Below are 498,689 nucleotides of genomic sequence, written 5' to 3'. Positions count from 1 at the left end.
TTCTGCTTGGGATTTCTACGTAATACAGTGCTTGGCATAAATCATGCTAAACTCGGAAAGCTGACACTGTACTGTCTGTCAAAAACAAATAATTACCCACCGCTCGAAACTATGTACAAGTATTTCTTCTCTCCATTATCCTGACCCATGCCAACCGACATGCAAACTTTTCCCAACCGGCACGCGGAAATCTGTTTAACTCAGCATCGCAGATGTAGAATTTGCAGCCACAAACCGTGTGCAGTCGGTCGTTTGAACGATGAGTAATTAGACGTGAATCAGCTAAAACAGGTCAAATGGAAAAACTCCTACGATCTCATGTTTGCGATGCTAGCAAAAATCGCAAAAGTCTAAATGTCATGCAAAAAAATTGGAACCGTTCGGCATGCTTGGTCTGTGAGTTTCTACGAAAAATGTTGGACTGGGAATGGTTGGCTTTTAACTCAGCTTGAGAGCCTCGAAGCTAAGCAAAATACACAATAAACGATTGAATCCCTGTTTTGTTTCATAAGCGGACAGCAATCGGAAACCATTTACTCCCCATTGCGAAACGACAAAAGGGACTTATAAATTCTATTAGCTGGCAGGCAGTAGACAAGAAGTCAACATGATTGGTGAGCAACTGGTGACCCATTTCGGTTCGGCCTCATGGCCAACCAGCACAGTGGCATTTCCGTTAGTACGTGGCAGCCTTTTTGGAGTATGGGATGTTTAATTTGCATAACACTGCAATTGATTCGCTAGTTATGCTGGTTATGAATACCAGTTCAGGTGAATAGCAATTACTTATTTGTATATTAACTAACTCACCCCCTTTGAACCCGCAGGGTTCAAAAAGTATCACAACTATAATGAATTGCAAATTTTCCTCTTTTGCGCATCGTCACAGTAAGCACCAGCAACTGGTTGGAAAAGCGCGTTGGAAAACTTTTATCGCCCGTTCTGGATTCCATTCCCGAAATCGTTGCACCCCTTTTCGATTTTGTTGCTTTGTTTGACCATCAAAATTTATCGATTCCCACCCCAGTATAAATATAATTTTATTTTGCATGCAATTGAAAGTTTTGCATTCCGTTTTTCGCCTGGTTGTGCCAGCAGCAGCGAGTGCTATTTTTAACCCAGGGTTTTTTTTTTGTTTTCCATTCAGCCTGACGTAACAATTTTTCATACACATACATGCAAGATACGAATAATGTTTTCGTTTTTTGGTCGAATCGAAGCTGCACGGCTGTTGAGCATCAAAACTGCAAAATGCTTTCGAATCGGGACTTTTCGCACGACTTGGAATGTTGATTTATTCCAAGGTTTTTTTGCACAACTGAACAGGAACCGCAGGGAGCAATGCATTACCTATCAGGGCATGTTTTGTTTAACTTTCCGTGCGGTATTTTATTGAAATCTGTCTGCAAATCTTTCTTGCCAATTGCATTCATCCCCTTGCCGGTTTGCGCAATGAATACTTCGCCACTCATTTATATTGTGAAGAGACTATGTTGCCAAAAAGCATTACCATCAGTTTGCCCTCCTTATTCCGTCCTACGGTTTCTTATACTCTGCCATTACCTTAGAAAGGGACAAAGAAAAACAAAATTAAACTTACTAACATGCTAGAAGTAACATATTGTAACTGAAAGCACAAAACATTATGTCCATTACATTTCATTGCCTTTTGGATTACAAGTTTGACAAATAACGAGATTTCTGTCAATGATTGCTTGCTACTAAATTTTGCATTCTTCAAGCACTGCGTCGTGTTGTGCATTTTTGCTCGTAGAAGTGTACTAGAAAGTACCGCTCTCCAATTCCTCGGACACCGAGTACTCTCCGCCAGATCTCGCTCCACCTGGTCTAACCATCTTGCTCGCCGCTGCGCTCCTGGTCGTCTTGTTCCTACCGGATTTGAGGCGAACACCATCTTTGCAGGGTAGTTGTCCGGTATTCTTGCAACATGTCCTGCCCATCGTATCCGTCCAGCTTTAGCCACCTTTTGGATACTCGGTTCGCCATAGAGATGTGCGAGTTCATAGTTCATCCTCCGCGTCCATATTCCGTTCTCCTGCACGCCGCCGAAGAAGGTTCTTAGCACTCGTAGCTCGAAAACTCCGAGCATTCTCAGTTCCTCCTCGAGCATTGTCCATGTTGAGAACAACCGGTCTAATAAGCGTCTTGTACAGGGTGCACTTTGTACGGGGACTTAGTCTGCTCGACTGCAATTGATTGTGAAGCCCATAATAAGTATGACTTCCGCTGATAATACGCCTTCTAATCTCACGTCTGGTATCATTGTCCGCCGCTACTAGTAAGCCAAGGTAGACAAATTCATCGACTACCTCAAACTCATCGCCGTCGTTCGGCATCGGTTCCGCTGGCCAGCATGTACTTTGTTTTAGACGTATTTACGATCAACCCAATCTTTTCTGCTTCGCGCTTTAGTCTGGTGTACTGTTCAGCCACCGCCACAGATGTTCTGCCGATAATATCCATGTCATTGGCAAAGCAGACGAATTGACTAGATTTGTTGAAAATCGTGTCCCGCGTGTTGATATCCGCTCGGTTCATAACACCTTGTAGCGCTATGTTGAACAGCAGGCATGAGAGACCATCACCTTGACGAAGCCCTCTGTGTGTTTCGAATGAACTTGACAATCCACTCGAAATCCGAACACAGCACTGTGTACCATCCATCGTAGATTTAATCAGTTTGGTGAGCTTCCTGGGGAAGCTGTTCTTGTCCATTATTTTCCATAGCTCTTTCCGGTCGATGGTATCATATGCGGCTTTGAAGTCAACGAATAAATGATGTGTGGGAACTCTGTATTCACGGCCCTTTTGGAGGATTTGCCGCAGTGTAAATATTTGATCCGTTGTAGACCGACCTTCGACGAAGCCGGCTTGATAAGTTCCCACAAATCTGTTCGCAATTGGTGATAGTCGGCGGAAAATGATTTGGGACAGCACTTTATAGGCAACTTTATGAACGGTGATCGCTCGATAGTTCTCACAGCCCAAATTGTCGCCCTTTTTAGAGATCGGGCAGATAACCCCACCTTTCCACTCCTCCGGTAGCTGTTCCGTAACCCAAATTCTAACAATTAGCCGGTGCATAAAACGGCCAACTTTTCTGGTCCCATTTTAATAAGCTCCGCTTCGATGTCATCTTTCCCAGCTGACTTGTTGTTCTTTAGCTGCATGATGGCCTCCTTAACGTCGCCTATCATTGGGGCTGGCACCTCTTCCCCGTTTGTTGCACCGTCGAAATCGCTTTTCCTGCCGCCATGGTTCTCTGCCCGGGCGCCATTCATGTGTTCGTCGAAGCTCTGCTTCCTCCTATCGGTCACCTCACGATCGTCCGTCAGAATACTGCCAGTCTTATCCCGACACATTTCGGCTCGTGGCACAAAGCCGCGATCCGTTCAGTTTCTAGTAGAACTTTCGCGTTTCCTGAGAACGATGCTGCGCATCTTGGCCGCCCGCGCAGCGTTCTCCTCATCCATCACCCTCCGACATTCATCGTCAAACCAATCGTTCCGCTGATTCCGGGCCATATGCTCGATGGAGCTCTCCGCTACACTGCTGATGGTTTTTTTGATAGTGTTCCAACAGTCCTCGAGAGGGGCTTCGTCCAGCTCGTCCTCTTCCGGCAGCGTAGCCTCGAGTGAATGCGCGTAGTTTGCGGGGACGTCTGGCTGCTTCAGCCGCGTGAGATCTAACCGAGGCTGGCGTCGGTACCGAATGTTGTTCACAACGGAGAGTCTTGAGCATATTTTAACCATCACTAGGTAGTGGTCCGATTCAACGTTAGCGCTCCGATAGGATCTGACGTCGATAATGTCTGAGAAGTGCCGGCTGTCGATCAAAACGTGGTCGATCTGTGGTTCTGTCTGATTTGGTGACCTCCAGGTGTACTTGTGATGGATTCTGTGCTGAAAAAAGGTACTAGGTACGGTCATGTTTTTGGAGGCGGCAAAGTCGATAAGTCTTAGGCCCATTTCATTGGTCCGCCGGTGTGAGCTGAACCTTCCAATGACCGGTTTGTATTCCTCCTCCTGGACGACCTGAGCATTGAAATCCCCGATGACGATCTTGATATCATGTTTTGGGCAGCGGTCGTATTCACTCTCCAACTGCGCGTAGAATTCATCCTTGTCGTCATCGGTACTTCTGAGCTGACGGCTGTGCGCGTTGATGATGCTTATATTGAAGAATCGGCCCTTGATTCTCAACCTGCACATTTGAGGATTGATTGGCGTCTACCCAATCATCCGTTTCCGCATCTCGCCTACCACTATGAAAGCTGTACCCAGCTCGTGTGTGTTGCCGCAGCTCTGGTAGATGGTATGTCCATCTCTGAACGTACGTACCGTTGAGCTGTTTCAGTACACCTTCTGCAGCGCTACGACGTCGAACTTGCGGCTCTTCAATTGTAACAGACGGCTAGCTCAGCGCCACTCTTTCTTTCAGGGTAGGCTCGCCCAACAATGCTTGCGGAAACTAACGACCTTTATACTTACGTGTATACCGGACAAAAGTTGGCTCAACAAGACAAACAAACCTTTAGTTTCTCTTCTAAATAATAACTGTAATATTAACATAACATATTTATTGTAGGGATATACAAATTGGGGATACGCTACGGTGGATACGGTGGAGCTCAGTCCGGTTTCATGCGGGTCATAAAGAGGCTGACTTACAATCATTTCTGTCCTTCAACAGGAACGTGTTTTGGTGGGCGCCATCGACGTATTGTTCGGTTCCGTTAATCACGTGGGCGAAGGTTCTACTCCTGGTACTCGGATGCGGAGGGGAAACACATCGGCCTCAGCGTTGGTAAGCTTTAACCTTCAAAACGTCCGTTTTCTCCTGGCAACACACCCGTGTGACGACGACAATATCGAAAAGGGGCTCACCGTCACCCTTCGACAGTCGGGCATACAGGTTACAGATGCTTTCTGGGTCTTCTTCCGGTGTCGAGTGAGGTTATCGAACAAACTGGATGCCATTTACTGGTTCCAGGAGCACTGTTCCCTGGTGACTCGATGGCTGGGCGTCGTGAGGATATCTCGATAACTGCAGCAACTATGGGCTGAAATGCGTGGTGTAGATACTTGGTCCCGTGGGAAACGTCGGACCCACAATTCTGCCTCCGTTCCGGTAACTTTCCAGGTCGCTGGACCTTTTAACACCGGGCACGAGCCCGAAATTCCAATCAAAACTTGCACACGCGGAACACTTCAAAATGTGCGACAACTAAAGTGGCTTCTGTTTCACACGGACGTCCACAGCCAACTGCCATCCGTTTTCGATTCCTTCTTTCTTCCGCGTTTTCCAACCAGACAGAGATACTACAGGGTAACCAATTTTTAGGCGAATTTTCTTGTGCGAGATGCTAAACGTCTTCTCCAGGGGTGGGGGTTAATAGGGGCTAATCACAGTTAGTTAGTTTTCCAACTTTTCTAAGCTTTTGGTCCCTATCGTTTTGTAAAACTGCGTATGGTTGGTTGTATCGTAGAGCGACTCTATTGTCATCGGAATAACACCAGTAACACAATACGTAGGAGAGCACTCGAGTGCTCCCTTGGAAGTTGAGAGATCGACAGTTCCACGTTCCGAGTTTCCAATCCAAAGTCCTTTTTCGTCGCGTGGATCTATTCCGATTGTTCCAGTAAGAATTTCCTTGTTCTTCGTTCCGTGCTTTAGTATTTTTCGTGGTGACGGCTTGCAAAGCCTTCTACACCAATCCCCTGTTTCGCCAGAGGGCCAACGAAGCTCGAAATAGCCCTCCTTTTCTGTCGGCATACGACCTTGGCTTCCACCGGGGCTGGTTACCCGATCTTCACCAAAGTTGCTCGTATCCCGGCTGGTACCACGAGGAGGCAGGGATAGGAGTTGCTGAATAAGAGGCTATGAAATGAACCACTGCAGGGTCTATTTTATGCCTACACGTGCACAAGGCACCGGCGGTACGCATTATTCAGCCGTTTCCCAGCCGGTCTATGTACATGGGACTTGTTAATAATCAATATTCGACCATTTTTGATTTCAAAACAATGTTAGAAGTTAGAACACATTATTTGACTTCTGCTTGTAATTGTTGGGAATTTGCATTATTTCCAGTCATAACCAGTCCTTTTCAGAAAACCAGAAGTCGCCATCATTGATTCCAAAATGGTGCCAGAACACGATATTCCATTCCCAGTTGACATACTCATTCACTAATATCTATTTTATATGGGTTTTGTATCATTTAATGACATTTATAAATTCCATGGATATAGGCCACTGTGTTCCGGAACGTTTTGGCGATTGCGAATAAATTATATATGAAATCATCATATCATAGATATGAATAAATCGCATATTTTGACAAAAGTTGGGATTTTTATGTATTCTCATGTTGATTCACTTTATACCCTGCATATCAGAACACTACACTCAAAATAATCCGCACATAACTAATGGAAAATTTCCACATGAAAATCCTTATGATTATTATGTACCACATATAAACACAATCCGCCCAGAAGTACACATGAAAATTATATGCATATGAATAGTATGTGCAAATTTTAAAGGTAAATTTTAAAAACACTTAAATGGTAACCGTTTGGCACATAAAGTTCATTTACTGGGCACATGGAAAACATCTATGTGTGAAACACATAGAAACTATACGTAAAGTTTTCTCACAAGGAAACATCACTATCGGTCACAGGCGTACAGCTCAACCAAATACACCATGGTGTAGTCCTGTCGATCCAGAACATCACTGCACTGGTCGTATAGGTGTAGCCTATGGAACTTTTTTGAGAAAACTTAACTTGAAATTTGTATGATAATTTGGCTTAATGGAGGCGCATGGTACGTTGTGAATATTCAGAACATTAGAGTAACAAAACAAAAAGAAACGTTATTTTATGAAAAAGAATGATTTGATTACGCAACAATTATTTCTAAAATATCTTTTTAATCCACCTGAACGTGTTATTAAACTTTTCTCCTACCTATGATACGTTAATTGCGGTGTAAGTTATTCATTAACGATACAGGACGGAAATTTCTCTCTATTTGACTATATACGGTGGCATCATTAAGCAAACCTTCAGCAATATTTCGAATACTTTTGCTGATAGATAACCAAATGAAGCTTTCTTTTTTACCCTTTCTTTGTTATGTGTGTATGTTTTCCAACAAACAAAGTTTATGATAATTTTTATGCGCCAAACTTTGTTTACTGTGTTGCCTTAATCATTATTATTATACATGATGACAAGGAATATGCAACACAATTATAAACTACTCAAAGTTTATCAAAGGTGTGGTCTTGCACATATAATTAAATATCGTAAATACCAAGTTTCTCCTTTAAGCGGCCATGCATCAAAAGACTTTGTGTACGCAGGACACTATTAGTTACGCAGCCATACAATATATCAAGATATAAGGATTGCTGATGTGCGACTGTATAGGTGTTGTTGCCATCGCGAAACGATTTCACTACGAGAAAAAAATCCAAATAAAAAGAATCTTGCAATGTTGTACGAGAAACTGAAAGAGTTAAAAATGAGTACGAAGGTTCCTAACGATATAACCGTTTTTGGCAAAGTAGAAAGTAAGTAGGTATATCTTCCGAATAAAACCAAAACTGTGCGTAGATTGATGGATGGAAACTTAAAATGATATGTGAAATTCCTAATCATTAGTAACTTAACAGAAATCAGTGCCACGAAAGATGTTTTATTATATTTTGAGTCGTATGTATAGCTTTAATTCCGAAACTATCCAATATAAACGGAATCTCACTTCAGTCAAATTAAAAGTGCACCGATATTTTAAATAAACATGATTCAGTTTTACAGATTTGTTGCGAAAAGAAGTGGACAAGGTACAAATGAGTCAATTCATTGGCGTTGAATGTGATTCTGACGAAGAGTTTCAAGAGGATGACTCGGATGTAGAATATTACAGTGATGATGGTTATACGCGTAGAATGGTTGATTACGACCTCGATAAAATGTTTGAAATCATTCAATGCCGCGATTTCAAAAAATGGAGCATGTCACATATTCATAACCGATTCAAATTGATTCATACAGGCGAAGCTGGTCGAAAACAGCTCTCTCGGTAAATAATGATATTATAAATTTGATTTCACGAAAATTTTCCTTATTTTTTATTCGATATGCGTCCAGTATGCGTGACTATGTTAAAAGAGGTTTAGTTAGCAATCGTGTTGAATATGATAAATTAAGAAACGAAGTATGGAATGAGGTATATTCTTTAGATAAGGAGGGGGTTGTCCTGCACGATAATGATATTCAACAAATTGCAATGGTTAAAGCAAGGAATAGAGGATTATATAACTTCAAGGTGTGTGAGCATAAAGTTTAATCTCCCTTCTTCAAAATATACCTATTCTTTGATTTTACGTGCGTAGGCGAGTGCAGGTTGGATCTATTATTTTAAGAAAAAGCACAACATTGTTGATCGTCATGTTGACAAAGTTTCCGTATCCACGCCATACGAAGATGAATTAAAATAGAGAAATTTGATAGAAAAATTCAAAGCAGATGCGTTACCGTTGATAAAAACTTACGAACTGAAAAAGGTATTACAGTACAAACAATTATAATTTATGTTTTCAGAATTACCCAATAAATTCTACATTCCGTCAGGTCTGGAACGCAGATCAAATGGGATTGTAGTTAGAAATACCACCAGGTCGCACGTTGACCATTCGTGGTACAAAAAAAATTGTCAGAAAAGTTCAGCGTATAAATGCCACTACCCATAGCTACACCGTTCATATTCAAATAAATGCAGCTGGTAAATTAGCTCCCAAACTACCTGTCGTTTTATATGAGCCAGCAGGTTTGCCGAAAAGAGCCAGAGAGTCGATTGAAAACTATCCAAATTTGCAAATATACTCCAGCAAATCAGGTTTGATGGGTAGCAAAATAGCCAAGCAATGGATGAAGGAGGTATTTTTGGACATAGTTGAAGACGACAGCGTTTTAATAATTGATTCCTCGTCCGGTTATAAACAAATGATGGAGTTACCGCAAATCGCTCAGAAAAAATTGAAAATTATTCTACTACCGCCTGGCTCAACCTCGGTTTTGCAACCGGCAGATGTTTATTTTAATCGGCCATTTAAGGATCTCATACGAAAAGTATGCAATAAAATTCGATGGCAGCACAATGATTTTGTCTTGGGAAAGCGGGAAAACATCTTGGCAATTCTGGACATGCTTTGGTACCAATGTAATGCTTCAAGGTTTGACAGTTTTTTGAAATATTCATGGTACCGAGCCGGCTTCATCGATGAGCATCCACGTGAATTCGAAACACCAGCGCAATTTTGTCTTGGCTTCCCAGGATACGCAACATGTGAAAAAGAAACTTGTACAAATTATGCCTTTTTAAGATGTTCTCATTGTGAGTTACACTACTGCTTCATTGATGCGCTCAAACATCGGGATGTGAGTTTCCTAGTGTAATTTGCGGTGACAGCAGTATAACATAAACTCCGAATTATTAGAAATACTACAAGTTACAAATGCTTTAAGTCAGAGATAATTAAAATTAATAAAATAACACGAATTCGTATTGCATAAAATAATTGTTAAATCAATTGGTTTCCCCCTGTTTAGCATCAAAATTTTATTTGTAGTTTCAATTCAGAACATCAAACATGTGTACCGCAAATAACGAGAAGAAAAGCTTAATAACACTTCCAGATGGATTAAGAAGATATTTTAGAAATATTTGTTGCGTAATCAAATCATTCTTTTTCATACAATAACGTTTCTTTTTGTTTTGTTACTCTAATGTTCTGAATATTCACAACGTACCATGCGCCTCCATTAAGCCAAATTATCATACAAATTTCAAGTTAAGTTTTCTCAAAAAAGTTCCATAGGCTACACCTATACGACCAGTGCAGCGATGTTCTGGATCGACAGGACTATACCATGGTGTATTTGGTTGAGCTCTACGCCTGTGACCGATAGTGATGTTTCCTTGTCAGTGTAGGTTTGAAGAAAATAATTGAACGGAATTTTTCATAGAGGTTTTTAGACAAATGCGTCTCCTGTAGATCCACGGCTCATGTAGATATTTATTTCATAACATTCAAAATAATTGATCTGCGAGCCATCGTTTTAATACACACAAGAGAGCACATATTTCTAGAAACGCTTCAGACCAGCAGAGCCATTCCTATAGAAATATTGCATCCCCAAAGCACAGCATAACAACAACTCACGCAAAGCTCCATCAGCAGCAAAGTCTTTTCCCTCCCGGAATCCTGACGCCATTGCGTCGATTTGGCATTCTACTTCGACAATGCTGTTTTTTACAGTTTGAAATGAATATAAAGAACCTCACCGTCCGTCCGGCGATTCGCAGGCAAAGCATGCATCGGTCCGAAACGAGATGAACATTAAGAGTGTAAGCTTCAATAAGCAATTAATTGACTGTTCCTCGCCGAAAGCCCACTCTAGCTGTCTGGTCTGGTTTGCTACCATTTTGTGTGCAAGCGAAAATTTTATGGTTACTGTGATTCTGGCATGGCATGCTTGCCTTGCTGACAATGAGCAAGCGAAAGCTCCCCAGTTTTTACTGAGTTGCTGCCAAGATGGCAATTGGAAATTGTCCATCATCACCGTATAACATCGGGGAGCGTAGATAGATACTATCCTGCGGGAAAGACCCGAGAGCGCAGTAGAATAATAATAAGAAACAAATGGAAGCGTGGACGCGAGCGTAGCGTTAATGGACCTTTTTTGTGTGCTATTCATTCCGAGATGAGGAGATTTTATTTTCCATGTTTGAAAAATTTGAATAACTGCACCATGAATGAATAACAACACGGACATATGCATCTAAATGCAAACACATAAAGTATGGCAATTTGCAATTTCGTAGTTGCAGCAACGCTTCCACTTAATAACTACAAACTAGCAGCCCAACATTCTGAACAGCTTTGTTTTTATTTTGATATCTACAGTTGATTTTTGGAAAGTAAGTTAGAGATTGCATCTCTAACGGTACAACAAAAATTCACAAATAACACATTATTAGACATTCGAATAACATTATTTGATTGGAACGCACTTTGACAGTTTGACAGACAACGGACGTGACTCATAGAAGAAAATCCTTTCGAAAACATCATCAGACGTATTTTGCCTAATTACGGAGCAATATTTTGCAACTGAAGCTTAACTTTGCAATACTCGAGAGCTGCCATGTTACGAAATGTTATGAAATCTCGCGTAACTTTTCATTTAGTCCAAAGTAACAGCTCCATCATATTAAGAAAAACACGGTTGAAGTTCGTCGCATTGAATTTTAAATTGTTTCAAAATGAAACAATTTCCAAATATTTATTCAACACGGATAATGAATAATAATGTTCAATATTCGATAGGAATTACTTAAATCTAGTTAAAATGAGCAGTTTTGGTTTACTGTAGAAAAAGTCACGACTGTTGGTTATGACACATAAATTAAGTGACATCGCTGTATTATTCGTGCCTTGCCATGCTACGTTATTTTCGAGGCTATTTTTCAATATTAGGCCCCTTATTTCAATTAAAATGCACAATTAATTGCTAAATGCAGCTAAACTAAATGCATAATTATTTACATAAAACTTGCTAAACGTCCAAAGTACAGATTTGCTTTGTTTTGATAGTCATCAGACGAGAGACGAGAACGTTTGGACATCGAGAACATTTGGTAATGATAAAGTGAATTTGTTTACATTTGTTACATTGGACGAAATGAACAGTTACGCGAGAAATATGCTTTTTTAAATAGCCTAAGTATCGCTGAACTAAAACGGATAAATTAGCAACCGACGATGTTCCTGATATGATATGTGTGTTTTGCTTTTTTCTCATGCATTTAGAAAATTTGCATGATTCATAATCTTTCTTTTTTACTCGCATCAACGCGAATGTGAATGTAATTGTGACCATCCGGATAGGAATCGCCAAAACTAATTAAATCTCGGGACAATTTTACGTGATAGAGGGGTAATTTACACAGGTTGAGCATCCTAAATTGGATGTCCCTGTTCTTTCTTAAAACAGTTCATATCAACTAAGTACCAAAGGTGTAGTACATATTTGTATATATTGGCGTTCAGGGCGAAAACAGATTCTTCAGAGGAAATTCTTTAACTGTCAGCGTTTGATTAGGTTTTACCAAAGTTAATTCAACGTAATCAAACAGTTTTTGCTGTTTTGCATCCAAAATTAGTACAGACACGGCTTTATGTAGATCTTGGTCATGCGCAACTTTTAGCTCCTCACCGAAAATCATAAATACCAAAAACTGCCACATGTTTTATTGTCTGTGGAACATGTTTAGATGCATGTTATTATCACAAGTTTATCATCCTAGTGTGTACGACTCGAGCAGAAATGATGAGAACCCTCTCCTAGATAAACTTTGTCTATGAATAATAATTTCGTTCACGACTATTGCTTGTAACTTGTACTTATATGGACAGTGAAATAAAAAATTCATTGCATTTCTGAGGCTTTTTGAAACCTTCCAGTTGAGCGGCATCCGGTCCGGTCCGGTCCGACCAGGGACTGAAACATTGGACAGCAATGTTCGCAGAACGTTCCAGTCGACCACATGTAGTTAAGCACCAGCCTAGCCGCATAAATCTTGACCGGAAGCCATCGTATAGCAGTAAGCTCGTTTGTTTACAAGAAACCACAAAACCATCCATTCGCCAGTTTGAAGCTTGCTCTCGTGGTGGAAGGTGGAAAATGCTCTAACTTTTGCAGGTGTTGGAGTACCTATCTTCCGGTGCTCTAAAATACTAAATTTTCATTTGCTGAATTTGTTGCTTTACCGATGACAAACCGAACAGCAATTTTGTCGGTGGTTAAAGCCTTTCTTAAGTTGTATTATATTTCTAAAGTTAACCTGGCAGGTAAATGAGGTGCAATGTCAAACCCCGCCTAGAAAAGCATTTTTGGGTTATCCAATATCAACCGGATGGTGCACCACTTTTTAATTAACGTGAAAAGACCGGACAGGGCACACGGATGTTTCATCATGTTGAGTCGAGGAGGATACGATAAGCCAAAGCTGCCTGCCGTACCGATGTCTAACGGTAGGAAAACTAATTTAATCAAAAATTAATTTTGCCTTCTGGTGTCTCTTTAACGGGTGGCTTTGAAGATTGCGTCAGAACGTGTTGACAGTGAGAAACCCATTTCTTTGTTTCTAAATAATTTTCCGATCAAACGCAGCTGTGTCATTTGTTTTTCAATTTAAAAGATTATCACCATTAATAACATCATCACCACAGTCAGCAGAAAATCGAAGCCCTAGATTTGTTGGGTCTTACGTACACATAATAAAGTGGAAGAACTAGTTGTCACTCTTTTCCGAAATTAATCTTATTTAATTATCAATTTAATTTTATCAATTTTCTGTTACCGAAGGCCATTTTCAATTCAGACAAGTGAGTGTAGTAGAAGTGCAAGATTTTATTATTGCCAAACTGCCAACTTGCAGCCTCTAAAATAGAAACACCACCCAAGGCGCAAACCCAAGCATTCAGTACCTGTTTGTATATTTTATTCCCTAGTAACAACTCAAACGCCACTTGGTTTTACTTGAATTTTACAAAGCTTTTTCGGATTTTAATTCTACAATCTTTTCCGCTCATTTTGATACCATTTTTGTAAAGATCCGACCACGGGAAGATACACATAAGCATTCCAGTACGGCGTCGAACAACTTCGACGGAATAAAATGCCGTTCCTGTAAAAAAAGGATTTTCAAAATTTATACCCCTTTTTCTCAGAAACTACACAACATATTGAAGTAAACTTTTTTTTTGTTTTATTGGTAGTAGCTTAGCACATTTAGTATCAAAATAAGCGAAATAGACTGTAGGATCAGAATCTGAAATCAAAAAAAATTGTCATTTTTCAAAATTTTTAGTCGTTTATGGCCCCATAATAGCAAGAATATCCCTCATTGCTATATGTGGCGATTTCATTTCATATGGCGGCAACGGCGTTATAAAAATCGAACATCAGCGCAAGATCGTAGTAACCACTGATACGGTGTAAGCAATGCGTTTTTCGAGTTTTCCAATCTTTCCTGTAAATTTTCTGATTTTTATTGCCGTAAAAACATAGCAGTTTTTAAACGAACACAATAAAAAAGACACTTTTTCACTTTTTCTTTTATATTTAAGAAAAAAACGTTAACACTCTTGGCCAATCAGATTTACTGCCGCTATTATAAAGAATATTAGAGTTCAATACCGAAATAATGCGAGACCATATTGCCATATTTTAGTATTTTGGTTTAGCTCGCAAACAAAAATTCATCAAAGCAAAGTGCTTTGCAGGAAAAAAGTTATTATCAATCGGTTTTCTTGTCACAGGAAGCATCTAAAATGATTTTACTAGAAATTAAGATTGATTAACTGAATATATTTATTTTGTTAAAACAATCAGTTTTCGAAAATTGCAAAATTTCTATAACGTGTTGTGTTGTGACCGATCGTGATTGATCTCGCAGCTACCGTGACCGCACATAATTGCGATCAGCTCCTAATTCCGATCACTCAGCCTAAAGAGTCATTTTTTAAAAAATTGAGCCAAAATCTGTAGTAAATGAGTATGCTCCGTTATTGTGCTATGTTTTTAGATGTCAATTGTTGAAAAATTACTGTTTTTGGGGAACCGAGCACTTCAAAATAAATTAAATACGACAGGCAGTCGCAAAAACGCCATCAAAATATATTTTCTTAGCCGAAGTGCCTAAGCGCACGATCAAATTTGCTAAGATCATAGCAGCGTGGAAACATATTACCTTCTTCGGTATTCTATCATAACAAATAGATACAAGCATATATAACCGTTTTATATCATATTTGGCTGAAAATATGCTGAATTTGCGGAATTTATTTCATTAAAGTGATTGATCGGAATTATGAACATAACTTTTTTTCCTGCTTTTCATTCCGATCACTATATCAAAGTTATAAGCTCTCAAAATGCATGCTAACGAAGTTGCTATTTGGATTTTAGGATTATTCGCAACATGATAACATGGTGGAAATATTGAAATCTTTTGACGTAGAACTACGTCTTACGACAGGATGTCAATCCAAAATTTGGAGTCAAGCCAGCGTCACGAAAGAATGAAAAATTTTGAACGCTAATAGCACTTCCAATTTAAAACGGATTTTGATCATAAACGATGCAGCAATTGTACGGCTTTCTTAAAATGATTGTTTGCCAATCATTATTTAGTGAAAATTAACGAAAACTTTCTTTTTTTTCATTTTCAATTTCATTTTTTAGCGCATAAGGGGGTCTAGGAGACCAGGTCGCAAGTAAGAAATATCTATACCTTTCATGCTATGCTAAGGTAGAGGGAGGGGTTTGGCATCTCAGAATAATAATCTTGCTGATCGAGTGAATCCTGGGGCCCGATGCCAGATAGGGAGATGATAGATCGGAAAGTAGTGGATAGCTGAGATAAAGCTAAGATAAAGCTGAGAATAGTGTTGAATATAAAAACAGAATGAGATTGCAGCGTATAGATGATGCAAATGCCGTGCAGTTCTTTAATCAAAATGCCCTACCTTGTACCTACATACCTGCTATAAAGGGTACCTGGAGTAATCTTCGTTACCAACCTCAGTTTACAGATCCTATTTCGTATTTTGTATCTGTTCCGTTTAAACTTCCTCCCTTTCTGTCATTTACGTGTTAGTTCTAGTCCAATTGAGCTTGCCGCTTTGACGGCCTCGGTATCGGTTACGGGTTAAACAGATTTTGAAGTAAGATCGATGCCATTGTATTGCTTCTTCGAATCATGTTCACGACTCGTGAAAATTAACGAAAACTTTCAAGCTAAAATTTTTCCACATATTTTCCGTATGATAGTCTTGCTTCCCAGGCTGCGGACAGACGGACGACCATTACATACGCCATTATTAATGCCTGTTCTCTTATTATAACATATTACTTTGAGGACTTTGAGTTTTCTCCTAGAACTTTGTTGATAGCTGGATGCGTGTGGCAGATTTCTATACTGATATACTCCGATTTTGGCACTGGTAAAAATCTTCTTTTTTGGTATCACAAAATACCTCTCCTACCAAAATACGCTCCAATTTACTAAGCAAAATAATATTATTATGCTGTTTGTTTTTACTCACTTTACGCTACACATATATCAATATGGTGTAAAATTCTTTAATATTCGAGGTTTCTTCGCGAAATACAGCCTAACGTAGTTCTACGCCAACTACGAGGTCATATCTGGAAAACAACCCTTCTGATTTGAAGGCTGAATGTGGCTCAGTTCTATTATAATTGTAACAATTGAACGAAGATAAAAGAAGGGGAAGGTTTCATAATCCGCTTGTCGTGCTCTAATGATAATAATGATCATTAACGCAAGCAGAAGATGACTGGTAGGGGAATTGTCGTCAGACTCTATAAACGCAAAACATTTCAGAGCCACTTTCACTTTCGTATCCATTTGGTACAAATTGACAATAGTTTTATACTTCGACAACTAATCATGACGTGATCGGAATTAGATACACCTGTGATCGGAATTAGAATCACCCCTTAAAATTGATGATCGAAATTAGGTGCACTGATACAGCATACTTGGATGCATTTTTTGTAACTTTCGGTTAATAATTTAGGCATTTCAACATTTTTCCATGAAACATAATTGAAAATACTTGCTTAAGACACATACTATGTAAATAAATGTGTAACCTTTATTTTTCAGTAGGGACTCAAAGATGAATCATGCCTTAGGTGATCGGAATTAGGTGCTTTCACGGTATATCGAATCTGAAAACTCGTTGTATTCCGAAGAATGGTCTTAACGGGGGCAGGGTAACGCGTAGTTATAACGTGACCGAAACAAACAATAGTGACGTATAGTGCTTCAATTTTAAATAGTGCTTCAATTTTAAAGATTTTATTGTAAGCAAACACTGTTACCCGTTCGAGCATTTATTGCGTACTGAATGTAAACCAAATCCTAGTGATATGATGGACCCAAAACTACCCTTTCACTAACTGAGCTACTACTCACTGAGTTATTATGCCCGCTGGCACTCCTGAAGCAAAGGAAACTAACGTATAACAGTGCTGATCCATCACGTTGATTTTATCCACCTATCATATCAATATTCACGATAAAAATTTAATGCGCATATGCTGCAAACCAACATAGACTGCTGAAAATTTATTAATTATTCTATGAGATATTTTATCATGGCCGCTATAAAACAAATCGTTCAGGATGATCAGACAGTAAAACTATAACTTTTCTGCTCCTGGATGTATTTTACCTATTTACCAGAGCAACTTACTTTACTTAGGTACGAAAACTCCGAGCACTCGCAGGTCCTCCTCGAGCGTTGTCCATGTTTCATACCCGTAAAGGACAACCGGTCTAATAAGCGTCTTGTACAGGGTGCACTTTGTACGGAGACTGAGTCTGAGACCGCGATTGCTTGTGAAGTCCATAGTAGGCACCACGACTTCCGCTGATAATACGCCTCCGAATTCCACGGCTGGTATCATTGTCCGCCGTTACCAATGAGTCAAGATAGACAAATTCGTCGACTACCTCAAACTCATACCTCCTGCAGCGCTACAAAATCGAACTTGCGGCTGTTCAATAGGCCGTATGAATAAAAGAGTTAGAGCAAATGCTCCCATACGATTTAAACGGGAAAAGCAAAGCAAACTGTTTTATTCAAACGGCCTAATATCTCGAACAAAACTCGAGTGCTCTCTTGGCAGTGGTTAGATCGGCAGTTCTACGTCCCGAGTTTCCAACCCATAGTTCTTTTTCATCGCATAGGTCTATTCCGCTTGTTCCAGTCCGAATTTTTTTGTTCCTAAAATTTCTTGAATCTATTTACTCAAGAAGCTTATGTCTGTACCGAAAACCAGGTCTCTGACAGGACGTCATAAGAGGCTTATCGGTTACTAAAACAGGTCCCTGACAGGACGTCATGCTTTCGTAGCAATGGGTTGTATTCTCAGTCTCCTCACTGGTCAACTGCTGGATTGCTCGATTGCTCGATTGCTCAACTGGTTGACTAGACTGCTCGACTGGACTGGTCGATTAGGCTGCTCGCTATGATTGCTCGCTATGATTGCTCGACTGGACTGCTTAACTGAACTGCTCGACTTAACTGTTCGATTCGACTGCTCGACTCAACTGCTTGATTGGACAGATCGACTTGACTGCTTGACTGAACAGCTCGATTTAACTGCTCGAGTGGACTACTCGATTCGACTGCTTGACACATTTGCTTGACTTACTACTCGACCCGCCTGCTCGACTTAACTGCACGATTGAACTGCTCGCCTGGACTGTTCGATTCGACTGCCAAACTGGACTGCTTGACTGGACAGCATGATTGATCTGCTCGATTCAACTGCTTGATTCCACTTGGACTATTCGAATCGGTTGCTCGACTAGACTACTTGATTTGATTGCTCGACTAAACTGACAGCTTGATGCAACAGCTCGACTTAGCCACTCAACCCGACTGCTCGACTCTACTACTTGACTCAACTGCTTGACTTAACTGTTTGATTCGACAGCTCGACTTAACTGGTCGATTCAACTGCTCGACTGGACTACTCGACTGAACTGCTCTACTCAACTGTTTGACTTAAGGGGTCGACTGAACCGCTTAACCCAACTGCTCGACTAGACTACTCGACTCAACTGCTCGACTGGACTACTCAACTTAACTGCTCGACTCACTGCTCGGTTCAACTGCTCAACTCGACTGCTCACCTCAACTACTCGGTTGGACTGCTTGACTGAACAGCTTGATTTGACTGCACGATTTGACTGCTTGACTCAACTTCTTGACTTTTGTTTGATTAGACAGCTCGACTTAACTGCTCAATTCAACTGCTCGACTGGACTACTCGACTCAACTGCTCGATTGGACTACTCGACTCAACTGCTCGACTGGACTGCTCGACTCAGCTGCTCAACTGGACTACCCGACTCAACTGCTCGAATAAACCGTTCGACTGGACTGCTCGACTCAACCACTCGACTCGACTGCTCGACTCGATTGCACGAATGAACTGCTCGACTCATCTGTTCGACTTAACCCGACTGCTTGACGACTCAAGCGCTCGACTAGACTACTCGATTCAAATGCTTGACTGGACTACTCGATTTAACTGCTCGATTGAAATGCTCGACTGGACTGCTCGATTTAACTGCCCGACTTAACTGCTTGACTTAACTGCTCGACTCGATCATTCGATTCAACTGCTCGACTCGACCGCCCGACTCAACTGCTCGACCGGACTGCTTGACTGGACAGCTTGATTTAACTACTCGACTAGACTGCTCGATTTGACTGCTCGACTTGACTGTTCGACTAGACTACTCGACCCGACTGCTTGACTCGATTGCTTGATTCGACTGCTCGACTCGCCTGCACAACTCGTTTGCTTGTCGCGATATCATATGGTCGGTGTTAAATCAGACCGGACCAAGTCGCAAAATTTTAAAAAATGAGTTAATGATAGCAAGCGATCAAGAATTTTCTAAGCAACATTTTACTCTAATCAGACGACATAAATGTTGCAAGCAGCCAGAAGTTTTTTTTATTATAGCCACTTTAACAGCTTAGGTCATTCGTGACTTCTGCGGGGTTGGGATTTGAACCCGGGCCCTCGGCGTGAGAGGTGTGAATGCTAACCACTACGCCGGGATTGACCCCAGAGCCAGAAGTTGTTATTCAGTTAAATAAAATCCAATACGACCATAAAAATTATTTGTTTCAGTTTCCGGGTATGACTGGCTATGAAAAAGTTGGTTAGTTTTCAACACGATGATAAACAGTCCATTATGAAAGTCAAGCTACGAGATTCATATTGTATTCTTTGGATAGAACTGAACCACGCTGAACTACGCCGAACTCCATCAAACTTAATTCGGTTTTATTATCACTTTATCAATAACATTTCGTTTGTATTTTGAATTCATTAAAATTTGTCAGTAGGTTTGGTACAGGCCAATCGAACGTGGCGCTCACTGCGACTCGATTCCCTATCCGTGCACTCGTCTTTCGCCAATTCTACATCGCGGATCGATAGTACCTCACGGTTTTAAAATTGCTCACCACGCCCCTCCGATGCGATAGTGCGGAGGAAATATACGAGCTAACTTTAAGGGGTTATACTCAGTAAAAAATTTTGAAAAATCGATTTTCTCTCGTCTTGTTTCATATTCGTAGTGATACCTACATATATTCAAGTATACATACAGAAAATATCATGCCAATCCGCTAAATATTTACGAAGCTTCACGAACATTTATCCTCAGGAAAATCAACTATTGGTTCGTTTATTCCTTCGAACAATTACAAGTATCAATTTACCAGTTTCTCTAAAAAAATATAGAAAAATAATAAGTTTTATGCCTTTTAACTAAATATAACCCCTTAATACCAAAAAGAAAGTAAACCGACCCCTCTTAGTACGAGCGCCGCGGCGGTTTCATATTTCGCAGTTGATCACTGAGAAGCGTACTTTCGTGAGTAAATAGCCATTCACTAGCGCGGCCGCGATGGTTGGGTTTGTTTTTCATTAATTTGGAAGCAGCGGCAGGAAAGTGGCTTTTTGGGATGTTTCGAAGAAACTGTTTTGTAGCATATCGGCAAGTTCAACGGAGACGCTGAACTGGCAAATTTCCTTTGTTTCCCAAGCAGAACTTAACTATGAGTCTCGTTGATATTCATGGAAAGTAAACATCCAAAGACTCGAACATCCGGTACTGTTTATCCCCGGATGGAGTTGTGTTGGTGTATAAACTTTTCGCATTTTGACCGCAGAGGAAGTTCACAGACAACATGAGCTTCATGTTTTCCGTCCGGAACAAGGAGATGGATTTTCTTTGCCTCTAGGCTTGTTCCGAGCAAATCGCAAATCGCATGGGAAAAAATGTTTGCTCCCCAGTTTAAAGGAGCCGTTTGCTTCGACATCCCCGGTGGAAAGTGCGGTTCTAAAAATAATGGCTTATGCAGATGAAACACTTGCTTCGGTCGCAGTTGAATAGTTTGAATACACTGAAAAACAACAAAGTTTCAACTTTAAAGATGAATGCATTCGGTTCTTGCGTCAAGTGTAAGCTTCTGTTCTCCCGTGAATGGGGAAAAGGTGAAAAGACAGTCTGTTTGATTTCAGTAGAAAACAGTTTTTTCCATTCAAGCTCTGTTCCTGTGCATGCAAGTGCACACGAGATTTAACTTTGAACTTTCATTTTTTTTGTCTATGGAGAGTCGGTTTTTCGATTCCAACTTTGTTGTGGTTTTCCCTTGCGGTGCATCTGTTTCGGATGTATGTACAAACGTTGTGGGGGATGGATAGTAGAAGTAGTACTGATGCAAAATCAAATAACGGGGCTGTATTAATTAGAAGGATTGTTGGTGGGATTGTTTTATTGTACACTCAATTATCGTTTACGTCCACTATTGGGGGACGTAAAAAATCGGCTTTAAAATAGAGAGGACGTTAATTCAAACTTTGGATGCGAAAAGAGAGGATGTTAATTCAAAATTTGGACGTTCAAAAGTGGACGTGAAAAGAAATCACGTAAAATGAATGGACGTAAACACAGATTCTAGTGTATTGCTATATTCTCAATATAATAATATTATCGATATAATGTGACTTAATACGGTGATTCACTGCAAATTTGTAAACTACCGTTGATGCTTTCGCATTTGTCTAGCTCGACTCATAAACATCAAACCTTTTCTTTTCGTTTTTCAGATTACCAGCGTGCGGCAAACTAGAAAAGTTTTTATTCGATTGGATTCGGCACTAAACTTACTGTCATCATCAGCTGCTGGCCACAGCTCGGATCCGCTCGGCGGTGTGTAGCCGCTATGGACGAGGACCTGGAGAGAAAGCTATGAGTAGTAGTGGGCCTTTAAGGCCCCACCCAGTAGCTAGCGGATCGCTAAAGTGTGCCAGCGTTAGTGGCGACAGTAACCAGATGGCAGCAGTAGCAACAGGAGGATTCGTCCGTTTAAATAGCAATCGAATGATATCGGAAAGAATGGGGCCAACCATCATCAGCCTTCGGCACCCTCGAGCGACCAAGTCCCACATGAAGACGAAAGCTAAGCACCTAGGGAGGCCAACTAGCGCCAAGATGTCGGCGATGACGACCAGAATAGCGTCGGGTTTTATGTTTAACTTTCATTTACTACTGTCAATCCTTCTGCTGATTATTCTGTGCGGAGATCTGACGCGACTTCGAACAGGAGATCTTGCCGGGAGTATCGGAGTATGGGCGCAGGAAACGGGAGGCGCTGCTGCTGGAACTGGTGAAGAAGCTGCCGGGGATACCACCACCATGGAGCCTTTCGGTGAGTTCAACTTTCCTGCTTTTTAAGGACAAATAATTAAGCGTAGCTAGTATAACATTATCGTGCATAAGTCTAATTTAGTAAGGATTGAGAGGACTTTAAATCTTTTGTTCCATTATACAGTATGGGCCTACGGCTGAATGGCGTACCTATTTTAATTTTTTTAATTGCAACAATGCGCCGAACTATTCGAGACGGTTGGGAAATAATTATTTTCTTCAAGGATTGCTTTTGCTCCCATTCCGTAAGTAGCGTAAGCGTCTGCAGCTCAGAATGTCAACTTGTTTCTTTTGGACCCCCATCATGTCTGGAGCTGGTGGAGGGTAATTATTTTCATCCTTCTTTCACATTATGTTAATTAGAATTTTGAATTAATGAGCTCTTCATCTTCTGGTTCCATTTGCACTCGAAAATGTTGCTTTTCGAATGTAAACTGTCTTCCTGTAAGTACTCCTAAGTTGATAGAACGGAATCTTCAGCGAGGTGGAAGCGGAAGCGAATTTTTCAGTGTATGGACATGTATATATGTACAGCAGTTCAAACTTGAAACGAAATATGATCTTTGTCATTCATATTAGGTTCTGGGAACCTAACCTAGCAAACATAAACAGTTTTATCAACGTCAACAGTATAACAGCATAACAGTGATGACGATTAATCAACGTAGCACATTTTATGAAAAATGACTCTACTCCCCAGTAGTGGGGTATCTTTCAAAAGAAAATGAAAGAGAGACATCTTCGGTGTTTTGAACCCATTCAACCCGCAACAGCACCGACCAGCTGCGGTAAGAGGAAACGATGATGGTTCGATGCACTTAAGGTGAAATTAGTCGTCATCGATTCTGCCAATTTCAAAGGCAGTTTTCTTGTTTGAAACAAAAATTCTGTTCATAAAAATATATTCGCTATGTTCAGATTGGTAAGAAGAATGCAGTATTTATATTCTTATAAACAGAACCCAGCTTTTGGGCCCAAAAACTGCTTTCGAAATTGGGCTCTTCGACGAAAAGTTAATGACTGTTAGTTTCCCGTTAAGCGAGTGCTAAACAGTGATTTATCAATTCGGTCGCTATAAAGTTGAAGTGAAGATGATTTTGTATTAACTTTAAGAGGAGTGTTTTTTTTAAAACAGTCTGTTTTCTATTATCGAAGAAAGTCTCAAAATGAAACGAATTTGACCAAGCGAAAAATATTAAATACTGAAGTATTCAGTATTTAGTATTGAAGCTAATCATAACGTTTCTTAATTTTTTTTCGCTAGGGATTAATTTTGTATACGATCGAATTCCAACAAGCGGGAATTTACAGATATTGACATTAATACAGTCTTACGGGAATGACGCACAACATGACATTAGAAGCTGTTCGAAAATAAACTTGTGTGTTTGTTTTACGGCCGATGCGTCCTATTCAAAAATCAGACCAGAATTGATTATTCCATCTTTTAATATATAATATATTTGTTCAGTATTGAAATTCATTGAAATTCTTTATCTGTTTGGTCACTATTTTTGTTCATCCTGTGATCAAAATTACTTTTTTCGAAGTAATTTTTTAGAAAAAGGCACCAATCAGGTTTCAAAACGTCGGAAGATCTTTGTATGACTCATTCCGCCGTGACGTTACAACGTTTCGACTCTTCTTTGCACAGTATTTGTGCTTCAACCGGGAAAATAGTTGAGAATACGGATTATTAGATTGTTCGAATTTATACTTTTCGAATTCGTACACCTTTTTCGTGACGTTACAACGCAAAAAATGGCCGCATTTCATCCACTTGGAATACAAAATAACTGCGAAATTACATCCAAACCATCTTTGGAATGGATTCAGCATATATTTCTTTGTAAGTTGGTCGAACACAAGTGATAGGGTTTATTTCTAATTCCCGTCGTAGTAAGTAAAGCCAATCTAATTTTCATCATTTGTTGGATGGATTTAATGAATACTCCAAAAGTTCTTGTACTGATTTGATTAATGCACACTTACCTTCCGATCTGTGTACTTTGAAATCACTGAAAAGCGATTATTAAAGCATATTTTTTTTTTTAATTCTATATTAGAGAGGTTTTCAGCCTGCGGCTGGTTCGCCTCTTCTTAAAGCATATTATTGAAATTACGCAACTGACTTTATTTCTTAAATTCGTCGTACCGTTCCAAAATCCGTCCTTCAAAATTTTTCATCGTCCGAACTAAAAATCACAACAATGTTTACGAAGCAAACGCGCATGCTTTTGTGTAGCACGGCATGACAAATGTTATTCTGCAAAATTTCTGCAGGTCAGACAAGCTTTCCTGGCTGTAGAATAACGACGTGAGTTATTTTCATTTATGAATGACGGAAATTAAAACGATTAGTCGACATTTTCTTCTTCGTCGCACGAAAAAACCTAGAAAATTTGGCTGGTAGGACTTCTTTAATGATAAAAAGCATTGAAATAGCTCTCAGCTCACTTTGATTGATCGCGTATGATAGACAACAAACTAAAATATTAGGGAATAACTAGTTTTGCATTGTGTGTCATAAAAATGCTGTAATTTTTAATAATTTGGGTTGGATAGGACGGGAATAGGCAATTACGACGAAGCAGCAACATTCCCTATTATGAAACGTTTTAGCGCGCTGTAGCATTTTTAAAAAATATCACGAAAAATTATTTATTTTTTTGTAAATTTCACATTTATTTTCGATACACGTTTTATTTAACTTCTGAAGATGCTAGAATACCAATTATGGCAGTTTTTCAAGGTTCAATTCCCAATCATGGAAAAATATAACAATGCTAATAGCAACTTTTATAAAATGTGTTTATTATATAAACTGCAAAAACGTGCAACTATGAAAAACGCTGTTGAAGCCACGACAATTTTTCTTTACTATTGAATCGATTTTGGAAACAAATCGTCCAAATCGTCATAAAATCACTTGAATGTACATAACAGAATACTTTTACAAGCAATTTGTTCACAACTGACCTAAAATTTGGTCCAAAACTTAGAAATTCTGCCGAAGTTACTGATATGCGTTTATTTGTGCTTGAATAAGCAAGTCACAGCATGCCTTGATCCTTGAGGTTGTCGGTGACTCCACAGTATTTTCAAGACCACGTGTCGTTGTTGTTTTGATAATTCACGCGCTCGTTCAATTAAATTGTTCAAAATGTCCTTTTTGACTCAAATTTCTTCCTGACCTTTTCTCCTTTTTATTGTAATTTGTTATCTTGAGTTTAAAGTGAGGTCGCATGATGGGGTTTGTTTGACTCAGAAGTTGGTCGCTTTCCTGAACACTCCCAGAACGTGTCCGAGTATGACCAATGTGATCCTGGACACTATATGTGACAACAAATGAACTGTTTCAAACTAGTTTTGCTCTTTCGAGTACCGATTTAGAGATGTCACACGTTGTATTTTAGTTAAATTCAGAAACTGATCCCCGTAGAGGTATCTGGAACATTCACGGACATGTTTAGATGTGGCCAATGACGTCTTGAACATTTTATACGACTACCAATAGCCTAGATTTGCAAATCCGTGTATTTATAGGTGTCACATGATGGGTTTGTTGTGCTGCTTCTATGTTCAAGTCCCATATATTCCCACTGTTCCCACTGTAACTTCGAAATCGTACATCCAATCCAAATTCTCCTCAAGAGTGTTCTTCTAGGCCATAAAATCTTCCGTTTGGTAGTTGCTGCAGTCGAATCATAACTGACATAGTTTGATATTTTTTTCAACATCTTGGGAACAAACATAACTTTTTTGTTTGAAATATTGAAAGAACAGTTAATTTAAAGATGATTCCTAGGTTTATCTCAAAAGTGATGAAAAGTCAGATGGGACTGTTATGCATTTATGGGCAGTATACCGGCCCGCGGAATGTGTCGTATGGATTTTTTTTCTCGAATACTACGCTTGCCAGGTAAAATATAGCTTGCTCGGTGAGACCACGTTTGGCTGACGCAGTTTTCCTTTACCTTTATGAACTAGCTCTCCCAAATTTTATGAACTTCCAACACCTTTCCCGGAATATAATTGGCCTGAAAGCAGCTCGTGATGGAAGTAGTAGCAGCTTGATAATAAAATTTTACTATCGTATAACCCCTATAACTCGTCGTGATAGTTTACGTTTCGGGTGGGTTGAAATAACACCAGCTTGTGAATGGATTCGAACTTATTATAGACAGCATAAAAACTGGTACCTACACTTGATGAAAGGACTAGTTTAAAATTCGAACTGTCCGAGGTGACAAAAAATTAATTTGAATTTGAATTTACGACAAATATTTTCTGCAGATTAAAAATGATGTTTTGGATTATTACAGAATAGCCTAGCATGGTTTGACAACTTGTGACCTTTAGATGTGATTGCGGCGAAAAACGTAGATAAAAAGATAGGTAAACGGGTATTGAAAATAAACAGGATTATTCACATTTGCAATACCCTTGGTGTTAAGAAGAATAGAAAAGTACAGGCTGGAAATAAAACGCTTTTGATTATGTTAGCAAGGACACTAATTTTATGTGGATAAAGTAATGCCATAAGGTTTTCAAGTTTTATATGGATACGGTGTATAGTAAAACTTGCTCCAGTTTATTGTTTCGAGTAATAACTCTTACTTTAAAATTTGCTATAATACTGTCGCACTAAATATACCTATTGTGCCTGCCAGAAGCCTTCTTCGCATTGGCGCACTATTCTCGACTCGCTAGTAACTAATAAATTCTAAGCGAAACAGGAGCGTTTTGTCCACAGTTACTCAGCTGATCTACAGGAGAGGCATCGTAAAAGCTTTCCGCTTTATGTTTACTCAGCAACGGAAATAGACGACCGAATAGTTACTGTTGCTATGGACGTGATAGAGTTACCAGTTTTCAAATAATCGTTTCCCTAGCACGGCCCATCCATTCCATGTCTATGCGCGCGTTCTCACATTTTGGTAAATTCCGATTGAAGGTTATTTGCAAAATACCCGGATGTAAGCCAAAAGCAGTTCATATGGATAGGACGCATATTAGGCAAATCCCTGAAACGACCACCCACCATGTGCCGTAAGCCATAACGATATCGTACAACATCTGCTGGTTGTATTTGAATATTTGATGATTTGGCAGTTCGTTGGAACGTACCAGCCGCCGGAACGGTAGACAGAATTTACGCAGGAGTTAAAATCAACACATTAAGGTAAAAGCTCCAGTTTGGTAAAGCTGAGATAGCACAAATTACCATCAACCGATTCGATCGGGCTGCAGTGGAACTTTGGTGAAGAAAGTATGCCTCTGTCAGGAAAGTACAACTGACATTCGGTTTGTTTACAGTTTAGATTTGCCGAGAATGCAAGTATTGTGTTCCGTGTGTTTCTAATCTATACTGAAATACTTGCGTGCTTAATTTGTTTTGACGTAGTTTTTTTCATTCATTATACTGAAAATTAAGTTTGGTCGTTAGGGAAACATTGCAGGAAATTTTCCGACGATGGAAATAACCACTTGTAACTAAATACCGAAGAAGTTGGTTTATTTATTTCAACGAATGTACCTACTAACGTCATAAGAAATAGTTAGTCCCAGAGTAGCAAGCTTTGTATATTTTAGTCATAGCATACCCTGGTTTTTCACTTGTTCTTCTATTTACATAAAGATCCCAGCATGCGTTGATATAGATTTAATACTTCTTCAATAGTAGCTTTACTCTGATGTGTGCATTTGGAAAAAAGACGCCGGTAAAATCTAGGCGTTGTTTGCTGATTCATGGTCTATGAAAGTTTGACGTGATGATTTTGTGAAATTTCGCTTTCACGCAGGCACGAGAACGAAAAGCTTCGCTGTCCCTATCTACAAACGAACATGCCTGATATTCGGATGAATTAAATACATGCAAAAACATAACTGTTTAACATGGACTCGATAAGGATGTATATTGATTTTCAGATAGTGCTGATGAAGATACTTTATGATATTTATCTGAAAACTTAGACCCCGTTTATTTTTCGTCCAGTTCAATTGCAATAAATGGCAGTACATTAGAATCCGTAAGAAGCAACAACAAAAAAAGAAGCGTTTGTAACTTCCATCAGCTTTTTCTTTATAACTATGCTTCCAAATCTCGGATTATTCGCGAAGGGGGAATGTAGTCACTGCAAAATTTACACTGCAATTCCATCCTAACGCGAAGCGAATACGTGATTCGAACCCCACCAATTCTCTTATTGGAATTTCCCGGGCCGATGTAAAATGTTCACCACACGAAGTTATTTTCACGCGATTTGTTGTTAAATTATTTAGCAAGTCTTTTTCCACTGCTCTGTTCAGATAAAAAAACGAAACAAACGAAACAAAAAATAGCACTGAAAAATTGATGCTCTTTTCCATCTGCCAACGAACAGTAATTTTAAAAAATAGCAACACGGGATATCACAACAAACATCGCTTACACTGCGTGTCAGTCGATCCCTATCGCCCCAGGCCTACTGCTGTCCTCCTGATGGATGTAAATATACACTTTCCCAATCAAAATATTGCTCCGTCTGCAATGGTTGCGGCAGCGGTGCACTCGGGAAAAGTTCACATTCATGCTCCATAATTTTCCCCATTTTCAACGGCTTCGATGAATGGTCAGTTCGATACTGCCACCCATCATCGTGCGCCGCCACTATCGCCTGCTTCAGCGGAAATTCCCATTTTCTGCGAACGTGAAAATGGAGACCGAATGCAATTATGAAATTCACTTGATTTAATGGTTGCAGTGAAAACAAAAAAAACATAAAGCAAAATGGGCCATTGTGTCGTTGAGTGGTGTCTGTTACTTTTAATGGGTATCGGAGGGTCAGCGGGGGTCAGTTTTCGTTTTACAGCAGTTGCACCCCACATGCATAAACAGTGGCTTGATTTTGTCTACATTAAGGTGAAGGTCGTCTGAGGCCAGCTGCTTTTTTACTGATTTCAGTACTTGTTTCCACTATCGTTTGGTTTATGTTAAGTTTATGCTGAGTTGCTAGTAGTTGGTAATAATCTGGTATGAACAATTATGAAATGTAGAATCGCGTATCCATTTTTACTGTTGAACTAGATCCGACAGTAATTCTATCACATAAAATGTTGTTTACGGTGAATTTTATTATCAGAGAATTTAATAGGTACATTTTCGACACTTTACGACCGTTAATTTAATAGTGAAAATTATTGGCCAATTTCATGCTCAACGTAAATATGGCATCACTCCCGTTTCCTTGGTAACGTATCAACAACGACGGTCGCGGATTCGGAATTGCAATCGAAATGAAGCAAAGTTTTTCATATCAATTCAAGTGAACAGTTTGGGCAAAATCATTATAATATCTTGCTAGATAACTGTTCGGGTGGTAAATTCAAGTTTCCTGTGTTTCAAGTTAAGTTTCGTGAGTGATGTGATGAATGAAACGGCCGAAAAAAATTAAAGAAAAATCGGCGGCGAAAAAGTGAAAATATAGTGATGAATTTTAATTGGGCAGAAATCTCAGTATTTAGTGTAAGTTATGCCCCAAAAAGTAATAGAAACTATAGAATGCAATGTTTAGTGCTTCGAGTTGCAAGATCTGATTACGGCTAGCAGGTTTGTTTAACTAATTTTATTTTTTTGTGATGGTTTCCCGAGTCTATGGGAGCATGTTGGTACACTGAAGAAGGGAATGGAAGGGTGATATTCGTAGCCATACTGACTGCCATTAATGGACTCTGACGACCTTGTCCTTAAATGGATTTCAAAGTTACTAAACAAAATAAAATAATCACTTTTTCATTGGCTTTTAAAAAAATTTAACATGGCTTTTTATGGATTTAGCAACAAATACTCCAAAATGAAAATAAAAACAGATTTTTAATTCTGTCATCGATTTTTTATATAAAAAAAAGTGGAAGGTTGCCTACAACCCTATTGACGTAGGACCACGCGGAGCTGTTATTTATAAAGGCTCGGACACAAAATATGCGGATTTTAAAACGTTGCAGAATTTTTAACAGTTTTTCCAAGGACCGTGGCCCTAGGTAGTTGATTTGGTTTCCATTGATCTAGTTTTTTAATTCTGGGGAGATTTCAGGTTTCGCATGATGTGTTTTGGTTCACGTCGCAAGGTGGCTATTTTCCTTGGGGTTACTTAAGCCGAAACATTTCCGGATGGTTCCAATATAACTCAAAATCCCTATAACGGTTACCAATGGGTCTATGATGCAAAAAAGGTAATACGGACTACGATTTACGTTGGTTTTAGAAATGCCGTTGAAGAATTTCATTTAATTTATATGAGAAATCTGTCCTTTGATACTTTAAAAAGGGCGTATCTCAAAAATGTGTCCAAGGATTTTTTAATGTTCCACCAACAAGGTCGCCCATGGCTGTCCGTCTCCAATTTCTCGCATATCCCATACTTTCCAGGTCTTGCTCTGGTCTGCTTTGCGTCTGGTACCAACCAAATTCGAGGCGAACACCATTTTTGCGGGTTTGTTGTCCGTTCATCCTTCTCTTCTGTTGTCACGTAACCCTCCAAAGTTGGTCCTAAGCACACGACGTTCAAAAACGGCCCGTGTTTTTAAGTCACCATCGAGGATTCACGTTTCGTGCCCATAGAGGACTACCGGTCTAATTAGCGTTTTGTACATGATACATTTGGCACGAGGGTGCTTTTCGTCCATAATTTTCCATTGCTCTTCACGGTCGATATTATCGTAGGCGGCGTTGAAATCTATGAATAGGTAGCGCGTAGCGATTTGGTATTCGCAACATTTTTGAAAGATTTAATGAACGAAATCGAACAGAACGTCCACAGAACCGGCTTGATTACTTCCCACGAATCTACTTACCAGCGCCGATAGACGGCGAAAGATGATCTGCGAAAGCATTTTATAGGTCGAGTTAAGAATAGTGATCGTTCGATAGTTGTCACATTCCAGCTTGTCGCCCTTCTTGATATTGTGGGTATTGAGGGGGTAGTCTAATCCTCCGGTAGATGTTTTTTTTTCCTCAGATACTGACTATCAGTCGGTTGTTTCGGTCAAGGTGAGTTAAAATAGGTGATCTAGTTTTCACACTTTGTAGAACAGAAGTGCGCGGAACGATTGGTTAGCAACCGTCGACGTTGTTTATACGTTGTCGCAATCAGTTGGCGACCTACGAGATACGAACTGAACCAACGTAATATACTACCGAGTCTTTCCAATTTAGTATTCGCAATTGCATGATTGATTTTGTCAAACGCCGCAGACAAATCAGTATAGATGACATCCGTTTGAGCGCGATTCGCTAGGCTTTCGGCTGTTGTGAGACAAAGGAGGTTCGTAGTGGTTGATCTATCTGCGATGAATCCATGTTGGTCGTCACTCAAGTAATGTTTACAGTGCGACAGCAGCGGAGTCATGACTATGGAAATATGCTTCCACCTTTCGATCATCTGACAAGACCTCTACGTCTTTATCCCGACATGTTTGAGCTCGCGGTACAAAGGACTTTACGGAATGCATTCAGAATACGCGTTTCCTGAGAACGACAGAGATATTCCATGTTCTAGCAGTTCAGTTCTTTCAGAAAAACGGGGTTTGCTGTCTTCGTTTCTATATCGTTCCACATTTTGACGGGTATTTTGTTGCAGCATGGACACCCGCGCTGCATTCTTCTCATCTAACATCCTCTGGTATTCATCGTCGAACCAGTCGTTACGTCGACTCCTTTCAGCGAACCCAGTGGCACCATCCGTTGTGCTGTAGATGGCTGCTTTGTTGTTACCCAGTACTGTTCAAGGTGCTTCAAGGCTCTGTGCGTACTCAGTAGCGACTCCAGGTAGCTTGAGTCGTTTCAAATTGTACCGTGGCGAGCGGCGGTACCGAATGTTGGGAACAATGTTGGGAAACCCTTTGGCGCACTTAACCATCAAAATGTAGTGGTCATAATCGACGTGTGTGCAACGATAGGTTCTAACGTCGGTCTTTCATCCATTAAAACGATTTGCGAGTTGGTCTCTTGTGGTGATCTCCAGGTGTATCGATTCGAGACTATTCCAGAAGTAGATACTTCGTATGGCCATATTTTTGGAGGCGGCGAAGTTAAGTCCAAGTCCAAGTCCAAGTCCAAGTCCAAGTCCAAGTCCAAGTCCAAGTCCAAGTCCAAGTCCAAGTCCAAGTCCAAGTCCAAGTCCAAGTCCAAGTCCAAGTCCAAGTCCAAGTCCAAGTCCAAGTCCAAGTCCAAGTCCAAGTCCAAGTCCAAGTCCAAGTCCAAGTCCAAGTCCAAGTCCAAGTCCAACTCCAAGTCCAAGTCCAAGGCCAAGTCCAAGTCCAAGTCCAAGTCCAAGTCCAAGTCCTAGTTCAAGTCCAAGTCCAAGTCCAAGTCCAAGTCCAAGTCCAAGTCCAAGTCCAAGTCCAAGTCCAAGTCCAAGTCCAAGTCCAAGTCCAAGTCCAAGTCCAAGTCCAAGTCCAAGTCCAAGTCCAAGTCCAAGACCAAGTCCAAGTCCAAGTCCAAGTCCCAGTCCAAGTCCAAGTCCAAGTCCAAGTCCCAGTCCAAGTCCAAGTCCAAGTCCAAGTCCAAGTCCAAGTCCAAGTCCCAGTCCAAGTCCAAGCCCCAGCCCCAAGCCCAAGTGCAAGTTCTAGTCTAATTCAAGTCCAAGTCCAAGTCCAAATCCATTCATCCGTTTTCATTCGTAAGTGGGTGTGCGCTGAGCTCTTCAATAACCGGTATGAATTCCTCCTCGTGACCAACCTGAGCGTTGAGGTCTCCTTTGACGATCTTGACGTCATATCTCAAGCCGCGGGTAAAAAGCGTCCTTACCGTCGTACCGTTGATAATACTAATGTTGAACAAACGGGTTATAATCCTTAAGTAACACATACGCGCCCATTACAATAAAAACTGTACACAGTCGTGTATATTATGGCAGCTCTGATAGACGGTGTATTCATTGCTATACGAATATACCGTAGACCCCTTCCCTTCGAACTTGCGGGTCCTCAATAAGTCGGAAAGAATGCGAGTACTTCCCAGAAAATTAAGAGACTTCCTTAATTCCTTGTTTCAAGCCTACAATCGTTAGTCCTTTTTCGTTGCCTTGGTCTATGCCGATTGTTCCGGTCCGTACTTACATTATTTGCTCCCTGTACCTACTAATTTTTTTACGAATCAGTATGCAACTCGTCAAAATCCATTCAGAATTGTATGTTTTGAAATTATTGACGTTTAAATTATTTGTTTTTGCAGCATGCCACTCTATTGGCGCAAGACGTAGTTCTACGTCAAAAAAAAAAATCCATTGACCAGTGAAGAGTTAGCGCAGATTCGGTTTTTGGTTTCAGTTTCCTTGTAAATAAGACATCCGTGTATGTAGGCAGTCTGAGACAGGGGAAGCGAGTCAAATACAGGGTGCGTGACGAATTTTTGCAGTAAATGACATGTTTTAGAAAAGTAACGCCAGTTAGTCATACATGCGAGGAATGTTTTGTGGTTTATTTTCTTTCGTATCATATGGGAATTGTAAATTATTTCGATTCATAAACGTCATCACCTCGATGATCTTGGCTTAGAGCGACCTAAGTGTGGTGTGAGACGTCCTATTGGAATCCCGCTCGACGACGCCCCACAGAAAATAATCTAAAGGATTGATAGGGGGCCAAATTTCCTTCTTCCAAAACTGCGGAACATTTTCAGCAAGCCATTTTTGTGTTTTGTTTTGCATTATGAGCAGGTGATCCGCCTTGTTGAAAGATAAAATGACGGCCAGCAGCAACCTCCTTCATCCACGGGACAACAACATCCTTCAGAACCTTCAGGAATACATCGGATGTTACCTTTAGTCCTTGTTCAAAGAAATGCGGAGGCATTACATCCCCCTCGCAGGAGACTACGCTTAGAACCATCACATGGGTCGTCGGAAATTTTGTTGACATGACGATAGGAACCTGACTATTTATTTTCTTGTTTTGAAATCTTTTAGTTTACTCAAAGCTGTTTGTTTACTATTCAGTGCTGCCAGATATATCTGAGTATTGTTTCGCAAGCATGAGAAATTGCTATTTGAAATTTACTGCAAAAATTCGTCACGCACCCTGTATCCTTCTACGAAAGATTGTTTTCATAATAAAAACTACAGTTACAGTTGTTCAAATTGCTTATTATAAGCTGTCGTACTTGAGTGATTGACAAACGTGAATGAAGCAACATTAAAATTATTTTCTCGTCTATCACGCATTTAATCATCGAGCTAACTTTGACCAAGGCTGTCAGTTTGAACATGAGAACGTTTGATGCAATCCAGAGCATGGGAAGGATTCAAGCACAAGTCTGGATATTAATTATTCATGAGAAGCTGCTTGACCTAGTGTGGTATTTTTTGCACATTTTCAACTATGATGTAGAATTTATTTGCTGTGGGGTTCTGCTTAACGTCCGTCCTTTTAACCAGGGCGCTACAAAAAAGGATATATATTCCGGTCATTCGCATCAACCCTAGCGTCAGCTTGCAGTGCAGCCGCATGGACTACAAAATGAAGTGCATACATTTGTCTGGCAAGGCAGTCCCAGAGGCGCCTGTACACATGAATGGCTTCGCACATACATATATTTGCGCTCGTAATAATGATGGCGACAAATGTCGTACGGCCTAGAGGCAATCATCACTGCCGGAGAATTAAACAATTGATAAAGTTCATGGCAAATGGTTCAGCACAAGTGGTATACTGCATGAACCCATAGGGCTGGACCTTTGAAGATGGAAGGAAAAAGATAATGTTTGTACGACTAGGATGACGATTGGGCGTCTAATGTGAAATTCTAAAATCGTTGATTTGATTGTTTATAATGAGTTTAATTACTCTACGTTACCAGGTACCGTAGGGACTTGTGCGTCTTACCTTACTGGTCAAAGGAGGACGGTTCGACGATGCGTAAACTTTTCAAAGTTGCTGTTATGTAATAATGGCATGTATACAGTAAGCACCTGCTTGTTAGCTTATATGATTTGTATCCAGATATTATCTATCAAACGCTCATTCCTCTTCCACTTTATTAAAATGTCAGAAATGTGGTGTAATTTTAATTTCACTTAACTAGCGGTAGCGATCGTTTCTCGCTAAAAATAATTTAGAGCACCTTGGATCATTAAAATCTGGGTTTAGTTTTGCAGTACGGATTGCACGTTCCATCTCCTCTTCAATTTATATCAAAGTGTAACAGTTACGAAGTTACGTAATACGAACGTCTCCAGGATTGTTAGTTCTTGCAAGCGTATCCGGAAGCTGGATAATTTTTCCACACTCTGTTAGGGAACTAACTTGGTGTGATCACAACAAATTGCTTCGTTGTGTTGTGGTACATTACTGGAAATACCTGCCACACAAGTATCGTGGAACAAGACTCATCTTTTGACGTGGACAATTGATGGTAACTATTGATATGAGTGTTTAATCCGTATTTGAAGTAAACCGTTCTTTAACAAATTTTATTTTGCAGATTAGAAACTCGTTGAAAGTTGTTTACGAGCACTCTTAATCCTTAAAAAAGCCTACATTAATGTGTATGCTGCTCAGCTATGAGTTTGACTTTCCCAATTAAAACGGAAAAACATAACATTAATCAGCAGCTCAAATTCATGTACCTATCACTGCAATAACCTTCACATTTTCTCTGTTTTTCAGACCCATCCAAGCGGGGACAGCTGAAGTTTGGTGATAAATGCGAGAGCACCACTGAGTGTGGCTTCAGTGGATCCGTTTGCGATCCACAGTCGCGCACATGTCAGTGTACTCCCGATTTACCAGCAACCAACCACATCGACAAGTGCGGAAAAGGTAAGCCATTCGTGACTGTCGTTGTCAGCAGTCGTCACAGCAGTCTTTCATCATTACTGGAGGGTTGCATGAGAACACGACCACCGTAAAGGCGCATAATTTGCACTAATCTAATGAGACGCCGCTGACAGCACCCGACGGTGGCTCGTCAGTGAAAATAACACCCTTTTTGATCAAGGGTTTCCTATGGGTGCTTGTAGTCTGCCAGCTGGCAGCTGAGCTTGCTTTCAGGCCCACGTTTTGGCAGCCGCTTTACAGACCGCTCACCATATTGACGGAAGCGCATCACGGTGAAAGAATCAAAAGCCGAAAACAAGAATGTGGTATTCTATGAAAAATATTGTAATTTTTGTGTAGATCTTTTCAACAGCCAATGGTAATGAGCTTGAGATGGCTACTATAATCTTTTTAATGAGTAACGACAACAACTTCATCTGTTACACCATACCTTATAGTGAATAACCTCTACCTATCCAAGTGAGCAGTGCTTACAACGTTGTCAGTGGGGTGACTTTCAACCAAAAGCTGACATTTTAATCATGATTCATAGGGGAAAGAGAAGACCTGTTTCTTCTTTTGGTCCATTTCAGAGAACTTTTTTTGATTCAAATTCCAACTAAATGAGCTCGCAATCACAGAATAATTAGCAAATCCCGTTGTCTGTTAATCAACAATCGAAAAAATACTTGACAGAGCATTTCCGGTTAAGCGGACGAAAAGCCTGTGGGTTAAAGACGACCTTAACTCAAGCTATGAACAACAACCAGAGATTGACCATAAATTTATAATGTGACTGAGCCTATTGTTATTGCACTTTGAAAACAAAGAAGATATAGGCTGCCCCTGAGTCATACGTTCGGTGCACAATGCTTTTTTTTATCACGGTTGAAGGACAGCTCTTTCAAACTGGGAATCTTTCGTCGCAATTTTGTGCAAACATCGAAAAGAGTACGTGGAGGTAGTAAGGGATTGGTTCTGCAATAAAATACCACATTAAGGACGGCACGTGATAAGCTGCTTCCGCAGTAAAGTGTGTTTAATTAGAGCTGATAAATTATTCACATCACTTTCTAGTCATTGCTTGCGTCCTGTATTCTGGATAAATGGATGATTCCAAGCTTTTCCGAATGCTGTCTTTCAGGACAGCATGAAATTTATTATTTTACTTTAGGTTACCAGGTTGAATACTTTATGTCAAGATGCTATGAGAAGGTGCATATCCTCCTTGATATATAAGAGACTTGTCTGTAATCAAAACCAGGTCCATGATCGAACACCATATTTTCGTGGTAAGAATCACAAGTCACCCCCTACACGTTTTGTACAAAACTGAATCTAATGCAAAGCCTAGGTTCTACATTCTGTTTTCGAAATTTGACGTTCTGTTTTTATACGACAAACTTCGCAGTCAGCTTTTAGAGTGCAGGACAATTGCAGGGCCAGTTGCTACGATCCTATTGACTCTGACAGCCACTCCCAGATTTGAACATGCGACGACTGGCTTCCCAAGTAGCACACTTTTGTCGTTTCTGGTTACTGCAACCTATTTATGACTGAAATTAGTCATTAATCGGTTACCACAACTAGTTTATAACAACTGTGCTAGTAGGGTTATTAGGCTAGTATCATACCTCGAGGCATACTGAGAGGCCTGAATCTAATACATGTGTCACCTAAACTATCACTCTGCCATTTGGAGTAGGATTTGTTGCGGACCCGAAAAGGAGGGGCTCAAAATCGGCGTTAAAAATTCATGATGCAATAATGTACCTGGTATCAGTAACCTCAGATGTCAGTAACCTGGGCAAAACCCCAGCGCCTCAGTCTATATTAAACAACATAGTGCACATCATTCGATGTTTATATGCAAGTGCTCTCTGTTACTTATAGTATATGCGAGAGTTCATATGGGTTTAAGTTTATATGCGAGATTTGCATATATAACTGCATGCTATATGTTTATATTTCAATATAATTTTAAGTCACAATGATACCTGATGTTAAACTTATGCGCTCTCTATAGGCGTAAGAAAGCTCATAGCAGTGAAAGGAAGCGTGCGCTCTGCTGATAGAAATGGCTAATTTGTGGTTTGTTTTCCCTCAGTAAGAAAAACGAATTAACAGCACAGTGAGAAACCACCAACAGCAACAACAGATCGGGTGCGCGCAAGGGGTTCCTAGTAAAGCGTATAAGTACGTAGTAATCAGAGACTACTTTTGTAATCGTTATCAACTTAAATAACTGTAAACAATACAATAATCAATGATAATCAACCCAGAATTATCCAAGAGTTCTCAGTCGGAAAATCTCGGATTGCGAAATGAAATGAGGCAGCGTTCAAGGAGACACCGAAATGATCAAAATATATAAAGCAATGATCAGATATTGGTGGCTCATTTGAAACATGCCATTGTGCATACTCATGACTGATCCTGTTAGAGCAGAGTGTTATATCTAACACTTCCTCTCTACCAGCTCGTATGAAAGTTGGACAATTGTAAATGTTGAGTATTCCAAGGTTGGTACTAGTCAAACATTCCATCAAATCAGAGCCTCTCAGATTGATATCCGAGCTGCCCCAAATGATGTAATGGGCATTGGCAACACTGCCTACAATGAGCGGAAGCTCATTAGATTGGCAGTATCTCACCACATTTCTGAAATCGTCGCTGGGAGATGGTTCGTCATGTGGTAAGTATGCAGAACAGTAGACATAGTGCCTATGGACATCATCCACGACGAGCTCCACTGTGACTGCACAAATATCTTGAGTAGTCAACTCAAAGATAAGGCATGCACTTATTGACCTATGCAACAATATCCATGCTCTGGGCATCAAACGAGGATTTGTCATACCAGTTTTGCTGAAAACACCAAAGTTCTGGTTTCCAATATCCGTCGTCCGTCCATCTGCTTTCAGCCTTTGCGAAAATATGGCTCCTGAATCAATGCGATGGTGACAGAGCAATTAAAAAGTTTTTCGCATAAATACAAATTTGCTGCCCGTCTGTGTTGAAGATTTATTTGTGCAACTCTAACTATTTGACTAGCGGAGTATATTCACAAACAATCTCCAACACAGATCAAACAGAAAATTGTAAGCGAAGCCAATTATGTTGGATTTTTGCTTTTTGAGCCAAAGCGAACAAACTGAATGAATTTACTCAATAAAGATAAGTAAACCACTTTGAGCATCAGAACAGTTGTTAAATCACTTCACGCAAGCAATTAAAACTTGGTTCACGTTTCAAACCCCTAAGTAATACAGCAATCGGATCGGATACTAAAAAAAACAATACATGCCCAGGTCAAAACTGTGCATCATAGTATGGATTTCGTAAACAACTCCACCGAACTGGGACAGAAGGAAATTTATACTAATTTAAGCTTTGCAAGTAGCTCGTTGCGGGATTCACGTGTGGCTAATTGACAAGCGATATCATGCTAGGATCAACCGGAAGCTTTTCGAGCTGTCTGCCAGGGATTTCCGGTGCGCCACAGCACAGCCACAGCGCGCCAACGTATGTTCATGTCGAAAGGATAGGTATAAATGGAGAGTATTCAAAATCAGCCCCTTTATTTGAGTAGGATTATGTGATATTGAATGACATTGGTGTTTTCGCACGTGCGTCTAAGCCAATGGAGAGTAGATGTGGGGTATAAATTTTTCCAGCTGATAAGACTTATTTTCGTCATGAAAAAACAAATTGAATTTGAACTACATTTGCATCGTCAGTAAGGCTGCTTTAGAATTTATCCTGTCATCAATGTGCCCATATTGTTTCTCGGCGTTTCCGGCAAGGAACGCGTCTGTTTGCTTCGGAGATATCGAAACGTTAGCTAGCCATTGCTAACATCTGTTTCGACAGCTCGCGGAATGCTCCGGTGGGATTGCGATACTGTCACAGACTTCCTTCCTAGGCTTCCTATACGTTCAGTTCCGTTTCTGCCGTTCCACATTGTTTTGCTTATTTTCTCATTTTATGTGACATCATCATGAAACACACATCCACCTACACACGCTACAAAAGCGGAAGAAAAAAAGCTCCCATCCAGGCTGGTGTCACTTTCATATGTCGCGATATTTTTAGATCCAACGCCATGAATGTAAGTCCTTTTTTATCACGACTCGAAGTCGTCCTATAGTAGAGACAGCACGCCGGCCGGTTGGGCTGTGTCTGTCAATCCCTCTTCATTTGTCACTTTAATGATGTTATCGTGTGGCGCATTATCGTCGACATCGCGATAGTACCGCTGCTGGCATAGAGCCGCCGTTTGCTGTAAATGGCGAGGACGATGTATAAACGGTAGGATTTAACTAGTATTATAGCAATCCAGTTCGGGGCTTAGCGGTAAAATTGAAATCAAATCGTTCGGATTGACGAATACAAAAAGAGCTTAACAGTTCCGTTAGTTGCTAGTAAGGATTACCTATTAAAGGTAGCTAGTTGAGCGTTTCTAAAAAATCTACACAAACAATATTGTGAGTCGATTTCTCATCTAAGCATAGTGACTTTCGGTGCCAGTCACTTGTCCAACAACAACAGACAAAGAAGTTACTTATTTTTGCCTTAAACGTGGAACAGAAATTCCGCTTCTGTGAAAGGACATAGGTTCTATGTCGGGAAAAATTACTGCCATTGCTAAAGCCGGAGAATAATCATCATCACCGGAGTTGGGTTCGCGGTTGGGAATGTAGGCCATATGGCGCCAAAACGGCAGAGCACTGACTGAGTGGTCGTGCGGTGTCAGATCAAACAACAATAACGATGTTCGGTAGCGTAAATAGAACACGCCATCTGGGCTCACAGTCTGCCACATGATATCCTTCCTCTCAAGTGTGAGTGAGTGTAGTTCATGTTCATTTCCACGGAGTGCGACGGGTTTCCGTGCCGCCCGTGACGGGGAGCCTATATCCATTAGTTCGGTTCAAAATTTAACCTTTGTCTAGACCGTTACTGCGCTGATCCTGAACCGATAAATAAAATTAGTTGGCAGTAAACAGTTGAATTAAAAACCATGAGCCAGCCTAACGAACATTCGCAGCCGAGTGAACTGAGTATTATAATGGAAACCCACAACACGTGGATGGAGTCACGAAGTTATGCTAGCTAACAAGGCGTAGCGACGACCAACTCAAATTGGCATGTGGATACGTACGTACACGTACACACGGCACCCCCGACTGCCACTGCCACTTTGGTTGCCTGACTCGCAGGAAGTGCACTTAACCGTCTGTCCGCATTGCGGATTTGTTTCTGCCAATGTGAAACCACGCAAGGATTGATAAACTCTACTCCCGTTTCCGGCATTGTCTTTTCGGTCGTATTCGTTTCGTTGCATATCGTCGAAAAATTTTCAATTCGAGCTGAATGTTACATATATTAAAAATGTTTATGTGGAAGCTGCTAGTCATTTCGAAATAAAACAAAATAAGAAATTATTATGCACAATGATTGAGTAAAAACAATTTCCGATTAAAAAGAAGCATTAAAATGGTTAATATTCAAAAAATAATCAAAGTTTTCAAAATAAATCGTACCTAGTAAAATTAAACGGAAAAAATTTATCTTGCCTAGCCTCTTGCCGAATTGAATTTATTGCTCAACAAAACATTTGACAAATTATGGAGTACAATCTTAATATAAATGTTTCTCAACATATCTGAAGAAGTAGACATGTCATACGCTTGCTTAAAGCTGCTTCAGATAGTATTGGAACAAAAACAATTGCGTGTATTTCAGTGAATTCAAGATCTTTTCTTACACAAATGTAGCATTTTCTTCATACTTTTAATAAATAATACGGATAAATTATTCGTTACGGATTCGAAGGAATGCTCGAACTTTTCCTGTAATATGGCTCAATTGGGCGGCGCACACTTTCTTCGTCCATCGTTTTGGCTATCTTCTTTCACCAGGTCTTCATCTGATTGATGTCTTTGACAACTTTTCCTTTTGGCTTTGCCTGTGCTTTGCCCGAGCCGCTGTCAAGTAAAATTTTTGACCTGGCATTTGCCCGAAGTCAGCCTTGACATCTAGGTTTCATCGTCCATCAGAAGACACCCGGTCGTGTAGCTTTCGAGCACGGATTTTCGCTACACTATTCTGTTTTATGGTTCGGTTTGTTTGCTTGCTAGCTCGACACGACTTGATTCCTTCCCGGAGTCGAATTCTCCTCACGGTCTTTCGGGCAGCACCGCATTTTCTGGCCAAATCACGGTCCGACAGATTGGGATTCCTCTTGATGGTCTTCAAAATCTTACCACGCAGTGTCCGGTCGACAGTTCCACTCCGATGATTAGCTTGAGGCTTCCAAGTCGTCGTCAATGTTTCCTTATACCGTTTGATAACGCGCCATACGGTATTTCTGGGCAATGTTTAGCTAGCCTAGATGCAGACCACAATGCACAGTGGTCCATGTGGGTGAAAAACGGTACTTTTTTCCTAGTGTCTTTTGTTTTCATTTTATCATTTATGGTCTTCAGCACTTTTGTTCATATGAATATCCCTCTTAATCTAAAACTGTCAAAAGTTAGTCATCGCTTACTATAATGAAAATAAAAAAATAACTGTTTTGTGTTAGGAAATATAGACATAGTTTCGTCGGCAAAGTTGTAAATATTGTAAAAACAAGCAACTTTGCTGAAAAAATAAAATTTCTATCTTTATCGAGTGCTGAATTATAGGACATATTGTTTAAAATTTTTTTAAAAATTAGTTTTTCATTCTTAGCTCTTGTTAGTTACATTTTACAAGAATACAATGTTCTAGGCAATTATCGAAGCTCTCAAAATACACGCAGAAGACGGTAAATCTCTTGGACCTTTGCTTGCTGAGTTATCGCATATTCAAGCTTTAAATTTCCATAGCTTTACGAGTCCATGGCCTAAACTGGCGCAAGCGGATTTATGAAATCAGTACTTCATCTTAAAGCATAAGTCGAGTAATTTAAACTTGTACGGGTTCCGCTTGTCCCCAACCACCCAAATGAGAGTACGGCAAGCATACGTTTGATGAGTTTCGTGTTCGCTAAAGGCTCGATACACGTCCATTTTTTTGTGTTCGTAGATAAATACATGGTTTCTTTGGCAAAAATATAGAAAATATAAAGGTAAACAATTTTGCTAAAGAAATGACATTTCTATCTCTATCGTGTGCAGAGCTATAGAGTATTTTCCTTGAAAATTCTTTAAAAATTAGTTTTGCATACTTAGCTTATGTTGGTTGCATTTTACAGGAACATATGGTTCTAGGCCATTATTGAAGGACTCTAAATACACGTTTTTGCAGAAGATTACAAATCTCTAGGACCTTTCCTCAAGAAGTTATCGCTCTTGGCTCGTGGAGTTAAGGAAAAATAAAGCATAAATAAGCGATAACTTTGTAAGGAAAGGTCCTAGAGATTTGCAATATTCTGCAAAAACATGTGTTTTGAGTCTTTCAATTATCGCCTAGAGCCATATACTTTTGTAAAATGCAACCAACATACGCTAAATATGAAAAACCTATTTTTAAAGAATTTCCAAGGAAAATGCTCTATAGTTCTGCACTCGATAGAGATAAACATGTCATTTCTTTAGCAAAGTTGTTTGCCTAACACAAAAAATGGACGTGTATCGAGCCTTTAGCTAACGCGAAACTTATTCTTATTCTTATTCTATTTCTATTATACAAGTATTTCACTTCTGTCCGGTTTCGCATAAGCCGCTGAATTTTTGGAAGTTTTAAAGCATTGACATTCACATCGAAATTGTCTTGAATTTAATATTTCTTAAACACGGCACTATCACACTTGTTTTCGAAAATATCTTCTTAAAACGCTACAAGAGAGAAAAAATTCAGCAGCAAATTTTTTTTTGAAAATCTATGAAAAACGTGACAGTAAATTTTTTCGCGTCTATCAAGCCTTTAGCGAACGCGAAACACATAAAACGTATGCTTGCCGTACTCTCATTTGGGTGGTTGGAGACAAGCAGAACCCATACAAGTTTAAAGTACTCGACTTAAGTTTTTAGATGAAGCACTGATTTCATAAATCCGCTTGCCTCATTTTATCCCATGGGCTCGAGAAGCTATGGAACTTTAAAGCTTGAATATGCGATAACTCTGCAAGTAAAGGTCCAAGAGATTTGCGATCTTCTACAAAAACGTGTATTTTGAGAGCTTCGATAATTGCCTAGAACATTGTATTCTTGTAAAATGCAATTAAGAAAATCTAAGTACGAAAAACCAATATTTAAAGAAGTGTTAAAGAATATGTTCGATAGTTCAGCACTCGATAGAGATAGAAATTTTATTTCTTCAGCAAAGTTGCTTGCTTTTACAATATTTACAACTTTGCCGAAGAAACTATGTCTACAATTCCTAACACAAAAAAGTTATTTTTTTCTTTTCATTAAGTGAACGATGACTAACTTTTGACAGTTTTAGATTAAGGGGGATATTCATATGAACAAAAGTACTGAAGACCATAAATGATAAAATGAAATCAAAAGACGCTAGGAAAAAAGTTCCGCTTTTCGCCCTTTTGGACTACTGTGCAATTGATTTTCCAAATAACTGTGCACAATTTTTCCCTTCTTTCGGCTTCCATGTAGTTTGTTTACAAAATATAGTCGTTTTGCGACATATCAAAAATACATAGGTAAAGGCAACAAAATTTCCGATACGTGGGCGCCAACAAATTTTGAATCCTTCCACCAAGAGCGCCACAATATGAGCAAAAGGTAGTTCCAATTCTAAATGAAGCAAGCTTTAAAATTTTTTTTAAAGCTTTCATGGAGCGTCAAAAACGGTTTCTAGCAAACCAAGTGCTTGATAAAATCACCAAATTGATAAAATTAAAGAGCGGAATAAAAATAGGTTGATCAAAAGGATTTATAATTAGTCATCAAATGTCACTTGGCTTAACTTATGAACCCAAAGATTTGATGTTAAAATCTGTATGGCATCAGTGTTTGCTGGAATTTCAAAGTTGGAAAATTAAAGTAAAAAGTAAAAAGTAAAAAGTAAAAAGTAAAAAGTAAAAAGTAAAAAGTAAAAAGTAAAAAGTAAAAAGTAAAAAGTAAAAAGTAAAAAGTAAAAAGTAAAAAGTAAAAAGTAAAAAGTAAAAAGTAAAAAGTAAAAAGTAAAAAGTAAAAAGTAAAAAGTAAAAAGTAAAAAGTAAAAAGTAAAAAGTAAAAAGTAAAAAGTAAAAAGTAAAAAGTAAAAAGTAAAAAGTAAAAAGTAAAAAGTAAAAAGTAAAAAGTAAAAAGTAAAAAGTAAAAAGTAAAAAGTAAAAAGTAAAAAGTAAAAAGTAAAAAGTAAAAAGTAAAAAGTAAAAAGTAAAAAGTAAAAAGTAAAAAGTAAAAAGTAAAAAGTAAAAAGTAAAAAGTAAAAAGTAAAAAGTAAAAAGTAAAAAGTAAAAAGTAAAAAGTAAAAAGTAAAAAGTAAAAAGTAAAAAGTAAAAAGTAAAAAGTAAAAAGTAAAAAGTAAAAAGTAAAAAGTAAAAAGTAAAAAGTAAAAAGTAAAAAGTAAAAAGTAAAAAGTAAAACGTAAAAAGTAAAAAGTGAAAAGTAAAAAGTGAAAATAAAAACTAAAAAATTAAAATAAAAAGTAAAATGAAACAGGAAATAAGAAGTACGAGTTAGAAGATTAGCAATCCGATCGTCGCATCATTATTAAACTGATACTAATTAATTATTTAGTAGCTAGAATAATTAATTTAGTATTAAATTTGTAGTACTTTGGTTTGGACAACGTTGACGATTAGTTTTCCGGCCGGAAAGATTCTACAATAGGAACCGGAATAGAGTTAGATAATCCTATTATGCGGGAGAGCTAACCATCCAACATAGCTAAGTTCAAAGCCACAGCGACCACAATTTAGTCCGAATACGGAGGACAAAATTCTTGACATAACTAGTTTTTTCATACGCACACATAATTCCTAACAGACCACCCCTAGAATCCATTTTCTAATATCCAGTATGCCAGCAGGCAGATTTAAACTAATGCGCTGGCATGCTTCCGTACGGAATCGCATTTCATTAACCACAAGCATCACTTTTGCCTGGGAATGAGTACCACCGGCCAACCGCAGGTCCTGGTTATTAAACACAAAGCAAGATGAAGGTACATAGTTTATGCCATTTAAACCATCACATCCTGCTTGCTCAGCTGGGCGACCTAGTTGGGTCTCGTTTTTACAGACAGAAGGAACGGGTAAAAGTTACTAAGCCCACTTGTAGTTGAACAAGTCACATACAAACACACACACACAAAATCATTTTCAATGTTCAACTTGAGCTGCCCAGCACAGCAGGTTTCCATTTTTTCATTGCCCGCTGGTTGCGACAGCCAGTTTTATGACAACTTTTCGTACCGTTGAACCCAGCTAAAGTATGCCAGTGCTCGGGCAGGGTCATTCTAACAGACCACCAGAAAACAGGAGTGACAGTTCATAATGCACCCACTAAAGCGAAAAGCTTTTGAACAAGCATATTGCTGGTTCATATTGCAGTTAACTGTCGGCAAGGGGCACAATAATCCCGCTGTTTTCGGCAGCGTTTGCTTCGGCATGAACAAACGTTGGACAAACATTTTAAGCGATGCCCGTATTGCTGGTGATTGATGACGTGGTTTTAAAATTTAGCGATGTCCATTCCTTTTCACAAGGGTGTTTTTCAGTATAGTGACTCAATAAATTTTAATGATATTCACTATATCAATCAATGCATAGAAAAATTTCTGATCGATTGACGCAATCTTTCTAAAATCCATATAAAAATGGCTAAGTTATGACCGTGCAAAACGTAATCACTTTTCATTACATGTTCAGTTCTCGTACTACTAAAATGCACCCCAATATAGTTAACCAAAACGTAGTTCTACGTTAAAAAGTAGCACATTGACATATAGAAATGTTTGCTGAGTCTCAGAGCATAGATAGCAAATAATAATGTATGTAAATAACAAATTTTAATCTAACGTGCGCTGAAATTCACTCACGATAACTTTCATTCGAGAACAGGACCTACTGAAGCTGAGTTTGGTGCTTTATATTCTAGCGTAAACCTATAACCTAGTTTTAGTTTCATTTCGGAATTATCCAAACCAACGACATCGTTTCCGTTTCCTGCCTAGCTGCATAAATTCTAGGCCATCGTCTACCAACCGTCGGTCGTCTCAAAAGCGCGAGTACACTTCAATGCCAGCGAACACATTAATCTTCCCACTCCATCTGTTACCGCCAGTTGCCGCGATTCGCCGTCAGGGTTAGGTTACTGTTTGCTTTGTTTACCAGATTGTTTTGCCGCTCGTCTCGGCCGGAACCTAAATTTAGACAGTTTGTTTGACACCTGCTTGCTGGTATTCATTCGCAATGACTTCCCTAGAAGAGTCCTTCCCCAGAAAGGTGAAAGTTAATCATCGTTCCGGTCGGTAGTGGTAGTGTATACAGTCTCATCAATCCCTGGTCGTTGGTGAACGTCGGCGTCCGTCGACGTCGTCACTGTGGGAAACGATGTTGACCGAAGGTAAACACAACGTGACTACATAGTGACGACGGGTAATCGTGAATAAACATCGCATTTAATCCTACTTTTAAATTGCCTGGTGTACAGTCAAAAGAGAGTGTATTACACTTTTAAGGCCTACACAACTTACGGATTGGAAAAACTTTCCTAAAAGCAGACTTTACTTCAATGGAGGCATAGATATTTCCTAGTAAAGGTGATTATTGGGAATTTGAAAACCTGAAAAAATCTTACTTAATGTTGAATAAATCATTTCATGAAAACGTCATTTTGCCATCAAATCACACCATTGGGTGGTTTGTTTATAGAAATCCAGCGGTTTAGATTTGAGTTTTCATGAAAGAAGACTGTGTTGATTGTTTTATAATGCATGTAAATCACTTTTCCTTCAGTAAAAACTAAACAATTTGATCATTATCTGCTGGGCGAAAATGGACATTTCAATTCAAACACCATGCCTACAAACCACCATGTGCTGTCAAAAGAGTATAAGGGGGCATCCATAAAGTACGTCACGCTTATAGGGGGGAGGGGGGGTTGATCTAATCGTGACGATTTGTGACGTAGGGGGGAGGGGGGGTATGAAGTTATGTGACGTCACATGAAAAAAATCAAATGGAAAATTTATTCGGGAAATTATAATTTAGCTTTCATTTTAAAATACAACTATTGAAGGCTTCTATAAAATTAACGTACTGATGGATTTTAAAACAAATAGTTAAATTTTTTGAATGAACACTTTTTTTAACATATACATGTGAACAGGACCTATTTATTCTATGTAGTATGAACTCTCCATTAAGGCTTTACAGAATATGCAGTACACCGCTGAAGAGCTGCTTGAGTACCGTCCTGCCTAAAAGATCTTTGCAACCGCAAATAGCAGTCGCACAAACTCCTGAAGGGTTACGGGATGCTACCAGAGACCCATGACAATGTTTTCCCTTGATATTCGTGCTGAACTCAATCGATGAACAAAAACTCATACGGAAGTTCCACGGCTGCTTTTAAAGTTTTTTGGTATAATTTATACTGCCCCTCACTCAAAAGCTCTCTGAAGGATAGAGTTTAAGCCACTTGCGGATTAAATTTCGCATCTAAGGTAGTCTGAAGTTTTTGGAGCGTCTTAGAAGAATACGAAACCTAAAATTAAAAAAGAAGAAAACTTATCCAATTTAATTCTACTATGTCTAAGTTTTCTTCTTTTTAAATTTTAGATCTAAGGTAGTGTTGAATGACTACACGATTGAAGAAATACAAAAAAATCCGTCAGGAAAGTTCTTCTAAGGCGTGTTGCTGCAAGACGTCAGCAGGAAGCCCTGATTCTTTCAATTAGATCAGACGAATTTGAGTGGATGAATGTAAAGGGCGTGGATATGCGCGAAACATTAATCGACGACACATCAGCGACTTCTGAAGCGTATCCGATTGCAGCAATTGAAGATCATCTTCAAAATCCGCGAATCGATGACTTATAAGCTCGAAAATTTTCCATTTTTTATTTGCTGAAATTCATTTGATAGCTTTAAATAAAAAGGGTGGAATGAATATTTAATTTTTTTGTTGTGAAGGGGGGGGGATTGTCGTGACGTGACGTACTTTCTCAGGGGGGGGTCACGAATGTGTGACGAAATGTGACAAGGGGGGGAGGGGGGTTTGATTTTGGTCAAAATTTGCGTGACGTACTAAATGGATGTCGCCTAATACAATACATTGTTTTCTTTTTTTCGCAGCTTGCTATGAATCTATAATACTATTTTTCATCGTCCAAACTAAAAATCACAACAATTTTTACGAAGCTAACGCGCATGTATTTGTGTAGGACGGCATGCCAAATGTTATTCAAAAATTGCAAAATGCATGCAAAATTTCTGCAGGTCATGCAAGTTTTCCAGGCTGTAGAATAACGACAATGCCTTGCGTGAGTTATTTTCATTTATGAGTGACGGAAAATAAAACGATTAGTCGACTTTTTCTTCGTCGCACGAAAAAACGTAGGAAATTTGGCTGGTAGGACTTCTTTTATGATAAAAAGCATTTAAATAGATCTCAGCTCACTTTGATTGAACGCGTATGATAGACAACAAACTAAAATATTAAGGATTAACTAATTTTGCATTGTGTGTCATAAAAAACGCTGATAGTTTTAATAATTTGTGTTGGATAGGACGGGAATAGGCAATTACGACGAAGCAGCAACATACCCTACAAATTTTTCGAGATTTCGATACTGCAAACAAACAGTATTCTGCCGCAGATGCGTCCCGTAAGCTTTCCTACATTAATCTAAGACGCACTTGCCGAACCAAGTTTTAAGCTTTGTTAACCTAATCGTTAATCTAATATTCGTTAACCTAATATAAAGCCGAATCCGTACATGGTCAGCATAAAAGCACGATAGCAAATCTATTCAGTGAATTGAGTCGTGCTTTCGGTAGCAAGTTTGCCTGCAAACGTTGAATCTCAGGCACACTAGCGTATTCCAGCATTAGAGAGAGACGGGGCACTTCATTTCTACAATGTCTATCGAATTTTTCTAGAGAAACACATTTCGTGAGAATATCGACACCAAATAATGGTTTGATCAGGATTTCTCTCTAAGGACTGTCAGCTACTCGAAGATGATAAAGCTTTTTTAAAATGGTGGTGACTAAAACCCTGCAATGCGGATTTTTTCGAAACTGAGATGATGATTAGAAATCGATATCGACGCTTTTTCGAAACCTAATCAAGCGATTGGTGGCGTAACATCTTCTTCTATACCTATAAAAAAGAATTTCTGTTGGTATGTAGCTAATTATAAACGCCGTAGCGTGCGGTTACTGGCCTCCGCCAAGAGCGCTAGCTCCTGGGGCGCCAAAAAGGGCTTGAATTTCAGTAAATTAAACAGATACGCTCGATGCTTTGTTCGTACTGGCAGCTCCATCCCGTAGCGAAGAAACTGGATATGGTGAAGCATTCCGAATCCGCCGAATAGAGCCAACCTGGCAATTACAACATCCTCCCCCGAGGGGAAAGAGTTGAACGGAAACCTGGTTCCGCCCACCCGACAGTGCTGCGCAGCCGTAACGTGCAGCAGAAGTTGAAGATAAAGACCGAGAGTAAGGTGGTCTCATTGTTCCGCGCATTAAGTCGGAAGGTCGGAGAAACCGGCGAAACGGTGAAGAAGTACTGGGACATTTTTATGCGGAGGCCACAGTCGATACTACTTGGGCGGCAACGACTGGCAGACGACCGAGTACGTTACGTCCCCCATCAAGAAGCTAAGCGATGTCGTCAAGTATATCCTCCCTGACAGATATCAGTGAGAAGAGAATGTTCAAACCGCTGTTCGTGCGAACGACGCACAAGTCCTTTGATCCAAGGCCCTGGTCTTGGCCCATCATGCCAAGAGAAGATGAACTGACTGAAGATAACCGTTGTACTGACGATCGCCAACTCTCCCAATGTTCCCCAACTGCTGCCAATAAAAAATTTTTAGACGAAGTTCAAACGGAGCATTTACTTTAATAATTTTGTGTTCAAAACAGAGAAGAAACTGACCGCCAGGACTACGAAAGAGCTAAATAATATGCTGACATCTATCTTTTGATCGGCCACCGCGAGGGTTCCGGAGAGCCGCTGTAACCTGGCCTGGCAGGGCGTCAAATCAGTCACGTCGTGTGCCACTTCGCTCGATTAGTCGACTTTTGGTAGGCAGTATGTAAATTTCACGCGACGCGATTTTGTCGACTGAGTTCACCGGTAAAAAGCTAGTGACTAAACGGTTCGCAAGTGACACCTAAGCTTGCTTTGTTTTGGTCGTGAATTGAGTCCTGTGCGTCTTAACCAAAAGACGAAGTTTATTGGGCAGCATTAGGTCGAATTCAATAGGAATAAATTGGAAACTTTATAACCAAAAATGTTTCATAGCCTTGAACATCTGGTTCCACCGATCCAGAGTTTGCAACGAATGACACCTAATTTCAAAAAGTAGCTAACCCAAGTGTCCCAGTGTGCCTCAGCCTGGATACGTTGGTGGTCACAAGCAAGAGAAACAGAACGATGCGTTTTGCTCCTTTCCTGGGAATGCCAGTATTTGTGCTATTTATACGATAAAATCTACTGACTTTCATCGTCTAAGCTTTGGAGCCGCTTACTGTGATTGCTTTCTGTGTGTTATACTGAAGTACACCGTAGGTATGAACGAGTGAAAATCCCTTGATTTTAACTTTCATTCCCGCCGGTATAAAATTGCTGTGAAGTTTACCGTATCGATTGGATTCGGTGGTACATTTGTCGTCTGTGCGCTCCCGACTAGATTCCTCTCGAGACATAAATACTAGACTATATGTTTCGTAACCGTTCGAAATGAATTATGTGAGCTACAGTAGACCTTGCTCTGTTAGAAATAGCTACATTAAACGGAGGCCAATTCATTAAATTCAGTAAGCTGAGTAAACCTCTTCCGGATCATTACAGCCAGTGACATTTTTCTCCCTGTTTAATTTTACGAGCTATTCTCGGATTATTCATAATTGATGACCATTTCGGTTTCTGCTTCTTATAATATTTACAGAGGCCCAGGTGAACGAAAGCTGCTTCTTTACCGAGCAATGCGAACAGATGACCGAGCAAACCGAGTGCCGCGATGGACGCTGTATCTGCCGCTTCGAGATGAATCCCATCTTCAAGCCCGATGGGACCGTCGAGTGTCGAGGTAAGTAACGGAACTAATTTTTACAATGTCTACTTTTGACGTGTTTCAAATCTTTACCTGTTTGTAACCAGCTCAACGGTTTTAAGCAAATTAACTATCAACCCGTATCATCCTTTTTTATTCAATTTGTGTTGACCATCTAAACACTTGGGTCGAAAAGTTACCCCATCAGCGTATAAAATTGCTTCCGTGCGGTGGAATTAATTTCCATTTCCTTATACCCACTCACGAAAGTAAAAACAGGAAAACAGTTTGGAAACCCCAAACCAATTTGTTGGTCCTTCTCCAGCTCCTAGCCACCACTTTTACGAACCTGCGGCTCACCGTGCTCGTGAAAGTGGACTCGCATGCCCACCCGCTCGCCACTAATCGATTGCCATCACTAATCTTATCGTTGTTTTCGACGTTTTCCCACTTATTCTCTGTAACGCTTTCGCTGGATTTTTCGTGCCGTGCCGTGCCGTGCCAAAACTGGAGCAGCCACCATGAACAAACCGATTGAACCGGAAAAGTACATCGATCCAGCCATGATCGGAGTCCTGGTGGCCATGGCCGTTATGTTCATCATCATCTGCGTGGTGCTGCGACTATTCAGCAAGTAAGTGTTGTGTACTTTCTTTCTCACTTCCCATCAGGCGCTTGGGATGTTTTCTAGATGATGGAAACCAGATCCCTTCTATGAATTTAATACGTTCTATATTTATCCTCTAATATCAGACCGAATTTCAATTTCACTGCTGTATAAATCATTAGGTAATGAGAGAGGCGTAAACCTCTTGCTAAGTTAATCGAGCCTAATCCCAATTGCTCTCTGTAAGTTAAAAGGTGATAATGCACTAATTCAATGAATATTTCTTCGATCAATTTTCCAACGGTGGGCTTGAAATTAAAATTGGTTGATGCGATCATGGGGAAAGGGTGATTTTTTAAACAAAATCCAATATGACAAAATTATCGCAAAAATTTTCTTTATTTCAAGGTCGGTTGTTATTTATTCGAAAGTAAATGAAGAAAAATCACATCATAAAGATGGAAAGGTTAACTAAAAATCAACTTTTGTGAAAACTGTATCGCCCCTTGGCGAACGCGGGGTCTGCTGATTCGAGGTACCTATTAAAAGAGTAATTCTAATTTTTCATTTATGGTCTCAAGGTGAAATTAGCCGTCATTGATTTTGTAAATTTCAAAAGCAGTTTTTTTGTTTGAAACATGAAAATATATTCGCTGTGTTCAGATTGGCAAGAAGAATGCAGTTAATATATTTTAAAATACAGAACTCCTATTTTGGGCCCGAAATGCTTCCGAAGTTGGGCTTTTCGACGAAAAGTTACTGACTGCTAATTTCCCGTTAATGACATGGACATTCTGTTAATGCCGGAAAAACATTCCCACACTTAACGCTCCTTCGCACGCAACATTGAAAAAACTTGATTCTTCCCGTGTATATAAATCGCAATTATTCTCTAAAGAATTTGGTCTTCAGCATAATAAATTGTTTTCCAACTTCCTGTCAAAACAAATTTATTCAATACAATGTCTACTGCCATCTGTATTATTATATACATCAGGTATTTTAATTATGCAATTCAAAAACAAAAAAACTGATAAAAAAAAGTTTAATTTAGCAGCTTATAATTACTTAGTTAATTTAGCAGTCGAGAGTCGGGGTGGCTCTTGCCGTATCAAGAATTCCTCTCCATTGTACTCAGTCCTAGGCTACTCGTCGCCAATTCGTTGCGCGTCTCGACGCACGCAAGTCGACTTCAACCTGGTCGAGCCATCTCGCACGTTGGGCCCCTCCCTCTATTCCTGGTGCCGGTGGAGTTCTTGAAGAGAACGGATTTCACTGCACAGTCGTTCGGCATCCTTGCGACGTGGCCGGTCCATCGTAGTCTCCCAACTTTCGCCAGGTGTCCGATGGGAATCTCTCCTAGCAGTGCCTGTAGCTCGTGATTCACACGTCTCCGCCACTCTCCGCTTTTCGCTTGCGCTCCGCCAAAAATAGTCTGCAACACCTTTCGTTCAAAAATGGCAAGTGCACGTATGTCTTCCGTAAGCAAAGTTGCTGTCTCAAGTCCGTAGAGTAATACCGATCTGATTAGCGTTTTGTACATCGTCAGCTTTGTGCGGCGGCGTATGCTTTTAGATCGAAGCGTCGTGCGGAGGGAAAAGTAGGCTCGATTTCCAGCTTGAATGTGTCGTTGGATCTCCTTACTCGTATTATTGTCGGCGGTGACCAGAGATCCCAAATATACGAACTCATCAATCACTTCCAGTGCATCGCCGTCAATAGTCACTGTCCGTGGGAGGCAAACGTCACTTTCTCGGGAGCCTCTTCCTACCATATATTTGGTTTTCGACGCATTAATTTGTAACCCTATCCTCCTAGCCTACGTATTTAGTCTGGCGTAGATTGCCTCCGCCGTCCCAAGGTTTCTAGTAATGATGTCGAGGTCGTCTGCGAAGGCTAGGAGTTGGCTACTCTTGCTGAAGATCGTTCCTTTTGTTTCGATGCCCGGATGCACCGGATCACACCTTCAATAGCGATATTGAATAACATACAGCACAGTCCATCCCCTTGCCGTTACCCTCTGCGCGATTCAAAAGGACGTGAGAGTGTCCCCGAAACTAGTCCTGCCGCACTTTTCATTCGGGAATATCTTTCATGTTCGCCTTAGTCCAAACCTGTTTGAACGTCTTCGAGTTGCATTAAATTGCTGTGTACGCTTCGTCTATGGATTGACCAGATACGACCATGTGCGCCATCTGCAAAAAAATCTGTTGGGGTGTTCTCTGAAAGTGTTCTACACATACCGATCCTGCTTGTTCTTGAGAAAACTAATAACCACGCAAACTCCCGCCATACTGCATCGAAGATTGATAGAGTCGAACCGCCGTCGCTTGCAAAACTTGGTGATCCCTTCAAACAACACTACAAATTACGCTAATTCACTGTTCATTCGAGGTGTTATAAAATGGAATAGTTTACCTCCCATAATAAAGCGCTCATCATCGGAAGCCATTTTCAAACGGGACTGCATCCAGTTTTGGAACCGTAGTTAGATTAGGTAGTAAAATTATTTTGTAAGAAACTAGCAATAATATTACAATGACTGTGACGAGCCGGAGGTAGTATTTTTAAAAAGGTTGTACCTTACGCAACTGAAAATAAAGCTAATGACAAATGACAAAAATGCTTCCACCTGTCGACCACCTCGCGCTCGTTTGTGATTAGATCCCCTCCCTCGTCTCTACACATGTCAGGTTTTGGTGTGTGGGCCTTTCGAGTTTGGTTCACCTTATCGTAAAACTTGCGCATGTCATTAGCCCGGAATAGTTGTTCTAGCTCCTCACCATCTCTGTCCTCCTTCTGGCGCTTTTTCCTCCTCAGGATCGTGGTCAACTCAACTCAACTGGTCAATATCCTGTTGTAGCGGTTGGATTGGGTGGAATAAACTTCTAAAACATTATCTCAGGCGAAAAACTGGTGAGAAACGCTTAATTTGCTTAATTATTTTATATTTTTCCCATCTTGTCGAATGCGGCCAATATGCCCCACTTGAGTTGGTGTAATATACCACATTGCCGATGTGGCTATAAATACGGATAAATAGATATAAGTAACAGTCTATTACCATTATTAGCCTCAGTTAGCATTGTAGAATGAATGTACTGGGAATAATGCGGGGCAATATGCCCTAGCCGCAGTATAATATGCCCCATGTAGAAAAGAAAAGTTATCCCAGGACACCAAAACTAGGTTTATTTCATATGAAAACACAATATTTTGACGATATCTAAGAGAGTTTGACTTTTTACAAAATAGAGTAGGCATATCAATTGCAAAAATACTCGAAAAAAAACGTTAAAGGTATTAAACTGCGGCTGGGGCATATTACCCGCATAGACGAAAAACTCAAATTTTAGACTCCGTTTTTAAATAATTCCTAGCCTTTTTTTTCTACAATATTAAAGGAGTCAAACAGTTGCAATTGAGTTTCGGCTCAAAAACTAACATTTATTCGTAGTTATAACGTTAATCTTGGGAATCTCCTTTGAGATATATCCATTTGTTCACCTTAATCTTAAAATGCTCTCAGTATCGCGTCACATCCATACCGCTTTCGTCAAACAACCTTCGAAAGTAACTATCTCGCTGGTTTAGTAAATTTTTGGGCCTGTCAAATTCTGCCATTCGGCCGGCGTCCATCACCAGAATTCGGTCACTGTCCATAACGGTATGGAGTCGATGAGCGATCGTGATGATGGTACATTCTCGAAACCGTTCCCGAATAGTGCGTTGTATCAGTTTATCATTTCTGTAGAAACAAGAAAAAAAAACAGGTCGAATGATTAGGTTTAAAACGCCGAAAACCTTTCACCTACTCCGGATCAACGTTAGCAGTTGCTTCGTCCATTATGAGTACTCTACTGTCGCGAAGAATGGCTCTCGCGAGGCAAATCAACTGCCTTTGACCAACACTGAAATTCGCACCTCCCTCGACCAGTTTGGTGTTCAAGCCGCCCGCACCATTCGACACCAAATGTTTCAATTCAACCTGCGACGAAATAAATAAATAAACGTTTAAAAAACGGTCGGCTGTCCCTCGCATATTTCAACTCGACATCTTCTAAATAGCCGTCTAAAACACACACCCTGCTAAAAGTTTCATCACTAGCCTGGTTACCTCTTCCAGCGCCTTCCAAATGCGACCATCGTCGAGCGATCCGGATGGGTCCAAATTGCTACGTAAACTACCCGAGAAGATCACCGGTTCCTGGGGGATAATGGAAATGGCATTTCGGAGCCGGCCCAATGGAACGCTGGCAGTGCTCAGGTGGTCTATTTCGATCCGGCTCTGTACGGTAGATTTCGGTATTCCTTCGGTGTCAATTGGTATCAGTCGAAATAGCGCCTGAATTATTGATGACTTACCCGCCCCGGTTCGACCCACGATTCCCACTCGTTCCTGCATAGTTTATGCGAAAAACAGGAGAAAATCTCGTTGAAAATAAAGATGTACGGATTAAATGGGGGTGGTTTTACCTTCGGTTTAATTTCGAATGAAATATTCTTTAAAACTTGTTCGGCACTGGCAGTGTATCGTAAAGACACGTTGTGAAAGGAAATATTCGCTTGTTGCGGCCAATTCTCTGGTATGTTCGGCAGTAACTCGTCGGTAATCTGTTTCTCCGGTTCCAGTCCTGCATACTCTAGTACTCGCTCTACCGATGTCATTTGGTTTTCCAATTCGGCGGTTTGACGTAATCCCCAGTTGCACATGCCGATTAGGTTCAGCACCTGGGTAACAACTAGACCGACATTCCCGCTTAAAATTTCTAGCTTTGAAGAATGAAGTTAAGTTTTAAAAGCGAAAAATTAGCTGTTTTACTACCTGTTCCGAATAGCAAAAAACTGAATATTACTACGGCAATGTACAGGCAGCAGATCAAATCCAGCCAGAAGGCGAAACCTCTTGTGATGGCACCGAACATGAAGGCAGCAGAAGTGTTGAAATCTTGCTTGGAATCGAAAGCGGCTAGCAGTTGGTTCTGCGCTTGGAAAGCTCGAATCGTAATTAAACCTTCGATGGTGGCATTCGTGTGTGTGAAAACAGGACTGCGTGCTGTAAAATTATTGAAAAAAAAAAGAAGACGGCTAGCATCTCTGATAGATTGTTCTGAGTCATTCACAACTCACTGATTGCTTCTACCCGTTTGACGTTACGAGCAGTTCTGAGAAACACGAATCGTAACGCATAGAATACGATACCCATTACGGCTGTCGGTAGCAGCAGCCAGTAGTTGGCGAGTGAGACGATGGCGATTATTCCTGCCAATTCTAGGAAAAACTAAATAAACACTGAATGAGCTGTGGAGTGACATTGCATTCTCCAGGAGATGACACTTACGTACAAGCTATCGATCAACACCACCGGCAGACTAGAGTCGATTAGACCAATATCCTTGGAAAAGCGATTCATAATTCGACCCGAGGAGTTAGTGTTGAAAAACTTCATAGGTGCTAGCGAAATACCTCGGTACAGTGCGAAATGCAGATTTGAGGAAGCTCTCAAGCACATCTCGAAGAATGCAAGTGAGTTGAGGGATAGAACAACGGTTAATATGATTAATCCCGTGTACACGAACACATGTTTTTCCGTTGTCCAAACCGATGCTAGATGGGAGAAGTTCTCTTCCCAATTGACCCTGTGTAAATGTGAATTAGATTTCATTAGAGTTCGTTTAAACAAATATCATTCAACAAATTACCAAATGAAAACAAAGTAGTCGGTTCCGGTTGAAGCAGCCTGCCAGAATACCAGCAACAGTCCAACGAACGTCACGAAGATTCCATTACGAACTGATTTGAAGAAATTGTAGTACACATTAACACCTACGTTCCCATCCATTTGCGCTTCTTCAACTTTATCTTGCTGCTGAGGCTCTTGGAAGGTGTCTTCGTCTGAAAGGGCTTTGCTAGGTTCCTTCACCTCTATCTCGGCAAACGAATCTCCCTCGAATCCCAGCTCGGAGAAATGATTTTGCAGCGACTCGTATGATCCTTGATTTTGAACGCTCCCATCCTTCATTATAATTATGTTGTCCAACCCTCTCAAACATTGCAGTTGATGGGTAATTAAAACACGAGTAGTCTTTTCCAAGAACCGCTCGATACACTCTTTGTAGATGAAGTTTCCTACATGCGCATCCACCGCCGAAAGTGGATCGTCCAACAGATAGACATCGGCTTTGCGGTAGATTGCCCTAGCAAGATTTACCCTAGCCTTTTGGCCTCCACTTAAGCTAACTCCCCGCTCGCCAACCACGGTCAAATCACCATTAGGCCACAGCTGGAAGTCTCTTTCAAGGGAACAAACTCTCACAACTTCCCTATATCGCAGTTCATCGAACGCTTCAACAAATTGAATATTCTCTCGAACCGTCCCCTCGAATACCCATGGTTTCTGTGAGCAGTAGCTGATCGTGCCACCAACCGATAGGTTTCCTTCTTGAGGCGTCAATTCCTCCATCAGAAGATTCAGCAATGACGATTTTCCTGATCCAACCTCACCAATAATTGTCCACATTTGACCATTGTTCACAGTCCAATTGAGGGATCGAAGGGAGAAACTCGATTTTGGCCATGCCGCGCTTACGTTTCGGAGCTCTATTGTGCCGACAGCCGAATTCAGTTTGTCTCCACCATTCTCTCGTACCACGGACTTTTCCATGAGAAATTCCTCTACTCTTTTCAACGACACCCAAGCTTCGGCACACGAAGTCACCGCAAGTGGCCAGAACTCCACCATCGAATGATGAATCACACTAAAGAACGATATCAACATGTAGACCAGTTTCGCCGTGATTGCGTTCCCGGTGAATACATACACCACCAAACTCAGAAATATCGAAATCTTCGGTATAATTCGCATCGCATACAACGCTCCTTTGATGAAGGCTGCTCCACGAAGTCCTCCTATTTCTTTCCGACGCAGTTTTCGAACGATCAACTCAAAGGGTTTCTCCCACACGTACATCTTGATGACCTGTATCCCTTGAATGATCTCGTTCGTAAACTTGACCCGTTCGTCGCTGGCAAGTGCCGTCCGCAATCGATACTTCGCTGCCCCTCTGCCCAACCATGCTTGACCAGGAATAAACAACAGCAGCAGCACGATTCCAACCAGTCCAGACACCCCGATCAACCGGTACACCAATACCGACACTATCAGCAGCTCCACGGGACCTTTCCACAGATCGTGGAAGAAAATGACCGCATAATCGAATCGACTCACATCGTTTGACATCAGGTTAATTACCCGACCGCTAAGGCCATCCGTCGATTGGGCACTACTCATCTCCAATACCTTCAAAAATAAAGTTTAATATCAAAAGGTGTCATTTTGCGGTTGTGGTTTCGCCTAAATTACCTTTCGATAAACGAGCGCACAGCATCCGATTCGAATTTTCATCCCGACCTGCAGCAGAAACAGCTGATAGAGATGAAAAATAGCCGCCGGAAGCAGCACGGTCAGTACGATGCCCGCAGCATACAGATAGGCCACGCTCAGTCTGTCATCATCATCATCATCATCATCATTGCCACCGGTTGTCGCTAGGTTCCGGCCGCCAGGAGCGGACGTGCCTGCGGAAGCAGCGAGCTGATCGAAATAAAGGATCAACTGTCCCAGTAGAAATGGTTGGATGATTCTGCGTCGGAACGGAATGAATACGTAATGTATGCGTATGGTTATACGGGGTCTTGTTTGAATGGGATTGCGAATCAGGAGAGGGCGGCTTTGGAAATATATTTGCTTTTTCTGTTTTGATAGCACTGGATTGACTGGATTTGAGCGATTTTTATTTTCCGATGACACAAAAATAACCGTTCTGTTCGCTGTTCAATTATCATCCGTCAGCGACCGATGAACGGATTAACACCGCCGGGTGCTTTCAGACGATGTTATTGGAAGAGCAATAATAGCGCACTTATCGGTTAATATGGCAGCTGTAATCCGCTTAACAAGTATTAAAAAAGTGCTTTTCGATCTAGACGGGATTTTTAACCTATATACAAGGGGAGTCGAACATATTTACACTGTTGAGTGTACAATCATAAATAATCTACAGGGTGTTAAGTAGGATCATATTTGACGAAAAAATCCTTTTACGCATATGGCCAAATCTTAATCGTTACAGAGTTATTGGACATTTTTAGTTTTCGATTCTGTTTACCTTAAATTAGCTCTGGAACAAAAACTATGCTAGCTAGCTCAATTCTGTTACTTTCATTCGAAAGCTGAGAAAATTTCATACTGAAAGTTGGTATTAAACCTCCTACTTCATGAGATTTAGTAACTTTTTAGAAGCAAAAAGCTTTGAAATAAGTGTTTCTCTCTCAAGGTATTTTTATCGAATTTATCCTAAAAATGTGTGATAAAACTGATTGCTGTTATTCATCAATTATTTAAAGCTCTAGTACCGTTCTACAATTCGTTCTTTGACGTAAAACATCTATCTCTTTTGGTTTCGTTACAATTTCATTTTAAACATATGGTTTTGGGTGTTGAATTAGTATCTGAAAACTTCAAGATTTCATACACCACGCATAGCACACTAGATTAACGCGTGCGATGACCACATTCTGACACGTATGAAAAACAACAATAATGTTTTTCATAAATTGACGGTTTACTGCCACTTTTGCTTGCATAATCTTGTAAAACTTAAGCCGCTTAGGTTTTTTCGCTAGCAGCAGCTCTTGAACCTGTAGTGTAGAAAGGATGCATTTTTACCCGGTTCAGCCCGTTCCACACGCATATGCGTTTAACCGTGTCCGTCGCACGCGTTGATCTAGTGTGCTATGCGTGATGTATGAGTTCGAGCAGAAGGGAAGGGAAGGGTGATATTCGGTGCCATGCTGACTGCCATAAACGGACTCTGACGACCTTGTCGTTAAGGTAAACAGAACCGAAAACTAAAAAAGTTTAATAACTCTGTATCGATTGAGATTTGGCCATATGCGTAGAAGGATTTTTTTCGTCAAATATGATCCTCTATCACTCCCTGAAATATCTGCACTAAGCTGCCCAACACCATGTATTTTTACAAGCAATTACAACAGCTTCTAACTTAGGCTTTGAGTACCTACACCTCGCTTTTTCAAATTCCGTACAATGTCATGCGTGATTTGTCACAAATCATTTGTGAATAATGCACGAGAGCTGACATTTACTTATTTTTTATTTTAATTTAGGTAAAGATAATTTGTTCAACATTATAACGGTGTGTTACCAATCCGCTGTTTTTATTTACAACTCCAGCTAATAGGACTTCAGCTCATAACCGATAACCTTATTTTACAACGCTAGCTCTGTCATTGTTTAGATCGCTGCAGACAACAAACTTCATAATCACTAGGCAAGTATTGGTGCTGACGTCAAAGGATTTAGCTGCCATTAGGCACGCGAAAAAATGGATATGGTTTCTGATCGGAATGGGCCCGGTCGGGATGCTGAATTGAGGCGTGTATCAGACTTGTTTTCGTTCACTCCATGTTTTGACAGTCTTTTCCACCAGCTGCTTCGAAAAAAGATGCAACAGCAGCAGGTGGCGATCAGTACGGTAGTTGTATTGATATTCAACTAGAATTGTTGCAAAGTATCTTTTGTGCAAGATATCTCACCTTGAATATAATGGGTACACACGCGCACCACTGATGCTGGATCTACGGATTTATCCGTAGTTCTACGGATTTAGACATTTTAAAACTATGAAAGGATGTCTAAAATCGAAGAAAATAAAATAAAATGCGACGAAAGGGCAAATACGATAAAAGGTTGAAGAAAATACGGTTAAAGACGACGATAATAGTTTGGAAAAAACATGAAAATACGATGAGAAGATATCAAAACAGCGACAAAAAGACGACAAAAGGATGACGAATACACTAAAGCAAGACAACAAAAGAACGACGAAAATGCAGTAAAAAGACATCATTTTTGTCGTCATTTGAACGACGAAAAATGGGGAAAAACTGACGAAGGCGAAAAACTGATTAAACGACGACATAAGACGACGAAAAGATTTGAAAACAACATAAAAGGCGACAAAAAAGGGTAAAACTGCCATAAAAGACACAAAGAAACCGAAAACATGCAAAATTCGAACAGATGACGAAATTGCGATGGAAATATAATAACAATAGGACTAACAGATGACAAAAAGAAGACGAATACGAAGAAAAAACAATAATAACATGACAAAAGAACGCAATAATAAAGCAAATAAGCGACAAATAGACGACGAAAGGGTGACCAAAAAATAGCAAAAAGACGACGGGAACAAAACGAGAGAGACTGAAAAGAGGCAGAGCTATGTGAAAAGAACACGACAAAAAATGACCAATACTACAGAAAGATGTCAAAAAGACGGCGAAAAGGCATAGGCCAAACAGCGACAAAATATGACTAAAAACGTCAAAGAGAACGTCAAAAAGACGTTTAAAAGTGTCAAAGAGGTGTTGAAAGAAAAAAGATGATAAAAACGGCAAAATCCGACGAAAAAAGCAACAAACATGCCAAAAGCAAACGTCAAAAAATGACGAACAGAGGACGTAAATACATCGAAACAATGGCAAAAAGACCCTGAAAAGACGACAGAAATAATACAGCGAGATGAGCGAGATAAACAAACAAAACGACGTCAAAAAGGTGACAAAAAGACAATGAAAAAAGTCGATAAAATGACGACGAAAAGACTCCAATGCAGCAACAAAAAAGGCATTAAAAACGTCTAAAAATTGGCTAAAATTTTGACGAAAAATGTCAAAAATTAACAAAAAACGACGAAACAGACGACGCAAACAACATAAAAATACGATGAAGACCCCGAAAAGACTCCTAAACAGCGACAAAATGGCAAAAAGTCAGCAAAAACGGTAAAATATACAAAACAATACACGATGGTGTCAAAAAACGACAAAAACGCCGTAGAAAAAACGTGACCGAAGATTAAAAACGACGGTCAACAAATGACTAACAGAAGACGAAAATTTGATGTAAAAATAGCGAAAAGATCATATAAAAACGACAAAAATACGCGTTGAAAAAAATGATCGAAAAGATAACATAAGAACGACGGAAAGGCAGCAAAAAGACGACAAACAGGCGGCGAGAGAACAAAATATAAAGGGTGATAAAAATACGATGGAAAGACGTCGAAGAAACGTCACAAAAGTGACAAAAGGAACAAAAAAGACAGAGACAACGAAAAGACTAAAAATAAATGCAATAAAGGCGATGAAGAGACGGATAAACGACAGCAATACAGCAACAATGAGTGATAAAGCAGACTTAAAACGAGAACAAAAAGAAGACATCAAAAGCAGCCAAAAATTCAAGAAAAGAGCAAAAATACCACAAAGGGAGATGTCAAAAAGAACGAACCACCGAACACGAAGAAAAATTAAAGGTGAAATACGGTAAAACATATATGAAAGGTGAATGATGAAAGATCAATAACCTTTTTTTTTTTTCTTGTTGGGAACCTTGGACCACTGCGACCAGTTCTTTGATCTATTGTGGTGTGTCCTCTTTTGCTGTATGCCTTTACTATCAATAACTATAGTCGTGTTTAATTCAAAAACGTACTTTTTTTTGTTAGATTATAGTCACTTTAACAGCTTATGTCATTCGTGACTTCTGCGGGGTTGGGATTTGAACCCGGGTCTTCGGCGTGAGAGGCATGCATGCTAACCACTACGCCGGAACCCGGGACTGACCCCATCAAAACGTACTGATTTTTTCATAATTAAGAAAAACACTAATAAAACTCTAGAAACTCTATTCAGCTAAACAAACAAGCAATACTAACAAAGCAAAAATATCGGTTTAGTTTTCGATTTAAACTAAAACTTGATCAAATTTCGCTTCTTCTGGATTTTGAAACGAACCCTTTCTCCGGTGATAAAACTACGGATTTTTCCTCAGCAAAATTTGACAACGCTGCAGCGCACTACATACTTGTCTACGGATTATGAGGTCTGTTCTGTAGACTACATTTTTTTGATACACGTTTTACTTTAGTTGGAGGATTCGAAATTTGACGCTATTAGTTTTTGGAATCCAATCTTTATTGTCATCAATGTCTTAGTTTCTAGAGAAGTTGTTTTCAAACTGAATTGGGCACTTCATAATATGTCTCTTTTAGTGTTGAAAAAATCCCGACATTAAAATACAAACACAGCAGAACCCTACTTGTGTTTTTTTAGTTGTCTTTATAATACAATTCCCAAGCTTGCCGTAATGTCGGTTAATTTTTAGAATGTGTATTAACAAGGGAATGCTTACGGAAACTTCTATATATCTCCTGTCATTACGACACATATAAACGAAATGGGAAAGCATTGTGCGCACAATAGAAATGAAAACCAGCCCCGTTTGACACTAATTAAAGCCACTATTTTTAATGTTGCTTAAAATATGGCGAACGGAGCATCTTTCCGCTAAAGGGATGATATTGTACGAAGCCCTGTTTGTAAGTAAGCCTTATGGTTACATTCAGCTGGAGCTAATGCATTCAGCAGCAGCCAGCGTAAAAACATTGGGCCCTGTATAACCCTATACTGACGCTACTCGCATAACAGTTCCAATTATATAGAAAAAACCCATGGAAAATGAGGTTATGATATTCTTGTTTGCAGAATATGAACATTTTCGCCTGCAAACTGGCAAAGCTCACCTACTTAAATTCACCTTGGGAGAGGCAATATTTTTGCGATTTTCAAGGCTCTCTTTGATATATCGCTATTATTGATAACTCATTCTGGCAGAATTTGATTGTTGAAAAAGTCCACAGCCAATTCAGAGAATAGCAGTTTTCTTACCTGCAGCTAGACTCCAGGCAGCTATAAATTCCCCCGAACAGTAGCATTCCGGTGCCGTAGATTTTCAACAGCACCCTCAGTAGTTGCCAAGGGTTTTTGCTTTCTCCGTTTGCCGCATCCGGTACCGTTTCGCAGCTATTCATCCGTTGTCGCTCCCATTGGTGCTGAAATCGGTTTCCGATTTGATCGCTTTGGTGTTCGGGTAACGTCCGATAGACATCCCCCACGGCAATCTGTCGTCGCAATCCTGTTCGAAGCAGTCCGGTAAGCCACCTACGGGGAAGAGTTTAAGCACAAAGCAGCTATATAGGTAAAAGCACTTTTTCGTGACACTCAAGTATAAAGACGGATTGGATATGAAGCCGAAAAAGCAAAATGATGTGAAAACTTCTGTTGTATGCACGTTGTACAAATCCTCACGCTCCGTGTGTGAACGGATCAAAGTCGAACGAAACTACTCACCAGAAAAAGTATTTGCTGAAGATATTCGCCTGTGCAAACGGATGCATTGAACGGAATGCAGGCTTGTTGAGGTCCATTTCCGATTTGTGGGATGAACAAGGCACAGGGGCGTAGAGTAGATGGTGCGGTGAATTCCGTAAAGCTGAAACCGGATTTCAAAGTGTGTGGAATTTGACACTGACACTGTCAGAACCGTGCTGACGGATTCGTAATTTCGGCTTTCTAAACTGAGAAATTATACTGGTCAACATGATTTTGCAATCCCTGCTTAATGAAAGATCGTGCTCGGTAGAGGTGAAACGTGAATTATCTGATTTTTGTTTGGAACTACGGAACATGTTTTGACGTAGTGAAACTATATTCTACTCGAAATGAATTGAAACAGCTAAAATACCCGAGAGGATGTAGAATCATGCGCGTTGCATTACGTGCTAGATGTCGTGCGTTTTCTTTTTCTTGCGAATGGACGGTAATTTAACTTTGTCAAAATGATTCCGGCTTGACTACCCGAGATATAGGGTAACCAGTTTATTTTGGACCATATCTGCAGCTGTATATAATTTGAACATTTCCATTTGATTTTACCAAATTATGTTGATTGAATCCAAATTATGTACAACTACAGACTGGTTACCCTACTGAATGCAGAAGTTGGTCGTTTTCAGGACTCCGAATTACGTTTGACATTGTTGTGTCATTCTGTGTCGAAGCAATATTATTCAATTGATCATTATTGTTGAGAATCACCTTAGGGACCTTCCTTTACCGACGAATGTCTAATAATTCCTTATAAGATTCCCATTTTATCTCTAGGAACAACTCAACCCACAATCAACATTGTTTCACTCACTTAATTCATCTTTCCCAATTCACTACAAGCGAACCCAAGCTTCTGCACCACGCTCCAGTACTTTTTCGCAAACATCTACCAAAAGACAACTCGCTTTTTATTCGTGTTTACTGAGTCTATCAACCACAACAGCTGTGCTGAAATTGGAAATGTAGCTTCAAGTTGCAATCAGCTGCCTTTCGCGAACGCCGAGTGCAAACATCAGCTGTGTTATCGTTATCATATTATCACGTAGTAAAAGAAGACCCGATCCAGTTTTACGTGCCAGCAGTTCGGTAACAATGATACACACTCCTAAATGTTTTCACCTGGAAATTGATTGAAACGAAACTCAAAATGTTCTTAAAATGCTTTAGAACTACGAAACGAAATTTGAGTTTGCACACTTTGAAAAGTTGTTGTGTAGTTTCAATTAATTTGCAGGTGGAAAGTTTTAAGAGTGTAAACCGACCGAAATACAAAACTTTTATTACCGAACGCGCGTGCATAATTTCAATCAAGCAGAGTGGAATATTTTTGGGACTGCTCACTTTGTACAGAGTATCTTACGAAATCTACATCTAATAGCTCTCTATCATCTAAGTACATGGAAAGATTATAAATCAAACGATACGTTCCCTGTCTGTCATTCTTTGGTATGGACTTGTAGCTATTCGTGGATATTCGATATTAAGGTCTAGCTATCAGCAGTGCATCTTTTGCGGAAGTTTTTCTCCGCTACAGCGGTTAACTGCGCAGCCGTAGCTTCGCCCGTCTGATTTACCAGACTTCGCAGGAATCCTTTGGATTGTCGTAATAGTTCATGTGGATGACCAAATTCTACGGCCCTGCCCGCATCCATCACCAGCACCCGATCGCTATCCATGACAGTATGCAGTCGATGTGCGATCGTCAGCACCGTACATCCGCTAAACTGATCCCGAATTGTCCGTTGGATCAGTTTGTCCGTCCTATCGATCAAGAAAAATGTCAAATTAGAAATTTAACTTAAAAGCTCGTAAACTTACTCCGGATCAACATTGGCAGTGGCTTCATCCAGTATCAGGATTTTGTTGTTCCGAAGAATCGCCCGCGCCAAACAAACCAACTGCCGTTGGCCCATGCTAAAGTTCGATCCTCCATCGGACATCTTTGCATCCAAACCGCCGTCCATACGCTCAACGGCCTGCTTCAGTTCAACTTGTTCCAAGGCTCGCCACATTTCCTCGTCCTTGTGCTGACCGAATGGATCCAGGTTCTCTCTCACCCTGCCAGAGAACAGGACCGGATCCTGCGGAATGATGGAAATTCTCTTCCGCAAATCGTGCAACCCGAGTCCACCGATATCAATGCCATCCACTTTGATCAATCCCTCATTGATGGCCAAACGAAACAGTGCCTGTATGATTGATGACTTTCCAGCTCCCGTTCGTCCTACTATGCCAATCTTTTCCTTCGCTTCAATCGCCAAATTCAAATCTTTCAACACTGGATCACTGTTATGCGCGTAACGAAGTGAAAAGTATTCGAATTTAATTCGACCATCGGCCGGCCAATCCTGGAGAGGTTTCTTTAATGGATCGACGGTTTCGAGCGGCGGTTCTGGCTCCACCTCCGCGTACTCTACTACCCTTTCCACCGACGTCATCTGATTCTCTAGCTCAGCCGTTTGACGCATACCCCATTGGCACATGAAGATTAAATTGAACACCTGGGTGATGGCGAGTCCGACATTGCCGCTCATTGCTAAATGTCGTTTTGGGAGAAAGGATAATCGCTAGGTTAAGCTTCCAACTAATGAATACTTACTGCTTTCCATCGTCAGAAAACTGAATGTAACGACCGCAATGTACAGCACGCACACCAATTCCAGCCACAAGGCGAAAGCTCTGGTGGTTGCCAAAAATAGATACCAAGCCGATGTGTTCAAATCCTGATGCTGGTCGAACTCGTTGGCCAAAATTTTTTCCGCCCCAAATGCCCGGATGGTGGTCAGACCCTGGAAGGATGCGTTGGCGTGCGAAAATATGGGGCTGCGTGCTGTTTTTTTGTGTACCGAAAATAATAAACGCGAAGGTGTTAACTTAGTTGGCGTTGAAATGATGATGCAGTAAACAAACTTACTGAGAGCTTCCACCCGTTTTATGCTACGAGCCGTGTTGGTGTAAACGTAGCGAAGTCCGTAAAACATGATACCCATCACAGCCGTCGGTAGCAGCAGCCAATAGTTGACGATGGAAACCAGAGTGATAATGGCCGTGAATTCCACGAAAAACTGTGCGTAAAAAATAAGGTTTATTATTCAAGCACCGGAACTAGGCCCATCGGTCTGCAATCCTACCAAAATGCAATCCATCATTGCTGACGGCAGGAATATGTCAATGCAACCGATATCACGGGAAAATCGGTTCAAAATTCTACCGGACGGGTTTGTGTTGAAAAAGTACATCGTGGCGCGGGTTATTCCGCGAAACAGTTGGTCGTGCAGCCGAATTGACGCCCGCAGACAGAGGTAGAAAAACGAGAACGAACGATTAAGTGATAGGCACAACATTACTGCCATCGCTCCGGAGTAAATCATCAGGTACTGTTCACGGGTGAGGGCTGCAAAAATGGTTCCTTCCAGCTTGGAGGGCACCTCTGGCGAGGATGAGTTACCGACGCCGGGTCCAGTTTCGTTTCGTCCGAGAAACTCCTCTCGATTGACCCTGCAGGAGATAAATCCATTATCACATCCGTTATTTGTGCAGACATTTAAGGATAGATTTCGCCGTATGTCGGCGAAGCGTTTGTTTAATCCCTTGCTAAGCAGTTTTATCACGTGCAAAACTCACAATAGACAAACTCAATCAGCAAGACCTAACAAAAATTCTAATTTTATCGTAATCCCGACAGTACGCTGAAACCCACCGAAAGGGTAATCATTTTTCTGCGCTATCATCAACGCCCAATTTCCTTCGCTTCAATTTATCTTTATATCCCCCGTTGGATTTTCCCGCACGTAACGCACTTACCACTGCGAAATGAAGTAATCGATACCGCTCATGGTTCCCTGCGCCAGCAGGAAAAGAGTCGCTACCAGGCCGAGCAGCAGCACACTTTCGACTGCCGCAAAATAGCTCTTGTAGACGGAAAACCCAACGGTGCCGGTAATTTGAGATTCCTTATTAACACCTCCGGCACCGTTGCCACCGTCGTCACCGCCTTCGGTGTCTTCTCCCTTCACATCGAAGTGGTTGCACTCTTCCTGCTGCTGCCGTTGTTGTTGTTGCTGTTGCTGTTGCTTCGAACCGGAACTGGTAGCTTTTCGGCGCTTTACTTTCGGGCGCCGTTGGCGTCCAGCCATTTCCTGCTCGTCATCGAAGCCATCGAAAACCAAACTACAGGAGGAGAACGGTGACGGATGGTAGAGGGATTGATTCGAGTGCGCCATCCGGTAAGCGGGCGGTATGACGGGCGAAGACTGAGCGGCCGGTGATTGATAAAACTTGTCAATGGTGAACCGCGGAACGGTGGCGCAGTTTCTGATTAATGGCTGTAACGAGGAAGAAAATGTGTGAAGTGTAATGAATACGTTTTGTTGAGTCCGAGATTTTTTTCTGCTCCCCAAACGGACCCGTTAAAGCTTCTGAAAATGACGGTCAGACTTTGGCCTTTAGTCGTTTTGCGTCCTTACAAATGGTTGTCATGAAAATTCATTCGTTTCCAAGCATTAAATATTCATTAAATGGTGATTCAGTGAGCCATAATTATCTTTGTTAATTACTGAATCCTGCTTGCCACTCTGGTGGGCGATATGTTTTGCTTCCATTATGTTTCTTGTAATTCGTTTTGGTAATTTAGAGAATTTAACAAACCAATTTATATATCCGCTTCAGTATTTTTCAGCTGTTCGTAGTGGAAATTAGTTTATTTAGAAATGACTCTTAAATGCCTTGGACACTTTACTTTTTGTTCTTACAAAGTAAAGTGTCCAAGGCATTTAAGAGTCATTCTAGTTCTTACGTTAGCACGACTACGTAATTGAAGTTATTTAGAAATGTTAAATATATTTTCGTCATGTCTTCAATAATAAACGAAATGTTAAACAATAAATTCCAGATTTGTCAATGACTTTTAGATTTGTTTACAAAGTATCAGAAAATCAATTCAAACGATTGAAGTGAATATTTTTAAGGCCAGGCGGAAAAGAACAAAAATTAACATTCTCGTTGCCGTAGGCTGAAGAAGGAACACCCTGAGATAATTGCTTTTGACTCATTTGTCTCGGATTTATGTCAATCGCTTTTTAAAAAGGCGATCACTACTCATTGACAAACGTGGTTGGATTTACGTCCTCCTTCGGATAGCAGCACTTCGAGCAAATTTTCATGCGTAATAAATAAATTGACTGTCAATTTCGTAAAGCTTATAACATCGTCATTAATCATGACTTAAATATATTTAGTCGTGCAGGTTCGTACAAAAATATTAACTTACTAGGTGAGCCCGAATCTTACGATCCGGAAAATATAAATGTCTGTTCAGAATTCAAAAAACTGCGGATACATTCCATTGGTCAGTGTTTGAAAAGATGTTTAATCTTTGTATTAGTTCTTTGAGTTCTTATACAGTAATGTTCCGATTTTGTCAGCCCCATGTTGAATTTTGGGCTGCCAAAATGGGGAAACTGACCAAATCGGGAGTTTTTCTTCGAAAATTTTTTCAAAATTCAAGACTTAAGACGCCTTGACTTCTACTAAAAATTAAATTTTAACCCTCAATCAGTCAACCGAAAGCTTAATGAACCGAGCACAGCACACTGGTTCAGAACCTTTTTTGGTGCGCCTTAGCTTTGAGCGGGAAAACTTGGTGTTAGGTTTATGGAACCTTTGGAAGAGTTTCTTAAAATTAAAAGTTCTATCATCCAGTAGAATTAAAATTTTGATTAATCTTCCTAAAAGTGTAATAAAAAATTTATTTCTTCAGTTTCAATATAACACATTGATGTGTTCTCCAAAGTTTTACAGCATATTATTACAAGAAATTTTGCTGAAGACAGTAACCTTCTATCTCTTGAGCAAAGATAGAAAAATCCTATTTCTCATAAATGAAAAATCGTTAAAATTAGTTTTTCTACTTTAGCTGTTTTTGTAGTTGTTGTATAACTTTGTCCTGTTTCACAAAGTTGTACAGATAGTAAAAATACACAACATTGATGAATATAGTATACCTCTATATTTGCTTGTTTAGGAACTATAGAACTCTAACTATAATATACCCTAATTTGGATCCCAAATTACTCGCAAGAAGACATCATTTTATTCATAAACCCTCCCCAGAGAATCAGAATAGTTTCAAGCAGACTGAAAAGTTTTATAAAAAGCACAAAAGTTAAACAAAATAAATAGACTGACAAAAGCGGGATAAAAAGCTGGTAAAAGCGAGGGTAGACAAAATCGGAATATTACTGTATTGCATAATATAGCTCTAAGATGTCGGAAACTGCAATATAGTTTTTATGGTCGTATTGGATTTTATTTGACTGAATAAAAACTTCTGGCTGTATGCAACATTTATGTAGTCTGATTAGAGTAAAATGTTGCTCAGAAAATTCTTGATCGTTTGCTATCATTAACTAATTTTTCAAAATTTTGCGACTTGGTCCGGTCTGATTTAACACCGACCATATAATACCGCGACAAGAAATGTTGAGTCGAGTAGTCCAGTTGAGCAGCTGAGTTGAGCAGTCAAGTCGAGTAGTCCAGTCGAGCAGTTTAATCGAGCAATTTAATCAAGCAGTTAAGTCGAGTAGTCCAGTAGAGCAGCTGAATCGAGTAGTCTGGTCGAGCAGTTGAATCGGGTAGTCTAGTCGAGCAGTTGAATGGAGTAGTTTAGTCGAGCAGTTGAATCGAGAAGTTGATTCGAGCAGTCGGGCCAAGCGGTTCAGTCGAGCAGTTAAGTCGAACAGTTGAGTCGAGCAGTTCAGTCGAATAGTCCAGTCGAGCAGTTAAGTCGAGCTGTCGAATCAAACAATTAAGTCAAGCAGTTGAGTCGAGCGGCTGGAGTGGCTAAGTAGAGCAGTCTAGTCGAGCTGTAGAATCAAACTGTCAGTTGAGTCGAGCAGTCAATCGAGTAGTCTAGTCGAGCAGTTGAATCGAGCAATCGGGTTGAGCAGTTGAGTCGAGCAACTGATTCGAATAGTCCAATCGAGTAGTTGAGTCAAGCAGTTCATTCGAGCAGTTGAGTCGAGTAGTCCAGTCGAGTAGTGAAATCAGGTAGTTGAATCGAGCAGTTGAGTCGAGCGTCGAATCGAATAGTTGAGTCCAGCAGTCTAGTCGAGCAGATGAATCATGCTGTCCAGTCAAGCAGTCCAGTCGAGCAGCCGAATCGAACAGTCCAGTCGAGCAGTTCAATCGTGCTGTTAAGTCGAGCAGTCGAGTCGAATAGTAAGTCAAGTAAATGTGTCAACCAGTCGAATCGAGTAGTTAAGTCGAGCTGTTCAGTCAAGCAGTCAAATCGATCTGTCCAATCATGCAATCAAATCGAGCAGTCTAGTCAACTAGTTGAGCAATCGAGCAGTCCAGCCGTCGACCAGTGAAGTGACTGAGAATCAGGGATACCAGACTTGCAGATTTGTCTGCAAATTCCAAATTTTTGGAACGGTCTTGCAGATCATTATAAATTTGCAGATATTTGCAGTTTTTATGACTTTTATTGTTTTGGTACAGATTTTTGTTCGAAGCTCTTTAAACTTTCACAGACTTCCTAAAAAAAGTGCAGATTTTCGCAGATTATTTTCAAACCAGAAAACTCGAAAAACCAGAAGGCTCGATTTTTTCGGTTTTCGAGCAGTTCCAGACATTTTTTAGAAAATGTGGCATCTCTGCTGAGAATACAAACCATTGCATAGTGGTCAAATTTTGAAAAAACGCGGACATTAGCAATTGGGTAAAAATGCGTAATTTTTCAAGGGTAGTGTCTTCAGAAAAGTTTAATCATAAAATATAGCGCATCTTTCTGTACTATTAGGGTGATCGTGAATTCACCAGAGTGATACGAACTTTTGTTTTTTTTAAACAAATATCAAAAAAAAATTCTTCAAAAAGTTGCAGAACATACTAAAATATGCTGAATACATTAACTATTTATCTCTTACCGGTTGAGAAATATAATGATGTGTTAAAAAGGAGCGCTTAAAAATTAATTATGCTCAATAACATTGCACATGATTTTCTTACTGCTTTCGAGTGTTCTACAAAGTTATTCATCAGTATGCTAAAATACACATTTTCACTCAAGACTGTTTGTCGCTAGGACGCATATTTAATAAGTTATAAAATTAAAATGAAAAAAAAATTGCAATATTCATAAATTTTTCAATTATTTTTTTATGAGATTTCAGAGTGCTCCTAATGGAAATATTTTTTTTATAGATAAAATATAGTACTTTCACCTAATGGAAGTCTGGTTTGTGCGAAGCTGCCCGAAATTGTCAAAAAAAATTTGAATATTGCAAATTTGTTTTTCATTTATTTTATAACTTCTTAAAAATGCGTCCTACCGACAAACAGTGAAAATGTGTATTTTAGCATACTAAATAACTTTGTAGAACACTCGAAAGAAGTAAAACAGCGTGTGCAAAGTTATTAAGCATAATTGATTGCTAAGCGCTCCTTTTTAACACATCATTATATTTCGCAACCGGTAAGAGCTAGATAGTTACTATATTCAGCAAAATTGTTTATTTTGATATGTTCTGCAACTTTTTGAAGGAAAAACTTTCTTTTTTAAATGTAGGCCATTGCAAATCATTTTTAAAGTTTTTGTCACCATAATTTGCAGGATATGAGTTAAATTTTTTTTAAATCAATTGTCTGTGGGCTCTACAGCCTGAAAAACTCGAAAAATGAGTGTACGAGTTGAGTTAGCGCTTCTAGCACGAAATAGAAATGGAAGTTCAAACAAGGCTTCATTTTCAGTTTTTTGCTCAGTAGATGCACATTGGACTGCAGCACCTCAATAAAACAGAATTCCAAATGCAGTGTGAAAAGCAATTGTGGAGCTGATTATTATCTACATTATTGTCGAAGAAAGTATAGTTCTATCTTTTGCATTTACGGCGCTATGGTGCTGCTACCCCGTTGGTAGCAAAAAGAGCGCTCATTTGGCTACCAACGGAGTAGCAATCGCATAGCGCCGTAAATACAAAAGATAAAACTGTACTTTCTTCAACAATAATGTAGATAATAATCAGCTCTTCAATTGACACTACTTTTTCGAATTCTGTTTAGTTGAGGCGCTGCAGTCAAATGAGCATCAACTGAGCAAAAAAAAAAAAAACGAGAATGAAGCCTGGTTCAAACAGTGGAATTTCCGAAACTCGGCCAAAAAAAATTTCTTTCGTTTTTGTCTTTTTGATCGTAGATATTTGCATGAAAAATAGGAACGTATTTATTAAAAGCAAGAATAGATTTGGTTTTCATGTTTAAACTTTAAGTAAAAATGCTTAAAATTTATTTTTTTTTGCTCGAATAAAAAATGTTCTGTTTTTTTTCGCCCTCCCCTTCAGTGGCCCAACACCGGAGGGACAAAAACTCTTTTTAAATATTTGTAATGGCCTTATTTAAAAAAACAAAGGTTCGTAACACCCTAGTAGGTTAATTCACGGTCATACTAACAGTGCAGAAAGATACACTATATTTTATTATTACTCTTCTCTGAAAACACACCCTTGAAAAATTACGCATTTTTTACCCAATTGCTAATGTCTGCGTTTTTTCAAAATTTGACCACTGTGCATTGCTACGAAAGCATGACGTCCTGTCAGAGATCTTATTTTCGGTATTTTTTCATTTGACAGCAAGATGGCATTAAATATTTTGCAATATTTAAAAAAAAGTTTTAACTTTCTTCGTTGTATATGTATGGCAGGTAGACGCTAACGATTCGATAACAACAACGAATAAGCGAAAAACATAATTTCAGTTCGCTACCAAAAAATTTTACTTTGGCAATTTAAAAAAGTTTCACAGGATGATAAGTGTCAACACAAGCAAAGCAAGACACCATTCTACGCAAACTGTGGCAGGAAAACCGCGCTGCAGTTACAGTATAATTTACTACCGTTTTATATCAATGATGAAACACCTTGAATTTTTTTCACTCATTTTTTCCACTTCTACCCACTAACAATCCTACCTACCTGTCGTAGCTGCAACCGCTCCTGTTCGCCCTCCGGATCCACCAGGTCCGCCAGTTGTCTTTCTTGCTGTGCGAGCAACTCTTGCTCTATGGCGGCCAGCATGGGAAACGTGTTGGCCGCCTCCAGACTGCGGTACGGTCCCTGGGCTTCTGCCAGTCCCGCATTCATTAGCACAATGTGCTCGACGTCCTTTAGGTACTGAAGCTGGTGCGTTACCAACACGCAAACCTTGTCCTGCAATCATCCACGCGACGTTGGCGGTGGTAAATTTTTTTTAATACATTAGAATATACGTGGCATGGCAGGGAAGGACCGCTACTCGGAAAGCTTAATTGAATGAAAGTTACCCTCTGGTGATAAGGAGCGGGAAATAATACCATTCGCTGGTAGTGGATTGGGAAAACTTTTTATCGTTATAAATTCGATCCGTTTTTCATAGACTCTACAGTACATCATTTAATTAAAGCTCGTCTAGAAGAGTCGAGCTACTCGCGAGAAAATAAGGAAATTAAGTTATCAGCACTTACCTTAAGATAATTTTGTATACATTGTTCAAAAATATGGCTTCCTACGTGGGTGTCCACGGCGGACAAAGGATCGTCTAGCAGGTAAATGTCAGCCTTTCTATAGACCGCCCTGGCCAAGCTAATCCGAGCTCTCTGACCACCACTTAAGCTTATTCCTCGTTCACCAACGATAGTTTCATCACCTTGCGAAAGCAGCTGGAAATCTTTCTCCAATGCACACACTTTCACCACTTCGCGATATCGTTTCTCGTTAAAATCTTCAATGAACACAATATTGTTTCTTACCGAACCTTCAAATAACCATGGTTCTTGCGAGGCATAACTGATGTCGCCACTAATTTCCAATCGTCCATCATCCAGTTCCAATTCACCAAGCAAAACCTGCAGCAGGGTTGTTTTCCCACTACCAACCGGACCAACAATCGCACAAAGTTTCGATTTTTCAACCGACAGATTAATACCTCGAATACCTGCAACTAACACAAAGTTTATCCAACCACCTTCAACATAAAGGATATTAAATCTTACCATTCGTCTGCTCTCCGTATTCCGCCTTCGTCCAGCTGGCCGTACCATCTCGCATAAAAATCCCCCTCCTGGCAAATCCTTTCTTGTTGACAAACCGCTTGCTGTGAACCTTTCCTGTCGGCAGACTTTTTATCACACCGTCGCCGTTGGCCATTTTGGCGTTTTCCATCAGCTTGATTTCGCTCTCCTCCCCGGTTCCCACCGAGTGCCCATTAATGGCTGCCCGTTCGGACGACATTTCCTGCATCTTCCTTTCCGGCAGCAGCAGAAACTCCTGTATGCGTCGTATCGAGATCAACCCCTCGGCCACGGAAGTCAACGACAGGGGCCAAAAGTGTAACATCGAGCTGTACAGCAAATTGAAGTAGGACGTTACGATGAAGACCTGCTTGGCAGTGAACACGTTGCCCGAATAGCAGTAACCCACGAGGCTCAGAAAAATCGACAGTCTCGATACGAGATTGAACGATAGCAGTCCGGCTCGTATAAACAGCGTACCCCGGATGCCGGCGATCTCCTTGCGACGAATCGAGTCCACCATACGGCTGAAGCTGTGCTCCCAGGCGTACATCTTAATCACCTGAATGCCCTGGATGATTTCATTCATAAAGCGCACCCGCCGGTCCGTTCGGATTGCCGTTTTCAACCGAAATGAGGCCGCCTTCTTGCCGACCCAAGCTGTGGAATGTGGAATGTGGAATGAAACGAAAATAAAACAGTTGTTCGTTTTCTAGGATTCATAAAATTATGTTTGCAAAAAACGAAGTAAAACGAAGTAAAGATTGGTTTGTCTATTCAAGCCTACTTACCCTGCAGTGGAATAAAGCTCAACAGGAATGCTACTCCAATCAGACCAGCTGGACCAATCTGCCGATAGATCAGATAGCCAAAAACCACCAGTTCGATTGGTCCTTTCCAGGTGTCGTGCACAAAGCTTGCGGCTGTGTCGAATTTTGCAACATCGTTGGACATTAAATTGATTACTTGTCCGGTTAAACCGTCCGTGCCGGCTGCCTTTGTGATTCGCAGGGCCTGCAAGAAATAACGAAGCCTGTATGAGACCTTGCTAACTTATTTATCGAGCCGTTCCCGCTTGTGCCGATGCCCTTATCCGTCAGCCACATTCCGCCGATTGTTTCAGTACAATTGTCGCACGTTTGTCTTCGGCCGTTTCGACCCTCCTGTGGGATTGATATATTATTCATTCAATCACATTCCGATGACACCGACACCTGTGCTGACACTATAAGCTACGACTTTCAGGGCAGGTTGCCTGGCAACAGTACCCAACAAGGCTCATCCTAGTTCACTGCGCGAAACGATGTCATAAATTCCCCGACATTTAATAATTTACACCTAATTCGATACTGCCCGACAAAGGATCTAGATTCGGCTGTAAAAATAGTATCAAAACAACCATCAATTTAAAATTTTAAAGCCGACAATTGATTCATCACCCGTTAAGTAGGTTTCTGAATTTTTTAGTCTATCGGTAAACAGCAAATTGACTGCCGCACCCCCTTGCTGTTGCGCGCTTACCTTTTTGTAGAGCAGTGAACAGCACGCAAGACGGATTTTCATTCCGATCTGGTAAATGTAGAGGATGAAATGATGAAAAATGACGACCGGCACCAGCGAGCACAGCACAATCCCGGTGGCATAATAGTACGCTTCCGTCCGGCTAATGGCCGTCTGTCCGGGTGCAAAGTAGGACACCAATCCTCCAAGGCATAACGGTTGAAAAATTCTACCGACAAAACGAACAACGGAAATGGTTATTAGAAAATTCAATCGAACTTCGAACGCTGCGTGCTTTATGCATTAGCAATGATGTGCCAGATCATACCTGGAAAACGAGTCCACGGTGGTGTACAGCAAACCCCGAGAAACCATAGTCCAACCGAAGATACCGCATATCACTCGGAGAAAGCTTGGCTGCTCCTTCTTCAGTTCGTGCTTCCAGCAATTTTCGAACTGGTAGGATAGCTGTTCGCTCTGATGCGAAGATAACGTCTCGTAAATATCCGACTCTTCGATGGGACGCTTCAGGCCTGTACGGAACAATTCCTTTAGCCACCAAAAGGTAAACCATTCGACCGGATTCGCTCTGCCGACCGGATTTGCCGGCCGACGAAGCTGGTGGATGCTGGGATCCTGGCTGTATTGAGTCGGATTCATTGCTGTCTGCTGTCTGCTGCTACTAGTGTTGATAGAGTTCAGATAAACGAAAATGTCCAACACAAATGGCACTCATTTCCACTAGGAAATTTTTATCCACTAATTGGCCAGCTGTGTTATGTAATCTTACGCCGTGATTCTGTGAAATGACACAAAAAAAATGTATAAAAAAAGAATCGCTTATCTGTGTGAAGCGCAGATGTGTCTAATGAATTGATAAAAATAATTTACAAAAAAAAGCTTATCTTGCAGGAAAAGTCATTGCAAGAAAGTTCAGCATCTTTTGATAATGTTCTAGTGGTGAGCTTGCTTTTTTATTTCTGAATCAGTAGTACCGTGAAGCTCTTCGGTTATCATGAGAATTGTACTACCTAGTTAAAAATTATTGTGAAGACATCGAATATTAAAATAACTGATAGCTTAGATGATAGCATAGTGCTTGGACTAGAACAATATTTGAAATGTCAGTGAACATTAACTTTAGTAAATTAAATCTAAATCCGCTATTAAAAAACAATCTGCCTATGTGGCATTAATCAGTTCTAGCCCAAAGCAACAATTTACGATTGAACTATTTTCTTATTTTCCTGCTCAATTACTTATAATGGACGTGGATCGCGTGACAAGAAGACAAACAACCTAAGTGAAAAACAGGCATTTCTTTATCCTAGATAAACTTTTCACACTGAAAATGTTGTAAAGTGAAAGCAATTTAATATTAGTCAAACTCATTACCATCGTTCAATGAATTTAAAATCATGCACTCAAAACCTAAATGTACTAGTTAGTTCCGGGTACTATCGGAGAAATAACTTTTTTTTACTTGAACTAAAACGTATGATTGCAAAACATCAAATTGCAGTTAAATTGATAAAATAATTAGACTAGGGTAGTTGATTTTAAATAAAACAATTACGTTCATTATTTAAAATAAGTTCTTAGGAGTGTTGGTAGTTAGACTACACCATTTAAAATTAAAGCATTATTTGCTAAAATGTCGATTTTCTAAAATCTAAAACAACTATAGGCGCAGTTGGAGCGCACAACTATAGGTGCTCATTTCTATAGTTGCGCTACGATGTTTTTACCTAGCAACATAGCAATGTATACGGAATAACACAATTAAAGGAACACCAAACCTAATTAAGGGAACATCAGCGCAACTATTGGTACAATATAAAGGAAACGGAAAATTCATTTTTTCTTTATAAAGCTTCTTGTACAACGAAAGCAGTTGTCTTGCCTTGTGACAAATACCTCGTGTTTGAGAATTTTTTCCTCACAAGCATTAATTGAAGCATATACCTCAATCAACAAGAAAAAAGAAGTTACATTGTACTTAACCGCGCGACTAATGGAGCATCTACCCTACATATATTTGTTACGAATTTGTCCCCCATTGGCAGAACAAGCAGGCCTTGTAAGATAGTTCTTGGAATTTCGATTATCTTAGAAGTCCAATGGACAGGAATCCCACTAGCGACAACCTCATTCATTAGGGCAAGCTTCTCTTGTGTTCAACTCTCACTCACTTGTGTTTTCGTTTTGAAGCTTTATGGCCGCATCTATTTCAGTAGCGTTCAACTCAAAGAATGAAGAGTCTTTACTTGGAAAGAATTTTGGAATATCGTTTGCTGGTCGAACAGATGTAATTAGAGGCTATGATTTTTTGATTTACTTTAATGACCCTGCTATTATCTAATTTTTCGCTCTAAATCTACTGTAGCGCCAGGATGGCTCATGCTTTTTCAAACAGTCGTCTCCATTCGATTCGATCTTGAGCCACTCCTCGTCAAATTCCCAGGCGTCTCAGAAGTCGCATATCGCTTTCGACCTGGTCGAGTCATCTTTCACGTTGGGCCCCACTGTTCGTGGTACCGATGCGATGGAGTCGGTGGAAGACAACCGTTTTCTTCGCACTGTCCGATTTCAGTTTTCATTCCGCCAAATATCGTCAACAGTACCTTCCGCTCAAACACGGTAAGGGCGCGTATGTTCTCCGTGAGCAGATTCACAGTAGTCTTAAACATAAAGAACTACCGATCTAATAAGGGCTTTGCACATCGTCAGCTTGGTACATCGGCCCTAGTTCCCGCTTGAATATACTGCTGGATCTCCATACTAGTGTTGTTGTTCACGGTCACCATCCCAAATATACGGGCTCATCTACCACTTCTTGTTCGTCGCGGTCAACTTTTGCAGGAAGGAGCAGGAACGTCTTGAGGATTTTCGCTTTTTTAATCCATTCTATTTACGTAAAAATTGTGATTTTGGTAAGTAAAACGGTAATTTTTACTTCAACATTCAATACGGTCTAGCAAAAAAGGGCCGACCTGGACCGATGTGATCTTAATTAATTTCGGAGGCCAATATATTACTAAACATCTATACAACATTTGATTTGCTGCTTTTGAGCAGTTTTTACTTTATTGACATTTGAAAAAAACATATTTTTTTAGAAAAAATGCCTGTAGCTTCGGAACCGAAGAAGATAGCAACTTGATTCCTTCAAACAAAATGTGTGTTTTTTATCCGTGTGAAAGTGCACAGAAGGCATGATTTGTGAGAAATAAACACGAAAGAAGATATAAAGAAAAAACGGATTTTTTATGTCCACCCCAACCTAAAAACCTTAAATAGCTCCAGCCCATCAACCGTAGGAGATAGAACTTTTATTTCTTTAGCCAAGTTACTTAAAATTTAATGTTCTTGAACTTTAATGAACATTTTATTTAGCTAACTTAAGTCATAAAAAAGTTTAAATTTTGCACTCGCTTACTATGATGGTCACCCTAATACCATATACACAAAAAAATGCGGTAGTTAAAATAACAAATTTACTCCGAACATACTATATACCTAGGACTGAAGGTTTTAACGTAATTACTTTTGTCCTCCTAGATTTGGGTTTCATTCCACGGTACGGCGTTTACTAACGCGATAGTTGTAATAGTTGGGCCGATCATCCTTTTGGTAGATGGGACAGACCACTTCTTTCATCCATTTCTGCGGTGGCTTTTCCTTCTTCCAAATCTTTGGTGGCCTTACCGGCCACTGTGTTCCGGTAATCCGATTTCTCGTTTGACTTCTTGGAAGTCAGGTGCTGGGACATTACTATCTTCCAAAGGCAGTCTTAGGTTAATTTCCGTTCCGCCTCCTTCAGCAACAACCCCACTGCCATTCAGATGTTCATCGAAGAACTGCTTTCCCCTGTATGTATCAATGTATCATTGGATAGATAAAATGTACATCTACCTTGAGACATAATGTTTACAGTCATTTAAAAAAAAATCCATTGAAATGAAATTTTCACGTAGAAACTTGCACCACTGTCCGTGGGAGATAAACTTTGTTTTTTCTGGAGTCTTTTCCTACCAAATATTTCGGCGCTTGGGGTTTTTGGCGCATTAAATTGCAACCCAAACCTCCTAGCCCCCCTTTTAGTTCTGCATAGATTGTCTTCGCCGTCCCAAGGTTTCCAGGGCTGGCAGCTGGGTACTTTTGCCGAAGATTGTACTTTTCATTTCAAAAGCCTTCCTTCAAAACCTTCAAAAGCAAGTAAAATAACAAACGAGACAGTCCATCCCCTCTGCGTGATTCGAAAGGACTTAAGAGTACTCCCGAAATACGCACGTAGAACATCACTTGTTCCAGGGTGGCTTTGATCAGCCACGTCAGTTTGTCCGAGAACCCGTTCTCGTGCATTATTTGCCATAGCTGTTCGCGCTCGATTGTATCGTATGCTGCCCTGAAATCCATGATAGTATGATGCGTAGGCACGTTGTACTCCCGAATTTCTGGAGCATTTGAACTACGCGCGCGTACTGGATGAAGCTCTGCCTTCCTCTGTGGAGCTAGATGCTTCGACCCTCGAAAACGGATGAAGTAGGATACGGTCGGCCATCAACGAGACCGCATCCGCGGTGCTAGGTGTGGAAACCACGAGTGCACGAAATGATTGGTTTGACGGAGAATGCCAAGAAGCGATAGAGGGAAAAAAGAGCTTGGCGAAACTTTCTGACCATATCCACGAGCGAGAATTTGGCCAGGTATCGACGAGCGAGGAATGAGTTGACCACGATCCTGAGGAGGAAAAAGCGCCAGAAGAAGGACAGCGATCGTGAGGAGCTTGAGCAACTATTCCGGGCTAATGACACCCGCGGACAGTGACTATTGACGGCGTTGAACTGGAAGTGGTTGATGAGTTCGTAAATTTGGGATCTCTGGTCACCGCCGACAATAATACGAGTAAGGAGATCCAACGACGCATTCAAGCTGGAAATCGAGCCTACTTTTCCCTCCGCAAGACGTTGCGATTAAGGAGCATACGCCGTCGCACAAAGCTGACGATGTACAAAACGCTAATCAGACCGGAAGTCCTCTACGAACTTGAGACAGTAACTTTGCTTAAGGAAGACATACGTGCACTTGCCGTTTTTGAACGAAAGGTGTTGCGGACTATTTTTGGCGGAGTACAAACGGAAAGCGGAGAGCGGCGGAGACGCACTGCTTGGAGAGATTCCCATCGTACACCTGGCGAAAGTTGTGAGACTACGGTGGGCCGGCCATGTCGCAAGGATGCCGGGCGACTGTGTAGTGAAATCCGTTCTCTTCAAGAACCCCACCGGCACCAGGAATAGAGGGGCTCAACGTGCTAGATGGCTCGACCAGGTTGAAACCGACTTGCGTGTGTCGAGACGCGCAACAAATTGGCGACGAGTACCCCAGGACCGAGTATAATCGAGAGGAATTCTTGATGCGGCAAGAGCCACCCCGGCTCTCGGCCGAATAAGTAAGTAACCATACCTTCCATCCACGCCTTCGGTAGTTCCTTCTCCTCATAAACCCTTGAAATTACCCGGTGAAGTGCCTTTGCTTGTCGTTCCTTACCATTTTTTCTTACCACCCCTCATCCCTACTCATATCATCAGAGATTGGTTCCTCTTCTCATAGAACTTGCGCGTGTCATTAACCCGGAACAGTTGTTATAGCTCTTCACGATATCTGTTCTCCTTCTGGTGCTTTTTTTGGTCAACCTATTCCACGCTCGTGGCTTTTACGTCGTTGGCTCGGTAGCCAACGTTGTAGATGTACCATGTTGTCGATGTTATGTTGCAACCGAACAAAACTATCATTTCATTGATAAACGGTCTTGAATTCTCTTGATGCGACTAATTCGAACACTACGCGAAAAGCCAGTAAGCAAGTAGACCAAAAAGTGCTTTTACAACATGACAATGCTAGGCCTCACTTTGCCAAACTCATTAAAACTTACCTAAAAACAGTCAAATTGGTGGCTTGAAGCCTCCTGTGCAGCCCCAAAAAATGAAGAATTTAACCGTTGCGGTATTCGAAACCTACCACAATCATAAACAAGCGTGTAGATAGCGACAGATTATATTTGGAATGAATCCCTCGAATCTATCTTTCACAATTAAGTAGCATTTTCATGAAAAAAACGAGACAACTTAGTTGCGCATCTAACATATTTATAAAACAACCCGTATCAATCATCGGTTCCGAAAATTCAACCATGAACCTTGAGTTGCACCCGACGGTCACCAGTTGCGGATCCTGAATACACGGGCAGAATAAATTATGACGCCAATGTTGTGATGTTTGATTTACTCAACGACAAACAATCGGCAAAATGCGCACTGCCATGTGCGCGTGCTATCGCCGCACCAAGCAAACAACCGTTTCGTTTGGAAACTAATACAATTTCAGCGGCCGGCATACGTACGTCTACGGTCCCCATAGGAATGGGGAAAGCATAAACATCGTTACTAACACATAAAGAAGACATTTTTCGGTGAAATAATTTTTCCGTACAGTCTACACGCATCCATCGGTGAGCAGCTTCTCCCGCAGGTTGGCATTGAGAGTTTTACTTTTTGGGGAGGAAACTGATAATAGTGGTTGGTACACGATGAGTAACACGTTAAACGAATTTGGGTAGGTTTCAAGGATATGCAACTGAATTTTGTTGTTGATTTTCAACAACATATAATATTTAGTATTGCCTCTCCATGGTTACCGACTTGAAATTATGTGTTGATTAAATCGTAGAATCCCTTCTAACAATTCGTGGTTTAAAATTATTGGTAAAAATCTTAATTGCATGAGCTGAACTCTAATATTCTGGATACACTTAAAATGCACATCATCATCATGACGTAAATCAAACTGTTTACGATATGTAAAAAATGTGACAAAACGTAATACCCACAACCCACAAAAAACAACCTTTTGCTAGACACATGAAATTAGCACACTTTCATCGCTAAGACTCTATTTTTGTTGTTATTGTTTCGCTGGAATTTCGGCCACAAATCCAGTTAAAACCTGATAGGGTGAACACTGTATCTACGAAGCATAGCACCATTTCAGCTACACATAGTTGATAAGAATTAAAATTTCACTGTCACTGTCAATGTAGCGACGATCGGCCAAGGCCAGACAACGACATTTTCATCTGCACGGTGCTATACTTTAATTGTTCCAAACCATGCGGACCGAAGCTAACCAGCCATTGATTGAATTTAATTGATTTGCCTTGCGGTCCACTACGTTCCGTCAAAACAAATAAATTGAAATTTTCAAATTTGAATCAAATTGTTTGTGGTGCTTCCCACCACCATATCTACGCCTCCGCCTTCCTGTCCCTCCTCACCTTAACAAAAGTTATAGTTTCATCACACAATTCGGGAGCCAAATAATAAGATTTAGGGTACACTAATCCGCCCGAAAAAAGACTCAGATAAGAGTCAGTGCGTTATTCGGCTCCGAGCTTCGAGCCAACCCGGTGTGTCTTCGCAAAAATTGCGATCGGAACGAAACACGCGCGAAAGAGTAGCGCAGAAAACACGCGAATTCCGTACCGCTCATTAAAGGCAACTAAACGGACCAATCGAGTCCCGTCAGCAGCAGCACCACACCAGACGCCAGACGCGGCGGTTTCTCTCACTCACAGTCTGTCCGCGGTCATTGTGAAGCATAGCATTCTCTCCTGATGAAATTGGGAGAACACCCCTTATAGTCAAATACGCGAGAGCGCAGTTCGATTCAAACTGTCCGCCGTCGGAATGGTACGTTAAGCTCACATAATATGTAGTGTAATAATTATCTATTTTTTCGTCTAACAAGCTTTCGCTCGTTCTTATGTGTTGTCCATTATTATGCTATTGTCATGTTCCTCTCTATCTGGTTTCCTTTTTTTCATTTGAATATAATTTGGCGACTGTTACAATCGATTTGCCGTCTGGTCTATATGTCTGCCGTACAAACGCACTTTAAAAAAAACATACAGCAAGAAGAAAAATCATGCAATCGCAGTAAACGTAGTAGCATAGTTACCATTGGATCTAGCGACACCGACTTTAGTACGATGTCTGCAGCTTCGCTGCGGTGACTGTCGCATTGCAGCTGTTGTTTCTTTTTCATTTTTCCTCTTTGCGATTTTCCGATGGCACCATACGACCCTCTGTGTTAGTCACACATAGGGGAATTGTGTATAACGTGCCCCCCCCTGGCCAATGTGCCCTCCCTTCGTTTTTTCCCAAACAAGCAAAATTAAAATGCAAAACCACCCAGAAACCATAGTATTTGATGGAACTAGCCCACTATGCAAGTATGACAGTGTTCACATGCTGTAAAAACAAAACAAAAATAAATTTGTTTTTGAGCAGCTTCCGATGTAACTTTTGGCGTCGTTTCCATAAGCTATTTTCTTGTCAAAATCTGTAAATAACCCGTTGTTGCAATTCTATTGCGTGAAGTGAACTTCAAAAAGACATCTCTGCCACAAATTACGGTGTGAAACGCTTGATTTGCTTTGGCATTTAATATTTTTTCAAATAAGTAAAAGCAGGCCAATATGCCCCACTTGAGGTGGTGCAATTTGCCCCCCTTGCAAATGTGGTTATAAACATACGTAAACAGATCTAAGTTGAAATTAATTGCCATTATTTAATTCAATTAGTATTGTAGAGTAACCGTGGTGGGAATAATTTATTACCAACCTCCAAATTTCAGGTAATTCAACTACGCGGTGCAAAATGCCACAGTTGCAGTATAATGTGCCCCATGCAGAAAAGAAAAAATGCACCAGAAGGCCGAAACTAGTTTTATTTTATATAAAAATACGATATTTTGAAAACAACGGAAAAAGTTGTCCTTTCTACAAAATAGAGTTGGTCTGTCACTGGTAGAAATACTTAAATTACCGCATTGGGCATATTATACTGCAGGTGGGGCATTTTACCCCGCGCAAACGAGAAACGCAACATTTAGGTGCTTTTATTAAATAATTCCTAGCATATTTATTCCACAATACTAAATGAAATAAACAATTGCAATTGGTTTTCTGCTCAAATACCAACATATACACGTAGTTGTAACGTTAATTTGGGTAAGTATATCGGAGATATATCCATTTATTCTTAGGGGGGGCACATTATACACATTTCCCCTAGCTGAGTTTGAGGTTATACTTAAATGGTTTCGTGGTCACCACCGGTGCGGCTGAATGCAACGATTGTGGCACGAGAACAAAATTGAATGCAAATACATTAGTCTGTTGACAACGCCAGCCGGTGGCTGATTTCATTGTTTTCTTTTTACATATTCATAATCAAACTAGAGGACCCGGCAAACTTCGTACTGCCACAAATTAGACTGAATATTTCAGATTGTAAAATTCTGACGAATTGCGAGAGCTGATGGTTTTTAGAAAAAGGAGTGTACCAACAGTATAAAAAGAATTTTGTAATTTTGTGAGGATTCCACCGTTTGATGCAGTCGCCCAGATAACACAAAATCGTAAAAGAAAGTTCATAATAAATCGTGTTCATGTCAATTTCACATTGGAATTGTATAATAATTAGAGTATGTCAAATCGAAGTGAACAATAAGTTGTTTTGCAGTCGTGCGTGCCTTCATATACAATTCATGACTGTGAATTATAAAGCAGTATAGACAATTGCAATATTTGATTATATCTTAATCATATATTCAGGAGTATTTAGTTGCGTGTTATAAAAACTACGCAAAAAAGAATTACAAATAATTGTCAAAGCTTTCGCACGTATATCGCCTCCACTTTGGTACATATATGTTCTTATATGGCGTGAAATATAAGTTTTTCGTTCAGATATGATTTCGTATATCTCAGTTGCAATCGAGACATACAAACGAAATGGTTTACTGGGCGATTAAACACCGGATTTTCAGAGAACGTGTATATCTGACAACCGTATAAAGCTATTAGCAAGAAATGAAAATTTGACAAAATCTCAAATTTAATATCAGCTACACATTGGAAACATGTCGGTTTAAAAGTTGGTTTGTCAATTCACAATACCTAACGGCCTTATCTTATAAACCCTACTGATTGTTAACTTAGTTTTTGTATAGGTGAACTCGATGTCTTAAACAGCACCTAATTGCTTCTGCTGCAGTTGATCGTCTAATTATAGGTATTAACGTAAAACCTTTCTGAGAACATAATCATTACACCTCCAACTATATTTTAATTGATGCTAAAATATATTCTTCTATTTAATGCCCTCAAAAATTTTTTTTGCTTCAGTACTTTAGTACAATCGTCCTATTATCATCTTGCTATTCTATATGTTGGTTCTTAAGTTAGCCAACAATTATTTGACACTCAAGCATATTTCCTTGATAACAATCAATGGTTCATTTGGGATTCTTTTAAATTTAATAATTTAAAATTGAATTCAATATTCTGCTTTGTATTCGATGTCGATAGGCATGCGATTTTTGTTTTTATTTGATTCATAAATTGAATGATAAAATTTAGCCGGAATAATAGCACTACCTAACCTTGATAGCTGTAATTTGCAAACTGTTTTAGTAATAAATTTGGGGCGAACCAACCACTGGTTGGAAGTTCGATTAAAAAAAGTTAATGAATAAATAAATAATAAATAATAAATTAGTGATCCAGATAACTTCATAATTCCACAAAATGAATTGAACTGTTTATTTCATTTCTAACCGCCTTGTCAAATATGTGAAAATGCTAATAAAAGTACACATTTGCTTTAAATTCATTTTTGAAGAAGCATAATTGTGTGAGCTTTTTTACACTTTTAAGGGATGTAAAATTTTATAGGTATAAGTACTTTTACAATAGATTTGTTGCTGAATTGCTGGAAACTTTGTTTATCTATCATATGCGACATGTATTCTTCATTTGACGATTGGAAAGTGGCAATTTAGTGCTTAAACCATTTCTAAACCTGTATTGGATCTTCTGGATAAGCAGAGGATGTAAAAAGGCATAAGTCTGTTTTGTGTTTTTTTTTTCATAAATTCGATAAATGAATAAACGTATTAATGAGATGAGCGAATTTTCTTATTGACATTTTAGACTTGTGCTTAGGTTTGTCAATAAGTTGTACTTTAGTAATTGAATATATTCTGAACTTGCAAGGGCACAAAAATTGTTAATAGCAGTGTTACATGTGGCGATTTCAATGAAGGCAACCACGTGTTTATTTACCAGACGACGAACACGGTAACGGCGCCGCTAGAAATCAAACGATGATCGCAGCAAACACTGTCATGGCGTTTGCAATGCGCTGTGGATTTTATACGGAAAACTAATTTTTCGAGTTTTCCCATCTCTACATTAAATTTTCCAATTTTTCTCGCCGTAAAGACATAGCGGTGGTGAATACGAACAAAATAAAAAAAAGATGGCGCAAATCGGACGCTCCGTTCTCAAGTGATGCGCGGTCGAACTTTTTCACTTCCATTTTTATATATAAGATGAGTGTGTAGGATAGTGGTCTGCTAAACACAGTGCGACCCCATCAAACCAAACCGGATGGAGGCGCACTGTTGTTTACGAATCTAAGGACAACGAAATCACAGTCAAAACCAGTTAATTCCTACCGAATTTTTAGGTCACCCTAGTACATCTGACGGCGCGCGATAATACATTTCATCCCTATCGCAGACCCCGTAATCCACCAGAATCCTAATTATTACAATCTATAAATTCATTATCGCTCTGTGTCAAATCCGGAACATCAACAACAATCTATACCTATAAAGAAGGATTTCTGTCTGTCTGTCTGTCTGTCTGTCTGTCTGTCTGTCTGTCTGTCTGTCCTGTGTTCCTTATAGAATCAAAAACTACTGAACCAATCGGCGTGAAAATTTGCATGTAGAGGTTTTTGGGGCCAGGAAAGGTTTTAGTGATGGTTAGAGACCCCTCCCCCCACTAAGAGGGGGGGCTCCCATACAAATGAAACACAAATTTCTGCATAACTCGAGAACTAATCAAGCAAATAGAACCAAATTTGGCATGTGGGTGTTTTCGGTGACAAGAATTTATTCTAGGGTAATTTGAGACCCCTCCCCTCTTTATAAGGGGAATTATAACTCCTCTCCCCTTTAAGAGGGGGGGTTTCCATACAAATTTCCTCATAACTCGAGAACTAATCAAGCAAATGGAACCAAATTTGGCATGTGAAGGTTTTCGAGGGCAAGAAAATTTTCTATGTTGAATTAGGACCCCTCCTCACTTTAAGAGGGGGGGCTCCTGTACAAATGAAGTACCAATTTCCTCATAACTCGAGAACTAATCAAGCAAATAGAACCAAATTTGGCATGTGGGTGTTTTCGGTGACAAGAATTTATTCTATGGTAATTTGAGACCCCTCCCCTCTTTATAAGGGGAATTATAACTCCTCTCCCCTTTAAGAGGGGGGGTTTCCATACAAATTTCCTCATAACTCGAGAACTAATCAAGCAAATGGAACCAAATTTGGCATGTGAAGGTTTTCGAGGGCAAGAAAATTTTCTATGTTGAATTAGGACCCCTCCTCACTTTAAGAGGGGGGGCTCCTGTACAAATGAAGTACCAATTTCCTCATAACTCGAGAACTAATCAAGCAAATAGAACCAAATTTGGCATGTGGGTGTTTTCGGTGACAAGAATTTATTCTATGGTAAATTGAGACCCCTCCCTCTTTATAAGGGGAATTGTAACTCCTCTCCCCTTTAAGAGGGGGGACTTCCATACAAATTTCCTCATAACTCGAAAACTAATCAAGCAAATGCAACCAAATTTGGCATGTGAAGGTTTTCGAGAGCAAGAAAATTTTCTATGGTGAATTAGGACCCCTCCCCTCTTTAAGAGGAGGGGCTCCTGTACAAATGAAATACAAATTTCCTCATAACTCGAGAACTAATCCAGCAAATGGAACCAAATTTGGCGTGTAGGTGTTTTTGGAGGCAAGAATTTTTTCTGTGATGAATTAGGATCTCTTCCCACATTAGGAGGGGGGGCTCCAATACAAATGAAATACAAATTTCCCCATAACTCGAGAACTAATCAAGCAAATAGAACCAAATTCGGCATGTGGAGGTTTTTGGAGGCAAAAATATTTTCTACGGTGAATTAGGTTCCTTCCACACTTCAAGAGGGGGGGCTTTTACACAAATGAAATACAAATTTCCTCATAATTCGAGAACTAATCAAGCAAATGGAACCATATTTGACATGTGGGTGTTTTTGGAGGCAACCATTTTTCCCATGATGAATTAGGACTTCTTACCTTTTTAGGAGGGGGGGGGGCTCCCATTCAAACGAAATACAAATTTGCTCATAACTTTAGAACTAATCAAGCAAATGGAACCAAATTTGGCATGTGAGAGTTTTAGATGGCAGAATTTTTTTTCTGTGGTGTATTACGACCCCTTTCCCTTTTAAGAGGGTGGGCTCCCATACAAATGAAATACAAATTTCCTTATAATTTGAGTACTAATCAAGCAAATGGAACCAAATTTAGCATGTAGGAGATTTTTGAGTCTTGAATTTATTTTATGATAGTTAGAGACCTCTCACCCCTGTGGTAGGGGGATATGGACTCTCATACAAATAAAACAGAAATTTTGGCGAAACTCAAAAACTAATCCAACTCGAGAAATTCGAGACTCTTCCATAAAACATTAATCAATAACAAGACCACAAAAACTATCTATAGTAACACTAGATCATTCAGGACGAGCCGGTCGCGAGTGTTGCCGGTGACCCGCCGTCGGAAGCGCCGCCCACTGGGGGGCTTGCAAAACTCGAGAAGTGACAAAGATCATCCGAGATTCATGATTTATGTACAACACAGGTTAATTTGTGGCAATACGAAGTTTGTCGGGTCAGCTAGTTACGCATAAAGCACATCAGGCAAGCAAAAGACCTGATAACCATCATTGTGTTCGGCTTAGCCGGCCGATGTCCAACTGTTCAGCTACTGCAAATGAAATGCGATGATCGAACGACCCGGCCCGGCTGGGTTGGCTGGTGGTGGCGACCTTCACCGAGTTCATCGTTCCCCGTTCATCGGACGACGGGGGACGTATGTTTAGATTCGGAGCTAAATGTATTCTGTTTCTGTTGATATCTACTAATACTATACAGCATATCTACATGACCGATGCTCGCGGCAAACAAAACCGAACCGAATTCAACTTACCGTCACTCAGTCAAGGTCGATCAGATATTAAGGCCCGCTTGGAAGGCAGGTAGAATAAATGTAAAGCAAACAAAAAAACTCGAACCGCCGAAGTGAGTTCTATTTTTATTTCTGTGTACAATCAGGTTTTTTTACGTGGCTTTAGGTGCAGTTCGTGTGTGATTTGTTCTTTTAATTGCATAATTTTTGGCACGATTTTAAAAATTACGACGGGTTATTCACCCACTACATTATTTTGCGTAAAAAAAACGTAAGTGTAGTTTGTTCGATATGTATTCTAATTCATTGTGACACAGTTCTACCGGAACTAAATTCTTTTGATTCGATGGATATTTTATTTTGGAATCTGTTAGCTTGTGTTATTTCAGAACACTATCGATTTGGAATCAAACATCTACTTCCATAGATGATACTACCTTTTTGGGGCCATCGTCTGAAAATGAGGTTCTAAAATCATACAGAAGTCTGACTGCTCTCAAAATAATGTTGACCAGCATTGAATAGAGCGATGATAAGTTGCGTGTCATCCGCCTGATGAATCTTCCAGACCATCATATTTCTTTATAAATACCAATTCAGATTCACTGGTAGAAGTAGTACAACTGTGCATGTAGCTGAACTAGTTGTTAAATTACTGGATGGAACACGGACAGATGGACAAAAATAATTGCGCATTTTTGCTTTTTAATTTGAAAAACGTTACTTGATACTCTAAAACAAAACAAAATATTTTTATGTTTCTGCTTAGGGATGTCCGAATATTTTTTCACCACTAGAAAGTGCCTTATTTTAGCTTTTTAATCTATTCTATTTACGTATAAATTGTGATTTTGGTAAGTAAAACGGTAATTTTTACTGCAATATTCAATACGGTCTAGCAAAAAAGGGCCAACCTGGACCGATGGGATCTCAATTAATTTCGGAGGCCAATATATTACTAAACATCTATACAAAATTTGATTTGCTGCTTTTGAGCAGTTTTTACGTTATTGACATTTGAGAAAACCTTATTTTTTTAGAAAAAATGCCTGTAGTTTCGGAACCGAAGGAGATAGCAACTTGATTTCTTCAAACAAAATGTGCGTTTTCCATGCGTGTGAAAGTGCTCAGAAGGCATGATTTGTGAGAAATAAACACGAAAGAAGATATAAAGAAAAAACGGATTTTTATGTCCACCCCGACCAAAAAACTTTAAATAGCTTCAGCCCATCAACCACAAGAGATAGAACTTTAATTTCATTGGCAAACTTACTTAAAATTTAACGTTCTTTAACTTTGCTGAACATTTTATTCAGCTAACTTAAGCCATAAAAAAGTTTATATCTTGCATTCGCTTACTGTGATGGTCACCCTAATGTCATAGACACCAAAAAATGCGCAAGTTAAAATAACAAATTTACTCCGAACATACTAAATACCTAGGACTAACGGTTTTAGCGTAATTACTTTTGTCCACCTAGATTTGGGTTTCATCCCACGGTGGGCTGTATGAATAAAACAGTTTGCTATGCTTTTCCCGTTTAAATCGTATGGGAGCATTTGCTCTAACTCTTTTATTCATACGGCCTAATGCTGAAATAGCTGTGGAAGCCTTCTTGCAGGCATGGTCGATGTGGCCCCCGAACTTGAGCTTGTCGTCGACCATGACTCCCAGGAGTTTTAAGGACCGCGTTGACGAAATAGTGCAGTCCCCGACGCTGATATTTGCTTGCTGCACCGACTTGCGGTTGTTCACCATGATAACCTCCGTTTTAGGATGCGCCAGCTCCAGTTTCCTGGAGCACATCCAATCTTTAACAATACTTATAGAGTGGGCAGCCGTCAACTTAACCTCTCTGATAGATTCGCCGTAGACTTCCAAGGTGATGTCGTCCGCAAAGCCGACAATCACAACCCCTACCCCTGGACGTTCCGAAGCGAATTAGCTATGGAGTCCCAGCTAGCGCTATTAAACGCATTTCTCACGTCGAGCGTGACAACTGCGCAATAGCGGATACCTGTCCTCCTACGCTGGATTGCCACCTCGGCTGACGGTGTCTGACAAGATGGCATTCACCGTAGATTTGCCTTTTCGGAAACCGAACTGGTTCCTTGACAGACTGTTTGTACCCTCAGTGTACTGCACGAGTCTGCTAAGGATAACCCTTTCCAGCACCTTGCCGGCAGTATCGAGCAGCAGGGGCGGACTGGGAACCAAAGGGCCCACCGGGCCTTTGAGATTAGGCGCCCAGCTTGCAATATTCTCATGATAGTGAATTAACACGAAAAACGACATCCACTCAAAAGACATCAGCGTTACAAGGACAATAAATCGAATGATTATGGGCTCTATTTTGTAAGTCACGTCGTGCAACTTGACTCGACTCAGGCACTGTCGAGTGTCGAGTTCCGGGAGAACGGGCAACATAGCGGCTCGATGCTCGAAACAAAACAAACTCAGTCGTTATTAGGACCGAGTCACCAGCTTCTAGCGGGTGCGTCATATTAGCGGTTCACGGTACTTTAGTTTGAACGCATTTTTCTTCAACCCAATCTTCGCTACTTTGAGTTTTAGTTTGTTCAGCCACCACCACAGATGTTGTTCTATCGACAATATCCATTTCATTGGCAAAGCAGACGATCTAACTAGATATGCTGAAGATTGTGCCTGTGTGTTGCTCCGTTCATAACATCCTGTAACGGCATGTTGAACAGCCCACATGAGGGATCATCACGTTGATAAAGTCCATTTCGAGGTTAGAATAGCCATGATTTTACGGTCGATGGTATCATACGGAACTTTGAAATCAATGAAATAATTGTACGTAGAATTCTATATTCATGAACTTTTTGGAGGATCTGCCGCAGCGTGAATATTTGATTCTTTACTGACCGTGCTTCAGCGAACCCGGAAGAGAACTTTCCACATTCTGATAAGTGCCACTGTGCATCTTTGCCAGCAATGCAACGTTTTTTTCATCTATCACCCATTTATATTTCTGCAGATTTTAAGTTACAGGGTTAATGACATGCAAAATTGCAAGTATCAAATAAGCTGATTTTATAAATGATAGGATGTCAACAGTTCAATATATATGAGTAGCTTACTGCGTCTTCACGTCAGAACAGAACAGTTCATAGTGCAGGCGATTCCCGTGCCGAGTTATAGCTATCCCTGGGATTAAACTTCTGGGTTCTCTTATAAGAATTCTGCTTCTATAAGCAAGGTATTCTATGCGAATCCTCTGCAGAATTTCTTCACAAGATTTCAATGTGAGGAATGCCCGAGTCTCTGCGCGAATCTTTTTGGTTCGTCCTGGTAGAGCTGCGGAAAAAAGAACCCACCGTCTAAAAACGTCAATACGAAGAGCACGTGCTCGCCAGTCCAGAGGAGAGGTTCGCCAGCAACGACACACGAAGTTTCTACAAAACGGCCAGGTGCAAGAATTTTGCCATGCCTGTGATGTGCAATGATAGTGCTGGCAACCACTGACAAAACGACGGTAGCAGCCAGGTGGAAGAGTATTTCCAGACGCTGTTGAATAGAGAAGTAAACACGAAGATCAGCAGGTACAGGATAAGAATTTTGAGCGACGGCCAAACTGTGGAGCCATCAACACAGGAGGAGGTCAAAAGAGCAATCAGTGAGCTGAAAAACGGTAAGGTTGCTGTAAAGGATGGTATCCTGGCTGAACTTCTAAAAGCGAGGAGCGAGCAGCTGTACGAAACAATTTGCCACCTCATTGTCAGGAACAGAATATGGGAGGAATATAAATTTCGGAGGAGTGGTTGATTGGCCTCATTTCCCATAATTTTAAAAACGGACATCGACTTGAGAGTAAAAACTATCGAGACATTACGTTGCTCAATTTTACCTATAAGGTGCTCTGCCTGTCGTGTGTTTTAGACTGAGTCCGTTAGCTGAGTTCTTCGTTGGCGAGTATCAAGCTGGTTTTCATGAGGCTCGCTTCACGATGGATCAGATATTTACCCTGCGTCTAGTAACTGACGAGTTCCGGGAGTACAACTTGCAGACTCATCATATTTTTATGGATTTCAAGGCGGCATACGATTCAGTCAAACGAAATGAGCTGTGACAGTTAACGCTAGGACATGGTTTTCCCACAGAACTAGTTACGCTGATTCGTGTGACGCTGGATGAGTAAAAATAGCAGATGAGACCTCACGTGCTTCTTGACTTTGCGGATGACGTCGATATCACCGAAATCAAAAGTAGAGCAGTGAAAGAAGCCTTTAGGTCTTTTATTGAGAAATTGGGACTTACCATTAACACCGCCAAAACGAAGTACATGGCGTGGAAATCCAAATGGTGTTGGTGTCGAAGAGGAACTGAATATATTTTGGTATGCTCGTGACATGTGACAACGATGTAAATCGCAAAATAAAACGACTAATTGGTCGGTATTAAGTCAGACCGAACCAAGTGACAAAACTATGATTCCGAGAAAAACGCGTTCAAAGTGTGCAGCTCTGTATGGTTCATATGCTACCAATCGTTAGAAATCATCTCATAACTATGACTGTTTGCAATATTTATGTAGCCTGATTGGAGTAAAATGTTGCTTAGAAATTTCTTGATCGTTTGCGTTCATTAACTCATTTTTTAAAATTTTGCGACTTGGTCCGGTCTGATTTATCACCACTTGTAGCTGCGAATTGGCCTTTACGCAGGCATTACATTTTGTAGCTGAAGTCCCGTAGCTTGCAAATTCGCATAAACTGACGCTCTAGAGAACACTAATCCTCTCGGTGGCCCTTTACGGACATGAATCATGGACGCTAAAAGAAGCTGATCGACGAATGCTTGGGGTTTTAGCGTAAAATTTTGCAAAATCCAAAATGGCGTGTAGCGCAGACGCATGAACCACGAGCTATATTAAGAATGTAAATATGCTGTTATAATAAGATAGTACAGTGTGACAGTCTGCGCTGGACTGGTTACGTGTCTAGAAAGCCCGACGAAAGAGTAGCCAAAATTATTTTAAGCAGAGAATCAAGAAGAGGCCGTAGACTTCGGAGTAGACATCGCACTGATAGATGTGCGCTATCGAGGATGATGCACGTTCAGCTGGTGTTCGAGGGGTTTGAAGAAAGGTAGCTTAGGATTGAGTACTGGAGGACCATAATTCATTCGGAGCAGGATCGATAACGGCCCGTCGCCACTGAAGTAAACTAAGTATGGAGCTTAAGCCGACAGTTCGAAATCTATAAGTAGTCAAATAACTGCGGATGTAATACTAATTTTACTTTTAAATGCTCAGAATTGAAGCTAGTAATATTTTCGGAGCTTTAACCCCAACAGCTCAACCTAAATGATTTCATGAATCACGGGGCCCCAGCAATTGAACATTCGTGAGTCGTAGAAAAAGTTCAATTGAAAGAGAAACTTTGGTTTAAAGTTCGGGGCCCCAACAGTCCCATTTGAAGCTGAATTTTCAATTTCGGTTGATTTCATAAATCATGGGGCCCCAGCAATTGAACATTCGTGAGTTGCTGAAAGAGTTTAACTGAAATAAAAATTCTGGTAAATCTCATTTTGTGTAACGACAAAATTTTTTTTGGGGCCCACCGGGCATTTGCCCGGTTGCCCGGTGGGCCAGTCCGCCCCTGTCGAGCAGACAGATCGGCTTATATGATGAAGGGACCCGGAGGTTTTCCCGGTTCTGTCGCTTCCATCTTTCCGGAAAGTGGCCAGCTTCCAGGCATCTACTCGTTCCTGCCCCGAATAATTCGGGAGCCTCTAGAATAACCGCTTTAATGGCCATATCCGGCATTCCGTCTGGCCCCGGAATCTTGCTCACCTTTAGGGATTTAGCGGTCTCAATGAGTTCCTCGTTCGTAACCGTCGCTTTCTCTCCAACCCCTAAGCCGCCGTCGCCCACGTTACTTTGGATGTTCGGCATGAAGGTCGACCATCCTACGCAATGGTCTGAGATACTAGAACGTCGGCCGTGGGGTGACTCTGCGACCTGAGGCCAATTTTATAGTGAGTTGCAAGGTCAACTAGGGATGGCCAACACTCCCCCCGAGTAAGCCGAACGCCTGTTCGCTTTGCTCTCTTCCGCGTAAAACGTCCAGAACCGCCAGTTTTGTTGCAGGACAATCGCAGACACCGCTCGCAGTTCTAACTGTCGCTGATCGGATTCGACCGTCCTTGCTGGGATGCGTTGCGATGACCTTACCTTTCGGCCAACAGTTCCTGGGTAGGTTGGAGTCTACGATGACCACTACGTCGTCTAGCGCAATCGGCTTCGTAACGATAAACCATTTCGTCCGTTTTGTGATGTCGGGAAGGTAGTCGGATAATCAGCGCTTCTAGAACTGGTTGGCCAGCGCTTACCCTACTAACACGGTTGTTACAATGTAGTTGTAGTAACCGAATTATGACTAATTTCAGTCGTAATCCGGTTACTTCAACTAAATGGGCCTAAAGTGTGCTACTTGGGTAGGATGTACGCCAGTTTTGCTTCAGGAGGGCTCCGCTGTCATCCGATGAAGTAAAGGGTTTCTATCCATCGGACGACCCCACTAGAAAGTCATTCGGTGTGAGTGCTCGTGACGAATCCTCATTGATGGGCACATGGGAATTAAGTGTAGTTTCCACCTCCGTGAGCATGCTCCTCAATATCTCTTCGGATGGCTTTGTTAGAGGACAGATGGCCATTAAGTTTTTCTTCACACTTTGAATCAGCCGCTCCCAGCTACCGCCCATATGGGGAGCCAGAGGCGAGTTGAAGTGCCAACTCGTCTCAGCGATTACGAAGTTGCTGCTAATTTGGTCGTAGTCAACTGCGTCCTGAAGCTTATGATGCTCTCGACTAGCGCCAATGAAATTGGTCCCCCGGTCGCTTCGAATCGTTCTTGAAGTACCGCGACGAATGATAAAGTTTCGGAGTGCAGTTATGCACGAGTTGGTGCTTAGCGAGTTGACCAATTCTATGTGAATCGCTTGCACCGTGACACAGATGACGATCATTCTCCGTTCTTTGACCTATTAAGACCTCCATAGGCACGAAGTAGTCTACGCCCACGTGGGTGAAGGGCTGTGTGTAAGCTGCTAACCGTTCCGCGGGAAGGTCTGCCATAATTGAAGGTTGTGGGACCGTGGATTCGTTTTTGCACCTTCGGCAGTGTTTTCTGACGGTTGCGTACTGAACGCGAATACGAGGAATGATGTATTGTTGACGTAGTTCGTTCACGACAGTGTCATGGTTTTGATGATTGAACTTTTCGTGGTAGTGGATATTCAACAGGGTGGTCACAGGGTGTACGGGAAAGATTACCTGTCGTTGTGTTTCTTCGGTAACATAATCGCAAGCAGATATTCTACTACGCATCCGCATTACTCCGCGGTCATCCAGCCAGGGTGGCTATTTTTGGGGTTGATCCTATCCGCATCGTTTTGGTTTTTGATAAGTCGGACTATCTCGTCGGGGTAGCCTTCTCGTTGAGCTAGGCGGAACAGAGAACCTTCGGTCTCGTACAGTTCCTCTCTGGATAAAGGGCCGCCTACGGCATGCTTTTTCAATCTTTGCGATGGCAATTTGCGATGAAACGGTGAACGTAAGCGGTTACATTGGTTAGCCGTTTCCAGTTTGAGAAATTCTACAAAGGAGGGCCGCAACTCGTTGACTGTATATGCTGACTTTGAGGAAACTTGATGCATAGTCATGACACGATCCAACTAACGAATTCTGGGTGTATATAACTTTTGGTCCAAATCCGAAAACTCCCAACCATCTAAAACGCGATCAATCCAGTGTAGCTGATATCTGAGTCACACTAAATTTCATTAAATTATTGCTTGTTTTAAAACTTGCAACTACGAAAAACGCTGTTGAAGCCACGACAAATTTTCTTTAATATTGAATCGATTTTGGAAAGAAATCGTCCAAATCGTCATAAAATCACTTGAATGTACCTAACAGAATACTTTTACAAGCAATTTGTTCACAAGTGACCTAAAATTTGTTCCAAAACTTAGAAAAACTGCCAAAGTTATTGATATGCGTTTATTTATGCTTGAATAAGCAATATAGTTACTATATATAGTTCGGCGGATACAAAAAGCGGGAGAAAATTAAACGTCAAAAGCGGAGCCAATCGTTTTTCAAAATTCGAAATGTAGGAGTAATTTCAAGAAACACATTTTATTTTCACAGAACTACTCATTTTCAACACCTACTAGCTATGATTTTTCGTAAAAACCTGCACATTTTTCCATAATTTCAAATTTAATTTCAAAAATCAGGGACGCCAATTTGCCTGGTTTTCTATCCGCCGAACTATATATATAGTAACTATAATAAGCAAGGAAAAACGCATAACAGTCACAGCATGCCTTGATCCTTGCGTTGCCTTGCGTTAATTCAATTGTTCAAAAGGTCCTTTTTGACTCAAATCTCTTCCAGGCCTTTTCTCCTTTTTATTGTAATTTGTTATCTTGAGTTTATAGTGAAGTCGCTTGATGGGGTTTGTTTGACTCAGAAGCTTGTCGCTTTCCTGTGTGTCCGGAACACTCCCAGAACGTGTCCGAGTATGACCAATCTGATCGTGGACAGTATGTGTAACAACAAATGAACTATTTCAAACCAGTTTTGCAATTTCGATCACTGACTTAGAGATGTCACATGTTGTATTTTAGGTAAATTCTGAAACTAATCCATGTAGAGGTATCTGGAACATTCAAAGACATGTTTAGATGTGGCCAATGACATCTTGAACACTTTATACGACTACCAATAGTCTAGATTTACAAATCCGTGTATTTATAGGTGTCACATGATGGGTTTGTTGTGATTCAAAACGCTTCTATGTTCAAGTCCCATATATTCCGGAACATGTTCCCACTGTAACTTCGGAATCGTACATCCGATCCAAACTCTCCTCAACAGTGTTCTACTAGGCCATAAAATCTTCCGTTTAGTAGTTGCTGCAGTCCAATCGGTCTAGGCATTTCCAAAAAACAGATGCTTATTGATATATTTTTACTACTGTGACTGTTATGCGTTTATTTGTAATTAGGGACTGACATTTGATATTTTTTTCAACATCTTGGGAACAAACATAACTTTTTTGTTTGAAATAACGAAAGAATAGTTAATTTAAAGATGATTCTCAGGTTTATCTCAAAAGTGGTGAAAAGTCATATAGGACTGTTATGCATTTATGGGCAGTGCAGTAGAACACTCCACCCACTTTGGCAACCGCAAATCCCTCGTCTGCGGTTGACACAACCTCTTGAACCGGGAACCTCCTTGTCATTCATATAGGCGCCGTCTCGGACCTATCCGAGACCCAGTTACCGTTTCCGGCAGGGATGCGGTATAGGTCCGAGGTAATGTCAATGTGCGTCAACGACTCAGTAACTGCTTGGTACAACAGTTGCTGGGCGCTGGGCCGCGTAGTAGTGATTCAGGTTTAGTTGCGTTACCTGAACTACGCCCGTGTTTTAGTCGCCGGCGCGCCTGCCGGGCACTTTGGGCCTCGTGTTGAGTGCTTAGCGTCCGTTAGCCGGTACATATCAGAGAATGCCTGCGTTAACGTGATCGCAACGAAGTTAGTAAAACGCAATAGAATAATTTTATCGCCAAAACCAAAATAACGCGATTACGAATAAAAGTAAAGCATCTCTCGTAGTTTGCTTTTTTTATGTTGAGATAAGAATAATTCTCACTGTATTCTAAATGTTGCATTAGTTGCTGACCGTAAAATGATTTTTAGTAAAACGTATTGACCGAAAGGTTTTTGTTATGCCGAACAAGCTTACCAGTTCGGTATGATGAATCATGAACGCACCCAACTATCTATAGAATATGTTGTTTCCAATGCCAATCGTTTCAGTGCAAACGAATGTTAGATGATGTTGAGGGTGACTATAATATACACAGGCGCTATCTTCAATACGCTCCGCTACAGTACCAAATTACACCCATGATAAGTGCCGGCAAACCAATAATGAAACAAAATAAATGTACGTCACCATTCGGTGTCATGTTTCGCATTTAAATGATATTATAGCCTAAAAATAGCACATTGTTTGTGTACTCAATCGTAGGAGCGAGTTCGTTTTAGAAAAAAAAATCACCAAAAAAAAGGCAAAGAAATATGAAACTTTACGGTGCGGACTGGATTTAATTCCGCATTCATACGCCATCCACGCAGCTTTGCGACTGAACGCCGACAGCAATCACTGACGACTGAGAAAAGAGACCAAAATTAATCAAACTTGTTGGCTTCCTCCCGCATCGCTAATTTTTGTTTTACTTTCTGGGTGGAAACGCACCGGTGAGGGAAGTACGAAAAAAACAAAAGTCAGAAAATCATTTAGTTGCTGATTATTCTATTAGTAAATAAGTAGTCTAGGATGTAAAAATCTATCGATTAAATTTCATAAAAATGTTTAAGCACTTTTGTCCCTAAAAGCTACCTAGCTACATGAGGCAGTTCCTGTAAGTGGTTTTCTTTTCTTCTTTGCTGAGGTGCATTTCTTTCTACTGGTCTATGGTTGGCTACATTTCGAGTTTTTTGTGGTTTTCATCAGCAATTCGCATTAATGAGGCAGCCGTTGCTACGCCAGTTTGTTCCACCAGCCTGCGCAGATAGCCACCGCCTCCATGCAGCAGTTTGTATGGGTGACCAAATTCGACGACTCGTCCGGCGTCCATTACCAGCACCCGGTCACTGTCCATAACCGTGTGTAAGCGATGTGCTATGGTTAATACTGTGCAGTCTGCGAATTTGGTGCGAATTGTAGTTTGAATCAGTTTATCCGTCCTACAATGAAACATTTACTTTAGCTTGATACTATGCCTAACATGAAAAAGTTTTACTTACTCTGGATCAACATTCGCGGTAGCTTCATCAAGAACTAGAATTTTATTCCTTCTGAGAATTGCTCTTGCTAGGCAAACCAGCTGACGCTGACCCATACTAAAGTTACTGCCACCGTCGGACATTTTACATTCCAAGCCACCGGTGAAGGAGGACACGGCCTCTTTCAATTCCACTTGATCCAGCGCACTCCACAGTTCTTCGTCACTTTTTTCCTCGAACGGATCTAAATTACTTCTCAACGTGCCATAGAACAGTATTGGATCCTGTGGAATAATCGATATTTTGCTTCGCAGATCCTTCAACCCGAGTGTCTTCGTATTGATGCCATCGATTTCGATCGTTCCATCGTAGGGTGCTAACCGAAACAAGGCCTGAATGAGCGAAGACTTCCCGGCACCAGTTCTTCCGACGATTCCAATTTTTTCGTTCGACTGAATGGCAAAGCTTAAATCCTTGAGCACCTTCTCTCCGTCATCCGAATAGCTAAGATCCACGTTGATAAACTTAATAACACCCTCTTCGGGCCAACTTTTCTGTGGCCTGTATTTTGGTGCGGTCTCCAGCGGAGGTTCCGGCGGTAAATTCGTATACTCGCTCACTCTTTCCACCGAAACCATTTGATTTTCCAATTCCGCCGATTGTCTCATACCCCACTGACACATCCCTATCAAGCTGATGGTCTGCGTTATGGCCAGACCAACGCTACCTCCCAGCGTGTCCTGACCCCACAGTAGGAAGCTCAGTGTAACCACTGCCACGTAGATAACGCACACCAAATCCAGCCAAAGGGCGAACGCTCTGGTGGTGGTAATGAAAATGTAAAAAGCCGAGGTATTGACGTCCATCTGTTCGTTGAATTCCTTGGTTAGTGCGTCTTGGGCCTGGAAGGCACGAACCGTAGACAGTCCCTGTAGGGTAGCATTTGTGTGCGTGAAAATTGGCGAGCGGTTGACCGATTCGATGCGCTTCACTGCCCGCGAACTGTTGAGGTAAATCTTTCGGATGAAGAACATCAATGTTGCGATGATGGCCGTTGGTAGCAGAAACCAATAGTTAACGATTGAAACCAGTGACACTACGGCTAGTATTTCCAGTGCAAACTGTAAGTAAAAAAGGAAGGTGATGTTAGGTGAGCATCTAATTTATGTTTTCAGGGAAGTACTTACGACCAAACACTCGGCTAATGACATTGGCAGGCTGGTGTCGATTGTTCCAATATCCTTGGAAAAACGATTCAGCACTCGACCGGATGGGTTGGTATTGAAAAAGTGCATTGTAGCACGAGTGAGTCCGCGAAACATTTTATCATGGAGTTTCATCGAGATTCGTAAACATGCATGGTAGAATGAGAACGTTCGCTGCACGATCAAATATACGAACGCACCTAACAGAATGGCATACGTCTTAATGTACGTCTGTCGTTCTTCATCGTGGATTGGATCCGTTTGTGCCGCCATTGATACGTTGTAATCCAGTGGAGTCTCATCAGTTTGGTTATGGTTATCCTTAAGTACGACTGTTTGTGGTCCAAGGGATTCCTCCCAGTTCACCCACTGAGCCACGAAATAATCCACGCTGCTCATCGCAACCTGCGCCAGGACAATCAGCAGCGCGATAAACAATATCCACAGAGTACTATCAATCGCTGTGAAATAGGTTTTATAGACGGAAAAGTCAACTTTTCCTTCACCTTGAGATTCCTTTTCTTCTTCCTGTTTTTCCATGTTTAGATCCACCTTTGCACTGTGTGCTGTCAGTTTTTGGAAGTCTTGTTCGAACTTATTTTCGCCTGTGGTCTCCTCCGGGGTTGGCGTCGAGAGAGAATCGAGTCGAGTTCTCTTAATCTCTCGATAGGGCCCTTCCAATTCGACCGTGCCGACGTCCATTAACAGCACATGCTGGACATCCTTCAAATACTGCAATTGATGCGTCACCAAAACGCATACCTTATCGGCTAAAAACTCGCGGATGCACAGATCAAAAATGTGTTTGCCGACGTGTGTATCCACCGCGGATAGCGGATCATCCAATAAATAGATATCGCTCTTCTTATACACGGCCCGAGCTAGATTGACTCTTGCCTTTTGACCGCCACTAAGACTGATGCCTCGCTCGCCAACGATCGTCTGATCCCCATGCGGAAACAGCTCGAAATCACGCTCGAGCGCACACACCCTGACCACTTCCAAGTACCTCTGTTCATCGTAGTCTTCGATGAATGTTATGTTATTTCGGATACTTCCTTCGAAAAGCCAAGGTTCCTGGGCTGCATAACTGATTGTTCCATTGACTTGCACCAAACCCTCATCAACTTCCAGTTCTCCCAGTATAACCTGGAGCAGCGTCGATTTTCCCGATCCGACGGCACCAATTACAGCACACAGTTGGCCCTCGTCGATAGTTGCCGTTACCGAAGACAATCCCACGCTGGAATCTTCTTCACTCATGACCCATTTTGCCGTAACGTTTTCCATTACGATGCCTTTCTTTTCACTGGAAGCATTCACGACTCTTCGGGCCAACAGCAAGCGTTCTACCTCTTCCTCCTGAGTCTTTCCATTGCTTTTGACCCGCTTCTCTTCATCCTCTATCAAAACTGTACCTTTGGCTTTGATTGCACCCGATTCGGTCGATGTGACGGGAATTTTCGGTTTTCCTTCCGCCGTCAGTAAATAGTCTTGTATCCGTTTCATCGAAATATACCCTTCGGCACAGAAGGTTATCGCCAAAGGCCAAAAGTGTACCATGGATTCGTTCAGGATGTTGTAGAAGCTGGACACGATAAACACTTTCCGTGCCGTAATAAAATTCCCGGCGTACAGGTAGGACAGCAAGCTGAGAAATATCGAAACCCGTGAAATCACGAAGAACGAGGTCAACGTAGCCCGAATGTAGGCCCCGCCGCGAATCGCATTGATCTCCTTGCGCCGTATCTGGTTGATCATTTTGGCAAACGAGCTCTCCCAGGTGTACATCTTGATCACCTGAATGCCCTGTATGATTTCGTTCATGAAACGCACCCGCAGGTCGGTTCGTTTGGCCGCCCTCATGCGGTAGGTGGCGGTTTTTTTGCCGATCCATGCTAAAAGTGAAAGTGAAAGTCATAAACTATTATCCATGGGGAAAAGAATGAAATTGACTGGGACCTACCTTGTAGTGGGATAAAGCTGAGAAGGAACGCCATTCCAAGTAGACCGGAATAGCCGATCTCGAGGTAGATAAAGTAACCTAATAGAAGACACTCGGATGGGCCCTTCCAGAGATCGTGCACGAAAGCGAGAGCAACATCGAACTTGCTGACATCGTTCGATAGCAGGTTGATGATTTTTCCACTTAGGCCATCTGTGTTGGTGGCCGATTTGCTAAGCTTCATACACTGGAAAAACGGAAAACGCACTTCAGTTAGCAACGAGGTAGTAATTTTTGTCCGTTATCAAAGCAGAGCTGCCACTCGACAGGTGGCAGCCTGTCAGATAAGCACCTCACCTTGCTATAAATCAGACAGGAACTACCGATGCGAAGTTTCATACCAACTTCGAGGATGTACAGTATGAATGGATGGAATGTAAGTACTGGAAACAATGAACAGCCGATTACACCGGCAGCGTAGTAGTATGCTTGTGCTTTGCTAATCTCTGTTTGACCCGGAGAGAAGTAGGAAACCAGACCACCCAGCAAAAGTGGTTGAGCCACGCGGTTGGTCGTTTCGACTATTGAATATAACAAACCCCAAAGTAGGGTTGCTTTGCAGAAAGCGCGATAGAACAACCGCATCAAACTGGGATGTGGCCGCTGCAATTCGTCCGCCCACAGCCGCTCGAATTTGTCCGAAAGCCGTTGACTCTGGTGTTCCGGCAAGGTTGCGTACAGGAAATCCTCGGTGATTTCATTTCTCTGGCCGGCACGGAAAATTTCTTTTAACCACCAGAAGGTACGTCGCGACAGGAAGGATGCATTCCGGATTGGATTTTCGGTTTTGTTCTGGCTGAATTCTTTGTCTCGGTTCATCTTGTGTATCGATGCTAGGTTTTTGACCTGCGGGAGTAATAGATAGATAGGAATTCACCATGTAAGTACAGCTCGTTGAATGGAGAGGGGGGAATTACATTGTTCGTCTTGAACAAAAACGGGGATTAACGGATGGGCGTGAGCTATTGTGGTATGTAATTTGTTTTCCACTTTATTCTAAAACGGTATAAATAGCATCACTCGCGAATGACAGCCAACAACCGCAAAAAGAGCGGAACTACGCGAAAAACACACATTCAAGCAACCATTGATTATTTGTTCGCTCATTGCCAACAACAGCAGCAGATCGAACCGGTTTATCGTACGTCCGCTTCACCCACTTTATGTAGCATCTGAATGGAAAAGAGAGGGTCATCACTACAGTGATTGGCTGACACATGATTTCGCAACATTACGATGATCGATCGAACCTATTAGTGGTCAAGTCCCGTTGTAGATCCGGTAGAAAATAGAAGCACACACAAATTTCACAGATTGCTTGGCTTCAACTTTCCGTTACTTTGCTCTATGCCGTAGGTCTCAGCGTCACCAGCTGACACAGATGTCTGCAGTTCACTTTGCCATTTTTTTCGTCTCGTTTTGCACTTACACAATCGAACGTAGAAAGAAAACAGCTGTCTGCCCCTCAACCCATCAGCATGTGAGTCGGTCGCGGCGGCCTCAGACAGACGAAACAAACAGATCGACGACAAACTAAAACCTCGAGGTCTTTCCCCGACGAGCGATGACTCCACAATGACTGATTCGCTCCGTACGCGCGTCACAAAGACGAGAGCGACGCCGTCCCTCCTGCTGTAGCATAACAAAAGCATGATGGAAAGGCCGCTCTCTGATTTCCGTTTGCCGCAATGTTTCATGTTTTTCTTCGCACACCATGCGGACGCGATGCGATTTTTAGTGGGAAGCGAGAGAGAAAAGAGAACTAGAGAGATCACCCGTACTATTTTCCTCTTTATTCGGTCTCGAAAACGAGAGCGCTTTTTATGCTGCCTTTTATGTTTGTGCAATTATTTTTTTGTTGCTTCAAGCTGGTTTGTGCCGGCTTTTTCCTCCCGAACTGACCGAAACCGACGAAAACCTTTCCTGACTTGTGTTATGGCGTCATACTGGGAGCGAGGAATGCGAAAATGCACTGAAGTTGACGGATAAATTCACTTTCGGATATCAGACGTTTGTTATGCACATCGATGAAATACAAAAACTTTTTCTATTTTGTCCAAATTTTTCAGTAGAACGGCAGGAAGGTCCAAACAATCACTTGATGTACGTGCAAACTTGTACAAGGAACACACCTTTATCTTATCTTAAGCTCCCACGACGGCACAAGGTTGAAAAATCGTCGCTGACGTCGACGAACCTCCCGATGTTGCTGAACCTTCCGAATCTAAATGTTACTAAACTGGATGCCTTCTTTGGACCACTATAAATATCAACACATCTCGAGCAACAGCTGACAGACTGATAAAGTCTCCACTTGATGTTTATTGATGGAGTTCTTTGCGACAACGCAAATTTACTGCGGACGCCACAGCGTCCTATCTGCTGCCTTCTCACACTCGACTGAACGACCGCCCGGCTTCTTCATTTATCGCTCTACATACAATCTCATAAATCATCGCCGAGCTTGGGTCGGTCGTGGTGAATGAACCCGTCCTCGCGAATTACACCATTTAACGAAACAGTTAAACTGTTCAACCTTCGAAATCGATTCGGGATAGATATACAGCACTGGTTGATTGATCACACTGCTAGGGTGGTTCTTCTAAGCAATCCGTCTATAGAATTGATGAAAACGAACGACGCAGGAGTTTTGTTCGAAAATTACTAACCACACAATAGCGACACGCACACCCTAACGCGCTCATCGAACAAATACGAAAATCTCTACGCGAAACTTTTCGCGCCACCGTGTCGACCGCGTGTAGCTGAGCCGTGGTCGGTTCGGGATATGTTCAATTCGAAAAGCAATCGTAACTAATGCGCACGGCTCTGATAAGATACCGGCAATATATTTCGCCAAACTGGTTCCATCCAACGCGGCAGCCATGTGCGCGCTTGTGATGCCTCAGGCGGCCTGAGCCTGATACTGAACGGTTTTGTGCGAAAACAAAGCGTTTCGACGGAGACGAATTTTTATTGAAATGTGCCCAAACCGGCGTCGACGGCAACTTGAATTTACTACGCAAATTATTCAACAGATTACCATATCGGTAGGACGTAGGAGTGTCTGTGCAGCTGCAGAGCAGCCCTTGTTTCGATTCTCTCCGAATTTAATGAAATTTCTCAGCGCTAACGACGTCGCACATGTACAGTTTTCGGCAAAACAAAATCGATTTCCCTGTTGACGTACCTATTTACACCATCAACTGTATGTATGTGTGGGGGAAAGGATTCTATAACATTAGTCCGAATACCACTAGCCCGAAAACCACAAGCCCGAAAGCAACTAGCCCGAATGTAACACATGCCCGAATGTAATACCAGCACGAATGTACGACAAACCCGAATGTAATATTAGGAGGTCCGTAACCGCAAGGCTGCAGAATCTACTTTGATGAGCGAAACTTAGCAGAATCAAAACCGTTCTATTTAAGGATGGAATTATTCTCAGGTCACTCATTATCAATCCTTTGTGCAAAATTTTATATTATCCTAATGATGCTTCTTATAGAATACCAATATATAGTTAATAAATAATACGCATATGTATAGCAAAAATCTAAACAGAAACGATTCTTTTGGATGAATCAAATATCCGTAGCCCGACTACGCCTTCAATCATCCAGGAATCTAGGTCATCTATAATGTCGCAGATTATATTTTTTTTGTACATTTTGCCATTAAGTCAAAATATTTACTTTTTTATGAAAATATGTCTGATTTCGTGAATGTTACTATTAGAAGCGTAATTATCAACTTTGATCGGCTGGCTGCGATGTCTGTTGTATAAAAACAAAAGCTTAATCTTTGAAACGGAGTGTAGCGTCCAGGCTTGGCTTTCGGAACAGTGTTGCGAAGCCCACACTCGTGTGGTCTAATTTCTTCATACACGAGTACTCATTTTAACAAAGTCGCCGGCATAAGCATCCCTTTTGGACTCTCGCTTTTATTTATTCAAGCACTGCAACGAGTTTTTGCGACTGTGTTTTAGCTAACAGCTACAGTCGTCGCTCTCGTTGGTCGTTGAAGCCCGAGCTGGTAATATCGATTACTCGCGAGGGTTCGCACTCTCGCCCTTGAGTAGAATCGAAAGCGAAGATGATAAAGAAAGGAATAAGTAATGCAAAATTTGTATTCCAGTGCGCCACTAGCTTCACGGGCAGCTGATTGAGCAATAAGTTTTTTGACTCGCGAATAAGTTATGCAGAAAGACGGTATGAGATTGTGCGTCCGCGAGTGTGTGTGGGTAGCAGAATGTCTGCACACATCAAGGGCGGCTGTTTCTTTTATAAGCGTAAGTGTAAGCGTTGAATGCTATGCTTCTCATACTCTCTTGCGTGTGAGTAGGCATCGTTGATTTATCGCTCAATTCGCTACACTGCTTTTGGTTTTGGCGAATCCTAAGAGTACTCAAGAAGAAGGCACACAACAATAGTAATTTAACTGCTGTTATTAATTGCTATGTAAACTTTATTTGAAAACTAGCCCCGCTCTAACATAACCTATAAATACTGAAACAAAAGACCGCCGCCTATTTAGTTTGAAAGTCGCAAAAAGCGGCTTTGCCGCTTTATATTTTCCAAAAGTTAATTCGATACCAGGACTAGGGAAAACTAACTAGAGGTCGAACGAATAGACCTAGACAGATGTGATTTCTGCGAGGGGGCTACCGCTTCTGCCGCTTTTTATTTTATAAAAAAAAAAGCAAAGCCTTGGGTTTATACCGTCTTTAGACATTACCCTTTTTTATCGACAAACTTCGCAGCCGGCTGTTAGAATACAGGAAAATTACGGAGCCAGAGCAACGATCCTACTGACTCTATCTAGCAAGCACCGACTACCCGAGATTCGAACACACGACGACTGGCTTGTTAGACCAGGATCGTACCTCGAAGCTAACTGGGCGGCTTTATTTTATAAAGTTAACTTGATGCGAGGACTAGGGAAAAATAACTAGAGGTCAACTAGATCTAGGAAATCGAATAGCCCTAGACAGATGTGATTTCTGCGGCTTCGGCGTTGGTGTGGATGAAGCTTTGTCCACTGCTACTTCATTAATCGGAACATGACCCAAGACCGGTTTCATTGGACTGTCAGAAACGGGGCCATGTAGTTGCGTTTGATTGCTCCATGTGGACAGATAGGTAGGAACAGAGCTGCTTGACATCTTGGTGGAGGCTTCAGTTTTCGAAGCGTCAGGTCGAATACCATCCCTGTCCACGATAGGTCCAAGAACTCGATCTGAGGGAGTGCCAAACGGCTTCGATCATGCTCCTGTGTAGTGCGATCAGTGATGAGGACGTCGTTCAAGTAAGGCTCCAAGGATACCGGCCACCATGCTATCGATAATACGTTGGAATGTGTCTGGTGTTGAGTTGACTTCAGGGGGAAGCCGGTTGTATTAGAAGACCTCATGGTGAGCTACCTGCGGAGTTCTTCCTCGTCTGTGCTCAGCCAGTCTGGTAAAAATTACGTCTGGGTTTGGATGCCGGTTCACCGAGATACAACCGAGAAGCTATGGAAAATTAAAGCTTGAATATGCGATAACGTAGCAAGTAAAGGTCCAAGAGATTTGCGGTCTTCTGCAAAAACGTGTATTTTGAGTGCTTCGATAATTGCCTAGAACATTGTAATCTTGTAAAATGCGACTAAGAAAAGCTAAGTATGAAAAACCAATTTTAAAGAAGTTTTATAGAATAAGCCCTATAGTTCAGCACTCGTTAAAGATAGAAATTTTATTTCTTCAGCAAAGTTGCTTGTTTTTGTATTGTTTAAAACTTTGCCAAAGAAACTATGTCTATATTTCCTAACACAAAAAAAATATTTTTTTTATTTTCATTATAGTAAACGATGACTAACTTTTGACAGTTTTAGATTAAGGCGAATATTCACACGAACAAAAGTGCTGAAGAAATATAAATGGTAAATGAAAACAAAAGACACTAGGAAAAAAGTTCCACTGCCGGCATCTTTCGACTCTTGGAACCTTCTAGTTTTCAGTCAAACCGCGAACACGTTGTTTTTTGAATGTAATCAACCGAAGATCATCTTTTAAAATACAGTAATGTTCCGATTTTGTCAGCTCCCGAATTTGGCTACCCCGGATTTTGTCAGCCTATAAATTTTGTTTAACTTTTGTGCTTTTAAACATGATTTATAATACTTTTCAGTCTCCTTGAAACTATTCTGATTCTTTGGGGAGAGTTTTTGAATAAAATGATGCCTTCTTGCGAGTAATTCGAGGTAAAAATTAGGGTATTTTCATAGTAAAAGTTCTATAGTTGAGTTATTCTCGCTGAAACGAGGACACTGCTGACACGAGGTCTTCAAATATTAGAACTTCTGCGCTTAATTGATTGAAAATGGTTGAAAAATAAAAGTTACCCTTTTGACACCTCTAAATAGTGGCCCCTCGTTCGCCAAGTGGTCTAACAGGTTCAAAAAAAGCTGAATTTTGAGCAAACCTTGAGATCTATATCATATGATATTTCATAAATTTGCCATGAAACAACTAACAAATGGCCCAGTTTTGTAAAGAAGAAGAACAGGGCTTTCAAATGGAGTAAAAAAATTATTGGCGGCCATCTTGGATTTGGCCGTCATGTTGGATTTTATCAAAAAATCGCCGTTTTCGTCATAATTCGCCCAACCGATTTTAATTGTAAGACCACCATCGGAAAGCTGAGAAAAAATGCTGTAAAAAACATTCATCAAGTTAGGTGTGCAATGGCATTAACTAAATAAAACAATTAATTTTCTGTAGCAAGCTATTCCATTATATGAGAGTTGTAAACCTTGATTCAGATAATAAATTATTAGGTTTATTTAACGCCACTACACATATAATTTGATGAATGTTCCTTATAGCATTTTTTCTCAGCTTTTCGATGGTAATCTTAAAATTAAAATCGGTTGGGGGATCATGGCGAAAACGGCGATTTTTTAATAAAATCCAACATGGCGACCAAATCCAAGATGGCCGTCGTTTTTTTTTTCATTTCGTTTATAAACCCTATCTCGCCTCTTTATATAACCGTGTCGTTTGTAGTTTGTTTCATAGCAAATTTTGGAAATATCCCAATAATATGAAAATTGTGAACCTTGCTGAATTTTGAAAAAAAATTTAAAAAAAAAATTCCCGATTTTGTCAGCCCAAAATTAAACATGGGGCTGATAAAATCGGAACATTACTGTACTCTTGGTTTACTGCCAAATTTACAGTTCCTTGGTCACCTTACGTCAGACCAATCTGGTTTTGCTCTCTTACTCGTTTGATGACTTCCTGTATCCTCACAGTGCTTTTACAGCCAGGCATTTGGAGTATTTTTCAAGAACCGGTTTCCTTGTATCGCTTGATGGTACGAAACATGAATCGTTTCAATCCTTCTTCATAATTCTAATTCTTCATCGCATTTATATTTTTTAAAATTTACGAAACTACAGACATCCCGGATATCGAAATGAACCGGATGGAGTTTTATCTAGACATACTCATTGATAACGAATGTTTGACAGGTGTACCAAAACGAAGATAAAGTGGCGGACGGGTACCGATAGCGACGTTCAATGCTTCACTTTAAAATGCTATTTTCTGAATCATCATTGAAAGACAACATGAACTCTCAATAGTTTCGAATGCCAGGATAAAGTTGATTTATTTGTTTATTATTTGATCTCCTTTTTGTATTCGATTTTACTATTCACAGTAAATGAATCATGGTTTCAATTTACATTTATACTCAGGTACATTCACCACAACTGGTTTGGCTTCTCCGATCCCGATCTTATTTAATCTTTTTGTGATTTTCCTCCGCTATCCGTATGAGTGAAGCAGCCATGGAAGCTCCCGTTTGGTCGACTAGTTTCCGTAGATGCCCACTAGTGTTGCTCAGAAGTTTGTGTGGATGATCGAACTCCACAACTCGTCCAGCATCCATGACCAGCACCCGATCACTATCCATAACCGTGTGCAGTCGATGAGCTATAGTTAGTACCGTACATTCGGCAAATTTATTTCTGATCGTAGTCTGTATTAGTTTGTCCGTCCTGCAAAAAAAATCAAACCTTAACACAAAACACATTTTTTCAACGTTGAGATAACTCACTGTGGGTCGACGTTCGCGGTGGCTTCATCCAACACCAGTATTCTGTTCTTTTTAAGGATTGCCCTCGCCAGACAGACGAGCTGTCTTTGGCCCATACTAAAGTTACTTCCACCATCCGCCATTTTGCACTCTAATTGATCAGGCATGGCCAAAACTACCTCTTTCAACTCGACCTCCTCCAACGCATTCCACAGGTCTTTATCGCTTTTTTCCTCGAACGGATCCAAATTGAGTCGCAGGGTTCCTGAAAATAGAACCGGATCTTGCGGAATGATTGAAATGTTGCTCCGCAAAACCTGCAAATCAAGCGCCTTCGAATCCAGCCCGTCGATTTCAATTTTACCATCGTACGGAGACAGTCGAAAAATTGCTTGAATCAACGAAGACTTGCCAGCTCCGGTTCTACCAACGATTCCAATTTTCTCCTGTGGCCGCACCAAAAAGTTCAAATCTTTCAGAACCTTGTCTCCATTGTCGGAGTAGCTAAGATTGACGTCACTGAATTTTATCTCGCCCTTTTCAGGCCAATGCTTAGACGGTTTACTCGCTGAGGTTATTTCCGTCGTTGGCTCGGCTTTCAAATTTGCATACTCATGAACGCGTTCCACCGAGATCATCTGGTTTTCCAGCTCTGCTGTTTGCCTCACTCCCCACTGGCAAAGGCTCATCAAACCGATAATTTGCGTAAGTGCCAGCCCGATACTGCCACCGGGCACATCCTGTTGTCCAATCAGGAATGTTAGCCTCTAACTGCTCAGCGGTTGGGGAAGGGAAATGCAGATGGGAAATAGGGTGTGTGTCTCGGGGCTAAATTAATACAAGCACGTAACTTCACTCGTACACAGCAGATGCCGAAATAAACCATTAATCATGGGTGTTAATCTTACCAGAGGGAAAATGTAACCACTTGACCTGATGCTGTCGAGGACCAACCAGATAACCAATCAAAATTGCGAATGAAAACTCAACGACGAGGACTAACCACTCCTTTTTGAGTTCGGAAAGACGAATAGCAAACCGGATGTAAAATTGTGGATAATGTTGCTTTTTGTGGCAAAGACTGGTTTAACAATTTACGGTACCGTTTTATTCTTTCCCTGGGCCCTATAATTCTTATTCTACTGTACTTGCGCTTTTGACTTTGCTGGTGTACCACTAAGTTGGTTTCTGTTTTACACGATGCTCCTCTCCATTCGGCGATGATTCCACCGACGTGCTAGGCCTGTCCAGGCCCCCGAATGGTTCTCGAAGCTGGCTTCAATAGCCCGTGGACGCACGGGTCGATCTCCCTGGTCGCGGGTGGTCTGAATAACGTCGAACGGCGCCGATGGTAGACGTAACCGGCCCTTGCCGCCACTGACGATCAATACGGAGGCGATTAACCGCTGCACTCCGTCGAACTGTGGAATAGAACCGAGAACAAAAAGGCCCTCTAGGCCCTGTCGGAGGGTATCAGATACAGTATCTCATTAACCATAAACTTAGGTTTATGTACACCAGCAACAACTTTCACATTTTTAAACTTAATTTACCTTTTGTTTCTATGATTTGGGTTCACTTTAGTTTCCCTTTTGTGGGTGTTATCTCGTAGAACTACAATTAAAATTATTCTTGACAATTAGCTATTCTTGTACACCACACTTAGCTCTATTCTTTTACAATGGACAATTACCTATTCCACTTTAAACTAAACACTTTCTCGTTGCACAATTAAACAACAATACAACAACTCACAATAAATTTAAAAAAACTTTTATTACGACTCACCGCGCGCACCTCTAACTTCGTTAGATTTTCGAGATCGAATTAAGTTTGAATATTTGCGTTGAGCCTTTTAAAGCTTCTCTATGTTTGTAATCGGGCTTTCAAAAGCTTTCCGATTTCAAACAATAGGCCGTTTTTGGTAACAATTCCCTCGGCAGTATCCCCCTGTGGTATTGAATGCCTTAGTTGTATTTTCGATACCTCTGAACACGGCTATGTATGAGTGATCCGTCCGCCCGCAGGCTTGGATGGTTATCACCCATACTGTTGCGAGTATTCGTGGTTGTATTAATGAAGCTACCCACCGTGAGTTACCGTTCCGTCCGCAGACATGGAATGTTATAACCCATACGATGCTTGTGTTCCATTTGGTCGAGCCGTCCCGTCTGAGTTACCGATCCGTCTATAAGACGTGGAACGCTATAACCCACACAGATGACAGCTCGCCCAGCGATGGGTACTCGCTATCCACATCGGAGCAAACTTTCCTCTCGGAATCATCTCTCCGTCCGCAGACTTGGAGAGCTATCACTCCAACTGTCGACAGTTTGCTCGGGGGTGGACTTAGGAAGGGGCGTTTTCGAGCAGTTTGAAATAGCATACTAAATTGGCGGAGACAATACAAAAACTTGTAACCATCGGTTACAATGCCCCATCGACCCCTCCTCTCTCTCTAGACTTTTAATATTTGACAAATTCTCACCTCTTTATCTCAGACAGTGTTTACTGGTAATTAGTTTATTTTCATAAATTCAATTCCAGTACTATCTGGTTACGGACTTTGTGACCCTCGTTCTATCTTTCTACTTATCTGCAATCTGCATGGAAGTCTAAAGAGAACTCAGAGATCTCATTTCACTACTACACCTACGTGTGGAGAATTGTCAAAAATTTTCATCTGAGTTTCATTTGCACGTTTTTCTACGGAACTAGTGATAATCGCTTGATTTCTCGTGTTTTTTTTTTTTCTCTACAAAAATATACCGAAATTTCGCGAAATATTCTGCGGTTTATCAAGACGGCGTCTTCGATTGTGTCGTTAAAAGGAATTTCTCCTGGAGCGCTCAAAGTCGCAGAATTTCTCCCTACATTAATCGGTGTTGAATTGCTTCTTCGTTCGCGTGGGTTTCTGCTGATCAGGAAAATTTCATTTGAAGGAGACGATCGGAAGTGTCTACGGTAAACCAAGGCTATGAAAAAGCATCAATTATCAAAAGTGTTAGCGGGATCCTCATGTGTACTCTCTTACGGTCAGTGTTTTTGCAGAGACGTCCGCAGTATCAGTTTTCTATTTCACTGCCACCAGTTTTGAAGGCTAGAAGAATGTCGCTGTTTATCATTCGGGCTTCAGATCGGCTACAGAAAATACCCCAATGGGTTTCCCTGCTTCGTCGGCCAGTTCATACGAACTTGTACCGACTCTTGCTAGAACCGTGCACGGAAGATACAGGGCATCCAGCTTGGAGTTGTATCCCTCGGCGGCCGACGACTGACGGAAATTTCTTTTGAAGACCCGCTGACCGACACTGTAGACCGGTGCAACGTTCTTCGATCGTAAATGGTAGGTATTTATAACTTTTTCATGCGCTTTTCTTAAATTTTTCTGTACTATGGAATAAATAGTTTTATCGATTTCCCTTTTCCTTTCCATTCTTTCCTCTTCAGACAAATCTCTCTCGTCCCTATCCATTCGGTGTTCTTCTGCTTTACTTATGATTTCGTGTCCGAACAGAATCCGATAGGGGGAGAATCCACTTGCACTATGTGGAGAATTATTTAAACAATATTCTATTTCAGAAATGCGACTATCCCATTCTTTTTGGTTTATTTTTACATAGGATTGAATACAAGAATTTATGGTGCGGTTCAACCTTTCAACTGGGTTGGCCTGGCTGTGATGCCGGGAAGTGGCCCAGTGTTGAACCCCATATTTTGAAAGAAGTGCTTTGAATTCTTTGGAAAGAAACGTTGTGGCATTATCCGAAATCAGAAATTCTGGTACCGAGTACCTTCTAAACCATGCCTCTTCTAATATTTTTACTACCTGTGGAGCTGCTATTCGTTTTACCGGTACTAGCAGACTCCACTTTGAGAACAGATCCATTATAACCAACAGGTGTGCGTTACCGTTCTTGCTTCTAGGGAGTGATTGAATATAATCTAGCGCAATAATTTGAAAGGGTTTAGTTGTAAGCCGTTGCTTTCCTGGTTCAGGTAGCTGTGCTCGGTTGCACGGCTTATTTTGTTTACATACAGTACATTTTCTTATATATTCTTTTACATCGTGGGCCATCTTCGGCCAGAAATATTTTTTTCTTACTTTTGCCAAGGTTTTCTCGGCTCCTAAATGAAGGCTATCATCGTGCTCTTCAACTAAAATTCTTTTTCTCATGACTTCGGGAATACACGTTTTCCATGAAAAGCGGTAATCCAAAATTTCATCAGGGGAGGAAACTAACTTTTTGAGAATATTTTTCTCTATTTTAAAATCTTTATATTTTTCGGGACAATTTTTAACTTTTTCTATCATTTCAGCATACCATCCGGATTTTACCTCACATTCTTCTACGGACCTGGACAACGCGTCCGCTACAATGTTATCAGAGCCTTTTCTGTGTATTATTTCCATGTCGTGGCGCTGGAGATCAATGCTCCACCGACATAAACGAGAAGAGGTTCGCCAGCTGCTTCGCATTATGTACGTTAAAGCAGAGGCATCGGTGTATACCGTAAACTTGGTGCCTTCCAGGTAACACCGGAATTTTTCTATCGACCTGAGAACGGCTAAGCCCTCCTTCTCAGTCGCAAAATACCTTTGTTGAGTGGATGTCAACTTTTGTGAGTAAAAAGCGACAGGTTTCTCCACTCCCTCGTGCGTTTGCGTTAACACGCCTGCTATTGCGCCATCGCTAGCATCGCAGTGGATCGCAAACGGAAGTTTAAAGTCTGGATTGGTTAATACCGGGGCACTTATAAGAAGATTTTTGATATTTATAAATGCGGCTTCGGCCTGGTCGTTCCAGTGGATCGACTTAGGTTTGTTCCGCAACAAGTTAGTTAACGGCTGTGTAATCTCACTATAGTTGGCCAGGAATCTCCTGTAGTAATTACACATACCCAAAAATCTTCGCAAAGCCCTCAGTGAGGTGGGCCGTTCGTAATTAACGATAGCCGAGACCCTATCGGGGTTTGGTCTTAGACCTCCTCGACTCAAGATGTACCCTAAATATGGGACTTCCGGTACACAGAAGCGGGATTTATTAATATTTATGGACAGATTAGCACCTTTTAATCTGGCTGCTACTTCTTCCAATAAAGCCAAATGTTCTTCAAACGTATCGCTGACAATTATAATGTCATCGAGATAAACGAATACGTTTGGTTCTAACTCTCCTCCTCCTAGCACACGGTCCATCAGCCGCGACAGCGTTGCCGGACTGTTAACCAATCCGAAGGGCATTCGGGTGAACTGATAGAGTCCACGGCCTAACACGGAAAATGCGGTGTATTTACGCGATCTGGGGTGCAAAGGAATTTGTAAGAAAGCTTTCGATAAATCGATAGTAGTTATAAATTCTGCCGCCCCTAGTCTACTTAATATTCTATCGGCATGGGGTAACGGATACGAATCTCGAATGGTTCGTTCGTTTAATTTTCTCGCGTCTAGGCACAGACGCACCGTGCCATCTGGCTTGTCGACAGGTACAAGACGCAATGCCCAATCGCTATAGGATTTTTCAATAATTTTTGCATGCAACATGTTATCTAATTCGGCGTTTATCTGTTCCTGCCTCGACGGAGACGTAGGAAACGGGTTAATTCGAGCCGGAGGTAGCTTTTTAGCCTCTTCTGTGAGCTCAATTCGATGACTAATTAATGTAGTGGTATCCAAATGTTCTCCTTCAGCTATTTTAAATTTTATTTTAACCATTTCCAGTTTGGCTTTCTGCTGTTCATTAAGACGAGACTCGGAATCATCGGTAGTCTCCCGCATATTTTCCTCGTCTTCTGCCTCTAAATTTTCTACACTAGTGTTAGCTATGGTGGGTTTAATTTTGAATGAATTCCAAAAATTCATTCCCAAAAGTATTCGCCTTTTCAGTGAAGGTACAATTAGTGTTTCGACAATTTTAGTCACGCCATTAAATGTGACCGGTAAGTAAACAGTTCCACAAACTTCTAATCTTTGTCCGTTGGCCGTTTTTAACGACACTTCTGACGGAAACAATTTCAATTTACATTTTTTTATAAAATTTTCTGATCCCATTCCTAGGATACTCAGGTGGGCTCCGCTATCTAGGAGACCCACTAGCACATTTCCGAAAATAGTGACTTCTACAAAAGGTCTATCGTCATTTTCTAAGTAGACGAGCATTTCATTTAATTCGTTTTGAGATGAATGGAGATAATCTTCAGGTTCTACTCTGTCCAATCCCAAAGATTGTAGAGCATCCACCTGTTCGTGTGTGTTGAGGGGCTTTACACACGCTCGACTGGTCTGCCCTCGGGGACAGTCTTCGGCGCGTTTTTTTCACAGTATGGACACGTGGCAGTGTCTACATTGTGAAAACCACACCTAGTGCAATATTTGTGTTTCGGTCTGCGGCAGTCACGAGCGTGGTGACCCTTCAGCCGACAGTTAAAACAATAACCTTCTCTAGGCGGTCGGTAAGTATCAAGCAATACATTGAGTCCTTCAGAGTCTGGTCGCTCCCTATCGTATTTTTCGTTTCTGCTATCGGTTTTTGTTTCTTCATCCGAACTACGAGACCGTGTTTTCGAGTTATAAAAATTACGCGTTTTTTGATAATCATCCGGTTTACGATTGTATTTCGGTTTTGCCCCGGTGTGAACCTCGTTCACTTGGGCCGTTTTTCCGCGAGGGACATTGTCGTTCGCCGATGCCTGGTATTTATACCAGTATGTTGCATCCAACCGTCTACCGAACCGTTTAAGATCTGCGAGATTGTCAATCTCGGTCGAAACCACGTGGCCTTTATAATCCGCGCGCATATTTCGGAACACGATGTCGAATTTTTTCCGTTCGGTTAAGGGTTTCGTGAGGGAGTTAAATCGAGTTTGCATATCCAGGTAATAATCCTGAAATCGTTCGCGAGGGCCTTGTTTTCGAGCAACCGCGCGTATTTCACACATATGATCGTGGTCTGGGCTTAGAAATTCGCGTTTAAGTTCCTCTTTAAGTTCTTCCCAGGAAGTGAAATCGCCGTTTTCCACTCCTGTCATGAACCACATTTTCGCGGGACCGGAAAATAAGTGTATAGCCGACCGAAACAGTTCCTTATTCGCCATTTTCTCTGATTTAGCATAGAATTCAACTTCTCTTATAAACTTCATCAACGATTGTCCGTTGTCCGCGCCATCGTATCGTAATCTCCAGTCTGATACTGGCCTACCTTGTCTCGACCGACGAGTATCTTTCTTCTCTTTTGTTCCGCGACGCGATTTATCCGATGACCACCCCGATTCCGAATCGGTTGATTCTCTAGCCGCACGTCGACGCGAATAACTACGATTTCTACGCGGGGAAACGTATCGTACTCTTTCTTTTGCCGAACTTTGCTTCCTACCACGACCTTCCAGGGACTCAACTCTTGACGTTAAATCTTCAATTGAATTAAAATGCAACATCTTTTGAGCCGCCCACATTTGCATTTGTGGTGGGCCAAACATCCACGGATATGCACCTGCTTGCATGTACGTTGAAAACATATTCTGATTGGGAATCCTATTCAAATTATTAACTGGGTTTTCTATCGATGTTAATTGTCTTCTCATGTGTCTTCCAGGTGTGACAAACGGAATCTCATCACCGTGGCTCGACGACGACGATCTTCGAGCACTATTTGGATCTAACGGATTGATTGCTAAATTCGCCATGGATTCATTAATTTGGTTTTCGATCTCTTGCTGACCTTCTACCGACAATATGGAAAAGAAATTGTTATACGCGCCGCGAATACACGTTTCTAGAGTATCAATATCTTTGAGATCTTCTTCGTTATCAGTAAAATCTGTGAGCCTTTTCACTCGTGCAAAACAATGTACAAGCCGCGTTTTCAATGCTGTACGTATGCCCTCATACTTCTTCTTACGGGAAAGAAACTCTTTAATTTGCTTCACTTTTTTGTCGATTATCGAAATTTCATCATCCACCGTAGTATTTAACCGATTAAAATCTAAATCCACACAACTATTCGTTTTATCTGCCTTTACCCTCTCTTTCAGCCTTCTAGTAACTGCCGATCGATTTTCTTCTACTGTGAACTCGATTCCTCTAATTTGAAGCTCGTATTCAATTTCATCTCTCTCCAAATGATGGACGAGTAGATTCTTATATTGAATATCAAATTCAATATCCATTTTTAAAACTTGGGAATTCGTTTGAAGGACGAACTAAATCTAATCAGGGACCTGATTTCTACCCTCTCCTTCCGGGGGTTTGAAAAATAGTTTCAAATCTGTGGGGTTTTGTATGTTGGGCGCCAATTTGTTAGCCTCTAACTGCTCAGCGGTTGGGGAAGGGAAATGCAGATGGGAAATAGGGTGTGTGTCTCGGGGCTAAATTAATACAAGCACGTAACTTCACTCGTACACAGCAGATGCCGAAATAAACCATTAATCATGGGTGTTAATCTTACCAGAGGGAAAATGTAACCACTTGACCTGATGCTGTCGAGGACCAACCAGATAACCAATCAAAATTGCGAATGAAAACTCAACGACGAGGACTAACCACTCCTTTTTGAGTTCGGAAAGACGAATAGCAAACCGGATGTAAAATTGTGGATAATGTTGCTTTTTGTGGCAAAGACTGGTTTAACAATTTACGGTACCGTTTTATTCTTTCCCTGGGCCCTATAATTCTTATTCTACTGTACTTGCGCTTTTGACTTTGCTGGTGTACCACTAAGTTGGTTTCTGTTTTACACGATGCTCCTCTCCATTCGGCGATGATTCCACCGACGTGCTAGGCCTGTCCAGGCCCCCGAATGGTTCTCGAAGCTGGCTTCAATAGCCCGTGGACGCACGGGTCGATCTCCCTGGTCGCGGGTGGTCTGAATAACGTCGAACGGCGCCGATGGTAGACGTAACCGGCCCTTGCCGCCACTGACGATCAATACGGAGGCGATTAACCGCTGCACTCCGTCGAACTGTGGAATAGAACCGAGAACAAAAAGGCCCTCTAGGCCCTGTCGGAGGGTATCAGATACAGTATCTCATTAACCATAAACTTAGGTTTATGTACACCAGCAACAACTTTCACATTTTTAAACTTAATTTACCTTTTGTTTCTATGATTTGGGTTCACTTTAGTTTCCCTTTTGTGGGTGTTATCTCGTAGAACTACAATTAAAATTATTCTTGACAATTAGCTATTCTTGTACACCACACTTAGCTCTATTCTTTTACAATGGACAATTACCTATTCCACTTTAAACTAAACACTTTCTCGTTGCACAATTAAACAACAATACAACAACTCACAATAAATTTAAAAAAACTTTTATTACGACTCACCGCGCGCACCTCTAACTTCGTTAGATTTTCGAGATCGAATTAAGTTTGAATATTTGCGTTGAGCCTTTTAAAGCTTCTCTATGTTTGTAATCGGGCTTTCAAAAGCTTTCCGATTTCAAACAATAGGCCGTTTTTGGTAACAATTCCCTCGGCAGTATCCCCCTGTGGTATTGAATGCCTTAGTTGTATTTTCGATACCTCTGAACACGGCTATGTATGAGTGATCCGTCCGCCCGCAGGCTTGGATGGTTATCACCCATACTGTTGCGAGTATTCGTGGTTGTATTAATGAAGCTACCCACCGTGAGTTACCGTTCCGTCCGCAGACATGGAATGTTATAACCCATACGATGCTTGTGTTCCATTTGGTCGAGCCGTCCCGTCTGAGTTACCGATCCGTCTATAAGACGTGGAACGCTATAACCCACACAGATGACAGCTCGCCCAGCGATGGGTACTCGCTATCCACATCGGAGCAAACTTTCCTCTCGGAATCATCTCTCCGTCCGCAGACTTGGAGAGCTATCACTCCAACTGTCGACAGTTTGCTCGGGGGTGGACTTAGGAAGGGGCGTTTTCGAGCAGTTTGAAATAGCATACTAAATTGGCGGAGACAATACAAAAACTTGTAACCATCGGTTACAGGAAGCTCATTGTTACGACGGCAATGTATATGACCCGTATCATATCCAACCAAAAGCCAAACGCCGTCGAGGTTACGTTGTAAATGTCCCAAGCCGAGGTGTTGAGATCCATGTACGCTTTGAACTCTTTGCTGAGCATTGCTTGCGCTTCGAAAGCCCGAATAGTCGACAGACCCTGCAGAGTGGCACTTGTGTGCGAGTAGATCGGTGATCGATTCGCTGCTTCGATACGTTTCACAACGCGTGACGTTCGAAGGTAGACAGTCCGGCAGTAGTACATAATCAGAGATCCTAGCACCGTTGGCAGCAAAAACCAATAGCTTACCGTCATAATCAGCGTTATCGAGGAGATTAAACTGAAAACCATCTGGAAATGGAAAAAGATGACGATGTTTTAGCCTTTGGGCCTACAAATTGATTGGGGATTTTCCAAGCTTACCAGTAAACAATCGAGAAGCGTTTGTGGTAAATGGGAATCGATAGTTCCAATATCGCCGGCAAATCGGTTGAGAATTCGTCCGGAAGGATTGTTGTTGAAAAATTGCATAGTGGCACGAGTTATTCCGCGGAACATCCGATCGTGCAAGTTCATCGAAATCCGCAGGCAAACATTATAGAAAGAAAATGTTCGTTGGAAGACCAAATACACGTAGAGGACAACCAAAATAACGTAAGTTAGGATGTAATGTTGTCTTGCTTCGCTGTGATTGATTTCGATTTGTACATCAAGACTTACGTTGTGGTGTGCTGGTTCCGGTGCGCTGACTTGTAGAGCAACAGATTCCTCCCAGTTAACCCACATGGCGATGAAGTAGTCGACGGAACTTAATGCAACTAAAGCTAATACCATCACCATCAACAACCCTAAGGTTAAGCCAAAGCTGTCGATTGCCCGGATGTAGGTCATGTATACTGACATATTGACGGTTCCCTGTTCCTGGTTCTCCTTCTCGGATTCTTGTTTTCGTTGGCCCAAATTCATTTGTTCACTGTGAGCGGTAAATTTCTGAAACTCTCGATCAAACTTATTTTCGGATGAACATTCATCTGGAGTCAGAGTCAAAATGGCATCCAAGTTGTTTTTGCTTATCTGCCGGAATGTACCTTGGTTCTCAACCAAGCCATTTTGCATTAGTATAACATGTTCAACATTTTTCAAATACTGTAATTGATGGGTGACCAGAATGCATACTTTGTCGGCCAGGAAATCACGAATGCACATTTCATAGATGTGTTTTCCGACGTGAGAATCGACAGCCGAAAGTGGATCATCCAACAGGTAGATATCGCTTTTCCTGTAGACAGCACGCGCCAAGTTGACTCTCGCTTTCTGTCCTCCGCTAAGGCTTATGCCCCGCTCTCCAACTATCGTCTGGTCTCCATGTGGCCACAGCTGGAAGTCTCGCTCCAAGGCACATATTCTTACCACTTCCAAATACCGCCGTTCGTCATACTCTTCTGTGAAGAGAATATTATTACGAATGCTGTCTTCGAAGAGCCAAGGTTCTTGCGCGGCATAACTTAAAGTGCCATTGACCTGTACTGATCCTTCATCTACCTGCAACTCTCCCAGTATAACTTGTAACAGTGATGACTTTCCTGACCCTACAGGTCCAATCACGACGCACAATTTACCTCTCTCGACAGACGTCGAAACCGCAGTCACTCCAACATTTGACTCCTCTTCATTTACAGTCCAGTGAGCGGTAACACCATCCAAAAAGACCCCTTTATTCGCACTATTCACGTCGACAATCCGCCCGGTGGTCAATAAAGTTTCCACTTCTTCCTTTTCTCCACCATGATCAAAGGCAACTTCCGCTGACTTCATCTTTCCCTCTGGCATTAGTAGAAATTCCTGTATTCTTTTGGCAGAAACAAACCCCCGAATGCTGGTCGTAATCGCCATTGGCAAAAAGAACAACATAGACTCCTTCAGTGTATCGAAGTAACCGATCGCAGTAAACACTTTTCGAGCAGTGATGGCATTACCGCCGTAGCTGAAGCTAACCAAACTAACGAAAACGGCCACGTGGGACAGCACGTTGAATGCCATCGTCGTCCCGTTGACGTACGCTTCCCCGCGGATGGCGTCAATCTCTTTGCGACGAATGTTCCGAACCAGCTTGGCAAAAGAACTTTCCCACGCGTACATCTTGATCACCTGTATGCCCTGGATGATTTCGTTCATGAATCGAACCCGACTGTCCGTCCGTTTGGAGGCTTTCTCGGCGCACGCCGCCGCCCGGTTACTGTTCCAAGCTGAAACGTGATTTTTGTTAAAATTAGTGTCCCGTATTGTGTAGCAAGGCAAAGTACCTTGAAGTGGAATAACACTGAGTATAAGTATCATCCCGAGAAGACCTGCACTTCCAAGCTCTCGGTAAATTAGGAATCCTACCAGGACACATTCTAGCAGAGGCTTCCAGAGATCGTGTAGTGTGTAGAAAGTATCATCCAAAATTCCTACATCGCTGGACAGTAGATTCATGATTTTCCCCGTTAGACCATCGTTTGCGGCTACGGATTTGGTTAATTTCAGTAACTGGAAGTGGATGTAATGTTAAAAATCCAACCTATGTTTATTGTGCCAATAAACTTTCTTACCTTATTATATATCAAACAGGAACAACTAATGCGGGTACTAGTGCCAAGCCTAAACATTAACAAATAGTACGGATTAAACGTAAACGGCGGAATCAGTGAGCAAAGAATGACTCCAGCAGCATAGTAGCATGCTTCTCGTTTACTAATTTCTGTCTGACCTTGGGTAAAGTAAGACACCACCAGGCCGAGCAAATAGGGCTGACCCAAGCGGATAGCTGTCTCAACAATGGACAGCAGGAAAGCCCAAACGATCACGGTTTTTCCGTAGGCCCGGAATATGGCCCGCACCAGACTGGGGCGAGCCCGTTTTAGCTCGTCCCTCCATAGTCGGTCAATTCGCTCCCACAGGGGTTGACTTTTGAGATTCGGCACGGTAGCGTACAGGGAATCTTCGGTGATTGCTTTCCGCTCTCCTGCCCGGAAAAGATCCCACAGCCACCAGAAAGTTAATCGCGACAGCAGCGATGCCTTCAGAATCGGACTGGCAGCTTTGTTCTGGCCGAAGGTACTGTCGCGGTTCATGCCGGTGGATTGTGTTTTTCGCAACCTGTACAAATTGAGCAGAATTAAACGAAATTTTTTTTAAAGAGATTAACACATTTTCATTCATTCAAATCATATGTTTCTTGCTTTGCGCCTGCTCGCTTATACTTTCAGTATCTACACTCTCTACACTACATATATAATTTCACAACATCACGTAAACGAACGATTGTTATCATCGCCCCAAACCATATCCAAGTGCAGAATAAATAGGTACATCCAGTTCCGGGGTAAATTACGGGGCAAACACAATTATCCTCCTACCACATTTGTACAATAAAAAAAATCTGAATGAAACACAATTCGGCAACACACACCTACCCTACGTCACCACGTTGTTTATTTATTCTTCAGTTATTTCCAGATAAGATTTGTGTGCACGGCCGGCCGGTATGTGCGAAAATGATTTACACCACTCGCGTGGACGGACGTTTTATGTGAAACCAAACTATTAACGGGTGAAGGTTCGAACTCGATGGATAAAGTAATGATCGATGAAATCACACCGTCCACGCCATTTATATGTAGGTACTCCTCTGTTGTCACTTCTAAACTGTACACTAAAAGTGGTTCTACACCCTCTCAGTTGATTACAGCGCGCCGGCCGGCGAAAATATTCTCTCATCCCTGGTGAATCAATAAAAAAAATTGCAACGTGAGAGGGTTCGTTCGAGAGAGTATGGTTTTTCCCCGGGAATGAAGCTTTTAAAAATTCAAATTTATCGTATAGAAATGTGTAATTACAACCACAGGAAGTGATTCATTTGTTCAAAGTTATTGACACCATCTCGTCTTATCAAATTTTTATCTACATATAGCATACCCACGGGTGGAAAACCTTTACACCTGTAGACCGTTAACCATTTCACCATTTCCAGCAAGCGTCTGGCACGCACAATCGATAAACATTATCTCAGTAGAAGCGATTGCGCAATCATATTGCATAATCGCTCGAAACTGGTAAACACAATTATTATTATTCTACTAAAGTGGAACGCAACAGTCGTACTTTTGTTAGGATAAAATATATTCTCACTAGAATAAATCATTTGTGAAGCTATCACAAAATATATTCTTAATGGAGATCCCTGGTGCATTGTATTCATGGAAAAACTAAACTAAAATTGAAATTAACAAAATCGTCAAAGTCAAGGTTAAAATAAAAGACCCGGCTTTTTGGGACATAAAAAAATTTGTTTATAATGCAAAGAGATAGACTGGCACAACAAGATAATACAAGTATTTGCATTAGCTTATTCTCACCCTGCCAGTTCCATGGCAAACCGGGTGAACGTAAACAGATACCTTCTTCAGCTAGATGATCAAATAGGCAGAGCCGGAGCTCAAGATTTTAACCGAAGTGGCGTGGAAATGGAAAATTAGTATTATTCATTATTGCCAGTTTTGTAGAACTTATCTGCACTGCCAAATCTGTAACTTAAACCATGAGGTTGAAAAATCTGTACACAAATGATGGTGGTCGTCGTCAGCAGCATAGAGCCGGGGTGGCTCGTGCTATTTCAAGCAGTCGTCTCCGCTCAACTCGATCTTGGGGATCTTAGGCACTCGTCGCCCACTTCCCAGAATCGTAATCGTAAGAAGTCGCAAATCACTTTCGACTGGTCAAATAACTTTAGTGGTCGAGCCATCTTGGGGTTGTTGAATGGAACCGTTTTCGTCGCACTGTCGTTCGGCATTCTTACGACGTGTCCGACCCATCACCGTAACCTACCGACTTTCACCAGATGTATGATGGGAATCTCTCCAAGTAGTGCCTGTAGCTCGTGACTCATACGCCTCCGCCACTTGCCGCTTTCAGGTTATACTCTGCCAAACAGGAGCGTAGCCAGAAAAGTTTCCTGGGGGGGGGGGAAGGGGGTGTTCCCCCAGACCGTTATTATCAAAAAAAACTCCATGAAATCGGACCTCATCAGTCTATTCGTGAGGTTGTAGGTACTGCATCTCTGGTGAAATTTTCAAAATCCTCCCACGGTGGAAATTTGAGACCTTTTAAGTGCCGTAAGTACTAAAAACAATGTCAAAACGACGAAACACTCATTGCAAACCACGTGTTAAACCACCAGTTCTCGAAAAAAATCTGTAGAAAGTGCTCTACACATTTCAGATACAACATCACATGATCTTTACAGCTGCTGGTAAGCCTAATTTGAATGTTTATAGGGCGTAAGTGCATTTTATTAAATATCCAATATGTTAAACGTATAAATTCTACTACCATTAACGTTAATCGGTTCTATATAGAAAAGAACAGTACAATTTATCAAATTTCATCTTGTAGTAGGTGTACTAGTGTCAGTGTTGACAAGTATCACCAGTTATAATCAATATTCAAAACCATAGCAATGCATGTCTGGCAGAGTGCGGATTTCTTCAGAAAAAAACACGCAATAAGTGTTGGTATTTTGTTTTAGTATAGGAAAGCACTGTCCGTATACCTTCCGCTGCCCCTCCATCACTTAGCGTCGTGAACGCGGTTTTCAAAGTAGTAGGAAAAGTAAATAAAGATCGGACTAATTTGTGGGTGAACCATAGCCATGTCAGAAATCAGAAGACACACAAAAATGAAATTCTTTTTCCTGATTGCTGGATCAATTTTATGATTAATAGCACAAATTACACAGAAATCATAAAGGCTCAGTTGCTTGACAACCCGTTACAAGAACAACACGTTTGTTTACAGCAGTTTTAGTGCGATGTTTACTACAAACGCGGTGTTTCCTTCAGATAACGTTTAATTTTGGGATAATCTATATATATAAAAATGAGCGTGAGTATGTTTGTATGTTTGTATGTTTGTATGTTCCACCATAACTCCAGAACGCCTTGATCTCCACCAAACTTGGCATGTTCCTTGATATAAGAGAATCAGCACTGGGGGGTTAACAAAAGGTGGGGGGGGGGTTCGTAACAGGGGAGGAGGTCATAACTCCGAAATACCAGGACGGTTATTCATCAAACTTGGCACAATTGTTCCTTGGCATAAGAGAATCAACACTGGGAGGTTTAACAAAAACGAGGGAGGGAGGTTCCCTGATAGGGGGGAGGATTCCTAATAGGGAGGGAGGCCATACCTTCGAAACGCCTTGACCGTTCTTTATCAAACTTGGCACACATGTTGTTTGACATCAAGGAATTAGCACGGGGGTTGACAAAGGGAGGACCATAACTCCGAAATAAAAGGGGGGGGGGGGGTTCGTAACAGGGGGAGGTCATAACTTCGAAATGCCTAGACGGTTATTCATCAAACTTGGCACACATGTTCCTTAACATAAGAGAATCAGCACTGGGGGGTTAACAAAAACGAGGGAGAGAGGTTCCCTGACAGGGGGAGGGTCCCTAATAGGGGGGAGGCCAGGGGGAAATCAGAGATCTCCACTGCTGACGGTTACCCGCCATGGCTTTTACCTGTCGCCAGAACAGGTTCTCGTCTACAGCCCGGATGTCGTTGGCTAAGCTTCGTCGTCATGAGCCTCTGGGTCTGCCTCTTCTACGCTGTCCTTGTGGATTCCAGTCGAGTGCTTCTCTGCAAACCTCGTTCGCTCCTTTCCTCAAGGTGTGTCCGATCCACTTCCACCTACGTTCACGAATTTCTGCGGCTATCGGCCGTTGATGACACCGACGATGGAGTTCCTCATTGGATATCCAGTTATCAGGCCACCAGGCACGAATGATGTATCGCAGGCACCGGTTAAAGAATACCTGCAGTTTTTGCGTTGTCTCCGCTGGGCGCTGAGACGCACCACGTTTCGCAGGCATACAGCAGTACGGATTTAACGTTTGAATTAAAGATTCGGGTTTTCGTACGTAGAGTGATCTGGTTTGAGCGCCAAATGATTGTTGAAGAAAGTAAAGCTTTATCTTTAGTATTTACGGCGCTATAAGGGTGCTACCCTGTGCACTCTTTTTGCTACCAACGGCATTGCAGCCCTACAGCTGCGTAAATATTTAAGATAAAGCTTTACTTTCTTCAGCAATATTACAGAAAATTACTAGCTCTACGAATGCCCAATACACAACTTTTGCAAATTCTGCTTCGCTGCCGTGCAGTAATCAAAAGAGCAAAATCGAAGCGAAAAGTGTATGCCAAGCCTGGGGGGAGGCCATAACTCCGAAATGCCTGGACAATTCTTTATCATACTTGCCACAAATGTTTCTTGACATTAGAATCAGCACTGGGTTGTTGACAAAAGGAGGGAATCCCTAGCAAAGGGGGGAAGAGATCTAAGTAAGTGAAAGAAGTTGCATATCCCAAGGAACAAAACGGCAGCACTTAAAAGAGCAGGTGTGGAATAAGAGTTATGTGGTAGCATCCGGTGCTGAATAAGCGAATTTGCTGAAGTACGTGTTGTTTAAACGTCATATCCCACATTTTTCCTAGCTTCTAATCAACATCTACATGTTGTTATGTAAGTGTGGAATGAGAGTCGAACAGGCATTGTGCAAACGTATCAGCAGCACAGCTAAGAGCAGGTGTGGAATACCGGTCGCTTAAAAGCTACCGTATCAGCTAAGAGCAATTGTGGAGTAAAAGTGGAATAAGAGTGGAATAAGCATTGCGCAAACGTATCAGCAGTATTACAGAAAGCACGTGTGGAATAGTAGTGGAATAAGGATGGAATAAACGTGGCGCAAACGTATCAGCAGCATTGCTGAGAGCAAGTGCAGAATAAAAGTGGAATAAATGTTGCGCAAACGAATCAGCAGCATTGCTAAGAGCAAGTGTGGAATAGTGATGGAATAAGGGTCGAATAAAAGTTGCCCAAACGCATCAGCTGCATTGCTAAGAGAAATTGTGAAATATGTGTCGATTAATCGTCGTACAAACGTATAAGTAGCACCACCAAGAGCAGGTGCGGAATAAAAAATGCTTGATGGCAACCAATAACACCAACAACTTGAATGACACTTTATACTTTACACTTTATAATTTATATAAATAAATTTATATTAAGTACACTTTATTTCTTTTTTTTACAGATTAAGAATAGAAAAAATTTGCACACATGAATCTTTGCTGGTCGTGGCAATCCTTTTATTTGTTGTTGTCTGGACGGTATGTATCTTCTCCCTCGGTGTGTCGTTATCCCTCGTCCAAGGCAACCAGCTCAGCTTGACGCTTTGCGAGTTACTCACAATAGATTTGCTCAGCGAGATGAATTGTGTCGGGCTAAAGCTGCCAGAATTGTTATGGTCGGGTGGCATAGTGGCGATACCACCAGTGCTGGTAGCGCCGTAATCGCTTGACCAGCTCCCGCTGCCGGTGTGCGAAAACCCCACTTCTTCTCGTGTCATCCACTGCTGCTGTTTTTTGGATGAAAAAAACTAAATCCGACACGATGACAAATATACGTACACAGACAGCGAGCAGCGACTTAAAGTAGCGATAAACTCAGGAAGCAGTACTATCTGCGTAAACTAATGACGGGGTGACAAAAGTACTATACCTCTGCGGTACTAGCACGAACCACTTCTGCTGTTAACTAATCACATCACTACTAACTAACTGAACAATCGCACACAATGTTCGCAGCTAGCCGAAAGTTCTTAATTTCCAGTTTCCAGTGAATTTCACTCAGTAGCACCGCTCACCGTCGTCAATATTCAAGAGAAAAAAAAACCTTTGCGTTGTGAGTGTGTTATGTTGCTGGTCTTGCTGGTGGTACAAGCGAAATACTTTAGCACAAATAGTTTATTAAATGTTTAACATGTGCAGAATAAATACTTCTAAAGCAATCTTGTACAGCAGATGCCAAACACGATTTAAGAAACTACTCTTCAGCGCTTAAATGTATTTTAACCCATTTTTGTTCCACGCTTGACAAACTTAAACTGGTAAATCCACATCGGCCAAAAACTCGGCGCCTGTCATATGTCAGATTACCTCAGATGTGTTCGTCGATGGCTTCCGACCGTCAGGATGTAAGTTCGAATCCGGATGAATGAAAAAAGTATAATGGCAGGCTTGATAAATTTTGAGTCAACCAACGATTTCCTTACTAATAAGTTTCTCATTAAATTATAAAAATACGAATACAAAAGTGAACATGAAAATAACGAAACCCACAAAATAAAATAAAAGTACTTCCTGCCTATTTTATTCTTTTTGCTTGTCTAAATGTTGAACTGCTGTGGAATAAACGTAGCTTCAGTACCATTAGCAGCAGTTTAATAAATATATCTATGCGTACTAAATAAACGTTTTACTATACGTTGCATAACAGTCATACAAACGCATCTTCCACGCCCATATTCAGCACTGTGCAGTCCTGTGCTTCTCCAAAACCAACTGTATAAGCATTGAACAGAGGTGTTTAGATATACTTTAAAAGCAGCTATACAGCATGTGCTGAATAAAAGCTGTCGGTGAAACGTTTAATAAGCAAAAATTGTTCCTTGGGATCGCTTGCATTTAAAACGATTGCAGTTGTGCAACTGACTTTGCGAAAAGAGGGGGGTTCTACCGATATGGTAAATAAACCTTTGTGTCCTTTCCATTACAGCGATTTTCATTGAGCAAACCGATGCATAATTAGCCATATGACTGGGAAGGAACTGACATGTAGGGACGTGGCAGGAACGTGAGTATAAATGTATGTTCTACCATAGATCCGGAACTTCTGGACTGTTCTTCATCAAGCGTAGTTTGTCAACCACATGTTTTTGGCATGATTCTTTTATGCCGGGGGGTTGACAAAAGAGGGAGACGTTCTCTTACCAGGGGAGAGAAAGGTTCTAATGGGTGAATGGGTGCGTTTCTCATGCATTTGAAATGATAGCAGTTGTACAAGTTGTTTTATTTCTGAAAGGGGGAATAGGGTGGCCATCAAAAAGAGGGAGGTTCAAAACCATAAAAAAGGCTTTATGTCGATTTATAGGGATTACCGAGAAAAAGACAGATTTACAAGTGGTTGTGGGGCAACGTGAAAGGAACTGACAAAGGGAGTATACATATTCAAATGAAAAAAAAAGGTTTTGTTTCTTGCATTATGAGAATTTTCGTTACAAAAATAGATGTACAAGTGACTGAGTGACTAAGGGGCCCCGAGTGAAGTCGGGCAATCAGCTAGTATTTCCTATTAATAAAGTACTATATAGTTCGTAATGTAGTGAATTGTATGTTTTTATACATTTATCACACCACCTCGTCACGTTACGACACTAAATACGTAAACTCATCCACAACTTCTGTTCGTTGCCGTCAACGGTGCCTGCTTTGGGGTAAAGTTCCTGGCTATGATGTCAAAGTCATCTGCAAAGCCTAGGCTTGGCTACCCTCTGTTGAAAATCATGCCTCTCGTTTCGATATCTGCTCGTCGGATCACCCCATCAACAGCGATGTTGAACAGCATGCAGAATAAGCCGTCACCTTGTCTCAACCATCGGCACGCCTCAAAGGGACTCGAGAGTGTCCCAGAAATGCACACGAAACACATCAATCGATCCAATGTAGATCTGATCAGTCGTGTCAACTTATCCAGAAATCCGTTTTCATGCATCATCTGCCATAGCTGGTCTCGATCGACTGTATCGTATGCTGCTTTGAAATCAATTAAGATGTGATGCGTGGTTCCCAACATTTCTGCAAGACTTGTCGGATGGTATAAATTTGATCCGTAGCTGCCCGAACCCCCATGAAGCCTGCCTGATGATTCCCTGTGAAATCTTGTCCTATCGGAGATAGGACTCCTCGGAAGCAGGTAATGGTTCATTCAGTGTTCGCGCGTTGTTCCCGGCAGATGGCGGGTTATCTAACTTCCTGATGATCAGTCGAGGACGGCTTTAACGTATCTGATATACGATTGACAGTTTCGAGAGCACGTGCACTGCTAGAAGGTGATGGTCAGAGTCAATATCCGCACCCCTATGGAACGTATGTTCGTGATTGTAGAGAAGAACCGGTCATCTATGAGAACGTGGGCAATATGTTTCACTGTACATTGGTCAAGTGATCTCCAGGTGATTTTGCGGATATCTAATCCTCGGGAAGCTGCGAAGTTTATACATCGTTGGCTGTTATGGTTCGTGTCCCCTCCCTGTCGGTACACGATCTTAGTTTCCACCGGGATTGGTTACCCGATCTCTGCTGAGGTTGCTCGTATTCTGGCTAGTACCACGGGGAGGTAGGGATAGGTGTTGCTAGATAAGAGGCTACGTTTCACTATGGGGTCTATGTTGCGCATTATCCAGTCATTCACCAACGAGCGATGGTATAGGCGTTGAAGATTTACGTTCCCGACATAAAAAATAACAGAAACTCTATCTATTTTTTGTTTATTTTTGTTCATAAAAGGATTACATTAGATTAGGACTTTATTAAAAAAATTAAAACTGTAAAGTTACATACAATAAATTCAAAACGACCTAGAACTTTCAAATTTAATTCCAAGCGTTTCTATTTTTCTCTTTCTCATTCCAGAGCGCGCTGGCGTGAAAACCGTACTATCTTCAATACCCCGAACCCCCGGCTGATGAACGTTTCGCTGCTACGGGAGAACAAGCTCCTGCACGGTCAGGAGCGTCGCGGTTCACGAATGTCCGTACGGCTTCCTTCGCGGCAGCCGAGCATGGCCTCGCTACGTCCCCACTCGCCGAACGCATCGATAGGTAAGCTAGGTCTGTATACGGGAAACCGATTCCCCTTGCTCTCTACAACCGTTAGCCGTTTGTTGACTCGTTGTTTAGCGTTGGTTGTACACTACTTCGTGTTGCTGTCTCTACCTATCCTACTAGATTTGCGTGGTACTGCCACCGTATCGCTGATCGTCAGCAACGGTTGACTAGCGTGTCACGGTCACAAAAGTTCGAAGGCATTTATTGCATGCAAGATAACTAGAAGCTGCTTTTCGATGTTCCACGAACCGTGCAACGCTAGCTGAATCTTACATACGAATGGTTTGACGTTGGGTTTGACACTTGGTTTGGAAGCCTACTTAGTTATTACACTGAAACTTAGTTTTGTTGATCCATAGAGTGTTTGTAGCACCAGTTGTAATTTCAGTTCAGTCCATTGTGTCGGAGAAAATATTGATTAACTATTGTTTTGTGCTGTTATACCTACACGTCTACAGGAAGTAAACTACCTAACGGCGAAAATCCGACCTCGACACACACAGTGGCTGCCGAGATACCCGTCGGTCGGAGGACGAGGGATGACCAATGAGGCCAGTATAGTGCACTTTCCTAACAAGTTCTTCGTTCTGCCTCGAATCCACTCTAACGAATCCCGGCTTTTTCTCTGAGTATTATAGTGAAACTGAAACACGTAATCTATCCAGTGCTCTCTGTGTGTTCTACTCTTTCTATGTAGTACTAGATTAAGACTCAGCTAGCGTGTTACTCTTGGTGGGTTGCTTTTAGTAGCTGCTTTAGCGTTATATTTTCACCAAGACCAAACCTGGTGTAATCAATCTACAGTAGAGCGAGGTTTTCCCGTTCGATGGTTAAATGTGCACTTAATCTAGTACCACAAAACTAATCTTTTTTTTTCATATATCCGCTTCTGTCTTTTCCTTCTTTGCTGTATTTATTTTCCAAATCGCAATCCTACAGCAGGCTCCCGCCGTGGCTCACGAGGTAGCAGTAATGCTTCGATGCGCTCCAACCGCAGCCAGCATGCCAAGGACAACGGAGCGGCCCATACCGGAACGGCGCATCAAAACGAAAGTGTCACTGTGGAAATTTCGGAGATTAGATCCTAAGCTCCTGGACAACGTAAATTGATCAGTTACTACACTACTACTACCATTACTACTAGAAACACTACAAACTTTGTCGCGACTCGCTAGGGACCATTTAATACTAAATCCATTTCGAAAATGCCATCCTTACTGCTAATGAACCAGAAAAAATCTTTTACCACTTGTCTAAAGGACACCGTACCAACAAAGTGATCTTTAACGAAGTGAGAAATTCTAATTACGAACTCCTTAAAACGTTGCTTATTAATAGAAAACAATACCGACAAAGAGAAATCCTTTTCCGCGAAACTCGAACGAACAGTCAACCTGCAAAAAAAACTAGAAACAAGCGCTATTTCTATAGGTGATTTCTCTATAGCCTCTTCCGAAACGTAACTTGTAAAACTATATGATAAATACAACATGAAACCCACATATATGTGAGTGGGATCGTAGGAAGTAGGCGCCGACAGGCGCTTAGAATCAATGTCATATCGTAGTGTCAAAACGAATGAATTTAAAAGCGAAGGAATCAAAAACAAATTATTCCTTTTTCAGCATAATTAGTAGTTTCACGATAACACCGTAGAATCGTAGTGGAGTACTAGAATGGACCATAATCATGCCACATTTTGCATGAATAATCTTGAATAACGATAACGAGAGAAGAAAAACCACACATAAAAATAAACTAAAAATAAATTGTTTGGGTTTTATTTCAGCGTTTGAAGAAAGTTTACGCATAACAATAAGCTTGTCAGTTAAGCAGAGAGAGTTTAGTGTTAAATAATTTAGCATTTCGAATCTGTAGCCACCAATATATACCAATATGAACGAGTTTAGTAGCCATCCATAATGCATAATAGATTAGAGTCTAGTTTTTTTCCATTTGATGGAACCAAATTCGCTTTAGTGTGCTAACATATTTTCTCCTTACTTTCATGCGCTAGATAAATAACAGAAAAAACAGTAGCATAAGTATCGCGCAACTCGAAATGACAATCCATCATGCTGAGAAGCAAAACCATATAATTCACCTTGCTAATCGAGAGGAGCAGTTTTCGTTGAATCATTGGCAGTATCTGGAGAGAAAAGTGAAAAAAGAAGAGAAAACACAAATAATTAACTACTACTTGAAGACAGATTAGTACGAACTTGAAGTAGTGTACGTAGCAGAAGCTTCGAATAAATTAGTAAACGTTAAGAAAATTACACCAGATTTAAATGAATTGAAAAAAAACGAATATGGCGTCACAAATGCCCACACGGCTGAAACGCAGGCTGAGGATGAAACAAAACTTAACCAACAACGGCACCCTGTTTTTACTTCTACCCATAAAAAAATTTAAATGAAACTATTCTAGGTGATAACAAATTATATAAAGGTTTGTAAAAAACAAAAAGGCAACCAGATATTCAAAACCTGAAAATGACTGCTTTACACGTAGTGAAAGAATAGCAAAACGCAGCAAAAAAATATTACTAGTGCTTCAATGTTCAAATATTTCTCTTTAAGAACGAATTTTTATACAAATAAGAAATACCTACGTTATAAGGTTTTCTAATTTATTGCAAGTTTTGAATGGGCTTTCGTTACCATTATTCTGCGACCGAGAGGTGAATCTGCTCTGTCTGCTATATGGAGTGCATGTGATATAACCGTACATTTATATAAAAAAAAGTAATTTTTCATCATAATTCACAGTATAATTTCTCGACCGTTTAGGAACTGATGTTGAATTGAGAAGCGCGAGCTTACGATCAAGCCGTCGCGAAACCGGAGCGCCATCTTTGAAATGTTTCTTTCGAAATAGGGGAAGATTTCGGAGGAAAGATTTCTCATTTTGCTGTGACCGGTCAACATCCTCTGTCCTGAATCCATTAAAACCATTCGTATATTAACTCTTAACTCACGGTTGACTTTATGAAACATTGACAGCACAGTTAGCGCAAGCATTTGCGAAAGAGCTTATTCAGTCCCCATACCCAGCTTCTGTTCACAAGTATTTTGCCGATTAAATGTATCGTTTGTATCCTCGTAGAATTAATAATCCTAAAGAAAACAAGACCAGAAATAATTCGCTTTAAAACTAATAATATTTAGCAGTACTAAATAGAACGATAAAAATAAAAAGCTTCGAGAAAATATCTAGCAGTAGAAAAAGAAAAGACAAAACAAAAACTAGACCTAGAATTTCTAATTTCTACCGGGTGTATTAAAAGAATAGAAACACACACACAAAGAAAATTAGTTTTGTTTCCAACAATGGAAACAAAATCATGATCACTATTTGAATGTTGAACCGCCCTGAATAAATTTCATTCCTTCTCTTGTTTCAAAAGTATATTATTAATCAACTAAGAATTCCTACTGCGATTTATGATTACATCTGGCAACGCCCAATAAGCGAAGCGAATAGCATAAGAGTTAATCTTTAATCTGACAGAAAAAAAACAAGAACATGAATCAGCTAACTTTTAAAGAGAAATTTAGAGATACCGTTAAACACAAAATAAGATCAAACCCAAAGCAAAAAAGGAGCTTAAAACGTTAAAATTTTGAAATTTGGGGAAGAATTTCAAAATTGGCACGTTTGGCTCTATGACAAAAGAATAGTAATATTAAAAAAAACAGCACAAGATAAACTAGCATAGCGTATTGTTAGTGTAAAGTGAACTAGACACTAACACACAAACACATTCACTCATATGTAGAACGATTGATTCAGCAGCACATACAAAGTTGATCATTTGAACAATTTTACGCATATTCAAGTAAATGTAGAAAGGCATATTAGAGGATAACAAATACAAATTCGATTGCGAAACAAGTGGAGGCGAACACAAGAAGCTCTTATTTACTATAAGAAATATTACTTAATAAATGCGCTATCGAACTATTTTCTACGATTATATTGCAAAAAAACTAACAAAAAATTTGAAATCTTAAGACTATTCATGTTCTATCTTCAATTTATAACGAAAATATGGTTAAAAATACAAAAAAACACGCACTTCTAAAATTTATTTTATATTTTTGAACGAAATCGAAGCATCAAAACAAACGAACAGTCAGAATGGGTAAAACATGACGGAAAACATAAGCGCGGATGGATACTGCTTATAGTGTAGAAAAGAAAATACTGAACAACAGAAAAAAGATCGTATATTCATCAGCGCATGAAATAAACCAAAAAAAAAGTATATATACATACTATAGCTAAGATGTATCACTTTACAGAACCTAAAACTTTTATTAAAAACATATTTACTTTACATAAACTAACTCAAACGCGGTCGTCGTTGTGCCTGACTTTTGTATTATGCCGAAATGTTTTTTTCCCCTCAACTGGTTCTCAATCTTTATCACGCTTTCCACGCGCGAACCTGGACACAACCCTCCCGGGTTCACCATCCCGCCCCGGACGGAGTTACTATGGAAACGTCCGTGATTGTTTACTCTTCGAGTAAACATTGTAAACAATGTAAACATTGTTTAGTTTACGCAGTTCGCGGATTAGATTGAACGGATGCGAAGTGTTGTGGTGTGTGGCCATAATTTCCTGAAAGCACCGGATCAATGGGACATTATAATTCTTGGAATGGTACAAAACAGACCCTCCAGTACACTTACAGGCAAACATTGACTTCCTATTGGTTGAACTGTGGCACAGTTTGCTCTCGAACAGCGTATCGACTTGTTAAACAACTTTCCATTGCGTATTTGATCGTTCTTCCCGACGTTGGGGTAAACTACAAAGCTTGTACGAAGCCACAAACTATTAAACTGCACTCCTGTTCAATTAGGTATGTATATCTTCAGCTGTGCCCACTGTCCACTAGCCGCTGTGATATGTACGTGCTACACGAACAAGGTTTAGGCAACAATTTATTTGGATCATTAGAACAGGTGTATGTAGTGGTAAATAAAGAGTGCTAATGCACCGTAATTAAGAACTTATGTTACAGCTTCCCTTTTTTGATAACCGGTGCTTATTCATAGACGAAGTCACTCAGACGTCTCATGCGAACGGCGCGTCCGCTTCTCGTAAACGTCGGTCCATCAATATTTGCTGCCTGATTCGATTGATGATTTGCTGGTAAGTATGTCTGCTTCATTGGATTCAATTTTTTCTTCTGTCGGTCCAGGGTTATTGTTTTGAAGAGGAGGATCTGTATCCTTCTGTGTATCTGCGACCTTTAGCTGCTTTAATATCACGAATACATCCTCAAAACGGGTCCTTCTGACAATTGAACTTTGAAAGATCTTGGTTGTTCGAGTTCCTTGAGTACCGTTACTCTTTCCCATAAACGTGAATTGTTCTTCTGTATGACGACTTCCTGGCCCGTTCTGAATGTCGCCGGAGTAGCTGATCCCTGACCACTGTACATCTTTTGCTTCTCTCGTTCTTGATGCAGATTCTGTGAAACCTCATCAACCAGTCGCGGCTGCAGTGATTCGGCGGTAGCTGAAATGTTTGGCCGTAAGGTACGGCTCATGAGCCTCAAACTTGGTGATAGTAATTTGGAATCTCTTGGCTTATTTCTCATGTGAAAGTAGCGCCATTTGAACATCAGAACGATCCTCCGTGCACTTTTTTAGCAAGGCTTTGGCAGTTTGAACGAAACGCTCTGCAAGACCATTACTTCTCGGGAAGTGAGAGCTAGACGTGACATGATTGAATGACCAGCATTTGCTAAAGTCGGCGAACTCTTTGGACGAATATTGGGGTCCGTTATCAGTGTATAATATTCTAGGGATCCCAAAGTTAGCGAACCATTTTTTCATTTGTTCTATGGTTTGGTTGCTTTCATTTGGTTGTTTTAGAGGATGTGTGATCCAGCTTAACGAAATCGAAATATCCGGAGTAACTGTCAGCAATTAGCAGATATTCGTGTCCTTGAAAGTGGAAAAAATCTGATCCCACGATTTCGAAAGGTAAGGAAGGTATTTCGTTACTTAAAATTTCGTATTTCTGGTTAGATTTTTGATACTTATCGCATATTGGACTTGTCTGCACCATGTTCTGAATGTCATTGGACATGCCTATCCAAAACAATAGCTCCTTAGCTCTCATTGTGCATCCCTGAATGCCTGTATGGCCCAAGTGTATAATTTTTAGCATTTTTGGACGTAAGACAGCTGGAACCACTAGTTGATGAGATCAAAATATCAACCCTTCATACACTGCAAATTCATCCCTTTTTCTTCTGGCCAACCTTGCATAATTATCTCTGACAGTTTCCTTAACTCGGAATCTCGAACACTCTTCCATAAATTCAATTTTCGCCTTTTTAGACATTTGCAGAACTATGTAAACTTCTAGTTCATGAAATGAATTGGGTTCTTCTATATTATCGACATCACGACTCAAAATATCGGCAAGAGGAATGTCTGAACCTTTTTTGACGAATTGTATTTGATTGAGGGATCGTATTGTTTCACGTCAAGCAAGATTCTTTTAGGCGAGAAGGGGTTCTGTCAAGAATTTTCCATATTTTCCTCTATTGGTGTTTAGGCGTGATTTAAGCGGTTTAGCTACTGCTCCTTGAGCCAGCGTAACTTTAATTTCGACTGTCTCCATCGTCAATCAAGTTTTTTATCCATCTGCAATTTTACATATTATTATCGGTCATAAACCGCGCGCGAGTTCGGTTTTCTGACACCATGTAAACCCGATTTCACGGATCGGCAACGCAGACCATATTTTTGTGGGTTCAAGGCATTCTTCAATGAAATACAAATACTGCATTTTACGCCTTGTTAATGCTCCACAAATACCGAGCAAATGTTCCGAGGTTTTGCATACAATCTATGTACTTTCCAACAAAGCTAGAGGTATCATATTGAAAAATAAGGACAGCAATTGATACAGAAATATTGGCGCAATCGATTAATTCTATCCCAAACAGATTAAAGACCGGTCTTCAAGAATGTAGGTGGTCCTACAAGGTAGTAATTAAGCGAGAAATTACAATGCTCAAATTGAAGACGATCGCAATGGGGGTCTATCATATTTCAATCATACTTCTATGATACTGCAAGTAAAATTAGGGTCAGTCAAGCAGACGGAGGTCGGACATTTCTGCTATCTAATGAAGCGTTGATCTCATGATTCTCATGGCCCAAACAGAATGCTGCGTCATTGCGTCCGTCAGCGTTATTCGCATGGGTTTACTGTCAAATTGACGCTAACGGATGCGTTGACGAAGCATTCTGTATGGGACTTTAGTTCAGAAACTTTCAATGTAATCTTTACTAAGTAGAAAAGTGACTTCAAAGACTGATTTTTTATCACACCGGAACGCCGTTCAGTTGAAGCTAAATTCGACTGAAACGGAAGCGACCACGTTTAAGGTCGAAACACGCCAATCGGTTCCCTGAATAGAATTTGTTGACCCAATTAAGAAGAAATTAAATTCTACGTATCAATGAAAATACGTAATACTAATTCTAGTGACTAGTGAGCAGCTTTCAAGGCCCCTCTTGTCTATCCAATACAAAATACATGTTTAAACAAGGTTCACTAACAGTGTATTAACGTTATATTTACGTACTGAATATAGTTTTTAACATTAAATATAAGTTATTTGAACGATTTTTTCGCCCTCCAGTCGGGAAACTCATCGAAATCCGTATCATCCACTTCATCGTCGCTGTCCTGTTGTTTCTCCTTTTTGACCTGTACCATTTTTTCGCCAGCTTCCAGAGCCGACGCAGTTTGGTTTCGCACCTGCTCCTTCTTTTTCTCCAGACTCAATACCCGTGACCAGTTTCGGATTTGTTCGTCGATTTCACCGATTTGTCGCTCCACCGTTGACTCCTCTTGTTCCTCACTGATAATAGCCATCGATTCCGTGGTAGCTTCTTTGATTTCCTTCTGGAACCGTTCCCATTCCTCGTCGTTGGGGTTTTTGTACTCGATGTTTCGTGCCTTAGCGTCTGCCTTGGGATCGTCGAAGAAACCTTCCGGAAGTTTTTCCTCGTCCGTCGGTGGTTCGTTTGAGGGCGCTTCGTGTTCCTCTGCTTCATCTTTTTGTCCACTTCCTACCGGTAGACGTATGTTTACTAGATTCTTTTTGATTGTACTGCCGGCATCGAAAAAATCTGGTGGAAGACCGTTTGTTTCAGCGAGCTTTTGCTGCTGATCGGAGTTTTTGAGGATTCCTTTTAACTTTTTCGCACCGACCTCTCGACCCGTTGTTGGTGAAGATGGTCTTTTAAATGTAGAAACCGGCAATTGTTCGACTGCGGGCTGTTTTTGTACAACTGGCGGCTGTGTTTGCTGGGCTGAAGCTGTAGCAGTGGTAGTCTTTTCCTTCAGTTTCTTCGCCTGCTCGATATTTTCCTTGTGCTGTTTTGAATTAATATGGACCTTCCAGACGGCTTCCGAGCGAACCACGGATCGGCACAAGGCACAAGTAAGCTGACCTGCTTCGTTATATGTGAATATTGGAAAATACAGTTAAGGAAAACAGTTGGTGTGAATTTGAAAACAAAAGCTGTCTACAAAGATGGTTTTTTATTATTGCAAAAGGATATCTTGCCAGTGGTGAATCAATTTTTTGGCTGGGCGCTTCGGTCTGTTGTTTTGCGGCCTTCGTTTCACTCATAATACGCCGCAAATCCTGCTGCGTATATTTTTTCTTCGCTAACTTGAATGCTGCCGACATTGTTGTGGTTTTCACTTTCTGTTATTGTTTGATTGAGGCTCTGAGCATTCGCAAAATAATCCGAGAATCAGGAAGAAATCCCGCACAAATCTACAAACTATAAGCCTATTAATGTTTGTTTACGTTTTGTGGATTGTGGGAGTGACGTTTCCATGTTTTCCCTTTTCCTGACGTTTGCATATTATTTTCCCTTTTCCTTGACGTTATAAAACATCGCATGACGCTGATGCATCATGGATGCAGCCAAGCAAGCAGCGATGCCAGAGAAACTGCAGAAATCAAAACGACCAAAACCTTGACCAAAACCATCAAAGAAGCAGTCAAATTGGCGTTGGCAGCAGTAAAAGAGATTTCGTGCTGCTCGAACTTACAGAAAATTATGCAGGAACTGTCAATGTGTATACGTGATTGACGACAAAAGCAAAAATACTTCTCTCTCTTCTTTTCTCAGACAAAACCCTAAATAATATCAGCAACACCATCATCGTAAATCTCGCGTTTCGCGTAACTTTTCAAAACGTCCAATCTAACATTGAGAGATTTGCTAATGCCCTTCTCTTATACGATTGTCATAGCAACAAAAACGCCTTTTAACGAATTCAACACAAAATTTCTTAAGGATTAGCTAGCCAATGATACCAGCTACCGCCTACCGGTTCTTGCAATGCAAAGGAACCTTGAAAGGAACATTTCCAGCTCAAATCACAGAAAAAAGCCATTTTTGCCTATTTTAATTAAATTTTACTAATATGTTGGATACCACGCAAAGATTAATTTTCCAACAACCATAATTTTTTTCATCAATGGAAATTTAGTTTAATAAAAAAAATGAATCTTTGCTTTTTTTTCCTGTATGGACTCATCACTGCGACCAGTATGGTTAGATCTATTGTGATATCGCCCGGGTGTTTGTTGTATAACCCGCACTGCATTTATTTTGGCTATAGTCGCTATTGAGTGAGCGATATGCTTATTGAATTTTATGCGTGCTTGTGTGTAATTTGAGTACCCTTCCTTCAATGCTTTTTCTCTACTTTACCCACCTCGTTCCACATGACAGCGCTGTCCCCAATTATAGCCATCCCTGGAACAGCTAACCAGTGCATTGAACTATAAGGGTCTCATTTTTGCACTGTCAATAGGCCATAACGGGATAACATAGAATTTAGCACGAAGGAAGGGTGGTGCTGGTGAGGGGCCTGGGAATAAACCCATGCTAAAGTCACTTTGCCATCGAATGGCCTGATTCTACTAAGATTCGAACCCATGACCATTCGCTTGTCAAAGCAGACTCGCTAACCTTGCGGCTACAGAGCCCCCCGAATTTTTGCTTGGTATCCAAAGCAAAGCAAAGCCTAGGTGCTACATTCCGTTATCAAAACTTGACCTTCTGTTTTTATACGATAGACTTCGCAGCCAGCTGTTAGAGTACAGGACAATTGCAGGGTCAGTTGCTACGATCCTATTGACTCTAACAGCCTCTCCCAATCGAGATTCGAACATACAAAGATTGGCTTATTAGACCCGCATCATACCTCGACGCCAGCTGGGAGGCTTGGTATCCATATCAGCAAAATTTCATTCCAATCAAAAATAGTCGATACAAACCGTTTTGCTAATAGTTGAGTTGGAAATGCTAAGATGCATTTCAGGCATTAGTTTTCAGAAGGTCACATATGCCATGCAAAAGGGCTAATTATGCAACCTGAAAACTGAAGCCAGATTCCCCGTATAAGCTCATAACAGAACAGAAGCGAGAAAACCAAGTGAGGGTTGGACTTTGCTGGGCTGCATCGGCTGGGTGCATTTATAATTTTCTGTTATTCGATTAATTGAATCAATCGAATGATCAATGGACATCTCTACTTAGACATTTGACAGTATGCTCTGTCGTGACTCGGTCGTTTTTCGAATAATTTAGGTTTTTGATTGAGACTGTTGAGGTGGTAGTCTGACAGATCCGTTACGTATTATACTTTGCTTCTGAAATTTACAGTGACTACCCAATTCATATCTGCAGTTTTATTGGTTTTATTACATCCAATAGCTTACCAAACATATGTTCTCAATTCTAACATAATTAAAATCTGAATTTACATAGTTCAGATAACAATTTAAAAGTAAGTTTAGGTGTCCAGCAGACTACCACCCAGCATAACAGCATAACCGATAAACGTTAAGATTAGGGCACCTCAGCCGCAGAAGATTAAATAAAAATATTCAATTTCAAACTCTTATAAAAATAATTTTCATACCACTGAATATGTATTTTGGGTGTACTTAACCTAACGCTTACATTCACTAATGGAACTGGTTCTCAATAAAACCGCATTGTAGGATTCATGTAGAGAACATTACGCAACTCATTTATTGATAAACTTTCACGATTGCCATTGTTCGCCACTGTTTCACTCTGTCGTACAGGTTCCGTTGATTAGAGCACCAGATCCTGGAGCACATTTGCTGGCAGCCAGGAACAGTACCGTTCCTTCCTTGGTCAGCACCGTCTGTTCGCCAATAGTCCTGTAGTCACCCCGCTGGGATGTAGCGCGAATCAGATCGATCGGAGCGTGCGAGATGCAGCCCAGTTGGAGGGTCGTTTCGTTGACCCCGATTACGAACCGAATGCGTTGAATAGTCGGACAAAGTCCGTTATTATTTTTATTTAGCATGACGCAGCTTCCGTTGAACGGAATTTCCTTTCCTTTGCAGGTATTCTTGGTACATTGTGGCAGTTTGGCTCCTGGCCGGATTTCCACGTATTCACCGTCCGCGCAGTAAGCTTGCGTAAACAGCGGAAAGCAACCGCGCGATGCCGGATGGTAAACGTGACCTAGATTGTAGGGTGTTGGTTATTGAATCGTATTGAAATTAAGCATTGAATTACCAGGTCGACAGTCACAGACCCAATCGTCACTCTGATCTCCTGGGTAGAGTATTTCATTTTCTCCACAGTGATTTGGTATATATATCGGGGTGCGGTTCTGTCAATGAATGCGCAAAAATCGAAAAGAAATCATTTTTTATTTTGTCAGCGTTTCTGTTAGTTAAATACAACCTAAACATCTAGAAAACAACGGTTATATGGTTATCACGTACGCTAGATTTGCTTGACCTTCTCAGTTTCATCATCAACGCTTCATAATGATTATAGTAAATAAGAAACAAAGCAGTGTACGATCAAATCTCATAAAAAATAATAACCGGTATCATCGCGTTACTATTGCCGCTATGAATGTTCTTTAAGAGATGATCAACGATCATACACTTACGTTTTTGTTTAGTCGGTTGGGGTTTTCTTCTGGGTCTTCCTTAAATCCAAAAAGATCAGCTCCTACAGCGGCCGAAACCGCAACGGCAACAATTAATAGCAAAACCTCCTTTCTGTTCATCTTTAAAATAGGCACTACTACAGTTTGCTAAAGATGATCCCTGACCGTGAGACGGTAAGCAAAAACAAGGTGGTTTTCACGATCTTCAATGAGAGAAGTAAAATGCGTAACTCTTGTGTTGCTCTCACGCTCTTCTCATTATCACTCAGCCGGAGAGTGAAGATAACCCAACGAACTTTTACTGTTATAGGGTTGCCACGATCCATGAATACTCATAAAAATCTGTCCAAACCGCAAATTTATTTTAATTTTTGGTATTTTCATACACTTCAAGATTCTCTATCTTCATTATAGAAATAATAATAAAACTTCATGTGCGCCTTAACGAACGGCGCCGGTCTATTTGAACGAACTCCGAACTCAGAAACGGAGTAGTTTTACGTTAATAATACCGGATTACTAACTTATTCATAAACAATTCTCACTCTCCACAGTCGTAAAAAGTCGGTTCAATTGATAACGTCGCTTCGGCTAGTATAAACGATTCGATGATCAAGTTTAGTCAACATCCTAGTCAGTAGATTCGTAGCGCTTGCTTTAAAAAGGTTCGTTCTTGTTGCGCGCCGCGATCTTCAATACTGTAACTGTACGCTGTAGATCTCTCTTTCTCATTCCCGCTCTCTTCGAGCAATAGCAACCGGTCAATCTGATCAAGTTAGGTAGGTTTGGTACGAAGCGCGGCGAGCAAGTTTTACAATTAAACTCCGCTGGGAAAAACCCAAACTGCTCAGTCTCTGTCGTCGCACTGCAAAATGCTGCAACATAACATAGCACCAAAAATCTACTACATAATGCGGTTTAAAAGAAGCCTAACAGTGATCGCTTGTCTTGTTATCAACTTCTGTTTGGTTTCGTCGATTCCACAGGCTCAGATTAATCGTCAGAATCCAACGAACCAATGTAAGTATCAAGAAAACTGAGATAATGTAACATCAAGGAAACTAATTTTTAAGTTTGCATTTCTATCATGCAAACCTTAAAACTGGTTTTCTTGGGCTTTGTGGGAGATGATTGGAATTATCGTGCACTTCCAGTGTCTTCTGCTCGGGCTCATCCAGCGTACAAAGATGGACAGCGTGAACCGCCGGACGGAGTTTCAGAGCTGTTCGGTTTTCCAGCTGATCCGTCAATGATCGAGTCAATGCGCAATGCTAGAGTAAGTTCACGCACACTATTCTGTAGGGCCCAATTTCCGAAGTGACGTAAATTCGTTTCAGAACCGAACCCCCGTTTACATTCCCAACAAGTGCCTTGAAAATGAAATCCTCTATCCGGGCGATCAAGAAAGCGATTGGGTCTGCGACTGTAAGCCAAGTAAGTGCAAATATTTTTACAAGTTCGATTAAGTATACTGTGCGTTGCGACCGACAAAACAATTCACAAACACTCTGTCAGTGCACATCCATTTTTCCATAGTATTATAATCAAGGGTATTTCCGTGTGAATTACTCAGCATCGGTGAAACCACCCAATATTTTTGTTCAGCTCTGCCATGATAAGAATTATAGTAGCGGTGGTGAGAATTTTGTTGAATCTCAAAGCGTGAGGTTGGACTGTGAGTTTATTTTTTTAAAAATGGGATGATAGCTTTCGCAAACTCGAAACTCAACCACCGTGACCCCTTGATTCTATTAATTTGGTTTTGCTTAGATTTGGTTGTTTCTGCTAATCTATACTATATTTACCTTATCTAAAACCTAGTGGGGTTGCACGTAGGAACGATTGCAGCTTTCCACCCAGAACTAAATCATTTGATTGCTATCATACAACAATGATACATGTAGTATTTCGAGAGTTTTCACGTACCTTTTACGCTACATAGAGCCAACTTTCAACAACCAGTACATAAGAACACATTAGTTATCGAATAATATTGGCTTAAGGAGGGTCCATAAAAAGTGCTTAATTTATTATATGATGATTATGCATAGTGCCTTGATAAAAAATTCCGAAGCCAGGAAGAAAAAAGAAGAAAATATTTTTGTTTTCACCGAGGTTTTCACGCAAGTTTTGACAATTCGACATGGGCTTTCGTGTAAGTGCGAACAGGTTTAAAAATCTCTTTTACTTACGTAGTTGCGAATTTTGCGACAACAATGCTTTCGCAGGGTCGCTTGAGACATCAATTTTGATTTGATCTCAAAAGAATATCGATCCAAACTTTCAAACGCAAGGAAACGCAAGGCACCTTATCAAACTCGTTTAGGTTGACATGAGGGGGAATAATTTGTGGCCGGTTGAACTGAACAGTGATATACTGTCAGTGTTTTTCAGAAATAGAAACGAATGAAATCACAGCTATAGTCGTCCCAGACTTGGGAAGTAAAAATACTCTGGCACGTGATTGGTAGGTTAATTAATTATGACGAAGCTTGACGTTTAAGCTTTTATCACTAGTGAATATTTAAAAATGAATTGTTTTCACTAAAACGTTCAATTCATAGAAAAATTTCTGACCGACTGATATAAATAACTTTTGAATTAGCTTAGAAATAACCGCGCTCGAAGCCTATCATCTTTCCAGTACGTGCTAATTTTTTGATTTTTTGGAATGACCCCCTATCTTCGCTATACCTTTCAGTGTGGCTGGTGCCAAACTGTAAGTTTAGACAAAAAATTGAACCTGACCCTGGCGTTAGAGTCGTCAAATCAGGAGCCCCTAAGTCAAGGTGTAACTCCGTGCCGACGGCTGGAAGGGTGAAAACATGCCAGTCGCAAACGGAGTGCTTTTGGGTGTTTTGCGGGTACGGTCGATCTTTGTTTTCTCTAGCGTTTCGTGCGAACACCAAGATTGAAAAAATCCTTATAGTTGAGTCCATTATTCAGGTTTTGTAACTGGTAACACAGTTTGAAACAGCATTTCCACACATTTTCTGATAATATATCTTTTTCTTTTCGGTTTAGCGTACGTCTATCATCCACCAACTCGCAAATGCTATGAAATGTACACACAAGGGTATTGCGAAAATGGTTTCATGATCTACCTGGCTCAAGGCGCAAAGAAACCGGAATGCATCCGCAACGACTGCTACAGGCCTGATCCGAAAATATCCTGGGTAATGTACAATGGAACTTGTGTTCAGTTGAATGAGTACCACCGTGGTTGTGACGTAGGCAAGCTGAAACAGTTTGTTGGAGTGAACGAGACTACACACGAGCTTGATTGTATGAATATCACTGGTGTAAAAATGAATTGATCAAGTGTCGTATTCAAGAAAATATTATAAACTACTGTGGCAATTTGATTATTTCGTAATGCAAATACTTTCAACCCGAATACTGTATTAGATGTAAGGTTAATTGTATTTGTGGTGTCATATCAGACTCAGTGAATACGCGTACTTTCAGTAAGTAAAAATAATCAATTTATAAAACGTTTTTGACTGAAGATAAGTTCTTAATAAAATGTTGGCATGATACACGAATTTAAATTAAATTTAGTTGTTGATTTCACAGTCATTCCTATTACGTAAAGCGCACCTGAAACAACTTAAGCCAAATAAACCAAATAAATGGGGGCTCTATACTGCCGGTGAAAGCATAACTGCCCCATGTTACCTTTTGTCATTTTCGACATTTTGTTGTCTAACGTTATAGTTATATGAAGATAAAATTAACAAAAGGGCGAATGTCGCAAGCGTAAACAAACCGAGTGAGGGTTGATTTTCCTATGCTGGCCCAGCAAAAAATAACTCTCACCCGTTTTGTTTACATTCGCCCTTTCGTTAATTCTATCTAGATATATATATATTTATAATATGAATCGAAAACATGGTTGACTGAAGTTTTTGGAGCGTCTTAGTAGAATAAGAAACCTAAAATTAAAAAAGAAGAAAACTTATCCAATTTAATTCTACTATTTAGATTTTATTCACGACAGATACGTATTTCGCCTACGACTTGCAGGCTTCCTCAGTGTCTTCGAAGTTCGAAAACAGACTTTTGAACTGAACTTTTGAATAACTTTTGAATTAGCTTAGAAATAACCGCGCTCGAAGCCTATCATCTTTCCAGTACGTGCTAATTTTTTGGAATGACCCCCTATCTTCGCTATACCTTTCAGTGTGGCTGGTGCCAAACTGTAACGGTTCTTCTTTTTTAATTTTTCGAAAACATGGTGTTTATACTAAAAAAAACTCGAAAAAAATTGAAGCCAATTTGTCCCTCTGGAAAAATGGACGCATATTTGTCTCGCTGCATATACCTTTTCATATAAAATGGTTTCAAATTGTACAAAATTAAGTGAAGTTTTTCAACATTATCTCAAAGAGAGATGAATAATAACATGAAAACTAATGTCGAATTTGTTTATTCAATCCGGGTTGAAACTGGATGAATTTTATTTGTCAGATAGGAGCCAATGAACACAAAAAGTTCATCCAGTTCCAATCCGGATTGAATAAACAAATTACGACATTAAATTGAGGCACAAAAAACTTTAATTTACCACCCGAACAGTTATTTAAAGAGATATAATTATTTTGCTCAAATTGTTCACTTGAATTGATAGGAAAAACTTCACTTCGTTTCGATTGCAATTCCGAATCCGCGACCGTCGTTGTTGTACGTTGCCAAGGGAACGGTCGTTTATACGGAGTGATGCCAACGTAAACATTTGAGCATAAAATTGACCAATTATTTTCGCTATTAAATTAAAAGTCGTAGAGTGTTGATAATATACCTATAAAATTCACTGATAATAAAATTCACCGTAAACAACATTTTAGGTGATAGAATTACTGTCGGATCTAGTTCAACAGCACTAAGCTAAATTGGGAACCAAAAATTACACATTTTTGCACAGCAGCTTTGGATGCACAAAATGCGTTCACTTACCCTTCATCAAAAGATAGATATTAAATACGATTACTTCAAAATTGTGGTATTTGGCGTCAAACGTTCACATCAACAAGATACATTTGGCGAAGCTGACATCACTGATAGGACCGTTCCTATGGCGCCGACAACCGACGAGAATACCCATCAACCAACTTGCGCTATCAGTTGAGCAAGGTGGATTACTTTACTGATTACCTCTGATTACCAGTAATCAATCTCTTGTGATTACTATAAATTAATCATGATTACTTACGGTTATCATTGATTACTCTACTGATTACCATTGATTACCTAATTAATTCGTAAATGATTACAAAAGTAATCTCTGATTACTACGCACTTATACGCCTTACTGGAAACCCCTAGTGTTTCTCTTTCACATAGTTTCTTTTCGGCCAAACGCAATATTCGAACAAATTGCCCGGCCCAATTCCTTTTTGCAACACCTTCTGACAGTCAGTCCGTCAGTCTGTTTTGGTAATTTCAAGCGTTCGTCTTGATGCTGAAGAGTGAAACTTTCTCGTTTTCCTCTTTGGTCCGCGATTTTTCTTCGGTGGCAGCTCATCAAAATGTCAATCGCATTTTCAACTGGAAGAATAAAGTGGTGTTGTTGAAGAAAGAACGGCAGAAGTGAGAAAAAATCCCGTAATGTAAGCCTCGTATGGCTCCGTGTGCAGCTAGATACTTGTAAAAATGTGGAAAAAACTTTAGTTTCGTGACTGAAATGTGAAAATTTAGGATATGAAATACGTATACATTTCTTTGGTGGCAGCTTAATCAGAAAAAAAGTTACACGCATCCTAGTATTGTGCAGTGAAGATGTTTACGAAAAAGTCAAACATCGATCTGAAAAAATCGACGGCAAAAATCCAAGATAGCAAAAAAGATTCCACTGCACGATTGCGCCATTTGAAAACAATTCTAGGTGAGTGAGGCAAATATGTCTGCAAAAGTACCCTCGGGGGACGGTTATTCTGGATCAAGTCGAACATTTGGCAAAAATGGATTTAATTTGCATATTGTAGTTCCCCTGTACCTTTCTCTATTGACTGTACTGTTTTCATGATATTATTTTTTTCAATCCACCACCACACGTATACAAATAATATTGAGCAATCGAAGTGCAACGCTGTTGCCAGTACGATGGAATGCACGCACAGATGGCATCTAGTTTGTTTATTTTCAAACTTGGTATGAAAAATTTACCTGACCAGATTAAATAATTAAAATTTAATTAATGGTCTATTCCTGAGATCTGATCATATAATCGATAAAATAGTCATGAAGTCGTTCCCAACTCAAATGTCGATAATTTCAAAAACAATGTTTCGTTACCCATTAAATTTGTACGCTTCGCGTACGCGTATTTAATGCTTATTTGGTTGGAACATTCTAAATTCCAAAAGAAATATAACAACCCCAATATTTTATAGGCATCTAATTTCCACGTCAGGGTATGTGCTAGCTTTCAATACCTTTAAACTTCAGGTAGCATTCGACGTATGCAAAAACGTGCCCGTAATTTTAATCACGTTTCAGTATAGATACCAAAAGAAACCAAATATACACAACAAGTTGTGGCAAAAAAATCAATCAACGATAACTGTTCAAAGTTCGATAGAAATTGTAGGAAGAATACAAATTCGGACATCTAAAGTGTCTAAATGTTATCATTACAATCACCGTAGGTGATAAGCTCGGCAACAGGTGGGCGCGCTTTATCATTGCGGAATAATTGCGGAATTGGCACTCTTCGCTTCAATTGTGACTCATGATTTACACCTATGTTTGTTTAAATATTTCACATAATTCACCTCCAATTCACGTCTTTTCAGAACATGTGGACAGCGAAGAGGCCAAAAACCTGTTCGAAGCTAACTACAGTCATGTCTACTACATCCTGTACGACACGTTCGTCCAAGCGGAGGCCAATCTACGCCAACGCGGTAAGTTAAATAATCTGAAAGGCTATGTCGATACCAATCAAACTCAAATCTGTCACATCATGTTGTGCCTTTTCCTAACATTAGTGTGTACTGGAATAACATAAAATATGTCAGTAGTAAGAGCTCTATACCTAATTTGTATTTTGGCTGGGTATTTGTAATTTTTATCGCAATGTCATAACCATCCTTATAGTCACTCGTTTTGCAAAACTTGGTAATCGGTGCTGAATAAAAGATTTGTTTTTTCCTATTCTTATTTCTGGATGTAATGAAAAATCTTACTTAAAATGCAGAACAATCATTTCACATCGGTAAGTGCGTTTGTAAGCCTACTACTATTAGCCGAGTTTTCTGTTTGTGCACTTTTATTTTATTTTTTAAAAAAGTTTGTATGTTTGATTGTGAAATCGTTCACGCAGCATGCCCTGGCCTGCTTCAATCCCCTCGACTGGTTAATGTTCACGGTGAATAATTGATTTTTTTACTGAGTACCTACCAGTGCGCTTGATTTGTAAATTATTCTAGCCCATTATTTTAAACTGCTATCACTCATTATATAGAATGCTAGATGAGCTAGAGTTTATCTAAATTGATTTTTTTTTGTCAAACACATGCACAAATTCATATGCAAATTAGCTGTTGTACTTCATCGAATTTCACGGCTCCTGAAGACCCGTTATCGATAAATATACTCAATTTTTTGTAATCTTTGCCAGCTGTAGGCAATCTTTTGCTTTTCTCTCGTTTTCCGCTTTCAAATTGCCACAGGCTCGTTGCTGATGTTTTACTTAAATCCTACTTTGAAATAGGATAGGATCGAATCAACTTCAACAGGTCGGGACCTGATGTTGAGTCAACACCTGGCGCTTTTCCGCAAATTTTTCATCCCATGATCGCTTAGAATTTAAGACGATGAAATGTTCCTAGGTCAATTCAATTCAGCACTCAAACGCGATGAACTCTGTTCCGTATATGGTCTATTTAAAGTCGTAAAAATCTCGTTTCGATCAGCAGAAGATCAAATATTATCTAGAATGCATCGGTAACGTAATCGAACTACGGTCAGAATCGGCTGCTAGGTTGCTGCGTACTACAGATGTTTTACGGTCACGATCATTTCTGAATGTAATTGCGCACGCGTTAATAATTCTTTCACCGACAAAATTAAGGGTATATCGGAAAGCAAGCTCTCCTCCTAGTCTTTATTGGCCACTCACACTACTTAAGTACGATAACGATTTGGATATCGTGCTTGTATCTACCAACGGCTTAGACTGTGCTGCTATGCTGTCCAGACTTAACAACAATCACGAGCTAGCACGAATAGCAACATCGAACCTCTACCTTTCACGTTTTTACGTTTTATTGACTCCGGTTTTCCGAATAACGACAAGATGGTTCAAGACTCAGCATTGCAGTTGTTTTTTATTACCGACACACATTACTATTATCTGGTGATTCCAGAGTGTTTCAGAAAATAGCTACTGAAGCAGCTCGGAGGTCCTCATATTTAATCTCCAATCCTTGGGAAATAGTTGAAGGTCCGGAGGAGAGCGTATTCATGTCGACTACGCCAGACTGACCGATGGATTCAGCCGTCTGATGATAGTTGATTCCCTCTCAAACCGGCCTAAGATGTTCCAGAAGAAATTCACGACCGCTTCCACAGCGATTGGATTGCTCAAAAAAAGTTTTGTGAATCGAACGGGCAGGTGAAAACGTCTTTCGACACTTTTAACCGATCACTACACAAAATCCAGGATGATGGTCTCTCATGCCTGCTGTTCGACATGTTCAACAGAGCGTTAAAGTGGCTAAAAAGGATTATTATCCGAGCGGATAGCAGTACGCGGGCGCGATCTGCAAGAAATTTGGCGCTGATAACTGAGAACTTTCTGCATGTGTGACAGACAAGTCCATCAAATCGGTGCGAAGGTAAATCCCTTTCTGTTGTGTTCAAATAGAAGGGACATGCAAATCACATTGGAAACCTTCAAATATACAACCACAACCAGACGATGGCAAAAACGGAAATTTGAAGCAGGATCAACAGTATTTTTAAGATACAAAAAAACTGTCGGGAGGTCGCAATCTGCATTCACCATTGAGGTACATAATCAAAAATGTGGCGCATAATCTAACATTTAACGGTTTGTTGAAAACATTCAGACAATACAAGAGATGGAAACCGCGGCCGATTTAATCGCAAGCAAACTGCTGACTGTCTACGAGGAAAATTGCCCACTAAAGACGAGGTCAACTAATAAAGACGCACCTTGGTGGAACAAATCCCTAGAAGTACTAAGGAAAGCCACTAGAAACTGTTCAATAGGGCAAAGTTATCGGGATGTTGGGAACAATATAGGAAGTCCCTAACAGAGTACAACACGGAAATTAGGAAAACACGTAGGAATAGCTGGAGCCAAATGTGTGAACGAATTGAAAAGACATCAACCTTAGCCAGGTTGCAAAAAGCCCTCGCAAAGGATCACTCTAGTTCATGTATCTGTGCTCATTGGTTACCGCAGAAAACGACACCAGCAGAGAAATACAAAGACGCATTATGGCAGGAAATCGTGCCTACTTTGGATTCCGTAGGACGCTGCGATCGAACAAAATTCGCCAGACGAGATTAGAGTAGTCCTTTACAGCCATGAGACATGGACTATGCCCGTGGAGAACCACCGCGCCCTTAGTGTTTTCGAACGGAAGCTGTTGCGCACAATCTACGGTGGAGTGCAGATGGAATACGGAACATGGAGCAGGTGAACAAACCACGAATTGCATCAGCTGCTTAGGGAACCACCCATCGCACACACCGCAAAAATCGGTCGTCTGCGATAGGCTGGGCACGTCGTGAGGATGTCGGACGATAGCCCCGTTAAAAAAGTTCTCAATAATGATCCGACTGGAACGAGACGGCGGGGCGCGCGGCGAGCAAGATGGATCGATCAAGTGGAAGGCGACCTGCGGACCCTATGCAGACTACGTGGCTGGCGCATTGCGACCATGGATCGAGTGGAATGGAGACGACTTCTTCGTACAGCAGAGGAAACTACGGCATGGAGCTGATTAAGTAAGTAAGTAAGTATCATTCTAATGGACTAGGCAGACTAAGAAAGAAAAATGGTACTTTTACCATAAACTCTCAGAAAACGCTTAGCATCATGATGGAAAAACACTTCCCAGGGTCTTTTTCGATTGACACTGAAATAGGTCAGAAACTAACTGAAGATACGCCTACGTCTGTCGAGTCTAGGACAGAAGTTCAGTTACTAGCTAGCTCCATATTTAGCGAATCGAAGGTCGATTGGGCGATTGACTCCTTCCAGCCGTTTAAATCCCCAGGAATGGATGGAATTGTGCCAGTCATACTTCAAAAGAGTAAGCAGCTTGTCGTTCCCCTCATCTCCGAGGTTTGCGCGCTAGCTTATTACTAAACCATATTCCTAATAGGTGGAGGAAAACGAGAGTAATTTTCATACCAAAAAATGGAAGGCGTGATGAGACACTTCCAAAGTCATTCAGGCCAATTAGTTTAACTTCCATATTTCTGAAAGTAATGGGAAAATTAATTGATCACCAAATCAAAACAAAGGATCTAATTACTAATCAATTTGCTTATAACAAATCTACTATAGAGACGGACTACACATGTTGGTGGGGAAAATTGAAAGCTCTATTGCAACTAAAGAAATCGCACTAGCAGCTTTTCTTGATATTGAAGGAGCATTTGACAACACCTCACATTATTCAATTGAAAAGGCAATGAGAAAGCACGGAGTAATCACAATATAATCAGTTGGATTCAAGCCATGCTTGCTAGTCGAGAAATTACTGCCCAGCTTGGAGGTATGTCCCAAACAAGGAAAACAACTAAAGGTTGTCCTCAAGGTGGGATACTTTCGCCCCTACTGTGGTTGCTAGTCGTTGACGATCTGCTCAATAACCTGACTGACAAAGGCTTTGAGGTGATTGGTTTCGCGGACGAAGTAGTAATTCTCACTGGAGGAAATTTGATAATGTAATATCCAATAGAATGCAGTCTGCATTAAATTTCACAGCTCGGTGGTACAGAGATACAAATGTCCAAAGTAGTCGAGCATTTGGGAATAATATTGGACCAAAAACTGAACTGGAATGCACATATCGAACAGGTTATAAATAAGGCTACTAGTGCTCTATGGGTGTGTAGCCGAGCCATTGGTAAGAACTGGGGTCTTAGACCTAGTATGATGCACTGGATGTACCTAATGATAATTAGACCAAGGGTAAGCTATGCCTCGCTATGGTATGGTGGCCCAAAACATCAGAAAAGTCAACGCAAACTAAGCTCGACAAGCTACAAAGACAGGCATGTGCAATGATTTGTGGAGCTATTAGAAGTACCCCAACGAAAGCCTTAGAAGCAATTTTACATCTTCTTCCGCTTTACCAGGTGGTTCCCTAAAATTAACTCGCTGTAGAAATATGCAATGGGGCAATATTACGGGTCATACAAAAATACTGGAAAATTTCTGTATTAACGAACTAATAATAAAGAACGAAGATCGTATGGATAAAAGAACTAACTTCGAAATTCCTTACAGAATAATAGATACTAAACGCGAGACTTGGGAACAAGGTGGTCCCGAAATTCGGGACGGTTCAAAACGCTTTTACATCGACGTCTCAAAAATAAACAAATCTACAGGAGCCGGCATCACCGGTCCTGGAATAGATCCATATGTTCCCATGGAAAACTGGTCGACTGTCTTTCAGGCAGAAGTGTACGCTATCTTAGAATGCGCCCATGTCTGCCTAAGGAGAAATTACCGACATGCAAACATTTGCCTTTTTTCTGATAGTCAGGCAGCACTCAAGGTGCTAGAGGCCGCAATGTGCAATTCCAAACTGGTGTGAGAATGTATTCTTTCACTGCGACAGCTAGCTCATAAGAACCAGGTCAATCTTTACTAGGTTTCGGGCCGCTATGGAATGAAGGAAATGAAAAGACCGATTTACTGGTACGAAAAGGATCATCGACAAGATTTATAGGATCAGAACCATTTTGTGGAGTCTCGTCAAGTGCTATAAAAACGGAACTTAACGAGTGGGTAAGAACGACCATTAAAGTAAACTGGAATGGCATAAACGGACTACGACAATCAAAAAAGTTTATAGGGCCTAATATCAGGAAAAGCCAAACATTGCTAGGGCTCAACAAAAAAGACCTAAGTATAATGACAGGACTAATCACCGGTCACTGCCCGAGCAAACATCATCTCATGAGGATAGGCAAGCTCAATGAGGAAACTTGCCGGTTCTGCAATCTTGAGAGTGAGACCTCGGAACACCTACTCTGCGAATGCCGTGTATTGAAACAACGCAGACTGCGTATCCTCAGGAAGGGAATCCTAGCATCTTCCGATATCTGGAATAAAAATCCCATTAAACTTAATTTCATACGAAGTGCAGTACCGAACTGGGACACATGTGCAATCCTACACGGCCGTCAACTAGCCAATAGTGATGAGCCAAGAGTATGCACTTAGATTAAGGTGGAGTATACCACAATAGACCTCTATTTTATTGGTAGTGGTTCATCCTCCTACAAGGAAAAAAAATCATTTAACGATTCTGGGAAGGTAGACAAACAAAAATTGCGCTACAAATGTTTTCTTGTTGGATGATTTTGTGGTAATAACTGCAGGGATTTATTAATACCCGATGGAACTAGTAAGAATTTTTGTCAGCACATATAATTATATTTCTGTACCAACTGGCTGAATCAGTGCAGTCCTAATCTTCGGCAGTGGGATGGTGGAATTTCAAGCCAAATTTACAATGACGATCGTTTAATCCTCGCTGACAACTTAGACATTTTGGTTTTCGTTTAATCGTAGCGTAGTTTTCGAGATCCTTAAATTTGTTTCTTATCACTTTATCTGATCTACTCAACGTCCGGTTTCTGGGCCTAATAAAGCTTTCGTCTTATATGCATCAATCATAGCCTTTTTTTCTCATTCAAAACGCTTCCTTTTGTTATTTTAAGCTATTTGATCTCACGGTAAATTTTGAGGTAATGTGTATAAAAATAAGGCGCATTTATTGAAAACGTTAAAATATCCTTTTCACCCTATATTTTCCTAAATATTGTATGCATGCATGTACATATGCATAATTGTAGCTCCGTTGGTTTGATTTTAGCATAAAACACGCTGGCTTTATCTGCAAAACTAATCCTTATTGTACCCACGGCCACAAGAGCTCGATTGCCGCCGTTCTTCTGTATTCTCATTATTCTCTAACACTCATCTTTATAACGCATGTAATGTTTGTATTCTTACGACCAGTCCACAAAACACACCGCGAAGAACTGGACGGATCGTTGTGGCTGTTGAGCAAAATCCTTTGCCTTCTGCCGGAGCTGATCGCCCGCCGTTGGCAGGTGCATTCGCTCGGACGGATACTGGCCAAGCTGCTCCACTATGGGAACAGTGTCAAACTGCGCAAGGAAGGTGTCCGATATTTTCTACTGTGGTACCAAGCACTGGGCGACAATGCACCGCCCTTCGTCCACGGTATGTTTACCGAGTTGGTCCCTGGACTCACGGTGCCGCAGAAGGGCAAGAACGGTCCGCTATCTTCAGAATCGGAATTCATCGCAACAGACGTCCTGAATCATCCGAACATGAAGGGAGAACTGGGTGGATCAGTTTTCCACGATACTGGAGCACATCCAGTAAAGTCGCCAGAGATTCAACCGCTCATTCCACCCGGTTCCAACGAGCGAACGGCAGCACCGGATCCTCGCGATGGGCTGGAGATCTTGCTAGATAGTATGGTTCAGTCCTGCGGATGTCTTAAATGGAGAGATAATTCCCCACAAAAACACATCAAAACATTCAATTTTCTCCTGAGTAAGTTTCGTGAACAGTATCTACCAGTCTTCTGTCCTAGTTTCGATTATTCCACATCGATCTACGAACCCAAGCTTGATTTACCGGCGATGCGAAATGTATCCAAACGCGAAGAAGTGATGAGTTCATGTGTTGTAGTTTTGGTAATCTGGATAGCGAAATACACGCACGAAAGGCATGTCAGCACCAAACTTGATAACGTTCAAATTGACGAAGAAACCGTCGGTGAAAACGCATCCCTTCTATCAAACTTACGCCACATGGGTTACACACAAACCCAACTGGTACGGGATGTTCTGTATTCCAGCCGAGAGACGATTAACTTTGTGCACGAGATTTATCGCCAGGCGTTTCTGATGTCGTTCACATCGAAAAGTCAAATTGAAGCGATGCGTATCGCCATATCCGTCTACCGTGACTGGATGAGCACCATTCCGCCCCCGCCGTTCCTTCTGGAACCGGACACAAGCGAAGCTTCCTTGAACAGCAGCTCCGGAGAGTTGCAGCAGACCGGCCGGCCCAACAGCCAGCGGCTTCGAACCGACTCATATTTGGGCGCGATCAGCAAAGAGAACGTGATGATTCGAGCCGGATTGCAGAATGTTCTGCAGGTTTTCGTGACGAATGCAGTGAACGTTTTTATGGTTAACACAGCCCACCTTAATATACATTTTCAATCGAAGACAAACAGCGATGGGTTCGCAACCCCTCTGGACGAACAGACCGACATCTGCAAGCGGGTGTTGAACATTTACCGAACGATGGTTATGAAGACGCGCATGGAAGGACGGACCTGGGAGCAGTTGCTTTTGGTTTTGTTGCAGGTAGGTTTGTTACCTAGTTTAACACTACCAAATCAGTTTAATTTTATTTTTTTCGCTTTCAACCCGTAGGTTACATCCGTTATACTTCAAAATTCTCCTCCGAATGCGAAGAAGAACAATCTGGGTGGTCGGTTGGCTCAGCCCATATTCCAAACGTTGATCGTCACCTGGATAAGGGCCCACACAAACGTAAATGTGAACCCCGGACTGTGGGATAAGTTCCTGAAGGTGCTATCCTCGTTGACTCACAGAGAAGAACTGATAGTGGAATGGGACAAAACGATGCAAACGTTGACACGGGTACTAGCTAGGCAGGTTTACAACATCAATCTATCGGATTTGCCGCTGGACCGGCTGGCGGAACAGAAGGGTAAAAGAAAACGCGGGACTCCTTCGAACTGGACGCAAAGCTCGACTGTAACGCAAAATGAAAAACCGGACGGTACGGTTGCACAGTGCAATAATAATGGAAAGAACTCCTTGGAAGATGCCAGTGGAGAAGACAGTAGACTGCCCAACCATGGACACGTAACTAGAAGCATACCAGGTACTCCATCTCTAAACAGAAGCTACAGCGAAGGCAGTTTGGCCCCATTCCGAAAGTCTCGTACCAGACGAAGAGTTCGAAATAAGAATCACAGCACAACACAGCAGCATATAGCGTCGCTGCCGATGACGGTGGAACATTCACTGAATCGAATGTTATCAAACACATCCGCTGGGGGGTTAAGTATAAGTAACGAGAACTTAGAACTATCCAGGTTTTCTCAATGTGACGAGTCACTAATGATGGGACCGCCGACAATTCGAAGAGCTCTGTCGTTGGACTCTATACGGCCACCACCCGGAAAGGGTCGGGGTGCAGGAAATGATAGTGACAGCTATAGGGGTGGATCGAGAAGCCCATCGCCGACGGCTTCCAGCGGAATCGAAAGTGGTTCGATTAAAGATTCTCCCATGCAAATAGATGTTCTAACTGCCGACAGCTCTAGTATTGATACGCAGGACGAAAACAGTACTGTGTCAGCGGACAGAAGATCGATTCTTTCCGGTGGAACGGCCCGCGGCTGGCTGCCCGACGTGGCAGCAGTAATGTGGAGAAGAATGCTAGGCGCTCTGGGCGACGTAAACAAAATTCTAAACCCCAAACTGCACGCACAAGTTTTCCAGTATTTGGTAAACATAACGGAAAGTTTAATCAAGATTCGGATGAACCAAGGAATCTCACTGGACGGCCAACCCATTCCAGCTCCGTCGGTTCTCGTGCCACCGATTGCACTTGTCGCACCTTGGTGTTACGGCGCGCTTACACTCGATGGTCAGTACAGCCAAGGAAAGCTGTACGCTATGCAGTTGCTCTGTACAATTGTCAAAGCTGGAGCATCGCTGGGAAACAACCAACTTCCTTTGTTCTATCATGCTCTTCATCAAGCACTTTCCGGCGAAGATCGTGCGATGGCGTACACGGCTTTGAGGTATCTTGGAGGACCAAGATTTCTTAGTTTACTGCTACCAGGGCATTCCCTGCTTTTGCTGGATCTTGTCCATGCATCAACAATAGTGTTGACTTCCTCGGAAACCGGTCCACACGCTCCCAGGGCGCACGTAGCAGGTTTGTTGGGTTCTTTGCTATGCTTTCCCAAAACATCACTACCAGGGCCAGTCCTGCAACCTTCGGAACCGAACATCGACCTAATGGAATGTCCCGATCTTCAGGAACATGTACTCAACATCGTGCTTCGTTGTGCACGTCGAGAGCCTACTTCAAAAGCACGATCCATTGCAATAGCTTCTCTTGGTCAATGGATTCTTCAGAACCTGACCAATCCGTCCGCTTTTCAGGCTTCTTCCGGAGCAGAAACAACCACCTTCAAGCAACGTATTCCGCAACATCATTCCACCACTACTTCGTGCCGCGAAGAGCTTGCCGTTAATCCACGCATTCGAGAAGCCTTTCAAGTACTGCTGCAAGCATTACAGTTTAGACATCGCATAATCGCCCGGCTGGCCTCCGAAACACTGAAACTGTGCGCCGAACAAGGCAAACGCATCGAACGGATCGAACGACTACCGCAACTCATCATCGATACCATATGTCTTTCGTTGGAAATCCAGAACATACCGCATCCAAAAGAATCCGATAAAACCGTAATAACTTCCCTGCTGCTGACACTAGGAGAATTCTGCATGTCCTTCTCCGTGGAAACCTTGCAACGTCCCAAAAGTTTGGACTCCGATGAACCCCTCATACAAGTGGTGTTCAAAGTCTTGCACAAAATAGCAATGGGCATACAGAATGGCGAACGAATCAAATTGTTTACCACCGATGAAGACTTCGATATGACTATCACCGTGGACGATGTTCGCGAACAGAACTCATCGACAGAGCCCACCTATCAAACTTCTGAAACGATTGCCAGCTGTCAGTCTGCGATTCGTCTGTGTGCCAAGACGGTAGCAATGCATTTGATCACTAACCTGGGTCATTTTCCGATGGGAATAGGAGCTACCCGACTTAGTTCAATGGTTGATGAGCAGGACGATCTCGTCGGCAACAACATGAGTACACTACAGCGGGAAAATTCCCTAGGTAATCGAGACTCAATGGACCTGGGAGCTTCGCAAGTGCTAACCTCTCCTAACGTACAGTTGCTGATGCTAAGTCCAGAACTAGTGGCAAGTTTTATTGAATTATCCGCTTTGAAACTACCAGGAGGGGGAGCCACGGCTGGATTGATAACGGCAAACAGGCAGGTGCGACTGCTGTTACGAGATCTCAACGGTAAAGCCTGCTGGGACGCGTCAATACTCTACAGAGAGCCAAGCCTTAGCAGCGAAGACACAAGCCGACAGATTAAAGACTCGTCACCGATTAGTGAAAGACCCAATTCAGCATTTCAATTCCGCACAGATGGAAGTTTTTCAAGAATCATGACGGGAGCAGTCGCCTCGATTGATCCGATGATGTCAACGATTGGACTGCCGATTGCACCATTACGGCACACTCTTCGCCACAGACCTGTTCATCAGTTGCCTGTGGCCAAAGATCTAGCACCGGACCTTGACCAGCTGGATGATCTACTGCAGTATATCGGATACACTAGTCCGGAGTGTTTGGATGCGTGTGGAGTTCCGCTAAATACTGCAGGGCCGTCCCCATTGGGAGCACCATTGGAAGCGCAAACAATTTCTATAATCCTAAACCAACGAGCTCTCGAAACGGAATACATCGTAAGACAAAACGCTGCGGTGGGTCTCTTAAGTGAATCGCCTGCTTACAACGTTGGAGGTTCCGTCGCTTACGCATCGTTCATCGACGATAACGCCCCTACTGCTGCTTTCAGTACTAGCGGAACAATGCTGGCAAGGTTTAACATTTCCACTGCCGTAGAACGGTTGTCAAGCTCAAGCAGTGAAACGAAATCATTCCAATTCGGTCGAATACTTTTCAGTCAGCTTGGTCTAGCCGGTTGGGAACGGCGTAAGCGTACGCACCTGCTGCAACGTACGGATAAGTTGTTGCGAGAGCTTCGCAACCTAGACAATCAGAAATGTCGTGAAACGCACAAAATGGCTGTGATTTACGTTGCCAACGGCCAAGAAGATAAGAGCAGCATCCTTAGAAACTCGTGCGGTAGCAGCACTTACGAAATGTTCGTTTCGGCACTTGGCTGGGAAGTGGAATTGGAGTCGCACAACGGATTTTTGGGTGGCTTACCGAGACAAGGTTGTGGCCAAACCGCACCGTACTATGCGACTCCCTTTCTGGAAGTTATCTACCACGTTTCCACCAGAATGCCGTCCGATAGTTCCGAGGCTATCTTAAACAAAACGCGGCATCTGGGTAACGATGAGGTGCACATTGTTTGGAGTGAACACAATCGCGACTACAGACGAGATATTTTACCGACGGAGTTCTGCGATGTGCTAATTGTGATCTATCCGATGAAAAGTGGACTCTTTCGGGTGACGATCAACAAGAAGCCGGACGTTCCGTGGTTCGGTCCACTTTCCGACGAGATGGTAGTTGGAGGATCCTGTTTGGCCAGCTTAGTACGCGCTTCGGCTATCAATGCGAGCCGAGCCAAGCGTACTTCATTACCGTTGTATCAGCAATAGTGAGTTTCTGGCTGTTTGTATTTGATTGTGACTGTTGGCTGATTTTTCATTTGTCCTATTTCAGCTATGAGGAGCGTAATCGCTCATTAGACACGGTGGCCATGCGGCATAAAGAGAGCAACACATTTGAAGACTTTACGGCAAGAATCTTCAGTCCCATTCCACCACAGAACACGGTGACAGGCGGCACGGCCGCTGTAGGTGCGAGTATTACTGGTGGAGCTCCGCTGGCGGCTGCCCTTATCGATCATCACAGCCGGACCACGTCCAAGAGTAAGTAAACTATGTTGTATGTCCGCTAGTTTCCTAGTTGGCAAACTCTAAACGGTGGTAAAATTAGGGTTAAAATAATAAACTCACGCCCGCTTTACCCTGTTTCAGCATGGATCCACCATCCGGAAATCGTAGCCACCGCTCGTGAGGTCACACAGCAGACGGTAATGGCATCGGTTTCGCTGGATCAGCCTTCTCCACGTCCACTACGTAAGCTACACCATCCCTTCAAGCCAGCTGTTACGAAGCCACCCAAAACGGCACCACCAGCCGTACCATCCGCCGGTTCACAGGCTGCTACCGTTATACATCATCCATTCGGTGGTTCCTCCGCTACGCCACCCGACAGTCCCACCTTTCCGGGCAGGTCCAAGTTCAAATGAGACTGGTGGTAGCTTCTGGCTAGTACCAGCAGCAGCAGCGAAGAAGATCTGTACATCGCTACGGAGCAGCAAACGAAGAACCGTTCGCCCCCGCTTCGAAGCCCTCTCATGGAAAAGGTGGGCATTTCCGTTTGTTTTTGCGGCAAATAAGATTTTGGGTGCATTCGCAAACGAAAACGTCTCGTTTTTTCTGCTCGTACACGCGATTGAGACAGCGATAAAAAAGATCGATGTAGCTTTAACGAGAAAAATTATTTATTGCTGATGAGCCCAGCGCCCGCGCGGTGAACTAAATCAAAAAAAAGTATCAAAACCTACATAATTGTGAGATCTAAAGCGTCCATTAATATTTTATGATTACTTACATTTAATTACTATTTTGTCGCTTCTTGTTTGATTTTATTATTTATGCTTTAAAACTGTTGTATTTAATTTAAATATTCCTATTAATAGTGGCGTGGCAAACTGATGCCATCGGTAGCTCATCATTTCGTCCGTTAAACATTTGTCCCTTCGGTCGAACGTCCAATATTAACGTTTGCTAACGCATCATATAATGATAACCCGGGCCGTACTCGTACCGATACGATCGAAATATACCTTTGCGTTCTGTTGAAATGCCTGTTAGGCGAGATAGCACTTTCCTCTCCACTCTTTCAAAGTATTATTCAAAGTTAGCAGTAAGCAGTTGATTTAACTTATTGTTTGACAAAGTCCCTCGAGCTTGACCTAATATATATTACTACGGAAGTAACATTACTAAGATCACTAAGAAAACTTCATAGAGAATTGAAAACCCTTCTGTGTCTCAATTCCCATTTACACGTATTTGTTATTTATTATTAATAAGACTAAATTATAACAGAAGTAGAAACGTGTCTTTTCTTTACCTTTTCTATAGCATAAACCTGTGAAGAAACACATAGATAAGAATAATTAATATATACAATACTATTGAAATAAGATTGAGAAATATGCCTAACACATTACTGGGAATGGTGACAGGATAGGATAAGCATGTAACAACGGCATTTTTTGATACAAACAAAGAATTGATAGGTAGGGTGAAGACATGAGCTCGAATTGGCAGTTTTATAGGTCGGATTACGAACAGAGACTATTAGGATGGTGCGAAACGCTGAGACCGATGCAACTTCAGTAACAATGACTAACACAACGTAACCAGTTGTAAAAGTGTTCTCAGTCTGTTTTGTTTGGCTTAGCCAAAACAACCCTCTATCTATATACTGATTAAAGACGTTCGCTCTTGATATATTTCCCTATCCTTACTACTCAAATAAACTGAAAAATGATCATGCTAATGAACAAACTTGTCGGTGTTGTTATTAACTATTATTTTATATCTCTCGTTTTGTTTTGCAGACTTCTGACTCTATGATATTCTGTTGGCCAAATATCACCTTCAATTGAAAAATGCTGGTAAGGTAAGTTTTGGTTTTATTACTTTTATATAATTTAGTCTGAAAGGAATTGTCGCCTTTCTTGTAAATAGGGCAGATAACCCCGTTCTTTTACTCCTCCGCACTTTTCATGATCGGAGTAAAATTTTACGGCAATACTGTATTGAATATTTAGCATATGTTACGAAAAAAATCCTACGCAAAGGAGGAGGTGAAGAGCCCCGGAGAAAACAAAATGATTGGTTTGACGGGGAATCTCAGCAAGCGGTGGAAAGAACGGAAATTGCCTGAAAATATCATCTGAGCATTGCGACTAGAGAGAACTTGACTAAATACCGACGGGCAAGGAATCAGTTAACCACGATTCTGGGGAGTAAAAAGCACCGAAAGGAGTACAAAGATCGTGAAGAATTAGGACAACTATTGCGAGTTAATGACACGTGCAAGTTTTACGAGAAAGTGAAAGAAAAGTAAGGGTTACACACTGAAACCTGACATGTGTTGTAAGAACGAGAAAAGGAATTTAATCAGAAACAAGTGCGAGGTGGTCGACAGGTGGAAGCAGTTCTTCGATGAACACTTCAATGGTGAAGTTGCAGAAGGAGGCGAAACGGAAGTTAACCTACGAGTGCCCATGGAAGACAGTAATATCCCACCACCTGTTCTTTAAGAAGTCCAAGATTAACAATGCCGCTGCCACAAAAGACGATCATTAAGACTGTCGCAGTGGCCTTTTAACCCAATGCCCTTCTGGCATACAAAAAAAAAACAATGCCGCTGGTAAGAGCCCCCTACCGGCACATCCCCCATCCCACATCCTGTTACGCCGGCTGTCACCGATAGCACAAGGTTTCGTAGGGCATTATCAGGCGGGTTTCATGGGGGCTCGCGCAACTACGGACCAAATTTTTACTATCCGACAGATCTTGCAGAAATGTCGGGAGTACAACGTTCCCACGCATCACATCTTTATTGATTTCAAAGCAGCATACGATACAGTCGATCGAGACAAGCCATGGCAGATAATGCACGAATACGGTTTTCCGGACAAACTGACGCGACTGATCAGAGCTACATTGGATCGAGTGATGTGTTTCGTACGCATCTCTGGGACACTCTCGATTCCCTTCGAGACGCGACGAGGATTGAGACAAGGTGACGGTCTATCCTGCATGCTGTTTAACATCGCTCTTGAGGGGGTGATCCGACGAGCGGGCATCGAAACGAGAGGCACGATTTTTACCAATAGTAGCCAACTTCTAGGCTTTGCAGATGACTTCGATGTCATTGCCAGGAACTTTGCAACGGCGGAGGCAATCTACGCCAGACTGAAAGCGGAGTCTAGGAGAATTGGGCTAAAAATAAATGCGTCGAAGACCAAATACATGAAGGCAAGAGGCTCAAAGGAAACAAACGCGCGCCTCCTACGGACGGTAACCGTTGACGGCGACGAACTAGAAGTGGTAGAGGAGTTCGTGTCTTTGGGATCGCTGGTGACCGCGGACAACAACACTAGTAAGGAGATGCAGCGGCGCATCCAAGCGGGAAATCGGGCCTACTTTGCCCTTCGTAAAACGCTACGATCAGGAAGCATAAGCCGCCGCATGAAGCTAACAATGTACAAAACCATTATTAGACCGGTAGTTCTTTATGGACTTGAAGCCGTGACACTACTTACGGAGGACATACGCGCTCTTGCCGGACGACAGGGCGACGAAAATAGTCCTCTTCAACAACCCAACGGCACCAGGAACAGGGAGGCCCAACGTGCACGATGGCTCGACCAGGTCGAAAGCGATTTGCGACTTCTGAGACGACTAGGAAATTGGCGACGAGTGGCCCAAGACCGAGTTGAATGGAGACGAGTGCTTGAAACAGCACGAGCCACCCCGGCTCTATGCTGCTGAAGAAGATGTTCCAGCTTGGACATCTGGGGAGCGGTCAATGCGGCTGCTACCCAGATTATACTTGAGCTACAAAACCGCTGGAGAGCCGATCAGCGGCGAATAAACAGCCTAACTACCATAGTCCAGTAGTTGTCTAAGAAGGTGTGTTAAGCACAATAGCCCCTCCCTGAAGTAATACCGATAAGGTGGTGCCAGGGAGAATTGAGGCTGGAGGCTCGAGCAGGGTTTTAGTGGGACCGGATCCTCACGCCCCATTAGGGGGTTCGGGATACCTAACCCCACTCCCTGAGTTGTCTTCTCAGGTGTCTGATAGTACCGTATCTTCTAAGGTGCTCAGCAGATTTCCCTACTCGTAAAAAGCATCACGTATGACACATTTGATCACCGCGTGCGACGGACACGGTCTGACGCGTATGAACTCAATCCGGTTAGGTTTATCCGCAAAAGCAGACATACGAGGAAGACCAAAGATCCAAGACGACTGGCTTGTGGTATTCCACAGCAAGCAGTGAAAGATTGGTGAGCCTTTTAACCACAAGTTGCGTTCAAGTTTCGTTAAATTGGCTCCCATTATAGCTTGGTTCCGTCAGCGGATCCCCCAGCTTGGGTCAAGAGGAACGGTACACATACTTTAATAAGTGTTGCTTCAATGACCCTCACCTTACCTAATTTTTCGCTCTTCCCATTCAAGCCTTGTCCCACTCTGTTGGGATACTATAAACACTTTTGTTTCATTGCTTTCTACTACCGTTCCCTCCGACGATTGTAAAAACTGCTATTATGAAAAACTACAGATAGCGGTTACGGAGTGGCAAAACTTTGTATTTCCAAACAAAAATTTCTTGAGAGCTGGCTCTCTGAACTGGGAATTAACACTCTTATTCTGTATACCTAACAAATTTAGGTTTCGTTCGAAAAAACAGCAGCTCAAACGAAAGAATTGGGTAAAAACTCTTGTTTCGTCAAATAATATTTCATAAATCTGATACTGATCATCCGGAATTTATAACGTACGTGCTAGTACCTAAAGCAAGTCAATTGAAGTTGAGATATGGTCAAAGCATACACGCGCCACATCGTACCGAGCCAAAGGTAGTTCGAAGTTTCCCCATAATGGTAATCGAGACTCATAACATTTTTCTTGAACATCACGATAAACACTTAAAATTTTGAACATTAACTAGGTATAGCTTGTTTCGTGATTACACCTTTGTTGTCCAGCTTGAAATTGTTGTTGGGCCAGGTTCTAATGTGAACTCTAACTAAATCAAATGAATGCTCTTAATCTCGCATCTTTCCGAGAAAGTTCCGGAACGAGAAAATGCTAAACTCAAACGATATGTATAAGCCTGGATTTCGCAATAAGATGAAATGAAGATACGCCTAGGCTTCTGTCACATAAGTGTGTGCCTTCTGCCGCGTTAATTTATGATGTGCAATTAAAAGAGCCGGTTAATGGTAAATAGCGTAAAAAGTGAGCTTTACGCGGGAAGATTAATTCCGACCGGTAAAAAACCATAAAACCAAATCAAATAGACCAGTTCACTTTTCGGTTGCATCTCCCTATTTAAAAAGGTTAACTTTTGCAGATCAACAGTAGAAAGATTGGCGTGCACGTTGTTGGCAAAGCTTAAAGGTTTTGGAGATGGAAAGTTTTGCATCTAAGGCATCCAGTGATAAACCGGAACTTGCAAAGGAAACGGATAACTCAACCAGTATTACATTTGATGATGCTCTTTCGATGATAAGTGAGTTAAGAATACTTTTCTATGCAAGATTCAATATATAACATTTGATCGTTTCTTCGAGTACAGAATTTGGTAAGATCAACTGCATTCTCATCATAGTTGCGGGCACGATTCTGACGGCGTTTATGCTGGAAACTCTCGGTATCAGTTACGTGATTCCGGTAGCAGAATGTGATTTGCATTTATCGACCAAACAGAAGGGAATGGTTAGTGCGATAGGATTTCTGGGAGTTATCATAAGTTCGCATTTATGGGGATTTCTAGCGGATACCATGGGCCGCCGAAAAGTAATTGCTCCAACGCTTTGTCTAACCTTCATCACGACCACGCTTTCCAGTTTTGCGACCGACTTTTGGACAATGACGATGTTCCGTTTTTTAACGGGATTTTTGTAAGTTGATGGGAAGCAACAGTTTTGTTCCTACACTAAGTTTTTCATTTTTCTGGCAGCATTTCTGGATCATCGGCCACCGTTTATGCATACCTGGGGGAGTTTCATAATAATCGTAACAGATCTCGTGCAATAATGGGTGCTTCATTCATATTTGGGATCGGCTGTGTGCTGCTTCCTGCAATCGCATTCATCGTTATCAACCAAGAATGGGAGATCATGATTCCGTACATACAAATTGTTTACCGTCCGTGGCGCTTGTTCTTAGTCGTTTGCGGTTTACCGGGCTTAGTGAGTGGGTTGGCCTTGTATTGGTTACCAGAAAGTCCAAAGTTCGAACTGTATCAGGGCAAGCAGCGGCAAACAATTAGCACCATTCAATGGATGCACCGTATGAACTCGGGTAAGGATGTGTCGCGCTTACCGATTAGTTCGATCATTGCAGACGAGGACGACAAACAGTTCGAACAACGGCAAGCGATATTGAGTGACTCCAAGGGTTTTCGAGCCATCATGCAACTTGTCTGGAATCAGACGGCCCCACTCTTCAGGAAGCCATATTTGAGGACCTTATTGATTGTATGTTTTCTTCATTTTGGAACATATTTCAACACGCACGGAATGTATATGTTCTTTCCGGAGATACTGGATAAGATGGTCGAAACGCATGCGGCTGGGATCAGTAATGTTACCCTGTGTTCTGTAGTTTACAAACATAATCCCAATGTAATGGTCGAAATGGAAATCCCATCAACGGTGCTTGAGCGGGAATGCAAACAAACGTTGGACGTCACTACATACGAGCTTTCCTTCATTCTGGAAGTGATAAATGCCTTTGGATTTGCTTTGATAGGAGTCATTATAAACGTGGTTGGTAAACTGGCCATCATGGTGTTTGTGTTCTTAGGTTGTGGTATTTCAGGAGCATTGATAGCTATCGTCGATGTTCCATTGGTCTCGATGTGGCTCTACATGATTATAACGATGGCTGGCTTTAGCGGCAGTGTAATCAATGCGGTTATCGTGGATTCGTTTCCAACTAACTTACGGTGAACTAAATTTGAGCCTTCAAAGTTCAACACAAAGTATAAAGAAAAAATCCCTGTTTCAGAGCAATGGCCGTGTGCATAGCACTAATGTTCGGTCGATTAGGAGGATTACTTGGAGCTAACATGCTTGGGTTCATGCTAGATAGTCACTGCGAATGGACCTTCGAGATCTCAGGATTTATTTTGCTGGTCTGTGCATTACTGGCTTTCTTTATTCCGAACATAAATGCATGTAAACCAAAAAGGAGTACAATAATGGATGGACAATAATTATTGAGGAGAGGGCATTGACCTTCGGAGGACCGCTTTCGAGTCTAGTTGGCCAGTCGTTATTGGCCAACAGATCAAACAGTCCAACTATGGACTAACGGCACAGGTACGGATAATTGGGTATCCGCCAAATAAAAAAAACGTTAAAACATATTCCAGAGTTACGAGATACCGTAAGCAATTTTTTTCTAAATAAATCAGTTACCATTACGGTAGATTCTTGGCATATGACTGGGAAAATAGGTCAACTTTAGTCACCTATTTTCCTGATTTTTTGAGAAAATGTGAAATGGGAATATATGCTCAAATGGGAATGGTTGCTCACGGTATTTCGTAACGATGGAATGTTTCTTATACGTGCACTAAATATAATTTATTGTCACATATTTTATAATACCTTTATATTGTATCACAAAAGCTACGTAAGGTAGCTTGCCAATTGTTGTTCACCACCCACTTGTTGTCCACTTCTCTGTTTTTGAATAATATCTGAAAGTATCTATATCAAATATATGTCACTAGCTCACCCGACAAACTTCGTATTGTCACAAATTAAACTGTGTTGTACATAAATCATTAATCTCGGATGATCTTTGTCATAATCTTGAGTTTTCCAAGTTTTTGAGGAGTTCAACTTTAGATGATTCATTTTGGCAGCTATGTAACTATGAAAGCCCACATGTCGTTTCAAATTAGTATGGGAATATGCCCGTTCTCTTCGACAGTTGGCTGAAATAAACCAAATAAATTTGTACTGGGTTCCAGGACAGTGCGGGGTAGAAGGAAACGAGAAAGCTGATACATTAGCAAGACAAGGTTTATCGACTAACTTTATTGGTCCAGAACCATTTTGCGGAGTCTCACCAAGTGCCCTAAAAATGGAATTCAAAGAGTGGGAGAACATCACTTTAAAAGAAAACTGGTTTGCCGCAACTGGACTGCGCCAGTCAAAAATGTTTATTATACCTAGTGGTAAGAAAAGCCTGCAGCTGCTTAGGTCTAATATTAAAAACTAAGCATAATGACAGGATTGCTTACAGGACACTGCCAGAGTAAATACCGTCTCACGAAGATGGGCATCCTCAGTGAAGATACATGCCGCTTCTGCGGATACGACACTGAAACATCAGGACATCTACTGTGCGAGTGTGGTGCGTTAATCCAACGCAGATTGAGTATCCTCAGTAAAGGAACATTGGAGCCGTCGAATATTTGGTCCCAACAAGGTAATTAACTTCATAAGAAGTACTGTGCCTAATTGGGACAACTGTGCATATTGAGTACTGACAACCGCTCGAATTTTACTGGTGGTATGTCAAACAGGGTACATAGATTAAGGATGGAGCATACCACAATAGATCTAAATGCTGGTCGCAATGGTTTAGTCTCCTGTAAACAAAAAAAAACTATGAAAGCATCCCAGGTAACCAATAAGCATCACCAATGCTATTCAAATGCAAACCAATAAACATTTAAATTAAATGCTACTTAAATGCTATTTTGGCAAAATATACAGCTACTTTACTGCTAACCTTCATATAGTGCTGACAATGCTAATTTGCAGTTAATTACCGGCACGAAGAATTTGAATAGAATTTTGGATGCCAATTTACAACACCTATGCAGTCAAAAAGCTAATATACAACAACGTGCAGTATAAAATGCCAGATATGCTGATTTTCTGCTTATGTTAACGCTTATTGGTTACCTGGGATAGGTAGTTTAATATTCAAATTTGCAATTTTTCCTCACAGTAAAGTAGAAAACAACTCCCTTCATTGCTTAACCAGAAAGCGGATAGCAATATTTGCCGTGATTGTACAATACTTCGCCGAATACTATTTCGTGAAAAACCTTAAAATGTACCATTTTAAGGAAAACTTTTTCGTGGAAAGTACCATTTCGCAGCGGTGATCCTTTCCTTATTCGCTGTCGCTGAAGGAAAGTAATAGAGGTCAGAAGACCTAGGAAAACAAATAAACCTAGACAGTGGTGATTTATGCGAGGGTTGCCAAGGGTATGCGAGGGCGTAAGATGAAGAAGAAAACAAAAATAAATACCAAATCAGTATCCCACTGTGCCGCTAGCCCCTACGGGCAGCTGGCTGCTCACGAGTTGATTGCCTCGGTAGTGGTTATGCAAAAAGACGCTAGGAGACTGTGCATTTTCGAGTGTGTAGGTAGTAAAATGTCTGCACACAGCAATACCGGCTGTTTTTCTTTTATTCTGGGGGCGCCATTTTGAGAATTTGCGTGGAGCGACAAATTGGCTAGCGCCGGTCCTGATAGGAGCTCCCCCTTTTAAAAGGGGAGAAGTCATAATTCACCATAGAAAAAAATTCTGCCTTCTAAAAACCCCACATGCCAAATTTGGTTCCATTTGCTTGATTAGTTCTCAAATTATGAGGAAATTTGTATTTCATTTGTATGGAAGCCCCCCCACTCCTAAACATGGGAGGGGTCCTAATTCATTAGAAAACTTCTTGCCTCCTAAAACCCCCGCATGCCAAATTTGGTTCCATTTGCTTGATTAGATAAGAGTAAATTTGTATTCCATTTGTATGGAAGCCCCCCTCTTAAAAGGGAGAAGGGTCATAATTCCCTTCCTAAAGAGGGAAGGTGTCTCAATTCACCATAGAAAAAATTCTTGCCTCCAAAAACACCCACTTGCCAAATTTGGTTCCAATTGCTTGATTAGTTCTCTAGTTATGCAGAAATTTGTGTTTTATTTGTATTAGATCCCCTCTCTTAGGGGGCGAGGGGTCTCTAACTATCATAAGAAACTTCCCCGGCCTCAAAAACCCCTACATGCAAATTTTCACGCCGATCGGTTTAGTAGTTTTCAATTTTATAGGGAACATACAGACAGGCAGACTGACAGAAATCCATTTTTATTAGTATAGGTTTTAAAGAGAAGGTCAAGAACGTACCCCAGTGTGCCTTAGGCTGTGCCCGCCAGTGTAATCATTATCCTTAAACATACCTTAACCAATCACCAACATACCCCAACACTTAAATTCAATTCAAAAATATAAAAAAGAAAATCCAATATTTTTCAACTTTTCGGAGTAGAGCCCTCCCTTAATTTTGCATTCTTTTAAGATAGGGGTCATTCATCGTGAAATGGTATCGGAGGAGAACATAAATTTTTGAAAATTTTATACAAAACACAGAGCGGTTCAGTTGACCAAGCAACAAAGTTAACATTAAGAAGATTAACGAGGGAGTGAAAAAATCGGTAGAGGACACTAGGAAAACGCGCAAAAGGGGTCAAACGAGATATAAAAGGAAAGTGATGGGACACGTCCCAGATAACACAAAATCGTAATAGAAAGTTCACATTAAATCGTTTTCATGTCAACTTCACATTAGAATTGTATAATGATTAGAGTATGTCAAATCGAAGTGAACAATAAGTTGTTTTGCAGTCGTGCGTGTCTTCATATACAATTCATGACTGTGAATTATAAAGCAGGATAGACAATTACAATTTTTTTTTTGTATGCCAGAAGGGCATTGGGTTAAAAGGCCACTGCGACAGTCTTAATGATCGTCTTTTGTGGCAGGCCCCGATTGCTGTACACAGTTTACGGATCGCTCATACCCATTGATGGAGTTGAGCGGAATAGTTGTAATCCTGTGCCCCAATTCGGTACTACATGGTTCATAAAGCCAATGACCGTTTTGGGATTTAGGCTCCATACCTGATATGGAGTAAGAAGGAAACTTCCTAAGAAGTTGTGCCTTGATAATGCAAGAGCTCCGCAATAGCAGAGCAGATGCGCTGAACTTTCAGGTTCAGAGTTACAAAAGCGGCAGGTGTCAGATGATACCTTGCCGATATTCTTTAAATGATAAAGACAATATTTGATTATATCTATATCATATATTCAGGAGTATTTAGTTGCGTGTTATAAAAACTGCGCAAAATAGAATTACAAATAGTTGTCAAAATTTTCGCACGTATATCGCCTTCACTTTGGTACATATATGTTCTTATATGGCGTGAAATATAACTTTTTCGTTCAGATATGATTTCGTATACCTCAGTTGCAATCGACATATACAAATCAAATGGTTAACTGGGGTTAGGGGAAAATGGGACAGCAAAAAAAGAAAAGAAAAACAGGAATGGACTAAAGCAAAAGGTAAAACGGGCGAGAAAAAGATAAATCGGTATAAAAAAGAGAGCCGAAAACAGAATAAACGTGACAGAAAAAAAAGCAAAGCCGATGCATCAAAAAGAGGAAATCAGACGAAAAACTGAAAGTGAAAAGGAGAAAGGGAAGAGGAAAGACTGAAAATGGGAAAGAAAATAGCAAAAAGCGAGCGAAAAATGAGAAAAAACGAAAATAAGAAAACGAAAAAAATGAAAATAAGAAAAAATGGAACAGGAAACGCAGGGAAAAAGTGGAAAAGCAGAAGAAAGGTGGCGTGAAAAAAGAGAAAGGAAATGAACCGTGACAGCATGGAAGGGAAAATGGCACATAAAACGAGAGAAATGGAAAATAGGAACAACGAGGCAAAATAGAGGAGACTGAACAGAAAAATAAGAAAGACGGAAGAGAAAAAAAAGAAGGAAAAACGTTAAAGAAAACGAAGAAAATGACAAATTAGCAACAATAGAAGAGGAGAAAAAGAGAAGAAAATATTGGAAAATGGAAAAACGAGAACAGAAAAAGAGGAAAATGAAAAAAAACACAAACGGGACAAAACGCAAAGAAGACAGAACGTGACAGAAAAGCACAACCTTATAACAACAAGAACAGAACAGATGAAAACGGAAAAATAGAAAAGGAGTAGTTCACGGGATAGAAACCAACATAACACGAACGAAAAAAAGAGGAAAAACCAGCATAAAAATGAAAAACGGCAGAAAAAAGACGAAAAACTAAAAAAAACGAGTTTAAAACGGAAGCAAAGAAACGGATAACCGCTAAACGGAGCACAGGAAAAACAGACCAAAGAAAAAAGTAAAACAAAGTAAAGCAAAGAAAGCAAAAGTAGAAAAGTGAGTAAAAATCAAGAAAACGGCACAGAAAAAAAGAAAAACGGAATAGAAAAGATGTAGAACGTGTGAGAAAGCAGGACGAAAAATGTTAATCCTAATTTCAAGTAAAACTTCGTGTCGATTTTACAATTCTATTCTGTATTTCGAACGGATTGGTTTTCGAACGAAAGTGGATGGTATTCTGCGATCAGCCAGCAAAATCAAATGGCCAAAACGACTCGTTCGAAACAAGTCGAACAAAATAAAAGTCCGTTCGAAATACAGAATAGGGGTGAGTTAGTATGCAATGTCAAGTTTAATTGCATGTCCGATTTTAAGCCCAATTCTAAGTCTGATTTAATTCCAGTTTAAACTAATAATGTAATGTATATACTGGACACTATCACTTGTTGTTCTTACAAAATAAAATAAGCAGTTTAAAGTTAAATTTTAGTTAAAATTTATACTTTGATTTCAATTCCAATTTCAAGTTCAATTTCAAATGTAATTCCAAATTTAATCTGAAGTCCAAGTTGAATCTAATTGACGTCTAGTTTCAATTCCAATTTAAAGATAAAAAAAGCAAAACTTTGGGCTTAAACGTCTTTCTAATTTCTAATTCTTTGCTTATCGACAGACTTCGCAGTCGATTTTCATGTTTAATTCCAAGTAAAACTTCCAGTCCAAATTACTCCAAAGATGAGATATCAAAAAATTCTGTTGGCACAACATTTCTGAAGGTATAAGCATACCGAAAATGCAAAAAAAAAAAACGATTTTCGACTTTTCAAAAAAGGGCCCTCCTTAAAATGATTCTATGTCATTTTATCTGTACTAATTCTTAATTGTTCAAGAATGGCTACAGTGAAAATGCTGCATCAGTTAAAATTTTCTAACATAAGAAAGTTGAAAGAAAGCGTATCATATACAACAAAAGACGGACTAGTTAGATATCTAAAGAAACGCCACGGCTATCGTCATAGGTACTTGGCTTGTGTGCCTTCTGTCACGTTGATTTACAATCTACAAACAAAACGTTAACAGAACACTTGCTTAATAGCACATAGAGACTGCAACATGAAGGAACGTTACACAGTTACGATTCTGTACATGATGAAAATGTTGTCCAAAGCTAAACCCTATTCGATAAACAGCCTTAATATCAGCGTAAACAGTTAAAGTTTTCGTAACATCTTTTCGTTCAGGAAGGTAAAATATTCCATATTCACAGTTGAAGACTAGAGTTTGAGCGCTGCAACTAAATTTCAGTGATTTAAAGATGAACAATTTGGAAGTCGAAAACACCTCCGGTGAACCGAACGCTCCGAAGGATTTGAAGGTCATCAACAACTCAGACAGTATTACCTTCGACGATGCTCTTTCAAGGATAAGTGAGTAGAAACTTGTCTGTCCTGAGAGCAGTGCAACAATCAATTCACTTTTTCCAACACAGAATTCGGTAGAATCAACTACATCCTCATCATATTGGCCGGTACAGTTCTGACCGCGTTCCTGTTAGAAACTCTCGGCATCAGTTACGTGATTCCGGTAGCAGAATGTGACCTGCACCTATCAACTCGGGAAAAGGGAATGCTGAGTGCCGTCGGGTTCGTGGGGGTGATCGTCAGTTCACACTTGTGGGGATTTCTGGCGGATACCATGGGCCGCCGAAAAGTCATCGCTCCAACGCTTTGTTTAACGTTCATCGCGACCACGTTTTCCAGTTTTGCAACTAATTTTTGGTCGATAACGATGCTGCGTTTCTTGGCTGGATTTCTGTAAGTTAGCGTCATGAAATGGGATTTACTAGATTCAGTTTCAAATTTTCTGGTAGTGTTTCTGGGTCATCGGCTACCATCTACGCATATCTGGGAGAGTTCCACAACAATCGCAACAGATCGCGTGCAATAATGGGTGCTTCGTTTATATTTGGTATTGGCTGTTTGCTGCTTCCAGGAATCGCGTACATTGTAATCAATCAAGAATGGCAGTTGATGATTCCGTTTCTGCGAGTTGTTTACCGCCCGTGGCGTTTATTTCTAGTAGTTTGCAGTTTGCCGGGCTTGCTGAGTGGATTGGCGTTGTATTGGTTGCCGGAAAGCCCAAAATTTGACCTACACCAGGGCAAGCAACAGCAAACAATTCACACCCTCCAATGGATGCACCACAACAATTCAGGCAAGAAAGTGTCGCCCCTTCCGATCAGTACTATCGTTTCGGACGAGGATGACAAACAGTTCGAAGAACGTCGTGCGGTGTTGACTAACGCCAAAGGATTCCGAGCTACGATGAGACTGGTCTGGGAGCAGACTGCGCCTCTTTTCAGAAAGCCCTATTTAAAAACCGCTTTGATTGTGTGCTTTCTGCATTTTGGGACGTACTTCACCTCGCATGGGATGTATATGTTCTTTCCGGAGATACTGGATAAAATGGTTGAAACGTATGCCGCTGGGATTAGTAATGTTACGTTATGTTCCGTCGTGTACAAACAAGGTTCCAAAATGATGGTCGAAACAGACGTAATGAACACGACCGTTGAGCATGAGTGTAAGCAAACGCTGGACGTTACCACATACGAACTGTCCTTCATTTTGGAAGTTATCTACGCCATGGGCTTCGCTCTGATTGGCGTCATCATAAATGTGGTTGGTAAATTGGCAATCATGGTAGTTGTGTTCCTAGTTTGTGGAATATCGAGTGCCTTGATAGCTTTCGTTAATGTTCCATTGCTTTCGATGTGGCTCTACATGATTCTGGTCATGTCTGGCTTCAGTGGCAGCGTGGTCAACGCTGTCATAGTGGACTCATTTCCGACTAATTTAAGGTAAATCCAATCTGTGCCGCTAGCAATTTTCTAAACTAAATATAAACGTTAGTAATATTGTTTTGCAGGGCAATGGCCGTGTGTATAGCACTGATGTTTGGTCGGCTGGGAGGAGTACTCGGGGCCAACATGCTCGGTTTGATGCTAGATACTCACTGCGAGTGGACCTTCGCGATCTCGGGCTTCGTCTTGTTGCTCTGTACGATACTGTCATTTTTCATTCCCAACATAAATACGTGTGAACGAAAAAGAAAACCGAAAGTTTAAAATTATAAATAAACTATGACTGCGAAAGCACTCAAAAACTTTCTTAAATGCAAAATTTTCGCGTAGTTTTACAGTTTTGGCTGATTGTGATTGTATCACTGTACTAAAAAACTTCTTTCTTAAGCAGTTTTGAAACCTGTCTTCTCTAACTTTTTTTTTAAGAAAACAAATATGAGTTCCGAAAGGACCGGCTTCTATTGCTGTTAGCTTGTTTGTCTGTTTTAGCATGCCTGCAATGTATTCTAAATGCGTGTGTATAAATGGAATATAATAACCGTTGCCTCACCGCTGCAGGTGTTGATTCAATGTTATCGGTAACAAAATTACGGCTAGCAAAAATGAGTCCCTATACCAGTGCTAAAATTTTTTGTTGTCTGTCGCTATTGAAAAATTTGTACACCGTTCACTTCAAATTCATTTTCAATTATATTGGTCTATGCTGTTCCGATTGGGTGTTAAAGTACATTTTTGTATGCTACAACAGTGAAGGAGTTTTGTTCGTTTCACGCTAAAAGTACGTTTGATTTGATTTTAATAGATATAAAAGAATTGCAATTTAGAAAATGCGTCATACGCCTCAAAATGCTTCTGATCTCAGAAACAAACAAAAATATTTAATCTTGTAGGAACGAGTTAAATGTAATAATCTGCTTCAACAGCTGTCGAGAAGAGTAGATCCCTACGCGTTTCTCAGCTTCTATCTGCCACCAAAGAAACTAAATTTTGGAAGTATTGCTAGCCCTAGTAACAGCATCGTGAATCGCTTTGGCGACGTATTTCACATTGTTCTCGTTTAAACCGCACATGCTGATGCGACCGGTCTTCAGCAAGTAGATGCTATACTCTTTAATCAGGATTTCAACTTGTTTTTCTGAAAACGGAAAAAATAAACTTTATTAATCAAATTTCAAGAGATAAAAAACACCTCTCACCGTTTAGTCCCGTATAGGAGAACATGCCAATCTGCTTGGTAATATGCTCCCAAGTTCCGGGCGTCTTCAGCGCGATCAACTCATCGTACAAAGCTTTCCGCATGGCAATGATACGGGAGCTCATCGTCTTAATACATTCCATCCATTCGGCACGCAGGGCGGCATCACACAGCACCCGGCTGACAATTCTACTTCCGAAGGCCGGTGGATTAGAGTACATTCCACGAACCAAAAGCGTTATTTGCGATGCGACTGCAGCAGTAGTTTCGGTGCTCTTCTGGACGACCGTTAGATTTCCAATACGTTCATCTGATAACAATAAGAACCATGAATTATCACGTTAAACATGTAAAACAAAATACTTACTATATAGGCCAAAATTTTTAGCGAAACTCTGCGCACAAAACAGCTCGAAACCCCGCTCAACAAAATACCGCACCGCAAATGCATCCTTGTTCGGGTCGCCACTGGCAAATCCCTGGTAGGCCGAATCGAAGAAAGGAAACAGTTTCTGCTGTTCACACACGTCGGCAATCTGCTTCCACTGCTCCTGCGTCGGATCGATGCCGGTAGGGTTGTGAGCGCATGCATGAAGAATCACTACTGCTCCCGCCGGTGCTGCTTTCAAATCGGCAATCATACCCTCAAAATCAATTCCACGTTTCTCCTGATTCCAGTAGCGATAGGTTCGCGGTTCCGTAAAACCGGCATACACAAACACTTTGTGATGATTTTCCCAGGTCGGTGACGAGTAGTAAAAAGTAGTTCGCTTCAGAATGCGCGCCAGGAATTCGGCACCCACTCGCAGAGCACCGGTTCCCGACAGGGTTTGTACACCAAATGCACGTTTACCCTGGATGGCCTCCGAATCGTCTCCCAGTAACAGGGTGCTGGCGGCATTCGTCACACCATCCATACCAAGCACCGGCAGATATTCGTGATTCAAGCTACCATCGGCCACAATTGCCGCTTCTGCCTTTTTCACAACCGGAAGAATCCATGGTTTACCCTCATTGGTGCGGTAGGCTGGAATTATTAAACCAATGTTAATCTGTTGCAATGTTTCGAAATTTAAACGAAAAAATGTCTCGTAACTGGCTATCGATAAGAAGCTGTTGCTAAGCTTTTGTTCGCATAGCTCATTATCTATCTTGTTCTAAAAATACTTAAACATTGTTTTGAGAGCTCTCATGCCTATTGAAGTGGGACTATCTCGTCTTCTTATATGATGCAATATCCACCAGAAAAACCATCTTTTGCTGTTTCTGAAGAGAAAAAGCACTCAGACGAATATTGCGCTATTTGAAGATTATTAGAATTAGCAAATTGGGTAGTTAAATTTTGCCAGCATTATTGACCTGACCTATTTTTGACCTTCAATAACCTCGAAAAAAAAAACATTTCACTCCACTCACTCCAGGCTGTTTGATATTAGGCTCATGAAAAAATTACAAGCTCGTGTAATCTATTGTATGCATTTGTGTATAAATAAGCTTATTATATAGCATACAACATATGTTTGAAACATTACTAGATGTAGGTACCTTTTCCTTTCGTACCGTTAGAACCTACCTCCAACTCCCAGGTTGACCTTGTTTGGATTGCAATCTTTTACACAAGCTTGGTTCAAGGCAAAAACCTCCACAGGGGGTCCGACTTCAACTCCGGCAAACAGGCTCATTCCGGCGGCAAAAGTGTAAGATTCTCTTCGTTAGCACTGCTGTACAAAATGGCCTAAACTGCGATTGCGAATTATTGTATAATCGCTATTTTCTCTTCTCGGCTTTGAACTGAATGATGGAGTACGACTTCACTGGTGTGGTGCTTGTACGCGCGCCGGTGGAAATATGAAAGGCAGAGCCGATATACTTTTATTGCTTTACGCTTTGACGTGTCAACGAACTATTTTGCTTCGGCTTGCTTTAGTAGCAACCGTAATGGACACGAAACAAACAGGAGGTACAAAATAAACGGTTATATTTCTCTATCAGCCGGTAGCCTTGCGATTAGATATAGATACCAAATTAACAATGCAATTTAATACGAACAAAACGCAAAGATTTTATAATACAGTTCTGTCCGACTAGCACACAAAACAAGTGATAACAGCAAATGATTGTGCACGTGTAGTGGTCTAGTGGTTCTCTTGATGTGATGTTCTTCGCACCGATGCCAGATCAACGGGGATTGTTCATTCGTAATCTTGACAGTAATAATGTTACTAAAGCGTAAATTTATTGGTACATAACTTGATGAGCCCGTTTAAAGCACTCTTTAATTAAACTACACTACTAAATTCCAAATTGTCAGGAGCACAATTTTATGTAGTATGAATATCTGTAGATCTGGCAGCAGTGATTCTACGTCTTGCAAGTTGCGATTTAACCCTTTAACGCCTCTAAAGGACAACATCGTTGAACGACGAGCGATTATTTTTTCGACTTTAAAATGATTATCTGGACGAACGCCAAGGGTAGAACTGCAAATGCTGAATATTCTTTAATGATTTTTCGTTTTTCGTATTCAACGGTCTACTCAAATATTCAAAAAAAAAAAATTCATAAAACATATAAGTATAACGTTTTACTTTCTGCAATACTTTGTTGCGAACCAATCACGGAACTATGTATAATTTGACTAGTTAGGAATTTCGGTTAAATCGCCAAAAATAATACCAGGAATAACAATTGGAAAATCATTTTGGTGAATGATTTTTCCCATCCTCCCCGGGGGAATATTTTATTCAACATTCCATAAAGGAGTAAAAATCATCCACAGGACCCGCGTGGGGACCGTTCAGGTGATGGTCCGATGGGAAGCAATCGCTGGTAAAATCCCGCGAAGCATCGTCCAGCAGGTTATCCGTATCGAAGGGGTGTTCCGCCAGTACGGGTTGCACGGCTGCTAGCGACGGAGTCAACTCCGATTGCTGGTGCGGTGGTATATCCGCTAGCATCACAGACAGGTCGTCGTGTTGCTGTTGTTCCTCCTCCATCAATCCTATTACACTCGCCTCCGGGTGAGACGGCGGCGATAGTGGCTCCAATGGTAAAAGCGAAGGTTGAAGTAGTGGTTGAGCTATCAGTTCTTCTAAAGTTGGAGGCAATGCAGGAACGGCTTCCAGTATAACGTCGCAATTGTTCTCCGGTATAAGAGGATGCGATTTAGCAATATGTTTTTTAAGATCCCACGAAAATCGGAATTTACTTGTACATAGTTTACATCCATGTGGATACTCTGCTGTATGTATCATCATATGCGACCGAAGCTGATAGGGATGGGGGAAACGCATAGGACATATACTGCACTGATGCTTTCGAAAATTTTGCTCATGTAAACGAGTATGTTTGTACAGGATTCCTTTGGTAAAGAATGCTTTACCACAAATCGTGCAACTGTACCGGCGGACATTGGTATGACAATTCATGTGGTCTTTTAAACGATACTAAAAAAAAGTACTATGAAAAATTATATGCAAATATGTATAATCGAAAACGTACCAATTTAAAAAACTTCTTTTTACAAACCGGACATTCCATCCGTTTCTCCTGATCATGAAATACCAAATGCGATCTAAGCGAGCTAGCACCGTTGAATGCTTTCCCGCAAACATGGCAAACCGCCTTTTTCGGTACCGGAGGGGGTGATTTCGATTCATCCTTGTTTTTCGAAACCAAATCAAGGCGCGATTTGTTGTGCTTGTGCAGATGCACTCTCAAACCCATCAACGACGGTAAGGTTTGACCACAAATCTCGCAAGTAAAAGAGCCCAACCGTTTCGAGTTCTGTGTGCCGACCAGCTTGCACGTTTGACGGTGTTTCTTCAGTTTAGTACAGCTCTGAAATATCTCCTCACAGTCCAAACAAACCCACTGAAGCTTTCCATCAACGACCCGTCGTCGCGAATCCGGTTGTCTATTTAGCGTGTTTGTGTCTCTTTTTTCAGTTGGTTTCTCTCGTCTTGCTTTTCTTACTTTTTTCGCTACGGGTTTCACTTCTTGTTCCGACTCTTCCGAAGTAGAAGAAAAAATGCCTAAATCATTGAATGGAGCATCCTCCACTACATCAGTTTTTTCAGTCATAGAACTGGGAGGCGGACTGAAACCTTCGAAGTGCTGCTCCTGTTTACTAAAGTTCAGACTTAGAAAATCGGTAATCACACTTCTTTCCGTAAGCAGTAAACCAATTCGTTTTTGAGCTTCCTCACAGCGGCAGCGGAACTCACGAATGCGACCAAGAAAATCCACACAGCTAGAGCATATCTTCGTACAGCCAGCGCTGCTTTCGATTCCATTGATCGACAACTCATTGATCAGCACCAGATGAAGCTCTGACAAATCCAGCAAACGGGATTCCTCTTTGGCACATAGACGACAAATGTGCAAGAAAAGCTCATGGCCAGAAATTCCGGCACCAGTGCCAAAGCCTAGCGTTGCGCCGGATGATTCTCGCTTCTGAATTAACTCATCCACAGCCGATTCTATTATGTTGGTGATTAGATTGTTGTACTCCGCAATGTTCATTGGCTGGTATTAGGAAGAGTGACTCACTGTATTTAGGTTTTAAATATGAGAAGGAACTTTAGTTTACCTGATTCAAAGTGTCCATGTTGATGAAAACTAGTTTATGTTTAGCCTAAGGAACGTTTTTTCTTTAAGTTTTTTTTAATAACACTTTAACTCATATTATTAAGACCTTTTATTTTTTTTTTTTTTCTCTCGGTTTTGTTTGGCTCAGACCGTCAGATCCATAAAGCCCAGGTCTTGTGGATATGAGAGTGTTGCCAAATTCAGCAATTTAAACGAACCCGAATATTAATCAAAATGTGAATATATCAATATTTCTGTAGAATATTTACTTCATTTGACAATTTATAACGAAAGCATATTAAAATTAACCGTTGTGAATATTATCTCAAACACTCTTATTAATTTTAATTAGGTAATCTGTTAATGATTTATACTCCAACATATCTTTTTTACCTAATAAAATGGTAAGCGGTACATTGTTGTTTAAGAATGAAAAATTAACTCTAATTGAGTTATATTCAGTGCAGTTATATAGGAGGTGAAGAATGTCCTCGGTGCCACCACATTTATCACATTTGTCATTGGGAATTAAGTTCCATTTAGATAATCGGTCCTTTGTTGCAGTATGTCCTGTTCTTATTCTTCCCATAGTAATTATTTCTTTTGTATCTAGATTCATTTTTTTAAACCATGGTTTTTTAGAAACTTGTTTTGCGTGTTCATAATGGAATTTTCCTTTTTCTTCTGAAATGAAAGAGTATTGTTCTTGCCACATCCGTAGAATCTCGGTTTCAAAAATATTTAATGTGTCGTTCTTTGGGAAATTGAAATCTTCTATTAGATTCCTAGTTGTACCCAATTTTGCTGCTTCATCGGCTCTCTCATTCCCTATTATATTGATATGACCTGGTATCCATTGTACTTTTATTTTTGAAATATTTGATTGTGTAATTACATTAATTAATTCGATTATAAGATCATTGTCAGATTTTAAAGCATTTGATAACAATGTGCAGGCACTTTTAGAGTCTGTAAAAATGGCGAGCTCATGTGGATTTTTTTGTAATGTATATTGAATTCCCTTAATGATAGCTATTATTTCGGCGCTCATGATTGTGAAACCTGTCTTAAGTTTACCGCTATATGATATTTTGGCTTGAGGATCGTAAAAACCAAACCCCACATTTGAATCAATAATTGATCCATCGGTGAATATTTGATAACTATTCTTGTATTCGCTCTGTATTAAGTCTGTTACTATAATTCTTTGAACGTTCAATGGTAAGTTTTTCTTTTTTAAACCTATGATATAATCCTTTACTTGTAGTTTTTCGTGAAGCTGAGTTATGTTGGATTTGAAAACTGTTTTTTTGATCATTTGGTAAAATTGATAATTATATAGTGATGCTATTTTTTCTATGTATGAACAATGACGTGGAAGATAGTTTAAACTCATAATTTCCGATAAATTTTTTGTAATTAAACTGTTATTATTATAGTACAAGGTTTTGGTGATTTCTCTGAGTGCTAACGACTCTGCTCTCAATTTAAGCGGGATTTCTCCTGATTCATAAAGAACAACATGGTTCGGTGTTGATTTTAATAATCTTAAACTTGTTCTTAGCGACAACAAATGTGTTGACTCTAAATGTTTAAATGTTGTTTTAGCTGCTATAGCCGTGATTGTGATGCCATAGTCCAAGTGAGGTCTAACAATAGCTTTTGCTATTTTTAATAGTTGTTCTGGATGTGCGCCTGATTTTTTATTTCCAATCATTTTTAAAATGTTAATTTTTTTCTTGGCTTTAGTAACTGTATTTTCTATATGGTTTTTGAAAGACAATTTTGAATCGAGTTGTATACCTAAAATTTTGTGGTTTTCCTTTATGATTATTGGTCTATCGTTAATCTTTATTTCTACATTTGGGTTAAATTTATTGACGAATACTATTGCTGCTGATTTGTCCGGATTGAGTTCCATCCCTATTTCTTTGAACGCTGTGAAAAGTTTTGCTAGAAATTTATTCATCCTGCTTGTAGCTATTTTTACGCTGTATCCTGTTACTATAGCTGTAAAATCATCCGCGAACTGAATGAGTACTTCTTCATCGTTAGTAATTTTATGAATGACTTTTGTGTAGATGTTAAATAGTATTGGGGACAAAGGGCAACCTTGAGGAAGCCCCTTGTTGGTTGTGCTGACTATTTGTGTGCCATCATTCAATATTAAAACTGTTGTACGATTTTTTAAATATTGGTAGATCCAGTTAATAATTTCTACAGGTACTTTCTCTATTGTTAATGTTTTTATTAGAAGATCAATATTAACATTGTCGAATGCCTTGGTTAAATCGAGAAATGTTGCTATTAATACATCACCTTCCCTTTTTGCTTGTTTTACTAGAGATACTACTGTATTAACACAGTTTATTGCAGATGAATTTTTTTTGAACCCGAATGAATTATCAGGGATTAGATTTTTGTGATTTATATAATTAACCAGCCTGTCCTTAACGATACAATTAATCAGTTTTAGTAAAATGCATAACATAGATAGTGGTCTATATGAACTAGGCAAACTTGCACTTTTTCCTGGTTTTAAGAGTGGTATTATTTTACTTTGTCTCCATTCTTGGGGAATGAACCCGTTATTGATTGTCTCGTTCAATAATTCTGTAATTCTAACTTTCAGGTTAAAGTTTAAACGTTTGAACATGTAAAAAGAAAATTCATCCAGGCCTGGTGTGGAATGATCTTTTTTTGTATTTACGATATCATTGATTTCAGTATAAGATATAACAATTCGGTTATTTGTTTTTTCAGGTACATATTCTAATTCTTTAGTTATGGCTGGAAAATTTAATTTCATAAAGTCTATTGCTAAATGTGGATCATTTAGCAGCTGTAAGTTATTTTTCGAAGGTCTTCCTCCACTGATCATCTTAACGGTATTCCACAGTTGCTTCTGGTTCATTTCTGGATTAATTGAATTTATTAGCTCTTTCCAAGATTTACGTTTTTCTCTCCTGATCACTCTTTTCAGTATTGCTCTAGCCTTCTTAAATTGTATCAAGTTTTCAATTGTTTGATTGTTGTTGAATTCTTTTAGTCGTCTGTTTTTAATTTGCAAAAGGTTGCTAATTTCATTTGTCCACCATTTTTTAGGTGTCCAGGTTTTAGTTTTTGTGTTTGTATATTTAGCTGATTCTATTTGTTCTTGAAAAATAGGTAAGATGTCGTCTGGGGAGTGGATCATGTGTGGCTGTAGTTTGTTCATCCTTTCGATCGCTTGAGATTTATTGATATAGGGCTTTATATATTCAAATTGCCGGGCAGATTTTTCTATAATCATCTTTATGATTTTATGATTACCCGAAAACTCTTCATCTAATACCGTCCATTCTATTTTTCCTGCTATTGTTGATGATGCATATGTTAAGTCTATTGCAGAAGGAATTGTATTCGGTGCTTTAATGAGTGTACTAGAACCGTCGTTGAGTAGTACTAAATCGGTATTTTCTACTAAATGTTCTATTAACTCTCCTCTTGGACAAGTTGGATGTAAAGGATTCCACATTCTATTATGAGCATTAAAGTCTCCCGCTAGCATACAAGGTTTGTTAAGTTTTTCAATTGTATCTAGAATTGTTTTAAATGATTGTTTAATGTCATTATTGTTGATAGGATAGGGGGGAATGTATATAGAAAAAATGACCATGTTGGGCGTAGTATTAAGCGTTTCAATCGCTATGACCTCTATTGGATGTAAGTTTTGTAATTGTATTTTCTGGATTATTATTTCATTTTTGATTAAAAATCCAACTCCACCATAGCCTCTTGTTCTTGTTTCAGTCAATAATTGATACCCTTTGAAATTGAAAGATTCTCCGGGTTTGAGCCATATTTCACTGAATATTGCTATGTCGACGTCTTCCCTGTTTACAAATTCTATGATAATTTCTCGTGTATCTGTTGGTCTGATACTGGTTACGTTATTTTGTATTATTGTAAGCTTCCTGGTTTTTGGATCCATGTAGAACTTAATTGTTAAGATAAACTTTATATAATTAGGGATGACTTCTCTCTTTTTTTTGTTAATTATATATTTTTTTAATTTTTTTTTTGTTTTTTGTTAATTTTATATATTTTTTTTTTAATTTTTTGGTTTTTGTAGACTTGATAATTTTAGTTTATAAGAATAAAAAAATTAATGATTTAGGTTGTATTGTATTGCTTTCTTACTAGCGATTGATTGAGTCTCGTAAAGAGTTCAAATCATCACTTAATCCGACGAGTAATAAATCTTGATCTATTGTTTCTGATTTATTTATGTTCTGAATTATTTTGTTTTGTATTGTTTCAATTTGCTCGAATATACGATTATGTTTGATTTTTTCTTTGTATTCAGTTTCAAAATTTTTAGTAATTTCCTTTATTTCGTTTCTATTGAAATCAATTTTGTTTATTTCTTGTGATCTATCTTCAATGTTGTTGTTTCTGTTATTATGTTCGAACTCACAGTTTTTTTCGTTATTGTTAGGAAGTGATGGGAAATCTCTAATTAAATTGAATCTGTTTTGTACCGGTGTGGTGATTTTAGGAAATTTTCGCGATGCTTCAAAATACGATGTTTTATTGTACGCCATGTCTTCTCTGATTTTATTTTGACGGTCTCTCTCTGGACAATTTTTGTCAGATGCTTTGTGCTCACCATTACAGTTTACACATTTCGAAATATTAGATTTACACATTTTTTCTTCGTGTTCTAACCCGCAGTTGCAACATCTTACTTCTCGCGCCTTACAGAAAATATCTCTATGGCCATACCGCCAACATTTACGACACACTCTTAAGGGAAATATGTACGGTTCACAGTTCGCGTTGATACCATATATAGATATTGATTTTGGGAGATATTGTCCTTTCGCAAAGATTTTTATCGAGTATGTTGGTGAGAAAGAGTTTTCTGCCACTCTTCGTGAGATACGCTCTACTTTATAAATGTTGATGTTACCACTTTCTAGGTTTTCCAATATCTCTTGGTCAGATAGTGAGGGTGGGACGTTACCCACCACTCCTATTGTTTCCTTGAACCTTGTAGGTACGAACACTGTGTATCCATATTGCTCAGTAAGTATTTTCGAATTGATTAATAATTCTGCCTCTTTCGGTTTCTCGAATTCGATTTGGAATCGACCTCTACCAACGGATTTCATCTGTTTATAGTTTTTTATACCGATATTAATTAACATTTTTGCCACCTCCATAGGATGTGGCAATTTCTCTTTAACTCTTTCAGAATCGTTTACATCGATTATGTTTTTCTTTTCTAGGATAAATGTTTTATAAATTGTGTTCTTAACCCACTCGTCGTTGGAAATATCATCTGTTTTATTTTTCTGTGATTTCTTCATCTTTGGATTCATCATTGTCGGTTCATTCTGTGTACTTTTCTTACTATTGTCATTCTTACGTTTCTGTTGCTCTGCAACTGGAATAGCACTCATCTTACTTTTCTTATTTTGTTTACTTTCAGCTTCCATTTCATCCGAATCGATTTTTTTCTTATTGGTTATCTTTCTTCTCTCTCTAGGATCGTCTCGTCCTCTTCCGTCCTCTTCATCGACGTCCATTTTTCACCCTACACAACTGCGCAATAACTCTTCTCGCTATCAAAACTATTATTATCTTTAACTTTACCCAACAAAATTAATAGAATGGAGTTTATAAAATACTAGTCAAATGAAATTTTATCTCTTAACACTATATATCCACTTTTCTTTAGTAAAAATCACTTATAAAAAAATTTCGATCCGAATCCACAAGCCTGATGGTTAAAATCCAACGTTGCCTCTTCGAGAGTCGATCGGCGAATGTAAGACCTTTTAGTTTGTTTTTATTTTTGCTGCTAATAAAGAAGTAAGAAGAGTGTTTTACTTTTGTAGAGCTTTAGAGCATAAAAGTGCGTCAATGTTGTGATGATGACATCAACAGCGCGGTACCCGATAAAAAATCCCTCCTGCTTTTTCCCCTATTAGTACACGAACAGAAATCTTCATGTTGCTATAAAGTGTTTTACACATAATTCCGCCCTATTATATTTACTATAAAGTATAGTCGAACCATATGAAATTCACTTGCAGTTTGCAAAATACCTCGTTGCTACTTCATTTTTAATTCGCAGCTGCGAAGGTAAGGTGCTGCCAACTGGATAAGTTTAGTCTATGCATGTAGCAAGGATAGCAATTTGGAAAAGAGAGATTTTTGATGATTCTTCATCCACATTTGCATATTGGCAGTTCCATAAGGGTAATGTAGCTTCGTTGTCGCGAATATAAAAATGCTTTCGCTTCGCGTGTTTTCACATAGACTCAAATAGTGTTTACATTATTCATATCTTAAATGAAATTTTGTGGAATGTTGTGTTTTGCATTTGAGTTTAAAATAATAATCATTCATCATCATTCATGATAATCAATTGTAGAACAATTGTGGCTTTAGTTTTTAAAAGTCGCATAATGCATGCAAAAAGGTTGATTATGCCCAGCTAGCATTTTCATATGTATAAAAAAGGTAAAAATCTGCATTACGTACAGATATACATGCTAAATAAATCGTATTTCATGCGCAAAATTGGCATATCCGTACTATTTTGGAGGCGATATACGTGATTACGACTAATTTTGAGCGTTACGACTATATAAGTATTTATATACGATAATATCCGATTAAGCGCGAGTCGCTCCGTACTACTCTACGATTTTGTGCCGAAAATCGTATGTATGTCAGTTATTATCATTATATACGACAGAAAATCAACTTGATCCCAATTTATCCAGCTTTAGCTACGATTTCGAGTTTGTTAGGAGATATTTATGATAGTTTTCGTACATTGATATACGAGTTGGTGCTAGCTGGGTGCGACCTTTTGAAAACTAAAGCCACAATTATTCTTCGTTTGTTTCATTAAGTTTAATGCGGCACGTTTTTCAAATATCTCGGGTACTTTTTCATTTAAACCTAAGTGACAAGTGACAGTGGTGTCCCTCTCTTCCGATTATTACGGCGACATAAATGCATTTTAAAGAAAATTTTCTCAACGTTTAGCTAACTAGTAACGCCAGCAACCGATTCATGCAAAGCTGATGGATTAAAGTGTATTTGCTTCGCCGTAATAAGCGGAAGAGACAAGATACGAAGAGAATCTCTCATTGTCGCTTAGGTCGAACTGAAGTACCCCAGAAATGCTAAATTAACTTAGGCACTCAGAAAAAGTTTTGTTTATTCTTTTTTTTCAGAGGCTTTCAGCTTACAGCTGGTTCGCCTCTTTAAGATAAAGTTATTATTGGGTAACCAATCTATTTTGGACCCCATTAGCAGCTGTACATAATTTGGACGCTTCCGTTTGACTTTGCTGTAAGTGTTCAAATTATGTACAGCTGCTGATGGGGTCCAAAATACGTTGGTTACCCTATTCTAATCGCCAAATTTAAGCACATTAAAAATCTATGCATTTGCTCTTTGCATCATAAATATAAATGCACAAAAGAAGCTACAATCCTACAATGAAAAAGCGCAGCTTACTTACTGACTTAAGTGTCCATGTCCGACGATCCGGTAGATCAAAGGGATGAAATCAGAGACTTCCACCGCCGACGAATAGCCATAGCTGTTGTAAATTGGCATTCACAATTCTGTTTAAATTCTTCTTGTCGGTAACCAGCAGCAAATCGCATTGTCAGCACTATAAGAGGGTTAGCAGTAAAGGAGCCGAATATTTTGCCAAAACAGTATTTAACAGTAATGCATAATGGTTATCTGGGTGGTCTACACGTCATGCGCTGGTGATTTTACTGGTCTCTGACTGTTTGAGTATCCAAGCGCCCCCCGTTGCGCTTGCCGATGCTGAGCAGAGAGAGAACAAAGAAATCAGTTGACGCTATATATTTGAAGTTACCAATACCTATGTACAAAAAAAACCGTTAGCAAGAAAATACAAATAAACATTATTCCTCTTTTGTCAGCAACCGTGTTTGGTTTATTTCGTGCGACGCTCGAAGTTTTCTCAGTCCAAGTTGAATATTGGTTCCTGCAATTTGGATACAGTCCGCTTCCCGTTACATTTTGGACCTTCTCCCCGGATCTATTATGGAAAAGCTGATTTGCAGGCGAAATGCGCTGATGGCGCAGATGGAAGGAGAGTTTTCAGTCGCTAAGAGCCTCAGTGAATGCAATTCTCAAAGTGAGGTTAAGGATCGACTGGACCAGCTCAAGATGCTTGCTGACCAATTTCGAGCGACGCAAGGGGAAATTGAAGAAAACCAAGAGGATCCCGCAGCGATTGCAAGTGTTTTCAGCGTACGTGACCATTTTTTCGGCATGTACTATCGCACGAAGGACTTGTTTGAAGGTCATTTGGAGGACGATGCAGAGTCAAATGCCAGCCAACGAACAATAGTAGACGAATCGCACGATATGAAGAATGCCATTAAGCTGCTTTTAGAAACCCAACAGCAAATATTGCTGCGACAACATTCCTCACCAGTAGCGCCGTCGGGACAGGTATCGAATGGTTCACCCGCTCTTCCTGAAAGTGAATATGTATCGAATGCTGCTTTTCATCTCAATGTACGGCTTCCAGCGATTACCGTTCCAGTCTTCAATGGGGATCGAAAGGGATGGTTGACATTCAAGGATATTTACCAGTCGACTATCCACAATCGGAATGACATTTCAGATTCGTTAAAGATGCAGTATCTTTTTTCCTACTTGGATGGCGATGCTAAACGTTTAGTAAAAAAGTTTACTATCTCTAGTGCGAACTATGAAAGTGCGTGGGATACTTTGTGCACCCACTACGACAAGAAGCGATTTACCGTTTTTTCGTTGATTCGCGAGTTTATTGATCAACCTTCTGTGAGCAATGTTAATTCTCAAGGATTGATCAATTTAGCTACGACTTCGGATGAGGTTGTGCAGCAGTTAGATGCACTTGGCGAGGAATTTCGCGGTCGCGACCCATGGCTGATTCATCTAATGCTCGAGAAGTTGGATAAGGAAACGCAAATAAATTGGTCACAAAAAGTTATTGAAAGTGATTGTCCGACATTCGAGGAGTTTCTTTTGTTCCTGAGGAAGCGATGTGAGGCTTTAGAAACATGCACAGCATTTTCGAAAAAGGAGACGAATAAAAAGGATTTCTTAAAACCGACGGGCGAAAGGAAATTGAAGTCGCTGCATACAGCTTCGTCGTATCAAAATCAAAAGTGCGCGAAATGCTCTAGTGAGCATAATACGTTTATGTGTGAAGAGTTTAAGCAAATGACTGTAGAAGACCGGCGAAGTTTGGCACAAAAAGCTAAATTATGTTTTAACTGTTTGAGACCTTTCCACTGTGCGAGATTTTGTGCATCCAAATCGGTGTGTCGTACACCTAACTGTAAGCAACGTCATCATTCCCTTTTGTGCTTGTCTGCGTCTAATAAGAAGAAAGACAGTGTAGATGAAAAAGTGGAAAAGGTTAATGTTTCAGCGAATCCTCCATCTGAAAGCAGTGATCAAATCTCCGCTCTTACAACAGAGTTATCAAACGAATGCCAGATAATTTCTGTGTTGCCGACAGCGGTTGTAAATATGCAGACTTCGGACGGCGATTTTCTACAAGCAAGGGTTCTCATCGATTCTGGTTCTCAAGCTACGTTGGTATCAGAGGACTGCGTGAACCGATTGAAATTACCACGGCGTAATAGTAAACTCGTTGTTAGCGGTATTGGTCAGCACGAAATAGGAACCACTCGTGGGGTGGTGTCATTGCGTATTGCCTCGAGATTCAACGAAACTATAGTTGTTGCTACTGACGCGTATGTTCTTGGAAAGTTAACATCGACAATTCCTTCACAACGTTTTAAGCTGAGTAAAATGAAATTGCTGGAAAATCTCAATGAGCTGGCGGACCCTGCGTTCAACAGACCGGCTTCCATTGATGCTATTTTGGGATCGGACGTCTTTCTTGCGCTTCTTGATGGTGGCCAAGTCAAGGACGAATGCGGCCTAACGGTGGCCCAACGAACGATATTTGGATGGATCGTTGCCGGCAGATACGATGCGGCAGAGTCCATTAACAGTAATTGTGTGATAGTCAATCTGCATACTGATGTAGATTTGAACAATACATTGCGACTTTTCTGGGAACAAGAGGAGCTTCGCCGCAAACCGCCGATGACTCCTACGGAAATGAAGGTACTTGAACACTTCAAGTCTACCTTGTCTCGTGACGAAAATGGGCGCTTTATTGTTCGATTGCCATTCGACGATTCAAAGCTGCCACTTGGGGAATCTTTGACAGCTGCTAGGAGGCGGCTCAGATCTATACAAAAGCGATTCGATTCCCAACCGGAGTTCAAGCAGGAATATGAGGCCTTCCTGCAAGAATATTTGGAGCTGAATCACATGGAGGAAGTGCCAGCTGATCAAATTGAAAGGGATCCAGCGGATTGTTACTATCTTCCGCATCATGCCGTTATCAAAAAGGATAGCTCTACGACGAAATTGCGTGTCGTTTTCGATGCCTCCTGTCCAACATTTTCAGGAGTATCGCTAAACGACCGGTTGCTAGCGGGCCCAAACAACAATGAGGATTTGTGGTCAGTATCTCTTAGATTCCGTTCACATCGTATAGGTTTCTGCGGCGATGTGGCAAAAATGTATCGTCAGGTCTGGGTACACGAAGCTGATCGTGATTACCTACGGATTTTGTGGATCAATGCCTTTGGAGAGGTAAAGCATTATCGTTTATGCACTGTTACTTATGGAACAAAGACGGCACCATTTTTGGCAATACAAGCGATGAGAGAGGCAGCGGAATCCTACAAGGAGGTTTATCCGAAAGCAGTCGAACGAGTTACAACGGATTTTTACGTTGACGATTTCGTTTCGGGAGCCGATAATGAAGCAGAAGCGAAACAGCTAAAGGAGCAAGTGATAGAAATATTATCTTCAGCGGGTTTTGAGTTGCGTAAGTGGTCGTCCAACAAGGAAGCGCTCGTGTCAGGGGAATCGACTCCAGTTGCGATCAAGATTTCAGAGCAGGTAGATTCTGTGAAAGCTCTCGGTATTCTATGGTATCCAGCAGATGACGAGTTTGGATTCATGGTCAGTTTTCCCGTGGACAATATTAATACTAAACGACAAATGTTGTCTGACTCTTCTAAATTGTTTGACCCTTTTGGTTGGCTAGCTCCGGTGATTGTTAAAATTAAAATACTTTATCAACATTTGTGGCTTTTCGATGTTGGGTGGGACGATCAAGTACCCCCAGCTATAGAATACGAGTGGATCGAGATCAAAAACGGTTTGCATCGTATAGAAGATATACGAATTCCACGGTTTATTATGCACTATCAAGGGAAAATTCAACTTCATGGATTTTGTGACGCTTCTGAGCAAGCGTATGCTGCAGTGGTATATGCTCGATCTGTCGACGCTGATGGTAACATCAGTGTGGTGTTGGTTGCAGCCAAATCAAGGGTGGCTCCAATCAAGCAAGTCTCTATTCCTCGTTTGGAGCTCAGCGGAGCGGCTTTGCTAGCTGAACTAATGGCAATTATTACCGAGGTTTGGTCTCATTTGGAAATTGAACAATGGGCGTGGACAGACTCCACTATCGTTTTGCAGTGGCTGTCTTCGCATCCTAGGAAGTGGAAAACGTTCGTCGCGAACCGTACGGCAGCAATTTTGGAGCATCTGCCACGTCAGCAGTGGAATCATGTCGCCAGTGAGGACAACTCAGCTGATTGCGCAAGTCGCGGCATGCTGCCTGCCGATTTTGTTGGATTCGATTTGTGGTTTCAAGGCCCACCATGGTTGAAATATGATCAGTCTACATGGAGATTATCTCGAGTGCAATCTTGTGATGAACAATGTTTGGAAATGCGACAACAGAAAATTATCCACGTTTCAGTGATTTCGACACGGCAGAACTACGAGACTGAACTTCAACTGCTGAACAGACGTTCTAGTTTCATGCTTGTTATTCGGAGTCTAGCTTTCGTGAACCGGTTTTTGTACAATATTGATAAAAGTAATTCTCGCAGAATAGGAGAACTTACTCCGAGTGAACTCAACCAAGCAACGTTACAGCTGGCACGAGCTGTCCAGTACGATACATTCCAACCTGAACTTGAACAATTGAGGAAGGGTGAAGCTCTGCGAGCTAAGCATACGCTTTCAGCTCTCCATCCGTTTTTGGACGGCAGTGGTACGATGCGCGTGGGTGGAAGATTACAGAATTCGTCTCAACCTTACAGTGTTAAACACCCAGTGATTCTGCCGCAAAACCATCGAGCAACGGAACTTTTGGTGCGTGAGTTGCATTTGCGTAACTTCCATGCAGGACCATCCCTTCTAACCGCGGTAGTCAATCAACAGTATTGGGTCGTTGGTTGTCAGACAGTGATTCGCAGAATTATTCACAGTTGTTCCAGATGTGTTCGTATTAAGGGGAAAACTGCTACCCAATTGATGGGGAGTCTTCCGCCAGCACGAGTTTTGGCAACTAGGCCATTTTCGCACGTCGGTGTGGATTACGCAGGCCCACTGAAGATTAAGGCAACGTGCGTACGAGGAGTGAAGGTTATGAAAGGTTACATTGCGGTATACGTATGTTTGTCAACGAAGGCAGTGCATTTAGAAGCAGCTGGTGATATGTCAACGGACACTTTTCTTGGAACGTTGAAGCGCTTTATATCTCGGCGAGGGTACCCGAATGAAATTTGGTCAGACAACGGTACCAATTTCGTTGGGGCGCTCACTGCAGGAGTTACTGCATCAAATACAAACTAAGGACAAACTGGCAAGCCGTTTTCTTTCAAACCATGGAATCAAATGGACATTTATACCGCCATCTGCGCCGCACATGGGCGGCATTTGGGAGGCCGCTGTGAAGAGCGCCAAACGTCTTTTGGTTGCCGAACTGGGCGATACAGCATTGACCTTCGAAGAATTGTGCACCGTTTTATGTCAAATCGAGGCCTGCCTGAATTCGCGGCCATTATGTGCGTTATCTACTAACCCAGACTGTTTCGATGCGTTAACACCCGGACATTTTTTAATCGGGCAACCCATGAATCTTGTACCGGAACCGGAAGTGCGCAGTATCCCAACTAATCGATTGGATCAATGGCAGCGTGTGCAGCAAGCGACCGAGGTGGTTTGGAATCGATGGAAGGACGAGTATTTAAATACCTTACAGCCGCGCGGCAAGTGGCGCACCGTGCAGCCCAATGTTCTTATTGATCAGCTTGTTTTGGTGAAAAATGAGAACGCACCACCGACTCAATGGGAATTGGCTAGGGTCATCGAGGTCCACGCCGATGCTGAAGGAGTAGTTCGCACAGTGACTTTGAAAAGGGGACAAACTTTGTATAAACGACCCATTCACAAGCTTTGTATTCTGCCTTCTACTTGAGGCCGTGGCCTCAGGGGGGGGATGATGTTTGAGTATCCAAGCGCCCCCCGTTGCGCTTGCCGATGCTGAGCAGAGAGAGAACAAAGAAATCAGTTGACGCTATATATTTGAAGTTACCAATACCTATGTACAAAAAAAAACCGTTAGCAAGAAAATACAAATAAACATTATTCCTCTTTTGTCAGCAACCGTGTTTGGTTTATTTCGTGCGACGCTCGAAGTTTTCTCAGTCCAAGTTGAATATTGGTTCCTGCAATTTGGATACAGTCCGCTTCCCGTTACACTGACCTTTGGAACTTGAAAAAGTAGGTTAAAATGTTCCATCCATCGGTTAAGATGTTCTGTACGGTCAGTCAGTAGCTGACCAGCTCTGTCCTTTAGCGGCATCTTTGCATTCATCCTGGGGGCACCCTGGCAAGTAATACAACGTAGATGTTTTTGTATATCCCCAAGGCGGAATACGATGCGAAGAGCGAAAAACCATTTATTGTTGTTGGTATGTATTTAGGTTTTCTTTCTCAAGAGATTTCCACGAAGGTTATAGCTATAGAAACATTTTCATGTTTTATAAATTCCGATAATTATTTAGTTAGTGCCAGTTAAAGTTCTTTATGGAATAAAAACAAATGTGATTTTAAGAGGGACAAAATAAATTCGAAAAAATGGTCAAAAATAAAAGCCTCTTAAATAATACCAGTACATAGCTATGAACTAGAACTCAAAATATCTTCTCGAAATATAACTGACCCAAGGATGATAATTGTTAATTCCTATGTACATAAAGTACATCGTACATTCCGATAACAGTTTGTTGCTTTTTCGTCAGATTGAATGATTGTTGGAATAGTAGTTTCGTTAATGTAACATTTAACAATCTAAAAAAATACTTCCCCAAAATGTTGAGCGTTTCATGACTAATCTATTCATTGAATCAGTTGCACGTAGTTGGCAGGGAACAGTCCATAATGGTTGTTGCACAGTCCTCTCCACCATCCCTCGTCGATCTGTCGGGTAACAAAATTACGAATCACTGAAAAGTTACAACAATATCGGTCGGTATTTTCCATTTACCATTTCAATATGCGTGATTCGATCATCCGGATCAAAGGATATTTCATCGTCAGCCGCTGCCTGGTAGTCATAAAGGGCAATCGCTTGCACACCTGGATTATCAGCGCTGAGTATGAATTCTTCTGGTTCCTCCTGTTCCGGAGCGAGTTCCTGCTGCGGCAATGTTACAGATTGTTCGGCAATAGTATCGACAGCGGCATAGGTCGGTTTCTCTGGTTCCTTCTCTGGCAATAATTCCGGTTCTAGTTCCAGTGATGGAACCTGGACTTTAGGCGTAAATGTTTGAACCGGTACTTCTGGTTCTGGTTGAGTCGAAAAATCTTGTGCTACTTTTGTCGGTATTACATCCGGTTGTACGACGGCACTCTTTGTGTTGTCCTTTGGCAGTACAATTTGCTCCTTCTATGAAAAAACAAGAAATTAATACTGATCATTTGCCACGTACAACTGTTCCTGACTCTGTTTGTTTCTGGAACTACTTCTGGTTGTCTATTGAAATTGCTAATAGTGCTTCCAACGCCTTGTTCACGGCCAGTATTAATAGGTCCCTTCCTTTCCGGTTTTTTAGGTTCGCTGGTAGGCTCAGCAACGTTATTCTATTAAAAAAAAACAAGTAAGCAAAACTGTAATTGTCACATTTTCGTCGCTTCCAGTTACCAATCGTTTGGTGGCTTCCTCCTTGTCCTTTCGATCTTTCTCTTCTCGCAACCGTTTTTGCTCTTCTGCTTTTTTGCGGGTTTCTTCCTCAGCTGCCGCAGCAAAATTTTCAAATCGAGCCCGAATATTGGACGGCTTTGCTGATCCGATGTCTGGTTTGACCTTCGTGTAGTTTGTGCCAATTTTATCCTGCTGTTGAAAACCAAGCGCTGACTTGTCCATTCGGTCGCTCTGCACTCCAAACTTACCGCCGAAACCCTACGGTAAAAACGATTATTAAGCAACGGTAAGCTGATACATCGTTTTAGCGTGAATTAAACAAGTATGAGCAGAGACCAGCACCGAAGCAAACAGAGACCACCGTCAATTAAAACATGTTTACTCACAATCTTGTGATCGACTTGACTCTCGTGCATTGTCGTCTTCTCAATATGATCCCAGCCGAGGGCGGACTTATCTTTACGATCGGTTTGCACACCGAATTTACCTCCGAAACCCTTCAACCAATTTGCAATGTAACCCAATCGTTTAAACTTTAACAATAAATACTAAGCATTCCGATAACTCTACTTACCACTTTGTGATCCAGTTGGCTCTCATGCTTTTGAGGTGCTTCGACATGATCCCAACCGACGGCAGATTTGTCCTGACGATCTGCTTCAACACCAAACTTCCCTCCAAAGCCCTTGCTGTAGTCTTTTTGTGACTCATGCTTATCGACCTTTTCCACGTGATCCCACCCCACTGCCGATTTATCCACGCGATCTTTCTGCACTCCAAACTTTCCTCCGAATCCAGTTGAATAATCTTTCTGTGAGGCATGTTTCTCTACCTTTTCTTTGTGCTCCCAGCTGGCAGCACATTTATCCACACGATCTTTCTGTACACCAAATTTACCGCCGAAGCCGGTTGAGTAATCCTTTTGGGAAGCATGCTTTTCCACCTTTTCGATATGATCGTGACCGACCGCTGACTTGTCCATGCGGTCCTTCTCAACTCCAAACTTACCCCCATAACCGTGCGAAGACTTCGGGCCTTCCTTTTGCTTCTTATCCGCGTCCGCTCTTTCTGTTTCCTCTCGTAACTGTTGCATATCGATAGCTCCGGCACTGCGACCAGATCCTTCTACCGTCTTCGATCCCCATCGCTGTTCCTGTTCATTTACATCGTTCACAAAATCAGGATCTGTCTCCCAATCATCGTCTTCGGCCGGGGCCAGACTGTTGACGTCGATATCGCGACCTGCCGTTGACTTCCACATCGTTATCTACCGGAAAATAAAGCAACTGCTGTTATCGTTGGGAGTGGTTCTTTATCTCCGCTGTTGCTGACTCACCAGTGATTTTATGAAACACTTTTATTTTCTATTCTTTACCACAAACACGTCGAACACTAATTCTAAAGTACGCGATATTTAACACCACACACTACACAACATACTATACAAGTTTAATAATGTTAAAATTTGCTTTAAACATCACACTTTAAAAACGAACATAAACATGAACAGTGATTCGTATATGATTTGCCCGATTTGCCACGGAATGTTGCGATTTGCGAAGCGACATCGACTTTAGCTTTAGCTATTGCCTGACAAGCCCAAAAAGATTGCATCTCATTTCAAGAGCAAAACGTGAGACAACAAAACGTCAAATCCTTCATACTTGCTCATTTTTATTGAAAATTGAGTAAAAATTTACTCACTCTCGATCTAGAGGGTAACCGACAAAGATAAGGAACATAAAGCAGACAGAATAATCCATTTTTTAGGCAAAGATTTGTATGGGAGCCCCTCCTCTTAGTGGGGGGAGGGGACTTTTGCCATCGAGAGAACCTTCCGTAGCCCCAAAAACCCCTACATGCAAATTTTCACGCCGATCGATTCAGTAGTTTTTGATTCTAAAAGGAACAGACAGACAGAAATCATTTTTTTAGGTATAAATAGAGTAGTGTTTTACTGCTATTTTAATAACTTTGTTTAAGCTTGCAATTGCCTTGACACAATCTGATGAGCTGATCTGACATGTGACATTTATAGTTCTGTCTGTTCATTCATTATCCTTTTTTATCTCAGCGCTGCATTTTTCAATAAATTATTGTCTGATTAAGTTTTTCGGCTAGCAAAATGCGAAAACTCGAGTGTTATTTTCTAATAGTAGCAGTATGTGCATTTTTCACCAGTGCGAAAGCCGATTCAGCCGTCGACGAGTATGATGAGAGTGGCCGCTACACCATCGAGGGAAAAGTTTACCCTCCGGAACTATTCCGTGGATCTGATTTGGCCTGGCAAATTGACACACAAATTTCTATTAATGGAGGCGAGTACAAAGGGTTTCTTAAAGAAGATGGATCCTTTATTATTAGTTCGGTCCCATCTGGAAGTTACGTGGTAGAAATAATCAATCCAGATTACTATTACGAGTCCGTTCGAGTTGAGATCAATCCGAAGGGTAAATTTCGGGCGCGGAAGCTAAACTACGTTCAACCTTCGCAAGTCGTACAGGTGCCGTATCCGTTGAAGCTAAAAGCACTGACAAGGTTCCGTTACTTCCAACAACGTGAACAGTGGAAGATTACCGACTTTTTGTTTAACCCAATGGTTCTGATGATGATTCTGCCCTTATTCATTATGCTGGTGCTGCCAAAAATGATGAGCGATCCGGAAACGAAAAAAGAGATGGAAAATTTGAATCTCTCCAAGGTACCAGCGAATTCCGACAACGGTAAATCAAATAATATTAATCGATATTTTCCTTGGCTTACAGATGACAAACGACATGCCAGAAATTAGTGAAATGATAACATCATTTTTCACTGGCGGTGCCCCTTCTGCTGCAGCTAAGGACAAGGAAAAATCAAAATCCTCCGGAAGCAAACAAAGCAAAAAGAAGAACTAGACAGGAGGGAGCTTAATCTAGTAGTACGATACTTTGTTGTATTTATTATAACATGTAGAACAATGAGCTAATGCACGAATAAATTAAACAATTTTGAAAACTAATATGATATAGAGTTTGGAACTTCACGACTTAGAAAAATAACAAACAGTAAAAAAGGATCTAAATATTTATTGCTTGAATTACAAATTTAAATTCAGGAAAAAAAATTCACAAAATGGCGCAAACCATTATTGCATTGTGTGCTACTGATGATAATCTGTAACAACCCTTGAAGTAAGGCATTGAAAAACACATCTGGCGATGTACCATTTGGATGAATTGCTATCACAAGTTTTTCAGCAACTCATCAGCCAACAAAGCTACCTTGCGGTCCCGTTTTTTGCTTTTTGGCCTCTTGGCTTTGTGGCGACCCACACGCTTGTTGCGGTTTCGATGCCGCTGCTTGAACTGTTCGGCCAACATTTGCTGATCTTCTTCTGTTGCTTCTATCACCTTAATGCGCGGTAGTTTGGGCTTCATCTTCTGCCGCTGGTCGTTGATTTTATCAACCACATCCTGCCGCTCTTCGTCACTGCTGTCCGAAGCATCGCTATCGGATTTCAAAAGTTTTTTCGGTTTCAGAGTTTTGCTCTGCGGTACTTCGTCGCTTACCAATTCACGAAGCAGCTTGTTATTAAGTTTTTGCTTCTTCTTATAATCTTTACGATATTTGGCCGTCGGATCCATTGATTCATCATCATCTAGTGACTTATCATTTGTTTGCAGTGTAGTCTTCAGTTTCTGCTTCTTTTTCTTATCCTTCTTTTTAATGGTGATAGAATTGTGATCCAGCTTGCGAATACGATTAGTCAATTCTTTCAACTCATCTTCTACAGTAGGTTGCGGATCTGGCTCTACCCCCTCATCTTCTGGCAGTGTGTCAAAGAATCCCATTGATTGTTCCAACCCATCGACCAAATCAAGTTCGACATGTGCAGCTTCTTTGACTTTTTTCTTATTCTTTTTAACGACGTAGTTTGTATTGTGAATCATATCTTTAAGTTCATCGTCTTCCTCTTGTTGATGCCGCTCTGTCCACTTTTCTTCGTTTCTCTTTTTCTTCTTGGACTTTTTTCGTCGCTTTACCTCCTTCCAATCGTTGCTTTTGATAACCGACTCAAATGATTTCGATTCTAATTCCTTGAGCAGCTTATTATCCTGGGCTTCCAAACGAGCTAATTTACCGGATAGCTTTAGTCCATGCCGGGCGCCTTTATGAGCTGTTCGTCCTCCGCAGGCGGCAAAGAGTTCCTCATCTGTTAAAACCTACCAAAAGAAAAAAAAACTTCATAATTCGATTGACCTTACAAACATATTTTTAATTACTTTTGCCGGTTTAAATTCAATGTCCTCCGTGCGAACGTGTCCAGCCAATTCCTCTTCTCGGCCAACGTTGGTCAACAGCGTAGACGCTTTTAGGAAACCCGAATAATTTCCCTTACCATCCGCTTGGGTTTGCTGCTTAAGCTTTCGCACCGAGTAACTCTTGTTGGAAATCTCTACAGCGTCTTTCTCACGCTGAGTTATAGTGCCTGCTGGACCCACCACGAGGTTACTAGCTGCTTCGTCAAATACTCGTTCCCACCATTTGTTAGTGTGCTCTTGGGCCGGATTGGCACCGAAGCCCGTATTGTTGAACTTCAAGCTAGCCTTAATTGGCTTGGTTATTCCATTTGAATTTTTTCCAAGCCCCTCGCCTGGTTCGAAAACAGAAGTTTGCTAGGTTACATCTAAGGATGTTGACTTGAGTAAACACAATCTTACCTTCTCTCCATCCATATTTTTGGAGCACATTTTTGGCGAAATCCATATTCTCCGTTGTTTAGAACTGGAAAATCGTGACACAAACGCGGAACGGCAGAACACTTTATGTAAATCGCAAATGGTCAACGCATGGTCCGACGTTCACACTACACAGAAGAACCATTACAGAGGACAGGTCAAATATAGGGCTTTTGCTACACACACATGCAAGACATCTGTTGGGCACACAATGCATATTTTCCTATTCGATGCAGCAAAAACGTGCTGAATAAAATTATCATTTTTTCTAAAATTATTCATCATTTTAAAGCAACTAATAGTCAAAATAACCGACAAATGTTCCCTGAAATATATGTTGACTTTTGGTAACCAGGGTTTCGGTCAATTCGCGTTAAATCGGTGTCTCAAATATACTGTTTTTTGAAGCAGTATACGGCATAGGCCAAGTTGAAAGTAACGGAATATAAAATTGGTTTAGGCATAATAAATTGCTTTCCTAGCCGAAAGCAACTACTGGCTATTGATATTTGTTTAGTTTTATCCCGCTAACATAGATCATAGTTACATTTTTGATCATTGCTACCGCGTCTTAGCTTATTTGTTGAAAATAACTTTTTTATTTAGTAAACAGATATATTACCTTGCCATATGTATGAAGCAATTTGTAATTTCTGTTTTAAATAAAGAAAATAAATCATTTAAAAAATTTTGCTCTTCCCAGCCCGTGTGTTTTATATGGAGCTGTCACTTGTGCCTGCCCAACAGATCTCCAATACATATGCACTCTGCAAACACCCTATTCAGAATGAAAACCTGAAAACGAGTAGGTTTGTTTTTATTATGATAACACTCTTCAAAAAACTAGCTAATTCAAACGTGAAATTCACGTAAAAATGGAAAACTTATTACTTAGGCTCCATTCACAAAGGACGTCCTCGAATAGGGGGATGGGGGTTTGAAAAAAACGAACGCTACCCAATGCAAGTAAAGCCCCAAACACAATGCATACGGATTTTACTGCGTTGCAGCAATTTGACAGTTTTTACATGGGTTTTCTGTCAAATTTCCGCAACGTAGTAAAATCCGTATGCATTGTGTCTGGGCCTTAACAATTAACGGTACCGTGTACCCCCGTTGGTATGACCTTCTTTAATCTGAACATTTTTAATCTGTACCCCGGTGGTATGAATGCGTTCACATTAAAAACCGATCAAGCGTCATACACAATTGACGTTAAAGTTGACCGGTAAATTAAAAAAAAAAGCAAAAAAATTTAATGCGTTTCCCAAGTCCTCATCTTATACACAACTTAATCGGTTCGGTAAAATTTTTTATTGCACCAAACATTATTAATGGCCTGTAAACGTCGATTGGCACCATCGAAATTTTTACCGAACGTTAAGCTGTTTAGATTTTGGTAAAATTTTACCGAATTCGGTGCTTTTTGTTAAGTGTGTATATGCTCTCATTTATCCAGCTTTTTACGCGCTATAATGGCGGACGCTATAAATTGTGTTCGTAATATGTAAACAATCTTTTTGACAACTCTGCATACATCAAATCTGTCACTCTTCTCTTGCAACACTACCGTACTCTTTCTTTCGTTTACGCCAAAGAAGGAGAGCAAAAATGTGCGAAATGTAAACAAAACTATTGCTCTCCTCCTTTTGCGTAAATGAAAGAAAGAGCAACACTGTCGTACAGGAGAAGAGTCCCCAGTTTTGATGTATGCAGAGTTGTCAAAAAGATTGTTCGCATATTACGAACACAATTTATAGCGTCCGCCATTATAGCGCGTAAAAAGCTGGATAGCATTTTTGTTTTTTAACCTGGGTTTATTCCAACCGACCACTGAATAAACAAACATATTCACGAGCATAAACAAACGTTTTCGGGTTATCAGTGTATTGCTTATTGCGAGGTTCGAACTGTGAAAAATCTCAGTGCGAACCCGTCGTCTAAAAAGTGCAACCCAAAGCGAAACTAAGTTCAACCTGAGTGAAAAAACAAACGTTTTGACAGCCGTTCGATTGGAACTAGAGCGAACCTAGATTGGACCTAAGCAGAAACAAAAACGGTATTAGTAAAACAACTATCAATCTGTCAAATATGAAATGTTTCGCATTCTGAACTGAGTTTAACCACTCGAGGAGAAATAGCCATCGAACTGTCAAATTTTAACTAAAAAGTTAAAAATTTCGCGAAATGGTTCACAGCCTAAAACCACATAGAACGCTTTATTTTTTTAATTTTCGGCTCTGGATGTCTGACCTGGCGGGGGTGAGGTGGGGTTAAGCGAGGTTAAGTTGATGTGGTCGAAAATGGCCAATGTAGGATAGGAGTGGGCAGAGCTGCCATAAATACAGATATTTGTGCATGCTTAAATTTGGGACCCTACCGTTTTCTCCAGAGTATTTAATTTTTTCGATCTAATCTTTTAAATAACATAAATAGTTTATGTACTACTTTAAAATTCAGGAACATTAGTAGAGCCAGAACTCACAGCAACTGAAATAATTGATGGGTCCCAAATTTATGTATGCACAAATATCTGTATTTGTGGCAGCTCTGGGAGTGGGTGGGTTTTTAAACGCCCAAAAATACTTGACGTACTTCGTGACCAACGCCCACTTCCTGCTGCGTTACGTCATATTCAAACGAGACCCTGTAAAAAGAACAGCCGAGATAGCAAACTGTCAAAAAACTCAATAAACATCTCAATCATTTTTTTCAATTGCTCTAGCCTTGCGCCATGTGAATGTGAGTTAAGTAATCATTGACGACCCGATAAAAGATTAGGTTTTCCATTACTCAAAAACAAAAATCGCAACAACTACGCTGTGATTCGAGAGAAATTTTACAATTCGGCTTAACAATTAAAGCATGCTTAAACAAAACCAAAGAAAATCAAGTGAAATCTAAAATGTCCTGAGCTTCGTAAAAGGATTGCTTCAGTTAAATAAAAGTGGCAGAAAGCTAGGTGACGATTGGGATTATGTTACGAACTTTCGGTAGCTGCTGGAAATGGCAGAGGGCTCCAAATTTACGACCGCATAGGGTCTGCTCGGCAAAAAGCTGGCCAGTTTGCACCGGTAAACCAGCAACGTTAGTTACCAGAGAATACCGGCATAAATGGAAGAAAGTGCCGACTGTTTTTAACAGCTTAGAAACCGGAATCGGGAGGCTTCCGGGTGTACGATGGTCGATCTCGGAAAAGTGTAGTGATGCAATTGTGCGTGAATTTAGTAGTAAAGTTAGAGATAAGAACACCGAACCAGCCAAAGGTTTCCTGCGGGCCGTGATAGAGAGTCCATATGCAAGACTTATGAGGATAGATAGGCCGATTGGTTCCTGGTTGTTGTTTTGGCCATGTGGGTGGAGCATAGCATTAAGCGCTCCAGCCGGTTGCTGGCCGGATCCGCTAATGCTTGCCATATTTGGAACAGGAGCGTTCATAATGCGCGGCGCTGGTTGTACCATAAACGACATGTGGGACAGAGATATCGATGCAAAAGTAGCTCGAACTAAAGGCAGGCCTTTGGTTGCCGGCGAACTAAGTCAATCGGATGCGTGGGTATTTCTGTCGGCCCAACTAGGTTTGGGCTTGCTAATTCTACTACAGTTGAATTGGTACTCGCTGGTGCTTGGAGCAAGTTCGTTGGGTCTAGTCATCGTATACCCCTTGATGAAACGGGTTACCTATTGGCCACAGCTAATGCTGGGAATGACCTTCAACTGGGGTGCCTTGCTGGGATGGAGTGCTACTCAGGGTTCTGTACTTTGGTCAGCCTGCTTACCTCTTTACGTTGCCGGTGTGTGTTGGACCATTGTGTATGATACGATCTATGCTCATCAGGATAAAGTGGATGACATCTTGCTGGGTATAAAATCGACCGCTATACGATTTGGCGATAGCACAAAGCTCTGGCTGAGCGGATTTTCAACGGCTATGATCGGTGGCTTGATTACAGCTGGAATGGTTTGTGGACAAACTTGGCCGTATTATTCGTCACTAGGAATCATTTCTGCGCATTTGGCACATCAGGTAAGTTACACGTAACCGCTGAATATTGAGTGGACTAAAAACAGGATTTGTTTTAGATCTTCTCGCTAAACATTGATAATCCGACGGATTGTGCGACCAAGTTTATCTCCAACCATCAAGTTGGGTTGATTTTGTTCTTGGGAATCGTTTTGGGCACTCTGTACAAAGGTTATGGTTTGAGCAGCAGTGCAGCACCGGCACTTGCCGGTACCAGTGCTACCTCGGTATCGCCGTCCTCATCAGCGCTACTCATGAGTGCGTCGGCTAGCAGTCAAACCGTTGGTTCCAGTCAACCACAACATGCCACAACCGGACGGAATGTGGTTCTTCGAAACTAGTGCGAAAACCATGGTGAAATGATAATTGTGACATACATACTTTTAGGCGATTACTTTAACCGTGTCGTAAAAGTGGGAAGAGGCTGACGGTAAGAATTGTGAAATAAATTTGGTAAGCTTTTGAGCAAAATTCAACTAAATACTAACATGGTTTATTAACGTGTGTTCAACGTGAAAAATAAGAAAAGCTTCTCTGAAATTTTTATTCCTCTGCCTCATACGCATCAATTTCCCGATCGTCATCATCGTCCTCATCAGACGACTCTCGTCCCGGCCGATACTCGTCGGAATCGCTGTCATAGTCAAACAAGCTAACATCATCGTCTTCTTCGTCATCACTGCCTGTAAACAGTAGCGGATTGACAATAGCAGCCATTAACACGTCGCGCATCATTCGCTGATGGCGTCGTGCCTGTCGGTTACGATTATTGTTGGGCAATGACTGTGGCTGCTGCTGAACAGGTACTTGTGGCGTTACCGGAGTAACCGAGGCTAGAAGTAAAGACCCAACTCAATCAGTAATTGAGAAAGACATTTTCGAGAATAATTTATGTTTTTATTGACTGACTAGCGGCCCACATTATAATGTTCTATCCATAAACGGTAACAAAAATATTCTCTTCTCTACTGATCGATAACGTAATCTTTAAATTTAATTGGTTGCTTTATGTTTCTCCGGGGACGCGGCGAGACGCTGTCGGATCCGTCGCCAGATGAATCATCGGCCGGGTCGGTCCCTCCCGTGTTTGCGCGACCAACGTATCTAGCTGTTTGTATATAAAAATAACCACTATCAAAAGGTCCAACATACCGATTATGAATAAGCATTTACAATATGAGTTCCCAATCAGTCCGATAGATGATAAATGCAACAGAAAAAATGAGTGAGCTGTACTTTACATACCTTTATACTCACTTGAATCTGGATGTTGATACTCGCGAAAGTGCTGTGGATTTCGTCTGTAACAACTTGTTCCGAAAGGGCAATCTGGTGCATCGTCCGGTGCCGGAGGAAATGTAGGTCTTCGATAGTCCGCATCACTGGGATGAGCAAATTGTGCCCGATGCTGAGCATTATACCGATAGCAGCGTATTCCGAACTCACAGGAAGGTCTGGGCGGTGGTCCAGTACTATCCGCATTTTCTTTTTTCACCTCGGTCTTGACATTTGTGTCAGCATCGGGTGGTTTCGATGAACTTGCTTCTGCTTCTCCAGCCTCTGGATCTGGCTTTATTACTGGACCAGCGGAAGCCGCTTCTCCAGATTCTGGCGCACTTTCCGGAGCAGATTGTTCTGGTCTCGACTTTTTAGCAGATTCGACATTTGAATCATCATCATGTTTACGTTTCTCGCCACTTTCCACAGGCCGCTCGATAGATACTGCTTCTCCAACGGAAGGTTCAACAGTATTATTGACCTCATCCATTGTTCTAATGCGTATCGTTCCCACACTAGTAGACGATGAGCTGACCGCAGTTTCCTGCTGTTGGTCCTGGTTAACGCTCCTTCGAAAACGAACTTCAAACCAAAACTGATCCGGAAGAAGTGCAAATTTTTCTCCCTGCCGGAGTGTTGCTGTTAGATCTTTAGTCAGTATGTTCAGTACGTTATCCTCGGTACGAATGAAAATAGGGTTCGAGTGGGTAGAAGTGATTTCAACACACGGTGCTTCCCCATCACTTAGTTTTATAATTCCGTGCTGCCGTGATATGCGTTTGTCGTTACACTGTAGAATTAACAAGCGACTTAGTACGCAAGATACTAACACCAACTCGGACAATTTTCATGAACGAACAAGGCAAAAATGCAAATGCACGTAATGCACGTGAGAAATACAAACAAAAACCAACCTGCAAAATCGAGTCGCGTCCAATCACGGTTTCGGCGTTCGGGATGATAATATCCACCTGCTTTTCGCAGTCGTGTAAGTAAAATTGATTTGTCATTGCTATTGCTAGACTTCACTGAAATTTCAGACCATTCTCGAACGTTGAACATGAAAACTATCACAAAACTCTAATTTTTATTTTATTACTCAACTGCGTAGTATGTACGAAAATGACAAAACCAAAACAAAAGCCCCGATCAAACACGAAAGGCGCTTTTTCTGCCGCGAAAAATCGGAAAAATCACGTTTGACGTTTAACAGAGACGGACAGCTGACGTTGACCAAACCGCAGTAGATGGCGTCGTCGGTCAACGATTGTATAAATACACTCTAACAAAAAACGGTTGACCGACAAAATTAATATCTAAAGCGACACGGAGAAAAATGTGGCTAGTTTAAAACAACCATAAATTTGGTTGAAGCCCAAACTGAATTTTTGATTACGTTAACCCATTATGACCCAGCGTATGATATATCATACCTCGTCTTCAAAACCTGTTTACTGCTGAATTTCAATAGTTAGCATTGTTAATATATCACTACAAGAGAGATAAAACATCAATCTGATGTGTGTGTGATATAATTTGTCAGTTTTTGTCATTTCATCTGTATTTTCAACAGTGCAAAGTTGTGACAAATGGCGGAAAAAAAGTTGCAAAAATGGCGAAAAAATTTTTGTCTCCAAAACGCATGAAAAAGTCTACATTTAGTGACGAAACATTACCTGACATGTAAATTAGTATTTATACGTAAAGTCTATCACAAAATTCGATAAGAAATCTGTAAAAAACTTTGTAATTTGTTTGTTTGAAACTGAGCCTATAAAATATTTAACCTGCGATATTTTGGCCTTGAAAGCATTCCAAATGACGATTTTGCGTTTCCCGACACATTCGAGCCATAATATAATAGATTACAGAGTTTCACTTCATTTGGTCCAAATTTAGGTATACCCGGGTCATAATGGGTTAACATCGGAATTTGTTTAAACAAAATTCACTAATCTAGTTGAAAGGACCGACTTTTCCACATTATTTCAACTTTATTAACTTGCATTGTTTCAAATTAAGTATCAGTTGATCGAAACTAAAAGTTTGCTTTTTTCAACCATAATTTTGTTTATTTCAACCAAAATTTAGGTTGCAAAATGCAGTTAATTTAACCTGAATTCAAATTGAGGTGTTAGTTTAAATCAACCTAAACTGTTGGTATAAATAAACTAAATTTATGGTTACGCAAATACCAACCTTAAAAATAGTTCAAAACAAACTTGTTCTTAGTTTGCGTTTACAAATGTGGCTAGTTTAAAATAATCAAAAATTTGGTTGGAATCAAACTAAAGTTTTGATTACGTTAACATCGAAATTTGTTTGTATTAAATCCAGAAATCCAGTTGAAAGTAACGATTTTTACACATTGTTTCAACTTGATTAACTCGCATTGTTTCAAATTAAATATCAGTTGATCCAAACTACCCAAGTAACAACGGTAGCTGAATTGCAAGAGCAATGGCTGTTTACGGGTTGGTTTAAGGCGATCAAAGCTGCATAAAGTAAGCACTTAAATGGTGTTTAAATAAGCGATGTTTAAGCTACTTTAAGTTTTTCAAACCAGTTCTCTTCCAAAAGTTGATAAACAAGCTTAATAGCGGATTTTTCTACTAAAAAATCTGCTTCTAAACAGCCATAAACATCAAACCGTTTTAAGGCTGCTTAAAGGTGTTAAAGTGTAGAGTGGAAGCTTTCATTAGACTCACAGCTTTCAAACTACTGTAAGGTTGCTTAAGGGTGTTAAAGTGGCTTTACAAACTTCTTCTAAGTTTTCTTTCGACTCACAGCACACATACTGTCAGAGCGTAGAATTTCGCAATTCGGCTGACAGCAAAAGTTTGGCAGTTATCGGCATTATCGACTGCTTCACGCTAGGCGGGCTAGGCTTCAGGTGTAAAGCTATTCTTACTGTCTGTTCTGCAGATGCAAATGGGGCGGATCATACGGTGAGTGCTTATGGATCAAAAGACGGCGGGTTCAATTCCCGGAAAAAGACATGCATTTTTAATTAGCTATTATACGAATTAAAGTTATTCGAAATTAAAAATATCGTGTTCGAAACATGTTTACAGCAAAAAAAGGGTGCGTTCCATTTTTTTAAATTTAAAAATAGATTTTTTTTTTGCTGCATAAAGGTTGACGAAGCGTTGATTAAGCGACTGGCAAAGCAGATTGCAAAACTATTCTCGTTCTAAAAATAGAATTGACAGCATTGCGCAAATTGGCTATTTAAAAGCGCAAAACAGTTTCTATTAAGCTTCATTGCAGCTTCGAAAGCAGCCATCAATTAGCCTGAAGCTTGATAAAATCACCAGATTTAGATGTTTAAGAGCTGAAAAAAGGTTTTTATTTCTAAACCTAAACCATAGATCAGCCACAGGTTGAATAAAATCAGCTATAAAAGCGTTTGATCAGCCTGAAATTGTTACTTGGGTAAAAGTTTATTTATTTTCAACCATAAACATGTTTATTCCAACCAAAATTTAAGTTGCGATGATGTCATTATTTTTTGCCGTGTAGGTCGTCGCGTCGCTCGCGTTTTCGCAGTCTGTTCGTCGTCACAATCACAAGAGGAAAACGGAAACAATAAACCTCAAGTCACAGCAAGCGAATGCTGAAAGCATTTTGACTATTTTGAGATCAAGTGTTGTGAGTTGAAAAGGTTATTACAAAGGTCAAATCCTGGCTGAAATTAGAGTGACTATATACAGAGTGGCGACAATGTCAAAATTGGAATGATAATTATCTGTCAGTGTCATTCCAATCGAGCAGATAACCTATCCAACGCGTATGCAGGAAAGAGAAAGAAAAACCTAGGATAAACCGCATTGCATACATTTGGGATGACTTGGCGCCACTCTGTATTGGCCTTGCCAGCGTCCCAAGTAACCAAGAGTTCGAATAATGGTGTCTAACAAGGGTTAAACAGCTTTATGTATATCAATCTATAACTTGCTAAGCAGCGTCACTTTTAAGTAATTAACCGAACTTTCAAGCTGTCTTGGGTTCACTGCATAGAACGCTAAGCAGCTTCGAAATAAACTGTCAAAAACTAAGAAAAAACTAATTTAGCAGCACTTCTATGTTCTATTTTTATACTTCTACCTAACTTCTATATTCGTTGCATTTGCCTGCTGTTGGGTTTGAACCCGGGTGTTCCGCGTTGTTAACCTATACCGATCCACTGCGTCACCTTTGTCGTATACAAGCGATGTGAATTTTGCCAATGAGTTGTTAAGTAAAAGTTCGTTTCAGAACTTGCAGCAGCTTTATGCAGCTCGAGTTAATTATAGAACATCAAGTTTTGAACCAGGCAATTAACTATAGTAGTGAGATACCGACAGCATATGCTACACAACACAACACAATAATGAAGAGCATTACATTCTAATTTATATTTGTAATTAGAAATGTGCGAGGATTAAATTTATTCAAGTGAAATAAAAATAATTAATCTCTAATAGTTTCAGGTTCTGCTGGTTTGAAACCAGAAACATAAACAAAAAAGCAGCACGCAGAACTTGTTAGCAACTAAAGTTACTTCAGAACTTCATGTAGCATCCTAATAGCTTTGAAGTATCTATGAAGTACTCGCAGCACTTCTTAAAGCATTAAGTTCCACGTATACTTGATATATACTACTAATCAGCAAGAAAGTTCCACGGAACTGAATCTGAACTAATTATGAACTTTCGAGTTCGCGTGTCAAGTAATATTCAAACTTTTGGTTGCTTGGGGTTGCTGATATTGTTCAGGGTTTTGCGTGAGAAAAAAATCAGAGGGGTTGTGCACAAGACACGACCGCATAGGTGACGTAGGACCACGTAAGTCTCTTTGTAGCGATAGTAGGATGTATCCATGTATATAATAATACGATTCTTCATGTATACAAGCTACATCCGTAACGGTCATCAAAGTAGAAACATTGTATACATTCAATCCTCAACCGATTTTGGAGTTATATCCATGAATTGATTGAATCTATTTTATTAAAACGAAACCAAGTTAGTAACTAAACCAAACAGTAAATAAATTTGTATGATATGTTTCTATGTTGAATAGTGCTTTTCCTCTGGTAATCGGTAGACGGTACGCGCGAGTTTTCAAGAAGTTGAAAATTTTGCGCAACTTTTTTGCGGCTTACAAAAGGACACGGATAAAGTATTTACAACCTGCAGACGTTTTGGAAGTCGCAGAAAATGTCGCCTGTGAGCTGTGACCAGAAAACTCATTACCGTCATTGGTTGGTCGTCCGCAATGGCGAAAAATTCAACTTTTCCCTCGTTGACTGTGTTAATTATGGTATTAACTGGGCAAGAAAATATAATAAACTCTTCAATCGTTGTGTGGCCCTTAAAAGAACCGATTGTTTGATTATCATAACTTCTGCTTGCAATAAACTTGCACTAACGCATTTAACGTAATTCTCTGTTCGGTAAATTGGAGTACCGATAACCGCTAACCAGGCACAGCTTGTTGCAACGGACCGACCGGAAAGCCTCAGCAGCTATGCGATCAACGAAACCGTTCGTGTGTGGTCCTGAATCACGATGAAATACTACTCCAAGTGGCCAGCTGCAAGTGACGCGGGATGCTTCATGCTTCTGGTCGTTTTGTTGTCGCGAGCAGCATATGTCGTCCCAATTCCAGAACTCCTGTCGCCAGATATTCCATCACGGCAGCGAAATGGAACTTCAGCTCCAACACACGGTCACACGGTCACACGGTCAGCCGCCGATGAACACGAACACGAAACACGAGTCGAATGTGACTCCCGTTTGCCCTGGCAAACGATGTTGGCACTAGCTTAGCTAGCGTTTGAATAATGCTGTTCGCCGGCTTACCACGTGTTACGTACCAGAGCAAGCGACAAGAAACGACCACACCCATTTTTCATGGTTCTTCATTCTATCATCTACGTGAAATAAAAAATAGAGCATTTCAATTTCAGTCTGAACAAAAGAGCAAAGTTACCAGTGAGCCGTTCGCCTTTTGCTGCCAAAGAAAAATTACGCTACGTATTATTACTGTATGGATAAATTTGTGTTGCTAAGATGCAAAAGATTACTAAAACTCTTTCATTTGATTAAATCCAATTTCATTTATTTTGACGCTTGGCCGAACACATTTACTTGGAGCTAGTATATTTGTTGGCTGCAACCAGCGCAACCAGCGTCCAGCAGCAACAAGCGAACAGCAGCGCGAGAGGTGATCGGTTAAAATTATTTGAAAGAAGCGAACAATCAGATCAATCTAAGTTAAATAGAATTTAAATCTGTGAGCGAAAATTCCTCAAATCTTCATGAACACATGTTTCGTTCTTAAAAGAACGGGTTTTCGACGTGATATGCTGGAAATTTAAGCCTTCTTTTCCGTCTTCTTGGGCAGCAACAAAACAGTTTGGATGTTCGGAAAGACACTTCTCATAGCAGCGGTGACACGGGACAGCAATTTGTTCAACTCTTCGTTGTTGCGGATGGCCAGCTGCAAGTGATGATAATTCTGATCGTTTCGTTGTCGCGAGCAGCATATGTCCTCCCAATTCCAGAACTCCTGTCGCCAGATATTCCATCACGGCAGCGATCATTGAATGCTCCAGCTCCAACACCTCGCTTGGTGAATTTGCATGTCTTCGTTGCCTTATCCATGGGAAGCAGCAACAGCTGAACGCTCAACAATTTTCGATCGGATTCTATAGGGCGTAAATTAAATACAATCATAAGGAAGCTTAACCCATAGCTTATATCGTATATATTTCTGTCATCCGTGCTAGGGAAGCACTGACGAGGGAAGGCAAAAATATGAAAATAATTCAAATTTTCAAAATCAATTCAAAAACAACAATTTTTCAAATTCAATTTCAAAAACAAAATCAATAGTTTTCTATATTTTCAATATTTTCAATCGATTTCCCGATCAACTGGTGTAAATATCTTGGAAATCTATTGAAAAATGACTGAATTATAAGCCGAAGCGTGAAAACGCGTTTCTACTTTGATGACGTCATTTGCAACAACCAATCACGAAGCGAGAATTCTAATAAAACATAGGTTCATTATTTTCAATTTTTCAATAGTTCAACATCAAGAATCCACACTTTTCTTTATTTGGGTCAATTCTTAGAAGATTTTCCAATCCATTGGTGTAAGAATATTGAAAATCGATTGGAAAACCGCTGAGCTATTAGCGCTCAAAACCTTTCATTTTTCGTGACGCTCGCATTTTTCGATTTTTTGGAATGACACCCTATCTCAAAACTTGCCGTAAGACGTAGTCCTACGTCAAAAGAAAGGGAAGTATTTTTGCTTTTGTCAACACTCACGCGTTGACAGTTCGGCACGAGATTTCCTGTAAGTGCGAGCAGCCTTCGAAATCTCTTTCAACGCTGGCAAGGCCAATATAGTCACTCTAGCTGGAATGAAATTACCACCACTGCTGATTGTAGTGGTCGTCATGGCTGCCGGTGTGTGCTCGAAATAAGTGCGTGCGTATAGCTATTTTGTCGTTCCGATGGAATCAACCAACACTCCAATGGCAAACGTCGGTAATGAACAGAATGAAGCCTTGTGGGCTTCTTATCAACGTAATCACATATCATCGCAACAACAGCAGCATTTTGTTACACACGTTGGATCATCGACTAGTGGAACTTGAAATAGTTATTTTCAGCCGAGCGCTGATTCTAGTTTTAATAATGGTCCATCGTCAAACGCGACCAATTTTACCGTGCTATCCGATGGATTCGGGAATTTCATTAAAGTTTACCATCAATCCAATGAAGATGCTACGATTATGAGTTATTTTACAACAATACCAATTTTGTGGGACCTACGCTGCCTTTTGGGTATTTGTTTCATCAACCCGTAGCACCAGTCACAGCAACAGTTCCATCGGAGAATGCAGCCAGCAATATTCACCCTTTGGTAGTGGTGGTGCATCGTATCGCCGAAGGTTTACCGCGATCTTCACAGGAAACATTTTTGTAAGCTAATCAGTCGATTCAACAACTATCAATCTTTACCCGAACAACAGTCTGCGCAAAAATCTCACGTACATCAACTTTCCCAAATGATGCCTTCCTCCGTTTCGACTGTTACTCTTACGCAACCAACGATCTTTACCCGTAGTTTTATCTGCTACAAGTTCTACTAATATCAACAATTACAACCAACTAAACAATGACAACGATGCTAAGCTCAATCAGAATGCCAACAAAATGCAACGGATCGTAGTCGAGGAGTACCAACACAGTACCAATAAGCAGCAGTTCATTGAAAATACCGGCGGTAGTTCTAAGTTATTCAATGCAGCAGAAAAATCGGCAGCAAAATCTTCAAATGGCGGAAACGGCTAGGCTTTCAAGAAGCATCGAGTGCGAATGACCAACAATATTAACGATACTCATGTTGAGAAGATGGTATCGGAATGCGTGGCTCATATGAGCGTAGCGGTCGGGCCACGGGTGCGGGCCGAACCAAGTTGGAAAAAATCAACCAACAAACAGCGGGGACAGCGTCCACGGAAGAGTCAAAATTACGTGATCATTCAGAAAATTGGCAATGCACCTTGATGGATAATACTCGGAAGTAGGTTCCTAAATAAATAACATTCATCAAAGATTTAATCAGATTTAATCACTGTTTTCAGCTTCGTCAGTTCAAGCACTGGAGGATTCCCAACTACCTATACAATCCCAATCCATTCGCCAACGATTACAAGACAACTAGGATTTGAACTTCTAGTATACGGATGGAGCATTTGGCATGACTCTTTCGCCAGTTCATCGTGATGTATGGTTTTCTATCATCCGAAATCTAGTTTTACGAATTTCGAAGTCCCTGCATCGGTACTACAAAACGAAACAATCTGGCAAATCTGGCGTGGTGAAAGCTTTCCAACCGATCGGAAACCGAGGCAAGGGTGGTCAATCGTTCACTTCCAAATTCGAAAAAGTACAAAGGTCCATGCCTAGTGGCACGGGCGCAGGCTTGAAGTAGGACTACGAATGTAGCGCAATTCGTCTCCCAATGCTAAAGCCGGTGATTTTTGTATGAATTTCATATATAGATGCTCAAGTTGCGCATTAAAAAATTGTGTTCTTACATGTGAGAAATTCATAATTTCAACTCTTCAGCTAATTTATATGGTGGACCCAGGGATGCCACATATAATTCTGTGTTTTTTGTTGGAAAAATCTGACAATCTGTATGGCGAGGAAAAATATCTGTGTAAAAATCTGTCCAATGTAAAACAATGAGAGTGAAAGAGATAGAGAGTCAGTTGGCTGACTATTTCCGTCTCTTTCACTCATGTAAAGGCTCAAAAATCTGTTTAATCTGTGTAATTTGGCGAAAATCTGTATTCTATGCATACAGATTCTGTACAGGCGATTTCTTTCAAATATCTGTTAAACACAGAATAATCTGTGCATTTGGCAACCCTGGGTGGACCTGAAAAGGTCCGTTTGTTAATCTCTAATTCTCAAATTTCTGACTCGTAGTGTCCATTGTCAACTTTCGTCCTTCAGATGGGCTTAGTGATGTCCGTTAATCGTTCGATTAATTCAACTAATCGAATAACACAAGGAATATTCGAATAATTTTTAATCGAATAATGCCAGCACGAGTAGTTGAATTAATCGAATAGTTTAATTAATCGATTAGTGCAGACAAGGCTCACCGATTAATCGGTAATCGAATAATTGAAAATTTCGGACATCACTATTCCCACCCATTTAAACCCTTCTGCTTCCGCGACCAAAATTTGGGTTTTCTAGCTAATTTAATATTCTATTATAGCAGCTTATTGTCAATTGCAAGTAAAATTGTACTGCTTTGGAGTTTTCGGTGCCTTTGTTATGGTCTTTTTTGACTTAGTAATCTTGCTTCTCGCTAGCAAGTTTGGTAGGCGAAGGAACCGGAAGCGCCAGTTCTTTGTATGGACCAGCTTTCTCTTGTTGAAAACTAACTTCAAAGCCTTTTTCACGAATGTGTCCAACCTTGAAACGTCACAATTGTAGCTGGCGGCGATATACTTCTAGACGGCTTGCAACGAGGATCCGTTGACTCTTCGGTTGTTTATTGGCGTCTCGCTTAGTGAATTTGGATGTCTTCGTTGCCTTATTCCGGGGAAGCAGCTGAAGCTCAACGATTTTCGAGCGGATTCTATAGAGCGTAAATTAAATACAATCAAACTTTGATCCCTTTGATTCAAAGGGAATTTAATCCATAGCTCTTCTCCTATATATTTCTGTCATCCGTGGTAGGGAAGCACTGCCGTGAGAAGGCAAAAATTTTTAGCAAAAATAGAATTAAAGCAACGTCATGAGTTAGAAGATCGCATGGTGAGTCACCACATATTTAACGTTTTATAGATCAAATCAGAAGAAATTCTTCATGATTTAAAGAATCAGCGACATTTGGAAATTTAATTAAAGAAATTTAGTATACAGAAAATTTTCATCTCTTCATAAACAAATTCGTTCGTCCTAAAAAGGACGGGTTGTGGTAAATTATGTGGTTGAAAATCCGGCCAGCAGAATGGCTTGAATGTTTGAAACGACACCTCCCAGGGCAATGGTGACAATGGTTACCGAACAGAGCATTTTCCATTGATTCAAGCTCTTCCGCTCCCGCAACCAAATATTCTAATACAGCTGATAATAGATCAATGCTCCAGTACCAACGCGTTCGGCGCACTCTACACCAAACAATGATCCGCTGCTGCTGCTGCTGCTGCCGCTGCGCTGCGTTTTACCAGTTTGCCGAGTCCAGTGAGGGAGATATAACCGCAACTCTCTGCTGTCTGCTCTAGTGCTCTGTACCGTACCGATGCCAATGCGAAAATGATGCCGTTCGCCGGCTTACTTCTGATTATATACCAGAGCAAACGGCAGCAAGTTGTAACAAAGGCGGATCAACGTAGGGCAGAGAATCATAGACACGAAAGAAAGGCGGTACAACGTACAACGAAACCGTACATTGTTTGAACAAAACCGGTGTCCAGTGCTTCCTTAATGAAGAGCTACCAGTTTCTGCAGAGCAACCTAATATGAAGCATCGTCTTCATGCCACCGAAAACCAGTGGAAAGGCCGCAAAGCGCGATAGGAAAAAGAAGAAGAAGCCACGCCACTAGGAGAGCAACGCTATATTCTTTCATTTGATGCCGATGCCGACAGGGATGGCACGGCAACGGGCATGGCAGACGTGCACTCACAGTTGTGTGTGGTTGTGCCGGGTGAGTTTGCCAAGCGCGCCGTCTCGGAAGGTACCAAAGTATACCGGCCTATAGTAAATGTATCTGGTCAGGCTTCTGTAACTATACAACAATTAGCCCTTTTTAGGGCCTAATATATAAATGTAAATGAAGATGCAATTTGATTTTCTCACTAAACGCTTAGTCTCGAATTACGAAGTGGCGCAGTTTTCTTTTGCCAGGCTTACTCGTTTCATGCTTTTAGAAAGAATCTTAAATTCGTATTATTTTGCATGTGTAGGTATATGAACAATTTTGTTCAGAAATATTCTTCGGAAGGTTTGTCTTAATACAGTTTAAACATGTAATTTCTGACGGGCTCATACTTCGAACGCTCATACTAAACTGCCAACATCACTTTAAAATGTGAGAAAAATCAATTTAACTGCTTCGTATACTTTTATTCAGTAGTTCTTAAAAGAACTGATTGTTTTCTACCAGATATTAGTAATGCAAATCAAGGAAATTTACATCTAGGCAACAGTTTTTTTCGGGCACCTTCTCCGATGAAACGACTTCCTTTGACTGGGGCTTTCGGTGCCTTTGCTACGGTTTTCATTGGCTTAGTAGATTTTTGTTCGGGGGCACCCGCATATTTACTCCAGTAGTACCGTTTTAATCGGAGCCGCCTTTGCAGCAGTTAGCAAAGATAAATTGTTTTCGTCCGTTTTATCAACCTTGAACAAATCGGAAGCGCCTGTTCTTTTTGTTTGGACCAGCTTTTCGACAGCTAATTTCAAAACCTTTTTCACAAACGTGTCCAACCTTGGAACGTCACAATTGCGGCTAGCGGCGATTTACTTCTAACGGCTTGCAGCGAGGATCCATTGATTTTACTGGGTATTGATAGCAGCAAAAACCATATCGTTCGCTGGCGGGCGAGTCGGTTACTTCTTCGGTTTGTTGGCGTCTTGCTTGGTGAATTTGAATGTCTTTGTCTTCGATGCGTTATTCCGAGCAAGCAGCACCCACTGAAGCTCAACAATTTTCGCGCGGATTCTATAGAGCGTAAATTAAATACAATCAAAGGTCAGCTTAACCCATAGCTCATCTCGTATATATTTCTGTCATCTGTGCTAGGGAAGCATTGGCGTGGGAAGGCAAAAACATGAAAATAATGAAATAATGAATATACGTCTAATATTTTCTCAATTATTAAACGTCTGTTTGGGAAACATGGAATCTATTGTATTGTTATGGATTTTTTGAAAAATTTCCAATCGATTGATACCAATATCTCTAGAATCTGTTGACGGATGACTGAGTTATAAGCGTGCAAACCATAACCACTTTTCGTTACATGTTCCCTTTTCGTTTTTCTAAAGTGCACCCCAATATAGAAATCAAAGAAGTAGTCCTACTTCAAAACGACGTTCAGTTTTTCACCTTGGTCCAGCAGGGCGGCGTCGATTATTGGAATCAGGCGACCTACGGTACAATCGCAGTAATCTGGGTGTTGTTGAGAAGAATCCGGACAAGCTGACGTTCCCGAACAGTTTGAAAGTGGATTGTCTGTGAGGCGAAGCAGTTCATTCGAATCATTAGCAACAAGTTACCGATTTTCCTGCACTTGCTGTTGAATTACAGCCAGATCAATTTTCGTGTGCTGTGAGCTGATGTCCACGGTACGGTTTTGGACTCGATTTGCGATGCGGAATATAATAGTGTCAATTTCGCATTCAGTTAATTGGTTCGGCCATATAAATGATGGCTACATAAGTTTTGGCTTTGTAAAATTGACCAATACGTATTTAAGTAATTATTTATAATTTATTTTGCATGAAATTATCTCATCTTACGAAAATATACTTATAAGATAACGAAGTTTAAAAAAATTGTTTCAATAAGTTGGTTGGTTGTTTCAAACAACATTGTTGGTTACATCTAACGCTGCAAGGATTATTTCAAAAAACAATATTAGTTTGTTTCAAACGTTTCAATGTTCAACTTAAAAGACGAATCAGTTTGTTTAAAACTAAAATCTGTTTAGGTCGACCTATACAGTTTGGTTGATATTACCTAAAAGATATCAGCTGTCAAAATTAAACAACCAAGATTCTGGTTACTTCAAGCAAATATTTGTTGAATTGAAGTTAATTCCTAAAGCAAAAACAACCTGATATTTTAGTTAATTTCAAACGTCGCGGTTTGTCAAAGTAACCAAATATATATTTACGCAAATTTCAATTTGAAAATCTGGTTGAAACAACCTAAAATATGGTTGTTTTTAGCATACATTTTTCTCCGTGGAGGTACGCTGCTGGAAAGTAATGGGTAAAAAGATAGGACAAGAAATCGATTTCGTTTACGATTTCTTAAGCAGTACGCACCTCATAAGAAATATTAAATATTTTACGTCCAAATGGCGCAGTTTTACACGCGAGTGAATTAAAACGTCACTTTTCCGTATACGGAATATTTTCTGGCGCAATTACTACCACAAGAAAAAATGACAGGTGGTTGCTTGCATTGGAGTTGTCGAAATGTCTTCGGTAAATAGCAAGTTTTTTTCTTGAGCTGTTTTCTTTTCAACAGCGTACCCCGCTTAAACCCTACCCAAGTAACAATTTCAGCTGATAGCTGATTTTATTATCAATTTCCCACCCTTTTGTACGCGATGAATTATAACCGTTGCCAGAATCGTCGCGGGGGCAAAAATCGTTTATTTTGTCAAGTAAATCAATAGCTTACGAGCTAGACAAGCCAATCAATATTTACTTACTTTACTTACTTTACTTTAGTGGCAACGGTCCGTTACCCAGATAACACAAAATCGTAATAGAAAGTTCATAATAAATCGTTTTCATGTCAATTTCACATTGGAATTGTATAATAATTAGAGTATGTCAAATCGAAGTGAATAATAAGTTGTTTTGCAGTCGTGCGTGCCTTCATATACAATTCATGACTGTGAATTATAAAGCAGTATAGACGATTGCAATATTTGATTATATCTTAATCATATATTCAGGAGTATTTAGTTGCGTGTTATAAAAACTACGCAAAAAAGAATTACAAATAATTGTCAAAGCTTTCGCACGTATATCGCCTCCACTTTGGTACATATATGTTCTTATATGGCGTGAAATATAACTTTTTCGTTCAGATATGATTTCGTATATCTCAGTTGCAATCGAGATATACAAACCAAATGGTTTACTGGGTACCGATCCTGCGCCGAACGAATTATAGTCCTCCAGTACCGTCGGTCCTGGGCTGCCGTTCTCCAATCCCCACGAACACCAGCTGAACGTGCATCGTCTTCGACAGCACACACCCACCGGGTGCGGGGTCTGCCTCGGAGTCTACGGCCTCTTCCTGGTTCTCTGCTGAAAATAGTTTTGGCTACTCTTTCATCGGGCATTCTGGCCACGTGTCCAGCCCACCGCAGCCTGCCACATTGCACTACCGTCACTATATCAGCATATTTGTATACTTGGTACAGCTCGTGATTCATGCGTCTGCGCCACACTCCATTTTCCATTTTGCCACCAAGTATAGATCGCAGAATTTTACGCTCAAAAACCCCAAGCACTCGCCGATCAGCTTCCTTTAGCGTCCATGATTCGTGTCCGTAAAGGGCCACCGGGAGGATTAGTGTTCTGTAGAGCGCCAGTTTTGTGCGAATTTGCAAGCTACGGGACTTCAGCTGGCTACGTAATCCGTAGAAAGCCCGATTCGCGGCTGCAACTCGTCGTTTCACTTCGCGGCTTACATCGTTGTCACATGTCACGAGTGTACCAAGGTATATAAATTCCTCCACTACTTCATATCGTTCCCCATCTAACTCCACCTCGGCACCAACACCACTTGAGCTCCCACGTTCCCTACCAGCAACCATGTACTTCGTTTTGGCGGTATTAATGGTAAGTCCCAATCTCGCAGCTTCCCTTTTAAAGGGCCTAAAGGCCTCTTCTACTGCTCTACGGTTGATTCCGATGATATCGACGTCATCCGCAAAACCAAGAAGCATGTGAGATTTCGTGATGATAGTTCCATTCCTTTCCACGTTTGCTCTTCGTAATGCACCTTCCAAGGCAATGTTGAATAGCAGGTTAGAGAGTGCGTCCCCTTGCTTCAGTCCATCCAACGTCACGAAAGCAGCTGAGGTCTCACCCGCTATTCTAACGCATGATTTGGATCCATCCAGCGTCGCACGAATCAGCGTAACTAGTTTCGTCGGAAAACCATGTTCTAGCATTATCTGCCACAGCTCATTTCGTTTAACTGAATCGTACGCCGCTTTAAAGTCCACAAACAGATGGTGTGTCTGAAAGTTGTACTCCCGGAACTTGTCTAGCAACTGGCGCAGGGTAAACATCTGATCCGTCGTGGAGCGACCCTCACGAAAACCAGCTTGGTACTCGCCGACGAAGGACTCCGCTAACGGTCTCAGTCTGCAGAACAGGATACGGGAAAGCACCTTGTAGGCAGAATTGAGCAATGTAATTCCTCGATAGTTTTTACACTCCATTCGATGTCCCTTTTTGAAAATTGGGCAAATGAGGCCATCCAACCACTCCTCCGGCATTTGTTCTTCCTCCCAGATCCTGACAATGATCCGGTGGATTGCTTCGTACAGCCGCTCGCTCCCCGCTTTTAGAAGTTCAGCCGGGATACCGTCCTTCCCAGCAGCCTTACCGTTTTTCAGCTCACTGATTGCCTTCTTAACCTCCTCCTGTGTTGGTGGCTCCACAGCTTGACCATCGCTTACAATTGGGTATTTTAATTTTTCCAAAAAAGTGGATTTTTTCACCTTATTTGATAGCTCGTCGTTTTCTGAATCTAACAGTTCTTTTTTTATTTCAACTAAGTCCATATTTAATGAAAAAATTAATAAAAATCAAAAATAGAATGATTTGCTGTTTGACAGATATCAACCAAGCTGATTGATTGAAATGTCAGAAGTTCTCTCCCTCGCTTCTATCTTTCTGATAGAGCTCTTCATTTTGACCGAGCTTTTGACAGCTCCCATATGAAACCTGTATCGTCCGATGACCATAGTTTATCTATTCACTGTGTTGTTTGAGGTGAGCTGAGAAGAAAAGTGGGTTACTTTTCAGCTATCGTCTTATCCCAAAAAAAAATTTTAAATTAAAAAAATGCTATTTTTATTACTTTCACTCGTCAAATTTGAAAAAGTCTTCATGTGACGATACAGTAACATCATATGTTACCATAATATGTGAAAATTTATATACCGCTAAAATACCCAATTTCTATCCTGTCCCTGCTGATCTCCTCATTTACCTCTCCAATCAATATTTATTACTTACATACAGCCACCCCATCGGCAGGCAACCATGTTTTCGCTGCCAATATCTCGTGTGTGCGAAAATGAGATAGCATGTCAGCACTGCGTTTCACTCAACTGCCAGCAGTCTGATTTAAGCCCGCTGTCAAATTTTGAGCCCAGGACATGCTGTCGCTGACGTTCACTGCAGCTCGTTATAGAGATGTCGATGGGGTACATACAGCCAAGCAGATTCTTTCTGCGGCGATTTCAAGCTATCAAAAAAACGAGCAGCGCGTTTTGTTAGCAAAGAAACGGGCAATATTCAACCTGTGGCTGATCTATGGTTTAGGCAAAGACAAACAGATGAGACACTCGTGATAATTCCATCGTCCAATCAAAAACCACTCATTTTTCAAAAAGCTTGTTTCGCAACATGGCCACATCGCGGCGCGCGGGTATCGCTTCGAGTTTTTAGTATAAAACCCAAGGGGTCGGTCACTCAGCACAGCCGTTTTTATGTTAGGCGACTTGAAACGAGACGAACTGTGCCGGTGCTGTACCGAAAGTGCCGAACTGCAAGATTTGTTAAATTCGTTAAAATCTGATAGATCTGGCAACCGTGCGAGATGGTTTTGACAACTGGCAGTGCTCCCATTTCATATGCAAAATTGAACCGGAGGTGTGTAAAGCCCTATAAATGTTATTTTTATAAGGCTTTAGAGGTGTGCCGTTTGATATCTCTGCAGTGCCGGGGCACTATGTGCTGAGTGTCCGACCCCTTGATAAAACCATACAAATGTAAAAACCCAACAGCACAAAACCCTGCAAATGCAAGCTACTCCGCGACATGCATAACAGAGGGTGCTAGTGTGTAAGCAAAATGTGTAGGACGATGGTTTTTAAAGGATTTTCTTCTATGTGTCATGTCAGTTCGTCAGTGGACTTAGTTTTCGCTACATTGACTGTGAAACATGCTGCCTGGGAGCTCTCGTAGGTCATCTAATTCGCTCTGCATATCGTTTCGGCGTTGAGCGAGCAAGTCTATGGTAGTGAACACTGACAATTCCACCAACTTCACAGTAGCGGGACAACAAGTTGAGCAGGTAGACGCCTTTCAATATTTTGGTAGCCAGACAACGCCCGATAGTGGTACCAAGACTGATATAGCCACACGGATCAGGAAGGCCAGGGGTGCCTTTGCAGGGCTGCGAAACATTTGGCGCTCAAACCAGATCACTCTACGTACGAAAACCCGAATCTTTAATTCGAACGTTAAATCCGTACTGCTGTATGCCTGCGAAACTTGGTGCATCTCAGCGGAGACAACGCAAAAACTGCAGGTATTCATTAACCGGTGCCTGCGATACATCATTCGTGCCTGGTGGCCTGATAACTGGATATCCAATTAGGAACTCCATCGTCGGTGTTATCAACGGCCGATAGCCACAGAAATTCGTGAACGTAGGTGGAAGTGGATCGAACACACCTTGAGGAAAGGAGCGAACGAGGTTTGCAGAGAAGCACTCGACTGGAATCCACAAGGACAGCGTAGAAGAGGCAGACCCAGAGGCTCATGGCGACGCAGCCTAGCCAACATCCGGGCTGTAGACGAGAACCTGTCCTGGCGATAGGTAAAAGCCATGGCGGATAACCGTCAGCAGTGGACATTTCTGATTTCATTCCTTTGTTCTGCCGGACCGGCGGACATGGACACATAAGTAAAGGCCCAAACACAATGCATACGGATTTTACAACGTTGCGGCAATTTGACAGTTTTTCCATGGGTTTTCTGTCAAATATCCGTAGTAAAATCCGTGTGCATTGTGTCTGGACCTTAAGTAAGTAAACTGTTATCTCTATTCACCTTGTTTAATCTAGCGCGGATTCATGTGCAAAACGCAGATCTGTTTCCGTATACGGAACTTAATCCGACAGTAATAATTGAAGATAGAACTAACAAAAGGGCGAATGTCGCAAGCGTAAACAAACCGAGTGAGAGTTGACTTTCCTATTGAGCTTGCTGACGTTTATCGTCCGCACACATCGACGCGCGATTTGTTGTTGCTGTTGTTAGATTTTACATTGATTTTACACGTTTGTTTTTGTTTTCCCCCAGTTATACCCCGGTAAAAAACATACGTTTGAGTGATAAACGATAAGTTTTTGTAGCCTTTTGCACTGGGCTTAGCAAGCTCTACATGCTTGCCCAGCAAAAAATAAATCTCACTCGTTTTGGTTACAATTGCGACATTTGCCCTTTTGTTAATTCTATCTAGAATTGTCGGACTGTCGGTTAAACTGTCAAATTGGCGCTGACGGACGCGTTGACGCAACGCTGCATTTTTTGTTTGGCATTTAAGCTGCGAATTCGCATTTGCATTTAAGAATTATCGCGACATGAAAAATCAAAACATTCACCACAGCTGTTAACATTTTTCTTTTTCGCAAATAAATTGATCCATTTTCGTTCTTGTCGATTGTTTACTTTATTGTAATTGTAGTAGTTATGTACTAGTGATACCGTTTACATATTAACTATCCTGATAACAAGGAAATGGCTTACTCGCATTTGATAGAAAAATTTAAGGTAAATTCGTATGAATACGATAAATAGAACAGCCTGTTGCTATCTTCTTTCTTTTTAAGGTCGGAAAACGCTTCGTACTGCTTGATTTGGTAATTAAACCTGATTGTGAAGAACCATGGGAATGGTCTGGACCAGAAAATAAATTCCTCAATAGGGATGACTGGAAGCTTATCTACCAACACTTAGACACAATTTGTAAAAATCATTTCGGAGATAACGGCAAGAAACCAACAGACCAATGTACCTTCGATAAGGAATACGAACTACGAATGAAAGAAAAACCGAATATCTTAATTCGATATGAGGTAAAAGGTCAGAATGAACGAGACAATTTGAATTCTATATTTCACGAAAGCGAACGGAAACTACACAAAGACTGTTTCAGTGTCCTAATCGCAGATGATACTAGAGAAATCTATCGCCAGTTAGATGAGAACAAGAAAACAATCGAGCGGCTACGGAAGGAAAACGAAAAACTGAAGACTTTACCGGAGTCTAGTCAGGAGTATACGCCATCTCCAATAAGTAATACTGCCAAGCAAAGCCGATCTACAGACAATCACTCGGAGTACGTTCCAACTTCGCTGAATGGAAGCTTCTCGCCGCACAAATCTAGATACAAACCAACCAAGATTGCCGATGCTTGTAAAGCTGAACCAGATCCTTATACACCTAGTTCCAGTCAGGAAAATGACGTCCAAGCTGCGTTATATGTACCATCCATCTACACTACTCCGAACAAAACGGAGAGAGAAGTGAAGATAACTGTTTCCAGCTCTACTGAAAATGAATCGAGAGCAAAACGAAGTCGCCGTTGTCGAACTAAGGAAATATTCGGACACTCCGATGATGATGTAGAGGAAACTAGTCCGTTGTCACCGGCAAAAGTGAAAGAAGAGGCCAACAACAGTGTGGAAGACATTTTCAGCCAGGATTCTCCATCGAAGGCTGTCGATGTGATTGGCAGCAGCAGCGACGAAATTCCAAAGTCTGACGAAGGCAAACGTACGGTGCTACCGAGGAAAACAAAGTGCAGTGCACAAAAGGAACCGGAAACAAGCAACCACGGTAGTAAGCGTGTAGTGAATACACCGGCAAATTTGAAACGTCGTAGGAAGGAATCAGGTAATCGTGTGGAAAGTACATCTAAAAGCACAAAATTTGCATCCAATGAACACACAACGAGCGGTAAAATCGACGGCTGGTTGCTGAAAGAACCAGCAAACCCATCGACTTCCTCAGCAACGTCCAAGCATTCGTCCGCTAAAAACAAGAAGAATGATGGACCCAGTAAATCGAGCATCCGGAAAAATGAATTGGTTGTCCCGATTTTGCGACAGCCAGTAGATCTAGAAAAGCTGCGTGCTGAAGAAGAATCTATGCGCAAGACATTGGCTAATCTTGACAAGCTGGATAAAATGCTACCGGAGGATAAAAGCCAGTTGGACGTTCCAATTTTGTAACATCTTAGTGTATTATTTCTCCATATCTACTCTATAGTAAAATTAATTCTTTCAGAAACTGTTTCCAACTGTCGGTTGCGGATATTCAGGATACATTCCCGGAATATGAGTACGAGCTAAGAAAAATTTTTGATCGCTACAAAGATCAATCGGAACGCCAGTGGCAACTCGCGGGCGAACTGTGTTATTTCACCGAAGTAACGAGCGTTCTAGATGAGGACCAAAAGTACGCGATGTTAACTCGCCTGGAGAAGGAATTCGTACCGCCCGAGAATTGCGGAATGGTAAAATTACGTTAAAAAACCTCACCGGTTAGGTGTGGATCTGATTAAAGATTTTTTTAACTGTAATTTTATAGTACACGGAATTTTTCACATCAACGCTCATCATGGAGTGGGGCTTGCGTGTCTGGATGAAGTTGTTTAACTACACGAACCGGAAGGAAGCACTGGACCGTATCAGACTGCAGGAGGAAGCCAACCCGATCGAGCTATCGTCCAGCTATCTTGCGTCGCTGACGTGCAGTGGCAAGAAGAGACGATGAGGTCTGCGTGTGGAGGGTTATTGTCAAAGTAAGTTCATTTGTTGATTTATGTTTTGTTCGGCGTTATGCAGACGTACGTGAGGCCTTAAGAACGAAGGATTTTACTTCCTACCGGAAGCAACTTGTTTTCGATTTACTTTATGCTTATATACATTTATGAAAAACTAGAGCTATTTTCATCTGAAATTTTAAATAAACGATGTCTGTTATGATTCAGTGAATTCAAATAAATTATGATTCAGTCTTGATTTGGGTTCAAAGGGTAGCTTCCCGGGAAAGCCGTTTTCGTCCATAATTTTCCATAGCTCTTCACGGTAGATAGTATCGTAGGCGGCCTTGAAATCTATGAATAGTTTTTGCGTAGGGACTTGATATTCGCGACACTTTTGGAGGATCTATCGCAGCACAAAGATTTAGTCCGTTGTCGATCGCCCGTCTACAAAACCGGCTTGATAACTTCCCACCAATCTACTCGCTAGCGGTGATAGACGGTTAAAGATGATCTGAGAAAGCACTTTATAGGCGGCGTTGAGAATGGTGATCGCTCGATAGTTCTCACATTCCAACTTGTCGCCCTTGTTGTATATTAGGCATATTACTCCCTCATTCCACTCCTCCGGTAGCTGTTATGTTTCCCAGATCCTGACTATCAACCAGTGCAGACAGGTAGCCAACCTATCCGGGCCCATCTTGATAAGCTCCGCCAAGATGCCGTCCTTGCCAACTGCCTTGTTGTTCTTGAGCTGCTTGATGGCTTCGATAACTTCACCTATCGTGGGTGAGGGTCGACACATCACCATCATCCGCCGTACTGATGTAGTTATTCTCCCTGCTCTCTTGGTATCCCGTCTCCGCGTCTTTCAGGTGCTCATTGTAGTGCTGCTTCCACCTATCGATCACCTCACGTTCATCCGACAAGATCTCTCCTTCTTTATCTCGACATGTTTCAGCTCGCGGCACAAAGCCTCTGCGAGATGCGTTGTTTCTTGTAGAATTTACGCGTTTCCTGAGAACGATACAGCTGTTCCATGTCCTCGCACTCCATTTCTTCCAGGCGGCGCTTCTAATCCCGGAAAAAGTGGGTTTGCTGTCTTCGTTCCACGTTTTGACGGGTCCAAACTGCAGCATCGACGCCCGCGCTGCATTCTTCTCCTCTATCATCCTCTGGCATTCCTCGTCGAACCAGCCGTTACGTCGACTTCTGTTAGCGAACCCACTGGCACCTTCCGCTGCGCTGTTGATGGCTGCTTTAATGCTATCCAGTAGTCCTCAAGAGGAGCTTCGGTTAGCTCTCCCTCACCCTGCCGCGCAGTCTCAATGCGTTGCGCGTACTCAGTAGCGACCTCAGGTAACTTGAGCCGTTCCAGATTATACCGTGGCGGGTGACGGTACCGAATATTGGTAACAACGGAAAGTCTTTGGCGCATTTTAACCATCAAAAGGTAGTGATCAGAATCGATGTTTGCGCCACGATTGGTTCTAATGTCGATGATATCCGAGAAGTGCCTTTCATCAATCAAAACATGGTCGATTTGCGATTCCGTCTGCTGTGGTGACATCCAGGTGTACCGGTATGGGAGGCTGTGCCGGAAGAAGGTACTTCGTTTGGCCATGTTTTTGGAGGCGGTGAAGTCAATGAGTCGATGGCCGTTTTAGTTCGTAAGCGGGTATGCGCTAAACTTACCAATAACCGGTCTGAATTCCTCCTCCTGTCCAACTTGAGCGTTGAGGTCTCCGTTGACGATTTTGATGTCATGTCTTGGGCAGTTGTCGTATTCACGTTCAAGCTGCACGTAAAATCACTTCCTAGGCGTGGGCTATGCACGTTGATAATGCTAATGTTGAAGCGACGGCCTCTAATCCTCAGCTAAAACATACGGCTGTCGATGGGCCACCACCCAATCACGCGCTTTTGCATGACGCCCATCACGATAAAAGCTGTACCCAGCTCGTGTGTATTGCCGCAGCTCTGGTAGATGGTGTATCCATCTCTATACGAATGTTATGTACCGTAGACCCGTTCCAGCATACCTCCTGCAGCGCTACAATGAATGTCGAACTTGCGGGCCCTCAATAAATCGGAAAGAATGCGGGTACTTCCCAGAAAATTAAGAGACTTACAGTTTTATGTTCCAAGCTTCCAATCGTTAGGCCTTTTTCGTTGCCTTGGTCTATGGTAAAAATGTATTATTTTATCTGTGATTTTTGCTTAATCAATTGCTCGGCAAGTTTTATAGTATATTTAATACTTATAATGTTGTCTTACCTTGATAATCACCGTGTTAACTTCGTCACTTTCTTTGGGTCCCTTTTACGTGCAGGCAATTTATCATGTAACTACACCACGAGAACCCGATACTGTCTCCTGTCTGATTAATGTTTTTAGTTCAAGAATCAAGGCTTGCTGTAAATTGATTATAGGGTAATAGTTATAATAATGGTACGGCATTGCATGTGTCTCACATTATTTAAAACTATACTTTTTTCAGCAATAATAATGTAGATAATAATTAACTTTACAATTGGCCTATACACCCCTTTTTCGAATTCTGTTTGGTTGAGGCGCTATAGTCAAAAGAGTAAATGAAACAAAACGACCAAATCCAGCCTGTATACAACAATTCAATAAAATTATTAATGAGTTAATTATCAGACGACTTAGTGGTGTAATTGATTACAATACGCTCAACTAGAGATTAAGAGCTGTGAGTTCGACTCTTACCTTCGCTTAGTCGATATTTTTAATCTAAGATCCAGATTTCCAGTTCATCCTTGTTCACATTCTAGGCAGGCACAAATCTTCCACATGATTGTGAGGAACGTGCTGCTCGAGCCAAAGATGCTGATAGGTTTTGGACAACTGTTAAATCGATTATTTTGCTTATATTTCTCCAGCACATTTTTAATTTATCGAGGTCGTCAGCTCCATTTTCCTTTTTGCGCAGTTTTCCTTTCATAAGAGCCAAAATGTTTCTATGAGTCTCTACACGACGACGACAGGCTTGCTGATCTCCAAGGGCTTCGCACACGGAGTTATATGGTCGGTGTTAAATCAAACCGAACCAAGTGAAAAAAAATCTTTGATATCGAGAAAAATGCGTTCAAAATTTGCTGCTCTGAATGGTTTATACCTATCAATCGTTCGAAATCATCTCATAACTCTGGCTATTTGCAACATTTATGTAGGTTGATTAGAGTAAAATGTAGCTAAGAAATTTCTTGACTGTTTGCTGTCATTAACTAATTTTTTTTAAATTTTTCAACTTGGTCCGGTCTGATTTAACACCAACTATATACCGTTCTGATTCAAACTTCGGACACTTAAGCTATGCTGAAACTTTCTTCAAAGAAAAATGTTCGAAAACATCTTTATTCTACTTTCATAAATGGTTTAATAGCATGACAATTTAATTATTTTCGTGTTAAAACTTTAAATATGAAGTTAAAATGCTAATTTACACCGAAAAACGTTAAAAAAATGCAGATCGGTTTTGATTCAAACTTCGAACACTTTCATGGTCGACATTCAAAGCTCGAATATTTCAGTCTCAGACACGAACACTTGTATTACTTTGAAAACTATTAATGTTTTTAGTGTCATTTAACTTAAATAAGTGAAATTTCATCCTTTTTCTAAACACTGTCTTTTTAAATCCACCTAGCAGCATGATTTAAAATTTTCAAACAATAATTAGTTTCAATCCGTACTTCTGTAGTCAGTTGCAAATATTTTCAAACTCTATGTACCAGATTTGAAGCAAGTTAACTTTGTACAGCACAATGCAGATAATTCATTTTCCCGAAGGAAAATCTGGAAAACCCCCCAGCAAACAATTTGGTTTGTACATCTAGGTTGCAACTGAGAGATCCGAAATCATATCCGCACGAAAAAGTTATATTTCACGCCACATAAGAACATATAAGTATTAAAGTGGAGGCAATATACGTGCAAAAATTTTGACAATCATTCGTAATTCTATCTTGCATTCTATACAACAGTTTTTGGAACACGCAACTTAATACTCCTCAATATGCAATCAAGATATAACTAAATGTTACAATCAACTATACTGCTATATAATTCACAGCCAAACATCGAAGTCGCATTGGCCACCGAAGGTCAACTTGTTAAGGTATATTGACTCATTCTGTCAGTATGTCCACCTTATTTCCGGAAGATGTTGCACTAAATGTCGGCCAACCAGCACGTATTTATTCTCCTAAAGGACGTTGGTCATTCGGCAGTGAAGGATCTCACTCAGTTCATGGTAGGGAAGTGAATGTAAAGCAATATGCTCTTCCTGCGTTTATTAATACGGTGGATGCGCTGCAAATTAAAGGAAGGACTGAAATGGGAGAAATCGCGCCTGCGAATGTGTCACCGCACAAATAAACCTATTACCTATCTGTTCAATACTACATATAACCTTGTGCCGGATTAGCGCGGTCACACTATCTGGAATTTCGGTGTATTGTACGGAAATACACGGACACTTAACTTTGCACTATGCCGGAAAACCCAAGTTTATTGGGACGGAGAAACTAATCGAACGGAGTGAACACTGAGCAACTGGTCTGATCAAACGTCACATTCGTGCTTCAACCGATTTATACTCAGGTCTTGTATATATAACACGAGCACGTGTTTTCGACTGTAAGCTTTTGTAAAAAAAAGATGGCTACGTCACAAGCTTTTTTTAATATGACTGTTTCTGCCTTTTGGCGTTTCGTTTCACTATGCTCTATACAGCATGGTTGCGCCCTTATCGCGAATCACTTCGGAGTTGATTTGCGAAAACTAAACAATGTTTATATTTTCACACTTGAACAGTAAACAATCATAGATGTTCCCATAGTAACTCCTTCAGGGCGAACTTGACGCACCTGCCGTGAATTTCAAAAGTTTGTGCCCAATAGCCGCCATTATCGCTCGTGGAAAGCTGGATAGGAACCGAAATGATGGCTTGCAGCAGCCCAAATTTACTTACTGGTCTTATATATGTTGTTTTCGCTGTTTTCACATAAACTGTTATTATCTTTTTACTGGATTCATAATATACTTTTTCAATTATCCCTTTTAAACAATTTCCATGGTGCATAGACTCGTCCACCAACATTACTCCCTATTGTCAGGCCATTTCCGACTTCTGATTGACTCGGGGCAATATTCAGCCACCCATCTACACCAGAAACGGTCAGCATAAATCTGAGAATGTTTGTAAGCTGCGCGACCATTCATTGCTCGTTCATCAAACTCATGGTCAAACTGGATTAAATTATTTCGATCTAATAGCAACATATTTGGCGATAATGGTTCAGGTTCCAAGGGATCTTCTGAGAACTGTGTCGGCGGTCGATTGTTTATGATATTCATCACCTCACACAAAGCAGTTCGCAGCACTAAATCCGTTGGATGACTTTTTCGCAGCGTTACCCGAAGAGCACACCTTACGGAGAGAACCAACCGCTCCCATTAACCTCCAAAATGGGGAATTTCCACTCAAAGCCTCGTACGCTTAAATAATCCTCTATCTGCGGCTCCTGATAAGTGCCCGTGAAGTTAGTACCATTATCGGTCATGATATACTGCGAAAACCCCGAATAGTTATGGAACAATAGCTGGTATCAAGTGATGGAATAACTTCGTGGTGTACGCCCCTGGAAGTCAGGCAAGTGAACAACCAGCCAGCCTTCACACACAAAGGACCAAAATAATCGATCTCCGTTTTGGTAAATGGAAAAATTAATGGAGTCGTCCTTTCAGGAGGAAGATTTCCCATTTGTGGGACTGTCGGCTTACCTCTGAGTTCTCGGCATCTCACACAAGACATCGTATACTTCTTTACTTGGGATCGCAGCTTCTTAACTTTAGGAACGTAGCACTGTTGTTGTTGATTACAGTTTCTAACGCACATGCGTTGGCAATCTGATGCAGTCGCTCAGTTGGCATCTTCTTTCCAGTCCGAAAACCTTTCTCCAGCATTGGAAAATACAGTAAAAAAACGAAATCATCAGGACAAATATCTCACCTGATACCGAGCACTCGGGTGCGATTTTCCTCTCTTTTGGACCAGCAAAGCAGGATCCAATGAATTAAGCAAATCATCACCATCATTATGCACACCATGGGACTTTCAGAGCCGAAAAATGTTGACTCCTGATCTTCTTTTCGGATAACGACCTGATGATTTTATCAGAATTCGGAATATTTAAATGTTTTATTCAAAATGAGTTTGGTCAAACTAAGGATCATGGTGAGCAAATTCGTCATGGCAGTCGATTCGCTGAATAAAACACCTTGTGTTGAGACTTTTTGTTTCACGGGAAAGTGAGAAACAAAATACAATTTACTTATTTTTAAGATTCAGTTTTTTCTTTAACCTTTCCTCCGCTTTACTAATAATTATTGCCTTATACATTGTACGCCTTCCTGAGCAACTATCCAAATTACGGGAAAACTCACAAATGCACAAAATTAGATTTCCGTTAGCACAAAAGCGAAAATCTGCGACAAAGTCAGAAAGATGCTGCAATGTTTTTTTCTGAATCATTTCCTACTTCAAGCGCTGTTCATATTCTTGAATAACGTACTTGATTTTCATAATAGCCAAATCTACTTCTTCGTCTGTTATATTAGTATACACTACAATGCGGGCAAATGCCCAATCACGTGCACTAATCTTAACGCTGATTCCTTTCCCTTGTGAATCAACTATTCCGTCGTCAACTTCCTTGGGTTGCACTTCAGCAAACCTGTCTGATAGGTTATAAGCCTTTATTTCCTTCTTTAATATCTCTAGAAGGAGAATATTTGTTTGAACATTGTCCAAATCAACTGCAATTACTGAACTATTCATTGCATGAATGGCTTGTGCTATTTTCCTTGTACGTTCATGGTCATCTCGTAATATAGGAACAATCTCGTCAAGTGCACAAAGACCGGCAGCCGCGAGAAAACCAACCTGTCGCATCCCGCCTCCAAGGGCTTTACGTAAACGATGAGCTCTGCAATGCAAAATTTATTTTCAGCTAGAATTGAAATGTACCATAGGACTGAATTTTACTCTTGAATAAAATCCTTGGAACCGATTAGCACCGATCCCACAGGACAGGCTAAGCCTTTACTAAGGCAGTAACATACAGAATCTACATCACGCACGATGCGTGAAACTGGAACATTTAAATATTCGGCAGCGTTAAATATCCGTGCTCCATCCATATGCAGTTTGGTTGAGTTTTGCTTGCAAATCTTTGACAAATTTTCTATCCATTCCAATGGAATAACCTTACCACCACAAATATTATGAGTATTCTCAACCATAACTAACGTCGTTTTGGGTTCGTGAATGTCATACCCTCGGAATTTATTACGTAACTCATCTAAATTGAACGTTCCATCGGGTAAGTTTTTTATGATATTCAATTGAACCCCGGCTATCTGAGCCGCACCGCCCTGCTCGTAGAGAAATGCGTGCGCAAGATCGCCAACGATGGCTTCCGCTCCTCGTTTACTGCAGTGAACCATAACTGCGAAAACAGAAACAGACATAAAATAGAGGTAATATTCAGTCAATTTGCAGATGTTCTATGCTCATTTACTGTCTTCATCACTAACCACTTACTTGCTAAAAGATTTGCCATTGTGCCTGTCGGAACGAACAGAGCAGCCTCCTTACAGAACAATTCGGCCGAACGACGTTCAAGCTCGTTGACGGTGGGATCTTCACCGTACACATCGTCTCCGACGGCAGCCTCATAGATTGCTTTACGCATGCTGGAAGTCGGAAAACTTACGGTATCTGACCGAAAGTCCACAACACGCGCCGTCTTCGCTTCACTGTTTGCAATATTGTTCGAATACATTTTGACAGCACCAAAACGCGTCCAACACCTACTAGAGAATACAATCAACTGTACAGGGTACCAAACCGCGTTCTTCCGCGATTCGACTACTATTATTTATTTTGCGATAACCGGCTTAGCCGGCACTCAACTCTTGTTTTAGTCGGCAGATGGGTACCATATGTAAGTGGTTAAAGACACACTTCACTATGATGGGAGTCGTGGTTCATTAGTCATAAAAAATGACGTGTATATTTTGAAATATGATGAAATAGATAGAAAAATATTAAATGATGCTTTCTGTAAATTCAATATGGGTTTTAAATACAATAACGTTTTAAAATAATTGGGCTAAACAAATAATACATCACTAGAGTAAGTAATCAAACTGCGCAAAATGAAAGATTGACTGTACAGAAGACGATGCGCATGGTGGTATGAGATATACCTATATGTAAGCATTTGTGCATGCTTAAATGTGAAATCCATCAATTTTTACAATTTGCATTCGAAATCCAAGAATAAGTATAGAATCCACATCGTATTATACACATATATTGTGTATTATACACAATCTTTTATTGATTTGAAGTTGACAATGCTTGAAATTGTGGCATCCAAATTTATGCATGCACAGATTCAGGCTCCGATGACACGAGTGAGAGGCGTTCCTATTTGTATTATCATAGAAACCATTTCTATTATATAATTTGTTATTCTTGAATTGAGGGCTTGTTTGTGCGCAATTCACGCATGGCAACGTTCTAAAGAAAGGAGGAAATAAAAAAGGGTATGCTGATTGCTGTGCAATTCAGATGAAAAAACTTGAAAAATTATTGAATAATTTTCAAAACCTATGCAAAATTATCAAATATCAATATTTACGGGCGGTATCCTGTGCTTAAATTGTTAAAAATTGATATTATTATTCTTGAAAATTTTTATTCTATGCAAGTTACTCGGACGATGAACGGTAAACGTAGCAACAGAGCCAGTCTGATATCTCTAATCAGCTCATGATTCATTTTCGTTGCCGTTTTGTTTCGTACTATTCGTTTCGCTAAATGATAGGTTAGGCAAAACGATAGCGAATTTCTATGAGCTTTTTAGCTTACTGTCCGATCTTGCTCGGACCCCCCTTCGCTTGTAGGGAAATTTGGACCTCCTAAACATATCACCTTTTATCTCCTAATTTGTACATCTTGATTCAGAAAAATTAAATCGTGTATTAACGGGAAACTATCAGTCATTAACTGTTCGTCGGTGTGCCCAATTTAGGAAGCAGTTTTTGGGCCCAAAAGCAGGGTTCTGTTTGTAGAAACGTATTCACTGCATTCTTCTTGCCAACCTGAACGCAGCGGATATATTTTTATTAACAGAATTTTTGTTTCAAACAAAAAACGGCGTTTGAAATTTACAGAATCGATGACAACTAATTTCACTTTAATGCTTGTTTGTTTTCTACTTATCATTTAAGGTTAACCATTGTATCTGACTTAATTTTGCCAAAATATGGTAAAATAAAAGTAATACTTTAAGGTTCAAAATTTTGTTTGGGGAGTTTTGGACCACCGCTGGGGTGAAATGGACCATGTGTATAAAACTGTAATTTTTATCAAAATAATAGTTTATAGTTCATGGCAAGTAATACTCTAACTAGTAACTATACTATTAGTATCGACCTGCCGCTCAAACCGAGGTTAAAAATAATTGGACTATCAGACAAAATATCAAACGAAGATTTTGTAATGACAATAAAAAGGCAAACCACCTATCAGACTCTGCAGATCTAAAAATCATTCGCAAGTATAATAAAGATAAGCAGCCCACTTCGGTCACAGTTATTGTTGAAACTGATTCGAATACTTTTGCTTACATAACTAATTTGAAACATGCCAACATTGGTTGGGACCGATGCAAAGTAACTGAGCACGTTAATGTTTTACGTTACGCTGTAAATTCAACACTCTGCACAAACTTACCGCTGCTAATATGCTAGACACTTGTCATTCCGCTTGGAGCACTATCAGAAGTGTTTATGTAAAGCACGCTCCAGGATAGATTATTCTGCATAGCAACTATTATCGATCGCTGACGAGTTACACGCATTTTTTTACGAGTAGGTGCTGAGCACTTTAGAAGATACGGCACTATCAGACATCTGAGAAGACAACTCAGGGAGTGGGGTTTAGGTATCCCGACCCCCCTAATGAGGGATGAGAATCCCAACCCACTAAAACCCTACTCGAGTCTCTAGCCTCAATCCCCCTGGCACCACCTTATCGGTTTTACTTCAGGGAGGGGCTATTAGCCCTAGTAGCAGCCGCATTGACCACTCCCCAGACGTACGAGTCAGAACACATCCTTTAGACTAAGTTATCCGGAGTAGTGTCCTGTCCGCTCACTGCCTGCATGTTACTTCTCGCGCCCACGAAACGAGGGCATATAAAGAAAACATGTTCTGCAGTTTCTTCTACACTAACAGTTAGGTTAGCTGCTATGTCTATTTTATCTTTTAAATCTTTCATCAGGTTGTAACCAAAAAAACGAGAAAATGCGGAAAATAAAGATAAAATTATGTTTCATATTACAAAAAATGTTAAAATTTACAGTTTGGCTTAGATTTAAACGTCGAATAATTCTATGATCTTCATTCCAAATTCGGCCACATTCGTCACAAACTTGGAACACTCGTATTATTTTGCTTAAAACGAACGTTTAACGCGCAATTACACTTAAACACGCCAGTTTACAACATATTTTTTACTGAATACCATCCCATGCAGATATTTACGAAGTTAGTTGATATTGTTCCCTAATTGCCTGAACCGGAGTTGAATTTTGACTGCTCTGTAATCAAGTTCAAGACAGTTAATTTTAGTAGGAAAAGGATGTAAAAACCTTACATATATTATTTAACCCATCATGACCCGGGTATACCTAAATGTGGACCAAATGAAGTAGAACTGTGCAATTAATCATATTATGGCTCGACTGTGTCGGGAAACTCAAAACTGCCATTAGGAATAGTTTCAGGGTCAACATATACTGACATATTATCTGACACACACAGCAGATTGACTGCACAAAGTTAGAATCCCTCCTGCCAAATGTGATTCAAACTCCGAACACTCGAATCTTTAACAAATCTATACTAAAATCTTTTGCATAATACAGAGGATAAGGTTCAAGAGGCAACCATTGACGTGAAGAGAAAACCGCACAATTTACAATCAATGGCAATTTTTGGGACAAACAGATTGTGGAAGAAAAAGTTTCCCAGAGGCTTGGTGAAAAGATTTTACTTTCTTGGTTAATAAAAAAAATTGAATTTCACCATGTATAGAGGGGTACCTGCTCTGATTTATTCGACCCTATTGTCTCGTATCACTCAAACGCTAGAGCAAAAGAATCGATGATTAAGTGCAGCAAGAGGTGAAATTTCGCCTCATATTAATCGACCAGAATTCCAAAATCGGCCCAGGCAGACAGTTTGTCTGGCCCAGCTTCGAAGCTTTCTGCATCTGACCAACCAATAACCCGTGAACCACTGAAGGGCTGTTGGCTTTCATTCATAGTTTCGCTCGGACAAGTCAGATTCCTCCTTTTTTATCCAATTCATTCAGCTTTTTTTGTGTTCCTCTTGCATTGTTCTCCAATTCCAAGTACACATTTTTCAGGACCTGAGAGCAACGATCAGGTGGAGAGACGGAGAAGGACTGCGTGTCATAAACTAGTCAAATGCAATGTGTCCTTTTCGCGTTACTGCACCTGAGTGTTGTAGAATAGCTAAAACCAATTTCTGTTTTTTTTTCATCGGAACGAAACCTACGGAGGCACGGTTCCCATGGTATTCACGATCACAAACTGTGCGTGCGGTGGGATCAGCAATTGGTCAGGTCCGAGTAAACGAATGGCAATCAGAAATCTTGCGTCCTTTTGTTGGGAAGGTGGAAGGAACATAATGGGATGAGAGCGACGATAAAAAGGCGTGCAAAGCCTATCATTTACCGTCAGGTTGGGACAATAATGGTTTGCCTTTTTTCGGAAAGCAGTCGTTTGCAATCTAAGCGCAGTCGTAAGGGCACTTAGCTTCAGTAGGGTTGCGTTTGTCCCTACTAGATGAATTAATCTTACCAATTTAAGCCGATTGTGGGAGTAAAATAATGCAACCGAAAGGACGAAACCTGAAAAATCCATTCAATCGCATGAGAAAATTTGCCTTTAACAACTCCACGGGGCTTTTATCGGCAGTTAATTTTCAGTCAGAAACGAAGCACTCGCAATGCTTGTCAGTGAAATTTTTCACGGCTACTCAAGATCGTTGTCACCCTCTTAGATTGACCAAAGACGAAGTAGGCACTTTTTCTTTTGAATCCTGTCTTCGCGTTATTTTGCTTGACGCTGCAAAAAAAAGAAAGAAAACAATAGTAAAAAAAAAGTCATTAACGGCCGACATTTTTGCACCTGAAAACGGAAAATCGACTTTCTTTGAAGTTCGTCCTGTCACCGCACCGGTGCTGATTTGATGAAGGCATCGCAGTGTTAATTATCGATGAAATTAGTCGGCACTTTCTTTACGTACGAGCTGTAAAATTTGCGAACAACACCACTGCATGTGGGCCTGAGCAGCTTTGTGCTACCGAATTTGATAAATGTTTTTCGGTTACACTGGGAAAATTGTTCTCATCGCTTCGCTCATATGTCTGTGAGTCATTCGTCGTTGCTAGTATCAAAGTAAAGAGTTATCCTTGGTCTAAATGAGTAAACGAATAGGGACATAAACATTCAACTTATTTTGCTTTAACCTATGCTTGCGTCGTTTGTAGTTTGCTGCCCATAAACGCATAAGAGTCCCATATGACTTTTCACCATTTTTGAGATAAACCTGGGAATCAGCTTTAAATTACTTATTCTTTCAATATTTCCAACAAAAAAGCTATGTTTGTTCTCAAAATGTTAAAAAAAATATTAAACTGTGTCAGTCCCATATTACAAATAAACGCATAGCAGTCACAGTAGTGAAAATATATGAATAGGCATTTGATTTTGAAAATTCCTGAACCGATTTGACTGCAACAACTACCAAACGAAAGTTTGAAAGCCTACAAGAACATTATTGAAGAAAATTTGGAGCGGATACACGGTTCCGAAGCTATAGTCGGAACAAGTTCCGACCTTGAATCACAATAATTCCATTTTACGACACCTCTAAGTACTCGAATTTGCAAAACTAGACCATTGGTAGGTGTATAAAATGTTCAAGACGTCATTGACCATATCGAACCACATGTCCGGAAATACTCCGGATACCCCTACAGGGATTAGTTTCTGAATAGAACTAAAATACAACAAGTGACATCTCTAAGTACGCGAAAGTGCAAAACTAGTTCAGAATAGTTCATTTGTCGTCACATAATATGTCCAGGATCACATTGGTCACACTCGGACACGTTCTGGGAGTGTTCCGGAAACAGGAAAGCGACCAGTTTCTGGGTTGTGCAAAACCCCTTATGCGACCCCACAATAACAAATTACAAATAAAAGCAGAAAATGCTAGGGAAAGAAATGAAAATTTTGGTGAAGGAGGGAAGAGCGGACAGGAAAGGAGGGGGGGGGGGGGATATTGGTAGCTACGCTTGACAAGTAGTCATTTTGACTCCTACCTTTTATCCAATGCTGGAAGGTGCATGGGTCGAACCAAGCTATGATTATAACCGGATTCGAACCCACAACACCCGCCAGGTCATGTGGTTCGCTGGTACTTGTACCTTTGAACCATAGAGGCGCTGATCCAGCTAAAATTTTCATTTCTTTCCCCTACCATCTCTTCATCAACTGTAGAACCATCGTTTCAAAAAAATATTAATATATATATGTATGACCGCATTTCAAGGTCAAGACTAAAAACGTGAGATTAGTCTAAAAAATGCTAGGAACTGTAAGTAGGGTCGTTTGTGGTGATTTGGACACCTGGGGTAAAATGGACAGGTGCTTTATCTCGGAAAGTAGCAGTTTCTCTGCATTCACATTATTCTCAACTTCTTCCTTATCTTTTTACACCATTATTAACGTAAAAAAATTGGGCTTAACTTTGACAGGTGTTGCCAAATGTAAATGTAAACAAAACAACTGCCTAAAACGACACCGAATGTAATTTTGATGCTCTCGGTTTTAAGGTTTTCCCAGTGATTTAACAAACTTTTCAAGTTATTGTGCAGTGCAGGTCTGTTTGGTTACATAAGAGAAACTGTTTGATAGAAAATTATAGCTAGATTGTATAAAAATAAATCCAATTTTTTAAAATCATATTGTTGTATGCTGTGTGGGGAGAAATGGACAGTTTTTTTGGGGTGAAATGGTCCAGTTGATTTTAAACCATTTCTTCGGTCTCATTAATTCTAGATACCGTAAAAGTACAAAAAAGATGTGCATGTGATGTTAAAACAAGAATCCACCGAAAAGATCATTATAGACAATCAAGAACGGATTTTGAGTATTTGCAATCCCGTCAATGACGTATGATCGCCAAAGGGAACATTCGCAACAAAAGTCAGGGATTTTAATAATCGGGGTTCGATGTGTTTGAGAACAAACTGAATGAAATATTTCTCTGGTCATTTTCCCTCATACTCAGATTCATATTGTAAATGGTGATTTTTGAGGCCCTCGGGGCTAATCTCTGAATGTCCATGGTTATGCAAAATGCAATGTCACATTCATTTTGTTATCGTAACTATTTTATCCCAATCGATATGTCGTACTGTCATTATGTCTTCAGCTTTAGGTTTGACCACCCTCTCTGAGCCACCAGGAACTAATGCAGGAGCACTTGCATGTGGCAAATGTCGAATAAGACTTTAAATAAGATCTAGATTCATCAAAGTATGGTTTTGTTTACTTGCGAAAAAACTAAAGTGATATTAGAATAACTTATGAACTGGCTCTTCCACTCAGATAGACAGAATTGAGCTCGAAACACTATTACTAGTTAATATGTGTTCCTAAGTTATCTGCTATGAGCCTCAGTATGGTATTTCGTTAGAAAAAACCGTTTTTTTACACATTGTTCATTTCACCCCAGTGGGTGTCCATATCACCCCAAACAAAATTTTTATGCCAAAAAATCATTTTAGCAAAACAAATCTATTTAAGCAAAACAAAGCTAGATACAATTGTTAAACTCCGCTGGTAAACAGAAAACAAGTAAAACTCAGTATATGTTTCAACTTTTTTGAGTTTTGATGCATAAGTTTTGGGATAATAGGTGATTTGCTTAGGGTGTCCAAATTCCCCCAAACTACCCTTCAGAGTTATCCTTACTCCCGTAAAATTTCAGATAGTCCAGTACAGACATTTGAAACAGTTGAATTAAACGTGCACGTAAATTATCAAAATAACAACGGCACGTGGTCTTGAAAATACTCCTGAGTCACCGGCAACGCAAGGATCAAGGCATGCTGTGACTGTTATGCGTTTATTCTTGCTTATTTAAGCACAAAAAACGCATATCAGTAACTTCGGCAGTTTTTATAAGTTTTGAAACAAATTGTAGGTCACTGTGAACAAATTGCTTGTAAAAGTATTCTATAATGTACATTCAAGTGGTATTATGATGATCTGGACGATTTGTTTCCAAAATTGACTCAATATTAAAGAAGAAATGTGGCGGTTTCAAATGCGTTTTTCGCCGCTGCACGTTTTGGTTTTTGCATATGTGACTGTCTTCCATTCAGTTAATGCCATAGCACATTTAATTTTATGAATGTTTCTTATAGCATTTTTTCTCAGCTTTCCAACGGCGTTCTTAAAATGAAAATCGGTTGGGGGGCTCATGGTGAAAATGGCGATTTTTTGATAAAATCCAATATGGCGACCAAATCCAAGATGGCCGCCAAAAAAATTTTTACTCCATTTGAAAGCCCTGTTCTTCTTCTTTACAGAACCGGGCTATTTGTTAGTTGTTTCAAGGCTAATTTATGAATCAAGGTTTGCTCAAAATTCAACTTTTTTTGAAACTGTTAGGCCCCTTGGTGAACGAGGGTCCACTATTTCAAGATATCAAAAGTGTAATTCGTATTTTTTAACCATGTTCAACCAATGAAGCGCAAAAGTTTCAATATTTGAAGACCTCGTGTCAGTAGTGGCCCCGTTTCAGCGAGAATTACTCAGATAAAAACTAACAAATCTCTGTTTTCATGAATGATTCTGACCTATAAAATCACATATGGTAATTTTTTGTCCTTTTTATTGATTTTATCATATTATCTACTATGGTGCACCATTTGAACTATGAAAGCCAGAAGTGTCCGGTATTGGGTGCTGTCCGGCGCTGGAGGACTTCCTCCTATAGATTACAGAGGCGACAAGGCACTCAAAATCCGCTGAACTTTGAATCAAAGCGGAGAGTTACTTTTATTTGCCATGGTACTCTCGGTTTTGATTTAAAATTTAACGGTTTTTGACTGCTTCGTCGCCTTTGTAATCTATAATCTCTGTAAGCTCACTATACGCCCTTTTTTGTTGGAATGTCCTTTATCGGGTGAGGTACGACATTTATCTATGAGACTCCCTGTAGCGAATTACTATGCACCCCCGTTCCTTTGATCGTTTTAAATTTGAGTCCCGTTAGTTTGCACGACGTATAGATTGATTAATCCTACTTAGTAAATCATTCGCAGGTTTCAAGAATTGTTTAATTTACGCCCGAAATAACTAGTTTAAATTGACGTAATAAATTGAACTATATATGAATATGAGTGAAAATTAACATATAAAAATCAATTGCAGATTACCACCGAGCGAGCCGATCAAATATCATGGAATTAAAGTGATTCAAAGAGAAATTCTTCTAACCCGCCAAGTTGCGCGGTTGGGCACTAGAAGGTTAAAATGGTTAAATGGGCATTAGTTGCTTATGATGAAGCTTACATTCTTATCTTATGTCACACTAACGCAGCCAATACTTGAAGGCATCCTGGAAAATGACGATTGCTTGAATCGTTCATTTTTCTTGTCAACGGCCAGGCCAACTGCGCAGCATGTACCGCAGAGAGAATTCCAAAGAATCAAGTGGAATTAGAAATGATACTTAATTCCATTCAACTCAATGAAATCAAGGAGAAGAAAGAAAGCGTGGACCTCCCGTACCAAACGCTTCCCTTGAAGATATTGATTGATTTACAGATTACATTATGCAGTATGCATTCGTTGGGAGTATCTTTGCTAATAAAGGTTAAGTGATACGCCGGACCCTCGGGGATGAACTTATGGATTTTAGACCAAAAGCCAGGCTGCAATAGGCCAAGGTTATACTTTTCGAAAGTGTACTATGCGAGCTGATTGTAGATTCGTTCACTATCAACACTAGCTAGCCAACTAACGAAAAGGCATGATGAGCTGGACGAGTTTACAACCAGCTTACAAACTCGCGTGCTAGCAGCTAGCAGTAATACAATAACACGTGCAATGGCCTGGATCCAGGTGCCATCTTGAACACTCAGTTTACACCTTTTGTTCAGTAATTTCACAAAAGAGTCCTGCGGTCAGTAAATCGAGAAAACCATCCGGCTCAAACAGATGATTCGCGAAGACAACGCACGCCAGAACTATAAGAATAGAACACAACACATCATTCACTTCTTTTATATGAAATTTATCGTACATTCATCGAGGAGCTTCGCTAGAAACCATAAACCCGACCAACCGCATTTTACGGTTCCGCGAGACCCTACCCTAGCGCTTTCTTGCGCTAAACGATGCAATTAAGCGGAGAAAGGTTAGCGAACAAAATAATTGCGTTTTCACCACCACCACCAACACCACCATGACCATTACCACCCATGGAGATCTGATCCTTGAGATAAGCGCGATCGATCTTGCTTTGTTTGGACAAGCTACAGCCAATAAATAAAATGTTTCAAAGAATGAGCCACAATAATATAGTGATTTCGACATGGATAAAAAGCGTGCAAAAAATAGAAAGGACTCTGGCTTCCATTCAAGTCTCTGTGGCTGATCAATTCTTTCATTATCCAATCGGGTGTAATTCAAGCTCGATTCAATCTCCAGTTACAGTTCAATTTACCGTCGGGATTCAACCGATCTTGTTGCGTAAAACCGATTGCCGTATCCTCATCAACGTCGAAAAGAACACGAAATGAATGAAGAAAGCCGTTCGATTCGGGTGAAAGGCGAATTGTTATAACGATGCAGGAAAAAGGGACAAGATATCGACTTGCTTTTCAAAGCAGTGCGTGACAAAAGGATAGTTTTTTTTGCAAGACTAGAAGAATTTTTGACACCTATTTTGCCTCAGTGGGAGTTCTTCTTACGTTAGGAACTTTTACTTTTTTTAACAACGCAACGGTTCGTTCGCTTGATGGACAGGCAGACAGTTTGGCACCACCAGAACAGTCTCAAGAACCTAAATAAGATGGATACCTTTTAGATATGCTTTGATTTGGCGTTTTCGCACAATTATTTCACCATTTACTATTTTATACTGATTGGAATTACCTTCTCGAGTTTCTTCATAGCATTGAAAATGCATGCAACCATTCCATTGCAACTGACGTTACGTTCAATTGATGATTTGCAGTGACTCCTTTCTACTCAGCAGTTTGTGCATGAGCCATTCTATCAGCAAACTTCAATTAGTCGTTCCTTTATCGACAAAATCAGCTTCTCCAGGGAAATTGTGGCTCAAATCTGCTCTTGGCAAACTTGACATTTAAACATGTTGACTCTATCGGATTGTGTACAATACCTGTAAACACGACATTGTAGACCAAAGGATTCAGATTCGAAGAACTAGCTGGCCACTAATGAACTTCAATGTTTTGTCAAAATCCGCGCTTTAGTCAGTTTTGAGTTGACGGAAGTTTTTGGAGCGTCTTAGTAGAATACGAAACCTGAAATTAAATAAAAACGAAAACTTTCCAATTAAATTCTACTATGTATTGTAGTAGAAGTTAATTGAAAAGTTTTCTTTTTAATATAATTTCAGTTTTGAGTTGTATATTGCAGCATTGTTCGATCAAAATTATCTCCATCAGTATCATATAACCTTTCGAGTTTATTTTTATGCTAATCCATACCAATAGGAACTTCTCTCTGTAGAAAAGTGCTCCCCAACCCATCAATGTACTACCATGAAAGGTCCTACTTATTTGAAGAAGTTGAACAAAGCTCAGACCACAGTTCGATTGATTCGAAAATCAAAACAAATACGTTTCTAATGAGAGGTAGGATCGGTAGGATGCCTTAAACACAAAGTAGTGTTGCTTTTATATCCTATAATTTTTTGAAAATTTTGACTCAAAAGTAAATAGTTCTCCAAATTATCGCAATGATAAATCCTACAGATTGTAAGTAGAACTCGGATATACCTAGCGGTAGAACCCATATTATTCGTTGAAATATTTCGAAAATTTTAACAGAAAACAGGACGATGCTATTTTTGTGGTGTTGAGTTTACCATTTATCGAAAATATTTTCTTTTTCCACGAATAAAATAACTTACAGCACGTGTGAAATTATCTTTCGATTGCTGCATGTCAATCGTAAATAATGACAGCTACAGTTTTGAATGAACATAAACAATTTTCGACCACCTGCATGCTGCCATTGTAGGTATTTCCCTAAGGCTTCTCTTTCACGCTTTCATACAAAACGAGCTATTAAATTCTTTCAAGTACTAATTGATTTCACTTCGTCCTGTAGAAACGGAAAAGCACTTCCTATCGTATCGTCTTTTTATGCGTCACAAATCTAAAGTTCGTGCGAAAAAAACGCCTCCTACGTTGCAATGTTGACTTACTCTCGCAACAGTCAATTCAATCAATCCGTCATAATAACAATGGGACGGGTATTGAATGTCCGTCAATTCGATCGTTATAGCACCTCAGATTCGACCATAAGAAACAAGTTAATTCTTCCTGACTTTCCAATGTATTTCTTTTCTGCTGTGCTTTCAGTCTTATTTCTCAAAGGAAGACACAATGCTACAATTCTACGACTGCCTTGCGGAAGTGGAAGTGATGACCCATAGAAATGGTCCTGACGAAGAAGGACTGCTTTATCCGGGGTTTGATACCACCTCCGAAGTGACGTTTTGTGTGTTTGTTTACAGCTGTTTTGTGCAATTCAATCCTCCCGCTGAGCCTCTTTCTGTTGTGTTCTGTAAACAAATGCTTACAGCAAGCTTGCAGTTCTATGGTTAAAGGCAAACGATTACAATTGACGTACGAATAATCTGACTGCGATATAGATACTTAAGCTGAAACGATCCATTAAGGATCTATATCGAGCCTGAGTTGGACCTCCTAGAATGTAATTGAGCTTCCTCTTCCCAGCAGGAGTCTGTATTGAATTCTCTGGCGCTGTTGTTGCGTCTGGGTTACTTCTTGTGACTGAGCCGGGAGCATTACCGTTGTTAGTTCCGTTGAATTGAGAACGATAGACGTTGAGTTTGTGAGTAAGCAGGAGCCTTCCTACCGTTAATGTGATTTACGGTGTGAAGCCATTTCACGCTGGTGGGTAAATTGTAACATAATGGAAACAAAGCTCAATCATCTTAATTTACTAAAAAAAAAACAAAATCATCACCAGGTATAGCGTAGTTAAAAATCGTCTTGCAATTTGTTTCTTACACGTTAGCTCCTTCAGCTGCCATTTTGTTACCAACATCAGCATCCCTTTTTATCGCATCTATAAAGCTGGCTGAAGTTACAGAACTAGGTATCACACCAGCAATTCGAAACGATAAATACGAAACCGCAAAATCGCTCCCTCTTTTTGGTTGAACGATTTCGTCGTCCTGTCCTTCCAAGTTCTAACTGCATGCAGGCGCGAACCAAACTCGGTCGAGGGGTGAAATATACTCACATTTGCTTATTATTTATTTGATCGAATCAAAAGAGCACAACAATAGGGCGATATGTGCGGTGGCAAAAGCTAAATAGCATCTCGAAGCGGGAAAAAATGGTCGATACCATTGAAGGATAATGGTGTACCGTATTAGCAGAGGAACATGAATGTATGGCAAACCGCGAAATGGGAAAAAGGCGAATACGACACAGCTGAAGGGTGCGATGCTCGTCGTCCTCATCACTCTGCTCGGGTGGAAACATATACAAGATTTCATAAAATAGTGTTCTCGGAATGATACAATTTGAAGTAAAGATTATGCATCATCTAGATCGGTAGACGGTGTAATGTCTTGCCAGCTGTCATCAACTGTGACAACATAATAGGCTGTGGAGAGTTCGAATTATTTTCGCGCATCTTTCAATGCAAAGTTTTTGTTCAAAAATAGAGTAATTTATTCTATAATAAGTTACTGCAAAACGTGCTGAAAATTTTTCTCTCCGTCAAGAAGTAGCCTCTGCTGTAAAGGGTGTTCCGAAAAAAAAATTCAGTCGAGCAAAATTTTGACGCATAGAAGAAAAAAACTTTCACTCGGTCTGCTTACATTTTGCAGTTGGCCTATTTTGAAAAGTTGGTGCCGATTCGCTTTTCACTTATCAAAATGACGTTTATGCAAGAGGAATACGCAACAAAATCTGGCTCGCGCATTGCAAAAATCCGAACTGGAACTACTACCACGCCAAGTAAGTGAAATCATTAAAAATAGCCAAATAGACTGTCGTCAATGTGATAAAAGTATTCGGGAATACTTTGTTGGCAGCCAAGAAACCTGAATCTGAGGGAAATCGAAAGCCAGAAGAGTGGTCAGCGCCTTCGCGCGGAACTTTACCTTTTTAATCCGAGATTTCCGTCCGTGTATGGAGCTAAAAACGAGCCGAACTGTTGACTTATAAGCACGTAGCGAATCCAAATTGCGACAATAAAAAAAAATACGATCCCGGAAGCTGTACACGACAATGCTGACGAACTTCGTTTGCCTGATGGTGGATGACAAGGCCAAGGTCCGACCATTTTGACTCAATTTAAATAGCCGGATATCCGGGAAATATTCGATTACGTGTGCTATCTGTACTTGTGGCTTGAAAAGCGACATTTTCATTGCAGGAGAGTCTGGAAATATGTTTACTGCCTTTCCTGAATTTTCGTTATTATTTTAATTTTCTGTTCAAACTTCAAAATTTGATTTTTCATTGGAAAATTTAATAGATTTGCATATGTATTCTTATTTGACTAACTTTTCAATATAACACCCCTTACTGATGTCAATCCCGCTTGTTCCGTTATCGTATCACAACGAGAATATACGCATGGATTAAAAGGCCACCAAGCCGTCGCGTCGCGTCGGGAGGAGTGTTAACAGGTTCCCCTGCTGCCGGCCATGTGCCTGTCTATGTGCAGTATTCAATTGACGGCGCGGCGCGGCGTGGCGTTCGTTGTGGCAAGCGAGAAACCCACGGAGTTGCCCCTAACATAACTTTCACTGCCTCGTTATGGCCTCCGCGCACTGAATTCTCGTTTTCCGGCCTTCCAGCCAGTCAGTGGGTACGCCACGCCGGCTGTTGTGGTTGCATACCAGGATCGCCTATTTTTCTTCCGCCATCTACTACCCTTGTTTGGGGTGGTTTTCTCACCCCTCGCGTTTGATTTTCGTCAGCTCTAACTTGCCCGATTCGTACATTTATATCGCTTTCAACGCTTGGATGAGTTCGCAATTTTCCTTTTAGAATTCATCGATTCTGAGTGAGTCGCACCGTGGAAATTTTACCCCCGGGCGGGTTCTAGTAAAATGATTACCAAAGGGGTTTTCCCTTTATAGTGGTTTTGAGTGAAGAAATGGAAAAATTGTGGTGAGGAAAAAAACCCTTAGACGGCGATGTGCGCTTGCTGGGTCAGCTGCCTTTTCGGGTGGGAAGCTCCGAGTTAAAATAAAGCGGAAAGCAATCAGTTTTGAGAAAATGTGCGTGAAAATGAAAGAAAATTGCACGTTGCCGAATCAATCATTAGGTTCTTAAAGATCTTAATTCTTTCAAAGGTAATTGTTCAATGGTCGGCTCTTACAATCATTGAAATAAAACAAATGCCAATCAGACAAAATTCCAAAAAAAGGTTGGACATTTGTGACCTAATATTAGGGTGGCTGATCCTCTTCGTCATAGCGAAACACAATCTATACTTTATTTCGAGTTTTTAAACGAATGATAGCAGCCACTGCTTCATTTTTGGCACGAGAGGAATTCTACACTTCTCGCCTGTAGAGTGTGGGATGAGTCTTCGTTTATTTTCCATCATAGTGACAGCATTAGACCCAACTTTGATGCGAAATACACTCAAAGGATTATTTGACATTAATATTCTAGAATACCTCTTCGTTATCGACGAGAAGATAATGTACGAAAACCACTACTTTTGACTATTTTTTCAAAAAACAATACTCTTGATTTTCCACCTTCTTTTAATATGACGGAGAGAATCTGTTGATCGCTTTGACTCAATTTTGATTCATGTGACAGTACCGTCTCAGCCGAGCAAAATTTCACAAAGTTATATATATGAGACATATAGAGTAAGGAGGGGTAAAAGTGCGATTCAATGATTTATCAGTGCAGATTCCGAGTAAATTGACTACATTGGCATGGATGGGTGACTAACTTTGACAGCTTAAATCTATCGTAAACACTTGCTGTTAACGAAGCATAGTTGCTGAATTATTGGTAAATGTTATTTTAGAACGGTTTTGATGTAATATTTCGTTATACGGAAAACAGGATATAAACAGGAGGATATTACTTGTTGATAAATGGTAGCAGCGTTTTACATCACTCAGATATCTCTCTTGAAATTGCGGTTAGAAGAATTTACAAAATATTTTGCGCTTTTCCGTAATTTGATCAAACCCCGCCAAGCGCCTAGCGGGGCAAAAGTTCAATTTACTGACGGGGTAAAAGTGCAGTTCATGGACCGAGAATCTAACTCATTTTACTGACGGGACGACGACGCTATGCAAGTCCTTGCGACTTACAAGGTACTGCGCGTGACGCTGTTCGTCTGTTAGCGTGTTAGCCGCGATTCTCAACACCTCTATGGTTCAAAGGATCATTACCACCGGCGAGCCACATGTCCTGGTGGAAGGAGCGGGTTCGACTCCGGCTGTAAAGCTCAGATTACAGCTTGGTTCGTTCCATGAAATCCCCTAGCTTGGATAAAAGATTGCGGAACACAACTTCTTAAGCATTGCTTCATATGACCCTCATTTTCCGCTCTTTCCTCGTCATGTTTGGTCTCGATCAGTTAGATTCTATCGACTCTTTGTTGTATTACTTTCGTCCACCGTACCTTCCGTATATTGTAAAATCTATCGTCATGAAAACTTAATTATATACAGTTTTAGGTACATACTATATTACAGATACTAGAAGTAGAAGATCTGCCGAAAACTGTGTGCTCTACTACAGATGCCGACCGAAGGAAAACAGTGTCCATCCGTTGGTGAAACAAAAAACAACCTTTGGTAAAGTTTCGATCTGGTGGAGGCTGCAGGACGTCAGCGGAAAATTGGAAAGGTGCAAATTAAGAATGTTCTTTACCAAAATACATCGCAGATTGAAGATATCATGGTTTTGTTAGCTACTGCTGTGCTAATTTCATGGAATTAAACTTCGCACTTTTGCCCCGCGATATTCGCACTTTTACCCCACTGATGGGGCAAAAGTGCGATTCGGCACTTAATCAGAACAATATAGAATTTGGCATGGAGTAAATACTTCAAATTTTGAGCTGTGATTTAAACTATTTCCACCTTTCTGTAGGAGTTGAAACTCTTTTGCACACGAGTCAAAGAAAACATGTATAGATTTTTGTAAGCAACTACTAACTGTCCATGATAGACAAAAGAAATTTTGCATATGACAAAGTACAGTTTTCGTATAATTAACTCCTACTGGAACTTGAAGAATTGTTTCACCAAGGAATGTATGTTCCGCAATTTTTAATCTGTCTAAATAGGTGTACATGTGCAGATTCTAATCGGCATCTTTAGTCTGCCAAAGATGACAAAGATGAAACCTAAAAGCAACGAGAAGCAGTTTAATCGCAAATGGAATTGGGCTGCCAAATAAGTGGGAAAACAACGGGGGTAGATGTGAGGCTGAAACAATGGTCTAAGAATAATCATAAAATCCAGTAATACCTACATGCTTTAAAAAAAACTTTTTTTTTTCGTAAAAGTATTTGTATTTTCTTCCAATTTAAAAATAATAGAAACTCTTTACCGTAATATTTTTTACAAAAATACATCAGTCATAAATTCTGTTTTATCCAACCAAAAACAGGTTCTGTACAACTAACTTAACTAATATTCACTGGTCCCAAATATACTATCACTGGACAGATCCACGTTCAAGCTCCGGCTACTCCGAGCTAGTACCCGTACAGATGCGAAGCGGCCGTATACATCGGCATCAGCATGGCCGCCGGCGCCAATCCGTACGTATATCGTTCCTGAGGCATGTGAGTTTTCGTATGCTTCTTCAGATGATCCCGCCGGCCGAACTTTTTGCCGCAGGTCTGGCAAGCATAGGGACGGATTCCGGTGTGGATGCGCTTATGGCGGGTAAGTTCCTCGTTCCGGGTAAATGTTTTACCACAGGTTGGTTCATCACATTTGAATGGTCGTTCGCCTAAATAAATGAGAACAGAAAACGAAATCATTAGTCCCTTCGCATTGTTAATCAACTCGAAGCTGTCAACTTACCGGTATGAATCCGAATGTGTCCTTTCAGTTGACCATTATTGGAAAAGGCCACATCGCAGTGGGGGCACTTGAATTTCTTTGGACGTTGTTTTCGACTGCTGAGCAGCTTGGCCTTGGCGTCCTCACTAAGTACACGGATATACTCCTGTTCCATCTGTTCATAGGTGAGAGGATCAATCGGCAGTCCCGCCAGGTTTATACCAGCTGGTAGAAACTCCATTCCTAACTTCTGTTGACTGCAGTAGTAATAGTACGAAGCCAGATCCGCTGGATGGCCCAGAAATGCTCCGACAGTATCTAATTCCGGCGTTTCAGCTAGGGGAAACTTAACCGGACTCAGCAAAGGTGACTTGGATTCTGAGCAAACAGGACTTCCCATTTCCAGCCGTGACCCAGCTGAGACATCAAACGGTTCACGCTTAATCACTTTATCACTGCCACATTCACTAGCCTTGCTGGGGCTGGGATTATCCTTTCCTTCCGAAACATCCCAGGGCCGAAACAAACGAGAATAGGTTTGCGGTGGCACAATCGATTTCACAGACATGATCTTGCACAACCCTCACGAGGCTTATCGAAACGTCAATTTGTTTACGAATGCTAATCTGAACTAAACTGAAAGCCGAAGAGCACACGTTGTTGACACTTGGCTATCTGACTGCAAACTGAAGAGTCTTGAGCAAAAATCAACAAATTTAACACAAAACCAAACAATATCGAAGGGTAGGAAGGACCCGAAAGACCAGAATACAATATCCTTTTCTCTAGTAAAAAGATTTTTTGTCACATTCTTGTACGTCTAATTGAAACATACGCACAAGTCATGCGAAGGGACGAACGAATAGAGCAAAACGGAAACCTCATGAATACAAAACATTAGGGGTGAATATCGATGGAAAGATAGAACTCAAGATAGCCAAAATAAGAAGAGGGTGAAACATGCCATTGCCTCCTCCCATTTTTCGAGTTTCTCCCTTGTACCGCGTGGTTGTCCGTGCATCGTGCAGTGGAAGGGAACGTTGCGCTGCTGCGGCAAAGTAGCCTGCGGAGGGCTTGGTGGTGAATTTGTGGTCAGATGAAATCTGAGCCTACTACTGTGTGAGTGAGTGCGTGGTGAAACGAAATGCAATTAACCAACGCACGTAAGCCGAAACTCTCCTACGGGACACTTTACATTTCATGGTAATCTTAATTTTATGCTAATTCTTTCTTTAAACTGCTTGAACCTAGGTACAACATACCAAAGGTCAATAAAATACTTTTGATCAGGTTAAGAAGTAACGCCCAATTCAAACCACCAAATGGCATAAGTCCTCAGTTACACCACCCAATTATATTTCGAATCTGAACGTTTAATAATTTATGTTGTTATTTTTTGAATATTCTTTACATCATGCAATTGAAAACTACATACCTGTTTCCAATTAATCCACATTATCATCTCTTTTGTGGCGTTCCACCATTAATCTACCAAATTTTTTAAAACTATGTTATATAAAGTTAGTGAGTAACAAAATACGACAAACATTTTTTTCGCTTGGTAACAAAAACTTCCGAACCATGAACTTTTGCAGTATCTTACAGGTTTTTGGGGTAAATTGCCATGGACGTAGTAGAAGTGGATTTTCAGATAATGGTCCGTATGAATAAAACTGTTTACTTTGCTTTTCTCGTACTGAAATAAAGCAAACGTTTTTATTCATACGGCATTACCTTTTATTTTGGGAATGTCATGGAAAACTATGTTATAAACGCTACGCTATCAGGTAAAATCTCCGTAAAAGCGAATGCCCAAGTGAATGAAAAAAGTAACAAAAATTCCCATTAAAAAAAATTATGTCAAAATGCAATTCAAAATCTGCGACCTGTTAGCAGCTCAGTGCACTATTCGAAGTTAGTGAAGCACTCCTCACAACACAGCTATGAAATTTTATAATTAATAAATGCGCATGCACTTAATACACATCAATCCGGTTACCGTTCTAACTGTAGTACAAAGACTGCACCAAAGCATTTGATGCCATTTCCTATAAAAGAAAGTGTACTAAATTGCAATCTTATCATGGTTTATTTAATCATGCAGCAAAACTATCGAATCATATTTTTTTGCACGAACCGAAGTAGTATTTAATGATGAAATATACTCTTCCTTACACCCTATCGTTTCTGGAGTTCTGCAAAGTTATATTCTTAGACCTATCCTATTTTCCTGTAACACATTCGTTGACCAGATATTTTAAATATTTGTCAGATACACTTTTCTTACTTACTTTACTTACTTTTTCGGCGACAATCCGTTCCATCGAATCCATGCCGAATTCAGGAGCCGTCTCCACAATACTCGGTCTTGGGCTGCCGCTCTCCAGTCGCCCCTAACATCTGCTGTTCTAACATCCTCGTAAACAGCGCTCATCCAACGGGTACGGGGTCTGCCTGGAACTCTCTTTCAACGTCCACGCTTCGTAGCCGTAGAGTACCACCGGGAGAATTAGCGTCTTATAAAACGCGACTTTTTACTGAGTTGTAGGCTACGGGACCTCAGCTGGCTACGTAATCCGTAGAAGGCCTTGTTGGCAGCCGCTATCCGCCTTTTTACTTCACGGCTCACATCGTTGTCACATGTCACTAACGTACCAAGGTAAACAAATTCGTCGACCACTTCAAAGGTATCTTCATCTATCACCACCGCAGTTCCAACACCCGAAGAGCTACCACGCTCTCTACCAGCCACCATATATTTTGTTTTGGAGTAATTTATGATAAGCCCTATCCTCACAGCTTCCTCCTTAAGATGCGTGTACGCTTCTTCCGCAGCTCTGCCGTTAACACCGATGATATCGATGTCGTCCGCGAACCCTAAAAGCATATGAGATTTCGTGATGATGGTACCGCTTCCCTGCACGCCTGCCCTTCGAATAGCACCTTCTAATGCAATGTTGAACAGCAAATTCGATAGCCCATCACCTTGCTTCAAACAAACAAACTGCCACAGCTCATTTCGTTTAACTGAATCGTACGCTGCCTTGAAGTCTATAAACAAATGGTGAGTCTGTAAGTTGAATTTCAGGAATTTATCGAGGATCTGTCGCAAAGTGAACGTTTGGTCCGTCGTGGACAGTCCCTCTCGAAGACCGCCAATAAAGGTTTCCTGCAACGGCCGCAGTCTGAGAAACAGGATGCGGGAGAGAATTTTGTGTGCAGAATTGAGGAGAGTAATGCTTCGACAATTTCTGCATTCAAGTCGATGGCCCTTTTTGTAAATAGTAAACCTTCTAACCAGTCCGTATGCAATTCCTCCTTAGTCCATACTTTTAGTATAACCTGATGGATTGCACAATACAGCCGTTCGTTCCCGACTTTTAAAACTTTGGCGGAGATTCCGTCCTTTCCAGCTGCTTTGCCGTTTTTCAGCTCTCTCGCTGCTTTTCTAACCTCGTCCAAAGTTGGTGGATCCGCAGCTTGTCCATCATCCTCAATCGTTATCCTGTTTCTGTTGACCGCTCCATCTTGTTCATCATTCAACAATGCATCGAAATGTTGTTTTCAACGCCTAGCCACCTCCGATCTTTCGGTAATCAGGTTCCCCTCCTTGTCGTAGCACATAACAGGAGTTGGCACGGTCCGGTTCCTGATTCCGTTGAACGTATTAAAGAGGCTTCTTGTATCGTGCCTCTCGAAGCAATTCTCCGCCTCAGCAAGAACGCGATCCCAGTGCTGACGTTTCTTTCAAAGGTGAAGTCTCTTTCTAGCAGCTCTAGCATCTCGGTACCACGGCCGTGCACATAAAGTGCTGTTTGGGCAGGGGAAAGCAATATTTATTTGCACACCCTGCAAAACTGAATTGAATGGCAAATGTGCCTATTTGGCTAAGAAGGTAAATTGCTTGCCGACTCGACCAATGGATACTGCTATTTCAAATCAATTTCAAGTAGAAATTTTCAACAGCTGGTTGAAACAGTAGGATTCTGACCGAAACCTGCCTTGACGACCACATATTCTCCACGCAACTATTTGGGAGTCAGTATAATGTATTCCGGAATGACCGCTCTCACCTGAACAGCCGTAAAGCTCGCGGTGAAGGTGTACTGATCCTAGCTGTCTCCATGAAGCTAAACTGCCGCATTGATCCTGCTCATATCTTCGACACTCTCGAACAGCTATGGGTGATTATCTACTATCTATCTATTATCTATCTATCTATTATAATGACAGTTCAGAGCATGTTTCCCGTAACTGCTACCAGTGTTGTGAGCAGCGCTGCAATCGCATTTTCGGGTCGTCCATAATAAGTGATGCATTATTTTTATAGGAAAACGTTCACTTTTGTAGCATCAGTTATGGAAGCAAAAGCTCATCTTGTATTACATTTGAAATGCGCGTATTACAAAATTGCACATTTATCTTGCTGATTTAAATCGATAGCTTTTATTCTTTGTTGTATTTGTTTATAATTATGTAATTAAGATGGAAGTCGTAAGCAGATAAGATTTACTTAATCCATCACACGGCAAATATACAAGCGTAAACAAACCGAGTGGAAATTTCTTGCAGTACCAACCAGCATATGTAGAAAAACAATCTTTTACTTGTTTTGGTTTTCGTTTGCACAAATGCCTTTTTGTAGGTTCATGCTTCAAACGTTCTGTATCTGTTTACGCAGATTTCAACGAAAAAAGTAGAATGAAAAGGTAGATCAACTTTGTTGCAATAAGCATTTACGACGATGATTTTGGAATTGTCGGTCCATGCCGACATTTTTTCACGGTCTTGAGTGAAACAATAGTTTCTAAATAGTATACTGAAAGACAAAATTTGCACGCGTATTGCATGAAAATTCATGCAATGTTCTCATTTCGAGTTATTCACCACACTCAAAGGTTAGTAGCGGAACCAGGAACCAGCATTTCGAGGTACGTTTTTTTGTATATGGGAGCTGTCAGTTTGTTACCCCGTTGGTGATTATAGAAACATCGTGCTCGGTCATCAGCGTTGGCGTTATATATTTGCCCCCTGATCGAAAACCCGATTCTCAGCTCATTCAACAGCATGTGGAATCAATTGGATCTGTGTTATCGCGTACTGATTCCCAAAGGCTAGCGTTACTGGTTCGGTGATTACAATCAATCTGGTTTGAACTGGTTCATTTCGGACAATGGTTTACCGTCAGTAAACATGTTAAATTCACAATTGCCGGTTTGCTGCTGCGTATTGTTAGATAGTTTCTGTTTACATGGGCTGACTCAAATCAATACTATTTTGAATCGGGATGTTGGTCGCATGTTGGATTTGATTCTTGCGAACGAATTAGCAGTACAAAATTGTGATATATCCACTGCACATGAGCCACTGGTCGGTCAACCTAGAAGCTGTTCATCCTGCTATTACCGTGTCGCTCAGTCTCCCTCTGCCAGTGATGTATGACCAGCTGTCACAAAACTCTATTTTGAACTTTCGTCGTGCTGACTATACTGAACTCAACGCAGCTTTCTCAGAGGTTAATTGGGATGCCCTTTTAGAAGCTTCCTGCAGTGTCGACGCCGCGGTGTGTGGTTTTACCAGTGCCATCGAAAACATCATCAATCGAGCAGTCCCGGTATGTGCACCGCCGCGGAAACCAGCATGGACCAATGCACGTCTACGTTCGCTTAAGCGTTTGCGGTCAGCAGCGCTGCGAAAATATTGCTGCCATCGCTCACCATATTTCAAAAACCAATTCAATATTGCAAGCAATCGTTATTTATATAACCGAGATGTGACTCGTATTCAAATCAATCTTCGCATGCAACCTAAACAATTCTGGTCGTTCATGAATAGAAAGCGAAAACAAAGTGGCTTTCCATCGTCTATGTTCTTGGAAGATTGTATCGCCAACAATGAACGCGAAAAATGTAATCTATTTGCCGAGCAGTTCAAACAGGTATTCAATGATTCCATCGCCTCCACTTCACAAATAGAAGAAGCCTGTAACATAGTACCACATGATATTTTTTCGTTCGAGTTTGCCACATATAAACGCGGACGTCGAAAAAGCTGCTTTGGGTAAACTGAAAACTTCTTACGCAACTGGTCCGGATGGTATCCCTTCTGTTGTTCTGAAACGATGCAGTAACGTGCTTAGTTCGCCAATTGCGAAACTTTTTGATACGTCAATACAGTAGCGCATATTTCCTGACCGTTGGAAATTTTCCTATCTGTTTCCAATACACAAAAAAGGCGACGAACGGACATTACTCACTATCGCGGGATCACGTCCATGTGCGCTTGTTCAAAATTATTTGAAACCATCGTAAATGACGTTTTATCTGCTTGATGTAAAATTTATATTGACGCTGACCAGCACGGGTTTTTTTCGAAAAGATCGGTGACCACTGACCACAAATCTGATGCAGTTTATATCCCGCTGTTTGCAAAGTCTGGAATCTGGCATTCAAACCGACGCCATTTATCTTGACCCTGAAGGCTGCTTTCGATCGAGTAGACCACGGAATACTACTTGGAAAAATGGAGCGACTTGGTGTATCTGCGGATGCCGTCTGCTGGTTTAGATTTTACCTGACAAACAGGAGGATTTCTGTCAGAAACGGATCGTCTGTCTCCAGCTGCTTTTCCAATCAATCTGGAGTCCCACAAGGCAGCAACTTGAGCCCGCTGCTTTTTCTGATTTTTGCAAACGATATCTCACTTGTGCTTCCACATGGCTATCGACTGTTTTATGCGGACGACACAAAAAAATTTAAAGCCATTACGTTCCTAAGCGACTGTTTGGAGCTGCAGGGTTATTTGAACATGTTCGTGAATTGGTATGCTGCAAACCGCTTAACGCTAAGCATCGAGAAGTGCAATGTGATCTCGTTTTATAGAAGACGTACGCCTGTTGGAGATGGTTACACTATTTCCGGCCACCAGCTACTCCGAGTTCAGTGTATAAAATATTTGGGAGTACTGTTAGACAATGAACTTGCATTCAGAAATCACTACGACAGCATTATCTCGAGGGCCAACCGGCAGCTGGCATTTTCATTTTCAAGATAGCTGATGAGTTTCGTGACCCACTGTGCCTAAAATCATTATACTGCTCGCTAGTGAGCTCGATCCTCGAAACTAGTTCTGTTATCAGGTGTCCTTTTCATGCTAATTGGTATCGCCGAATCGAAATGGTTCAGAAAAAGTTCATCCACTACGCCCTTCGCCGTCACCCATGGACCGATCCGCTTAATTTGCCGCCCTACGAGAACCGCTGCCGACTCCTTGGTATTCAACCGCTGAAGTTGAGACGACGAATCGCACAAGCAGTTTTTGCTGCGAAACATATCGACTGCCCGACGTTGCTGGAACAGCTGACTTTATATGCTCCCGTACGACCGCTACGCCAAAGAAACTTTTTACACCTGGAGCCGCGAAGTTACTTATTTGGACAGCATGAATCCGTACGTTGTATATGCCATAGTTTAAATGAAATGAAAGTTATTTTGAAAAACTTTTTCGGGGTATTTGCCTCGTACAGCGCAGAACGTGGTTTCGATGGCCCATTACAAAAATCCTTAAACGAAGTACAATAATCTTGTTCACCATTCTTCGACAGTACAATATACCATTATTACCATCCTAATCTAGCATCCTCTTCGGCGGAACGATTCATCATAAACCCTTGACAGACATCTTGAGGCGCGAAAGAAGCCCACAAGACAGACAGCCTGCCTCCCGAGAAAGCCTCCAGACGACTGGCCTAATTGTGACGGATTACGTCAAGTGCAGGGTGAAAGTAAGTCTTTCGGCAATCGCACAATACTCGGCACTGATTGCATTTTGCACTCATCGAAATCTGTCCAAAACGAATTGATCGATCGTCGTTGCCGCGTTAGCTTCACCGTCGGTTCCAGGAAACCCCAGTCCCAAATTTTGCGACCGACAGCGGACAATATGAGTCGAATGATGGTTTTATTGCAACTTCAGCGCGACGGAAAAAAAGGAATGCGTCGGTCAGAATTTGACAGCCTAGCACACTCTGGCTGCCTCTTTGTCTAGCCGAACCGGTGGCTATTGTCCTAGAAAACCCAACGAGCATCGAATGATCGATGAATCTTTTTGCGTCGCTTGCCTTTTATTGTGTCGAAATTCCATTTTCAGCAGAAAGCGAATCAAAAATTGGATCATAAATTGTCATTTTTCCTTGTTCTGGTTTTTTTCTCGAAATTTTTAGCAAACAATCTGAAGTACCGGTGAGAGGTGGGATGGAAAAGTAGCGTCCTTTTTCCAGTCTTCTTCGACGCTATCTACCTGATCAAATGTGGTTGCGCGATCGCAGCAAGCCACGTAACTTTGACGGCTGCCACAATTCGGGTGCTCAGGATTTCGGCCTGCTGTACAGGATTTTAAGGAGCGCGCGCTTTCCAGGAATTGTTATTGTCATAGTTTTTAATCAAGACTACTGCGGTATATGAGAGGAACAACAAAAGAATCCTCGAGCCTGTTCTCGGCACGGCAGCGATTGGAAAGGGACCGCTTTCGGGCTGCGGCTTTATCGTTTCGCTCGCAGCACTCGTCGATGACGGCACGGAGTCTCGAAATCGAAATCCATAAATAATATAAATTTGAGTACGCACGTTTTCCGAATGGTTTTGGGTTGCCTTCTGAAAAGAGTCTCTTTCACATTCCCGACCACGAATGCAACCACGAAAACGTTGGCAGCCGTTCTGTTTGTTTAATGTTTAAGTGATGTCCCTTCGCCTGCACATCCCGGGCACCCGGGAGGGAACAAATCGAATAAAACTAATCATTTATCATTGGGCAAACGGTGCGGAGAAGTGGCTCGGGATGTTCTTTCATCGCCCGGGCTTCAATTTATTGTAATCGATTCTAGCGCGCCGCATCCGAAAAGCCGTGATGAGGGTTCGATCTGGGCCTGCGAAGCGATTGCGGTCGGGTTTGCGGAGAGGCATTGCCGAGGCTTGGTAGTACCTACCATTGAATAAGTTTAGCTGAAGGATCGCGGCGGGACTGTGCCGCGAACGCGCGCTGCCGGACAGCAGCAGCTGGTGCTGGTGGTGGTGACGACAGTGGCAGTCGCCGCCGCCGGTACGCACCAGAGTCAATTGGGTAATTTGTAACAACGACGCGGGGGTTCGTTTTTGTCTGTTCGTCAGAATCCACGTGTCGAACGTTCATTGAATAAAAATGGAGAAAAATGTGTGATTTTGTAACTAAAATAATTGTATAGTATTTACAGGTATTTACGACATTCAAAACTTTCAATTTGTTCACTTAAGACTATGCAATTAAATTCAAGTGCAAAGTCTACAAACAAAGTTTGACGGTCTTAGCAAGCTGGGACAAAATTCTTTAAGTTTTTATGCCGGACAACAAAGCTAAATGTTTTTGTCACATCATCACACATACGCACAGTGACTGTTTACAGATTTAATCATAAGAAAAGATTCAATTATTAAACTGAATAGTTCCACAAACTCCCTGTTGTTGAGGTACACAAGTGGTTCGATTTATTGATTGATCACATTATAATACGAACAGTTTAGTGTCTTCGATTGTAAGTTCCAATAGTGGTAGAAGGGTTATAAATTTAGAACTAAACGTTTTACAATTACAATTACAAAATTATGATTGATCAATATCAATCCAATCAATTATTTAAATTGGCAGTGCAAAAGGTAAATATTTTGGCAGTGAAAAAATTTAATTTGCTCAGCATGGCACTAGAGTATGACGTGAGTCTTGCGTTAACGGAACTAACGGTCCGTCTCGATCTCTCGATACAGAAGAATGGGCCTTCGAAAGCGACAGATCAGTGAGAGAACAAATTGTTTCCCGAGCAAACGTCCAAACGAAGGTGCCGTCCTGCTGAGCAAGGAAATAGATCCCTTTTGCGCCCCATGTGTCCCATTGAAATGCTGTCAAGCTGTGCCCGGGTTACAACATATCCAAAATTATGCGGTTGACGGAAGGATAGGAAATTAATTTGCACCCATCATTCAATTTTATTTCAATTGCTTCTGTGGTTTATCGATTGTCCAACGCTAAATGATTTATATGCATGTGAAATCGAAGACGGAGGCTTTCGCAAGCATCCTTGCTCTATGTCTCGTGTGGGCAATCTAAATTTAGTTTTGCGGATATCTGTGCTACATCAGTGTGGGTAATTCACGAGAAAAACCTTTCCCCTTGCATGTTCATGTTTATCGATGCACTAGCATCTCGATTCAGAGACGGAACCTCCCAGCAAACAGCATTATGCCACACAGAAGCTAGCCGTTAGGGGAATTTTTTTTTATTATCGCTGGATTCACGTCCGCTGCCATGTTGATGCAAGAAAAATCCTTCATTTTGCTTGCAGTTTGGCTTTGTTTTTGTCCACCCTTCGGAACAGTGCTTCGAACTGAGAAGCAAGAAAACTTCAATGGGCCTTTTTTGTTTGGTTCAGAACTTTTTTCAACCCAAATGTAACCTACATGAAAGGAGACAAATTAGATCTAATATTAGCATAGCACCTTTCACATTCCCAATCGCAGTCGGGTGCGATTTGTCCGCAAATACAGCACATGTCAAAGTATTTCAATTTCATTTCATGCATATTTTAATCTCTTGCTGGTGAAAGCAAAAGAATAAACCGAATCAAACTTTGTTTGACATTTTGCTTCGTTTCGCTCCGGATTGCTGCAAATGCAAAAACACACTTTTCTGTCCGTTTCACTCACTGTTCGTTTTACTTGTCCATCTGATCTGAAGTCCTCCTGATGTCCTACTGCTGCAGCAGATTTTTTTGCCAAAACCGGCTGTATTGATGTTTGTTCCGACTACGGCTGCAGGGTAAGCTAAATTGAGGCCATAAAGTGTGTACTCATGAATGGGATTATCCGATTAGGATCACCTTCTCACCGAAATGAGCTTTCATTCATCGCTTCCTAAACAAGGGCTCTAAATGCAGCACATTCAGAAGCAAAGTAGAAGTCAATTCTCGCAGCTCCCACTCGCAGTCAAAGGTTTTCTTTGTTGTGTGCAACTTTCGACGGCAACCGACCGACGACGACGGCAGACACGAGCTATTGATTAACATAAACAGTTTGTTTCCGCATTGTTGGGCCCGAATATTTTATGCTCCGATAAGACTCATGCCACCGGTTAATTGTTGACCCCTAGAAGCCCTGGGAGGGTTCGCTCTGAACGGTTGAACACGGGATTAGATGTGTAAGCGGATTAGCAAGTGAGTGGTGAACATTTTTGGATAATTATTCTTCGTGTTTTATAATTGAAATTTTCTCATCTTTATTTTTGATGTAAGATATCGTTAAGAAAAAAAAATCGTCATCGATCCAGTTGAAATACATAAACGAAATTCTCTAAAAATAGACCCGTGATGAGCCATTGAGCGTTGAACTCAGGCGAAGCTGCCAAGTTGTGTACAGGAGGTTGGGGCAAACTATTCAGAGAAGGAACTAAAATAAATTTTTGAAAAAATTGTCTTTAACAGTGTTTTCAGCTCACTGAGACACGAGAGTGCTTACCTTTCTGATTTATTATTACTATAATGGTGCGTTTAGACTGGGCAATTTTTTGGCGCTGATTAAACATTTTAGCAGCCATTATTATTCAGCCATAGCTGAATATGCATCGAATAAAATTTATGTACACAATCCTTATTCAGCCGAAATTGGAGAACTTATACAACCTATTTCATTTGAGGCAGAAAAAACATTTGTTAAGCAATTATATCACCCTTTATATAACCTTTGTGCGCCTTGTTTCCAATTTTTTTAAAACTATTTTGCGCAGTGTTTTTTTTTAAACACACAAAAGCCTCTATTAAGCTCCATTGCAGCTTTGAAAGCAGCTGCCCAAGTAACAATTTCAGACTGATCAAACGCTTTTATAGCTCAATTTATTCAACCTGTGGTTGAACTATGGCTTAGTTTTAGAAATAAAAACCTATTTTCAGCTCTTAAACATCTAAATCTGGTGATTTTAACAAGCTTCGGCCTTGCTAATAGCTGCTTTCGAAGCTGCAATGGAGCTTAATAGAGGCTTTTGCGCGTTTTTAAATAACCAATTTGCGCAAAGCTGGAGACAAAGCGCACAGAGGTTATATAAAGGACGATATAATTGCTTAACAAGTGTTTGTTCTGCCTCAAACGAAATAGGTTGTATAAGTTCTCCATTTTTGGTTGAATAAGTATTGTAAAATTGTTTACCTAAATTTTATTCGATGCATATTCAGCTATGGCTGAATAATAATGGCTGCTAAAATGTTTAATCAGCGCATAAATGTTTCTTGGGATTCGCTGAATTAGTGTTGCCAATCATACGAAAAATTGTAAGGTTGGCAATATTGTTAGGAAAAACTTTATTTTATAAGCATAAAGTTTAGATGCTTCCACAATAGCGTAAAGTGTGATTCGCCATTGTTGCGAACGCAACAAAAAGACAGTTTTCCGATTCTTTAATAACGTAACTTTATTTATTAACAGCCACTGATGACGCTATTAAAAATTCCCTATTGAGTGACATAATAGTAATACATAGTTAATAGATTTTTCGTGTAACATAGTTTAGGTTTTATCGTGTATAAATGTACAATATTTTAGTTTTTGATATTTCAACTTATAATAATTTGATCATGTTTCATGCTTCATGCTTTCATGCGATGTTTTATGGCACTTACGTTTAGTGTCTTTTTCTAATTTTCGTTTTCCAATCAGGTTAGCTTAACTAGCTTAGTATTTTGCTTAATCCTTACGTTTCTGTAGACCGTACTGTAGGTTAAGTATCTGTCTAGACAACAATTAGAATAGTAATTTTTTTTGTAAATATTGCACGTAATCTTAAGTTTCAATTTACCTTTATAGTATAGATTTTATTTAGTGTAAACAATTCTACTAATTTTACGATAATCAAACAGTTTTAATGCAATTAATCAATAATAATTATTAGCTTTTAGGTTTAGTTATCTTCTCGCTTACAAAGCACTTTTTCGTGTTTACTTCTCCCGAGTGACGTTTTAGAGTTGTCATTTACTGACGTTAATCCCACCGGTTCGTTGACGTTAAGGGCGGACTACGGCATCAAAGTAGTTTTGACGAAGGTGCGTAACAACTGAAGGTTGTGACACTCCCCCCGGTACTTCGAGGTCAACGATTCGACGTACCTGCATTTGCACCGACGTCCAACACTGCTAGTTTCACCGCGGGTCTCTCGAAGATCCCATGTACGGTCTGTACAACGGCACGTCGAACCTGCCCATCTTTAGAGCGGATCGCACGAACCACTCGTCCTTTCGGCCAGCTGTTCCTTGGCAGGGTCTCGTCCACTATGATGACGATGTCTCCTTCAGTGATTGGTTTGACCGGAGCAAACCACTTCGTCCTTCGGGTCAGCGTCGGCAGATATTCTGCTATCCAGCGCTTCCAAAATCGGTTTGCATACACCTGCGACATCTTCCATGTATGCTTCAGTGCATACTTGCTGTCGTCGAATGCGATCGGGGGCTTAGAGCCGTCTGATGATCCAAGGAGGATATCATTCGGGGTGAGTGGCGAGGACAACTCATCCTCTAGGGGCAGTTCGGTTAATGGGCGAGAATTGATGATTAGTTCGATCTCAGCCAACATATTTTTTAGTAGTTCATCGGTTGGCGTACGTGTGACTTGAAGGTGTTTGATGGCCTTTTTGACAGATTGTACGAGGCGCTCCCATGCTCCTCCAAAGTGCGATGATGCCGGCGGATTAAATGACCATTTGGTGTCGACGGTAACAAACTGTTCGATCAATTTATCCTGGTTCAACTCTTGCAAAGCGTCTTTTAACTCTCGGCTGGCTCCGACAAAATTCGTTCCGCGGTCGCTTATTATCTCCAAAGGGGGACCTCTTCTGGCGATGAAATTTCTGATGGCTAGAATACATGAATCTGTTGTGAGGCTATGTGCGATTTCTAGGTGCACCGCTCGAACGTTAAGACAGGTGATCAGAACACCCCAACGTTTTTCAGTTCGTCTTCCAACAGTAACATACATCGGGCCGAAATAATCTATCCCGACATAGGAAAAAGGGCGACAAAATGGTTTTAGCCGTATGGATGGTAGTGCAGACATTTCAGGTACGGCAGGTTTAGCAAGGCGATTTTTACAAAGCTGGCATTGCGCGCGTACTCGGTTATACGTTGAACGTAGTTGAGGTACATAGAATCTACGCCGGATCTCGTTGAGTGTGGTCTGATGATTCATGTGACAGTATCGCTGATGTACGTCAGCAATAATAAGGTTGGTAACTGGGTGGGACTTAGGCAGCAGTATCGGGCGCTTCCTACATTCCTCTACTAATTCGCAAGCATCTATACGGCCACTCATCCGTAGCAACCCATCATCGGCAAGGACAGGCGTAAGCTTGTATAAAGAACTGCTCTTCGGTAACACGCTCTTCCACGGCATAGATGTAGGGGTTTTTAGCATGGAAACTTCGGCAGCGAACGCTTCGCCCTGAACAAGCTGTAGGATGTAGACTTCCGCCTCTCTTAGTTCGCCTTTAGTCAACGGTCCAGTAATAATTGGCTCTTTAGCACTCTTTTTGAGTAAATTTGCAGGAAATCGTTTAACGACTGCCACGTGACGTAACAAGCGAATCCAATTGGAGAACTTCTCCCATCGAAATAACACACAATCTACGACGTGGTGGCATACATACGGCCGCTCTTCTTCAGAAGTATGATCAAACTTGGAACCAACGACTGGCCACTTATCCTTCTGTTCCCACAAAAAATCTGGGCCACGAAACCAGCGACTAGCAGGAGATAGCTCCGGTAGTTTTTGCCACTTTGTTGCATCATCGGCGACGTTGAGTTTCGTTGGAATCCAGTTCCATTCATTCGGCTCCGTTAGCTCCAGTATTTCACTTACTCTTGCAGCTACAATGGGCTATATTTACGGTGATCGGAGTTTAACCAGCAAAGAACGTCGCGTGAATCTGTCCAAAAGAATCTTTGCGCAGGCTTCTGCTTATGTGATTCCATGATATCGTTTGCCAACCGTGCTCCAATTACTGCTGCTTGAAGTTCTAACCTGGGGATCGAAACATAACGTAAAGGCGCTACTCGTGTCTTAGCACCCACCAGAGCACATTCTATTACCCCATTCTCTTCGAACCGCATATATACAACCGCCGCAAATCCGTTTTCAGACGCGTCAACGAAAACATGCAGTTGTATCGTATTCTGCTCAAAGATGCTGGTATCCTTGCGGTAACATCTAGGCACACTAACATTTTCAACTTGCGGAAAAACTCGCAACCATGTCTGCCATTTCTGCCACTGCTCTTCCCGGATGCGATCATCCCAATGAATGCCACTACGCCAGATCTCCTGAAGTAGGATTTTTAAAAACATTAAGAAGTTAGCCAGCAATCCTAGAGGGTCGTAGATCATCATCATGGTGCTCAGAATCTGTCTCTTTGTAGGAATAGTGCGACCTTGAAGCAAATCAGCGTTGATCCTTGGAGATACTTTAAAGGTGAACGTATCGGTTGCGGTGCACCACCACAGTCCAAGAACTTTCTCTGTTCCCATTTCACTCAACAGGTTCAAGCTTTTCTCCCCAGGTTCCGCCTCCAGTTCTCGCAGCACTCGTTTTGAGTTCGATAGCCAGTTTCGTATTTCGAATCCAGCTTCGATGTGGATGGAGCGGACATCTTTTGCCAGCTTAATGGCATCTGCTTCAGATTCTTCACTGCATAGCATATCGTCGACATAATGGTCCTTCATGATAGCATCAGCTGCCTTTGGGAATTGATTCTGGAATCGATACGCGTTGTGATTCTTTACGTATTGCGCACAGCTTGGAGAACACGTCGCACCGAAAGTCATCACTTTCATCACATATACGTCCGGGCGTCGATCTTGTTCGCCGTTTCGCCAAAGAAATCGCTGACATTGTTGGTCGTTTCTGTTTACCATCACTTGGTGGAACATCTCACGAATATCACCCGTAACCGCAATCCGAAACTCTCGAAATCGGCGTAGCACAGAAGGAAGTGGGGCAAGCTGATCTGGTCCGGTGAGAAGAAAACTGTTTAATGAGGTTCCCGCAACCTTTGCTGCCGCATCCCAAACTATACGTAGTTTTCCTGGCTTGTTGGGATTAATCACGGGGAATATTGGAAGGTACCAGACACGTGGGAATTTTTCAAGCAGTTGCCTCTCCGTTAACTTTTCGATATACCCGCTTCTCAGATAATCCTGGAGTTTTTCTTTCAAAGCTTCGCCTAGGGCGGGTTCTCTCTGCATGCGCTTTTCTAGACACTCCAACCTTTTCAGCGCCATCGATTTACTATCCGGCAGCTGTACGTTGTCGAATCGCCAAAGCAGTCCCGTCTCATACCGTTGGCCTTTCGTGTGTGTCAAGGATTTTAACAGCTGTTCTGCTCGCTCATCATCTTTAGAGAGGAGAGGTTTGGCCGAACGCACTATGCCAAGACTGTCCAACGAAAAGTAAGCTTTTATTGTGTTGTGTAGCTCTATATCGTGTCGCTCGCAGCACGGGCAAGCATGGAGGCTGTGGTGGGCCGTAAAGTTTGGCGCTGTCAGAAGAGATGTTGAGCAAGGTCCGAAGACTGTCCATCCTAGGCGAGTTCTAGAAGCAATTGGCTCATGTTTTCCGCCTTCTCTGCTATCTAATGCATGTCCTAGGTGGCAGTTATCTATCCCTATAAGAAGTCTGGGGCGAACATTATGGTACGAATCACACGGCAAATCTCTTAGATGATTGTACCGACTTACTAGTTTATCCATCTCAAGAGTCTGTCGTGGTAAAGCGAGGCTTTGAACGGTATGAACCTTCGGAATCCAATACGGTTTCGTGTCATGTATTCCAGAGACCTCCAACGCAAGTTTCACGGATCCCACTTCCTGTCGCTGATGATCGGCAGTCCATCCTAAGCACAAGGGATATGATTCTCCACTGAGCCCTAACTCGCTCAAAAGACCATGTTCCATCAGTGTGACTGAAGAGCCGTCATCCAAAAAGGCATATGTCCGAATAGAACTCCTGCGTCCGTGAATCAGTATCGGGATGTATCTGAACAATGCCTTACCAACGTTGCTAACGTGAGCATTGCAGCTCTCATAAGAAGCTCCTGCGTCTGCCTGTGACGTTGAAGGTTGAGGATTTGAATATCGCGGATATCTGGAATCATCGTGTAGCAGCTTATGGTGCATATAAGAGCAACCGTTCCTTCCGCACTCTTCCCTTACAGTGCACGCTCCAAAATGCTTTGCGAGACACTTGCGGCACAACTTATAATTCTTTACCGCAGCCCATCGGGCCCGGATGTCCATGGCAAGAAATCTTTTGCATTCACAAGGATTGCGACATTCTTCGTCGCAGATTACGCACTTTTTCCTCGGGGTTGTTTTAGAAGATACTGGCGAGCCTGAAGCCGAACGACTGCTTGATTCACGGTGTAAGTACACTTCCTCCTTCCTACTTCGCCTGTCGGATTTGCTAGCATAATTTCCGAATGCTGATGGAACCGTTACCACGCACGCTGCTTCAACCAGTGTTTCAAGCCAACTACTAAACTCCGAAAGAGTGACCGTGTCTAGCGTTTGCCGATGTCTAGCCCAGTCGAGCTTGATGGTCGGCGGCAATCTGTCTACAAGCTCTTGGAGAAGCGCAAAATTGCACAGATGTTCATTTAATCCGCAAGCTACAATCGTCGCGCACATATTCTGTACTGCAACTCCGAAGTCAATTAAGGTTCCAAGTTTCTCCGTCTTTGGTGCTGACATCTCTCGTATCTTCGATGCTAATGAATTGACGATCACTTCTGGACGGCCAAATAATGTTCGTAGCGTTTTAATAACGCCGTCGAGACCAGCTGGATATAGCAATCGGCTTCGTACCGCTTCAAGAGCTTTTCCTTTTAAGCTGCGCTGCAGTCGAAGTAGATTCTCCTCGTCACTGAAGCCGCACATTCTGGTGGAACTCTCGTAGGTAGCAATAAATAGCGGCCACTCCTCCGGATTACCCGAGAAAGTGGGAAGCTCTTTCGCTACCGCTTGTCGCGCAGCAAGTTGGCTTTTGCTGAGTTCGTGAAGGGAAATCGCAGACTGTTCACACGACTGTTGATTACCGGAAGAAGGGTTCGCACGAAGATTCAAACCGTCACTGATTGGAGCAGATCTGCTCATGCCAATTTCCATCGCCTGTAATCGCTCGTCAAGCCGCTTCGTTTCAAACTCCTGCTTTTTCGCCATATCTTGTAGCTGCTTTTCCATCCGCGTAATTGCCGAACATACGTCATCTGTGACACGAGATTCAGTTCCTAACGATGTCGAGTTAGCATTAGGAAGTACAATGGCAGGAACGCTCAGCTCGTCCCGTATCTGCTGCTCTTTTCGCTCCAAATTCAGTAGATACTGACGCTTTAAATCGCTTATTGCCTTTTCCATCTCAAGATCCTTCTTACGCAGTAACTCTTCATACGTATGCTGTTGCTGATCAAACCTAGCTTGCATTTGATCCATCATTCTTTGAAATTGTTGGAGCTGTTGGTTTTGCTGTTCTGCAGTCGACATATTTCCTGCTCCACCCTGTACGGATGCCCCACGGGACGATGTGCCCTGAGCTGCGCGCTTCGTTTCACACGACGAACAACTCCAGTCTACATCTTCGATTCCTTCATCGACACCTACGCACTTAAAGTGAAACCACCGACCGCAATCATCGCAACTCACCATCAGGCTATTATCCGGATCTTCGCATATCCCACAACTCACACCCGGCTTATGCCCTTTCGCACGACTACCCTTTGGCATACTGAAGCTTCCCCGATCGCGATTAAACGGAATTTTTAAGAATGTTGCGAACGCAACAAAAAGACAGTTTTCCGATTCTTTAATAACGTAACTTTATTTATTAACAGCCACTGATGACGCTATTAAAAATTCCCTATTGAGTGACATAATAGTAATACATAGTTAATAGATTTTTCGTGTAACATAGTTTAGGTTTTATCGTGTATAAATGTACAATATTTTAGTTTTTGATATTTCAACTTATAATAATTTGATCATGTTTCATGCTTCATGCTTTCATGCGATGTTTTATGGCACTTACGTTTAGTGTCTTTTTCTAATTTTCGTTTTCCAATCAGGTTAGCTTAACTAGCTTAGTATTTTGCTTAATCCTTACGTTTCTGTAGACCGTACTGTAGGTTAAGTATCTGTCTAGACAACAATTAGAATAGTAATTTTTTTTGTAAATATTGCACGTAATCTTAAGTTTCAATTTACCTTTATAGTATAGATTTTATTTAGTGTAAACAATTCTACTAATTTTACGATAATCAAACAGTTTTAATGCAATTAATCAATAATAATTATTAGCTTTTAGGTTTAGTTATCTTCTCGCTTACAAAGCACTTTTTCGTGTTTACTTCTCCCGAGTGACGTTTTAGAGTTGTCATTTACTGACGTTAATCCCACCGGTTCGTTGACGTTAAGGGCGGACTACGGCATCAAAGTAGTTTTGACGAAGGTGCGTAACAACTGAAGGTTGTGACAGCCATCTTCACGACTAACTGCCGATCCCCTTTACGCGGGAAGCTGTCAACCGAGAACCGACTCCCGCACTTTCTCACTCTACCTACTACCCAAATAATATGTAGACAGCACACATTGCACATTCCTGGTCAGTCCTCTAATTAGGTATAAATACCAGGATACCACATCTTGCCCCTGCGTAAAATGGAGAATTCATCAACGTGTGTCTATGAGAACGCTTTACGAACACTATGCCAAGTCATTGAACCTTGTTGCCGTCAGGAGCTACCTGACAGACGATTGAGTTTGCGAAGAGTGGTGTATCTATGTTCTTTAATAATCTAAGCCTATAGAGAAATTGCCTTCCGTTTTGCGATATGTCAAAATGCTACATACCCAATAATATTTAATTCAGACTCGGGCATTTACTAACGGGTGACAACTAAAATTTTGGAATTTTTTTCTCAAGCTGTCAAAAAAGACGAAGATACATGAAGAAGATTTGATTTACCGAAATTAAAGATACATTATCCATTGTTGAATAAAAAATAGTGTACATTTGAAAACGGTCCGTAATCGGCTGTTCGGTGAAGCTTTCGTTTGACGTCGAAACAGGAGCGTTGTACGGCCGTCATGTCAACTTTGTGAACGCATCTCTTGATTCTATCAATCCACTGTTTGCAATTCGTGGTTCTCCAGTTATTTTTCCACACCAAGAAACTTAAAATCCCGTAGAAATCTTCGATTGAACGCACTGAGACAGATCTTCCGGGTCGTGGTTTTTGGGTAAAAGTGGGATCGAATGGGTATTCATGAACGATTGTGTTTTTTTGGCGTAATGCGATGATGCTCTATCCGGCCAAAACACGTATTGTCCATCTGCATGATGTTTTTGTAGAAACGGGATCAAAATTTTCTTCAAACATTCGTCTGGCACAACTTAATTGATAGCCAAATTAGAGGGCATGTTTTTGAAGAAACGAGAAAGAGAACGATATCCTTCTGCGTCCATAATTTTGACTGGTCTTCCACTAACTTGCTTGCGAATAGTTGTTGGGCATCTTAGGATATGGTAAACAGTCGAAGCCGCAACAAATTCGCTTTTTAAATGTTGTACCATATACTTTTTGCCGAGATTTCTATGGCTGTTCGTAGAAGTGTACAACGCGCAAACAAAACAAGGCAAGCATAAACAAAACAAAAAATATTGACAAAAAGAGGAGAGAGAGAGCTAACACATACATACTCTCATTTCTCTCTGAGTTCGTTTGTTGTGGAGTATAGGGGCCTCAAAAAAATTCCAAAATTTTAGTTTTCACCCGTTATATCTTGCCTTTAACCATTACGTCCCCGACATCAGAAATGACATTACTTTTATTTGCACTTTTGGCTCTATCTCCACTAATTTTCAATCGATTTTTATGCAACTAGTCTTAAAAGAACCACTTTAGATGGGCCTTTAATAGAAAAATATGCTGGTAAATTATGGTTCCATTTTCCCGGAGATATTCCAGATCGCGGAGGGATTTTTTTTGACGTCATAAGTACCAGATGAAATAAAATTAGAAATGTGCTTAACTGACTGCGCAAAAGTTATCCATTTTATTTGTAGTCACTAATAATGACTTTTACACTATCCTGTAGAGTGCTGGCTTACGCCTCATACTCCGGAACATTCGTTGTCGGTTCTACCGGAACTCAAAAGTGGTCATTTAGTATTCTCTTCGAAAATATAGCAAATGGGGTATCAAATGACAGGATTTTTTAACACGAGCTCTTTAGTGCATATTTGGATGTATTTTGAGTCGATCTGGACGCTCCGGAGCACCCGGAATCGGTTTTACCGGAACTCATAAGTGGTCATTTAGTATCCTCTTCGAAAACATGGTAAATGGGGTATCAAATCACAGGATTTTTCAACACGAGTGGACATTTGGATGTATTTTGAGTCGATCTGGACATTCAGGAACATCCGGAATCGGTTCTATCGGGCCTCAAAAGTGGCCATCTGGAAGTCTCTTCAAAAATATGGCAAAAAACTCAAAAGCAAGCCTACATGCATGTTTTCGTGCGCCTTGGCGAATGTTTCGGTTAACTGCCGGAAGGCCGCTCGCAAGGGCGTAGAATTTTTTTGCAAGTAAGCTAAAATAATTACCTTCCATAGGTAATTTATCAACCTCAATTAGCTGTCTTGGTTTTTTCAACACTATTCGAAAAAAAGTCCAATTTTTAACCCTGGTTGCCGTAGATTCTTACTTTATTTTCTTTGTTTAGCCATAAGCAAAACTATGACCGAGATATATTATTTAGAAGATCATGTGCTCCGTTTCTGAAGGCCATCAGTTGTAAATCTTTTATTTATTTGGTTTTGTGCTGTTCTTTCAGCTTGGCTTAGGGCTTAGGAAAATGGGTTAAGGAGACTTGCTCCCATCCATCGAGAGAAGACCCAACCGGCACCATATTTGCGATGTTTATTTTCCGACCAAAAAAGAAAAATCTGACCAAATTAAACCCCAGAAGGTTGATTGCACGCTTGATATTTTTCTTAGACACTTCAAGCGAAATGGCCCACGTAAAAACATATATTCACTTCTATAGATTTAGATAACTTTTAATAATAATAAATAGTTTCTTTAATAAGTACTAAAGGGTGTCCCACATCAAATTGCACCACCGAAGAAACGCTAATTGACCGATCCTTTTCAAACTTTCAGACAATATACAATATAACCCATTAATAAGCTTTTGGCATATTTATTTCATTCAACTTCAATACAATAACCGTATACTCGCATCTTACGCTTAACTCCAGTCAAAAAGTTTGGTACAACATCTGACTGCAGCTGTAGCTGTACACTGCTGTCTGTACGTAAATCCACTTTTACTTCATGTCTTTCTCAAATTTGACATCCTTGGGATGCGTCTGTAATGCCTGCTTCTTAATAGCCCAGTATTTTTCGATGGACCTTAGTTCCGGTGCATTGGGGGGGGGGGGCCTTTGAAGGCCATCCTTTGAATAATGGCACGAAGCTATATCCGGCCAGAAGTTCGTAGAGTCCTCGTGTTGCTTCGACAGAGGAAGCAGTCGCTTCTGTAGACACTCCTTTGGGGTAGATCTGTCTGTTTACAGTCCTGATAGTCACGAACGGAGCACTCCGTCTGCCACATGAGCAGGTCGCTTGCCAAATCATGTATTTCTTGGCAAACTTTGAAACTTTCTGCATCCTAACTTCCTCCGGAATACCAAACTGGTGCTGGGCGGTGAAGTACAGTAGCGGCGGAAGCTGCCAAAAGTCCGCCTTGCCGTAAGTGTCATCATCCATGATGAGAAAATTGAGGATTTTCCAGGCGTTTGCGCAAAATAAATTTGCGACGTTGCTTTTCGGGTGACGCCATTTTTTCCAATTTTCGAAAAACTAACCGCGATAAAAATACAGTGTAAACAATACACTCTAGACTACTTCTACCCAAATTTTCAAGAGAAAATATCCAATGGGAAATTTTCTACATCGTTTCTTTCGTGGTGCAATTTTATGTGGGACACCCTTTATTTTGTCTTCTGGACAATATGAGAATATCTTCTATACGCAATTTTTTGATTTTTTTAATATTTAGTCTAGCTTTTGCGTTTTTTAAGGGATATACTCCAGACCACAGCCCTTGTGTAAAGCATTTTAAATTTTCATTATCAGATTGTAAATTTCAAGGAGAAAAAAGAGTTTTTAGGTAATTGCAATAGCAATACGAGAAATGAAAGACTCGAGTACTTTTCCAGAAAGTAAAGAAAGTGTTTATCTTTTTATTTTACATTTTGGGTCCAAATGACATAAAGACCTCAAGAATTATTAATCGTTGATGTTCTAATAGAGCTTTCTGACAGCTCAAGCACCCACACTAGCGAACACGAAATACGCGTGTATATACATGATGTTTACCTCATTTTGGGAAACAGCTGATGCTGGAGGAACAAACCGAAAAATAGCGATTACCAGTTGTGTTTCTCTGTTTGCCACACTGCAGAGCACATATTTCGATCAAATTTTTCATCCTGTTCCAAATTCAAGCACATATTTTGAAAATTTGCTGGTATTTAAGCCAGCGGAAGACGAAACTCATTCTGTACCTTGGTGACAAAGGAATGCATCTCTTTTGTTTACTGTTGTTGTTTGCCTCATTTTCAAGCACCAATACACACATAACTGGAAAGGTCTATAACAACAACTCAAAGTGACGATGTATTTTTTGTATATGAATATTTTCATGCCGTAGATTGGTTTGTTTGAAAATGTTTTGCAATGGCCTAACTTTAGAATCTGTGAATTGAAAGTATAAATATTTTCCTGAAGTCATAGCCAGCTGCCTATTTGTTTTCATAGCGTATGAAATATGAAAATCCTACGTATGATCACTGAAAGTCCAGCCTAACCTAGTCTCACCTAACGAAGGAAAATCTTGAATGAAAAACAAAGTCCAAGCCAGACAGAGTGTCGCTTCCCCTGCATGTAAACGTAACTCTACCACACCATCTTTTCCGCACAGGGTAGCTTAGATAAATATTGGCTCTTCTATCTTACTGCCAAACAGACGAACAGTGAACTTAACTTCTCATTTTGCTCCGGTCAAACACTTTCCTATCTACCCTAGAGCATTACTGAATGAGCGGCAGGCTGCCGTCGCTATCAAAGCAGTCGAGGCGACTCAAATGAAGCAAATATTCTTCGTCCTTTTTCATCCTGTGTTTCGAACAGAATTATTCTCTTTCCATGAGGGACCTAAAAAGACAGACGGTGGTGACACACAAAGTGGTTCGATCTGGATTTTCAGCTTTACCTACTGTGAAAATATTCACAAGTTTGCTGGAATCAGCATCAGAAGGAATTAGATGAACGATTTTAAAGACGCAACACCTTAAGTGTCCCTGCTTGCCTGACGCAATACGTGCAAGGATCTGAAAGAGAAATATTTATGACATTTTCTAAAGCTTTCAACTCCTAATTTACTGCCGTTTACCAGCTTGTGTGACTGATCCAATTTGAACGCTCTGCGGGAGTGGTTCAGGAGTAGGACTGATTCAGGTACTATAATAGAAGACACCCCTTTTGATAGCGATTATAGGTGAGGCTGAAACTGAAAACCACTAGAATAACGTCGAGTTATCGAGATGCGATATTTGAATCGACCCGTGCGTAATTGCATCAGTTCCATCCATTCGGAGTGCTCCTCCAGCTAAGGGACATATTTTTCTTCGGATTCTATAGAGTTATCAAGATGGGATGAATATCGTTACGGTTTCTTTAGGAAATTTTTCATTTATTGTATATTAATTGAGAAGTTTCGAAAGGCGTTAAGAATTGATACCACCTAGTAGCTGCTGAGGTCATCCGTTAGTGGCTGAATACCTGGAATCTTGACCGCAGCTTTGCGAGGACATAACGAAATGAACTTTAAATTATATTTAAAGACAGCAATCGTACGTGCGTGCCTTACGTATTAACACTTCAAAGACGATAGAAATGATTTATCAATTTTTCAATTATTTTTAAGCTTAAAAATTTTAAAAGTTTTACCAGCATCTGTTGCGAATTTGAATTTTTGGCCGACATACGACGCGACTTTTTCAATCATCACCTGGTACAAACGACAACCTCCGTCAAGAAAAGATCAATGCACAATGAACGAACAAAGGTTGAAGTTGAGTGCTGTCATAAATTAAAGTCATCTAATAAACGGAAATCTCTTCTCATAGTGACAACCCTCTGAACCGGGGTTTGTCTATTGTCGGGACACTCAATGCCCAAGGACGGGCGGCGAAAAGCAAACGCAAAAGAACACAATCAACCAGAAAAGTTCAATCGATCCACGCGAACAGGAGCAAGGCCCGATGCGTTTTTGCCAACCCTTTTCCAAAACGTCAACGTAGGATGCGCATTCCTGGGTCTGCATATTTCGTTGCAAAATAGTTCAACGTCAAATGATGACCGTCATGAAATTTAACCAGTTTCCTGGAAATTTATTCGAATTGAGACATTCTGGAGCCCAACAGACATGAAATGTTGAAGAAAGTCCTACAATTTGAACTACTCCTCCCTGTTTTTCTGCCGAAGCTGTTGTACCGTGCGGAATACGGGTGTAGCCTTTGTGTACATGCCGATCAAACCAAACCTCGTCGGTCAAAAGGCTTGCCCTCTGTGAAGTGTTCCGCTCTGGTTGATTGTGATGTAAACTTTGCCGGGGCTGCTCATTGAAAGATCGGCCTGCTTTGTTGTGTGATGAAATTGACTTTTCAACGTCCACATAGATTACCTAGATGGTGTTGCAAAAAAAACAATCAACAAAAACTGTTGCTTTAACACCTATTTTCGCCTATTATTGTTCATTGTTGAGCTGCCGCTTTTCGTTTTCCATTGACGCATTAAATGCGATCCAGAAACGGATCTCTGGGGGATGAACAAAGGAAAAACCAAAGGCGGCAGGGCACAAAACTCGAAGCGTCATTCCTATCCTAGTCAGTTCGCCGCTTTCTTTTGTGTCACCCCCGAAAACGGCAGTGTGCAAAAAGCATTGCCCGTTTCGGTGTGTGTTTCAGTTCTTCTACAGAAGAACTTCAAAAAGTAAAAACACAACCCCGTTTCATCCCCGGTGAGCAATGTCATTATTTATATTTGTTTTCTTAAATTTTTTTTTCAACTTGCTGCTCTTTGCTTTGAGTTTCCACCGACGCGACGCTCAAGTCCGGGTGCTGATGTCAGTTACCGGGCCACCACTTTGATGTGGTTGCAAATACAAGTAATTTTTGTTACGTTTGACCTTTAAAATACATTCGGAGGGTAGCTTCATTTTTGCCTCGTCCTTTGGCTACCCGATTTGAAAGCATAAACTTCATAGAAAATATACTAATTGCTCGTCAATTTCCTGGAATCAATAACAATGAGAAAAACACGGGAAGGAAAAGCTCTTGTGTGTATAATTAAATTGAAAGACAAAACAAAATAAACTGCGATAAATAAAATCATTATATTTAATGGACGCGAAGATGAATAAAAAGCGAACGCTACTTTGTCCCTAGCTAGCAGATCACAGACGCCAGCAGGACCGTGTCGTCCTACGATATTCATCCCAACAGAGAGAACACCACATTGCGCCTGTCGGCTAGGCACCCCGAAGAGCGCACTTCTATTCATATTACACGCGGTGCTGGTGCATCGCCCACAGTATACTGAACAGGCGCCTGTTCTCTCTCAGCTGAACTATACGCTTTCGGGTATCACTCGGGACGGGAATGTCACTGGCAGGACACATTCCGATAATTCTCGACGGTCACGGGCGCTCAGTCCAACGGCAGTCGTGGACGCGTCATCGTCCAGGGTAATTTTCGGAACGCTTTTGCTCGCGGTTCTCCACCTCCACCTCCCACGGTCCACCTCGCGGTTGGTGGGGCAAATTATTAAAAACCTGAAGGGCAATCCGTGGTAAAGTGAGTAAATTACCGTAGAGAAGCACTCGTTCCGGCCGAAGCGAAAGTCAGAAGAATCGAATTTCCGTTCTGTGTTACTGGGGTTTGGGAGCTCGCACAGTGGAGTTTTACTCCCTTGCAGTGTTCCGCTCTCTTCTACTCTCTCGCGGTTTCGTGCTTTTCGTAAGTTCCCAGGTTCTTCAGTACGAGGTGGTGTGATGTAGGCCCGTTAGCTGCCTGTCTAGCAGTCGTAGGAAAAAGTACGTGAAAAATTGGTAACACGAAGTCCACGATTACTTCCGCCTCGAGGCAAAAATGTTGGGCTTTTAAGAAAAATTTTGCTCGAATAGCAAGAAATAAGTGTGAATATGCAACTGAGATAGCTAGTGAAACTGGATAACAGCACGCACGAGAAGCAAGAACGGCGAAACGAGCGATCAATTATTTCCGAGTGAAAAATTAGGATATCGGAAAATAGCAGTGCACGGAAATCCAGCGGAGCATCGTTTCTTACATCATAGGGTTCGAAATTAGGTGAGCTTTTCTTTTCTCTCCCTTTGAAATTATAAGTGGATAAGTTCTATACCGAATCATAGAAGAAGATGGATTGAATGAGCTCAAGGAGTGAATCAATAAAATCGGATGACTAAAAAAGCAAAACCGTTTGTTCTAAACAGAAAATCAATGATTTTTCCTAGAAACCGCTATTTAAAAAAAAGCTAGACAGATATGTTCATGTGCCTCGATATACTCCCGTGTGAGTGTGTATAAGTACAGAATGCTACAGTTTCGAGATGCTAGTGTGTGAGAATGTATGCGTGTGCCAGGAATCTTCATCGAGTGCTAACGTAAATTAATGCAAAAAGGAAAATCGGAAAAACCGACGACGTTGACACTGACGTCCTGACGTTCGACTACACAACCTACAATCACGTCATTCGTCCGATTGTGCTTGTGCTTGAATGGAAGATTTCCCATAACCTACATTGAAAGCAAACACTGTCGGTTGTCGGTTGTCGGTCGCCACATAAAAGCACACGAAGTCGAGCATCTAGAATCGGTGGGCTGTGCAATAAGACTCAATAGATTCTTTTTTTATCAGTATGATTGCAGCCTCTGTGCTGTGGACCGATAATCCGATTGCCAAGTGATGGCGGTGGAGTGGTACGATTTGCGTCTGAAGTGCGTGCTATGCATGGTAAACTTTGAGGAGATTGAGCAATGTCTGCTATCTATTGGCTTGTAATCGATCGAACCGGTAACGTGCGACACAGTCTGATGAAACAACAGAGAAGCTTTTCTTCGCAGGAAATATAAAATCAATTTTCAGGTTAGTCCGCACGACGAAACAGTAAGCGACTTGTGGGAACAGTTATAGATTAGCTTAGAAGCGAAAAAATAAGTTTCTGATCAAATTATCAATGATAACCGTTTATTTTTATAACTTATTCGAATCAACATACTCGAACAAAATTAAAGGGCCGGATTTATAGATTTATTGAATGCGATAATATCTTTTAGCGCTCCCCTCGCGAGGCCTCGGCTTTGGCGAATGTTAGTAGGTAGTTTATACTTTAGTAAAATATTAGTGTCAAGTTTAACACTCTAACCGCATGTAGACTCAAAATTTGAGCTTCTTTTGAGTGTATCTTTCATGCAAAAAAATAATATTAATTTGATCGCATCGTTTTACGATGCGTTAGAAGGTTAACGCGTTATCTTTCTACAGAAATTATCAATCTACTTGATTCATTCCATTCACACATTTTTGTAAACACAATAAACTACAATAAAAGGTACGGATCTTAAAATTTTCTATTTTAATTTTATTTCAATTCAACTTGCAAAATTATTGACATAGAGCTATTTCTTTCTGGAAGCTACCTGGTATAGGGGGTCACCCCAGAAAATCTATCTCGAAAAGTGGTCAGGTTTTGAACGCGGTTTTTTGATCGATTTTTAATATTTTTGAACCAATCAATCGAAAAATAAAGCATTGTCCAATTGGAAATCCTCGCTTTGTGATTGATTGGAAAAAATCTGAGGGGTTGTGCACAAGACACGACCGCATAGGTGACGCAGTACTACGTAAGTCTCTTTGTAGCGATAGTAGGATGTATCTCTGTATGTAATAATACGATTCTTCATGTATACAACCTACATACGCAACGTTTATCCTAGTGATAACATTGTATACATTCAATGCTCAAGCGATTTCGGAGTTATTTCCATGAATTGATTGAATCTATTTTATTAAAACGAATCGAAGTCACACTAAACCAAACAGTAAATAAATTTTCATGATCTGTTTCTACGTTATATAGTGCTTTTCCTCTGATAATCGGTAGATGGTACGCGCGAGTTTTCAAAAAGCTGAAAAATTTGCGCAAAACTTTTCTGCAGTTTACAAAAGAAGAACACTGATAATAAAGCATTTACAACCTGCAGACGTTTTGGAAGTGGCAGAAAATATCGCCCGTGACCAGAAAACTTATTCCCGCCATTTGCAGATCGTCCGCAACGGCGAATAGTTCTGGCTTTGGTTTTCAAAAGGTCGCATAATGCATAATAATTGATTATGCGTCCTTCTGAAAACTAAAGCCAGAGTTCAACTTGTCTCTCATTACCTGTGTTATTATGGTATTAACTGGGCAAGAAAATATAATAAACTCTTCAACCGTTGTGTAATCCTTAAAAGGACCAACAGACTGCACTAACGCACCTAACGTAATTCTCTTTTCGGTAAATTGAAGTACCGATAACAGCTAACCAGGCATGGCTTGTTGCAACGGACCAGCCAGAAAGCCTCACCAGCTATACGATTGACGAAGCCGTTCGTGTATGGTCATGAATCACGATGAAATACCAGTCCAGGTGGCCAACTGCAAGTGACGTGGCATAATTCTGGTCGTTTTGTAGTCGCGAGCAGCATGTTTCCTGCCAATTCCAAAACTTCAGCAGCCAGATATTCCATCACAGCAGACAGCAGCGATCCTTTCCTCAGCAGCCGATAAACACGACCAACTGACAACGATGTGCACCGTAAGGCAAACAATGTTTCAAATACAACCTTTAAAAGTACGCCACGGATGTGACTCGAAAGCTGCCGGTCCGATGTGTCGCAAGATATCTGCTTACCGATGTGTCGCCAACGAAAGCCGCTGACCGATTGACGATGCGCAGTAAAAGGCACAGCAGCCAAAACCATATCGTTCACTGGCGGATGAGTAGATGGATTCTTCGGTTTGTTGGCGTCTCGCTTGGTGAATTTGCATGTCTTCGTTGCCTTATCCGGGGAAGCAGCAACAGCTGAAGCTCAACAATTTTCGATCGGGTTATATAGCGCGTAAATTAAATACAATCATAAGGAAGCTGTACGCATACGCCGCCGCACGAAGCTAACAATGTACAAAACCATTATTAGACCGGTAGTTCTTTATGGACTTGAAGCCGTGACGCTGCTTACGGAGGACATACGCGCCCTTGCCGTGTTTGAGCGGAAAGTGCTGCGGACGATATTTGGCGGAGTACAAACTGAAAGCGGAGAGTGGCGGAGGCGTATGAATCACGAGCTACAGGCACTGCTTGGGGAGACTCCCATCGTACATCTAGCGAAAGTTAGCAGGCTACGGTGGGCCGGACACGTCGTAAGGATGCCGGACGACAGTGCGACGAAAATAGTCCTCTTCAACAACCCCACCGGCACCAGGAACAGGGGGGCCCAACGTGCACGATGGCTCGACCAGGTCGAAAGCGATTTGCGACTTCTGAGACGACTAGGAAATTGGCGACGAGTGGCCCAAGACCGAGTTGAATGGAGACGAGTGCTTGAAACAGCACGAGCCACCCCGGCTCTATGCTGCTGAAGAAGAAGAAGAAGGAAGCTGTACCTATAGCTTATATCGTATATATTTCTGTCGTCCGTGCTTGGGAAACATTGACGTGGGAAGGCAAAAAATGAAAATAATTCAATTTTCCAATGACGCACATTGAAAATCAATAGTTTTCTATATTTTCAATATTTTCCAAATCGATTTTCCGATCAATTGAAATTCTTAGAAGATTTTCCAATCGATTGGTGTAAGAATATTGAAAATCTATCGGAAAACCGCTGAACTATTAGCGCTCAAAACCTATCATTTTTCGTGACGCTCGCATTTCTCGATTTTTTGGAATGACACCCTATCTCAAAACTTGCCGTAAGACGTAGTCCTACGTCAAAAACGTCTTCAAAGTTTTAACGTATCCTTAGAAAAAACAAAAATTTCCGCGTCCCACAAGTCGAAGATTCTTTATACGATTACGGCGATTAAACACACTTCTGACCTTCTGTCAAATCTCGACGGACATGGTCAATACGTCCTCTGCGGATGACGGTGGTAACTTTTAGGTTGTAGGGTAGCCTGGGGTAATATGCACCGTTTTAGGAAATCGTGGTTTTTCCTTGTTATAGCTTAAAGCCAATCCAGCTTTTCACGAGCGATAATGGCGGTTATTGAGCACAAGTTTTATGGATTGCGGCTTCGCAGTTTTCGCAAACTTTAGGGAGAATGAAGTTTTTGGAGAGTCTTAGTAGAATACGAAACATAAAATTTAAAAAGAAGAAAACTTAACTTTAGGGAGAATGTCCAAATACGCAACGGAAAGTTTCTTATCAAGTCGCTGACGGGAGCAAACTTGGCAACAGCTCGATCAATATGAAGTTAATGTTTGCCTCTGTTTAATTTGCACGATTGAAAAAAGTATTCTGAGCCGATGCTTTCAGAAAATTATAGCCGAAAACCACTACAAAAGTTTGAATCCGTCCAGTTATGTTCCATTTCAGCTCATCTGCAAAATTAAACAATGTTTACATTTTTACACTCGAACAACAAACAATCATGGATGTTTCCATAATAACTCCGTCAGGCCGAACTCGACGCTCCTGCAATGAATGTCAAATGATTGTGCCCACTTGTGCTCAATAGCCGCCATTATCGCTCGTGGAAAGCTGGATAACTAATACCCGAAAAACAAGCGCTTAATATTGCGGCGGTTATGAAAAATCCGCATGCAGCGGCGGTGATAACGCGCTCAGGAGATAACCGCGAGATAAACGCAATATTTAAATTTAGGTTTTATGGTTTGCAGTTCTACAAAATAACAGTTTTGTAGCATGGTTTTGACGAAAAACAATTGATTTAGTAAATTTTCATGTAATAAATTGCAGAAATTTACTCTGCGGTGATCTTTTGATGGTTTGGTTCAACAGTCAAGATAACCGCGATGTGAGCATTTTTCTTGCAATCTGCAATAGGCTATTAGACAACGAAAATGTTCCTTGAGTATGAGTATGTGAGCATATGCGCATTTTACATTTCATTGGAAGAATAGTGAAAAGCGAACGTATCCAGCTTTCCACGATTTATTGCAGGAGCGTCGAGTTCGCCCTGACGGAGTTACTATGGAAACATCCATGATTGTTTGTTGTTCGAGTGTAAAAATGTAAACATTGTTTAATTTTGCAGGTCAGCTTCAGCTGAAGAGGAACATAATTGTACGGATAAGAAGTTTTATGGATTGTGGCTTCGCAGTTTACGGATATTTCAGGGAGAATGGCCAAATACGCAACGGAAAGTTTCTTATCAAGACGAGACGTTGTTCGAGAGCAAACTTGTTAACGGCTCGACCAATATGAAGTTAATGTTTGCCTCTGAGTGCACTCGAATGTTTAATTCGCACGATTGTAAAAAGTATCCTAAGCCGGTGCTTTCAGGAAATTATGGCCGTAAACCACTACAAAACTTTGAATCCGTTCAGTTATGTTCCACTTCATCTGATCTGCACAATGAAACAATGTTTACATTTTTACACTCGAACAACAAACAATCATGGATGTTTCCATACTAACTCCGTCAGAGCAAACTCGGCGCTCCTGCAATGAATGTCAAAAGATTGAGCCCACTTGTGCTCAATAGCCACCATTATCGCTCGTGGAAAGCTGGATTGCGTTATAGCAACGATGTGTTCCTGATAAAACGGGATCGAATTGGTAAAATGTCTTCGACGTGGTAGAGAGTTGGCAATAAAAACAATCCTTGATTTCTGTAATGTAACAGGACTGCAGTAGATGCGTTCTTGATTTTGTTAAATTGTTTCCAAATCCACATTTCCTCGAACGCAAATGTGATGTTCTTCTCGTAGTTGGTACAGTGGACCCCCGTTCGTTTGAACGATTCCTCATGCAAACTAACGGGGTTAGTTTTTAATTTGAACTGGTAACCCTAAATATGCTGGAACTTGTGTGAACTGGCTGCCCTGCTCTTTGTTATTGTTTTGGTGGTTTGATTCAGTTGGCAGTTGCAAGCAGCGAATATTCATTCTCCGATCGGATTTCTACCATAATCGTTGGGAAAACGCAATGTGAAACAGATTAAACACTCTAGATCAGCACAAACAAATCGTGTTTAAGTGAATTGTCTGCATAAGCAAATGATGTCATATTGAGTATGACGTTTGAACCATTTTTAATTTGCACGTCGTGCAAACCAACGTGGTTCAAATTAAAAAGTGTTCGGATTAAAAACGGTCAAACGAACGGGGGTTCACGGTACTCGTTTTCTCGTAGTTTCGTACTATCAACTGATGGCTGTTGCCCTGACACTACTGGGCGGTAAACAGCGCGTTTAGAACACCTAAATTACGTAACTTTTACATATGACAGCAGCGGAGGAGAGGGGAGACGGAGTTATTTCGGGGTTATTTACGGTATGTACGAGAAAGCTGGATTGAGAAAACTTCCGAGCGATCACTATCCTGAATGCCGCTTACAAAGCGCTTTCCCGAGTGATCAATAGAAGATGGCCAATATCCAATATATTCGTGGAAGGTTATCAGGCCGGCTTCATGGAGGAACCAAATCTTCATCCTGCGGCAGATCCTTCAAAAGTACCGTGAATTCCAAATCCCCAACGCATCACCTATTCATTGACTTCAAAGTCGCATATGATATTGTAAACCGACAAGAGTTATGGAAAATTTTGGACGAAAAAGACTTTCCGGGTGAGCCTACTAGACTTATCACAACTACGACGTTTGGGATCCAGTGCTGTATGAGAATCTCGGGTGGATTGTCGAACCCATTCGAATCTCGCAAGGGACCTCGACAAGGAGATGATCTTTCCTGCCTGCTATTTAGCATTTCGCTTGCAGGTGTTTTAGGACGAGCGCCGATCGAAATGCAGAGCTCGATTTTCAATAAACAAGGACCTGCGAGGACTCGGAGTTTTCGAACGGCGGTTGCTAAGAACCATCTTCGGCGGTGTGCAAATGAACGGTCTAGAGAGACGAACTCGCGCGTTTCTGAGGCGCACCCAGTATTCAGAAAGTGGCTAAAGCTGAACGGATACCTTGGACAAGACATGTTGCTAGAATTTCGGACAACTATCCTACAAAAAGGGTTTAGCTAGGGAGGTGGCTAGACCAGGTGGAACTTCTGGCGAGCATCGGGTGCTCACAGTACTGGAGACTAGCTGCCGTGAACTAAATTAGATAGCCGAATTACGTTATGCAGGCTTTGTCATAAGACGTAAAGCCAAGTAAGTGAATAAGCTCTATACTGCTTCCAGAAAAGAATCCAAATGTCTCACAATTTTAGTTTCCTGAAATCTAATTTATTTATGATGTACCTATTATCCTAGGTCTTGATCTTACGGCCCAATTATGTCACTGCAGGACATTAGCAACTTACGTGAGAAAAATTTTCATATTCCTCACCAATTTTCCTCCTGCTAAAAAAAAAGTTAGCGAAAGCTAACCAAAACGCTAATGGTTTTTAAAAATCAGCGAAACCGTTAATCGCTAACCAAAATGTAGCTCAGCCAACTTAGCTGTTAGCGGATTAGCAGAAATGTGCTCACCTCTGAGAAACTTTGAGCTTTTTTATTTGATGCGGTTTTTCAGGGAATTCTGTAGAACGAATGAGGTATAAAATTCTTCTTCAGGAATTTGTTCTAAAAAAGCCATTTAGCATCATCAAAAACGGCACAATCGTATTTCGTTTGCATGCAAATTATTTGAACGATTCTTTGCCTTAGCTTGTACCTAGCAATTTCAAAAATCAGTCCTTCTTCGTTCACTAGACAAAGATTTGCCAATTTTCTGCCATTTTCGCTGATAACTGCGGGTTTCTTAAAAAAACACCATACATTCGGATAAGTTTGAAGGTTAGCTGCATTTGCATTTCTGTCGCTATTGGATTTCCTGTCATTGGCCAGACCTTATTCAGATCATTTCAGGACTTCACACCATATGAATTTCAATGCTGCGTCAATGCATCCGTCAGTGACAATTTGACAGGTCGAAATACTGTCAGAATAAAGCTGACAGACGCGTTGACGTACAACTCTGTTTCGCCCTTTATTTAACAAATGCCTACTGCAATTTAATATACTTTTAACATAAATCAGTGAACTTAAAAAAAATATGCATAACTCATAAGATAAACAAATGGCGGCATATTTCATGTGTATCCATGTTCAAACTTTATTTACACCCCTATTCTGTTTTTCGAACGAACCTTTATTTCGTTCCACTTGTTTCGAACGAGATGTGTTGCCCATTTGATTTCGTTCGAAATACCAATTCGTTCGAAATATAGAATAGCGGTGATAGTGTAGTTCAGTTCTGTTCCGAAAACTTGTCGAGTTGCATCTCTAATAATGAAAGTGATGATTTAACAATGATTCCTTTCGCCATTAGGTGGTTTAAATTCAGTTTTACTATAGCTCGTCGCCCTCTTCGTGAAAATGAACGTCATTTTCACTATGCTACATATTGAATCGGTTATATAGTCCTGAAAAAATTAAAATTTCTTGCAATAAAGATGATATAGGAGACTCACTGGACGTCCTAAGGGACAATTCAGAGGAAAAACAATTAAATAACTGACAGCACAAAATAACACCGGATAACTGCACGGGGGGATAAGGGTTAAATTCTATGAATTTTAAATGACCGCTAAGATTGCTTCGGTTGCTTTGCAGTTATCAGTATCGAATAAATCCCAATCCGGGATCTACCACCCACTTTTGCGCTTGTCACAACAGGGGCACCAACAACTTGTCACATGACGGCCAAAGTGCACCACCGTATGCTAGCACTAATAACGGCATAACCGTATTTCATATATTATTCAATATCTGCTTGTCTCGTACCTACCACGCGAATGCTCGCTTCATCATCACCAGCGTGATGGTCGTTTCCGGAAATCCATTAGTCTGAGCTGGTAGTGTACATTGCGAAGCTCTACGTGCTTCAGTGCTGTGGTATGCGATCTCATTTTTGTTCGCAATATAGGAAGGGGTCCAACAAAGGGCACACTATCAACCAGAAAAGTGTACTGTAATTTTCCTACTGAATTAAATCAGAAAATCCGCACGATTGATTAGTCTGACAAAATGTAAGTTTAGGAATGTTTTTCATTCAAACCCGAAATAGGGATATGGTTAGCCATATGCCAAACGAGAAAGTATTACCACCATACCGGCTTGAACGTGACATGGAATGTTGCTCTAATTAATCCCCCGACACGAATAATGATGGTCATTTTGGAAGAGTAGATAATGGGTGCTGATAAACATGAATAAAACGTGACATGTTAGGTTCACACTGCATTTTAATTCCATCGGCCAGAAACTAAGCTTAACAATAACTCGTACAATGTATCGGTAAAATTACTTTTCAAATTGAATTTGATTGCTGCTTTATTTTTCTTTCTGATTGAGCAATAAATTCAGCCAATTACAGTCCGTTCAAAACAATCCAATCCTTTTCAATGCTAAAATCCAGCATACAAATCCGCAATAATGCAAACGGATTGCCTACGCAGTAGGCGTTTGTTCGCTTCTATGGAGACGCAAGGTTTGTTTTGCTGTCTATAAATAACAGTACGGCTCCATTGAATGTGTCTGCGCTGACAAGTGTCTATGATAGAGGCAATCTATTCGAATGTTCACAGCACGAGCTAGCAGTGATTCTTCTCCGTACTTATTCGATTACCGTCGTCCATTGTAGAAGCTCCGCATTACCGACGCGCGAAGTTACGACGACGATGACAACGCCGATGGTGCTGCTGCCATACAGCAAAAAGCGACACGCGCTAGGGTTTTTAGAGCCTCCGAAGGTACGCGTCGCCTTTCGAGTTGTCTGCCACGTCGGTGGCGCTTTTCTGTCGACCGGCTTTAATTGTATTACAGCAAACATTTATCTGTGTAAATAATGCTGTCAGGAAACGAGATTAATTGTGATGATTATAACCTATTATGACTGTGGCATTCATGGACTTTGCCGGAGGAAAACACCCATGGAAGCATTTCACAGGCATCCAAAAATGTGATAGAGTTTATACCCGTTGATGAATAGAAAATCAGTTAATGATGAATTTTTATCTGAAAAACGATGAAGTCTTGAGCATCGTATCTCATTTATCCGATTTTTTTAAACGAATTAACAATGAAGATCGTAGATGCGATTGAAGATGCCCAATTTGAAAAAAACTTATTTGTTATTTCGTGGTTTCATAATTTAAAGACCAAAGAGACCCTCGTCCTCGGCTGGATAATGCGTAACATAGACCACATAGTGGTCCTTAGCCTCTTATCTAGCTCCTCCTATTCCTACCTCCTCGCGGTACGAACCTACCCCGGTGGAAACAAAGGTCGTATACCAACAAGGAAGGAGCAATGTGTAGCAATGGGGAATTGTCTTGTCAGCCGTGTGCGTCTGCCAGGGATGGCTTGACGGTTTCTCTACCAAGTGCGCGGTTGTCCTCCAGGTTAGGAGCGGCCCGCGATAGCGTCCGATCCGGAGCGGGCGGCGTGAAAGAAAATGCTAATTCAATTGGGCTATCTCCTAGCAGGTAACACAATCAATAGGGAAGCATGTGTGAAGGACCTTGGTATACACCTTGACGAGCAGTTGACTTTTAAACAGCATATTTCCTATGTAATAGCCAAAGCATCTCGTTGTTTGGGATTCATAATGAGAGTGTCCAGGTTCTTTACGGAAATTTACTGCCTGGAATTTCTCTACTGTCATTGGTTTGCAGCGAACCTTTAATATAGTTTCTTCTGGATTCGCCTACCACATTCCACAATCTAGAATTAAGGGAAACTATTCAAGTATACTTAAGCATCAATACGACCACCCGTGTCTTTTGATAGGTAACAAATAAACTAACTTAGGAGTGTCTACAGCATGCCCGCTCCCGTTCTCGAAGAGATCCGGTAAAAAATCAGTCCACTAAAGAATAATAAGCCAGCCAGTGAGGACCGACTCCCGCTAAAACTACAAAAATGGCAAAGAATCACTAGCAACAGCTCTTCATTGGATAATTTCAAGGATTTGGGAGCAGGAAAATCTACCGGGCGAGTGTATGGAAGTTGCGTTTTGTCCCATCTACGAAAAGGGCGATCGACTAGATTACTGTAATTATCGCGGCATTACGCTGGTCAACACCGCCTACAAGGTGGACTTGGTTACGTCGTCTACCCCAATTTAGCAAAAGATTTCGTAGGTCAATATCAGACGAGCTTAATTGGGGCCAGTGCCACTACAAATCCAATTTTCACTCTCCCACAAAGTCTCCAGAAATGTCGGGAGTACAACGTGCCGACGCATTATACTTTCGTGGCTTTTAGGGCAGCATACGATAAAGTCGAGCGCGAACAGCTATGGCAAATAATGCACGAGAACGGGTTTCCGCAAAAAACGGACGCGGCTGATCAAAGCTACCCTGGAGCGAGTAATGTGCTAAGTGCGTATATCGGGGGCACTCTCGAGTCCTTTTGAATCGCACAGAGGGTTGCAGCAAGGGGATAGACTGTCCAGTATGTTCGACATCGCATCACAGACGACCTCGACATCATTACTAGAAACCTTGGGACGGCGGAGGCAACGTACGTCAGACTACAAACGGAGGCTAGGAGGATTGGTTTACAAATTAATGCGTCGAAACTCAAATATATGGTAGAAAGAGGCCCAGGGGAAATCAACGTTTGGCTCTGACGGACAGTGACTATTGACAGCGATGAACTGGAAGTGGTTGATGGGTTCATAACGACTGTGCAGTGAAATTCGTTCTCTTCAAGAATCCTACCGGCATCCGGAGTAGAGGGCCAACTTCCAGAACCGAGTACAGTGGAGAGGAATTCGTGATACACAAGAGCCATCCCGGCTTTATACTGCCAGAGGAAGTAAGATTCAACGATGTGTAGTTTTATCTTTTATGTTTTGAAGTAAAAGTTCTGTAAAGCATAATGGCATAGTGGACAATGCTTCGTTTTTACCTGCTTTCAATTTTTCCAAAAAAAAGTAACCAAATTTTGTACAAAAATACATTTTCAAAGTTCGATAGTTGTATTTCTTCATAGAATTGCCAATATTCTGCCACAAAACCATAGCCCCTGGTATTCGCTATCTACAAATTAAGCTTATAAGATTACTTAACCTCATTTAGCTCTGTATGAAATGCAATAGCTTCTATCTGGTCGCTTCTATTCACTTACTTACCATTCGAAAATGAAAGGCATAAAGCACCACATAAACTAGAATTTATCGGTTCTTGTGTTACCGCGGCGGGTTTGCTGCTGAGCTACCAACGAATGCGACCTCAACTTTTTTTTCTATCCCTACGGTTAAACTGCAGCTTTGCGAAAAATTACATAACGGAATTATATTCCGCCGTTCAAGTCCACAACCACTTTCGCACGAAAATATCGATTATCGCTTCAGTTCCGTGCTCTCGCCAATATCAAGAATGTCACAGGCTGCCAGCATTATACGTCCCAGGTCCCAGCAGCAAAGGGTACGCAGAATGTATTCTAATCAAGGGGGTTTGAATCACAAAAATAATACCTTTACTTTATGCATACTACCACCTACTACTTAAACCGTAACCAACGTATGAGCTTAAACTTAATGATTGCCAATTGAACCGGCTTATACTTATTTCCTTGGGACCAACCGTTTCCCGTTCGGTACAAACCAAACGAAATGAATGGTTTCGGTTCCTTTGGCGACCCAGACTATCTATTATGCAGCAGCATAGCAAAAATAAATCCCGAAGGGCTATAAATACTTCGGCAGGGTAATATGAAGCAACTGTTTTCTTTTTGCATCCGCTTTTCTGGGCAAAAACTGGAGCATTTTTTTTTTCTCCCACAAGTTTTCGGTAGCGGACTCACTCGCTAGAGAAATATGCTTCGGTAACGAGCGAGCGAATGTTATTCATTGATATTAAATAATGGTGGCACATTTAAAAATCGATCGATATTTTTCAACACGAAAATTGTAAAATTTCAACGTCTTGTTTACGAAGCTGTAAAATACGATACGTCCTGAGATATCGCTCCTCTATATACTAAGTCCGACAAGGATACGGGGACATTTGCATTAAACACAATAAATTCAGATAAAATAATAAACTAAATAAAAATTCCGAAACGTAATGCAGATTTTGTGCCAGCTTTCCGGTAATCATTTCGCTACGAATAAAACACTTCCGACTGGCAGCAGCGCATTTAGTGATATTTAGGTGTATGAAAATGTACCAGCAGGATAAAACTTTCGGAGATGAATAATCTTATGCTTTATATACGTATAAATCACTAGAAGAGAGAAAAAATAATTTCAAACAAAACAGCTCGGCATGGAGAATATTTAATTTTACGTAAAAAATTTTACTTTTCTTCCGTAATTATGGTCTACTTTAGAATTCATTAGGGGTATTCACGTAGCGCTTGCTATGTTGCGTAAACGGTGTATTTCGTGTATATACTGCCGCTATTCGCATTACAATCACAGTTTCTATGGAGATGGAACTGTTATGCGAGTAGCGGCAGTAGGGTAAAGGATCCATATTTCGCCAGGAGCCATATTTCGCCAGTTGATGAATCCGAGGCCTTTTTGCATGTTTTTGGTGGACTTAAAAGAGGTTATTTGACGAATTGGTAAAATTGATGTCCTCAATTATAATTTGATTTATTTTGAACAACCTCCATCAACAATTCCACGATCTTTCCACGCACAATGTGACGGCGTATCTGCCACGCTTGCGTTGAAAAGCCATCGTTCTGATTCTGGAGGAATCTCAAAATTCTCTCGTCCGTGGTGCCAACACTGTCCTGGAAGTACCCTATGGAGATATGTGCCTTCGGCAAGTCCTTCGTGTCGTTGGCCCGTGGATGTGCCTCTTCCCACGGGACGAGAGTAGATGCCGTGTGCTCCAGCCATTTGACCGTGTTCTAGCCAGAGCAAGCCAGTATCAAGTAGCTGTTCTTGAACTGGCAGCTCCTGAACTTTGGCCTAATGTCTGGAGTCACCTGATCCACAATGTAATCCAGAAGAACGGCGCGGACAGTCTGAAGCTGATCTGTAGTTAGCAGGAAAACGGGATAATCAGCCGTAGTAATGGCAACGCTGAAAGCATCCACTATTTCCCTGTATGTGCACCCAGAGGGTGGTTGTGGTGCCGAAGGACCTGCGCAGGCTCGGCTGCGTGGTCTCTTTTTAGTGGGACCTTTGTTGCTGATATTCAGGGACGCCGTATCAGCAGATCGTTGCCTTTTGGTAACGACCAGGTCCCGCTGGGCAGGCTGGCCGGCCGGCAAAAGGGTGAGTTCCTCCACTTTCTCCTTTGAGTAGCCCTTGCCACGATACCACTTCTGCCGTCGCTGTTGCGCATTGGAGAGACGCTTGGCCACATCTCCGGAAGCCTCAGGTTGCCCCATCACTTCAAGCAGCGTCGCTGGATCGGGAACGTTATCCGTGTCATTCTCCGCATTCCCTGTTGGTGAGTTTAGAATCAGGGATGAAGCCAAGAGTCCTCCTTCCAGCGACATGTTGTCGAGGTTAAAGTCCTCTTCCATCCCTGTGTCCATCACTCCACCAGTATCGACCGTGCCGATCAGACTGCGCACTTCCGACCTATCGTCGTGCGCCACCTACCTCCACCTGCTCCGGTGTTTATCACCAACTCTTGGGGGTCGTTGGTTGCCCCATCAATTGTTTTTGTAAGGTTTTCCATGGCTATGGTTGTACTCTACTGGGGAGAAAATCAACTGTCCTTTACCAGCTTGAAACAGAGGGAGCAATTTACTGCACAGGGTGCTCTGGTACCGTGGATGGCTCCGATCGACCTTGGGAAACTTTATTAGACCCGCCAAGCATTCATCCCTAGGCACGGGTCGCATTACACCGAGGATTGGGGTCCTCTTTCGTATTTTGCTCAAAATGTAGCATGCTTCTGGACTACTTGCTACATTGAGAGCAAAAGATTTTTACAAGATTTGCCGTGGAAAATACTCGAAGTGCAGTTCCGGATGGATCCACCACAAATTTGCCATGGAGCCATCCGGAGCCGCATGCCGAGCGACAAATCTTAACACTCCTCCTTTATCCTGGCTTGTGACAGACAGCTCGGGTCCCGATCCAATTTCCCATCACTTGTTCACTCTTTTTTAGGGAGTCACACGTGGCGGTTCATCAGCAAAGGTCCGTCACTGGCGGAGTGCGCACTGCGTATTTCAATTAAAAATTGAAACATTCTCAAATTATTAACTGCATGTACACGTATTTTGCTAGACGTGTTGAATAAGATAAAAATTTGTAGTAAATTGTATGTTTTGATTGAAATGAAGGGTGCGCAGAATTACGAACCACGCGCAGAATTGAGCGCGTTTACGGTATATCAAATCAGGAAATCTAGGACAAGAAATCAAGTTAGTTATACATTAAAGTATTTAACTCATTACTTCAGCAACTTGCTATAATCAACTCGCAAAGTCGCTAGCCAGTAGCCAGTAAATTTGCCAAATGAATTTGAGGCTTTTGTGCAGAACCCAAAGTTAGTTTATATAATAATAGCCCCTTTTTAGACAGCATGGTGTAAGAAAGCCAGATTGCAACGGAAGGCTAGCCAAAAGGCGAATCGAAACAGCTTCATTGTCCTCCAGAACAGTACTAAGTTTACCACAGTAAAATAAACCGCTGTGCAATCGGCACTGGCGTCGTTGTGAAAAGCAGCCTTTGGGGCAGCAGAAAAAAATATCACTCTTTTGCTTTCCATCAGTTTCTATCGCTCTTAAATGCTGTTTATCCATTCAATAAAAAAGAAGCCTCTCAGTCAGCGTCATTTACCACTCAACGACACCACTCCCCTCTACCGAAGTACGTCGTAATCGAGAAAGCTGCCGGGCATTATGGCACTAGATGCCAATCATATCGTGTCAAATATGCTCCCTGCTAAGTAATGCTACGTTTTTCGTCTCGTTCCAGCTAAAAAACAAATATCATCGACAGGATGAGTCGGTCACGTCGTGGACGCTACTGGCACATGGGAATCGTTTTCCTAATATACTCCTGCTATCGGGCATACTCGGCATCCACCGGCAGTACCGGTTCCGACTTCGACGAGCGGGAACTATCGACGGGTCTGCCGCCTAATATTTCACCGAATCCTTTGTACTTCACAACACCTGATGGTGGTGGTTCGGAGGAAGAGTCGACCACGGAACCGACAACCAAAGAGGAAAAAATACATCACGGTCATCCAACATGGCGGCCTCGTCGTGAAAACTGTACGCCACCGGCAATTGAACAGTTCCCGCGACCGCTGATGGGTCCGAACGTACGCCGACACGGTGGTCTGGTAATCCACGTTCTGGTCGCAGTGTTCACCTTCCTGGGGCTGGCCATCGTGTGCGATGACTACTTTGTTTCCAGCTTAGATAGAATCTGTGAAGGTAAGACCAACTTGAGTTGCTGCGATTTTGTTCACCTGACTAACCCGCCCACTTTTGATTGATTGCAGAATTGAAACTCTCGCCTGACGTGGCCGGAGCTACCTTCATGGCAGCCGGCAGTTCGGCGCCCGAGCTGGCGACTGTCGTAATAGGTGTATTCTTCGCAAAGGACGACATCGGTATCAGTGGTGTCATCGGTTCAGCTGTTTTCAACATAATGTTTGTTATTTCGGTCTGTGCTCTATGCTCCGGAACCGTGTTACAGCTGAACTGGTGGCCTTTGGTGCGAGATTGTACCTTCTATTCGATCTCTATCCTTGTGATGCTGATAGTAATTGTCAATGATGTCATCTCTTGGGTGGAAGCGCTTATCATGCTGCTATTCTACGTTGTCTATTGCGTCGCACTACATTTCAATGCTGCACTAGAAAAATGGGCTCACTCGTTGAATCTTCCCATTAAACTTCCAACGAAAGAGGAACAATCGGCTCTGGTCACTTATAAGAATCTTCCAGACACAACATACACCCAGGGTCAACCTGGTGTGGATCAGCAGGCCCAGGTGCCACCAGAACCACAACAACAACAACAACAACAACAGCAACAGCAGCCATCCGAACAAGGATATATGGATCCGAACGCCAGCTGGGATCCAAACGCAGCCTGGGATGGATCCGGTGCTGCGGTTTCTGCTTCAAATAATACTAACACCTACTCTTCGAATGCTTACGATCCGAACGCTGCGTGGGGAAGTGGACAGCAAAACTATGGATATGAGGATCAGTACGGGCAGGAACAATCAAAACCCCAACAGCAGGCACCTGTTGCTCCAGTGGCGCAAACTACTACCGTCACAACCGGTGCTATCCAACCAACGGCTGACGATTACTACAAACCAAAGGAACCTAGACAGCAATCCGCGAAAAATCCTCTAGAAAAACCTGTAGATGGTGGTATCTTTGCACAAATTTCATGGGCCATCGTTTATCCCATCCACTACACTGCACGTCTCACCATGCCCGATTGTAAAACGGAAAAGTATAAAAATTGGTATCCATTCACCTTCCTGATTTCCATGATCTGGATCTCATTCTACTCATACTTCATGGTGTGGATGATAACGATTATCGGCTCGACCCTCGGCATCCCTGATACCGTCATGGGACTAACGTTCGTAGCAGCCGGAGTATCCGTCCCGGACGCGCTTAGTTCCATTGCGGTCATCAAGGAAGGTTACGGCGACATGGCCGTCTCCAATGCCGTCGGTTCCAACGTCTTCGACATTCTCATCTGTCTCGGTTTGCCCTGGTTCATACAGACGGCAATCATCAAACCGGGCTCCCATGTTAATGTCATCAGCAAGGGCCTAATCTACTCGACGCTGTCGTTATTGTCCACCGTTGTTTTCCTTCTGTTTGCGACCCACCTGAATGGCTGGAAGCTGGACAAGCGTCTCGGAATCGTGCTGATGATATGGTACCTGTTCTTCATAACCGTCGCCTCGCTGTACGAGCTCAACTTCTTCGGTCAACTGAATCCACCGGAATGTCCGAGTAAGTACTGATGTTACACCAGACCGTCTTGAATGTTACTAAAGCGTAAATATTAATTAGAGACCATACTGATACATTCAAGTCGTAGTCAAGTCCCCTTGTCGATCATCCCAATATCGTTGAGGTTTAATACAGGATTATCATAACTTCTTTCTTTTTCTCTTTCAGGTATCTACTAAACGCCAGCGTTTGGTTCCACTCGCGCCATCTTTCCGTTAACCTGCACTTCCTACATTCTTGCACCCTTGTAGAGTTACACCACGTTTACGATGACCCCTCGAAGCCACAAAATAGCTGAATACAAAAAAAAACTGCGAAGATATTAATCTAGTCATGTTTAGTGTTTTATTCTATTTTTCTAGGAAATCAATAACCATCAATCGTTACCTCGTGGGTACAATGTACGATAAACGGTATGTCTAATCCCTCAGTTTTCTACAATGTCTTCAATCAGACTACCTATACCAGAATATGTTTATGTCGTTCCATTAGTTGAAGCCTTAGTAACTGATTACTCTTCCCATATTAAACCGTTACTTTAGTATAGTATTATTTTTACAAAAATCACGTTATGCACTATTGTTCGAATCACAATTTAACTTGTTTGATTTAGTTCACTAATATTAGATTCAGTTATTGGCAATACTCAACCACAAAACCAAAACACATGAATGCTTCTGATGCACCACCGACCATGATGACAAAGGAGACTGGTTGCAAGGTTGTTGACGTTTCTTCATTGTCAATTTGTTATGTTGAAAAATAGCTTCCGTCACCCATGGCAACTATCCATATTTTGATTTGTATATACACTGTATGACAAAACTGTACTGTTTACATGTTATCTAAAATCGCAATTCAGAGTCGATTGAAACGTTTATTTTTTTTATTTTATAACGCTATGAAGTAAGTAGATATAACAGTAGATGAGTAAATTGTTATGTTCCCAGCCGTGGCACATGTTTGCGAGCTGATGCTTGTTAATTCATCGAGTGTAAACAGTATGCTTTTTTCGAGCATGTATGACTCTTCATTGAAAACGACAATATTTTTCGTGTAGACTTAATTTAAATCTCAATACAGTTAGCTCTATTGAACTTTTCCTGTTAATACTCGCTTGTTTGTGCACTAGGTGATTCTACGACTCTGATTAATCAATAACCAACACGAAGAATGTTTGGTACCCTCAAAAATAGGTAATCATAGAACGTACATAGTGAACCCAAAACAGCGAATATTGAACAAGATGCAGAGGAGTTTTACATTGAATAGATAACAAAATATATTTACCAAAGGAAAATGACAACGGCATTAAAAGTATCTTACGAGAATAATTATCTTATCTAGATCGTTAACATTCCTCTTCATTGTTAAGCAAACTGAATTTATTTACCTTACTTAGAAAAAAAAACATTTACAAAATCGAAGTCAATCGTATCAATGTCAATGTTATATTTACATATAGCCCTAATATCCAAAACTAACTGTCGCTTGTTTGGTATCGTTTGATAAACCCTAAAGACGGCATTAAGGAATTGGTTTTACCGGTCAACTATCAGCGAGCTTCGATGATCTGCAAAACAAACGATACTCCAACGTCGAAGTACCTCGTTTACCAAAAATAAAAGCGCGAGATTTTTCCACTAAGGAATGTGATAAAAGTATTGAGACAGTTTTTCCATTCGTGGCCGAATAACACAACCCGTAAATAACATGAAAACTCTGCACAAAAATCGAGAGAACAAATCGTAGTTATAAATTCGGTTATTTAGTTCAAATGCATTTCCATCGCAGCTGCAAGCACAGGAAAGAAGAAACGAAGAAAGTCTCTTGTTGCTGCTTAGGTCCTTTTGAAAAGTTACGTGAGATATCCTTGAGGAAACCAACCGACGTTAAGATAGAATACTGAGCGATATTTGATTCAACATCAATCAATATACAAAGTTGGAATTTCAAGTTGTGACCGAAAATCACTACCTGCCAATAATGTTGTTCAAACCATGACGAAGTGTGTCCCGTAGATACATAGGAAAATCGATGATACACTTGGCCCTTGAAACCCTTCTTAGAAAATATCGCGTTTCTAGTGGGAAAATGTCGTTCACAAATATGTTGATTGCGTTCGGTTATGTATCGATTCTTCTGATAAGTTGAGTAATTGATGGTAGCGCGAAATATTTAACTGCTTTATCTTCTAGCACCCGTGCCCGTCTGCCTATTTTAACCGAAAGCCCTAACCGACAAACTCGAAAAAAAAACACGAATAATAATGAGTTTTTCGCGCCCATAGTAAAACATGTTTATACAGACAATTTTAGCATCTAGTGGCTGGATCAATCACATGGAGCGTAACCAAATTGTGCGATACATTTCGGTAGTGAATTGTATTATATTTAAGACTGTACATAGAACAGAAATATTAAGTATTACCATATATAAAATTCAGCGGAAATGGATTGTAGCGATATTTTATTATACAAAAGCTATGCACCATCATTAGTACCAAAGAGACAGAAGAGCAACGGCGCACCCCCATTTATCAGACAGCAGCAGCTGGAGGCCCAATAACTTACAAGCTATAGTTGAAACTAATGAAATCCTCTTTGACAATAGATGTCTACAGTGACAAGAAATAGCATATTTATTATTTCGTTCGTTAAAACAAACTTTAAACTGTTCCACTTGCGAGCAAAATATACACTAGAATTTAACAATGTCCTGAAGTGACTCCTCTATAATACTCTAAATATACCTAATTGTCAATTTGGAGTTTTTATGAAAAACCCTGAATTCAACTCAAAGGTTCTAAGCATTACCAGTGTAGCCAAAATAACATCAAAAAAAAACTAACAACGTGAGACAAAGTTAAGTGTCATTTTTTTAATTTATATAGTGTAAAAATACATTGCAAAAATATCTGAACATGTGTACTCATTTACGAATTCTAAACCAAAAAAACAACAGTGAATAAAAAATGCACAACAAAAAAAAACAAGAACAGCCCTCACACCTACTGAAAGGTCAAGTGTATATTGTGAATGCTGAATAAAAAGAATAGCAAAGAGAAATAGGTCGCAAACGAAGGTGACAGAAATAATCAAGCTTAATATGTGTTAAAAATGGTGAGAGCAACAACATACTATAAGGCAATTGTAAAGTGAAAAACATACATGCTACAACAGGCTAGAAATCACCGTGCACCCTGCAGTTATCCGTGATCCGACACCGATATACACACACATATATGCGTACGAAGAGAGCAAGCCAATAACAAATAATAAACATACAACATACACACAGCAGGCATCCAATAATGTAAAACAAAACACAAACAACATTAAAACAAAAACAAAAACAGAATGAAAATGCTCATAATAACATGAGATGTTAATTGTTGAGAAGTTAAATAAAAATGTATTGAAAATCAAACCCAACAAGCAAAATTGTTTGAGAAGGCCTTGCTTTCGGAAGGGGGCTCCTGTCTCCTGTGTAGTGTGTTACTTTTTCCACTTTTTTTGTTTCAAATCAAGATGAGTATAAACAGGTGACATAATTTCGCACGAGAGAATGGTTCATAGGTAGCTAAATACACTTTCCATAGCCTTTTAACTATTTAAAAATTTTCCGGAACGTTAAGATTCTGTATTTTTGAGCGGAAAAAATTGATGTAAAAATGGAATTTCGGTAACCAGAATGTTACGAACATTCTGCACCATCATTTACCGAAAAAACGGAAATTCGTTCCATTTCGTTTGGAAATAAACTCATTCGACGGTAAGAGTAACATCCAACATGATTGACTCCTATTATGAAATATTATAAGAACACTGATCTAAGCAATTCACCTTCCAATTGTGGAAATGATCCAATGGCTGGTTCTTTAGCATGTTTGTAGAGTTCTACCGAGGCTCTATTAGCCGAAATCAGATGCCGGGACGCTACTACCTTTTATCGACGCTCTTAGGTTACCTTCCGTTCCGTTCCTTCATTTATATCACCATTGAGGTTCTCATCGAAGGACCTCTTGCACCTTTGTTCCGTTATTAAGTTTCCCTCCGCATCCCACACAGTACACATGTTAGTTTTCGATGTGTCGCAGAATTTGTGCATGTCATTAGTTACGATCTTCGTCCGCCGTTCATTGCGCCTTTTCATGCTCATGATCGTGGTCAGCTGGTTTCGTGTGGATAAGGGATGCTCCCCAATGGCAGTCCTAATGGGCGTTTCCGTTCAAGTCAAGATGGTACTCCTTCCAACTAAATGGGAATGGTAAATGATGTTCTTTCTAACCTCGTTCAATTTTCCCTGTGAACCATTTTTTTCAGCGCTCTTCTGAGGCTGTGAACCATTTCGCGAAATTTTTAACTTCTTTATAACAGCACAGCTCGATTGTTATTTCACCTTCTGTCGAAATAACCCTGCTTTGAAGCATGGTTATTTTTGACAGTTTGATGGTTCTTCTCAAGGATGATTCTTCCTCTGAGGAAAAAAAAGAGAAGAGAAAAGTTCAAACTGTGCTCAGTCGCGATTTACGCGATTTATTCTTTCGCGCACCTACAGGAAAGTCCCATTATAAACAAAGGTAGTTCTCCGCTAAGATTCAAAATTTAACGACTTTTGATTACCTTGACGCAAAAAAAGCAAAGCCTGGGCGCTAATTCCGTTATCGAAATTTGACCTTCTGTTTTTTATACGACAGACTTCGCAACCAGCTGTTAGAATACAGGACAGTGCGAGGTCAGTGCTACGATCCTATTGACTCTAACAGCCTCTCCCAGCCGAGATTCGAACATACGACGACTGGCTTATTAGACCAGCGTCTTACTTCGAGGTCAACTGGGAGGCGCCTTGTCGCCTCTGAGTCTATAGTTTCTGTATGCGCACCGTTTGTTTCGTTTTTACGCTTACTGCCGTAGTAACCGAGAGGACCGAGTGCGAAACCAAAAGTTTCTCATTTAAAGAGCGAAATAAGAAGTTTTATTGCGCACCAGTTTTCTCTTTATGTTTAGTCTGTTTCTCCTTGTGTGGATTTATTTCTCATTTCTGACAGCAGTTCTGCTCATTGTGTTGAAAAAAAAGCTGCACTTTTTGCACAATGAATAAGGAAATAACAAGCCTGGTTCTTTTGAACTGATTTTATCAACTCGAGGAGAAGCAACTATCAAACTGTCAATTTTTTTCTAAAAAGTTAAAAATTACGCGAAATGGTTCACAACCTCAATAGACTAACTTGCTTGCGCTTATTTTGAAGCTGATCATAAATTTAAAAGTATTTTGATTCAATTGAGTACTAAGGCTCGGACCGACTGTGCCATTGTCGTGGCCCGCGGCTGATTTACCGTCATCCTTCAGCCAGTGCCAGCGCATTTGTAGACTACATACAAAAATATTATTACAATGTTTACTATACATTATTCCTATGTCTAAGTCGTAGTTTAATTTGGATTCTGGACATCGTGATGTCAATTCTTTCGCAATTTTGATTATAAAGGCGCATCATGTTATTGACTGGTCCATTTTGCGCGTAATTGGTCTTATATGATTTTTCCATAAATATTTTTCTAGTTCTAAGGTTACGACACGGCGCATGAAAGTTTAATTGAGAAAGCAATTCTGCTGACTGGATGCGTTGAGAAATAATGTTATTGATAAAGTAAAGCATTGCATGTTCACGACGTTCTTTAAGTGTTTGTATATGAATGAGCATGCAGCGTGCTTCATAAGATGGTAATGGAAATACTGTCCAGTTAAGTTTTCGATGCGCGTATAGTAGAAATTGTTTCTGAACAGATTCAAGGAACCAAGGAAGGACGCTTCGTGTAACGCAGTGTCTGGGTGCCATACAATATTGCAATATTATAGAATAGGTCCTACATATGTAATGTATAAAAGTTTTATTGTGTACGGGTCTTTGAAATTATGACTGAAGCATTTTATAAAGCCCAGCATTCTACTTGCTTTGTTAATAATGGTATTGTAATGTTCTGTAAATGTTAGTTTTGAGTCTAAAATTACTCCTAGATCCCTTACAATTTGACATTTTGGTACAATATTGTTTCCTAAGTATATGTCAATAGAGGGTGTTTGAATTTTTCTGCTAAATGCTATTGAGTTACATTTTTTTTACGTTCAAGTTTAGTAAAGATTTGTTGCACCAAGTGTTGAATACATTGACTTCATTCTGAAATACTGCGACGTCATGGGCATTTTTTATTTCCATATATATTTTCATGTCGTCTGCATATACCAGTACTTTTGAGTAGTTAAGTAAAAGGGAAATGTCATTTACGTGCAAAATGAAAAGAAGTGGCCCTAAGTGGGAACCTTGGGGAACCCCAGAGGTGACATGAATAAGGTCCGAGAGGGCATTTTGAAAGCGAACAATTCGTTAAATTTGAAGATTAATAATGGTATGTCTATTCTGTCAAATGCCTTGCTAAAGTCCGTGTAAATAGCTTCTACGTGGTTGTCATTGTCCATTGCATTCAGAGTAAAAGATACTAATTCCAGAAGAATTACAATTGATTCAAATAGTTTAGGAATGCAAGAGAAATTTCTGCTGAGCAATATGTCTTGCTTGCCCTCCGAACGGGCTACTTCTGCCACTGGTAGTGATGTCCGAAATTTTCAATTATTCGATTACCGATTAATCGGCGAGCGTTGTCTGCACTAATCGATTAATTCAACTATTCGTATTTTTTTAATTAATTCGATTAATCGAACGATTATGAACGATTAGCGGCCATTAGTCGGGGATTATTCGCATTCATATTATTTCCTTTGAACTATTCGATTAATTCAACTACTCGTGCTGGCAGTATTCGCATAAAAAATTTTTCGAATATTTTTATAATTATTCGATTAGTTGAATTAATCGAACGATTAACGGACATCACTAGCCACTGGTCTATTTTCAAGTTCAGGTTTTTCCTCTCTGAGTCCGAAGTCCGTCACAAGAATGACATTTCGTATGGAGGGCAGCTGTTTATAGGTATAGTATCGCTAGACAGCTGTCTTACAAGAATATTTCTATTTTCCGATTGACGAGCTGTTACCGTATTGGATTGTATTTTGCATTGACAGTGTTGTCAAAACAGACAACAGTTCGCTCGTGAAACAAATTTAAAATTTTTCAAAAACGTTCGAACTTTTTTTTAACCCTCCACTGACTCCCAAAAGGATTGCATAGAGAGCCTCCTCCTGGTAATGGACTCTTCATACAAAACAAAACAAAACGCTGTTGAATATTACTACAAACAAAAATAAACAAAGTGATATCCCAGTGGAACTTAGTTCCTTTGAAGGGATTCAACGTAAAATTCTCTGTGTTAAAAATTACCAAACTAAAAAGTTAGCAAGATTAGGTAATTAATAAAATTAAAAATAGTCCTAGCTAGTATTTTGTCGTTTTGTTATGCAATATGTGATATTGATGGTGTGACCGTATTTACCAGAAGCATGGTTTAATCTTCGAATACATCGAATTCGAATAATAAACTTATCGTTTTTTTAACTTTGCTCGAACCTTGGTTTAAATCAGCAAAATAATTTTAACGCACTTTCGTCGTTAACTGGCCCACTGTCTTATCTTTAAAAAAGCTTCCAAAATAGAGAGACGAGAGAGAGACATTAACTCAATGAACAATAATGAACAAAATAATGACAAGGATGAACCTTCTCTTTCACACATACTCTGAATCGCAAAAAAAAATAAAACAAAAAAGCTCCTCTGCGTGACTTTCTCCTATTGATACGAATGCTACACCCAAAGTAAATTGATATATACCAGGTATATGACAATGCGAGCTGTCATATACACTTTGCACTAACACATCTACACTAGTTCTGAGATTTCGAGCATTTTGTATGGAAAATTAGTTAATTTTTTAAAAAAATCGTTGGATACGCAAGATTTGTCTATTTTTTTTCTCACAGTTTTTATGTTTATGCTTAGAACATTATTTCTAGTATGTATTTTCATGAATACAATGAAGTGCAACATTCCAAATTTCAAGCGGAAATTTTTTCGTCAAAACGGTATCAAGATATCTCAAAGAAATGTCGTTATATCGCTTTCCTACAAGTAGTAAAACAAAAAAAAATTTTTTTTAAATGCTCGGACATGATTGTTCAATAAGCAGCATGAGCAACATTGTTATCCGCCCGCGATATTTTTCGTCTGATTTCTGGTAAGCTTTTAAAGTGTTAATTATCTTCTAAGACCGTTTTGTAGCAATCTAAGATTACTTTTTATGGTTTTCTACGTAGTGTTGAGACGGGTAAATTTATGATAAAAAGGTATCATCTTGGAACAGTGACTTCAACTTAAGGATTTTCAAGCAGTAGCACAAGCATCTATTCGAATAAAACTATTTTTTAAAAGAAGACATCAAAGGCAGATATTCAAGAGCATCATGCAAGCAAAACCTTGGATGGAACGTGTTTTAATTTAAGCAACCGTATACCGTAGTGATCGTGAAGTATTAGAAACATTAATTCATTTTTCAATTGCATATCGAAATAGTTAGTCACCCATGTTCTCAAATTTTTTACGCATAATAAAGAAGGCTACAAGTGCAAATGACTTTAAAATATATTCCTTACATTTCATTGTAAATGTTCAAATATTTCTCTGGAATAATATAGCTGCATTCATTAATTACAATTAATTTAGTTTTAATTTTCATGCAAGTTCCACCATATTTCAGAACTATTTCTTCTTCTTTCTACACACACTAATGCAACCCTCGATGGTCACATACCTGGTATATATCAATTTACTTTGTGCTACACCTTCGAAGTAGTACTGCGAAAAATACAATACTGATGATTATCAATTCTCATCAAACCATTTGACGCGGAACACGGTATTGTGGAAAGCTTCACTAAACCTGTTTGAAATTATCACTTCATTACTTCAGTCAGCGGTCCAACACCACTGTTTCTGCCGCGTTAAATCAAACTTATCTGCGGTAAATAATATTCCCGGGCAACAGCCAATAGACATCATTATTGTATTCGAAATACCTAACTCTTATCAATTTGCTTGCAGTGCAATTTTTCAAAAGTTACGGAACCTGGAGCAGCAGACAGTCGTGAAAAAGAATCTCCTACAGGTGGTAATTTTTATTATACCGGGATCATTTTATAGGAATCTTAGAATTACATAACTAAATCGTTTGTAGTGTCAGCATTTAAATTGTGTGTGTCAAAAATAAAATTGCCGCCAGCAGTCAAAGGTCGAATTCATTACTGCTGTTGTTCAATTGATCCCCTAGAGGCGACCGTCGATTGCATTTCGAAACAAGCTGCTGATTAATTCAGCAGTACCTAACGTTACTTCGTAGCATAGGCCTACCGTATAGTTGTCTATCAATATGTCATCGTTACCTCTCGTCAACCTGGACGAACCCCGATACGACCAGAGTACCTATTTAAATCGAGCTAAGCATTTTCTAATTGTAACTAATCCACTCAATGTGTTCGCTACTGAGGAACAACTGGACCGAGCTGCTAGGATTGTCAAAGATTACCGGTAAGTTGATTTGTCGACTCGAGTGATCAATATGACTCGTACTCCTCACTTTATCTCAATGTGACATCTATTGATAAGCGAGTTCGGATCAGTTTGAGGCAATACAAAGCTAATTCTTATATAATTTCATTTTCACATCAGGGCTGGTAAACCTGTGCCGGATGTATCATCGGTAGACGAATTATGGGCTGCCAAATACCTGTACGACAGTGCTTTCCACCCTGATACGGGTGAAAAAATGCTTTTAGTCGGACGCATGTCCGCGCAGGTTCCCATGAACATGACTATTACCGGGTGTATGATGACCTTCTACAAATCGACCCCCGCTGTTATCTTCTGGCAGTGGTTCAATCAGTCGTTTAATGCGGTTGTCAACTACACTAACCGTTCCGGAAAAACTCCGATCAGCCAGGAACAACTACTCACATCATACTGCATGGCCACCGGTGGAGCGCTTGTGACCGCACTTTCCCTCAACCGCCTTGTACGGGTGAGTAAAGGAAGCAATTATGTTTCGCAGATGTAAGATTTACGCTTTCCATGTGCACTTTTTGCTCTTTCAGAATGCACCGCCACTTGTTGGCCGGCTTGTGCCATTAGCAGCTGTGGCTGCCGCGAATTGTATCAACATTCCACTGATGCGCATGCAGTAAGTATCGAATCATACGGCTCATTTCGCTTTCTGTTCCGCAGCTGATGATGCGAAATTCGAAGCGAGACAAACATTCAAAACGCTTGTCCATGTGACTCCCCATTTTTTGTCTGTGTTAATCCTTGCGTAAATGCTGCCGCACTGTATTTAAATTTAGAAACGATAAATTGTTTTGCGTCTTTGTTGGTTATTTTACTTTTATGCAACCTTCGTGAATGACATTCAATAGATCTCTCATTAAAAATTATAATTCATTATTTTTTAAATTTACTACACAAGAAATAAAAGTCAACTCGGACTATTATTCGAAAAAATATTAAATTCTCATGCCACTGTTAAAACAGAAGCAGCGCTTCTTATCAATGTTTTCCAACGAGGTCATTACATATGCTGCAAAGTTCAAGAGCAAAGTTTACGTTTTGTTTCCATGTAGGTACAAGCTTGAAATAGCTACATTTTTCGCTGTGTGTATTTACTTCGCAGAGAATTGAAGAACGGTGTGACACTGATTGACGCCGATGGCAAGGAACTTGGTGAATCAGTACGTGCTGCGAAGGAAGGTATCGCAGCTGTTACCTTTAGCCGCATTCTAATGGCCATGCCGGGAATGGGTATGTTCTGTATTACCGTATTCTTATGATTGTAAATTATCTCTTTTTCTTACCGCTAGTTTTCACGCCGGTTTTGATGAACTCACTGGAGAAGCGCGGATTCTTGAAACGCTTTGCTTGGGCTAATGCTCCGATTCAAACCTTGTTTTGTGGTTTCTGTCTGACCTTTGCAACGCCTTTGTGTTGCGCATTATTCAGTCAGAAAGCATCGATCAGCGTCGATCGGCTAGAAAGCGAGGTACGCGAAAAGATCCAAAAGGAACGCCCCGAATTGAACGTGGTCTACTATAATAAGGGTCTTTAAATTTGCTGGTCAAATGTTGGCAGTCATGCAAGGACAATAAGCTTGTTATATGTTTTCTAAACACTACAAAAGAGTAGGTCAATGTTTGAAATGTGTAGTTCAGAGTACTGCCTAGCGCTACGTCGTGTGAACCATGTTGTCATCGGTTGCACGCATGCCGATCAATGTTGTTAGTATGTCCTGTGAGAAGATACTACCTCTCATTCCAAATAGCTTGCGAATGTGGAAAAAATATTCTGCTGTAGAAAGATTAAGTAGGACATGTGTTTCAAAAATACGATTATGTTCCGAAAACTCAAAAATAGATAGCATTTAAATATAAATGTGAAAAAGTAGTAGAAAAGTGCAATAAAAAATTACATGTCGCATTAAATCGTGTTTGTAATAAAATACCGAATGTGAATATGTATTGTCAAACGGAGACTTCATCGTTAGTTTGGAGTATTGAACGTTTTCGAATGTACTTGTACGCTTATTTGTTTATTTATTTATTTGTATAAAAAATATCAACAGGCCTACTGGCCCTACTGATACACTTAAACTAGAATCTACGTGCTAGTGCCAGGAAACGAGTTTTCAGTACCTCGCGGCTGACGTTTAAGTCGAAGCAATGTGTGAATCGATTGAAATGGCGTTGCAGACCGATGATTGTGCTAAATGTGCTATAGTTGGTTCGCCGATGCGGTACACGCAGAAATGGACCGTTGCGTAGAACACGACTTTGGGCGTATATGTTGAGGTTCGCGAGTAGACATGGGCAATCCACTCTCGAGGACAGCATGTCGGCGACTGCCATTGCTCTGATCACGTCACGACGAGTGTTCAACGGGTCAAGATCGATGAGTCTGCAGCGTTGTTCATAGCAGGGCAGCTGAAAGGGGTCGTTCCAGGGCAATCTTCGAAGTGCAAAACGTATGAATCGGCGCTGCACTGACTCGATTCGGTCAACTCCATTTTGGTAGTACGGACTCCACACAGGAGCACAGTACTCAAGGTTGGACCGGACAAGAGCACAGTAGAGAGCTTTGAGGCAGTAGATGTCGTTGAAGTTCTTGGCGATCCGCATGATAAATCCCAGATTCCTGCAGGCCTTATCGACAATATATGCGATGTGCTGTTTGAAGTCGAGCTTAGAGTCAAGCAGTATTCCCAAGTCCTGAACACAATTTTCGCGGCGTAGAGGCACGTCTGACAGAATGTAGTCGAAAACGAGAGGGTTCAATTTCCTTGAGAATGTAATTATTTCACATTTGTCGGAATTTAGCAGCATGCGGTTGTCTGTGCACCATTTTGCAAAAATCAGCAGCTGCTCTTGCAGGAACGCGGCGTCGGACAGACTATCGACTTTAGCATACAGCTTCAGATCGTCGGCAAAAGAGAGTCGCGGGCATTTAAGCAGGAAGTTGACATCGTTGAAGTAGATGAGGAAAACCAAAGGTCCGAGATGGCTACCTTGTGGAATTCCAGAACTAGCAGTGAAAGGTCTGGAGGTGAACCCGTCGATACTAACTTCTAGGTGGCGATCGGAAAGGTAGGAATTAAACCATCGTAGCAACGAGCCTCCGATTCCGAGTTTGTCCAGTTTGGCGATGGCGATTCGATGGTTCAATTTGTCGAAAGCAGCGGAAAGGTCCGTGTAAATAACGTCCGTCTGCGACCGGTCGTCGAAACTTTTTATCACGTCGGACGTAAGAGTTAGAAGATTGGTTGTCGTGGACCGCTGGGGCATAAAACCGTGTTGATCGTCTACGACATATTGCTTAAAGAATGCAAATACAGGTGCATACACAACAAGCTCGAACAGTTTTGATATTGAGTTTAGTGCAGAGATGCCGCGATAGTTATTCACATTTCTCCTATTCCCCTTTTTATGAACAGGAAACATGTATGCCGATTTCCATATTGTTGGGAAGACACCTGTACTGATTGATAAACTGAACAGGTGGCTCATCGGAGCAGCCAAGGCGTTGATACACTGTTTCAGCAGAACAGACGGAATACCATCCGGTCCAGAAGAACGAGAGGGTTTTAGCTTCGCGGTGGCTGATATGACCATCGCGTCGTCGATGGAAAGGTGAGTTAAGCAATTGCTAAGTACGGGGACGCACTGGATGGCTGCGGAAATTTCTTCTCTTGTCAATCTTTCGTCAGTAAATACGCTGGAGAATTTCCGCGCGAATAGTTGGGAAATCTGTTCTGTGTTACTGGCAGTTTCACTACCCAGGAACATTACCGAAGGAAGCCCGTTGTCCTTCCGCTGTTCGTTGACGTGCTTCCAACGCTGATGTAATGACGGATTGCAAAGTGTTGGAATATCTTTTTGTGCCACCTGCCACGGTCTAAACCATGTGGTAGAATCGAACGATGAGTACATTACCTTTACAGTTATTGGGTCATCAAGTTGTGCATATTCCTAGTCAACAGAACATTGCAGATCATATATCTCGTCTTGCAAGTTGCAACTCTTCCATCGAATCCTTTCAATTTAGAAGAAATATTATAATTAGAGAAATAGCATATTCAGCTGGTTCAGCTGTTGCATTGAAATGGAAAAAAATTGTTGATGACTCAGAACGATAACGAAATAACATATGTGATCCAATTGTTGCGGAGTTTCCACCTATTTTGAGTCCCCACGCGAAGATTATTAGCGTAGTTATTTTCTGCGTTTACCACACATGTTTGCAATTTAGCAATTTGAACCATCAGTTTGTCGTTATTACCTCCTCACTTCACCCCTTGACAAGCTTGACAAGCATAGTTCCAGTGTATTTAGTAAGTACAGGATAGTTATTATTAAAAAACGGATTTGCGTAGGACTCGTAAAATTGCTGCAACGTACAATATCAAAATGTGAAAAATAAGGTCTGTTGCTACTTCCGTCGTAGTTACCTATTCCCGTTCTATCCAATAGAGTTTAAAAACGTTTTTATGATACAATATAATATTAGTTATTCCCCTATACATATTTTAGTTCGTTGGCTATCATGCACAAAAAGTGAAAGTGAGCAGAGACCTATTTAAATGTCTTTTTTTTATTAAAGAATTCCTAGCAGTCAAATGTCTTACATTTTTCATGTGACGAAGAAATCTCGATTATCTTTACAGCAGAGGTTTTCACTTAAACAACATTACAAAAAACACCTGAACCTGAAATCACGATTTGATATCAAAATTTTCGTCTGCCCCTAATGTCCCTGGGCATGGCATAACCTTGAGGATTGCTTAACTGCAACCAGGTCCCAGGGCTGGACTGTATCTTAACACAAATGGAAGATGCACACTAGTGATGCCAAATGTGGTGAAGCCTACCAAAAGTATTTTTGAATCAATTTATTTGGCAGAACGTTCAAAATGGTAGCAAGACGTTCGAAGATTCGATTTACGAATCTTAATTTATATACATATACCTGTTTTCTATTGATTCAGGGCTTTTGGTAAGGTTAATCACAAAGATATTACCTTTGACTTGGGTTGCCCGAATCGCGAATTTTAATCTATCCAGGGCAGTTGCCCAAGGGGTTTTCGTCTTTTTTTCTTCTTTCAGTTTGTTTTCGCTGGAAGACCAAGTAAATGTCGACAAACTAACACGACCTGAACAAGAAAAGAATCTGGAACAACATGATAACAACAATAATATGGACCAATAACTGATTCAGGTGATGTGACGGGCTACAGAGAATCCAGGTAAAGCTAACAAAGAAAAAGGCAAGAGAAAGGTAAGCGAACCAGTGATATTCAAAATTTATAATGTTTTCTAATAGGTTTAAATATTATTGCAAATTGCATCAAAAACGCGAAATGCAAGAAACTTGCAAACATTTTGCAAGCAAAATTCCAGCAGTGAGCCGTCAATTATTCATGTCAATTTATTGGGATTGACACTTGCAATAAGTTGACATAAATATTTGACAGCTCGCTGCTAGCATTTTGCTTGTAAACTGTTTGCAAGATTTTTGCATTTCGCGTTTTTGATGCAATTTGCAATACTAAGTTTATTATTATTTCTTCAGCGAAAAACATAACATGGTTGCATACTGAATGAAAACTTGCCTAGAAGCGGGTGTTAGATTGGTCGACAGTAACTCAAAAATTCATTAATACATTTGTCAATCAATTGAGTTTTCTTTTCAGTAGTTTTTAGAAGTATTAAGCGAACAAAGTTTAGATTCACGTCAACGCAATGCATATACTGCCATTATGCACATATCAAGTATGTACACTGTTGATGGAGATATGCGCATGATGTTAGTAAAACAATATTTTAGTGGGTGACATTACCTCTAAAGACTCAAAAAGACAAGATTTAGAAATTCTAAAACCCTATAAAGTATCTTTAAATCGATAAAGCATTACCAAATTCAAATTTGCTTCCCGACTTGTTTCTTAGTTAAGAAAGGAGAAACGTTCGACGCGACGTACCTACTCATCTGACTTTATCACTCGCCTTCAGACTCATATTCAGCCACCATGAACAACTACATCGCACCACAGTCAATTTGTTTTATTTTGAAAACCTATCCAAAGACAGTACTGGCCAACCAGTGTTCAACCGGCCGACATAGGCTAGTCCGTCTGGAAGTACTGTTGCAAGATAGAAGCTAAAATTTATTATTCTTTTGGGTTGAGCCTTGAAAATCAAGCTGCCAAGCAGCTCCAACTCAACACCCCACAAAAAAAAAAAAAAAAATTTCGTCTGCCCCTAATAAAACACATGTTTTTTCACAATTTCACAAAACACTTTACTCCATAATTTCAATTAACGTTTTAAACGTTTTAACGGTTGGTTTTAACGGTTTTAACATAGAGACCAGACTGACAGGCTCGAAGGAAGTAATCGATATTTTGTGTGCAAAATCTGCTGGTGGCGCCTGTAGAGTACGAGACGAGCCAAGCTAAATAAATGAATCAGCGAGAACCGAGAAACCCGAGAAAACAAATCTAATGTCGAATTTGTTTATTTGTTTTCTATCTTTGTCCGGCAGATAATGATAAAAACTTTTAGTTTTTATTTAAGAGAAAGTGCCTTACTTGCATTTGAAAGCAACTGATGCAGTAATCCTTCACGAAATTTCAAATCGAAACTTCTAGACACAGACAAACAGACATAACACTCGTTTTACATTCCTCGTACCGATTAAACCGTCATTTCAAATTTCGGTTTAGTTGGGAATGTCTCCGTTTTGGTCAAAGTGGCGCTTTTTGACGAAAGAAGGGGAATTCCCCATAAAAAATACTCACTAGTTTGAGGGATTTTTTTTTTTTTTTTGTATGCCAGAAGGGCATTGGGTTAAAAGGCCACTGCGACAGTCTTAATGATCGTCTTTTGTGGCAAAAAGTTTGAGGGATACTCATGTTGCTATTTGATATTTCGGAATATCGATCATAAATGGTGCTAGTGTTCAGACTAAATGTGTGGTACGATAATTTTTGTGGACTTTTCTTCCAAGAGTTATGTCTGTTTGTCTGTGCTCTGGATGTGACAAAAACATGTAAACAAACCACCAAGTGGTATCATTTGACGGCAAAATGATCTATGCAATGGATCATTGTAGGTAGCTTTTGCTCATGCTTACCAACGGAATGCTCCAATAACGAGAGCAGCGAGTACATCGAACAATGAAACTCGATGTTTTGCTTTTTTCTTTTTTTTTCCGTTATGTTATTGCATTGAAATTTGACACTTTTGGAAGCGCGATGTTATCCTCTGTCAAATACATAGCAAGCAGGGGGCTGATATGACGTCACATTTTCGTTGCTCACATGAAAAAGGCGGCAAACGCAAAGCGATTTCACAAAACGAATTTATCTAGCCATTTTCACAGTTTCATGTATTTCGCATTAATTGTCAGCCTGAAATTGGCTATGTGATGCTAAAACCTTGACTAAAATCGAACTAAAACTAACAAAATTTAACAATTTATACATCCGACTCGGTTGTCAGCTTGAGCCCATCTATGAAGCTGTCAGCTTGGGCCCGCTCTATGTTGGCTACGTTTTTTTTTGTATAGGTTGGTATCGGAAGTGTCATTCCCGTGATAGCAAGGGATAGCACAGCGCATCCCCTCGATGCTTACCGCTAGATGGACACCAAAGTCCCACGTGGCATATTTAGAGTAAACTTTAAGCACATACAAACAGACATAACACTCGTTTTTCATTCTTCGTACCAGTTAAACCGTCATTTCATATTTGGGTTTAGTTGGGAATGTCTCCGTTTTGGTCAAAGTGGCGCTTTTTGACGAAAGAAGGGGAATTCCCCATAAAAAATACTTGCTTCTTCGAGGGATACCCATGTTGCTATTTGATATTTGAATGTCGATCATAGATGGTGCCAGCACAGACAACCAGACATAAACCGATGATACGATACGATACGATGATTTTTGTTGATTTTTCTTCCAAGAGTTATGTCTGTTTGTGTGTGGTTAGATGTTGACTGCAAAAACATGGCTGCCTTGCAGGTCCGTGATTTTTTGTGTATTTTTTTTTTGTTTTGCCTGTAAAATTCGAGCAATTTTCAGCGCCGCCTAGTCCGTAATCGCCACACTAAAATGAATAAACTGGCAGCCGCGCATTCTCGTTGACGTTGCTGCCGTTGGTGCTGATACTTACGCTGGGCTTTGTGCTAGGAAAAGAGAGAGAGAGCATATTTTCCGTTGTGTTTTATCGGTTTTATCCATATTTTAATAAGCATAATCTAGGACAGGACGTGCCAAGTGTCAACCGCGGCATTGACCCAAAATTAACCCAATTTCTGATTGGCTGAAAGTAACGAGCAACCGTTGACTGGAAAATATAACGCGGTATCGCTTTCAGTGTTGCTGAAACTCATTAGTGGGAATACGTCAATAAATTATTATTTCCGAATTTGAATTTCTTTTGTATTCTGTAGTTCTATGCTTGGTTTTATATTAGTTTTGTTTGTACACGAATTTTAATACAGTGGACCCCCGTTCGTTTGAACGATTCCTCATGCAAACTAACGGGGTTACTTTTTAATTTGAACAACTGGTAACCCGAAATATGCTGAAACCTGTGTGAACTAGCCGCCCTGATCTTTGTTATTGTTTTGGTGGTTTGTTTTAGTTGGCAGTTGCAAGTGCGAATATTGCATTTTCCGATCGGATTTCTCTCTTAATCGTTAGGAAAACGAAATGTGAAACCGACTAAGCACGCTAGGTCAGTACAAACGAATCGAACAAATGATGTCATGTTGAGAATGACATTTGAACCATTTTTAATTTGCACGTCGTGCAAACCAACGGGGTTCAAATTAAAAAGTGTTCAGATTAAAAATGGTCAAACGAACGGGGGTCCACGGTATTCAATATTTGGTCGCAATAACTGTGGCGTATTCGGGAGCTGATTTTCGGCAAACGAAGTTATTCTTAAAACAATATGTGCAGGCAACTGTGGTGCAGAGTGTACAAAGAATTGTCAATCGGGATGGCGGTCGTAATGAAAAGAAGAGTAAAGCCCCAAACACAATGCATACGGATTTTACTACGTTGCGGAAATTTGACAGAAAACCCATGGAAAAACTGTCAAATTGCCGCAACGTAGTAAAATCCGTATGCATTGTGTTTGGGGCTTAAGAAGCCAGATGGCACGTCCTGTTATTGTAGGTAGCTTTTGCACATGCTTACCGCTAGAAGGACACTAAAGCCCCACGTGGCATATTTAGAGTAAACTTTAAGCACATACAATCAGACATAACACTCGTTTTCCATTCTTCGTACCAGTTAAACTGTCATTTCAAATTTTGGTTTAGTTGGGAATGTCGCTCCGTTTTGGTCAAAGTGGCGCTTTTTGACGAAAGAAGGGGAATTCCCCATAAAAAATACTTGCTTCTTCGAGGGAGCGTAAAACAAACCGAGTGAGAGGTGATTTTCCTCTAGGCTGGCCCAGCGCAAAATAACTCTCACTCGTTTTGTTGACATTTGCGACATTCGCCCTTTTGTTACTTCTATTTTTTCGGTTAAGCAACATATTTACCACATTTACCCCACCTAGAGTGACTGTATACAGAGTGGCGACAATGTCAAAATTGGAATGATAATTATCTGTCAGTGTCATTCCAATCGAGCAGACGACCTATCCAACGCGTATGCAGGAAAGAGAAAGAAAAACCTTGGAAAACCCGCATTGCATACATTTGGGATGACTTGGCGCCACTCTGTATATAGTCACTCTAACCCCACCATATACCAGATGTGTCGCAAAATTATCTGGCAACTCAGTAAACGTCGCTGGCACTGGCAGAGGACAAACGAAAAAACGCCAAACTTTTAGCACTCTGATCTGAGTAATGGCGAATGTCGATAGTGAGTTTTGCTAGTATTTTATTTTATATTGTGTAAAAAAATTGGTTTAGTTTTTTCCTTCACTGGATAGTAAAAATTTTTGTTTAAATTTATGCTATTGCCGTCTGATGATTCAGCGGTAATTTTGCGTATGATAGTTTTGTTTATAGTTACAGCTTTTTGCATGAATAATCATTCCTTTGCTCTAGTTAGTTTTAACTTCAATGTTTGGTGTCTGCCAAAAAAGTGTTTGCAAAGCGAACAAATTAATGCTACATAAAGAATTGTTGAATGTATTTTGATTATAATCGTTTTCCTTTGAAATAATACCTGTAGGAGACAACATGCTAAATGAAGAGCAGGAATCGTCTCAATCCAACAGTTCTAACGGTTCTGAGGCCATTCTACACCACCAGCAGCAACAGTCGTTATCTAGTGGAGGTTTTCAATTAAAGTCGAGTATTCTTCGTCAACCAGCAACATTTGGTTCCGGACCTGGTGCCGGCGGGGGACTGGGCGGTTTGTTTGGTAGTTGCTCTTCGTCTACAGGACCGATCAATAGTTTCAATCTTAAACCGAGTGTTCTAAAACCTTCGCATTTTGGAGGATTCGGAAGCCTCGGGGGAGAGAAAAAGAATGCTGAGAATAGTCAAAACAGTGACAACACTGTTGCAGTGAATCCTTTCCTTAAAACACAAAATAGCGAAGAAGAGCCGGAAATAAAACCGCCAGCTAACGATACAGAAAAAGATGAAACTGCCGATCCACTGTCGAAACTAAACCGCGCAACATTGCCGAAATCGAACCTATTCGCGAATGTGAAATCTATTCGCGAAAACAGTGGATTTGTGTTTGGGCAAAATGTTCACGAACGAGTTACCGGAGAGAATATCCAAACTGATGGTTCCAATCCCACAGCTGGTCTGTCGTTTTCCAGTGCCGTAACCAACAATAGCAATGACTCATGCTCATCCAACTCTGCAATGGCGGGAGGAAGTACAGCAGCCGGTAATGCCACACCCGGCAGCAGACTTGACGGTGGAGCAAACGAAGAAAGTTTGGAGGAAGCCGCCCGTCGATATGAAGAGAGTCGGGGCGCCCTAAAGCGAAAGTTTGACGAGGTAGAGACCATCACTGGGGAAGAAGACGAACGAAACGTGGTGGAAATTAACTGCAAGTTGTTCGCATTCGCCAAAAGCAATTGGGAAGAGCGAGGTCATGGCACACTACGATTAAACGATAAGGACAGCAAAGAGTCGAGAGTTGTCTTTCGGCAGTCAGGCAACCTTCGTGTGCTTATCAATACCAAGGTGGGGCAGAAATATTGACTGAAGTTCTGTTTTTATTACCGGCTTATGGTCTTCTAGGTTTGGGGTGGAATGACAGCCGATCAGTCCAGTCAGAAGAGCTTGCGTCTGACAGCCATGGATACCAATGGCCAAGTGAAGGTGTTTCTCGTGATGGTAAACTGAAAATCGAAAATTTCCTTGTAAAATCGGTAAATTGTCTGATGGTAATAAATTTATTTTTACAGTCGCGACCGGACATCATCACTAAACTGCACAAAGAGCTCACCAAGCGCATCCAGACGGCTAAAGAACTGGCGGCGGAAAATGACCATGATGATGGTAAGGAAAATAATGTGGAAAATGTCGCTACCGGCAAGGCACACGAAGATGCACCCCTGGATACGGGGACAAAGGAGGAATTGGGCGGCGACGAACCGTGTCCAAAAAAGCGTCTTAGCTCTTCGTCCTAAGTCTTTCCGTTCTAATCTTCTATGTCGTGCCCATTGAACAGAAGTAGAAATGATCTTCAAATTACTGAGCCAACCTATCAGGCATTACATTACTCATTTGCGGCCGAGGTTGATGCACATCGGTGAGCCATCTTTCAACGTCGTTTCCAGTCTAAACTACGATAATTTTCCGGTAGACGTTTCTAATGAATGTTGAAGAATTAGTTACTGAATAGTGGTGAAGCGTTTTGTAATGGTAACAAAAACCAATTTGAAAATAACGCCAGATCAAAAGCAATTATTATAAGAGCTCACTGCACCGTAATCAAGCAATGTCTTTGATGAAAAACGGTAGAAACTCCAAACACAAACTTTACCTACTCTGTAATATTGAAAAACAAAAAAAAAAATTCAAATAAAATGTGCTCCAACCAATTCACTGAGTTTCAAAATATTAGTTGTTTTCATAACTAGCTTCACAGGAAGTACTTTCTAAAGTAAAACTAAAAAGATTGCCCTGCCTTAGCTTTATTGGAACTACTTTCTGTACATTTCATGTCATAACATTCAGAGGCAGAGTACAATCTAGTCCCGTCTCTTTTTCCTATCCTTGTCGCGGTTGCTGCTCCCTCCGGCCATAGCATCTTCTTTCCGCTTTGGTGCCTTCTTGGCCATGTTCAAGAACTGATCCAAACCGAAAGGATCTTCTTCCTTCTCGAACTGTACCGGACCCTGACGAGCAGCCGGAGCGGATCTATCCGTACCGCTAAACTCTTTATCCGGCACGAACCGCTGGGTGCTGATGATCTGGTCTAGGTCCGCTCCATACGCATCGTTATCAATAGACTTGCTTGGCCTATACAGATGCGTTCCGAGGGTGCCGGAATCACGCCACGGTTTGTCATATACATTGTACGCCTCGTCGTCTCCGTAACCCGAATCCATGCCCTTGGAAGTGTTAAACAAACGTTGGTCGAATTGTGCTTCGCCGGAAAGTGACGATTTCGCAGGCATGCCCAGCGCGATCTGCTCGGATATGTCTCGTTCTCGCTCACGTTGCAACTTCGACCGCTTGTCTGGGGCTGCCCTTGCAAGATTACGATCACGAGCGCGTTCACGATGTCGTTCAGCTCGAATTTCATCACGCTCACGAAGCTCAGCTGGAACAATCAGAGGATCACCGCTGGGACCGACCGCTTCGCCCGGATGACGAATACCAGCACGTTCCTCACGGGCACGTTGAGCCATTTGTCGCAACATGTCCTCCTTCTTCTCCTTTTCCTTCTGAGCTAACTTCTTCTCTAATTGAGCTCGAGCTTCCACACCTTCACGAGCTTTACGATCCGCTATGTATAGCGATTCTGCTAGCTTCGCAAATTTTTCATTGATGTGGACCTGCTGCAATCCACGTCCATCCGCTGCCAGACGCTTATCCAATGGAATTGTGTATCCTTTAGCGTTCTTCCAGTTGGAAATGCATGGCGGAACTTTCCACTCCTTTTGTTCTTTAACAGTCACTTTCCGAGTTGGTGAATGCAAAACCGGAGCGGGTGGTGAAGGTGGGCCACGAGGTATTTTCTTATTAATGCGAAACCGCGGTGGCTCCATGGGATCCACCTGAGCCTCAACCATGCGAATTACTCGCTGCTTTGCTCCGGAGTTAAATGCATCGCCTTGCTGGGATGGTGTATATCGAATATACTGTGCAGGAGCTTGCTTCTCAGCTGCACGGACTGGCATAGCTGAAACGATCTTCTGATTGGTTAACTTTTCCAGAGCTTTCCTAGTGTTTTCAGTTATATCGTTGATAGTTTCTTGGTCAGGTAACTGCAACTCTTCTGCATCTTCTGCCAGGACTTCAGCTGGCAACAGTTGATTTATATTGGAATAAACAACCTTATCCTTCGAGTGTCCCTGCCGAGCGATGGTGTCATATTTAACTTTGCCACTCTGATCTAGCTGTACAGCCAGTGCATTAGATTTCTTATTAGCATTTCCTGGAGCTCCCAATCCTGTGGAAATCAACAGCAATGTTTGAACATTCATCAAATATAATGGTTTTTCAAACTTACCCAGGGGATACTGCGCGACGTGAATTTCCGGAAATGCACCACCATCCCCGAAGTCCGCTTCCGTCCGTGGAATCCACCCTTTACGTTGGCCGTACGGTGGTGCTGCGATCTTGGCACTGACTAATGCGCCCATCGGAGGAGTGCCCTTAGCAGTATGCTTTCGTTCGTCATCACGGTCCCAGACGGGATTCGAAGGTGCAGGTAATATACTTGATAACGACATTACGCCGTTTGCATCAATAGTAGAAGCGTAGCTAAACACAAAAACTGCTCAGAAAAGTTAGCTGAAATAAGTTTAAATCAGGAAAAACATTGATTTCGCTTTGTATACCTATATAACGTAGGTAGAGATATAACTTCGAAGTAGGTATAAGAAAAAGAAAATGTCCACTGCGACCTGATGAGAAGGATGATGGGAAGGATGAGAATTGAGAACGATGATGAGAACTGCACTGCGACTTGCGCGTCGACTTTATGTGTCAAAATAAACGGGGTTGTAATTATAGCAAAAAAAAAGTTGAGTCAAACCAAAGTGCCAAACGACGGAGGGGCCAGTTAAATATTACGTAACGCCAAAAACAATGTTTTTACGTGTCCGCCAAACCAAAGCGAAACCCCTGGAAATAATTTTGTTACTGCTGGCTGGCTCAGAAGTCGGTTCCTCACTGGAGCCACAAAAATGTACGGTATGCCACCAAAAATGTGACCAATGGCAAGCTCAGAGGTCGGTTCAAGGGTCGGTTCCTCTCTAGAGCTACACTGAGAAAACTTTTCGAATAGTTTCTATGTGTTTCACAAATAGATTTTTGCAATGTGCCCAGTTAATGAACTTTATATGCCATGCTGTTATAATTTATGGGTACGCGAAACTTGTGCACATATTATCCAGCTTTTTACGGGCCATAATGGTGGACGTATTCGTAATATTTAAACGATATTTTTGACATTTCCCCAATACATCGCACTTTTTCTTTCGGCGCGTTCACGGTAAAACTATGTATGTACGGAAAGCAAACGTGCGATGTATTAGAAAAATGTCCAAATTGCTGTTCAAATATTACGAACACATCCGCCATTATGGCTCGTAAAAAGCTGGATACATATGCGTATATTTTTTATATGTATTTCTGGGTGGATTGTGGTTATATGTGGCACATGAAAATCATCTGGAAATTCATATGGAAATTTACCATTAGTTATGTGCAGAATATTTTGAGTTTACCAAGTTAAAAGAGGTGGCTGTATTGCTAAGATTAAAATGGCTTCCAGCGTCGTTAAAATATTTAACCCAGGAAAGAATATCCAGCGTCGTTCCGCGGATGCTTAGCAAGGGTGATTCTAACGACGGAGTAGCGTTCGGATGCTCAATAACCAGTGGATGGATACATTTAGATCTCATGAAGAGAGTTACCACAGACTAACAGACGTAACACTTCGAACAAATTTTCTAACAAAACATCGTTTCAATGACACCCCTAAAACTTGGAAAAAACACTAGCATCACCTGGTGCAGTCTTCGCGCTGCACAGAGTAGCTCGCTATAAATTTTAGCAATGCTATATAATTAACTTGTATATTATCTGGTAACAGCGTCAGCGCAAGGGAGCGGCGTTCTCCCGCAGCGACTGTTGTTTGAGTCTTGGCTTAAGTGAAAATTTGAAATGGTCGTTTTTATTGGCGATGGAATGGAGTTTCAGTGTTACGTCTGTTAGTCCGTGGAGTTACCACAGACTAACAGACGTAAAACTTCGAACAAATGTTCTAACAAAACATCGTTTCAATGACACCCCTAAAACTTGGAAAAAACACTAGCATCACCTGGTGCAGTCTTCGCGCTGCACAGAGTAGCTCGCTATAAATTTTAGCAATGCTATAAATTTACTTCTATTTTATCTGACAACAGCGCCAGCACAAGCGAGTGGCGTTCTCGCGCAGCGCCTGTTGTTTGAGTCTTGGCTCAAGTGACCATTTGAAATGATCGTTTTTATCGGCGATGGAATGAGGCTTCTGTGTTACGTCTGTTAGTCTGTGGAGTTACCTTAAATGCGTGTGTTCGTAGTTTCCGAGTTACTAACAAGTACTAACAAGTTACACAACTATTTATTTTCCAAAAACTAACCTGTTCATACAAAATGACAGGTAAATTCAATTACTCTAATTCCTTACGACTAATTGGTGAGAGAGAGATAACTTTTGTTTTACCCACGGTTTTACCTACTTTCCAATAGAAATTCAAGTCATCCTACTCTCCTATTCATTTACTCTTATTTAATAGTGCTGTGGATAGAGCTTGCTAAGCCCAGTGGAATCTACCTTTTCGCGTGCGTAATGGCGGCTAGTGGGTACAACTTTCGGAAAACGTTAGCGTGCCTTTGGCAACTTTATCACGTCAAGTTGATACTTCCAACCTTGATTCTTGTCGTAGAACTTTCAAGCGTACGTGAACGGAGTTCCCAAAAGCAAATAAACCTTATCGAACAGTGTACCCACTAGCCGCCATTACCTGCATGAAAAGGAGGATAGTTTGGCCCTAGGGGTTTCCAGAAAGGCGTATAAGTGCATAGTAATCAGAGATTAGTCTTGTAATTATTTTCGAATTAATTAGGTAATCAATGGTAATCAGTAGAGTAATCAATGATAATCTTAAGTAATCATTGGTAATCATGATTAATTCATAGTAATCACAAGAGATTGATTACTGGTAATCAGAGGTAATCAGTAAAGTAATCAAAAGTAACTTTTTTCGATGATGCGTAGTAATCATTGCTGTTGGAAACCCTTGGTTTGGCCGTCTGAAATTCTGTCGATTTGGCAGCCCTGCATATACTTTAAAAAACCAGCTACGTTGCCAAAGGTGTAAACATATGCGTGGTTACGTAATTTTGCCAATCCAGCTTTTTACGAGCCATAATGGCGGACGTGTTCGTAATATTTGACCTGCATCTTTGACATTTCACTAATACATCGCACGTCTTGTTTCCGTGCGTTCACGGTAAAACTAAAGGAATGTACGGAAAGAAAACGTGCGATGTATTAGGGAAATGTCAAAAATGATGTTGAAACATTACGAACACGTCCGCCATTATGGCTTGTAAAAAGCTGAATATCAGCAGCTTATTATGTTTCGTTTTATTTCAATTTTTATTGTTTATCAACTGTTAACATTTAAATTTGGTACATTTTCTTCAAAAATGAAATATTGTTTGACATTCTGCTTTAGTTTAAACACAGAGAATTTTACAAACATTAGCTTTTGTCTAGGCTTTTGTTGATTATATATACTATAGAAATCATCGCCGTAAGCGGCCTGTATTGTGTGAGCTTATTTAGTCATATTTAGGGCTTTAATGCAGAGTTGTCAAAAAGATTGTTCGCATATTACGAACACAACACAACAAATTGCTCGTCGATATGTGCGTACTGTAAACGTCAGCAATCTCGCGCAAACGATAAAAGTAACGTCTTATGAAATACTGGCAACCCTGTCGGTTATATTCACCTTTATATTCACCACCACCTCTCTACCTGACCCTTTTAAATCATACCCATACTAAACCGCCTGTTGATGTGTTACTGTCAAAATTGTGAAAATTTTATTAGGTTTTCTACCGTGAGGACTAAATTGTAGTATTTACCTCCTTTTATAGCGTTAAAATCGTAAATTTGATGTAATTCTTAATGATTAAATCGAAAAGCATCGTTACAAAACTTCGCCGGGAGTGACTGGGTCGTCGCGGGTTCTCTTCCCATTTGATAAACGATGACCAGCCCAAATCCGCGTTGCATCAATCTCATCATCTGCAGTGTCAGCCCTACTTCGTCAGATAAATACTAACTCAGTTAATTGCCTTGGCGTTTATGGTTCGGTTTGCTACGTGTTTCTTTTTTATTTCAACAAACTGAAAGAAAGTAATGAACAGCAGCAGTAACGACAGTGGTTCTTCGTTCTGGAAAAACAACTCCGGCCGAATACCAGGAAGACCTACGATGGCTACCAGAATGGCACCCGGAGGGGGAGTACGCAGTGGACCTAGTGGTTCCACTTCTGGAACAACCGGTCACAGCTCGTTCCAGGACTATCAAGAGTCGGTGAGTGATGCTTGGGATTTGGGCGACGATGAGTTCTGCATCATCTCCACAGTCGTGGACACACCCCGGATATCGAAGAAGGTTTCTCAGTCGGCAGCGCTAAATGTCATCAAGACTCATAGGAGTAGCGGTGGAGGTGGTGCTGGTGAGAAAGGCCGATCAGGCGAGGTTATTGTACCTAGAATTGCTCCTGCGGTGGAATGTTTAGCGAAGTCTCAGACCAGCAGTACGACGGCAGCTGTAGCGGAAAATCTCGATGGTCTGAAAATATCACGAAATGTACACGCAAATGACGAACGAAATGTTCTGCAACAGCAAGTGAAACACTCTGCGCTTAATAATATGAATGATCATCGGTGAGTTTTTTGAGTAACAAAGGTTTTGATTTAGGTAGTGCATTTTATTGTTTTTTTTTACAGTCTACGACAAAGGTTTCATGCTTATCCAGGCCGTCCGCAGTTGCTAAAACTTTCGTCCAATGTAGCTTCAAAGGATGTAGAGTGTGAATCTAAATACGAGAAATTTACCAATATTTTGGACGCCCCACTGTTAAATTTGATAGCCCTGAAGGAGCTCAGCTGGTCTGGCGTACCGCGAAAAATGCGTGCGGTCACCTGGCGTTTGCTGTCCGGTTATTTACCAACGAGCTTAGAGCGCCGTAACACTGTCTTGGAGCGGAAACGGGTGGACTACAAAAAATTAGTTCAACAGTACTTTCACGTGGATAATCGGGACGAAATTCAGCAGGATACCTACCGACAGATTCACATAGATGTTCCTAGAATGAACCCACACGTGGCACTTTTCCAGCAGAAACTGGTTCAAGAGATGTTTGAAAGAATTCTTTTCATCTGGGCTATTCGGCATCCAGCGTCCGGCTACGTGCAGGGGATCAACGATCTGGTGACACCTTTTTTCATAGTTTTTCTCCAGGAATCGGTGGGAGCGAGTAAGTTTAGGAAGACGGGTATCCTGGTTAATTTCTAATAATTTTTTTTTCTTATCGTACTAGATAAAGATCTGGAGCAGTGCCAATTGGGAGATCTCTCTCAGGAACAGCGGGATATTATTGAAGCGGATTCCTTCTGGTGTTTATCCAAGTTTTTGGACTGCATACAAGATAATTATATTTTTGCCCAGCTAGGTATACAGGAAAAGGTTAACCAGCTGAAAGAACTCATCCAACGGATTGACGGTCAGCGCTAGAACGGTTTGAATTCCAATAAAAACATAACCAGTGCTTTTTGCTTATTCCCCATAGGAACGCTCCACAGGCATCTGCAGACGCACGGAGTGGATTATTTACAGTTTTCCTTCCGTTGGATGAACAATCTGCTAACCCGCGAACTGCCACTATATTGTACGATTCGTCTGTGGGATACCTATTTGGCGGAGTCTGACGGTTTTGCCGTATTCCAGCTGTACGTGTGTGCCGCCTTTTTATTGCACTGGCGAGAACAGCTGCTACAGGAGAAAGATTTTCAGGTCAGTCTTCATGTTAATTCGGTTTTGATTAGGAGCGTTTTTCGATTTACCTCTCTTCCATATCGTAGGGTCTTATGCTGCTGCTTCAGAATCTGCCTACCCACAGTTGGATGGATTCACACATTGGCGTGCTAGTAGCGGAAGCGTTCCGCCTTAAATTTACCTACGCCGACACCCCGAAACACTTGGAGGGTAAAAGTTGACAGCTTCACAGCGAACATAACTACAACTACTGTAAAAATTATCTCTATAAGTTTATCTAACTTCGATTGGGACACGGAACTGCGGCCAAATATGGTGGCAATGTAACTGCAGTGTGGGGCGTTTTGTTCATTGCAACAACAGATTTTATATGCAGGTTGCAGTTGCGAATCAACATTTTAGACCAACGTTATTACCTAAAGATACGAGATCGGTTGGTTTTTTTGCGAACTATTGATTTGTTAAAACAAACTTTTGTACATATAGCAAATCCTAAAACTTCCACGAGAAGAAAAACAACTATATACAATATTATCAAGTAGTATAGGATAGAGTGGAATATAACTATGTCTTTAAATTTTCCTAATCAAAGGTGGCACCTGGTATGTGCAGAGCTAGTAAGTTGACTGGAAAGTGCCGTGAACTCGTGGAATTTGTAAGTTTTGGTAACGAAAATTCATCTCCACAGACTGCTTCAAACTTGTGAAGGAAGCGTCTATTTTATGAATGTCGAATACCGATGACATTTCGTGCCACTGAATAAAGATGGTTATTTCACGTAAAGCGAGGTACCGCTGCAGGACTGCCACACGTGGGTAGAGGCAAGTAACAACTTCCTTCAACCAAAAAGTTAGATCCATATAAGTTTCGAATATATATCGATTAAAAGGCAATCGAATACTTTCAGCAATGAAGGCTAATATTGATCAGAAATTATTGCGGACTTTTAGGCAATGTAACTTTTTTTTTATTGAGAAAACTCTAACGATAATCATAGGTGATTTTCTAGATACAGAATTTGCTGCAGTGGTCAGAAAATACAAACTAAAAAACTGAAATATGGACAACAGCTTCGACATTTAGGGTTATATTAGAATCGACTAGTTTAAGCAAGTATAATGAAATACCAATTACAGAATTAAAAAACGAATAGACATTATAGAAAAAATCCTTGATTTGAATATTTTACGCTATCACAATTACGGGTGCGGGTTTCCTTGGCTATCTGGTTAACGTAGCCAGCTGGCGCGGTAGTTGACATCGGGTTCGACCTCCCGATCCGGTCGGAGATTATTTCAGATCGGAATCTTTCTCGATTGACAATGGGACACGAATAGAGACGGTTACGGGCTGGGCCCCCAGTCAGAAAATGAGCACTATTTTATTGTGTTGCATTTGCAAACATTTGTAAGGTGCCAATAATGGCTAGCGGCTGACGAAAGGCTGGATAATGCGTCGGTGCATCGCTTAAAACCCTCTCTGTCCCATGGTAGCACAGGTGATCCATGATTTTCGATACTAAAATTAGTCGATTGAATTTTTAAGACATTTAAATGTGGGTAATATATACTTATAACTTACATACAGCATATTCTTTCTGCGACGATTTCAAGCTGTCAAAAAAGTGAGCAGCGCGTTTTGTTACCAAAGAAACGGACAATATTCCAATATACAACCGTAGTAGGCATGCCTAGGAAAGTCGATACAAAACTTGACAGTTGTCGACTCAACATGTGGAAGGCAACCAAGCAACCGTTCCCAATTTTTACACGACCGGTTGACATGTTGACGTGTTTTCCAAAGTACAATTCCAAATACGTGAAATTTACCAATTCAACTCGTTAGGAGAATTTGCAGTGCGTCTCAGCGGAGACAACGCAAAAACAGCAGGTAATTATTCGTGTCTGGTGGCCTGATAGCTGGTTATCCAATCAGGAACTCCATCGTCGATGTCAGCAATGGCCGTTAGCAACAGAAATTTATAAATGATAGGTGGAAGTGGATCGGACACGCCTTGAGGAAAGGAGCGAACGAGATCTGCAGAGCACTCGATTGGAATCCGCAAGGACAGCGTAGAAGAGACAGACCCAGAGGCTAATGGCGACAGGTAAACGCTATGGCGGCATTAGAGATCTACATATATGAAATCAAACACAATTGTTCTGCCGGACCGGCGAACATGGACACATAAGTAAGAAAGTAGGTAAGTGGCCCTAGTAAGACAACCCAGATTAAGAAAATTCGACACGTAACAATCAGTATGGATAAAGGCGACGTGAATAAGGACATGGAATGATCATAGATAAGTAAGATTCCCGGTATCGTGGTAATGCAGTAGATGTGTCGCAAATGCGACAAGGTGTGGAGAATTCAAAATTGTTAATACAGCACGAACCACTGCTAAAACCTAGAAGCCGCTAGAAGAAGAAAATTGGCAGTCTAATCCCCTGGTCCTGAATAGTACAGGGGTGAAAGTATGCAGGCTTATCTCACTCCAGCAGTACACCGTATAGGGTCCGATAAGATGGCGTCGTGCTTGCAGCACTTTGCACACAAATGCTTCATACTGAGCTTCGATGAGATAGATTATCTTATCTGGAACTCCTTTAGTGCATCCCAGATGATTTCTATTTATTTATTTATTTATTCACCATCTTCGACTACGTCGTACAGATTATTTATTTAATACTAGACTTAATAACTAATTTAAGCCTCGGATTCTATTACTAAACACATTTCTAGACAGAGTAAAATCGAACACATTATAATCGTCGTTGAAGGAACGCAATATTAAAACAATATATTCACACCGTAATTTGTTCTGTGGAATTGGATGGTCAATATTGGTGGATTCCGAAGCCGACGAGGAGGTAAATTCCACAGTATCTGGTACAGGTGTTCCGAGCAGACTTGTTATAAACACTGTCCGGTGCAGCACGGCTGCTACCCTTCCAGATACGCTCCGCAACGGGTACTTTTGATAATAGAATGCACTGGCGTTAATACATATTGGCACGCTCCCCAAAAACGGAAAAACCTGATCGAAGTGCTTTGCCTTCGGCTAAGCACCGGTGAGCACCGTACCAACAACGGCTTGCATGATTTCGTTCTTTGCTTTCTTTTTTATTCGTTCATATTCAGTGTACGTGACTGAGTTGTTAGTACGTCCGGGGTCGGTGCTCTATAGCCGTGTTGGTGTTCCATATCAGCTGCTGCTGCTCAGTAAAAATTATCGGTCAGACTTTGTTCGACACAAGTGAAACTTTTGTTTGCGTCTGTCCTACGTCGTCGTTTTTTGACCCGGGGCCGCCCGGAGTGCACGAACACCTATAATACTGTACCGAACAGAACAAATCGGCACTGAGGTTCGGTATCATATTAGTTCGAACGAGAGCAGGCGAAATACACCGAAACTGAAAGCGTGTGACCTATGAACGGAGGACAATGTTTTAGCACGGTTACCGGAGCGGTGCGTGCTTTCACAAGTCTGGTTCCTGGTAATCCACATTGCCTGTTATAAGTTCGAATATTAAATAGACGCTGCTGTTTGACGCTTTCCCCACAAAGATATCCACAAGGCCACCTGGAGATCACCTACCCAACGAACCTCGAACCAAATCGACCATATTCTCATCGAGGGCCGGTTTTTCTCGAACATCACCAACGTACGCTCCCTACGGAATGCGGATATTGACTCGGACCACTACCTAATAGCAGTACACGTGCGCTCAAAACTATCGACGGCTTATACCTGGCGACAAAGTTGCCCTCCTCGGCTAAACATTCGGCAACTAGACAACCCGCGAACTGCCGAAACTACGCGCGCGTACTGGATGAAGCTTTGCCTTCCTCTGTGGAGCTAAATGCTTCGAACCTCAAAAACGGATGGAGTAGGATACGCCCGGCCGTCAACGAGGCCGCAACCGCGGTGCTAGGTGTGGAAACCTCGAGTGCACGAAATGATTGGTTTGACGGAGAATGCCAAGAAGCGATAGAGAGGAAAAAAAAAGCTTGGGAAAACTATCTAAGCTTATCCACGAGAGAGAATTTGGCCAAGTATCGACGAGCGAGGAATGAGTTTACCACGATCCTGAGGAGGAAAAAGCGCCAGAAGGAGGACAGAGATCGTGAGGAGCTTGAACAACTATTCCATGCTAATGACACCCGCAAGTTTTACGAGAAGGTGAACCAAACTCGCAAGGCCCACGCACCAAAATCTGACATGTGTAGGGATGAGAGAGGGGATCTAATCACAAACGAGTGCGAGCTGGTCGACAGGTGGAAGCAATTCTTCGATGAGCACCTCAACGGCGATATAGCAGCAGGGGACACAATGGCAGTTAACCTCGGAGTACCTTCAAACGACAACCGCGTACCGGAACTCAATCTCGAAGAGATCCAGCGAGAAATCGGTCTGCTGAAGAATAATTGAGCCGCCGGAAAGGACCGACTTCCGGCTGAACTCTACAAAAATGGTCAAGGACCGCTAGCAACCGCACTTCGCCGGCTGATTTCAAGGATTTCGGAAGAAGAGAAACTGCCGGAGGAATAGATGGAAGGCGAAGTCTGTCCCATTTACAAAAAGGGCGACCGGCTAGATTAATTACCGTCATTACCGCGGCATCACGTTGGTCAACACCGCCTACAAGGTGTTCTCCCAGATTTTGTTGCGTCGTCTATTCCCAATAGCAAAAGATTTCGTAGGGCAGTATCAGGCGGGCTTTATGGGGGCCCGTGCTACTACGGATCAATTTTTTACTCTTCGACAAATCTTTCAGAAATGTCAAGAGTAAAACGTGCCTACGCATCATATTTTTTGGGATTTCAGAGCAGCATACGATACCGTTAAACGCGAACAGCTATGGCAGATAATGCACGAGTACGGTTTTCCGGACAAACTGATGCGGCTGATCAAAGCTACTCTGGAACGAGTGATGTGCTACGTGCGCGTTTCGGGGACACTCTCAAATCCTTTCGAATCGCGCAGAGGGTTACTGCAAGGGAAAGGACTGTCCTGGATGTTATTCAATATCGCTATTGAAGGTGTGATCCGGCGAGCGGGCATCGAAACGAGAGGAACGATCTTCTGCAAGTGTAGCCAACTCCTAGCCTTTGCAGTCGACCCTGACATCATTACTAGAAACCGTGGGACGGCGGAGGCCATCTATGGCAGTTAAAAACGGAGGTTAGGAAGATAGGGTTACAAATTAATGCGTCGAAAACCAAATATATGGTAGGAAGAGGCTCCAGAGAAAGCAACGCTTGCCTCCCACGGTCAGTGACTATTGACGACGATGAACTGGAAGTGGTTTATGAGTTCGTGTATTTGGGATCTCTGGTCACCGCCGACAATAGTACGAGTAAGGAGATCCAACGACGCATTGAAGCTGGAAATCGAGCCTACTTTTCCCTCAGCAAGACGTTTTGATCTAGGAGCATACGCCGCCGCACAAAACTGACGATGTACAGAACGCTAATAAGACCGGTAGTCCTCTACGGACTTGTAACAGTAACTTTACCTACGGAAGACATACGTGCACTTGCCGTTTTTGAACGAAAGGTTTTGCGGACTATTTTTGGAGGAGTACAAAAGGAAAGCGGAGAGTGGCGGAGACGTATGAATCACGAGCTACAGGCACTACTTGGAGAGATTCCCATCGTACACCTGGCGAAAGTTGGGAAACTACGGTAGGCCGGCCACGTCGCAAGGATGCCGAACGACTGTATAGTGAAATCCGTTCTCTTCAAGAACCCCTCCGGCACCAGGAATAGAGATTATAAAGATGAGCGGGCCAAGCAGACTGCCTTGAGGGACACCAGACGATATATCGAATGTTCTGGAGCGCACGGAGTTTACTGTAACGAATGCTTTGCGATCGGATAAGTATGAGTAAAGTCATTCGGTGAACCATGAGGTAAATCCGATGTAGTTCAGTTTTTCAATAATGAGATTGTGTGGTATAGTATCAAAAGCTTTCGCAAAATTAAAATAGATCGTATCCACTTGCCGCTTAGCTTCTAGCTCACGTGATATCGCTGTGACGTAGCACATAAGATTTGATGTTGTCGAACGATGCTTCATAAATCCATGCTGGCTGCTGGAGATGCAACTGACCTGTATATAGTTACAAAGTATGGATATGCCACGGTAATTGGTGACCGATTTGTACCTTCCGGACTTATGGATCGGCACAATGGACGCCATCTTCCATGCAATTGGGAACGATCTACTGCTGATTGAGCGGGTAAAAACAGCGGTAATCGGCGATGCAACCGAAACGGTGCAGTTTTTTAAAAATACTGGCGGTAGACTGTCTGTTCCGGGTCCTTTCGTTGAATCGAGATCTTCAAGAGCTTTCCGAACCTCGTCTATAGAAAACTGTACTAGTGGTAGATTGATATTACGAAACGGTATATGCTCGAAGCAGTTATGTCGCTGAACGGGTGATGCTTTACCAAATACGCTCTCGAAAAACGTAGCTAATAGATCGGCTGATTCTGAGCTCGAGTGAGAAGTTGTTCCAAGAGTTGTTCCTTCGAAGTTGACCGACGGAGGAATATTATTGCCAGTTTTACGTTTCTTAACAAAATTCCATTTCGTGATTTCACTTTTTCGAAATCAACGAACACCGGAAGAAGAGACTCCTAGAATTCGTTACTCACAATATAGTATAGAGCGTTGTGATATAAACCAAACATGATCGACCAGCACGGAGTGCAGCTTGGTGCCAGCGTAGAGTAGCGTCGATTTTTCCAAGGCCTGAAAGTGCTTTCCGAGTAATACGGAACCATGATGGTGCCGGTTTTGTCAATAATTCTGAAAAAGTGCATTCCTGATTCGCGCGTTCTTCGCCAGTCCCGTCAGGTGGTGGCTACGAGGATCGGGATTCAAGACCTTTTTCACCGCAGTATTCTCCAGTCGGTAACGACATCTAACTTTCTCGTCCTGTCGTTGGGCACACGCAAACGTTACTCAGCGATAAAACGCTTTGTTTGTTGCGCACACCAGGAAGCCTCATTTCGTTCGGGGATGGGGGATGAGTCACCATGTCGTGATTACCACAGAACTCCGTAAACAGCATTCCGTTTTCTTTCAGCTCGTCTTGATAAGACACTTAAACAAGACTGCCACACCGCAAACATTGATTGGGAGTTGAACATTACCTACTTATCGGTTGAATCAACATGGACACAAGAAATTGTTTTGCATGATCGTCTCATCTCAGATGAAACAAACCAGTTTCTTTATTAAATCAAAAAAAACATCTGATCTTAAATTAGTGCGGTTCATTTTTAGTCTTTTAATTAATTAAAACTTTCAACTGAGCAACTCTGTTATATGATGCAAATATTACCGAGTTTTACGGTAATGGTAAAAAAATATTTAATATATGAAAAACCACGTTTCAATTACAATTGCAACTAATTTTACAGCGGTTGAATGTGCATCAACTACATATTAATGAAGGTATGGTTTTCAAACCAGATCGCTTAAATCGCCTTTATGTTATTTTTTTATTCAAAAAGCATGAAAAAAACGTAAATAACAGACGTTGCAGTCTTTTTAGCGTCGAAATTACCATGCGCACTGCAATAACGGCAGCAGGCACATGGCTTACTTTTTGTTGCTACCATTGACCTCAGCTCAGTAGCAATCGGCATCGTTGACGTCTGCCGCGTAGTAAGAAAATAAAACATCGTCCAGCAACGATGAGAAACTCTCCGTCTGCTGCATCCATTGCTCCCGACTGGCGATCAACGCACCGAAATCAATCTGCAGCACCCGGTCGATGAAATCGTCGGCCGTTACTTCGGCGTATTTTTTGAACAAGTTGTCGTGCACCTTACTCGATTCGCAGTTGCAAGAGTTTCCCAGCGAAGATCGTTCACCGGGAGCGACCGACAGACTGTTTTTGTAGTTGATCGATAGCAAATTGACGTCGTCTAGATTCACAATGGAATCGATTATTTCATCCGAATTGATCAAACAAGGCACATTGCCGCTACTGTAATCGGCATTATTTCGTTGCGAGTTCTTGGGAACCGAGCCAATACTGACATGTGCAGAATAGTTGGTATCTATCACTGCCGCTCTCTCGCCTGTAGCAGGATCGACTTGCTTTCTGTATTCCTCAATATAGTTGTACTTGTTTAGGTAGGACATCAATCGTTGTATGACTTTTACTGCCTCCTTAACTACTGTTATGTCACAGTCATCCGCTAAGCAGCCCAGCAATACTCCAAGACAACCTCTGAGCGAAAGTTCGTTAAGAACTTTCCGCAGACGGAGCAGAATTTCCTTATTGTTCAGGGTAATGATTTTTTTATGTTCCTTCGAAAAAGTTACCGCCGGAAATGTTCCATCGATCATCCCTTGATGCTGGAACTGACGACACATCACCACCTGCCAGAACTGGAGTGCATTTTTCTGTACCTCCCAATACAGATCGTTGACGGCTGAGAAAGCCAGCACCGAAAAAACACTGTCTAAGCACTGGTTATGTATCTTATGATTAGCATAGATCTCCCGGACCGTATTTACTGCTTCACGACGCACTATCCCTTCGCTTTCGGTGTCGAACAGTGTTATCAAGTGGTTCTGCGAAACAATAATATTCACCAACATCATGCATTTATGGTTCCAAAGAGAAAAAAAACTTACCATTAAGTTCAACTTAACCAACGAGTGCTCCCAGAGTAATCGTATTCGAACCATCAGCGACAGACATCGCAAGGCCGATGCCCTAACATACGGCTCTGTGTCATTCCTAGCCGCCGCGTCAACAATCGGTATTATTTGACAGTCGAGAATAAGTTTCTGAAAAGACGGAAACTCTACCAAACGGAATATAAAGCGATCAATTTAAACACCAGTAATTTCACATTTCATATGATTTCTTACTAATTTCCGAAATCTCTGCAATCGATGCCAGCAACTCGAGGGCGGAGTCTCGCACTTCCCAGCTACTTTCGTGCAGACGTTTGTAGATAACCTTACCTACAAACTCCAGCCCGGACCCTTTCAAGTCATCCATCAGTAAAGCTAAATTCGGTGCCAAAAAATATTCGATTGCAAGTTGGGTTAGCTTTAAAGCTAGAATCACATGCTATAAAAAAGGAAAATAAATTTAGTTACAATTCGAATCAAATTGAGTTAAGCTCACTTTTATGGGCAGGTTAGGATTCCCTAGCAGGTTGAGCATAAAGTTAACCACCGTCATCGATTCGATGCACTCATTCCAGGTGAATTTATAATTTTGGATCAGCGAGTACATTCCGTTAATGATGGCTGCCAGGAAGTTGGGCTGCGACAGTATAACGTCTGTTTTAGAAAAATCACTCTGATCCTCCAGGTAGCACATGTCTGGCAGAAATTCTTTCAGTACATAGACAAACGCTTGAAACGCAATAATAGCACGTGGCCTTGGGAGACTCTTTATGGAAACTATTCCCTGAATTGACTTTATGGCCAGTTGCTTAACCGTATCGGGTCCTGCTGCCTCAAAAACATCTCTGCAACCGTAAATCAAACGGATTGTGAACTCGCAGGAAATGTCGTACAATGTGCTGCAAAACTTTTCGATATAATCGGGAGGGTCTTTCTGAATTAAACCCTTAAGTTCATACACCACTGGGAACAGCTGAATTAGTAAGACTTGATCACCAAATTTGATGCTTTGATTTTTCAATACAATCTCTTCCGGTGCTCGTTTGTCCAAAAGACGCCAGGAGTGATGATGCATTTGACCCATCAGCATGACATTGTGCACATTCCCACGGCGGATTGAGAAATTCATATAATTTAGAAAGTTGATCGTATATCTTTCGAACGATATAGGTTTTGTCACTGTATCCTCTTCGGGAATATCCATACAACAAAGACGTGTACAGTTAGCCAGTATTTGAGTTTCCCAAATTTTTGTTAGAAAATTGTGATCTAGAAGGGAGTCGGCATAGACCCACAGTTTCCTTTCAAAATGACAAGTTGCCAATATGTAGTAGGCTGTTCTAGATTTCTTATCAGTTTCCAGCATATTCCGAAAAATCGTACACATCAAGCTCAGCATGGACGCGACTACACGCTGAGCCTTCTGATCATTAACTAAAACAGCATTTTCCTGTTCCGGGCATTTCCAAACATCATCCAGCAGCGGCGAGAGTATAGTGCGAACTATTTCCTGGACTAAATCGTAATCGCCAATCATTGCAAATTTTTCCATAACAATGTATATAAAATGTGATGTTTCTTTGGTGATGTAAATAGTCTGCAGCTGGCCGTTATAGTAATCCAAACTAATCTTCCATGAACTGGAACTTTTAATCCAGTTCAAGCCGCTAGTATGTCGCGAAGCTGCCTTCAGTACCATCACGTGGCCCAACTTTATCGAGGCATGCTGAAGCTTGTGCTTTCCGCGAATACAACTCTGGAAACGATCTAACATTTGTCCCCGTTGCAGTCTGATAAAATCCCCTTCGTCCTCTGCAACCATTGCCAAAACTTGCAATGTAAAAGCTGCAACATCCGTCGAAGGAACATATTCACTTTCCCATTGCCCTAATGCGTCTTCTAACCAGCGGAAAACCGCTGGTGATTTCAGCAGCCGCTTGTGCTCTGCAAACCATTGATTACACTCATTATTTAGACATTAGTAAACTATGACTAATCCGACTTCTTACCTCCGTTATATTTACCCGACAAATGAGAGATCATCATTTCTAAATAGACATCATTGTTAATCTTGAAGTTTCGGTTCTGCAGCGCTTGCAGAACCTTAAGGAATTTGTCCTGGCAATCCTTATTCTCTTCTTCATTGGAGACGGCGGACTTCAAGGTCACGGACTGATTGGAGTGATTAGACTGGGCTGCTGCTGAGAAGCACGACATTGTGAAGTTTGAGACAGCGTTCATTTTGCACACATTTTCCACTGCAACGTTATACACTTCGTTTTGATTAAACAAATATTTACTGGAGAACAGCAATAGCTTTCGTTGAAGAAATAAAAACCTTAACTGAAGCTACCTGCTAAAAATCTGTCGAGATGAGCACTGAACGTAAGCTGTGGCGAAATAACTTGAGGATTCCCGTTTGACAGCCCTAATAAATAATGTTTGTCGTTCACATGGATTTGTATATGTATGCGTTTCGATTCCGACAGTGTTGCTCGAAAGGTACGAAAAAAGGAAAAAGCAAAGAATGAAAAATAGGGTAAAAGAACATGTTTATGCCACGTTTACATTTTGTTCACTTAAAATAAGCAACAGTAAATCTAAATCAATTTTTGGATTAGTATAGGGCTAATCATCCACTATCAGAATGAAATTTTTGGAGCGTCTTAGTAGAATACGAAGCTTGAGTTAATTCCTACCTCTCCCGAAATAGCGATGGCTCCTTCCCCTCTAGTTAAGGACGTTCCACATCATCCACCCTTGCTGGTTACTATCCGTCAACAAATAACTTGCTGTTTTATTTGCTTGTAACATTTAATAAATAGAAATATTAGCAGTGATCCTAGGAGGTCCTAACGTTTGATGGTCAATTTCCAGTTTTATTTTTAATTCATTTTTAATTTTTTTTAATTTTTTGCCCATTTTTTCGATGAAGATTTGGATTTCACAAATTTATTTACCTGATGACATCTTCGTCTTGGTGTTCAAACTACAAATGGTACAATACCGTGGACCCCCGTTCGTTTGACCGTTTTTAATCAGAACACTTTTTAATTTGAACCCCGTTGGTTTGCACGATGTGCAAATTAAAAATGGTTCAAATGTCATTCTCAATATGACATCATTTGCTTATGCAGACAATGTACATAAACAAGTTTGCTTGTATTGATCTAGCGTGTTTAATCTGTTTCACATTGCGTTTTCCCAACGATTAGTGAAGAAATTCAATCGGAGAATGAAATATTCGCTGCTTGCAACTGCCAACTGGATCAATCCACCAAAACAATAACAAAGAACAGGGCACCCAGTTCACACAAGTTCCAGCATATTTAGGGTTACCAGTTGTTCAAATTAAAAACTAACCCCGTTAGTTTGCATGAGGAATCGTTCAAACGAGCGGGGGTCCACTGTACTATAGATATGTGCAGAATATTTTGAATGCAGCAAACCTAACTACCGTCGAAATGGCACCGAAATCCAGAGTAAAAGTCACCAAATAATCTCGCAAAGTCCAGAAAAACATCGTAAAGGAGACAAAAAACGAATAAGCCATACCGTACCGTACTCAGGGTTGCTCGTTCTATCCAGCTTTTTACAAGCCATAATGGCGGGTGCGTGTTCGTAATATTTGAACAGTATTTTTGACATTTCCCTAATACATCGCACGTTTTCTTTCCGTACATTCCTTTAGTTTTATCGTGAACGCGCGGAAAGAAAACGTGCGATGTATTAGAGAAATGTCAAAAATGCTGTTCAAATATTACGAACGCGTCCGCCATTATGGCTCGTAAAAAACTGGATACATATTCAACAAGCTTCAATTGAAACTGATGATTGTTTTAATTAACGGCGATCGAAAGTCAGGCACGATTTGTTGATGACACGATTTTTTATACCATACCATTGCATTCAAAGTTTTTACCCTTCTACTAAAAACTTGATAGAAAAGTTTAAACTTTAAAAGCTACTGTCATAATGTAGAGTGAAACGAGTGAAACCTATACTCCACCGACGCAGATTGGAGCCTGTTTTGAAGCGAAGCGGCGCACTTCACTTGAAAACCAAACTTTTATTGCTTCATTGATAGGTGACAATTTGCAATAGAGGTTTTCCGTCAGATCATACCCCTCCTTTTCTTATTTTTTCTCAAAAGTACTCCCAATACGAGTGACAATGGTGCAAAAATATATTTTTTTCGTTGACTCTAGAATTTACTACGATTTTTTAAACAATGCAAATTGCAAGAATGTTGAGTTTCTTTTCACCAAATCACGAATGTTGAGTTTTAAAAAATTCGTTTCGGCTGCACTGTTTATCAAAATTTTCAGATTTTCTGGCAGCATTGCATAACAGTTTTTGACATATGTGTATCAGCGGTAGAGTGAAAAGGATAAAACGAATGAAAAGCTAATGATTACCTTCTTTTTCATTTCGTTTGTTGCTTGCCACAAGAGTAAAGAGTGGCACAAATGGTTTCGAAGTGGTGAAAATAGAGGACACTGGTACAAAAAGGCATGTAAGACATCCGTGAAGTGACCGGTTGAAATATACGTATTTTAGTTTTTCATTTTTACAGTAGTTAGAGGCTTTAATAAAGAAAGTTTTATATGGGTATCATTTCTAAGAGTCAAAACCGAACATTTAGTGAAAAAAAAATTTTTGACGGAAAACCTCTATTGACGGTCACGTTGCGGTTGCGACGTCCTGGTTCGTAGTTCATATAGAATAAGCACCATAGAAATAATCTTTATTAATAAATTATAATTAAGTTTTTTTTATTTTGGAAATTTGATAGAAACTGTTAAAAAATCTGCAAATGTCTACACGCCGGATGGAACAAAATAGCAAAACAAAAGTGGAATCTTTTTATAATTTCGGTAAAAAACTATAACTCTGAAATGATCAATTTATCCAAAAAAAATTGGAAAATTTAAATTTTAGTTTTGCGACTGTTATTTTCTTTTAATGAATCATACACTAAACTTTTAAAAGAATAAGGAATTTTTAGAAACCTTTTACTTTCAATATTTTTTATATTTTTTTGAGTCTGTGTGACGTCCAAAGGGGGGGGGGGATTTAGAGTTTTGTGACACAAACGGACAGAGGGGAGAGGGGGGTCTAAAAAAGCAGAAATTTGATGGACGTCATATTTGAATCGACCCTTATACGCGTATAATTTTTATTTTTACTTCTGGGCGGATTGTGATGATGATCGTGATAATCCATCCCATCGACATCTGCATATCTAATGTCGAATTTGTTTATTCAATCTGGATTGGAACTGGATGAACTTTTTGTGTTCATTTGCTCCTATCTGACAGATAAAATTCATCCAGTTTCAACACGGATTGAATAAACAAATTCGACATTCGTTTCACTCGACTGCCAGCAGCTTGATTTGGGTCCGCTGTCAAATTTTGAGCCCAGGACACACCCCATCGATAGGCAACCATGTTTTCGCCGCCAACATCTCGTGTGTGCGAAAATGAGATAGCATGTCAGCACTGCGTTTCACTCAACTGCCAGCAGTCTGATTTGAGCCATTTGAAGATAGAACCAACAAAAGGGCGAATGTCGCTAGCGTAAACAAACCGAGTGAGATTTGATTTTCCTATCAGGCGCCCAGGACATGCTATTGCTGACGTTCACTGCACTGCAGTGACTGCAGTTCCAGCACAGAGAACAGACATTCATCTTGAACCCGTAACGTGTGTAAAAGCTCAGCGGCCATTTTGAAAGTATGTGGTAATGCTCCCGCTACGTGGCGCTCACATCACTAACAGAATGGGCTTTGCTTGTAAATGGCTGTCAACATATCAAAGCTTTCGTCGTATTTTCACTAAAGCAAAGTTACTACAGCAACTGACGTATTGTTTACCCAATCCATTGCACTAAAATAAAGGTAAACATTTATCAAAAATAGCAATATTGGACTAATTTAATTTAAATCCTTGATTTTGATTACGAATTTTAAAAATGAATGAGCCATTAGCATACAGGCCGCGATTTTAGCGACCGAAAATGAATCAAAGCCAAACGCTCCAACACCGGCGGCCCTCGATGAAGTGGCAAAGGCTTTCTAGTGCTCAAAGTTGAAAAGTCCACTGCTAGTACCACCGCGGTGGGGTCATGCTGCGTGTGACGATGAAATGGTGCAATCCAATGCGGAAAACCGGAAAAAACACTAAATACGATGCCTATTTGCCATACTTTGAGAAAATTGAATTGCGATTTGGTTTCTGTTTTCAATGTGTACCGTGTTCGATAAATAACATAAACAAATTCGATCCGTTGCTACAACCGTTGTTAGGTTGCTACAGTAACTAGCATTAGAGTTGCCAGTATTTCGAATATGTAGAACATGATAAGAATGTATAATAAATTTGGCAACGTGGATGTCGGACAACTGGTGCACCCTAAGAGAGATGTCGCTAGTGTCTTGTTTAAAAGCTTACACACCATTTGCGTGATATTTTATATGAACATAATTGTCTGTTCTCTGTGGTTCCAGTTCCAGTTAGATATGCAGATGTCGATGGGGTGCCAAGACATGCTGTCGCTGACGTTTACTGCAGCTCGATATAGATGTCCTTGGAGATGTCGATGGGGTGGGGAAAATAATCCCGATTTAGCTGCCAGGCAAATATATCATCCCCCGGGAAGTATCAAGAAAAATTGCCCCTCCAGCGCTGTTCCGCCAGCACGCCACTGTACTCTGCTGTCAGTGTAGCTGTCATTTACGTTAACTTTTCATTTTCTTTCTTTTTCCATCCATCGCTCTTCAACGCTTGTGCTTGTGCAGCTAGCCAGCATTTGCTGATCGTCGGTCGACAAGTTAAATTCGAGTCGTCGTCATCGCGTACGCGTTTTTGTCGTTTTTTCTTCCCTTTTCCCAATCTGTGTGCTATTTTTTCTCTGGAAAAAAATATTGTCCATTGGCGTTATAATCGGTTGACGATAGTTTTTGGTTAGAGTTTTAAGCACATTTTGCTGACCACGGTGGTAATTTTTAGGCGTCGACATGTAGTGCTGAAGAAATTTCAAGTGCAGTTTTGAGAGAAAAAAAACGGAAAGAAAATTTTGCATTAGAGATTTCTTTTCCTTCTGTCCAATGCGTGCTAGATGTAAGTGTGTATGTGTGTTGATTCCTGTGCCTACTCTGGAGCAACTGAGGGCAGTAAAAAAAGTTTTCGTAAAAAGAAGTGAAAATATATAAGCAAGAAAATGTCAACATCAGAAAGGTGCGTTTTCTAGGAAAAGTCTGTAGTTTAGTAAAAAATTTTATTAGGTGTTAAGAAATTATTTTCTAGAAATATTGTGTTCGCAGTGATACAGTGAATGAAATTTGCTATCAAAAGGAAACAACATTGGTGATTCCGTCAAAATCGATACCGATTTTTTCGCAGTTTTTCCTTGCGCGGCGCACTGCTTTTTCTTCCCGGCCGGTGACTTCCTAATATCCTCTTCGTCTGTCTTCCCTTTGCAACATATTACTTGCGAAAGGGGAAGCAGACGGAACACAAACATGGTGTCGGATGGTGACAATATGTGGTGTGGCCAGCATCGTAAATGAGAAAGCAGTATGAAAAAAGCAGTATGAAATTCTAAAGCATCGTCATCTGTTATGCTCTGTTCAATGCAGAAGATGAACAGTTGAACTTATCCATTTATTTTGGGTGTGACACAGTGTATCATGTGCTTCTAAATAGGGAGCCGAAGAGATGAACTAAAGGATGACAACGTGCAGGAAACGGATGTTCACCGTCTGGGTTGAATGACTCACGAGCCAATTGCCGTGTAAGATCATTAACAAGGTCAACCCCACAGACGGCGTAGACCGATATTAGCTGGCTAATATTTTGAAAATCTGGAGAATTTTACAGTGAATTTATATTGATTAACTCATGCGGCCTATTTTACGTCGAACTGGTTGTTTCCTTTTGCACAGTTGAATGTGTGAAAAGTCATCCTTGCATGTTACTCTGGTGAATGTGAATGTGAATACTATTTCATCTTTTTTTTTCTATCCTTTGCAACGATGGATCCATCTGATGCTCGATATTGCAGAGTGGAATGGGTGGAAATAATCGAGCCTCGCACCAAGGAGCACATGTATGCTAACTTGACGACTGGAGAATGCGTCTGGGATCCGCCTGAGGTGAGCCTTTTTTTATGTATTCTTATACTTAAACTATACAGTATTATTCACTCAAATACTACAGCGTCTTGTTCAGAACAGTGAAAACAAAACAATTCATTTCTTGTATTTAAAACGGAACTGAGATAATATGCTGAGACAAAAAGTCATTCGTTTCCTATTCCTGCAAAAAAACTGTATGTGCGAATTAAAATTTGCAACTTGTAGTTGTTATCATTGTTTCTACTTTAAGCACATAGAAGATAGGAGGTTGTTTTCACTACTTGACCGCACACCCATATGTATGCAATTCGATTAAAGCCAACGGACGATCGCAACGTTTCCAGCGATCCGAACAATTACATTATGTGATATACTGAACGTCGGTTGCTTGATAGAACTTATACTCCGGGTTTTATTGTGCTGCCCGCTAAATCATCAACAGCTTATATGTAAACACACGCATGAGGATTATTCGTTGGCATCGAATGCGGGCAGTATCTGGCAAAACTAATTGAGATTTATGGATCTGTAATGAAAAAGAGTGACCATTTTATGGCTGTTATAAATAGCCATAAATAAATAGTGGAGTCTTTTCGAAGCTTGAAATTGATATGGAACTTTGTGTTTAAATGCCAATATAGTTGCCACCATCCGTCGAAGAGTTAATGCAAAAACCATACGCTCAAGCATGACAGTAAATGATAGCTTTTAGATAGATCGACTGTTTTATAACGGTTATATCACTCATATTGGGAAAATCATTTTTACTACATATCTCTTACACAATTGAGTGGTAGACTGTCCAAAAACCGACTCTTTTTTGTGATCTGTTTCAAAGTCATAGGTAAATAATGTGAGCGCACATGTTGTCTATTGCTCAATAAAGTTTGCATGTATCATGATAAAGTAGGCTTTTTTATTTTATTGATTCGACCAAAACGCCGAAGGCAAATAAAGATAACCCACTGCAACCAATGGCAACGAGAGTTAAATAAACTGTCATAAAAACTCAAATGCTACTAGAGAAAAAATCTGAAGCAGATCTGTGAATATAAAAAAAAGTCTGAATATTTTTGCGCTATCTAAGTTGTACAACCAGTTTCAAAAATAGCATACATTGGAAACGCTATTGATTTCGCTAGTGCTCGTGTCACTATCGTATAGCCGTTTCCGATCTGAGCTATTATATCATCGTCTTAACCGAGACCTGGCTTGCTTCACGTACACTTTCTAGTTAAGTGTTCTTCTCCTATGAAGTTTTTCGCTGTGACAGAAATCCGCAAAACAGCCGGAAATCAACTGGAGGGGGCGTTCTGATAGCAATTCGTAAAGGATTAAAAGCGAGTGCTAGAGACAACAAGGATTGGGACTGTTTGGAGCAGACCTGGATTTCAGTTGCGCTACATGATCGGAACTTGTTTTTATGCGTTGTGTATATCACGCCTGACCGGACTCGTGACATCGCTCTTATCAATACGCACTGCGAATCTGTCTTCGCTGTCATCGAGAGGGCTGCTCCAGTCGACCAGATTATGATGCTGGGGGACTACAATCTGCCTGTCATAACGTGGAAGCCATCGCAAGGCGGTTTCCTGTGTCCCGACCAAGCTCTTTCTATACTCCATACTGGTGCTACCAGTATTCTCGACAGTTACAGTGCCACCACCCTGTCACAAATCAATCACGTCGTTAACGGTCATAACCGCTGCCTGGACGTCTGTTACTTTTCAACATAAGATGCCGCACCATTCCTCTCAACAGCTCCAAGGCCTTTAGTTAAAGATGCACCTCATCATCCTCCGTTAATTGAAGCGAGTCACTCGTGTTTGTTTTTAGCAATATCGAAGTAGGATTCAGAGGAAACTCAGGTCGCACCCCAAAGCTTTCTGGAAGTTTGTGAACGAGCAACGCAGGGAATGCGGGATGCCCTGCTGATCTATCGCGATGAAACTGCCTCAAATTGTACAGACATGCAGCTTATTCGCTGAAAACTTTGCTAGCGTGTTTAGTCATGCAAGTTTAACCAGCGACGATGTCGACTGCGCTGCAAGGAACGTCCCATCGTACGATCGAGCTCCAAGCAATATGGGGATAAACACCGAGGGGGATAAACTCCTTCAATCCCGGGCCTGATGGAATTCCGTCCGCTCTCCTGAAGAAGCACATCTCTTGTTTGGCTAGACCACTACAGCTCGTATTCCAGAAGTCCATCTTCAGCGGTATTTTTCCGTCTTGCTGGAAATCTGCTTATATGTTTCCTGTGCACAAAAAAGGCATCAAGCGAGACGTGGACAATTACCGAGGAATTACATCGTTGAGTGCCATCTCGAAATTGTTCGAGCTAATCATCTTGGAGCCACTTTTTTCACATTGTAGGCAATATTTGATCGCGGATCAGCAAAGATTCCTCCCTAGTCGATCCACTACTACTAATTTGCTGTGCCTTACTACACAGCTTGTCGACAACATGTCTGCAATGACGTAAACCGACGTCATATATACCGACTTGTCAGCCGCCTTTGATAAGCTCGATTACGTAATCGCAATCGCTAAACTCGAAAGGCTTGGGATAGGCGGAACTTTCCTACGATGGTTCCGTTCTTATCTAACAGATCGTCAGCTGATGGTTGCCATCGGTGATTGTAGATCTAGCACATTCTGCGCCATATCAGGTATTCCGCAGGGTAGTCATCTCGGACCGCTCATATTCCTGATCTATTTCAACGACGTGAATCTCGTACTTGAAGGACCAAGGCTATCATATACCGATGATCTGAAAATATTCTCCCGTGTCCGCTCAACTGAAAAACTGCATCGCTCTCCAACGCGAGCTGGATGTCTTCGCTAATTGGTGTACCTTAAACAGAATGGTTGTAAATCCCTCAAAGTGCTCTGCAATATCCTTCTCACGTAAAAAATATGCTGTTATCTTCAACTACACGCTGCTATCGAACACTATCGAGCGGGTTGATCATATCAAAGACCTAAGTGTAATCTTCGTTACAAAGCTAACATTCAAACAGCATGTATCTTATATCGTCAACAAGTCCTCTAACCATGCCATTCATTTTTAGAATCGCCAAAAGTTTCACCGACGTCTACTGCTTAAAAGCATTATACTGCTCCCTGATGAGATCGACTCTGGAGTACTGTTCTGCGGTTTGGAACCCGAACTAATACAACAATTCTGAACGAATCGAATCCGTCCAACGCCGCTTACTACGTTTTGTCCTTCGTCGGCTGCCCTGGCAAAATCTGTATCACTTGCCGAGCTACGAAAATCGATGTATGATGTATGATCCACCTAGATACTCTCTCTACACGGAGAGATACATCTAAAGCCCTGCTAGTCGCTGATACTCTGCGAGGTAAAATAGATTGCCCTCGACTTCTAGAGCGAATCGACCTTAATGTGCAGCCTAGATCCGTTCGAAATACTGCTATGCTGAGGACGTCATACCACCGTACGAACTACAGCAAATATGGGGCCCTCAGCGGTCTCCAGAAGACGTTGGACAAAGTAGCATTCATATTCGGTCCAATTAAGTTGACTATCCGTTTAGTTATATTTATGTGAATTTATTACTATTTATACACTGGACCACTAGTTTTAAGAAGTTAGACCATCATTAGGACCATGTAAGTCTGTTGATGTAATAAATAAATAAGAAATACTACTCAAGAAAAGTGCCCAAGAGTTGGAAAACGGATGTTACTAATATATGTTTTATTATAATCACTTTAACAGCTTAGGTCATTCGTGACTTCTGCGAGGTTGGAATTTGAACCCGGGTCCTCGGCGTGAGAGGTGTGAATGCTAACCTCTACGTCGGGATTGACCCCACTAATATTTTTTATTTTCGCTGTTACTAATTGTCTCTCTTTGAAAACTTTATATCAATTTTGTATACAATTTGATCAAATTTTACAAGGACATTCATATGCATAACAGCATAAACTATTGATTAGTTTTTATTTTTAAGCCCAAATAAAGTTTCATCCAAGGTGAATAGAGATTAGCCTTGGATTCATCATCTGTGGTATTCTGAGGTAAAAAAATGTCCTCTCATATGAAAATTCCGAAGCTTTAGGTAAAAGCTGAAGATCTACAATTAGATTACATGCATATAAGTTTCGAAACTTTTTAAACCAACGAGCTCTGCCGTGTGATGGATGACGAAGCTGACTTTCAACAAATCATAGGACAGGAACTTTATACCAGAAGAGATCGGCAAACGAAAGTGAAGTTCAAACGGGCTTCCCTGTAGTTGATAATATTTTGCAGTAAACAAGATAACCGTGGACAGAAAAACTAGACTTGCTAACATGTGCATATTATCTACTTCCAGTAATAGAAGAAATTTATTAGACTATACTGACACCTCCCTCATTGCGACTGTTGGCCGCCACATTAACCAGGCATCCCACGCGACCGGTAACATGCGAGTTACAAACAGTAATATTTTGAAATAAATTTCCTCTAGTTTACTGATTAGCGCTGTTACTCTATTTGCACAGCCGCAACTGAAATAACAATCTGTCAAAGCGAACATTCTCATTTTTCAGTATGGTGCGCAGTTAAACATCACATATGCTCTCTCGATGTAAAAAAAAACGTTTTCAACAGTCATGGAAATACGTTGTTTACGTGATCCATTTCTTTTATTAAAATAAGCAACTTTCTATTGTGGCGAAATGGATTGAGCAATACATTGATTGAAATTTAAATTTAACTAGAAGTTGGCAAATTCGATCAGAAAATGTTTAAACTCACAATTGAACGATTTTCTCCGGCTCGTACTTTTCTAGCGACGTTATCTAAAAATACTTCGTTAAACTTTTCATCAATTTTTTTCAACAATCCGACTAATCATCAAAAATTCACACTCTGTCTGACTTGAGCAATATCTAGCTAACCATGCCTATGTTGGCTTCATTACTCATTAATGCCACATCAAGAGGAAATAATGGTTATAGTAATACCGATTACGACGATATTCACAACTCGTCTGCTCGATATCTTCTGTTAATAATCGAAACAGATAGAGCAACAAAAAAAAATCTCTTGACTGTAGTTATTTTGTTGTCATCACAAGACGCAAGTAGAATTTCAATTTCTTTTTGGCATTTCCTCGTGCAATTGCTATTGATTCCATTGACTATAGAACATTTTCCAGTGAGCTATTCTATAAAACAAATAAGTAAACAAAACAATTATACTTTTTTTTACTCCCATTCTTCTCTTTACAACAGTTTGACATTGGTTTTCGTTTTGTTTTTTCATGACGTACCGACGACGATGAACTAACCTCCAGAATAGGTAGCAACCCATCGAATAGGGCTGCAACGCGTAGAAATTCACTGTGCACTATTCAACGACCACATTGTCGGTCGCGGCGCAACTATATAGAAGAGTGTGTGGATGTGCCCAACAGACACCGCCGCCGCAGCAGCGGTCAGAGGAAGTGATGCTTCCGATCCGCCTCCACATAGCAATCCGGCGTGTCCGGCGTTTTTCGATGAGCACTAGCATTTAGTGATTTCCCCCCTTCTTGTTACCGTAGGGGTTCGGTTAGGACTGGTGGCTGGTCGCGTGTCTGTGTAGATGCGTATATGTGCGCTTCAATTCATATCGCCGATCACTGTTTACGGTGTAGCAATCGGAATAGTAGCTGCAAAATGGTTAAAATCAGTAAAACATTGGTGATCCGTTGCACTAGAGCTAATGAATTGATTTTGAAAAATAAATGTTAGTTATAAACATTACTGAAACAAACAATCAGATATTGCTCAATTTGTTGAGCTGAGTTTAATAGAAACTAGCCTTATTCTGCTTTCGGTTCATTTGCCGTGTATGTGATTGATTTTATATTGTTCATTGTATAATAATCTTAAAAACTAAAACTAGTCCAAAACTAGTTATAAATAAAAAAGGTTGACGAAAACCATTTTGAGCACTATGGAATCTCATCTCTATTCCCATGAATAGGCAACGTACATGGTAGTCAAGGCTGACCTGTACTCAGTGCACCGATTTTGCTAGTTTAACTGTAACACCTCAACAGAGCAAAATTCGAATGAGGCATTTATACATACTTACTTACGTACTTACTTAGGTTGCTTGCCGTCCTAAGACAAAGCCTGTTGAACAAAGTTTCTCCATGTAACTCGGTTGAAGGCTACCGCTCTCCAATTCCTCGGACACCGAGTATTCTCCGCCAGATCTCGCTCCACCTGGTCTAACCATCTTGCTCGCTGCGCTCCTGGTCGTCTTGTTCCTGCCGGATTTGAGGCGAACACCATCTTTGCAGGCTAGTTGTCCGGCATTCTTGCAACATGCCCTGCTCATCGTATCCGTCCAGCTTTAGCCAACTTTTGGAGGATACTGGGTTCGCGATAGAGCTGTGCGAGTTCATGGTTCATCCTCCGCCTCCTGTAGGCCGCCGAAGATCGTTCTTAGCACTCGTCGTTCGAAAACTCCGAACACTCGCCGGTCCTCCTCGAGCATTGTCCATGTTTCATGCCCGCAGAGAACAACCGGTCTAATAAGCGTGCACTTTGTACGGTGACTTAGTCTGCTCGACCGCAATTGCTTGTGAAGCCCATAGTAAGCACGACTTCCGCTGATAATACGCCTCCGGATCTCATGGCTGGTATCATTGTCCGCCGTTACCAGTGAGCCAAGGTAGACAAATTCGTCGACTACCTCAAACTCATCACCGTCGATCAGTATACTACTGCTCAAGCGGTGTCGGTCGGCCTCGGTTCCGCTGGCCAGCATGTACTTTATTTTAGACGTATTTACCTTTAACCCAATCTTTTCTGCTTCGCGCTTTGGCCTGGTGTACTGTTCACCCACCCTCACAGATGTTTTGCCGATAATATCTATGTCATCGGCAAAGCAGACGAATTGGCTAAATTTGTTGGGAAAGTACGCATCAGCGTATCATCGCTAAAAGCAAGGGCAAACTTGTCCTCAGCAACAATTTGCGACCACAATCGAGTATGACCAGTGGAACCGTCCACAGACTGCCAAAGGCCAATCATGTGTAGTCGATAAGGCGTCACAACTTCCCCTCTCTGCCCCACCATACAAGACAACCATACACCAGTATTGGTCTGACAACGACCGTGTACAACCAGTGTATGTATTTGGGTTCGGGCACAGTCTTACAACCCAGCTCAACTCCATCAATGGGTATGAGCAATCCGTAAACTGTGTACAGCCATCGGGGTCAGCTACAAAAGACAATCTTCGTGACTGTCGCAGTGGCATTTTTGAACCCAGTGCCCTTCTGGCATACAACAAAAAAAAATGTATTTGGGTTTAAGCCCCCAAGAGTTGCCAATTGCCAGTCTACATTGCCCAAAGGCCATGCACGCTTAATTCGGAAATCAATATTTGTGGACCAGTCAAGCTTGGAGTTGAGAATCAACCCCACGTACTTCACTTCGTTCACAACATCAACATCCGAATCGTAAAAGCGCAGAGCGCAAGCTCCATTGATATTTCTACGTCTTGCAAATAAGACGATGGATGTTTTGCTCGGATTTACCGAAAGTGCAGTTTCTCGACACTACGTTTCCACGACGCGTAGTGCTTACTGCATTAAGTCAAATAATGTGCTTATGCACTTTCCAACTACTAGGATGAGATAGTCATCCGCCAGACCATATGACGGATAGCCTAGACCATTGAGTTTCCTCAGTAGGCCATCCGCCACAAGGTTCCATAAAAGAGGCGAGAGAACGCCATCTTGTGGACATCCATGAACACTTTGCTTCCAAATACTTGCTTGCCGTAACGACGAAAAAGCAATCGGTTACTAAGCATTTGTTCTATCCACTTTATGATTATTGAAGGTGAAGGCACATTATGATAACGAGCAGCCTTCAAAATGGAAGCGAAAGATACGTTATCAAGCGCGCCTTCAATATCCAAAAAAGTTCCTAAGCAAGATTCCTTTCGTGAAAAAGCAACCTCAATTTTATTCACCACAACATGTAATAAAGTGGTTGTAGACTTGCCACTTTGATAAGCATGTTGTGCTGAATGAAGAGGAACTTCTACTAAGGTTGTTTCGCGGATGTGATGGTCAACAATCCGCTCAAGTGACTCAGGAAAGACGTTAGACTGACGCTAGACGTTGGTCTAAAACTTTTTGCTTGCTCATATGTCGCGCGTCCACCTTTAAGAATAAACTTAATGGTTATTTCACGCCATTGAGTTGGGATGTACCCAATAGCAATACAACACACAAACATCCTTTTCAGAATGTGTTTGAAGTATTTAAATCCTTTTTGCAGTAGAATAGGGTATATTCCATCTGTTCCAGGAGCTTTGTATGGAGAGAAGCTGTTCACGGCCCAGTTAATTGCTTCAGTTGCGAAAGCCCATGAATCTAAGCCACTTAAAACGATTTCTGGATCGTTTCGAACTTCAGGTTCCGCACAGCCCGGAAAGTGACTATAAAAGAGACATTCTAGGATTTCATTATCATTCGAACAGCATTCGCAGCATTCGCCTGTGCCAGCTCATGCGTGCTGAAGATCGTAGAGCCTTTGCATAGGCTTTTCGGGCTTGCTTTAAAGGCTCCACGCCATCCCTACGACGTCTTATCCAGGCTCTCCTACATCGTTTTTTTTAGTTTAGCGAAATTAGAGTTCCACCATGGTGTTCCTCTAGTCGTTTTAATGGTTTTTAGCGGGCAAGCTACTTCAAAAGCTTCCGCAATAAAAGATGTTGTGACATCTACAGCCACATCCAAGTCGATCGATGACTCAATCGTCGGTTCGAATCCTTAAAATTTAGTCGCCAGTTCCTCCTCAAAGAGTTCCCAGTCAGAAAATCTCGGATTGCGAAAGGTTGCAGCGTTCAAGGAGACACCCAAATGATCAAAATATATAAAGCAATGATCAGATATCGGTGTCTCATTTGAAACATGCCATTGTGCCAACTCATGACTGATCCTGTTAGAGCAGAGTGTTATATCTAACACTTCCACTCTACCAGCTCGTATGAAAGTTGGACAATGGCCAATGTTGAGTATTCCAAGGTTGGTACCACTCAAATATTCTATCAAATCAGAGCCATATTGATATCCGAGCTGCCCCAAATGATGTGATGGGCATTGGCATCACTGCCTACAATTAGCGGAAGCCCATTTGATTGGCAGTATCTCACCACATTTCTGAAATCGTCGCTGGGAGACGGTTCGTCATGTGGGAAATATGCAGAACAGTAGACATAACGCATATGGACATCATCCACGACGAGTTCTACTGTGACTGCACAAATATCTCGAGTAGCCAACTCAATATGCATGTCCTGGGCATCAAACGAGGATTTGTCATACCAGTTTTGCTGAAAACAGCAAAGTTCTGGTTTCCAATATCCGTTGAATGAAAATAACCCTTGAGGAAATATGGCTCCTGAACCAATGCGATGGTGACAGGGCCATTATAAAGTTTTTCGCATAAATACAAATTTGTCCCGTTTGTGTTGAAGATATATTTGTGCAACTCTAACTATTTGACTAGCGGAGTATATGCACAAACAATCTCCAACACAGATCAGACAGCAAATTGTAAGCGAAGCCAATTATGTTGGCCAGAACGCACTTGGCGTAATATCCATAAGGGAAATGGGATAGGATTCGTATGTCATTCCCACGAGACGCAAGGGACAACAAAAATCGGCCGTTCCAGAGTCCCGCATGGCCCAGTAGGGGCAAGATGGCCAAACCGCGATGTGACACAGTTGCGTTATGGGTAAAAATTTAAAATTACATAATTACGTACAGTGTCTGAGGTATACCTGCATTTGACATATTTTTTAGGATTACGATGCAGTAAATATCCGCAAGCTTAAAACTAAACGGATAGCTTAATCTACGCGTCGCTGTTTAATTAGATTCCTGCCATCAACCATACCCATAAAAGTAATAATTGATCACTTTCGAAAGTTGAGTTTTCACGCAATCGTTTAGTAACCCCAAACTAGAAGACTCAACTCGACTAGTTAGGCCAGTCAAAAACAAGTGAAACTCTTCGTCCGTGTGGGGATATATCGTGGTGTTAATGCGTTTTCGCGGGGTAACTGTATACAAAAACAAAAAAAAAACAACACGCATTGTTTCCCCATTTTCGGCATGCAACTCCACACGTACTTGCTCGTTTTGAGTAGCTGCCAAAAACCGCAAAGAAACACTCTTGAATCCTCCCTCCGGGCTAGTCAATGTTCGCTGCAGTGGCCAATCGATTACGAGCGAGTGGTTGGCTCTTGGCATGTGCACCAGGCGGTCGGTATTAACTGCGTTTTCACTTTCATGGCAGTTTGATGCATAACTCGGGATGAGATTCGTTCATCTATCCGAGTGCTCCACGAGCATGGATGTAAAATGACTTTGCTGTTGTTGCAGCAAGAGCTCCTAACTGAACTGAGTATGATGATACTATCTTATGGAAGTGTAGCATCGACGCGAACTGAAAGCTAATCATCATCCTATGATCCTACGGCGGGTAAAAGATTGACTCTGGGTGGTTAATTTCCGCTGCGAATCATCTACTCGACAGTTTACCAGGCACACCATGTGTAATATGGATCAATCAACTTTTCAGTAATAGTTAATATTCACGCAGAGCAGGGCCGTTACGAAAGATCATACGATGTGGATCATCATAGTCACAACGAGAGCATAGATATACATAACATCGTGTTCGGTGCAATACGATAGCCGTGACAGTCTGTAAACTATACCGATTCATATTATTGTGAATTTGATGTTGCTCTGTGTTTAGTGGTTGCTCCTCCCACGCAGTCTGTACTTGCTCCTGGTTAGTAGGTGGTACAGAAGTAAAAACCATTTATCCCAATTGTAGGGTAAATGATTTTGAAATGGACCTAGTCGAATTCTGATCTTGAATGGACCTATTTTTAAATGAGAATTTTAGGATATAATTATCAAGTCTTTGTACTGTATTTAGCTTTTATGTTTATCTTTAATCATTTCTGAACGTAAATATACTAAAATTAAATTAAAATTATAGCCAAAACCACTTTATTGCCGCGTATTTAAAAGTAGCTGTTTTTCAGCCTTTTTGCAGTTACCATAGAGTATTTTCAAACTGTTACTACCCGGAACCCTTCTGGTTTGAAATAAAACAATACTCTTAAAATGATGCTAAAATATGTGTAATTTCAATTTAGGTATTTAAAAGTTCAGTAAAACCAGTAAAATCTTCAAATTCCTTAAAAATGTTAACCCCCTTTTTTGATCTTGAATGGACCTAGTATTGATTTTAGAATGGACCTAGCTTTGCGCTCCGAGACATCACTGGCGGTAGCTATCATTGCCTACCACTAACGAACACGCCGTTGTATATTCCATAAAACTGCTTGTTGTCACTATAGTATCTCCGTTTATAATTAATCTATAAGCGCGGGATATTGAAAGTAGGCTTGATTTATAGCCTAAATAAAAACTTAATTATATTGATAAAACTAACTATCACTCATCCTTTTTCGTAGTTGCTTCATAGTGTTTGTACATTGTAGCCTCTAGTTTTGAAACTAAAAAGTCTTCCTAATTAGTTAGCTAACATATGTCATTTTATGCTTAAAACAATATAAACTTAATTTATTCTCAGTACTGTACAAAAATTTTAACCATCATTGATTAAAAGATAAGATGGATCAAAAGATAAGAGGGATACTAACTGCCTTCTGTTAAGGGGGCATAGTACCTTTTCAATTTTTTAAAACCTAATTTTTTTTTTTGATTATTTCGAAAGATTAACATTTTGACCATATATGCTTGAAGTCGTTTGCATGAATTTCAAATATTGACAAAGTTACAGCTATTTGTACCGCGCATGTCTGGAGCGATTAAACAACGAGTAAAAACTTCAACGTCGTTTTTCTCGAAACCAGGTTTTGAAAGTCGGTACCATAAGTATCTCAAGAACGGCTCAAGCAATTCTTATGATTCTTTTTTTGTTTGAAAGCCAACAAAATTATCTAGTGTTTGACCCATCCTTTTCTTGATAGTGTAATTTTTGAATTTTTTAGAAATGTTTAAAGTCAATTTTTTCGCTTAAAAACCATACTTTTATGTTTCAATGTCCGCCATTTTGTTATGTGTTCGAATTCTAAAAAAGGATGGATCAACCACGAGATAATTTAATGTTCTTTCATGTCGTTTTGGAATTTTTCAATTCGGATAAGCCCCCCAGCGCCAATCCATGGTACCGCAATTCATGGTTTTTTTAAACGACTATCTTCAAGGAGCCGTAGGGGCAAGGGGAAGAGGTTCCCTTATGAAAACAAAATTGCAAATATTAGTATAAAATGGAATTCGGAAACTCCGAATTCGAATTTCCATTTCTGTTTCGTGCTAGAAGTGTTAAGTACACTCATTTTTCGAGTTTTTCAGGCTGTAGAGCCCACGGACAATTGATTTTATACTCATATCCTCCAAATTTTTTTTAGCCCCCCGATTTTTCAAGCCAATTTCCAAAGGGGGGGGTGACAAAAACTTAAAAAATATTTTGCAAACGCCTTATATTCCGCCGATAAGTAAGCAGGTTGACTTCACATCACCTTTTGGTCGATTTGGGAGATTGAAAATCAGTTTAGTAAAATATTCAAAATCATGCAACCGGACTAACGTTGTACTACGTCATCCGTGGTCGTATCTTATACACAACCCCTCTGATTTTTTTCTTGGGGGATGTAAAGTTTTCTTTAAGCACCTCTCCCCTCTGACTTGTGACAAAATTAATACCTCCTTGTCCACCGAAATTGAGTGACTCTGAGATCTAAAATATTCATTGTTGAATCTTCCTATTTTCTATCTGGTACAGTTCTTCATCGACTATCATTTAAAATTAAAACCTAGTATCTAAGCTTACCTTTAAACCTAGTAGAATTACCAAGTCTAATTTTTTCAAGCACCATTTACAGTATGATTTCGAATTTGACAACAAATGCGTGTCGCCTATGTTGTCAAAATCGAAACCTTGGCCAAATCTAGACCATTTTTCAACTGAAAAAATTGCATATAAATGTGTCAAAAATTGAATAATTACCACTAATTAACGAATTTTTCACGATTGCAACGGTTTTATATTCAAAATGTTCGACAGGGGCAAACCTTTAGATGCTTTGCAGTAAGACGTAGTCCTACGTCAGTAAAAGTCTGACCTTTCGAAATATGCAGTCACTAAATAAAAACTTGAACCCCACTGTACTTGATAAACTACGTTTAATACAAGTTATATTACATATTTTTAATGAATGGTTTAAATTTTTGAAACTAATAGGCGACATAATTTTTTTATGACGTGGAAATCGTTTCAACCATATCTGAACAACAGGTAATAATAAATTCCCAATATACAAATGTCACACACAGATACATACACAACGCATATCAAGTCACTGAAACAATGTTCAATTGTTGGGCTGACATAAAAACAAGACCCTCGGTGACTGTAACCGATTTCAAATTTTTCAACCGACTTTCATACCTTTCTAACAGAGTATAAGAAAGGTAAAAGCTGTTCAACCTTGTGTCCTATTAATAAATAACAGTAGTATAGTTGTACTATTAAAAAAAATTCTTTGTTATTATGTTGTTCATTTACATGGAAGAAACTATGACAATCCTAATTTAGGTCCATTTCAAAATCAAAAATAGGTCCAATTCAAGATCATGTTGGGTCCATTCAAGATCAAAAAAAGGCTTTGGCAAAAAACGATATATTTAATAAAAGTTTCATCAATTATACATTTTTAAAGTACTGATAATGTAGAAAAAATGTGGTACTTTCCAACAAATAGTAACATCACCACATATTATTTATAAATGGCGAGTAAATTGAGCAGGAGTGCGAGTGGTGGTGTTAAAAAGCGCTAAATAGGTCCATTCAAGATCAATTACCCTATATCAACACTAGTACTTTTCGTAAAGCTGTAAAGCTGAAGAAATGTAGCGGCTCTGTTACCGCACCAGTAGTGATCAAAATTTCATTTTTTTGACATTTTTTTCGGAAGTTAACTTGTACTTGTACATTGATTTCACAGTGTTGAATGTGAACCTTTGCAAGGTACGGCAAAGTATAGTAATGAGTCATTTCGGATTAAGGTTTAAGGAATGCGCGCGTTTCAAAAAAACGTAAGAGGCAACATTTTACCTATTTTATACAGGATTATCTATAAAAATTTTATTATTTGATTGTGAGGAGATATGCCTTTTTGGTGTTATTTCATTACAGTCAATACTTGAAAACCATCAAACATCAGAAGGAAAAATTTCATATTGCCTTCTTCCTTTCTTGTTTTTGTAAAATCAAACCTTATATGATGACAGCGAGTTCTAACAGCTGATCGAATCGGTTAAATAAACAAACTACCAATTGCGCGTCAACCTTGAGCAAACATGTTTCATCGAAAGAAGAAAAGGATGAAATTTAAATTTTCAACACCCGAAGGCAACACATCGAGAACGATAATGAGTTAAATGCGACTGTAATCATTCGACGGGCGTTTGAAATCATAAGCAATACATCCCTCCCCGCTAATGCGAGCACATCGCGGAAACCGTTTTGTTTTGACCGAATAATATCAAAATGAATCGAATAAAGAAAAACGAAAAATGATTTGGGGCCCGCGGGTGGCCTTGGCTCGTGTTTAACCACCGTGGAACGACGGACGGCGGGCACAGATGCGGCACCGATAAGAAACTACAGTCGGCGAATGTTTTGCACTTTCACACCGTACTTCCAGCGGCCAGCCACACAACTTGGCAAAAAGAATAATCGCTCATATATCATTGAAAGGTTTATGCTTTAGTAGCAGTGTAATAAAAAGATCATTTTTATAGCTTAATGTCGAATTATACTGTATAAACAGACTACCCACAGTGAAAAGACACAGCACACCTGACCGGATTGTAGATTATTTCCACTCTGCAGATGTTTCTGCATGAGAGCTAACGGCATTGACCCGTATACTATCGGCCGGGATGATAGATGCTCTACGGAAGGAAGTTCGCTCTCTCTTTCTCTCGCAGTTCCAGCGGAAATGATGTCAAATGCATCTTTAACTGGAAACTAGCAACAACGTGATATAGGCGAAGTGTTCCAAACTGACCCACATTTAGATACCCAATGATGGAAACTAACAGTCATCAGCTACACAACTCTCAAGGTTATTTGCAAGCCAGCTGAACCTCAGTGTACCGACCCGACATTGGCGCTCGCTGGATCGGGTGCTTCTATTCGTAAACACCAAATCGCCAGACATGGTCATAAACGAGCGAAAGAGAGCGTACAAACAAATTGGTGCACCGGAGCAAGACCCCACCCGCAAAGCATCTATACCGACTGTTGTTACTGTGCACCTCCTCCTCCGCCGGTCGGAATGGAGCCTTCAAGTTTTTTTCATTGAAGAGCACAAGCCAAAAAAAATTTCCGCGAGTTGCTACTGCTGCTGCTGCCGCTGCCATAATTTCCACTTCGAAGAGTACAAACCGGATATTAGAGGAAACTCGGTGGGAATGCCCTTCACAGAAGAAAAAAAAATTATAGAACGAGTCATTTCCTTCCAAATCAACAGTTAGTTTTATTTTCTGAATTGGTCTGCAGACCAATTCCACTTTGCTTGAAAACCAAATTGATTTACCAACAAATTTGTAGACTAGCAATGTCATCGCAGTAATTAAACAAGCGTTCCGGCAATTCTACGATCGCTGTATTAGTGTATTTATATTATATCTGCATATATGACGAAGAATGTAAATCCCGTAACCAATTTTATCTATTATTCTAGTTATTCTATGTTCAGTGTTCAACTTAATATCGACATGCGTTTCTAATCGGTCTGATGTTTTTCTACGATAAAACTGAACCTTGACGTAGTGTAGGGCTGTTTAATGTGGGTATTTATTCAGAAAGTGCCTGTATTCTGTATAAGAATAAGATCAGTACGGGAATCACTGATAACTAATAATGGTTAATGAACGGACTCATAAAAAAACTCCCAGAGCAATCCACCGGGTCATGGGCGAAAGAACAAATGTCGGAGGAGTGATTGAATGCCTTTATCTGCCCTATTTTTAATATATAAAGGACATCGACTCGACTGTAAAAATTATCTAGCCATTACATTGCATAATTCTGCCTATAAGGTGCTCTCTCGTATCTTGTTCTACAGACTGAGACCGTTAGCGCAGTCTTTCGATGGCGAATACCAAGCTGGTTTTCGTGAGAGTCGCCCCACGATGGTTCAGATGTTTACACTACGTCAGTTACTAGACAAGTTCCGGGAGTACAACTTGCAGACTCATCATCTGTTGGTGGACTTTAAGGCGACGTACGTTTCAGTCAAACGAAATGCGCTGTGGAAGTTAATGCTGGAACATGATTTTCTGTTCAAACTAATTAAGATCACTCATCGTAACCTTCAAAATATCTTCTATAAACCAACACAAACGAATAAATTTTATATAATATTTATTGTACAGACCTATTTCATTGTGGTTTAACGTTGTTATCGGATTATGTAGTTTAACTATTTTCGATTTAGATGGCATAAACGTTCCTTGGAGCAAGTGAATAGATTTTCAGGCTCAAGAATCTATAACTAGGAAATAATGCGAATGAACTGAATCAATAATAATTGTACTTAAGTAGAACAAATATTACTACTGATAGTTCAGCAGGCTTCCTCAGTGCTATCAGCATGCACGTGACATAAGAAAGAAGCATAAAACATACCTATTAACGCAAAGACGTACGTAACCTGCACAAAACGAATCTATGCCAATCCAATTGTACGCAGGAGGATTGCGGACTCGTTGAAGCAACTGGAGGGCGAACAAGGTACCAATCGTGTACAACATCGGTCCATAGCCGCACCGCATAGCCGTGTAGCAGCGAAATACGTAGTATTAATGAAATCGAAAGCTTGAAAAAGTGAAATTTATGAGCTCAATTAGCAAATTACTGACTTGCTTACACGCCGCCGCCAACGACGACGACGACGTTGACTCTAACGACGCCGAGGGCCCGGGCCGGACACACTGCAAGCGTAGCTGAAGCTGAGCCAGATTTGCACGACGACGGTGGCGTTGCTGCTGTTTTTCCATGTAACAGCTGTAGAGCGTGCTTAATCTCTGCCTCCGGTGGAAAGTGAAATGCACTCGGATGCATCGGCGCGTGGATACAACAGGGAAAAAATTGAAAAATTGCCCTTCGTTTCTAACAACCAATCTAATCACATCACGAGGAGGGTTGTGCATGGTTGCTAGAAGAATTCTCTTCAAGAAAACATCGGTGGTGAATAGCTTAAAGTTGTATAGAATGAACGAAGATCAGATGCAATCTAAAATAATTATTGCGCATCCACCGGTTAACGGAAAGTAACGTGAAAGGACCACTTAGTAAAATATTGTCAGGGTGGCAACTCAACCGGGAAAACCAAGAAAAGACCAGGAATTTTATTTCACCAAGAAAAACCGGGAAAAACCAGGAATTTTTATTCAAAACCAGGAAAAAGTTCTGTTGCTTGCTGACGACTTAATTACATATGCGTCCATGTCCGCTAGTTCGGCAGAACAAAATTTCATTTCATTCCCAAATAATGACAGTAATCCGCCATGGCCTTTATCTGTCGCCAGGAGCGTTTCGAATCAATAGTCTGAATACAGTCGACTAGGCTACACCACCAACAGCCTCTAGATCTACCTATTTTGTGTTGTCCCTGCGGGTTCCAGTTGACTGTCTTTCTGTAGATTTCGTTCTTACTCTCCTCAAAACATGTCAGATCCAGGCAACGATTGACGAAGACCTGCGGTTGTATCCACTGAAATACGTCACATCTTGCAGGCAATAGAACGGATTTCACGTTCAAATTGAAAATTCGTGTTAGGGCCGGTAAAATGACCTGATTTGAGCGCCAAACATTTCGAAGATCCAAAAAATCACCGCTGGCCTGATTCATGTTTCTATATCAGTTTTAGTACCATCGCCTAGGGTTATCTGCTATCAGGATATAAAAAATCTGCCACCTCAACCTCTACTGTGAAATTGGAAGGATTGTTGATGTTCACTCCCACCGAGTTAATGTTTGCGACATTGACTTTGAGATCTGTTGCCTTAGAGTTATCGCAGAGACCATCAAGCTTTCCCTGCACATCTTGGTAGCTAAAACTTGGTTAAAACTACTTAAAACTACTTAAAATGCCCTTAAAGTGTACAAACTCAGATTTTGAGTAGTTCTTTAACCACAAAATTGGCAGTAGGAACTTAAAAATGCTATTTATCACAGAGAATAATTCAACTATTGGTAGCAAGTAGCCAAATTGGTTAAATTTGTACCCAAAATTTGAGTTTGTACACTTCAAGGATATTTTGAGTAGTTTCAACTAAGTTTTAGCTAAATCCGACCTATTTACAGGTAGTATCATTTTAGAGTGCACTATCGAAGGGTAGTATCGTTTTTTTTCTGGATTCGATTGAGGATCACCTTTCAGAGTACTTTATGAGTGAGTGATACAGAGCACCATGATACCGCCCTAGTTCCCACATTCAGATAGGTTCCATCAGAGCCGGCGTTTAGACCGGCAAAGCCTTGCCGTCGCGCTTCGGAGGGGCCTTGCGCTTGGTGATGACTAGAGAAAAATGTTAAAAAAAACCTCAATCCCTGGCTATATACAACACAATTGGCTATTCAGAATGTATTTGCATGATTTCCATTGTTTCCTTTTCTCTTTTATTAAATGCAGAGAGTAGTGCCAAGAAAAGATCGATGAAAGTGCCAAACGATTTGGCTCAGTTTGTGCGCCGATTGCTCGAATCTCGGCTGGGAGAGGCTGTTAGAGTCAATAGAATCGTTGCGCTGACGCCGCACTGTCCTGTATTCTAACAGCTGGTTGCGAAGTCTGTCGCATAAAAACAGAAGGTCAAATTTCGATAACGGTATTAGCACACAAGCTTTGCTTTGCTTTGTGCGCCGATTGCTTACGGAGGTTTCGATCAAATGAGCACTTAGACCTTTTGAACCAATGAAATCTTCATGTCTGGATGGCATTCTACCCATTTTTTCACAGAAAATCACTAAAATATCAGGAGACGGCACTTTCTGCTTTCCTTGATATTGAAGGAGCTTTCGTTTACACGTCGTTCATTTCAATTGTTACTGCTCATCTTCAAAACGCAATTCACCACATTCAATGAGCTAGATTCAAGCAATGCTTCCGAGCAGAGAAATCACAACATCATTGAAAGATACGTCGGTCACGATTTCGGTGATCAAAGGATGTCCATAAGAGGTTCTCTCCCTGATAATCAAGCTGTTATGAGATTATTGCTTAAGCCATCAACGTAGAACTTATCGTCAGAGAAAAGTTTAACGCAGTACTGTCAAGTTGTTTGTTACGAGCTCTAAACAGCACCATGTTATAATGCTTACAAGACGGGCCTAAAATAAACGCCACAAAAACAGTCGCTATATCATTCACTAGGTGAAGAAAACATGCTATTTCTTCCCCTATACTGATTGGTGTTAGGCTGAGCTTCAGTAACCGCCTAGACAATGCTGTTAAGAAAGCATTCCGTTGAAATCAAATACAGGGTTGTAGACTAAACAGTTAAACAGTTTATCTACCCAAATCCTGCAGTAGCTAAAAACTACTCAACTTAACTTGTAGTGAACTACGTACAATCACGGAACTCCTAACTGGACACTATCCCGCTTTTGATCGCCTAAAGAATATCGGATGATTCCGGAACCTGCCGCTTTTGTAACTCCGAACTTGAAAGTTCAGTGCATCTGCCGTGCAATTACGGGACTCTTGCTTTATCTAGGCATAACTTCTCTAGGCAAAATTTCCTTCCTAGAGCCCAAATCCTTAAAGTACGTTGATTTTATTAACCATGTAGTACCGACTTAAGGCACAAGATTACAACTATCTAGCTCAACTCCATCAATGGGCATAAGCAGTCCGTAAACTATGATAGAGCTATCGGGGCCTAACTCAAGAGATGATCATTAAGACTGTTACAGTGGCCTTTTAATCCAATGCCCTTGTGGCATACAAAAAAGCCTGGCTGCTTAGTCTGCACAGGGCCTCGCGCGTTGTAATGCCACTAATGGGTAAGCTTTCAGCATCTCGGCTGACATGCAGATTTTTCCTGGCGCTCTGCAAGACTTTATATATTTGAGTGCTGCTTCAATTTGAACTAACAACAGCACCAAGGAGCTGACACGGTCGATGCCACGTACTGTGAGCGTCCTGCGCTGCTGATTTTGTTGACCGGCGATATTTGAGACTCAAAATAGTTATTTAACTTCTTAACAGCCCTCTCTAGCATGGCATATCGTTGATAGGTTGCTGACTTAGTCGCCCTGTTTGGAGTCAGGCAACTTTTTCTTTTTAAATGAGTTAATCGTACTAGACTAAGGTAACTTATAAATAAAACGGGTGATTCCAAGCCTTTTCAGTGCAGCAAATATAAATTTCTATTTTACTCTTTCGTATTTAGTAAAAAGGGAACAGATAAATCGATAAACTTTCCAGCATAATATTCCACACAAAAAAACTCTTTATTTCCATTTTAAGCTATATTCACCACCCAGGAATTTTTCCTAAATCGTCCAGGAAAACCGGGAAAAACCAGGAATTTGAAATCATCAATTGAGTTGTCACCCATTCATAGCTATGATAAGTCTAGTAAGCTTACCCGAAAAGCCGTTTTCGTCCAAAATTTTCCATAGATCTTTTCGGTTTACACTATCATATGCGGCTTTAGAATCGATGAACAGGTGATGCGTGGGGGACTCGGAATTCGCGGCACTTGTGGAGGATCTGCCGCTGGGTGAAGATTTGGTACGTTGTAGACCGACCCTCCGTGAAGCCGGCCTGGTAACTTCCCACAAATCTATTGGCTATTGGCGATAGTCGATGGAAGATGGCTTGGGACAGCACTTTGTAGGTGGCATTCAGGATAGTGATCGCACGTGAATTTATCAAAACTCCAGACGTCCGACGAAAGGAGTGTTGCTACTTCGACTATAGATGTAAACTTACAGGAACAACTTTTAGGATTGGGCCTTCACTTTTAGGCCTCATAGCTACATAAAGCTTGTTTTGAAAAACAATATGATGACCCTATGCAAAATGTGTTCAGTACAAATTTCTCGTCATTTTAGTATACAGAGCATTTTTCAAAATTATCGAACAGCTTTGGACCGAAGGGCTTCAGAGTTTTATGAAATTTTGTATACCTACGCCTATTTTATGGATTTTTTCTCAGAAAACTCTAAGAGAAATTTTCCGTTTTTCTTGGACGTCACTCATTTCAAAAATTTATAGTTCACGAACAGGGAGGGTTCGATCACTTTGACTCAATTTTGATTCATTTGACAGTACCGTCTCAGCCGAGCAATGGATATTTGGACCTCAAGTTGTCTATTGAATGACGTGTTGCGTATAAACTATACTAAGCATGCGTGAATTATTACGTAGCTAGCAAATCAGTTCTGATTATGTGCAGTGTGGCACCATTCAATTAACGGTATTGTCTGGTGCAATATTGCATTAACGAGGAAATGGCATCAACTTGCACCACCACCAGTCGCCTGTGCTGAGGTACAGCAGTGTTTCTAAAAATATCATTCCATTTGCCTAAACGTTAAATTCATCGACTTAGCCCTTAGGGTTGTTATTTCACGCGATACTTTACGCACATTGAATTGCGTACATAATTGAACCTTTCGGTTCGGTGTATACCTACATGCGTACGTGCGTTGTTGGTTTGTTGGTGGCGCCCATGGTTCGTGCTTAGAATTGTGGTGCCGACAAATCACGCGTGCACGCAAAACAATCCCACGCTTTACGGTGTTGCGTAAAATTTGAACATTGTCCAGAGCAATGCATTCGGAGTGCAACCATATTATTGGACAGCAGCGAACAGTTACTTTTGATTATCGCTGTCATACGACGAGAAAATCTACGCTGTTGTGGGTGGTATAACCGTGTCTAAATGCGTGCCGCATATTTTACCATGGAATTGTTTTGAAACATTTTACCTCTTTTGTGCCCGCTTGAACGATTAAAAATTCCCCTATGTTAACTGTTGGCACATAGTCTAATCTTTCTCTATTCAAATATGTCACATATTCATAAAGACTTGTTCGTATCTTCTTCCCAACTGCTAACCAGCATTTACCCTCCGATCATACGCGTTTATATGTATTATTCGTCTACCCCTTTGAACCAACCCCTTTTGAAAAAATTGAACCAACCCTTAAAAGTCAAATAAATTCTCTGCGAGGCCAAAATAATCATGGCACCGACCAATAATAACAATCAATTAAAACTATTCTGAACCGTCGTTGTTGATTGTAAATTTCCGCTTCTGTTTTCGGAACAACTTTTTTTGCACTTGATTCTCCAGCTCAGTACATCGTGTTTCGTATCTGAAGAATCTCCTCACTGCGTCTGAACAACTTTATAATATTGCTCCATGCCCGGGGCTGGTTGAATTAGAAAATATTTAAATGTTACCAACAACAACCTCGGTCCCGTTTTTAGTCTTCAACCGTCGATTCCAAAACAACGTACAGCGACCAACGGTGCTCTGACCGCGGCGGTCGCTTTCGGTGAGCTGCTCGATTGGATAATTGCCGATAATGTGTGCTTATGTGTGTACTCACTGTTCTGTTTTTTTTTGCTCTTCTGTTCACGAACCGGGAAAACGAGCAGACGCGCCCGCCTTTCGTTCGCCCCTTGTCTGTGTCTCGCCACAACAAAACCTTGATGCTGAGTCATGCGCGTCCGCCCATCATAAAACGATACGCGCATTAGGCCGTGTCAGCTGTGTAAGGTCACAGCACAGATTCCGTGTTTCCGAGCTTCGGCAGCTTTAAGTTCGATGGCTTACTTATATGTAAGCCATGGTGGGGCAAATATCGAAGAGGTGATAAATCATAAAAAACTGGAAATATTTTTCGCAGTTATTTCGACATGCAGCAAAACTAGTTGGTGGCAGCTTTCGAACTGTGAGACAATTTAATAATATCGGCATAAAGCATTCTGTCAGTTTATTATTTGCTAGTGTTTTGTTTATCAAAAACTGTTTTTCACCCAAACAGGACTCTCAGGCAAACCGAAACTCCCGGAAGCGTTTGTTTGTTTACAAATAGTTGTACGGTTACTTCATCGACTGTCTCTAACGAATCATTTGATTAGAACAATTTAACCCATCCAGTTAGTTTTAGAATACGGTGCTGACAATGGCCGGTTCTTCTGTAACATCACGAACTTTGACCATCACCTAGTAGCAGACATGTCAAAGCCGTCCTGCTCGGCTGAACATTAGATTGCAATTTTCCTACGCGCGAATACTGGCCTTCTTCCGGGGAGATAGGTACTTCAAACTTAGAAGACTATTGGGGCAGAATACGCTCGAATACCGCGGCACTATGTGCAGAGCCTCGGAGTATACTAAATGATTGAGAGGAAAAAAATTGCTTGGAAAAATTATCTGAGAATTACTGCTAGGGAGAACTTGCCCAAATATCGACGAGCAAAGAACCAGTTGATTATGACCCAGAGGAGTCAAAAGCACCAAAAGGAGGGCAGAGATCATAAAAATTAGAACAAATATTCCGAAAAGGTGAATCAACCTCGTATGTGCTACACACCAAAATCTGACATATGTAGGAACGACGGAGAGAAATCTAAGCACAAACGATCGCGAGGTGGTCGACAGGTGGAAGCAGTTCTTCGATAAACATCTTAATGACGAAATTACAAAAGCAGGCGGAATGGAAGTTAACTTAGGAGAACCAATCCCTAGTAACATTGAAGGTTTAATTACACCCTTTGGATGCCCTTGTGGTCATAAATACAGTTATAAGAGTGCGATAAAACTCAAATTGTTACTTGCGATGGAGATCTGCAAGAAGTCAAACGAGAAGGATGGTTCCTGAAGACCAACAAAGCCACGGGGAAGGCCCGCCTACCGGTTGGTTATAAATATTACTGCGAAACGCTGGCAACGGCTCTATACTGGGTTATATCCAAGATTTGTGAGGAGGAGAAGTTACCGGAGGAATGTATGGAAGGAGCGGTTTGGCCCATCTACATGAGGGATGATCGGATGCAAATATCGCGGCATAACGCTGGTAAACGCCGTCTACAAAATACTTTCCCAGATCCTGCTACGCCGCCTTGTCACCCAGAGATATCAGAGGGTTTCGTAGGGAATTATCAAGAGGTTCCATAGGGGCTCGCCAAACTCGTAAGAGCTACACACCTAAACCTGACATTTGTAGGGAGGAGATCTAAACACACGAGCACGAGATGGTCGAGAGGTGGAAGCAGCATTTCGATGAGCCCCTTAATGGCGATATAGCAGCAGGAGACGCAATGAAAGTTAACCTCGAAGTGCCTACAAACGACAACAGCATGCCGGCTCCTGATCTCGAAGCGATCCGGCTAGAAATTAGTAAACTGAAGAATAATAGAGCCGCCGGAAAGGACCGACTCCCGGCAGAGCTCTACAGAACCGGCCTAGAACCGCTAGCAACGGCACTTCATTGGATAATTTCTAGGATTTGGGAGGATGAGAAATTACCGGAGGAGTGGATGGAAGCTGTAATCTATCCCATCTACAAAAAGGGCGACCGGCTAGATTGCTGTAATTACCGCGGCTTTACGTTGGTCAACGCCGCCTACAAGGTGCTCTCCCAGATTTGGTTGCGTCGTCTATCCCCAAAAGCAAGAGAATTCGTAAGGTAGTATCAGGTGGGCTTTATGGGGACCCGTGCTACTACGGATCAAATTTTTACTCTCCGACAAATCTTCCAGAGATGTCGAGTGTACAACGTGCCCACGCATCATATTTTCGTGGATTTCAGGGCAGCAAACGATACAGTTCAACGAGAACAGCTATGGCAGATATTGCACGAGTACGGTTGTTGGTGATAGATCGTACGGCTTTTACGTTTGTAAAGACGTTTATTTAAGATGAAGAATTACAAATTCCTTCAAGATGAACATGTAGATATTAGGTTACATATGTTCTATTGATGAGTGCCACTTACAGTAGTAGCTCTTCGCTATCGCGCAACATAAACCTCGGCGGCGTAACTGTACTTAGCGTAACTGCACTTGAACCTTATTCACCGGAGAATATATCTTAAATAGTTTTAGGTTCATTTTTAACACATTGTAGTTTAAGAATAGTTTAAGATCTTACCAAATAGATTAAGTCATTTAAATTAAGATACTAAGCTCAACTAGGTTTATCAATAAATTTTAACCAAATAAGATCAAATAGTTTTAAGTATAGATAAAAATGTTTACCCACTTATCAACTGTCGCGTGCTAATGCCTTTTTTCTTCTCTCGCTATGACATGACTTGTGCTTACACGTTCATCAGTGACATTTTGCTGTCGATCCTCCCGTCAGTCGCTAGGTGCGCAGGACCGCAGTTCGCAATCGATTCAGCCAGGGGTGAATCGCAATGCTCTGTTTCAGTTCTGTTTCAACCGGGCAGGGTTGTCGTCGAAACAAGTCCATGGAAGTGCTCCACTCGATGATCCGATAAGAAAGTGGGTTGGTGTTAGCACGGGTGACTGATCGTCATCCAGAGGGATATCGGTCAATGGCTTCGAATTTACGATATATTCCACTTCTATCAGTAGACTCCGCATCGTTTCATCGGAAGGCAGTCGATGCGGTTGCAGTTTCTCTAGATTCTGTTTAACGGGACGAATCAAGCTCTCCCAAGATCCGCCCATATGAGGAGACATGGGAGGGATGAAACTCCAAGTCGTCTGCGGCGAGGTGAATTCTGCCACGATCTCATCGTGGTTCAGTTCTTCGAGTGCGGTTTGTAGTTCCCTGTTGGCGCCCACGAAGTTCGTACCGCGGTCGCTGTATATAGCGGCTGGCACCCCCCCTCCTACCCATCATATTACGTAACGCCATTATACACGAGTCAGTTGCGAGTGCGCAACTTCCAGATGGATCGCACGTACAGTCAAGCAAATGGCTAAGACCCTCAGCGTTTTCCAATTCGACGCCAACGGAAATTGTGGGCCGAAGTAATCCACCCTCATGTGGTCAAAAGGTTTGCTGTAGGCTGCGGCGGTCATCAGCGGCGCTTGTGGACGAGCTCGTTCGTTTTTGCCGGTGTGGCAACTATTCCGGACCGACTTGCAGACGGTTTTCATTCTGGGAACGTAGTAGCGTTGTTTCAGCTCATTTAGAACAGCCTCGTGGTTCTGGTGCTGGAACCGCTGATGGACGTCCAGCACGATGAGCCTGGTGATGCTGTGCTCCTGAGGAAGGATAATGGGATTAGCGACGCTACTGTCGATGAACTGGCAAGCGCTAGTTCTCCCACGGATCCTAAGGAATCCCTTTTCGTCCATAAATGGGCAGAGGCGGAACAGAGAGCTGTTCTTAGGGATTTGCTTCCCATGTGATTATCAAAGGGTAGATAGGATTGCAAGCTCCCTCCCGTACATGCTCCTTTAGGAGTAGGACTGTAGGACAGACCATTATTGGCTGAAGCGGCTCGTATCGATGATCGGCTCGAAAACCTTGAAGTGAATGTGAAGGTACGGTCGAAGTTCCGTATCGGTAACTCTGATGGACTGCTGCGTTGCTGGCTATTCCTTTTCTGTTTTCCAAAGGAAGTCAGGTCCACGAAACCATCGGCTAGAGTTGCTCAGATCGGAATTAATCTTCCATTCAGTCCCGTCGTCCGCCATGTTCAACTTAGTAGGAACCCATCGCCATTCCAGTAGATCCGTCGTTTCAAGAATCTCGCTGATCCGTGCGCCCACGTGCTGGCTGTAGCGCCGGTGATCCGTGTGCAACCAGCATAAGACGTCCCTGGAATCTGTCCAGAAATAGCGCCTTTGTACCTTAATCGACAGGAATCCTAGGATAGAGTCCGCCAGTCTGACTCCTGCTGCCTGTAGTTCAGAGCGCGGTATAGAAAGAAATTTCAATTTCTAGTTCCTTTACTGAGAGTTTCCTGATATGGTCCGGATATATTTCCGGACAAACTGACGCGGCTGATCAAAGCTACTCTGGAACGAGTGATGTGCTACGTGCGCGTTTCGGGGACACTCTCAAGTCCTCAAGTTGAGTCGTGCAGATGCTTACGGTAAGGGGATGGACTGCCCTGTATGTTAGTCAATATCGCTATTGAAGGTGTGATCCGGCGAGCGGGCATCGAAACGAGAGGAACAATCTTCAGCAAAAGTAGCCAACTCCTAGCCTTTGCAGACGACCTCGATATCATTGCAAGAAACCTTGGGACGGCGGAGGCAATCTACGCCAGACTAAAAACGGATGATAGGGTTACAAATCATTGGGTCGAACACCAAGTAGGAAGAGGCTCCAGAGAAAGCAACGTTTGCCTCCCTCGGACAGATTATTGATGGCGATGAACTGGAAGTGGTTTATGAGTTCGTATATTTGGGATCTCTGGTCACCGCCGACAATAATACGAATGCTTACTTACTTAGGTAGCTTGCCGTCCTAAGACAAAGCCTATTGAACAAAGTTTCTCCATGTAACTCGGTTGTGGGTTACCGCTCTCCAATTCCTCGGACACCGAGTACTCTCCGCCAGATCTCACTCGCTGCTCTCCTGGTCGTCTTGTTCCTACTGGATTTGAGGCAAACACCATCTTTGCAGGGTAGTTGTCCGGCATTCTTGCCCATCCACTTGCCCATTCTTGTCCAACATGCCCTGCCCATCGTATCCGTCCAGCTTTAGCCACCTTCTGGATACTGGGTTCGCCATAGAACTGTGCGAGTTCATGGTTCATCCTCCGCCTTCTTACTCCGTCCTCTTGTACGCCGCCGAAGATCATTCTTAGCACTCGTCTTTCGAATACTCCCAACACTCGCAGGTCCTCCTCGAGCATTGTCCATGTTTCATGCCCGTAAAGAACAACCGGTCTAATAAGCGTCTTGTTCAGGGTGCACTTTGTACGGGGACTTACTCTGCTCGACCGCAATTGCTTGTGGAGCCCATAGTAAGCACGACTTCTCACGGCTGGTATCATTGTCCGCCGTTACCAGTGAGCCAAGGTAGACAAATTCATCGCCTACCTCAAACTCAGCGCCGTCGATCTATATACTACTGCCCAAGCCCAAGTGTCGTTCGGCCTCGGTTCCGCTGGCCAGCATGTACTTTATTTTAGACATATTTACCTCTATAATACGAGTAAGGAGATCCAACGACGCATTCAAGCTAGAAATCGAGCCTACTCTTTCCTTCGCAAGATGCTTCGATCTGGGAGCATACGCCGCCGCACAAAGCTGACGATGTATAAAACGCTAATCAGACGGCGCTAATCCTCTACGGATTTGAGATGATAACTTTGTTTACGGAGACATACGTCCATTAGCCGTATTTGAACGAAAGGTGTTTGGGACTATTTTTGGCGGAGTACAAATGGAAAGCGAAGAGGGGCGGAGGCAAGGTGCCACTGTGGATGAAATTTTTGCCATTTTGCACAGATCTTGCAGTAATATCGAGAGTACAACGTGTCCACGCATCACATCTTTATTGATTTCAAAGCAGCATACGATATTATCCGACGAGCGGTCATCAAAACGAGAAGCACGATTTTCACCAAGAATAGCCAACCCCTATGCTTTGCAGTCCTATGACTGAAAGCGGAGCCTAGCAGAGTGTGGCGAAGGCGTATGAATTACAAGCTACAGGCACTGCTTGGAAAGATTCCCTTTGTACATCTGGCAAAAGTCGGTAGGCCGGACACATCGTTACGGACACAGGGCTCAACGTGCAAGATAGTTCGACCAGGTCGAAAGCGATTTGCAACTTCGGAGACGCTTGGGAATTTGGCGACGAGTGGTCAAGAGCGAGTTGAATGGAGACGACTGCCTGAAACAGTGCGAGCAGAGATTCCAAATATATCGACCCATCAACCACCTCGCCTTCATCGTCCTTAATAGTCCCTATTTGTGGGAGGCGAACATTGTTTTCCCTGGAGCCTCTTCCTACTAGATATATAAGTATTTGGTTTTAGACGCATTACTTTTTAGCCCAATCCTCCTAGCCTCTGCTTTAATTCGCGCAAATTGCCTCTACCATCCCATGGTTTTTTGTTTATTATTAAATTGATTCCGCGTTTCGCAGTTCATAAAATTTAAGGACCAGTTGACTTTTCTGGTCAGGAAATTTACTGATAAAATTGATCAGGAGAACCCTGAAAGTGGTTTAGTTTTTTTCTAAAGTTTTTTCTTTCTAAAATTATATTAATACCAAGCTGTCATGTAGACGTATTATATTACTTTCCGTAATCAACACGGCTAGTGTTGTATATTTTCGAGTTCCGCAGCGAACGTGTGTAATTTTCACTCCTATCACTGTCAAGTTTAGTCACTATAATACCAGTTGACTAGTCTCCAGCAACGTACAGCGCATGTCACCATGGTTTCCGATCTGTTTAGTTTGTTTTCCGTCAAACGTTCCTTACCGCATAGTTCTATAACATTCCTCTTTTTCTTACTTTTTCCCTCAGGGCGTCAATATCAAACGCACCGATGCGTCCCAATGGTGGGAGCTGTTCGATACCAACACCTGCCGGTTCTACTACTACAACGTGGCCTCGCAAAAGACGGTTTGGCATCGGCCGCAGAACTGTGATATCATCCCGCTCGCGAAACTACAAACGCTGAAGCAGAACACCGATCCGGGTGATCGGAAAGATAGCCATGGCAGTGGTACGCTGCAGCATCACCTATCGAAGCACCATTCGAGTGCTGGAGGTTCCGGAACGGTCGGCAAAACCTGTGGCCACCGAACAGCTACCGGTGTGATGGATTATCGTGACAGAGATCATCATCGAAGTTCCAGCTCAGGGCATCGATCGGGTCACGATAAACGTAGCAACAGTGACCTACTGGCGAGTCCGCAAGGCCGCCACAGTCTGCAGCACAGGTGAGCATTGCAAAAGTAGCGCATTTAAGCTTAGTAGATTAGTTCGTAGAGCCACTAGTTTTGTTTCCAGGCTCTGCTGGCTTAACTGTTGGTCATGCATGACCAATGGATGATACCTGCAGAGCTGTTATGCAAGCGAGTGAGATTTTTATGTTCCCGTTTTTCTTCCGTTTCTCTTTTCCTTTCGTATGTATGCTACGCACAAAATCAACTACCAACTCTTCTGTTACCTTCATCCTTCTTCTCGACGTCGTGTGAATTTTTGTGTCTAAATATCAATTGACGCTCGTAAAAACCAATGCAATACAATCAGACTACCACCGAAAACCACCATAACTGACGCAGGGTTTCCGATGGGCGGTCGCACTGGCACTGGCGAATCTCATAAATTTTGCAGGCACGGTCATCCAAGCTCAGGTACTTCCTCCCGCAGCAGTCAGAAATACTTAGACTCGGGTAAGTCCAGCGACAGCAGCGTATCCAGCTCGCACGGTTACCATCGACGTATGCATGATGGCGGGAGCTTGCGGATGGGTACCGGAACCGCAGGGAAAAAACACATCGGTTCTGCCGGGGATAATTGGTAAGATAGTAGCGTCCCTCTTGCTTTTGCCGGTGGTCGGTGGTAGAATGTTCACAATCGACGGTTTCTTATGTTTCATGTTCTTTTTTCCATCCTTGTAATGCCATCAATAGCTATCGGATGCTGCAGGAGAGTTCCAGTTCGCACAACATTCCGCACTCGATTCCATCGGCGTCGGCCGAAAAGCTGGGAATGTCTGCGGTGCACCATTCTCCACTGCCTCCGCCGCATCAGATGCTGTCGTACTCGATGTCTAATTCTTCGGATCTGGCTGGTGGGGGAAATCTGTCTTCTCCATCACACTCTATGAGTACGCCTCAGTTCAAGAAGAAGTTCGTCCACGAAGGCATGGGTTCTAAATCGAACAGCACAGGACTGAAGGACGGCAGTGGATTGGTTTCGAAACATGAAAGTTTCGACTACTCTGGAAGTGAGTTTCCATTAACTAGTTGAATATTATCAGCAAATAATGCCTCCTCTTTTCGTAGATTCTTCCTCGGCAATCTCGCTGACCCGTTCCGGTAGTTTTCTTTCATCCGCTGGCATCACGTCGGCTGGACCGATATCTGGAACGCCAGTTTCCTCTCGACCATATCAGCCGGGTCAGCAACCGTCACAGCACGCTTCCTCCCATCGCAAGGGTAGTTTTGACGGAAACAATGGAGGTGCCAGTGATGATTCCATGCATGAGAAATATTTTAAGTCGGTCGAAAATACTCCGGTCACTCGTAGGCGCCATACGACTGCATCTTCGGCAAAATCGCCGTCCATACAGCAGCAACAGAAACATTCGAGTGACTCCAGCCCACAGAGTCCAATCAGTCCACAACAAGCGCAGCAACAGTTACAGCAGAAAATTGCGAGGCCTTCAGCATTGGCTGTTGAACTTTCGCCGGGGACAACGACCGGTGGTTACAACAAATCTAGTCACAAGAGCAACGATTCCGAACTGTTCAATCTGGACATTACCAACAAACCGGAGAAGTACTTGGATAAGATGAAGCTCGACAAGGGCAAGGTTTCGCCCAGCTCGATTTCGATGGGCGGCGGAAGTGGAGCACAAAGCGTCGGCCTGCAGAAGGCTTCCTCGTCCAGCGCAAAGTTATCTTCTAGTCAAACCGAGATGGCAGCTGCTGTCCCAACGCAGAAAAACGCCTCCAGCAAGGACCAATTCTCGTTGAATCTCAACAAACCAAACTTGGAACGGCACAACAAAGAGATGCAACAGAAACATCAAACCCTGGAGAAGAATCCAGCGACTGGTTCAACGCATACGGTTGCATCGAACAATTCATCTTCGCACAACAAGCACCAACAGCAGCAGCTACAGCAGCCGCACGATAGAAAAAAGAGCAAAAATTATACTGCCAACCAGGGGACTGGCTTTGATTTTGATTATGACAATGGCAATACTTCACCGCTGTACTGTAACTGGGATAAGGTTCGCTTATTTTTTTTAACATCCCCTTGGGGGACGGCAAGCACCATAACTAAATGGGTTCGTTAATTTCAGGAAAAGCTCGAGCATCTGCTTCCTCTGCAGCATTATATTCTGGAGCAAGCAAAATTATCCGGTTGTTACGGGTTCGGTGAGTTTCTCGATTCGGACTCGTTTCACTCGGATAGCCAATCGGAGCATTCGTTCTCCGGCCACGAACCGGACAACGAAGACTCGGACCATTCGGACGGTCATGGCGACTATCTAGCGCACTATCCGTACGAGGAGTACGGTGCCTACCGGAAGGATGACGGCGGAGGAGTTTCGTATTACAACTTTGATTTCAACTTTGGCGATCGGGAGGAAAAAGAGGATATGTTAGTATTGTGTTTTGGGTTCAATTTCTACGGACATTTTCTCCTAATAATAGCGTTATCGTTTTTTCACAGTTCGGAAGAGGTAACGGCAAAACTGGAAAGCATTCAGGATCAGATTTACAGTCCCGTCAAGAATCACCCCCCTTTGCACAAATACTCACCGTTTCATGCTGCGAAGCAAAGTCTAGAGGGGACCGGTTTTGGGTTGGATTCCGTCGACCGGGGCAACTTGACGGATAGCAGTCCTGCTGGTTCTCAGGCACAAGCACAAAAAAGCATAAACAAAGCGAGCCTGCTGCAACGGTTCCAAGAGACGTTAATCTCTCATGGTCCTGCCGGAGTGGGAGGCAATGGGAAGATCGCGGAAATGGCATTGTTGAAAGAGTGCGACATCGAAAAATTCGCCCAGGACAATTTGAATCTTCACTCGAAAGGTATTTTCCGGAAGAAATCTTCCATTCAAGATATGTTGAGTTGGACTCCGAACGCCATAAGCCGTCCGATGCTCTCGCTGGCGAGAGACAAGGCGGGTAAAAAAATGGCCACCGAATTGTTCAAGCTGGTTCAGATCTACATGGGAGATCGGAAAGCTCGGGTTGGAATGAGCTTAAACTCGGTAGCAATTGATATTATTACAATGGCGATGGGTCAGGCACAGCTAAGGGATGAGTTATATATCCAAATGTGCCGACAAACCACGGAAAATCCGACACGAGATTCGCTAATCCGTGGTTGGGAACTGATGGCGATCTGCTTATCGTTCGTTCCGCCATCGCCAACATTCCAGCCAGCCTTACTGGGTTACATCAATCGGCATCGGGATCCTTCGTTCGCTACCAGCTTCCCCGAGGTGGGAAAATGGCCGATTCATGTACAGATTTCACACTACGCAACCATCGCGTGTCGACGGTTAGACCGAATCGGCAGCTCTGGTCGAAAGCAGGCCAAAAAGCCCACTGAAGAAGATATCAACCAGGCGCGGGAGCAAATATTCCGCGACAGCATGTTCGGCAACACACTCGGCGAGGTGATGATGCTGCAAAAGGATAAATTTCCCGACAGGCAGATTCCATGGATTCAGACTACGCTATCCGAGCAGGTTGAATTTGGTTGCAACGCTTGGTTCGTTCAATGCAATAGTAAGAGCGTTTTTTTTTTTTGTTAATTTTCTCAGGTACTGCTGTTGAACGGCAAACAAACCGAGGGTATCTTCCGAGTTCCAGCCGATGTTGACGAGGTCAATTTACTTAAATGTCGTTTGGATAGGTGGGAGTTTCCGGAAAACAAAGGAACTATGGGTAAGTTGGCTTCACAGCACTATTCATCAGTTGGTCACCGTCGTTTCTAATACATATCGTTGTGAACTCCGATAGATGCTCACGCTCCTGCGAGTTTGCTTAAATTATGGTACCGAGAGCTGTACGATCCGCTGATTCCCGACGAACTGTACGATGAGTGTGTTGCTACAGAGGATCCCGTTGAGGCGGCTGCGATAGTGGAAAAGTTGCCTAAAATCAATCGACTGGTAAGTTTGTGGCGGATTCTCTCTTCCGAACTGATTTAGGGATAACATTGGGAAACAAACAAAGCGGGTTTGGGAGTTTGTTTCAGGTGCTAAGGCAAACATGTCGTATTAACTTTTCCACGTTTCAGGTTCTTACGTATCTAATACACTTCCTCCAGCAGTTCGCTCTGCCGGACGTTGTTGCCAACACAAAGATGGATTCGTCCAATCTGGCAATGGTGTTCGCACCGAATCTGCTCCGCTGTCAGTCGCAGGATCCAAAGATAATTCTTGAAAATGCTCGCAAGGAAATGGCCTTCATGCGCACCTTGATACAGCACCTGGACACCTCCGGTGTGGCGTATCTTGTTTGATCTGTCGTACGCTATGCTTTCTGAATCGTTGAATCGTTGATTTTCGACAAATTCTAGCCTGAAGTTTTATACACGAAAGGAAATGTTTCGTTCTTTTTTACTCAAAATCAAACTGTACATACTGTATTTTATTAGCTTTATTGTACTTTTAATATGATTTTTTTTAAACTAAGAGAAATTATCCTTTCGTTTTTATTCCTATCATTCGAAAAGATTGAACAGATCTCATAACGAAACGTTATTTCAGAACAAAAGGAGCTGTTTTCTTTTTTTTTTACTTTCTTACCTATCAACAGCTCCAACGACTGTTTTCCAGTTTCCTTAGAATTGGAATCAAATAAAATTAGGCAAAAAAGTAAGTCGAATACTTTAAAATGAATGTTACATGAAATGATTTCACAATCCCGAAGTTTTAGTTACCCTAGAATGCAATAACATAATTTATGTTCAGGAAAAGGCCATCAAGTCTAGCGAATGGATCGTATTTAACATCTTGAGCACTCAAATTAGTAAATAACCATACAATGATAGAAACAGGATAGAAAACGCTACTCATTTCATTAAATAATGTTTGAAATTCAAATAAAAATATATAAAATACAGCACAAAACATTGACGAACTTCTAAATTAACCGCTTTTGGACTAGAACTAATTGATCAATGTTTCATTGCTGACCGAATGCCGAAAGCAGATACCACACCAACCGACCGTACGACACGAGCACATATTTGTATGATTATTAGGACAAAAAAAAATTGAGTCAGTTTCTCCAAGCCATGATTATCAACCAGAATATATTTCAGCAAACAACGCTAGATTTCAATTTCCGTTGTAAATACATTCGGTCTTTTCTCATTCCCGCTGATTGTCATTTATTTATTGTTTTTATGTTTTAATGTAGAAAGCTAGTTATTTTAAAACGATTAAAATGTGTTTAAAAAACCACGTGAAAAGGTAAACCAAACCAAATCTGACTTAGCATTAATCTAGGTTTAATTCAATGAAAACGAGCATGGTTGCATTGAAAATATTGATATATTATGTATCCTATATGAACAAAACAAATCCGATTATCTTACAGATTACGAATAACGCATACAACACTATTAATCTATTCTGTCCTACCGCAAGCCAGAATTGTATGTCTGGATTATTCTAAAAAATCATACCATTTATCCACTCTTCAACGAAAGTAAAAGGGCCAAGGAAAATATCTCTATATAGAGTACAACAGCACTCGTGCGCTAATTGCACGTCCTTTTAGTTGCAAAATATTTCTACAAACAGGAGTTGTTTTCCATTCTCCCTCGTCCTGTTGAAAGCAATCATCAGCCGTTGCAAAAGGCAAGTCTCGTAAACAACAGCAAGCACTCAATAAATTTTAAAGTTGATTTGTGCTCACATGGGAAAAAACACAATGACTTAGTTGCTATTGTTTCCTTGAGATAGTTTATGAAATGAAAACAACTGAAGGATAATAAATTGTTCACATCGCTTAATGAGCTGTGCAAAATACTTCACACTCACACCCACACACACACACATACTAAAAAATCCAATCTACCACGTTGGCTTGTGATGAGGGAAATAAAGGAAAGAGGGATATTAGAAACAAACAAATGAAAAAAATATAGGACTAGAGAACAATGCAAACGAATCGGCATGTGTAACCTACAAGGAACGAGTGTAACGAATGTATTCAAGTCGCAATCAACTGGACAACAGAAGAAAAATCAACAGAGAAACAGACAAATGCAAATTTAATGCTTAACTTATACTATAACAGCTGAGACGAATATCATGAGACAGCTAGATATGATTAAAAAAAAGGAAAAATTAACAAAATAAAATAAATTATTATTGCAATCTGAGATAATATATAATAACAATAAATTATATGAAAATACAATAATTTCATGGAGCAGCAGCAGATTTTGAACCATCGATAGAATAGAAAGAATTTTCATAGCTCACAGGGTCTTCACGGCATGTTTTATTTTTATTATGTTTATTGATCGATTTTCTAAAGAAAAAACGTAGTGTGCCATGATTATTAGACTGTAAATTTTGTGAACCAATTCTGGAAGTGGCAGAGAGAAAATCACTGGAATTTCGTATGCCGGTAAAAGTCTGCCTGCGTTAGAATGATTGAATACGTTTCTTTAGCTGGAAGTTCTCTGTGCTGGAAGGACACGTCCCAAAAGTGAACCTGTGAAACCTGTAAAGAATCCAGATGGAGCTTTCCAAGCCGTAGACGAACAGAACGACCTGAAAGCGAAGCTGAAAATTCCTTTGCTGCTAGATCCCTCAATTTATGTTCACGTTGAAGATGGTGAATCATCTCCGGAAACATGGAATCGACTGAAATAAGCTTTCAACGACAAAGAACTATCCAGGTAGGTAAAAAATATTAAATTTGTCCAGGTGAATCTTCACCATGCAAAGGGAGCAACTGATGTACTTTGTAACGATGACTGATAAAATAACAAATTGGCCCGTATCGAATGAAGAATCCTTGTCCGATCAGAAGCAAATCATATTGGATTACGATTACGTTGGAGGTTGGAGTCAAGAACTTGAAAGGCTGCTCAAGAACATGTAAAGAACTTGAGGACAACTCAAAACAACTTTCAAACCTGATCCAACAAGCTTATCACGAAAGCTGCTCTGCAAAGGAACGCTCTACGAACCTTGGGGGAACAAAACTTTGGAGAAATTTAGGAAGAAAACTCGGAAATTATTTAACCGGGCTAAACGAACGCAACAGTGGGAGGAGTATAAATAAACTCACTGCCTATAATAGGGAAATACGAATATCAAAGGGGACCCACTGGAGGCACACATGTGAAAACATTAAAAATACTCCAGAAACTGTTAGATTGCGGAAAATCCTCGCTAAAGATCATTCTAATGGGTTACTTACTTACTTAATCAGCTCCAGGCCGTGGTTTCCTCTGCTGTACGAAGAAGTCGTCTCCATTGCACTCGGTCCATGGCCGCAATTCGCCAGTCACGTAGTCTGCGTAGGGTTCGCAGGTCCACTTGATCGATCAATCTGGCTCGCTGCACGTCCCGCCGTCTCATTCCAGTCGGATCGTTATAGAGAACTTTTTTTAACCGGGCTGTCGTCTGACATCCTCACGACGCCCATCCCATCGCAGGCGACCGGTGGTTCCCTAAGCAGCTGATGCAATTCATGGTTCGTTCGCCTCCTCCACGTTCCGTTTTCCATCTGCCCTCCGCCGCGGATGGTGCGCAACACCTTCCGTTCAAAAACACTAAGGCGCGTTGGTCCTCCACGAGCATAGTCCGTGCCTTACGGCCGTAAAGGACTACCGGTCTAATCAGCGTCTTGTAGATTGTTAACTTCGTGCGGTGGCGAATTTGGTTCGATCGCAGCGTCCTACGGAGTCCAAAGTAGGCACGATTTTCTGCCACAATGCGTCTTTGTATTTCTCTGCTGGTGTCGTTGTCTGCGGTAACCAGTGACCCCAGATACATGAACCCTTCTACCACCTCGATTTCATCACCGTCTAAATGAATCCGGGAAGGGAGGTCAGCATTCACTTCTCTAGAACCTCTTCCTTTAATGTATTTTGTTTTCGATACATTATTCAGGGTGGCCACTCAGTCGGGAAAATCGGGAAAACCAGGAAAAAGTCGGGAATCACTAACAGTCGGGAAAAAACCGGGAAAAAGCCGGGAATTTCACAAATAAACCGGGAAATACCCGCCCGAGAAGTTTTTTTTTTCAATAGCTGCATTTTTTCAATCAAAATCTTCAGGGCGCCTTTCAGGTTTTTTTCATCTCGCCACTTCAGTTTGAGTTCAGCTCAGTTCATTCGGCTCACTTCTTCGGAATTGTGATTTGAACCCGAACCCCGCCCACTATCCTTTTGGTTCGATTAACAGCGTCCAATTGACCGAAGTGTGTTAGTTCGGCTGGTCAATACGTACTTCGTTTACTTACGAGTTAGATCGACACCACACTAGCAAATGGCACCTTCACTAGTCGTTCACCGAGCGGAAAACAAAATATTCCAAAATCTTATGGAGACTTGTGAGGCATTATTAGGGGCAAGTCACCCATAACCGGACACTTAAGGATTTTGACATATATAAAAGCAACACTGCATAACTTCAGTTTTTTTCACTGGAAGAGTAATATAGAAAACTATTTTCCAATAAAAAAGGATACACGTACTTGAATCACTAATGAACCATTTTAGAAGCGAAATGAGAAATCGAAAAAAATCATTACTTAAAAATTGTGTCTCCCAATACCAGACACTTATCAGAAATCATATTGTAAACCAATTAAGGACTTATATTTCTGAATAAAACATGCCAACATGTTTAAAATCTCTTATTGCTTGCATACTTGCATACTTGAATGAAACAGGCTGCTTTGCTTTTCCCGTGTAAATCTTATGGGAGAGTTTGCTCTAACTCTTTTATTCATACGGCCTAATGGCACGTGTCCCACCCCAGTGTGGGATGGAACCTTGACACGTTAGTAATTAACCTTCTAACGGGCAACATAGAAAAAATAATGTGAACAAGCTAATGAATATTTTTTCATGAAATTTAACTCAAAATTTGATATTCATGCAAAAATGCATGCATATCATACATTTTTTCACGAACTTATCCGCTAAAACAAACTTGCATCCGTTAAGAACCATCCCGCGAGTAGGAGCTTTGAAAAACTTGACCCCCGATAATTGGTTGTAATCGACTTTCGCATAAATTTCTCCTCCATGATCCATTGCGCTTCGTTAGCATCTAGTCGTACAACTTACATGCCCGAATTCTGGCCTGCTCGGTACCACCTGGAGCCTTTCAAATTCGCCGTACAGTGTAGCAGCCATCTTCAGTTTTTTCTCCAAATCAATCTGAGATATTGGGATTAACCTTAACTTTCCGAAAAAAAAAACTTTCCGAATGATCTTTACCCGCAGTTGACGATCAAGGGTTTCACTCCCACGTTTGGTTTGCACTTTGCGGGCAGTCGTGAGAATTTTCTAACATATTTTGTTAAAAAGTTTTTGATAACTCACGCCTCTATAACTTTGGGATAATCCAGCAGTTTTGCCTGCACCTGAGTTGACGCTGATGGATTTTGGGGTTGACTGTGTCAATCATTTTTATTTTCTCCTCTTGCATGATAAATATTTCGGAATCACATTAGTTTTAGACTACAAAAAATATAAATCAAGCAGAACTGTTTACAAGCAACATAACGCAGTCAAAAACTTGCATATCCGACTGAGAGCACCGCTATCGCCAAATTAAATTGCCCCATTTCTAAACGATCTAAGCTTAATTTATTTAAATTGAACAATTATCTTTATCAAGACTTCAAAACGGTTTCTCAAACGGTCAAACAATTTTAAAGTAATCCGACCAGTTGAAAAACTTTTCGGTCGGGAAAATCATACATAAACCGGGAAAAAGTCGGGAAAAAATCGGGAATTTGAAATTTGAAATTGAGTGGCCACCCTGATTATTGCCATTAATGAAGTCCAATCCGTTTGACTTCAGCTTTCAGTCTGATGTACGTTTCCGCCATCCTCTCAAAGGTACGTGTAATGATGTCAATATCATCAGCGAGACCAAGAAGCTGAACGGACTTCGTGAATATCGTGCCACTCGTGTCTAAACCCGCTTTTCTTATCACACCCTTCAAAGCGATGTTGAACAACAAACATGAAAGCCCATCACTTTGCCGTAACCCTCTTCGAGATTCAAACGGACTCGAGACTGCCCCTGATACTCGAACAACACACATTACTCGATCCATCATCGCCTTGACCAATCGCGTTTCGTTAGTTTATCCGAAAATCCGTAGTAGTGCATAATCTGCCATAGCTGATCTAGATCGATCGTGTCGTACGCCGCTTTGAAGTCGATGAATAAATGATGCGTGGGCACGTTATCTTCGCAACATTTCTGCAACACTTGCCAAAGAGCGAAAATCTGATCCGTGGTGGCACGGGCACCCATGAATCCCGCTTGATATTGCCCCATGAACTCCTTTGTAAATAGTGATAATCGACGAAATAAAAGTTGGAAGAGTACCTTGTAGACGGCATTCAACAGTGTGATTGCGCGGTAATTGCAACAATCCAACTTGTCGCCCTTTTTGTAGATCGGACACACGATGCCTTCCGTCCACTCCTCCGGTAGTAGCTCATCCTCCAAAATCTTGACAATGACCCAGTGCAGTGCTCTAGCCAGTGCGTCACCACCGTATTTCAGCAGCTCGCCGGGTAGCTGTTACATCGTTGTTACGGTACTCGTCATAATACTGCTTCCACCTCTCGATCACCTCACGTTCGTTCGTGAGAAGATTACCGTCTGAGTCCCGACACGTATCGGCCTGCGGCACATAGCCGTTGCGCGAACGGTTTAACTTCTCGTTGAACTTCCGTTTATCGTTAGCATGGTACAGTTCTTCCATCGCCTCGCGATCTCGTTCTTCCTGTTGGCGCTTTTTCCACCGGAAGACCGAGTTTTGCCTGTTCCGTGCTTGTTTATATAGCTCCACATTCACCCTCGCACGGTGTTGCAACATTCTCGCACGTGCTGCATTCTTCTCCTGCACTAATTGCTCGCATTCGCCGTCGAACCAATTGTTTTTTCGGTCCGGATTCATTGTACTTAGTGCCGCTCGAGCAGTACTACCGATGGTGGTCTTAATGCCTTTCCCACTATCTTGAACAGTTGCTGCGCCAAGTTGCTCTCTCGTTGGTAGCGCTACTTCCAGCTGCCGCGCGTATTCCTGGGCAACTCCGGTGTCTCGTTGCTGCTCGATGTTTGGTCGCGGCGTACGACTTCGACGCGTGTTATACACCGTCGAGAGTTTTGAGCGCATGCAGACTGCAACTAGGAAATGGTCCGAATCTATATTCGAACTCCGGTTAGTGCGAATGTTTATAACATCAGAGAAGAATTTACCGTCGATTAGAATATGGTCAATTTGGTTTTCTATTCGTTGGTCTGGTGATCTCCAGGTGGCCTTGTGGATAAGAAGGATTGCGGGGAAGAAGGATCTTCGGACTACCATACCGCGGGAAGCTGCAAAATTTACGCATCGTTGCGGCATGCAGGCTGTTTGGCCTGATTACCGGTCTGTATATAGCTTCCCGTCCTACCTGCGCATTCATGTCACCGATCACGGTTTTCACGCGGACAGCCATCATACACCTGGTCCAGCTGCACGTAGAACGCCTCCTCGTCATCGGGTCTCTTTTCGTGAGGGCAGTGCACATTGATGATGCTTCGGAAATTTCCAATCGTAGTCCTTACTTCGTCGCGTAGGTCGACGCCGATTGTTCCGATTCCTATTTTCTTGTTCGTTGTTGGTAATTTTTTACCAGAGCGGCTTGTTGGGCCTGCCTTTAACTCCCTGTCTCGCCGGAGGACCAACCTGCACAGCACTGTTTAGAGTCCCTGATGGTACGAGGACGAGTATAATAATCAGCCGCCCCTAACATGGAGAACAGACGCTGTCTGAGCCGCACCCCTTGATGAACAGCCGCTCGTATTTGACGAGGTATTTCCTCTACCGCCATGCTATGGTTACCGCGCTAGTATTCGCGTCGCACCTCCTCGCTTCACTATTGTCAGATTGACAACATTGCCCAGGCTACGTCGCATTTAGTATCATATGACTTGTGGAGGCGTGAGGTAGGAGCTTGTGAGGACCAGAGCTGTGTTTGACGCACCTTCCAGGTTGTCAACTCACCGTTTGAAGCCAAAATACTAGCTAGGTGCCAACGAAATAAACAAGTTATTCACACTATCAAGTTCCGTGACCGTAGCATCCGCATCTTTCAGCTGTCTAGATAGCTTACCGAACCTACGGAAATGATCCGTAAAAGACGTTCTCTCGTCCATCTGCAACCGAGTCATCGAGTGTCGAATCCACGTCTGAGCAGCAAAACCCTTTTTCGGCAACGTATTAGCTAACGATGTCCACATTGCTTTTGCTGTTGGCTTGTCGCGGATGTACTCCAGATGGCTATCAGCAATAAACGTTACTAGCAGTGCTTTTTCCTTTTCATCCTTCTCCTGAAATTCCAACTTTTCGTCCTCATCCTCAGGGGATCTTCCGTGATGGTTTCTTCAACCCCATGTGCCGACAGTTGAATCTCAAATTGGAACTTCCAGGTGTCAAAGCGCTCAACGGCAAACTGCACTATTCCTGCTTTCTTCGCACTAGACATGCTGAACGGGTTCACACAACACCATATATTCTCTACTTCTTCTTTCGGTATAGCGGCGCTGGGCGCATAACCTGTAGAGAATAGTTTTATTTCGTATGGTAGTGGTTTATTAACTTAACATGAACTGAACTGGTGCTGCAATAGCAGCGCTTATTTATAGTGAAAATGGTTTCTATGCAGTTGTTATTTACCTGTAGTATAGTAACCTGGCAACTGGTGTTTGCTTTATATAAATGGAAAGTAACTGATAAAATCTAAATTTACTTGGGTTGCTATGATTTCAACATGCACAGGTCCATTTCCGAAAATAGTTCAGGCTTCCATCTGCTCAACCTGTTATCCCGCTAATCTGAAGTTGGTAGGATTCTCAGTGTTCACTACCATAATCTTTAATGTCTTTGCTACATTGAATTCGAGACCTGCTGTCTGGGAGCTCTCGGAGAGGTCATCTAACTTGCTCTGCATACCGTTTCCGCGTTGTGCGAGCAAGACAGGTCGGCAACAAATATCCCATGTATATAACGATGATAAACAGCAGCGGTGATAAAAGTCATCCCTGTCTCACATCAGCAGCAACTGTTATAGGGTCGCGCAAAATGCCATTGCGCAACACCTTGCACAAGAATGCCTCATACTGAGTCGTACTTCCGTATTACGATGTACAAAGTTTCATGAAATTCTGGCCAAAACCTTACTTTTGAAAATTGCCCAATTATGAACTACAGTAACGGAGATCCCTACCACTTTACGACCTAAAATCGTAAATCTGCTCCCCTTCTTCTAGTTCGGTAGTCTTAGGGTAAGAAAAACGACTAATCTGTTCGGTAAAAAAATCTTTAAAATATTTGCCTTACATTGTATGCTTCATGCAGTGGAATATTTTTTCTAGTTACCTCGCTCCGTCACGCCTTGCTTTTCTTTCTTTGATATTTTTTATTACACTTCAGATCCTTTTTGGTGAATCGATCACAACCCGCAACCGTGTTCGCAACCTACACCTCGTTTCACCTTTTCCCGTTTTGACTAGTATCGTGTACCTTCAATTCTTCCAAACTTCTTCCGTCGTGGTAGTCGCTTATTAAGCTCAGTTTATCATCATTAGCATATAGTAGTTCCGGCCACACAAAAAAGTTATATAACGGAGAAACCGGTGAGAAACTCGCATCGCATAATTTTGCAATAACATCTACAACACTATTGCCAAAGTAAATTCTAGCTGATAGGACTGAAATCGTAGTTTACATATTAGTAGCTTCAAATACCGATAGTGTACCAATAATGTTCGTTATAATAATTATTCACAGCGTTTCATCGCAATTCTTCGGTTGACAATTTTACGATAGGGTAATGTTGTTTTTTGTTTTGTATAGATTTGATGTTAAATTTTCAACTTACATGCTAAAGTTTGGCGTTTTTTCCAGTTTACCCGGTAGTTGTATATAATATAAGTATGTATATGTATAGAATGATTGACAACCCTTTTGTGTCCCTGGTCGGTCACTATTTTTCTTAGCAGTTGCTGGTAGTTGAATGTTCCCTTTCCTTTTTCCACCCAGAGCCACACTTAACCTGATAATGATCGTTGGTATGATTTTTTTTCAGTGGAAATCGTCTGATTGGTTACGCTTAACAGCTTTCTTTGTTAGAGACTCAACCGGTAGCACAGTATATTATTTACAACAAAATTAGAGTATTTTATTGGATGTTCAATTCCAAACCCAACCGAAGACCTTGCATTCGTAAACGAACAATTTGTTTTCGATATTGATTGCACATAATGTACCCTAGGTAGAGCAACTAGTAGAAAATTTCCTCCTCCTCATCGTCGTGCCTCAGGGGAACCATGGTCGTGTTTCGCACCTCGACGATCCCACCCATCAGATCATCAGCACCGTTGAGCGAACGCCGACCCAAGCTGCCGGTCGTAGAATGTTGCTGCTGATGGGACTGTATTATCTTTGGCACACAGTAACCGGCAGTGGTAGAATCATTAATGTGGGAATTGTGACCATCGCCTTCATCGCTGAACGAATCGCTGAAGGTATCGTTGAATGGCGGTGGAGCCGGACTGATGTCATTCAGACTGATTGCGTCCCCGTCGGAGGAGGAATTGTGACTTAGGTTCAACGATTGGTTTCGCTGGTGGCGTGAATGATGCTGAAGCGGGGGTGCCTGACCCGGTGATGAGAAGGAATGTTGGTGCTGCAGAGAGGCTGACTTGGGTGGAATCGGCGGCGGAGGCGGCTGAGCGGTAGAACCGTTCGACATCGTTAGTTTGCTCATCGAGGTGTTTATAGTGTTCATTTTCTGCTCTTGAACGCTGGTCACATTGTAGGACTCCGGATTGGAGTTTGTTTTTTGGTGTCCTCTGGGCGTTACTACCCCGTTGCTACCGTTCAGTGAGATGCTGAAATCTTCTGTCGGGCCTGCCGAAACTGGCATCGGCTGGTGGTAGTGGTGGTGGTGATTTAGAGGGTTCGATGTGGTCATCGGTTGTGAACCACTGTTCAGATTGTTCAGCTCCTGTGAGCTGGTGGAGATTCCAGAGTCTCGGTTGATCACGCCAACGTCGTAGAGCCCTTTCAGCTCGTTAGAACAACGTGGACTGCCGTAGCTGTGGTTCATACTGTCATTTAGCGAAATCTCGTAGAGTGAGTACTTTTTCGATCTCGGTCTAGCCGGTGCAGATCCTTGCTGTTGCTGCTCTACGAATTCTGTAAATGGCATCGGATTAGAATTGCGTTTGTCCGGGGTTTGACCACGCGGTGGAAGGGGTGGTGCCGAAGGTGACGAGGTGAGTGAGTCCCTGGGAGGCACCTGCGGTGCCGGAAGAGGTGACGATGTCATGGCCGTCATAGGCACGATTCCCGCAAGAGATAGTGTTTTACGGCTCAGATAGGTGTACGTTTCGTCGTGATCCTCGAAGTAGTTTTGCGAATTGCAGGAGCTTGTCATGCCATTCGGCGCAGCTGCCGAATGCTGATGGACACTTGCAATCGGAAGAGGCGGAAGTGGTTTCGTTGGAATGTTAATATTCGTTTTCCATTCAGCGGTGCTCTTCTCTAGTTCTAGGAATGCCTCTGTGAGCCGATTGTGCAATGGAAGGACCTCATCGGATGCTAGACTTCTATGCAATTCTAGTGCCTGCCTGAGAATTTGCATTTGTTCGAAAATCATGCGCTTTAGTCGTTGCACGTGCATGCTTTGATCTCGGCCCTCCGGAGACTTGGTGAACCGTTCCGTGAAGAACGCATCCTGGTACTTGTTGAAACCACCATTCACGTTTGCATCAACGGAACCCTGCAGGCGCATGGTGAACGGATTTAGATTACGCTTCGCCTCCAGCCGGTACTGTACGATGAGATCGGATAGTTCCTTGTTGACGTTGGCTACCGTCTCGCAGGCGAACTCCACCGGCGTTAGCTCGTGCACGGAGCTGTGAGAAAAAATTAAATTATTAATGATTTACCTCTATTTTCAGATCCAGATTCGTAATTTAAAGTTCTGAAAAATCACTGAATCACTAATCACTTTTTATCGTTACATAATAGGTTTTTTTGGATGCAACCAATGATTGCTTTGATTGTCTGGACAGTGTTCAAAAATTACCAAAAGATGGTGTATGGATGGTGGATCGTCACTTTACACCACAAGATGTGGTAATAAAAAACAATTTAAAATGGAAACACAACTTACGCATTGGTAACCTCGAACCACCGCAGGATGCCCGGCAATGGTTGGGCTATGTCGTAGATCGTGCGCTCTATCCAGAGGGACTTGAACTCATTTTCCTTATCGACGGTACCCTTGTGGATGGGTCGGTCATACTGAAACTTGGTGACATCGTTTACCTGCGCATGCAATAAAGTTTCGGAGATCATCAGTTCGTTCCAGTTCGTAAGTGAAACCTAAAATCCTCCTACCTCATAATATTTTGAAATTTTCTCCGGCACCGTAACTTTGGCACTTTTCAAATGGCTGGGATCCGATATGGGTCGAACGTTGACCACGTGGAATTTCTGCTCCGGTGAGTTGAGGATCGAGCTGTCTGGTGGGTAATGTTTTTTGTCCAGAATCTGCGCAGTGGGAAACTCGATCTGTAACCGTTGGATGAAAGCCCCGATCCGTTCGTACTCTAGTCCGCGATAGATGAACTGTTTGTTCTAGAATTGTAAAGAAAAAAGCGTAAATTGAAGTTTGATTCCACGCTTGCCGCTTCGAATTCAACGCACCCTAACAAACGAGGGAAAACCCGTTCCATAATATCCGACCCGGAAATACTCCGGCTCTGGCCGTAATTGTGTTAGAATATTTTGGAAAAACTTTGCCTCCTGAATGAGTACATCACTTAGCCGATTGTAGTCGAACCGTTTGCGCTCGTAGAACAAAGCCAGCTCCTTGCACAGGGGAATTCCTTTTTCCCAGCACTTGCCCTTGTCGAAATAGTTGATAATCTGAAGAAGAAAAAAAAATAACATTACAACAAGAACTTCAAACATGATCCTAATCAACCAACATTTTTATAAATCTTCTCCTTCTGCTCCCACTCCATTGGACCGTCAGCTTCATCGGAAACATTATCGCTATCCCACGAAAGCATGTCGGCATACAGTTTTAGCGTCAACCCAGCCTCGATATAGTTCTCCGCTCCGAGATGGAGATCCAGCAGCTTGTAAATGTACCTGCAAACGATACACACCGCGGTTGATAGTCCCGCCAAAATCAATTGATTAACCAAAATACCCACCTCACGTACATCTCCTTTCGGTTGATCTCATCGTTGTAGAAGTTCAGCAGATTTACGGTACAAGTCATGCGTTTGTCCCGATTCTCGTCACCCTGCATTACACTGCGGTAGTCCAGAAGGCGTTCCAGCAGACGGGTCACGGACGAAATGAAAGCCGTTCCCGACTCACGCCAGGATGGATTTTCCGCCTGAACCCGTTCCAGTAGACTAGTAGGGATTGAGAGGGCGACAGTGAAATTAAAAATTAAGTTTTTTTTAAGACAAAACCATGTAAGGTTCCGTAGCGATTTAAGAAAACACTTACGCTAGACATAATTGTTCCCTGGCCACATGCGAGATTTTGTTATTGATTTAATTTAGTTTCGTTATGAATGTGGATGATACATATTTTGTTTCAGATGGGTAAGCGTGGAAAGAATAAGAAAAAACACATACACACATCATGAGATGAAAATTGGGTTAGTGATGATGCGAGCAACTCTTTTGGTTCGTTTTAATTATTTATTCAATGCTGGTAGTCACATAAGCAAGCACGACGCCCACAGAGGAGTGGATCGACCAGCCTTTACTTACATTGTGCTGAACAGTTCTCGATACTCATCGTCGCCCTTATTTTCGCTGATCAGCAGATCCAGCTTGTCGATCAACTCGCTTTCCACCAGTCGGAAGGAACCTCGGGATATCTGGAAGAAGAGATTTATGGTTACACATTAGGGATTTGCTTAGGAATGAATAAATAAAATGGATCTTGATTAGTGTTCAACACTTTCACGTTACGTAAGATCTGCGGCAGGCTACCCTGGAGAAACCCTGATGCTCTTCCGCCATATGAGGACCTTTGTCTGCTAGTTGGGATTGCACCTCTTGAGCAGCGACCGAAGGATATCATCGCCAAGACTGCTCATAAGATCCTGTTGGGTGCTCTTGACTGCCCTGCTGTTCTGTTGCAGCTTCAGCTATACTGTCCCCTTCGGCCTCAAAGGAACCAACAGTTCCTACTCGTCGATTCACACCGTACTAACTATGGACTTCATGAACCAGTTCGTCGTATGGCTTTGGAGTACAATTGTCGCGGAAATAGCATGGACTTTTAGCTACTTTTTGGTGCAGTTTTTAAAATGTTGGTTTGTGTATTTAAGTTATTTTACTGATTTTGTACTATGTATGTTTACTAGCTGACCCGACAAACTTCGTATTGCCACAAATTAACCTGTGTTGTACATAAATCATGAATCTCGGATGATCTTTGTCACAATCTCGAGTTTTGCAAGCCCCCCAGTGGGCGGCGCTTCCGACGGCGGGTCACCGGCAACACTCGCGACCGTCTCGTCCTGAATGATCTAGTGTTACTATAGATAGTTTTTGTGGTCTTGTATTGATTAATGTTTTATGGAAGAGTCTCGAATTTCTCGAGTTCGATTAGTTTTTGAGTTTCGCAAAAATTTCTGTTTTATTTGTATGAGAGTCCATATCCCCCTACCACAGGGGTGAGAGGTCTCTAACTATCGTAAAATAAATTCTAGACTCCAAAATCTCCCACATGCCAAATTTGGTTCCATTTGCTTGATTAGTTCTCAAGTTATAAGGAAATTTGAATTTCATTTGTATGGGAGCTCCCCTCTTAAAAGGGGAAGGGGTCGTAATTCACCATAGAAAAAATTTCTGCCATCTAAAACTCCCACATGTCAAATTTGTTTCCATTTGATTGATTAGTTCTCGAGATAAGAGGAAATTTGCATTTCATTTGTATGGAAGCCCACCCTCTTAGAGGGGAGATGGGCCATAACTCGCTTTCTAAAGAAGAGAGAGGTCTCAATTCACCATAGAAAAAAATCTTGCGTCCAAAACCACTTACATGTCAAATTTGGTTCCATTTGCTTGATTAGTTCTCGAGTTATGAGGAAATTTGTTTTTCATTTGTATAGGAGCCCCCCCCCCCTCTTAAAGTGGGGAAATCCATAGAAAATATTCTTGCCTACAAAAACACCCACATGATAAATTTGGTTCCATTTGCTTGATTAGTTCTAGAGTTATGAGGAAATTTGTATTTCGTTTGTATGAAAGCCCCCCCTCTTAAAAAGGTAAGGGGTCCTAATTAATCATAGAAAAAATGGTTGCCTCCAAAAACACCCACATGCCAAATATGGTTCCATTTGCTTGATTAGTTCTCGAATTATGAGGAAATTTGTATTTCATTTGTATAGAAGCACCCCCTCTTAAAGTTGGGAGGGGTCCTAATTCACCATAGAAAATATTTTTGCATCCAGAAACCTCCACATGCCGAATTTGGTTCTATTTGCTTGATTAGTTCTCGAGTTATGAGGAAATTTGAATTTCATTTGTATAGGAGCCCCCCCTCCTAAAGTGGGTAGGGGTCCCAATTCATCATAGAAAAAAATTTTGTCTCCAAAAACACCCACGTGCCAAATTTGGTTCCATTTGCTTGATTAGTTCTTGAGTTATGAGGAAATTTGTATTTCGCTTGTATAGGAGCCCCCCCCCCCCTTTTAAAGTTGGGAGGGGTCCTAATTCACCATAGAAAATATTCTTACCCTCGAAAACTTTCACATGCCAAATTTGGTTCCATTTGCTTGATTAGCTCTCGAGTTATGAGGAAATTTGTATTTCATTTGTATAGGAGCCCCCCCTCCTAAAGTGAGGAGGGGTCCCAGTTCATCATAGAAAAAAATTTTATCTCCAAAAACACCCACGTGTCAAATTTGGTTCCATTTGCTTGATTAGTTCTCGAGTTATGAGGAAATTTGTATTTCGTTTGTATAGGAGCCCCCCCTCTTAAAGTGGGGAGGGGTCCTTATTCACCATAGAAAATATTCTTGCCCTCGAAAACTTTCACATGCCAAATTTTGTTCCATTTGCTTGATTAGTTCTTCAGTTATGAGGAAATTTGTATTTCATATGTATAGGATCCCCCCCTCCTAAAACGGGGAGGGGTCCCAATTCATCATAGAAAAAATTTTTGTCTCCAAAAACACCCACATGCCAAATTTGGTTCCACTTGCTTAATTACTTCTCGAGTTATGAGGAAAATTGTGTTTCTTTGGTACAGGAGCCCCCCCTCTTAAAGTGGGGAGGGGTCCTAATTTACTATAGAAAATATTCTTGCCCTCGAAAACATTCACATGCCAAATTTGGTTCCATTTGCTTGATTAGTTCTCGAGTTATGAGGAAATTTGTATGGAAGCCCCCCCTTTTAAAGAGGAGAGGAGTTATAATTCCCCTTATAGAGAGGGGAGGGGTCTCAATTTACCATAGAATAAATTCTTGTCACCGAAAACACCCACATACCAAATTTTGTTCTATTTGCTTGATTAGTTGTCGAGTTATGCAGAAATTTGTGTTTCATTTGTATGGGAGCCCCCCCTCTTAGTGGGGGGAGGGGTTTCTAACCATCACTAAAACCTTTCCTGGCCCCAAAAAACCTCTACATGCATATTTTCATGCCGATTGGTTCAGTAGTTTTCGATTCTATAAGGAACATACGGACAGACAGACAGACAGAAATCCTTCTTTATAGGTAAGGGTAAACGGGGTAACAACGCCCGCCGGGGTAAAACCGCCCACCATGGTTTTACAGGGCCTTGCTCAAATTGGTGTTAAATGTTGATGACAGTCATATTACTGAATGCGTACGCAATATTTTACAATACCTTGTACAGCAATATCGTATAAACTATCGGAGAAATAAATAAAAATAGATTTTTCGTTATAATCGTTTCGTTTTTTATAACTTTGTTCCCGCAGAACTTAGGGTTTATTTTATTCAAAACGTTAAAACTTTCAGTAAATCCAACCCACATCGCTTCTCTGATCCTGTCTTCATCCGACAGTACCTAAATTAGGTAACTGTTCATGCAGTTTTGTTGAAATAAATAGTGAAATGTGTAAATCGGTCATTTGGGGGTAAAACCGCCCACAACGAACGGCGCAAGACCGTCGTGTATAATGCTAGTGCGATTAGGAGATTTTTAAAATAATTGCATAGTTTGGACCAAAGGATCTCAGATTTACATAAAACAATATAAATGTGCTTAGTTTATAGCTGGTGGACTGTTTGGAAAAATCTAAATCGCCCATTTTCCCTGCGGGCGCTATGGACATTTTCTTGTTTTCTCGGATATAGCTTTTTTAAATAATTCCTCCCTCTTGGGACAAATAACATAGAATAAACATATTTTTTATGAAAATATAGCAAATTATATTAGCAATGGAAAAGTAATATGTATCTGCTTTATCAATCAGAACAATTTGAAATGTCAAAAAATGACCTACCGGATCAATTGCAGGAACTTTAATACCCATATTGTTATATTTTATCTTAGATCCTCTCTAGTCCTTAAAGATTGACTCCAGGATGCCTAACCCGATCTATCTTGTTGTCTAAGGAAACTACACGGTATCAATTTCAAGACTGTCGGTACCTATATTACTGATATTCTTCCAATACGAGTGGTTGCCGGACACTCTTTCGAACTTGCGAATCTCTGGGAACTATGTATTGTTTGATAGCAAACTGATTCAATTTGTTTAAATTAGATAAATTCATGAATCCAATGCCACCAGTTTCATTCAAATCGGTTAAATATTGTTAAAGTTATATGCTATGGCGGTTTTACCCCGTTAGTGGGCGTGTTTCACCCCGCATGGAAAAAATACTCTATTTTTTGGACGTGTTTCCAAATCGCAAAAAAAAATAGAAAATCATTACAGATATTTATGTTTTTATTTTTTATATGTAGGTAATAGATCAATTGTTCATTCAAAGTAGATAAATTAGAAATTGAGCTACAACTTTTTTTTATACAGGTGGTTTTGCTTAGGCGGGCGGTCTTGCCCCGCTTACCCTTATAGATTGTATATCGATGTAAAAGACACTGGGTTTTTGTGCCACTTTGAGTAAGAGTATGTAACTTACTCAAGGTGGCTTTTCCCAGTATTTCATTAAGACGTAAAGTCAGATGAATTGAATTAAATAAATAATAATAATAATAATAATAATAGGCCTGGTGATCCGAAGCACCTTTTTCCCGCGCAAGGATATCCACAAAGCCACCTGGAGATCACCTGACCAACGTACAATGAACCAAATTGACCACGTTCTCATAGAGGGCCGGTTCTTCTCTAACATCACGAACGTACGCTCCCGTCGGGGTGCGGATATCGATTCTGACCATTACCTAGTAGCAGTACATGTGCGCTCAAAGCTGTCCACCGTATACCGGACACGTCAAAGCCGCCCTCCTCGGCTGAACATCAGGCAGCTAGATAACCCACAAGCTGCCGAGAACTACGCGCGAGTACTGAATGAGGCACTGCCTTCTTCCGAGGAGTTAGGTGCTTCAAACCTCGAAGACGGTTGGGGCAGAATACGCTCGGCCATCGGAGAGGCCGCTACCGCGGCACTAGGTATTGAGCCTCGGAGTACACAAAATGATTGGTTTGATGGGGAATGCCAACAAGCGGTGGAGGAGAAAAAAAATGCTTGGAAAAATTATCTAAGTATTGCCACTAGAGAGAACCTGGCCAAGTACCGACGAGCTAGGAACAAGTTGACCACGATCCTGAGGAGAAAAAAGCGCCAAAAGGAGGACAGGGATCGTGAAGAATTGGAGCAACTATTCCGAGCTAATGACACGCGCAAGTTTTATGAGAAGGTAAACCAAACTCGGAAGGGCTACACACCGAAACCTGACATGTGTAGGGACGAGGGAGGGAATCTAATTACAAACGAGCGCGAGGTGGTCGACAGGTGGAAGCAGTTCTTCGATGAACACCTCAATAGCGAAGTCGCAGAAGGAGGCGGAACGGAAGTTAACCTAGGAGCGCCCATGGAAGATAGTGATGTCCTGGCACCTGATCTCCAAGAAGTCAAACGAGAAATCAGATTGCTGAAGACCAATAAAGCCGCTGGGAAGGACCGCCTACCGGCAGAGCTTTATAAACATGGCGGAGAAACGCTAGCAAAGGCTCTACACTGGGTTATTTCGAGGATTTGGAAGGAGGAAAAGCTACCGGAGGAATGGATGGAAGGAGTGGTTTGTCCCATCTACAAAAAGGGTGATCGGCTAGACTGCTGCAACTATCGCGGTATTACGCTGGTAAATGCCGCCTACAAGGTACTCTCCCAGATCCTGTTACGCCGGCTGTCACCGATAGCACAAGGTTTCGTAGGGAATTATTAGGCGGGTTTCATGGGGGCTCGCGCAACTACGGACCAAATTTTTACTATCCGACAGATCTTGCAGAAATGTCGGGAGTACAACGTGCCCACGCATCACATCTTTATTGATTTCAAAGCAGCATACGATACAGTCGATCAAGACAAGCTATGGCAGATAATGCACGAATACGGTTTTCCGGACAAACTGACGCGACTGATCAGAGCTACATAAGATCGAGTGATGTGTTTTGTACGCATCTCTGGGACACTCTCGAGTCCCTTCGAGACGCGACGAGGGTTGAGACAAGGTGACGGTCTATCCTGCATGCTGTTCAACATCGCTCTTGAGGGGGTGATCCGACGAGCGGGCATCGAAACGAGAGGCACGATTTTTACCAAGAGTAGCCAACTTCTAGGCTTTGCAGATGACTTCGATATCATTGCCAGGAACTTTGCGACGGCGGAGGCAATCTACGCCAGACTGAAAGCGGAGTCTAGGAGAATTGGGCTAAAAATAAATGCGTCGAAGACCAAATACATGAAAGGAAGAGGCTCAAAGGAAACAAATGTGCGCCTCCCACGGACGGTAACCGTTGACGGCGACGAACTAGAAGTGGTAGAAGAGTTCGTGTATTTGGGATCGCTGGTGACCGCGGACAACAACACTAGTAAGGAGATCCAGCGGCGCATCCAAGCGGGAAATCGGGCCTACTTTGCCCTTCGTAAAACGCTACGATCAGGAAGCATACGCCGCCGCACGAAGCTAACAATGTACAAAACCATTATTAGACCGGTAGTTCTTTATGGACTTGAAGCCGTGACGCTGCTTACGGAGGACATACGCGCCCTTGCCGTGTTTGAGCGGAAAGTGCTGCGGACGATATTTGGCGGAGTACAAACTGAAAGCGGAGAGTGGCGGAGGCGTATGAATCACGAGCTACAGGCACTGCTTGGGGAGACTCCCATCGTACATCTAGCGAAAGTTAGCAGGCTACGGTGGGCCGGACACGTCGTAAGGATGCCGGACGACAGTGCGACGAAAATAGTCCTCTTCAACAACCCCACCGGCACCAGGAACAGGGGGGCCCAACGTGCACGATGGCTCGACCAGGTCGAGAGCGATTTGCGACTTCTGAGACGACTAGGAAATTGGCGACGAGTGGCCCAAGACCGAGTTGAATGGAGACGAGTGCTTGAAACAGCACGAGCCACCCCGGCTCTATGCTGCTGAAGAAGAAGAAGAATAATAATAATAATAATAATAATTCTTAATGGCGGTGTCAAAACTCTTCAACCTCCCACTATCGGACGCACCGCCCACCAGCAGTGCAATGAAGAGTGAACATTCGATCCAATTTCGTGTGCCTCAACCAGGGATGCTTCGATCACTTTGACTCAATTTAGATTCATTTGACAGTACCGTCTCAGACGAGGAAAATTTGATAAAATTGTATATGGAACATTTGTAGAACTAGTTATTATCTACAATTTTGCGGAAAAAAGTTTTACTGTATCTTTTGTATTTACGGTGCTACAATGCTAGTACCTCATTAGTGACTAAAAGAACGTTTATTTAGTCACTAAAGAGGTACTAGCATTGCAGCACTGTAGCTACAAAAGATACAACAAAACTTTATTCAGCAAAATTATAGGTGGGTCATTTCACGTTAAGTGACCGAGAAAAAGTACAAACTTGTAATCGACCTAGTTAGTACCTGAGTCATTCCACGTCAAGTGTTCGAGTGCCATGTAATCGACCTTCTCGGATTTGAACCAAATTTTGTCAGATTGTTCGTTTCAGGCCAGCAAGAAAATATCTTAGGTTCGGTGCCGCTTGGACATTCCATCGATTAATGGGAGTACCTCCAAGTTTAATCAATCTATCCCCGATTTTTCATAAATAATCAAGAGTAAAATTACATTTCATTGAAGCAGTGAGTCTCTATGCATTGCAAAAACATTGTGTGGATGTATACAATATACATATAATAAGCTTTTTCTTAACCGTGTTGTCAAGTTTTCCGTTTTTCTCAGTATTACCCACACTAATTAAATCAATATTATGTCGAATTTGTTTATTCAATCCGGATTGAAACTGGATGGATTTTATCTGTCAGATAGGAGCAAATGAACACAAAAAGTTCATCCAGTTCCAATCCGGATTGAATAAACAAATTCGACATTAGTATCATAGCCGCAACAAAGGTGGTAAAATCTAGACACAAACAGACATAACTCTTGGAAGAAAAATCAACAAAAATTATCGTACCTCACATTTAGCCTGAACGCTAGCACCATCTATGATCGACATTCCGAAATATCAAATAGCAACATGAGTATCCCTCAAAGTAGTATTTTTTATGGGGAATTCCCCTTCTTTCGTCAAAAAGCGCCACTTTGACCAAAACGGAGACATTCCCAACTAAGCCGAAATTTGAATTGACGGTTTAATCGGTACGATGAATGGAAAACGAGTGTTATATCTGTTTGTCTGTGATCTAGAGGCTATGGATCATTGGAAAAGGTAAAAAAATTCACAGATGGCTCCAGCATAGACATGCTCTGTCAAACACACTCGACGAACGTCTATGACCGACTGTCAAACTGCCTTGCAATCTGATTGGTCCACCTAAAAAGACCGGTTCAGATTAACCGTTATCAACCGTCAACAACAACGGAACGGCAAGAAATTATGACGTGTAATCTGTATCAGCATTAAAGCACTGATGAACTGACATGACACATAGAAGAAAATCCTTTAAAAACCATCGTCTTACACATTTTGCTTGCACACTAGCACCCTCTGTTATGCATGTTGCGGAGTAGCTTGCATTTGCAGGGTTTTATGCTGTAGGGTTTTGTACATTTGTGTGGTTTTATACTGAAAACTAGAAGCAACACCCGCGCGCCGCGGTGTGGCCATGTTGCGAAACATGCTTTTTTGAAAAATAAGTGGTTTTTGATTGGACGATGGAATTATCGCGAGTGTCTCGTCTGTTTGTCTGTGCTTAAAGTTTACACTAAATATGCCACGTGGGGCTTTAGTGTCCATCTAGCGCACTCTAAAAAATCGACACGTCGCATCCACGTGAAAAATCATGTAAACTTCTGTACAGCAACTGACATGAACTTCATGTACTAGTTAATGGGAAAGCTGATAAAATTTACCGGGATCGCACGTAAACTGGTTAGTATGAGTGCGAGTTACTAATAATTCACGTGAATGTTACATGAAAAGAGTGATGGATGAGAATTACCTATGTTTTCACGTAAACTTGACGTGCCGATTTTTTTGAGTGCGGTAAGCATGAGCAAAAGCTACCTACAATCACAGAGAACAGACATTCATCTTAATCTCGTGGGATGTGTAAAACCTCTGCTGCTATTTTAAGTGTGTGGTATTTAATGCTCCCGTTACGTGGCGCTCGCATCACAAAAAGGACGAGCTTTGGTTATCAATACACATGTTAAACTTTAATCAAAGCTTTACAAAGTTGCTAAGGTAACCAACGTATTGTTTACCTAGTCAAGCGAATCTCAACGAAAGTAAACAAAATTTATCGCAAATGGTAATTATTAAATAATTAATTTTAACCATTTCTGTACACTTATTTTTATACATTGATAGTTTTCCATATGGAATGATTCAAGTTATTTTCAGAAAGTGAAAATATAAGGAGAGCGAAATTGCATGCAGTTAACATTGCACAATATATCGAAATCAAAGCAGAATACAGCCTGAATTCGTTAATTGGGCCACGACTGCACTCTAGCTGATTCGCTAATTGGGCCGACTGACAGTTGTTAGAAATTTCTAAACTCGAAAATTCCATACAATTTTGACATTCAAGTTGTCACATAGTCCAATTAGCGAACACCCAATTAACGAACCGCCCAATTAACGAACCACCACCACCAATTAACGAAACTTTGCTGTATATGCCATAGGCGCTTCAAAATGCTGTTTTCCGTTCCAGCTTACCTGCACCAAAAGCAGGTGTTACACATATCGAAGAGTGCAATCGAGTGAGGAGTGACCTGACTCAAGATTTTGACGTCCCACCAGGAGGTCTTCCGGAACGTGCTCGAAGCTGTCCATATCTATACCATCGCGACGGGGTTAGAAAGTATTAAACAAAAAAATAGGCCAACGGCATATGGAAAAACTCTGAGTGCATACAATGTACGCGGTACTCATTGAATACAACTAAGTGAAAACAGGAAATCCTGTTTATTAGTTTTTAAAATTATGGATGTGGATTAGAAAGCTCTAAGTCAGTACTGTATGGACAAGATCCCATGCTTTGTGTCGGCTACTACTATGTTTCCGTCAAATGACACTGGTTTTTTTCGCGCATGGCATCTACTTGTGATTTAAGTTAGTTCCGTCAAGCTTCGATACTTTATTCAGGTATAAGCAGCTGGTGAGACATTCGATTGAATTCCATCTTTGAACTGAAATTACCGGTTACCGAAGATACATCACTTCTTTACATCCACCAGTGTATTAATCACAACTAGGTAGTTCAGCTCAGCCGTTTACTGCCTGTATGAATACAATTTTGCATTTCTGGTTTACACAAAAAAAATTTTTGGTTTATATACTTTTTAAACTATCGCTTACCGTATGCTCGTACCGTAAACCCCTTGGAATTAATAATTCTTCAAATGTGTATTCTTACCATCAATCGTCAGGCTTAATAAATATTTATATTTAACAAACACCAAGGCGTTGCCTAGGCCGTTGCTACAGTAGCTGATATTAGAGTTGCCGGTAATCCGAATATGTAGAGCTAGTAAAAATACAAATTGAATATGGCAACACGGACGTAGCGTTACTGGTGCACCATGAGAGAGATGTCGCTAGTGTTTTGCTCAAAAGCTTACACACCATTTGAATAATATTTTATATGAACATGAATGTCTGTTGTCTGTGCTACAATGATCTATTAGGGAGCTGAAAAACATTATACAATGTTACGGGCAAATCGCTAGAATATTTTACGCCATTTTAAACTTATATTTTCATAACTAGCGTTAACAATGGATCATTTTATCCATTCCCTCAAACAAAAGGCCTTGCCCTACAGATTAACTTTGCTGAAGACAGTAACTTTCTATATAGCCAGGATTCCGAGATATTTCGAGATAAAGAGTGTTGTACAAAATACAAAGCGCGAGTATCCGTGCTACAAAAGTTGGCACGAGTAACGGAAGGTTAATATTTTCTATATAATTTATTTTCTGCATTAGAAATAATGCATTCAAGAGCCCCACGGAAGAAAAAATACACTGTCAGAAATGACGTTTGACTTCGCTTCAGACGGGCTATAGCCCAATTAACGGGAGCCCGATTAAAACGTAGCCCACTTAAAGATAGCCCAACGAACGAAAGTTGACTGTATGTCAAATTTTGCTCGGCTAAGATGGTACTGTCAAATCAAAATTTAGCCAAAGTTGATCGAACCATCCCTGGCCAACAACAGAAGCACAACCCGAACAATTCGTATAGAATACCGCTAAGATTGGACAAGTTGGCGCCTACCGCCACCGTCAACATCTAGAATCAAATTTCTAATACGACATACGGTCCCGTACGTAGTCACCGTTACCCGCTTTGGATTATCGCATTTTTTAAAGAAATATTTTAACTTATAGATTGGAAAACTAGAAAAATTAGAGTTCCATACAAAATCTGCAACGCATGACAACGACCATGTCAATGGCTGCTACCGTCATCGACCGATAGCACGTTCTACTTCTAGCCGCATCGTTGCCGTGATCATCGTGTGGTAAACAAAAACGAGTTCATGCGCTTATCTTATAGCGAATTTGTTATAGGGTTGGAACTGGATGAATTTTATCTGTCAGATAGGAGCAAATGAACACACAAAAATCATCCAGTTCCAATCCGGATTGAATAAACAAATTCGCTATTAATTAAAACAGTGCATTGAACAATGAAGAATATTCGTGCTATTAAAAAGCTAACTAATAAACACCAGCGCAATTATGTTTTTCAAAAATAGCTATATTAAGATTCGGCAATGCAACTTTTATGGTTAATTCTCATCAATCGATTTATAAGCTAAAGAGAAAAATTGAATAACTAATGATATCGAATATATAACAAAGTAAACCCGATAATGAACGATCATAAAAAACCGATTTTTCGAAAATTCCTACTAATTACTCAAGGGACTACTCAGAAAAGTTCATATTTCGAAAAAGTTAATCTACCCAATTCCATTTCGATTACCTTTCCCATAATCTACTGCACTGTCTCTGCACTATTGCTATGCAGTTTACCTCAATCGTGATTTGGATATATTATTTTTCATCAAATTATAAAAATTTGCGTGAATATCATCAAACAAATTTACCTCTTTCATGCTCGTTTTATAAGCTACTAGCAGACCCAACAAACTTCGTATTGTCACAAATTAAACTGTGTTGTACACAGTTAGCGGATAGCATCTAAAATTTCTCGAGTTCGATTAGTTTTAAAGTTAAGCAAAAATTTCTGTTCTATTTGTATGAGAGTCCTTATCCCCCTACCACATGGGTGAGGGGTATAAAACCATTATAAACAAAAATTCCTGCCGCCAAAACCCTCCACATGCCAAATTTGATTCCAATTGCTTGATTAGTTCTAGAGTTATGAGGAAATTTGTATTTCATTTGTAAAGGAGCCCCCCCCCCTTTCTAGAAAGGAGAGATGTTCTCGAGTTATGAGAAAATTTGTATTTCATTTGTATGGGAGCCCCCCCTCTTAAAGGGGAGAGGAGTCATAATTTCCCTCGTAAAGAGGGGACGGGTCTCCATTCACCATAGAAAAAATTCTTGTCTCCAAAAACACTCTTATTATATAACATTCGAAAGTATTAAATAATTAAATAAATAAACAAAAAAACATAAAATAATCTACGGGGTGAAGTGGCTGTCAAATTCATACATTTTCGATGTCTCACGCATAGGTACCAAACTGTTAATTTTGACAGGTAGCAAAAAATTTGCTGGGATTACCGCTTTACCGAGAACCATTTGAGAGTTACTCTCTTCACTCCTACCTACATGAGATAGAGATAACAACACACCATGCCCTTGAAAATAATAGGTATGCCAAGAGGTATGCACACTTAAACAGCTCGGTAAATTTTATCGAAATCTAAACAGCTGAACGTTAGGTAAAAAATGTCGATCGTGCATATCGACGTTTACTGATCTTTAGTAACGTTTGGTAACATAAAAAATTTTGACTGAAGTTTTTGGAGCGATTTTGAGTGCGAAAACAGACACTGAGGAAGCCTGCAAGTCGTAGGCGAAATACGTACACAGAGAACAGACATCCAAGCGAAAGGTCCCCACTTGGATAAAACTTATGTCAAATTAGTTGGGAAACTACAGTGATGATGTCGCTGAAGGCGCATACAATTCTACAATAAACTCACAACAGCTAGCTTCTGGCGCTAGCATAACGCTTTTAGTCCATATATACTAGCGCCAGAGGAGCCAAAGGTTGTCAGTGTGCAAATCAAAAGAATCATTTAGTTGGGAAACTATAGTGGTGGTGACGCTAGCATATTAGGTGATTTTAATTTGAAATTTTATCCAAGAATTCCCGAAAAATTTGTTCCTGAATGGATGTCTGTTCTCTGTGATACGTATCTGTCGTGAATAAAATACACGTAGTAGAATTAAATTGAATAAGTTTTCTTCTTTTTTAATTTTAGATAAAAAATTTTACCGAACGTTCAGCTGTTTAGATTTCGGTAAAATTTTAGCGAATTCGGTGCTTTTTTCTAAGTGTGTGCAGCTTAATATTTTAGATCAATAAACTTAAAGCGAGTAGATGTTGAGGCACTGCACAGTGGGGAATCGCTGGGCAGCAACCAAAAAATGAAAGTTCATTTCGACTCTCCGTTGTATTTTTCCTGTGATTCTATACTATTGAAGTGTTCAAATCCAAAATTTTAGATCAATATGACAAAATTTGAATTTTCTATGAATCTTGAAAGTATGCTATCTCAGCATGTTTTAGCGTTTTTTTTTTTGAACAATAACCCAATATTTCAAAACATGCTAGAGGTCTAATGGTAGCTCGGATTTCAACAGTGTCTAAGGAAAAGTTCTTCAAAAAATAGTGCTGAATAAAGCCCATCAATTGAGTTTGCAGTAATTTTATCATAGTGTGCCAATTTTAATTTTCATTAAAGAAGTGCTAGACTTTAGAGGTTAGAGGAAATCTGGAGGTTATAGCCATAGTAATGACGGAAATACAGCTTGAGGATCCTATACCAATCCTGGTATTAGTTCTGAAATCACGGGTATAGATATGAAATTAATTAAAAGGTTGAGAAATTTTATAGCAAGTTCTTGAACACATTATTTCAGAAAAATTCGAAACTTATTGTTTGTATACCAAAAACCTTTATGTCAGGGTACAGTCCTGCAAAGAATTTAAATTCGCGGTCATAAATGAATCTAGACAACTATATTGCTGATAGAACGAATGACAGAAGAAGCACAAAAATAAGCTTTTTTTTGTTTAATTATATTCACTTTAACAACTCGGGTCATTCGTGACTTCTGCGGGGTTGGGAATTGAACCACGGTCCTTGGTGTGAGAGGCGTGAATGCTAGCCACTACACCGGTATTGACCCTCACGAAATTAAGGTTATTGATTTATGCTAAAAATAGTGTTAAAAATACAAGACAATATTTACATGCAAAAAGGAGTGTAAAAATACAAATCGTGATAGAATTGTTCGTCTTCTTATTTCTCCGGATAAAGCTTATAGCTTTTTCGAAACGGTAAAATGTTATTAGAATAATCTTTCCGAGAACGCTATATTACTATTGAAGACGAAACGTGAAACGAGTGATTCTGCAGAAGGAGAAGCAGAAGAAGAAAAAGAAGGTGGAGATAAAGAAGATTAAGAAAACTAATAAGGGGAAATGTTTTGATTTTTGATTAATATTAACTTATATGGATTTGGTGTTGATTATTAAAGCTCATATTTGCTTTGTATTGTTTTATATAATGTTTTATCCTATAAAAATCCATCTGCAATAGTTTTCCAAATGACCCTCATTTCGTATAAGAAATATTATTATACTTCAAAACTACTTGAAAAAAATTCTCCCTAACACAAAAAATATACGTTCTAATGCAAAATAAACCTGAAATTCGGGCTCAGCACCCCCAAATTAATTAAGAACCACATAATATCCTTGATTTAAAGAGATTTTTTTGCTTGGCCAGCATTTGTATGGAGTCGCCCCACTGTGCACTGGTGCCGCTGCAATAAAACCAAGCAGAAAGTATTTTTTCATGCTCGGGCTGTTTCTATTTCACCACATGGGCACACGATGATGTCAACGAATGACAGCTCGAAAGTGAACGAACGTCAAACCAAGGGCATGGTGTGTTGCTATCTCTTTCTCATGTAGGTAGGAGTGAAGAGAGTAACTTTCAAATGGTTCTCGGTAAACGGGAGATCCCAGCAATTTTTTTGCTACCTCTCAAAAATTTTACCTATGCATGAGACATCGAAAATGTATGAATATGAAAGCCACTTCACCCCGTAGCGCAGTATGTGAAAATATTCCTGACGGAGACGATCGTGCAGCAAGTTACGATTGCCGAATTAACAGCATTAGGATTTTGTTTGAAGTAAAACAAATTTTTCTTTCGTGAAAACTACCGTACAGAGTGAATTACTAGTTCCTAGTAGTCGGAAACTCCCGAAAACAAACCAGACAAAATGGCGATGTCCAAGACGACCAACACGTACAATCGTCAGAATTGGGAAGATTCGGTAAGTAAAAAATTAAAATATCAAATATTTTTTCTGCATTATAACCGCAACCGATTTTTTTTGCAGGAATTTCCCATTTTATGCCAAACCTGTCTTGGTGATAATCCGTACGTTCGAATGGTAAGTTTTTCATTATTGTTTATATTTGATGCATTCTATAAAAGAATTTGTTTTTCATTCGACAGATTAAGGAGCGCTACGGAAAGGAATGCAAAATATGCACCCGACCGTTTACTATTTTCCGCTGGTGTCCCGGTGCTCGGATGCGATTCAAAAAGACGGAAATCTGTCAAACCTGCAGTAAGCTAAAAAACGTCTGCCAAACCTGTTTACTGGATCTGGAATACGGTCTGCCGACGCAGGTCCGCGATGCCGCTCTCAAAATACAGGATCGCATTCCGGAGAGTGATGTCAACAAAGAGTACTACATTCAAACGATCGAAAGTCAGCTTAAGGCAGGAGGAGATTCTACTGTTGCCGCTGGAACAGTTGGTAAATCGTTGGCGGCTAGTGACATTCTGGCTAAGTTGGCACGAACAGCCCCCTACTACAAGCGAAATCTGCCGCATATATGTTCGTTTTGGGTGAAAGGAGAGTGCAAACGAGGTGAGGAGTGTCCTTACCGGCATGATAAACCTGTGGAACCGGACGATCCACTGTCGGAACAAAACATCCGAGATCGTTATTATGGACGCAACGATCCGGTAGCGGACAAACTAATGAAAAGAGCTGCTTCCATTCCAAAGCTAGAACCACCGGAGGATAAAACAATCACCACGTTGTACGTGGGTAACTTAGGAGAACATCTAACGGAGGTGGACATCCGGGACAATTTCTATCACTACGGAGAAATCCGATCCGTTTCGCTAGTGCCTAGGCAACAGTGTGCCTTTGTACAGTACACCAAAAGAGCTGCGGCTGAGTTGGCTGCGGAAAAAACTTTCAACAAACTAATTCTCGGCGGCAAGAAGCTCACCATCAAATGGGCACACTCTCAGGCCAAATCGACCGCTTACGCTCAGAGTTCCGTTCCGCGAGGTAACCGCATATTCGATCCGGTTCCGGGTCTACCCGGACAGCTACCGATGCCGCCGAATCCAAACGATTACTTCAACCTACAAGCATCGGAGATGGCAGTTCTGCCGGCAGGCATGAAAATTCATCAGCTACCGCCGGGACTGATTCCTGGTGCCCCGACCGGTGGTTATTCGCAAATGTACTCGCAACCGACGGGCGCCGGACCGAGTGGGACGGCTTCGGCTGGCCATGTGATGGTTCCACCCGCCGCCATTGCCAACCCCGGTGGCATGCAGACGATGCACTATCCCAGCCAAGATCCGGCCCGGTTAGGTGCGCTCAAGAAGTAGAATGTAGTGCAAGCGTTGTGTACTGTATCAGATAATAATTTTTGATATGAATACATCGTGCTTGACCAAAGTGAAGTTGTCTTTTTCTACCGTTATCATTCCACGGGAAATGGTTTCTTGTGTTGAATTTTAAGTCGTTCTGAGTTGGGGTTCAAATCAAACCCAAATTTCTAAACGATGTAATTTGTCTTTTCACTTTTTTGCACGTAATTGTGGGGTTGTTCATAAATTACGTCGCGCAGTGGGAGGGATTCTAAGAAAGTGAGACATAAGTAATAGCGTCGAAACCTTAAAACATAGCATAATAGTTAAGAAACTTAACTTAACTTTTAAGAAACTTTGTTGAATGCTTAAGATTTATATTTCTTACATGAAAAAAGTTATAGAGCCAAACTCTTAGGGACACCCTTAAAAATATGTTTTTTTTTCGATCTAGCTCTTTAATAACGCTTCGTACGCCTTTTAGATGTTCTAAGAAATTGGTAATCCTATTAAATTGTGCATCTTCGTCGAAGATAGTAGAGATCAATCTTTGAACAAACTTTTCTGAAGCAACTATTATGCTATGTCTTAAGGTTTCGATGTTATTACTTATGTCTCACTGTTGCGGTAACTGACTATACACCGAAATTCCGATAGCTGTTACAGCTCCAAAACTGCAATTTTATTTCAGTTTATATTTAGGATTAATACGCTTATAAGAATACTCACATTTTAGTGCTTTATAGTTACACTGAAATGTGAGTAGTCTTATAAGCGTATTAATCCTAAATATAATTCTGATGACAATCAATATATATTGGCGTTGCTGGTGCGCAATCGATCAATCTAGGTTATAATGCTTGTTAGTTATAATAGGTATAATCAATAATAGGTTTAAGCTTACAAATTCTTTAAATGCGGTGTTTTGAACAAATTTAATAAATGTAATAGGCTGTAAATGTGTTAAATTATTGACTAAACTCGCTCAACGGATAGATTTCACTATCCTCGAGCGTAACTAGGCGGAAATTGATTTTTGTTTCCTCCGTTGACGGTCGCATATGATCTCTTTCGCTGTCCTTGTTTTCCTGATTTGACCATCTGCAGCTACAAAAACTCCCAGGATCTTGCTTCTGTGCCATTGATTTCTTGTCGTATCTTTCACTACGATAACTATATCTCCCTTCCGGTTCCGAATGCCGGCCGTATACACTCCAACCAAGTCTGGTTTTAGCGGCGATGAGACCTCCATTACCTCCTCTTATCTTCAGTGTACTTATTAGTGCAACATTGTCGACTCCAATAATGATTCTTGGCCTTACCTTCGAATAATTCTTTACAGGTAAACCTTTAAGGTACGGATGTACCTGACAAATATTTTCATAGTCAAAGGATTGGATTGTAAGCTTGAGATTTTTGACTGTCCGGACATTACACAAAGTGTATCGTTTCAAATTTGCTCCAGCAATTTCCAGCTGGATGCGTTTTGACTTCTCTTCCAACCTCGTCACATCACCAGGCCAGCAAAGATGTAATGGCTCCTCAGGACCTTCCACTTCTAACAATTCGGCTATTTCATGATCTATAACGGTTGACGTTGACCCGTCGTCCAAAAATGCAAACAATTTCACATGTTTGCCATTTGCGTAAAGCGTTATTGGCAGATAACGCAGACGAGAACTCGCATTCAGAAAATGATGATTCTGATGAGCAATAATATTGGTACTTGTTTGTGCTATTGGCGAACCTAGGTGGTTCCCTTCTTGGATTACGGAGTGCAACAGTGCGGTATGACGTAAGCGGCAGTTCTAAACCCCACATTCCTGTGTCAAACGACATGGCCACGATCTGTGTGGCACCAAACATATGCGACATAACCCTTTTTCACGGACGACTCTCCATCGCCCTTCAATGTCCAATCTTTTAAAAGAATAACAATCTGCGATACGATGTCCAGCTTGACTACAGTAAGTACATGTCTTCGCTGGCAAGTCAGCAGGATCTTTAGATAGATCGTTGCCTGTCCATTGCCGGACTGATGAGTACTTTCCGTATGATGAACAAATATTTTTTCCTTTTGAATTGGATCTACATATATCGTAACGTCACTTGCCATTGTTATTCATCTTAATGCTACGAAATGTGTAAAAGCTTAATACCGCCATTATAAAAGTAAGTGGTAATGCTCCCGTTGCGTGGCGCTTGCATCGCTGACAAAACAAGCTTTGATTTTCAGTGTCTGTTAAAGCTTCAAATTATAGTTACTAAAGCTTTGTTCAGTTGCTACAGTAACTTACATATTGTTTATCCAATCTGCAAATCTCAAACAAAATTATGTAAACAACATTTATCGAAAACAGCAGTTGGAAGCAGATAATTACTGTTCATCTTGGTTTGGACCCCAAAACTGCATCAATTTCCGGTGAATAAAATTGGAATTATCAATTCAAAACAACAGTGAAAATAATATTTCTTGCGAAGTGGATCCGCGCTGGTGTTAGCCGGCCTAAGTAAAAATGACAATTCCAAATATCATTTTGTTACTTCTTCAGAAAATTCAAAATACCATTTAGAGAATTATTGGCGTATGTTTAGGAGATTTAGTCTAACTTTTAACCTAAAAATAAAAAATAAGAAAACTTATCCAATTTAATTCTACTATGTGTATTTTATTCACGACAGATACGTATTTCGCCTACGACTTGCAGGCTTCCTCAGTGTCTGTTTTCGAACTTCGAACGAACACTGAGGAAGCCTGCAAGTCGTAGGCGAAATACGTATCTGTCGTGCATAAAATACACATAGTAGAATTAAATTGGATAAGTTTTCTTATTTTTTATTTTTAGGTTTCGTATTCTACTAAGACGCTTCAAAAACTTCAGTAACTTTTAACATTGGAGTTAAGATGTAGAATAAATTTATTTCCTTATACCGTGCCGTATCGAAATCCGTACACCTAAGAGCTAGACAATTTTAAATGGTCAATATAAAATTGTGATATTGTAATAAGCAATTCGTCATGTTTTCTTTTGACAGTATAATGCTCATTTTAACGTTATTTGGAATAACAGGAAGCTAAAATTAATCCTAGTTATAAAAAAACGAGATCAAAATGTGCATCTCTTGATTCAAAATCCGTACACTTTTTTATGCCTGATTCAAAATCCGTACACCTGTGACTCAAAATCCGTACACCATGTTAAAAATCAATCAAAGTCCACATAATTTTGAATTTAAATCCGTGTAAACTTTATTGAAATGAGTTTAAAGTTTGTGGCAAATTGTTTTTCTTTATTTGACTAATTGCTTTATAAAATATGCTTTTCTCGATAATTGACACATTGTATTTTAGTCCTGCTCATCTAAGAGTCGTTCACACGCACAGTAGGAACACTACAAGGAATCAATCTTTTTGTTTTTAAGCCAAATTATGGGTAATTGTTCATTTTCGGTCGGAAAGTTAAAATATCAGGTTTGGTACTGATTAAATATTGCCTCTATCCATCCCACTTGTAACAAAACCTCGTTTGTGTTAAATGTTCTTACATTCTTTTCCTTATGCCTCAGGAAATATTAGGCTTAGAAACAAACTTTTTTAACATTTTAGAGTAAATTAACTTCACTTATAAACAATATATAACATTTTTCTTGATTTTTGTTGCAAATTATACGGAAAGCTGAAAAATTGCACAAGAGACTCCGGTATTTCGAGAGTACCAATTCAATATAGTAGCTCTTATCGTAGTGACCGGAACTTAAACTATCTCGATGCTTTTATTAAGGGATTATCCACCATGTATTATCGTAATTGCCATCTTCCAGTTTATCGACATATATTTAGCTTTAGTTATTTCCATTTTGTTTGGCAAAACATAGAATAGAGTTGGATCACTAAGGATACTGCACTGGTGTACGGATTTAGATTCAACTAGTGAAACTGAATCAAAATCCGTACAGTACTAATTATGATGAATAAATATTATTTCAATGCCATAATGAATGAAATTAAGCTGTAGAACGATAAACACCTTTAGTTCAAATTGATTTTCGGGATTTTAAATAGGAAAATCACTTCAAGTACGCTTTACACTTCATTTTATTGGAAGTTATTTTCTTAGCAAATTGCTAACAACACAGCCAATTTAGAGGGAAATCTGATAGGCATTAACGTTTTAATTTTTATTACTTGTATTTGATGGCCTACTACCTATATTTTGACATTGACGTAATGCTAATAAACCACGGGTCTAGGCCTATTATTAATATTTTGCATTTAGACTTTTTAATACATAAAATCAAGCAAATTGTATTAAGTGTACGGATTTCGAAGCTGTACGGATTTCGATACCGCATGGTACATCGTTGTCGTATCGTCATTCATGTCGCAATGAATGAAATACTTTCTTCAGTCGAAGCTGTTTTTCCACACAGATGTCTTTCCACTTATTAGAAGCAGGCAAACCCTTACGGATGAGTTATCTAATAAAGCTGATAAGTTGGACGTCTTTGGCGTCTCATTTTCGGTTGCTGAAGATGCAATAGTGACTGCTCTCATTTTGAAAGAAGCGTTACACCCGCTGTCTAGTGTTTGACTTGAAGTTACTGTAATTGTAATGGAATCTAGTCCACATTTCTAAATCTTCGGTGCCTCAATGGTACTATTTCAATTTTCAGCAGTGGCCATGGCATGCGCATGCACATAAATATGATAGATTTTTGTAGAAGCAGTACGTTAGTCCCGTCTTTAATCATGTATAGGCATGAGATTACAACGCTCTTAGGAACTATCCAGCTTTCCACGAGCGGTAATGGCGGATATTGAGCACAAGTGGGCACAATCTCTTGACATTCATTGGAGGAGCGTCGAGTTCGCCCTGACGGAGTTACTATGGATACATTCATGATTGTTTGTTGTTCGAATGTAAAAATGTAAACATTGTTTAATTTTGCAGATCAGCTAAAGAGGAACATGATTGAACGGACAACAAGTTTTATGGACTGTGGCTTTCCAGTTTTTGCAAATTTCAGGGAGAATGTCCAAATACGCAACGGAAAGTTTCTTATCAAGTCGAGACGCTGTTCGAGAGCAAACTTGACAACGGCTCGACCAACATGAAGTAAATGTTTGCGTTAATGTGTAATGTTTTGAATGTTTAATTCGCACGATTGCCTTCAGCAAATTATGGCCGCAAACCACTATAAAAGTTTGAATCCATTTAGTTATGTTTCACTTCAGCTGATCTGCAAAATTAAACAATGTTTACATTTTTACACTCGAACAACAAACAATCATGAATGTATCCATAGTAACTCCGTCAGGGCGAACTCGACGCTCCTCCAATGAATGTCAAAAGATTGTGCCCACTTGTGCTCAATATCCGTCATTACCGCTCGTGGAATTACTGGCTCCCGATCACGAAGAGCTCCGATAATAAACCGGTCTGCTGAAGAATAATAGAGCCGCCGGAAAGGATCGACTCCCGGCAGAACTCTACAAAAATACCGCTAGCAACGGCACTTCACTGGCTGATTTCGAGGATTTGGGAAGAAGAGACACTACCGGAAGAGTGGATGGAAGGCGTAGTTTGTCCCATCTACAAAAAGGGCGACCGGCTAGACTGCTGTAACTACCGCGGCATTACGCTGGCCAACGCCGCCTACAAGGTGCTCTTCCAGATTTGGTTGAGTCGTCTATCCAGGCGGGCTTTATGGGGACCCGTGCTCCTAAGGATCAAATTTTTACTCCGACAAATCCTTCAGAAATGTCGAGAGTAAAACGTGCCCACGCATCATATTTTCGTGGATTTCAGAGCAGCATACGACACCGTTGAACGCGAACAGCAATGGCAAATGCACGATTACGGTTTTCCGGACAAAATGACGCGGCTGATCAAAGCTACTCTGGAACGAGTGATGTGCTACGTGCGCGTTTCGGGGACACTCTCAAGTTTTTTCGAATCGCGCAGAAGGTTATGGCAAGGAGATGTCCTGTATGTTATTCAATATCGCTATTGAAGGTGTGATCCGGCGAGCGGGCATCGAAACGAGACGAACGATTTTCAGCAAGAGTAGCCAACTCCTAGCCTTTGCAGACGACCTTGACATCATTACTAGAAACCGTGGGACGGCCGAGGCAATCTACGCCAGACTAAAAACGGAGGCTAGGAGGATAGGGCTGCAAATGTGTTGAAAACCAAATATATGGAGGAGGATATATAGGAAGAGGCTCCCGAGAAAGTAACGTTTGCCCCCGACGGACAGTGACTTTTCACGGCGATGAACTGAAAGCGGTTGATGAGTTCGTATATTTGGGATCTCTGGTCACCGCCGACAATAATACGAGTCAGGAGATCCAACGACGCATTCAAGCTGGAAATCGAGCTTACTTTTCCCTCCGCAAGACGTTTTGATCTAGGAGCATACGCCGCCGCACAAAGCTGACGATGTACAAAACGCTAATCACACCGGTAGCCCTCTATGGACTTGAGACTTGAGACTTGCACTTGCCGTTTTTGAACGAAAGGTGTTGCGTACTATGCGTACTGCGTACAAACGGAAAGCGGAGAGTGGCGGAGACGTATGAAACATGAGCTACAGGCACTGCTTGGAGAGACAGACACTGCTCCCATCGTACACCTGGCGAAAGTTGGGAGACTACGATGGGCCGGCCAGCAAGGATGCCAAACGACTGTGTAGTGAAATGCGTTCTCTTCAAGAACCCCACCGGCACCAGGAATAGAGGGGCTCGACGTGCTAGATGGCTCGACCAGGTTGAAGCCGACTTGCGTGTGTCGAGATGCGCAACGAATTGGCGACGAGTAGCCCAGGACCGAGCACAATGGAGAGGAATTCTTGATACGGCAAGGGCCACCCCGGCTCTCGGCTGAACAAGGGAAGTGACGTTTCGGAAACACAAACTAGTTTGTCTAGTTTGCCAGATGCTGAACAAAGTTTAAATCCATTAAATTTGTCTTGCACACATACTTTGTAGGTATGTTAAGATGACAAATTATTAGCATTTAACCATCAGTTTGATTTTACGCAATTAGACATGTACGTTATATTCTCTGCTTTATACCGATTACTAATTTAGCGTGTACGCTTTCACTTGTCATGTCATTATATGTCTTCATTAATATAACTTTAATATTTAGTTCTTAGAAGTAACCACACGTGTTTTACATTTTTCTCCGTATTCCCATTACAAATATTGATTAAACTGCAAGACAAAGCACCAGTCATTCACAGTGGAATTGTCATTCATGAGACTACCCGACATCGAGAACTGATAATTTTACAGGTAAGATATTGCGAAACTGAGCCCAACAAAAGGAATATATTAATTGAAGTGAATTGTAAATAGATGAACATATTGTAAAGCGTTTGTTGAAACACTTTTCTGAAAGCACACAACGCCGCACAGACGCCTACGATAAGGTGGTGCTCTGTAATCACTCAGAAAGCAGCAAAGGTATCAAGAATCCTATAAGAAAGCCTACAGAATGGAATACCAGTGAACATCTTTTTCTGGAGCTATAAAACTTTGATCAATCTACGATAAAATAACCAGTAGATGCAAGAAAGGTGCACACAGATGCAGAAGTGAAAGGTTTCCTGGAGATGCAAACGATCGAAAAATTTAGGTTCAAGATTACCGTCCCCACCACCAATGATACCAAAAATCAAATGACACGGATCTAAAGAAATAAAGTCTGAAGGTCTTTGTCCCTGGTATCTGGAAACAAACGATTGGCCTGGCAAAAATTATACGAATAGAATACAGCGAAGACCTGAAATTTTGAAAGCGGAAAGGATGAAGAACTGATAGAAGCATAGCAGATAGCACATTAAACCAAACCAACAGAAATATTAATAATTAAAGGTTTTACTGTCATACCTAAATGCCGAGAGGAAGGATTCGGTGGAGTAGACTGAATATCATTAGAAATCGAAAAATTCGGGTGACGATTTATACAGCAGGAATTTGATATTTGAGTATACTAACAGAAATTACAGTATTTATCTGCATGTAAAACAACTAGAGAGAGGGAACTTTAAAAGGTAATCGACTACATAAATGAGACAGCAGGGTTTGCACAATCAGAATGAGATGCGGAAATTTCTTTTGTCTATTGGAAAAGATTGCCGTTATAAAAAATCTATCGTTTAAATGTTTGGCTTCGTCAATAAGTCAACATAAAAAATGAGTAATCTATCCCAGAGGAAAGGAGTCTAGCCCAAAAATTCGCGCTGAGCATAGCGGCTGACACGGAACGTGATACACAGTGTCTTGCAAACAGTAAGTACATGTACGGTTACGACGTCGCGGTAAGAAAAACCAATCAGATTAAACTTCTCGATCGGTAGTTGAGTACGATAGACGGGGAATGGCACTATGTGTCCAAAAAATAACTTAGTTTTGCCAGTGACGGTGCAATCTAACGAAATGTCACACACGTTATACAAAGGTAATAGATTCTTTTTCACCAGTCCTCTGTGGTTCAATGGTTACGGAACATCGGCGAACCACGGGGTCTGGGAAAACAATTGCGCTTGAATCCGGTTATAACTAACTTAGAAGCAATCAAACTATATACACAGCAAAAAGAAGAGAATTGGAGAAAATCTACTCACCTGCTCGCACTGCATCATATCGTAGAACACGGTAAAGGTAGCTTTTCGCAGGGCCGGTTCCGGTACCAGGGTAACCTCCAAAAACGGACCAACCATCGACGGGATGAAGTGCAACTTGTGCTCACCCAGCTGGGACCACATGCTCAGAATCTGAAACCCCATCGCCACCCGCATGTCCCCATGGATACTCAGCAACTTCCGGCGCTTGGTTTCGTGGTACTGTTCGATCTGCAGCGACGGTTGGGTCAGAAAGATCACCGCCACACTAAAGTACGACCACCAGAGCTGCGAATCAAAGGACTGTGGTCCCAGGAAACGATAAACCAACGGCTTTGCCAGCTCCTCCAGCGTCTTGCGAAGCACTTCGTTGGCGGACATCTTCATCACCAACCAGTCCTTCGAGAAGATCATCCAGTCCTGTTCGAGGATATCTTTGAAGATGCTCAGACACTGTTGAATGAAATCTTTTAGTTCCTTACTTCCTCCGGTCGAGCTAAGCCGATCCCACATGCGCTGGTAGTGCGATTCGTCCAGCAGTTGCATGAGACCGAGAATTACGGCGAACAAAGAGCAAATCAGTGAATCATGTCCGCCGTTGCCAAGAACGTTAATGGTTTGCATGAGGATTGGAAAGATGGTCGAAAATAGGGTATCCAAATCGTGGTGGATAGCATTTGATGGTTTGTCACTTGATTTAAGCTTGGCGTCGTGCAACTTAATCAGCACCTCAGCGAGAATCTCCGCACAAAGTCTCAACTCGTCTCGCCTGGCCAAATGAACCCGAAGATGTTTACAGGCAATATTTAGAATCACCGAACGGAGTTCGTCATCCTGAAACAGTTGACCGGACACCATATCTTTGATAGATTTTAGTTTCGCTTGGATTAAAGGAGGCTGAGCTTCCTTTGGAACAGCATCCAGCATGCCTTTGACTAGTGTTTCAAGTTCGGGTTTGGTAATAATAGTTCGCAGCTGCTCGAAGACGACACCAATTGAACTCAGCAGGGCTTCCTGAGTGGGTAGGATGTGTGAATGGCTGGCAGCGACGAGCATACTGTTAAGTGAGGTGAACACCGCGAACAGGTCGTGCTTAAATTTATCCTCGTATTGACCACCGGAAGCATGTGCAAACAATTTCCGGCTCTGAATGATCAGCTTGAAGATAAACTCCAGCGAGGTGAAGCACTGTAGAATAGGTTCCAGATTTTCCGCTGTCATCATCCAGTCGGCCAGGTGTTGAACCGAAGATAGCAAACCTTTATAGACGAGTGGAGCGGCAAAGTGATCCTTAATATACGCATCCATTACGGGTTTGAAATGTTGAAATTTGCTGCTTTGCATTAAACTGAAGATCGACACAAGAACGTGAAAAACCAGTCCGGAATGTGGAGTACTGTTACCGTCGTCGGTTGAGAACATGGCAAACAGAGCGTCCAAAACATCCTGCAGAAACTTGATCAATTCTTCGTTGTGAAGTCTGAGCACCCGCTGAAGAGAGTCCTGTATGCGCTCCGGATGATTGCGCCATTGAAGAAGCGACAGCAGATCGCTGTTTTGGGTTAATTTCGTTGAGCAAAGGATAGTCTTTACGAAGAAAGCTTCTTTGGAACTGCGATGGTAGGAAGAATTAGATTCCAGAGAGTGAGCGTGTTTGTCGCTTGAAGAGCATGGTAAGCGCAGGTAGATGTTTGGCTGCACTTTCAGGATATCTTCGCATTTGTAGACGTACAGTTCGTGTGATCCGTCTGCAATTGTTGCACCACCCGGTTCCATCAGCCGAGCAAAGCTAAATCCAAACAACTTTGGATCGGATTTATCCCGAGTAGAGCAGCTTCGGAATTCGAACCGCACGTGAGCTTTGCTAAATTTGTCGATTGGAACGAACATGCGAATCGTTTCATTCCACGCCGGTGAATTGTTATGGTATAAAACCATAGATTTGTAGTACGCCTGAAGCGAATTGCCGGCGGCAATTGCAATGCACTCTTGAATGATTCTTCCGTTTTCATCAAGCACCAGGGCGGTAATTTCGATGTTTTTGGCAGTACTTATGCCAACCCTTTCGAATTCTCCCCGTTCTAGGGTTAGGAAAAGATCATTCCTAACGTCACCGGGCATAATGACATCCGGAAATCCGACTTTTTTAGTTATGGCAGTTCCCTGAAACAGGATCGGTTGTTCAATTTTCGCCTGACCCAAGCCTCCGTGAATCAATTTCAGCGAAACCACCAGCCCATAGTGACCCTGGGTGCTGGCATTGATCGGCTGATATTTTCCGCTGGTTTTCTTAATTATCAATTCATGCAGCTGGTGATAGTCTTTCTCTTCGCATTGAAAGATCTTGAAACTGAGTTCCTTTTCCTCCGACTCAACCGTATGGTCAAAATGTCCGATTTCGCTGAGCGACATCACTCCAACGCCGTATGGTCTCCGATACGAATGATTGCTGACGAATTTGTCGCCTTTTTTAACCGATTCCGAGTGCAGCATCTTACCAACTCGCATTACGTTGGCAATCAGGTACAGATCCTGGTTCAGATCCGAAGAGCCTAAATCGGTAAAAACCGTACAGTTGTGAGTTGTTTCCACGTACGTGGAAAACCCATCTTTGGCAATGCGCACCAGGAACCGCTCGGATAGGGCTCGCATCCGCAGCGGGTTTCCATCGTACAGATAGAAGTAGATTTCAGCATCGTCACCTATTCGATGGCCGAAATCACGCATGCAAAAGTAGAGATGATGGGTGAGAATCTTTTTGCCTGCTTTCCGACGCAACGTACCACGGTTCTGGTGGGATTAAATGGAGGAATTATAATTTAAAATTGTTATTATAAATTCTACAAAACGAGCGCAAACTAATATGTACTCACCGAAGCGGCTTTAGCATTTTCGGCACTGTTGACATGCACTTGGTGCAGCGAAACGATGCCGATCTTGTGCGGATCTACCGCAAGCGTTCCTAGCCTTGGCACTAGATCTAATCCTAATTTTCTGCGGGGACCCCAGTGGTGGCGAGACGTGATTCGAACCGGTCAGAAAGCAAGAAAGAAACACGACATAAAAGGAAAAAAGTTAATGGAGTTGACATTAATGCCGACCGCTTGCATATATTAACAGAGTGCAAAGAGAGGAAAAAAAGTAATAAATTATCAATTCATCGATGCTGCGGTCTCGTCTTTGCATTGTGCATGCCTCGCTTGCATGGACAGGCGCACCTCGGGTGGACCCCTCGGAAAATATCTTTGCACAAGCACACGCAGTGAATAGCCTAATGCCGTATATACCAGGCTTGAGTACTCGCACGTCAGACACTCAATCAAGTCGATAGATCGCACTTCAGTTGGAGAGAAAAATAAACACAAATGATACAGTACTTCACCTAGAAAACTGGTTGCGGAGGTTCGGTTTTCTATCTCGTTTCGTCTTTACTTTACCGTGCACAGCCACAGTTTAGCAGCCATAAAGTAGTTAGCACCGTTCGAAGGATCACCACTTGTTGGTGTTGAGCGAAAAGTTGGAAACCTAAACCAAACCACCTAGAGACCGGCGGCCGGTAGGTTCGCGAGCCGATTGAACTATTGATGGACTACGACAGACAAGAAACGTTTATAGGCTGTTTGGTAAAACTTGTCAATTCATACAATACATATTAATACTTATAAAAAATATATTATCCAGTAGCGTAAAAGTAAACCTATTTCAAATTTGCAGCCCGTAGATTCCTCAGTTTTGCACATTATAAAACTTAACTTACACAAAGTACATAACTACTAACATTAATTGCGGTTCTAATGTTTGAGGCAGCCCCTCCTAAAAACTGTAGGCGACATCCTTGGAATGACAATAATTTTTCGAAGACTACTGGTGGAGATTGCGTTCTGATCAGCTTGCGTAGGAACACACAACACATGACCGGTGGCGTAGAAATTCTCTAGTGGGCATCCGATCAGGTTTTTCTGCAATTGGGTTACGTGCGCGTAACGGTTCAACCCGTAAACTAAGCGTACACATGAATTCAGCGCGACTCTTAGCCCATTCATGGAGCCCACACTTGGTCCAACGTGAAGTAGCTCGTCAAGTATGAAGTGGGGTAAAATCAATGCTTTGCACAATTTGAGGCGATTTCGCAAGCTCTGTCTACTCAATAGTTTGTCCGTCCATAGTGATAGAAGGTAAAATGTTGATTTGATCCGAGTTTCTACGACGACTCCTCAAAAACATTGTTTTGCTCTTCGATTGGTTGACGAATAACTGGTTTTGCTGACACCACTCCATGATTTTTGCTAGATCTTCGGTTATCATCCTAATCAGTTCATGTAAACTAGGACCAGGGCGGCGGATATACAGCTGAACCGTCATCCGCATACATCTGTATTAGTGTTCGACATCGGAGCGAAAATTGAAGTCCGGGTTCCGGTCCGGTTAAAAATCGGCTCGAACTCCGGTCCGATTTGGCTCTGTTCCGGTTCCGGAACCTGAACAAAGCCAAATCGGACCGGAACCCGGACTTCAATTTTCGTTCCGATGCCGAACACTAATCTGTAAAGGTGCGTTTAGATTGGCAACATGTGGCAGGCAACTTTTTCCAAACTGTTGCCCGATGTTTCCAAGCAGCATGGCAACGTATAACAAATGTTCAGGTGGCGACAGAGCAACATTGAGTAACAACTAACAACATGCTGCACACCACATGTTGCATTCCACATGTTTCCAAAAAATTGCCCAGTCTAAACGCACCTTAATGAGCAATATTTGAGTACGGGTAAATCGTCGACGTAACAACAAAAAAGCAAAGGTCCGAGCATCGAGCCTTGAAGAACTCCAGATGTTGAAAGGCCCACTGTTAATATCTATACAGGGTGTCGATTATCAAGCGAAAATAAAATTCCCTGACTTTTCCAGGTTTTTCCAGGTGTATTTAGAAAAATTCCAGACGCAAAATATCTCCTTAATTTCACTTATCAAAGTGTTTATTTGGCTTAATTGGTTGTTTACTCTTGAATTATCATTTCCTAATGAATTTAATTTTCCTTTTTAATTCAAACTCATCTTTTTATGCAAAATTTCTATGTGCAAAATTAAAATTAATTCGAACTTAATTAACGCACAACGAAATTAAAGGATCAAGCTATATAAAAATTGCAAGATGTCTTTTCGGAAAAAAAAAGAAAATAGCCTGCTGGTTTATCTGGTTGCCAAAGGGTTGTGGATCGAGCCGTTTTGCCTATTAGATCACATGTAATGAATGGGTATAAATTCGCTTCGAACATTTGAGTATGCAAAACAATAAACATAAAAATTGGTCTTTAGTTTAGAACATAATTTGAAGATATTTTATAACACAAATTCCGATTTGTCTGAGCAGCTATTTCGAATTGTTATCAAAATTTGAGGAAATAATTGTTCCTCAGGAGTATAAAAGTTTTTGAGGCCAAATGACTCAACGAGCATCGCAGCATCGTTGTATTATTTGGAACCTGAACTTCTGTTTTTATTCGACCTACTTGTAGCCACTTTTGATATTCAGGAAAACTTCAGGTTTGCGACTCTATCGATCCTCTGCTCGCAGTCAAATTTCGAAGATATGATTGATTTGTTAGACTAAATCAGAATTTTGAAGCTGAGATACTCTTTCATTCGAATACGCATTAAGCGTAGGTTTTCACTAGTAATCGACATGAGAAAAATTGTAGTCCGGGCTCTGGCCCGTACAGGTTGAACATAATGACACATTCCAGCGTTACGGCGGGACACTATCCCAACTATGCAGATCGATTCCTGTTTAATCAAATCCCTGGCATTCTACTGAAAAATGAAGAACTCTTTAAACAACTATTTTACAAGCCGTTTGCCAAAAAATTGGTGAAATAGGTGGCGATTCACACAATAACAATGGGTGCTAATTGTGTCCCATAACGCTGGAATGTGTCAATGATCATTTAGGTTGTAAGCACTTCTCTTTGAAACCAGAATCGATCAAATCGGTACAACCGTTGTTGATGTTTAAAGCAAGTCAATCGCACATTCATGAAATTCGAAATTTCGAAACTCGGAAATTTGTACACTGCAGATTGGTTGCACATGAGTAAAAATAACGTCTCGTATTCTATTTGATTTAGGCATACGTGAAGGCCTTGAATGAAAAAGTGCCAGATATTTGAAGTAAATGTTATTCTTGCGAACTCCAAGCCTTAAATTTTCTGGTATATTTTCTTCCCTTGTCAAAAATCCCTGACTTCAAATGAAATTCCCTGACATTCCCTGACTTTTCCAGGTTGAAACGAATTTCCCTGACATTTCCAGGTTTTCCCTGATTTTCCAGGTAATCGACACCCTGTCTATATTATACGCAATCAGCAGAAACAGTAAAGGTAAATTGAGTTTCCAACTTCAACCAAATTGTCCACGATGGATGGTGTCCAAAACTTTAGAAAAACCCAGAAACAGCATTAGGATTAAACTCATTCTGTCGATCGTTTTTCCTAGATCATCGTAAACGCGAACCGCTGCTGTTTGAATGGTTTAATCTTTCCGAAACCCGCCTGAGATCGCAGCAAGCTACGGCCAGAGGCAGATGTGTAAAAATTTTCACGTCAACATTTTTATGATAGTTTTCAATTTAACCGTATTGTTTTCAATTAGGTTTTAATATTGGACTTGTCCTGAAAATGAAAGTTGAAGAAGAGTGTGATTCATGAATGACCTTGCTGTTCTGAAGTTCTGAATTTGGAGTGCGTCTGCTTCGAGGAGTTCCGTGCTTTGGTCCGTTGCAGAACCTGTCAGCTAACTCAAACGGTGCGGTGCGGTGGAATGAATACGAATGTGGACTGACGTTGCAGTGTGAAGTAGAGAGGACGATACAGCAAGTGAAAGCTAAGTATTTTTATCATTTTGTGAGTGTGAATTCGGTTGTCAGGATGGGCAGGGATGGGATGTGTGTTCATGTGTGGGTTGAGTGTACCACACTCAAGCTCCCACCTAGCGCCTTCACGCAGATTTAACTCAAATGATGACGGTCGATGGCCTTACCCGGAAATGCTTCATGTACTTACTGGAGCAGCTAAGCTAGAAGGTGCGAACTAGAGCGTCTGTTCTCCAGGCGAGGGGCGGCTCACACAGCGTCTGTCTCGGAACGGGCGGCTGAATATGAAATGCTGTATTCCGCAAGCTATACCTAAGTGGAGGAACATCCATGGTGCCATCGAAACAACTGCGAGAGAGGTGGTAGGCACGACGCGTGGAAGACAGCATAACAGCTGGTTTGATACCGAATGCCAGAGAGTGACAGATGAAAAGAACCAGGCCAGGAGTCGCATGACTCACTGCGGCAACGCGTCAAAACAGAGAGAAGTACAGAGAGACTAGAGCTGTGGAAAAAAGAGCAGCCAGGTGGATGGAGCACTTCCAGACACTGTTGAATGAAGAGGTAAACGCGGACATCAGCAGGGACAGGATAGGAATTGGAAGCGATGGTCAAGCTGTGGAGCCACCAACACAGGAAGAGGTTAAAAAGGCAATCAGTGAGCTGAAAAACGGTAATGCTGCTGGGAAGGACGGTATCCCGGCTGAACTTCTAAAAGCGGGGAGCGAGCGGCTGTACGAAACAATCTACCGGATAATTGTCAGGATCTGGGAGGAAGAACAAATGCCGGAGGAGTGGTTGGATGGCCTCATTGGCGCCCAATTTTCAAAAAGGGACATCGACTGGAGTGTAAAAACTATCGAGGAATTATATTGCTCAATTCTGCCTACAAGGTGCTTTCCCGTATACTGTTCTGCAGACTGAGACCGTTAGCGAAGTCCTTCGTCGGCAAGTATTTGCATGCATGGTTGTTGGTAGGGAACGTGGGAGACCAAGTGGTGTTGGTGCCGAGGTGGAGTTAGATGGGGAACGATATGAAGTAGTGGAGGAATGTATATACCTTGGTACACTCGTGACATGTGACAACGATGTAAGCCGCGAAGTGAAACGACGAGTTGCAGCCCCGAATCGGGCTTTCTACGGATTACGTAGTCAGCTGAAGTCCCGTAGTTTGCAAATTCGCACAAAACTGGCGCTCTACAGAACACTAATCCGCCCGGTGGCCCTTTACGGATACGAATCATGGACGCTAAAGGAAGTTGATCGGCGAGTGCTTGGGTTTTTGAGCGTAAAATTCGGCGATCTATACTTGGTGGCAAAATGGAAAATGGAGTGTGACGCATGAATCAAGAGCTGTACCAAGTATACAAATATGCTGATATAGTAAAGGTAGTGCAATGTGGCAGGCTGCGATGGGCTGGACATGTGGCCAGAATGCCCGAAGAAAGAGTAGCCAAAAATAATTTCAGCAGAGAACCAGGAAGAGGCCGTAGACTCCGAGGCAGACTCCGCACCCGGCGGGTGTGTGCTGTCGAAGATGATGCACGTTCAGCTGGTGTTCGTGGGGATTGGAGAACGGCAGCCCAGGACCGACGGTACTGGAGGACCATAATTCGTTCGGCGCAGGATCGGTAACGGACCGTTGCCACTAAAGTAAAGTAAATACTTTGTTTGGTTGCTAGGCGTTCCTGAGTAAGAGTTGCTGGGAACAATTGGAAGTAACGGTGGGTGACACACATAGGTCACCAGTTGTCATGGCTATACGTTGAAAATAATCATTTTTAGTTGTTCAATAAGTTACAAATGACAGCAATTGGGTATGCCCGGTAAATATTCGGTCTGTTTTTTTGTAAAATGGTGGGAGTTATGGTAAATGATAATGAAAAAAGTTTGGATAAAGGAACAAATAAACCTGGAATTTGGGATAGCGAATAATTATTTTAATGACATATTGATTATTTTTTTATATTTGCATTCAATTAAAATATTAATGAATATTCGTATTATATATTTTAGTACCTTGAAATAATCTATGGTTGGGAAGTTGGTATGTTTTATCTATTTTCAGAGAGCGAAATAAAGCGCTATAACCTTGGCCAATTGTAGCCGGACTTGGGTTAATGCCATAAGTTCATCCCCGAAGGTCCTGAGCATCACTTAACTTTTATTAGCAAAGATACTCCCAACAATTATAATGATATATATAATTATAAATATGGGAACGGATGGTACTGTTGTACCCGTCTCTTCTTCCACTGTAGATTCGAAAATGTATCATTGATTAAATTATGTTTGATCTTGATACATTAAAGAATCATCTCTGCAGCAAATATTGCTCAGTGGGCCTGGCCGATTTAATATTTATTTTGTATAAACATATCTTCAGTATTAAACATAGTAAATATTAATACAAGACAAGATGTGCGTTTAAGATCAGCTCTAACAAACACCAGGATTAAACTGGCTGGGTATTCATTAGATTGATTTGATCTTTACGAAAACCGCCTGATACTCGGATAACAGGTTATTCTCCGTGATGAAGGATGACATTTGTTGCTCCAGAAGTTTTCCAAATACCTTTGACAGTGTACATAGGATACTGTAAGACAGAGCATTTCAATTTTATGCGAATCGCACATATTTTTTGAATCATTAAGGAAAGAAGAAAGAAGGCGACACGTACCGAATGTTGCTGATAATTTCGATTGTTTTTGTTTCATTTTCTTGTAGTAGAACATCTCAGACACATACTTTGTTTCTTTATTTCAGAAACGTATGTACTTTATTTGCCAAACCATCTCGATTCAATTTTCAACAGAAAATTATCAAATAATTGAAATTTATTCCGTAAAAAAAAGAAATAAAATCAATTCTAACGCTTGAAATTCACAAACTGAACAGTTTTCTGCGAGAAAAAAGAAACTGCCCTTTCGACTATTAAGCAATAACTCGTAGCACTTCAACGGTTCAGAGCCCTGCGGGCAGTGTCGATCGTAAAGCAAGAAAAATGTTATAACCACTTTTCGGTTTCTCTACACCTTCATCCTGCCTGTCATCCTGCTTCCTCTCGTCCCATTCACCGGCACATTCTTTTTATAGGTGGCGTATTATCGCTGAATCGACCAGTAAGAAGATTTATTATCGATCACTTGAACTACGCGATTAAAAAACTGAAACTTGCACGAAAGGAAGAAAAGTTCGACATCGCGACGAATTGGGGGTAGATCAGCAATCCCCGATCACGAAGGTGGCCATGATTTATAGGACGGTGACAATCGTGGTTCATTATCCGTGATCGTTGTCATGACTCAAAAAAAATGGATAAATGTCGAACGTGCTGAATCGCACATTCCCATGTCGTGGGTACGGTTGCGGTGGAGACCGCGATCAGACCCGTGACATGCCAAACCATGAAGATGTGCAGCACGAATACAGGTTACAAAGCGCCCAGGGGGACAGGCGGTGGCAACAGGCGGTACCTGAACGGGGCAGGAGAAAGAGAGAACTAGCAGCCGCAGACAAGAAAACAAAAACGAAAAGTAGCCTGTTTTGTGGGAACCATTCAGCAGAAGAAATAAAGCGATTTAAGGCTCCTCGAAGATCGCTGCAACGAATGACGGCAACGTTGCGACGAGGCTCTCAAGATCACGGGAGAGAGATTGGGATGTTTAACCTCGCCCAAGTGAATTGACTGCTCATTTACGAATACCTGAGCACACCAGGTAACTCACATAGACACCTGTGCGAAGGAACTACCTCTTTGAGGTGCTCAGCTGAGGTTTGCTTTACAGGGTAAGCAAACCGATTGACAAAACAAGTTCCCCGGAGACTACACTCACAAATATTTACCTTTCACACAAACCATCTTAGGCGGAGGAAGCGAACCATGAAGACGATGAAGAGTAAACAGGTAGAGGAAAGCTAATAAAATTGTTGAAAATGGTACATAAGAGAAGCATCGAAAGCAGCTCTCAACTCGACAGCGGCTGCCTCTTCCTCGCTAAAAGCCACAGTAGGCTCCAGACCGGAGAAGACCATTTAAATAAATGATGGAGGAAAATTAAAAACTTTAATCTCATCCGGACAAACGGCAGCCCGGCGCGAGCGTAATCCAAGTAGCCAGACGCGTTCTTCGGCTCCGAGTGCTACCGTGACCTGAGACTGCGGCACATTTGCGATTGGCGTTTAGAATTTTCACGGTTCTCATTCCACCGGCCGCACCCCACTCGCCCTGCACCGACTGAGATTGAATTCTCGATCATCCTAGGGGTTTTTGAGGTATTCCAGCAGACTATACCACGCTTTAGGATGTGAGTCTACTACAAACCCTAAATTGTCGTGGCTCTGCCATATTTTTGGCAGTCTCTTTCCCCTTTTTCTCTAACCAGACTATGTCTGGTACGCTTGGCTGCCTTCAGCACTCGTTAAAATTAAGGGAGCTATCGTGTTTCGTTTCGATTGTTTCAAGAAATAAAGACCAATCAGTTGTCTTCGCTTGCATGCCCTTCGCTTCCCGTGTGTCGGTCATGTGCGTAATGCATCCGAGAACTACCTCCGCGATGGTACCTACTTCAAGAGAAATCTGCGAAGATCATTTCGTTTGCACGGGTTTAGCAGGGATTAGCAGCAGAAAGTGATGAATGGCGAGAGAGAGGGGGAGGGGTTTAGGAAGCGGAGAGAAAAATCTCACCAAAGAACACGACGATCTGGGAACGAAAACAGCATGATTTACATACAATTGGCCGCTTTGTTCGGCCCAGTCCGCGGATGCTTCAGTTGTATGACCCCGGCCAGACTGTGCAGTTTCCTTCTTTCATCGACATCATCATCATGATCATGATCATCATGATCATCATCATCATCATCACCATTACCATCATCATTATATTGTGGACTCGCATTGTCGTTCTCGGTTTTCTTTCGTGCGGGTTAGGAAAAGAAAAAAGTAAGAAAGGACGCAAACACTTTTTGCCGAGGAACCGTAAAGAAATGGCTATTTTCGGCCCAAATTGGGTAACCGTGTGTCTAACGTATTTCGTTCAATGGAATAGTTCTATTGTAATGTTTGAAGTTCATTACGCTTAGTTGATTATAGATTATTACAGTAACTTACATTACCAGTATGCACAGTTTAATATTTTGTTTGAATTTTATTGCAGTACATTTTTTTAAAACAGTAAAACAAATATCAAAATAGGTTTTCCCAAACGAACCTTATTTTCTTATTTTTCACAGTAGACGTTATTGGTCTTTACCGCATCTCTCCTATAGAATACCTTAAACGTTCGGCACCGCAAGTTAAAAAACCGCGTGTCCACTTTTGCTTTGAAGTCGATGGAGGCGCCTTGTTCATCAGTGATGAATGATGTTACAGTGACAGGGTGACGAAACTTTCTCTAACAATGTTCAATGGATATTAAGGTCCAGACACAATGGTTATGACTGCAAAGCGGAAATTTGATTAATAAATCACTGAAATGCTGTCGAATAACCACAACGTATCTAAAACCGTATGCATTGTGTTTGAACCAGAAGAAAGTTTCCCTTAGATTTTTCTTTTATAGCTAAAGAAACAGAAAAAGACATTTATTTTCAGCAAATATATTTTATTAAACATGATTGGCCTGAACGATTGGAGAAAAGTTTAAGGGACATTTATTCACAGCATCAAGAACTTCACACATAAAAATCTCGGCAAAATTTACCGGCTTCGGTGCTTTTATAAGTGTGTGGAATTGGTTGAAGGTTGTTTAGTTTTTAAAGACAGAGCAGTAATACCATCTTCTCTGCAGAACAAAATACTTAAACTTCTCCATGCAAACCTAAAACTTCTCCATGCTGGTGTCATAAAAATGAAACAGTTAGCAAGAAGATCTGTTTACTGGTTCGCTATAAACATGGCCATAGAAAGCTGTGTTAAAAAGTGTGATATTTGCTTAAAAATGGCTGAGGTACCAGGTAGAAACATAACATATGAGTGGGTCCCAACTACTAGACCGTTCAGCTGAGTGCATGCTGATTCTTTCTTTCACGAAAGAAATACTTTTTTTTATTAATAGTGGACAGTTTTTCGAAGTGGCTGGAAATATTTTGGATGAAACATGGTACGGATACGGAGAAAACCACGAAGAAACTCCAAAATTTCTTCCCACGTTTCGGTATTCCAGACGTGGTAGTAACCGATAGCGGACCACCCTTTAATTCTTAGCATTTTATCGTTCAGGAATCTGAACGTAGGCGTAATGTGGCGCTTCAGATGCTGGACCAGCAGACGGCTGAACATATTCGATATGCGGAATCCGAGGACGAGGAGCTGTTCTATGGATTTCCACCAGTATTCGAGATGCCACCGCCCGTCAGAAATGAAGTACACCCTAAAGTATTTCGTTCGAATAATTGTAGTTATTTAGGAGTCCCTAGAAGACATCCTACCGAAAGTTTAAGAAGATCCTCTAGAGTTTCTAAGAAGAAGCTCGGAATAAATTTTGTTTATTTCAAGTAAAATACTTGAGGTCTGAGAATTACAAATTTGTATAGTTATAAGAATGAATTTGGAATGTTATTAAGAGATATCTTAAGAGGGAAGATATTGTAATATCCCTTTCATAATAAAAATCTATAAATCATCATAAAAAAAAATCTATCATCTATCATCAAATCAATCATAAAAAATCTATCATCATAAATCATAAAAATAGTTCGTTCGGTATATACATCAGTCGACCTAATATCCAAACCCCCATCAGGGGGAATTACATAGCAAACAAATGCATAAGCTATAGCTGTTCATAAACAAAAAACCGATCTGACTAATTAAAAGATGAAACACTGCAGATTTTTTTTTTGTAATTTATTTTGTTTTCTACACCTCCAGACATAGGTAAGTTGGATTATCGTACGAACCCTATTGACCTAACAGGGTGCACTCAAAGCTCTGATAAACCTAGTTAAATTAGATTATCTTCTGGTTGTTGTTTCATGCCATTTTTTCCTTTACATGCAATCGAGACCGAAAACGTGGATAGAAACGGATTACTATCCTGTTGTAGACGGGATGACACGGGCTGCTTTTGGATGATTGTTTTTGAGCCCCGCAAATCCGAGTAATAGTTATTTACAGCAAAATTTTCCAATAAAGCTTGAATAAAAACGCTAATCAATAATAGTTTGGCCTAGGCCATTCGAATAGCATTTTTTCAAACGACCACGCGAAATTCGTAGGAAATATGCGGTCAGTAGAACAACAATCGAGTTTACTTCCGCTTCGATTGGAATCGCATCGAATCGCCCCTGCCCCTGCCTCAGTTTAATAGCTCAATTGGAATTTATCTGTCAATTGTGCTTTACTGCGTGAATGTCAGAGCGATAGTCACATAATGATTAAAAGTAAACAACCGTTCGGAAACGGATGTGTAAATATATTCAAGCGATAGATTGTTCAATACGGTATTGACTCAAATGTTCTTATCGGAACGGAGATGCTTCCCATGCCATTTGAAATATCGCTAGTCAGCTATAGCAGCTACCGGCTTGTCGAGTCCGATGGTGAAAAATAATAAACGTTCCGAACTTACCTGAGTTCAACATATCTGTACAATCGAATTTATGATTAACATTGAATTCACAAAAATTAGAACCAATAGTTTACAAAGCGGTGACGCAGCATAATCCAAAATGTACACTTTTGAGAGCAAATTAGGTAAAAGCTTTTTATAAACAAAGCTTGTAAAAAAACAGTTGAAAAAATAAAATTTTGTCCTCTATGTCTGACTGTAACGGGTGACAACTAAAATTTTGTAAATTTTTCAAGGCCCCTATGCTCAACAACAAACGAGCTCAGAGAGAAATGAGAGTATGTATGTGTTAGCTCTCTCTCTCCCCTCTTTTCGTCAATATCTTAAAATGGCGTCGAGACAAGAAGCATTTCGGGAGCGAGTTGTAGACTTCTACGAACTGCCACAGAAATCTCGGCAAAAAGTATACGGTGCAACATTTAAAAAGCGAATATGTTGCAGCTTCTATTGTTTACCTAATATCCTAAGATGTGTAACAACTATTCGCAAGCAAGTTAGTGGAAGACCAGCCTAAATGATAGACACAGTACATCGTTCTCTTTCTCGTGCGTTCAACGACAAGCCCTCTGGTTTGGCTATCAATTAAGATGTGCACCAGACGAATGCTTGAAGAAAATTTTGATCCCGTTTCTACAAAAACATCATGCAGATGGACCATACGTGTTTTAGCCGGATAAAGCATCATCGCGTTATGCCAAAAAAAAAACACAACCGTTCCTGAATTCGACCCATTTGTACCCAAAAACCACGACTCGAAAAATCTGTCTCAGTGCGGCCAATCGAAAATTGCTTCAGGATTTTGAGTTCCGACATCAAACGTAAGCTTCGCCGAAAAGCGGATTACGGACCGTTTTCAAATGTACACATTTTTTAACAATGGACAAGGTATCTTTAATTTCGGTAAATCCGATCTTCTTCATGTGTCTTTGTCTTTTTTTGACAGCTCGAGAAAAAAATTGCAAAATTTTAGTTGTCACCCGTTACAAAGCTAAAAAGTTATAAAAGTCTTCTGCAAACGAAACAAAAAATTCTGTTTATATTTTTTGAAACGATGGTTCTACAATTGATGAAGGGACGATAGGGGAAAGAAATGAAAATTTTTTGGTGAAGGAGGGGAAGAGTGGAAAGGAAGGGAGGGGGGGTATTGGTAGGTATGCTTGACAAGTAGTCATTTTGACTCCTACCTTTTGTCCAATGCTGGAAGGTGCATGAGCCGAACCAAGCTGTAATCTGAGATTATAACGGGATTCGAACCCACAACACCCGCCAGGGCATGGGTTATAGCTCTAGAACCGTTCTACAATTCGTTCTTTGACAAGAAACGTCTATCTCTTTTAACTTCGTCGCGATTTAATTTTAAACGTATCATGCTGGGTGTTGAATTGGAATCTGAAAACTGGACGAATTCATACGTCACGCATGGCACACTAGATCACCGCGTGTGATGGACCACGAAACGATGCGTATGAAAAAACAACCTGTATTACGGAGGTAACAAAGCTAATACAAGGGATTATATAACACTCATCATCAGTCTGTCGGTATGGTTAATTAATCAACTTTTCACGAATATTGCCGTTGTAGCAGCTTACGAACAGAGCCAAAACAAACATGAAATCCGAACCAACTCGAAGCACCGTATTTGTTTACAAATACCATTAGCGTGTGTTTCAAATATCATCTAAACAGATCTGACTAAGTGACAACTTAATTTCAGCTTAAAAAAAACACAACTAACTTTACCTCTTTCGAATATCAACACTATCACCATTCAGCGGCACATAGAAGGTCATGATTTTTACTTATCCGATTGTAACCGAAAACAAACAAATAGAACAACAACTTCACAGCTCTTTAGATTTGATGATGACGGACAGCAATTTTCTTATCCCTTCACTGATCTTCCTTTTCGACCAGTGTTTCCACCCACATTGAGTGTGTCCGGCAAGCAACCGGAGTAGTAACTTGGTGCACAAGCATCTGAAAAATTATTCATCGCAACTCGGCACCTCTGCTGCAGAGGTGCTAAATATATGTCCGCGAAGATAGCCACCAGTGTAATCAGCACCAAAATAAATGGACACGTCACTGCACTTGTTTTTTTTTCTTGATAATTTTCAATAGTCACTGGATACGGGTATCGATCTATTCCTGGGCGATGCACACTAAGCTACTAAGCAGCTTTCCGCCGGTTTTGGAGTTAGCCGGTATAATAGTTTGATGGCCGATGGTTATCGATTACTGCTCCTGCCGATACACCACATAGAGCCGTCCACTTACGTTTTTGAGCCGACGGAAGGTTCGGTAAATAACTTTTCTCTTTCCTCTTAAAAACACCTAAAAACCGTTCATTTGCTTTGCTGATTTAGGCATATGAACGCTGAAAAGAGTAAATGACTGGAAGCATCTGCACTTATGTTTTTACTTTTCTCATTCAGCCGACCACTCAATAGTTTTTAATAGTTTTTGTTTTCATTTTCTTTTGTTTCCTGTTTGTTTGGTGCACCAAATAGCTTTATCTTTATTCTGCGGCAACCACTTATATTGACCGGTGAAATGAAGCAAATTTACCGTAGTACGCTCATCTACACAGCACCGTGGAAATTTCACTAATGATCGAAGGAAAAGTGCCAAAGGTGAAAAGCCATCGAGTAGGCGGAAAACGCACTGGCCTACTGCAACAGTTAGTTGCAATACGAACTACCTCTTTCCTGCCCTACCGTACGTGCAAGTAGGCTGGCATCTGTGAAACTCGTCTTCGTCTAGCGGCATCGACTCTTCACTCTTGACAAGCTACACATGTGTACGTAGGTAAGTATAAGACTTTCGTTTGTTGTGATAAGATAAATGATTCATTGTTTTTAGCTGCAGTTTATATTTTCCTTGCTTTTTTTGCGTTGTATACAAGACTTCAAGCCTAGCCTCGACGAAGAAACCAGTGCCAGCCCAGCCGGCAGAAGTTACATATCAATGACAGACAGAGCCTTTGTCAGCTATTTACGAGGCACATTTATGCACAATAGAAAGAGAAGGTATTTTTAGAGCAATGAATAGTGAAGAAAAGTCGATTGACCTGGTACGAAGCTTCGCCGAAGCCAGCAACTTTCGAAAGCTGAGTACGGATTTTGCTCTTCGGATTGTGTTAGTTAAGAATTTTAGTTGTACACTTTCATATTTCGGTTGACACACTGGTTTAACTCTCTAGTTCTGAAATCGAGGCATGCTGATGTTCAAGTAGTGGATTAAATATTTACACTTAGATAACCCCTTCAAAAGATTAGATAAGACGTTAGAGGTTAGATACGGTCGAATTCAGTCGAATCTAGGATCGTAAAGTTTCTATGATCTGATAGATATGGTTCCAAACATATCTGCTGTGAAGCATGATTTAATCAAAAATGATTTATGGTGGGTTGAAAACATGTTGAAAAAGACTGCTGATAGGTTATGTTATTTTTATTTTTATTTAAAAATGAAATTTTGAAACGTTGACTTAGTTACGAATGTGCTACTAACATTATAGCACCGTAACTACAAAAGATACAGCTAAACTTTATTCAGCAAAATTGTAGATAATGACTAGTTCTACAAATTTCTCATATATAACATTGTCAAATTTTGCTCATCTGAGACGGCACTGTCAAATGAATCAAAATTGAGTCAAAGTGATCGAACCATCCCTGCTGGATAGTATACCTGCTGTACTGTTGAAGAAGTGCTGCGAGCCGTTAAAATCGCCAATGACTTTATTGTTTAATTTGTCCAAGCAATGCCATCAATTTTCTCAGAGTTGGAAGTCGTCCTTCATGTTCAATGCGCGTTCAAAAAAGGATTCGAGCGGAATGTCGAACACTACCGGGTAGGGGCTTAGCCAGAAATTTTTCTTAGGGGGGGGGGGGGGGGTTTACAAAAAAAAATTTACAGCCTAACCTTAAGAAGTTAGCCAGTTAGCCATCATAAGCCATTTTGGTTTATACTCCTGGTTCTTCATTTGAAAAAAAAAATTAAAATTCATATAAAAGAAGGTAAATGTTGAAATTGCGCCTCCCAGTTGACATCGTGGTACGTTGTATATTCAAATCTTGATTGGGACAGACTATTAGAGTCATTAGGATCGAGTCCTTTCCAGACGCGGCAAAAATCGAGACAAGTTGACAGTTAAACCTGCATGCTTTTCAACATCGCCCTTGAGAAGATGATCCGGTGAGCAAAATCGAAACGAGAGGCTTAATTTTCAGTGAAGGCTGCAAACTTCTTGGCTACGCAGATGACTTTGATGTTGTAGGCCGAAACTTCTCAACGGCGGAGGCCATCTGCGCTAAACTGAAAGCGGAGGCTAGTAGGATTGGGCTAAAAGTAAATGCGTCGCAGACCAAATGCATGATTGGTAGAGGCTCAAAGAGACGAGCGTGCACTTTTCGTGGACGGTAATCATTAATTTTCATTATCCGCTGGTGGCCGCGGTTAACGTAAATAAGGAGATCTTGCGGCGCATTTAAGCAGAAAATCGAGTCTACTTTGCCCTTCGCAAAACGCTTCCATCCGCAAGCAAACGATAGTCACCGTACGATGCTGACAAAGTACATAGCCCTTATTAGATCGGTAGTTTTTATGGATTTGACTATACTCATGGAGGACATACCCGCACTTGCGGATGATATTTGACGGAGCAAAAGCTGGAAGCGGAGAGCGGCGCAGGTACACTAGAATTTCTTTTTACGTCCATTTATTTTATGTGCTTTCCTTTTTCGTCAATATTTTTACGAACGGAATTTGAAATAATGTCTCGTTTTACGTCAAAAATTTTGATTAATGTCCACCCTTTTTACGACCGATTGTGGTTACGTCCCATAATAGTGGACGTAAAACGAGATTTGCATGCATGACGGGTTGCATGCAACCGACTAGTTGAAACAGCACGAGGTCTATGCTACTGACGGTGACGACGACAATGAGGATCGCACTAGTCCCGGAAATTTTCCTGTGCTCTAAGCAATTGGTAGATAGAAATTTTAAACTTCAAAGTGTAGAATAAATTTTCGTCTGGGGGGACCCCCCCTTCTTCGCTACGCCCATGCTACCGGGGAATGACTTTTCTGTGTGCTTGCTCAAAAATCTTGCAATTGTTTTCAGTCATCTCTGGTTTCACGTTGAGAATTACATTTATAACGGGTGGCAACTAAAATTTTGGAATTTTTTCTAGGCCCTTATGCTCAACAACAAACGAGCTCAGAGAGGAATGAGAGTATGTATGTGTTAGTTCTCTTTCTCTCCTCTTTTTGTTGATATTTTTTGTTTTCTTTATGCTTGCCCAGTTTTGCTAAAAATGGCGTCGAAACAAGGAGCATTTCGGGAGCGCGTTGTACACTTCTGCGAACTGCAACAGAAATTTCGGCAAAAAGTATACGGTACAACATTTAAAAAGCAAATATGTTGCGGCTTCGACTGTTTACCATATCCTAAGATGCCCAACTACTATTCGCAAGCAAGGTAGTGGAAGACCAGTTAAAATTATGGACGCAGAACGACATCGTTCTCTTTCTCGTTTCTTCAACAACAAGCCCTCTGGTTTGGCTATTAATTAAGACACACCAGACGAATGTTTGAAGAAAATTTTGATACCGTTTCTACAAAAATATCATGCAGATGGACAATACGTGTTTTGGCCGGACAGAGCATCATCGCATTACGCCAAAAAAACACAATCGTTCCGGAATACCCAATCGATCCCATTTTTAACCAAAAACCACGTCCCGAAAAATCTGCCTCAGTGTGCCCAATCGAAGATTTCTTCGGGATTTTGAGTTTCTTGGTGTACAAAAATGACTGGAGAGCCACGAATTGCAAGCAGTTGATTGGTATAATCAAGAGATGCATTCGCAAAGTTGACATGACGGCCGTACAACGCTCCTGTTTCGACGTCAAACGAAAGCTTCGCCGAACAGCCGATTACGGACCGTTTTCAAATGTACACTAATTTTTTTCAACAATGGATAATGTATCTTTAATTTCGGTAAATCAGATCTTCTTCATGTATCGTCGTCTTTTTTTGACAGCCTTTGAAAAAAATCCAAAATTTCAGTTGCCACCCGTTACCTCACGGCAGGAATTGTTTCCTGGAATTCAGTTTCGAAAATTGGCTAGAGTTTACCTCTCTATGCTTGCGTGCAATCAACCAACGTGATCAGGTAGTTAAAATGTGCGTTGACAAAAAAGGCCGCATCTGATCATGTCAATCACGGAATTTTACCGGCTAAGCTTGATAATCTGGATATCTCAGCTGACCAAACTGCGTGCCTTGATTCTTATTTACGAGACCGCAGAATGGCTGTTAAATTGGGAGTGTCTCTATCATATTTCGTTACATTTCTGGAGTACCTCAAGGTAGCACTCTAGGACCTCTATTGATCTCTTTATTTATTAATGACGTTTTCGGACTATTACCGCCTGGTACAAGGTTACTCTATGCAGATGATGTCAAAATTTATGTGGTTATTTGTAATACTGATAACTGTATGCGGCTTCAAAGACAGACAATAAATTGGTTTGTTGATGCAATTGTATGACTGTCACTGTAAGCATCCCAAAATGTACCGTCAGCACATTTCATCAGCACTGGGGGTTGATAAGAGGGGTGGGGTCGTAACAGGGGGAGGCCATAACTCCGAAATGCCAGGACGGTTCTTCACCAAACTTGGCAAACATGTTTCTTGAAATTAGGGAATCAGCACTGGGAAGTTGACAAAAGGGAGAATCCCTAACAAGGAGGGGAGTTATCTAAATAAGTAAAAGGGGTTGCGTTTCTCTTGCATTTAAACCGATTGCAGTTGCGCAATTGACTTCGAGAAAAGAGGGGGGCTCCACCGAGGAAGAATATATGGTAAATAAACCTTTGTTTCGTTTCCATTATAGCGATTTTCATTGAGCAAACCATGAGCATAATTAGTTACGCGACAGAAGGGGGAGCTGACTGGGAAGAAACCGACATTCAGGGGGACGAGGAACGTGAGTATGCATGTATGTTCCGCCATAGCTCCGGAACTTGACTGTTCTTCTTCAAACGTCATTTGTCAAGTGTTTTTTGGCTTAAAAGAATCAGCACCGGGGGGCTGACAAAAGAGAGAGACGGTCTCTTACAAGCGGAGAAGGTTCAAATGGGTAAATAGGGTACATTTCTGAAAGGGAGAATCGGATGGCCATTAAAAAGAAGACATAGATTTACAAGTGGTTGGGGGACAACGTGAGAGGAACTGCCAAAGGGAGCAGACACATTCAAATGAAAAAAGGGGTTTATGTCTTACATTATGAGAGTTTTCGTTACAAAAACAGATGTTAGTTTATAAAAATAACTTTGGTGCACCGCAAGGCAGCAATATACGCTCTTTTTTATTTACACTATTTTTTGATGAATTTAATTTGTGTGCCTAGTCTGTGTCGTTCTATAGTTGTTTTGCGAGGAAAATATTGAAAAGAAGGATGCAGAATTTAGAATTCACTGTTATCAACAAACTATGAAGCAAAGCTGTTTGAGTTCTGCTAAATGTTTCTGATTTGAAGTTATCCGATAACTTGCTTCAACACTTGGATTATTTCTGCTCTGAGATGTGTTCTTTGGAAACCGGCACTCTACCTTGGCGTTATATGAGGAATGTTCCCAACTGTTGGCGCCTGTCTTGAGACAGGCTAATGGAAAACTTCGACAGTCCAACCAAAGACTCTAGCTCCTCGTGGACTTAAGTGTGAGCTATGGAATTGCCTATTCGTTCCATGGCCTCACGATTAAATGAGGTTTACGACATCATTCGTCGATTTTGATTTGATATTCCACGCCTTCTGACGACGGCCCTCCCATAGACGATGACTTTGATTGTTTTTTTATTTTATTTGTATCAACTGTTTGCAATAACTGTTCTTCACTTCCATTCAACTCACTTCGGGTGCGACAAAATTATTTTTACGAAACACAAGTCAAGATTTTTTGAAAAGGGAGTAAATGTTTCATTTTGGTTTGAATTTGGGTCCATATATAGAAATTTTCCAGTTCATCCAATTTTTGCGTCATACATTTACTCCAAAAGTTGCCAAAAAGTCTACGTCATGACCATATATAACGTCATGCACAAGAAAGAAAGACAAAAGTCAAACTGACGACAGATTATTTACTGTGCTTAAAAGTTTATTAAAGATCCATCAAATCCAACTAATGTAAATTCGGATAATTATAAATACAGATTGGTGGCAGTCTAAAGCCGACAGCTAGAAGCTGTTCTACTCTTAACAAAGATCATGGCCAATAGCCGCTAGTAGCGGCCAGTTTACGTTAAAATTTTACTGCCTCACACATAATCATTTGAGCTGTTGGCTCGCCCCCCAGAATTGACCGCCATACCACAAAAACAAAATACAGTCCGAGTTATAAGTGGAAATTTTACAATTCTGTGATTTACACAGAGAAGGGATTTAAATAGCGGATGTTTGGAAATGTTCACAAGTTAGCTGATTCTTTGAAAAGGAATTTAAAAACGAACGACCGTTTTTGGTAACACCTAGTGGTCAAACTCGCCGCAAATTATTTGGCTGTGATTTACACAGAGAAGGGATTTAAATAGCGGATGTTTGGAAATGTTCACAAGTTAGCTGATTCTTTGAAAAGGAATTTAAAAACGAACGACCGTTTTTGGTAACACCTAGTGGTCAAACTCGCCGCAAATTATTTGGCTGCGCAGAGCGACAACATAACAATCTAAGTGTGATTGCTGTCACCGTCGGATTCAGTCGACTGTTTCGTCGGAGACTGAATGATAATTCTCATGTAGACCACCGGAGGAAACGACACCAAAAACAAGTTTCCCTCCTGTGGATGTATTCATGTTCTTTATTTTTATGACTTTTTTTATATCTTTACCCTGCCCTACATGCGCTCGCTCTCGGCACTGTACACATCACGTGTAGATCTCTTCGGCAAGCATTGCTAGCGTTTCGGTTAGGCACATCGCGTGACTTTTGCAGATGAAAACGCTAATACGAGTCGAAGATCGTAGTTTTTAACCTCAGTGTGACCGTTTTGTTTTGTGAATGGTCACGTCGTGCAATAATATCGGTCGAGGATTTAATTTAATGTTGGAAAACAAAACAAATTCTGGAGATATTATATCTTGTATCACACTTAAAGCATCAGATGCAATTAGCAATAAATGCAATAAAACACTGCGGTTTACATCATAGTTATTAATAAGTGCAAACGTTTGCGGTTGCTCCATTGCAATGCATTGGTGTGACCTCCATGCAGCCATGCTGTTGAATTGGTCGCCCCTAGGAGCAATATGGTTAGTACACTAATTGATACGAACGACATGAACATACAGCCGGTGCTTTGACGATCGGTTGACTGATGCAGTTAGCACCTTCGAGATTGGCACGCTGGTACATTTTAAATTACAGTTGTACACAACCTTTTTCATCCGAATTAGCACATTCAGTTTACTGCTGTTAGGAATACATTACTTACTACGATATTGCCAGTTCGGGTTCAACAATTAAAGTTTCAAGCCTTCTCCAAGTTTTGAGTCACTTATGGAAAGACTAATCGAAGAAACATCTACTGTCGAATTTTTTTTGTGTATAAAACTTTCTTTTCGCTCAACGCAGCTACCGTCTTTTGCCCAACGAACCGCACAAAGAAAGACTTGACAGACGCGACGGACATGTCGTTGCGTCGTTGATTAATGACACAAAATTTGGTATTCATGGTATCCCTGCGAACGAATGGACCCACGCGGCAAAGAATAGTACGCAATAGTGAGAAAAAAGACAAGACGAATGGATTCAATCCCGTCTCTTTTGCCGGCAACACGATAAACTTCATCATCTACCCACATAGCGATACACGTGTTATCGGGTTTCACGTTTCTTGCCTCAGCATCAAGAGTGATACGAAATACGTGAATTTGTATAGCAGGAGGGAGAAAAACCTGTCCGCCCATTGGCCCGCGGCATCGGTTTCTCCTCGAAATGGTTCGCGTTAAGAAGGCTAGCAATGTTGTAAAAGTAACACCGGTAGCCCCAGAGAGATCCAGAAGCCAAGCCACGGCACCCAGAAACAACCAATTTAACCAAACAACGGTTGCTGGCTGCTGCTTGTTGCTGCTGAATCACAGAAGCCAGCGAAGAACGGACAGACGAACAGCCGCGAACGGGTAAAAAACCTAAGTCAGAAAAAGCAGGAAGCCACTGAATCTTGGATTCGTAGAGCTGAAAAAACGGCTGGGTGATAGGAAGAACTTAGTTACAGAATTTATTACCGGGCAAACTGGTTTATTGGGCGAGCCGCTAAGCACAAAGCGCGAATCTACCTTTCAGTATGAGCACACATGAAGCGGTCGGATTTTAATGACCGAAAGTAGGAACCAAAATCAACCATAACTATTCGCCTCCAACCTTGGAAAATTGTAGTAGCAATTGGAAATTGTCGAATAGTTTAAACATTTACGCTGAAAAAGCTATTCTAATCGATGCGGTTCTGAAGCTTCGTTTTCGACTACATCCAAACCGGGTCGGCGAGGAAGCCGCATAAAATTCCTGAAGCCACACCAGCCAGCACACACCACACCACACTGGCACTGGCTGACCGGACCGGACCGGTCTCGCCTGATCGCACGGTTATGCACACAAACATCCAAGCCAAGCCGCTGCGAACAACTCAATTGAAGTCAATGGCCGTTATCGGGACTGCTTTTCATCCATTGCTTCCTTGTTGTGGCCACACAAGCCTCGCGCATTGGAGAAAAGCCAAAGCTGCGCTCCTCATCTTCATCGTCGGACGGATCACACATATGTCGATCGATTCTCGTGGGCCGCTCAGCAACAGCAACACACTCACTTAGAAGAAAATCGAACCCGGGAACGGAAATTCTCCTTCGATGTGTCAGTTCTGCAGTTTCAAACGAATTTTACGGCCTAGCCAGCAGGGACTGGCATTTATCTGAAAACTTGTTTCTACTTGTCGATCTGCTCTATGACGAGTGACGGGGGGACGGCACAGTTTGCTGGAAAATAACAATAAATTGTGCGAATGCCTTCAAACAGTTTGAGCATATTTCAAAGGCTGAAAAATTCACTAGAATAAAAATTAAATATGATCTTGCAAAGTAGCAACCGGCCGCTCGATCTAAACACGTCGGATGATCAGATTTATTCAATCAGGCTTTCCGCCTGCCACAAAGTGCAATAAAAAAATGCGAATGCGATACAAATTCACTACTAGCTAAATTCAACCTAATGTAAACAAAACATGAGCCAGCTCAACAAAACTGCATTCTGATACTAATAAAAGTGTTTCTTCAGCGTTTTTTTCGCTAACATGTTTTGTTACATATCGAAAATATTCGCATACCTAACCATCACATCCATTCCGGCTCCTTAATGATATTGAAATAATTCATCATAAATGCATGAGTTGGTTTCGAGGTACGACGCTGGTCGAACAAGCCAGTCGTCGCATGTTCGAATCCCGGCTAAGCGGTGTTGCTAGATAGAGTCAGTAGGATTGTTGTACTAGCCCCGTAACTGTCCTGTACTCTAATAGCCGACTGTGAAGTCTGTCGATAAAGAAGGGACAAGTCTTAGAATAGACGTTTAAACCCAAGGTTTTGCTTTTTTTGCTTGATATTTGACTTGTATATGACTTTATACGTCAAAAACGCCACGGTAAAATCTAGCGCAACTGAAGCAACCGGATGTCGCCGAAAACCACCGTAAAACTGCCGTAAGAGGGTGAGCTGGATGAAGCCCCTCTTGAGGACTGTTGGAATGCCGTGAAAACAGCCATTAACAGCGTAGCGGAGCACATCCTAGGCCGTGTGGCACCAAATTGACGTAACGAATGGTTTGACGAGGAATGCCAGCCAGAGGAATTGGCTGAGAAGAACGCAGCGCGGGTACAAATGTTGTGTAGAGCCACCCGTCAGAATGTGGAGCGATACAAACAGAAGTGGAGGCAGCAAACCCGACTCTTCAAGGAGAAGAAGCGCCACCAGAAGGAGAAGGAGTGACACACGGAAGTTCTATCAGAGACTCAACGGATCTCGCAAAGGTTTTGTACCGCGAGCCGAAATGTGCAGAGATAAAGATGGAGGTATCCTGACTGACGACCGTGCGGTGATCGAAAGATGGAAGCAGTACTATGGTGAACATCTGAATGGCCTGCAGGCGGAAGACCATGATAGTGGAGGAATTGACCACATTGGTGTAGCAAGCAACGAAGATGTGCCACCCCCATTGATAAGGGAAGTTAAAGAGGCCATCCAGTGGCTGAAGAACAACAAAGCAGCGGGAAAGGATGGCATTGGAGCGGAACTAATAAGTTGGCCGGCTGTCTGCATCAACAACTGCTTGTCAAGATTTGGGATACGGAACGACTACCGGAGGAGTGGACGTTATCTGCCCTACCTACAAGAAGGGTGATAAGCTGGATTGTGAGAACTACCGAGCAATCACTATCCTGAATGCCACCTACAAAGTGTTGTCCCAAGTCATCTTTCATCGACTATCGCCAATGGCCAATAGAAAGTGGAAAGTTACCAGGCCGGCTTCATGGAGGGTCGGTCTACAATGGACCAAATCTTCACCCTGCGGCAGATCCTCCAGAAGTACCGCGAATTCCGAATCCCCATGCATCACCTGTTCATCGATTTCAAAGCCGCATATGATAGCGTAAGCCGACAAGAGCTATGAAAAATTTTGCACGAAAACGGCTTTCCAGGTAAACTTACTAGACTTTTCATGGCTATGATAGATGGGATCCAGTGCTGTGTGAGAATCTCGGGTGAATTGTCGGACCCATTCGAATCTCGCAGGGGACTTTGACAAGGAGATGGTCTTTCCTGCCTGCTATTCAACATTGCGCTTGAAGGTGTTATAAGACGAGCGGCAATCGAAATGCAGGGCACGATTTTCAATAAATCCAGTCAATTTATCTGCTTTGCAGAGAAGATTGGATTGAAGATAATTACGTCTAAAACGAAGTATATGCTGGCGAGCGGGACCGATCACGACAGAGCCCGCCTGGGCAGTGCCGTAGTAATCGACGGGGATGAGTTAGAGGTAGTCGACGAGTTCGTATACCTTGGCACACTGGCAAAAGAGGACAACAATATCAGCCGTGAGATTAAAAGACGTATTATCAGCGGAAGTCGCGCCTACCACGGACTCCACAAACACTTGCGGTCGAATAATCTGAGCCCCCGTACAAAGTGCACACTGTACAAAACGCTAATTAGACTGGTTGTCCTCTACGGGCACGAAACGTGGACACTGCTAGAAGAGGACCTACGAGCACTCGGGAGTTTTTGAACGGCAAGTGCTAAGAACCATCTTTAGCGGAGTGCAAGAGAACGGTGTATGGAGGCGAAGAATGAACCACGAGCTCGCGCGTCTCTACGGCGAACCAAGTATTCAAAAAGTGGTTAAAGCTGGACGAATACGTTGGGCAGGACATGTTGCTAGAATGCCGGACAACTTTCCTGCAAAAATGGTTTTCGCATCAAATCTGGTAGGAACAAGACGAAGAGGGGCACAGTGAGCCAGGTGGCAAGACCAGGTGGAGCGAGATCTGGCGAGTACTGGGTGCCCGCGGAACTGGAGACCAGTTACCATGGACCGAAATAGATGGAGCAATTATACTGCGCAGGCCTTGTTGTAAGACGTTAGGCCAATTAAGTAAGTAAGTAAGTAATGACTTTAGCACTCTTAGAAACACTTATTTCACTTAAATTGTATATTTACATAAGAGGCTTATGTCTGTACTGAAAACCGTCTCTAAGAGGCTTATCGATAACTAAAACAGGTCCCTGGCAGGACGTCATGCTTTCGTAGTAATGGGTTGTATTCTCAGTCATCTCACTGGTCGACTGCTGGACTGCTCGATTGCTCAACTGGTTAACTAGACTGCTCGACTGGACTGGTCGATTAGATTGCTCGACTGGACTGCTTAACTGAACTGCTCGACTGAACTGTTCGATTCGACTGCTCGAATCAACTGCTTGATTGGACAGAGCGATTTGACTGCTTGACTGAACAGCTCGAGTGGACTACTCGACTTAACTACTCGATATGACTGCTTGACACATTTGCTTGACTTACTACCCGACCCGACTGCTCGACTCAACTGCACGATTGAACTGCTCGACTGGACTGTTCGATTCGACTGCTCGACTGGACAGCATAATTTACCTACTCGACTCAACTGCTCGACTCAACTGCTTGATTACACTGCTCGATTCAACTGCTCGACTGGACTACTTGACTCAACTGCTCGACTCGACTGCTCGAATAACCTGCTTGACTCAACTACCTGATTGGATTATTCGAATCAGCTGCTCGACTCAACTACTCAGCCCGATTGCTCGATTCAACTGCTCGGCCAGGCTACTCGATTTGATTGTTCGACTCAACTGACAGCTTGATTCAACAGCTCGACTTAACTGCTCGATTTAGCCACTCAACCCGACTGCTTGACTTAACTGTTTGATTCGACAGGTGACTTAACTGCTCGATTACACAGGTCAACTGGACTGCTCATTTTAACTGCTCGACTCGACCACTCGATTCAACTACTCGACTCAACTGCGCGACCGGACTGCTTGACTGAACAGCTTGATTTAACTGATCGATTTGGCTGCTCGACTTGACTGCTCGACTCGAATGCTCGACCCAACTGGTTGACTCGATTGCTTGATTCGACTGCTCGACTGGCCTGCTCAACTCGATTGCTTGTCGCGATTTCGTATGGTCGGTGTTAAATCAGACCGGACCAAGTCGCAAAATTTTAAAAAATGAGTTAATAATAGCAAACGATCAAGAATTTTCTAAGCAACATTTTACTTTAATCAGACTACATAAATGTTCCAAACAGCCAGAAGTTTTTGTTCAGTTAAATAAAATCCAATACGTCCATAAAAACTATTTGTTTCAGTTCCCGGCTATGACTCTTTTATGTACAACATCTTAGAGCTATGTTATGCAATATAAGAACTCAAAGAACTAATACAAAGATTAAACATCTTCGCAAACACCGGCCAATGGAATGTATCCCCAGTTTTCGGAATTCTGAACAGACATTTATATTTTGCGGATCGTAAGATTCGGGCTCAACTAGTACCCTATAAGCGAAATAGGAACTAGCCGGTCTGGGCACTATTTCCTGTGGAGAAAACGCTGGTAATAAACATTCCGTAAGCAACTAAACACTTGAAACGATCAGACTACAAATTACGCCGTCACGATTTACTGACATTGATGGCTCTGTTATACGGGAAACAAGGGTGTCAAAAGCGCTAATAGGACGAGAGCTTTTCTCGTCCAAGAGCGCATAAATATCAGTAGAGTTGATTCAAGGAAAACTGCTTTTTGTTATCGAGTGTTCCACTAGTGCATACGCACCTAATAGTGAAACTGGAAATTCCATGAAATTTTCTAATCTGCAAATTCCTATTTTACAATAAATATATGATTCACATTCCCAAAAAAAATTACCCGCGCTTGTAGCTGACTGTCGTGGGCCACAAACTAGAGGCACAAGTGTGTGTGTTCGCTTCTTCGTAGAACACTATATTTTGATGACTGGTCAGATTGCGAAAAAATACGCTTGATACCCAGTGCTTAAATATATGCTTAGCTCGGCAACTACATTGGACTGGCTTCACTTGAATGCAGGAGAAGGCACAAGGGCAAGAAACACCGAATCGACGCGACCGAACGCGTACCTCTTAATCACAAACTCGTTATATTAACCATCAGCCTTCGCATATTCGATGACTAAGCATGCGGTAGTCTCTGGTTCTTTCTATATTCTAAAATATCAATCAACCAATGCAAGAGTCGGGATGTCCCGGTCGCTAGGCAACAAGTGGGACGGGGTGTGGACATTCGCGCTTTCCAACATTCGAGACAAGATTCTCTCAGTGTTCAGTGGTGGTCACCATGAGTGGCATAATGAAACGCTGTCCAACGTGATTTGCATATTGACCACATAATTATGCAGCCAAACTACTCTCTCCTTGTAATATCTGCGTGCCAGAGTTAGAGCTCCCAACTCCACAAATCTGGGCGCGGATCGGTACATCGCTACCGACGCAACTCGGGGCGAGGTGAAACGAGGCCAAAAAGCTTGTATTTAATTACCGGTTCCCAGGAATTTTTCATATGCTCGTTGAAGCTACACCGCCGCCCTGCCTCGGTACATTCTCCTCCAGTGAGGATAGCAGATAGCTCCAAAGATGAACTGGAGTGCGGACATCAATATTACGAGGCAAAAAGAAGAGGAACACAGCAGAGAAAAAGAAAGAGAAAGAGAACAAGAGTTTGCAAAAATTATCCAATCAACCGCGTGATCACATGTCGGCCGGTTGAGGCTGGCGGGACGCGGGAACTGCAAAAAAGCAACCAAACCGCAACTGAATCGAGGCGAAAGAGAACATATACTCGTGTACCGCGGATCGTCCCGATCAGACTGACCATCGAAGTCCGTCGACGGCACAGATATGGGTACAGACCTAAAGCCAACGTAGTACGTAGGAATTGCAAATTCAACCATCGAGCTTACTGTCTGTATCCTGTGGAAAATAAAAGTCGATGTATGTTCTCAAACAAGTTTGTGCGAAAGTTGAACTGCACATATCGTATAGGAATGCAAAGCCCGGTCAGGCGAAATAACGACGACAACGACCACTACAACGAAGAACTCGGATCATGGTGGTTTTGAAAGCCTCGTTGCCTGCAGTCGAGTATTGCGTGACTGGCCGAAGGAAGGCAAAAGATAAAACGGACAAAGTACGAACGAGGCAAAGATCAACCGAGATCACCAATGTAGAGCCAGTCAGCAAGGTAGCAACCGAGCAACCAACCAGCAGCCTTATAAAGTAAACGTATATTATGAAAATGGTTAAATACAGTAGTTGGTGAAGGGCTTCGCGCAACGAGGCATTTAAGGTGAAAAATTTGCTCCCATGTAAACCAGTCTCTCCCTTCTAGGGAGGGGTTTGATGCTCGTTACTTCTCACAGCAGTGCCCAGTTTTTCCGATCGAACATGACAGATTCGAAGGCCGATCACGCGGTCCAATGACAATCGCTACAGGGCATGTAAGCACCGTACTCTGAAATCAAATCTGTCGAGTTATTTCTTCGAGGAGAACCAACACTAAAGGTAACCAGTAACCTCTCAGTAACTTATTCTGCTGGTATGCAAATGATTTCCCCGCTTGAGTCGCAAGCCGTGTCAAAACTTCTGACACCTGCGTTGCAAAGTAGAATGATCTCATCCCAGCCTATCTGCGACACAGTGCTATCCATCAGTCAATGAATTGGGCCGAAGGAAATCAATACAGAAGAAATAGATCACATCAACGGTGGACGGCCAAATAGCAAACAAGAAATAAAAAAAAACCAAATGATTCGTCACTGACCAAAGTTTTTTTTCGCATCCACAAACTTTACACGCACATAGTGCGTCATTCATTGCGGAGACCCGTAAAGACGAACGTCTGCTACTTGTATTAGCACAGGTCGAGACCGAACCATCGCGGGGACATGCTCGGGACGGCGGTACTACTAGTAGCCATCTCGTGTTTTCGAAGAATGAGGTGCGTGCGTGAGGCGTCCCCGTCTTCCGCGGCCGCAACCCGTCCGAGTCCGATCCGACAGTATCTTCAAGAGCTTGTTCGGTTAATATTATATCCGCTGATTAGATGATGATGTTCCGAGATTCATGAGATCTTCTTCGCTTCGTCGTGCCCGCCACAGGCCTCTTCCTCTATTCGTATAGATCACACTAGAAATTGGATTCGTAGTCCAGTAGGGCACACCCTTTCGAAACTGGCGTTGCTTGCACCGGACTATTGACTGTACATTTGACTATTTTAATGGTCTAATGATAATAGACTTCCACTAACCACTGCACATGACTATGAAACTGCTAAACTGACAAAGCCGCGTAATTTCCGAAATGCACGAAAAAATACGCATTTACTGTTTAATGGCATGTACTTGCTTCTCAAAATAAAAAAAAGCTTCAAGCCTGACTGTTTTTATTGATATTGGGGGGATTTAGACTACTGTGCATTTATTTAAAACAAGCCCTATTGTCATCCAAAAATGTTTAGTTCGACACGTTATGTTGATACTTTCTTCAGATAACCGATATTTTTCTTTTCTTTCAAACTTGCTTGAGGCAAAATATAACACCTTGGTTGCATAACATCTTGCAGTCTTTATTTTATCCCTACTGATCTGTAACTCATTGCGTGTTTTTCTTCATCTTTTTTCGCTTATACAAGTACAATTTAGAACTCATTTTACTGTCGGGACATCAAAATATTGAACGAAAGGAGCTTCATAAACATCCTGCGTGGTTCTTTATTTCAAATTTATTTGTAGCACACTTTCGCACAAACTGCACAACTAGTTCTGCATTTTTTCGGAAACACTATACAGTCGTTGCAGTCTTCATTTTGTCCTTACTCATCTGCGGTTCATTGCGTCTTTTTCTTCGTCTTCTTTCGCTTGCACAAGCACAATTTAGAACTCATTTTACTATCGGGACATCAAAATATTGAACGAAAGGAGCTTCATAAACACCCTATTTGGTTCTTTATTTCAAATTTATTTGTAGCACACTTTCGCACAAACTGCACAACTAGTTCTGTATTTTTTTCGGAAACACTATACAGTCGTGATGACTTTTTTCGAAAGATTTCTTCGACTGATCTCGATTAGATCCATCGCCAAATTTTGTAACAGAAATTTTCTGTCTATCTGTCCTTTGTTGTAGGATATTATGATTAGTTACGATCTAAACTTAGGTTACTTTATGTCGAACCTATCATTTTTTTTTTTTTGAGATGAGATTTTTTCTTTGCTATTATTTAACCATAAACTAAAACTTGATTATTTACGAGGATGTTTACAAACGTAATTTATTTCGAAAATTTGTGCCATACTTGAGTCTACGCTTTAGATAAAATTCTTGTTTCAATGCTTACTTGATGCGTGGGTACATCCGGTTTATCGCCTTGCAGTGCATTTACATGTGTTGTGATTCGTTCAGATGCGTAAGAATTTGTTCACTTTGGCCAAATATGCCATTTGGTTCTGTTTCATTGATTTTCCGAAACTCAGAGTAAGAGTTGAAAATGTTTGTTGCAATTTTGGACGAATAAACACTGCTTATGCAAACGCATTTTGATTAAGAAAACATAAAATACATGCGTTACATTTTAGCAATTAAGCTTGCATAAAACACTGCAGTTTAACAAATCCAATACCATATCAACACATTTTTCTAGAAATGGGGTTTACTTTCAGGACATCAACATATATCCACTGGAAAAATGCAGTCCCAGTTTTTATCACCGGTTTGAGAAAAAAATCATTTCATTACTTAAATTTAAACATTTTACACAGTCATAGTATTACAGTCAAGTTCTAATTGTTTCTATGTTTCTTAACAATCCTCCGCAAGAAAGCGATCGTCACTTCCACGATCGAAAAGCCGAACAGTTCCACTGATTCGGCTCATAATCTTTTAACACCTATACACCTACGATCACTCTCGTACGTCGTCATCTACACATCTCTGTTTTATGTGCGAAGCAGTCCGGTTGTTCAAGCACGGCACAGTCAGTCACTCATACCACACATACCGCTAGCCGCTTGTGCTTGTCCCGTGAGTTCCCATGCTACTCAACTACCAGCCGGAACCAAGCTCGTTCGGTTTGCTGCGCTTCGGCCCGGTTCAGTTGCAGAGAGACGCTCGTTCGGTGTAAATGGCAGTGATCGAGTAGGAGAGCGCGTGTTGTTTTCCGTCGGTGTGGCGTCTAACCTAACCTTACACCATCATCAACATCATCATCATCAAATTCAACGACAGAGGACAGATAGAGACAGAAAGTTTGTGTATGTTGCTTGTTTTATTTCGTTTTTTTTTCTTCGTTTGTTTGTCTCTGCCTGCCATGACTCTGGCTGTTGCAACCAGGAAAAATCTGTAAATCTGTGTGACCAAAACTTCCACGCCGCAGCATACACTACTACTCCGCAATAGTGCATTTATGTTTTAGAAACGAAGTGGACATCAACGCGACGCGTACTAGACGCATATCAGTGAAATCGTTGTCATATTTCATACTACAAAAGTAGGTTTCAGTGGAAAAGTGAAAACAAAAGCATCTGAAAAGGAGTTTATGAATGGAGGGTGGTTTGCTGGCAGTGAATGTAATTTTTTGAACGATATTTACACAACACACGGAAAATAGAAGTGAAATCAGACGATCGAATGTCTTTAGTATTAGCTCGTCGCAACAGCAGCTGGGCAGTTCGGGACGACAAATCGTAAAAGGATATTCAATGTTAAAGAAAATGGCGTTTAAAACATCCATCTACGAAGGGGAAAGACCCCTCGTTTAGTTCGTACCTGACATTGCATGCTTTGCCATATACGCTTTTCTCTTTTCGGTTCTTCCTGCGTGCGTGCACATCAACTGATTTTTCGGCTGTGCATGATGAAACATTGCAGGAATCGTTGGAAATACCGTCCCAAAGAGCCGAAATTTGATGAATCACCTTCCGAGCCAGGTTTTTACTTCAAATGATATGTGAGAGCTTAAAAACCAGACAGCAGACACACGGTGGTGGGGACGAAATGGTAGCTCAATAACGAGCACCAATTTCTGTTTACCTATGCAGGTATTCCAATTTCAGGGAGGTTATTAGACGGATTGAACCGAAGGAACTGCTGGTAGTTGATTTCCACGAAACTTTCATCGGCATCTAATGTGTCAATAAACGATACCGGGACGCGGGTTGAGGCGATAAAGCGTCGTCATGGCAAAATTATGGGTGATATGTACGGGTGATATTAAAAAAAAAGACATGAAACAACCTCCAATGGCACAAAACCGGGCTGACGACAAACGACCACGCGTCGGCAATTAGCGGTTTTTCTGCAATCGCTGCAAATTTATACGACTCTGTCTCCATCGTTGTCGTTGTCGTCGGTTGGTCGGAGGTTCGGAAACCGATCAACAAAGCGCCCGCTGCTTACAGTTTGTATGTCATGTTTATGCTTGAGTTTTATAAACATTATAGAAGGAAAAAACAACACAACTTTTAGTTACTGTGATTGAATAAAAGCATTTGGATTGGTGCGGGTATAGGCATAGATTGCCCCTAGGAAGCACCAACTGTTGGTTAGTGATCGATAGGGTTTAATCCGTGTAAGGTGGAACATATCTTAAGCTGCATAACTGTTATCCGTTCCTCTGTGTGCTGCCTTTTGGAAACGCCAGCTATGTTTTCTCTCCGATCATAATAAAATACAATGTTGCCACATTTCGTTCCAGTCAGCAGCCTCTTCTGAGCGCTGAACGGTAGGTCCGAAACCGAGGAAGGCTCACTCGATCGCTCACTCTCGTTCGAATGCGTGTTCAAGAGTACAGAAAAAAAAACTAAAAATGCACATACAAAATAGGAGAACATATTTGTCCCAGCCGATGGAGGAGCGAAATCGACTGCAAAGAGGAATATTGAAATTCTTCGCTTTGGCCATCGATGGAAAGATATCGCTGGTCGAGACCTAGTGGCAGGGATCAGTGTTGCGATTGCGAGCAAGGAATGTTGGGAGAGGTGGTTCATGTATTATCGATTGTCTTCCCTACAGAGGGCTTCATTTTCTCACGATCGCTACTCCTGCGATCTCTTTCCGCTGGCTTGCGTTGCTCATCCCAATGCTGGTATTAATACAAATAACATAACCCTGGTAGGAAGCACCAAGCATTGTAATACTGTATGTGCGATAAGATAGTCGCCGGTTTAAGCCACTTTAAGAAACAGCCACTGGTCTGCGATTACAGCAACCAAACGGGAAAGGTCAACCTGCTGAGATGCTAACTGAGAGCTTCGAGCAGGTCCTGTCGGAGTACACTCATGTTGTTCTTCCAACAACGACACATTAGCATGTGACAATTTGCCATCCGCGCATGGTAAACCTAACACAGTAAACAAAGCCGTCGAAAAATGTCGTCAGCTGGTATCACGAGAGATCAACTCGACAATTCGTCTAGTAACGCTTTGTTCGCCTACTGCCTGGCGATAGAATGAAATTACATATTCAGACGGAAACAGTGCGCGGCGGAATGAGCTAGATCCCGTAATAAATCTAATGGGATTTACTAGGCTTGACACGACTGCAGTGCGCGACTAACTGTGGAAGTGGGCAGCTCTGTACACTCGAACTAAGATGAAAACAAGAGTTAAACAATTTACAGCACACTAATTGTGCGGTTTTTCATTTCGAGTTAAACATCCGTAGATTGTTGTTCCATATTAGCACACCAACAGTTGCTTCCGAAATCGAACGTACATGCAAAAGGGAAATGTTCAAATGTGGAATGTTGATCTAATGAAAATTTCAAATTTATCAAGTAACTTAGTTGCTGGTGACTTAGTTGTCAAACGCGAGCATTTAGGAATATAACCCAAATTATGCTGGTGGAGAAAAATGATGTGGAAAAAATCGGAATCGAGCAATATCATTCGAAATCTACAGTTGGTAGTATTTTGAAAACGGAAACTTAGCGATACGGTCGCTCACGTGTCACTTTGGATTACAACTTCTAAAAGCTGTATAAATTTGTACAGCGGTTTGCTGTTTAAACAACAGAAAGTCTCAAACAAACGAACGTCACCCAAGCCCAAGAAGCACCTTCTATAGTTTTTATTTCGAGCGTCTTAAAACATTTGCACAGAGCAGCTCTTTTGGCAAACTTTTTACGGCGTACAAGCTGTCAAATGAAGTTCATTCACGTATGATTCTATGCTCTCGGTTCTGTGAATAATGCAGGAAGTAGTGATAACTCGGTGACAGTAAACAAAGAAAACAATGGAGGGGATTTTCTGCTTCGGCACATGATTCATCAACTGAGTGAAAGCTGTTTGTTCGATTGGCTGAATTAACAGAACCATGACCTCGACTAAATCCAGCGAAAATCCGGGTGCATTCAATCAAAGTTAAATTAACTATTCCCTACGATGATGGGACAAAGCAAGCGATGCTGTGAACACATTCCATCGTTTCCTTAGCAACAGCAGAACAGAACTTTCGAGGCAAGATAAACAACTTCCTCGGGACAAAGGTTCGTTCGCGCCGTTCCGACATCTGTATCATCAAACAAGAATGCCCCGCTAGTTTTTCCGTTTTCTGACCTCAAATGCATTAAGCAATGGTTTCCATATTCACATCAGCAGCGAACAGCAGCAAAGTGACTGATCGTTTATCGGGGAATCAGCAGTGTACATATTTTTCGTAACCAAACCAACTACAATCGGGTTCAGCTTTGTTTGGATTTGTGAACACTTGAACAGAGTCTAATTGTTAATTGGGACAAAGCTTACGCAGGAAATTATTTTAGAAACACGCAACAAAGCTTGAAAGATCAATTTAACTTAATCCTTATTTCAAGTGCCGCCCACCTCGAGAGGAAATTGTAAACACATCCCACAACATTGAAACCCACCCTCCTAAAGACCTCACTGTGCTGTTGCTTGTTGAGTAATGTATGAAATGACGTACGACGACCAGTTTCTTCAGAACATAAGTGCGGAAACTGACGACATGAAACAGATTGTATGCCGCGACGACGACGACGACGACGACGTTAATTTCCAACCAAGTCAATTCAACACAAGCAGGGCTGATGCTTTCGGGCAATCGCGATGAATTGTACTCATTCAAATTCATTCAGGCTCTGCCAGTACAGTACCAGACAGCATCCCAAGCGAGAGCAAAGTCTATGACCTCGATAGCGCGTGGTGAAGAAAAGTGTTGATTCTACGGTGATAAGCGGCGCATTACTGTGCGTTACGAGCAAAATAGTCAAAGAAGATCCGGTACGTCACGCTCGTAATGTGAAACGTGTTTAATAATTACGCAACGTTCAGTAGAGTGACTAGCGATAAAGTGAGCAATTCAATGTGTACAGCTAAATAATGGCTTATTGTTTAAAGACTGGAACACCGGTAATTAGAAATCGAAGCTGAATGGGTCCGACCGCAGATTGAATCAGTCAATCGACTTGCGGTTGACCACAGCGCGCAGAGTGTTCTGAAACAACAGGCAGACCAGCTGGAAGCTTGCAGTCGAATGCAATTGTACTCCAGTTGTTGCTTATTGCGACAACTACTTTGCATAAACCGGCAAACTCGTTCTCTATTGACAAAACACAACGTTACCTGCAGTGTATAGTGTATGTGTGCCTCGCCCGAGCCGAATCGGCGCGCGCTCGAGCGTGACCGTGTCGACGCTGGACAAGCGGAACACACATGCACCGGTTGATTAGCGGAATAAAAGCGGCTTAGCTGCCAGTGAAACAAAACAACGTAGTGATAAGACCGGAGCACACTTCAACAATCACTGAGAGTAAATGGATTTGACATTGGAGATCCGCACGGATGACACTCCAATCCTGGCCGCGAACTAATGAAACGGAATCAGAGCAGAAGGGGAAATTAATTTGTGTTCAGTAGTTAGCAAGCACGTGTTTCAGTAAAAACATTAAGAATTAGTGTGATTCGAACCTGGAAACTGAAAAGAAGTGCACTCCATCAATTGAACCCTGAATTGACTCCACTAATCAGAACCAATATCGGCCTTGGCTAGTTTTAATTACCGTCGATCACATAAATCAGACACAACAGACAAGCCCAACTGACGTTAATTGAACGGTTGAAAAACGGGAGTTCTTTAGATATAGTTTTGCACTCATCCGTCCCATCCAGACCAAACAGTTTTGATACGTCCGTTGTATTCTAACGTTTGTTTTTCTTCCACAGACTACTACTATTACTACTACTATCCTGTGCCAGGTGCCTCCGTAGTGCACAAAACTTCACACAATCATGGCTGTGTTCGGACTGGTCTCTTCGGTGGCCGGCTTCATCAAAGTGCGGTATCTGATCGACAAAGCGATCATCGATAATATGGTCTTCCGGTGTCACTATCGGTTAACCAGTGCAGTGCTGTTCTTGTGCTGCGTACTCGTAACGGCAAACAATCTGATCGGTTGGTGTGCCATAGTTAGGCTTATTTCTGACAGTTACCTGATCATTTGTTTGACATTTTCAGGCGATCCAATTTCCTGCATCAACGATGGTGCCATACCCGGCCATGTGATCAACACGTATTGCTGGATCACGTACACTTTCACGCTACCGGGTCAACATGGACGCTCGGTTGGAACATCGGTGGCGCACTCCGGCCTAGGGAACGAATACAATCAGGAGCGGACGTATCACAGCTACTATCAGTGGGTGCCATTCATGTTGTTCTTCCAGGGTATGTTGTTCTATACGCCGCACTGGATCTGGAAGAACTGGGAGGATGGTAAAATGCGCATGATCTCCGATGGACTACGCGGTAACATGACACTGAGCATGGAGGAACGCAGGGGACGCCAATCGCGGTTGGTTCGGTATCTTTGCGATAGCAAGACAACCCACAATGCCTATTCCTTTGGCTATTTTTTCTGCGAGGCACTAAATTTCATCAACGTTGTAAGTACTAACGATTAATTAAGACCACTATCCATCGATTTTACTCACTTCAAACACACACACGTAGGTTGGCAACATTTTCTTCGTAGACAAATTTCTCGGCGGTGCTTTTCTGACCTATGGTTCGGACGTGCTGAAGTTTAGCGACTTAGACCAGGAGAACCGCTCCGACCCCATGATTGAGGTAAAACAGTCGCCATGTGCCTAGAATAAATCAATAATCATTTTCAACTGTCTAGATTTTCCCGCGCGTCACCAAGTGTACCTTTCACAAGTACGGAGCGTCCGGCAGTATCCAGAAGCACGATGCTCTTTGCGTCCTGGCCCTAAACATCCTCAATGAAAAAATCTACATCTTCTTGTGGTAAGTTACGGTCACAATATATGATGCCAAAAAAAAACCATAACATTCTAAAACGCCTGAACAGGTTCTGGTTCATCATTTTGGCCGTTCTCTCGGGGCTGGCCATTTTGTACTCGGCCGCCATCGTGATGATGCCAACGACTCGCGAGGTAGTGCTGAAGAGTCGTTTCCGTGCGGCGCAAGATAAACAACAGATCGAGTCGCTGATCCGCCGGGTTCAGATCGGCGATTTCCTGATGATACATCTGCTGGGCCAAAACATCAACGTAACGTCATTCGGCGAGGTGTTGCAGTCGCTCATATCGCAGCTGAACGAAACAAGACACGTCGACACACCGTCGGCTCCTTCAACGCTCGAAATGGCACCCATTTATCCGGAAATTGGAAAATATGGTAAAGAAACTGAAACCTAGACTCCCCCTTTCTTTTTTTGGCAGTAGCTTTGCAAAGTGTCCAAATTCAGTCTAACGAAAACATACCTATTTTCCGATTTCGCCCTACATTTCACAGACAAGGAGAAGGAGTCGCTGCATCAGGAATACGAAGCATAAGGGAACTATTGAGCTGTGTGTATTAGACAGGGAAGCGCAACACTAGAGGAGAGAACTTTGTGCGAATGGGAGCGTGATCGCGAGAATGACAGACTGTTTTTATATATCAAACCATACGTGTGAATGTGTGTAAGCCGTCAGAAACATTCCCACTCCAACAGAGATCCGCTCTAGACGGGACGGATCGTCGAAGGACAAAACGAACCGGGTTGCATGTGTGTCAAAGTCTGAAGTCGCGTCCGAGCTTGTCTCGGATTGAAGCAATGTGCGTTTTATAAGGGAGTCGATTTTTTCTCGGCTCCGGCTTTAGGATGAGAAAAGCTATACTTTTAATCTTCGTAGAATCGTTTTAGGTAAATAGTTCAACAATTTGCACAAACTCTCCGAGTAGAAAACGGAACTTCACTGGCAAAAAGAAAATCAAACACCCGTCGAGGAGCAAAATATTTGCAAATGAGAAGACTGTCTCTTTTGAATGTAAACAAATTTTAAATGTAAACAATAACGTAAAACAGGAGAAAGTGAACCAACCTGCGAAACTGCTTTAGACATATTAGCTTATTTTTTGGGTCAAAATTATTGTTTCTAGAATTTACAAGTGTCAAAAAAAACATAGTATTAAAAGAAGCCGATCCTATTCGTGATAGTAAACGTTAATATTAGAGAGACAATCGCCGAAGAACTAGGAACGTGCGCGCCACCCGAGGATAACTACATATTTCAAACAGATTGCCATACAAAACAGAAAAGTTAACATGCTTACAACATGCACACGTAAACAGACTCATTCAATCGAATCAATTAAATCGGCTGCAGGAAAAACACAGGAACAATAACTTGCAACAAGACAATCATAGGTACTAGTGCTCAAAAATCGTCACATTTATCAAGCAACAATTTTTGCATGTTTTTGAAACAAACTTGAAACAAACAAACAAACTCCACACGCGAATCGATACACTCCCTCTTATATTTAGTAGATAGAACAATTCCAGGAGAAAACTCGATTTATTTTACAATTTTTCTATAAGAGCTGCCTTAGCAAGTGGATTAAACAAGAATGTAATAACTATCGAATATATATATTTGTAGCAAACAAACTCTCATCTCATTAGAAACTAACGAAAGTCTAGTAAGAAAGCATTTTTTCGTCAGAATCTTTTAGTTTTTTTTTAACTTGCTCTAGAATAGTTAGCCGAGTCTTCGTCCGTTTTGTAGTTAACGGGCAGGCAGGCAGCGGTAATAATTGTCGACGTCGAGAAGTAGAAAGCCCGAAAAAGACAGCATTTCGAAAAGACAGCTTAGACATACAAAACTGCGCAACGTTAACAGAGGGCGATCTTAGATGATTAGTTTTTGCAATAGATACTTTTACGCCATTCATATCAATCCACTGGTTCAGAGAGAAAACGAGAGACCGCAGAGAAATACTACACTACTTTTTGTCAAACTTGCAAGATGCAGAAAGAAATTTTATTGTGATAAGATACAAGCGTAGACAAAATAAAACGTTTTATAAGAAATCAAACGGTGGGAGTGTATTTTTTTGTAGCTTAAAAAAACTAACAGACGTTTGATGTTTGTACGAGCCACGTTTGGGTTCTGAGTTCCAAAATGGATTTGAGGCCTAACTAATATGAGATTAGCAGGAAAAAAAGTAAAAATCTGAATGACAGGAAGTTACGGGAAAAACGTATTTCCAAAGTTCCAAATTGTACAATTGGCTGTATGAATAAAACAGTTTGCTTTACTTGTCCCATAATAACGTTTACATGGAAAAATCTTCATGAAATGCGGGCCTATAGAGTTCACATTATCACCAAAATTGTTATGTGAAATAAATTTACTTACTAAATGCCCACTTTCTTAAGGGTCAAACAGAATGCTGCGTCAACGCGTCCGCCAGCGTTATTCTGACAGTTTTCCCATGGGTTTACTGTCAAATTGACGCTGACGGGTGCGTTGACGCAGCATTCTGTTTGGCCCTTTAGACTTCGATTAGTAGAGACAGGCTGCTTAGACCGTTCGTTGATTAGTTAGTAACTTAAACCGGAAATCGTTTTTTGACGTAGGCCTGCGGCCTACTGAAAGGTGGCTGGTCGATCGATCGGAAAATATTCTACGCATCGACTCTAATAGAGAAAGCTATTGACTTTTAAGTACGCGCTGTAGAAAAACTAAAAATAATGATGCATTGTCTAACTACAAATTCTCGGTTCCTGATTGAAAAATTATTGCTAATTTTTTTGTAACATTTTACACATTAAATCCTCCATAGATTTCAGAGGTATTTCTATTGTGTGATTAGAATTTTTAACCATCTTTTACAATACACTAGATTTTAAATTTCTGTACTGGCCATTACAAATATTTTATAAAGTTTTTGTCATTCCGGTGTTGAGCAACTGAAGGGGTGGTGGCGAAAAAAAAACCAAAAGATTTTTTTAATCGAGCAAAACATATGTGCGTTTTAAACATTTTTACTTGAAGTTTAAACGAGAAAACTAAATCTATTCTTACTTTTTATATATACGTTAATATTTTCCATGAAAAAACCTACGAAAAGGAAGACAAAATCGGAAGAAAAAAGTTTTCGCCGATTTTCGGAAATCCCATTCTTCGAATGTGTGTAAGCGGGCGCGCGTGTGTGTGTGTGTGTGTGTTTACAAGGTTTCGGAAAACTAATCCTCTTATCCAAACGTTGTGTGGGACTTTCGCCCACCAAAACCTCATCCTTGCCCTCTGCCTGGATCCCACCGGTACCACAATGAAGTATTACTTCAGGAGGAGGCTGTGCTCTTGCACTGTTCCATTTATCACGTTACTCCTTCAGGCATATCGAGGGGATGCCGTGCTCATGCACTTTGCAGTTATCAACGCAGGTTAACGTTGCTGGTCATTTGCGCAGCTAGCTCGCGCAACCCTTCGAGACGTATACCGATTAGAAGGTGCCGACAGTCATAACGTCACCCCGATATGAGCCTGTGGGTCCATCTACCTTTCTGTGTCGAATTCCACTCCTGTTGCCACTTAGCCATTGATTTTGCTCTTATCAGCTTTCTAATTCTTCTGACCTCCTTTTGCCTATAGCACTCTTAGTCCTCCATCAGGGTAATATCGATGGTAATCATCCCAGCGATTACGCACGCAGCTTCTGATGAGATAGTCGTATATGCGCTCACGACTCGAATGGCCATGAGTCGGGCCGTACTTCTCAGCTTTGCTCTGTTGCGCTGGGTTTGGAGCGCTGTAATTCAGGCTGGTCCGCCATACCGCAGTATCGACGATGATACACTGGCTAAGAGACGCCTTTTGCTACTGCTTGGTCCAAAGTTATTTGGCATGATCCTAGACAGTGCACTGATGGCTTTCGCTGCCTTTTCGCATGCGTAGTCAACGTGACCGTTGAATTTTAGCCGATTGTCGATCATCACACCCAGGTGTTTCAACTCGCGTTTTGTGGTTATGATATGTTTTCCGACGGTAATCCCGACGTGTTGGACTGCTCTCCGATTACTAACCAGTAGTATCTCCGTTTTATTGCGCGCTATTTGCAGTTTCGCGTTCTGCATCCAACTCTCCACCCTGCGGATTGACTCAGTCGCCAATGCCTCCACTTCCTTTAGCGATTCGCCTGTAACCGTCATCACGATGTCGTCCGCGAAGTCGACGATTTCCACTCCCATTGGTAGCTCTAGGGTTAGCACGCCGTCGTTCGAAGTTCGTCCGGTATACTAGCACGCGATTCGTGAAGTAGCTCTTCAGAACTCGGCACAGATAATCGGGGACTCTCATTCTATGGAGCGCTGCTGCGATGGCTTCCCAGCTGGCGCAGTTGAATGCATTCTTAACGTCGATAGCGACCACTGCACAGTAGCGGTTTCCTCTGCATTTTTGCTTGGACGCCTTATCTGCTGTCTCGACGACAGTCCGGATCGCATCTAGCGAGGACCTTCCCTTCCGGAACCCAAACTGCCTTTGTGTCAATCCGTACTCGCCCTCCGTGTATATGGATAGCTTGTTCAGGATAATCCTTTCTAGCAGCTTTCCTAGTGTGTCCAACAGGTAGATTGGTCGATATGATGCTGGATCCCCCGGCGGTTTTCCTGGTTTTGGCAACAGTACCAACTTCTGGATTTTCCACTTGTCTGGAAAGTGTCCCTTGTTTAGGCAGTTTTGCATCACCGTGCGAAACTTATTCGGGAATGCATGGATTGCCTCCTTAAGAGCTGCGTTGGGGATTCCATCCGGGCCCGGCGCCTTTTTCAGATCTTTCGCGATTCTGACTAGTTCGTCATTGAAGATTCTTCTCTCGTCGGCGTTCTCATCCTCTAGCGCCCGGTAGGGGGTAGGTGGCCAGGACGTTGGCTCGTGTTTTGGGAAGAGGCCTTTAATTATCATTTTTAGCTTATCTGGACATCCTTCGGCTGGCATTGCTGGGCCCCTGATCTTTGCCATCACTTGCTCTGCTTAATCGCGTATTTCAGTGCGGCCTTGGCAACGCGGAGGTCACTTCTTCTTTCCTCTCTAGTCTCGGCACCTCTTACTCCTTGGAAGCTTCTAGCTCTGTTGCAGTTAGCGCGTAATGCGTTGAGTGACTCGTTCCACCAGTAGACCGGACGCCGCCGGTTTCTGAGCTCCACCTTCCTCGGCATGGTTGTGTCGCATCTTCTCGTTAGCGCTTCGGTCAGCTCATCAGCAGTACGATTCTGGGCTTCGCTATGCGGTCGTAGGACCTCGACAAAGAGGTCCTTGTCGAATGTCTCCATTTTCCACTGCGGCTCGTGAATTCTTCTAGTCTGTGCTGTCACGGGGTTCCGTTGGCCAATAGTGTACCGTATAGCTTGGTGGTCACTGTACGTGAACTCCAGCGTGTGGCGGAACTGTCCCAGCGTCCATCTTGGGGGAGCATAGCAGCTGCACACGCCAATTCCGTTAATTTTGGCAACCACGAAACCCCCGTATCGGCTTGTAACCACCTCCTGGATGGGATATCGGCCCGTTACCAATATCGCGGCCATTCCTGCTCTGTCTGCTACCCAGTTACCGCTATCGGAGGAAATGTAATACGGCTCAACGATGATTGCAACGTCGCACTTCGTTTCAGTTCTCGACTGCCACAAAAGTTGCTGTGCAGTGTCGCAGTGATTGAGGTTGATTTGAATCACCTTCATTATTGTAGGCCTACCTTTGCCTTCTGGTACACCGGGCTTTTAAGCCTCCCGTCACGTGGTCGTTGTCTTCCTTGCACACCTCGGTTGCTTATTGCAGTCCTTCGCAACAAGTCCCTCATTGCCGCATTTCCGACACAGCTTCGATCTGTCGGGGCCCGAACAATTCCTCGCCTGGTGACCGAAGTCCATGCATTAAAAGCATCTCGCCATTTCTTCGCCACCACCCATCCGATCTTGACGCTGTCCATCCTCAGAAGCCGGTTTGCCGCCGCGATAGACATACGAATCGACGCCGTCTGCGTACTGCCGTATGTCTTCCGCAGCCGAATAGACATTGGAACGTCGCCCAGGTATTCCGCTCTTGTCAGCACCGCGTTTACGTCACTCTCTGTTGTGACCTCATGCAGGTTTTTCACTTCAACGTGTGTGTGTGTGTGTGTGTGTGTGTGTGTGTGTGTGTGTGTGTGCGTGCGTGCGTGCGCGCCTGTGTGTGTGTGTGTGTGTGTGTTTGTGTGTGTGTGTGTGTGTGTGTGTGTGTGTGTGTGTGTGTGTGTGTGTGTGTGTGTGTGTGTGTGTGTGTGTGTGTGTGTGTGTGCGGGGCGCAACTTTTCCATCGCCTGTTTCTCGGAGATGGCTGAACCGAATACAGCCCGAACTCGATTATCCGTATGATCATTTTTATTTTCAGCCCGGATAATCGAATCACCCGGATAATTGAATCATCATTTTTCGTACAATTTTTTTTTTGATATGGGAAGTTTTTTGACTTCTAGGTATCAGAAATGTTTTATTTAATTCTTTCTAAAATGCAAGTACACCCAATTCTTTTTTTACACGGGGGATGCGTCCCGTGTAAAAAAATACCGTGTAAAAATAAACTGTGTTATTTCGAGAAACCGTGTAAAAAAATCTGTGTTATTTCGAGAAACCGTGCAAAAAAATCCGTGTAAAAAAAAATCCGTGCAAAAAAAGAATTGGGTGTAAAACCGTATAGCAAAGGTTCCTTTCACCACTAGGTGAAATAAATCAAGTGTTTCTCTAATTTATTTCCCGAACAATAAATTTCTTACTGTGAACCGATAAATTTGGGAAAATTGTTCAATTTAAGCTATTTGGAAATTGCCAATTGTTATTTTTTTTGTAAATTTTTGCATTTGTTTTTCCGGGGCTTCAAATATTTTCGCTCAATTGCGGAGTTTTTCGAATATTAAGAAAATGAAAGACAGCACATCCGGCTCACTATACAGCTACTTACTGAAACTGGGCCAAACATTTCTTCTATTTTTACAAATGTTGGTTTTCTTTTTCCCAATTGATATAGATTTTCTAGTTTCGAATTGTGCTAGGAACATGTGCGTGCAGTTAAAAGCCATATGATATTAAGCTCAGAGCCTTCCACGACTCCCGATTAAAACAACATGTGGAATTACGGTTGCCATGGTAACGGTAGAAAAAGTTTTTTTCCTTGTCAAGTCACTCATCACTCAAGTATTCTAACATGTTGTTGCTATTGGAGGAAAACGATAAAGAGATGGCTACAATACATGCGAGCGCAGCAATAATTGGTAGTTAAGGCTGAGTAGCATCAATCGCAACGTCATATCAGTCCGTTTTTTTTGGTGCGGTGCTGTTGATGCTATCTACATATTTATTGCAATTCACCAGTCAATTCAGCAGAGATGATGATTTTACAGAAACAGAGTTAAAGGTTGAAATAAAGTCAATAAAACTCAAAAGCATCCCATTCGCGAGTTGCAAAAAGCGGCTATTCAAGCTATTCGCTTGAATAACATGCTAAAAAATGTCGATCTATTAAATCCTATATGCCATTAGCAAGGTCACGTAAAAATCCTAACTAGTATCACAAGGAGCACCCAGGATGACGTGTTCTAGACAGGAGAGACAACAAAGAGATCAGTCACGTGCGACGATAAATATCTACACGTAAGTTGCATACGAACCGTCAGTAGGTATGTATGAGCTCAACAATGCAATGGGAGTTCTCATACCGATTTTAGAATATGCTCTAGGGTGGGCAGGCGAATATTTGTTCGTTTTCCAACGAAGCAGGCAAAAAATGATATCATTTGTGTTGTATACTTAAAGGCGTTAACACGTTTTCTTACAGAATAAGGTCAACTGGGTGGAGAATGGCGAAAACACTTTTTGGTTTCATTGGTAGATATGCTGAACATTAAAAATTCTCAAGTTGTTCCAACAATTTGTACTATTGGGCAATTTATGCTAAACTAAACTCATCCACACGGTTATTATTCTTACTGTTGAAGAAATTAAATTTTCGTCCAAAAGTTTAAAAAGTCGACAAACAATCTTGTTTGAATGTAATTCGCATCAAAGTTGGTTCTAATGCTGTTTTTCCGTGCCTATGTCGGAAAAATAGACGAGAGCCCGCCATAAACGAAGACATCCAGCACCCTATTACAACTATCTCGGTATATCAGACACTTAACACATGATAGTGATGAAACAATAGACACCATCGAAAATATATAAATTTTCCTCAATTCCAATAAATTTAAATTTTTTCTTTTCACTTCCACCTGGCTATGCAGTGTGTTGAATAGGTAAAGTCGGATATTCTCGATTGACGTAGAATCAATAGTATGAAACCCCACTAGAGAATGTAACGACAAAAAGATGCGAAATCGTAGGTTTTCTTTTTCAAATTTACACGGTCCCCAATTTAGCTAACGGATCTTTTTTCAAAGTTTGATTTTCCGAACTGTGCAGCGTTGTTAGCACAGGACGGACATTGTTACCTTGCATAACATCAATATAGGTTCATATGAAACATCCTTCCCACCACAACAGCACAATTTTACTTACCGATTTCCCCAATCGATTTTCGAGATCACTTTCATCTGCAGATCGTAAGTTTGATCCTGCGTCAGGGTGGCACTCAGCAGCTCTCGTCGGCTTTCCAGCAGGGCCAGCATCACCTTCCGCAGAGAGGTAAATTTGTATTCTTCTCGTTCCTGGGCATGCAGCGGGGGGTTTCGACAATCAAACATAATAAATACTGAATTAATCAATCAGAAACAGTCAATCGATTGTTCGATTAGCATACAATCAGGTGATTACGCGTGCCGACCATAACCTAACAAAACTAGCGGGCAGGAGCCCCAAAAACGGCTAGGTGCGGATGTTGATGTTGCTTGACAAGAATAAAACGCTACTGGCGGAACTTACCACAAATAGTTTCTTCCATATTTCAGACCATTCGCGTAGTACGAGCGTGCATTCGGCTACTACCGGGTCGAGCTTGGCCAGGTCTTTCAGGTGAATGTACGTCTTGGGGAAGAGGCCAACCTTGCGCGGCTTTCGCGGACAGGTGCCGCGAAACCAATGTGTCGTTTCCTCCAGAATCTCGACGAAATCGCCGACATCCAGTGCCAACCCGTGCGTGACGTTGCCGTGCCAATTATGGATAGCTGTTTACGGGGAGAATGAAGCAAAAGGAAAACGATGGTTATCAGCAGCTCGAAGCGAACGGGATCATTTCATTCACAACTTTTACTTTCGTAATTTCATACGAAACCGGGATCGAGCGTTTACCATTACATAGGTGTTTGAAGGTATGAAACGAGGGCAAAAAACGTGTTAATGTAAACAACAACCAGTTCTGCACTGTGGGCAAACTTACTTTTCAAACCAGTAGGCGTAGAAGCGAAATAGAAGCTAAAAATTGAGGCAGTTTCAATTTGGTTGTACGCCAGCAGGCACATGCAAAGTAGGCGAGCAAAACAACCGCCGCTTGTCTTTTTTTGCTGCCCGGACGTAAACCATATGATAAACAAATGCTGCTACACTTAGCGACTACTTAGAAAAGTATTGCTATTCGTGTGTACGACGACGTTTGAACAAAGCGAGGAGATACTCGGGACGAGATTCTAGCTGTTTCTCTTTTATTCTCAGAAAAATGATTGAATTAATCATTGTGACAATCATGCCCACTGCGTCACGCTGATGGAGTCAACTCAAGGGACGACAGTGTGGTAGATCCAGACGAATGCAATTGGAATCATTAGGAATTAGAATGACAGACAGTCTCGTCGTGCTACTGAATGTATAGTAATATGTACAACAACAAAGCAGAGTCAAAAGACTTGTATCGCAAGTTGTGAATGAGTCATTAGCATTACCATCTTCCCTACAACTGAATCGTGTGGTGTGGTGATATACATGTAGTTTGATAAACATTGCGTGCATTGCCGAAAATTTGCAATTTAAATTCACACCAACGTCATGCTCCAGCCATTGGCCGAACCAATACCACTTCGGGGACCGCAGAGCCAGTGTTAAATTCGACTGGATGTTGGTAAAAATTGACCTTCCTGATGAACTCAAAAGAGAAGCAATTTGATAGATTGCTGCCTGTACATTACAGGGATAGTGTTTGTGTGGAAAAATGTTTTTTTTTAATAAAAGGTTGGTTATATTTTATTAGTAAACTTGGTTGGCTGGCTGACTCAGAACATCAAACTCAAACATATATTAATCGACACGAAATAAAACGGTTCCAACCCAGGAATTGCTTGAAATAACCTCATAATCCAATTTTCTGCTCTTTTCCCATCAGTTTTATTCTACGCATAGAATATAGTTCACATTTTTATTACATTATTTTCTTCTGTCATTTCCATCGTCTAGTAAAACTGAACTGACAAAGTATGGTGTGTTCTGCAGGGTACTAATGTTTAAGCAAACGTCAATAAATTTTTGGATTTCAAGAGCAATTTTTATGCTAGTTATTTAATAACTCTCTTCAACAAAATATTGCATTCTTTCTGTCTGTCTAATGGATAGATTTATCAACAAATCACTTTCAAGAAAATATATGGAGAACAAGTTTGTAATTGCATAGTACAACAACAAATAGAATGATAATTATAAACAAGTACGTAGTGTCCAGTGAGAGCGCTGCATCTATGATATACCATGATTAACTCACATGTCACGTATTCAGTTTCCGATCGTACAAGATAGAGCTACACATACCTAGCGCCATTCGACCAGCTGCAGAGCTAAGTTTAGCCTTGATTGAATGAGCAACTGTAATTGAACCAACTCTCTCTCGTACACAAACACGCCTAAGCTCATTTTGAAATATCTCATCAAAGTAGCCCGTTTACCAGTGGAAAATATGGCATCTTTCACAATAAGGGTACACGGGGCTAGACCGCCATGTTACGCAAAACGACCTGTGTAGAAAACAATTGCGATTGAATGTCTAATTTATTTGTCCCAAATAAACAGTTTATGTATTAGCAATAAGGTATCTCGGGGCAAGTGGGACATAAAAATGGCATAGCTAGTTTTTATTCGACAGTGTAATCTACACCTATGGTTATTTTAAAATTCTTGCAGCACAGAACATCTTCAGTGGTATCACTTCGAAGTTTTAATTACAAAAAAGGACATTCGATGTACATGAAATTAATCTAAGGAGAATTTTCAAAATCATGGCGACAGGTCCTACTTGCCTCAGTAGATGGGGCAATTGGAAGGTCCTGCTTAAGCAGTAGTTATCGTCCGTCATCCAACAATGGTTGTGGCAACAGAGCCTCACTGCAAAACAAGGAAACTGCTGTTGCAGGGGATAATTCCAAAAAAAATCCAATAAAATAATTCAAATTGGATCAGTATCCGGAAGTAATCTATCTGGTAGTTAACAGAAGTTAAAACAGACATAAGCCCATTTTAAGGTTGTGGTGCTTTCATTTTCTTCAAGTGAAAGCGATCTCTAATGAGACCATACAGTCAACCAAAAAAGTATTCGGACAGCAGTGCTTGCAGTGCGGACAGCTTTTCTTTAAGTAATTTTGCTCAGTATTTTTTTAAAACAATGTTTGACTAAAAGCATATTTAGATATACAACAAAAATTCGGGGAAAAGCTTTCCGTTTTGAAGATAGAGTACATATAGTTTGAATTGCCTAAAAATGCAGCCAAAAAAGCATTCGGACAGTTAACTATTAGTTAAAATAAATGTCCTTTCTCGCTCAACTACTACCTTGTAGGACCATTTACATTCTTGATGACCTGTTTCAATCTGTCTAAAATTAACAATTTTTTAAATATCCCTCTATGAATTGCTGACCATTTTTTTTACAAGAGCTCAGTTTAAGTCATTTTGATAAGAAATCGAATGATTTCTCATTGTAGAAATGAAATTATCTAAAAAGGGTTCAAAAGGGTTCAAATCTAGACTGCATACTGATGTTTCGATAGCGCTACGACAATTGAATGGTGCCCACCACTTACAATTATCGACAGTAGGTATTCTTAGATTCATCTTCCCGGTACAATATATATTTACCACACAATTACAAGTTTGCTTTAATTTTGCCTAAAATTGTTCAGATAATTGAATTTACACGTAGTACTATCCAAAAATATACTGAAAATATAGATACCGTGTATCTAGTTTTTGATAGTGAAATAAGGTGTTATAACCTTGGCCTATTTGCAACTTGGCTTCTGGTTAATGCCGTAACTTCATCCTCGAGGGTCCGGATCCCGAGTATCAATTAACTTTTATTAGCAAGGATACTCCCAAACGTCTATAATTTACAGTCTATACCTGAGTAATTCTCACTGAAACGGGGCCACTAGTAACACGAGGTCTTCAAATATTGAAACTTTTGCGCTTAATTGGTTGAAAATGGTTGAAAAATAAGAATTACACTTTTGATACCTCGAAATAGTGGACCCTTCGTTCGTGAAGGGACCTAACAGTTTTAAAAAAAGTTAAATTTTGACCAAACTTTGAGATATCATTTATATTTTGATATCAAAAATTTGAATTTTGAGCAAACTTTGAGATATCATTTATATTTTGATATCATTTGATATTTCATAAATTTGCCGTGAAACAACTAACAATTGGCCCGGGTCTGTAAAGAAGAAGAACAGAACTTTCAAATGGAGTAAAAAATTTTTGGCGGCCATCTTGGATTTTATAAAAAAAATCGCCGTTTTCGCCGTTGGTTATTTCATGGGAAATTTATGAAATATCACATGATATAGATCTCAAGGTTTGCTCAAAATTCAACTTTTTTTGAAACTGTTGACTTCTTGGCGAACGAAGGGTCCACTATTTCGAGGTATCAAAAGTGTGATTCTTATTTTTTACCATTTTCAACCAACTAAGCGCAAAAGTTCCAATATTTAAATTTAATATTTGAATTAGAAATTTGAATAAAAATAGATTTCAGTCTGTTGGTATGTTCTTATTAAATCAAAAATTACTGAACCGATCGGAATCAAAATTTGCATGTTGGGGCCGAGGTAGGTTCTTATGATGATAAGAGACCCCAACCCCTACTAAGATGAAGGGGGGGCTCCCATACAAATAAAACACAAATTTCGAGAACTAATCAGGCAAATGGAACAAAATTTGGCATGTGGCAATTTTTGGAGATAAGAATTTTTTCAATGGTGCATTGAGACCTCTCCCCTCTTTAGGAGGGTAATTATAACCCCTCCCCGCCTTAGGAGGGGGGGGGGCACCCATACAAATGAAATATGTACAAATTTCCTCATAACGCGAGAATAATCAAGCAAATGGAACCAAATTCGGCAGGTGAAGGTTTTTGGGGGTAAGCATTTTTTTATGGTGAATTAGGACCTCTCTTCTTTTTAGGAGGGGGGGTTCCCATACAAATGGAATACAAATTTTATCATAAATCGAGAACTAATCAATCAAATGGAACCAAATTTGGCATGTGAAAGTTTTTGGAGGCAAAATTTTTTTCTATGATGAATTAGGACCCCTCCTCACTTTAGAAGGGGTGCTCCTATACAATTGAAATACAAATTTCCTCATAACTCGAGAACTAACCAAGCAAATGGAACCAAATTTGACATGTGGGGGTTCGGAAGCACCGGCCACTGCGGGGGCCAGCCTCCTTCCAGAGATCACCTCTAACTAGGTTTATTTATTTTCCTAGGTATACTGACTTCTATTACTTTCCTTCAGTTGGGTCCGAACGAGCGATAGCGAGTAAGGAGAGGATAACCCCTGCGAAATGGTACTTTCCACGAAAACATTTTCAGTGAAATATTACATCCCGCGTAAGGTTTTTCGCGAAACTTTATATTCCGCGTTATGGTCAACCGAGAAGTGGTTCCGCAAAATGGTATTCGGCGAAATATATATATATATATATATATATATATATATATATATATATATATATATATATATATATATATATATATATAAGTGAGCGTGAGTATGTTTGTATGTTTGTTTGTATGTTCCACCATAACTCCAGAACGCCTTGACCGATCTCCACCAAACTTGGCACACATGTTCCTTGACATAAGAGAATCAGCACTGATGGGGTTGACAACAGGGGGACCGAAATGTTTAGACGATTCTCCCATAAGGACAGGACAAAAGGAAGTTGCTGACGAGAGGGGGGAGTAACTCCCACATGACTGTAACAATTTATCCGTACAACAGAAAAAATCAAAATACGAAACACTAAACTGCAATGCTCGCAGCTGTAGATTTGTCAAGTATAATTATGCACCGAATCAAAGTGACCTGTACAAAAGGGGTTCGATCTTAGTGCTAATTGTTGTTGGCCGACTCTGTTTGAGTCCCAGGGGCAATCATTCAAACAGCGTGGAGTTCATCTGAGAACACCATGTTTTTCCCTTGGTAAACTTTATGTGGCATGCTGCAGAATGGGCTCAGCCAATAATTTGTGCATACTTGCTCCTGGTAGTGACATTAAAAACATTGTTTACAAACAAGTTTTGTCTTGAAGTGAGATGAAAGGAATGATAGGTTTGTTGAACCTTCCATGGATACAACACCTTCTACTGCACCTTCAACTTTTTTTTATTAGGATAGCATGTAATACTAAACTAATAAATAAATAAAAAGCTGTGTTTAGAAAAGTACAATAACAAAAGTATTAATTTCCTTTGGGTGGGGTGGCCATTGTTAAAAGCGGAAGATGCAAATAGGAAAAATGGCTTTATTTTTCTTTCTTTATAGGGTTTTATAGGGATTTCCGTAAAGAAAACAGATGTGCAGGTGGCCGGGTAGACAAAAGAGGGGGAGCTGACAAATGGGGAGGAACGTCCGAAAGAGAAACAAGCGTTGTATTTTTGCATTATAAGCATTTCGGTTACAATAATCGATGTACAAGTGGCTGTGAGACAAAGGCTCCCCGAGTAAGATCGGGCACTCAGCTAGTGTTATATAATCATGGCGAATATTTTAATGCTATCCGCTTTATTTTATCTGGCTAAGCAATGGGGGGGGGGGGGGGTTGTTTTCTACTTTACTTCGAGGAAAATTTGTATATTAAAACACCCATGAACTCCTCAGAAGCTTGCAAAACTCGAAATTGTGACAAAGGTCATCCGAGATTCACGATTTATGTACAACACAGTTTAGTTTGCGGCAATACGAAGTTTGTCGGGTCAGCTAGTTGTATATAAATACGAATGGTACTGTTGTATCCGTTTCTACTTCTTCTCATAGATTCGAAAATGTATCATTGATCAAATAATCAAGCATTGTTACATTTTAAAGCATTATCTCTGCGGTAAATGTTGTTCAGTGGGCCTGGCCGATTTAATATTTATGTTGTATACTCATATATTTGTTATATAGTATTATACATAGTAAATAATAATATAGACAAGATGTGCACTGAAACAAACATCAGAATAAAATTGGCTTAGTATACATTAGATTGATTGATTGTTGAACAAAAATTATGCATGGCGGTCTTACATCGTTCGTTATGGATAATGGTTTTACTTCCAAATGATTTGGATATTTCACTACTCATGTCAGTAAAACTATATAATCACTTACCTACTTTTAAACAAAAGAAAAAACTTTCCAAATAAAATTTGAACTTCGAAAAACAGACACTGATGAAGCCTGCAAGTCATAGACGAAATTCGTATCTGTCGAAATATCGAATAATATCGAAAGTAGAAAATTTAATTGGAAACAATTATAATGAAAAATCTGTTTTTATTTATTTCTTCCATAGCTTAGGCATTAACGGAAAACAAGGTACTGTAAAATACTGCGTAGGAATCACGCAATTCGTCTGCCATATAAAATTACCACCAATTTATACATGGCACCATAAAGCCAAGATAGGTGGTCTTGACCCGTCTACCCTTAAGACAAATAGTTGATATTCTCAAATTCATATTGCTCAAAATGTTGACGTTTGTTAGTTTTACCCCTGCCTTTGATCGTTCACAGGAAAAGGGTAAGATGCTTTCAAATCTATTTCCGTCTCAAAATAATTGAGTTTTGGTGGCTGAACATGTATAAAAGTAGCTTGTGCGATTCAAAACATACTCACAATTGTAATGGCGTAAGCTCGATTATACGAAGTAATTTTCGATTTTATTAGGCTAAATTGGACAACCGGCCAGAGCGAAGTTGCAGCGTTGATTAATTGATTAATCCATCGTTCTGTCCACGCAACGCTCACTGGGAAGAACGCCTATTCCCCCACACCAGCATGCAGTACGAACGCTGACAATTCAAGGTTACGGATAGATGCGCGTTGGAAAGCGAAACCAAAAGCGTGAAGGTTCGCTAAAAATATCCATACTGATGAAGTTCGAACGGACGCGCAGGAGAGCAGCGCATATGTAAATTATGGAAGTTCTCGTACATACGCGGCAGTCAGTCAGCAACTTGTAACCGTCTAGTGTGTGATTTGGAGTTCAAAAATCGCATCAAATTATGAAACCCAAACACGCTCGCAAACAACGGCGACGACGTCCGCGTCGTCAGCGGTTTGCTACGTATTGCAGCGACAGATCCTTCTTCGGGGGGAAAAACTGCCGAGAAAACGGAAGCGCTATCGAATGCATCGACATCTGGTTGGTTCATCACACAGCACGCAATAAGCGAACAATATATGTTAGAAAGACGAGGACGCATAGTTTTAGAAATTGCAGTTATGTACTAAGTTACTGCGCTGTGTCGAACAATTACAGTCGACGATTTTAATTTGCCAAGGTTTGTCATTTGGTAGCAAACTGTATTAATTTTAATCTTATTTTGTGTTAAAGTCCAGTTAAAACGGGTTAAACTGATAGACATAAGTATATTTACATTGTGAAAGAAGAAAATAATCTAGTAGGCACTTAGGTGCTGTTTTGTGTCACTTTGGTAAGAAATTTTTGTTTTGTTTGTAATTTTCTTCTACACAATTAACATAAATGTATTCCAACAAAACATACCGGAAGACGGTAAAGCTCAATATCCATATTGGCGCAGATCATCAGTGATTCATTCATTCATTTTCTTCCCATACCAGCCAGTAATATAAACCAGCGACTGCACCTGCGTCGGTTAGAGTTAGACGAACTGAGGAAAAGTTTTTCTTCGACTCCACCTTATAAACAATTGAATCAGCTGTGGAAAGTCAAAAGCGTATCTGTCGAGCAAACCATATAGAAACATAGACAGACGACACCCAGGTTTAACCGGAATCGCCCACGGAACAGTTCTAGTACGTATTTCAAATTCAAAATGCGGCATTTTGTATGACTAAGCGGAAACGATTTGTATGCATTCCAGTAATGGAACGAGTCCAATCTGGTTCATTTGCTTTAAATCGTACCTAAAAAATTACAAAAAAACACAAGGTTTTAGTGCAGTTAACGGATTGGTCGCAGGTACCTGTTGGTACGACATGCTTCAGACTCGAATCCGCGAACGTCCACAGACAAGATCACGAATCGCCACCGCAAGCGCTCACGCTGGTTTTCGAACGAGGTGCGCAATTTCCCTTTTTGCCTTACAAGTGAGTATAGCCCTTGCCATCGTGCCGGACTTCCTTCTTGGTAAACCTCAACGACCGGCGACCATAATTTCAGCACTTAAAACATTGTGGAGAAAGAGTTACTACCGAAGTGAGCTCAAGAGTCTCCAACTAGTCAGCCAACCAGCTTGGGCAGATGGAATCGGCCCGGAAGTGGCCTTTTTCTTTCCTTCCTTCGCTAGCTCGCTGCTGCGGCGTTGTCGCCGTTGCTAGAGTTATTATGTTGTACTTTATAACCGAAGCACCACGTGCTGATTGTTTATTGCTAGTGCTGCAACGCACTCACTCAAGTACAAATCGTTTCGAATTGCAGCCCGGGTGCGGTGTGATGCGGTGTAGGAACAGCGGGAATGCGTTTTATTAATACTGACATGGGACCGTTCCGTTCATAAATAAACGACAAGCGTATGAGACGAACGGTACAGACAAGACACAATAATCTAGCGATAATGGAATCTAACGAAAACAGTTTTGAATAGGGTAGAGGCACTCAGTGTAAGCACAGTTATTCGTGGAGCATCCGATCATTGCCTTTTGACTGTGGTAAACTGGAAGATTTGGGAGGTCATTCAGGATGACTTTCCACAGTTCATTCATAGAGCACATTACAGGTTGTAGGTTGATGCATGTACATTTTTCCTGTGTTGCTTTGCAGGCGGGAAGTTTCGTACGTGCTTCGAATGGAAGGCTGCTGCCTATGTCTAAGCAATGTGCAACAGGATTATACAAGAAGAATGAATGAAAGATGAATAATAGCCTGACGAGTTTGGATGGCGTTCTGAAACGACTGCTATTAATGTTGCACGTTGTGAAGGTTGGAATTCCTGAAGGTTTTGTTATTATTTCACACATTTCGGAAGGAGGTTGACATTTTGCATGAAGCGGAAATATTATTTATGAAACCATATCACGGTCGCGCATTCATTTCGAAAATTTTAACTTTTCCCGATATCTTTATGTTCTTAAACTTTGATTTGGAGTACAACCAGACATTAGATGCAATGATACTGTTGGAAAAGAGTTCTCTTGTAAACTTTATATTGCCCAATAAATTGCTAAAATGCATTTCCAGTGATCCAACGAATTAACAATTTCACATGATCGACAAGAGAAAGCTGACAGCAAAAAAATCTTATCTTAAAATAATCATAGACTTTCCAAAAGACGATTTTCGACGTTGCACTACGTCTTTGATTTCTATATTCTACAACTGTGAGTGTCAATTTAAAGTCGATTTCCTAGTCGAGTCATCTAGCACGTTGGGCCCATCTATTCCTGGTGCCGATTGAGTTTTTAAAGAGAACAGATTTCAACATGGCCGGTCCACCGCAGGCTCCAAATTTTTGCTAGGTGAACGATGGGAATCTCTCCAAGCAGTGCCTGGCCTGCAGCTTATGGTTTCTATCGTGCGCCACTCTCCGCTTTCCGTCTGTACTCCGCCTAACTAGAGGACTACTGGACTGATTAGCGTTTTGTCAGCTTTGCGCGGCGTAGTATGCTCCTCAAACGAAGTGTCTTGCGGAGGTAAAAGTAGGCTCGACTTCCAGCTTGAATGCGTCGTTGCGTCTTATAGAAATTCATACAAAGGTTTTAGAATTAGGAGACGAATTGCTCTACATTCGTAGTCTTACGAAAAATCTGCGGCCGTGCCACTAGGACGCGCGGACCCTTCTATTTAAAAAAAAAATCAAAATACCATTTTAGACAGTTTTCGACGTAGGAGTACGTCTTTTCACGCTTCGGCTTCTAATTCAGTCAATTTTCAATAAATTTCCGAAATATTTACACCATTCGATTGGAAAATCGAATTGGAAAATATAGAAAACTATTGATTTTCAATGCACATCATTGAAAAATTGAAAATAACTCTAACTTGGTCTAACTAGAAATTGTCGCTTCGTGATTGGTTGGTGGTCCAATTATTTATCTTTCCAATCAATAATCTTGATACAACTCAGGAATCAACGAGAAAGTCGATGGAAAATTCGATTTAATTCTACTATAACAAAGTTACAAGAGAACTAAATGGATTCCTACCCTTTCTCGTACGTTGATTGCTAATTGCCTTGCCAACGGCAACACGAGCGGTGCCGCAGCAATTTTAATTTCAATAATCGTCACCTTGAAAACTTGTCCACCATGAACAAGTGATAGCAATTAAAACCATGTTAACACCAAACTAAAGACTATAGACCGCAACAAATGCGCAGGAAAACGCATTAAAACTAAACCCAATGTTTTCTTTTAATAATTATTGCTGACCCAATCAACTTTATTGTGATCAGCGGAGAACAACAATCTTTTATATCTTCATATAAGCAGTATTAACAATTTTAGTGACATCTTTTGCATATTCATATAAGAAATTGTTCATTCTTAAAAGAACGGTTTTCGGTAATTGACGAAACTTAGGCAACTTGGAACTTAGGGCTTTCCTCTCGGTTTTCTTTAGCAACACAAATCTATCCATCACCAATGCTACAGTAATATGCAGTGTAATTTTTCTTTGGCAGCAAAAGGTGAACGGCTCACTGGTAACTTTGCTCTTTTGTTCAGATTGAAATTGAAATGCTGCATTTTTTTCAATGTAGATGATGGAATGACGGACCGCGAAAAATAGGCGGAGCCGATTCTTGTCGCTTGCTCTGGTACACAACACGAGGTAAGCCAGCGAAGAGTATTATTCAAACGCTAGCTGAGCTACTACCAACATCTTACTGGCACGGCTGGATGCCACAAAGGAGAAAGCATCAAGGGCAAGCGACCAACAAATGGCGGGAATAAGTTTTCTGGTTACGGACGACATTTTCTACCACTTCCAAAACGTCTGCAGCCTGTAAATCAGTGTTCTTCTTTTGTAAGCCGCAGAAAAGTTTAGCGTAAAATTTTCAGTTTTTTGAAAACTAGAGCGTACCGATTACCAGAGGAAAAGCACTATTCAACGTAGAAACAGATCAATTTTTATGATTTACTATTTGGTTAAGTGCGACTGATTCGTTTTAATAAATAGATTCAATCAATTCATAGAAATAACTCCGAAATCTGTTGAGGATTGAACGTATACAGTGTTCCTACTTTGATAAACGTTACGTACAACGCATGTAGCATGCATACATGAAGAGTCGTATTATTACATACATGGATACATCCTACTATCACTACAAAAAGACTTACGTAATCCTACGTCACCAATGCAGTCGTGTCTTGTTCACAACCCATCTGATTTTTTTTGTTAGATTATAGTCGCTTTAACAGCTTTTGTCATTCGTTACTTCTGCGGGATTGGGAGTTGAACCCGGGACCTCGGCGTGAGAGGCGTGAATGCTAGCCGGGACTGACCCCGTTTTAGATAGTTGCACAAGTATTTTCCTTCGCAAAATTGCAAAATAAAAATATTGCAAATTTTTAGTACCTAAATGGGTTTTATTCTTGAGAACGGTTAGTCGGATACAAATATTGTCTTTATGTAATTTGTCATCGTCTGGAAATTTTTTAGCCAGCACCATTTCAGTTCTATGAGTTAAACTAAAATAGAATAATAATGAAAAAAATCATTTAATTAAATAGATTGTTCCGTGCGAATCTAGACAATGGTAGATTATGTCATTACGTAACCGATCACGGAAAATGAATATTTCTCATGTTTTTTAATTAAATTGTTTAGTTACAACGTTTTATGATAACGCTACATTTATCAAACGACAGTTTCATTTCTAAAATCGACGTTAAAACCCGGATAAATAGCATGGAAGTTCTTCCCGTTTCTTCGTTTGATCATATGAGTTGGCCTCGCCCTCCGGTCAGGCAGAAGAAATACAATCACTGAGCGGCAGTCAATAACAGCTAAACCGAAACTGACATTTTTTTCCACTGACTACTGCAGCAAGCCTGCCTTTGTGTCGTCAATGATTCAATTTAATCCGTATGCGAATGCAAGTGCGATCGCCAGGATTGTCGTCAGTGGCTGCGAGCATATCTGACTTGAGAAAAGCATGCTGTTTTTGTTGACACTGCAGTTGTATGGTGTACTCGTTCGGTGGTGAACCGAGTGGACGTAGCAAGCTATGCTACGATGCAAAATTTGCACTTGCTTGCTTGCCTGTGTGTTCCGTTCCGGCAACAAAGGCGAAGGCAGACAGACCGGTTGGCTCACTAATCGCACCAGTACCGGACCAGCACTATACTACTACCCCTGCCAGTTGGCCTTATCAGAAGTCGCAAATCGCGTTCAACCTGGCCAAACCATCATGCACGTTGAGCCCCTCTGTTCCTGATGCCGGTGGAGTTGTTGAAGACAACCGTTTCCATTGCACTGTCGTCCGGCATACTTACGACCTGTCTGGCACACCGTAACCTATCGATTTTCGCTAGATGTACGATGGAACTCTCTCCAAACACTGCCCTTAGCTCGTGATTCATACCCCTCCGGCACTCCGTGAGCAGCGGAACAGCTTCGAGTCCATAAAGAACTCCCGGTAGCGTTTTGCGAAAGGCAAAGTAAGTCCGATTACCCACTTTAATGTACCGCTGGATCTGCTTACAAGTGTTCACCAGCGATCGCAAATACAGGAACTCATCTACCACTTCTAGTTCGTCACCGTCAACGACGATTACCGTCTGTGGGAGGTCTCCTTTGAGCATCTTCCTTTCAAGTATTTGATCTTTGACACATTTATTTTTGGCCCAATCTTCCTAGACTGCGCTTTCAGTTTGGCATAAATTGTCTGCATCGTCGCAAGGTTTCTGGCTATGATATCAAAGTCATCTGTGAACCTTAGGTGTTGGCTACTTTTGCTGAAGATACCCGTTTGTCTCATCATTCCTTCAAGAACGATGTTGAATACATAACATGCATGCAGGATAAGTCGTTGCCTTGTCTCAACTCTCGCCGCGTCTCGAAGGGTCTCGAGAGTGTCGGTTTGATCTTAATTTTCTTAATTACTGGCTTTACAAGAAAATTTCCGAATATCTAGGTTAGTCTCATGCAACCGGTGCTTACATACTGAGAATCGTTTCGTATGGTAATTTAGCATCGTTTGCTTTCGTGTCTCGCTCGTTGCATTTTTCCGACAGCGGTTGTTTTAGAAGGCCATTTTGAATTCATTTGAGCACACTTGGCAATTGTGCGTTTACAAACCGGAACTTTTATTGAAATCTTATAAACGTGTATTTTAATGGAATCGGTTACCTAGGAACATCGCGCGTTATTTCTATCAATTTATGATTATCAAATATCAAAAGCTTGATAGCTTTTATACAGCTTCCTAATAAAGTAGTCAGAGTTTTTAAGCAAGTTCTATAATCGAAGGATGCCAAAAGGCATCTCGCAGAGTGTATGTTTTTGATGAATTGCCAAATAGACACGTTTGTCTCAGGACAGCTTTCGTACATAATAACAAATGTCTCTCGGTAACTAACCGCGCGCGATTTCGAACGAATCGAAACAGTGATCGCACCACATGCCTCGGTGGATCCAGATCAATTCCTTTCTACTAACAACAAATCCTTCCTGTGACACTTGTAGACGATGCAGAGGATTCCTCGGTCTCTAGTAGCAGTAAGTCTCGGGTGTCGAACTAACATTCCTTTCCCTCCCAAATTGACCTGCATGGGCGTGGCCAGCTTTGCTATTGATCATCACAAAGAATTAGATCACCAGAAAATGTACACTGAGAATGATCTGCTACTCCCAAGCGTCATTCTGATGGTTTTTTGTGCGATTTCAGCTGATCTAGATCAATCGCGGACAACTCACGGGCCGTCAAACTGTGCTATGCTATGCTATTTACTGCGTTTTCAGATAATACTGTACAGACTAAAGTATATCTAAATTAATTGTGTTACACTACTTTTAAAACGAGGTCTACTAACATGAAAATCAAACACATCTAAATTATTTAACAAACTAAAACACTTCTCCAGCGGACGGTTTGGCCAACACTGTTCTATGGCTAACAGTTAGGATCAACTGAAACGAAAAAGTTTGTAAGTCGTAGGAGGCCTGGGCAGTTAGTCTGGTTGGTCAATATATCGAAGGTAAACATTCTTTGCAGGTACATGCGTCGCTAGTGCAAAGGCTTCAGGCTTATCAGTAGCAAATCGCTGTTCGTAAGCAGGCTTCATTTTTAGTTTTTTGCTCAGTAGATGCTCATTTCACTGCAGCGCCTCAACGACACAGAATTCGAAAAAGTAGTGTAAAGGGTAATTGTAGAGCTAATTATTATCTGCATTATTGTTGAAGAAAGTATATTTCTATCTTTTGTATTTACGGCACTATGGGGCTGCTACTCCGTTGGTAGCAAAAAGAGCGCTCATTTGGCTACCAACGGGGTAGCAATCGCGTAACGTCGTAAATACAAAAGATAAAACTATACTTTCTTCAGCAATATTGCAGATAATAATTAGCTCTACAATTGTCCTCTACACTACTTTTTCGAATTCTGTTTAATTGAGGCGCTGTAGTCAAATGAGCATCTACGGAGCAAAAAACCGAGAATGAAGCCTGTTCGTAAGGCGGCAATCTCCAGACTTGTACAGCGTATTCAAGAATGCTCCTCACAAGTGAGCAGTATAGTGTCTTCAGGGCGTACACGTCGTGGAATTCACGGGCATTACGACGGATAAAACCGAGCACGGCGAATGCTTTGGAGGTTGTCGCAGCGATGTGTTCGTTAAAACGAAGCTTGCAGCTCATTGTCACTCCCAAATCGTTTATCGACGTGACACGATCCAGGCTGAGAACGTTTGCTTTGGAGTCATAGTTCAAATGCGTTTGCGCTTTCGTAAATCTTATTATTTTGCACTTCGTCCCATTCATTTCCATGCCATTCAAGACACACCAACTGGCTACATTATCAAAGTCTTGCTGCAAAGCAACGCAATCGATCAGCGAGCTGATGGTCCGGTATATTTTCAAGTCATCAGCGTACATGAGATGCTGAGAGTTCAGTCGGTTGCTCAAATCATTTATGAATAAAATGAAAATTAAGTGGCCAAGATGACTACCCTGCGGCACACCAGATGGAGTTGAAAAACTGCCTGACTCGATCGATCCTAGTTTTACGACCGCAGATCTGTCCGATGGGTACGATTGCAACCACGAGATAAACCAGTGAGGAAAACCAAGCTTTTGCAATTTTTTCAAATGCTTTAGCAAAATCTACGTAAATGCTTTCCACTTGACAGCGCGTCTCTAAGCTAGAGTTAAGAGTGCTGATATATGCCATAAGATTCGTGGTGGTAGAGCGATATTTCACAAAGTCGTTGTATTCACTTATTATTGGTCTACTAGCAGAATATACGAGTTTGGTCAAACTGAATACAGTTTATCGTTGATCAGAAGTTCGAGTGTTTTTGCCAGACAACAGAGAATCGAAATCGATCGGTAATATTCGTTTTTTCTCGCACAGGCTATCCGGAGTCTAATGTATATACCGACATTGAATTACAACTTCTTACAATATTCCGTGTAATTAGTAGAAGAATCATCATAAGACAATGTTCCAGGTGAGCGTAGGGAAACACTTATCTCGTCCACACCTGCTGAAGAATGGAGTCCCCCAAGGTTCCGTCTTGTCGGTAACCCTATTTCTTGTCGCTATGCAACCCATCTTCAAAGTAATTCCGCTTGGAGTGGATATTCTTGTTTATGCCGACGATATCCTTCTTGCAGTCGGCTTCGCTATCTCTGCTACAAAATCATGGGTTTTCTACTGCAGCCACAATGCACGTCGAGACCCCACAAGAAGTATTACTATCGACAGATCCGCCGTTCCTAGAACCAATTTGATTAACCTTACCAATTGGCCGAACCTTAAGCGTCAAATCTCACTGCAAGACGGTTAAAAAAGCATGCGCGTCAAGACTTCGGTTTCTTAAAATAACTACCACTACCACGCTAACTTCCACGTGGTCGGCGTACCTCACTGCTACAGGTAGGCTCAGCAATTGTAACCTCTATGCTATTATACGGTGTGGGCCTTGTGAGTAGAGGAAATCCCTTCAGACCATCGCTCCTGCGTACATCCAAATGGTAAGCTTCGCTTTTGGTGCATTTGTGACCAGCCGGCTGAGGCAGGAACGTTACCATTCGAGTTACTTACTGCACAATCCATCGCGCGGATCGCCATTCGCCAGCTTGAAAAAAAGAATAGCAACAATGCCGACCTGCCACTTGTTCACCGTGCTTCTACTCATATCCAGCAACTTACTGGAACACCTATTCCAAAAATTGCTCAAATATTGAGGCTAAATAACCGACCATGGTGCTCAACCAAGCCACCCATTGTCTGGGACGTCAAAAAGCACGCTAAAGCGGGTGACCCTCCTGAGATAGTCCGCCCGATCGTTAAGTTTTTTCCCGCCGATTCAGCAACTCGACAATCATATATACTGATGGTTCAAAGAGAGACAACACGGCGGGTGCTGGCATTTTTAGTGGAGGCCTTGCCCAATCAGTCAGCCTTCCACAGCAATGCAATGTATCAAAGATCTGGCGGAAAGTACACTGTCTCCAAGGAATTGAAGATCGCCAGCGCACAAGCGAATGAATTTGAGAATTTTTGTTCATCACGCTGTCCTAGGACGGAACAAGCTATAATTGGAGCTATGATATTCTCCGATTATAGCTTGTTTCGATCCAAGCTCTAAGGAGGAACGGTAAACAACTTCTTAAGCGTTGCTTCAATGACCATCCCTTGCCTAATTTTCCGCTCGTTCCCCTTTACGCCTTATCTCGTTCTGTTTGGATACTATAAACACCTTTGTTTCATTACTTCCTTTTACTGTGCTTGCCACAGTTTCCCAGAAATGAATACAAATAAAATTGCATTTATTTATGGTTATCGTCCCAGACTGGGCAGGCAAAAATGTACTGGTACGTGATTGCTTGATTCATCAATTAGGTATAGGTTGAGTATTGGTATTAGGTTGAGAATCTGCTTGTTACAAGTAGGTATTCGAACCAATTAGTACCGGTTGCAATGCTGTTTATTACCTAATACCTTTCTGACCATTAATAATTATTTTACTCTTAACAGTTGTTTACGCGTGATGCTGAATACAGTTTATACAATACATTGGCAGCACTGGCCAAAACAGAAGAGAAACAAATAAGCAAAATGATAAACACAGCACAGCATACACACTTGAAAGACAATGCAATTTTCCTAAATATGTTTCCGCAATCTGCAACCGTAGTCACTCGACAGAATCTCCGTTTCATCCATCTTCGTGCTCCTGTCAGCAATTTAAAATAACGCACCGACAGAGATTGTCTCTTTATCAGCACAATGATCTCTTATCTTTTTCATCCTCTGTACTGCAGCAGGAAGTTTAAAGATTTATGACCCTGTACCAACTACTTTGGTTAGCCCACTTCGTAGAAATGATAATCCTGTAGCTGATCGAATGTTCTCATGAATAACCATAATTTTCAACGAAATTTACAAACCATAGATCAATGTTGAAGAATTTTGGTCCAACCAAAAGAACAACCAACACCCAATATACCTGCTGGTTGAACCGAGCCCTGAGTGAGATATCGATTTTATTTTCCCGGGACAACACCTACCGACTCCGTATTTGTTGCTAGTAGGAATCCACATGCTGCCGTCGTTGTCTGGTGTGTAGGATATACTATTTTTCGTAGTTTTATTCGAAATTGAAATTGTTGATCTGCTATTTCATTTTTTCTTAATAATTGCACGCACTTGTCACTATAATCGAAGGCGGTTAATGCCGCAGCTTCCGTCTGCCGTTTTCCACCTATTGATTGAGCTTAAGATGAATTTTCTTCCGGTGAGATTTTTTTTGCTTTCTCTTCAGGAACAAATCTGCATTGGCCACGACACGAAAAAATCAAACACTCGCTTCACCGGAAACAACCCGCACTGTAGGAGAATATCTTACAACTCACTGTTTTCGAATTTTCTGCACCTTACTGCCAAAGGCAAAAAAGAAACCGCTATCGCACGACGGTCGAGAAAAATCAATAACTTGTAAACGCTTCTCCCCCAGCTAAATCTTGGTCACAAAATTTTCAACGGAACAAACAAAACACCGCGAAGCCGTTCGTTTGTTTTCGATTTCACAATTTCATTCGCGGGGCGGTACCAACTAGGGAAAAACTCCTAGCTCGTCACATCGAAAGATCACGAATTTACTCCTGGTGAAGGCTAAAAAGTAATTTTCGCTGCCGACAATATTTAGCCAACCACTGCAAAATTCGCTGTCTGTATCATTCGTTTCACTAGCTGTAAACGTCACAATGAACTAAAACCGATCAACAACCGACGACTTTCTTCGAGCAACGTCCACACGAAACTACGCTTACGAAACGAACCTGGATGCGGGGCGGGTGCGAACTGCGAACTGCAAAACTTCAGAAGAAACCGAAGAAAACGGAATGAAAATTCATGTGTGTTTGTGCTCGACTCAGTGCAGTGTTTGTTTTGTGTTTGCGTATTTTGACGTTTGTACACGTTCAAAAAAGGATAACACACCTTTTGAGTTAATTCCGTAAATTCGCTTTGTGTGCGAATGGCAAGGCGAAACGGTGATGTTGTCACAAAGATCCCGGTTAAATATTGTAGGGATTAACTTCGGGTAGAAGAATAAACACGTGCTTACTCAAAGAACACTACTTGTTTAATACTCTCTCTTTGACAGATCCTCACCAGTGCAACCAGAATACATTACACTTTCTTCCTTTCTCAAAACAAAATTTACAAAGTTAAGTATTTAAATGATTTACTGAAAATTCATATCGTAGTCTTTAAACTTCACAGGTATTCTTAATTGACGCTTCGGACGGTCAGCTGGAGTTTCCGACGATTCATTTGTCACAACTGTTTGTCCGCTCCCTGCTGATGTGTTATCTGACACTGTAGGATCAGCGTCCGCTTCTAATTCTCGATTGGCGTAGTTATTGATGCTCGAAGTAGCTGGAACAGATTTTAGATGACTTGAATTGCGCCGATATATATTTCCGCTCGCTGATTTAACTGTGACACTGTTACCGGTTTTATTTATAACCAGAGCTGGATTAGGATGGAAATTTGGAGCCAATTTATTTGGTTTATGGTGCATCTTCATTAAGACTTGGTCACCAACGGAAATATCAGATTCTTTAGCATTAACACTTTTATCGCGATATAGTTTCGAATTATATTTTGCTACGAGGTCTCGATCCTTTACTTCTTCATCCACTATCTTTTCGCATTCTATATGAGGAAACCGATCTTTGAAACGTCTGCCAAACATTAGCTCTGCTGGTGATGCACCTGTAACTGAGTGTGGGGTAACAGAGTACATATATAGATACTGCTGCAGGCTTTTTTCCGTACTTTCGTTGTTCAGCTGCCCGATCTTCAACGCTTTCAGAATTGAGCGATTCTGCCGCTCAACTTCTCCGTTAGCAGCGGGCCAATATGGTGTTGTATGTGTAAGGCGAATGCCGTTATCGACGCAAAAGTCTTTAAATTCCTGGCTGCAAAAGTTAGCTGCATTATCTGTCGTCAGAACATCGGGCAATCCCAGTCTTGTAAATATGCGTTCGAGGCGTTTAATGATAGCAGCAGAAGTGGTTGTTATCATCTCTTCCACCACGCAATATCGACTGTAGTAATCCACAAGTACGAACAGAAACTTGTTATTCGGTAGCGGTCCCAGAAAATCTGCACTCAGGTGGCTCCACGGTTTTGTTGGCATCGCTCTGATCTGCAGTGGTTCAGGGTTAGGTCCTTTTCCTACGGCTTGACATTGTAGACATTGCTTACACCTCAACTCTACGGCTTTGTCGATCTCAGGCCACCATAACGCTGCTCTCAATCTCCGCTTCATCTTGTTACACCCTGGGTGTCCGCTGTGTGCTAGATCTAGAACCCTAGCGCGAAGCCTCTCAGGAACTACGATTCTGTTCATCCGTAATATTAAATTATTCACGCGGCACAGCTCACCTTGAAAGGGGTAATACTGTTTCAAATCACTGGTCCATGTTCCCACGTTAATCGCGCTGCGAAGTTTCTCAAATGTGGCGTCTTCTTCAGAAGCTTGTATTATTTCTGTCATAGATACCGTCGATGGCAAAGCACTTTCAACAATAGCCCATAAGTCTTTTTCACATGAATTATCGCAGCTACGACTATCGACTTGTGCCAGCCGTGAAAGCGGATCGGCAATATTAGTTTTACCTGGAACGTACGTCAATGTGAATCGATATCCTTGCAGGTTGAGTACCCAGCGTTGCTGTCTCGCGTTTGGATTAGAATCTGTAGAGAATATTTTCAGAAGTGGTTTGTGGTCCGTAACAACTTTGAATTCTTTCCCGCGCAAATACATCTCAAATCGATTAACACCCCAATAGATTGCCATGGCTTCTTTATCCAAAACTGAATACTTACGCTCAATTTTTGACAAACTTTTGCTCGCATAACTTATTACATGCTGCTTCCCAGCATCGGTTTGTAGTAGAACGGCACCCAATCCCGTAGCACTAGCATCCACGATTAGTGTAGTGTCACTGTCAGCATTGTAGAATCCAAGGTGTTTAGGGTTACAAAGCATGTCCTTAATCGCATTGAAGGATTTATCCATTTCCTTATTCCATCGAAATTTGCTTCCATTGCGAATCATGTCGCGTAGTGGTGCACTGACCGTTGACAAATTGGGGATGAATTTTCCCACATAATTTGCCAAGCCAAGAAAGCTTCGGACTTCCTCTGCTGACACTGGTCGTCGAAACGATTTTATTGCGCTTATTTTCGTCTCCGCGGGTAGGATTCCTCTAGCGGATAATTCATGTCCCATGAATGTAACTTCGGAACGACCGATCTGACATTTTTGTTCATTTGTAGTTAATCCACTGTCGTTCAGTCTTCTCATGACAGCTGCCAGGCGCTGATTGTGCTCGGCCATTGTACGACCAAACACCACTATATCATCGATAAAGTTAACTACTCCATCCAGGTTTTTCAGAATTCGTTCCAGCTCACGCTGAAATATTTCAGCCGCGCAATTCATACCAAACATTAAACGTTTAAAACGGTAATATGCTTTGGTTGTCACAAAAGTTGTGATGTCGCGTGAATCGGGGTGCAGTTCTAACTGGTGAAATGCATTGTTAAGATCGATCTTCGAAAATACTCTGCATCCGTTCAAATGAGGCATCATCTCTTCAAATGTGGGAAGAGGATGTCTTTGCGGAATAATGGCTGTATTTGCTTTTCGCATATCCACGCATAAACGTACACGTCGACCTCCGTCTTTCGGTGTTACGACCAAAGGTGAAGCCCATGTTATCTTCCCGGTGGCTGGTTCGATAATATCTTGACTTAATAGTTTTTGGATTTCCTCATCTACTACTTTCTGCAGAGGAATTGGCAGCCTCCGACAAGGTTGTTGTACGGGGTATACATCTCGGTTGATATTTATAGATATTAACAGGTTTCTAGCTTTGCCAATCTTACCTGTTTTCTCCTGCAGGATTTGATGCACCTCTGTTTGGATACGTAGAACGCCAAGATCCATTGAAGTAACTCGGCCTAGCAGGTTCGCACCGCTTCCCTTGACGACATATATTTCTCGATGCACTGTTGTTGATCCAACGCTGATATCTGCTTTGAAAACTCCTTTCACGTCCAACTTGTTATTCCCATATGCCATTAACTTTTTACGCGTTTCATTGCTGATATAACTCACTTTACAACCTTTTTGTTTAAGCTGTTTCCATGTATCTTCGCCGATCACGTTTACAGATGCACCTGAATCTATCATCCATTCTAACGATACGCCCCCAACCAAGCAATTCACTTTCGTATTGTATTTATTCCCGATTTGCACAGCCAAGCATTTTCCGGGTTGTGATTTCAGAGCGAAAACATTGTAGATATCACTTTCATCACTTTCACAATCTCTTGCATCCTCCGCGCACAATTCTTCCTCTTCATCCGAATCTTCTACCTGTTGTATTTTCTTCTTTTTCTTTATCGCTGGATTCTTTGTTTTGCACAGCTTCTTAAAATGTCCTACTAATCCACATTTATCGCATTCTTTCTTGCGAGCTGGACACTTTTTGTCGTTAGCGAAATGTCCCAGAGAACCGCAGCGGAAACACCTGTTACCTGCACTTTTAATTTTGTTTACACTCTGAAAATTTTCTTCTTTCACTATTTCCCGTTGGTTCATGTCGATCGTTTCCAAAATTCTTCCCTCTTCGAGAATATCGGCCAGCTCTACCAGCCGTTTCTTTAATATTTCACCACGTAACGCATTAGAAATACAACCGTCGAAGATTTGCTCTGTAATACGCATATCTAGAGCATTTCCATAGTCACACACGTTCCCTTGATGACGCAATCGACTCACAAATCGCGCAACACTTTCTTCCTCTTTTTGAGACATTTTCCGAAACACCGCTCGTTCATGCGGAATACATACGATTGGCTTAAATTGATTGTCAAGTATCTCCACTGTCTTCTGATAGACATCAGACCCTTCTGCAGGCTCTTCATTACTCTTTGGATCATCGAAAAATGCTTCTTGCACTTCCAGTCCACCCAGATGTAAAAACAAAGCTTTCTTCTTTTCCACAGTAATATCAGCGTTGCACGCCAAATAGAGTTCGAACGACCGTTTCCACGCCGTCCATCTCTTTCCCACCGTCGATGGTTCACCGATCACAAACGGAGAAATATTGTGATTCATTTCACTCGCGTTTGAAAATGGGTTTATAACGGGACTTTTTCACTGATTCACTACCGACGATTTATTTTCCCACTTCTCGCTTACCGCAACTTTAACCATTCGTGCTAGATGATCACGAAAGTGGTACTTTGTAATATTTTCTCCTTCGAAGGAAATTATTTCCGACTCGTCGCCAAAATGTAGGGATTAACTTCGGGTAGAAGAATAAACACGTGCTTACTCAAAGAACACTACTTGTTTAATACTCTCTCTTTGACAGATCCTCACCAGTGCAACCAGAATACATTACAAATATTACGTAACGCAGAATGAGATGGAGGTACGAACTAGGGTACAAAGTAAATCACTTACTGTACCAAGTCCTGTACCACGTCTGGTCTGTACCCCGGTGGTATTATGAATGCGTTCACATTAAAAACCAATCAAGCGTCATATACAATTGACGTATAAGTTGACCGGGTTAATTGGAAAAAAGCAAAAAAAAAACTATGCGTTTCCTCTTGCTCAAGAGCTTTGGCAAGATTGCTTATATGAGACTTACTTCTCTCCAGCACTCAATATAGACCATTTTAGTCGAAACTGCCGAGCCAATTACCTCTTCTACAAACCGGACGTTTAGAATTCGCGCATGCTTGAAATGTTTTTAAAACGTTTGTTTTCGTCAAATCAACATCAACAAGTTCATAGTTCATGAATAGAGTTATTGTCACCCCATCGACATCTCTAATCAAACTGCAGTAAACGTCAGCGACAGCATGTCCGGGCGTCCGGGGCTCAAAATTTGACAGCGGGCCCAAATCAGATTGCTGGCAGTTGAGTGAAACGCAGTGCTGACATGCTATTTCATTTTCGCACACACGAGATGTTGGCGGCGAAAACATAGTTGTCTGCCGATGGGGTGGTTATTGTGCTTGGCAGCTAAATCTGCACACTTAGATTTTATCACCGAGCACGGTAAAATAAATTGCCGAGATATCCCAACAGCTGAGATTTCGGTGAAAATCTTGGTAAAACATTGAAACACCGAGATCTTGGAAATCCAAAACATCAAACAACTGTCAAACTTTACCGACAATCTCGGTATTATTTTTCCAAGATATCCGGTAATCAATACTGAAACTCGGCTGAAATTGCCAATTATTCGTAAAGCGTAAGCGACCCAAACTGTCAAATTTTAACGAGATTTTCTGTAAAACACTAGCTGAAAATGCCGAACTTCGGTTTTAATATGCTGAAAACTCGCATTTTTCAAGGAGTGTCTCACTTCGCAATTTTGCATTACCCAGGTAACCAATCAGCATTAAAATAAGCAGTAAATCAGTCGATTATTAGCATCCCTGGCGTTTTATACTTCAGGTTGTTGTTTA

General features: G+C 41.2%; 33 protein-coding genes across 43 annotated transcripts; 15 read left to right on the top strand and 18 right to left on the bottom strand.

The window, feature by feature from the left end:
- Window positions 1-56,560: 56,560 nt before the first annotated feature.
- On the bottom strand, window positions 56,561-66,396 carry LOC128735307 (ATP-binding cassette sub-family C member 4-like). Its single transcript, XM_053829800.1, has 11 exons — window positions 66,317-66,396; window positions 65,855-66,127; window positions 60,399-60,678; window positions 58,738-60,335; window positions 58,377-58,674; window positions 58,166-58,316; window positions 57,861-58,091; window positions 57,512-57,804; window positions 57,153-57,434; window positions 56,851-57,023; window positions 56,561-56,783 (listed from the first exon to the last, which is right to left on the bottom strand). The coding sequence occupies exons 1-11, from the start codon at window positions 66,391-66,393 to the stop codon at window positions 56,561-56,563; spliced, it is 3,879 nt and encodes a 1,292-aa protein (XP_053685775.1). The 5' UTR covers window positions 66,394-66,396.
- Window positions 66,397-67,619: 1,223 nt separating this feature from the next.
- On the bottom strand, window positions 67,620-79,562 carry LOC128735297 (probable multidrug resistance-associated protein lethal(2)03659). The gene is made up of 12 exons (XM_053829789.1): window positions 79,231-79,562; window positions 78,924-79,131; window positions 78,194-78,416; window positions 77,385-78,062; window positions 76,857-77,332; window positions 76,330-76,563; window positions 70,160-70,680; window positions 69,487-69,853; window positions 69,270-69,420; window positions 68,955-69,185; window positions 68,174-68,891; window positions 67,620-68,116 (listed from the first exon to the last, which is right to left on the bottom strand). The coding sequence occupies exons 1-12, from the start codon at window positions 79,560-79,562 to the stop codon at window positions 67,843-67,845; spliced, it is 4,413 nt and encodes a 1,470-aa protein (XP_053685764.1). The 3' UTR covers window positions 67,620-67,842.
- Window positions 78,965-387,599, top strand: LOC128745208 (uncharacterized). The gene is made up of 12 exons (XM_053842229.1): window positions 78,965-78,974; window positions 350,101-350,506; window positions 351,333-351,423; window positions 380,993-381,411; window positions 381,725-381,994; window positions 382,108-382,424; window positions 382,483-383,435; window positions 383,508-383,809; window positions 383,882-384,908; window positions 384,984-385,107; window positions 385,183-385,334; window positions 385,463-387,599. The coding sequence occupies exons 2-12, from the start codon at window positions 350,490-350,492 to the stop codon at window positions 385,685-385,687; spliced, it is 3,897 nt and encodes a 1,298-aa protein (XP_053698204.1). The 5' UTR covers window positions 78,965-78,974; window positions 350,101-350,489; the 3' UTR covers window positions 385,688-387,599.
- LOC128735259 (ATP-binding cassette sub-family C member 4) lies at window positions 103,582-108,612 on the bottom strand. The gene is made up of 6 exons (XM_053829757.1): window positions 108,525-108,612; window positions 107,393-107,941; window positions 107,057-107,282; window positions 105,073-106,988; window positions 103,907-105,006; window positions 103,582-103,846 (listed from the first exon to the last, which is right to left on the bottom strand). The coding sequence occupies exons 2-6, from the start codon at window positions 107,912-107,914 to the stop codon at window positions 103,582-103,584; spliced, it is 4,029 nt and encodes a 1,342-aa protein (XP_053685732.1). The 5' UTR covers window positions 107,915-107,941; window positions 108,525-108,612.
- Window positions 114,776-128,764, bottom strand: LOC128745228 (probable multidrug resistance-associated protein lethal(2)03659). The gene is made up of 7 exons (XM_053842259.1): window positions 128,615-128,764; window positions 127,755-128,301; window positions 127,467-127,692; window positions 125,587-127,409; window positions 125,147-125,514; window positions 115,201-115,944; window positions 114,776-115,141 (listed from the first exon to the last, which is right to left on the bottom strand). The coding sequence occupies exons 2-7, from the start codon at window positions 128,274-128,276 to the stop codon at window positions 114,880-114,882; spliced, it is 3,945 nt and encodes a 1,314-aa protein (XP_053698234.1). The 5' UTR covers window positions 128,277-128,301; window positions 128,615-128,764; the 3' UTR covers window positions 114,776-114,879.
- On the bottom strand, window positions 144,521-145,764 carry LOC128745223 (zinc finger protein 830). Its single transcript, XM_053842251.1, has 2 exons — window positions 145,539-145,764; window positions 144,521-145,441 (listed from the first exon to the last, which is right to left on the bottom strand). The coding sequence occupies exons 1-2, from the start codon at window positions 145,667-145,669 to the stop codon at window positions 144,583-144,585; spliced, it is 990 nt and encodes a 329-aa protein (XP_053698226.1). The 5' UTR covers window positions 145,670-145,764; the 3' UTR covers window positions 144,521-144,582.
- Window positions 147,930-149,085, bottom strand: LOC128745227 (uncharacterized). Its single transcript, XM_053842258.1, has 3 exons — window positions 148,942-149,085; window positions 148,557-148,653; window positions 147,930-148,502 (listed from the first exon to the last, which is right to left on the bottom strand). Exons 1-3 carry the CDS (start codon window positions 149,059-149,061, stop codon window positions 148,078-148,080), a joined length of 642 nt encoding a protein of 213 aa, XP_053698233.1. The 5' UTR covers window positions 149,062-149,085; the 3' UTR covers window positions 147,930-148,077.
- On the top strand, window positions 149,578-152,477 carry LOC128745226 (uncharacterized). The gene is made up of 4 exons (XM_053842257.1): window positions 149,578-149,961; window positions 150,096-150,217; window positions 150,279-150,375; window positions 151,966-152,477. The coding sequence occupies exons 1-4, from the start codon at window positions 149,814-149,816 to the stop codon at window positions 152,256-152,258; spliced, it is 660 nt and encodes a 219-aa protein (XP_053698232.1). The 5' UTR covers window positions 149,578-149,813; the 3' UTR covers window positions 152,259-152,477.
- Window positions 154,428-169,660, top strand: LOC128745207 (probable Rho GTPase-activating protein CG5521). Its single transcript, XM_053842227.1, has 6 exons — window positions 154,428-154,825; window positions 155,736-155,846; window positions 162,182-163,572; window positions 163,642-167,690; window positions 167,756-167,964; window positions 168,073-169,660. Exons 1-6 carry the CDS (start codon window positions 154,720-154,722, stop codon window positions 168,345-168,347), a joined length of 6,141 nt encoding a protein of 2,046 aa, XP_053698202.1. The 5' UTR covers window positions 154,428-154,719; the 3' UTR covers window positions 168,348-169,660.
- On the top strand, window positions 173,321-175,133 carry LOC128735229 (synaptic vesicle glycoprotein 2B-like). The gene is made up of 4 exons (XM_053829726.1): window positions 173,321-173,423; window positions 173,490-173,814; window positions 173,874-174,863; window positions 174,926-175,133. The coding sequence occupies exons 1-4, from the start codon at window positions 173,321-173,323 to the stop codon at window positions 175,131-175,133; spliced, it is 1,626 nt and encodes a 541-aa protein (XP_053685701.1).
- LOC128745215 (synaptic vesicle glycoprotein 2B-like) lies at window positions 181,219-183,235 on the top strand. Its single transcript, XM_053842240.1, has 5 exons — window positions 181,219-181,331; window positions 181,392-181,513; window positions 181,576-181,900; window positions 181,957-182,946; window positions 183,015-183,235. The coding sequence occupies exons 2-5, from the start codon at window positions 181,402-181,404 to the stop codon at window positions 183,211-183,213; spliced, it is 1,626 nt and encodes a 541-aa protein (XP_053698215.1). The 5' UTR covers window positions 181,219-181,331; window positions 181,392-181,401; the 3' UTR covers window positions 183,214-183,235.
- LOC128745220 (aspartate aminotransferase, cytoplasmic) lies at window positions 183,373-186,254 on the bottom strand. Its single transcript, XM_053842246.1, has 4 exons — window positions 185,718-186,254; window positions 184,512-185,171; window positions 184,146-184,454; window positions 183,373-184,084 (listed from the first exon to the last, which is right to left on the bottom strand). Exons 1-4 carry the CDS (start codon window positions 185,824-185,826, stop codon window positions 183,930-183,932), a joined length of 1,233 nt encoding a protein of 410 aa, XP_053698221.1. The 5' UTR covers window positions 185,827-186,254; the 3' UTR covers window positions 183,373-183,929.
- LOC128745212 (putative zinc finger protein 286B) lies at window positions 186,878-188,844 on the bottom strand. The gene is made up of 3 exons (XM_053842233.1): window positions 188,736-188,844; window positions 187,646-188,671; window positions 186,878-187,590 (listed from the first exon to the last, which is right to left on the bottom strand). Exons 1-3 carry the CDS (start codon window positions 188,751-188,753, stop codon window positions 186,889-186,891), a joined length of 1,746 nt encoding a protein of 581 aa, XP_053698208.1. The 5' UTR covers window positions 188,754-188,844; the 3' UTR covers window positions 186,878-186,888.
- LOC128735210 (uncharacterized) lies at window positions 196,823-202,139 on the top strand. The gene is made up of 2 exons (XM_053829706.1): window positions 196,823-199,825; window positions 201,489-202,139. Exons 1-2 carry the CDS (start codon window positions 196,823-196,825, stop codon window positions 202,137-202,139), a joined length of 3,654 nt encoding a protein of 1,217 aa, XP_053685681.1.
- Window positions 202,713-205,423, bottom strand: LOC128745213 (src substrate cortactin). 4 transcript variants are annotated; one of them, XM_053842237.1, is made up of 7 exons: window positions 205,204-205,423; window positions 204,442-205,156; window positions 204,254-204,364; window positions 203,868-204,125; window positions 203,669-203,806; window positions 203,211-203,612; window positions 202,713-203,143 (listed from the first exon to the last, which is right to left on the bottom strand). In XM_053842237.1, exons 2-7 carry the CDS (start codon window positions 205,126-205,128, stop codon window positions 203,063-203,065), a joined length of 1,677 nt encoding a protein of 558 aa, XP_053698212.1. In that variant the 5' UTR covers window positions 205,129-205,156; window positions 205,204-205,423; the 3' UTR covers window positions 202,713-203,062. The 4 variants fall into 4 exon arrangements, with proteins under 4 accessions (XP_053698212.1, XP_053698210.1, XP_053698209.1 ...); XM_053842235.1 differs by having other exon boundaries at window positions 204,442-205,153; XM_053842234.1 differs by having other exon boundaries at window positions 204,442-205,134.
- Window positions 205,915-206,847, top strand: LOC128745225 (ER membrane protein complex subunit 7 homolog). Its single transcript, XM_053842256.1, has 2 exons — window positions 205,915-206,568; window positions 206,633-206,847. Exons 1-2 carry the CDS (start codon window positions 205,993-205,995, stop codon window positions 206,762-206,764), a joined length of 708 nt encoding a protein of 235 aa, XP_053698231.1. The 5' UTR covers window positions 205,915-205,992; the 3' UTR covers window positions 206,765-206,847.
- LOC128745217 (G patch domain-containing protein 4) lies at window positions 206,928-208,745 on the bottom strand. Its single transcript, XM_053842242.1, has 3 exons — window positions 208,571-208,745; window positions 208,133-208,503; window positions 206,928-208,072 (listed from the first exon to the last, which is right to left on the bottom strand). Exons 1-3 carry the CDS (start codon window positions 208,614-208,616, stop codon window positions 207,092-207,094), a joined length of 1,398 nt encoding a protein of 465 aa, XP_053698217.1. The 5' UTR covers window positions 208,617-208,745; the 3' UTR covers window positions 206,928-207,091.
- On the top strand, window positions 211,327-213,065 carry LOC128745218 (4-hydroxybenzoate polyprenyltransferase, mitochondrial). The gene is made up of 2 exons (XM_053842243.1): window positions 211,327-212,615; window positions 212,672-213,065. Exons 1-2 carry the CDS (start codon window positions 211,566-211,568, stop codon window positions 212,951-212,953), a joined length of 1,332 nt encoding a protein of 443 aa, XP_053698218.1. The 5' UTR covers window positions 211,327-211,565; the 3' UTR covers window positions 212,954-213,065.
- Window positions 213,110-215,032, bottom strand: LOC128745221 (aprataxin and PNK-like factor). 3 transcript variants are annotated; one of them, XM_053842247.1, is made up of 3 exons: window positions 214,805-215,032; window positions 213,870-214,680; window positions 213,110-213,445 (listed from the first exon to the last, which is right to left on the bottom strand). In XM_053842247.1, exons 1-3 carry the CDS (start codon window positions 214,898-214,900, stop codon window positions 213,156-213,158), a joined length of 1,197 nt encoding a protein of 398 aa, XP_053698222.1. In that variant the 5' UTR covers window positions 214,901-215,032; the 3' UTR covers window positions 213,110-213,155. The 3 variants fall into 3 exon arrangements, with proteins under 3 accessions (XP_053698222.1, XP_053698223.1, XP_053698224.1); XM_053842248.1 differs by lacking the exon at window positions 213,110-213,445 and adding an exon at window positions 213,498-213,720 and having other exon boundaries at window positions 213,858-214,680; XM_053842249.1 differs by lacking the exon at window positions 213,110-213,445 and adding an exon at window positions 213,498-213,720.
- On the top strand, window positions 232,832-235,188 carry LOC128745211 (uncharacterized). The gene is made up of 4 exons (XM_053842232.1): window positions 232,832-232,970; window positions 233,030-234,429; window positions 234,489-234,717; window positions 234,792-235,188. Exons 1-4 carry the CDS (start codon window positions 232,938-232,940, stop codon window positions 234,975-234,977), a joined length of 1,848 nt encoding a protein of 615 aa, XP_053698207.1. The 5' UTR covers window positions 232,832-232,937; the 3' UTR covers window positions 234,978-235,188.
- Window positions 241,364-242,848, bottom strand: LOC128745222 (uncharacterized). Its single transcript, XM_053842250.1, has 3 exons — window positions 242,600-242,848; window positions 242,042-242,504; window positions 241,364-241,982 (listed from the first exon to the last, which is right to left on the bottom strand). The coding sequence occupies exons 1-3, from the start codon at window positions 242,838-242,840 to the stop codon at window positions 241,532-241,534; spliced, it is 1,155 nt and encodes a 384-aa protein (XP_053698225.1). The 5' UTR covers window positions 242,841-242,848; the 3' UTR covers window positions 241,364-241,531.
- LOC128735172 (transcription factor Sp6) lies at window positions 260,166-261,046 on the bottom strand. Its single transcript, XM_053829670.1, has 2 exons — window positions 260,500-261,046; window positions 260,166-260,425 (listed from the first exon to the last, which is right to left on the bottom strand). The coding sequence occupies exons 1-2, from the start codon at window positions 261,044-261,046 to the stop codon at window positions 260,166-260,168; spliced, it is 807 nt and encodes a 268-aa protein (XP_053685645.1).
- LOC128735162 (uncharacterized) lies at window positions 275,496-279,310 on the bottom strand. The gene is made up of 2 exons (XM_053829660.1): window positions 275,627-279,310; window positions 275,496-275,558 (listed from the first exon to the last, which is right to left on the bottom strand). The coding sequence occupies exons 1-2, from the start codon at window positions 279,308-279,310 to the stop codon at window positions 275,496-275,498; spliced, it is 3,747 nt and encodes a 1,248-aa protein (XP_053685635.1).
- Window positions 303,829-305,834, top strand: LOC128745210 (probable sodium/potassium/calcium exchanger CG1090). Its single transcript, XM_053842231.1, has 2 exons — window positions 303,829-304,270; window positions 304,339-305,834. Exons 1-2 carry the CDS (start codon window positions 303,829-303,831, stop codon window positions 305,832-305,834), a joined length of 1,938 nt encoding a protein of 645 aa, XP_053698206.1.
- LOC128745224 (sideroflexin-1-3) lies at window positions 314,697-317,286 on the top strand. Of its 3 annotated transcripts, none has more exons than XM_053842254.1 (7): window positions 314,697-314,795; window positions 314,876-314,939; window positions 315,009-315,358; window positions 315,500-315,848; window positions 315,922-316,007; window positions 316,494-316,621; window positions 316,681-317,286. In XM_053842254.1, exons 3-7 carry the CDS (start codon window positions 315,201-315,203, stop codon window positions 316,923-316,925), a joined length of 966 nt encoding a protein of 321 aa, XP_053698229.1. In that variant the 5' UTR covers window positions 314,697-314,795; window positions 314,876-314,939; window positions 315,009-315,200; the 3' UTR covers window positions 316,926-317,286. The 3 variants fall into 3 exon arrangements, with proteins under 3 accessions (XP_053698229.1, XP_053698230.1, XP_053698227.1); XM_053842255.1 differs by having other exon boundaries at window positions 314,876-314,942; XM_053842252.1 differs by having other exon boundaries at window positions 314,876-315,358.
- LOC128745219 (ran-binding protein 3) lies at window positions 325,214-327,341 on the top strand. The gene is made up of 4 exons (XM_053842245.1): window positions 325,214-325,252; window positions 325,568-326,541; window positions 326,599-326,694; window positions 326,766-327,341. Exons 1-4 carry the CDS (start codon window positions 325,237-325,239, stop codon window positions 326,988-326,990), a joined length of 1,311 nt encoding a protein of 436 aa, XP_053698220.1. The 5' UTR covers window positions 325,214-325,236; the 3' UTR covers window positions 326,991-327,341.
- LOC128745214 (puff-specific protein Bx42) lies at window positions 327,491-329,423 on the bottom strand. The gene is made up of 3 exons (XM_053842239.1): window positions 329,373-329,423; window positions 329,042-329,308; window positions 327,491-328,981 (listed from the first exon to the last, which is right to left on the bottom strand). Exons 2-3 carry the CDS (start codon window positions 329,262-329,264, stop codon window positions 327,555-327,557), a joined length of 1,650 nt encoding a protein of 549 aa, XP_053698214.1. The 5' UTR covers window positions 329,265-329,308; window positions 329,373-329,423; the 3' UTR covers window positions 327,491-327,554.
- Window positions 332,645-335,746, top strand: LOC128745216 (TBC1 domain family member 22B). The gene is made up of 5 exons (XM_053842241.1): window positions 332,645-333,486; window positions 333,550-334,079; window positions 334,143-334,325; window positions 334,392-334,615; window positions 334,684-335,746. Exons 1-5 carry the CDS (start codon window positions 332,954-332,956, stop codon window positions 334,816-334,818), a joined length of 1,605 nt encoding a protein of 534 aa, XP_053698216.1. The 5' UTR covers window positions 332,645-332,953; the 3' UTR covers window positions 334,819-335,746.
- Window positions 341,870-345,661, bottom strand: LOC128745209 (uncharacterized). Its single transcript, XM_053842230.1, has 5 exons — window positions 345,275-345,661; window positions 343,762-345,209; window positions 343,500-343,704; window positions 343,260-343,432; window positions 341,870-343,196 (listed from the first exon to the last, which is right to left on the bottom strand). The coding sequence occupies exons 1-5, from the start codon at window positions 345,504-345,506 to the stop codon at window positions 342,243-342,245; spliced, it is 3,012 nt and encodes a 1,003-aa protein (XP_053698205.1). The 5' UTR covers window positions 345,507-345,661; the 3' UTR covers window positions 341,870-342,242.
- A 7,145-nt stretch (window positions 387,600-394,744) lies between the features above and the next one.
- On the bottom strand, window positions 394,745-492,912 carry LOC128745395 (dedicator of cytokinesis protein 3). 2 transcript variants are annotated; one of them, XM_053842458.1, is made up of 12 exons: window positions 492,191-492,912; window positions 473,982-474,223; window positions 473,619-473,767; window positions 427,520-427,640; window positions 424,650-427,436; window positions 399,240-399,349; window positions 398,667-398,873; window positions 398,436-398,601; window positions 398,152-398,373; window positions 397,843-398,082; window positions 397,616-397,770; window positions 394,745-397,355 (listed from the first exon to the last, which is right to left on the bottom strand). In XM_053842458.1, exons 1-12 carry the CDS (start codon window positions 492,222-492,224, stop codon window positions 395,717-395,719), a joined length of 6,072 nt encoding a protein of 2,023 aa, XP_053698433.1. In that variant the 5' UTR covers window positions 492,225-492,912; the 3' UTR covers window positions 394,745-395,716. The 2 variants fall into 2 exon arrangements, with proteins under 2 accessions (XP_053698433.1, XP_053698434.1); XM_053842459.1 differs by lacking the exons at window positions 473,619-473,767; window positions 473,982-474,223; window positions 492,191-492,912 and adding an exon at window positions 440,829-441,822.
- Window positions 414,385-416,033, top strand: LOC128745396 (pre-mRNA-splicing factor RBM22). The gene is made up of 3 exons (XM_053842461.1): window positions 414,385-414,666; window positions 414,733-414,786; window positions 414,852-416,033. The coding sequence occupies exons 1-3, from the start codon at window positions 414,613-414,615 to the stop codon at window positions 416,031-416,033; spliced, it is 1,290 nt and encodes a 429-aa protein (XP_053698436.1). The 5' UTR covers window positions 414,385-414,612.
- Window positions 458,865-467,269, top strand: LOC128745397 (innexin inx3). Of its 3 annotated transcripts, none has more exons than XM_053842463.1 (7): window positions 458,865-459,027; window positions 463,963-464,191; window positions 464,255-464,682; window positions 464,750-464,866; window positions 464,922-465,046; window positions 465,111-465,439; window positions 465,557-467,269. In XM_053842463.1, the coding sequence occupies exons 2-7, from the start codon at window positions 464,029-464,031 to the stop codon at window positions 465,595-465,597; spliced, it is 1,203 nt and encodes a 400-aa protein (XP_053698438.1). In that variant the 5' UTR covers window positions 458,865-459,027; window positions 463,963-464,028; the 3' UTR covers window positions 465,598-467,269. The 3 variants fall into 3 exon arrangements, with proteins under 3 accessions (XP_053698438.1, XP_053698437.1, XP_053698439.1); XM_053842462.1 differs by having other exon boundaries at window positions 458,865-459,033; window positions 465,557-467,268; XM_053842464.1 differs by lacking the exon at window positions 458,865-459,027 and adding an exon at window positions 462,999-463,020.
- Window positions 492,913-493,368: 456 nt separating the features above from the next.
- On the bottom strand, window positions 493,369-497,322 carry LOC128735110 (uncharacterized protein K02A2.6-like). Its single transcript, XM_053829607.1, has one exon. The coding sequence runs from the start codon at window positions 497,320-497,322 to the stop codon at window positions 493,369-493,371; it is 3,954 nt and encodes a 1,317-aa protein (XP_053685582.1).
- Between the last annotated feature and the right edge of the window lie 1,367 nt (window positions 497,323-498,689).

The sequence above is a fragment of the Sabethes cyaneus genome, chromosome 1, assembly GCF_943734655.1.
Source record: "Sabethes cyaneus chromosome 1, idSabCyanKW18_F2, whole genome shotgun sequence".
Taxonomy (NCBI): domain Eukaryota; kingdom Metazoa; phylum Arthropoda; class Insecta; order Diptera; family Culicidae; genus Sabethes; species Sabethes cyaneus.
This window is presented reverse-complemented; position numbering and strand designations above follow the sequence as displayed.

What these genes read in the sequence shown, in the direction of transcription:
- LOC128735297 (XM_053829789.1), bottom strand. Translation starts at nt 79,562, where the DNA reads ATGAATCCGACTCAATACAGCCAGGATCCCAGCATCCACCAGCTTCGT. An exon ending in ACCGTGGACTCGTTTTCCAG is followed by an intron (nt 79,132 to 79,230) that starts GTATGATCTGGC and finishes TTTTGTCGGTAG; the next exon opens with AATTTTTCAACCGTTATGCC. An exon ending in GATTACTTCATTTCGCAGTG is followed by an intron (nt 69,854 to 70,159) that starts GTAAGTGCGTTA and finishes TATCTCCTGCAG; the next exon opens with GGTCAATCGAGAGGAGTTTC.
- LOC128745221 (XM_053842247.1), bottom strand. Translation starts at nt 214,900, where the DNA reads ATGACAAATCAATTTTACTTACACGACTGCGAAAAGCAGGTGGATATT. An exon ending in GACGCGACTCGATTTTGCAG is followed by an intron (nt 214,681 to 214,804) that starts GTTGGTTTTTGT and finishes TTAATTCTACAG; the next exon opens with TGTAACGACAAACGCATATC. An exon ending in GTATCAACATCCAGATTCAA is followed by an intron (nt 213,446 to 213,869) that starts GTGAGTATAAAG and finishes CTTTACTTCTAG; the next exon opens with CCTCGGTTACTCCGGTAACG.
- LOC128745228 (XM_053842259.1), bottom strand. Translation starts at nt 128,276, where the DNA reads ATGAACCGCGACAGTACCTTCGGCCAGAACAAAGCTGCCAGTCCGATT. An exon ending in CAGTGTTATTCCACTTCAAG is followed by an intron (nt 127,410 to 127,466) that starts GTACTTTGCCTT and finishes ATCACGTTTCAG; the next exon opens with CTTGGAACAGTAACCGGGCG. An exon ending in CGCTTCTCGATTGTTTACTG is followed by an intron (nt 125,515 to 125,586) that starts GTAAGCTTGGAA and finishes TTCCATTTCCAG; the next exon opens with ATGGTTTTCAGTTTAATCTC.
- LOC128745220 (XM_053842246.1), bottom strand. Translation starts at nt 185,826, where the DNA reads ATGAGCCTGTTTGCCGGAGTTGAAGTCGGACCCCCTGTGGAGGTTTTT. An exon ending in GGTCAACCTGGGAGTTGGAG is followed by an intron (nt 185,172 to 185,717) that starts GTAGGTTCTAAC and finishes TAATAATTCCAG; the next exon opens with CCTACCGCACCAATGAGGGT. An exon ending in CTCCTATACGGGACTAAACG is followed by an intron (nt 184,085 to 184,145) that starts GTGAGAGGTGTT and finishes TTCCGTTTTCAG; the next exon opens with AAAAACAAGTTGAAATCCTG.
- LOC128735229 (XM_053829726.1), top strand. Translation starts at nt 173,321, where the DNA reads ATGGAAAGTTTTGCATCTAAGGCATCCAGTGATAAACCGGAACTTGCA. An exon ending in CGTTTTTTAACGGGATTTTT is followed by an intron (nt 173,815 to 173,873) that starts GTAAGTTGATGG and finishes TTTTTCTGGCAG; the next exon opens with CATTTCTGGATCATCGGCCA. An exon ending in TCGTTTCCAACTAACTTACG is followed by an intron (nt 174,864 to 174,925) that starts GTGAACTAAATT and finishes TCCCTGTTTCAG; the next exon opens with AGCAATGGCCGTGTGCATAG.
- LOC128745226 (XM_053842257.1), top strand. Translation starts at nt 149,814, where the DNA reads ATGCTGCAACATAACATAGCACCAAAAATCTACTACATAATGCGGTTT. An exon ending in AGTCAATGCGCAATGCTAGA is followed by an intron (nt 150,218 to 150,278) that starts GTAAGTTCACGC and finishes AATTCGTTTCAG; the next exon opens with AACCGAACCCCCGTTTACAT. An exon ending in GGTCTGCGACTGTAAGCCAA is followed by an intron (nt 150,376 to 151,965) that starts GTAAGTGCAAAT and finishes TTTTCGGTTTAG; the next exon opens with CGTACGTCTATCATCCACCA.
- LOC128745396 (XM_053842461.1), top strand. Translation starts at nt 414,613, where the DNA reads ATGGCGATGTCCAAGACGACCAACACGTACAATCGTCAGAATTGGGAA. An exon ending in GTCAGAATTGGGAAGATTCG is followed by an intron (nt 414,667 to 414,732) that starts GTAAGTAAAAAA and finishes TTTTTTTTGCAG; the next exon opens with GAATTTCCCATTTTATGCCA. An exon ending in ATAATCCGTACGTTCGAATG is followed by an intron (nt 414,787 to 414,851) that starts GTAAGTTTTTCA and finishes TTCATTCGACAG; the next exon opens with ATTAAGGAGCGCTACGGAAA.
- LOC128745212 (XM_053842233.1), bottom strand. An exon ending in AAAAGAAGTTTTTTAAATTG is followed by an intron (nt 187,591 to 187,645) that starts GTACGTTTTCGA and finishes ACTTTTTTTTAG; the next exon opens with TATCGTTTAAAAGACCACAT.
- LOC128745395 (XM_053842458.1), bottom strand. Translation starts at nt 492,224, where the DNA reads ATGTGGATTCCTACTAGCAACAAATACGGAGTCG. An exon ending in AGGAGAAGATTTATAAAAAT is followed by an intron (nt 398,374 to 398,435) that starts GTTGGTTGATTA and finishes TTTCTTCTTCAG; the next exon opens with ATTATCAACTATTTCGACAA. An exon ending in AAATTTCAAAATATTATGAG is followed by an intron (nt 397,771 to 397,842) that starts GTAGGAGGATTT and finishes TTGCATGCGCAG; the next exon opens with GTAAACGATGTCACCAAGTT.
- LOC128745214 (XM_053842239.1), bottom strand. Translation starts at nt 329,264, where the DNA reads ATGTCGTTATCAAGTATATTACCTGCACCTTCGAATCCCGTCTGGGAC. An exon ending in CGTCGCGCAGTATCCCCTGG is followed by an intron (nt 328,982 to 329,041) that starts GTAAGTTTGAAA and finishes TGATTTCCACAG; the next exon opens with GATTGGGAGCTCCAGGAAAT.
- LOC128745224 (XM_053842254.1), top strand. Translation starts at nt 315,201, where the DNA reads ATGTCATCGTTACCTCTCGTCAACCTGGACGAACCCCGATACGACCAG. An exon ending in AGGATTGTCAAAGATTACCG is followed by an intron (nt 315,359 to 315,499) that starts GTAAGTTGATTT and finishes TTTTCACATCAG; the next exon opens with GGCTGGTAAACCTGTGCCGG. An exon ending in AATGGCCATGCCGGGAATGG is followed by an intron (nt 316,622 to 316,680) that starts GTATGTTCTGTA and finishes TCTTACCGCTAG; the next exon opens with TTTTCACGCCGGTTTTGATG.
- LOC128745225 (XM_053842256.1), top strand. Translation starts at nt 205,993, where the DNA reads ATGCGAAAACTCGAGTGTTATTTTCTAATAGTAGCAGTATGTGCATTT. An exon ending in AAAATTTGAATCTCTCCAAG is followed by an intron (nt 206,569 to 206,632) that starts GTACCAGCGAAT and finishes CTTGGCTTACAG; the next exon opens with ATGACAAACGACATGCCAGA.
- LOC128745219 (XM_053842245.1), top strand. An exon ending in GTGTGCTTATCAATACCAAG is followed by an intron (nt 326,542 to 326,598) that starts GTGGGGCAGAAA and finishes ATGGTCTTCTAG; the next exon opens with GTTTGGGGTGGAATGACAGC. An exon ending in TGAAGGTGTTTCTCGTGATG is followed by an intron (nt 326,695 to 326,765) that starts GTAAACTGAAAA and finishes TTATTTTTACAG; the next exon opens with TCGCGACCGGACATCATCAC.
- LOC128745218 (XM_053842243.1), top strand. Translation starts at nt 211,566, where the DNA reads ATGTTACGAACTTTCGGTAGCTGCTGGAAATGGCAGAGGGCTCCAAAT. An exon ending in CTGCGCATTTGGCACATCAG is followed by an intron (nt 212,616 to 212,671) that starts GTAAGTTACACG and finishes GATTTGTTTTAG; the next exon opens with ATCTTCTCGCTAAACATTGA.
- LOC128745397 (XM_053842463.1), top strand. Translation starts at nt 464,029, where the DNA reads ATGGCTGTGTTCGGACTGGTCTCTTCGGTGGCCGGCTTCATCAAAGTG. An exon ending in AACGGCAAACAATCTGATCG is followed by an intron (nt 464,192 to 464,254) that starts GTTGGTGTGCCA and finishes TGACATTTTCAG; the next exon opens with GCGATCCAATTTCCTGCATC. An exon ending in AAAATCTACATCTTCTTGTG is followed by an intron (nt 465,047 to 465,110) that starts GTAAGTTACGGT and finishes ACGCCTGAACAG; the next exon opens with GTTCTGGTTCATCATTTTGG.
- LOC128745215 (XM_053842240.1), top strand. Translation starts at nt 181,402, where the DNA reads ATGAACAATTTGGAAGTCGAAAACACCTCCGGTGAACCGAACGCTCCG. An exon ending in CGATGCTCTTTCAAGGATAA is followed by an intron (nt 181,514 to 181,575) that starts GTGAGTAGAAAC and finishes TTTCCAACACAG; the next exon opens with AATTCGGTAGAATCAACTAC. An exon ending in CGTTTCTTGGCTGGATTTCT is followed by an intron (nt 181,901 to 181,956) that starts GTAAGTTAGCGT and finishes ATTTTCTGGTAG; the next exon opens with TGTTTCTGGGTCATCGGCTA.
- LOC128745208 (XM_053842229.1), top strand. An exon ending in CGGGAGGAAAAAGAGGATAT is followed by an intron (nt 383,810 to 383,881) that starts GTTAGTATTGTG and finishes GTTTTTTCACAG; the next exon opens with TTCGGAAGAGGTAACGGCAA. An exon ending in TGCCTAAAATCAATCGACTG is followed by an intron (nt 385,335 to 385,462) that starts GTAAGTTTGTGG and finishes TCCACGTTTCAG; the next exon opens with GTTCTTACGTATCTAATACA.
- LOC128745216 (XM_053842241.1), top strand. Translation starts at nt 332,954, where the DNA reads ATGAACAGCAGCAGTAACGACAGTGGTTCTTCGTTCTGGAAAAACAAC. An exon ending in ACTCATCCAACGGATTGACG is followed by an intron (nt 334,326 to 334,391) that starts GTCAGCGCTAGA and finishes TATTCCCCATAG; the next exon opens with GAACGCTCCACAGGCATCTG. An exon ending in TACAGGAGAAAGATTTTCAG is followed by an intron (nt 334,616 to 334,683) that starts GTCAGTCTTCAT and finishes TCCATATCGTAG; the next exon opens with GGTCTTATGCTGCTGCTTCA.
- LOC128735307 (XM_053829800.1), bottom strand. Translation starts at nt 66,393, where the DNA reads ATGGACCTCAACAAGCCTGCATTCCGTTCAATGCATCCGTTTGCACAG. An exon ending in TTCAGCAAATACTTTTTCTG is followed by an intron (nt 66,128 to 66,316) that starts GTGAGTAGTTTC and finishes TCTTCCCCGTAG; the next exon opens with GTGGCTTACCGGACTGCTTC. An exon ending in GTGCGCTCGTTTATCGAAAG is followed by an intron (nt 60,336 to 60,398) that starts GTAATTTAGGCG and finishes TTATTTTTGAAG; the next exon opens with GTATTGGAGATGAGTAGTGC.
- LOC128745213 (XM_053842237.1), bottom strand. Translation starts at nt 205,128, where the DNA reads ATGTGGAAGTCAACGGCAGGTCGCGATATCGACGTCAACAGTCTGGCC. An exon ending in GCCAACTGGATCACAAAGTG is followed by an intron (nt 204,365 to 204,441) that starts GTAAGTAGAGTT and finishes AATTGGTTGAAG; the next exon opens with GGTTTCGGAGGTAAATTCGG. An exon ending in AGGAAGCCACCAAACGATTG is followed by an intron (nt 203,807 to 203,867) that starts GTAACTGGAAGC and finishes TTTTTTTAATAG; the next exon opens with AATAACGTTGCTGAGCCTAC.
- LOC128745210 (XM_053842231.1), top strand. Translation starts at nt 303,829, where the DNA reads ATGAGTCGGTCACGTCGTGGACGCTACTGGCACATGGGAATCGTTTTC. An exon ending in CTTAGATAGAATCTGTGAAG is followed by an intron (nt 304,271 to 304,338) that starts GTAAGACCAACT and finishes GATTGATTGCAG; the next exon opens with AATTGAAACTCTCGCCTGAC.
- LOC128735210 (XM_053829706.1), top strand. Translation starts at nt 196,823, where the DNA reads ATGGAAAAGCTGATTTGCAGGCGAAATGCGCTGATGGCGCAGATGGAA. An exon ending in ATGACGAGTTTGGATTCATG is followed by an intron (nt 199,826 to 201,488) that starts GTCAGTTTTCCC and finishes CGCTCACTGCAG; the next exon opens with GAGTTACTGCATCAAATACA.
- LOC128745209 (XM_053842230.1), bottom strand. Translation starts at nt 345,506, where the DNA reads ATGAACGCTGTCTCAAACTTCACAATGTCGTGCTTCTCAGCAGCAGCC. An exon ending in ATCCTAACCTGCCCATAAAA is followed by an intron (nt 343,705 to 343,761) that starts GTGAGCTTAACT and finishes CCTTTTTTATAG; the next exon opens with CATGTGATTCTAGCTTTAAA. An exon ending in TGGTTAAGTTGAACTTAATG is followed by an intron (nt 343,197 to 343,259) that starts GTAAGTTTTTTT and finishes ATTGTTTCGCAG; the next exon opens with AACCACTTGATAACACTGTT.
- LOC128745211 (XM_053842232.1), top strand. Translation starts at nt 232,938, where the DNA reads ATGGCTTACTCGCATTTGATAGAAAAATTTAAG. An exon ending in CAGTTGGACGTTCCAATTTT is followed by an intron (nt 234,430 to 234,488) that starts GTAACATCTTAG and finishes TAATTCTTTCAG; the next exon opens with AAACTGTTTCCAACTGTCGG. An exon ending in CGCCCGAGAATTGCGGAATG is followed by an intron (nt 234,718 to 234,791) that starts GTAAAATTACGT and finishes GTAATTTTATAG; the next exon opens with TACACGGAATTTTTCACATC.
- LOC128745207 (XM_053842227.1), top strand. Translation starts at nt 154,720, where the DNA reads ATGTTTACGAAAAAGTCAAACATCGATCTGAAAAAATCGACGGCAAAA. An exon ending in CCATTTGAAAACAATTCTAG is followed by an intron (nt 154,826 to 155,735) that starts GTGAGTGAGGCA and finishes ACGTCTTTTCAG; the next exon opens with AACATGTGGACAGCGAAGAG. An exon ending in TGCTTTTGGTTTTGTTGCAG is followed by an intron (nt 163,573 to 163,641) that starts GTAGGTTTGTTA and finishes TTCAACCCGTAG; the next exon opens with GTTACATCCGTTATACTTCA.
- LOC128745227 (XM_053842258.1), bottom strand. Translation starts at nt 149,061, where the DNA reads ATGAACAGAAAGGAGGTTTTGCTATTAATTGTTGCCGTTGCGGTTTCG. An exon ending in CCAACCGACTAAACAAAAAC is followed by an intron (nt 148,654 to 148,941) that starts GTAAGTGTATGA and finishes ATTCATTGACAG; the next exon opens with AACCGCACCCCGATATATAT. An exon ending in GGTCTGTGACTGTCGACCTG is followed by an intron (nt 148,503 to 148,556) that starts GTAATTCAATGC and finishes CCTACAATCTAG; the next exon opens with GTCACGTTTACCATCCGGCA.
- LOC128745222 (XM_053842250.1), bottom strand. Translation starts at nt 242,840, where the DNA reads ATGTATTCGAACAATATTGCAAACAGTGAAGCGAAGACGGCGCGTGTT. An exon ending in AATGGCAAATCTTTTAGCAA is followed by an intron (nt 242,505 to 242,599) that starts GTAAGTGGTTAG and finishes CTGTTTTCGCAG; the next exon opens with TTATGGTTCACTGCAGTAAA. An exon ending in TCCAAGGATTTTATTCAAGA is followed by an intron (nt 241,983 to 242,041) that starts GTAAAATTCAGT and finishes TTTGCATTGCAG; the next exon opens with AGCTCATCGTTTACGTAAAG.
- LOC128745223 (XM_053842251.1), bottom strand. Translation starts at nt 145,669, where the DNA reads ATGTCGGCAGCATTCAAGTTAGCGAAGAAAAAATATACGCAGCAGGAT. An exon ending in ATTGATTCACCACTGGCAAG is followed by an intron (nt 145,442 to 145,538) that starts ATATCCTTTTGC and finishes TCCAATATTCAC; the next exon opens with ATATAACGAAGCAGGTCAGC.
- LOC128735259 (XM_053829757.1), bottom strand. Translation starts at nt 107,914, where the DNA reads ATGAACCGAGACAAAGAATTCAGCCAGAACAAAACCGAAAATCCAATC. An exon ending in CAGCTTTATCCCACTACAAG is followed by an intron (nt 106,989 to 107,056) that starts GTAGGTCCCAGT and finishes TTTCACTTTTAG; the next exon opens with CATGGATCGGCAAAAAAACC. An exon ending in CATTAGCCGAGTGTTTGGTC is followed by an intron (nt 105,007 to 105,072) that starts GTAAGTACTTCC and finishes TTTTACTTACAG; the next exon opens with TTTGCACTGGAAATACTAGC.
- LOC128735110 (XM_053829607.1), bottom strand. Translation starts at nt 497,322, where the DNA reads ATGAATCACAATATTTCTCCGTTTGTGATCGGTGAACCATCGACGGTG.
- LOC128735172 (XM_053829670.1), bottom strand. Translation starts at nt 261,046, where the DNA reads ATGTCTGTGAAATCGATTGTGCCACCGCAAACCTATTCTCGTTTGTTT. An exon ending in ACACATTCGGATTCATACCG is followed by an intron (nt 260,426 to 260,499) that starts GTAAGTTGACAG and finishes TCATTTATTTAG; the next exon opens with GCGAACGACCATTCAAATGT.
- LOC128745217 (XM_053842242.1), bottom strand. Translation starts at nt 208,616, where the DNA reads ATGGATTTCGCCAAAAATGTGCTCCAAAAATATGGATGGAGAGAAG. An exon ending in AAAATATGGATGGAGAGAAG is followed by an intron (nt 208,504 to 208,570) that starts GTAAGATTGTGT and finishes TTTTCGAACCAG; the next exon opens with GCGAGGGGCTTGGAAAAAAT. An exon ending in TTGAATTTAAACCGGCAAAA is followed by an intron (nt 208,073 to 208,132) that starts GTAATTAAAAAT and finishes TTCTTTTGGTAG; the next exon opens with GTTTTAACAGATGAGGAACT.
- LOC128735162 (XM_053829660.1), bottom strand. Translation starts at nt 279,310, where the DNA reads ATGCCAAAGGGTAGTCGTGCGAAAGGGCATAAGCCGGGTGTGAGTTGT. An exon ending in TGCGGTTCGAAGAGAATGGG is followed by an intron (nt 275,559 to 275,626) that starts GTAATAGAATGT and finishes TTCGATCCCCAG; the next exon opens with GTTAGAACTTCAAGCAGCAG.